The sequence below is a fragment of the Heloderma suspectum genome, chromosome 2, assembly GCF_057233095.1.
Source record: "Heloderma suspectum isolate Gila_16-S chromosome 2, 16-S_ref, whole genome shotgun sequence".
Lineage (NCBI taxonomy): Eukaryota > Metazoa > Chordata > Lepidosauria > Squamata > Helodermatidae > Heloderma > Heloderma suspectum.
The window spans coordinates 164,330,825-164,907,540 of NC_139459.1; the positions used below are offsets into that span (position 1 = coordinate 164,330,825).

General features: G+C 45.6%; 6 protein-coding genes, 2 long non-coding RNA genes and 1 pseudogene across 29 annotated transcripts; 4 read left to right on the top strand and 5 right to left on the bottom strand.

The window, feature by feature from the left end:
* The first annotated feature begins 682 nt into the window (after positions 1-682).
* On the top strand, positions 683-32,599 carry LOC146353093 (TLC domain-containing protein 4-like). Its single transcript, XM_084835686.1, has 7 exons — positions 683-768; positions 14,961-15,131; positions 15,328-15,417; positions 18,940-18,998; positions 23,262-23,356; positions 25,829-25,902; positions 26,658-32,599. The coding sequence occupies exons 2-7, from the start codon at positions 14,977-14,979 to the stop codon at positions 26,947-26,949; spliced, it is 765 nt and encodes a 254-aa protein (XP_084691812.1). The 5' UTR covers positions 683-768; positions 14,961-14,976; the 3' UTR covers positions 26,950-32,599.
* Positions 30,994-33,067, bottom strand: LOC146353094 (uncharacterized). The gene is made up of 2 exons (XR_014787975.1): positions 32,580-33,067; positions 30,994-32,526 (listed from the first exon to the last, which is right to left on the bottom strand). It is a non-coding gene; the product is annotated as an uncharacterized LOC146353094 (long non-coding RNA).
* Positions 33,068-55,449: 22,382 nt separating this feature from the next.
* Positions 55,450-101,790, top strand: CNN1 (calponin 1). The gene is made up of 7 exons (XM_084835723.1): positions 55,450-55,581; positions 80,271-80,392; positions 84,832-84,898; positions 96,306-96,443; positions 97,347-97,457; positions 100,046-100,192; positions 101,489-101,790. The coding sequence occupies exons 1-7, from the start codon at positions 55,519-55,521 to the stop codon at positions 101,738-101,740; spliced, it is 900 nt and encodes a 299-aa protein (XP_084691849.1). The 5' UTR covers positions 55,450-55,518; the 3' UTR covers positions 101,741-101,790.
* An 8,365-nt stretch (positions 101,791-110,155) lies between these two features.
* Positions 110,156-115,903, bottom strand: ELOF1 (elongation factor 1). 2 transcript variants are annotated; one of them, XM_084835725.1, is made up of 4 exons: positions 115,861-115,903; positions 114,066-114,187; positions 112,941-113,011; positions 110,156-111,899 (listed from the first exon to the last, which is right to left on the bottom strand). In XM_084835725.1, the coding sequence occupies exons 2-4, from the start codon at positions 114,179-114,181 to the stop codon at positions 111,835-111,837; spliced, it is 252 nt and encodes an 83-aa protein (XP_084691851.1). In that variant the 5' UTR covers positions 114,182-114,187; positions 115,861-115,903; the 3' UTR covers positions 110,156-111,834. The 2 variants fall into 2 exon arrangements, with proteins under 2 accessions (XP_084691851.1, XP_084691852.1); XM_084835726.1 differs by lacking the exon at positions 115,861-115,903 and adding an exon at positions 115,689-115,851.
* A 14,752-nt stretch (positions 115,904-130,655) lies between these two features.
* On the bottom strand, positions 130,656-182,924 carry ACP5 (acid phosphatase 5, tartrate resistant). 8 transcript variants are annotated; one of them, XM_084835743.1, is made up of 7 exons: positions 182,864-182,924; positions 165,435-165,548; positions 152,705-152,847; positions 137,072-137,326; positions 135,665-135,792; positions 134,802-135,147; positions 130,656-133,623 (listed from the first exon to the last, which is right to left on the bottom strand). In XM_084835743.1, exons 3-7 carry the CDS (start codon positions 152,783-152,785, stop codon positions 133,381-133,383), a joined length of 1,053 nt encoding a protein of 350 aa, XP_084691869.1. In that variant the 5' UTR covers positions 152,786-152,847; positions 165,435-165,548; positions 182,864-182,924; the 3' UTR covers positions 130,656-133,380. The 8 variants fall into 8 exon arrangements, with proteins under 8 accessions (XP_084691869.1, XP_084691867.1, XP_084691868.1 ...); XM_084835741.1 differs by lacking the exon at positions 182,864-182,924 and adding an exon at positions 169,449-169,519; XM_084835742.1 differs by lacking the exons at positions 165,435-165,548; positions 182,864-182,924 and adding an exon at positions 169,449-169,519.
* A 9,143-nt stretch (positions 182,925-192,067) lies between these two features.
* LYL1 (LYL1 basic helix-loop-helix family member) lies at positions 192,068-221,648 on the top strand. 2 transcript variants are annotated; one of them, XM_084835751.1, is made up of 5 exons: positions 192,072-192,157; positions 207,612-207,672; positions 209,965-210,392; positions 216,350-216,441; positions 216,640-221,648. In XM_084835751.1, the coding sequence occupies exons 3-5, from the start codon at positions 209,965-209,967 to the stop codon at positions 216,981-216,983; spliced, it is 864 nt and encodes a 287-aa protein (XP_084691877.1). In that variant the 5' UTR covers positions 192,072-192,157; positions 207,612-207,672; the 3' UTR covers positions 216,984-221,648. The 2 variants fall into 2 exon arrangements, with proteins under 2 accessions (XP_084691876.1, XP_084691877.1); XM_084835750.1 differs by lacking the exon at positions 207,612-207,672 and having other exon boundaries at positions 192,068-192,157.
* Positions 219,773-467,175, bottom strand: NFIX (nuclear factor I X). Of its 13 annotated transcripts, none has more exons than XM_084835734.1 (12): positions 467,015-467,175; positions 396,747-397,278; positions 395,449-395,578; positions 270,515-270,577; positions 269,953-270,027; positions 266,757-266,877; positions 266,257-266,393; positions 256,972-257,094; positions 251,453-251,628; positions 246,313-246,460; positions 243,153-243,247; positions 219,773-234,351 (listed from the first exon to the last, which is right to left on the bottom strand). In XM_084835734.1, exons 2-12 carry the CDS (start codon positions 396,867-396,869, stop codon positions 234,337-234,339), a joined length of 1,206 nt encoding a protein of 401 aa, XP_084691860.1. In that variant the 5' UTR covers positions 396,870-397,278; positions 467,015-467,175; the 3' UTR covers positions 219,773-234,336. The 13 variants fall into 13 exon arrangements, with proteins under 13 accessions (XP_084691860.1, XP_084691861.1, XP_084691853.1 ...); XM_084835735.1 differs by lacking the exon at positions 467,015-467,175 and adding an exon at positions 397,807-456,851; XM_084835727.1 differs by lacking the exon at positions 395,449-395,578.
* On the top strand, positions 285,464-294,834 carry LOC146353100 (uncharacterized). The gene is made up of 2 exons (XR_014787981.1): positions 285,464-285,649; positions 285,936-294,834. It is a non-coding gene; the product is annotated as an uncharacterized LOC146353100 (long non-coding RNA).
* A 21,710-nt stretch (positions 467,176-488,885) lies between the features above and the next one.
* LOC146353101 (uncharacterized) lies at positions 488,886-489,750 on the bottom strand (annotated as a pseudogene).
* Positions 489,751-576,716: the final 86,966 nt, after the last annotated feature.

Sequence of the window (576,716 nt, forward strand, 5' to 3'; positions counted from 1 at the left end):
GACAATGCGCTGCCCGTTCATGACGCGCCGAATCTGCTGCCGAGGGCCATCACCTCGCTCCTGTTCTGGGGCATTTCCCTGCTAGGTGAGGAGCCGAGTATAATGCCGTTCGGCGTGCGGTGGTGGGTGGCCCAAGCCCTCTGAAGGGGCCAAGCCTCTGCCAGGCCTCGGTCGTGGACAGCGAAGGGGGCGCCGCCCCGGCACAGCACGCGCTCCGTGGGAAGGCCGGCGGCGCTCCGGCACGAATTCCCTACGCTTCTTCGGGCCGCTCTGCTCCTGCTCACCTTCGCCGCCGCCGCCGCCGCCGGAGAATGCGGCCCGGCTCCACGAGGCACGAAGGGCAGGATGCAGCCATCTTGCGCGGCCGCGGCGATGACGGCGATGGCTTGCGCCGCTCGGGTGATTATCGCAAGCTGCTCTGGGAGACTCTTTGCTGCTTTAGAAGCGGGGGAGGGGGAAGCCGTCACGCCGCCTCGAGAGAAGAGCCCGAGGGGCGGGCGGGGCCGTCCTTCCGAGTTCGTGGCCCACGCAGCGCTCGGGCGGCCCGCTTCCCCCGCCCCGTCGGCGGGGCGGGACCCAGGGCGGCATGGCGGCGGCCGATTGGCGGAGGCGGGGCGCTGGTCCTCTCGGGTCTGGCTGGAGCAGGAGGGGTTGGGCGGACCGCCATCGGACGGGGGCCCCCGCCTGGGCAGGCTCCGCGCCGCGGCGGGTCTACTCGCGCGCGCTCCGCCTCCCGGGCCAAAGCAGCGGCGGGCAGGCAGGAGGGCGGTGAGTACCTGGCGCGGCAGGATGCGGCGCGCGCAAGCGAGCGAGCGAACCCCCGGGCTCCTTCCCACGGAGCTCCTGTCCTGCGACGGAGACGGCTCCCGCGCGGAAGTCCGCGGGCTCTTTACACGACGGAGTGATCATTCAAGGGTCCCCCGCGCTAAATGCCCGCCTTGTTCCGTTTTTAGATGGATCGCAGCTAATGAGCTATCAAATCACCCCCTTGTGTCCCGCTTCAGTTTCCTCCCTGAAAAGAGGAAAAGCGGCAAGAAGAGGAGCGGGATCAATGACAGATAACGGAAGACTCCGATACGGGGAGAAGGGGGCGGGGAGGAAGCACGTGAAAAAGGGACCCGTCGCGATCCTGCATTTAAAACGGAAGCAGAAAGCCCCGTTTTAAATGCAGGATTTTCGGCTGGTGTAGAGATGCCTCCTGTCAAATCGAAGCCCCCCCTCCACAAAAGATAGGGAAATGGTTGTTGGGGGGCCGCGAACAGGAGTTTCGGGGCTTGACGTTGTGTTGGCTTTGGGAAGCGACCTGCAACACGTGCAGGGTCTCGATCCTGACGCACTTGGGCACCCCCGTCGCCACCCCCCTTGTCTCTGAGGCCAAACTCAAAGCCCCCACTCCATCCTGCCAGAATTTTTGCAGGAACTTAATGCTGCTCCCCCAAAGCAGAGGTGGACATTTTTGCCTGTCCATAAATACAGTCTGACCCGGTAGGGCAAGTGCACAAGGAACCCAAGCCATCGCAGCAAGATATTTAGGGGCACAATTAATAATGACATTACACGGGGTCCTGAGGCACACTTCTCCGTTTCCCCCCCACCCTGGGTGGGGAAGAGAGGTGAATAGGAAAAAGCCATGGAATTTGACCCACACCCTGTGATCTTCAGGGTGAATTATCATGGCAAAGACGTGGTAAGAGATGAGGGCCAACCTTCCCCAACTTGGAGCCCTCCAGATGTTTTGGATTCCATCTCCCATCAGCCCCAGCCAGCATGACCAGTGGCCAGGGATAGTGGGAGTTGTAGTCCAAAACATATGGAGGGCCCCAGATTGATGCTGGGCCAACATAGTTGGGGAAGGGAACCACCACCTCAAAGAGGCCGGATGGAGAAGACTTGGGTGTCTCTTGCACATGTGTGTTCAAGGGCATCATTGCCTCAAAGTAGGTAGCCAGCCCCACAATTGGAAATTAGAGGAAGATTTGACCCCTGGCCACCTCATATTTTAGAAATGAAACACGGTATGGGGTCAGACTAAAATGAATGGCTCAGAATTGCCATTGGAGCGTATGTCTGCCCTATGCATGTTTGGCCCAGAGCTGGCCAAAGACTCTGCGCAATGTGAGAGGCATGTGTCTGCTGGGCCCCTTTGCAATGTCACCAGGGATGTTGGAGTACAGTTTCTGGATTGTGTGCAGCTGCTGCCTTTATTTATTTAAAGTAGTAATATCCGGCCTTTGTGATTCCAAACTGAACCACCCAAGGTGGCTTACATAACAAATTAAAAATACAATCAAATAAAAATACAAACAAATCAGAGATACATTACAGTTAGGAACAACAGAGTTAGGCCTATGAAACTACAAAATGAAGACAACACAAAGAGAGAGTCAGATAAGGTCAGTCATCTAGTCAAAGGCTTTCTGAAACAAAACAACACAAAGTCTCAGTTAGCAATGGCATGCTGTCAGAGAGAAGGCAAATCTGTCAGAACAAGGAGTCCCAAAGGCTGGGTGCCACAATCAAGAAGGCCGTCTCTTGTGTTCCCTCCAACTGCATCTGGGGGTGGGGTGGGGACATGCAAGAGGGCCTCCCCAGCTGGCCGTAGTGGACTGGCAGGACTGTATGAGAGGAGACAGTCCCATATGAGGCTGCCTATTGCTCCAGAATCAAAGCTCTTCAAACTGTTCACCTGGGTGGGTCGGTCCCAGTTTTCTTTACATTTACCTTAATGTGAACTGGACCTTCACAACAGACCTTACTTTGTAAGACAGTGGGTGCAGCTAACTCAGGTGGGGGGGTCCCCCTCCACCCTCTTCCCAGGCCATTCCTCCTCACCCCAAGCAGGGGAATCTCTTATCTCTGATCAGCAGCTGATCGGGGATAATTTTCCCATTTTCCCATTTTCCCCACTGCTCCAACCCTGCTGTGCATTTAGACTTTAAAAACCCTCCATAGGTGCCAATGAAGGCTTTGAAGACTGTGTTGGCAGGGATTGGTGTGTGTGTGTGCGTGCTGTGACCCAAACCCCGCTATGCCCCCTCAAAAAAGGCTTGCTGCAGTCAGACTTTTTAAAAGCTTCCATTGGTGTCAGTGGAGGCTTTTTAAAAGCCTCATTGCCCTGTGGAGAGGGGCATTTTTGGGAGGGGGGGGTCACTGCTGGGGAGAGAATGGCTAACCCTCCCTGAATGCTGTGACACCCCCCTCAGTTGTAGCCTAAACTCTCTTACAGCCCAATCTTGTGCGTGTTTACATGGAACTAAATGCTATTGAGGTCTGTGAGACCAGCTGCCAGGAAAGTGTGCATGGGATTGCTTACTGGAGTAATCTGAAAGCATCTCTTATGGCTGATGGTCACGTCTTGGCTCCTATGAAGGAGGCTGCTAGAAATGGTTCTCCATGTGGTGGCTTCATGTAGGGGCCATAACTTTTCAACTCTGCTCATCATTTGGATCACCACAGCTGCACAGAGAGCCTCTCTGCTGTGTTGTGCATTCCACACAGTTGGAGCAATCCACTGCGTGAATGGCTACCAAATGTTATCGCCTCCACCTGGAGCCATTGGCTATTGAAAGCTTTTCCAGCAACCTCTCATGTGGCATCTGTAATGTGAGAACTGACCTCTAGTGGGTACTATCATATTGTGGTTTAATAATGCCCAATCGTTTTGAATGTTGTTAGCTAGGTAACATAAATCAGATAGATTTAGAAATCTATTTTTTCTAGATCTCAGTCATCCTCTTTGGGCCTCTCTACACAGAGAGTAATAGCTCAAAGTTAAAAGTGTTCATGCCACCGGGTGCAAGCTATGCTTCTGTTTCAGTACACTCAAGACATTGATTCTATTTGAATCCGAATGGGCTAAAGGCAAGCAGAAATAATCCATCTGGAAATAAAAACAAGCATGCCCACATTTACATTTGTAATATGGGAACTGTTGGTTTAAAAGTGATTTTGTACAAGAATCGAGCAAGACACAACTGGGGGCAGGGTTGGGGGAGGCATGATTTCAGGTCAAAGAACTGAAATTCCTGCAACTGTGTGGAGGAGCACATTTTTCCTTAAATTTGTGCAGTCCTTTAGACAAGGATATCAATTTAAGATCACTTGCTTTGTAACACCAGCCAAATCTAAAAGTATGGGATTAAACCTCCATATTTAGCCTACGGTGCAACACTATGCACGCTTACCTGGGAGTAAGACTCACTGAATTCAGTGGGACTTACTTCTGAGTAGATATGCATAGGATTGCACTGTAAATCAATAACTGAGCAAGTTTATGTAGGCTAATTGCACAGATTTAAACTCTGTTTCACAACTGGAAGGCATTCCAAAGGTTATTGGGTAATAGAAGGAAGGTGCTGATATGTACCATGCTGAGTCATTGATATGTACCATGCTGAATCAGACCATACACCATGGAGCTAAGTAGTCTATCCTGACTGGCAGCAAGTCTCCAAGACCTTGGACATAACTCTTTCCTGGCTGTGCCTCCTTTGATCCTTTAAGGTAGGACTGGGCAAATCGTGGCTCTACAGTCAGTGTTGGACTGCAGTTCCCATCATCCCCCACCTTTGGCTATGCTGGCTAGGGCTGATGGGAGTCGCAGTACAACAACATCTGGAGGGCCACAAGTTCCCACCGCTGCTTTAAGGGCTTGGTCTGGGACTGGGAGGACCCAGGTTCAAATCCTCACTCGGCCATGGAGCTCGCTGGGTGGCTTTGGGCCAGTCACTGACTCTCAGCCCGGCCTACGTCACAGGGTTGTTGTTGTGAGGATAAACTGGAGAGGAGGAGGAGGATCATGTGTGCTGCCTTGGGCTCCCTGGAGGAAACGGTGGGATAGAAATGTAATAAATAAATAAATTTAAAGCCGTAAAATGCAACTAAAACAGTTTCATTACAATTACAAAAAAACCTTGAAATGTATTCTGAAAATGCTATACAGCAATTCAGGGGGAGAAAACAACCAGATTAAAATAAAACCAGAAACAATGTGTGTAATTTCATACCCTGCCCAGCACCTTAATGAAGCGCAGCTTTTGTAAACCTTAGCGCATGGGTGGTGGAGGCAGCAGGAGTATGTGGCACACCTGAACAGGAGCTAGAAGGCTGATGGGCTTGGCGCTGGCACACAGCGAGGTGTGACGTTCTTCTTGCCTCTTTGCGTGCCTTTATGTTGTTCCAGTTGGGGACATTTTCAACAGGAAAGTGCACAGGGTTATACCACCCCTCCTCTGCAGTCCCCAGTCTGGAACAGGCCCTACAGCTGCTTTTTGTAAAAGGAAAAGAAGTTGGGCATCCCAGTTATGGGACTCCAGTATCACATCTAGTTGGACCCATGACTTGGCAAAGATCCACGGCCAAGAGAACCACAGAGGGAAGATGGGGGGCACACACCTGCAGCCACCATGCGACAGAGGATTTTAGGAACAACTGGGATGAGCAGCAGTGGTGTAGTGGAGCCAGGGCTTACAGGGACGCAGCCCCGGCACTTTTTAATTAGCAGGGGTGCTGCCATCTGCTACCCTGCTCAGGTTTCTCTGCTTCCTCTGAGTTTAGCTGCAATTCTCACAGTGGTGGTGGTGGGTGAATATTCCCAACAACGATATATTGTTCCTTGCTGTAATGCAAAGTATTTTGCCCTGGCTTGGTATAGAATGGGCAGTTAAGATCCATCAGCTTTACCAAAAACCTGTTCCTGGTGGAGATAAAACTGCTAGAACTGGTTTGCTGATATGGATCAATGCAGCTGCCTAATTTTTGGACTCTCCTTGGGGGTGGGGCTATGGGGACTGTCATGATGAGAACCTGTACTTTAACATTTACCAGTACACCACTGGTTAGAAGACAGATCCTATGGAGCAATGGCAGCTCCAGATTTCGGGGAGGGTCGTCCTTGGGCGAGAGGCCCTCAGTCGGTCCTCCTTTCCCGAGTGGACCCTCCTCCTCCCCTTTGGCGCTGTTGCCCATTCCGCACAGCAAGCCAGAAGGAGAGGGTGAGCCCCATGCAGGTTGCTGCTCCTCCTTGCTCCTGTCACTGCTCACTCACTCACTCAAAGAGGGCAGGGGGACAGGCAGTAAGAGCAAGGAGCAGCAGGGCCAGTGGTCTCCATGACGCTGGCCCTGCTGTGGAGGAAGGGGCAAAGGCTCTCTGCACAGGGCTGGGCCAAGATATTTCACTGCCTGAGTCAAAGAATAACAAGATGGCACCCTCTCTCATAGAATCATAGAATAGTAGGGTTGGAAGGGGCCTACAAGGCCATCGAGTCCAACCCCCTGCTCAATGCAGGAATCCAAGTCAGAGCATCCCTGACAGGTGGCTGTCCAGCCTCCTCTTGATTGCCTCCAGTGTGGGAGAGCCCACCATCTCCCTACGTCATTGGTTCCATTGTCGTATTGCTCTTACAGTCAGGAAGTTTTTCCTGATGTTCAGCCGGAATCTGGCTTCCTGTAACTTGAGCCCATTATTCTGTGTCCTGTACTCTGGGATGATCGAGAAGAGATCCTGGCCTTCTTCTCTGTGACAGCCTTTCAAGTACTTGAAGAGCGCTATCCTATCTCCCCTCAGTCTTCTCTTCTCAAGGCTAAACATGCCCACTTCTTTCAGTCTCTGTTCATAGGGCTTTGTTTCCAGTCCCCTGATCATCTTTGTTGCCCTCCTCTGAACCTTCTCCAGTTTGTCTGCATCCTTCTTAAAGTGCAGTGCCCAGAACTGGACACAGTACTCCAGATGAGGCCTAACCAGTGCTGAGTAGAGGGGAACTAGTATTTCCCGGGATTTGGAAGCTATGCTTCTATTAATGCAGCCCAAAATGGCATTTGCCTTTTTTGCAGCCACATCACTTTGTTGGCTCATATTCAGGTTGTGATCGACAACAATTCCAAGATCCTTCTCGCTTGTAGTGTTGTTGAGCCACGTATCCCCCGTCTTGTAACTGTGCATTTGGTTTCTTTTTCCTAGGTGCAGAACTTAGCATTTATCCCTATTAAATGTCATTCTGTTGTTTTCTGCCCAGTGCTCCAGTCTATCCAGATCACTTTGAATTTTGTTTCTGTCTTCCAAAGTATTAGCTATCCCACCCAATTTTGTGTCATCTGCAAATTTTATCAACGTTCCCTGCACCTCCTCCTCCAAGTCATTAATAAAAATGGTGAAGAGCACTGGGCCTAGGACTGAGCCCTGCGGTACCCCACTCGTTACCTCTCCCCAGTTTGAGAAGGTGCCATTGATAAGCACTCTTTGAGTCCTATTCTGTAGCCAACTGTGGATCCACCGATGGTTGTTTCATCTAGCCCACTTTGAGCTAGTTTGCTCATCAGGATATCATGGGGCACTTTGTCGAAAGCTTTGCTGAAGTCGAGGTATATTATATGTACAGCATTCCCACAGTCCACAAGGGAGGTGACCTGATCAAAAAATGAGATCAGATTCGTCTGGCAGGATTTGTTCTTGACAAATCCATGTTGGTTTCAAGTAATCACTGCATTGTTTTCAAGGTGCTTACAGACTGATTGCTTTATCATCTGCTCCAGGATTTTCCCAGGGACTGATGTCAGACTGATTGGTCTGTAGTTCCCAGGTTTCTCCTTTTTACCCTTTTTGAAGATAGGGACAACATTAGCCCTCCTCCAGTCATCTGGCACTTCACCCATCCTCCATGATTTCTCAAAGAGAATAGACAGCGGTTCTGAGAGTTCTTCTGCCAGTTCCTTTATGCAGTTCCTAGGATGCAGTTCATCTGGCCCTGGAGATTTGAACTCATTCAAAGTAATTAGGTGTTCCTTGACCATATGTGTATCGATCTCAAGCTGCAGTCCTGCCCCTTCAGCCTGTACTTCGCCTTTGCCAGGGGGGTCATAGACCCTCTTTTGGGAGAAGGCTGAGCCAAAGTCGGAATTGAGCACCTCTGCCTTTACTTTGTCATCTGTTATCATTTGGCCATCCTTATTTAATAGCTGAACAACCACTTCTTTCCTCTGCCTTTTACTATGCACGTAGCTGAAGAAAGCCTTTTTGTTGTTTTTAGCATCCCTCGCTAACCTCAGCTCGTTCTCAGCTTTAGCCTTCCTGACACCATCCCTGCAATTCTGTGCTACCTGTCTGTACTCTTCCTTTGTTGCTTGGCTTTCTTTCCACTTCCTATATGTGTCCTTTTTTGTTTTCAGGTCATCTCTAAACTTTTTGTGAAGCCACATGGACTTCTTCTGTTGTCTTCCACCTTTTCTTCTTGTTGGAATGGTTTGTGATTGTGCCTTGAGAATTTCCTTTTTTAAAAGCTCCCACCCATCTTGGACTCCTTTTCTCGTTAGAGTTGCCTACCATGGGACCTCACTGATCATTGTTCTGAGTTTATTAAAATCAGCTTTCCTAAAATCCAGGGTACGCATTTGACTACACTCGGCTTTTGCTTCCCTTAGAACCAATAATTCAAGTACAACATGGTCGCTTTCCCCCAGAGTTCCTGTAACTGCTACTTTATCCACTAAGTCATCTCTGTTGGTTAGGATCTGGTCAAAGGGTAGCCGATCCTCTAGTTCCTTCCTCTACTTTCTGTAGGAAGAAGTTATCCGCCACACAAGTCAGGAATTTCCTGGAGGGGCCATGTTTTGCAGAATTTGTCTCCCAACAAATATCGGGGAAATTAAAGTCCCCATTACTACTACATCATGCTTCCTTAAAACATTGGCTATTTGCTTTTCAAAAGTTTCATCCTCATCTTCTCCTTGATTGGGTGGCCGGTAGTAGACTCCGACCATCAGGTTCCTTTTATTCTTTGCTTCATTTATTTTGATCCAGATGCTCTCGATGGGGCTACCAAGCTCATCCTCCTGTATTTCTGTGCAGAGATATGTATTTTTCACATACAGGGCAACCCCACCTCCCTTTCTGTTCCTCCTGTTCTTTTTAAACAAGGTATATCCTTCAATTGCTGTATTCCAGTCATGAGAGTCATCCCACCGAGTCTCAGTTATACCTATCAAGTCATACTTTCCCTCTTGTATTAAGAGTTCAAGTTCGTTCTGTTTGTTTCCCATACCCTGGGCATTAGTATATAGACATCAAAGACCGTGTGCTTCATGGTCTGGCTTTCTTCCTATATGTGTCTGAAGACTATTATTGGGCGCTATTAGAGCTGTTCTGTCTGTTGCGGTGCATGAGCCTTCATCCACTGTTACCCCCACTTTACATCTCCCTTCCCCATAGGGTTCAGTTTAAAGCCCTCCTGATGAAGTTCTTCATGCTGTGGCCAAACACATTCTTCCCTTCCTTTGGAAATCATTCCATGTACGAAAGCCAACTGGACTGGCAGTTGAATCTTTCTTCAATACTGGCAATAGGACAGTGTCCTGCATGGCACCTGAAGGCAGCAGGATAGTTTAGGGGGTGCAGGGCAAGCTGCTGGGCACACAGCTCTCTCCTCCAACCCCTTGCTGCCACCTCCCAGCATCTGCCGCTGAGGTGACTGCTTCAGTCTGCCTAATGGTAGGGCTGGCCTTTCATCTCCATATTTATCCTAGAGGAAAGAAGATTAAGGGGGCAGGAGTAAGCCAACGATTTTGAAATATTTAAAAAGATTTCTGGAAGAAGAGGGGAAGCAGCCATTCCCTGCATGAATGCACAAGCAGGTCAATATTGGTTCAAGATTAAGAAAAACTTCAGAACCAACTTGCTAGAGAACCTGTGACTCTGCCTCAGGGGTTTTACAGTAAAGGTTGGCAGACATGTGTCAGGTATCTAACAGCAGACCCTGTTGTAGTGATTGAAAGCAGCTGAAGATTTATTTTTAACCATGCACACAAATATGCAGCAAAGAGTACCTGTACATTTGAATCCTTTCACATTTGCATATCTGAATCCGTGCATATTTACTCAGAAGTAAGTCTCACTGAATTCAATGAGGATTACTGACAGGTAAGTGTATAACATCCTTCCCCAACCTGGTGCCTCCCAGATGTTTTCAGACTTCAGCTCCCAGCATTCTTGACCACTGCCCATGCTGGCTGGGACTGATGGGAGTTGAAGACCAAAACTCTTGGAGTTACCAGGGTGAGGAAGGCTGGGGTCTAGGTGTGCAGGCTTAATCTCCAGCTGTCCTGTCCTGCAGCAAACCTTTTCGACTCCTCCTTGGAATCTGGGCTTTGAACAGGGTGCACCTTGAACAAACAATTCAGTCCAGACCAGCAAATATGGAGAGCATATATCTTGTCTGCAGACAGATCTCTGTTCAAGATGCCATTGAGAGCATGTTGCAAAGATCAGCTGTCGACGTTTGACCTTGCCTTGCGTGTATGCAGAGGTGTGAGTGTGTTTAGAGATCTTTTACCCATTGACGTCTGTTACCTTACATTCCAACACATACGTTAGTTTCAAGGCTGCTACACCTGTTATATTTTCCAACATGGAGAGATATATGACCGCCTGGCAAGCACATTGTTTTTCTGGTATACGCTTATCACGTGAACCTCGCCTACCCTACTGTGATGCTCATGATTAATTCCCATGAAACATTCTTCCACCGGGAATGCAGCTTCCATAGGTCTTGAGATTCCACACTGCATCTTCTGTGATAAAGAGCAGCCAGCCCAGCAGGCTCCCACCCCACCTCACCTCCACTTAGGAACCAACTGGGCCAGAACTTCAGATTTTCCTCGGGGGTATGCAAGAGCCAGAGTCAGGATTTGGCACTTTCACTGCCACAGCCCAGGTTTGATTCCTGGACAGAGACAGCTTTGTTTCAGGGAAGGTCCATAGCTAAATTACAGCTTGCACGCAGAGGGCCCCAGGATCATCCTTCAGCATACCGCATCAAGGCTGCAGAAAACCTCTCCCGGAGACTGTGGAGAGCTTCTGGACTTTCAGCCCTTGGCCTCTTATCCTCTCTTCTGCTCCTCCCACTCCTCGCTCTATTCATCCCACTGATCCTAAGCCTGGGCTTACTCTCTCTGCTCATTCATCCACTCCTGATCTCATGCAGCTGAGAACATCTCATGAACTGACCACCCACTGCTGCAGGTCTGTTTTCTCTGCATTTTAACTCAGCTGTCTCTTGCTAAACAAAATTACTGTTCTTCCCTTCCCAAATCTTAGTTGTCTTCCGCGTCCCCGTCCCCCGCTTCTAAAGCCTCCGCCGCCTCTTTCTGCCCAGAATCACAAGAGTGACTCAGTCCGGTTGGGCGTCTGTCTTCAACCTTGCCTCATATGATCCAGGCCTTCTACCTGGCCCTCTGACCCTGGCCCCCCTCGTCTGTAAAGGGTTATTTCTGCCACCGTTTTCACGCCTCTTTGCAACTTCTGCATCATTTTTGTCATGCTCCTTCTGTATGACTTTCAAGCATGCAGATATTTTCTGCCCTGCTTCAAAAGAAATAAGTCCTCCCTTGATCCTTTCATCCCATATAACAGTACTCCAATATCACTCCTTCCCATTATCTCTAAGGGCCAATTCTCAATTCACATGTTATACTAGGGTGCTCAAACCTGAATATTATATACTGAATTTATCTGTCAAGTGTGAAGGAAGCACAGCCATATACAAGTTGTTAAGTGTCCCACTGGAAATTAAAGCCACAGTTCAATCCTTTCCTGCATCCCAGAGTTCAAACTATAAAGTAATCATCCCTTAGTTCAGCCTTCCCCAACCTGTTGCCCTCCAGATGTGTTGGACTGCAACCCAACCAACCAACCAACCAACCAACCAAAGTTTATTATACAGTCACAGACCTCCACAGGCTGCAGCTCCAATAATTTCATTGGCCATGCTGGCTGGGAATAGTGGGAATTGTAGTCCAACACATCTGAAGAGTGCCACGTTGAGGAAGATTGCCTTAGTTACTTGAATGTATATTCTTCACCCACTGTTTGAATTTCTTTCCTCTGATTGCTCCCTCGAGCCCTGTCCCCTTTCACTCTGGTTTCCATCCTTTGCCCTCTGCTGAGAGTTCACTCTTGCAAAAATCCTCAATGATTGGGGCCAAACCAAATTCTATTCTTATTCTGCCTGATATATTGGCAGTTTTAGAAAGAGCTGATCTTCCTCTTCTTTTTACAATATCTCCACTCTCTGTGCTTTAGAGACTCTCTTTTTGGCTGCCTCTTTTCCTGACCAGTCTTAATGGGTCTCTCTTCCTGGTTCCCCTTTTACGTCCCTTCTGTCTTTCTGTCGATGTACCTCTGGGCTCAGTTCACGGGGCAGAACGATGAGTCCTGGGACTGTCGCTGTCACTCACATGCTGATGTTCCTTGAGTCTCTGCCACTCCTGCCTTTTTATCCAGTTGTGCTTCTCCAGGTATCTTGCATCTATTCTCTGTACTAAGTATGGTGTCCATGAGGGCACCTTCCCCTTAAAACCTTTGAAGGTTTGCCCGGTGCTTTCTGTTTGGATTGCCCTGTAATCGTGGGGGAATGCTGTAGAAGCTTATCCCCTGGGCACCCGTACTGCTCCTTTAGATAGCCCAGCTGACTTGATGCCTCCTAAGCTGCCACAGTATGCCACCTGTGTGCTACTTTCGCTTCCTGTGTTTTTGTATTGGCCTTCTTCAACCTCATGCCCTCCAGATCTTTTGGACTTTAACCCCCATCAGCCCCAGCAAGCATACCCAGAGGTCAGCAATACTGGAGTTGTAGTCCAAAACATCTGGAATGCACAGGCTGGGGAAGGCTGTTTTAGAGGATGCCTCTCACATGATGTGCATTCTCTTGATCCAGATCCTTTGGAGAGGTCTTGTGTTCTGGTGGACTGGCCAAGCCTAACGTTGCCCCAGATATCAGAGAGACTCCATGTTGGAGCTGTGAACGATGCTGCCCCACTCCTCTCGGTCTGTACAGATTCTTTAGCAAATAGGCAGCCCAATAATGGAAGCTCCTGCCGTCATTTAAAACAAGATCACAATATATCCTTTGTGGCGTAATGAACTGGAAGATGGGTTTTCCTGCCACCAAATGCTCTGCAGGGCTTGCTAGGACCATGTCTAGGCTCCCTCACATTCTCTGTGGTCAGCCATGGGTCTCCTCTTGGTGATGCCCCTGCCAGCACCAAGCACGGCATGGATGGCAAGCCGCTCCCCATCTTTGGAACTTGCTTCACATGACCGCCGCAGACCTGGGCTTTGGTTTGCCCGTGCTTTGCTTTTGTTTGTATCGCTGACAAGGTTGCTCTTGGTATAATGGAAGCCATTTGCTTCAGTGCGTGAATCTAAAGGGGCTGCAAACTGAGACGCAGCTGAGGTGCGTGTGCTCAGCCTGAATGTTGTGCCCTCTCACCTGCCCACTGTCACTGACATCAGAGTTGCCAGCGCCTGCTCCCATCTCATTGCAGCCTCTATTTGTCCATTCCCCTCATCCACAGAAGCAAAAAGCTCCCATTGGGTTTTGTGGGGAAAAGAAAAGGGTCAGGGAGAGAGCTGAGGTAAAGGCCAGACCAGCGCTCCCTCCGAGACAGCGGTGGCTCCACCGTTGGTGGAAGAGGGCAGGTTTTGCTGCTATCTCAGGAGACTTCTTCATTTGTGCGTTTATAGTCGTTTATTTGTATGTTTATAGACATTTATAGTCTTCCACACAACGTGGTGAAAGCCACTGATTTCTGTGGGAGGGGAGACAGCCCCAGGTGGTGTGAAGTAACAGCATTCCCCCAAGCTATCCCAGCTAAGGATGTAATGCAGCCAGCAGCATACTGGTCCAATTGGTAGACCCACGTTCTTTCAGGTAACTAGTATTAGGGTCTGAAACACCAGAAAACACCTGATTCTGCCAGGCTCCACCCATACTCTGCCTGGTTGTGTTGGCTCTGCCTCAACCCACCAGGTTCTGTTCCATTCTTGCTCTGACTCCCAAACTGCAACATTCCTCCTTAGAAATGCAAAGACCTGGGGAAAAATGGGTTGGGTTGGGTTGGGGGAGAGCCATTTCTTCAGCAGGGATTTTTCTTGTCCTTGTGGAGGGAAAGGGAAAACTGTGTGCACGTGTGCGCTTTTTAAAAAATTCTATTTTTCCAGATTTTTCTCCTGGCCTTCGCATCCCTGTGCCTCCTTCAGGGCTTACCTCCTCCAACCTGCCAGATTCTGTTCTTGTACCACTTGTTTTGGCTATCCCCAAAAGGGCCGGGGGGGGGGGGGGTTAAATGAAAAGTTGGCCCTCACTACCCTTGCTGCCCACAACCATCCATGCCGTGGCTGCTCCGCCAATTTCCTCACCTACTGAATTGCTCCTGGAGGGCTGAAGAGGCCAAGGGAGCAAGCGGGGATGGCTGGGACAGCCCATGGCCTCCCCTTCCTTCCTTCCTTCCTCCCTTCCTTTCTGGCTGCCTGCAGGGTTCTCCTGAACATAAGACATGGCCTGCTGAATCACACTGAAGGATCTATCTAGTCCACCATCCTCTTTCCCACAGTGGCCAACCAGATTCCCCCGGAAGCCCACTGGCAGGATAGGAAGGCAGAAGCTCTGCCCTGCTGCCTGCCCCGAAGTACCTGCTTCTCATTGGGTTGCTGCGTCAGAACCTGGGCGTACCATTGAGGTCTCATGGCCAGCAGCCATAGTTATGTGTGCGGTCTCTTTCAGGAGAGGAGGCTGAATAGAGCCAGAAGCCCATCTGTTCAACACCAGCAATTGAGTAATACTTCGGTATATTTGATTGATACTGTAAATAGTGTCACCTGCTCTGAGCTCTAGAGGTGGAATTTAAAAAAAAAAAAAGCAGCGGCAAGCCAGTCAGTGGATGGGAGAGCAACTGCAGACCCCCACGGTTTGGGCCTGTGTATTGTTTGTGATGTTGCCTATGGCAGACTAAACTGGAGCGACAGTGCTGTGTGTAATGGACCCTGAGCTGCTGCCAGCTAGCCCCTTAGGTCTGCTGCTCTGAGACCAATGGAGGAGCCACGTTCCCCTGCTGGCCCATGTGGACCTGAGCATCGCAGCATCCCAGTCTCTGTTCCCACGTCACCCCCTTCCATGTCTGTCCACTTGCAGGTGTTGCTGAGACTCAATGGAGGACTCCACCCGTGTGGGATACTGTCTTGTGGCTGGCAGCTTTGTGGCTTTCCAGTTTCTCTTCTCAGCGGTCAGCCCCCAGCTGTCCTTGTCGCTGAGCCCCAGCTACTCCGCCCTTCCCTCCATCAAGCAGAGCGAATGGAATTCCAGGTATAGGAGGGCAGTGGGGGCACGGATCCTTGTCTAGTGTCAGATCCTCCACAGAATGCGAGAGGGTGCAGCAGCACCACAGGCCACTGCTTTGCTTGCTTTGTGAGGAAACATCGTGTGCATATGTGCATACAAGGCGGGGGGAGCGTAGCCGCAGGACACAAGTGCGTTAACCTCTGCATGTCCTCCTCCCTAGATGTGTGTCCACTCTCCATGCAGTGATCGTTGGCCTCTTCTGCCTCTACATCCTTTGGTTTGATGATGCTGTAAATGCCAACCCCATCTGGTAAGAAGGACCAGCCCGCCGGCTTGCTCATGCGCCTCTTGTGGCAACTGTGCTGTCCAGGCTGCGTTCACAGATCCCGCAGCCTTCTCTTCCCAGCAAGAGGAAGAGGAGGCCCGGGATCTTGATTGGTCCCATTGTTCTGGGAAGCCATGAAGGACTGTTTTGTGCTGGGAGAGAATGGAGCCTTGTTTCCCTTGGGGTTTAGGACTGGAGGGGGTGGGGCTGTCAGCTCCAGGCAGGAACATCTGAGCCAAGCTGGCAGAGGGCCTAAAGAGGTGCTTAAATTCCTGCCCAGGCCATGCTCCCTCCCTCCCTCCCTCCCAGTGTGCTTGCTCTCCATTAGCCTCTCAGTGCTTCTGAGTGGGGCTGCCTCCCTAAAGCTCAGCAGGCACCAGTCCTGTTCCTTTCCCCTTCTGTCTACATACATTGTGGCATTTTTACTCTTCCCCACCAGCTCATACTTGACCCCAACCAGCTGACTCCATGGCTGCACAGCCTCCTTGTACCACTCTCCCCACTGACAGCTTATGTCTAATCCATCTCTGCTCCACCTGCCAGTTGTGGGATTTTAACCAGGGGCCTTTGGGTGGTGATGACATTAGGCCTGCGTCCAGACTAAGCCCTCTTACCATGTTTCATTTCATTCGGTTTTGTTCCTTGCTCTCCTCTGACCCTGCTTGTGTACTTCCTCCTTCCAGAAATACAGTTTGGGGATAACTTTTTTTTCCCATATAAAACATAACTTGTGCAGTTGCCCCCATATAAGCTTTCCCCAAACCTAAAGAAATGAGACTGTTGTCCAGAAGACAAAATGATGCAACAGGATCGTGACGACATAGCCAGCTTTAGCTTCTGCTAAAACGAACTTCGTAGGCAGAGCTAACAAGGTGCCTCAGGGCCGGCACCAGGGGCCGGCAATTATTGGGCGCCTGCCAAGGCCTGTGCTCCAGCAGGAGGCCCAATGCCAGTCCTGGTGGCCTCCTGCTCTTCCCAACCCTGGCTGTTGCTGCCTGTTTACCTCCCCTCTGAGAGCGAGCGAGCGAGCAAGGAGTATATGGGCCCAGGAGGAAAGACAGGCAGATTGGTAGTGGCAACAGTGACGGGGAGGAGGAGGAGAGGCCCACTCAAGGGTGGAGGCGTAACTGGAGTTGGCGCTTCAGTGGCTGGATGCCATTTAAAACAAGACAAGGAGGAAAACTCCAAAGGAACAGGAAAGGAGTATAACAATGGCAAGGAAGAGGGATAGCATGAGCCCTGTCTAACTTATTTTTAGCCAGTAGATTAATCAGCTATAGTTGTTTGATCAGTGGACAGGAAGGAAGAGAATCAGTGATCTTATTTACAATTACAAAATGGATTTTTATATTTATATTGGATTCACTTACTTATTTTTAAATCCAGTTTTTGTCAGTGCCTGCCAGAATCCAGCAGGGTCTGTCCTGCAAGCAGTCAGTTGGAGACACAAGAGGTTCAGGTCAAGTGGAAGTCGAGGGCCAGAAGAGCGGGCAAAGATCAGAGAGGCCGGGGTGCAGTCGAGGGCAGGCAGATGATTTTGCTCGAGGGGAGGATGGGGCAAAGCAAGGCACCTGCTCCATTTGAAAAGTTGCTCAGACGAAGGAACCAAGCCTGAGGCAACAGTTCTGTCAGGCCGCTAATATTCTCTAGTTCAGCCTTCCCCAATATGGTGCCCCCCCCCGATATTTTGGATTTCAACTCCCATAATCCCTGACTATGTTGGCTGGCACTGATGGGAGGTGTAGCCCAAAATATCTGAAGGACACCGCATTATAGAAGGATGCCCTGGTTCAAACCCTTAGTATTTTTTTTTAAGTACCCTGGTTTAAATTTTGAATTTAATACGAACGTATTAGTCCCTACACCTACAATCTACAAAACTAGTTCATGAGTGTTTTTCAAACACATGGAGTTAAAGGCTGATTTTGCTGTTTTAAACAAATAAAAAAAATCTGACTTCTGAAAACATTCTAAGGGAGCAATCCCATGTGGAGAGGTGACCACCTCTGAACTCGGAGACAACTGCCTCTCCAGTGCAGGGCAGGAGGAGCGTGGAGGGGACTGTCCGATTTTGGCTGCCTAGCTAGGGGACATTGGAGTGCAGGGTGAATAGGCTGGATGACGCATCGTACCAGCACTTACACACTCCCCTCCCTGTCCCTGGGACCACCCCCTTATGCCCCACTCAGCGCTGCTCTTATGAGCGTGGAGCCCGGGGACAATCTGCGCTGCCGTCACGGTGGCAGGGGTGGGGGCGGGGAGGCAGTTCTCCAGGAACTGACCTCAGACTGTGGGCTCCAAGGTCGGTTCCTGGAAACCAACCAATCCTATGTCTGTCTAGCCACTGACTAGCAGCCATAGGATTGCACCCTAAATTGCACAATTACTCGGGTATTGTGCTATTGTGGGTTTCTTACTGGGCCTAGGGACTAGCATGTTATCAGAGGTGGAAGGATCATGGAGATGATGACAACAACAACAACAACAATAATCAGCATTTGCATAGTGCTTTTAGATCAGGGATGGGGAGCCTGTGTCCCACAGGCCCAGTACAACCTACAAGCTCTCCCCCCCCCCCCGACCTGCTATCTTCTCTCCCAGGCTCCGCCCCCCTCCCCATAGGGAAAAGCTCTTCTGTCTGATCAGCAGGTAATCAATCAGAGATAAGAGCTTTTTCCTGAAGGAGGTGGAGGGCAGAGCCTGAGGCAGAAGCTGCTGAGTGATTCAGGCCTACTTCTGAGGCTTGTCCTGCTTATCTGTGAGTAGACATGAGAGTCTTGCCCTACTTACTTGTGGGCAGGCATGCTAATCATGCTTACTTCTGAGTAGACATACAAAGGCTGGCCTTCTTACTTATCAGTAGACAAGCAGAGGCTTATGCTTACTTGTGAGTAGACATGCAGAGATTTGGTATTTGAGATGCTATTTGAAAATGCTGCATACTTCTGAGTAGACATCCAGAATCCTTGTCATGCTTACATCTGAATAGGCTTACATCAGTAGTGGTCACATTTTGGCCCCGCCCACTCTGCCTTTGGCACTAACCACAGGTGGAATGCAGCCTCCAAGACCTTTTTCAGGTTGAGATTGAGCCCTTCGGCTGAAAGAGGTTCCCCATCCCTGTTTTAGATGGTTGAAAGTGCTTCATCTAAATTACATTATAGTAATCCTTGCAACAACTCCAGAAGGTAGGGTGCTATCTATCTGTATCTCACTAGGATTAGCCACAGAGCCCATATAGGTGATCTAATACTCCTATTTTGTACCCTCCAACTGCCTGAGATCCACAACGTATTCAGTTCTCAAATCATTAATATTTACGACTACCGCACAAAAAGCGTGGGCATTTACTGTCCCTCTCATGGAGAAACAGTAGTGTGTGTGATTCCATGTGGTGCCTCCCATGTTGGAGAGAGAAATGGACATCTAATGGGGAGGAGTGGGGGAGTTCATCTCCCAGAAGCAGGCCCTTGCCTTTTATCATTCCCCACTGTTTCATCCTTGCAGGGGAGACCCTTGGCTGGTCAAGCTGAATATAGCTGTCACCTGTGGCTACCTGCTCTATGGTAAGTGGCACACCTCCTTGTTTCACCTGGCAGGCTCTTAGCAAGCACAGGGCATCCTCTTGGGGCTGCTGCCAGTAAAGCAGTTTGCTGGGGAAAGCTCACTTTGGTCTTGCCACGGCGACTCAGCCAAAACGGTGGTTTCTCTGGGACCTTTTGATCATCATTGTGGCTCCCCTTCCTCCTGCATGCTCCACCCCCAGCCAGTGTCACTGGGATCGTCTCCTGCATGAGGTCCATTAGAGTGGACAGGAAATGTTATTTTTTTGGTGCTAGGTCAAGTCTTTTCTGTTTTCCCATTCATTTGGCAGCGTATGATGAGTTTTAATTGATCCTGGAGTTGTTTTACGGTTTGGTAGATTGCTCAAAGTTGTTTTTAGATGTATGTTGTCTTTGTGTATACAGTTTGTTTGTGTGTGTTTTATATTTTAAATTTTGCTTATTCTACTTTTAATGTTTTAACCTTTGTAAACCACCCAGAGAGCATCAACTATGGGGCAGTATAGAAATGTAATTAATAATTATAATAATTGAACAGAGAGAGCTAGATTTAGTTCTGGGAGATCTAGAATTGAAGTCCCAGCTTTTCTTTAATGTATTTACTATTGTTTTAAAATATTTTTACCCTACCTTTCCATCCACTAATGGGTTGCCCAAAGTGGCTAACAACCACACAATATAGGAGCAATACCTTTTTAAAAATACAATTGCAGTTTACAGACACAGTTTACAGACAGCCAGGAAAGCAGTAAATATTAAAAGATTGGACATGCACTAGGCACACCAAAATAAACCACCTTTTACTTGGTATTTGAATGCCATCAGCAAGGGGGATAGTGACTGGTTTCCCAGTTCTGGACAGTCTTGCAGGTATAAACCAGACAACCAGCCAGCTGCCTACAGGCACTTGGCAGAGCGTTCCAAGGGAGCTGTTGCTTCTTCTGCCAGGGTGTCTCTATTGCAGCCTTCAGCAAGTCACTTTCACACACCTTGGTTACCCATCTGTAAGGCTGGAATCCCAGTGACCTACATATCAGGGATGTTGTGTGACCCTAGAGCACAAAAACTAGCGTGTAGCTCATTGCAAATTGGGAGGAGGGGGCAGCGATTATAAATAACAAGTGGAATCCTGTGAACATTCATGGATGGGCTTCCTGTAATACCTAGTCCAGGCCAGCAGGCCAAATCCAGCCTGCTTGTGGTCCCAGTCTGGCACTCTGGGCTTCCCTTGGCCTTTCCCCTGATTGCCGATCGTTCAGTGGTTCCCCAGCTTTTGTGCCGTTTCCCCCCATTCCCAAAAGCTGAAATGCCCCTCCTAAGGCTTTGTTCCAGGCAGCCAGAGCTCTACGCTAAAATGTGCGGGCATCTGGGGGGTGTTTTGGCCCTGCCCCTTTTGCCTTCAGCCCCACCCCCCCACCAGTGGAACATGGTCCCCAAGAGCTTCTCCGGAATTGGATTTGGCCCTTGGGCTGAAAGAGGGTCAACAGCCATGATCACTTCGTATCAGGCAGTCCTTGAATCAGCCCCTCAAGTCTTCCCACCCATGCCCCATACACTCTGTACACTGCATTCACATCCTTCAGCCACTCACACTGTTCCTGCCACTCGCTCCACCCATTCACGTATGGACCCCACTCACTCCGCTGGGGCCACTTCTTCCTCCAGTCCCGGGAAGGAAAGGGTGGCTGAAGTATTTGGCCCAAGGCAACAGCACCCGTGGAGGCTGGTGGCTCCAGTGTCAGTGGGGCCGTGAATCCATTCCAGGTTTCAGTCAGAACGGTAAAGGAGCTGGATGGCTCCTTTACATTCCTGAGTGGTTCTGACTGAAACCTGGAGCGGATTCCCCACCCCACTGACATCGGAGGCACCAGCCTCTACTGGACAGCCCTCTGACAGCTCCCTTTAGCCTTTACAGGTGGGAGGCGGCCAGAAAGGGCAAGGGCAAGGGCAGTGCAGGCTTCTCTCTCACCCCTTGCCTACCAGACCTAAAGGCTAGGGAGAGGGGAGACATGTGTTCCATCTGACTGTCTGTGCAAATTTACAACATTCACAAAATTTGCACCTGCCGAACCAAAGAGCAAAAATTGGCGCTGTCTCGAATGTAGTGTTACAGTTCTCCATGCAAGGCAATGAAATTGAAATGCACATATCAGGGGAAAGCGTGCACAAAAATCAATCTGCTATGGAAAAGCGTACACACAAATGCGCACAATAGCAAAAATAGTGCACAGGAATGTATTGTTATAGGGAAAAAATAGCTTGCAAAAAAATACATTAGCGAAAAGTGTGCACAAGCATGTGTATACTGTGGGACTTGTTTGCACAAATGCATATGAATTTTCAGGCGGACTTTTAAAATGAACATTGGCACGCTGCTGGAATCAGGCCGGACCAAACCTAAGGTTGGACATAGAAAGGCACTGCCAGGATGTTGCCCCTTAGCTTCCTGGCCCTGAGGGAGGAGCACACCAGTGTTGTGGACATACATGGGAAGTGTTGGGAGGTGCATGGGAGGTGCGGGGGGGGGGTGTACATGCCCTGGAGATCAGAGCAGCAGCTCTGCTTCTGACTTCTGCTGGAGGCCCTGCATTTGGTAGTGGGTTTTGTGGGGTGCTTTCCTCCAGGCACCTGCTTGACGGACCCTTCTCCCTCCAGCGGTTTCCCTCAGCCTTTTCTTCTCATTCGGTCTTGGCTGGGAACGAATGGTCACCCAAATGATACTCCCAACTGTGCTATGAACGCTCTCCTTCACCACGGAATTCTGATCGTGGCAATTCTGGGCATGAGCAACCAGGCATGCACAGAATCCACGTATGCCCATTTCAATAAGCTGATGACCAGTACTTGCTCCTGAAGGGGAACTGTTTGCCTTTTGTTGGGGCAGGTTTGGCCACAGTACTTTTCCTTTTTTTCCCTGTTTCATGCACTCCTGTAGTCTACAGTTTCATTTACACTGTGAACTGATGCTGTACAATGCAGTCCCTTAACACCCTGAGCGCACATAAAACCTGGGAAGATTGCTATTATGATCTCTCTGTAGTTAATAAGACTCATTCAAAGCCTTTTACCTCTTGGTCACACAATGAGGTGTTACATTCGGAGTGTGCCAAGGAGAATTCTGGGAAGCAGTTGAGGGAAGAGGGGGGACAATATATTTCCTCCTCTCTTCAGGACTGTAGCAGAGGGAAGCAGGCAGTGTAACTCCCTCAGTACCTCTTGGGGTGAAGGAAAGGGGAAACTATTGGAAACACACTGTCCCACCCACACCCTCTTCCAAAGGTAAGGGCCCTGCCTCCTCACCACCACAAGACTGCATCCTTCATTAATGTGGTTGCTGTGGGCACAGCCAAGGGTGGCCTAGACCTGCTCCTCCAGTCCTGGTCTTCCACCACGTTCGTTATAATGGAGATTCTGAGGGTAGGGTGCTGTCTAAACCATCTAAAAAGCCAAGAGTCTTGTTTTAACCAAGTTTGCATACAGAGATTTGGTGGATGCAGTGAGGGTGGTTTGTTAGCCCTGACTTTTGACAAGATGTTGTTTTTTGCTTATGGGGTTCTGACAAGCTTTCCTCGAGCTGAAATTATTTCCTCCCAGAATGTGTGGGATTTTGTGTTCCGATTTCAGCGAGGTTTGCTAAACAAAGGACTGGAGCCTCTGGGAAATTGTGGGTCAGGGTGACATAAGTTAGAAAGGGGAGAGGGGGGATACAGGAGGACCATGGAAAGGGCTTGGAGTTGTGTTGAACGAAAGAATTGTACCCCCAGCGCTGAAATCCATATCCAGCCTCTCTGATGTCTGGAATTTCTCAGTATAATTCAGATGCTGTGATATGATAGTGACAGTGTAGTTTTCTGTATCTCCTCAGCAGACAGATGGTGTGTGTGCGTGCATGTGTGAAACATTCGAATCTATGTGTTGAGGGTATTTTTGTGTACCGAAAATTGGTTACATTGCTGAATGCTGCTGAGCAGGTGATGTTGGCTCCCAAACGACCAATATTCCCCATACTCCTGTGTTGCTAACAGCATCCTAACATAAAGAAACTAGGCAGTGGGCACTTTATCTACTACTTTATCTCTGTGCCAGGAAAAGCTTTGCCTGCTAAATTTCTGCATGTAAGGCAGCTGTGTTGTCCGAGCAGGGCCAGGAGAAAACTGTGAAAACCCTAGTTAGTGTTTCCCCCCTTCTGCTTGAACCTGTTTCCTGCCTGTTCATCTCCCAGTAAACCTCCTTGTGTGTGTGTGTGTGCTGTGTTCTGAATTCTAGATCTGTTGCTGCTAGTGCGCTACTGGAGGACATTGGGAGATTCCCTTTTCGTTTGCCACCACTTGGCGGCGCTATACGCTTATGGATACGTGTTGGTTAGTAGTTCCGGAGTCCTTGAGCTGTTGTGGGGGGACTTTCCTTTATTATCCTTTCATTTAAAAAACCAAAAAAAAATATCCAAGCTTCACCCAAATCTATGCTTCACTCTGCTCTTTCTCTGCAGCTGTCAATGCAACGTGGCCTCTGCCCCATCCTAAGCCACCAAAATTGGCTCCCATCAAAACAAGAAAGAACAAGGTCTGGAATGTAGGCCAGGGAAAATAATAAGAACCAGGACAGCCACTAAGACTGAGAATTTCCCAGCTCTTCCTTCCCCCATCCCAATAATCTGGAGGGGGAGAAATGTAATTTCCATAGACATGAGAATTCCTGATTTCACTTTTCATGTCCTTACGTCAGGAGCTTTTAAATGGTTTAAAACAACAACAAGAAGAAAGAGCTGTGCAAAAGCAATCTGAAGCACGTTTACTCAGAAGCAATTCCCACTGAGTTCAATGGGATTTACTCCCCAGTATGTGTTCTCGGATTGCAGCCTAAAGAGACCGAGGTGCTGTTAGAGAAATGGAATATAAAGACAGTTACTATCTTTAGATTCATAGTCCAGACCAACTTTCCATAACCCAGTGCCTTCCAGATGTAATGGACTACAATACCCCATAATCCCCAGTCACCAGATAGGACTTGCTGTCTGTGCTGGCTGGGGATGTTGGGAGCTGTAGTCCAAGACATCTGGAGGGCACTAGGCTGGGGAAAGCTGCCCTAGAAAAACAAGATGTGCTTTAAGCACGGAGTGGGAGAGGGACCTTGTGTCGCCTTTCTAGGACGGGGGATTGAGCATTCCGAATCTGGGTTTAACTCCTTGTTCCATCAAAGAACCCTTTGCAAAATGGTTGAGTTCTTCTTGTTTTCCCTAACAGAAATGTGGAAGTGACAGATTCATCTCAGAGATTCATCTCATTCATGGTTCTGGGTTGTGATGGGCAGAGAATGTTGTGCCTGGAATGGTGGAGGGGCGGGGGGGGGGAGTTTTCTCAGGCCACAATTCCTCAGCTGTAAAATAGGCACACGGTAGCCACCTGCCTTTTAGATAGGACCTGGGCGAAGTGCATTATGGGAATATTGACACCACTCTGGGCCTTGAGACTGATAGACTGCAACCCTGTCTACACCTCCTTGGAACCAAGGCCTGTGAATTCCTGCCGAGTAAACATGCTGCAATTATGTGCTGTCCTACTCGGAATTGGGTCCCTCTGAACAAAGTGGGGCTTGCTCCTAAGTAAGCACAGCTCCTGACGTTAGTTTGGTGGGCAACCCCCAACACCGTTTTCTCTTGACCTTTCCACCAATTTAATATCTCTTAAACCCACCGCTGAGGGTTCTCCCACCCTGCCCGTTGTTGATTTCCTTAGCCCAAAGGTGGGGAACCTCAGGCCTGGGGGCAAATCCAGGCCCCCTGGGCTCACAGTCTAAAATCCCTCTTCTAAGGCTCAGTTACTGGATTTAAGCTACAATATGCTGGTATTTTTTTGCGTTTTGGCCCTGCCCTATTTGCCTTTGGCCCCGCGCACCACTGGAATGTAGCCCCCCAGAGTTTCTCCGAAATGGAATTCAGCCCTTGAGCTGAAAAAGGTTCCCTCAGCCCTGCCTTAGCCTTTCTGGCCTTCTTTCTTTTCTGCCAGTACTAACTCTTGATTCCCTCATGTGGTCGCTCTCCTACAGACAGACACAGCCCAGCCAGGCCAGCTCCCTCATAGCATTTGGGGTCAGTCAGAGCCAGAACCCTCTTGATCCGGAGGTTCCTAAAATAGGCGACTCTATTCATTCCAAGGGGGCTTGTGCAGGAGAGAGGCCCACTAGATTGAACTTGTCCACTTGACACGTTAGCCTATCCTCCACCAACCTGGCGCCCTCTAGAGGTATTGGATGACAATTCCCATCATCCCCAGCCAGCATGCCTGGAGAGGGAATAGTGGGAGTTGTAGCCCAACACCTTTGGAGGGCACTGGTTTGGGGAAGGCTGCATTAGGCCTATATAAGGGACTTGCCAGGATGGGCTTTTTCAGTCCAACCCGGTCAAGCTGCACATGCCTTGCATCCTCACAGGGCTGGTGGATAGGTACAGATAATGGGTGGAATCAAGGTTCAGTTGGAGTAGACCCATTGAATTCAACCTTAGTCATGAGCCAACAGGCATATCTGTAAAGGAAATGGTATTAAGGAAGCCTTTTGGTTCAGCACAGTCTAGGCAGGGTCCTGTGGGTGGCACTGATGCAGTTTTCAACGATTCAGGGTGCCAAAGGTGCATGGGGTGGCAGCCGTGGCTCTGGCTGTGTTGGTCCTCTGCTCTGCTGCTCTCTAACACTCCCTGCTTGGCTTCCTTGTTGGTGGGAGGAGGGGCCCCTCTGCTTGCTACCTAAGCCTTCTGCCACTGGAAAGAGCAAGACCTATGGAACTGACTTGGGGGCAATGACGCCAGCAACTCAGGGCTTTTCTTTCTGTCCCCATAGAGCCGTGGGGTGCTGCCCTACTTTGCCAACTTCCGCCTCCTCTCTGAGCTCTCCACGCCATTCGTGAACCTGCGGTGAGTTGATCGATGGACCAAGGCAGGGGTTGTGTGTTCAGGAGACTGCCCAGGAACCTGTGTCAGCCAGTGGATATGTGGGCCCACGTCTCCGTATTTCAGGGAGAGACATGCTGGATGGGGCGTCAGGGAGAATCTGCGGGCCTCCACAAGAGCCACAGGGCAGCCACCCTCTTCACGAGCCCCCATCTCAAGCTCCTTGTGCACTCAGACCAATGGTGGTAACAGCTAAGGAAGGCTCATCCCTGACCCCTTCCAGCCTCTGTGTGGCCAGGCATGTATTCAGTAGCCATGAGGACTGAAAATTCGATATAGTCTAAAAATGAAAAGAGAGATTCTCTGGCTTCTAAATGAATTGTCTTATTCTTTGACTTGTTGGACCACAGCCAAGCAGCCTCCGAGTTGCCTTGCTTTCGGCAACCTTGTATCCCACAACTACCACCAAATAGTGCGTAATGAGGAGTGCGGAGGGCAAACTCTCAAATCCATGATATTGATTCCAGTTCAAACTTAACTTGTCAGGATGCTGCTGAGAAAAGGGCTCTGCCATTTCCTGCCTGGGGGAACCATGACCAATTTAATGCCTCCACGCACCACTGAATGTTTGGGTCCCCACATCCCCTTTGGGATCCGTAATAATCCTGCGGGCGACCTTTCTGCCACGGCCGTGCTCAAGGAGGTGGTTGGGGTCTTACTAGCCCACCTCCTGGGGGCAGTTATATGCATCTGGCTCTCCTCCCTCTGTGTTGCCTCAGGTGGTTCCTGGATGCAGCTGGCCAGCCGCGCTCCTCACGGCTCGTCTTGGCCAACGGCCTGGCTATGGTGGCGGTGTTCTTCGCGGTGCGCATTGCTGCTATCCCCAGCTACTACGCACAGGTCTACTCCTGGTATGGGACCACTGAGTATGAGCGCCTGGGCCTGGGCGTCCAGCTGGCCTGGATCGGGCCCAGCCTTGCCTTGGAAGTACTCAACGTGGTCTGGATGTATCGCATCATTCGTGGCTTCTACCGAGCCTTCTGTCGGTCCGAGCCACGCAAGGCAGCTTGAGGATGGAGAGGTGGCCGTACTTGGCCAGGAACACAGAGTCCTACATCCTGCTGGACAAAAGCTGGGCGTCCCCTTCTCATTCCCGTAGAGGCCAGTGGCCATAGGAACTGCCCCTGACCACCCCTTGGGCCAGGGAAGCCTGGATTCACACAGCTGGAGCATTTGCTTTTCTGTTCCATCAGAGGGAAGTCTTTGTCATCCTGACCAGAATCAGCCATTGGGTGCTGGAGAGTGACATCCACTCATGTTCTGGAGATGGACTTCTAGTGGCGTCGAGCATGGCTGGAGCTGCATAGTTTTGAAGTTGGTGCATGTCCAGCATAGAGTATCCTTTGGCACGCACTGCGAGGGGAGGGAAATACAGCTGGATCGACAATTGCCTGGTTTTACGGCACAGCTGGGGCTTCTCAGGGCTTGTTTTAAGGCAGCTAGGATGGGACTCCATGTGGCTAAATAAGTGGCACTCCTGGAGCCGCCTGTGACCGGAATTCAACCTGTTTCAGCTGTAAGTCCATCAGCAGGATCAATGGGCATCCTTGCCTCCTGGGTTGCAGGGGGGGCTAGCTTCATGGGAGGGATACTCTGAAGGACGAGAAGGGGGAAATAAATGGGAGCCATATTGCCATGGCTGCTATTTTGTCCAAGGACTCCTAGGTGCAGTTTAGGAGTATGTTGGAAGGACAAAGCTGAAAAAGGGTGAATGGATGGAGTAGGCAACTGTTTCCAGTGATGCACTGCAAAAGGAGGGTCATCGGGACCCATTGGTGGGATGTGGCAGGATAGTGGGACAAGGGCTAGGATGGAGCGGCAAAAGGTGTTTTCATGCTGCCGTGTCAGGTTGGAAGTCAATGTTCCATTGGTGAGTTTCCTTCACACAGCCCCCCCCCGCCACACACACACACACACACACACTGTCCCAGGGAACCTACTAAAGTAAAAAAACACAAGAGTTCATAACTCCCCTAACTTAACTGGAACAGAATTTATGGAGCATCCTGATGACATAATCTTCTATTTGTAGCTCCCCCCCCCCAGTGATTTCTTATTTTTTTTTCTTACAAGAAAAAATCTGTTAAGGAAAAAAAAAGATAGAATAGGTGTGCAATGCCTTCTGACAGTTGGTGCTAGGAGCTCTCTGGAAGCATGCTCATTTTTCTTGTGAAAGCTCAAAAGTAAAGCAGTAGAACAAGGGGTGAGCAAAGCTACATGTTCAAAGTGAGCTGCAAGGTTGCCAGGTGATGGATCCAAGGTATGCAGTCGCCTTCCACAATGAACTGCCCAGGTGTTATCTGTCACTCCGAATCTAGACATCTCTCCTCACAATAGCACTGCTTGTAAAGAAACGTCACATCTTCCCGAAACTAAACTTCAATATTTTGTGGCACAGAGAATGGAGTTCCCCTCACCCCTAGCTTATGCATCAGTTGCAATATCGATTGTAGCGCTGTGGATGACGGCTTCCTGAACGTCATGGGCATCCCACTCCTTTTGCCACGTTCCGAACTTGGGGCAGTATCATCTGTCATTCTGCTAGCACAAATGACATTGTGCTAGCAGAAATTAAGCTCCAAACTGTGCACAAGAGGAAACTCCAACTAAAGTTATGTTTGCACAAGCGTGTTGTGCAATAGGCTGCACGGTATGCTTGCACTACCGCCAGTGTAATGCACCATCATTTGTGCAATGGGAAGATTCGGCAGAGCTCTGCTAGCGGTGTTTGGGTTTGCGGAATGACACTGTTTGATACTTCCCATCGTTAATGTCTGTCTTTATTTTTAAACAGGCTTAAGAAGAGCCTGAGCACTCACCCAGCCCAAAACTGAGAGGGCTCGTGCCTGCCTTTAAAAACAGCGGCAGAAACATGCAGTATGACCTTCTTTCTGCTGCCATTTAAATGGGACAAACTATTTCTGGCAGAATGGCTACCCTTTCTCCAGTATGCAAGAAAGCACTGGTTCTGGATCAGGGCTGGCAGAAATGTCATGCGAAGAGATGGCAAATTTTGGCAGTATTTGGTATTCAGTGGCAAATTTGGAAACTGGCCACCGCATTCCAGCAATGGCAGAACTGCAGTGAACTGGGCAGGGAACTCGCTGGAACTCAGAGAGTGCTCAGTCAGCCCAGAAAAGGCCCCTGCTTTGTGGAAAGTTCCATGCGTGTAGTGATGCCTCCTGTGCTGATGTGACACAATGAGGTCATTGCACCACACTGGTGCATGAGGCATCTGTCCACGTGTGGCACAGCCAGCAATTATTAGCCTGCCACAGATAACACGTCTAATCCAGCTAAAGTTATCTTTAGTGCCAACAACATATACTCAACAAGTTATAAAGAGATAGTATACTATTCCTACACTCATGACTTAGGGTGCAACTAGACATGATTGGATCTCCCACTGTTTTATAACAGTTTAATAGTAGCCATGGAGTGGGGTACATATATGTTTTCCCTTGTGGAGCAGCTTTGGGCAGGTGCGGGGAGTTAACTGGGAAAGCAGTGTTTGGAGTGGTCAAAAGCCCCTTCCCCCTGCACCACCATCACGATTGGATTCACCACCTACCCATACCTGTTAGAAATCTGATCGTAGATCTCCCAGGGTCCAGTCACAGATCTCCCCAGGACCCACCTAGTTTGGTCCTAAGCCACGGGGCTTAAGTGACATGTCTACTAACTTGTTCCATTGATTTTCGTGGGACTTGGTCGCAACTTACTTTAGCTGGATCAGGGCTAGGGGTTGCTCTTTGGATTCCCATGAAGGATGGGGTACTTCAGTGCTGGCTCTAGGTTTTGAGGAGCCTGTGGGCAAGACTCCCTCTGTGAGCTCCGCGTCTCCTGGCTGCAAAGAAGGGGACTGCTGCTCCTCTCTGTCACAGGCGCCACATGTTTGCCTGCTCCCTCCTGAGACAGCTGGTGGGTGAGCAAGTGGCGACAGTGGTGAGGGGAGGGAGCAGTAGCCAACACTCCCCCCCCCCGTGGGGATCAGGCCAAGCAGGTGGTGGCAGCTGTGGTCCCTCCTCTCCGCCGTGGGCACTTGCTCGCTCACTGTCTCCCTCTGGGCTAGGTGGGTGAGTGAGCAGGAGGCGATGGCAAAGAAGAACAGGAGGGTCTGGGATGCCGGGGTGTGGGCCTCAGCAGGTATCTGAGGATGTTGATCCCTGGCACCAGCCCTGGGTGCTTGGGGAAAAGCTATCAGGTATCTGAGGATGTATCTGAGGGTGATCAGGTATCTGAGGATGTTGATCTCTGGCACCAGCCCTGGGTGCTCAGGGGAAAAGCTTGGGAAGCACTAACATCAACCACATGTTTGCACAAAGAGGTATGCTTCTTAGATTTCCCTCTCCTCCATCTCTGCTTGTGTTTTCATCTGTAAAGGAAGAGGACTTGATTCCTTTCATTAGAAACAGAGCTGAAACTAATAATTCACCATTTTTCCAAATGCGCCATTTGCTGCTGAAATGTGAATGTGAAATGTTGATGGATTCAAAAGTTCAAATTCACATTTTGAGTGTGAATTCTGACTTCAGAATACAAAATGGGAGCGCTTTAGGCAGCATCCTAGAACCACTCACTAGGGCAGCCTTCCCAAACCTGGTGCCCTCCAGATCCGTTGGACTACAGCTTTCATCATCTCCCAGCCAGCATGGCCAATGGTCAGGGATGATAGGAATTGTCATCCAAAATGTCTGGAGGGCACCACGTTGGGGAAGTGAACTAGGGACTCTGGCAGCCGGGCCCAGGCACTTTTGCTTCTGCACTGCTGGGGCAGCAGCTCTCATGCAGAGGGAGCCACGGGCCTGACCAGCTCTTTGCTTCTCTGTGGCGGCACCCAGATGATGGCTCAAGAGGTGCACTGCAAGGTCATGCTGGCTGGAGATGATGAGAGCTGCATTTCCAATGCATCTGGAGGGCACCAGTTTGAAGAAAGCTCTACTAGGTAGGGAGCAAGCCCCACTGAACAGATGCATATTTATTTATTTATTACTTTTATATCCCACCATTTTTCCTTTGGTAAGACACCCAAGGCAGCGTACATTTTCCTCCTCCTCCTCCATTTTATCCTCACAACAACAACCCTGTGAGGTGGGTTGGGCTGAGAGTCTGTGACTGGCCCAAAGTCACCCAGTGAGCTTCCATGGCCGAGAGGGGACTAGAACCCGGACCTCCCGGCTCCCAGTCCAATACTCTAGCCACTACACCACGCTGCAATAGGATTGCAGAGTTAGTCTTGCTAACATCTCTTGCTTGTTTTGACTTCCATCAAATATGAAATCTCATAAGGTCTCTTGGCAATCAAACACCACTGTGTTACACAGTCAAATATAAAAGATTGTAATCAAATATGGGATATACACTTCTGCTGTGCTCCGAAAGCAAGCTCCATGAGGCAGGGTTGATTTAATTTATAATATTTGCCTTTGCTCCCACCATGCATACACGGAAGAGGAGTAGCCATTCCAATCCATTTTACTGCCAGGTCACACATTGTGTATTTGCAGGGCCACCACCAAACATGCTGCTTTCAGGCAGAAATCTCCAGGGTGAGTTGCGTGGGAAATGTCATGAGGAGGTGGAAAATGTGTACCATTCCTTTGTAAACACATTCCTGTATGGTGAAATAAAGATGCAACTGTGGACTGCCAATGGCAGGTAGATCTCATGTGAGGCTACATTAGTGAGGACTAACCACAGAACAGCAGCAGATTTCTCCCCAACGCAGACATGTTCTGATACTTAGCGTGCGGCTTGCCAGGTTCTCAGCGCACACACTCCCTTCCTTGATCACTGCAAGCGTTGCACTAATCCTGATGCTGATCCTTCCCCTGACTCCCATTGTACCAGGCCAGTGGATATAAACTTCACCAGGCATAGGGACTGTGCAGTGATGGGCCAAAGTCTGAGAAGAAATTTCAGGTAGAGATTTAATTTAATCCTAAGTCATTGGAGCACAGCACCAAAATGTGGCCAGAGATCCATGCTGCACTATGTACACTTCCCACTATGCACCCTTTCCACCTCTTACTCTACAGAACTTTTCCCTCATGCAAATCTCACAAAGATAGCTTTGCTGTGAAGGCCAGGTCAGACCCAGGAGGTGGGCTGGTGGGGTGGAGGGGTTCATCTTGTTTTGTTGTACTGGATGAATGTTATTTTAGCTGTGCAATGTGTAAAGTGTTTTGCATCATTTTATCTTGGTTGCCCTTACTGCAACCAAGCTAGGGAGGTCACTATTCCTATTTACAGATGACAAACCAAGGCAGAGAGAGAAGGAGACTTGCCCAAGGCCACTGGTGAGTAACTGGGTGACTATGGAGCTGTGGGCCCATTTGGCTCCCAGCCCCAGGTCAATATTTAGCTTTCATTAAAAATGTGGTTTTCTTTTCGGATGTCGGATTGCCAAACATTTGGAATGACATATCTCTCCCTGCACTGTGCTGATCCTTTTCAGTGACTGAGGCCCTTAACCATTCAACCTTTAATGGATCCTAGCCTGGACAGCAGATCATCACAGTATGATGGTGATCTGCTGTAGAGAGAAATCATTCCATTATTAAGGCTAAAAACCACTACAGGGTTTACCTGCGCAAGCCCCATTGAAATGCTGCTTTCGTTAATTTCAGTGGGGTTTGTACAGAAGAATTTCCTGATGGATTGTGCCCTACAACTGCTCTGAACCAAACCAACTGACACCAGGTGCTAAACATCTTGGGCACATTTGAATAAGAATTTATACACTCGGGCTATTTCTTACATTCTTATAAAACTACCTGGGTGCTGGGAAAGTTGAGCAGTCATTTTTAGAAGAAGCTGGTGAGAGGTTTGTTCCCAAAACTGTGCCTTAAAAGGCTTTGCCAAGTGCTCAGCATCACCCCAGAAGTCTGAAAAGCACCCTCAATTTCTTAGGATGGGTACAGCTGATGGCATATATCATTCTGCTCCGAACAAACCTATTCCCCATATTCCTGCAGTGGAAATTCTGTTGCTGATTTTCTCCTGCAATTTATAGAATGGTTGAATCCTCACCTATGCAGTGTTTGTAATTTTCTAACCTCCATTAATTAACTGGAATCAGTGAGTGTTAATATAATAAATAAGATTAATTTATTAAATTTTAGTCTCCTCTCTCCATTCTTGTCTCTGTATGTGCGTGCATCTGAGTATTGTGGATGTTTACATTTCAGTCTGCTGTGTGGCTGGATACACAGAGAAGTATGCATGTACCATATATGGATAGCTGGACCTTGAAGGTGTATTTCATTGCATTTCTCCCCTGGGTTTCTCAACTTACACCTGGTGTGCTCAGCCATGGATACTCGCCCTGCGCAACATGAAAATGAGGGGGAATCTGACATCACCCCAGGCCAATACATCCAGAACCCAAGAGGGTAGATGTACTGCTGCTAATAAAACAACTGGCAGACAGTATATAACCCAACCTTCCCCAACCTCATGGCCTCCAGGTGTTTTGGACTTCAACCCCAGCTAGCATGGCCCATCATTAGGAATGTTGGTAATTATCCCAAACATCTGGAGGGCACCAGGTTGGGGAAGGCTGAATTAGCCCAACCCTATTCCCTCCCCCCACCCTCACAACCTCAAGCATTACTTCTGTGCGGCATCAGAGGCGGTGGCAAAGTGAGTGTTTATATCCAGAGGATATAGAATTAATTGGCTGTTGTAGTAACGTGCAGAATTTCGAAACCATCTCTAAACAGCAGGACCAGCCTGGCTTGTTGCCCAGTCTGAATCCTCTAAACCTTGGACATTTCTGCAGCTTCTTCACCAATTGGGAGCAGGGAGGAAAGAGTATAAATGAATTAGCTTTAGAAACTAAGTGGCTGCAGTGCATTATGGAATGAAGCAGAGAGGAGCAAAAGGGACAGCTTTCCAGCCAAAACGGACTGTACAGGCAAGGCGCTTTATCCCACCAAGTCGGTTCCTGAAGAGGAGAATAATATACACAGCAGGTAAAGTGATAGCTTTTGCTGGCTACTCTTTATGTGAGTGTAGCCAGTAAAGCTTCTGAGTGACAGAGAGCGCCTTTCAACTAAAAGTGCTAACAGCAGCAGAAACATTTATATCACACTTTTTATGTGTTCAAAGTACTTTGCATACATAAATATGTGTTCTTAAGGTGTCACGTGGCTCTTCTGTTGTCCTTGCAGCAACAGACTAGCATGGCTCTGCCTCTGGAAATAGGGAACGTTGCAAAGGAAGTGCTGCAGATGGTGCTGGGCCCATTCAGAGAAATAACTTCCCTTACTGGTTTATCTGGGGCTGTAAAGAGACAATCGGGGCTGCCCTACTGACGATGCCTAGTGCTACCCAGTTATTGCTCTTCCCCTGTAAGCTACAAGCGTAACTGATTTCCCACACTTTGGGGTGCTGGTATTAAAGTGCTTGTATGTGTACATCCTGCTAAATTGCATCCACACTAGTGAGCATGACATAGCCCTATGGACGGAAAAGGGAACATTCACCTGAGCCTGCCGTTTTTTAAACCATTCCCTCCCCCTGCCCCCAGGCATTTTTTTAAATACTTGTTAACAGTTGTGCTAAACTGCTTACTTAGCAGTTTACTTAGGTGCCACTGCACCATTATTTCAGTGATGTTAACAAAGAGAAGAAAAAATAACCAAACCAAAAATTAAGGGTTGGATCCAGCATTGTGAGTGGAGATTATTGCTTGTGAAAACACATCTGCATCCTCTCCTCCCCCTCACGCACCCTGCACATTTTTCTGGAATGTTGGGGGACCCTCCGGAACAGATTTGTAGGGTGCATGGGGGGCTGCAGGGGAGGAGGAGAGGGGGCAAAAGTCTCCGCTTACTGTATCACAATGCTGGATCTAACCCAAAGATGGCACTGCCTGGAATGACAGAAGAGAGCATGTTTCAAAACATTTTTTTCAATTAATGCTTGTTCATTTCAGTGCTATTGTGCAAGTTCGTAATTTTTAAACTATAGACAACCCCCCCACAAATTAGAAGATCAGTTCAAAAAAGATGCGGCTAAAATGGCACCTACCAAAATGGCAACGGTGAGGGCATGCCAAGGTATAAATGTGTGGGGTTAGGCTCACCTGAAATGTCAATGCCCGTGTCAAAACCATACCTCTTATAAAAGATGGGAGGTGAACTACATCTGGGAAGAAGGCATTACTGTCCTACCATTTCTCTTCTTTTTTAAGGTCAGGTTTTCTGTAGTCTGAAATAAGAGCAAAGAAGCACAGGGGAAACAAAAGAAGACGCTTTGAGGATGGCTTGTAACAAAGCATGGCTGTGCAACCCTACCCTAAATGGCAAGGGTAGAAACTCACTGATTTCCTCCAGCATCTGTCAGTGGAAGAGGAATGGCTGGTGATGCCCCACCCCAGCCACTTTTGAAGTGACCTGAAACTTTGCATTGGAAGGATATTTCCTATGATTTTGCCACCTCTCTCCATCTCCCCCCGGCTCCCAGCACAAACAACTTCAACCTTGTAATTAGAGCACACATAATGTTTACACTTGCATACATTTAAGAGCATGAGTGAACATATGCACAACACTGTGAACGCTTATGTGTATTTGGCTCTTCTGATATTTTCTGGTTAACGAGAGTGCTCCAGAGTCTCAAATAAAGGGAAAGAGAAAAATACTTCCTCAAATTATCTGAGACTGCACAGTTTCCTGACTTAAACGCTGCCAGGTTCTCAGCTACCATTGTGTAACAATTCTGACTTTCCCTCCTTAACAGTTTTTCTGCAGTAAGGAAAAGAATGGAAGAAGGAGTGGGACAACACAGGAGAGTTATGAGTGGAAGATGGTGTTGTCTAGACCCCTGTGAAAGTCAGTGAATGCAGTAGGCCGATGGCGCAATAAATGCCTTGTCTGGAAGCACCGTAGGGCTGGAGAAGCCAGGATTCAAATCCCAACTCATTCATGACATCCACTGCCTAACCTGCCTTACAGGACTGTTGTGAGGATAAAATGTGGAGGAGACCATGTATGCCACCTTGAAGGAAAGGTGGAATAAATACGTAATTTTTTTTAAGGCTCCCTGTCTTGGACTTGGTTGCAAACTTGGCAACATCCTCCCCAGCCTAACCCATTCTTCACTACTCAGCAGATGTCTTTGGAGAAGGATTTGTCTTTCTTATGTACTTTGTTAAACCTATTAAGCATCTTTGAAAGGAATTGCGTCTCTTCCTGTTCATACCATTCCTGGGCCATCAACGTGCCCTTCAAATATGGCCAGGCAATCCATACCTGTAGAAGTGCCCGGAACTGTAACTCACCTAACAAATTTGGCAAAGCAGAAAGAACGGAGACCAGGCAAGCTGGCTCCCAACATTACTAATCAAAATATTTTGTTCAGCTATTCTGGCTTTCCTTCCTTAATGGAAAGAAGAAAGATGGAAGAAGAGGTGGGAAAAGATGGGAGAGTTGAAATAATCACCTGGGCCCCCTGCAAAGTTCCGTGGATGAGGCAGCGTAATTGCAGAATAAAAGGCTTATCTGGAAGCACCCTGAGAGACAGTGGCAAGAAGAGGGCATCAAACCTTTAGACTGGAATTTGCCCCTGAATCAACCACTGGAATGCCTTGCAAGAGGAGTGTGTGGTGCCCACAAGAAGACCAGCTGTTTGGCAAGTGGGGTAGCCCCCGAAGAGCTGGGAAGACTGAGAACATTTTTTACGCATGGGCAGGAGCCTGTAGGGGCAGCTGGAAAATGTTCTCTAGAGCCAGTAGTAAGTAGAATATATTCTCCTGTAGCAGCAGGGGCGTTCTTGACATTTTGACCAGTTTAGCCAATCCCTGCTACCCAGAATCCTTTGGTAGTGCATTTGGCATACCTTACCATGGGGATGGTAGATTTTACCCCTCTCATCTGCCTCTCTGTATAACTCAGTTCACCCCAGCCTCCTCAGCCTTGCCACCTGTCTGTGTGCCATCCATGGCAAGCATTGGCACACTGGCCAGTTTGCCTGCTGCCACCCACAGCAGTGCAAAGGAACGGCACAGTCACCCTGTGGGTTCCCTTTCCTTGCACGGGAGATCCCGAATGATGACCTCACTCCTCCAGCAGCTCTTTCCAGGAGCCGTGGATGCCACATCATTTGAAGCACTAGACATCAACCATGTGGCCCTGCCAAGTGGGATGCTGCAGTAGCGAGCCGGTAGCAGTCTTGTTCTCTGCCCTGGAAAGCAACACACCACACACGCACACACAGAGGCTGTGTTTACCAGGCGGGGGGTGGGGGGTGACGTCAACCCAACCGCCAGGGTTCTATAAATGGAAATGCTCATTCTTAGTAAAGATGCAGCATTCAGCGGGGGGAAGAGGGGGAAGCTCTGATTCAGCCGCCATGCATCCCAGCTTCACATCATCAGCAAAAATTAAACTCCCAGCAGCTCCCTCAGGAATTGATGAGTTTGTATGTGCCAAGTGACACAGTGAGCTTTGAGGGCGACTGGAGTTAACTATGTGGGTGCTACATGGTGGACCGATGCAACACACAGAAGGACCTGCCTGAAACACAGACCCATGATCCACCTATGGTCTACCCTAAACAGCCGTGCCTCTCCCATATCTCTGGCAGAGATTTTTGCTGGCCCTGCTCAGGAAAATGCTTAACTGGAGACCAAACCTGAGATATTTTAAATGCAAAGTACATGCTGTATTAGATACTGTGATATTAAAATATGTTTAACCTTCTGTACCACATGTGTAGCAAGCCACGTAGGCCACCTGAAACTAATGTAATTGAAGGGCTCATTTGAAGAACCATTAGGCATGATCCAGACCAGCCTCCCCCAATCTGATGCCCTCCAGATGTGTTAGACTGCAACACCCATCATTCCCAGCTGTATGGCCAATCTCCCATCATTCCCAGCCACCATAGTCACTGGGAATGCTGGCTGGGAATGATGGGAGTTGCAGCCCAGCACATCTGGAGGGAACCAGGTTGGGGAAAGGTGATCCAACCAAAGTTGTCACGTGAACGTGGCTGATGCTTAATGGCACCACTGGTTCCTCTCGCTCAGGCAGACTAACATGTCCTCTCATGGGCAGTGGCGCTCCCAGCCATGCTGCTCCCTCAGCTCCTTTAACTGGAGGGGATGGGACCAGGGTTAGGGGCCATAATCAGGCATGGCCTGTGCTCTATTGATCTGACTGAGAGAGAGTTGTGGAAATTTCACCCTCTTGTGACTTTTCTTTCTCCTCAGTTTCAATTTTCACATGGCCTTACAAAAGCTTTCCTCTGTGGTATGTTACCACACCCTGAAAATATTATGGTTGTATTGTTATATTGTGGTTTTAATCTTCTATATTTTTTAAATTGTTTTATTGTGTGTTGTTTGGTTTTAATTTTTGTGAACCGCCCAGAGAGCTTCGGCTATTGGGCGGTATAGAAATGAAATGAATAAATAAATAAATATAATACATGTTCACGTTCCACCTTAAAAATGTCCATGCTCATTGGCCCTGGTATCATCTCTGATTCTTTTCTAAAACTCTGTTGTTAGGGTTTAACTCGCAAGCTCTCTATTTCATATCATTTAGTTTCATTTGGCCCTTTTATATTAGCTTCTTTTTCTAGCAAAGACTCTATAGCAAGATTACCAGAGAATCCGTTTTCCTGTAAGTGGAATTAAGCTCAAACTTGTTTCCATTACCATTCTTTTTTTCTTTCATTTTTATTTTACATTAAATAATAAAATATGTTAATATGGGCATAGTAACAGCCCCAGAGAGTTTGAAGTATGGTGGAGCTGTTTAATTGGGGAGGGACCTTTACGTCTATCTCTATGTATATATACCTCTGGGATTTGACTTTTGAAGAGTGAAGACACATGTAACATTCTTAACAGAAGTCTCACCATTTCTTCGCTAACAGTGTAAACCTGACTTCACAGCTTCCCTGACACACATACATATGTATGCTGGACCAGCTCTCAGTCTTACTCCTTTCTTCTTAGTTCAGGTGGGCTGCCTGTGCTTTGGGCTTTTTAAATGTTAGGACTGGCACCGTATCATACTTACATAAAATAACCCTCTTTCAAACTTACACTGTCCTCCCCTCGCCCTCCTTTTCAGGCACCTAGGTCTATGCAAACCTCACAGCATGATGGAGAAACTGGTCATCTGAATCCACCCTCTCATGCTATGCTGATGACTCTCAAGACTCACATGAGGCTTGATCAGACCATCTGAGATTAGCCAAATAGCATCTGTGAGGACCAGTGAATTGAGAGCATGTTGGTAGACCGGAGATCAGTTTCCCACTTTGATACAGAATTGGTTGACCCTCCGCCTGTCTTTCCTGGCTAGGCAAATTCTGTGTGCAGAGGCAGTAGAACTCTGAGCACCTAGAGCTGGGCCAAGGTTTTAGGGAAGGACCATCATCTCCATGCCCTACTCATGAGCTCAGAGTCATCTGGCTAACCACTGCTGGAATCAGAAAGTCAGACTTTGGTCAGATCCAGCAAGGCACTTCTGTTGGTGTGGTCTAACCATGACTGTGAAATGGGAACAAAAACAATGACCAAATCACAAGGTTGTTGTGAAGCTGAATTGTTTGCATCCAAAGGAGGGTCCTGTTCCGGCCAGGCATAATAACCTCACCCTGTCATTCCTCTTGGTTCCTTCCATCTGTTATCTTTACAGGATCAGGCAAGCTCCCAAATCAAATGACCCAAGAAGGGGAAGCTACACGAGATCCTCAGTAGGCTAACTGGAAGCTAAACCAGGAAGGGGGCTGCCCCTACCCCCATGCTGCCAAACCTCCTGACATAACAGTGCATGCTTTGTTTGTTTATGGAATGTATATCCCACCTTTCAAACATTTTCTTTCCCCAGGGTAGTTAGAAATAGGTACATGTGTGCTGGGCTGGCTACAGATTTGAGGGCCCCCCTCTGCAGAGGGCCCTTTGGTGGACCCCTCCAACACCAGTGGGCCCCAGCAGGCTTACCTAGTGGCACACCCAGAGAAGCATTGCAATCAGTGGTGGGCAGCAGGGTCTGAGCTCTGGCTGGGTGACCAGCCAGATGGGCAATTAATAAATTTAATTAATTAATTAATATTTTAATTTCCTGCAATGCTCCCAATGTAGTGACACTCTGGGGCATTGTGGGAAATTAAAATGGCACCCCAGAACCAGTTTCCCAGCTCGGGGAGCAGGACAGATGTCAGCACAGTGGTTGGCCCTGCGGGAACACCGGGGCTCTGGGGGCTGCCCATGGGTGCTGCGTGCTGACACAGGGCCTATGTGTGGATGTGTGTGGGATGGGACAAGGGATGCTCACAAGGGATCTTCACAAGGTAATTTAGTTATTCCCAAAGTCTGAGTTGTTAACCATAATATTTTTTATAAAAGAAGGATGTATTCCTCTCATCCAAAGACTGCCTAAAAGGTGGCACTGGGGTTTACAGTCCTAATTAATAATCACGCAAACAAAGTTGATTAAACAGACATCAAAACCAAAGATAATGAAAATGAAAAATTACCTGAAAGAGGGAATCTACTCAGAAATATGACCTGAAGGAATGAATCTACACCTCTGCCACCCTTTGACCTCACTGTGTGAATGTGAAAGTGACTTTGAAGCCATGTTCAAGATCAGCAACAAAACGCTAATCAAGGGATATACGGAGTGTGTAAAGTCAGTCCCGTCTGTGTTTTGCGGATTGTCAGGCGCCTGTCATCCTGGCATCCACCCATGGAAGGAATCGGATTTTTTTTTAGTTTCCAAATTTGCTCAGATGCAAAGTTGCACAAATGCAAAGGACAATATGGCACCTCTGCCCTACATTTCACATGCAAATGTTGTCCACACTTATGCTGTCTCTCACACACATGCACACACACCACACAGCAGCATGGTATGGCACCTCAGTTAAAAGATGCCTATGTTATAGTGCATATTAGAAGGGGAATATAGCGTTAGGCATGTGCAACGCACCTCTGGGCAGTAAGAAGTCTGAGGGGCTCCAGCACTCACCAAGGATTCAGTTTCCTTCAAAGGAGGTCACTAGAGACTTAGCATTTCTGTGATATGAAGTTTATTTACATAGATATACAGGCTGAGCATAAGAGGGGGGGTTCACAGCATTAACACTTCAACAGTTCCCTGCTGTTTACATCAGATGCACAGGGCACCATAGGATTTCTTGCAGAGAGAAAAGTCAGTTGTCTGCCTCCTTTTCAGATGCAGGTCTAGGACCGACTGCCTCCAGCACACACACAGCTTGCTTCTATTGTTCTCACCCCAGACTCAGTTAGCACATTCCTTAGGGAGGGGAAGAGAAAGACAAGCCCCCTGCAGAACAGTCTATCTCTGGCCATCTCTGAGGACAGCCACCACTCAGCTAATCTCAGTAACATAGGAAATCTGCCAAGCTAAACTTGGTTTGACCCATTTTAGCCATCTCTTTTCACCAGGGCTGACCCCACCATTAGGCAAAGTGAGGCAGATGAGTCAGGCAGCAGATGCTGGGAGGTGGCAGGAAGGTGTCAGCGGAGATTGCTGTGTGCCACACAGCCTGCCCTGCACTTCTTAAGCTAGTCTCTTGCCTTCAGGTGCAGTGGAGGACATAGTCCCTTCGCCAGCGTTGAAGGAGGATTCACGTGACAGCCCAGTCGGCTTTTGTACATGGAATGGGAGGGGGCGGCAGCTCACCCTTTGCCTCAGGCAGCCAAATGTATTGGGCCAGCCCTGTGACACTCACAGGTTCACCAGGTGAAAGGGGGCAGGAATCCTTGAAAGCTCATTTAGACCGATCCCCAATCCAGAACACTAGGATGTTCTGCAAGTGACACTAAGAAAACTTTTAGCCTCTTGTTTTTGAACTTGTGAATGGTGCTAATGCGGGAAGCATCAAATGTCTGTGTCTCTTTCCTCTTTTTTTTCTAATTTAACAATATTTCCATACCACCTGTCATGTAAAACATATTCAGGCAGTGTACAATGATAAAACCGTAATACAAGTATCTAAATATGAATATACAATAGAACTAAAACATCCTAAGACATAACCAATGGCTATCCCCCGAAAAGGGGGAGGGCGGGGAGATTCAAAATGACAGGCATCAAAAATCATCACACGCCAAGGTGAATAAAGAAGTCTTCAGCATGCACCTGAACTGACATCAGAGTTGGTGCATTTTTTTATTTCTGGGGGGAGGGTATTCCGGAGAGTGGGTGCTGTCGCAGAAAAGGCCCTCTTCCTGGTTGTTGCCTGATGGACATCTGCAGCATGTGGCACAACCAAGAGGGCCTCTGATGATGCTTGCGGTGGCATTCCCTCGGGTATCCTGGTCCCAACTTCTTCAGGGCCTTGTAGGTTAATACCGAAATCTTAAACCTGGCCCCGCAGCGAATTGGCACCCAGTGCAGTTCTTTCAACAACAGTGTTATATGGCAGTTGCTAGATGTATCATACAGTAATCTTTCTGCTGACTCCTGCAGCTTCCAGAAGACACAGGAGGGCAGTCCCACATACAGCACATTACAGTAGTCAAGACGTGGGGTCGATTTACAGACACCATTTATAGACATCCTTAGCATCATGTATGAAAACCATGTTGCAATGTTAGAAGCTCCAAGCCAGCGAGTTGCTGGCTCTGTCCCTTGGGCTGGCAAGAACATGTCCTAATCTCATCCATTCTGTTAAGAACCCTGTGAGGTAGGTCACTCTTATTTCCATTTTAGAGCTGGGGGACCAATAGTGGGAAATTAGGCATTTCCCATGTTTCTGCATCACACCCGAAACGTTGCCCGGACTTCGTGAGATTAAATCAAAGAGGCCTCATGGGGAAGAAAGAACTGAAAAAGGGGACAGACAGACTCTGATTTCCCCGTTTCATGGTCAGCTAAACAGTCAGCCTGAAATGTATTAGTGGGGGGGTGGGGTGGGGGAGGAATGTCACCCTTGCCATGCACAGCATCAGCTAGCACCAACCTGAGGACTTGTTAACGAGTGGGGGGTCTGAATAGCGTGCCCCTGCCCTCCAAGGATTCTCCAAGGCCCCATTTCTTTGCTACTTTCCCATATAAAGGCTGAAAATGTGCACCACTTGGCTTAAGGCAAACATGTTTATAAAAGTGCCGTGGAACCTGGCACCCGTGCAGGCTCCCGCCCTCCCCCGTGCGCTCATTCTGGCCTGCATGGTCTCAATGGCCCGCTGCTGCTTGCTTCTGATTGTTACCAGATTTATGGACAGCCAAGGAAAAGGGGGAGGAAAAAAACAGAAAAGCAAAGCAAGTGAGGAAGGATGCTGGACTTATAAGGTAAGTAAAGAGCAGGACTCAATCTGCTACAGCCAGAAGTTTGGCTCATTACTTAAAGCAGTCCTGAGATAAATGAAAGCCGCCAGCCCTCCCCCTCCCTCAACTCTGTGCCAGAAACGTTCAGATGTGCAGAGTTGAAAACCTTACTTCAATAGGATGGCGAAGGGCGTATAAACCAGCAGTTCGAGCAAGGGGAAGAGAGCCAAGCCTCTGTTCCATTTGCTGGCATGGAGTTGGGGCAGCCCTCCTGCATTCTCTTCTTTGCTTTAGAACAGGGCCTCCAGATGTCTTGGTCTACAACTCCCAGGATCCTTCACCATTAGCTGTGCTGGCTAGGGCTGATGGGAGTTGTAGGCCAAAACAGCTGGAGAGCCAGAAGTTGCCCATCCCCTCTCTAGAAAACTTACGAGGCAGAGGGAGAAGCCTTTAAACCAGAACTCCTGGGTTCTACCACCAGCCCAGCTCTGCTAGGGTAATGGTAACTAGCATCCACAGTAGAGCAAGCACATGGATGAGGATGTGGCTCCTGGGAGCCACATGTGACGAGAGCCTTTAAAGCAGACAGCCCAGCTTTGCAGGGAAACAACACCCACAATGGCTGCTCCAATCTCGTAACATTCTGAAAGGCTGTAAACCAGAGGCCTTGAACCTCTTTCAGCCTGAGGGCCGAATTCAGTTTCAGAGAAGGTCTTGGGGGCCATATTCCGCTAGTGGGCAGGGCCAAAGGCAAAAAGGGACCAGGCCAAAGGCAAAAGAGGCAGGCCCCAAATGCCAGCACAGTGTAGCTTAGAGCTCTTACTGCCAGCAGCTGAGCCTCAGGAGAAGCATTTCAACCTTTTAGAATGGGGAAAGAACTGCACAAAAGTCGGGAAGCCACCGAATGATTGATGGTCAGGGCAAAGGGGTAGGGCCATCTGGGGAAAGGCCTGATTGAGGCCTCAGGTGGGTCCCAATGGCTGCTTAGGGCAAGAACATTTTTAGGGTTACCATCGAAGAAGCATCAGGCAGTTTAGCAAATGTGCCTCAGGAGTAGTATCCAATGTTAGTCCTACTTAGTGTAGAGCCCTTGAAATGAATGGGACTTAAGTTAGTCATGACTAACTTAATTCCTGTTCATTACAGTGGGTCTAGTCTAAGTAGGACTAACATTGGATACTGTGCAGGATCTCCCGCAACGCTGAAGGAGGTCCTTTGTGACATTGCTCTGGGATGCCCCAGCATCCTCTGCAAAACTGCAAGAGATCCTGGAGTGCCCAGCCTGGATTCTTCAGGGTGGCCAAATGTCCTCGGCTGGTCCTGCCTGTGATGCACAGTTGGAAGCGACGGGTGCTGTTTTAGGATCACCTCCCACCTAGAGCCCCCTTTGCTCCAGAATGCTGAGCCTGGCTATGAGTGTCCATTCATGCATCTCTGCTCTGGGCACTTTTAGTAGAAGAATGAGATATAAATAAACCATTGAGTGTCATTTATTATAATATTCTTCCAGTCAGATGGACACAGTTTTTCCTTGATGGTATAGCGGATATGCTCCATCCAAAGCTTCTTTTCATATCAGACCAGGATACTGTGGACCCAGCAGTGCGTTCTTGACACACCTGCAAACCAGCTTCTTCAGAACTGTGCTGGCACAACTTGAGAACTGAGAGAGAGAGAGAGAGAGAGAGATTCATTCCCTTGTGGGGTTTGTAAATCCATCACATAATTTGGCTCTTTCCTCTTGCTTTGGCTCTTCAATACAGTAGGACAGTGAAGCCACCTATTCATACAAATTGTGTAAGCTCACCAACCCCACTGGTTGCTAAGGAACGTGACCTGTGTTCTTGTGGAAAGATAGCTGACTGGACCTCCTGCCCAGTTCCCAGGGAAGTACTGGGGCCAGGCCCCATCAAAGTTCACTTTTACATCATAGGTTTCTAGAAGCAACTGCAAATAAGGAGCAGAAGGATCAGGCATAGGGAACCTATGTAGTTTGGGTTGGCATGTGTAGGGCCCTGAATGTGTGGAGGGGATCAGCGGCCAGGCCAGACGGAGCAGTCTTGGTGCCACGCTCTGTGTGGTCATTTGTACTGCTGTACACTTGAAGACAGTCTGCACCGCGAAGTCATCACCAAGTTGCTGTTCATAAGGAAAAGTGCGTGCCTGCACGCCGTTTATAGGAGAAATGCTCCTAGTGTCTGGTATAGCTTGGTGACCCCATTAGTCGGGTACTTTTTTGAGGCAACATTTGTTGAATCTGAACAGTTATTCATTATTGTTTTTAATATGTTATTTTGATTTTAACTATTATTTCTTCTTGCATAAAGTACTTTGCACTTTGGCAAAGTGGGATACAAATTTCATAGGTAAATAAATAAAAGATCTACTTCCTTTGTGATGAGAGTACACTGGAGACATGGTGTTTCTGGTTATCTCTTTATTTACAAATATTTATTTATTTAGGTATTTATACCTAGCTCCTTCACAAAGCAGCCTACAATGCAACTAAAATGGTATAAATGCAGTTTAAAAACAAACAAAACCAATACTACAACAATACAATCAATATGGAAGCAGTTGAAAACCAGAGACCAGTAAAAACACAGCAAGAAATAATAAAAAGCTTTCCATTCTTAAAACAGAAAGTCAGGGGGTTTGATGAATCTCCCTGGAGACAGAGGCAGAAGCCCAGGGCTCCACTCAACCGAATGAGCATGGGAAGAGTGGGGTACGCCCAAACACAGTAGGGGTGGCTTAGCAGATTTTGAAGTAAGAGAAATAATACACATTACCATCTAAACAGAGATTCCCTCATAAGACCATTAAGTCCAGAGTCTAAATTTACCTGACTGAACCACTGGTTCCACAACCATGGGGACACCACTGTGAAGGCCCTGTCTTCAGTTCCCACCGTGGGTGCTTCCAGATGTGGCTTTTATCATGCCAGTGCTCTGCCTCATTCACAGAATGTTGCAGGGGGTCCAGATGATTACTTGGTTCACATGACATGCCAGCCCACAGTGGCTTAATTACCTGGCAGGGGGCTGTTCTTTGTGCCAGGCCTCCACGTGTGTCCCACTTGCCATGGCTTGTTGAGCCATGTGAACCCAGGTGGCAGGGGTTGTTTGAGGGTTAGACAACTTTCAAATAACCCTAAAATAAGCCATGAGTATTTTGAGGGTTGTCTAACCCTGAAACACCCCCTCCTGCCTGGGTTTGCACAACGCGACAAGCCACAGCAAGCCAGATGGTAGTGCTAGGAGCCCTCCATCTGGAAGCACCCCCTGTCTGTTGAGCTTGTCTGGGAATCAGTCAAGTACTCAGACATACACCACTAGTCTATTCCTTCAAAAACACTAGGACCCCCGATCCTTCTTTTCAGACATCTTCAAAGCTCAAGACTTCTCCGCCTTGAGTGCCATTTTTCTTGGTAGAAAAATGGGGTACAAATCAGATAAATAAACTGTTTCTGCAGCCCTGCCCAACTGTGTGTGTGTCAGGCTGTCCTAATTAGTAGTCCCCCAGCCATCTATGCTCATTCAAGAAACATCTTCTAGCTATCAAATGCCATTGACCTAGTATCTTCAGTTAGCTCCAGAAAAATTGACTGGCCATTGTTGCTCATGAGTAAGCAGTCAAGTAAAACTGATGGCCAATTCTCTGCTTAACACACCATGGTGACATTTCAGAACCTGGGGTGCGAGGAAACAGTGCAGCACTGGTAAGTTTATCCCTTTCAATGTCTCTTGCAGCCAATCCCCAAACTACTTTTTGAATTCAAGCAACAGCAGTGTGAGGGTCCTGTCTGGACAATAAATAGGCAGTATCCAATGGTTCTTGTACGCCTGCAGGAGCGACCTCTAGCACAACAGGGATTTTGCAGCTCTACAAGCAACCCAAAGCTAGCGGAAACATTGGTTTCCAGAGCAGGGCAGGTCAGCAGAGTTTGTAGTAGGGAGCTCCACTGGCCTGTTCCGATCATTTCCAGGTTTACTTTTAGAACCACAAAATCCCTATTGAACAAGTGGTCACTCCTGCTGGTGCAAAAGAAACAGTGGGAGCACAACAGCAATATAGGATACTGCCCAATGTATCTAAATACCACTAACTTATTCAAGAAATCTCAGGCTGTGTGTACATTTCTAAACCAGTTTACACTGAAGGTAATATTTGGAGAATTAAAAACTACTCTCAAACTACCTTTTGATAGTAGGTACAGCCCACGTGGGGTCTTGGTGGTGGTAGTAGGTGAAGAAGAAATTCTCGGTAAATTTTCTGAGGCTGCATCCAAATGATTTGGATATGAATGAGAGTGAAACTGGCTTTAAAGCCCATACAAGGGTAAAAGTATGGAAGTACTTTTGGGATGGGTTGAATCTCTCCCTGAAGTACACATAATCCATGATTGGATCTCCCAATTTTTTAAAAAATTAAACTTAAAAGAAGCTGCTGGGACACACGCGCATGCGAACGCACACACACACACAATTGGACTGAAGTATTGGTGCTGGGGAAAGGGATGTTTAACCCTTTCCTTTGCACTGTTTTCCCAATCAATCCCCTTCCCCTGAAGCAACTATTCAGTTGTTAATAGCTACTTAACAGAGGGGGTTGACTTTGATGGGGAAAGTAGTACAGAGGGAAAGGTTAAGCACCCCTTCCCCAAACACTGCTGCCCAAATCTAGCTGGGAGATCCAATTACAGATCTACTACATCACATCCATTTTGGCACTAAGCTGTCACATTTTGGGATTTCAGATATGTGTATATGGGGGAAGAATCTCCCCACCCACCCCAGTACTTTTATCTTTGTTCAGGCTTCAAGGCCAGTTGTTACTGTCATTCATCTTTCCAAATCATTTGGATGCAGCCCATTGGGAACCACAGCTGTGTAAGCAGCACTGAAGTGTATGAGACTTCTGGAAGAGCACAGTTCCAATGAGATCAAGAAATATTCCTGGTGGGACCACATATTTAACGTATTGGCCTGCACCAGCTGTATCATTGGCTGGTACTAAAAGACGAATGAGTGAAGTACAGAGTAAAACTTTCAAGCATTTAAAAAAAAAATTTCCATTGATTATTCACTGTTATTTCTTTAAGGAATTTATACCCCACCTTTCCCCTCCCAAAAATGAGTTGCTCAAAGTGGCTTACAAAATATAAGTATAAAAACATGTCCCATGTCCCTGGGATGGTGAATGGAACATGAATTTTAAACCAGTGGTTGTTGTTGTTCAGTCGTTCAGTCGTGTCCGACTCTTTGTGACCCCATGGACCATAGCACGCCAGGCCTTCCTATCCTGCGCTCTCTCCCGGAGCGTGCTCAAGTCCATATTCATTGCATCAGTGATGCTATCTAGCCATCTCATCCTCTGCTGTCCCCTTCTCCTTTTGCCTTCAGTCTTTCCCAGCATCAGGGTCTTTTCCAGAGAGTTTTCTCTTCGCATTAGGTGGCCAAAATATTTGAGCTTCAGCTTCAGTATCTGTCCTTCCAATGAGCACTCAGGGTTTATTTCCTTTAGAATTGACTGATTTGACCTCTTTGCAGTCCAGGGGACTCGTAAGAGTCTTCTCCAGCACCACAGTTCGAAAGCATCAATTCTTCGGCGCTCAGCCTTCCTTATAGTCCAGCTCTCACAGCCATATGTTACTACTGGGAAAACCATAGCTTTGATTAGACGGACGTTTGTCGGCAAGGTGATGTCTCTGCTTCTGACTATGCTGTCTAGGTTGGCCATAGTTTTCCTCCCAAGGAGCAAGCGTCTTTTAATTTCATGGCTACAGTCACAGTCTGCGGTGATCTTGGAGCCCAAGAAAATAAAATCTGTCACTGCTTCCATTTCTTCCCCTTCCATATGCCAGGAAGTGATGGGGCCAGATGCCATGATCTTCGTTTTTTTAATGTTGAGTTTCAAACCAGCTTTTGCACTCTCCTCTTTCACCCTCAACAAGAGGCTCTTGAGATCCTCTTCGCTTTCTGCCATTAGAGTGGTATCATCTGCGTATCTGGGGTTGTTGATAATTCTCCCGGAAATCTTAATTCCGACCTGTGATTCATCCAACCCGGCGTTTCTCATGATGTACTCTGCATATAAGTTAAATAAGCAGGGCGACAATATGCAGCCTTGTCGTACTCCTTTCCCAATTTTGAACCACTCGGTTGTTCCATGTCTGGTTCTTACTGTTGCTTCTTGACCCTCGTACAGGTTTCTCAGGAGACAGGTAAGGTGGTCTGGTACCCCCATCTCTTTCAGAATTTGCCACAGTTTGTTGTGATCCACACAATCAAAGGCTTTAGCATAGTCAATGAAGCAGAAATAGACTTTTTCTGGAATTCTCTTGCTTTCTCCACGATCCAGCGAATGTTGGCGATTTGATCTCTAGTTCCTCTGCCTCTTCGAAACCCAGCTTGTACTTCCAGTAGTTCTCGGTTTGCATACTGCTGAAGCCTAGCTTGTAGGATTTTGAGCATCACCTTGCTGGCATGTGAAATGAGCGCAATTGTACGGTAGTTTGAACACTCTTTGGCGTTGCCCTTCTTTGGAATTGGAATGTAAACTGACCATTCCCAGTCTTGTGGCCACTGTTGAGTGTTCCACATTTGTTGGCATATTGAGTGCAGCACTTTAACAGCATCATCTTTTAGGATTTTAAATAGCTCAGCTGGAATACTGTCATCTCCGCTAGCTTTGTTGTTACTAATGCTTCCTAAGACCCACATGACAACACTCTCTAGGATGTCCGGCTCAAGTTCAGTGACCACACTATCATGGCTATCAGGGACATTCAGATCTTTCCTGTATAGTTCTTCTGTGTATTCTTTCCACCTCTTCTTAATCTCATCTGCTTCTGTTAGGTCCCTGCCTTCTTTGTCCTTTATCATGCCCGTTTTTCCACAAAACGTTCCCTTGAGATCTTCGATTTTCTTGAAGAGATCTCTAGTCTTTCCCATTCTGTTGTTTTCCTCGATATCTTTGCATTGTTCATTTAAGAAGGCCTTCTTGTCTCTCCTTGCTATTCTCTGGAACTCTGCATTCAGTTGGATATATCTTCCCCTTTCTCCCTTGCTTTTCGCTTCCCTTCTTTCCTCAGCTACTTGTAAAGCCTCATCAGACAGCCACTTTGCTTTCTTGCATTTCTTTTTCTTTGGGATGGATTGAGTTGCTGCCTCCTGAACAATGTTACAGACCTCCGTCCATAGTTCCTCAGGCACTCTGTCTATCAGGTCTAATCCCTGAAATCTATTCCTCACCTCCACTGTATATTCATAAGGGTCATACCTGAATGGTTTAGTGGTTTTCCCTACGTTCTTCAATTTAAGCCAAAATTTTGCAAGAAGACGCTCATGATCTGAGCCACAGTCAGCACCAGGTCTTGTTTTTACTGACGTTATAGAGCTTCTCCATCTTTGGCTGCAAAGGACATAATCAATCTGATTTCGATATTGACCATCTGGTGATGTCCATGTGTAGAGTTGCCTCTTGTGCTGTTGGAAAAGAGTGTTTGCTATGATCAGCGTGTTCTCTTGGCAAAACTCTATTAGCCTTTGTCCTGCTTCATTTTGTACACCAAGGCCATGCTTGCCTGTTATCCCGCTGATCTCTTGACTTCCTACTTTGGCATTCCAATCCCCTATGATGAAAAGGACATCTTTTTTTGGTGTTAGTTCTAGGTGTTGCAGGTCTTCATAGAACCGATCAACCTCAGCTTCTTCGGCATCAGTGGTTGGGGCATAGACTTGAATTACTGTGATGTTGAATGGTTTGCCTTGCATTCGTACTGAGACCATTCTATCATTTTTAAGATTGTACCCCACTACTGCTTTTCCCACCCTTTTATTGACTATGAGTGCTACTCCATTTCTTTTAAGGGATTCTTGCCCACAGTAGTAGATATAATGGTCACCTGAATTAAATTCACCCATGCTTGTCCATTTGAGTTCGCTGATTCCCAAGATGTCAATGTTCAATCTCGCCATCTCATGTTTGACCACCTCCAGCTTACCTTGATTCATTGATCTTACATTCCAGGTTCCTAAACAATATCGTTCTTTACAGCATCAGATTTTCTTTTCACCACCACACATCCACAGCTGAGTGTCCTTTCGGCTTTGGCCCAGCCGCTTCACTCTTTCTGGCGCTACTTGGAAATACCCTCTGCTCTTCCCCAGTAGTATATTGGACACCTTCCGACCTGAGGGGCTCATCTTCCGGCGTCATCTGTTTTAGCCTTGTGATCCGTTCCATGGGGTTTTCTTGGCCAGAATACTGGAGCGGGTTGCCATTTCCTTCTCCAGTGGACCACATTTTGTCAGAACTCTCCGCCATGACCTGTCCATCTTGGGTGGCCCTGCACGGCATAGCTTATGGCTTCACTGAGTTACACAAGCCTGATCACCACAACAAGGCAGTGATCCATGAAGGGGTTAAACCAGTGGAGTAAGATGTTATCCAGTGTAAGTTGGAGGAAGCATGGGCAGACTGCTCATAGAAGATCAGCTTTTCCTCCCTCTTTCTTTTCATCAGCCAAGGACTAGAAAGTTGATGCAAGAAGGCTAATCTATCAGCCCCCTTTCCTCTGAGGCTGCAAGTGAAGAACTTGGGAATGGGAGAAGACCACAGCAGGATTGCAAGACACTCCTGATTTTAAGGAACAGATTTCGTCCTTCACAGCATTATCTTTCCACATTAAACATCACCAGTTTTATGCAACCTGTTTGTTTGTTTTTTTTAACTTGGCTGCATCTGTGCTTTAACCAAATAAATAAATGCACTGATACAGCGACATGCACACCCAACACTTCCACAACCATTGGTATGCATGGCATAAAAACATACAATGATAAAATGCAACGTGACATAAACATCCATTTTTAAACTGCTTTAAAGGGGGGCAAATAAAGGAAACTTACATCAGTGGGAAGCAACAGTGGATCATGTCAGACTCAGCTTTGACAATAGACAGTGGTGATGTTTGCCTGGCAGCTGTGATTCAAGGTGACTTTGGATGGTGACAAAGCCCTGTGAGAAAAAGGGCCAAATCTCTCCACGCTGTGTCACAAGGATACAAAGCATTGGAAAATACTTAATAAGTGGCTTTTTCCAATCTGTGATTCAGTGTCATCAGCATCAGCTGCCGGAAAAGGGGATCTGTGAGTCAGGATAGGAGACTTCAGCTAAGGTTAAGGTGCATTCAGATATTTAGGCTTTGCCACATTTCTTAGATGTTTGGGAATAGCATGGTTCTTTAGATGAGGTGCTTCTATGCAGACAGCTCCTAGTGCTAACAATTAAAAGGCATTGGCCAGCTATCCTGCCTTTTCCTCATTAACGGATCTTTTTTTGCTAAGAAACATATGGAAGATGTGGTGGAAAAATGTGAGAGGGGTACAAATTGAAGATAGTGATGTCTGCAGCCCCAGTAAAGTTCCAAATTCTGTGAATTTGCCTCCTCTCTTTTTAAAGCCAGTGGTCAATCATCACACACTGTGACGCCGAATTCCGTCAGTTAATTATACATGGAATGAAAAACTTGCTTTTGACTATCCCCAATCTACTGCCACAAAACGTCATTAGATGACCCAAGTTCTACTATGTTAAGAGAATGCTAGGTGGACCATTTACTTGCTGAAGTTGCTCTTCTTCCCCACCCCCAACGAGGAGAGCCCCACGAATGATTCCCTTAGGGTCAACGTGCCTTTTCACGCTGGACAGCAATACTACCAGTGGCCTCAGAAATGGCCTAAAAAGACATTTTGCAAAGCAGTTGTGCCCCTTCACCATCCCGTCCTGATGTGCACGTAACCAGACACCCCCTCATTCCCCCCACCTAGTCCATATGGGAAAGGGTCTACTTCTGTTCATGCTGGTCCCTGGCCTGCCTAGTGCAGGGCCCACATGGACCATGGATCTTCCAGAACTTCACAATGATGTCAGTTTAAGGACAAAGAAGATGACATTCTGAAATCATGAAAAGCTGCTGTTGGCAGCCTTACCTGCCATGCTTTGGTAAAGGATCTCTTGCCATCATAAGTCACAAGTTACAGGCGAATCCAGAAGAATCAAAGGAAGTGAGTGAGGGTGGGATGGAACAAACAGTTAGCTTATGTTCAGGGGGACTTGAAATGGATTTGCTGGCAGGCAGGCCCCATCCCTGTGAACAGTACAGATCATGTGTGGAGGTCAGAAACTGGCAGTGGGATACCTAATTAAAAGACCCCACTCTGTTGCGTGGATGCCCTTTCAAAACAGCTTGGGTAACACGATTGCCTAGGTGTAATCCAGCCTGCTGTGTGACAGATGTTTAGCCTTGGATCTAAAGTGGCCTCTGTAAACGCCTGTGGGGTGGGGTGGGGCTGTGGGGGGGCCCTGCATGACTTCTCCCAACTCTGGCCAGTGTGTTTAAAAAGGCAAAGCACAGCTGGAAACAGCTGCCCCATCTGCTGTTTACACCAAGCTTCCCAGCCCTGGTGCCCAACAGAAATGCTTTGGCCAAAACACAGACCCAGGCATGCTGCCCTGCCATAGATCAGGAGGAAGGCCGTAGAGCTCAGCCGAGCTGAGCCAGCGTATGGAAGGAGAACTGGCTCTATCCCATCCATTCCAAGGGACTAGGAGCTGGTAGCAAGAGTTGTGAAGTTCAATTTGTTGTTCAGTCGTTAAGTCATGTCCGACTCTTCGTGACCCCATGGACCATAGCACGCCAGGCCTTCCTGTCGTGAAGTTCAATACGGGGCAGCTGAAATGTTCTGAAAAACCTGTTCATCCTTTAAACATTACAAATGTTGACTGAATGGGTGGGTGGGTGGTATTAGGCTTGGAGAGAATACTGTTCTGTTATTCTGCTCCCCAGCAAAACCCTGCTTAATCCTCTTTCCTATCTCATGTTAACTTCCTCAAACCTGTTCATCCTTGAAGTACAGCAGATTAGCTGAGGCACTATTGTCTGCAAGGGTTTTGTGGCAGTGATAAAATCATGACAAATTGTTCACTCAAGTACAGTGGTGACTGCTCCCTTCCCATGTCTGAATTTCTCAACAGCAGAGATTCGTTCTGTAGGGGTTTCTTGTCTATAAATGTTAGGGCATCTCTACATCAGCCTAAAATCCCGCATTTAAAACGGGGCTTTCTGCTTCCGTTTTAAATGCAGGATCACGACTCCCTTTTTCACTCGCTCCCGTTTCCCCCTTCTTCTCCCCCATATCTGAGTCTTCCATTATCTTTCATTGATCTGGCTCCTCTTCTTACCACTTTTCACGGAGGAAACTGAAGCAGAACACAGTGGGGTAATTTGATAGCTCATGATTTGTGATCTATTTAAAAACAGAACAAAGGGCATTTAGTGCAGGAGATGCCTTGAAGGATCACAGCGTCATGTAAAGAGCCCGCAAACTTCCGTGAAGGAGCAATCTCAATCACAGGATAAAAGTTCCATGTGAAGGAGCCCTTTGACTCTGTGGAGTGAAATTTGTTTAGCTGCTGCGGCTGCTGCTGCTGCTGCTGCTAGAAGGGAGGGCTGAGTTAAACTTTTCTGTTTTGTGCTGACAGTTTGCGAAAGTTCTTTGCAAGAAAAGAAAAGGAGCAATGCCGGCTGCCAAAGCAACGTATGAGACCAAAAAGCCAAAGAAGATGACAAGGCAAAGAGAACTGGGGCAGAAAGGGTCAGGGAGGACTGGCCAGACAGCCAAGTGTTGCCCTCTGAATGACTGCACTCTGTTTTTCTAGCTTGTTCTTTTGGGGGTTTGAGGCATGAAAAGGAAAGTGAGTGGCGCAGAGGCTTGTCTTGGGAAAGATGCTAGGAGGGAGAGAGGGAGGGGACAGGATAGAGGGAGGCAAAGGAAAAGAGCCACACGGAAGCATAACGCTGAAAGAGAGGGACACAGTAGTAGTGGAGCAAGAGCAGCCGGATGAGGTAGCACCACTAGTGAGGAGAGAGAACTGTGGGCCGGAGATGCTCTGCCAATCAGATACAGCAACACTTCGCCACTTCTCACATGCTCAGGCTTCTGTAAATATTTAGAATATCCATTAGGGAATCGAGTCAGCAGCAGAACTGGATGCCCCTCAAGCCCCCCAAGGTGGAAAAAATGACACCATAATTTCTTAATACCAACAGGCTGACATCAGCATCCCTGGCAGGTGGCGATTGGCCACGCAGTCTGGCCAATGGAAGGACTCCCCCTCAGATAGGAGGAGGGGGAGAGCCTGAGAGCAAGGAGTTTTTAAAAGTTGCAGGGAAAGCTGTGGAGAGACAGACCTGACGTGCAGCAAGGAAAGCACCGCGCCACACGGAGCAGCCACACCGCACGTGTGCAACATGTCTGCGACACACTTCAACAGGGGCCCAGCCTATGGCATGTCAGCTGAAGTCAAGAGTAAGGTAAGGGCAGCTGTGGTGCCTGGGCAGCGGGAGGGGGTCTTAGCACTGGGAGCCAGACCCCATGGAATGGTGCTTCTTGATCGGGGGGGGGGGGTTACCAGTTGTATTACAGACCTGCTGGCCTCAGGACCTCCACAGGCAACAGATCCTTAAGCTACAGAGCATCTGCTGATTAGCAGAAGGGGTCAGGAGGAAAGAGGCTCCATGCAGGTAGGAAGGCAAGGCAGGGCAAAGGACCATTCAGAAAATAGACCATGGGGGAATTCTGGAGTGGACACACAAAAACTGACACCTAGCCACTTTCACTATGGCAGCTCCTGTTTTGTATCCATTCTAGGGCTTTTTGTTTGACGTGATTCAGTTCTCCCCAACACACACACATGCTCTTTTAAAAATCTTTCCTACGATGGCAGGCAATATAAGTGATTAATTACGGCCACCAGGCAATTGCAAATTATCATCTCTGGAACAATCCCATTTGCCTGAAGAAGATGGGATTGATACCACAGACAACAGCAATGGGGATTAATTCCCTTTACAGAGAATACAAGCATCAAAGAAAAGCAACACATTGCTTTCAAATAGCACATGTCAAGTGTTCAAAGTGCTCCACATGCGCTCTCCCAGACTTGGTAATCTTTACAACAGCCAAGTTTAGTAGGCTAAGCCTACATCCCTATACTGGAGATAGGGGTGCTGAGGCTGAGGGAATTGTTTGGTTGCCTATGGCTACCTACTGTGTTTGTGGCAGAAGTTAAGTTTGAACTAGGCACTCCTCTGCTCATTTCCAGCTGACACACTACACCACCTTCTCAAAGAATAGATGGGCTAGAACTAAAAAAGAGATTCTGACAACCAAGACTGGCATGTTTAACAACCTTGCGTCGTGAAGCTTTCAACACGAGGCATTTATTGTGCGTTCGTGATTCCTCACTTACAATAGTTTGCAGGTGCTTTACATGACGTCATCTTCCTCCAGGGCCTCCCCCATTCTTTGCAACCATTTTAGCATTTCTTTTTCTAATGAGGAAAATCTGGAATTTCTGTGAATGGTGGCATGAAATTCTGGTGTATTTGTGCAATTCCGCTATACCACAGTACCACCTAGTGCTTGTGTAATGAAACATATAGAAAGGCAGAGAAAGAAAACCCCTGGGGAAAAAAACACATATAAAAGAGCTGATCTTAATCCCACAAAGAATGAGGAAGCAGAAGTGACATGTTAAAAGCCTGATGTAGAAAAGCCCCATGTTTTATCCTTGTGTGGAAGATCACTGTTATACCCATGTTAAAGATATGGAACTGCTGCTGAGACAGGCACTTCCAACAATTGACAGGGAATTTCACACCTGAGAATTTTTGAGTCTCTCTCATGCTATTTATGTTAAGGCCCAATTGTTGTTCATACAAAAGAAGGGCCTTTGTTATGTGAATGAACCTTTGTTATGTGAATGAACCTATGTGAGCATAGGTTGTTAAGAGTCACAATAAGGGAGCTTCCAGACAGAGGACTCCCAGCAGTACCAATCAACAGCCATTTTGCAGCTAACTTTTCTTCCTTAACTGATTTTTTTTTTCTGGTAAAAAAAAAGACAACAGAAGAAGTGGTGGGAAAACACAGGAGGGTTACAAATTGAACACAGCAACATCTGGGCCCCTGTAAAATTCCATTAATAAGGCAGGGCAATGACACAATAAAAGCCTCATCTGGAAGCACCCTAACAGCATAATTATTTACCTGCCTATTCAGAAGTAAGTCCCATTGAATTCAGTGGAGCTTACCCCCAGGTAAGTGGGTATAAGATTGCAGCCTAAGTTTCATGTCTGAAAACGCCCACCAGGTCAGCAGGCGCCCAGGTCAGAAGGCACCCTCCCAATCCCCTGGCCTAGTACCCCCCCCCCCAAGCTATGGGAGTTGCAGTCCAATGCACCTCAACGGCATCAGGTTGGGGGAGGCTGACCAAAAGCAATCCTGACAGGGGCGCTCTCAGGAGTTTATAAGACCAACTTATGATGCCCAGTCCCCACTCTTAATGCATCCTGAGGCCCCTGCCCTCACAACACCTTTGCCTACAGGCCTGAATCAGACCATTCTCACAGTTAATGCTGGGGGAGGGGATTGCTTTCCAGGGAGGTACCCTGGGCGTTAGGCCTCCCTTGCCTCAGAGGGCAGGCGCAGCACGTTCTGCCTGAGGAAATGGGGTAGCCCATGCTATACCGTCAGACCTTGCGTTGACCAACAAGCAGACAAAGAGCGCTTGAGACGGGTCAGCAATATGGAGGAAGGCTTAGGGAGGCCATTTTGCGATAGGACTCCTGTGTAGCATCACTGACTCTTCTCCAGAGGCATAGTGAGGCAGCCACTTCAGATGAAGGGTTTGGGGGTGCCACTAAGGGGGAGGGGCAGAATGGGAGACAGACCGCATAGGGCCAGTGCTTGAATTGGGGGGCAGGGCAGAGAAGCCCCAAGCACCTTACCTTTTGCTGTGGCCCCTTGGCTACTCCTTTTAGAGGGCTATTGGTGGGGTATACAACTTTTGTGGGGGTGGGGTGGGGTAGGGCATATGGATTTTGTTTAGCCTCCCACCCCAACCTTTCTCCCATAATTCAAGCACAATTCATCAGGATGCTCTCCTGCACAAACACCACAGAAGTGAGTGTAGTTGCGCTCTTCTGCAGCTCTTGTTCATTTCAAGAAGGCTGAATTGGGCCCCATGCTGATGTGTGGGAAGGATTTTCCATTTGGATTTTCCACCAGAGGCACCAACATGTCATGGGCTAGTAGCCCCGCATTTCTGTCCCTAGCCCAGGCAGCTGCTGGATAGCCTAGCAGGCCATCTAGTTTAGGATTTTATCACCTTCTGCCTCTGAATTGAATGAGTACCTAATGCTCTTCACTTGCCTTGGGATATCCTATACAGCAGGGGTGGGCAGCTTGTGGCTCTCCAGATGTTTTGGCTTATGACTCCCATGATCCCTGACCATTGGCTATGCTGGCTAAGGCTGATGGGAGTTATAGGCCAAAACATCTAGAGGGACACAAGTTGCCCACCCTGCTATACAGCTTTGGGGGAGGGGATGGGGGGTGCTTTCTGACTGCAATCTTGTTACTACAATCTTAGTCTACTCTTTGCAGCGTTAGGAGCAATTCTGACTAGGGTCAGCAGGAGTATTTTGAGGGGCATCAGTCTGGAGCTAACCTGTTAGCTCACTTGGGGTGGGAAAGGCTGTAACTCAGTGGTAGCACGCATGCTTTGCATATAAAAGGTCTCAGGTTCGTCACCTGCCATCTCCAGGTAGGGCCGGGAAAGACTCCTGTCTGAAATTTTGGAGAGCTGCTGACATCACTGAGCTAGATCGACCAATAATCTTATATTACTAAAATGTCTTGGGTTGACCCTGATTGATTAGGGAGTGCAGACCCTCCTGCCCATTGATCAGGTTGCCTGGCTGTCTCTCCTTGCACCCTGTGTCTTCCAGGGCTCACCATGAGCGCTGGCTCCAGCAAAAGGCCAGCCTCTTCCGCCCGCCCCCCTCACAACTGCATTCTTCAGCTAGCGTCCTGGCTAGCACTCCCCACTCTGCTGCTGAAGTCTGGGCAGCAACAGACTCACCATATATGGTCAGCTTTGGGGTTTCTGTGTAGGCTGGTTCTATATAAGGCATGATTTGGCAGGATGTGTTTCTTGCAGGCAAAGCAGAATATCTGCACTGAGACCCCAGGTGAGAGAGACCACCAACATTTAATGTCACAAACATCAACAGCTCCCTACACTAGATGTGGTCACTTTTTCTAATATGGGGGCAGTGGATGTGATTAGTATCCTTTGCTGGACAGCCATGGATCCTAAATCCAGCGAAGGAAAACAAAGCGATTCCAGGCTTGACTATCATGGACTAGCATTTTCAACTCCACAGAACTTCCCTCCCCTGAGATGGTGGTCTGAGATCCTAGACATGTGTTGTGTTGCCACCTTATTCCTGAAGAACTACAAGGACAGTAGCACTTTGCATATTGCCACTGATACAGGAGTTTGCAAACGTTGGGGTTGTACAAAACCCTTCAAGCAGACTGAAGAGGTTACCATTAATAAGCTGCAGAAAGAACCAATTTAGTTTCAAATCCAAATATGTTTTAGTTCCTTCAAACTAAAAAAAATAACTTTCCCTGTCTCCATGCTAGTTGCCTCCTACTGACCAATGCATTCTAAATGGGAACTAGATGCGGGAAGACAAAATCTGATTTTGTGATTAGACCACTCTCTATCTGAAGCAATGAAACATATGACCTTGTAACTCACTTGTTGTCTTAGCTCCTATAACTAAGAATGATCCAAATTTTTGGATAAAGATTTCCCAGTTGCCTCCTTCATGCTGGGCAACCTAGCCCCCAACTGTAATATAAAAACACAAAACTTTGCATGCTCTTATATCATCAGATTACGGTACAATGCAGAGGGAGATAAACCCTGTCAATTCGGGCTTCAGTGACGTGCACATTGGAGCACCCACAAACAGCATCTCAGTGGTGAGTTTGTCACCCACCTGAAGTAAATTTGGAGTGCCTCGCTTACAGCAGTGGAGTGGCTACAGCTTCTTCAGGCCAGGAACACAGAGCAAGGCTGCAGTGCCTCTTCATGTGGTGGTGGCCGTTCACATAGCTGGCCAATCTAATTGTTAAAAAAAACTAGAAGAAAATATCCACAGGTGCTACAAAGCGTTATGATCAGCCTAGGAAATGACCTGACACGTTTCACACTTCTTCAGCTCTTTCTCACAGGTGTCCTCCTTTTGCAACTCCACCTCTAAAGGAGAAGTGGTCTTCTTTTCTAGCTCTCTTTCAGAAGCCAGGGTAGGGTGGCCACCGAGGAATTGAGTAGTCTTCATTGGATTTGTTTAGTGGGATATCTGCCAAAGCTACTACCTTGATGCTGTAGGGTTGGCTAGTTAGTCATGGTGGGTCCATATGACTCTTATTCTGGGGTCCATCTGTTTGTAGCTGTGGTGTATCGAGGGCCTTGAAGGCACCTTGCTTGGGATATTGCTGTAGGATAGCAGCTGGGGAATGCATGCAAATTGGGTGTTGGAGGCAGCACCAATGTTGAGGTGGAAAGCTGTATGTCAGGGAGTTAAGAGTTGCACCCAAGGGGATTAGGAAGAATGTTTCATTTTGCTTGTGGAGACACCACAGGAGGGCCATTCTGCAGCTGGCAGCCAGGACAGAAAGAGTGTGTTTGTACGTTCTGTCAATCAAGTTGAGGAAACCCTGTATCATCGCAAGGGACAAAAGTAAAAAAACTAACATGCTGATTAAGCTAGAGTAGGGGTCAACCCCAGCCAAACTGGGGCCCATAATGTGCCATTATTATTGGTAAACTACCAATATGCATGGAAGTCCCAGATGTAGGCTGGAGTGTGTGTTAGTGGGCAGGGAAACTAGCATGAATTGCATGGAGAGATGTTCTCTCAGAAATAATTCCTAGAACAAAACCTCTGTCCCACCATACCCACTTCAGAAGGATGTATCACATCTTTCTTTGTCGGTGTTGCAAACTCTAGCCTACTCATATTTGAGACCTCTCAACACTGTTGACAAGATTTTACTAAACCTGGAGTTCCCCTGGCAACACACAAGACTTGGAAACTATAGCCCACACCCTGTGTGAGGCTTGGAGATGCTTTAACTAAGGCAAAATTGACTTATGCCATGAAGTGTACTGTTTGTGGCATAACAATCTACACTTGTCTGTAACATGCAGTTGCTTGCTGCTGTAAAGCTGCTCTTGAAGATTGTTTTTTTGTGCCCCATCCTGATCCCATCCTGCTCCCCCTTCATAGGTTGAAAGCAGAGAACAATTTGTGACAGTGGATCTCTGTGAGAACAGTGTCCCATGATCATGATGTGATAGCTTCAGATTATCAGTCACAAAAACCGAAACTTCCAAAATGCACAAGCTTTTGTCTGCATTTCTTAAAGTGTAGCTCCACAACCATGAAAGCAATGAACAAACCAGTCCATTCTTTTCTCTCTCCCCCTCTTTCTTTCTCTATCAAAAAGAATTGCGGATATATGTTTTGTGACATTTAAACAAAACAATGTTTACAAATATTTGGGAAGGTGCCAATGTGATTTTTTGGGGGAGGTACTGGATTTGGTACATGGTGACCTGGGTTCAAAATCCCTGTTCAGCCATGACGCTTACTAAATAACCTTAAGCCAATTGCTTTCTCTCAGTGTAACCCACCTCATAGAGTTGTTGTGAAGATAAAGAGGAGAAATCCCATGCACTGATTTCCTTAGAGGAAAGAATGGGATATGATACATTTAACGTTTAAAATATTGCTGCTAATGTCTCAGTCATAAGGAAATGGGAAAATAGAATATAATTTACATACGTCTTAACTGCCACATAGAATTAAACATACAAATTATTAATCCATGCTGTGTTTAAGTTTATACACTGAAGATGTAGCTGTACCAGCTCACTTTTTAGGCAACCCTTCTGATAGGCTCTCTGTAGATAAGTCTGGAGCACTGTCCCAAACTTTAATAAATCCACTGTGTTCCCTCTGCAATCCACAGCTGTGAGTAATAATCAACAATATGGCAATGAGGGAATGTGGGAATAAAAGGGATCGAAGGAAAAGGATGAAAGAAGAATGGAGGAATTAGGGGATGATGCCCAACTCTTCCTACTTGGGTGGTTATAAAGGGAAGTAAATGGGAATTCAGATTTAATTAATATGGGTACCAGCCTTTATTTGTGTATATTTCCCCTTTTGAAGTGTTGTCAGTACCAGATCTGAATGGTTACATCATAATTATACAGTCCAAGCATTTGCCTTACTCGCTGATCTATTTGCTTCAGATATTTCCTTAATAGCTTAATGGATAGGGGAGTCCCATGTACGTAATTAATCGGCTGTATTGATATAGTACAGAGCCCAGTAACCAAAATACCTCCCAAGAGATCATGTTAGGATCATAACCTTGTTTAAAATGTCCAATTTCCACCGAACAACTTGTGGGGGGACTCCTGAACTTGGCTTGGCTAGAAATAATGTCATCTGGGCCCCCATGCATGCTTCTGGTGTCCTTAAAACCAGAGATCCCTATCATTGTTCTTAAGACTTTGTTCTTAAGACACAGCTTTGTCTGTGATGAGCTTTTGACACAAGAGAGATTCTAGCCCTGTGCTAGAGTGCTTTCTTTCTCTACGTAGGGGTAGGATCATGATTGTAGTGGCAGGCCCCACTCCCTCCAATGCGCACAGCAGATGCCCAGTGCATACAGTAGAATGTTTACACATGCAGCCTACTCACATAGACCTTTATGTGCATAGATGCAATTCACTTTTGCAGTGTACAGATAATGTATAATGCACTTTCCTGCACAGGCTGCTGTGCAGATGTCTGCTTCTAACTCCATGCATGTGTGTATGGGACGGGGAGCAGGATTTGCTACCAGGAACACAATCCCCACCTACCCACCCACACATAGAGGGAAAAAAAAACCCTGAATGTCTGCATAGAGCTTCTGACAATTTGTATCCATGATGTGCCTTGGAATTCTGGACTCTGAAAATGTTAATTCTTGTACCATTGCAATGTATATTCTATGCCTTGGTGAACACGCTGCAGCTTGCCAATGGCTACTACTCAGTTTGCATATACCCCTTTTTATTCCTCCTCCAATCCTGTGCCTATATTTATGTTGCCCTGGTTAAACTGGATCATTTACATGACCAAGTACATTTGCTAATTTTGAATTCTTGGTATGTCCTACATCTCTGCATTATATAGACTGGTTTTCCTGTCTACATTTATAAGAACAGGAAATATACAGACCTGCCTGCAGTATAAGCACAATCACTTTACATACAGCATTAAATGCTGACTGGAATCTTCATGTGAACACACCCAGCCTCCCTTTACCAATTAGCCACCTTAAAATGGAGGAGGGTTGTTGTGAGGATAAAATGGAGAGGAGGATTATGTATGCCACCTTGGGGGAGAGGCAGGACCAAAATGTTAGATAGATAGATAGATAGATAGATAGATAGATAGTTGTTGTTGTTCAGTCGTTCAGTCGTGTCCGACTCTTCGTGACCCCATGGACCATAGCACGCCAGGCCTTCCTGTCCTGCGCTCTCTCCCGGAGCGTGCTCAAGTTCATATTCATTGCATCCGTGATGCTATCTAGCCATCTCATCCTCTGCCGTCCCCTTCTCCTTTTGCCTTCAGTCTTTCCCAGCATCAGGGTCTTTTCCAGGGAGTTTTCTCTTCGCATTAGGTGGCCAAAATATTGGATAGATATAAAAAAATAAAATAAATCGCAGTGGGAACTTCCAGTCAACAAATTTAATTCTTCCTGAATCTGCCACTCCCCTCATCACAACTGATAAGCATCCCACAAACCAGCCCAAATAATGCAGAATGTAGGGAACCAGACGTTGAGATCTGGAGCAAAAGGAAACGTTCCCTCTGCACAGAAATGTATACATATTTTTCTGCGCATTTTTCAATTGTACACATTTTTGGATGCACACACTCACTGAGTAAAACATGCTTGTGTGCATTTTGGAAATGTGCACATTTCTCTTCACACATATTTTCAAATGTATGTCAAACACGTGTGCGTGCGCACGTGTGCGTGATACATCACGAGGTGGGAAACGTATGGATTTCCAACTGCAAATTGTGTTTGTGTCTGTGTTCAGTTCCAGGACATGCAAATTGGGTAAATCTATAAAAAAACAAACAACAACCCCATGACGGAGCAAATTTAAGGATTTCCTTGCCATAAGATACCATGGTGGCCAGTGGCCAATAGCTTAGGTGGCTTTAAAAGTCAATTTTATGGAGGACAGATCTACTAACCAGTATTCACCATGATAGCTAAAGAAACCCCCAGGTTCAGTAGTAGTGTATTTGTGAACACCATTTCCTGGGGAAGCAACAACAGAGGAAGGCTGTTCCCTTCATGCCCTGATTGTGGGCTTCCAGAAGGATCTGGCTGGTCCCAGTGGGAAAAAGGCTGCTGCAGTAATTGGACCTTTGATCTGATCCAGCAGGGCTTTCTTAAGGCCCTGCCCTAGTGATGGGTCTGGGGTGGGGGTAGGTTTTGCCCTCTCTCAACTGTATTGCAAGTGGAAGCCTATTCATTTTGTCCCATAGAACTCAATGATAGTCCTTGAGAACTAACTCGTTTGCATATCCTCATCCATTCATCTGTATAGCCTCAACCTAGATTCCTTCCTTGGGGTGCTTCCAGATGGAGGGCTCCTAGTGCTACCAATCAGAAGGCATTGTGCAGCTATTCTGTCTTTTCATCCTTAATGGGGTTTTTGTTGAAAGGGAAAAAAAATAGTAGCAGGAAAAAGACAAAAAGGTGGAAGATAAATCTCATCTGGTCCTCTTTATGTCATCTGATCCTCACCTGCTCCTAAATCCAACCCTGCCCATGTAATACAGCCCACAGAACACTACAATCAGAACCGTGCCTGTAAAGGAAAGAGCTCCAGCAGACTCACACAAGTAAGCCATGCCACACCACATGGGGGAAGTCAGGATATCTGGCATTACTTTTTTACCCTTCTGTCATCTGTCATGCATACAGCTGACTGAAGGGTTTTAAAAGTTGTGCACAGCAATGAAAGGCATTCTTAAAAAAATAATGGTCAAACACGGTGCCTACGAGTTCCAAATCAAATATGAAACAGCATTCGAAGAGCTTCACAAAGAGGCACAGTGACAGGAAAGCTCCCCACCCCTGCTATTTTAGGCATTAGTTGCAAATGCAGCAATCAGTAAAGTGCTTGAATTATGTTTCATTAAGGCCTAGCCCTTCCTTTCAGGGATACCAAAAAAGAGAGATAAAAAAAGTAAAGGGCAATCTTAACAAAAGGCCTAGCACTTCGGCCTACTCCAGCCAATCTTTCACACTCAAGTTTTCTCTCAGCCCAGCACATCATGGTCTTTGAAACATCCCAGCAGAGGGATAAATCCTTGTGGATCTGGGACAGACACATCCCCCATTTTTCTCCCAAGTTTGGTGAATTCCTCCTAGAGGGGACACGGCCTGTTTGGATTGGCAGAGGTCCCTGGCATCAGCCAAAGGTATGAAGCTGCTTCATATCCAGAGAGAGGAAGGGCCCCAGGAATGCGCACACGCACACACAAACACACACGCACACACTCAGCTACAGCCAGGGCTGCCAAGCACCAAGAATGGAGAGGAGCGGAATGGGAGAGGGATGCTATCAGAGCACCACTGAGATCCAATACAGGCATCCTACCCTTTACATGAGATGAAACCAAGCAGCTTGCAAAGTTTGCAAAGGCTCGTCCTTCTCTAGGTGCTCAGGCTCCTAATAACAATGACATGGTTCTGGGACAAGAGTGAAGGTATGGCTAGCACAGAGCAATGCTTCTAGTTTATACATTCCTTTCTGAATGTGGTGCCAGAGGATTTAAGCTGACATTCCAGCTCTGATCTCTCCTTCTAGCTCTTCCTCTGACTCACCACTACATGACCTCAAAAGCCTTTCCCTTCTCTGGCTCTCAGAGCACATTCATGCTTACCTTTTAACTCATCACTTTGGATTCTATGACGAGAGTAACTACCCATTCTGCCTGTGCAATGTAATCTTTGTATCTGCTCTCTAACAACTTATCTCTGTTCATGGAAAAGGAAAGAATTACTCCCAAACTCAGATCCACCTGCACTGTTCCTCTCCCTCAAAGACAGGAGTTGTACCCTGTTATCCCCTTCAACAAACTTTCTACCTTCAGGGAACCCTTTCCACATCATCTTGTCTGCTGATAAACCCTTGTGCATCACAGAGAATTCCTAGGCAAGGTTAGTTAGTTATTACAATTATTTATATACTGCCTTTCAGGATACAAATCCTACCAAGGCAGTTTACAAGTGACATATACACAATAAAATCACAATAAACAATATTAGCATCTTTTAAAAAGCAACTGTATTATGGCATCTTAAAGATGAACTTGGCTGCCCCTCTGGTAAAACACAACCAGAATCCTTCCCTCAGGGCAGTTGGTGGCAGATGGCCCCAAGGGAAGGGAGAGTCCAGCTGGAATAGATGTCTGGTGTTCTTCTACTTCCTTCTCTCTCTTGTGGGGTGGGAGTCCAGCTGCTTTTCTCCCTACAGGAGAAAGGAAAGATATGAGAACCGCATAGGTGGGAAAGCAGTTGGAGGGGGGATTTTGAGCAGAAAAGAGAGGACGGGAAGAGGTTAAACAGCCCTTCCCTTCCCTTCCAACACAGCTTTCAATGCTCCTTTTCAGTTTTGTTTTGGTTTAATCTGCCTGGGAGGTGGTTGGTGCCTCTCCCACACAATTGTGTAGTTTGGCCTCCAGGAGCTTTGCTCTGTAGGGAAGATTGGTGGCAGCAAACAAACCATCTTTGAGGGAATGTCTTTGTTCCCTATTAAAATCTTCTCATCGAGGAACACATTTTATGCTTCTGAGGAACCCCAGACATCCCTGTAACACAGTCTGCAAACCAGTGCTCTGTAACGTTTCATGGGATCCTTGCACGGGATCCAGCGTTTCAGATCCAAGCTTGCACGCTGCTTCATTGGTGCCTCTAAAACAGGCTTCCCCAGCTTGGCACCCTCCGGAAATTTGGGACCAACTCCCATCAGCCCCAGACAGCTTGGCCAATGGTCAGGAATTCCGGGAATTGTCTTCCAAAACATCCAAAGGGCCCCAGATTGGGGAAGGCTGCTCCAAAACACTGAAGTTCCAAGCAATGGCTTGGGTTGCTTGTGCAGGCTGGCAGGCCCTTGCTGGATGGGAGTCGAGGGAAAGGGCAGATAGGGAAGGCTTTGGTGCTGGAGCCACAGGCTGAAATCCTTGCTTGGGCATGAATCTTGTTCCCTCAAGCTGCAATCCACCCCGCATCACAGTAAGGATAAATGCAACAAAAGCTGTAAAACGCTTTGTATGGGGAAAGTTACTATCAAAAACAAGTAACATAAAAATATGCAGCCCATAATGATTTAACCCAAGAGAGCTGTGGTGTGCACCCCTTTCTCAGTAGTGAGTTGAATATGATGCAAGCCAACTGGAAAAGATAAACAGAAGGGCAAAAGAATTCTCACCAGGATTAACCTGAGAGAGATGTACCTCCAATAGGACCATCCCCCACCTCCTATGACGGAAGATAGTCAATGACAGACAGGAAAGAAAGCAATCCTATGCCTGTTTAGACAGAAAAAAGTCCTATGCATCCCAGCATTCCCCAGCCAGCTTGCTGGCTGGGGAATACTGGGAGCTGTAGGACTTTTTTCTATCTAAACAGGCATAGGATTGTGCCCTAAGGCACCTAAGTGTCCATATGAGGGGAAGGCACGTTTTTCCTACGGTATTTTCACAACCATGAGGGCTAGAGATAACAATTCTCAGGGTGCATTCACATAAAGGTCTATGTAGTGCTGAATCTAAGGTCATGTTAACCTCTGCATCTGCTTTCAGGATGTGTTTGTTCAGCTTTCAGCTTCACGTTGCAAAACAGTTTGTCCTCTCAGTGGAGCCCAGGTGTATATGTGTGTGTAATACACACACACACAGTGCCATGCTCTTAGCTACAATTGTGTGTCATGGCAGACTGACCTCATTGGTCCTTATTGCAAGAGCACGAGCACTCTCTTCCTAGCACCGAAACATCTGAAGAGTATCCCGGTTCTGGTCAGGAGATTTCAGCACTCATTTAAAATTGGGCAAAGGGCATTTTCATTTATGAGGCTCATATCAGTATAATGCAGATGTAAAACCTACATTTGCCACAGTTCGGTCGTTCATGCTAGGCCAAATCAATACGTAGCAGCACATTTACAAGTGGAAGCACTTTCAACTCAGCACAGCTCCTTTTAAAACTATAAATCTTAGTTGTCACCCCCCCATCTCCTTCAATCCATTCAAAGGAAAAACAGCCTCCTCAGAATACAGGGGCTTTACAACCCCTGCCCCCTGCCCCACAAGGAATGTTTCTTTTGATTAAAAAGTGGAATGGCTTCCATGATGACTAGTAGGATAAGTGTGGAGGGAGAACATCTATGAGCATTCTTCTGCTCCCCATGTGGAGTTTCTGCTGGAAAATTCTGGTCTCTCATAATATCAGAGCTCAAGGTAATCCGATGAAATTGAATGGCAATAGATGCAGAATGAGTAGCAGAAAGCATTTCTTCAGACATTAGAGATGGGCAAATCTGTCAAGCTTGATCTCAGTGAGGTTCTTGGTTTTCTGCTGCTAAGCTCATTCCACACTGATTCCATGCGAGCTTTTTCCTGTCCTTTTTCCCCTGATTGTAGTAAAGCCACAAGCAAGGCCATCTTCTACATGATCCCATCTGCTGTTGCACCACAAAAATAATCTGTGTGGTCCCCTTGTGAATGGGAGGTTTCATAGCTGTCTGGTGGCATTTACTGAACGCTCACAGGCTACACCAGGATTTTACCAGTCTCTGCTGGTCAAAATGGGAGACTGGGAGGGTAGCAAAGGCAGCAGTGATGGCATAGCCAGAGGGCCAGAGAAGAACTGCATTGTTGTGTAAATTCCCATACATCCCTTGTACCTCTTAATACAAGGTACTGCTTCCTGCACTTTGGGTCCAGCGCTACATCATACAGCCAGCTTGTGAGGGGAATTGGCTTGGCTCTAAGACAGCTGAACAGCAGCAGGTCGGGAGAGCCCTTTTAGCAAGGAGAGAAGCCTGCAGCAATCCTCCTCCCAACCCCCACCAAGTCAAAGCAAATCTCCCTAGCCTTTTGCAACAGTTGGCCAGAGCACAGGATGAGAGCCATCAGAACAGAATGTTGCCAAAGGGTCAAAGACCTACCAGCTCTAGAAGAAGTACTCTATTAGGCGTTTTTCATCTGATTGCTGAATTAGAAATTAGCAGTACACATGCCAAATTGCTTTTGCATTGGCTGACTCCAGAATCTGTGGCCTAGGACTTTTGGTCAAATGACACTTGATAGGAATAGTTTGCCCTGAGCTTATGCTGTTGTTTTTTTTTAACCCACAGCAGCTGCAGGAAGCTGCAATCTGGATCAACATTTCACAAGAACATGTCTTTCCCCATGGACTGTTTCTTTAATCAAAATCCGCCCCCAGCTTAATTTAACCCCAAGTATGGGTGACATATAGGCACTTGAATCAGGCCCAGTCCTAGTGTTAGGCAGAGCAAGGCAGTTGCCTCAGGCGACAGATGCTGGAAGATGGCAGCAAGGCGTTGAAGGAGAGAGCTATGGGCCATGCAGCCTGCCCCGCGCACTCCTAAGCTAGACTGCTGTCTTCAGGTGCAGTAGAGGATGCTGTCCCATTGCCAGTACTAAAGTAAGGTTCAGCTGCCAGCCCAGTTGGCTTTTGTACATGGAACAGAAGGGGGCGTTGCCTTGCTCTTTGCCACAGGTAGCAAAATGTTTTGGGCCGGCCCTATATTGTTCCCCTACAGGCTGAAAGACAGCTGAGAGGGGGAGCGTTTTGTGCAGAAAAACAGCCCATGGGAAAGAGAGAAATGCCCCCCGCCCCGTGTTAACCTCCAATCCAGATTGCAGCTTCCTACAGTTGGTTGGGTTTAAAAGGAATGGGGGGAAACCCCATGGAAATATTCACACAAGCGTCTCTTGTGGTTTAATCCTTACAGGCGTTTCTACACAAACACTCCTTCCAGGGCCTGGGGGAGGAGCAGCAACAATGAACACAGGCCTGGGGTGCTTCCGAACAGAGGGCTCCTACCACTGACACTCATCAGGGTGCTTCCAGACGAGGCTTTTATCACACCATCGCCCTGACTCATTCACAGAACGTTACATGGGGGGGGGGGCAGTTTTCCAGACTACAACGGCTTCCCCTTGTAGCCCTCCTGTGCCTTCCTGTTGCTTTTCCCCTCTTTATTCTTGCTGCAGAAAATCTGTAAGAAAGAAAAGATGCTATAGCTGCACAGTGCCTCCTAATCGTTAGCGCTAGGAGCCCTCCATCTGAAAGCACCCACACAAGCCGTTCTGCAGCTATGCCATCTTTTCTTCCTTAACTCTTTTTTTTCTGGTAAGAAAAAAGATGGAAGAAGCAGTTAGAAAGCATGGGAGGACCACACACTGAAGGCACTGTTGTCCCCCCCCCGCCCCCATTAAATTCTGCGAATGAGGCAGGGCCATTGCACATTAAAAGCCTTGTCTAGGAAGCACCCATGCAGCAGAATGAGGTTGCAGAGTGGATGGTACCGCTTCAAGCTGTGGACAGTGAGGATGCCATGTTAAAATGCTTCTATTTAGGATTTTAAAAAATATTCCTTACAATTTTTAAAAAACAGCACATCAGGGAGAAACATTCTTGCCCAATTGTCTTGTTTTGGCATAGGGGAGAAATGTGCCCTGGCGCAGCCCCCTCATTCTGCTGAGTGGGTCCAGCCTCTCACAGTGTGGCGTGCAGTCCCTCTCCTTGCATAATAGAAGGGGCAGGCTAGGGCTGTTTGAGCTGGGTTTTCATATCATGACAGACTTGCACTGGTGCCCACTTCAACAGGGGAGCAGGCAACCTCCAAAGGAAACAAAGGGCTGAGGAGGCCAAACTAAAGGAAAACGCAGGGGAAAGCATTGTTTGAAACCACAAAACATTCAGTGCAGGGAAGGGCTTGTATAATACCTCAGAATTATATTATGGGGATTAGCCAATAAGGGCGTGTGAAACTACCACAACTGCCACATGTAGCAGCTGCCCCTGCCAGAACAAAAATCACAGCACACCCAGGAATGGGATTTAGTGCTGGAAAATTGCCATTCACCCACAATGGAAGTACTTGCTGGGGTTTGAATTCGTGTACCAATTTGAGGTAACCAGCCCAATCTGGGGATGCAGTTATGTAGTGCTCATAGAGTCGTAGCGATGGAAGGTCCCCAAAGGCCCTCCAGTCCAGTTTGCAACAGAAGTGTGGGCAGTACATAGATTGGGATCTACTGGTACATACCTATGGGTGGTTTGCAGTAGATTGGTAAGGGTTTCTGACTCCCAGCAGTCTAACAGTAGCAACAATTTAAAAGCATTTTAGAAGAACACTTGGGGAGAAATCAGGAGTGGATTTTGTATGTGAAAGGACTTGTGAGCTTGGCTCTGGTATTGATCACATATTCCTGGGTTGAGCATGTGTTCAGAAGCACTCTGTTCCTTAATTCTTAGCATATGTCTCCCTGCTTGAGCCTGTATTTTGCACCTGGCTTCAGTTGATGGACCTCAGTGTTCTAGCAAAACAACCACAAAGTAGATTCCGCAAGCCTGAAATCTGCTCAGCTCTGCTGTACAGCAAAGAAGGGTCACACCTCACTGATCAATCTGTAATTCTCACTACTGTGTGTAACTGTCCAACTCAACTGTTGATAAATAAAGGAGGGGAATGGTCTAGATTGTATTGAGCTTGTGGTGGTGAAGCCTCTGCCACTGATTGTTGTATTGGTGTGATGGAACATTCATGAAACGGAACTTTCAAATAACAGAACGTAGTGCAGGCTTAATAAGAAAAGGGAAAGTTGTCCATTTGCATGGAATTAACATGCTCACCCAGGTTGTCGGGTCAGAAGCAGCAGGCGGAGGACTGGAAAGCTGTCTGGGAAGATGTCCCGAAAGACAGGGGCAATGAGGAGCAGGTGGATCACAGGCAGGGTGGCACAAAGAAGGGTGCACATTTGGTGCAATAGAATCCTGAGGAATAGGAAGGAAAGGGTAATAGAGGGAGGCTATGTGTGAACAAAGATCACACAGGGCACAAGGACTTGAGAAAGTTACTGGGTTTGCACGACATGAGGAGGTTAATAACCCACGGTAGCTTATAACCACCCCTGCACATTTACTGGGCATGACTTGTCGTTAACAAACTACCAACAACCAATGGTCTGTTGTAGGGTTGCTGGGTGGTTTGTTATTTGTCCCAGGTTTGGACATCACAACATTGTTATTTGTCCCAGGTTTGGACATCACAACAAGCCATGCCCAGCAAGGGTAATTAGTAAATTGGGTGGCACATGCAGGGGTGGTTAACAAGCCACTGTGGGGTTTTACAACTGGTCTTAGATGGGGTTGCACTCCCCCTGAAAGACCAAGTGCACAGTCTGGGAGTCCTCCTGGACTCTCAGCTAACTGGGGAAGCCTATGTGGCTGCGGTGTCCAGGAGTGCTTTTTACCAGCTTAGGCTGGTACACCTATCTGGAGAGGACAGACCTTGCCTCAGTTATCCATGCACTAGTCACGTTCAGGCTGGACTACTGTAATGCGCTATATGTGGGGCTGCCTTTGAAGACGGTTCAGAAACTCCAGTTTGTGCAGAATGCAACCACCCAAGTATTGGTGGGGGCGAGCCGATTCGATCATATAACGCCTATACTGCGCCAGCTGTACTGGTTACCAGTGCGTTTCCAAGCCCAATTCAAAGTGCTGTTTTTGACTTTTAAAGCCTTTTAAACAGGTTGGGACCAAGTTAGTTGAAGGCCCGTCTACATCCATATCAGCCTGCCCGCACTTTAAGGTCAGAAAGAGAGGCCCTTCTCATTTGCCAACCTGAGAGAGCAGTCAGGTGGATGAACACACGTGAGAGGGCCTTCTCTGCAGTGGCCCCACATCTTTGGGACAAGCTGCCATCAGAGGTCCGCCATGCTCCCTCATTGCAGTCTTTTAAGAAGGCCTTGAAAACATATTATTTTACCTTGGCCTTCTATTGATATGACTGCTACTGTTGCTGCTGTTAACATCATTGTTGGTTTTATTGTTGGTGTTAATTGTGTATTGTTGGCTTTTATTGTTTTTACTGTTTTTACATTTTTATCACTTTTAATATTTTAATTGTTTTTATGTATTTTATTGTTGTAAGCCGCCTTGGGAGGGCTTCTGCTCTGAAAGGCGACCAATAAATGTTTCAAATAAATAAATACCCTCATGTGGTGTGAACCAGCCCACTGTATGCTGTTGTTGAGAAGGAAACAAAAGTGCTACTAAGGTTGGCTAAAGAAAGAGGGACACAGTGGGCAATTGAAAAGCAGGGACTTGTGGAAACAATGGGTGGTCGAGGCATGCAGTTGAAAGGCGGGCCAAGGGGAGCTAGGGCAGAACTTTGCCTGGGGACAGACAAAGAAGAGGACAGGTCAGGAAACAAGGCTCAGAAAATCAAGGGAAGATGGACTGCTAGGAAGGCTCCCCAACTTTATTTTAACAAGGTGCAAAAAAAGGGAGAACATTGCCTGATGCATCATTAGGCATGGGAGCAGGCTCGGCAAAAAGAAGAATCTAGCAACTCTCAACCCACAAGATTGGGGGTGGGGGACTGCATATCACATACTGATTTGAACAAACCAGTAGTTATTTGACTACAGGCTTCTAGTGATTTTCTAATTTCCTAAGATGCCTGCAGGCTACCTTTTCGTTCCTTAGAGTGCCATTATATATTACATTAGCTGTACATCTGTGCTTCCCCACCCGGGTTATTTTAGAGTGACTCAGACAATGTTTTACTTTAGCACAGGGGGGGCTTCCCTTCTCCAGGACCATTCTTGAGAACACCTTCTTTAGATGTGCTAGTGAAATGGGGCTGAAAGAAGCAGCCTGCATGAGATTTGTCCATGTATGTGATGGGTACCAGAGTGAAGCAGGAATAGATTTATACCTACCTGCCTGGTCTAGGAAGTTTCTTTTTACAAAAACAATACAGAAAAGAATATAAATGACCATCTGTGCAGCAATCTGATCTTAATGACTTAATCATCTGGCTTTTTTGGATGGCAGAGAGTGTGGACCTTTCAAAAGGCCAAAATACCGTCATGGATTTTTTAAACAAGCCAGCAGATCATAAACTCCTCAAAGCTATCTTCCATCACTTAGGCTGCATATTCCCAGGAGGCCTGTAGAATCCAGGACCCTAGTTGCTGGGGGGAGGGGGGGGGCTGAAAAAGCCCTTAGAAGGACTGCCAGGACCTGGTTTGCAACTACATTTCCAAATAAAGAGGCAAACTAGCGCCAAAGTTGCTTTTCCCAGAGGTACATAAAAACCCAAATGCTGGTGACACGTCACTTTCTATGGTTGGTTTAAGCTTCCACAGCATTGGTATACACTCCAATGTTTTGCAGATGAAACTCGTGGACTTGTAATATATTCACATCTGCAGTGATCTTGGAGCCCAGGAAAATAAAATCTGACACTGCTTCCATTTCTTCCCTTCTATATGCCAGGAAGTGATGGGGCCAGATGCCATGATCTTAGTATTTTTAATGTTGAGTTTCAAATCAGCTTTTGTACTCTCCATTTTCACCCTCAGCAAGAGGCTCTTTAGATGCTCTTCGCTTTCTGCCATTAGGGTGGTATCGTCTGCGTATCTGGGGTTGTTGATAATTCTCCTGGCAATCTTAATTCCGACCTGTGATTCATCCAACCTGGCGTTTCTCATTATGTACTCTGCATATAAGTTAAATAAGCAGGGCGACAATATACAGCCTTGTCTTACTCCTTTCCCAATTTTGAACCATAGAATCACAGAATAGTAGGGTTGGAAGGGGCCTACAAGGCCATCGAATCCAACCCCCTGTTCAATGCAGGAATCCAAGTCAGAGCATCCCTGACAGATGGCTGTCCAGCCTCGTCTTGAACGCCTCCAGTGCGGGAGAGCCCACCACCTCCCTACGTCATTGGTTCCATTGTCCTATTGCTCTAACAGTCAGGAAGTTTTTCCTCATGTTCAGCTGGAATCTGGCTTCCTGTAACTTGAGCCCATTATTCTGTGTCCTGCACTCTGGGATGATCAAGAAGAGATCCTGGCCTTCTTCTCTGTGACAACCTTTCAAGTACTTGAAGAGTGCTATCATATCTCCCCTCAGTCTTCTCTTCTCAAGGCTAAACATGCCCAGTTCTTTCAGTCTCTCTTCATAGGGCTTTGTTTCCAGTCCTCTGATCATCTTTGTTGCCCTCCTCTGAACCCTCTCCAGTTTGTCTGCATCCTTCTTAAAGTGTGGTGCCCAGAACTGGACACAGTACTCCAGATGAGGCCTAACCAGTGCTGAGTAGAGGGGAACTAGGACTTCCCGGGATTTGGAAGCTATGCTTCTATTAATGCAGCCCAAAAGAGCATTGGCCTTTTTTGCAGCCACATCACATTGTTGGCTCATATTCAGCTTGTGATTGACAACAATTCCAAGATCCTTCTCGCTTGTAGTGTTGTTGAGCCACATATCCCCCATCTTGTAACTGTGCATTCGGTTTCTTTTTCCCAGGTGCAGAACTTGGTGTTTCTCCCTATTAAATGTCATTCTGTTGTTTTCTGCCCAGCGCTCCAGTCTATCCAGATCACTTTGAATTTTGTTTCTGTCTTCCAAAGTATTAGCTATCCCGCCCAATTTGGTGTTATCTGCAAATTTGATCAGCATTCCCTGCACCTCCTCCTCCAAGTCATTCATAAAAATGTTGAAGAGCACTGGGCCCAGGACTGAGCCCTGCGGTACCCCACTCGTTACCTCTCTCCAGTTTGAGAAGGTCCCATTGATAAGCACTCTTTGAGTCCGATTCTGTAGCCAACTGTGGATCCACCGGATCATTGTTTCATCTAGCCCACTTTGAGCTAGTTTGCTCATCAGGATACCATGGGGCACTTTGTCGAAAGCTTTGCTGAAGTCGAGGTATATGATGTCTACAGCATTCCCACGGTCTACAAGGGAGGTTACTTGATCAAAAAATGAGATCAGATTTGTCTGGTAGGACTTGTTTTTGACAAATCCATCAGTTTTGACAAATCCAATCAGTTGTTCCATGTCCGGTTCTTACTGTTGCTTCTTGACCCTCATACAAGTTTCTCAGGAGACAGGTAAGGTGGTCTGGTACTCCCATCTCTTTCAGAATTTGCCACAGTTTGTTGTGATCCACACAATCAAAGGCTTTAGCATAGTCAATGAAGCAGAAATAGACGTTATTCTGGAATTCTCTTGCTTTCTCCATGATCCAGCGAATGTTGGTGATTTGATCTCTAGTTCCTCTGCCTCTTCAGAACCCAGCTTGTACTTCCGGTAGTTCTCGGTTCATATACTGATGAAGCCTAGCTTGTAGGATTTTGAGCATAACCTTGCTAGCATGTGAAATGAGCGCAATTGTACGGTAGCTTGAACATTTTTTGGCATGCCCTTCTTTGGAACTGGAACATAAACTGACCTTTTTCAGTCTTGTGGCCACTGTTGAGTGCTTCTACATAATACTTAAAAATAAAAGATACTATACTATACCATACTATTTAATTACTATCAGAACATACATTTAATCTTAATTTAACCATATGTCTAACCCTTAAATCTCACCATTTCATAATTTGCCTTATATTTACCAATATCTATATTGTATGTCCAACTCATAAACTCTAAAAAATATATGTTTCTAATTATTGGGGTGGGGGAACTGTCCTTCTCCCCATCTCTTATTTGTACATATTCTGTTAATTTTACCATTCATGCAATGTCCTATACTTTCAGTAACCAGCTTTTAACAGTAGGTTCTTTATTTTCCTATTTGGTGGCCATTGATATTTTGGTTACCATAAATAAATAACAAACTAACTCCTGATATTTACTTAACACTCCCTCTTTCATATATCCTAATAATATAATAATGGATCTAATCGGATCTCATAACCTTACTTTAATCGTGCGTACTATTTATTTCCAGAATTGTACCACCTCAGGACAACTCAACCATATATGGTAAAAAATTGCATTTCCAACTTGATAGTGCCAACACCGGTCTGTTCCTTGCCTATAAAACTTAAACAGGCATGCAAGAATAAGATACCATATGTGTATGATCTTATACTAGTTCTCTCTAAAGTTTGAGTATTGTGATAGAACTGATCCTTTAATAAATATATCCTGCCATTTTTGTTGTGATCTCATTTCCCACCACCTCAAGTATTCACAAATTAGTTACCCTTTAAATCTTATCATGCATGATAAGTCATCATGCATGATATATTCCAGATGATGACAATTCTTTGTTATTGGAATTTTCACAATGAATTCTTCATAACAACTTAAAGTTTCTTTCATAAGTCCTTGATGCTTTTTCCATTTCCTGATGCATGTTTTTCCAGAGACTTTTATTGTACAATTGCACTGCCTCATTAATGGAATTTTATGGGAAATCCAGACAACATCTTAGATATGTAGCCTTCCCGTATTTTCTCACCACTTCTTCCATCTTTTTTCTTACCAGAAAAAAACAAATCTGTTAAGGAGGAAAAGATGGAATAGCTGTGCAATGCCCTCTGAATGGTAGCACTAGGAGCCTTCTGTCTGGAAGCACTGCCTGTTTAATTCTGTAGTACAGATATGCCCTTAACCCCATTGTTAGAGAGGAATGGATATGCAGGCAACTACCTGCTTCAGTGTCTACCACCTCTGCTTTAGAAATATGCATTTGTAATATCTGAAAAAAATATAGTAAGGTGGATTGACCTACTTGCACTCCTTCATACCATAATAAGGGCAGAATATTCTTATTGCTGCAGGGGACTTGGCCACCGTTCTTCCAACACAACATTATTGATTAGGAATTGGCCTACTGCTGAAATGCGTGGCCAGAATTGTTTTTCTTTGCAGAATTTTGAGGAAGACATTAAAGGGGAGGGAAGTGAAAAAGACAGTAATGAGTCCTGTCTCTTTGTATCCCCATCATAAACAGTTGTGACCTATGGCCCACTTTGGGACCCATCGTTTGTCCCCATCTCTTTTAATTTAAAAAAATGCATTAAAAATAATAATCAGGGGAATTCCTATTCATTTGGTTATTCCAGGGAGGCCTTGCTCAGGAGGATCCTGTCCTCATGAGAAATTTGACCCATCTGCATTTGACCAGAACAGGTCCTTTTCAGTAGCAGTAATGCTGCTTTGGGAGAGCCGATTTTTTGGCATTTTGCTTCTAAGGTTCAGCATAACCAGTGGGGGGCTTGGACCTGTATAGTTGCTGATTCAACAGCAACTATAATTTAAAGCTAATTAGGGTCATAGCTCTTTACTGGGGGTGGGGTTGTTCGATGGTTATTCAATTTTATGTAAACTGCCTTAAGCATACTTTTACAGATTAGATATTTAAAAATAACTAAGACATTCAGAGAAGCATGTAGATTGCACATTTTAGGCAAAAATCATTGGATCCATATACTTTGCTTGGATCTGGAATTAGTTACACTTATTATTAGTTATGATCCACTGAAATCAGTGAAATATAACTTACTCATTACTAACTTGCCTCATTGAAACATGACTGAGTCTGAATCAAACTGAATATTGCTTTGTTATTTTAGTGCAAATATTTTGCATTTCCTTGATGACTATGAGCACATCTTGACCACAATGCTTCCTTATGATCTAAAGTGCTATACACCTTCAGGTGTTTACACCTGAACCTAGGGATGTACGAAAGTCACTTACCTGTGACAAAATTTGATTCGCGGTGGGGGGGAGGCGCTCCGTCCCTCCCCCCGAAATTCTGGCTGGGGAGGGAGGCGCCCTGTCCCTCCCCCCCGAAATTCTGGCTGGGGGGGAGGCGCCCCATCCCTCCCCCCCAAAATTCTGGCCAGGGGGGAGGCTCCCCATCCCTCCCGCCGCGAATCCTGGCCCGCCAGGACTGCAAATGGCGGCGGCCGTACCCGCCGCTGTTTGCGTCCCTGCAGTCAGCCGTGATAGGCTACGTAAATGTTTACGTAGCCTATCATGGCTGAGTTAAAAAAAAAAAAATGCGCGTATGCAAATGGCGGTGCCCATGGGCGCCGCCATTTGCGTTCCTTATTTTGGCACGTCTAGTCTACATAAACATTTATGTAGACTACGGCGAAAATAAGGGGAACGCAAATAGTGTAGCGTCTATGCTATTTGCGTTCCCCTTATTTTCGCTGTAGTCTATGTAAATGTTTACGTAGACTAGACGTGCCAAAATAAGGAACGCAAATGGCGGCGCCCATGGGCGCCGCCATTTGCGTACGCACGGTGTGTTTTTTTTTTTACTCAGCCGTGATAGGCTACGTAAACATTTATGTAGCCTATCACGGTATTTTTTTAAAATCTAGCCGTGATAGGCTACATAAATCTTTACGTAGCCTATCACTTTTTTTTTTTTAAACTTGGAAATGGCGGCGGCGGCAGCCGGTCAGAAGACTGGCCGCCGCTGCCGCCGCACCGCCACTGGAGCTGCCGCCACCAGGGAGATTCACCCAGGGTAAGTCCCGTCCTGGGGGGGGTGGGGGGGCAGACTGTTTCGCCACCAATTTCGGGGGACTGAATGCGCTGGCATTCTGCCTCCCTGAGATTCGTGGCGAAATTCTCTGACATCCCTATCTGAACCTTAATTCTCAGAACTGACAGAGAATGTAAAGAATCAGCTTCAGAGACCTCTTTTGCAAATGTTAAGAAGTGCATGAGTGGAGATACCAGGTCACATTTGGATATCAGCAGGCTGAAAGAGGCCCCTCCTCTGAATCGGAGATTTCAGCCTTCCGCTAAAAACACTTTTGGGATCTGCTGAACTCTATTACATACACAAACCCCACCAAAAGGGCTGGGTGACTGGTGACTATATGGTCACCATACACTAGTGACTGGACCTTTGTTGACTATATGGTGTAATTCCAAAATACTCTGTTCCTCACTACAGCTAGCACAGAAATATGATCCCCACCGGGAACATGAACTGAGACAATGGATTGAGGAAGTGACGGGGAGACGCATCGGAGACAACTTCATGGAAAATCTGAAGGATGGAGTCATCCTGTGCGAGTAAGGAGCCGTGTGTGTGTGTGAGGGGGGAGGCTTGTTCCCCAAAAGTGGGTGGGCAAAGGAAGCCCAATATCAGCATTAGGCACTGGTATTTAGTAACCGGCATGGGATGTGGGTGGTTTTTGAAGGCTGAAGACTGAAAAATCGCAATCCACACTCTGGTATCCACAACCTTCTTCCCACTTCTCTCACTTCATATGCCAACTCCTAGAAGAGGGTGCCCCAGGGAATATGGCAGGAAGAAAAGGGGACAGCTGGGGGGGATGACTTTGCATCACACATGCCAATGTAAAAAAGGTACAAGTTTAACAGTGCACTTGTGTTACTGGTGTAACTTGTGTTACAAGGCAAGTTGTATGGCAGAACTGAGTGTGCTTAACCTACAAGGAAAAGGAAACACAAGCACACACGTGTACTCCTTGTTTCGCTGCCATCTCTGGTCCAAGAGGTTTGTGAAACAATAGGCTATTCCAAAACTAGCAGGAAGATACTTAAGCATCCCAGGACACTGACTGGATTTATACGATCATGGAGGGAAAATAAGCCATGGTAGCATATTTTCCTGCCACATGTGTGCTGGTCGTGAGCTGCCTAGTTAGCATAATTACCCTCCTGACCATAATTACTCCAAACCTGGTGAGGGTGGGTGGCTGGGTAGTTTACAAACCATCCTGAAAAACTAGATGCCATGGGTTTCAGGGTGATTTGTAAACCACCCCAGCCACCCACCCTTCCCAGGTTTGGACGTCAGGAGGGTAATTATGCTAATTAGGCAGCTTGCAACCAGCATGTGCAGGAAGGGAAAATAAGCCACCGTGGTTTATTTTCCCTCTGTGATCGTGCGAACCCACCCACTCTGTCACTAGCCTTAAAGTGGCCATTGTACAACAAAGAAACTTCAAAGGGTGATTAGAGTGAGAGACTGATGAGTTGGGATTCATCAATAGGTTTAATTCTATTGGCAGAGGCTTGAATTGGGATAAAGGATTTTTATCATACTACATATGTTAATTGGCTTATCTAGTGCCAGGATGTTTGTGTTATCAGCAACAGCTATTTTGGGAATGGCCACTGTTAATACTGCAATTTTCACTGTCAGTACTTTTGGGCATTTACCTTCCTTCTGACCTCACTGTTTACAATTTTCTCCCCCCTCCACCTCCCTTCACCATTATATGTATTGTATATATTCCTGAATTTTTTTATAATACTTCATGCATCTGATGAAGTAGACTATAGTCCACAAAAGCTTATGCCAGAATAATTCAATCCTTGAGGTGCCACAGGACTCTTTGTTATTTTTGATACAAAAACCTGTTTACCAAAGGCAAAAGTGGAAAGCACATTTACCAGTAGCAGCAATACCTTTTTAAACACTTAAAAAGATAAACCTGTTATCTCTCCTGTCTAAGGGGTAGTTTTCAAATATTTGAGAAGGATAGATAATTTTATTTCCTCAAAGAGAAACGGCAGTGGGAGGTTAATTGAGGGGAAGCATTTTAATTTAGATTTACAGCCCACCCTATCCCAGGGGCTCAGTGCAGGTTACAGGAGTTTTGCCAAACACAAGAAGGGATCACAATCTAGATAATATGAAGTAATTAAAGAAAACACTTGGAGAATAAAATGAGGCTAAGAAACTAAATACATTTTAAGCATAACTTTATACAATAGAAATAGGATGAGGAAGAATAGTTCTTCCTTGTTTACTCATATTCTGGATCCATAAGTATCTCCCCAGGCCCAGAGCAATGGAATCAACTGCATGGGTGGGGAGAAAAGATGTCAGGCATCCTCAGGGATGTTTTAAGTTTAAGGCAGGGGACTGAAGCACACAACCTTAAACTATAGGCAGCCCTGTCATAAGGAGAGGCATCAGGTGGTAGGCTTTGGAGCCCCAGTAAAAGGACAGGAGAGGGACAGACAGGTCTGACCCATAGAGCATAACCTACTGGGAAGTCCCCATTGCACAGTCCATGTTTATTTTAATGGGGTGTATGCAGGAGACCTTCCCAATGGATTGTGCCCCATGTTAGTTAGATACCATTTTTATTTTCCACCTCAAGCAGGTTCTACCCTAAACTGCATTACAGAGCATGCTGCCACAGAAGTCCCAACTCTTGGGTCACCAACATTCAATTAGAAAAAAAAAATCAGATACCTGGATGGGACCAGGAGAAACAGCCTGGTGGCCTCTGGCAGAGCAAACTTAATAGCAGAGCCTCACCTATCTGCTAGCACCAGCCACAACGTCTAACATCAGTGGATGAACCTGTGCTTGGGTTCTAGAGCAGGGTGAAGCAGCTGTCCTGGGAAGGTGGATTGCAAAAGCAATCCCCAGAGCTGCTCCTGCCATGTCCTCACGTTACTCTGACACCAGCCTCCCACCCTGCCTACCTTTGCTCAATAGAAACTGTAGAGTAGGGGTGCACAACCTTTTTGGCTCCGAGAGCTGCATGTGTCGCTGCCTTGGGGGCTGTCTGCACGTGTGCACACATGCACCAGCTATTCTGATTCAGATCACTCTTTCCTGGCTGCTAGTGGCAGTGGCAAAAAAGCAATCTGCATGAGGATCTCTGGGGGAAGACAGGTGGTGAGGAAATTGGTGGGGGGAAATTCAGTGATGGCAGGGGTGGGGGCACTTGGGGTGGGGGCATATGGCTCCCGAGGCACAAGCTGTGCATCCCTGCAGCTACAGAGGATAGTTGAGAGTGTGCACATACATGTAGCATGTGGACTGGTACACTGGGCTAAGCTCAACAGCCTGGCTCCCAAGTGCACATATGTGAGTTACACATCACGCATGCACACTAAGTGGAAATGTTATCAATGGCTTGTACACAGAAACTACCGTTTTCCTCAAAAATGCCAGGCAGGCAGCCCAAATTTCTGACTTTTACTCAAAACATTCTGGCAACTGACCCAGAGGTCAAACAGCCCAGCTGGTGGTTGGTGTCTGTTTCTTGGTCGTTTGGCAACCCTACTCACCATCCCAGCCAATTGGCAGAGAGGCACTCATGGCTGCCTTCTTTTATACCACTTTATACATTTGTTCTTTTATTATATTGAATATTTGAAAATTCAGACCTACCAAACCTAGGGAATATACCCAATATTTGCATATACAGGACTATGTGCATAATGTAAACCTACAGTTAACAAGCTAGCTGTTTACACTAAAATGAAACTCAAAATGTTTGTGATCCCCAAATGTCCATCCAATAAACTCTCCTGTTAACACTAAACCCAAATACCACTCAAAATTAGGAAGTCAAAGAAACATTTGCCATGCTCCTCTTTTTCTCCAGCATCAAGCTGACGTAAAACAGCTTGTCATTCTACTAAAGAATAACATTGTCTGATTCAAAGGGAAAATTAAGTCCAATCAAAAAAGGAAAACCCCAGCAATAATCCATTGATTTTGTTATAAGATGGAAGTAATATCTTTCTATCAGAAGAAACATCCTATATCAATTAACACGCTTGTTACTCATCCTTTTATTATTTTTTTCTAGGGTATTTCTTATATCAGTTAAAAAAAAAGAGAAGATCATCATGCAGCTTAAACAATATATCATGCAGACCATTATCTGAACCAGAGGATCTGGGTGTAAACTAAAAAACAGCCTCATTTCCTAATATTTGCTCTGCTCATTCCTAAAAAGATGCCCATGTTCCTATATAAAAGAACAAATGCTTACCTTCAGCACTTTCATGTACTCCCCACAGAAGTCAGATTGTTCTTCCTGGCTTTATTGTCTGACTCGCCTCCACACTTGTGAGCAAGTACTCCACATTCTCATCTATATTCACTTTCTCATTCTGCATTTCTTTTTGTACTTAGTAATTAGTGTGTGTGTGTGTGTGTCTTCAATACATTTCATTTCATTTATTACATTTCTATACCACCAAATAGCCAAAACTCTCTAGGCGGTTTACAATGATTAAATGCATACTTGATTCACAATTTTATTCATCCTTTACATTGCTTGATCAGTCTGAAAACAGTGCCACCAGGTCACCTACCCCTGCTGTAGAATAATGAACTATTTGATCCCTAGCTGTTTGACAACTCTTAATGTACTTTTATTTATTGTAAAAACAACGACGACAAAGACCCAAGATTTGTGAGCTGCCCTCGGAGCCTTTTTTTAAAGACAGAAAAGCAGGATGCAGCCCAATTCTTTGCTGCTGGTCCTCTTCTCAGTTGACTACATTTCAGGACTGTTCCATACAGAAGCTTTTTTTCCCTATGGGCCACCTCTGTGTAAGAAAAAACCTGCACCTCATCACTTAAAAGGGCATTCTTGCACTAAAATAGTTGCAGATTTGGAAGCCTATACTTTATGCAGGAGAAATATAACACATGAAGCCTTGATCAGCACACAAGACACTTAGAGATAAACTTACTTCCTTCCCCCCCAATTTCTGTCTTTCAGCCTCATCAACAAACTCCAACCTGGATCTGTGAGGAAGGTGAATGAGTCCACACAGAACTGGCACCAGGTGAGCATTCTCTTTCCTTTGTCACCAGTCCAGGAAAATATTGAATTTGCCCAGTACAAGATACTATGCTTGGAAACTGTGATTCCCCTCTAACAAAACCCCATCCTCAAAGGTAGGCATATTGACTATGCATAATAAAGTATTAAAAACTGCAGTGGTGTAGTGAAGCCAGGCCTCATGGGGTCAAAGCACCACAATGTTTTGATTAACAGGACCAATGACATCATCTACCATCCCACCTTAGACTTCCCTGTTCCCTCTGAGTTTAGCTACATGACAGGCCATTGTGGGTTAATTTACCCACGGGAAGCTGTGGTGCATGCCTGAAACAGACTGTGGGTTATGTGAGTATTGTTTAACCCTCAAATAACCCCTGCCGCCTGGGGTCACACAATACAACAAGCCACGGCAACCTCTGGCTGTGGATTGCATATCCATACTGGCAGAAGGCATGTGTCACAGTGCCACGAAGGTTAATTAATCCATGATGGGCTGTCCTGTTGCCCAAACCAGGTCAGTAGCTGGGGGAAATGGATTTTCCCAGCAACAATATATTGTTGTGAACAGGGGCGTTGCTAGGTTCTTAAAAGATCCAGGGTACAGGCCCATAACACAAATTTGCGCGCATGCACACACACACACACGAGTCTAAGCGCACATCTAATATATGCGTGTGTGTGTGTGTGGTGTGTGTATAGATGACATATATACATAAGAAGTGTGCACTGACCCCCCACCACACTTCAACTCAGACCCCAGTTTAGCATTTTGTAAAACATCCTGCTTCTGCTCTGGCCAATTTGTAGTTGGACCACTTCAGCTCAGCACCAGACCTGAGTCAAAGTTTGGAAAAATGAGTCTTTATGCTTCCTGTTGACTACCATGGGAAATTAGAAAAAAAAAAAACCCTCTTAACTTTTCTCTCTTGGTCAGAACTGGATGATAATTTCAGGCATAGTAGCCCCCTAGGAGGGGATACACCTGCCCAATGTCAGAAAATAGGTGCAGGGTTTATATTTTGGTTTTATTTTAAAGGGAACTGCCAATAGCATTTTTAGTCCTTGGAAGAATTGGATAGGAATTTCAGGATTCATTGCCCCATCAGAGGAGATCATGTCTGCCAAATTTCAGAATTCTAGCCGCAAGGATTTTTGTGCAAGGGTGGCCTTGACATTTTGAGGTCTCCAAAAGAGGACATACTTATCTCCCTATGTTCCTTGTGGACCATTGTTCTGAAAATCACAGACAGCCTACAATTGTCCCTAAGTAAGAAACCAGCAAAGTTTCAGAAGGATAGGTCCAGCAGTTCATGTGGAAGGGGAGTTCTCCAATTTGGAGGAGGGAGTGATTTGCTTTCCCTTCTGTTCACCCCTTCCCCAATAGTTTTTGGATAAATTTGTATGAAAATGCACAGGTCATTAGAGGTGTCCCCCAGGCAAGAAACCTGCAAAGTTTCCAAAGGATATACATGCATGCAAATTTAGAATTACTAGAATTTATTTACATTTCACCAATGTTAGCAGCAGGGGAACATGGGTGGGAAGGTGCTATTGCACTCATGTCCTGCTTGTGGGTTTCCTATGGGCATCTGGTTGGCCACTGTGTGAACAGAATGCTGGACTAGATGGACCTTGGTCTGATGCAGCATGGCTCTTATGTTCTTAAATACAGAGTGCCTCTGAGCATGTGCAGAATATTTTTCTTTCACCACTGAGCTCTTACATTCTCCCCCTACCAATTCTATTCCCCTCTATGCAACCATCCCTCCTCATCCTCCCATCCTCCAGCAACTCTTCATAAAAACAGCTGTCTTGTTTTGTGCAACTCTCCTCTACCTCTTCCTTGTTATGCACAAGTTCGCATTGCATCTTCCTCCCCATAACTTCATTTGTGCCAAGACTTCACCAGGATTCAGCCAATGAGTCTGTTTTCAAAACTAGGGCTAAGTTATGGAGAAACTCTGAGCATGTACTAATTGCCTTTCCCTCACCACTGAAGCTAGAGTTCATGCACCCCCCCCTCCCCCAAATGACAAAACATGCATAGGACTGAGCTAAAAGGGTAGTTACTTCATTATATGGAATTGGGTAGGCACTGTATTAAGCCCGCAGTACCATGCTCGCAAGTCAGGACTTATTTCTGAGTAAACATGCAGAACATCAAGGTGCAAACCTCCCTGCAAAAGTAACTTGTGCTGGAATCCTATGCATACTTTCCTGAGGGTAAGCCTCATTAAACAAAATGGGGCTTCTGAGCAGGCATACATAGGCTTGCATAAATTAGCAATATTGATCTCCCCTCCACTTAACCCCCCCCCAACTCCTATTTTTATTAAAGCTTTCTGTTTATAGGAACATAGGAAGCTGCCTTATACTGAGTCAGGCCCTGGGTCCATCTAGCCCAGAATTGTTGACACTGACTGGCGGCAGCAGCAGCGCTCCAAAGTTTCAGGCAGGATTCTTTTGTAGCCCCACCTGGAGATGCTGGGGACTGGACCTAAGACCTTCTGCATGCCAAGCACGTGCTCTACCGCTGAGCTACAGCCCTTCCTGTTGCTGGATAATGGCAACTGACAAACAAGACAGCCCCAGATTTGTTTCTCTGCAACCATGTGAACCCACTCTTCTCAAAGACTTCAGTGAGGAGGAGGAGAAAAACCAACCCCCTTGTCTGTTGTTATAAAGTCAAATACAGTTCAGAACTTCTCTCGCCCACCGAAGAGAATTCTCTTTAAGAATTCCCCAAGATATGCTCTGGGTGGAATAAAGAAGAGAAAGGAAAAAAAAAACAGGATAGGGGAGGGAAAGAAGAAAAGAAGAATGGTGATTGGAAATGTGCATGGGGGTGGGGGGCAGAGAGAATTCCTAAGCTAAATGGCTCCTTTCAGAGAGGTACTTCAGAGGAATTTGGGAGGTTGTGCAGGGTTTGCAAGGATTGCACATACTTAAGTAAACTTTATGAGGTGAGGTGGCTGAGAGCTTTTTCTAGCTTTTTTAAAACTGTAGAATCTATTTAAAAGCCCCAGCAGCTTCTCAATCATGATGTCACATAGTCCTAACCCTCCCTTTGGGATAATGTGAGTCCTACAACTATTTAGGAGAAATTAAAGTGGAGGGGGAGAAAGAGTTTGTGGAGGCTAGACTGGATCCTTTGCTGTACTGAAGCTACTAAACTTCTGCAGAAGCCAAAGGTTCCAGTTCGGGGCAGTAAAATCAGCTGTGTGAAATACCAGTATTTCACATGGAGATCTTTCTTCACTTCCAGGCAAGCTCCCAACAGCGGCCATTTAAGAGCAGAAAAGAAAAGTAGGGGGAGAGAGGTTTTTTGCACCTCAAAAGAATCCTACACCAGAGATTAGGGATAGTGACCTCCTTCATTATTGTTCAGTCTTTAAGTCGTGTCCGACTCTTCATGACCCCATGGACCATAGCACGCCAGGCCTTCCTGTCCTCCGCTCTCTCCCGGAGTGTGCTCAAGTTCATATTCATTGCATCGGTGATGCTATCTAGCCATCTCATCCTCTGCCGTCCTCTTCTCCTTTTGCCTTCAATCTTTCCCCGCATCAGGGTCTTTTCCAGTGAGTTTTCTCTTCACTAGTGACCTCCTAATGGTCACCTTAAACACCTTCTGATTAGGATCCCTGGGTGACCTGACAGTTTTTACTTTTTGTTTTAGACTTTGAGAAAAGGAAACTTTACGCATGACTAGCGCAAAAGCCACTGGACCTAACTGTCTGAAATTTGGTAGGTTCAGTCAGCTCTATAGGGCCTGCTAGGTCCCCAAATTCCATGAATTTATGTGGAAGCACAAAAAAATTACAGCTCTTTACTGTGATAGATTTTCTTGGAAAAAGCAAATTTTACTTGTGGCTAGCACAAAACCCACTAGACCTAACTAACTGTCCGAACTTTGGCAGGCTCAGTCATCTCTACAGGGGCTCCCAGGTCCCCAAATTCCATGCACGCATGTGGAAGCACAGAAAATATATATAGCTCTTTGCTTTGATGCATCTTCTTGAAAAAAGCAAACTTTACCTGTGACTAGCACAAAAGTCACTGGACAGAACTGCCTGAAATTTGGCAGGTTCTGTTAGTTCCATGAGGGCTGCCAGATTTCCAATTCCATACACTTATGTGGAAGAACAAAGAAATGATAGCTCTTTGCTTTGACACATTTTCTTGAAAAAACCAAATTTTACCCGTGGCTAGCACAAAAGTCACTAGGCTGAAATTTGGCAGACTCAGTGAGCTCTGTGGGGGCTGCCAAGTCCCCAAATTCCATGCACGTATGTGGAAGCACAAAAAAATTATAGCTCTTTGCTTTGACAGATTTTTTTGAAAATAGCAAATTTTACCTGCGACTAGCACAAAATCAACTGGACCTAACTGCCTTAAAATTGGCATATTCAATCAGCTCCGTGGGAGCTATCAGGCCTCCAAATTTCATTTAGTTATCATACAGACTAAAAAAGGTATGGCTGTTTTTGTTTTCCAATGCAAGTCAATGGGAAAATGTAAAAAAGAAAAAAAAAAAAGGCAATTAGGACAGCTCAAAAGATCCGGGGAACAGCTCAAAAGATCTGTCCTGTGCCAAGAGGGTCCTGTGCCAAGGTGGGCCCTCTTCAAATGACACCCCTGGTTGTGAGCTATTCTTGGCCCAATCTACATGAAATAGAATGAGAAGTGCTGTTTGGTTTTATCTGGATTTTCATAAAAATCGGCTTTGGTCTGTCAGCGGCACATGAAGCAAGAAAACCCTGTATATACCACCTAAAAGCACATTTTCACAAGTCACTCAAGAGCACTTTAAACCACCTTCTTTGGGGGTTGGATGGAGCCCTGCCAGTTGAAATGAACGTCATCAACCGCAGAGATGCTGCTCAGCGAATGAGAGAGGCTTGCTTCCCGCCCTGTCCATTCTCCCGCTGCTGGCCACCCCTTCTCCTTCCCCTCTGTGAATGAAGCTGCTCAGTCAAATGCAATGGATGTGCATGACTTACTTCCCAGTAGGCATGTTTAGCGAACACCTCCCCTCACATGCTCCCTCTTTCAGGAGAAGTTGGGGTGAAGCATAGTACTTGAATAAAATTTCTGTGGGCAGGCAGGCAGGCAGCCCCCCCCCCCCCAGCTCTCCGCACTCCCACGCTTTGTTAAGTCAGTAAGAGACACCAAGTTACTTCTGCCCCTGTTCTCCTTTCCATGCTCAGTCAAGTGAAATGGACGAGAACGAGGGTTTGGGGATGGTTGCTTTTTGAGCTCGTATATGTGCACATCTGAACCATCAGCTCTTAAAATCAATAAAGTTCTTTGTACCTGTGCATCTCCATTTTTTAGCCCTCTGCTCCCCCACCCAACTTTGAATCAACAGACTTTCCCCTCTCACTTGCGTGCAATGGAAGAGTTACTTCCGAGTAGACATGCAAACAATCTCCCTTCCACCCCTCATGTGGGGGTGGCGCCCCTAAGCCGGGGTGAAGTAATGCAAAGGTGCACAACAACACTCTTCCAGAAGAGCGATATTGTGACTATCTGAGCAGCAGCAGTGTTAATAATAATAATGGTCCTGGCAGGATTAGGGGTCATTCGGGGGCTATCATATCTTAAAATCAATAAAGCTCTGCATACCTGAGAATCGGGAGAGGGGGAGGGCATTGCAGGAATGAGTATCGCGTGGAGATCTTTTTTTTTTTAATCAAGGGAACCCAAAAGCAACCTGCTGACTTTCTCAGGAGTAAGCCTCATTGAAAAAAATGTGATTTATTTCTGAGTAGACATGGTTATCCATGCCAGCTCATTGTTCCTTGAGGCAAAGAAATGAAAAGGGAGAAAGGAGAGAACCAGCGCCGTTTCAAGGTGTGTGGATACAGAGATATGCATTTCCAAACTCCCAGCAGGAAGAAGCTGAAGGTTAACGACTTCCATTCCTTCCCTCTCCTGCTGCTTGAGGCTTGCTCTCTGCCACTTGCTCTCCCCCACCTTCCCTGCAGGTGATGAACTGCAAAAGAGGACAAGTTATTTCCAAGTAGGGATGCATAGTTTTAAAAGAGCAGGCTTGAGGCTTGCTCTCCACCGCTCCCTCTCCCCACTCCCATGCTCAATTAATATTATAACAGGCAGAGGAATTCTCCCAACCCCTCTGCTCCTGTACTTGGCAAAGTGCAATTTGAAGTTACTTCCAGGTAGACATGACTCTGTTCTCCCTGTGCCCACCCCTGCCACTTTCCCTTCCACCAATCAGCGCTGTTCCAGCAGCCCGCAGCGAAGGCTGTTCAGCTCACACAGACCCTGAAGCACCACGATGAGATAATGTATCAGAAAAGCAGTTTCAGAAGCACTGGATTTTAAAGGTAAAAAACAGCATGCTGGCTAAAGAGAAGGGCATGCATCATCTGACACTATCAACCTCAGGGTGCAGTAAAACTGGCGTAAAAGCCCCATGTAGCTCTGGGCCCTGTTGTAATATGAAGTACTTTTGTGTGGCTTGGGCCAGATCTACATGGGGCTTTTGGGTTCCCTTTGCAGAAAAAAAAAAAATCTCCACGCAGCACTCTTTCCTGCAATGCCTTTCCCCCCACTCCCAATTCTCAGGTATGCAGAGCTTTATTGATTTTAAGAGCTGATGGTTCAGATGTGTGCATATATGAGCTCAAAAAGCAATTGTCCTCAACCCTCCCTCATTCTCATCCATTTCATTTGACTGAGCATGGAAAGGAGAACAGGGGCAGAAGTAACTCAGTGCCTCCTACTGACTTAACAAAACATGGGAGTACCGAGAGTGGGGGGCGGGGGAGCCTGTCAGTCTAACAGCAATTTAATCCAAGTACTTTAATTCACCCCAACTTCCCCTGAGAGAGGGAGCATGCAAGGAGAGGTGTTCACGAAAGGTGCCTACTCAGACGTCATGCACATCCATTGCATTTGACAGAGCAGTTTCATTCACAGAGAGGAAGGTGAGGGGGCGGCCAATAGTGGGAGCATGGACAGGGCGGGGAACAAGCCTCTCTCATTCGCTTAGCATCATCTCTGTGGTTGATGATGATAATTTCAACTGTCAGGATACCTCCCAACCCCAAAGGAAGACAGTTTAAAGTGCTCTTGTGTGACTTGTGAAAGTGGATTTTTAGGTGGTGCATACTCTGCTTTTCTTGCTATATGTGCTGCTGATGGACCAAAGTCGATTTCATAAAAATCCGGATAAAACCAGAAAGTGCTTCTCATTCTGTTTCCATGTAGATTGGTCTTGAATGGGCATTTAAGATCCACTAGCTTTACAAAAAGCCTCTCCTGCTAGAGATGAAAACCACTGGAACTGGTCTGATTTATTGGTTGGGTTTGCACAATCATTTTGACCCATGGTGGATTAAATAAAGCCACAGTGGTTTTTGGCATGTGCTGGGTTTCATAACCCAACCCCCGTTTGAAGGCTGTCATGTCATCTGAAAGTGGCGAGGATGGGTTGTTGGTATGGTTAACAAACCACACAAAACCGTAAGACCCAGTTCTTACAATGGCAGAGTGGTTAATAAGTCACGATGGCTTATTAACCACGCTGTGCGTGCCAGTTGCGTGCTGGGAGATCAGCATAATTATCGCTGTCAAGGTGACATCCCATGCCATACAAAGCTGGCAAGAGTGGCTTGTTGCCATAGTTAACAAGCTAGCTAGAACCCATGGCCTGTTGGAGGCAACTAGTCATCCTCACCAGGCTCATATGACAGAGGAAGCCACACTGCCAAGGGTAATTATGCTGATCTCCCAGGCACACACAATAAGAAATATAAGCCACCATTGCTTATTTCCCCCTCTGCAATCATGAGAACAAGGCCTAAAGCAGTCTATAGGTTTTGGGTGGTTTGTTAACCATAGCAACAGGCCACCCATGCCGGGATCAGCTGACACAACTTACAAGTGGAGATTGGGTTATGGAATGTGGGCCCACAGCCTCCTGGCACATGCCACAAGCCACGGTGGCTTATTTAAGCCACCGTGGGTCACAATGATCATACAAACCAGATCTTAGATAAGCTGGTTTTCCTACCATATGTGCAGATCGCATGCTGGCCAGGTGTCCCTCATTACCCTGACTGGCATGGGTGGCTGTATCGTCCAAACATGGGTGGCATGGCTTGTTTGAGGGGGGCAGCAAACCTCAATGGATTTGGAGGCACCCATGGGCTGTTGCTGGGTTATTTGAGGATTGCTCCCCCCCACACACACACACAAACAAGCCATGACACCCAGCAAGCCGTGGCAGTGAGGCTAATTAGGGAAACCCAGCTGGCGTGCAGCAGGGGAAATAATCCACCATGGCTTCTCTCCCTGCAATCATGCAAACTGGCTCATTGTGTCCCTCTCTTTCCCATTTATCATGCAATCTCAGGTCTCTCCAACCAAAGTCCAGCATGTTAACCTCTACACTGCTTGTTGTGATCAATCTGCAGTACACTTTGAGGATAAAGCCACTGAGATCTGCCATGACTTGGATCCCATAAGTGATGCAAAGTGGGTGGTGGAAGTGTTCAGTGTACCCTCTTGTCCAGTTGTAAGGGAGGAATTTTACTTGTTGATGGCCGATGATGTGTTCAGAGTGCTTGGATCTCTCTCTCCTCATGCACCCCCCCCCCCCGGCCTTCTTGGTTGATTACAGCTAGTAGATTTAGCCTGATGACCAGGATCCAGGAAGTGATCAACACTTCCTTGAGAGATGGCTGACTAGTGATCTCTTTTAAAGAGACAGTGGCTCATCCTCTCTTGAAAAAGCTGGAGTTCGATCCAAAGGGTCTTAATACTTTTAAACCAGTGGCCAATCGTCCATTTTGCAGCAAGGTGATTGAGCACGTGGTTGCTGAGCAGGCACTTCTAGATGATACTGATTATCTGGACCCATTCCCATCAGGTTGTAGGCCCTATTTCAGGGTGGAGACTGCCTTGGTTGCACTGTGGGACAACCTTGACCAGGAGACAGACAGGGGAAGAGCATCCCTGTTCGCTCTCCTGGACCTCTCAATGGCTTTCGATACACGGTATCCTTCTGGGGAAGTTGACTGAACTGGGAATTGAATGGATTTGGAGGCACTGTTTCGCAGTGGTCCTGCTCCTATTTGAACAGCCGGTTGCAGAAGGTAGTGCTGCGGGACTCTAGTTCTGCCTTACAGAAACTCTGTTATGGCATCCCTCAGGGGTTTTGTGCCCTATGCTTTTAAACATCTACATGAAACCACTGGGAGAGGTTGTCTAGATGGAAGGAGAGAGGTGTCATCAATATGTGGATGACACCCAGCTCTACCTCTCCCTTTCATTAAATGCAGGTGAGGCAGTGACTGTCCTGAACCAGTGCTTGATTCTATAATGGGCTGGATGAGGGCCAATAAATAGACGCAATCCAGACAAGACAAAAGTTCTGTTTGTAGGTGGTGCATCTGTCCTGTTAAGTGGCATTCAATGTGCTCTAAATGAGGTTACACTCCCCCAGAAGTTCATAATCTGGGGATACGCATAGTTCCAGCTATATCATTTGAGGTCCAAGTGGCCTCAGTGGCATGAAGTGCCTTTTGCCAGCTTCAGTTGATATAACCGTTAAGACCCTACCTGGACAGAGATAGTCTGCCTACAATTACCCATGAACCGATAACCTCCCATCTGAATTATTGCAATGCGTTATACATGGGGCTACCTCTGAAGACGGCCCAGAAACTTGTTAGTGCAGAACAGAGCAGTAAGGCTGTTTACTGGGACTGGTTGTTTGGAACATATTACTCCAGTACTGCATCGGTTGCCAGTTGGTTTCTGACCCTGATTCAGTGAGTTAGTGCTGACCTTTAAAGCCCTAAATGGCTCAGAACCAGTCTACCTGAAGAAGTGTCTTCTCCTGTATGTTCCTGCCCGATTGTTAATACCACCTTCGGAGGCTCTTCTTCGGGTACTGCCACCCCAAATAACGTGATGGGTTGCTACCAGGGAAAGCGCCTTCTCTGTAGCAGCCTCCTGCGTGTGGAATGCCCTTCCCAGGGATATCTGCCTGTAATCTTCATTAGACACCTTCTTCAGCAGGCATTTAATCTTTAATCTGTTGCTCTGATTAATTAGTTTTTATTAATTTTACTACTGGCTCCTCAATGTTTAATATTTTTTAAGGTTTTAAATACTGTATGATTTTATGTTTTCATAGTTATTGTTTTCTTTTTTGTTATGATTGTAAACTGTCCCAAGGGCATTTGCCAGTTGGACAGTATATAAATGTAACAAAAAAATAAACACACTGCCCTTTGCCAGCTCAGTATTCTATGGCTGTTAGCTGATCCTAATGCACTGGGTATTATACTATATACTGTTACACCCCCTCCCCACTGATCAACATAACTTAAGAGCACAATCCTATAGCTGCTAGACAGTGGCTAGACAGCCGTAGGATTGTTCAGTTTTCAGGAACCAACCTCAGAGCCCGCGCTTGAAGGTCGGTTCCCAGAAAACCGCCTCCCCTCCCACTCCACCTTGTAGGTGGCACAGATCATCCTGGGCTCCAGGCTCGGAACAGCAGCGTGGAGTGGGGGGAAAGGGGGCGTTCCTGGGGGCGAGGAGTGTGGAAGTGCCAGTACAATGCTTCCTGTGTGTCATCTGGCCTCCCTCCTGCTCCAAAGTCCTGTGGCTAGACAGCCGAAATTGGCTGTCTAGCCACAAATGCAGGGTGGGTGGAGTGCAGAGGAGAAGATCCCTTCCACCCGCCCTGCATTGGATAGGTGGTCACTTCCGAGTTTGGTGGCGGCGAACTATCCCCATAAGATTGCTCCCTTACTTATGCTGGACATGGCATTGAATCCAATAGTTTGGCTATTCATTTTGTGAAGATTTCCTTCTGCTACCTTCTTACCACCACTGGTGATGACCTCACCCTTTTCAGTTGGTTTTTCCCCCCTCTTGAGCTACAAAAAAACCCTGAAGAGAGTGTTCTCTAAGCCAGGCGTGGGCAGAAAGTAGATCTGGATCTAATGGTAGATCTATGGGTGATTTGCAGTAGATCAGGATGGATTTCCATCTCTCTCTTTCTCTCTTTTAAATAGAAGCAACAAAATAACTCCCCTCCCACCCTAAATTATACTGCTGAAATGAAGAAAGCTTGGGGTAACCAGGAATGTTTTTGTGTGTGGAAGGACTGTGAGCTCCATTCAGTTCTGAAATGGGCTCAGCATTCTTGAATTCTACGTTTGTGTCTTTGGTGGATCTCAGGGTTCTAGTAAAAAAAGGGGGAAATATCACAAGCCTGGAGATTTGCCCACCCCTGCTCTAAATTCCACTGTCCACTTGCCAATGGGATAGCTGTGGAAGGAGGCTATTACCTGGACAACTGAGCTGGGCAACTTGGGGGAGGAAAAGGCTCAGCAGATGGTTCAACTGGCCCTCCTGTTTTGCAGCTGGAAAACATCGGCAACTTCATTAAAGCTATCACAAGATATGGAGTGAAGCCCCACGACATCTTTGAAGCCAATGACCTCTTTGAAAACACAAACCACACCCAGGTTCAGTCTACGCTGATTGCTCTGGCTAGCATGGTAAGCAGCCCAGCTGCCCACTTTTTCAGTAAGGATTCAAGTAACAGTGCTAAACAGAAATATTATTATTTAGCATGTATGTAGTGCAATGAAGTTGCTTCACCAACATGACCTCAGTAGTCTTTACAAACAACTCATAAGGTTGGTTGGCATTTCCCCCATATTGCAAATGGGGGAGAGGTCAACAGAATAGTTGCTTGCCCAAGCCCATCTGAAGATTCCATGGCTTACGAACTCAGACAAAAGCCTCCCAGCTCACGCTGTCCGGTGCTATAATATACCAGGTCTACCTCAATATGGGATGGCAGCACACACCAGGCCGCAGCTTTACATCCCATGTAAACAAATCTATGAGTTCCAATTGTGCTTAGACTACACCTTTTTCTCCTAAAGTATGAACCCAGTTTTCTCCCCATATAGTTGGTGGGCAGAAGGAGCCCCACTCCAATACCTAGGGCTTAACTGCCACCAAGGCTCATCCCTGGAATTTGCTTTAAATACCAGATCTAAGCACTCGAATATGTGAAGTACTAAGATGTCTCTGAGCAGAGTGCATTTCCTTTGCCACTCTGTGCCCACAGCCTATTCTCACACACTGAGAACTAAGAAGCAGAGAGTCACACCTCTCACTTTAAGAAAAGCATTTTCAAAGCACTGAGCTCTGGCCTATCTGATCCCAGTCTGGAGCGCAGTAGGCCCAGCAGGTCTGAGCAGGGAAGCCTCCTGTTGCTCTGGGCTTGAATGCAAGGCAGACCCCTACCCACTCATGGTAACACAGCAGTTTCTGCTACACAGGAAGAAAAAAAGCCAGGGTCCCGTGTATGCATGAGATCCATGGGGTAAGAGGATCAACTTTACAAAGGCAAAACCTGAGAGGACGTCCGTTTCTTGTCCCCGGTACAGGCCAAGACAAAAGGCAACAAGGTGAATATAGGTGTGAAATATGCTGAGAAACAGCAGCGCAAATTCCTGCCTGAAAAGCTGAAAGAAGGACGGAACATCATTGGGCTGCAGGTGCGTGGCTCCAGAACTCCACCCTGAACTATTTTAACTGGGAATTCTCCCTAACTGACATGGCCACTAATGGTCTGCAAGGAGCACACAGAATCCCTTGTAACATTGAAGGAGGAGTCTGGGTCCCAATTCTTGAGGTCTTGAATTACTATTTGGAGGTGGTTGTCCAGTCACGCAAACCCCGGCTGAAAGTTGGTTGCAGCCACAAGCAACTAGAAGTAGCAGGAGGTTAGGATGTTAATGCAGCCAGCCAGCCTGAGCAATCAGCAAAGCAAAGTGAGGCAACTTTGGGCATTACATTGCCACCTAGAGGCACCCGATGACACTGCACCTATCTAAAAAACATGTGCTGTGGTAGGCCATGGCAGATTAAAGATGAAATGATTTAGTCTAAAACTCTGTAAGAATTTGCCTCTTTCTTGATGTTATAGCAATTCAGCATTCATATGTTGTCTTAAGGACCATCCCCAAAGTACATCTCCCTTAAAAGCTTTTTGCAACTTTCATCTTTTGTGAAAGGTGATGTGAAGGCCTAGGGAAAAAAGCCAGGGAAAATTGGAAAAACCTGGGGAAGTTTGGGAAAAACACATCCCCGCCCCCCCTGGATTTATTGGGCTTGAAAAAAATGGGGAAAATGGAAGGACTTCTGTCGATCCAGCTCCCAGGATTTTATTGAACTGGCTCCCCGCTTCCGACCCTCTTATTATTTATATTATTAAATTTGTATCCTGGTTTTTATCCTCTTGTAAGTGGTCCTCCACCTCTCCATTTTATCCTCACAACCACCTTGCGAGGTAGGTTAAGTTGAGAGTCAGTGACTGGCCCAAAGTCACCCAGTGAGCTTCATGGCTGAGAGAGGACTACAACCTGGGTCTCCAAGTCCCAGTCCAGCACTCTTAACCTCTACACCACACTGGCTCTCCCACACACACGCTCCTCAGCATATGCATATACACATGCCAGGTACAATCTCAGTCCTCCTCATTCTGTGATAAAGCAGGCTGTTGTCCTGTGAATCTCTTGTCACTCTAAGGGTGCAATCCTATGGTCTCTAGTCAGTGGCTAGAGGGCCAGAGGATTGGTCGGTTTCCAGGAACCGCCTCCCCTCCCCCTTGTCCGCCGCCTCATAGGAGGCACAGATTGTCCCTGGACTCAGCACTCAGAAGAGTGGAGCGGGGCAAAAAAGGGCGGTCCTGGGGGCTAGGAGGGAGGAGTGTGTAAGTGCAGGTACAACGCTTCCTTGGCATCGTCTGGCCTCCCCACCCTGACCTCCCGCAGCTAGACAGCTGAAATCAGCTGTCTAGCCACGAATACAGGGAAGTTGGAGCATGCAGGAAACGATCCCCTCCGCTCTCCTCCTGCCCTGCATTGGATAGATGGTCACCTCCGAATTTGGAGGTGGCCGCCTCTCCACGTAGGATTGTGCCCTAAACTGGTTAGGCTCCAGAGTACTGCAACAGCATACACAGATATGTACCATGTTGGCATGCGTTAAGGCAGAGTCACAACTGCTGATGGGAGCTTGTTCGAATGCCACTTCCTGCCGACTCATTTTATTAAATTAGGAACTGGAAGTTCCTCTATGGAATAGCTGGGAACTAGGGATGTTTACAGAATCCATCTTTGCCAGATTTCACCTTGGATTCTGAAGTTCTACTTTACCCAGTATGTTTACTGGAATGGAACGCAATGTTAGAATAGTCAGCTCTTCTGCAATATATTTCTGGAATTTTGCAAGGCACTTTAAACAATTACAAACGTTGTTTTTTGTTTTTTTATTGTGCAATTATTTTAACTTCCTTTATACTTTAAAAAAACAGCATTCCCCATTTTTAAATTCCCCTTAAAAAAAAACTTCTCACATGATCACAAGTGGAGGGAATTTTTTTCCATTTTAAAATTGTGAGGCTGCAGGTGTATATTTATGATCTGTTAATATTCTGAAATCCACAATTCGTGCTGGAATTCAGACAGAGCAAAACCATAGGATATCAAACAGTCAGAACAATAAAAGAGTGGAACTGAGGGAATCTGTTCATTCCTCTCTCTGAGCAGAATAGGGGTTACAATAAGGGCAACTAGCCACAGCAGAATGTAGAGCAAAGCACCAGGCTAAAAACAGTAGAGGTCCAGGAAGACCACAGCATAAAACAGTATTTCCGGGGGGGGGGGGGGGGGGGCAGGGTTCAAATCCTACCAGTGTTGGCTTTGTCTAGAAACCAGCTACATTCACTCCCATTCTACCCGCTCCCAACAGGCCACTCCCATGTATGGTTCATTACAACAGGTAGCTTGGTACCCTCCGAGAGGTTTACACCACCTATAGATAGCAATCAAACTTCAGCCATGGTGTTCCAAAACCTAATTTCCAATAATGCGGTGAGTGGGAACAAAGGTCTTCTAGAAGCATCAGATACATGGCTGAGATGTGTAGCAGAAACAGAAATGGGATGAAGAATATGAAATTGATGGCAGAGTATGGTGGGGGCTTTCCATCAGCGGATAGCTGGATGGATACCTACTTGCCAAAGGGAAACTTGGCAGTGCTGGAACAACCAGTCTAATTATCAACACTGTGTTCTTCTCAGATGGGCACCAACAAGTTTGCTAGCCAGCAGGGCATGACTGCATATGGCACACGTCGGCACCTCTATGACCCCAAGTTGGGCACAGATCAACCTCTAGATCAAGCCACAATCAGTCTACAGATGGGAACTAACAAGGGGGCTAGCCAGGTAAGAAATGTGAATGGAAAAAAAAATGTGTTACCAAGATGGAGGATGTAATGCTCCAACTAGGAAAGGAAATAGACTTAATCGGAGTAAGATCCTGCGAAGTCCAACAGAGACAGGTCCAATACCCCAATTACATATAGTGTGTGTCTGAGTTCTCCTGTCTTGGTCAAAAACCCATGGGTTGACTCTAGAAAGATACTATCTATCGCCCCCTGTTTTGTCCCCTATCCTTCCAACTGGAGCATCAGAAGTCTGTCCACCAGCTGAACCTCCACTACTGCAGGAGGATAGCAGACATGCTGCTTCCATTGCAATGCAGCCTCCACAGAGAGAAAATAAAAGCAGGTAGCTTAAGAAATATCAAATGAAATGAAGCACAGCAGCAGTGTTAAAAACAAGTCAGTTTCTGGAGGAAACAGCTGTGCATGTGTTACTACATGGGGACTTATTTATATAGCACTACCTGCCTACATGAGCAAGGCATTCCTGTGGGTTTCAGGCACACTGTCTCATGGACCAGTCGTAGGTAACTATGAGTTAAGTACTTTTGTACAGTTAGTTTTTAGGCAACATGCAAAAATACTAGCATTCCACCAAAGATAAAGCCCCTGCTGCTGTTTGTACATGACCACTTAATGCAGAATGAACAGCAAAACTGATTAAAAACAAGCCCATGATTCTTTCCAAGCCAACTGCCTTGCTTTCAGCCTCTAACAAACATGGGAACTGAGGCTAAATCAAGTTCAGGCCAGGCAGGGCCCATTAACTCAAGATAAGATTGCCAGTAAACACGTCCTGGCTTGTTCTTTCTTCCCAAGTGTAGTTCCAAAACCTGGTACGTCTAATCTCAAAGTGTTCAACAAATATTTTTAGCTCCTCAAAGATCAAGGCTAGCTCAGAAGAGAGATCTGAGGTGTGTGTTATGCTAGAAAGCAAGTATCTCAACCTTAGAATGTGGAGAGATACTTAAACATGCAAGCCAGAATTTTCCTTTCCTATAAAACCAGTAAAGGCCTGTTAGCTACACTAAATACTGGTGGGGGCGCCTGTATGCCTGGGGCAGGTAACCTGGCACCCTCCAGATGTTTTGGACTACAGCTCCCAGAATCCTTGACCATTGGCCGTGCTGACTGGGAGTTATGTGAACTGAAGTCAAAAACATCTGGAGGGCACCAGGTTGCCTACCCCTGCTGCATGTTTTCCATTCTTCTCCTTAAGACATATTGCAAAGCTTTTATGCTCTATTTCCTACTTATCTGCTCTTCTCCCTCTACCCCCACCTACATCCATCCTCAGGCGGGCATGACAGCTCCTGGAACCAAGCGGCAGATCTTTGAGCCCGCCCTGGGCATGGAGCACTGTGACACCCAGAACATCTCTCTGCAGATGGGCAGCAACAAAGGGGCCTCACAGCAGGGCATGACTGTGTATGGGCTGCCCCGGCAGGTCTATGACTCCAAGTATTGCCTCACGCCCAACTATCCCAGCATTGGAGATGAAGAGGACCATTACAACCACAGCCATCATAACTTCTACAACTCAGAATAAACAGCAGGAATCATGGGACAGACATAGAACAAAGACACAGGCACTGCAAAGGCGCTTCCCAAAAAGATCCACCATCAAGCAGTTATTTTATCCTGGGAATATAAGAAGATCCAGAAAGTTCCCCAAACTGCTAACCAGCTCGCTAGAGACTCCTTAAGCCATGCCAAAACCAGGTCTCCGCTCCAAGCCTCCACCACTGAGCCTTAAAGCTTCACCTTGATACCTTTCACGCTTTTATTTAAGTTATCAAATACTGCCACTACTTTTAAGCATGCACTAATGTGGCTCAAATCCCTCAGGATAGAATGTCATAGTAGAAAGACCCAAGGGGGTGAGAGATGTAGAAACAAGTGAATGAGTACTCTTGATTTCTTTCCCTCCCTCCAGAATAAGAGCCAAGCCTCCATCAGAGTCATCACATCTTCGGGGGCTGGACTTGATGGTCTTATAGGCCCCTTCCAACCCTACTACTATTCTATGATCTCTGTGGCTTGGGCCAGGTGCTGCTGCTGCTGTTTTGGGTCAAAGCAGAAGCAAGCAATGGAAGTACAGTTTCTCTTGCTGAACGTACTGGCCCCTGTACTCCATTTTGCACACTCATTAATAGAAGCTGCTCCACTACAAGCTACATCATCTGGCTCGCTCTTTCTTCAACCAGACTAGAGGTAAATGCAAGCAGTTTGTACAGGAGCATTGGTGAACTGAACATTGGCTTCCTGGTAACGTAACATGTTTAAGTAGAACACATGGATTGTGGAGAGAGACTGTGGAAAGGTGGTTGGACATACCTGCCAAGCACATCTAACCAGTTAGGGTATGTTCTCAGAGCATATATAAAAGTCTGGATGTATCCCAAGACTGATGTGACAGATCATTTGGACAGGACAACAGACAGGGAGATACAAATGTAAACAAGGCTGTTCATCTTCTAAATTCTCAAGAATCTAGTCTTCACTTAAAAAAAAGTTTCTAGCCCTCTCAGTCCTCAGTCTAGCTGTACAACATGCAGGCAGCTTCTACAGATAACGCTGGTGCTTAGGGGTAGGAACATCTTGGCTGTACAACTTGTCCCTTCCCATGTATGATTGTTTCTCCTGCCTCTCATATGTCAATAGTTCTCCTGTCAGTAAGGCTGTTCCTTGCCACCATCCTCATTCACTCCACTGCTCACACTATTTCATAGGAAATAATGGAAATCAAGCAATTTCATGCAAAGTAGCCAAATTTGTATACATTCTGAAGAAGGATTTAAAATTCTTGAGGTAGAGAACATGAACAGCTTTGGATAAGATTAGCAGATGTGTCAGTTGCCATGGAACTAATTCATGTTTAAAACCAAGATGCTTCTCCTGCTTTCTAACAACATTCATGTGCCTTGAATGAAGGCAGAATCACCTGCTGTAAGGCCAACACTGTGCAATTCATTATTAGGATCACAAGCCTAAACACCCACCCACACAGTGAAGTAACCTCCACTGAAATCACTAGTACTTACCCCCACATCTAAGTTGGGTTTAGGATAGGGCTATCATTCAGTCGAAGAAACCTTAGTTGATTAATCAATTAAGTCTGCATAAATTTGCAAACACCACCACAATCATTCTGAAGAGAAAAGCACTGCTCTGTTTTTAGATGATGGCTGCATTTGTCACAGCTGCTACGATCTCAGAAGAGGCATTTTCTCCTGTGTGGGGGTGAAAGACAAATGCTTCTTATAAGAAGGCACCTGTAATTACTTTGCAATTGCTCACACTAAAAATAACACAGTCTGAAAAAAAAATCTGTTAACTGATCAAAATATTTGGTCAGTCAATTCGATTAATCATCTAAACATTGCAACGCTACTTTAAGATAGGTGCACTTGCCTATGCATTTGCATATGTATTTAGAACAGGAACAGCTGATTTCACTCACTTTTTGTACTGCCATATTTTCTGGTGGCAAATCAGAGGTGGGCTATTGCCCATCAATTCTCACCTAAGATGTGATGTCAGATATTGTTACAAACCAACATTTGGGACAATACCAGAATCTAGACTACTGAGAAGTCAGCTGTACTGCCAACGAATTCATCCTCCTTCTCTCCCCAGAGTTAGAGACATCCTGCATGCCGAGCAGCTAACACTTTCCCCCCTCAAAACAAACAAACAAAAAATTATAAACAGATATATTTGTTTGTAATGTTCTGCTAATGAACACTTTTAAAATTCACTGTGGCACAATAAAAAAGAGAAAGTTTCTTTAGCACGACTGAAGATCTTCCTTAACATTTGCTTTTGGCAAGCCTATTTAAGCAGAAAGAGATATATTGTTATAAGCCTTACACGGAGTCAGATCGTTGGTCCATCTAAACCAACACTGACTGGCAATGTCATTCCAAGATCTCCTGGTAAAGCTCTGGTACTTAAGACATTTTAACAGAAGATGCCACACTTGATCCTGGGACCTTCTGCAAGCAAAGCCCTACCATTCTTCAAGTGCATGTGAAATCTTGGCAGTTTTTAACAGCCAAACAAGATTTGGAATGTCTGCTTGCTCTCTCAATTCATTGTTGAGCCTTTTTGTTTGTGTAAAGCTTCTATTGTTCAGTGGAAAACAGTCAACTATGCAGGATGTGCTAAGGGTAACACCAGTTAGATCATTTATTTTCAGCCTTCATTGTGAGAGAATAAGCCTGCATGGTCATAATTGTGCTACAAATCACAGAACACGCTAAACATGAAAAACTCTTGTAGAAAATGAGCTGTCATTTTAAAATGAGCAAATTTGTAGCCCTTGTAATTATGATAAACTCCCAAAATAATGGCAGTCTGGGCTCAATTAGAAAATGCCTATTTCTACAGAAAGGGATATGCTTCTTCATATGCAAATTTGGCATAGTCGAGAACTATGGAAGTTTTGGCCTAGAACTCCCATCAGCCCTAGCCAGCACAGCCAAGGGTAAGGGCTGATGGGAGTTGTAGACCAGAACCTCCGCGAGGGCCAAACATTGTCAACGCCAGGTTTAGAATGTTCTTACGGAAACTGACTCAAAGCAGTCTCTATTTCTCTCTCAGAAACAAGTACAAAACATTTTGACAACCATCAGTTCAAGTAAAGTTGCTGTGTGAGCGTAAAAGCAATGCAGAACTTTATGGGCCAATTCTGACTGTCAAAAAGCAGCCTCTTTCTCCATAGAACCCTGCATGTACAGGATCATGCAGAGGTACTTATTTTGTGCACATTGGCATTACACATGTTGAGTCCATAGCAATTTCCCCGAAATGCTACTGTGAGCACATGCTGTGCCCATTTACACATTTTTCCATACACAGGTCGGGCTCATGTGGAACAAGCAGATAGTGCTGGACGCAAAGAGTAACTTGGTCTGGCACTGTTAAGTTCAGTGCTGCTGGAAATTGCATTAAAGAAGCCTATAGCAGCCTTCCCCAACCTGGTGCCCTCCAGAAGTGTTGAACTACATCTCCTATTGGCCCTGCTGGCTGGGACTGATGGAAGTTGAAGTCCAAAACATCTGGAGGGAGGTTGGAGAAGGTTGGCCTATTGTTGTTCAGTCGTTCAGTCGTGTCCGACTCTTCGTGACCCCATGGACCATAGCACGCCAGGCCTTCCTGTCCTGCGCTCTCTCCTGGAGCGTGCTCAAGTCCATATTCATTGCATCAGTGATGCTATCTAGCCATCTCATCCTCTGCCGTCCCCTTCTCCTTTTGCCTTCAGTCTTCCCCAGCATCAGGGTCTTCTCCAGGGAGTTTTCTCTTTGCATTAGGTGGCCAAAATATTTGAGCTTCAGTATCTGTCCTTCCAATGAGCAGTCAGGGTTGATTTCCTTTAAGATTGACTGTTTTGACCTCCTTGCAGTCCAGGGGACTCTTCCTGGAGTCTTCTCCAGCCTATAGGAATGGTCTAACATGGTCACTCTTCACATGCAAGGAGAGTAAGATTAGATACTCGGCAAGTTAAGAGAACATTAGCAGCTTTGTTGCATGAAGACATAGTACCATAGGGACTCTACCATGGACCAAGTATCTCTTATCCACATTGGCCACACAATACAGGAACAAAAGGACTTACAAACTGCAAGCAGAGGATGCACCTCCCTCCAATGTATGAACAGAAGAAAGCCTTCACCTCCAGCCTTCAGGGTACATGGTTATGTTTCCAGCAATTTCTTTTATATAAACTACTTAGCTGATGTAGTAGTATCATTACTACAAAAGGGCAGCTAGCCATTGGGGCCCAAATGGCTTGGGTTCCCTAACCATACCTCTATAGAGGTGGATGCTCTTACAAGGTGGCTTACAATAAAAATATTAAGAACAAAACAGCTGACAATAACATAAGAAGGTGCCTGACACCTGTAGCCACACTAGTCCATGCGATGCATCCTACAGCTGCAATAATATTGAAGCAGCAAGATGACCCCCAAAGGACATAGGCTACAAAGAAAGCAGGGTTAGCTGCCAAGGGCCCCCCTGTCTGTCCTAGAATGCTCTGACCAAAGTGCCAATAATCACTTTGATGATTGGCGAGTGCAGCTTCTAAGTTCCATTTACTTAACCTAACCTCTCAGAGCAAACAAGCCCAGTCAGCTGATATGCCACAAACACTCCATTCTGCATTTTCAGGTTCTTACCCTGCTCATATTTTTCTGAGGTCAATAGGAAAACAGGTGGACTACCTCAAGAAGCTACCTTTGTTTAACAACCAAAGGGAAGAGAGCAAATAAGCACAACAACAAACACACCAGCAGATATGACTGGTCAGATGATTGGGTAATTGAGTAAGGGCTCAATTGTTGAAAACGTCATAGCCAGGATGACCTGTCATTCTAATTTCTTGGGGACATTTGGGCACTGAGCAACAACGAAACAGCCAGAGTGAGAGAGGCAGGAGGAATGGTGATTTCTAAGGTGAGGCTGAACTGGAAGTGGGAGAAAAGGCTCTTTTCTCAGCTTCATTCTCTAGAGAGCATGTAGTCTAATGTGGTCTTTAGCCCTTTGACAAAATCTTGATTAGATGATAGTCCCCTCTAAGGCTGGGGCGGGGGGAATGAGTCAACATGGTTTTGAGGTCTCATTGAACTTCAGTTATCACCTTGCCTTAGTAGCTGTCCTCTCCAGAGGTAAGGTTGGAAGGTAGAAACCCCAGCTGTGCCTGCTGTTGGCAGGCTCCTCTGAGTCATAGCCAAAATAGACTGACTCCCATGGCCCTTGTCCAACATAGGGGGTGAGGTAGGGCTGTCTTATGGAGCTCTTGAAGAGCTCCTCAAAATACATCTCTGCCTCCCTAAGACAGGAATACAACTGGAGGTTGATGGCAGAGGCCCCACCTGCCCAGAAATGGACTTAGCCTTGCCTTCTAGTCCCAGGAGGTGAGGCCTTACCCAAAGTTGAGTAACATCCTTCTCTACAAAGGCAGATTTTGCAGTGCAACACCTAGGTTGCATTACACCATATAAGAACATAACAAGAGCCCTGCTGGATCAGACTAAGGGTCCATCTAGTCCAGCATTCTGTTCACACAGTGGCCAACCAGCTGTTGACCAGGAAACCACAAGCAGGACATGAGTGCAACAGCGCCCTCCCACCCATGTTCCCCAGCAACTACTGTACATAAGCATACCTCCTCTGGTACTGGAGGTAGCACATAGCCATCACGCCTAGTAGCCATTGATAAGACTTCTCCAGGAATTTGTATAACCCCCCTTTTAAAACCATCCAAGTTGGTGGCCATCACTACATCTTGTGATAGTGAATTCCATAGTCTAAATATGCACTGTGCGAAGTACTTCCTTTTATCTGTCCTGAATCTCCCACCAATCAGCTTCATGTGATGACCTCGAGTTTTAGCAGTATGAGAGGGAGAAAGAAGTCTCCCTATCCATTCTCCACACCATGCATAATTTTGTACACCCTTACCATGTCTCCCCTTACCCTCCTTTTCCCAGGCTAAACAATTCCAGCTATTGTAACATCCTCTCATAGGGGAGATGCTCCAGCCCCTTCATCATTTTAGTTGTCCTTTTCTGCACTTTTTCCAGCTCTACAATATCCTTTTTTAGGTAGAGTGACCAGAACTGCACACAGTATCCCAAGTGTGGTTGGAACACTTATACAAATCTATTTGTATAATATATATGCACCATAGATTTGTATAAGGGCAGTATATTGGCAGTTTTATTCACAATTCCTTTTCTAATCATGCCTAATATGGAGTTTGCTTTTTTTACTGTGACTGCACACTGGGTTGACATTTTCATTGAGCTGTGCACCACAACCCCAAGATTTCTTACCTGGTTGGTCACCGCTACCTCAGATCCCATCAGGTTATACTTGAAGTTGGGATTGTTTGCTCCAACATGCATCACTTTACACTTGCTTACATTGAACCGCATTTGCCATTTGGATGCCCATTCTCCCAGTTTGGAGAGATCCTTTTTGAGCTCTTCACAATCCCTTTTTGTTTTAATCACCCTAAATAATTTGGTGTCATCCTCAAACTTGGCCACTTCGTTGCTCACTCCTAATTCCAGATCATTTATAAACAAGTTGAAAAGCATTGGTCCCAATGCAGAACCTGTGGGACCCCACTATTCACTTCCCTTCATTGGGAGGATTTACCATTTATTCCTGCTCAATGCTTTCTGTTCCTTAACCAGTTACTGATCGATAAGAGGGCCTCTCCTCTTATTTCATGACTGTTAAGTTTGCTCAGGAATCTTTGGTGAGGGACCAAAAGCTTTTTGGAAGTCCAAGTAAACAATGTCTACCAGATCACCTCTACATGTCTATTGACAGTCTCAAAGAACGGTAAAAGGTTAGTGAGTCAGGACTTACCTTTGTAGAAGCTGTGTTGGTCCTTTTTCAGCAGGGCTTGTCCTTCTATATGCTTACTAATTTTATCTTTAATAATGCTTTCTACCAATTTACCCAGAACAGACGTTAAGCTAACTGGCCTGTAATTTCCCAGATCCTCCTGGATCCCTTTTAAAAAATTGGTGTTACATTGGCCATCTCCCACTCCTCTGGTACAGAAGCTGATCTTAGGGACATGTTGCGTATTTTGGTTAGAAGATCAGCAATTTCATATTTGAGTTCTTTGAGAACTCTAGGATGGATACCATCTGGGCCCGGTGATTTATTTGCTTCCAATTTATCTATAAGGTTGAGAACTTCATCTTTTGTCATCACTATTTGCCTCAGTTCCTCAGACTCCCTTCCTGAAAACATCAGTTCAGGCGCAGGTATCTGCCCTATATCTTCTGCAGCGAAGAGAGATACAAAGAATTCATTCAGCTTCTCTGCGATCTCCTTTAGTACTCCTTTAATTCCACTGTCATCCAATGGTCCAACTGCCTCCCTAGCTGTTTTCCTGCTTCTGATATATTTAAAGAATTCTTTATTCTTGGCCTTGATGTTGTTAGCTATATGCTCTTCAAAATGCTTTTTTGCATCTCTTGGAGGCAGCTGACTGAAACAACTACAAGTTTCTGTTCAGTTGATACATATTTTATTCCTCCAGCAACCAGGAGAAAGAGCAAGAAGCTAACCACCTTATCACCACCTTGCATTACAATAGACCCAGTATGAGTTTGCACTAGCAAGTTATTTCTGGAACTATCATTCCAGCAGAAATATCGTACTTCCCCCATTAGTAGTTCAGTTGTTACTTAGATATTCTGTCCTTCTTTTCCAAGGAGCTCAGAGCAGTGTTTTAGCCCTGCAGCATCCCTGTAAGATCAGGTCAGGTTGAGAGAGGACAATTTACTCAAGGCCATCCAGAAGCTTCTGGGGAGGTGAAGGTGGGACAGCCAAGCATAACACTTAAGCCACACTATCTTCCCCATTCCAGTTACAACTGGAGCAATCAGTAAATTTCAAACTTCTAAGTATCCCAGGAGAATGCATGTGAATACCAGAAATGTCAGAATTTCATAGTAAGCCACTTTGTCCTCCAGAACAGAAACTGGCCAGTGTTCTCGAAAGTTTTCAGCCTTCCCCAGCAGCTTGCTCATTTACTTAAGGTATCAGGAGCCATTTAATCCTGTAAGTACTACCTGATCACCATACAAGCTGCTCTCCGCTTCTGGTATACAATAATTTAAACTGGATTCACCAATAAGGGGAATGGGGGAAAAGAAAGCAAAGAGATGTTAGTGGTCCAACTCTCATGGCAGAGTTCAATTAGATACTCTTTTGATCTCTTCCAGTTCTCCAAAAACTGGGTCAGAGCATCCTTAGGAAACGTAATACTCTCAGCATTAAGCATGGGATAGCAGAAACTAGCACAAAATGGACAGCAATTATATAAGAAAGATACAAACACAAAAGCAAAGTTGTCACCATAGTCGTAATTAAGGAACACAAAGCAACCTAGAAAGAGCGGCTTGGGAGACACAAGACACTAAAAAGCTCCTTTTCTAATATGGCATTTATTTAAAAGGGATGTTAATCACTGCAAACTACTGGCAGAGACTCCTCAAATACATTAGCAACAAGAAGTGGGCTTTTGCTTCCTCAGACATTAATTACAGGGCATTTGTGGTCCAACAGAGCATGGAATTCATTTTGGCTTAGATCTTAAAGACATGGGACTTGATAGGCAGCAACTACAATCTGGGAATGTATATCAGGATGTTTTTCAAAGGCTTCCTGAATCAATACCATGTAGCACTGAGGAAGGCAGGCTGAGAACAGGCCAAAATATTCCCCTTCCTCAATAGCAAGATTCAGAATCAAAATCCTGCCCCCACCCCCAGGCTCTAAGTAAAGATACATACAGCTTACCACTCCCTCTAAAGCCACTTGCAGCAGTTGCTGGGATCCTTTATTTGTGGGCACTAAGGGGGAACTAAGACTAATAAGAAAAGGAAACCCAGACTGCCAATTCAGTAAACTGTTCCTGGCAAGGAGAGCGCATACTCACTGCACACCTGGAAATACGCTGAGGAAAGCAAAATGAGCAAAATAAAACACACACAAGAGGAGGGATATTTCACAATATACCATTCAATTCCACCTATGTACATTACACCAGCACCTATCTATCAGATGATGGCACAATTTCTCAGCGACACAGGCAGCCTTGCTCCTTTGAACTAAAGTTATTACACCATAATAAAATCCCCAAAATCCCATGCCCAGCGCTATTTAGAGGGCCTAGCCTCAGAAACATAGTTAACTTCACTAGCAACTAAACTGGTTTTTAAATAAGGAATTTAAAATAAAGCAACATTTTCTTCATGGGATACAGTCTCCATTTAAAACAGTAAAATCAAGAGGAACTTTGGAGATTTTTTTTTCATCCTGTTAACACAAGGCCAAGGTTAGGCTTCTGCATATTGAACTACAAGGCAGGAATTATACTTGCCTATTTCATTCAAAGTACCTAGAAAGGATAGAAGAGTCCTGTGCAGTCCTGTGCACAAATGGATGCAGAAAAAGGCTGGCAGGGAAAGGACTGTAAGATATTCTTCTGGCAGTTATCAGGTATACAAAGACAACATGCTGCCACCCAACCTAATTGGGGACAGCCTACTGAGAGGAAGGTTGCCTCAGTGGCCAAGTCTACTACTCCAGCCAATGCTACTAAAAAGCATACCGTGTGGGATCAGGAGAGGATTACTTCTTACAGTCTGTGTATTCCTGCTTCCTAAGCATTGCTGTTTAACCGTGGCAACAAGGGGCACATCACCTCAAGGCCTATCACTGAACACTGAACTGCAAAGGAGCTCGCACGGAAACCCCTTCCACAGAAGCCCAACAGAGGTTGAGCAGCAGCACCGCACGGGCTGCATGCTAGGCAACCTTATATAGGAAAATTCCCAATGGCCAGGCTGGTCACAAAAATGCTGGCTTTTCCCACTCTTGCAGATCCAGCTGAATCTTTAGTCCCTCAACTGCAGGAGAACAATTCCATAATATTCATGTAAAAGGACAGGATTACTGGATAGAAACAAACAGCACAAGAGCCACCATTTCCCAGCCACTCCAGTTGTATCTTCAATGCATTATATAACAATGCATTATGTTATGAACATCCCCCAACCCACCCCAGTCTTGTTTAACTCTTAGCAAGTTCCTCTCCAGTTGCTGCTACTGATTGGCTGCCTCACACGCATCTATCCAATCACTGTAAACATCCACCGGTTCCGAAAGATCTTTAGGGTCAAAAGTCAAGGAATCCTACATAAAATGATCTTTTATGAATGTATGCCAACACTCTTTTCCTGTTACCTCCCTATAGCCTTTCATGACTGCTGTATTTTTTCCTTTTAACAGCACTTTTTAGTCATGCTGCTCAATGTGTTTTTATAGACGTGAGACTGCCACAATAGCCCAAATGTTTTATGGTAAATAAAACGGAATGGAAAACCAGAGAACAGACAGGAGCAGTTGCCACAACCTGGCTCACAACTGGTTTTGCCTAGTAAAAGCTAAACTTTCTAGCTCCCCACCATTTCTTTGTTATCTTCTCTTTGGATCTACTGCTACCTTTTCAATTTTTAAAAGAACTCTCATAATTCCCTTTCTGTGGGAAACATTTAACCCTCTTCCTATATTATGTGAAGATGTTACAGCCCTGAGCACATGGAACAAGCTGAGCTACAAAAATACAGAGTGAGAGCATCATGGGATATCTTTCAGTGCATCCAGCAGCACTTCAGAGAATGCTACCTCTTCTCCAGGCTTGGAAGTGGTTGGAAACCCTTCCCTTGCAGATCCACCCAAATACTCAGTCTTTCAGAGGCATTGCAAAACTTGACTGTTGATACCTTTAGTGACCATGATTAAGCTGGTCAAGAGTGGGACTTTAGCTTATTTAAATTGTGCAGTGGGGGACAGGGGGACGGGGAGCATCAACTGATTACCACCAAGGAATGAGGCATATGTGACTATGTTCTATCAGACTGATTATCAGTTTTGATGCTAACTCTACTTCCAAGCTCTTACCACATGACAGGCAGAACTAGGTAGAGCCAGAATAAAGCATCTCACCCTATCTTACAAGTTACTGACATGAAAGCAAGACCTTACATGGGGAAAGAATCAGAAATTATAAAATACTTAAAATCCAAGCACTATTTCTCATCTCCCCGCCCCCAACCCACTACAAACACACTTTTCCTTTTACCCAGTTGGGTGGGACAGAGGAAGTACTGCTTGTGGACCCTTTTACTGAGTAACAGACCAAAGGATACATGTTATAGGGGTCTGAAATTCTTCCAGACACACGGTACAAGATATCACACCAGTATTCCGAGCTCTATCCCTGGAAGATAGAAACCATGTTAAAGTAGCAAATATTTCCAGTCCTACAAAATACATGCATCTGAAAAATTGGAGGCCAGAATAAACATCAGCAGGGGTTGCTCACACATACTTGCTTGGGTACTGAACATCCCTTAACATGCAATGAACAGCGGGTACAAACATCCATGCCTTCATCTCAGCCTGAACTTGGATAGAGGCATTGCAAAGGAGGAAGTACCCTCCACAAAGCTTTGCTTGGAATACAGTCATTACCTGACAAGTTGCAGCTGGAGGTAACCCTCCCATTCTTGGGAATGGGGAGAAGATAAGGCCAGATTAATGGTGCAGCGCAAAGGACTGCCCATTTCCACTCCCCTTTATTTGTAGCAGAAGTGGTTAGAGGCCATGCAATGGACAACAATCATGGACATCCTTGGGATTTCTTCTTGGATAAATGCTGTCCTTTTCACTTTAGACCTGTTGTGCTATGTTCTTATTCTAGTTTCTATATATTTCAATCTCTTTATTTAATACTTATGTGTACTCAAGAATTCTGACTCTTAGAAAATTTTCTTTCACTTGTCCTTCTAAATGCCTTAGTCTTTTTGTCCTCTACCTTTTGATTTCTTCTAAAATTCTCTCTAGTTTTTGTGCCATTCCTTCTTCAAAACTGTTGAAAGGCTGTACAAATACTTTCTTTATACTGTTTTAGAATGTAAAGGGTGGGGGAGAGAAGGGGGTTGAGCTTTCCCTTAGTGTTTTGTCCCTGGAGGAATTTGCTCTACCACTACATTGCTCTAGTACACAATTTCTGCTTGTGGCATTCTATACAATGTAACACATAGCTGGATCAGTGAGAGAGAAGATGAGCGGATCAATCCTTTGTAAAGGCTTGAACTACCATTTTGCTCCATCCCTTTCACAATTCAAATATTGCCTCAAATAGAATCCTCCTGCATTCTTATTTTCTGAACCTTCCCTTTTAAGTGTCTGGAACCCCAGTGGCTGCACTCTACCAGATAGATTCAGTTTGCCATCCAAATATCTACTCTTTTTCCTCACACACAGCTTACATTTTAACATCACATGACTTCTCATGGTTACAGAAGGGGCAGGTAAACTGGGTCTCAAGTGTCCCTGTCATCTTCTTTTTGGGTGGAGGCTTCCGCTTTGACTTCCTACGGCCCATCCTTGCCTGCAGCATGCAAAGGAGAAACAAAAGTTAAGGATAAGAAGGGGGGGGGGGAAGCTTCATCAAGAGCCCTTCTTTCCATTCCTAATGACTGTTAAGGGCTAAGAACAGATGTAAATTTTTGCATTTGCAAGACCAACACCACTGAGAACTAGAGTTACCACATCCACAGAAGCTCAGATCCTGCAACTACAGGGATGGAGGCTAGGAGGTTGGTGTCTCATTGACTAAGAGATAGAGCATACTGCATAATAGTATTTTGTAGGCTATTGAGCAGGTGTCTGGCAGCCCATGGGTGGAATATGACCAACAGGTTGTGAATCAGTAATAATTCCCATCAAACTATGCAAAAAAAGAGTTTCTTTTGGTTTGGATCCATCATCTTGAGATTTTACCCCTTTTCCTACCAACCCTACTGGGTGACACAGAACCACTAAGTAATACTACATATTTTGGCTTCAATAGCCTTTTAAAAACTTAGTTCATAACCCATAATTAAACTCCAGCTGCACCAATATAAAGACAGCCATATTTGCCTTTACTTCTGCTCTCTGCCTAACCAAGAACCGGTATGTTTTGCTTAAGGTTAGAGTCAGATCTGGGTAAGAACTGGACTTTTAAGATTTAAGAGATCGTTTTAAGCCATTAGCTTGTCATCTAAAAATCCTAGGTATAATCAGATATGTACAACAGCTAGCAGAGACTAATTCATTCAATCTGCAATTTCCATCTTGAGACAGACTAAATGCAGACCTCATGGTTACATCTGGCCCAACTGTTGCTTTGCCTCTTTCCCCCACTCTTTGTTATACCATCCAGCGTGATGAAGAGTTCTGGAGAACTCAAAATCTCACACCTTATTTTCTGACATGTTGGCTGGTCCTAATGAAGGTATTGTCCAGCTGTGGATTTTGCAGGGTTGTTGTTGTTGTTGTTTTTTAAACAGACTTACATGGCTACCTTAGCTTTTATGCACCGCATATGGTTTTTCCCCAGCCTGTGTCTCCCCACTCAAACAGCCCTCATTCCATAGTCAATGAAAGGGAGCAAAACCAACTGCACTCCTGATTATGGAGATATGTGCAGCAATTCTCTCAGTGGGGCTACCCCTGCCTCTATACAAATCATATGGAGTCCGGCTCCATTCTTAACGCCCGCAGAAGCGTTGTAGCTCTTGCCAGGTGGGCAACCGAGAGAGGGCTGCCGAGTTGTCAGCCACTTCTGAACAGGCCACGTTCTCCTTTTAACAGGAGAAATTCAGAGGTGACAGTAACGCAGTGAAAAGTTGTGCCAGCACAGTTAAAGGGGCGCGAGCAGGCCAGGGCGGCCTTTTTTTCTAGTCTGTTTTCTAGAGGGAAAGGCAGGTAGCAAAAATAGAGAGCGGGGGAGGAAAGGAAGAGACAGAAGTCGGAATAAGCAGCATTAACACCCAATCAATCCCACAGCCTCCGCCTGGGCCTGTAGGAACAAAATGACCCAGCGTGACTTGGAAAGGGGGACGCACGAGGAAGGGGAGAGCTGCCCGCTTCACTTGTCTTCCGAAGGCCCAGCAACAGTCCCGGCCTTCTCGGGAAGTCGGTGCTAAAAATAATGTCGATCCAAGCTCAAGGTGATGCCGCCCCACGGAGAACGGCTTGAGCCCCTCCAAACATTCACCACCAACCCCTTTCCCCTACCTGGGATCAACAACCTCCCCAGGCCTCGTTTCCCACGGAGACCAGCACTTCCGGCGTGCTACCCGGAACGAAATAGTGATCGCTCCGCCCCTTTCGCTAGAGGTTAGTTGGAGGCGTAAAGATTGGAGAAGTAGAGGCAAGATGGCTATCATCTGGAAACAAGAACTTCCGGGTTCCGATGGTCCCATTTTCCCCCCCCGTGGCGGAAGTGAGAGCTGCCCATAAAAACCAATGGCGAAATCCAAGATTGAACGCTGCTTTCGTTACGCGGAGGCGACTAACAAAGGCGTTAGTGCTTTTTCTAGTGCCTGCCTTTTATCGTGTGAAAAATATCACTGTTTTAAAAGGTTTCAAACATTTCAACCATCACCCTGCCAATGCCAGTGCAGTTCATTATCTCCATGTGGGGGCGGGGCGCTTTCACTGGGAAATACGTCCTTAGAGCAGCCTTGCAGCGGAGGCCGGATGCTCCGATTTCGATGGGGCTGTAAATCCATTCTGGGCTTCAGTCAGAGCCAGCCAGAAGCCTAAGGGGGTTATCCAAGGTGTTGAAGCCTTTCCCCCCTAAATAGATTCAGCTCCTTGGACAGCCCCTTTAGAGCTCTGGCCGGTTCTGACTGAAACCCAGAATGGATGCACAGCCCCACCGACATCAGAGCCACCCGCCTCCACTGCAGCCTTGCAACGTAGTCCACTGTCGATACCGCCAGTTAAGAGGTGGAGCTGACGCTGGTTTGGGTTTGCCGTGGAAATCTCTGGTTACAGCCAAGGCCAGTCTCTATTTAATCGCCTCACCAATGCTCAGTTGCAGGTAGAAGCCTTCTGTTCCATTGACTTGTGTGCAGACTGCACTTTTAAACATTTAAAAACTGCTGCCACCCCCCCCACACACACACACACACGCACACACCCGTGAAATCCTGGATTCCTCCATTAATTTCTATGGGCACCTCTGAGTTCGCTCCGGGAGAGAAGATTTTAAAAAGTTTATTAAAACTGCAAATTCACATTCTGAAAACTAGTCGTTTCTATCTCTGTGGTTCTTCCTGCGCAGGCTCATGAGCTCTTCTCCTTTACAAAGCTGACTAGAAAAGAAGACCTGGCTGTACACGAGTGAAGCACGAGAGTTGCTCCTGTTAATTCAAACGAAGAAAGTCCGTCTAGTCCCGCATTTTATTTTTCAGCAGTCGCCAGCCAAGTCCTGAGGGCGGCAACCGCTTAATTGTCTGGCATACTTAACTGCCCTTAAGTATCTGGCATTCTGGAGGTTTAGTTTAACTGTCATGCTGTAATCCTATTTTTAAAGCCATCTAAGGAGTGACCATCACCACATTCTCCTTCATCTATTATTTATTGTTGTCACTGCTGCTATGTTGTTTTTTTAAACAACTTATCAGTGCGTGTGATGGCTTACAGAATAGCAAATAAGCTGCCAGGTCTCTGCCCGGAGGAGCTTCCAAACAAAAATTGCCGCAAGGACAACAAATAGAGATGGAGGAGAGAAAGGCAATAGAGATGGAGATGTTGATGGAGAAAAATATGTGTTTCGTTCAGCTATGCATACTTGGACATGGAGCACAATCCGATGCATGTTTACTCAGAAATAAGTCCCATTGTGTCCAGTGGTGCTTAGTCCCTAGTAAGTATGTTTAGAATTGCAGTCTTGTTTCAGGAAGGGATGAGAATAGCTAGTTGAGCAATCCTAACTCGGGGGGGGGGGGCAGTGTCAGCAAAGCACCAACTAGGATGGGCAGGAGTGACCTCCCTTCCCCACACACCTTTTTTCCGTCAAGGAGCAGGGTTTTTAAATTTTACCATCTGTTGCTTACAACAGAAGGGAATTATCCTACAACAGCACCAGGCTGGCATTGGGAATGAGATCAGCCCCTCTCAGAGAATGGAGTCACCTTGGTTCCAGCAGAATGCCCCCAGAATTTACCTTATGCTAGTGAATTCCTTGTGATACGTTCCATGGGGTTTTTTGCTATTTCTATTTCTGCTTCATTGACTATGTTAAAGCCTTTGATTGTGTGGATCACAACAAACTCTGGCAAATTCTTAAAGAGATGGGAGTACCAGACCACCTTACCTGTCTCCTGAGAAACCTGTACGAGGGACAAGAAGCAACGGTAAGAACCGGACATTGAACAACCGATTGGTTCAAAATTGGGAAAGGAGTACGACAAGGCTGTATATTGTCGCCCTGCTTATTTAACTTATATGCAGAGTACATCATGAGAAACGCCGGGTTGGATGAATCACAGGTTGGAATTAAGATTGCCGGGAGAATTATCAACAACCTCAGATACGCAGACGATACCACCCTAATGGCAGAAAGCGAAGAGGATCTAAACAGCCTCTTGTTGAGGGTGAAAGAGGAGAGTGCAAAAGCTGGTTTGAAACTCAACATTAAAAAAACGAAGATCATGGCATCTGGCCCCATCACTTCCTGGCATATAGAAGGGGAAGAAATGGAAGCAGTGGCAGATTGTATTTTCTTGGGCTCCAAGATCACCACAGACGGTGACTGTAGCCATGAAATTAAAAGACGCTTGCTCCCTGGGAGGAAAGCTATGGCAAACCTAGACAGCATAGTCAGAAGCAGAGACATCACCTTGCCGACAAAGGTCCGTCTAATCAAAGCTATGGTTTTCCCAGTAGTAACGTATGGCTGTGAGAGCTGGACTATAAGGAAGGCTGAGCACCAAAGAATTGATTCGTTCGAACTGTGGTGCTGGAAAAGACTCTTACGAGTCCCCTGGACTGCAAGGAGGTCAAATCAGTCCATCCTAAAGGAAATCAACCCTGAGTGCTCATTGGAAGGACAGATACTGAAGCTGAAGCTCAAATATTTTGGCCACCTAATGCAAAGAGAAAACTCCCTGGAAAAGACCCTGATGCTGGAAAGATCGAAGGCAAAAGGAGAAGGGGACGGCAGAGGATGAGATGGCTAGATAGCATCACCGATGCAATGAATATGAACTTGAGCACACTCTAGGAGAGAGCGGAGGACAGGAAGGCCTGGCGTGCTATGGTCCATGGGGTCACGAAGAGTCAAACACGACTTAATGACTGAACAACAAGTCAATTCCTTAAGTTAACTATGTGAAGATGTACTATCTTTCATGAATCAGTTTATTACTTCCCTGAGTGGCCCTCCCAAAATTCAAGAGTGAAGGAAAGACATTATCTTTATTCACTCTTCCCACCATACATAATTTTTTAATCTTTATAATGCCCTCTCCCTTTGGTCTTGTAAGAATGGGACAACTAAACAAAAACAAACCAAAACCTCACCCTAGCTGATACCAGAAGAAAGAACCAGCCTGCTCTTTTGCTTTTGGTTAGGTTTTTGTTTTGAAGCTAACTGCCAGAAGAGCAAGGAGAAAGGCTGGTGTCCTTTCCACCCTGAACACTATTTTTCTTTTTTTGTTTATCTTGTAAACCATAGCTGACTGGACAATCAACTAAACTTATACAAGGCATGTCACCTTTGCTTCTATTGACAATGCCAAGTCCAGGACAACCCCCAAGCTAGAACTTGGACTTCAGAGGGAGCACAATCCCATCCAGAAATGGTTGAATATCTCTGTTTGGAGTAACCAGTTTTCCCATCTTTTCACAGTACCTCCATCTTTTCTGGATTGTTTTAGTTTTTTCATTTATCCCAAAAATGCTTCCAAAGAGTTCCACAGTATCCCTGGGGTTAACAGATGGAAACAAGAGGTAGAGTTGTGTGTAGGGATGTACGAATCCCTTACCTGGTTCCGGTCCGGGGCTTTGGCGGTGGCGGGGAGGCAATCTGTCCCTCCCCCCGGAATCCTCCCCAGCCAGCTCTGCTCCGCAGCAAGGCCATGGAGCCGCCAGCTGGGGCCGGCCGCAGCTGGACTTCCGGCCTCTGCCAGGCTGCTGCGGCCGCAAATGGTGGCCGTCATAGCGGCCGCCATTTGTGTCCTTGCATTAAGCTGTGATAGGCTACGTATGTATTTACGTAGCCTATCACAGCAAAAGGCAGGGACGCAAATGGCGGCTGCTATTACGGCCACCATTTGCGGCCACAGCAGCCCGGCAGTGGCCAGAAGACGAGCCAGAGCCGCCGTCGCATCCGCTGCCGCCGCCGCCAGGTAGGTCCGTTCTGGGGGGGGATTGCGGGGGGTGGCCGTTCCGCCACAGATTCTGGGGGGCCTCACTGGAGTCCGTGGCGGAATTCTCCAACATCCCTAGTTGTGTGTCATCTGCATGTTGATGACACTGTAACCCAAACCTCCAGATGACTGCCCCTAGTGGCTTCATGTAGATGCTAAAAACCATGGAAAACAAGATAGAACATTGTAATACTCCATAGGCTAAAGGCCATGAGATGCAACAGAAATCCCTTTGCATCATCGGCTGAGTATGTCCGACCAGAAAAAAGCCAGCTCAAAATTGTAACTTGTCCTAAGTGCCTCCCCCCATGCCCCAGCAAGATAACTCAGCAAACAAGATACTATGATCAATGGCATCAGAGGTGACTGAGAGGTCCAGGAGAACTAAAAGAACACACACACACACATCCATTCCCTAACGTTAATCAACCACCAGGGTGACCAAAGCTGTTTCCATTCCCATAACTAGGGTAGAAACAATTGGAACAGATTTAAATAATCCATTTTATGCAAGACTGCCTAGAGCTGAGACACTACCACCTTCTCCCTCGCTCTGCATGAAAATGGAGCATTTGAATCTGGGTGATAGTTATCCAGGACCATAAGGTCCATAGTTGTTGTTTTGCAATAGAGGTCTCACTGCCGCCTTTTTAAGGCAGTAGGAACTTCCTCTTCCCTCAGCGAAGCATTCACCACTTCCAAAGTCTGTGTAAAAAGCCTAGACTTGGCAGCTTTCAAAATCCAGAATGAGCATAGATCCAGCAAACACATGGCGGGCCTGAATCCTCCAAGTAGCTTGTCCACATACTCAGTGCAAGCAACTTTATCTGCAAAATGCAACGCAAACTGATCACAGCAGTGCTTTGAGGGTTCCATCACTTGGCTATTGGAGCCACTATACAACAGGTTCTTTACCACTCAAAAGTTCTCTGCTAGCTGGTATTCTGCAAAGGCAATGGTAGCGGTGAAGTAGAGTCTCATCGCCGCCACAGAGCAGGCCCTATAGTGATTTCTTCCCTGTGTTTGATCATGCTCATCATAAGCCTTCTGCCACTTGCACTCTTCTTGTCAGCCCAGTTGCTTCCAGGGAGCTGACATGGCTGTGATTGGGACAAGGACATTAGGGCGCTATTGTATCAATAGCTGGGTTATCCCTCTATCTTAGGCAGAGACCAGGGCCTCAGCAGAACCTAAAGCTGCAGGAAAATCTCCCAGAGACCTCAGGAAATATTCAGGATCCATCTTTGAGGGTGGACCATAGCAATTGTTCCTTCACACCTGCAGGGGTTACAAGTGGTCACAAGATCAATCTGAATCAGGTAATGATCTATACTTGACAAGAGAGTCATCACTGGCTCCCCTGCCCACAGAGTATTTTTTCCTCATCCAGTACAAAAGATGAGGTCCAGAGTATGTCCTGCTACATGTTTGGGGCCAGATATAATTGAGATAGGGTCATGGTTGTCATGGAAGCCCTGAAGTTCCATGCAACCTCAGCACGAAGGTTGAACCAAAACCAAAAGCTTTGGGGTCCTCAGCACCACCTTCAAGACGAGCTCCATCAGCTTGGGGAAGCAGTGGACTGGATGGTACACCAACAGAATCCCTATCCTGTCTCGGGCTTCCAACACCAAGTCCAGACACTCAAACCCTGTCAACTGCTATAAGGGATATCTGACCAGGGAGAGGTTATCCATATTGAATATGTGACACCCTCCCTGAAAGAAACCATCATATATACCACATATCACCTTTGTATGTCTAGCAGATTAATACATTTCTTACCATGGCCAGTATGCAGCCCACTCTCCATGTACAAATGTTCCTCTTCATGTGCATTGGGGGCAAGGAGGGAAGGGCAACTGGTGACTTTCAGTTCTGACTCCAGCCCTTACTTGGGATTGAATCCCATTCCAGAGGGCCACCTGACCTGCTGTGATAGCTTTAGGTCACTGTGAGGGGCTTCAGTGGGAAGGGGAGTACAGAAAAGCCCTAGTGGGCACACCATATTCCAGGCATGGCCCTTTGGGTCCAGGCTCATCGTTTACGTGATTTGACATGACATGGATAATGAAAGGTTATGTGAGCAATCATTTATTATTTCAAATACAATATTTATTTCAAATGTGCATATTCATAATGAAATGGATGTCTTTTAAGTAACTGGTGTCCCACTACTATTTACTTCTAAAATTAATACTTCTGGTTAAAAACACAAATTTTTAAAAAGTACACAAATAAAAAATAAGGAAACAACAAACATATAGAAAATGGCCCTGATATTCCTCCTGCACAGTTCTTTCATCTTTTGAAGAACAGGGCCCTTTACAGTCACAGAAAAGCATACAGCAAAGTGGTCTCTTTATGTGACATTTGGGGCATCTTTTCTTATACACACTGGCCACTCATTCTTGTCAACATATGCTGATATCAGGAAGTGTTGTCCAAAAAGGCTGATAGGTTAATCCACCCCTTGTTTTCCATCCCCAGTCACATGGATTCTGGACTTGAGAACTGCTGGCCAGGCAATTCCTCCAGGTGTTGGATTGCAAAACAGCTCTTTTTTACGGCTGAAGCGTCACATCTGAAGTTGGAGGAGTATTTTATGTGGTTTTCTTCTTTTGTGTAAATAAGGGCCGAATTATATGTTACACAGGTGATCAGATCTCCTGATGTATCTGTCTTTCTGTAGAAACATACAGGTACAATTTGAGTGCCGGCTAATAGCAGCTCCAGAGGTCCAGTGTGAATTCAGGAATTGGTGTGTGAGGAAAGAGTTAGCTCCCTGTTTCCTTGTGGACTTGATCCAAGTCAGGCTTTCCCATCACAGATGTTTTTAGGGAAAGAAAAAGACGTTGGGTGATCCAGTCATTAGATGTTGTTGTAATCTGTAGTTTGGCACTTTGATCCATCTGCATTCGTTCATAGGGGCTTGGGTAACTGCCTTATATGGAATCGGACCCTTGGTCCATCTAGCCCAGTACTGTCAACAGTGACTAACGGTGCCAGTGACTCTCCAGGGTTTCAGGTAGAAGTTTCTCCAGCCCTACCTGGAGTGCCAGGGATTGAACCTGGGATCTTCTGCATGCAGATCATGTGTGCTGTATTGAAAGTGGTTCCCATCGTCATACTCAGCCCACAATTCTAGGTTCGTAATATGCTAGAAACCCAAACAGTGCTACAGCAACATCAGAGTCCCTTCTTTCAATAATGTTCTTATTGCCATTCACTGCATGCCATGATATTTGTTTGTTAAATTTATTAAGCATCTCATAAAATAAATTTCTCCAGGCATTTTACAATAATGATGTTTATAACAAGCTGTACATCTGATTCCTCATGCAAAGAGGATGTTATGGAGATAACAAGGTAAACTTTGCTTGAACTGTACTTTTATGGGTGCTGGAGATGTTCTTTCCTCTTGTTGGCTGCAGAATTAAATTCTTCACTAAGAAAGCTCAAAAGTTCTTCATGTCTATTGACAGTAAGTTCTTCACTCATTTATCCACAGTGTTATTTCAAATAAGCATGCCAAAGCATGTGAACTATGGGAAGGAACATGAGCCTAACTCACATTCAAGACAGATGACAGGAAGTATTTCTTCATGAGATGAGATACATATTCATCTTACGGAATTAGCTGCCACAAGATGTTGCGATGACTCCAAATGTGACTTGCTAGAAGACAAATGGTGGAGCAGTGCTATTGCCTTCATATTCTGCCTGTGGGCTCCCTGGAGGCATTGGGCTGCCCACTATTGGAAACAGAATGCTGGGCTACATGGACCCACCTGAATCTGATTCAGCAGGGATTCATCTTATGTTCAGATACAAAGCTGATATTTGGGTTCTTGGATGGTTGTATTTTTGGATGAGGTGCTAAAGATAGGAATATTTTGCTCTAAAGGCTATGTTTTAGATGGTATGGATGGTACTTTTGTCATGTAAATGGCATTGAGAATCCTATGTAGTAAGCCACATTTGAAAAATCCGTATTGGGAGTTATTGAGAGTAATTTGGGAGGCTTAAAAAAAGAGGGACCATCTCTCCTTCAGAGCGGTATTTTGGTTCTAGGGCCTCCTGTGGGATATCATATCCTACAGCCATTTTGGAAAGTGCCTTACCTGCTCCATCTGGGCTTTGAGAAAAAATGTCTCTCAGGTGATTTGCAAACTTTCACACGTGTACAACTCACACCTGCAATCTACAGCTGGTAGCTTGAAGAGAAATATTCTTGGCTCACCTGGCACTAAGTTCCTACACTTAAATGCTGAGGTGGGATTTTACCTACGAAATGTCTGGTTTACACCCCACAGTCTGCCTCTGTAGTCTACCAGCTTCTCTCCCATTCGTTTGCAATTCACTCCAAATCCATACAGTAGAATCACAGAAAGCATAGAATAGTAGGGTTGGAAGGGGCCTACAAGGCCATCGAGTCCAACCCCCTGCTCAGTGCAGGAATCCAAGTCAGAGCATCCCTGACAGATGGCTGTCCAGCCTCGTCTTGAATGCCTCCAGTGTGGGAGAGCCCACCACCTCCCTAGGGAATTGGTTCCGTTGTCGTATTGCTCTAACAGTCAGCAAGTTTTTCCTGGTGTTCAGCTGGAATCTGGCGCCCTGTAACTTGAGCCCATTATTCCGTGTCCTGCACTCTGGGATGATCAAGAAGAGATCCTGGCCTTCCTCTCTGTGACAATCTTTCAAGTACTTAAGGAGCGCTATCTTATCTCCTCTCAGTCTTCTCTTCTCAAGGCTAAACATGCCCAGTTCTTTCAGTCTCTCTTCATAGGGCTTTGTGTCCAGTCCCCTGATCATCTTTGTTGCCCTCCTCTGATTCCTCTCCAGCTTGTCTGCATCCTTCTTAAAGTGCAGTGCCCAAAACTGGACACAGTACTCCAGATGAGGCCTAACCAGTGCTGAGTAGAGGGCAACTAGTACTTCCCAGGATTTGGAAGCTATGCTTCTATTAATGTAGCCCGAAACAACATTTGCCTTTTTTGCAGCCACATCACGTTGTTGGCTCATATTCACCTTGTGATATACAACAATTCCAAGATCCTTCTCGCTTGTAGTGTGGTTGAGCCATGTATCCCCCATCTTGTAACTGTGCATTTGATTTCTTTTCCCTAGGTGCAGAGCTTGGCATGTATCCCTATTAAATGTCATTCTGTTGTTTTCTGCCCAGCGCTCCAGTCTATCAAGATCACTTTGAATTTTGTTTCTGTCTTCCAAGGTATTAGCTATCCCGCCCAATTTTGTATCATCTGCAAATTTGATCAGCATTCCCTGTACTTCCTCCTCCAAGTCATTCATAAAAATGTTGAAGAGCACTGGGCCCAGGTCTGAGCCCTGCGGTACCCCGCTCGATACCTCTCCCCAGTTTGAGAAGGTCCCATTGATAAGCACTCTTTGTGTCCGATTCTGTGGCCAACTGTAGATCTACCTGATGGTTGTTTCATCTAGCCCACTTTGAGCTAGTTTGCTCATCAGGATATCATGGGGCACTTTGTTCAAAGCTTTGCTGAAGTCAAGGTATATTATGTCTACAGCATTCCCACAGTCCACAAGGGAGGTTACTTGATAAAAAAATGAGATCAGATTCGTCTGACAGGATTTGTTCTTGACAAATCCATGTTGGCTTCGAGTAATCATTGCATTGTTTTCAAGGTGCTTACAGATGGATTGCTTTATCATCTGCTCCAGAATTTTCCCAGGGTTTGATGTCAGACTGACTGGTCTGTAGTTCCCAGGTTCCTCCTTTTTACCCTTTTTGAAGATGGAGACAACATTAGCCCTCCTCCAGTCATCTGGCACTTCACCCATCCTCCATGATTTCTCAAAGAGAATAGACAGTGGTTCTGAGAGTTCTTCCGCCAGTTCCTTTATTACTCTAGGACGCAGTTCATCTGGCCCTGGAGATTTGAACTCATTCAAAGTAACTAGGTATTCCTTGACCATATGCCTATTGATCTCAAGATGCAATCCTGCCCCTTCAGCCTGTACTTTGCCTTTGCCAGTGGGGTCATAGACCCTCTTTTGGGAGAAGACTGAGCCAAAGTCGGAATTGAGCACTTCCACCTTTTCTTTGTCATCTGTTATCATTTTGCCATCCTTATTTAATAGCTGAACCACCAGTCCTTTCCTCTGTCTTTTACTATGCACGTAGCTGAAGAAAGCCTTTTTGTTGTTTTTAGCATCCCTCGCTAACCTCAGCTCGTTCTCAGCTTTACCCTCCTGATGCCATCCCTGCAATTCTGTGCTACCTGCCTGTACTCTTCCGTTGTTGCTTGGCCTTCCTTCCACTTCCTATATGTGTCCTGTTTTGTTTTCAGGTCATCTCTGAGCTTTTTGTGAAGCCACATGGGCTTCTTCTGTTGTCTTCCACCTTTTTTTCTTGTTGGAATTGTTTGTAATTGTGCCTTGAGTACTTACTAGGTAGGGAGATGGGCCCCCTACCATTGTGGTGTAGACTGGGTGGAGGTTGTCATCTTGCTTCCTTTAAAATGATCTGCGCTGGCTTCCAGTTAGTTTCTGGGAAGAATTTGATAGTGCTGAATTTGACCTTTAAAGCTGTAAAAGGTCTGACCTATGAACTGCTGCAGACTCTGAGATTGTCAGGGGAGGACCTCCCCTGAGTGCCCCCATCTGCTGCTGAGATTAAGTAGGTGACTACAAGGACAAGACCTTCAGAGTAGTGGCACCCTTCTTGCAGAACTAAGGAGGCCTGCTCACTTGCCAACTTGTGTAGGGAGTCTGAGACTGAACCAAAAGCCTTAGACAGGCAGCAGCTGCAGCTCTTGTTTCGGAGTCCATCTGGTTTTTTGATGTGTTTCTAAAATCTGTGTTGATTTGGTTACATTAAGTTAAATAGTGCCCTAGTAAGACTAAGAGGCTCTGTATAAACTGAAAATGGGAAGGATGCCATAGCTCAGTGTTGGAGTACATGGTTTGCACGCAGATAACCCCAAGTTCAGTCCTTGGCATCTCCAGTGAAAGCAGGGGTGGGTGACCATGGGCCAGTCACTCTCCCTCAGCCTATCCTACCTCACAGGGTAGTTGTGAGGGTAAAATAGGATGGGGAGAAATCAGATGTGTATGCCAGCCTGAGCTCCTTGGAAGAAGGGTGGGATCAAAATATAATTAATACATCTTAAGTTGGGCAAAAAGATAAACAATGTTATGTCCTTCCCTAAAAGCCTGCAGCTCCTACCCAGGCTTTACGCATCCTCAGCCTCTCAAATATCATGATCAATAGCTATGAACAAGGGAATGTGGATTTCTCAAGGGGAAATGACTATTGCTTCTCAGGGCACGACTGTGTCAGGGGAAACACAACCACCTCGCAACAGAGGAGCAATTGACCGTGTGGAATATCAGCATGCATAATAATTCTTTGCTGTGTACCTACCACCCTTGGATGGCCATGGCTAGGGAAACTCTCATGCAAATTTATAATGTTCCATTTTTTTTATTTACCAGATCCAACTTTTACCTTCTTGCCATTTTGCGACTGTCCATGCTTCCCATGGCAACCATTTTGTGGCAGCACTTACACCACTTACTCAAAATTCTTAATGTCCTACACACCCAAAAAGGGCCCCTGACATAACCATTGGCTTACAGTGGTAAAGAATTAATTAGGCATCAGTACTGGATAGATGTTTGGTTGCTCTCAAAATATAAGATGTTGAAGCCCCTCTTCACACTCCACAAAATGATCCCCTGTTCTATATTGGTAGGTATGCGCCTAACGTCAGTGTATTTTGTCTATGAAAAACAAACGAGTCATGAGGCATGTAAAAAATTAACAATGTATTGTGTTGGTTTTTTGCTGCAGCAGACTAACATGGCCACGCCTTGGAATATTTGTATATGTTAAACTGTGAACTAGGTCATGTGTTTAACGAGGCTGATTCTAAGCATGGGATGCCTTACTAAAAATTAAAGATGGATGTTGAAGATTCTAAAAAATGTCTATGTCTCATTAGGAGGGAGAAGAAAAAAACCCGAGTATGTAAAAAACTGAGTATGTGCCAAAAATACAACCATCTGGTAAAAGGGGTGGGGGTAAGATATTGTTAATCTCAATATTTAAAGGGGCCAGATCACGGCCCTTTCCCCATTGCCTCTTGGCATCAGTATCCAGTGGCTGCCAAAATATTGTTTCTTCAGTTTCCCTGAACAATGGCCTGAGTAATTGAAAGAGTAGACATAAAGTTGAAGGAGTGAGGCAAGGGGCCTAACTCAGTGTTACAAGGGGAAATGTTGTTGCTTCCCACTGGCGTTTCCCTGGCTATGGGCATCTCTACACCAGCCTAAAATCCTGCATTTAAAACGGGGCTTTCTGCTTCTGTTTTAAATGCAGGATCACGACAACTCCCTTTTTCATGTGCTCCCCTTTCCCCCTCCTTCTTCCCCGTATCTGAGTATTCCATTATCTTTCATTGATCTCGCTCCTCTTTTTGCCGCTTTTCCTCTTTTGGTTGTTGGGGCTGCCCCAACAACCATGGGGCTGTCCCAACATGTCATCGGCCCAACGCATGTAAAAGGACACACGCTTGATGTGGTCTTCTCGACTGGGCAGGAGGATGGTGATCTGAAAGTGGAGGAATTAACATCAGTCCCTTTGTCATGGTCAGATCACTTCCTGCTGAGGTTTAGACTCTTGGCAGCCTTTCCCCTCTGCAAGGGCTGGGGACTTATTAAAATGGTCCGCATCCAGAGGCTAATGGATTCTGATGGATTCCAGAGGGCTCTGGGGAATTTTCCTGCTGGTGTGGCTGGTGCTCCTGTCGAGGCTCAGGTTGCTGTGTGGAATGCAGAGATGACTCGGGCAGTTGACATGATTGCACCCAAGCGCCCTCTCCCTCTGAGCAGAGCTCGGCCAGCTCCTTGGTATACACCCAAGCTGAGGGCAATGAAGCAAGAGGGGAGACGGCTAGAGCGCAGGTGGAGGAAAACTTGTGCTGAGTCTGACCGAACACAGGTAAGAGCTCACTATCTAGCCTACTCTGTGGCGGTGAGGGTGGCAAAGAGACAGTTCTTTTCCACCAGCATTGCATCTTCTCAGTGTCATCCAGCAGAGCTTTTCCGAGTGGTTCACGGCTTGTTACATTCTGGGCCAGGGAAAGAGACAGTAGAACCCTTGATTGCACGCTGTGACGAGTTTGCGCGGCACTTTGAAGATAGTCGCTCAGATTCGCCATGAATTGGACACCGTGATTAATGCAGTTCCATTGGTAGAGGCGTTCAGAGCACCGTCTGGTCCAGTTTTATTGGATGAGTTTCAGTTATTGAGGGCTGCGGATGTGGACAAGGTGCTTGCCCAAGTCCGATCGACCACTTGTGTGCTTGACCCTTGCCCTTCATGGCTTATTAAATCAAATGAGGAGGGGATGTCCGGCTGGGTCCAGGAAGCTGTAAATTCCTCCTTGAGAGAGGGAGTGGTGCCAGCCGCTTTAAAAGAGGCAGTAATCGGACCGCTCCTGAAAAAGCCTAACCTGGACCCGGAAGATGTTAACAATTATAGGCCAGTGTCCAACATCCTCTACTTGGGCAAGGTGCTTGAGTGGGTGGTTGTAGGACAACTCCAGGGACTCTTGAATGAAACGGATTATCTAGATCCATTTCAGTCGGGCTTCAGGCCTGGTTTTGGAACTGAAACTGCCTTGGTCACCCTGTGGGATGGCCTCTGCTGGGAGAGGGACAGGGGGAGTGCGACCCTGTTGATTGTCCTGGACCTCTCAGCGGCTTTCAATACCATCGACCATGGTATCCTTCTGGATAGGTTGTCTGGGTTGGGAGTTGGAGGCTCTGCACTGCACTGGTTCCATTCCTACTTGGATGGCCGACTCCAGAAGGTGGTGCTGGGGGATTATTGCTCTGCACCATGGCAATTATGCCATGGGGTTCCACAGGGCTCTGTTTTATCCCCCATGCTGTTCAACATCTACATGAAACCACTGGGGGAAGTTATCCGGAGGTGTGGGCTGAGGTGCCATCAATATGCAGACGATACCCAGATCTGCCTCTCTTTTTCATCAAACCCAGGTGAGGCAGTGGCTGCCCTGAATCAGAGCCTGGCACGATAATGGACTGGATGAGGGCCAATAAATTGAAACTCAATCCAGACAAGACAGAGGTACTGTTAGTGGGTGGTTCGTCTGCCCGGCTAGGTGATATTCAACCTGTTCTGGAGGGGGTTGCACTCCCCCTAAAGGATCAGGGTCGTAGTTTGGGGGTGCTCTTGGATCCAGAACTGTCACTTGAGGCACAGGTGAACTCAGTGGCACAGAGCACTTTTTATCAGCTTAGGCTGGTATACCAACTATGCCCTCATCTGGACAGAGATAGCCTAGCTACAGTTATCCATGCTCTGATAACTCCTCATCTGGATTACTGCAATGCATTATACGTGGGGCTGCCTTTGAAAACGGTCTGGAAACTTCAGTTGGTCCAAAATAAAGCAGCAAGACTGTTAACAGGGACTGTCCAACGAGCTCATATTACGCCAGTACTTTTCCAGCTGCACTGGCTGCCAGTCCATTTCTGGGCCCAATTCAGAGTGCTGGTATTAACATTCAAAGCCCTTAACGGCTTGGAGCCAGGTTATCTGAAGGATCGCCTCCTCCCATATGTGCCTGCCCGGACCTTAAGATCATCCTCAGCAGCCCTTCTCTGTGAGCCCCTGCCAAAGGAAGTGAGGTAGGTGGCTACAGGAAGGAGGGCCTTTTCTGCTGCGGCACCCTGGCTGTGGAATGAGCTCCCTAGTGAGGTTCGCCTGGCACCTATATTGTATTCTTTCTGGCGCCAGGTGAAGACCTTTTTATTTTCCCAGACATTTTAGCATTTTAGCTTTCTAGATTTTCAGCTTTGCTATTTTAAATCTGTATTTTAAATTACTGCACTGCTGCTAGGTTTTATTCTGGTTTTAGTCTGGTTGTATTGTTATACTGTGGTCTTAATGTTTTATATATTTTATATTGTTTTATTGTGTACTTCTTGGTTTTAATTTTTGTGAACTGCCCAGAGAGCTTTGGCTATTGGGTGCTATAGAAATGAAATAAATAAATATAATAAATACATAAATGTTCAGGGAGGGAACTCAAACGGAACACAATGGTTAATTTGATAGTTCATTATCTGCAATTTATTTAAAAAGGGCATTTAGTGCAGGAGATGCCCTGGAGGGTCACGTAAAGAGCCCACAAACTTCTGTGAGGGAGCAATCTCAATCCCAGGATAAAAGCTCTGTGTGAAGAAAGCCTATGTCTAGTACAGAAATCTGTGATGTAGCACCACATTTCTTTTACTCTAGATATTAGCCAGGAAATATTAAGTGATCCCCTGCATTGTCTTGTTTGGCCCTGGGGAACTGCAAATCAATTAGGCCTTACAAAACAATTAAAAACTTGTAGCTGTTTATATTGCCATGTTTTAAAGCTGAAGTAACCTTCTCTTACCCCTGCCTTTCCTCATAGCAGCAAAATAGCCCTGGTTTTTCTGTGAAGGAATATGATGAAACATCCATTTTCCAGTAGGTTCTGAAATTTGCAATTCTGAGGGATCTTTTTGAACTTAGATAAGTAACCTGCCCTTCACAAAGTCCTACTGAAATTCACGTTAGTGAAATAAAGCAGAAACTATTCTAAAAGTAATTTATTGAAAAGAGAGTCACAAGAAAGCATGAAAAGATTCTATTCTCTCTTAAAACAAATCTAAGGAGCCCATGTACAAAATAAAACTGGATTCTGGTTGCATAGAGTCATTATTCTTGCAGGACACTGAACCCTGTTTCAAAAGATAACAATCTTGGCAAATGACTTTAAAATGCGTAAGGACAGCTAATGTTTAGAGCAGAATCAACTATAAAACAGAAGAGTCAAAGAAAAATCCAGAAAGGAAGAGCTCTATCATCAGATAGTTAATCGATTTGGAAGACAGATAACTCTTCTGTCCCTTTGGCGCACACACAGGGAGTGGCATTCTCTAAATCTGCAGTGTTGTGACACCAGCACTTTTGAATAGGATGAGTGACTGAGCTATTAAGCCCAATGCCTTGCAGTAGATGGGGAGGAAATAGCCTCTGGGACCTTACACATTGTTCTCATGCTTTTGCAAAGACTCCTGCTTGGTCCCCTGGATGTTCTGCATATCCACTGTTCCTCAACTGTGTCCCAATCTGTAGGAGCAGTTTGCTAACAAGAGGGAACCTGCAGGGCCTTAATGTAGTGGAAGCACAGGTATCCAAACAGAACACCTGCAACACCCCATTGGAAGGGCGAAGTGCATGGTGCAGAATTCCTACATGTGGCACAGAGCGGAGGATCATGTACATGAGAAGTAAGGGGGAAAGAGAGAAGGGATGGGGGCGGGGCGAGCAGCAAAGTGGCTTACTCCACAAAGACTTTGTAATTCTTGGTCCAAATTTCAGCTGCATCCAAAGACTCCAACTTCAGTGGTTGCTATGCAGACAACGCAAAGTTAATTTTTCGTCCCAGTCCTAATCAACTAGCTGAGCCCTGCCATCTTGACCTGAAAGTGATGACTCTGCAGATAGTTTCAGGTTGGTGAGCTTAACTAGGCAAAAGTTCACTGTTCTTTAAGATGATTCTGGAAGTTTATGGTTTCTAGGTTGCTCACTACAAGGCTAAGTTTCTATCATGTTGTTGCATCAGGCTATGTAGTAAGCCAAGGAACTATCCTCACTTTTTTTTCGTACTATGAGAGCAAAGAATGAGTACCTCAGTGCTGCCTGATTTTTCTACGGTTGCCTCTACTGCATGACAGGCAACTGTTAACGACTCTCTCCGGGCAGTGAAAGTGACAACTATAAATTCTTCCTTTTTCATTTCACTGTGCAGTGGCAGCAACTCACATAGCATGACTACATGGAGGCCCTACTTTAGGGTTGGGGCAAAGGCCAAGGTCAAGGGAGTGTATTTCATTGAAACTGGGTAGGCCTAGATGACTGTCTGGTACCGTTAGGCTCTCAGTTCATGTTGTGAGGCTAGACTGAAGTGTTGTTAACCTCCTATTCATGACTGTACCATACAGAGGCTCATCGGAGCCAGCAGCCATGCGGCAAGTTGAGCTGGGCCAGTGGCAACTCTTGATCTGGTATGCCGCAGGAAGCAAATGAGGTTTCAGAGGCAACGTTCATAGAGAAATACTTTTTGAGTATTAAGGAGATGGGGAAGTTATAAGGTTCTATGAGTGCAGTGGGAGTGCCTCCCAAAATATGAGACGCTAGCATGCTCCCTGGATGGTTATGCTCCCCAGAAAAGCCTGCGTGCATGCTAGGGATGCCACCAGTGGCCCTGCCTACTCGCCAGGACATCTAAGACAGGAGTCAGTGCTGATGGCTGTGTTGTCTTTAGAAACGTCTCCGCCTGGGCAGCGAGGTCTTGTAGAGTGACTTGCCTTGGCCCTCAATGTAGGTGATACTCATCTCTTTGCCATCAACCTCAATGTAAACAAAGCCCCCCTGAGAAGAGGTATGACCGTAGAAGAAGCGGAGGTAACCAGCAGGGACTTGGTGGAGGTGTTGCTTGTTGTCATCCATGAAGTTGCCTGCTCCGCTGAGCACATAGCCCAAGCCAGTTTTGTCCTGCAGATACTATTGGGGAGAGAGGGAGGAACAGAGTTACACCAGGATCACTGCCAGACCCCTTTCGGAGCATCCCAGCCCATGATGTTGTTGCCTAGCATAATTCCTGTGGGGAAACATTATCTGGCAGACCTCGATTTGGGAATGCTGGGCTCCGCTCCCAGCTCAGTCAGGGACTTCCAGAATGACTGGAAAGCTCAGCCTTGCTCAACAGGCACAACAGCAGTTGTTGCAAGAAAGTGGAGGGAAATATTACAAATTATGTTCAAGACAGGCTAAGCAGAAAGAATGTTGGTTGTATTTAGTGCTCGGCATATGCTATTGATGGACACAGACCATCAAATGACATGGTTCCTCTCAGAGGGCTTACTACCTGGGTTAGAAGGACACGGTGGTGGGGTGAAGCAAGAGGTCAGGACAGCTTTTCAGATTAGCCTTTTAAAATGTATAGTTTTAAATGTTTTAATGTGTTTACTGTTTTTAATGTCCTTGCTTTTACTGTTAGGTTTTCTAGTTTTAAATTATTATATACCATCTTGATGGCTTTTAGCAGGAAAGGCAGTATACAAATGTAAATAAATAAATAGAGATGGATAAGGGCTGGGAGGTTGGGAAAGGGCAGGTTATATGGCAGCAGGAGATGCACACATGGTGAAGCTATGCTGGTTCAATGAAGGCTTTGGTGAAGGGATATGAGGAGGGATTTGAAGGAGCCAAGATGACAAGGAAGATTACATAGGTGATGGGCCAGAAAGTTTGTAAAGGAGTCCATCTCTCCCCCGCTTCCAGCCACCAATCTGCAATGAGAAGCAAAAGGCATATGCTGGGCTATCATTATGAGGCAGAAATTGGAGGGAAGGAGGGCAAAGAGGCTGTAGACCAGGAGCAACACCACAAGAGCCACAAAGGCACAAGCAGATCATGAAATAAGAGCTTCCCGTGTATGCTATTGCCCTCTTGCCCACTTATAGCCTTGTAGATGTGCACTCTCTTGCTCATTGCCACAGGTAGCTCATTATTCTTTCAATTTTACAGACTGGAAATAGAGATAGGAATAAAGTAGCTTCCCTAAGGGAGCATGTGGTCCATGCTCACAGGCTGCACTCCCTTTATAGGGAGCATGCAACACCAAGCTCTAAGCATGACAGCAGAACCTGGATGATGGGATCCTCTCTTCCTTGACTCACCTGCAGGTTGTGATCATGGCCACATAAGTAGGCCGTGGCCTTATATTTCAGCAGCAGTGGCTGTAGTTGCTTGACCAAGCATGCAGTGGGGCCATGTTTTCCCACAGACCACACAGGGTAATGTCCAGCCACCAGCAAGTAGTCATCCTGGGAGTTGGCCATCTGTTTGCGGAGCCAGGACAGCTGGCTACGGGCCATGCCTAAATCCCGTGGACACTGGGGCTCCTCAGTCTGGAAGTCATCCGAATTACCACAGATAGTCACTGTGTCGATCATGAGGATGGCAACAGTGGCATTGCTGCCAGGCACCTTGAACCTCAGCTTGTAGTAGTACTTGGGGAAATGCCTGGAAGAAAAAGGTAGTAGGGGGAACCATCAGAGGAGAGCAAGAGAAGGTGCTTCCACTTTGCAAGACCTCTGAAGATGCCCTTGCAGCCACAGAAATTTTGTGGACATGATAAAATGAACGGGGAACCCACATCAGGGCTGGTCTAACCAGACATTGAAGGAGAGGAAGCTTAATTGGAGCCAGAACTCGTGCCAGGGTCCCTTCACAGGGACGATGGGCGTGTGTGTGTGTGTGTGTGTGTGTGTGTGTATATATATATATATATATATATATATATATATAAAAATAAATAAAAAAAATGCAGCTGGGGGGAGGGGTTCCAAATTTAATGGGAGCAGAGGTGTCCAAATGCACTGAGAAGGATGTTGCAAGGTATCCCCTCCTCCCACATACTCCCCACAAATGCACCCCAAATTTTTTCACATCTGGCAACTTTTGCTATATCTTCCTGCAACTTAACAAGCAACAAACTAAAGAAATAAATATCACAGGCCCTGTGACAATACAGTCTTACCAACGTTTGGAGATCTTGCTGTAGGCAATCTGGGCTGAAACATTTCCTGAATGGTCGTGGTTTCCAGCCAAAACATACCAGGGCACCTTCCGCAATGAGGGTGCTTGGAAAACTGACTCAAAGGTCTCCTGCAAAGGGCAAGGGAGAGTCTTTATCTATACTCCCGTGCATGTAAAAGGAGGAACAATTTCTGCAAAATATCAAAAGCAAGAATAGCAATTGTTCCTCACCTACCACAAAGGAAGGCAACAGCTTTCTACAGCAACATGATGCAGCTTGGCAATCTAAATATAGGTGTTGAGCAGCTGCAGTGTGGCCTGGCTGGTCATAATAAGAACTGACTTTGTAACCAAGTACTGGTGCCTGAGTTTACTTGTTTTCCTCTTCCTCCCCATCCCCTTTTTCCTTTTCTTTCATGTTTTTAAAACTGTAACCCTGTAGGCAAGAACTGTCCTGTTCGATACTGATCTTAGATAAATCACTCTTACAGCCTCTTTGGCTGAAGAGGAAAGTAAAAATGCTTGGAATAAATAAATAAAATGGCTGTAGCCCATATCCAACAACTGTACTCTCTCAAATGTACAGTATCTGTTTTCTCTAGCCCCATTGCTGGATGGATTCACTTCCATTATTTATCACTCTCTCCGCAGCTTCTTTATTGGATGCTTACTCATGAGTAGACCCTTACTGGGGATAGCTCCATCCTTCTGCTTGAAACAGATCCCTTCCCAGCCAACTGATGAAGAGCTGCAACAGAAGTGCCAGATGGACAAGGATGGCTCTTTTTGAAGTAGGAGGCTGGAGACCTCCCCACACGGAATAGTTCTGCTGCCCTTTGAGGGTGTGAACTGTACTTCCCCAAAGAGCAGCAGAAGAATGTGCTAGGAACAAGGAGGGGTTACATGTCCCTCTTCTTCCTTCTTCTGGGAAAAAAAAATTCCCTGGTGTGCATGTACCTTTAGCAGAAAAGGGTACCTCTTCGGTTGGCACCTGTCTCTGCCTTGGTAAAAGGCCCTTACAACTTTGCTAAGGGGTAGTATCCAATGTTACTCCTATGTAGAGTAGACCCACTGAAATGAATGGGCCTTTAGTCAGTCATGACAAACTTAAATCTCATTCATTTCAGTGGGTCTACTCTACATAGGACTAACGTTGGATACTACTCAAAAAATATTCTGTCATGGAAATGTGCTGGTGCAGGCACACAGCCTTAGGTACACGTTTTCAAATAAATTAGCCTCAGTAATTCTGGATTTCAGGTTTTTTGGCACTGGACCTCAGAGACCCAACTTACAGCTAGTTAGGTAGTACACTGTGTCCCAGTCAACTCAGCAGCAATGTGAGCTTTAGCTGCATCGTATTCTATCTCCCATCCGGGGAGTCATGATAGCCTCCATCCCTCCCTACCTGAAAACGCTTGTCATAGACATCGTTCACCCCACTATAGTAGAAGTTGTCTCCAAGGGACAAGATGAAATCAGTTCCTAGTGAAGCCACCGTACGGCTCATCTCCTTGGCCACGGCTGCCTCTCGGGCGGTGTAGAAAGGAGCATTGGGGAGTCCACCCCAATCGCCCACAGCAATGAAGCGCAGGGAGGAGCCAGCATGAAGGGTTGGTGGGGCAGCCAGGAAAAGCCCCAAGAGGTGTAAGAAGCTCATCCTCTGAAAAAGAGGGGAAAGATGATGAAACTCGAGGTGTATGTACTACAGAAAATAAATCAAGGAAAGGCCATCCTTTCTTGTTCAATCTAGTAGGCTCTCCCTTTCCACCTCCCCCCCCCGATGAAGAGTTCTGTGTCACCCAATAAAGAGTTCCATTTTACTTTTGCTCTAAGTACCCATTTCTGAAGGAGAATCCTATAACGTGTGTGTTTTTTTAAAGCAAAGCTTTTAAAACAACTTGATGGTCCAATAAGATATTTCATTTTAGCTTTCCTATGTTTCTTTCGTTAATTCTGGGAAACGTAACAAATGATGCTAAGAACGTTAGACTACAATACATCATTTCTGGTAGCTTGATTCCCCCACCCCGCAACCCCTAAGATTATTATCTTGCTGCCAGTCAGCTTAAAAGGCTCTCAGGCTGCAATCCTATATACCAGTGGTAGACACTCTAGTGCCCTCCAGATATTTTAGACTACAACTCTCAATACCCTTGACCATTGGCCATGCTGGCTGGGGCTGATGGGAGTCATAGTCCAAAACATGTGGAGGGCACCAGGTTGCTTACACCTGCTATACTAACGTACCTGGGAGTAAGTACTATTGAAGCCAATTACTTCTGTGTAGACATATATAGAAATAGAATATACCTAGCAGCCAAATAAGCTCTTTTAACACAATTAAATGGATGTAGTGTTTCTATTCATATTTACAAACACAGAAACACAGAAAATTCTAGTATCATTTTTAATGTCACTTGTGAAAACGCATTTACATCCATATACACGTCTAATCACATTTTGTATTGAAAAAACTGCCATTCCTCACTCCAAGATTACATTAACCAGCTATTGGCATTTACACTGAAAACCTATGCACAATTACTTAGAATAAACCACACTATGTTCAATGGGGCTTACTCTCAGTAGAGTGCGCATACAGCTGGTTAGACATGTAGCACAAAACCAAATGGTAGTGCGGCCACAAATACAAAATAGGAGATATCTTTTGCAAGACTCCCACATCTATAGATAATATAGAATGTTTTGTACTGTGTATGGCAGCATCCAACCCAGGTTTGGTGATTAAAGAGAGACAAGAGAAGAGACATAACTTTTTCACAATAAAATAATTTCTGCCTTCTGCCAGGAACACATTCCCCAGATGATATGCCTTCAAAAGTGAATCCACCTCCAATATCAAAGGGATTCGCTCTTCATTTGTAGGGATGGGGAGGCATAGCCAGTGAATCACAGTTATCACAATAAATCTACAGAGCACTTAGCTTCTATTGCTCTAATTCCATTGATTACAGGGCTTGCCAATTGTCCTTTCTAGTTTAGATATAGGCAAGAATGAGCCCCAAACTTTCCATGCATACTGTTACACTTTATCTCAAAAAACAGGATACTCGGATGATCTTACTGCCTTATTATTTTGCATGCTAACATCATCAGTAAGCCTTTGTTTTCTTGTTTAAAACGGATGAGCTGGAATTGTGTTGTAATCAGTCATATTTCTTAGCCCACTTTATCTACAAATACTTCTTGATATCTTTTTCAATTAAACAGTGTTTTGCTCCAAAATGCACTTTAAGAAGGCTGTTTGACCAATAATGTATTGCTCAAAAGGTGAGACTCTCTGCGTGCCATATCCATTACTGTAGCAGCTTATGCAGAATGCTGTGTTCTTGAAAAGAAATGACCATATTTCTATTTTGGGCTCAATTCTGCAGAAATGTTCTCCTGCACAAGCCCCATTAAATGAATGGGAGCTGTGCAAGAGCACATACTGTACAATGTATGTTCTTGTGTTAACTCACATTCATTTCAATGGGACCTTTACAGGAGAAAATCCCACTAGACTAGATTGTGCCCTAGACTGTACACCAATCCATGCCCCAAATCGAGGCATGCAAATACCTTTCGAACTGGTAGAATAGGCCTTCCTATGCAAAAGGCTAAAATCCTTCCTGACGCTTCCTTTGCTTTGATACTCAAGTTCTCCTATGGTCAATACATTTATTACTCCTTTTAAATGGGACCTGCAAAGTATAGGTATGGCAAAACTATCTTCATGATTTGGAATTCTTCTTACTTCTCCCCAAAGTAGAAATATTGTTTCCCAGATTGTTTTGCATACAGTATTTCTCAAAAGCATTAGGCTTTGTAAACCCACCTGAGACTGCAATCTTAATAAATTACCCCATTGAACAAATATGTACAGACATGCATAGGATTGTGCTTCACACCTGTGATAGTAATATATCGGCAGCTAGTGTGGTGTAGTGGTTAGGGTGTTGGACTGGGACTCAAGAAATCTCGGTTCTAGTCCCCATTTGGCCACGAAGCTCACTGGGTGACTTTGGGCCAGTCACTGACTCTCAGTCTAACCTACCTGACAGGGTTGTTGTGAGGATAAAACGGAGAGGAGGAGGAGGAGGGCCATGTGAGCTACTTTGGATTCCTTGCAAGAGGAAAAAGGCAGGATATAAATGTAACAATATTTTTAATTAATAAAAAGTATTTTAATAAATAATAAAAAGCACTGCAGTACTTAGAATCTGCAGAACAGGACACTTGTCTTCTTTCAGAACCCACATCACTAGGAATTAATTTAAAAGCAGGTGGTGGCAGAGAACAGCTTCCTGTAGCTACTGTGATCTATACTAGAGTATTCTTGCTTTTACAATTGAGTTAATAACTCATGGGTATAGGACAATTTGTTACTTTTTAGACTACCAGTTGGCTCATCCTTAGTCATCTCTAATTTTAAGATGTGCTACAAGAAAAACAATAACATTGGTTCAAATTGAAGGGTTCACCACACATCATCTACACACAGAACTTGTTGCAAAGAATTCAGTTAGTTCTCAGAAATTTCTCCAACTTACTTACTCACTTGCTTGAGAGTAAACCCAGATAGGATTGAGTTGTAACAATCCCAGTGTCCCTCTGGCTGGTATCCCTTCTGGTGTACTTTCAACATTCCTTATTATTTGCTTTCATTTTGCTATTTGCTCTTGAAAACGCTTTAGTATAAGTTCACTTCTTAAAGGAAACCTTGCTTCTTTTTAATAACCTCCTTCCCTCTATAACTCAACCACACTGGTATCTCTCTGTCTGCACCCGCCTGTGCCTTTTCTAATTAAGCAGGTAGCACCTGTTTTCAGCTTTTTATTATATTGGGCACCATCCAGCCAAAAGGCCATATCCAGGTATGGGACTTGCTCCTAGGAGTCATCTCAAGCCTGGGAAATGTGAAGAGGTCCATCTGTTGTGTTTCTCTCCAGGAACCAGGGAAGTAGATCATGGGGGAGAGACTAGTAAACAGGTGAGGGAACCAGGAAAGCAAGCAAGGGCTCACAAACAGAAAAACAGTTTGGTGATAAAGTAAAGTGGCTGTTGTTAACAAGGCTGCTATCTTTAATTAAAGAATAAGAAGAGGGACTTACTGAATCTGTCTTTTTCAATAACCTTGGTCAAACTTGATGCGCCGATCAGATCGTCCTGGGTGTGTTAACTCAGTACCACTCACTGCAGCGAGTATTTGCCATTCCAGTGCAACTGAAGCACCTCTGCTGCAACAGGCAACATTTTATCAGCACTGAAATGGGAAACTGAAGTGGGGGAGAGGGAGGGAGTTCCCTCTTGCACCAGTCAGGGGAGTGTAGAAGCAGAAAAGCTGAGTGTAACGGAGAAACAAATGCGGAGATGACCCACAGTTACTTCCACCAGCACCACCCATGTGACACTTCCTCCTAACACCCTGAGTTTAAAGTCATTCTTTAACCTGCCTTCACTCCAGGGCTGATAAGAGAAGAAAACACACCAACCTCTTAACCCTTTTTCAGCTGCCCAGATTGAACAATGCCTGGGAATTAAAAGTGAATGATAGAAACAATCTAGCCCTGGGTGGAATTCTAACTGCAAAAGAAGGTCCCCCCTGCCCCCGCTTCCAGCCATCACTGAGTATTATGCACCCAGGCCAAGAAGCCAGTCAAACAGGTGGCCAAAAATCTGAGGTGTTCTGGAGAGGCTGCTGAAGTCTTTTTTAACCGTATGTGTCTGTGCAACTTTTGACTGAGAAAACAAAAACTGAAAGTTACTTTTCTAACGATTTCTATTGTTTTCTGTGAACACAATTAAAAGGTTAAATGCTGAGACCCCAGGATAGATAACAATAACTAGGCAAGTTGGGGCCATACTTTAAAATAACTAGGTGAGCTAAGCCCACCCTGAATTCCACCTCAGGATCAAAACATGAGCAGGCTACTTCATTCCAGTCAGGTGTACAAAACAAGGCACAAGATTTGTTGTTGTTATGTTCTGAACAGTTATGTTCTGAGGAGTCAAGGAGATATGAGAGAAGAGGGACTATTCTGCTCCAGTGTCCTAAATTTAGGGGGCGGGGATATGAGAAGGGGTCTTCTTGAAATGTACCAATGGCCTCATACAGTTTACTATAGAGGGTTAAATAACCCTTGCATAACCCTGAAACAGACCATATGAGGATTATGTGAGGCTTGTTTAACCCTCGCATAATCCACACTTGCCAAGTTTGCATGAGATGACAACCCATTTGACCGTGGGAATGCTGTAGACATCATATACCTCGACTTCAGCAAAGCTTTCGACAAAGTGCCCCATGATATCCTGATGAGCAAACTAGCTCAAAGTGGGCTAGATGAAACAACGATCCGGTGGATCCACAGTTGGCTACAGAATCGGACTCAAAGAGTGCTTATCAATGGGACCTTCTCAAACTGGGGAGAGGTAACGAGTGGGGTACCGCAGGGCTCAGTCCTGGGCCCAGTGCTCTTCAGCATTTTTATGAATGACTTGGAGGAGGAGGTGCAGGGAATGCTGATCAGATTTGCAGATGACACAAAATTGGGCAGGATAGCTAATACCTTGGAAGACAGAAACAAAATTCAAAGTGATCTGGATAGACTGGAGCGCTGGGCAGAAAACAACAGAATGACATTTAATAGGGATAAATGCCAAGTTCTGCACCTAGGAAAAAGAAACCAAATGCACAGTTACAAGATGGGGGATAGGCTCAACCACACTACAAGCGAGAAGGATCTTGGAATTGTTGTCAATCACAAGCTGAATATGAGCCAACAATGTGATGTGGCTGCAAAAAAGGCAAATGCTCTTTTGGGCTGCATTCATAGAAGCATAGCTTCCAAATCCTGGGAAGTACTAGTTGCCCTCTACTCAGCACTGGTTAGGCCTCATCTGGAGTACTGTGTCCAGTTCTGGGCACCACACTTTAAGAAGGATGCAGGCAAACTGGAGAGGGTTCAGAGGAGGACAACAAAGATGATCAGGGGACTGGAAACAAAACCCTATGAGGAGAGACTGAAAGAACTGGGCATGTTTAGCCTTGAGAAGAGAAGACTGAGAGGAGATATGATAGCACTCTTCAAGTACTTGGAAGGTTGTCACAGACAAGAAGGCCAGGATCTCTTCTTGATCATCCCAGAGTGCAGGACACGGAATAATGGGCTCAAGTTACAGGAAGCCAGATTCCGGCTGAACATCAGGAAAAACTTCCTGACTGTAACAGCACTACGACAATGGAACCAATTACCTGGGGAGGTGGTGGGCTCTCCCACACTGGAGGCCTTCAAGATGAGGCTGGACAGGCATTTGTCAGGGATGCTCTGACTTGGATTCCTGCAATGAGCAGGGGGTTGGACTCGATGGCCTTGTAGGCCCCTTCCAACCCTACTATTCTATGATCTATGATCTATGTCCCCCTGATCAGAAGTTGCATATTCAAAATGGTGTCCATATGCACCCCACACGGGCTGCAGCCTCACCATTGGTTAAATAAGCCACAGTGGGGTGGGGTGTCATGCAAACAGCCCCATTGCTATTTTTATCGAGCCTCTTTTAGTGGCTCTAATAATTCCTCAGACCTTTCCCAAATTTGCCTCAAAATTTCACTTTAGTCAAAATTCAGGGGTGACTCCATTCAGCATCAGAAGTGGCAGAGATGGGCAAGCAAAAGGGCCTGTGGGTCTTCCACAGTTTCACATTGAGTGCAAAATTCTGCATATTTGCAAAACTGGGAGGGCCCAGCTTTCATTCCTTTTTAAAAAGCAAGGTTCAGCCCCTGTTCGAGACCCCTCCCCTCCCTTAGCAACGTAATAAATGAGCCTGCAAAGGGGCTACTTCTACATTTTAAAATTTCTTCTAATGTCCTTGCTCAACGTGCTCCCACTGAACATTCATCAGGCAAACCCATTTGATAATGAGGCTGAACTGGAGGTGACCTACCAGGCAACACACATCACATATTGGGGCATCGTGTCCAGGCGCAAGCATGCTCAAGATTCCACGTCTCACGTCACCATGAGAAAATAGCTTGAGATTATCAAATGGATAAAGAACTGAATAGCTCCCCCATCCTCCAGAAATCCTTGCTCATCTGAATTAAACGTCACAACTCTGAATAATCCAGGATTCACCAGGCAGATTTAGAGAGTGAAGCCTGGATGCCCACAGCCATGGCTGAGGGGAAATGCTGGTGTGGACCAGGAGGGAGATGGCACATTGCCACAAAGGCACATGAAGGGGAATAGAAAGCTTTATGCTGTAGTGGTAAATGCTGAAGTGCAGGAGCTCATCATGACTCTCTCTGTGTGTGTCTACATACACACACCAAACAGCAGCAGCACTACATTTATCAGGATTAGCGTGACTGTAATCCTGCACATAGGTACCTGGAAGCAAGCTCCATTGAACTCAGTGGTGCTTACTTCTGACTGTATAGGTTCAATTTCTAAAACACATTAAGCTTTGACAAAAGACTTTCAGCCCACTAAAATGCAACCTTTAGCTTTTAATTAGAAATGCAAACAATCTCTCTAAGAAGTGTTACCATTTAAACTGCTAGTGTGAAGTAGGAACTCCGGCAAAGAAAAGGAAAGATGTATCCAGCCTCTGCTTGATTATTTTCCTCATTCTGACACTCTCTGTGCTAATGATAGTAAAACTTGAAAGCTTTGTTATCACTTCACTCACTTGCCAGAGCAATTACCCTGGTGCTCTCTCTGGCAGATGACATCATCGTTCCTGCTCTGAACAAATCTTGGAACTGTGCATCCCCGTATCCCTCCTCCACTACATCACTGTATGTGGGTGGGATGCAATAGCTGATAAAAAGAAAAGTACTAGGCAAAATGAAAGGTGAGGGCTTTTGGCAAGGTGCTGTATGCAGTCTGTCCTCAGGCTCACCTTTTCTCTGTTTTCTCCTTTCTTCAGTTCCATGCCTTCCAGCTCTCCCCCAAATGGAAAGTTTCTAGCATTACCAATCAAAAGATATTTTACAGCTATTCCGTCTTTCCCACCTTAACGCATTTTTTTTTTTTATGGAAAGAAAAGGATGGATGCAACAGGAGGTTAACATTGGAGGATTACAAGTGGATGACAATGACATCTGGACCCCTGCATAAAACTCTGTGAAGGAGGCAGGGAACTGCAATTAAAAGGACCCCTAAGTCAATCTTCCTTTCTTTACTTGCTACCAACTAGTTAGTATCCTTTGCTGGCACTAGCTGTTCTTTCTCCCCATGCTAGCCAATAATCTAAACTTCTGCTTTTTATGATGTCCGGTGTGAAATTTTCCTGCACAAAACTTTTCATTGACTCTTTTCCCCAGGTCCCCTTGTGTCCTCCAGCTACTCTTCCCTTTAGTGCCTATACGTTATTCTATAGCGTCCTACATAGAGGTATGTTCTAGAAAAGGTGTGTCACTTTAAGAGAAGGAAGCTCTCACCCTTTCAGGAAATGAGCACTAGAAGAAAAACATCACCTTATATGGGAAACCCACTAGGCTACATATATTAAACATGCATCCAGCTGCTACCTATGTGACACCACCTAATCCATTATTTAGAGCCAAGGGCTGTGATACAGCCACACGTGTTGCAGTTCCTTGGGCAGGACTCGCCCCTGAAGAATTTGTATCAGTCATTCTTAAAACTATGATAACTGTCCAGTGAAGTCAGGACAAATATTGACAATGCCAGACCGATAGCCAGGAGCTGCCTACTGTAGGACAGTCCTGTGCCTCCTTGATTTTTGTAGAATAAAGCCCATTTGTTCAAATGCATGAAGTGGCCTGTTTTTGCTATAAAAGGCTAAGATGGTAAGGGAAAAAAAGGGTGTTGCAAACTAGGACAGACATTTCTTCAATAAAGTTATGTTAGGGCGCAACACTATGTTCAGAAAACAATGGCCTACAACATAGCTGGCTGGGGAATGCTGAGAGTTGTAGGGCTTTTTTTCTATCTAACATGCATAGGATTGCACCCTTAGTGGCAACCATATTCCTGTTTCACCACTTGGGGGCTCATTTTTAAGTACAACCTTTATGGTAGAACAACAGGCAATTCTGACCTTGTGCTGACAATTCCCTGTGATAAAAATGAACACATATTAACACAGACAATCCCCGAGGCCTTTCTGTTTGGTACAAGGGGTAACTAAGCCAGCAGGAAGTCATTTTACAATGGCAATTAATCCCAGGTAAGTGTGACCTTTTTCACTCCCAAGCTCAGCCCGGCCCAACAATGGTCAGCTCTGCTCCTCATGCTGGCCAGAGAGACAGAACAGAGAATTTCCCTCTGCCTGAGTTATAGAAGTAGCTGCTTGGTTCTAAGCTGCATGTACAAGAAGCAGGATGTGTGCAGAAGCATGATCCTCAGCATAGGTGGCATGGGGTGGGGGAGAAAATGTCCATCCTAAAAATGGCCCGCCCACCCTTTCTCAATTAGAAATACTGAATGTGAACTATCTAACATTATTTCTAGGCTGCCTTTAAGGGTAGAACCCTCCTCACAAAGCGGTGTAGCTGGCTGGGGAATGCTGGGAGTTGTAGGGCTTTTTTCTGTCTAAACATGCATAGGATTGTGCCCTTCATGTTTCAAATGACAAACGGTGGTTGAGCAATAAGTAATGGTATACAGTCCATGCCACCCCAGGCTACTTGCTCCATTCCCTCTCTTCTGCCTCTTCTCACTTCCTTTATATCCACACACAGCTCCTCCTCTCCGCAGAGACAGTGTTCTAGCCCAGCTATTATTATTTATTAAATTTAAGTGTTGCTTCCCATTGCAAAAGGCAGTCCCAAAGCGACTTACACACACAAATATATAAATCCATAATTAATATAACAGAAAAAAATGAAAATCAATATACCCTATAATCAGTACAATAATTCAAGTAAAAATAAACACAAAAACATAATCTAAAAACAATGCAGTACGAAAAGTGTTCACCCACAATACAGAAAATCTCCCCCCCACCCCCCACCCCATACAGCCTAAAATGATCACCACAAAAGCATCCCAGAACAATTGGGCCATAACTAATGTCCAAAAGCCCAAGAAAATGCATACATCTTTGTCTGGGAGCGTTCCATAAGCACAGGGCTATCACAGAAAAGGCCTGTTCCTAGACTGATACCCCCTGAGCTTCTCTTGGAGGGGCACACAGAGGAGAGCCTTGGAAGCTACCCTCAGGGACCTGGTAGGTTCACCAGGTAGGCTTACAGGGAGAGGTGGTCCTTGAGATATGGGGATCCTGAGCCCTCTAGGGCTTTGTAGGTTAAAACCAGCACTTTGAATTTGGCCCAGAAACAAGTGTTGGTGAGCCAGGACCGGACTTATATATTCACACTGCGTAGTCCCAAGGTGTCTCTACATTAAGCAAAATGACCTGCAGGCTGCATCCTTTCCGGGGCTTTCTGCTTTTACTTTCCTTGTGGGAATAGTATGGGCTTCCTTACACAGCAGACACTTTGAGCATCTCTGCACCAGCCTAAAATCCCACATTTAAAGCGGGGCTTTCTGCTTCCATTTTAAATGCAGGATCACGATAAACTCCCTTTACACGTGCTTCCTTCCACCTCCTTTCCCCCCTTATCTGAGTCTTCCATATGTTTCATTATATAGCCACTAGATGGCGCTGTGGTCTAGCTCCTCTTATTGCAGCATTTGGCATTTCCTTTTTCAAGAGGGAACTCAAGCGTGGTAATTTGATAGCTCACTATCTCCTATCTTTTAAAAAATGGAATAAAGGTAATTTAGTGCAGGAGACACCCTGGAGGTTAAGGACGTCATCTAAAGGACCCACACAAACTTCCATGAGTAACCTATCTCAATAGCAGAATAAAAGCTCCGTGTGACGAAACTTGTGGTTTGCATAGATGAAGTGCCTCCCTCTCTCCCTGGCGTGTGTGCAAAGGAGGGGGGGGGGGAGTCTTGCTTTTGTTGCTTAACTTCAGCTGTACTGTTTCATCGCAGCCCTAGGCACACTTACTTGGGAGTAAGCCCCACTGAAGTCAATGGGACTTACTTCTGAGTAGTCATAAGATCATGCTGTAAGTCTGTAACCTTCGGCACACTTACTTGGGAGTAAGCCCCATTTAACTTAATGGGGTGCTCTGAATCAACAGAGGATGCTGATTCTTAACTTGGTGGGGTGCGGGATCAGACCTGTCTCCCTTCATTGCAGGGAGGCATTTTACTCTCTTCTTTCTCTGATTGGCGATCAAGAGACATGTGGTATGAACTGAGGAAAGCCCTTCCTTGGCAAGTAAATGGTGCTAAGCCGGCATTACACCCTGCTGATATGGCACAATTAACTTTTGTTACTAGCTTTTCTCCAATCTTTTTGAAAGCACAATAAAGAGGAAAATGTGCATGAAGTGTCCTGGAGGTTGACAACATCATGTAAAGGACCCACAAAGTTCTGTGAGTGACCAATCACAGGTGTTCATTAAAGCGCTTGTGTAGAGAAACCCCCTGTCAACAACCTAGCCACCAAATTCTGCACTAGCTGCAGTTTCTGAACTGTCTCCAAAGGCAGTCCAACATACAATGCCTTGCTGTAACCTAACCTAGAGGTTAACAGAGCATAGAACACTGATGCTGGGCTATCCCCATCCAGATAGGGTTGCAGCTGGGCTACCAGATGAAGCTAGTAGAAAGCAGTCAATTCCACAGAGACAACCTGAGCCTCCAATGACAATGATGCATCCAGGAGCACCCCCAAGCTGCATACCTGCTCTTTCAGGGGGATTGTGACCCCATCCAGAGCTGGTTGTACTTTCCCCATCCAGAAGGAAGAACCACCCACCAGCAGAGCCTTGTCTGGATTGAGCCTCAGTTTACTGGCTCTCATCCAGTCTATTACCAAGGCGACTTCCCTCACAAGCTATCAACAAGCCTTTTATGGTGCCTCTTTCATTATCCCAGTACTCTGCATGTTCGTGAGCAAAAGCACCACATCAGATCAGCTGGTTGGTGATAGACACTTCATTGCTACTGCTGCTATCACCACAAAATCTCTCAGCACACCACAATCAAGATAACACCAAGCCATCAGATGAAATTAACCCTGAGTGCTCACTGGAAGGACAGATACTGAAGCTGAAGCTCAAATATTTTGGCCACCTAATGCGAAGAGAAAACTCTCTGGAAAAGACCCTGATGCTGGGAAAGACTGAAGGCAAAAGGAGAAGGGGACGGCAGAGGATGAGATGGCTAGATAGCATCACCGATGCAATGAATATGAACTTGAGCATGCTTCGGGAGAGAGCGCAGGACAGGAAGGCCTGGCGTGCTATGGTCCATGGGGTCACGAAGAGTCGGACATGAATGAATGACTGAACAACAACAACAACAACAACAAGTATCCTCATTTGGCTTACCAACATCCCAGGGTTTGTTAACTATTGGGTGCCCATTCTATGTGTATAGATGACATCTCTCCAACAACCAAAAAAAAAAAAAGTTATAGTTTTCTCCTTTTCCCCTATCCCCTCAAAGGAAAATCAATATCTTGCCTCTCTCACTGTGCCTTCCCCTCTTTGTGAAAAGATCCACAAAAGCTTATGCCATAATAACTAGACTCTTTGCTGTTTTTACCATTTATATTGCCACCTTTTCTGGGGTAGATAATAGGGTGGCAATGTTCACTTTGCATGTTCTAGGTTGATAAAAGATCCATTGGCTACTTAAACAGCAGCTAGGCCGTATCCATGCCCATTCACACAGCCTAGTTCACTGCACAACTTGCTCATCTTTCTGGAAAAGTAGGAAACCCATTCTGTAGCTCCCATCTTCTTTAGTAAATTTGCACTTGGTTATATGTGTTGGAATCCAAAACACACGTGCTACAGAGCAGGGTTGAGGAACCTTCCAGGGACCATAGGATTGCTCTCTCCATCAGGGGTAGGGAACTTCTTTCAGCCCAAGGGCCAAATTCATTTTTGGGGAAGCATTCGGGGAGCACATTCCAGTGGTGGGTGAGTCTGAAGGCAAAGGGAATGTGGCCAAAAAACCCAAAAAATACCAGCATACTGTAGTTTAAAGCTCTTACTGCCAGCAGCTGAGCCTCAGGAGAGGCATTTCAACATTTTAGAATGGGAAAAGAACTGCACAAAAGCCGGGAAGCCACCAAACGATTGGTAGCTGGGGGAAAGGGGCGGGGGTAGGGGCGGGGCCTTCTGGGGAATCATGGAGGGACGGATTGGGCCCCCAGGCCTGAGGTTTCCCACCCTTACCGTACATACTCTTTTTGAATGAATCTAACTACTGGTTTCAACTGGTTAAACATTTGTTCCTTCTCCAAGGGAACTCTGGGAGCTGCAATTTGGGGGAAGGGCTAGGGATCTCAAACAGAAAATGCAGCCCCCTCACAGGATACACAGGAATCTTGGGGAAGCTAAGTTTGTAGGACAGATATACCCACTGTGTTGCAGTTTCTCTAAACAGGGCTTTCCTCTTTCGCGGAATCACAAACCGTTCATCACAAGACAGGCCCAAGCACCCATGAACCTGGGCCAGGCAAACAACAATATATTTTAAACCAGGCCATAACAGTCACCGTGTGACCCAAGCAGAGAGCAACTGCCGCCCATGCAAAAGGTATCTGCACTGCAAGAATAGGTCCAAAGCTCAGATGACAAAAACCCTGTGCAGATTACGAATCGGTGGGATGGGGGGGTGAAATTATGTCTGCTGCCCCCCCAAAACCCTCCTGAGATTGTGAGTAGGCTCTGTGCAGAGGAGCCTGTAGAGGTAGGTGTGTGTATGTGTGATGGTAAGTGGTGTGTGAGTGTGTGGTGGGATAGGGCCAGTAGGTGCAGTCTCACTTCCCCCTCCATGTATTGATTATCCCCAGATCAGTCATCTTCACAGGTCAAAAGAAGAGAGCTAAAGTGTTCCTCCCCAGAGCCCCAAGTCTGCTTGACATGGTGGGGGAGAATTCCTTCCCAAATCAAACTATGGTAATCACCCAGGCTCAGAGCAAACTTCACTCCTTCTCTCTCCCCCTGTCTCTAACTCTTCTCATGTCCTAGAGCAGCCTTCCCCAACCTGATGCCCTCCAGATGTTTTTTGACTACAACTCCTATCATCCCCAGCCATCAAGTCCACACAGCAGTGGTGGGGAACCTGTGGCCATTCAAATGTTGCACTCAAAAATTCCATCTGATGCAGCCCCAGCCAGCATTGCCAATGATCAGGGAAGATGGGAGTTATAGTTCAACAATATCAGGAGGGCCACAAGTTCCCCAGCCCTGCTACATTGGCTGGGGTTGGCTGGGGATGATGTGGTTTGTAGTCTAACACATCTGGATAACATCAGATTGTGGGAGGCTGCCCTAGAACAGGGGTGGCCAATCAAAGAAATATTTTCCATTTGTTAGAAGTGGAGATCTTCTACATTTTAATATTCTATCTCTCTTGTTTTATAAGTATGCCATATGTACATGTTTTTCATGTAATGCTATGCCTGAACGTATATGCTAATCATGACCACTTATGCAGGGCTCAGTCAGTTTGTATGGCAAAATATATTTCTGGTTGCTAGACCACTGCCATCTTATTTGGAGAGTAACCCCTAAGGATGGTGTGGAGACTGTGGATAGGGAAACATTTTTCTCACTCTCTCAAAACACTAAAACCTGGGGTCATCCTATGAAGCTGATTGGTGGGAAATTCAGGACAGATAAAAGGAAGTACTTCTTCACATAGCGCATAGTTAAACTATGGAATTTGCTACCACAGGATGTAGTGATGGCCACCAGTTTGGATGGCTTTAAAAGGGGGTTGGACAAATTCATGGAAGAGAAGGCTATCAATGGCTACTAGGCTTGACGGCTATGTGCTACCTCCAGTACCAGAGGCAGTGAGCCTATGTACACCAGTTGCTGGGGAACATGGGTGGGAGGGTGCTGTTGAACTCATGTCCTGCATGAGATGGCTTTCCCATCGACAGCTGGTTGGCCACTATGTGAACAGAATGCTGGACTAGATGGGCCCTTGGTCTGATCCAGCAAGGCTCTTCTTATGTTGTTATGTTCTTATGATACCCTACTTAGATGATCGTCCCTGCCCCAGAGGATGTGGTCATCGTGTTGGTAAATCTTCCTGTCCACACAAGACATTGAAACAGAAAACTGCAAGGGAGATAGCTTTTAGAAATATATCCAACTCTTATCTCAAAAATCAGTGAGATTCTTTTCTCCTTTATTAAGGAAACTTAATTCTACATAAACCAGTATCACAACCAGTGGTGTAGTGATAAAAATTTTAAGTGCAGGTGTTCATCATGGAGGTGTCCCCATAGCCAGGCCCCCACAGAGAGTCACAAAATGCAGACAGGTGTGAATCAACAAACCATTTCTAGCAGTTCTCATCTCCGCCAGAAGCTACCGGGAGGATTGCCATTAAGCTCAAAGGTACAGAGAAGCCTGAGATGGGCTGCAGATGATGTAATTGTCCCTGCTAGTCAAAAAAATCCTGGTGCTTTGCCCCTGCAAACTTTGGCTTCACTACAACACTGATCCCATCTCTGTATATGTGTGGTAGCCCCTTAAGCCCCAGAAGAAAATATGTGTGGCCAAGAGGGGGGATGTCACATCAAGAACCTTTTCAAAAATACTTTTCCTTATCTCAGTGGCCCATAATCAATCATTATTTTAGTTTTTCTGCACATCCCTCCCCAGTGAGGGGATATGCTATATAGCCTGGGGCTTGGAAACTGCAACCCTGGGCTGCTGGGTTCTATTGTATCTGTCTGTTGTATCTATTGTATCTATCTGCAGCTGCCTAAATAAAGTTCAGACTATATTTGGAAGGACCAATATTCCAAGAGCTGGCCTATCAGATAAAAATAAAAGAAAAACATGGGGCAGCAAAGGAGGAAGCTACAAAATTTTACAGAGGACAAGTCATCCTGTCCTGACATCTCAAAGTTGGACATAATAGAACAGGAAGGTGGTAAATCCTGGTTCTTCTCACCATTATGAATTCCGAGTTTGAGAGAGTAGAGAATCAATGACCAAACATACCTCTCTCTTGCTGAACACACTCCTAATCCAGCCACATCCATGTCTGCCACTACAGTTTCGGATTGTAGGAGACAATTCCATGCATAAAAATAATCCAACATTTAGTGTAGAACTGGGATTTTAAGGAATCTTGGCGTTTCATTCTGAGAAAAAAAAAGTTAGTTACTAGTCCTCATAATTCATGAATCTATGGTGGTTTTGCCTAATTCATAAGGTGCGAAATTTCCAACCACAGCAATAGATACACAAAATGTCACTGGTTTCACCATGTTTGTTATGATGTGTAAACTGAGGATGTGGATGGGGGCAGCAGCTTTGTGGGCATCTGATTTGGATGTTGCTCTCTCAGTTCATGTCATAGATTGACAGACAAGACAGACAGACAGACAGACAAGGGGTAATGTGAGCTGAATGACTAAGGGCGCAATCGTATGCATGTTTAGACAGAGAAAAGGCCTACAACTCCCAGCATTCCCCAGCTAGCATGGCTGGCTGGGGAATGCTGGGAGGTGTAGGCCTTTGTCTAAACATGCATAGGATTGCGCCCTAATATGCATAAAAACTGGCTATTGTGCACATTCACCATGCCTCATGAAAAATGTGCACATAATCTATCCATGAAGAGGGAACTATGCATATTTTCTGGTCAAAATACATATTCTCCAACAGGCTTTGGGGAATGTGCTTATCTCTCTGAACACTGTTTCATACATTCTCTGGGCCTTGTGCATACTTTCCAACAGGACTTGGGGAATGTGCATATCTCTCAGTAAGAGTTTGTTGATCCCCTGGGCATTATACATAATCTCCAACAGACCTTGGGGAATGTGCATATCTTAATTATATTTTCTACATTTGGGGGGGTACTTAAATGCCCTCTCCCTGTTGCTATGCAATGTTTCTTGTCTGCATGCACAAAAACATGTCTGTCACAATGGTTGGACATTTCATGACAACCCAATAGTTTTCAGGCTTTCCATGTTCAGGGAATCCTTTCCACATGGATTTGTTTGTTGAGTAGCCCCTGTATGTTGCATAGGGAATTCCTCCCTAGGGAACTCCGTCATGCCCCCTCTTTAATGAGCTTCCATCGTGCATTAAAAACGTGGTTGTTCAGGCAGGCATTTGGGGTGGGTTAGGGTATTTAAAAAAAAAAATTTATGGTAAAATTTTATTGTTTTAAATTGTTTTATGGTGGGTTGTACATCGCCCAGAGTGGCTGGGTCAGATGGGCGATTAATAAATTTAATAAATAAAATAAATAAAATAGAATTCTGGGGAGCATTCCAGGTCACACACTCAGTTCACACAGAGTGCTGGCCAGGGCTGTTTGGCCTCACCTTTGCCCTGCATCAGCTCTCCCCAACCGGGTGCCCTCTAGATGTGTCAGATGACAACTCCCATCATCCCCAGCCAGCATGGTCATGCTGGCTAGGGATGATAGAAGATGTGGAAGACGCATTGAGCAGGGGGTTGGACTCAATGGCCTTGTAGGCCCCTTCCAACCCTACTATTCTATCATTCCATGATTCTAGTCTGATATATCTGGAGGGTACCAGGTTGGGGAAAGCTACCCTGCACAAACAGAACACATGCCCAGGAATGAAGACAACCAATGCTGCCCTGTGGCTGCACAATGCAGGGGAAGACCTGTAGTAGTGTGCAAACTGCCTTCCAGAGAAGCTTGTCTGCTGTTAATGATCTTCTCACTCAGAAATGCCTGCTAAGCGGCCAAAGAAGCTCAGGAATTCCTGATGAGACCATCTGAAAGCCATTTACTCAGGCAAAACCATCACAGCCTCTTGCTGTAAAGAGGAAACAACACTGAAAGCATGTGCACAGCCCTCCCCCTCCCCACACCAACATGCAGTTATCCCTGCAGAGTTCCTGGGACAGAGGTTCTATACCCTGCATAACTTATTTCTTCCCCATAGCCTCCATGTCCCTTACTAAATGCACTGCATCTGCTCTTCCATTTATATGCATCTCTTCTATGTATACAACATGGCTCATGACATAAGCCAAAAATACTTTTTAAAATGACTAATTCTGCAAACACTGGAAAGTCAGGTTTCGGATACAGGATGCACCCCGTGTATACTTAAACAGGAAACTCACGAACCTACATGCACAGATTAGTCTGACTATAGAGCCAGAGTCTGCAGGATGTAGAATTGGCTACACTCCTACAGACACTCAGTGGGACTTACTTCTGAGTGGAGATGTATGGGATTTGCTGCATAAATTAGAATGGCTCAGATTATGGTTCATCTGCTTTACCACATACACACTAGCCCTATGCAGGTGTTCAGCCTGCACACATGAGGAATAAAAATGTGGTGGGGACAAAGGTGCACATGCAAGCCTCACCCCAATGTCCTGGGGCATGTGGGTGCCCCTGACTGTTTGCATAGGGCTACTGACTTTGTTAATTCTTGTTCATATCTAAAATCTGTATAGAACAGGGGTGCAGAACTTATTTCAGCCTCAGGGCTGAATTCCATTTTGGAGAAGCTTTGGGGGGTTGCGTTCCAGCAGTGGGCAGGGCCGAAGGTAAAAGGGGCAGAGCCAAAAATACAAAAATGCCAGCACGTTTTAGCTTAAAGCTAAAACTGCCATAACTAAGCCTTAGGAGAGGCATTTCAACCTTTTAGCATGGGGGGAAACCTGCACACACACACACACACACACACACCCTGCACAAAAGCAGGGGGAAGGAAGGTGGGGCCAGGGGAAGGGGCATGGCCATTTGGGGAACCCTGGAGGACTGGATTGGGACCCAGGAGGGCTGGATTTAGCTTCTGGACCTGATGTTCTGTACCCCTTGTATAGAGGAAGGGCAATGCATCAGATTCCATGTTTCTAAGGACAACTCTGTCGTGATGTTAACCGTTTCTTTTTACATCGTGGTTCACAAAATCTCCATGTCAGACTTCAAGTCAGGCAACATGCACCAACATTTATTTTCAGGGCTGGCCCTCCCATGAGGCATAGTGAATCACCCGCCTCAGGTGGCAAAGTGGAAAGAGTGGCAAATTGCACACTCTCCATCTGCACCAGGATGCCCCATGGGTGCTGCTGGATGGATGGGTGCCTGGGTGGGAAAGTGCTGTGGAGCAGGGGCGTGCTTCAGACAGCCCAGCTGACTGTGGCATTTGCCACAGTGGGGGAGCGGAGCTGATGGCACTCTCCAGAGCTGCCGTCCAGTGACATCACTCCTAGTGGCAAATGCCACCGTGGGAGAACAGCTGGTGGAGCTCTCTGGAACAGCCACCACCCACCCTCTGGCTTGCTATGAGGATTTGGTCAATGGGTGGCCAGGGACTGGAAGGTTGTGGGGAGATACAGAGACATACAGTGGGGAGATGGGGGCCATGGTGGGGGCAGCGGCTTGCTCAGAGATGTGGCGGGGGTACGGGGGAGATGCAGTGAGGGGAGATGCAGTGGGAAGCTGGGAGACGTGGGAGGGAGATGCAGGCGGGGTTGGGGAACATGCAGTGGGGGTGGAGAAGATGTGGTGGGGGCTGGGAGACAGGGTGGGGGAGACAAGGCAAGGGTGGTAATGGGGGTGGACAGACGCAGCGGAGAGCTTGCGCCACCCTATTTATTTTCCTCCCATCCCTAGTTGTATCTTAAGCTGTGTATACAGAAAAATCACATCCTAAGTGGTCTATCATGGAAGGCTTAGAGGACACACCAGTCAGGGATTTAGACAAGAACTTCATTGTCTCTCTCAAGCAATAGCAGGAAACCCCTGACTCCACCCAGATACAACTAAGTCCAGTGCCACCTAGGGATGGGAGAACCAGCGACTTTCAAGCTTGCCCAAATTCTCCGAAAATCACTTCAAAGTTCGCTTCAGCCTGCTCCTGTTTTCATTTGTGACCTGCTTTTTGGTTGTTTGAATGGGAAAAGTGCATATTTCAAATGGGACAAGTACAGAATTCTGTGCGTATTTTTCAAAAGTGCGCACTCCCCTCCCCACTGACTAAAATGTGCAAATGCGTATTTTTTAAAGAAAGAGTGCACATTTTTTAAAGTATGCATTTTCCAAACATGATCGCAAATTGGGGAATTTGCAAACATGTCTCCCCAGAAAGCAATCCTGCTTGTATTTATGTTCAGGATTGCAAATGGGACATGATCTGTGAACAGAAACAGTACTTCCTGGCAGAGGACTCCTATCAGTCAAAAGACACTGTGTGGCTATCCCCACTTTTCCGCCTTCGTGGCTTTTTTGTGGAAAGAAAAGCGGTGGGCGAAATAGAAGATGATGACAGTCCCCCCCACACACACACACACACATTCTGTCAAAGAGGCAGGGCAATTGCATGATAAAAGCCTTATCTGGAAGTACCCCCAGTGACTAAACTATATAATGACACTGCCCTTAGCCAGGCGGTAGCTTATCCTAAGACTCTGGCGAGCAGCCATTTTTACTAGTGGCCCAATTGGGGCAGGTGGTGGTGGATGGGGGCAGGGTAAGCTTTCCTCCAAAAGGCCTGTTGCCAAGTCCAGCTGCTGCTCTGCCTCCCATTTCCATGGACACAAGCTAAAATGTGAACCGCCCAGAGAGCTTCAGCTATGGGGCGGTATAGAAATATAAGAAATGAAATGAAATGAAATGAAATGCAGAGGAAGGAGCGGAGGGCACCAGCCAAAGAAATATCCTCCTTCAACCTGGCACACTCCACTCTCCATCTCCATCCCCAGCATCTCTTCTGGAGGGAAGGGACGGACCAGAATAAGTCAGAGAGAAGAGGGTTTTGTGGACACACACCAATCTGCTCTGTACTTGGCTCCCTCTGGAAGAGGAAGCAAAGATATTCTGGTCTTCCTGTTGGCGGATGTGACCTTCTGAGGTGGGGTGGAGGAGAAGAAGGAGAGAGGGATTGGCAGCTGGGTGCCAAGTGGCATTACTCGGAGATCAGGGGCAATCCATGAGCTGGCTCTTAGCCTGAGGCTGGCAGGCTGGCCTGGTTCCAGAAACCAGGCCAGGCCAGGCCAGATCCCACTCCCTTCTTCCTTCCCAGACTCAGCATGCTGTCCAGGTTTCAATGGGTTTTAAGGGCCGAACTAGACAGGACACCATTCATGCAATTTGAAATAGCAGATGTGGGCTTACAATCCACTTCAGGACCCTGGTATCGGGGGCTGGGGGAGTAGCCTGTTCCCCTGCACTGTGGTCTTGATCCAGATCAGATCACTCCACCATGCCTGTCTGTTTGCATTGGGAGGGAAGCTCCCACATTTGCAGGGTATGTGAAACCTGTCTAGAACAGTGGGTTCAGGACAGGGTAGAAATCATAGTACCCAAAGGGCATTTAACTTATTACCGTCCATTGTATGGTATATGCTGAATGCTCTTTAGGGCAGGGGTGGGCAACTTGTGGCCCCACAGATGTTACTGGCCTGCAGCTCCCATCATCCCTCACCATTGGCTATGCTGGCTCGGGCTGATGGGAGTTGCAGTCCAACAACAACTGGAGGGCCACGAGTTGCCCACCCCTGCCTTACACTGTACGCACAAAAGGGTGGTTAACTCAGAGGACTGTGAGGGTGACTCCCTTCATTTCTCACTGTACATTTGTCAATTCTGAACAGTTAGCATTTGTGTCGCTGGAATGAGGGATGAGCTTTATTCCAGTCTCACAGCTGGCCACAATACTTGCAAATTTTCCAGTTGCACTTACACACAACTTACTGTGTATGACCTGTTTACCCAAGGCAAAAGTGCGGTGCATGAGCAGCCATTCCCATTTCAAACTACCTTCAACTCTCAGGGGTGGGGATATTACTGGCTCTGCTCCTGAGCCTTTAACAGCAGCCTGGCATACAGTTAATAAACAGGTCAAGCTTTTCCTATCACTTCATCTCCATGGCAGTAAAAATGTCATCTGCTAAATTTCTGCACACCAGGCTAAATATGAAAGGCAAAATAAAAGGAGCAGGAAAAAAAGGCAGCCCTAATTCTGTGTGGTGTCATTGTTCTCTCAATTTCATTCTTCCCCCCTCTTTTTTCTTGCAAGCAATACTCTTCCCTTTTTAAGGGATGTGCCCAATTCTTCCTCTCCTCCCTTCAGTGACTTGCCCTTTCCGTTCCTAACAGAATCTCATGGATCTGACTCTGTGACTTGGCAGTACTGAATCATGGAGCAGTAATCTTTCCAGCCAGGGTAGATCTGCTGAAGAGGTGGCGTGCCTCTGGGACAAGGTCACTCTTTTATTCCTGATGGGTTAATCCAAAATAAATATGACTTTCTATTGCCAAATACGCAATCACTAGCTTAGATGGAAATCACAACTGTGAACATACAGATACACATTTAAAGGGTGTGTGTGTGTGGGGGGGGGGAATCCATGCTTTCCACATTCATTAAAACATCAAGTAAGGTTGCCATGGGGAAAAAGGCACCCCCCCAAAATGGCTAGATCTGCTCCTGTGATTTTAGCAGGAATTGCTCAAGCAGTTCACAGCATGGAAATAAGCATCACCACTTGACAAATGTCTGTACATCAAGCTGCTATTAAAGATGCAGGAGCAGGGACTAGTAAAAAATAAAAATAAAAAGTTGGCAACCTTATAAGCAGTCATGCTGATAACCCATGGAGCAAGCACATGCAGTTGGGCAGAGACTAGGGTCAACTGTACCATAAGGCAAATTGAGGCAGTTGCTTCAAGTGGCAGATGCTGGGAGGTGGCAGCAAGGTGTTGTGCACCGTGCGGCCTGCCTTGCCCTGCCTAAGCTAGCCTGCTGCCTTTCAGTGCAGTGGAGGACACAGTCCCATCATCAGTGTTGAAGAAAGATTAAACTGCCAGCCTAGTTGGCATTTGTATATGGAACGCGGCGGGGGGGGGGGGGACTATCTTGCGCTTTGCCTCAGGCAGCAAAATGCATTGGGCTGATCTTGGCAGGTACCCACCAAGGGGAGGGGAGGAGGAGACATTGTCTGCCCTTCAAGGAGAACTGGACCTGAGAGTTGTGTGGGGATGGGCTGGGGATAGCTATTCACAAAAGCAACCCATTGGCAAGGTACTCAGTTGCTCATTATTGCTTCACATGTTCCAGGGCTGATCCCTGGCACTCAAAGCGTGGTTCTAGTGCATAGTTCTGGTCAAGCCAAAACATCAGAATACAAAACAGACTTGAAATGTGTGGGATTTCCATCCCCATCTCTGCCCCAATATTCACATGCAAACAGGAAATATTGTGACTCTAAGCAAGAACATTGAAGTCAAAAGTCTGAATCCCCCAATCCCCTGCACATAGGGAGTTCCGTTATGCTGAGCCAGACCAGTGGCCCCTCTAGCTCAGCATGCATAGGCTGACAGCTACCTTCCAGGGTCTCAGGATCTTTCCCAACCCTATCTGGATTGAACCTGGGGCCTCTTACATACAAAGCAGGTGCTTGTCACTTACGCTATGCCCCCCACTCCACCCACCCATGTATTAGTTTCAGTTCTCACTATAATGACCTCTGTTGGCAAGCTCTATTGTCTGGGATAGTCCGATGCTACATCCCACTTATTCCACAACAGCCAAATGGCCTGTCCCAGGAAAGTGGGGTGGAACTCTTGGGTGACTCCTTTATGGAGCAGGAACAGGCCTGTAACTGCAGGGTGGCTATGAGGGCCTGGACCCACAGAGAGATTTCAACTTCCTTCCCTGAATTTTCAGTTTGCCCTTAAACTTTCTACCTCTTACTTCTCAGATATAGAAGGAAAGATGTGAAGGAAAGATTCTATCCAGCTCCTCAGTAACTGGTAAACCTATTCTCACCTTCCATTGTTTTGGACAATGAGTGCAAAGGCACTGGGATGATTGACAAGCAATAGGAACATGTTAAAAAAATCATACCATTGTTATTTAATACAGTTAATATGTCTAAGCATATCATGCCACCTGTGTTTTGATTCTGTCTTTTCTGCACTAGTTCTCCACATTATTATTATTTATTACATTTCTATACCACCCCATAGCTGAAGCTCTCTGGGTGGTTTACAACAGTTAAAACATTAAAATACAATATAGAGCCTCGTGTGGTGCAGAGTGGTAGGCATATATAAATACAATATACGCCTACCACTCTTTGTATATTGTATATAAATACAATATACAAAGTTTAAAAGCCATTTACAGAAAAGCATATGGACAATATATACAAACAACATATAACTACAAACAACTTTGAACTAAAAACAATTTAACAACAACAAACACCCAACAATAAAACAACACAGCTCAAAAACAGTACGCAAGGGTCTGCACAAGGAACAAGACTTCTAAAAAGGGAAGCTTCCTGGTATACCCTTGGGTCCTGTCTTCCCACTACTGAATTTCTGACTATGGGGCTAAGCAGGAAGAAGAGGGGGTCAGACTGTTCAATGGGGCTGCTTGAATGTGATCTCCAGACATAAAGGAGGACCCAGTAGGGGGTGCTCTACCTTGTTTCAGAGTATCCCCATTTTTTTCTATTTTCAGGACAATGGCCTATGACCGTAAGGGGAGTTTCCATTCCAGCCTGGAAAGGCAGAGGAAGAAGACTTCTGCAGGGCCGGATCAATAAATTTTGCTGCCTGAGACAGAACAGCAAATGGCACCACCTCCCTGGCCAAGGTGTATTGTACCCCAAACCAGCCAAATTATTTTGGCACATGAGGCAGAAAACCTCACAAGCACTTCTCTCCATCCCTGCTGTAAAACTGTAACAACAACAAATTGAAATAATAATTTGCTGCCTTTTCATGACAACCAAAATCCGCTGCCTAAGGCAGCCGTCTCACTATACCTAATTGTAAGGCCAGTCATCACTGACATCAAGGCCAGGCACATCCCAGGCACACTGTCTAACCATGACCTCTGCAAACAAAGCTGTTGTCTCCAAGTTAATCCCCTGAAATCCCACACCCCTCCCTAAAAACACTTGCAAAATTGCACATCTTGCCTTAGCCATAGAAGTGCCCACCAAGTAATGTTTTGTGTTGCTTTTAGCCTTCCTGCTTAAGTCAGATGGAAGGGGAATTATAGGCCAGTTTTACTCTGTTTAACTTCTTTAATCTTTTTACACCTTTTCAAGCTCCTAACCCCCAATATTGTGCCAGAACTGAACTGGAAGTGAAAAGGGTAAATTTTGCCTCGGAAAGAGAAAGCGGGGCAGGCGGTGGGGAGGCTACCATTCCAAAAGTTAAGCTTATCACATCCTTTGTGTCACCTTGAGTGAGGTCCTTTGCCTCCCTCACTTAATCACTGAAAGATCCTTTCTCTCCCATCCACGTTATCTGTTAATGTCCCAGGTTATGGGCAGAGACAGCGGGCTCCTTCACACGGAGCTTTTATCCTTGAGACTGTTCCTTCATGGAGGTTTGCAGGCTCTTTACATGACGTCATGACTCTGCTGTGACCCTCCAGGGGTCTCCTGCACTAAATGCCCCCTTGTTCCATTTTTAAATAGATCACAGATAATGAACTATCAAATTACCCCTGTTGTGTTTCACTTCAGTTTCCTCCATGAAAAGAGTTAAAGACGCAAGAAGAGGAGCGAGATCAATGAAAGATAATGGAAGACTCAGATACAGTAAAGAATGCAGCGGCCTGCCTGATTAAAGGCAGCCGTCAGTGAGACCACATCACTCCAGTGCTGAAGGAGTTGCACTGGTTACCAGTTGTTTTTTGGGCCCAATTCAAGGTGTTGGCATTGACCTTTAAAACCCTATATGGTTCCGGCCCAGTCTATCTTAAGAAGCGCCTCCAACAACACCAGGGACGCCGCTCAACGAGAACCGCCTCGGTAGGCCTTCTGTCTGTCCCATCAGCCAGGACAGCTAGGCTGGTGAGGACTAGGGAGATGGCCTTTTCTGTGGTGGCCCCCACTCTGTGGAATTCCCTCCCTAGTGACCTCTGCCATGCCCCCTCTTTGATGAGCTTCTGCCGGGCTTTAAAAACCTGGCTGTTCAGGTGGGCATTTGGGGTGGGTTAGGTTTTTTTTTAGAGCAGTGTTGTTTTGTTAAGTTTTTTGTTGTTGTTGTTCAGTTGATTATGTAAATTTGTTATTAGTATTGTACGCCACCTAGAGTGCCTGGGTAACTGGCCAGATGGGTGGCTAATCACTCAATCACTCAATCAAATAAATAAATAAAATAAGACTCGGGAGAAGGAGGGGGAAAGGGAGGGGGGAAAGGAAGCGAGTGAAAAAGGGAGTCGTCGTGATCCTGCACTTAAAATGGAAGCAGAAAGCCCCGTTTTAAATTTTAGGATTTTAGGCTGGTGTAGAGATGCCCAATAATGGGTATACAAGGCTTTCTTCCTTTCCCCCTACCTCTTATACCTGGAGTGCTTCCAGAGAGGGCTTTTATTGTGCTACCACCCTGCCTCATTCTTGGAATTTTATGAGGGGTTCAGAGGACGAAGTCTCCCATTCAAAACCCTCCCATGTTTTCCTACTGCTTCTTCTATGTTTTCTTATTGCAGAAAATTCATTAGACAGAATAGCTGTACAAAATAATTTGGTAACGCTAGGAACCCCCCATCTAGAAGCATCCCAAGGAGCCAGATCCCTTTGCAGGGATCTAGTTCTGCTATTACCATTCATGAAGTACGATGCCTTCTACGTGGTAGTGCTGGGAGCCCTCCGTCTGGAAGCACTAGATGGATGCTTCCAGACAAAGCCTGAATTGTGCAATCATCTTGCCTCAGTCATGGAATTTTATGGGGTCAGATGTCTGAGTCTTCTACTTGTAACTCTCCCATGTTTTCCCACAACTTCTTCCATCTTTTTTGTTAATTGAAAAAAAAAACTCATTAAGGAAGGAAAGGCAGAATAGCTGCACAATGCCTTATGAGTAGTAGTGATAGGAAGCACCCCAGGAAGGAGTCAGAAAAACCATTTTTTCCCTCACCTCTATCTAGCACACTCACAACCTGTTTCCCAGATCTGAGGAACTACTGAACTGAGAACTTAGTTTTAGTTTTAATTATTAAATCCAGGGAGTAGGGATAAAAGGAGCACCAGAAGTCTCTGAATCTCTAGAACTCTTACTCCAGGAAGGCTCCTCAAGGGAACAACCCCCCCCCCCCGGTTCTCTGTCTCCCCTTCTCGTTCCTGAAGAAGCTCAGCAGAGTTTCTAACACATTACATTCAATATCAGCAGCCCAGGGGGCTTCCAGGTGAGACTTTTATCATGCTATCACCCTGCCTCATTCACAGAACATTACGGAGGGTCCAGGTGACGACATCTTTGACCTGTAGCCTTCCTGTGCTTTCCCACCACTTCTTTCATGTCTTTCTTACAGCAGAAAATCTGTTAAGCAGAAAAATACAGAATAGCTGCACAAGGTCTTCTGACTGGTTGCACTAGGAACCCTCCATCTGGAAGCACCCTACAACAGGTAGTTATTTGCACTATCTCCTACATTTCCTTCTAAATCCAGGATGGGTAACACGCAGCTCACGGGCTACATGCAGCCCCCTGGCTTGTGGTGTGGACCCTGCCACTGAGCCACCAAAATTTGGTGGCATGGCAGCATCAAAAATATCAGTGGTTTCTCACCACATTTCAGTAGCAAACCACTACAGTAGCTTAAAATGGACAAATTTAGTTTGAAAACAATGGGCTTTGTCCTGGACCTGCTTCTGCACCTTTAATAGCAGCCTGACACACACAAAAAGCAAGTAAGCAAGCATGAAGTTTTCCCACCACTTTATCTCCATGCCAGGAAAAACTTCACTTGCTTCATTTATGTGGGTCATGCTGCAGTGAGAAACACAGAAGTTGGGTCAGGAATTGCCCATCATTCTGCTGTGACTGTAACTATAGTCCAGCTATGATACATTAACTTGCAAAAATAAACAGAAAAATATGAAAACGATAGTATTAAGCCCGTTGTGACAATTGCTCTATAGCCTTGGGACTATCATTCTCTCTCTGGCCTATCTCAGAGGGTTGTTATGAAGATAATGCAACATAAGAGTTGGAAAGCACTTTGTGTGAAACAGCTAAAGAGGGGATAGCTGCTTCTATAGGAAAAGTTAGGTATGGGAGAACCAGTGATTTTTGAGATAACCTAAAGTCTCAGAAAATCATTTCGAAGTTCTTGATTCACGCCTGTTTTAATTTTTGACTTGTTTTTCAGCTTGTTCGAATAGGAAAAGTGTACATTTTGAACAGGAACATGCAAATTACTGTGCATATTTTTCAAAAGTTCACACTTCTCCCCCATTGTCTAAAGCGTGAAAATGCATAGGTTCTGAAAAATGCACATTTCAAAGTGCACATTAAAAAAAAATTCTAAACACAATTGCAAATTGGGTAATTTGCTAATATTTCTTTACACTCCTGCTTGTGTTTGCATTTGGGCTTGTGAACAGGACATGTTCGCATGATTTGCGAACAGATACGAAATGGTTGTATATTCCTAAAGTTAGCTCTCTGAAGCTGCTGATAAAGAAGCACCACTGCCCTCTCGTGGATTGTGTAAGATATTTAATTTGCATTGGAACATCAAGGCAGAAAGCAGGAAAAATCCCACATGACTAGTGTAGGGTGGCCACTTGTGAATCGCCAAAACAGAGGGTATGCATCACCAAATAAGAGGGCAAAAGGTGACACCGATTTGCATCAAATTTGCATATGTTAATTTGTATGCATGGATGCACATTTGGAAATTATTATTACAATTTAAATAGAAATACAGGACATAGCAACATAGTGTACAACAGGTGACCTGTGTACCTGGCTCAGTCTGCTGTCCAAGTGCTATGGATGGGCAACTTCAACATCTCCCTTCTGATGTTTCTGTATCTTTAAAATGGACTTGGGCTGGACAGCGCTTCAAAGGGAGGACGCCTGCAAAATAGAGGACTGTTCTTTGTAAAAGAGGACACATGGCCACCCTAGGTAAAGCTAAAGTGCTGAGGAAGGATTTGAAAGAAGACATTTCCCCCTCATTAGCAGGACCTATCTAGTTTTTCTTTATCTGAACGAACTTTCTCTTTCTTTCTTTCTTTCTCTCTCTCTCTCTCATAAGAAATTGTGTGGTCTGGAATCATCACCTTTGCAATGCAAGAAATAAGCTGAAAACCCTAATTTTACTTTGGTTTTATCCTGCTATTTTAAACTTCCTTAGGTTTTTATATTATGTTTTAGTATTTTATGAGTTTAAATTTTGTTTTGTGAATTGCCCAGAGAACTTTGACTATTGGACACTATAGAAATGTAATAAATAACATAAAATAAAAATGAAATAACTGACACTCTCTTTTCTGACTCCCTACGTTAAGGCTGCTGTGCCTGATGCCCATTTTAAGTTAAGGGACAAATTCCAGAGGGATGGCCATGTTTTGTAGCCAAAACAACTGGGAACCTTGTGGCACCTTAAAGGCCAGCCAGTGTAGTGTGGCATGAACTTTTGCAGGCAAGAGTCTATTTTGCCAGAAGAATGACATCCAGTGAACTCATTATGCATTTGACAAAGTGGCCTCTAGTCCAAGCACTATGCTTGGGGCTGGAGCAAATGACAGCCCAGGCAAGGAGCCTCCTTGGCAATCCCGTTCCATTTGTTCAACTTGGGGTCAAATCCAGATTTAGTCATACTTAGAGAAGACACATTGAAATTAATGGGATTTAAGTCAGACATCGTACTTGTTCCATTAATTCAGTAGGTCTGCTCTTAGCATGACTAAGGGCGCAATCCTACCGGGGTAGGTGGCCACCTCTGAACTCAGAGGCGACCGCCTATCCAATGCAGGGCAGGAGAAGCGCAGAGGGGATCGTCCCCTCCATGCTTCAGCCACGCTGCATTTACAGCTAGACAGCCTATTTCGGCTGTCTAGCCATGGGACCTTGGAGCGCGGGAAGCGGCAGCTGGACAACATGTAGGATGTGTTGTGCTGGCATTTCCAACTTCCCCGCCCAAACACACCCCCAGGAATGCCCCATTTTTGCCACTCTGCGCTCCTCTTCCGAGTACGGAGTGTGGGGCCGTTCTGCGCTGCCTATGAGGCAGTGCAGGAGGGGGTGGAGGTCAGTTCTCAGGGAACCGACCTATTCTATGGCCATCTAGCTGCTGACTAACAGCCATAGGATTGCTCCCTAAGTCTAGTTCCAACCCCTTGTGTGTGGATTGCATTTGTAATACATTTCACAACTTTGATACATAATTTGGATGCATGATTTAGCCCTGACATATAAGTGGTGAGTGTTCATGTAAGGATCTGATCACAGTCACTCAACACAAGTCACTGAAGCATTTCTTGGAAAGAAAAAGCAGCTGTTATATACAGCTAGCCATTCGGGTCAGCGTCACCAGCTTTAGAAGAGAAAATTAACTATTTGTTTCAACTGCGAAATGGCTAGTTGAGTAGATAGCTCAAGAGAAGTACTGGCCCCTAAACCCAGCATTTCAGGCAGTTGCCTGCCCCTCAGTGGCTCACATTGCAATATACTTGCTAGTCTTTCTTTTTTTAGTGTTTGAGTTTATGCAAATTCACACTTGCACAAAATTGTGGTTGTGAAAATGTGCAAATCCTTCCAAAATGTGCATTTTCACACTTTAGCCTATAGGGAAAAAGTGCATTTTTGGCTGTTGGAGGGAGGGCAGCTTATTGTCTACATTTGCGCAAAATTCCAGAAAGTTTGCAAGTCCACGGAATCCATTCAATTGGGGAAAAGCGGGCCTGCTGCAGAATCCTCCGGTCAGATTCATAAAAATCCAAACTAATTTGATTACGTTGCAGACTTCTCCGACACCCCTAGCTGTTATTCAAATATTTAAAAATATAGATGCTCTCCAGCAATAGAATAGGGATTCCTCCTTGAAAGAAGTGTTTTAAAGAAACATCGGCATTGTTTAAGCTTTGTGAGGGCAAAGGATTCTTGGGTGCAACCTAGCGAGGCTTTTATATCCTCATCTGTGTGAAGAAATGCCTGTGTGAAGAAATGCTTGTATATAACTTGTTGTTCTATAAGGTTTACTTTGTGTAGCCTTTGTGAATCTATGGTGTATATGAGTAGGCCTCAGGCCTTGTTTTGTTATTGCCAAAAGCCTATGTAGTAATTGCTTAGTGACATTCTGAAGTGGGAGAGACAATTGCTTTGAATATTGTTAGATGGGGCTTGGATGAGGTAAATTCAATTCTGATTGACTGGGGATTCTACCTAGGTGGAAAAGAGCGATTGGGAAATGACAGTTAAGGTATGACAGTTGGCAGTTAGGAACATAGTAAGAAAAAGCTGGGGAGAAAGGGAAAAGCTTTTCATTCTCTGTGGGATAACCCTAGGTGGCTGGTGAAGATCGGGAGCAGGGGGCTGTGTTGTTATGCCAAAAGGCTGCCCTAAGATCTTGCCAGAAAAAGGTTATACAAATAGGCAGCTAAAACCCATATAAACCATCCAAGCAGCCAGTAATACAACGGGAGGAGTTTGAGTGCCAGAAGAAGACTGTATCCAGAAGCTGGACCTGGTTGTAAGGGTATTTGGTTGGGGTGAAGGTTTAGGGAATTTGGCCTGAGATAAAAGAAGTCCTTAGAGGCTTATAACAGCAACAGTGTTTCTTGAGTCCTAAAGAATTGTCACTAAACAGTCTTTTGAAAACCCCAGTGTTAATATTAGTAATTCCTTACGTACAAAATATCCCTTTAATAAATTAATTGTTTAATTGTTCAACTTGTCTCTAGCATTGGTGCCCATCTCACACCTAAGCCTCTTATACCAGTATGTTGATCTGGAGGCGTGGTCCTGCAAGGTCCCAGTCAGAGTAGATTCTTTGGATTACCCAGCTGAAACTAGACCACTTGTACAAAAATATGAAAGTTTATTGAAAGAAAATGGATGCAGGATAAAAACACAAAGAAAGCTTATACATCTCTTCTGCCCATGAAGCTGGCAACTCCCACACAGCTGGCGTATGCTGGGGTCCCAAGCAACAGCATATTAGAGATCATTCCTCGAACCCACAGTTCACCAGGTTCGGGTGCACGTTCCCCCTGGAGTGAAGCCAAATTGGTTAGGCCACAGCTCCATCATTTATACTAGGGCTGTGCATGGACTCCCCAATCCACCTCAGAGGTTGCTTTGGGGCTTCTGAGGCAGGCCCAATTTGCTTTGGGCCGATTCGCCCCTCCCCCACTTCAGCCTATGGAGCCGAAGCGGGATTCGGACATCCGAATCTTGCTTTAGACGCCCCCCCCCCCATTCTCCTTGCTGGGGCCCTTACACTGCTAGCCATCTTTTTCCAGGGGGGGGCGTAGCTGTTGTTGCCACTGGGGGCTGCCCCCGCCAGGAGAGCTACTGCCACTGCCAGCTCCTGGGCCCTCTGGATGTGTGCCACCAGCTGTCTTGTTCTGGGGCAGGGGGAGCCATTTTAAAATGGTGACTCCTGTACTTTTGGAAATAGATCCTGCAGGATCTATTTCTGGAAATACAGGGAGTCGCCAATTCAAAAATGGCTCCCCCCCTCTGCAGTAACAAGACTGCTGCTGGCGCATGTCCAGAGGATCCAGCTAAGCAACTGGGGGCTGTGTGGCTGGGCTTCCAGATCACGCCAAAGTGCACCAAAGCACTTCAGAGCGACCCGATCCGCTTCGTGCTGCTTCGTGCCCCTTCCACCTCGCCTCGGAGGCAGCCCGAAGCACCCTGCTTCAACTTGGAGCTCGGGCTTCAGTCCGAAGCAGTGCACAGCCCTAATTCATACACTTTTCTGATATTTTAGGACGTGCCCCAAAGCGTCGCAGGCAGGTAATCAGTTACCTTTCCTGGTGACTCAGAAGTTCCAGCATTCTAACATGGGGAGGGGGGACAAGAAATACTCTTCATTTCCTCGGTGCAATAGAAAAGTAAAGCAAACAGAGGAAATTAGGCAGCTGCATAAGTGGTGACCTGAGGATTACACCCTTATCAGCATCAGACAGCTAGCAGTTGTTAGCATGTTGATTGGTGCCTGCTCAATCTCTCTCTATGGGCCGATCTACATTGCGCCCACCATCGCAATGAATTCGGTGTCCCGTCGGGTTAAACGCTCTCACATTAAAACATGATTATTCACACTCATCCATTTTCCCCGTTGCAGTACTTCATCGAATGCGCAAGCTCGGTCCACACTCGAGCGCTGTGCTGTTTTCCTGCTGTTTTCTTGCGCGCGCTTGTCTGATCTCGGAAGCTATGCGGGGTCGGTCCTGGTCAGTAGTTGGATGGACGACCGCCTGGGAATCAGGCTTCCTGCATTGAGCAGGGAGTTGTTGTATCCCATCAAAGGAGACTAAGTTTTACCCCCTCCTATCCCCCGCTCCTCATGTTTTTTTTGTAAAATTCAGGCGGTATCCTTGCAGAACTTCGAAGCTTCGAAGATCATGCCTCAATTAGAAAAAAAAACATCGCGGAGAAGCCCTGATTCTGCGTGGATAACACCTGTTTTAAAAAAAAAAAACAGTTTTTGAAAAACAGTTTTTAAAAAGACATCCAGAGCAGGGGATAGGAGGGGGTAGAACTTAATCTCATTTGAAGGGATACGACAACCCCCTGCTCAGTGCAGGAAGCCCGATTCCCAGGCGGTCTTCCATCCAAGCACTGACTGGGACCGACCCTGCTTAGCTTCCAAGATCAGACAAGCGCGTGCACATCCAGCCCTTTGCTTGCTGCTGAGGAAACAGGGGCTGCTGAGGAAGCTATGCAATCGGTAGCTGGAAAAGACATGGGGCCGTCGAGAGCTGTGATTGGACAGGAGGGAAATACAAACACCGCCGCATATGGACAGGCAGGGGAGGGGACTACAACCGGATACAGTAGCGAAGGCGGAAAATCAGAGCACATTAAGGGGAAATACCGGGATATTAGGGTATTGAAAGCGGGAGCACAGACATGGGAAATTCCGGTTCCAATTCGAGGCAGCTACTGCGTAGGGTGAAAGGCGGGCGGTGAAACCTCATTGGAAGCGAAAAAAGGCGGTAAGTATAGATCCAGCCCAAAAGAGGCCTACAGAAGCTGGCCTACTCTAAGAAACTGGAACACTACCCTTTACAGCCTGTATACATTTAACGAACAGCATATAGGGCTCCTGTGCAAGCTGAACACCTGCCCATTTCTTCCAGCTCATTACAACCAGCTACTAGGAGGTTTTTAAGTATGCTAACAGAATTGGTGGCAGCAGAAAAAGGTCAGCTTGTGGAACTCTGTTTGTGTCAGAGAGTTCCTAAGGCCCAGAAATATAAGCATTCGCTGTAAATTTGAAACGCCATAGGTGGGACTGCCCAGTGAAGGAGCAGTTTCCCCATAGGTTGTGGCAGTAGCGGGGAGAGGAAATCCTCCATAACCTGCCTCATTCATGGGATTTTATTGCAGTCGTCTTCCACTTGTAACATTCTCATGTTTTTACTCTGCTTCTTCTGTCTTACTGTGGAAAATCCATTAAGGAAAAACAAAAGATGGAACAGCCGCAAAAGGTCTTCTAACTGGTAATGCTAGGAGCCCTCTGTCTGGAAGTGTGCTTATAGTTTAAATCAATAAGACTAATTTTTAGCATTTATATAGCATTTCAAAGCACTGTACATCGTGGTCATCCCTACAGTAACTCCGAGATACATCATTATCTTCATATTGCACATTGGGGAGGCTGAGAGAGTGTGGGTGGGGGAGTGCGTTTGCCTAAGTTCATAGCAGAACTGAGAACTGAACTAGTGGCATTCTGGTTTACAGCATGGGCTCTTTGTTATTAGACTACAGAGGATCCAAATGTCCCCACCCCTTCCAAGAAAGCACATCTAATATGTGGCAAGTACATTTTCGTAGTGCTCACACCATAGTATTTTGTCACAGAGAAAACTCAATTCTCCCCCCCCCCCCGGTTAGGACATCTGTTTCAGTTTGGTGTTCATGTATGCTGTGGTTATACAAATATAGCAAGCACCTATTGGCCCGTGCGTTTACATTAGTGGTGGTGTGAAATACACCCTACCCCCAAACCTCCACCATTTTGAGAATAGTTTCAAAACATATTGGCTGAGCTCTCCCTGCTCTACTCGTTGAGCAACCTTTCAAAACGTGCAAACAACAACCCAACAGGACTACTGAACTGTTTCCTCTCTACCAAATCTGCTACCATTTCATTTCATGAATATTTTCCACAATCACCCCGCCACGCCACTTTGGTGCAAGGGTTAGTACTCTAACCCTTCAGAGTTGGAATGCACACCTGCCCTCTTGAAGAAGGCAAAGGAGAATGTGGTGAACAGGAAACACCTCCCCCTGCCCCCAACAAGGCTATTCTCCCCATTACAGCAAGGCATCCATTGTGAGGGGACAGGATATTGTGCTGGATCTGGTCTGATACTAAAAATAAAATCTGCAAATGAAATCTGCAAAAGCCCAGACAATGTAAAACAGCCTTTCCCAACTTGGTACCCCCTCCCCCAATACATTGGACTACAATTACCATCATCCCCAGCCAGCACAGTAGCTGGGAATAATGGGAGTTATAGTCCAATAAATTGGTGGGAGGGGTGGAGGGAACTTTTTGGAAAATCTGGTAGCTAAAACTTTTATTTAAGGCTGAATGTATTTTGCCTTTTCTTGGAGAGGAGAAATGGCAATGAAACATTGCTCAAACTCCAGTATCTAAAACCTGTCATGATGACCCTGTCAGCTCCTGTGAGGCACGGCTGTAAGGGGCAGGGGCTTCTCTGGCAGGGTTTGTCCTTTAAAAAATAAAAATAAAGCAAGGGGCAGTGGAGGCCGGGACGTCCAGACACCTGCAGAGTGGTCCCCTTTGCATATATCCTGTTTGGACACAGTGCCTAAACTGTCTTTCTCCCCCACTCCCTCCCCCCATGCGCTGGCCACGTCCCCCAGCAGAGCAGGAAGAGCAGGAAGCAGATGGAGTTGGTTGCTTCCGTCAAACTGGCCAGGTGCTTCCTGCCTTTTGACCCAGCAAGAAAGAACAACGCAGCCCACGCAGGCCCCAGGATTCTGCTTGGCTGTATGTGTGTATGTGGCATGTGCATGCATGCATAGAATGCATACACATGAATGTGCACATGTGACACATCTAAGCATGGACAACTGTTTCTGTTTGCACTTCCTGTAACAGATACACTAAGAAGAACACATTCTGCATGGTATGAGAAAATACTGCTGGGGCCGAGATGAGGGTTTTGTGCTGCAATGGATGATTGTGTGTACATGGCAACATATGGGATTCCAGGAAGTGTGGGAATATGAGCATTACTTATGCTGTGTGTCCGTAACTATGCACAATTAGAAATCATCAACACACATGGCATATTACAGAGTTACCTATGCAAAACGACAAGTCTCTGCCTCAGGGAGCTTACAGTCTAAAGCTTGAAACAAGGGAAACAACAAAAGAAGGGGAGGAGATGTGTATTTTTTGAGTCATACTTGCTATTATTGCAAAAATGACCCAGAAGTGAATCTCCCTGTGCTTGGCGCCCCACCTGTGTTGCTTAATTGGTAACAACATGCATGAGCCTGTAGCCCAAAAGCGCTTCACTCTGATCACATGATAACAGTACAAGAGGGCAAGGGCACTCTGCACATACTCAAAGGTGCTGGAGATACCATGCTAATTCACGGCAGAGTCAGTGGCCAGAATCCACTATCCCTGTATTTTCTTCTTATGTATAATGCTGCTTTTCATGACTCTGTGTCACTAATACTTGTGGGGGGACTGTGGAGGAGCAATGTGTACACACAATGGAATAGGAAGTGTGTTTGCAGGGTGACAGATGCAATGAATGTGTGCAACTGAGAATGTTACTAATAATAAATGAATTAATGAATAAGTCTGCTGCATTGTTGCATGGACATATTTATTCAGTATAATATGACTGTGTGAAAGCAGAGGTGGCCCTAATCACAAGCCATCACTAAGTGGCCACTTGAGGAAGTGAATTTTAGATGCCACAAATCCCAAAAGGAAGAGGAACACATACTTTCAGGAGGTGGGGCCCAATCCACTGGGAAATTCTCATGCACAACAGCTCCATTTCAGTGAAGCTTACACACAGGAGAAGATCCTGGTGGATAGTGCTCCATATTAATTTTGGGGAAGGGATGCAATTTGGATTTCACCAAAACGTCTTGAGCCAGGCCTGTTTGCATGGTTGGGTGGGAAATGGTATGTGCCACCTGGGACAGCAGAGCTGGGTTTGTGGCTACATGGCATCTCAATATCTGTTGGAGCCACACACAGGATTTTGGGCAAGCTTGATGTGAGCCCACAGGTGAAACTGAGGTTTGAAGGTGGGGTGGGGGGTGGGCAAGAGAGATGTGTTCTTGTATCCATGGGCATTTCTCCAGGGGATTGTTACCCCACAGTTACCACCTTGACATTTCTGAACACTGCTCATCTTTCTAACATTTGGAAATTAAACCTTGGGTTTACCCACACCCTATCTTCCCTGGGGCTTCCTTTACTCTAGAAACCTTGGAACTAGGTGGCCACTCACAAATCACCCTCCAAAAAGGAAATGCATCAGCATAAAGAGGAGAAAAGAGGGCAGTGATGTGCGTGTACTAATTGGTATGTATAGATGCAACTTTGGAAACAATAGTTATGATTTCAGTAGAAATGCAGTACATCTCACCATAGTGCAGAAGACTGTGACCAGGTAACCTGTGCACCTGCCTGTCTTCTGCCCAGGTGCTCACTGGTGATGGACAATAGTTCTTAAGGTTCTTTATCCTTAAGCCAGAACGGGACAGGACAGCCCTTCAAAGGGTGGACACCTTCAGATAGGGGACTGTCTTCAGGAAATGAGGACACATGGCCACCCTCTGCCAAATGAAATTTGCTGCCAGCTCCCAATGCAGCTGTTTGCCATTCTTTCCTAGATCAGCCATGGCTATGTCCTCCCCATCCCCGCTCCGCTCCACTCCACTAAGGGGCAGATTACTCAAGGCTGGGCCTCCATGATTGCCAAAGACTCTGGCAGCGTTCTTGCTCCAGGAGAGTCAATTCCAGGACAGTGCAGGAAGCAATGAGCGCGAAACAACTCTATTGCTCTGTGTGAAGTGGCCCAATGGCTCTGAGTAATATTTTCCTGAGCAGTGGCTCCAGGAGAAGCAGGAAGTGAACACATTTCCTGCCATTCAAGGCTGCCTCTCCCCTCTGCAGGCCAAGGCATCATCAGCATTCCGCACTAAAACGAATACTCTTGACAGGTACCCAACACACTCAACTTCATCTGAATCCAGGTGTTTTCACTGACAGCCTTAGGTGCTTGGGTTCCTGTTCAGTATAACAAACACTCCAAATTCTGCAGCTAGAGTAAAAGCACGTGAAATTAGCAAGTTTCAATGTATCTGCTTGTTTGGTATCATTTATTTTGTTTCCAAGAGTCAGGTTTTCAAAGAATGAGGAAATGTGCAAGGAGTTGAGAGAGGATGTTCTAACCAACTGTTTCTGTCCATAAGGACTGAAGTAGTTACTCCAGATCTTAGGATCATCATTGTAATGCTCATCCTATGCCACTCCCAGGGTATCACAAATACGGGGGCTCACTCACCAGATGTACCCGTTTGTGTCTGTCTTACTTAGAACTTTGCTACTATGCATGGCATTTTGAAATTGTGATAATATGTACACAAAACATTTCCGACTTGATTCTCAGTTCAGGAAGTAGGGATGTATGAGAATTTCAATTCAGTTGCAAATCACTCAAAAATGCCCTGTCCCCACAACCCTGAACACGAATGTGAACACAAGTGCATGTTCTCTGAAAATGTTTGCGAATTCCTGAACCCGCATTTGAAAAATGTACACATTAAAAATATGCACCTTAAAAATGCACACTTTACAAAATTCACAACTATAAATTGCACAATTTAAAAAAATATAGAACTCAAAATGCATAACTTTAAAATTCACTATTTAAAGCATGCATTTAAAAAACAGCATTTTTAAAAAATGCACTTTAAAATGCACACTTTTAAATATCTGCATTTTTGTGCTATAATGGGGGAAAGTGCACCCTTTAAAAATGCACCCTTTACATTGTGTATTTTTAAAGTTGTGCATTTTTTTAAAAAAAGCATTTTCATGTTTTAGTCAATGGGGGGAAAGTGTGCACTTTCCCCGCTTGAACAAACAAAACAAACAAAACAGGTCGCAAATGAGGACAGGAGAGAGCCAAAGCGAACTTTCAAGTCAAGTGGAGGATTTCAGTGAGCTGGAGCATCCCTGGTTCCCCCACCCCTAGTATGAAGAAACTTAAGGGCAACTGTACCCATCATAGTTTCTGCTCAACAACCAATTTTCAGCACAAAATTCATGTACAAACACTGTTTGTGATGTGAAATCGCTTTTATATGGCCCCATTGTAGCTTTTGCCTGAAAAGCTTTGGTGCCTTTGCGATATAGTTTGCACTTTGGAATTGGCACTCTGAAATCAAAATGTAGTATATGAAGCAGGCTGGAGGCTGTAGAGCAGGTGTGGGTAACCTGTGACCCTGTCAGTCTAATTTCAGGCAGGTGGGGGAGAGAAGGAGGATGGGAGGGGAAAATGGGGCAGGAGAGTTATCCGAAATGACCAGACGGAAGCGATGGAAGAAGGGGTGTGGGGAAGCCTAACATAAGTGATCACTTCACTCTGGCAAGGAGGTGGAAAAACTGAAACGGACAGAGCAGTGGAAAGCGGGGTGGGGAGCAAAAGCCCTCTGCAAATGATCAGAGGGCAAGACTGGTGTGTCTCTCCCCTGGCAACCTGCTGGGTGGGAAGGTGATGGCGGGGGTGGGAGAGAGAAGGAGAGAGAAGGGAATGGCAGAAAGTGGTGTGTGTTGCCTCACTTTGGGCTCCAGCCCAGCCCACTGCTGGCATGTGGCCACCAACAGATTACTGGCCCTTGACTGAAGAAGGGCTGTAGAAGACCCCTGCTGCAGAGAGACATCTGCCCTTAGAGTTGCACTGTGCTGCTGACATGCTAGATGGTATTAGTGTAGGATAAGTGGGTGCGCACACACCCACCATGCACAGTTTACATGTGCAGGTCTATCCCCTCTCATGCACAGTAGTCCCCTTTCTCTTTCTCACTCTTTCACACATAAAGATACTGCTTGCTTCATTATTTGTAGGGATCTCTGTTGCATCCTCCCAGCTTTCTTTTCTTTTTTCCCAAGCAGGACAATCCTTTTGCTTTGTTGCAATTCTTAATCGTTTAATCGTGTGAGGATCCTGCTCCAGTAGCATCTCAGTATGAGTAATAATTGCATGATCAGGTCACCATAAAAACAAATAGAATTGTTAAACAGAAGATGGAAGACCATTGGCTCAGTCTCCAAGAGAGGTTAGCAGAAGAGACTCAATCTATTGTGCAGCCAGCACAAGCAGTCACTTGGAATGACAATACATTGGGGGGGGGGGCTAGGGGGGTGTCCCAGGAACCTTTGTGGACGCACCTGTCAAATTGCATGGTGCACCTCCTGAGGCAGCAAGATGGCTGGAACTGGACACACAAATGCCCCTCCCCCCGCATCCTGATGGAAATCCCCTACTTGTGGGGGAGAGGGGGCATTAGGCATGCTCCTCATTGTAAGTGCAATGACAGCCGTACAGATGTGTGCTTGAACCCTGCAATCCTTTCACCATAAAGAAGTGGGGTGCAAGGATCAAAAGAATCTGTCAGGGGCCCTGGGGCTTGAACAGGGAATATCTGAGGCTGAGATCAGCCATGGGAAGTGAGCCACCATGGGCAGTGTGCAGGCCGGCCTGAGAGCCCTCTTTAGATGAAGAGGGGTGGACATCAGCTATGTAGTGCTGGCAGGTTGCACCAGGTCTTTGCTCCTGTACTTTTATTGGAGCCCACCCACAGCTGGGTCTCAGTCCGCTGCTGCTGTTGCAGAGGCAGACGTGGTGGGAGGAGGGAGCAGAGGAAGGGAGTGCGGGCGACTGGTGGCTGCCTCTTGCCTACCACGCAGAGCTGGCCAGACAAAGAGGGCGAGAGAGGGAGCCTGAGGGAGCTCTGCAGCCCCAAGGTCACCCCCCCCCCTCCTCAGTATGGGAGGAGGGAGAAAAGGGGCACGCAGGACCAAAGCCACCTTCCCTCTCCTCAGAGCCCCCTATTCTCCTCTTCAGCCCTCAGCTTCTCTGCCTTCCATCCCCTGAGCATCTGCCACACCCCGCAACTTGACCATCCCCAGCCAGCCCCTCAGCTTCCTGCCCATCTCCGCTCTGTGCGTGCATGCCCAGTGGGCTGTGTGAGGTTTGCCATGGCAGCAGGAGCAGGCATGGGGCCGCTGCCACCATTGTCTGTCACTCATGCTTATATGTGGGGTTAGCTGTGTGGGGGAGAGGGATTCTAGTGGGCTGGATGTGCAGACGTTAGCAGGGGATCATGTTTTAGCACCATGCAATGAAACGTTTTCACCTGCTGTTTGTTTGCACATCAAGTTTGTCCTTCAAGGCACAGGGGGGGCCTGGCTGACAGTAGGATCCTAGGCTTGTTTACTCAGAAGTAAGTCACAATGTGTTCAATGGAATTTACTCTCCTAGTGAGTGTAGTTACGCTTGTAGCCTTGTAGGGCAAACCTACTTGCCTATTCAGAAGTACCATTATGTTCAATGGATTTACTCCCAAATAAGTGTGTATAGGCTTGCAGCCGTAAAGGAGTTGTGGGTCACTGCGGACTAAGTTCCATTTCTTTTTAATGAGGCATTGCTTCACACCTGGTTGCAATGGCTCTTCCTAATAATAAATATTGTTGTTGTTGTTGTTCAGTCGTTCAGTCGTGTCTGACTCTTCGTGACCCCATGGACCATAGCGCGCCAGGCCTTCCTGTCCTGCGCTCTCTCCCGGGGTGTGCTCAAGTTCATATTCATTGCATCGGTGATGCTATCTAGCCATCTCACCCTCTGCTGTCCCCTTCTCCTTTTGCCTTCAGTCTTTCCCAGCATCAGGGTCTTTTCCAGGGAGTTTTCTCTTTGCATTAGGTGGCCAAAATATTTGAGCTTCAGCTCCAGGATCTGTCCTTCCAATGAGCAGTCAGGGTTGATTTCCTTTAGGATGGACTGATTTGACCTCCTTGCAGTCCAGGGGACTCGTAAGAGTCTTCTCCAGCACCACAGTTCGAAAGCACCAATTCTTCGGCGCTCAGCCTTCCTTATAGTCCAGCTCTCACAGCCATACGTTACTACTGGGAAAACCATAGCTTTGATTAGACGGACCTTTGTCGGCAAGGCGATGTCTCTGCTTCTGACTATGCTGTCTAGGTTGGCCATAGCTTTCCTCCCAAGGAGCAAGCGTCTTTTCATTTCATGGCTACAGTCACCGTCTGCGGTGATCTTGGAGCCCAAGAAAGTAAAATCTGTCACTGCTTCCATCATCACCATCATCATCATTATTATTATTACTGCATGTTTCTTGAATTAAAAAGGACTAACCAAATAATATTTTCTAGCAAGTTACTGGACATGACTTTTGTGTGTGTGTGTTTTCTTTTCAAATGGACCTTTTAATAATTCTGAATTAGAGTGACCAGATACTCCAAAAAAAGTAAGTGCCTGAAAGCTAATTTGTATTGTGTAATCTTACAAGGGGGTGTGGCTGTGAGGGGGTGAGGCTGTGACAATCATGGAGGGACCCTGCACTTCTGAATTTGCCACTACACTACTGGTGGACATCCATCAGCTGACTCTTCCCAAGAGACAATGACTAGCTGGTGGTGGCAGTAGAATGAGCATAGACTAGAGCAAAGAGACTATCAAGAAAGTCATCCTTGTCCCATCGTTTGCTATGTTCTTGGCCTGTGGTGCCATATTCTATACTCCCCGAACCTCTTCAAGAATGTCTACAAGCTATTAGACCAGCCTTCCCCAACCTGGTGCTCCTCCAGGTATTTTGGACTTCATCAGCTCCAGCCACCATGGCCAATGGTCAGGAATCCCAAACAACTGCAGGTTGGGGAAGACTGCATCAGGGTGTGCAGGCCAGCCAGAATTCGATACAACCAACCTGCCTTGGTCCTGTGGAACATCTGTAGTTGTGCTGTAAATTAATTCTGGTCATTGGTGCATGGCCAGCGCCACAAGCTGGAGGGACCTGCATTTTTTAAAGGACTGGTGTGCCAAGAGCCAGCCTCACCATCTTGGTTCTTCATTGACCACGGCCTCCAGCAGGATTCAAAGGCACAGTGACCACTTAATGTAACCACACCCATGGCCAATGATGACAGATTTCAGAGTTCCTTGCAGAAGATCAGTTAGGCTGAACATATTCACATCTTCCTAATCATGTGTTAGAGGGCAACTGATCAGATAGCAGACAGTAGTTCCTTCTAATTTGGTTCCCTCCTTTAAATTACCTTAAATGGGGCAGCACCAATTAAACCATGTACTTACAAGGAGCCACTATGTCGCACATCCCCCATTGCAGAAGCGAGGAGGCAGTCCATGGTGGCCAAACATTCTGAAATGAAGTGCCTTAATTTCTAACTGGGATAGTGAATATAATTGAATAAGGATAGTGCTCTCCCTTCACCCACTCTAATTGTTAATTTTTCAGGGGGCTACTCCATGAGGGGTGGGGGTGGGGGTCAGAGGCCCAAAGGTAGTGGCCAGTACTGGCATGGTGAAATTGTCCCAGGCAGAGGAATGCAGAAGAAAAGCTAAGCTCATCAAGCCCAGCAGTGGAGCTGAATGCAAGCTTTTGTCAGGAAGTTTGGCCAATGAGTCATCATTTGCTGGAACCTCAGGGTACATACATTGGCACGGGTTTGGAAACACACTGACTGCACTGAATGCTGACAGTAGGAATGTATGAGCATTCCCCTTTCTGTTTGCAAAATATTCAAACAAGCCCCGTTTACAACATGCATGAATTTCCAGAAAAAACTTTGCACATTTCCAAAATTGCAAGTCTGTTAGAAAAATGTGCAGTTTTTTTCAAAAAGAGTACACATTCACACTAATAAATGGGGACAGTGCATATTTTGACTGCATTCTTAAAAATGCACATTTTCCCCACTCAGAAAAAAAAGATGCTCATGTTCAGGAATACAAATGAGGAGAACTGAGCTTCGAGGAGGAACTCAGAGAATTTCAATAAGCTCGAACATTGCATGTTCCCTCAGCCCTACCTGATGCACAGTTCCCTGTCCAGGACTGAATGCAAGGAAACAATTTCTGCCAATTTGCAGCAGATGACTGATGTGCGTAGCACTGATTGGCCAGCACCTGCACTGTCACAAACCCACACCCCACACAGGCCTAGAGTGCTTTTGCTATTGCTTGGAGGGAGCAATCCTATGGCCGCTAGTCAGTGGCTAGATGGCCATAGGATATCTTGTTTTCCGGGAACCGACCTCAGAGCCCGCGCTCTGAGGTTGGTTCCCGGAGAACCGACCTTCCCCCCCTTCCGCACTAAGCCCTGTGCTCCATGCTCACAAGAGGAATGTAGAGTGGCCGAAACAAGACGTTCCGGGGCGGGGAGAGCGGAAATGCCAGTACGACACATCCAATGAGTCATCCGGCAGCCTCCTCCCCTGCTCCACCATCCCGTGGCTAGACAGTCGAAATTGGCTGTCAAGCCAAAAATGCAAGGCAGGGGAAGCGCGGAGGGAATGAACCCCTCCGTGCTTCTCCTGCATTGCATTGGATAGGCAGTCGCCTCCAAGTTTGGAGGTGGCCGCCTATCTGCATAGGATTGCACCCTAAAGAGGATTGTCCTTTCTGGTACAAATTAAGTGATGAACATAAACACTCATGCTGCACTTTAAAAATACAGGTTGGCAGCCCAAGACTGGAGGGGAAGAGCATGACAGATGACTGAGAGCAGTGTTCAAATGGCTGATGAATGCACCTTCTGAATACACAGGGACAACAGAGGGTAGCCATATTCCTTCCATAGGGGAAGAAAATGTGGAAAGTTCTGTTTAAAGGTACATCTGTATGGATCCCCACTTGCACGCACATACATTCACATATGAATCACTGATATCATACGGTTAGGTTTGCTTGTATAATCAACCAGAAATCAGTAGAGTTGTTTAGGTGGATTTTAGGCTAGGTGAGAGCAGAAACAGCAAAGTATCTAGTTTGCAAGGAAGAAAATGTTCTTTGGAAACCTCTAGGCGTCTCTCTGGCATCCTCAGGCTGCCATCTGCTGGAATCCTAATGGTGAATCTTCATAAAGAGAAATGCAGTGTAGTTCAAGCTGACCTTCTGGTCTGAACTTTAAAGACAAGCTTATTGTGGCATAAGCTTTGTGGAATAGAGTCCACTTCATCACCATGCTCTGGCTTGCAATCTTTATCTTCCAGGCACAGAGGAATGGTAGCTGGCTGTGGTTAGTCAGTGTTGAAAGAAAGACGCACTGCACATGCACTCCCCTCTTTGTTCTGAATGATACCTGGCTTGAAAACTCAAGTGTGCTGGTGAGTTCTGGCTCAAATTAATCTGTGGGTGACCCTGGTGGGAATGGGAAGCAAGAACGAATCCTAGGCAGGGCTGGTTCAGGACATTTTGCCACCCAAGATGGCTGCAATAAACAATATGATAGGTGTGTGCCAGGATTTCTAGAAAGAAATCATAGAGTGGGCAAAGAAGGGGAAAGGAAGATTCTACGTCTTTTTTGAGGGGGAGCTTGTTCTTGCATGTTAAAACCTTAGAAACAAGTCGGTAATTCTTGTTTACAAGGCTTCCGTTAGTCTGGGCTGTTTATTGTTAAGTTTTATTTTTACTGGCAGTCTCTGTTTTTGTGGATTTTTATTGCATTTAATTTTATTGCATCCACTTTGTGTGGTTTCTATCTTGTACTCTACCTCAAGAGGGTTCTACCCTTAAAGGCAGCCTAGAAATAATGCTAGAGAGATAGATAGTTCACATTCAGTATTTCTAATTGAGAAAAGGTGGGTGGGCCATTTTATTTGTTTGTTTGTTTGTTTATTTATTTATTTACTATACCGCCCAATAGCTGAAGCTCTCTTTTAGAATGGACATTTTCTCTCCCGCCCCCCATCATGCCACCTATGCTGAGGATCATGCTATAGAGCTTCTGCACACATCCTGCTTCTTGTACATGCAGCTTAGAACCAAGCAGCTACTTCTATAACTCAGGCAGAGGGAAATTCTCTGTTCTGTCTCTCTGGCCAGCATGAGGAACAGAGCTGACCATTGTTGGGACAGGCTGAGCTTGGGAGTGAAAAAGGTCACACTTACCTGGGATTAATTGCCATTGTAAAATGACTTCCTGCTGGCTTAGTTACCCCTTGTACCAAACAGAAAGGCCTCGGGGATTGTCTGTGTTAATACGTGTTCATTTTTATCACAGGGAATTGTCAGCACAAGGTCGGAATTGCCTGTTGTTCTACCATAAAGGTTGTACTTAAAAATGAGCCCCCAAGTGGTGAAACAGGATTATGGTTGCCACTAAGGGTGCAATCCTATGCATGTTAGATAGAAAAAAAGCCCTACAACTCTCAGCATTCCCCAGCCAGCTATGTTGTAGGAGTTGTAGGACATTTTTTCTGTCTAAATATGCATAGGATTGCACCCTAAAGGGCTGTTAGGGTTTATGCATCCACAACCCTCACATGAACTGTAATTTTTCCGTGCTGTAATTCGGCTCTCCCCACCACTCATGATGAGAGAGCAGCACACCCCCAAGTTTCAGGGACAGAAACACATTTCAGCATTTGAAATTTACAGTTTAAGCATTTGAAATTTACAGTTATAGCACATGTGAATGCATTTATCCAGTCCAGTCCTTAGCTCTGTGGAAAATAAGGACTTTTAGCTCACTCTTAATTTTGCAATAGGAAGAAAGTTAATAGTTGTGTCTCCATGTGGCCATGTAGGATTGTACATTTAAGAACATAAGCCATAAAATAATTACAGGGATTAAAGTGCCTAAATTAAAGTACCTTGTGGGTGGAAAAAGTAAATGTGAACTTGCACACTGTCCTCAGGAAAAGCGCAGTCATGTTTGTTTTTAAAATTTAAATTAGAAATAAAATACCCTTCCCCCCCCCGCAAAAAAACCAAAACCCATCATCAAATAATAGCACATCAAATACTATACACTGCACACACAGCCAATTAGGCTGCAATCCCATACCCACTTACCTGGGAGAAGGTCCCATTGAACTCAGTGAGACACATTTAGGATTGCACTGTTAAAGTTGCAACCCTCAACACACTCACCTGGAATGGGAGTGCCATTGAATGTGGGAGAGCTTATAAATGGGCAGACATGCAGAATGAGGACTGCATTGTAAATCATTGTGTCCACATTTTTTCCACTGATCCTGGCACCTCTCGCTCATATGAATGACTGTTTTACAGGTTTTCACATGATCTTAGTTGCATATTTATTATTTATTAATAAATAAATTAATATTTATTTAATTAAAACTAAGCATATTATTTTGCTTAGGTTCAAGTGAATTTTTGGTAGGAGTTTTGTAGCAGTAAGAGCAGCTACCAAGATGCTTCTCTGCTTGGCCTTTGGAGCAACATGCATAGAAATTACAGTCAGGGCCAGAAATATTGGAACAAGGATAACTGTTTTGGCAGTTGGCCTCTGTACACCACCACATTCAATTTGAAAGGAAACAGACCCATGGAAGCGAAGTCAGGACTTTCAGCTGTAATTCAAGGGGTGTGGGCACTAACATTTCAGGAAGGACAGCCAGTGGCATACACCCCCCCCCCCCCATCGTTGGTGGCTCATAAGTAATGGAACAAACCAACATCATTTCAAACTTAAGGATCGCCTTTAATACCTGAATGAAAATCCTTTGCAGCCTGAAGTCTGGAACCCATGGACATGACCAAATGCTGAGTTTCCTCACTCGAGATGCTTTGCCAGGCCTTTACTGCAGGCAGCTGCCTTCAGCTGCTGCTTGTTTGTGGGTCTTTCTGCCTTCAGTCTTGTCTTCAGTAAGTGAAAAGCATGCTCTATTGGGTTGAGATCAGGTGACTGACTTGGCCATTGAAGAACAGCCCACTTCTTTGCCCGGAGAAATTCTTGGGTAGCTTTTGCTGTATGCTTTGGGTCATTATCCATCTGCAATATGAAGCGGCGTCCTATCAGTGTGGCAGCATTCGGCTGAATCTGAGCAGAATGTACAGCCCTATACACTTCAGAATTCATCCTGCTGCTTTTATCAGCAGTCAGGTCATCAATAAACACCAGTGACCCTGTTCCATTGGCAGCCATACATGCCCATGCCATAACACTGCCTCCACCATGTTTGACAGATGATGTGGTATGCTTTGGAACATGAGCTGTTCCTTTCCTTCTCCATATTTTTCTCTTCTCATCATTAGGGTACAAGTTAATCTTGGCTTCATCAGTCCAAAGAATCTTATTCCAGAACTGGGCAGGCTTTTTTAGGTGTTTGCTGGCAAAGGCTAATCTGGCCTGTCTGTTCTTGAGCATTACCAGTGGTTTGCACCTTGTTGTGAGGCCTCTGTATTTACATTCATAAAGCCGTCTCTTGACTGTAGATGTTGACAATGACATGCCTACCTCCTCAAGAGCGTTCTTGACCTGGCTAGATGTTGTGAAAGGGTTCCTCTTCACCATGAGCAGCATTTTGTGGTCATCCACTTGAGTTATCTTCCGTGGTCTTCCCGTCCTTTTGCTGTTGCTGAGCTTGCCAGTTAATTCCTTCTTTTTCAGGATGTTCCAGACTGTTGTGTTGGCCACTCCCAATGTTTTTGCTCTCTCTCTGATGCGTTTATGTTTTTTCCTCAGCCTAATGATGGCCTCCTTCACTCGCATTGGACGCCTCTTTGGACCTCCTGTTGGGAGTTCCAGTGAACAGCTACCAAATGCAAATGTAACACTCAGAACCACCTCCAGGCCTTTTATCTGCTTGATTGGTCATGGGGTACCCAGGAAACAGGCTACACCTGGCCATGCAGCTGCTTGTCAGCCATTCGTTCCATTACTTCTGAGCCACCAACGATGGGTGTGTGTGTATGCCACTGGCTGTCCTTCCTTAATGGTTAGTGCCCCACTTTTGTCACACCCCTTGAATTACAGCTGAAAGTCCTGACTTCGCTCCCATCTGGGTGTGTTTCCTTTCAGCTTCAATGTGGTGGTGTACAGAGGCCAACTGCCAAAACAGTTATCCTTGTTCCAATATTTCTGGCCCTGACTGTATATGATGAAATGGGGTCTAGAGGTCATTGTGTATACTGAAGAGGTATGATCTAGAAGCCCAACACCTCAGAGGAATAAAAAAATTAAAAAGCGAAGGCAGTCATATCCAACATCCAATACTGGTAGATAGTTTCATCATGTAGTCATTGCTTTATGGCAGCCTTCCCCAACCCAGTGCCTTCCATATGTGTTGGACTACAACTACATCTCCAGCCAGTATTACCATTAGCCCTGGGAGTTGTAGCCCAACACATCTGGAGGGCCCCTGGTTGGGAGAAGCTACCTGGAATTTCTGGGAAACTTTCCTAGACATTTGTGCAGGAATTTGTCTTTCAAAGGTGGGTGGCTCTGCTTGCGACTAGAGGTTATGCTTTGCATGCACATTGTGCAATGCAGGTTGTGTGCATTCCTTGGCTGTTCCAAAAAGCCAATCCTGGCTGTTGCTAAGGCACTAGGTGTGTGTGTGTGTGTGTGTGTGTGTGTGTAAGGGTGTTGATAGATGTACTGCTGCTTGGTGTTGCTTGGTGGTGCTGTTTTGTGGCTTTTCTCTGCCTCCCCGTCTGCTCCCATGAAAGTACATAGAAGTGTGTGGAAGCAAAAGAGCATATGTTTCTGGGAGACTCTTGTGAGCCTGGTCTGCTCTTGATCACAGACAATTACAGTGTGTGTAAGTGTGTGACTGGCTTGCCACCTGACAATTCTTTTTCTTGGCCAAACTTCATGTTACCTTAAGCACATAATTAGCAATTGCATGGTTGTTTTTTCCTTGCTAGATAGCACCACTGAATGTGTGAGATCAGGACTAGGAGTGTGGCGTGGAAGGACAGGGAATGCAACTCTTTGCCCTACTGTGGTCCCAACCCTGCCCCCTGCCCCCCCCCCCCAGCTGCTGTTTGTCAGGAGGAACATCACTGATTTATCAGAGCAGACGGGGTCACTCCTAGATGCAGAGTTAATAATGTGGTGGGGAGGAGTAGGCAGACCCATCGACTAGTAGGCGGGGGGCCAGGCCTCTTTTCCCTATAAAAAGGTGTCAATCCTCATACTCACTGTGGGATTGTGGGAGCAGGTTTCCTGATCCACAAAAATCTAAAGCAAAGACTCTGATGAGTTTGCAGAGAGTTGCTAGAGCTCTTAATTGAGAGAGGTGTTGTTCAAGTTAAAAGCTGGTCATGATCATTTACCTGCTGCCATTGCCACTAGTTAAGTTTCTGTCTCTGTCAGAACAGCAATAGGCCCTGTGTCCCTGGGCCACCGGCAGCCAAGTACATGGATGGCAGAAGGCGCACTACTGGGACCAAGGTCAGGATGAAGCGTTGCAAGGGCTGCCCTAGGCGCCCAGGAAGTCAAAGCAAAGACAGCACAGACTGCAAGCAAAGCTGACGAGTCAGGCCAAGGGCGGGGCTCGGACCAAGGGGTGTGGGTGTGCGCCAGAACAAAGATGCTGGGAACCAGTGGCAGATAAGGAAGCTTTGACCTGAGCTTTCAGGAGTTCTGCTTCCTTCTCAGTGTCTCCAGAAGGACCCAAATCTCTGTGTGAGAAAAGAGAACCACAGAGGTGAGACTATTTGCTATTCATCAGACAGAGATGTGGGCAGTTTGCCTCCTCACTGCCCTGGGGTATCTGGCTCCACCCTGAGGCCCCAGGTACAGCCATGCTCTTCCCCTGACTGGCCATTCTCCCTGTTCTACCTGATCTGCCACAGGAATGGCCCCTAAGCTCCCAGGCCCCATCCCCTTTGTCTCAGAGCCTGAGAATCAGCAGTCAGGGATACTGAGGGCTAAATTACATGTTATGCAGATTTGTGACTGGGTTCCCCGAGGAGGGGAGGGGGCAAATTGGACTGGGCTGCAGTGTTGGGCAGGGGTTAACCTTCCCCTCCAGCACCATTTTCCCAATTGACCCCCCCACACACACACACACACACACACGCACACACCAGTTGCTATTGGCTTTACTGTGGGGGAAAAAAGCTAGGTACAATATGGGCACCTTTGTTGATGTTGTCCCACTCACCTGGCAGGTCTAGCAGAAGCTTTGGGGGGGGATTTAGATTTGGGATATGGCAAAGAAGGAAAGAGTTAAATGCCCTGCCCCTTAGTGCCCCAGTCCAGTTTAGAGGGCCCACCTAGCAGTAGGGCTGTCTCAAGGTATTTTGGCACCCTAGGCAAGGTACAATGTTAGCACCCCACCAACACTACCACTATTAGTTCCTGAAGAGCATGGAATGGGTTCATGGGGCCTCTAACTGCTCCAGTGCCCTCACTGGCTGCACACACACACACCGAAGTTAGTGAAGTGGTTGGTTCCGCTCACTGCCTTACACACTAGGGAAAGTATTGTGATATAAAATGTATTATTATTTATTTACAAGATTTATAAAATATCTGAGTGATGAACAATAAAAAGGGCGTATTAATAATAATAATAATAATACAGAATTAAAACCTTTAAAATCAGATCAGATTTTATTGTACACAGCTGCAGCCTGCACTGGCCAATGCAGTGCTTTCCTTTACTGAATGCCAGGCTTTGCCTAGCCACTATTGCAGCTGCCTGCCTGGGGGCTGTTTGGCACCCTGGATCTCTTGGTGCCTTAGGTGACTGCCCACTTTACCTCCCCCTAGAAATGGCCCTGCCCATCAGCTGCTTTAAAAACAACAACAGCACACAATCAGGAGATTCAATCACAAACAAGACCAGAATCTGGCTATTGCCCTGGCAATGACCCTGACCTAACCTGGAAGTATTTCTACCCTGGTTGGGTTAGAAGGAACCAATGGGCTGCTTGAGGGTGGAGTTTTGCAAGACAATACAGCTCAGCTTCCTCCAGCCTGGTGCCCTCCAGTTGTGTTGGACTAGAACTAGTCCCCAGGTTGGGGAAGGCTGACACAGTCCCTTCTATTCTTCCTCTACTTTGCAGCCTAGAAACCCCAGGATCAAGTTCTAATTGACCTTGCCAGCCCTATGTTGATCTGGTACTGTCTCTGAGAGGTTTTAACAACAACAACAACAACAACAATCTGCTAAAAAAGCAATCAAAGTGGTGTAGAACAATTTCAAACAATAAAACCTGCAGACAATAAAACCAACAAAATTAAATGTCTCCCTTCTGCGATCTGCCGAAATCATTCTCTCTGGGCCATAACTCCTTCCTGCTTAAGAGCTAAACTCGCTACAGCTTCTCACAGTGGGATTAAGTAGATGCCTAGCTCAGCTTAGTGTGTGAAACTCACACTGGCTCTCCATCTCAAAGGGTTGTGTCATTTGTCACCAATGTCTCCGGTACGTGGCTGCAACACTCATACAACACAACCATATTCTGTACAGCACACACAATCACAGTTGACATCCTGAGGGGGAGCAGGGAGAATCACATTGTCCCAATGACAAAACAGTATTTTGAGTGTTGGGCAAATGTGATGGCCTCGCGCACATAGTACATTACCTTCAGGGAAGGCTTCTGAATGAGTCACAATTGGCCCATTTGTTGTGTGTGCTGTGGAAAGGCTTGTGGATGCATCCCCAGGAGATGGCAGCCCAGGTCTACACTGAAGTGATCCAGCAGAGATAGTTCCTCTTTAAATAGGACTATAGGAGCAATGTGGTGCTACCCAAACATGGCTTCCTGCATTGACATGGCAACGAAGGCAGGTGTGTGGCACACCTCAGACCCTGTAGGCAGTGCCCCATCCAGCGCTACACTTTTCTGCATGCATTTGGGAAAAGGGTTTCGGGGTAGAAGCCCGCAAAAAGAAGGAGGTGGGCATTTTTATAACACCATGCATGAACAAAGCTTTTTGGACTTGCTTTGGATCCCTCATGTGTTTGTGTTCACACGTGGCCTTTTTGAAATGGCTTTCACAAGGGGCACAAATATTTTCGTGTGTTTCCCACTGCTGTAATTTGAATGGAAATCATAGGCCTAGTTCAGAGGTGAGGCAGCCACCATGTAGCACCGCAAGTATGCCAGGGCCGGCCTGGCTTGCTGCTGGGCCTGGTTTCTTTATTTATTGACAAGATTTTTACGCTGTCCTTCATCAAATGATCTCAGGGCCATTATGCTCAGGTAGGATGGGCCCAATGCATTTTGCTGCCTGAGGCAAAGTGCAAGATGGCACCCCCTCCCATTCCACATACAAAAGCTGACTGGACCGGTGATTGAGTGATGGGACAGGGTTCTCCACCGCACCTGAAAGCAGCAGGCTAGCTTAGGGGGTGCAGGGCAGGCCATGTGGCCCATAGCTCTCTCCTCCAGCACCTTGCTGCTGCCTCCCAGCATCTCCTACCTGAGGTGACTGCCTCACTCTCCTAATGGCAGGGCTGGCCCTGTCTCAGGCTGCTGCCATCATGGGGCCTGGGTGGGTGTGGAGAGGCATATTCACCACCCACGTGGTGCTTCCATATGATTTTGGCTCAGCAGCAAGGAGGTGCTCCACATTCCCAAGACACTCACATGCTGGCCCCCTCCTGTGTATATCAGACTCTGGATACTGGAATATACATTCTCTACTGCATCAGCACGATTCACAAGGGCCGTTGCTTAGGCGCTAACTGTTGATGGTTAATTTCATATCTCTTCCTCTCTTGGGTTCTTATGATTCTTTATCTTTATACTGGACTTGGACTGGACTTTCTTTCGAGATGAGGATGCCTTGAAATAGAGGACTATCCTCTAACAGCCCTTCAAATAGAGAAGTGTCCTCTTTAAGGAGGACACGTGGCCACTGTCAGGCAGGCACACGGGTCACCTGATCACAGTCTTGACCATTTTGATGAGATATATTGCATTTCTATTTAAGTTATGGTAATTGTTTCTAAATGTGCATCTATATGTATCAATTAGCATATGCAAATTATATGCAAATCTGTGTCCTCTTTTTGCCCTCGTTTTTAGTGATGCACATCCTCTTTTTTGGAGATACATAGGTGGCCACTCTGGACACATTCCAAACTAAAAGGCTTTCTCCAGAAGCCCTAATATGTGCCCAGAGAACATTAGTTATTGGTCAGATTTAAAGTATAATAAATAAATATAAATAAATATCCCAAAGATGTGCATTCCTGACAATTTTCTTGGACCTTGCTTAGGCATGTTTTAAATCAAGTGGCAGGAACAGTGATGTAAAAATGGCCTCTGACTCAAATTGGATACTAGGTACATATAATGGGCTGGCGAGTTCGCATTACTAAACATACTTTCTTTGCAGGAATTGCCGAGGTCTTTAGCTGACTGTTGATCTTGATGATGCCAGTGGCTCAAAGGCTGGTTCGCCTGATTTCCACCGTACTCAAGGGCTGTAGGAGGTGTTGGGAGCCTGCCAATTCCATGTGATGCCCCACAGGAGGCCGATGGGCACTGTGCCTGTAAGGAACCCCAAAGGTGGGCTGGCTGGAGGAAAGGGACCTGCTCCCCCGCCCCGTTTTGCATGGCTCTCCTACTCTTGCATCCAAGCCCTGTTTCCAGCCGCTAATGACAGTGCTCTGAGCTTTGCTAAGCGACCTCCTATTATGCGTGTGCCATTGAGTCTTCAGTGTTCGCTGGCCTATGTTATTCCAGTGTGTAGACGCTGGGCTTCCTCTTGTTTGCTTTCCAAGTCCCCTTGCTTAGGCTGGGTCTGACTCGGGAGTTTCCTTATCAGTCCTGTGCAGGCAGCTCCTGGGCTGCTTATCTCCAAGCTGCAGAACATCCCCTGTCCAAAGAGGGCAGGAAATCTCTCTCGTGCAGGGGAGGGGAGGGGAGTGGGAGTGGGGAGGGGGTTTGGCCCAGACGCCTTCTTCAAAGCAGCTCCTTCCAGTGGCCAAATACTGCCTGTCGAAAAAGAGAGGTGGCCACAGGGGGATTCGCAGGGAGCGGGGGGTGGTGGCAGGAAAAGCTGGAGCCTAATTGATTTGACGTCCCCAACACTACGGCTAATAACAATAATAATTATACGCGAGCTCTGGCAAAGGGAAGCAGTGGAGAAGAGAGGAAGCAGCCACGAATCATGGCCCCTGAGCATAGTAGCCGGCAGCAGCCATGTGGCCGACTTTTGGGGTAAACTCCTTGGGGATGCCAGCCGGCCACCTCCTTTCCAGGCTCTAGGATCGGACCCCAGCAGCATCTCCTGTTTCGTCTTCAGGTAGACTGCCGCAGCACTGTTTCTACATGCCCCCCCACCTCGCCATCCAGGCCTCCTTGCAGCCAGCAATCAGGTGACACTTCATTTCACTTCGAAATTCCCCAGCCCTCAAACGGAATTTTACCGCCTTGCCTGCCCTTCAGCAACAGGGAATCAAACATGACTGTCTTTGACCTTTGGAGAAGGAGAGAGGGCTTTGGCCGGGTGAAGTCTGACAGGTGAGAAAGGGGGCATTTGGGGGTGGCGGAGAAAGGGTGGTTGGCACGTTCCTTGGAAAGGAAGTGAGCTGAGTTTCAGCCATCGTTTTATTTCAGCAAAGATGATTGTTTGTAATGTTAAGAGTCTTTCAACTCATGAGTTACATTGAGAGGTTGGCGATTGGTGTTGTTTCCCTATCTTGCAATTTGTCGTTGATCTGAGTCTAAAATCATTTCTCATGGTATCTAATGCCCTGTATTTTTTTTCCCAGTACACAATGCCCGGTATTTTTTATCCAGTGCTAAATGGCTTGTACATTTTTATAATAATTTCCATACTGTATCAAGCAGCCCAGAATAAGGGTGTCTAGGAGAGCAATTAATCTAAGAATACTCTTCCCCAAATTGCCTTTTTCATGTGGAAACTTTTCATTCATTATGAATTATTAGCTTTTTCTTACTGCCTTACTCTCCCCTCTGCAAGAACACCCAGTGTAAGAAAAAGAACAACATCTGTAAGGCTCAGAAAATATAGCTGGAAAATGGAATTTTCACTGCATCCTAACAATACAGTTACAAACCAAGTAGATTTTGAGGTAAAATCCAGATTCTCCACTTTATAGAAATCAAAATGAGATCCATCAAGCGATGCTAATTTGCTACAGGCATTCTCTGTCATTTGGGTGGGTATATGTTAATTAAAATTAAATAATCACCACTAATCATTAGGTTTAAAACTTTCACCTGCACTTCCATTTGAATTTCAAACTTTCTTGTGTTCCCTTAGCTTATCTTGGAAATTATCACGGTTACCATTTAAACCACACTGATATATATCACTTGCTTGACAATTGCATCCCTTATCATGCTGTATTACCCACATGGTTTCCTACCAGAGTTCAATTTGTAGTAAAAATCAGCTATTATTACTTCTTTCATTATGTTTTTTAAATGCAACAGCTCATTGATGTTTCCTTTCAGAAACATCAGCAGACAGCATGGTTTCATCCATAATTCTGTGTTTTCTACATTCGGATTTGTACGTGTAATCATATTATGTAAGATGAGGACACACATTATATAGTCACCTATGTAGGGAGTGTGTGTGATATATATAGAATGAGGTAAATTGATGATAGATTATACTCTATTTTTCTGGATATGATATCATGAAAACAGTTGTGGCCATGCTGATCTCAACATTTTGAAAGGAGTTGCAAAATAGGGAAAGTGACTTCCCCCCTCCCACCCAGACCAACAGTTGTTTTAGTAAGGGCCTCTTCAAACATTACACACTTCCTCCAGGGCAAGCACTTCCGTGTAGGAAAAAGAGTGAAAACCGCGTGTGGATTGTCACATGTGACAATTGCACACATGAGCATACATGCTGGGAGGCTATTGCTCCCAGTGCATATACCTACAATGTGCAAGTAGTAAAAGAAATGTGTGTGAAATTGACACAAATGAGAATGAGACAAAGATTTCATGTTCTCCTCCACTGGAAATAATACATAACACTTGAAGCAGTTCCAAGAGTCAACAGGCTTTAGCATTACATAGACCCTTTCTTCAAAAAAGGATGAAATGTTTTTCATATACATTATACATGTATAATGTATAATATAAAATTTACACTATAAACGTTATAGTGTAAGCTAGTATACTGTTATGCTATCATAAACTATTGTCTAACATCATATACAATGATGTTAGACAATCATACATACATGTCTATATAACATATACGAAAACAACAGATATTCACTGTATAGTTATATAATACACATAATTTTGTGACTCACATGTATAGTGCATGGTGATAAATATCAGGGCCATAATCAGTCACAGAGTTATATGCCCCTCATTTCAATAATTACTGATTTCAATTATGCTTAAGCACTCTGAACTCCATGTTGGATTGTGGCCACAGAGTTTTTAATTAGATCATGTACAGTTTAACAAATGCTCTTTTAAAAATTGTAGGCAGGGAGTCGAATTATTACTATAGCATTATCAGGATAGATCCACAATCCAGTTAACCTGAAGTATTTGGATTTAGCTCAGTTCCACTGAAAGTTAGCAGAAGCAGTTTGGTACAAACAAAGGCAGCCTTCCTCAACCTGCTGCCTTCCAGGTGTTTTGGATTACAATTTCCAGAATTCCTGACCATTGGCCATGCTGTTTGGCGGTGATGGGAGCTGAAATCCAAAATATCTGGAGGGCACCAGGTTGAGAAATGCTGAGCTAAGGCATAATTATTTAAAATGAGTCATGGATTGGCTGTAGTGGATTCTATAGATATTATTACTCATGTAAGGAAGATTCTTCCTTTAACGAGTGTTTGAATGAAAAATGGGATGTTCTAAACGTGTGGGCTCATAAGGCAGCTGTTCAACTCTGGTCTAAATACAGTTTGAATGATTTTTTTGGTCTTTTTTTTCTCCGCAGTCCTCCAGTTTAAGGGGAAATTCTTGGGAGTCAAAACGAAAACACATCACAGACATCCCATTGCCTTGCAATCACAGAACTGGCTTTTAAAAAAGCAACCTGTGTTTTAAAATTATATATATATATCCATCCACCCACATTTCAATGTAGCTCTCTCTGCACACTCTCTCTCTTTTGGTAAGAATGGCTTTGAAATGGCCTCAGATGTTGTTGATTGAGAAGCCAAGCCCTCCTGATGACATTTGCAAAACCATTTCCTCTATTTCTCAAACATTTTTATTGCCTGACACTCGAACAAAGAACTGAGACAGCCACTCCAGATGAGCATTGTTGCTATTTTATCTCCCTCGGCTCAGTTACCTGGTTTGCAAAATATCATCCCTTCCTATCTCAGCCACAATTCTAGATTCAAAATTTGTGGGTGCTCGGGGGGGGGGGGGCAGAGCTGGACTTGCAAAGAGAATCCAGCTTCTGGGAAAGGCACAGGCCGCTGAAGATCATACATTTTGCCCCAAATAGGATGGGGATTTTCCCAAGCCAGAATTTAACTTGTAACCAGAGCTGTTTTGTACTCTATTTGAAAAGGATTCTAGACAACAAAATTAAATTCCCAAGTCAATTGCAAATCTTGCAGTTAGCACCATCTTGGTCAAATTGGCATGTTTTAATCTACATTTGACCTTTGGCAGAATTTTGACCAAAGATCAAGGAGGCAGCTGAAAGGGCAGCATAAAGGAGGCCCTATGGGTGGGAAAACATGATGGAGCGATAAGTAGCCATTTAGGCAGCTAGAAGCTCCTCCTCCAAAAAGAATGTGCAGTAGACACATTCCGGTGGCATGGTTGCAGTTGGTCTTCGCAATCAGGGGGTCAAACCATGAAAAAAATCAGGCTTAGTTCTGAGGATGCTTCCAGACCACTAGCACTAATAATTGAACAGCATTGTGTAGCTATTCTGTCTTTTCTTCCTGTTTTCCCCCTGGTAAGATGGGAGAAGTGGTGGGAAGACACAGGGTAGTTACAGATGGAAGACAGCATAATCTGGACCCACCTGTAAAATTCCGTGGAGGAGGCAGAGGAATTGCACAATAAAAGCCTTATCTGGAAGCTCCCCCATATCCGGGTTGCCAGTATTTTTTAATTCTCCAGTTTGGTTCTGGTTCAGACGCTAACTTTAAAAAGCAGTTCAGTCATTTTCAACCAGTTCTGATACATTGCATACAGATTATTGTAAGAAATAACAACAACAAAAACAACAAGGGCCTCTCACAATCACAATGTAACTTCTTTAAAATGAAAACTTCAGGAACTTTTTTAAAGCACACTATGTGTGCACACTAATAAAACACCTTCCAGAACGCTATCAGCCATATATGACCACTGGTAGAACAGCCTTCCCCAACCTGGGGCCCTCCAGTTGTGTTGGACTACAACTCCCACTATCCCCTGACAGCATGGGGGATGATGGGAATTGTAGGCCAATACATCTAGAAGGCATCACAGTGGGGAAGACGGGGCTAGAATGAGCATGAGAACAGAGGCCATGTCCATGGCAGGTGAAAACATGATTTCCGCAGCATGTTCTCCCCAACCCCCATAATGTTTAGTTATGCTCAATATGTGACGCAGTTCAGTCCATTGTGCATTTACCCCAGCCCTGCTCTACATCATTGGTAGCCACTGCTGCGGAGAACTGGCCATAGGGATACTGTTTTCAGCTGCATTCTCATAGTGAGTGTAATTTCTTCCCTTGCTCTAAATACCAGTTCCCAAATACTCTTTATACATTGACCTGGTGGAAGAGGCTGAACAAAGGGAAGCTATGGGAGGGTTCATCCCCACTCATGTGCCCCTTCTGCATTTAAAATCAGACCCTACCACATGCTTTATACATTATTAGGTCAGACATGAGTTTTGGCAAATGGGCTTGCCACACCATCATGTGTAGTCTGAGGCTGAGAGAGGCATTTTGTACTTGGGGATCAAGGTAAATGCAGGAAACAGGAGAATTATCAATCCCAAATATTCCCCCCTCCTCTTTCCTAATTATTTCCTGGGAAATGTTGCCTGCTTTGCATCTCTTTAAGGGGTTGGGGGAGAGGAGAGAGGCACTTTCCCAGCACCCTCAAAAAAGCTTCCTGAGCTACTGGTTATTGAACCTCTATTCATTCATTCATTCATTCATTCATTTAATTTCATTTCTATACCGCCCAATAGCTGAAGCTTATTTTGAACCAGCTACTGTGTTTTTGTGTTTAAGGTTTCAGTTCCAGGACAAATTCAAAGCAATTGAGGGACTTTAGGGTTAGGGCTTCCATTTCAGTTCACTGAAGAAGAAAAAGAAAACCCTCTCTGAACCAGTTATGAGTTTAAGTTCATATTCAGTTCTATTCCCTGTTCGCAACCATGAGGACTAGGAACTTATATAGTGGTTTGTTTTGTTTTGTTTTTTGTGAAAAGCTGAGATTTTCAGGAATTCAACTTCTCTCTTGTCATAAACTAGGAGTATTTTCATAGTGGCACTGTCATTCCAAAGCAACCTCTTTCAACCTGTGCATCCATTTCAAAGGTATAGGAGTGGCAAAAATGACTTGATCGTTCTACCAGAAGCATAACAAAGCTCCTGAACAACTGTCATTTTGCAGTTTCCACATCTCCTTCTTTCTGACATATTCCCATGTGCAAATATGTACATGGAAATAAATATATTGCAGTTGGTTGTCTATATATTTTTTGAACAGAACTGTAGATTCTCTGTCACATCCAAGCCACAGATCCAGCTGTGGAAATATTATTTGGATAACTGGTTCCCATAAAACATTCCCATGATTCTGTGCTCAAGAGATCACTTCAAAAAGAGAGCAGGTGAATGCAGAATTTTACATCAGACTCTAGAGCCAGTCATCACTCCCATAAGGAAAAGTATACCTTGTTCTCTGTGAAATACAAGGAAGGGGCAGGGCCGGCTCTCCCATTAGGCACAGTAAGGCAGCCACCTCAGGCAGCCAGATGGGCGATTAATAAATTTAATAATAATAATAATAATAATAATAATAATAATAGGTGTCATGAAACGGCAGCAGATAGTTAGCTATTATGGGGAGGATGGGGAGAGGAGCTTTTGTGAGGTTTTCTGAAATAACTCGGCCAACCTTTGGAAGAGGCAGCTCTGGTTCTAGTTTTTCAGGATTTAGCTCCTCATGTGATCCACCTCTCCTCAGAGGTTTGAGTGGGAGTGGCATCAGCAGTGGGGGGCGGAGGGGTGGGGGTCATTGCCAAAAAAGAGGAAACGCATAACCAAAAAAGAGGATACAGATTTGCATAATATTTACATGTGCTAATTTATGTATAAAATGCATTTAGAAACAACTACTATCATTTCAATAGAAATGCAATCCATTTCATCATCGTGGGGGAGGCTGCGACCAGGTGGCCTGTCTGCTGTTGACGGGCACCTCCACAGCCCCTGTTTTCCCCTCCCCTAGGTCTTAGGCAGCCCGTAACACAGAGGACACCTTCAAAGTGAGGGCTGTCCTCCTTAAAACAGGGAATAGGGATATTCAGCCGGTGGAACTGGGTTTTTTCCTTCTTCAAGGACTCCACAGAATACAGGATGCTTGCAGACAGGAATCTGCCCCCCCCCCCCTTCCCAACCTTTATTTATGCCAGGGCTCAGCCTCAGCGTCTGTTTTCAGTGCTTAGCCCTGGCACATAGGAAATAGGGAGAGACAACAGCGGCCTTGACCAGTGTAGTAAAGTGGATGCAAAAACGGCCTGGCTAAGGGTCCTTGTGGCAGGCAAGCTGCCTCCCTCCTGCTGGTGTCAGCCTGCTGGAACAATCCTGAAGATGCCTGCCTGAGCTGTATTAGAGCCAGAGCCCTCTGGGCCTGCGTTGTCCAGTGTATCACACGAACCCAGATTCTTCCTGTTCTACCATACATTGTTGATCGCTTTCCTGGGAAACTGGAGAGCATCCCTAGCAGCACATTCCGATAATGAAGGGCAGAGTGCAATGCAGTTCCTTTGCCACAGAGTCCCCACACTTCAGGAATGGGGGGTGGGGGTGGGTATGGGGCTTCCAGGTGGTAGGCTATTGTTCCCAGGCAGACTTTCTTTTTTTCTAGAAATAAAGCACAGGGGTCCCCTGCTCATAGATCTCCACAAATCCTATGAGGGAATCTTGATGGATTCCTCAGTAGAGGGAACACAGGGCATTCCACATCCCCATGCAGCAAGAAGTGTGCATATGGACATTATCCAAAATAAATGAGAATAGGGGCTAGGGACATGGAAGGTGAGAGGCCCAAACTTTGGGTCGAATACAGATGTAGACATACTTAGGGTAGAACTACTGAAATCAATGGGAATAAAGTTAGTCATGACTTCCTTGTCCCATTGATTTCAATTGGTGTAATCTAAGCATGACTAAGTCTGGTTCCAACCCATTGGGTTTCAGCTCAAACTACAAGTTATGTTGATTAGGTAGCATGTAGCTGACCCCTCTCTTGTTTTCTTACTCTAGAGTAATTGTGCAGAGCTTTGATTTAGATTGGGGCCACCATGCACCAGGAAGGGAGGATTAAACTCCCCCCCGCCATGTTTTCCTTGAAATTCACCCCTCAAGGGTTAAAAAAGGGGACGGGGAAGCCTTGAATGGTGCCAATCTGAATCAGGGTCATGTGCACTTACTTTAGAGTAAGAAAACAAGCCAGAGGTCAGCTACATGCTAATGTAACATCTAGTTTAACCCTCATTCCAGCTCAGAACAATATGAAGGAAAGAAGTGTGGAGCCCAGATTCCTGGGTTCAAATTCCTAGTTTGATGTGGACTGAAGGGGAGGCAGAGAATATAGAGATGGCGGAGAAATTCATTTGGTTCACATGTTAATGCAAATTTACCCAGTTTTGCACTTTCAAACCGATAAGTGAACTGAAACTCAGTTATCCTTCAAAATTCACCCTGCTCCGAATTTTGCAATGGAGTTCCCCAATCAAAACATACAAACCAAAATGTATTTATTAGGGAAATATGCCCTAATATGTATATTAAGCAAAATTGTGTAGAAAATGCCTGTACTAGGAGAAATGTACACAAAAATGCATTTGAATTTTCATGTAAACTTTAAAAACAAAGTTCAGGATGACACAAATTTAAAACTGGCAAAATTATGAAAGATTAACCAAACTTAAGACTGGAAGAAGGAGAAACTGAGAGAAACCACAATGGATAGATTCGAGCATCCCTCTAGACCATTACCTGGGTGGCCCATTTCCAGAGGCCCCTGCCTCAGGCCTGTCAATGCATCACAGAGAGAGAGATTTTTCCAGCTCTTTTAGAGGAAGTGCACTGAGGCAACTTAGTACCTGTTTGGCTAGGTGATACCCCTGGCACTCCAGGGCACATTCAAATTGCCATCAGCTGTTCAGGTCTGATGGGGAAGAAGTAAAGAAGTGAAAAACATTAAACTGAGAAAAACAGTCAGCGCTTGATAACTGAATCTGCTCCCATTTTGCTATGCTGTTCAGCAATGATAAAACACAAGGGTCCAAACATACTGGCATGGTGAAATTACTCTTTTCTGGAATGGCTTCAAAAGAAAGGATGGTGGGCCTTGGAACTGGGCCCAAAGAACTTCAACCCGGCCTTGCAGAAGAAGGACCTGGGCTGATCTTGGCTGCCTTTAGATAGTAGTAGTAGTAGTAGTAGTAGTAATACTACACAAAAGGATGTCCATTGCATCTTAGTGTCTTCATAGCACTTCACACACATTATTTCAGAAATCCTTACAAAGCTATGTAAGGCAGGTCAGCATATGAGTAAGCTATATGTTACATGCAAATGGGTGTAATGAAGCCCTGACTACAGTCACTACCACCACTGCTATCTATTACTACAACTACTTCTATTACTACTACTACTACAGCACAGGAAGGGTGTAGGTGGAGGGGACAGGGCTGGAATGTACATCACCCTCTGTACTTACAAAAATTGAACATCTGAAGAGGCCTCAAGTGTGGTAAGCATGTGGAGTCAGTGTGGTGTAGTGGACAGAGCATTTGGCCTAGTCTAGAAAGATCCAGGTTCAAATTCCTCCTCAGCCAAGTAGTTCACTGGGCCAGCCACTATGGCCCTTTTCAGTGATAAACTAGGGAGGATGTAGACACGGGGGTGGTGGTGGTGGGTCATGCTTGCTGCTTTGCCCCTGCTCTCTACATGCGCATACTGCAGGTTCCATACCGAAAGTCGGATGAATGTGCAGAGGTCTGAAGCAAGGCCAATGGATGCAATAGGTGTTTCACACAGCCTCTGCCTGCAGGTTTAGAAAATTGTGAGCATGATACAAAAGGAAAAAAGGAATAGGGAAGGAAGAGGAAAACAAGCAAATTCTCCCAAGTGGTAATCCTTGTGCACCATCCATGCCAAAGAGGGGGGTATCAGTGCATTTGGGAGAACCCCTAGATTTGCAGAAGTACAAAACTCCTTTAGGAGAAAGAACACCTCTTACCAGTCCAAAGAGGACTAGACATGTTCCGTAGGTGCACAATGCTGAGTTTCGGGGGGGGGGGGAATGGAATTACAAGGGGGATGGTGAATGGAATGGAGTATCCTGGAAAAGGGGGTGGTTGGCTAGCTGGAACCCTAAATAGGAGAATTACACACAGCAACATTTGGGAACATAGAACATATAATATGTAACATCACACACTCTCTGTCCTCAGGGAACCTCAGAGCTTAAGGATTTCTGGACAGAATTTTCAGCATCCTCACCAAAGTAGTGTTCCCAGGGAAGCTTTGAAAGTTAAACTGGTATAAAACCAAAATAAGTTTCCAGAGGGGCTGCCATGTTATTCCGCTGCAGCAAAAACAATCAAGTCTCTTGGTTGTTTTCCAAATAAGTTTGTAATGCAGATAGGCCTAAATTCTTTGAAAGCACTGCTGTACTGGCTTGGGAACAAGCATGTTCAGCAAACTTGTTGATGGCGGGAAGGGGAAGACAATGGCACCAAGGAACCAGGAAGCACCCCACCCCACCAATACAGAACAGAGCCTTGAAGAAACCCACACACGGCTGTGGCTTATTCCCTCCGCCTATTGGTGAGAGACCACGACCGCGTTCTACATTTATCTGCTGAGAAGGCCTGCCTCAATCTTACCCCACCATCTCTGCTTGACGGCAGGGGATTCCCCACATATCAGACTTTCACAAACACCTGCAGTGAAAGGCCTCCCCCCTCCCCATTCATCAGGGAGAGAAAGGGAGAGAGGAAGGAAGAAAGAAATCACAGCCATACTGCACACCACCACCAACCAGCACTTGCTGGGCCCAGATCAGACCCGGCGCTGCCATTAAGTAGAGTGAAGCGTCCACCTCAGGCAGCAGATTTGGGTGTTATAAAAGGGCAGCAATTTTTCAGTTGTTACTATTTTTTATTGCCAAGGAGAGGCAGAGGTGCTTGTGGGATTTTCTGCCTGAGGTGCCAAAATAATGTGGCTGGCCTTGGGTACTATGCGCCTTGGCTTGAGGAGGTGCCATTTGCTGCTGCACCTCAGGTAGCAAAACGTCTTGGGCCAGCCCTGGCCCAGATCACATCACTGGCACTCCGAGCACTGACAGCAATGTGCTACTCCTCTTTGGGGCTTTTAGGAGAAAAACAGTTAATCCATTTTTGGAAGGATGGAAAGAAGGGTAGAGCTGATTTTTTGCCTGCTAGGATTAATACAATTGGAGATCATAGTGCTCCACTCCGTGGCAACTACAGAGAGGGTTAAAACAACAGCTTACTGCAGGGGTAGGCGACCTGAAGGGCACCAGGTTGCCTACCCCTTGGTTGAAATGGATCCTTAAAAGACTAACAAATTAATTATGGTAAGAGCTTTTGTAGGTTAGAGTCTTCTTCATCTGATGAAGAAAAATGGAATAGAGGATACTCCTTGGAAAAGGGTGACAGTTAGGAGAAGAAGAACTAGACGCCACTCTGCACCAGTGGAAGCAGTGGAGCTGTGGAACCGATTCCAGGTACTTGCAGATGAGACTGGAGGACAGCCTGCAGAGGAAGAATCACAGGGGAACCTGCATGAGAGTGAGCAAGAGGCTAAAGGTCAGTCAAACAGAGGCGATGAAACCCAGGCCTACAAGAAGAAGAAGAGAAGAGTGGTAGTAGTGGGATTCTCCTTGCTGCGTGGGATCGAGACCCAAGTATGTCGCGAAGACCCATAGACTCGCCAGGTATGTTGTCTCCCGGGAGGACAGATTAGAGACGTGACTGAAAGGTTGCCTGCACTCATAAAGCCCACTGACAGGTATCCCTTTCTTCTCATCCATGTGGGAACAAATGATACCGCCAAGCGGAGCTACGAAGAGATCACGTCAGACTTTGAAGCTTTGGGAAGGAAACTCAAGAACTTTGGGGCCCAGATAGTTTTCTCATCCATCCTTCCAGTAGTTAGAAGAGGGATAGAAAGGGAACGAAAAATACTCCGGGTGAATGACTGGCTACGAAGGTGGTGCCGACGAGAGAGATTTGGATTCTGGGACCACGGGCTATACTTCCTGGAAGATGGGCTGTTGGCTAGGGATGGGTTGCACCTCACAAAGGATGGGAAGAATGTGTTTGGCCACAGCATGAAGAACTTCATCAGGAGGGCTTTAAACTGAATCCTACGGGGAAGGGAGATGTAATGTTGGGGGTAACAATGGACATAGGCGCATGCACTGCAATGGAGAGAACAGCTCTGATAGCGCCCAATAATAGTCTTCAGACACATGTACGAAGAAAGCCAGACTATGAAGCACATGGTCTTCGATGTCTATATACTAATGCCCAGAGTATGGGAAACAAACAGAACGAACTTGAACTCTTAATACAAGAGGGAAATTATGACCTGATAGGTATAACTGAGACTTGGTGGGATGACTCTCATGACTGGAATACAGCAATTGAAGGATATAACTTGTTCAAAAAGAACAGGAGGAACAGAAAGGGAGGTGGGGTTGCACTGTATGTGAAAAATACATATCTCTGCGCAGAAATACAGGAGGAGGAGCTTGGTAGCCCCATCGAGAGCATCTGGGTTGAAATAAATGGAGCAAAGAATAAAAGGAACCTGGTGGTTGGAGTCTACTACCGGCCACCCAATCAAGGAGAAGACAAGGATGAAACTTTTGAAAAGCAAATAGCCAATGTTTTAAGGAAGCATGATGTAGTAGTAATGGGGGACTTCAATCTCCCCGATATTTGTTGGGAGACAAATTCTGCAAAACATGGCCCCTCCAGGAAATTCCTGACTTGTGTGGCGGATAACTTCCTCCTACAGAAAGTAGAGGAAGGAACTAGAGGATCGGCTATCCTTGACTTGATCCTAACCAACAGAGATGACTTAGTGGATAAAGTAGCAGTTACAGGAACTCTGGGGGAAAGCGACCATGTTGTACTTGAGTTCTTGGTTCTAAGGGAAGCAAAAGCCGAGTGTAGTCAAACGCGTACCCTGGATTTTAGGAAAGCTGATTTTCATAAACTCAGAACAATGATCAGTAAGGTCCCATGGCAAGTGACGCTAATGAGAAAAGGAGTCCAAGATGGGTGGGAGCTTTTAAAAAAGGAAATTCTCAAGGCACAATCACAAGCAATTCCAACAAGAAGAAAAGGTGGAAGACAACAGAAGAAGCCAATGTGGCTTCACAAAAAGCTTAGGGATGACCTGAAAACAAAAAAGGACACATATAGGAATTGGAAAGAAGGCCAAGTAACAAAGGAAGAGTACAGGCAGATAGCACAGAATTGCAGGGATGGCGTCAGGAAGGCTAAAGCTGAGAACGAGCTGAGGTTAGCAAGGGATGTTAAAAACAACAAAAAGGCTTTCTTCAGCTACGTGCATAGTAAAAGGCAGAGGAAAGAAATGGTGGTTCAGCTATTAAATAAGGATGGCAAAATGATAACAGATGACAAAGAAAAGGCAGAGGTGCTCAATTCCTACTTTGGCTCAGTCTTCTTCCAAAAGAGGGTCTATGACCCCCCTGGCAAAGGCGAAGTACAGGCTGAAGGGGCAGGATTGCAGCTTGAGATCGACAGGCATATGGTCAAGGAACACCTCATTACTTTGAATGAGTTCAAATCTCCTGGGCCAGATGAACTGCATCCTAGAGTCATCAAGGAACTGGCAGAAGAACTCTCAGAACCGCTGTCTATTCTCTTTGAGAAATCATGGAGGACGGGGGAAGTGCCAGATGACTGGAGGAGGGCTAACGTTGTCCCTATCTTCAAAAAGGGTAAAAAGGAGGAACCTGGGAACTACAGACCAGTCAGTCTGACATCAATCCCTGGGAAAATTCTGGAGCAGATCATAAAGCAATCCATCTGGAAGCACCTTGACAACAATGCCGTGATAACTCGAAGCCAACATGGATTTGTCAAAAACAAGTCCTGCCAGACAAACCTGATCTCATTTTTTGATCAAGTAACCTCCCTTGTAGACCGTGGGAATGCTGTAGACATCATATACCTCGACTTCAGCAAAGCTTTCGACGAAGTGCCCCATGATATCCTGATGAGCAAACTAGCTCAAAGTGGGCTAGATGAAACAACGATCCGGTGGATCCACAGTTGGCTACAGAATCGGACTCAAAGAGTGCTTATCAATGGGACCTTCTCAAACTGGGGAGAGGTAACGAGTGGGGTACGGCAGGGCTCAGTCCTGGGCCCAGTGCTCTTCAACATTTTTATGAATGACTTGGAGGAGGAGGTACAGGGAATGCTGATCAGATTTGCAGATGACACAAAATTGGGCAGGATAGCTAATACCTTGGAAGACAGAAACAAAATTCAAAGTGATCTGGATAGACTGGAGCGCTGGGCAGAAAACAACAGAATGACATTTAATAGGGACAAATACCAAGTTCTGCACCTAGGAAAAAGAAACCAAATGCACAGTTACAAAATGGGGGATACGTGGCTCAACCACACTACAAGCGAGAAGGATCTTGGAATTGTTGTCGATCACAAGCTGAATATGAGCCAACAATGTGATGTGGCTGCAAAAAAGGCAAATGCTCTTTTGGGCTGCATTAATAGAAGCATAGCTTCCAAATCCCGGGAAGTACTAGTTCCCCTCTACTCAGCACTGGTTAGGCCTCATCTGGAGTACTATGTCCAGTTCTGGGCACCACACTTTAAGAAGGATGCAGACAAACTGGAGAGGGTTCAGAGGAGGGCAACAAAGATGATCAGGGGACTGGAAACAAAGCCCTATGAAGAGAGACTGAAAGAACTGGGCATGTTTAGCCTTGAGAAGAGAAGACTGAGGGGAGATATGATAGCGCTCTTCAAGTACTTGAAAGGTTGTCACAGAGAAGAAGGCCAGGATCTCTTCTTGATCATCCCAGAGTGCAGGACACGGAATAATGGGCTCAAGTTACAGGAAGCCAGATTCCGGGTGAACATCAGGAAAAACTTCCTGACTGTAAGAGCAATACGACAATGGAACCAATTACCTGGGGAGGTGGTGGGCTCTCCCACACTGGAGGCCTTCAAGACGAGGCTGGACAGCCATTTGTCAGGGATGCTCTGACTTGGATTCCTGCATTGAGCAGGGGGTTGGACTCAATGGCCTTGTAGGCCCCTTCCAACCCTACTATTATATGATTCTATGATTCTATTCTAGGATGCATGAAGCATGCTCTGTTAACAGGGATAGATAGATAGATAGATAGATAGATGGAGAGAGACATGCATATAGAGAAAAAATGCAAACAGTGAGGTCAAAAGGTCATGAAATATTAAGACTACTGCTAGTGACAATTCAATTAAACTTAAATGTATGCAAAATAAGCACACCGACCATTCACAAGAGTGATAATTGGTAATACAACTTTCCTAGATTTGCTACGTTAATTAACACCTGTAGTGGGACAGGAAACCATTGTCTCTGTTCAAGCCCAACTGGATAGAACCAAATATCTTTGATGAGTTCTAATTCAGCTATTTTACGCTGGGGTCTCCCTTTAAAATTATTTCGCTTTAATAGGAGCAGGTGAATGTGCTTGGTATTATTAGATCCTGTAGTTCTGGTGCCTGAGTGGATATGGGGACAGTTGGCAACCACATTTATTGCAGGGGGTGCTGGTCCCTATGTTTGTGTCTCTGTTGTGTGGCCTCTTGTTGCTAATTAGCTGTTTTAGATTCGGGGGTTACGTGTAAGCAAGGACAGGCCAACCACACAAGGCCTGTAAAAGGGAAGTATAATTGTCCAGGATGGGCTGCAGGTCATTGCTAATACATTGGAGTGCCCTTAACTGGGATTGTAGGTTACAAGTGGTGTTCTGTGTCTCTTCTGAGAATGTCCTGTAGTAAATTATTTGGCTGTGTCAATCTATCCCCCACCTCATTTCATTTGGTGGATGTTACAACGTAAGAAAAGGCTGATATGAATCCATGAAGCCCTTTCTGACTAGCTATAGGAAATGCAGTTGTATAGGGATGGTGGAATCTGTCCATTTTGGTTTCTCTCCATTTCTCATTTTTCCACTCTTACATTCCGTTCGCCCCAAAACTTTGAGCATTTTCCCAGTCTTAAGTACAGTTCATCACAAATATTGAGAATCTTTCAATCTTAAATTCAGTTTGTTCTGAATTTTTTTTTCTTTCTAATCTTAAATTTGGTTCTTCCTGAATGTTGAGTTGTTTTTTTAAAGTTTGCATGAAGAATTTACACATTTTTGTGTCCATTTCTCCTAATACATGCATTTTATATGCAAATTTGCCTAATATACACATTTTTGTGAGCAGTTTGCCTAATATGTATACTTAATCTTATTTTCACTAATATATGAATTTTAGTGTGCACTTTTGGCTAATTTACACATTTTTGTATGCATTTTTTTATTGGAAACTCCACTGCAAAATTTAGAAAAAATGTGAATTTCAATGAATAACTGAGTTTTGGTTCCTATATTGGTATGACAGTGCAGAATTTGGTAAGTTCTCATGAAAATGTGAACTAAATTAATTTCTCCCCTATCCCCTGTTCATAGGTGATGGCTATAGGCAATTTATCTTGTGGCATGTTCATTTCCCCTTTCAAAATTTGAGGAGGTGAGTGAGAAAGGTCCATCCCTGTTGTAGTTAAGACCACTGAAGTACCTAGCAAAGCTCCCCCCCTTCCCCCCACAAGTACATTGTTAACAAAGCGTCTTTCATTCTCTTTACAAAAGTGGACCTGTTAGGGACATGTGATGCTTCAGAGTAGCAGAGTGGTCTGAAATTCCAGGTTGCAAAACAACTTTTAGGGGTTGAAACTTGAGAATGTATTACACTCCCTCCATCTGAAACCCATTCCTAAAAGTAAAAGCTAACATTTTATCAGAGTGTAAAATTCAAATATCAAATGTAAACATCCCGAAGACTGAGAATTACAGGGAGAATTTTCTAACGTTTACTTCAATACGTTTATCTTCCCACTAAATAAACTGGTCTTTAGGTGCTTCCAGACAAAGTTTTTATGATGTCATCACCTTGCCTCGTTCACAAATTTTTACGGGGGGTGGGAGTCCAGACATTGTCATCTTCTTCCCTAACCCTCCTGTGGTTTCCCATCACTTCTTCCATCTTTTTCCTTACTGCAGAAAATCCATTAAGGAAAAAATTATGGAAAAGGGGCATAAGGCTTTCTGGTTGCTAGCACTAGGAGCCCTCCCTCTGGAAGCACCCTTTGCTTTAACCAAGAGAGGCAGGGTATGCAGTGGAGCCATGAGGAGAGGGGGAAAAGAAGGAAGGAATTTGTGATCGAGAGGGCTGTGAAAACTGAGCTTAATCGGACCCATACATTGGACTTTAGGAAAGCCAGTTTCAAAAAACTCAAAGAAAAGTTGGGTGGGATACCATGGATAGAAATCCTGAGCAAAAGAAGAGCTCAAGAGGGATAGAAAATACTGAAAACTGAAATACTGATGGCACAATCGCACACTGTTCCCATGAGAAGGACAAATAGGGGAAGTTTAAAGAAACCTGTGTGACTGCACAGGGAGCTCTCTGATGAGCTGAGACTCAAAGGGGTCATATATAGAAAACAGAGGGACATATTACCAAGGGGGAGTACAGTAGAGTTTGCCAAACATGTAAGGATGGTGTCAGGAAGGCGAAGGCTTAGAATGAGCTAAGGCCCGTGAGGGATGCTAAAAACAACAAAAAGTGTTCCTTCGGCTACATTAGGAGCAAGAGAAGGGATAGGTCCTAGCTTAGGGAAAATGGTGTCTTCTACTTAGGGAAGATGATGTCCCTTCCAGCTCTGTGGTTCTGTACTATAGCAGCCAAGACTATACTATTTCATACTCATATAATGGTGGTGCTTTCAGTGTTCATATGAGGTGAGTTGTGGACAAGGGTGGGGCTTTGAGTGGGGCAAAATTCACAGGAGGGTGTTCTTGGATTTACTCAAGATTAAGACTGTGATCCTATGCATGCTTACATGGCAGGAAGCCCCACTGAACCCAGGGGATCAGACCACATATTTTAGTGTATTTAATAGCATTGCTGTGGCTCCTTTTATATCTTATCCTAACCAGAGGTTCAAGTTCTCCTGAGGAATAATTACATGTAGTCTGAAACATGGCACGCGCGCCCACGTGCACACACACACGCCCTCTCCCCACCCCCATAATATTCTGTCTAATTGGCATCCCTCCCTTCAACTACTAAGTTCCTCAAAGCTAGGCCAGATCTATTACATAGTCCAGCTGGGGGTGTGGGGAGGGGGACAACAAGAGAGAAGTGTATAGAATAATGCATAATGTGGAGTAAGTACGTGGATAGGGAGACATTTTTCTCCTTTCCCATAATACTAGAACCTGGGGCCATCCCAGAAAGCTGATTGCTGGGAGACTCAGGAAAGACTTCTTCACACAGCATATAGTTAAACTATGGCATTTGCTACCACAAGATGTAGTGTGCTACCACAAGATGTAGTGATGGCCACCAATTTGGATGGCTTTAAAAGAGGGTTGGACAAATTCATGGCAGGGAAGGCTATCGATGGCTACTAGTCCTGATGGCTATATGCCACCTCCAGTGTCAGAGGCACCCTGCCTATGTACACCAGTTGCTGAGGAACGCAACTGGTGGGTGCTGTTGCACTCATGTCCTGCTTGTGGTCTCCCCATAAGCACATGGCCGGCCACTCTGGGAAACAGGATGCTGGACTAGAGAGGCCTTTGGTGTGATCCAGCAGGGCTCTTCTTATGTTCTTACAATTTTGTATTTTTAGCAGCCTAGTCTAGAGGGTCAGCATCCATCGGCTGCACAGTCTGCCTTTTTTGTCTTGTGGAAAAGCAGGTTGGCCGGAAGCTGGTGTGGTGTGCCAGTCTCACCCTTGTTCCATTCTCCCCACAGATGAGAAGCAAAGCAAAAATGATGGAGAAGCTGAAGAACCCACCATCGCCTGTTGCCCCAGAGCAGCAGACCGCTCTGCCACCAGTTTCCCCCACACCGATTCCCTCCCCAGCCAGTGGGGGGGATGCGGCAGCGGCCACCCCACCCCCCACCAGCCCCACCTCTTCCTCTCCTCCAAACAAGAGCAGTCCTCCCTCTGAGCCTCCCCCAGCACTGCCTCACAATGTCCCTGTCATCAGTCTGGGCTACAGCAAGCCCCCCAATCACGCTGAGGTCCCCACCACCCAGCTCACTGCACTGCACCCCATCCCCAGCTACTTGCAGCTCTCAGCAATGCCCCCCGGCCCCCCTCCGCCTCCTATGCCACTAGCTGGAGTAAGGAGCCCCCTCTTGGCCCCACAGTATCAGCCCCACCCCTTTCTCAACAGGTAAGTCCTGAGGGGAAAGAATGGGATTTGGGGGTGAGAATTGGAGGACATCCTGGCTATGTCGGGGACTGGCCACCACTGCCAGCCGCGGGAGCAACGTCAGCGAGAGAGTGACGATGTGCTGTATTTTAAAATCATTAGCTGGTAGCCCAAATGCCTGTGGCAGATTCTTGTCGGCTATCTCAAGCACAACAAATGGTCCCCTGTCGATTCATGCTCCCATCAGCCTTTGGGTTGCCAGGCCTTCAGGGTCTCAGGACAGACGCCTCAGGGGAAAGCAGGATGTCCATTTAAGCGTTGCCAAAAAAGAGCACAAAAGAGAGACACCAATTTGCATAAAATCTGTATGTATAGATGCACATTTAGAAGTAATTTGAATAGAAATACAGTCCATCTCACCAGAGTGGGGAAGACTGTGGCCAGGGGACCTGTAGGCCCTGCTGTCCAGGTGCTAACTGTGGATGGCCAACTTCAAGGAGAGCTGTGCGCAAATGGCTGCTTGACATTCTCCACCCTATTTGTGGGCAGAGGAGGGAGGAGAAATTCTCCAACAGTTTTTCTCACAGGTGGCACTCGGTCGTGGCAGGGGTTGTAGCAAAGCATCCTTCTTTTTGTTTTTTTGTACTGCGAACTATGTTGCATGCTCCACCGTGCAGGTGTTGTGTCTAGCTCCAGGGAAATGGTGGGGCTAGTGCTCAGCCAAAATCTGCCCTCTAATTTCCTGAAAGTTTTCTTCACCCATGAAAGGTACTTTCCTTGTTCTGCCTCATTCTCAGGGTGTTTTATAATTTATGGTATTTTTTAGCTTACCTTATCACTGTGAGGTAGCTGAAGGTGATGTGTGTGGTTTCCCTTTCTATTACACATCTCCCCATTGCCCTGCAGCCTCCCAGGCTGCCTGCACTTCCTGATCTGAAAAGGCCCACATTATGTCTTCCCCTGGGCTTTAATTGAAGTGCGGGAAGCCGAGGAGGCTACAGGCTGCCAGAGTGATGATTGTACAATGAAAGACAGGACACTCACACACACTCCTCAGCCACCTCCCAAGTCAGATAAGCACAAGAAACCCAAACCCAACTCATGGTAATTTTTCTGAAATTTTCTTCTCCTTTGAATTTCTTTTCGAAAGCAGTTTATTTTCTATCAAATTGAATGAAAATGGTCAAGAAATGTGGGGGGAAAATCAGCACAGCACTAACTTCAAGGTCCTTGCTGCTCTGCCTTCTGCGGGTTCTTTATTTTAAGCTGGATTTGGACTGAACAGAGCTTCCAATAGAGGACTGTATTGGGCATCAAGGCAGATGCCTCATAGGCCAGTGGCAGGGCTGGCCTTGGGGGTGGGCGAGCTGGGCAGTCACTCGGGGTACCAAGCTGAGGGGGGTGCTGAGCTGAGGGGGCATCAAGCTGAGCTCAGTGGCTGTGTTTTTTTCATGTTCTGTCTGCAGTGAGCTAGGGTGGCCAAAAAGCAAGTGTCTGTAACCTTTTCCCCAAGGTTCTACAGGTTGTTTGCTGACTACCTACAATAATGATCTTCCTTCAATTAGCTTTAAAATATGTTCCTTTTTCAGTTTCTGCTTTGATGTCATTTGAGCTAGGTAAAGGCCAAGTAGCCCCAGTTGCAGAGTTTGTTGTAAGGAGAGAAGGAACAGGGAAGGCTTTCAGGAGGGATTCTGTGGCAGAGAAGGTGGCCTGTGCTGGTCAGAGGAAGGACTACAGGCCTGATGGGGAAAGAGTTCAAGGAGTGAGTGAGTGAATGCCTCCCGAGATTTCCAGGCAAGGTGCTACTGGAGAAAAATTTTCTGTGGCCATTACCAGAGGGAAAGGATTAGGAGTGGAGTGGAGGAATCCTTCCTTCCTGAGTAGTGAAGGGCAGCCACAGGCCACAACCAGAAGACCTGTGGGAGACTGAGCCCCAGGAAGCAGAAAGAAGCTCTGCCAGAAGGGGTCTGGGATTTGGAGGGGTACTCAGGGAAGCACAGCCCCTATTCCCTTATCCCCAGGCAAGAGAAAACAAAGCACGTCTATCATTCTGCTTGATCCCAGAGCAAGGAGGAGCTGCAGGCGAGAACTCTCAGGCGCAGTCTGTGCATGCAAGACTTCTCGCACGTGGCCCCCAGCTTTGTACACATATGCAGGGGTCCTTGTAGGGCCCCCAACATCATACCTGCACCAGGCCCCATAAACCCTCTGGGTGGCCCTGCAAAGCTGACCATGGGTGGGGTGGGGGACACCAAAGGCACTCCTCACCCAGGGCGGCATTTATCCTAGGGCTGGCCCTGGCCAGTGGGTGGACTCTTCTGGGATGTGGTAGAGGCTGGTGGAGTCAGGAGACAGCATTTTCCAAATGGCAGGGAAGAACCTGGTGGCGAGAGGCGGAGCCCAGTGGACATGGAGGCAGGGCAGCACTAACAGCAACAGCTGTCATCAAGACAAGCAGTAAATAACCCAGTACCCCTTAATTTTGACCCCTCACTCTGAGATTTTACTCTGCGCATTACTCCAGCATTGCACAAGTGGAAGTCCACTTGCATGATGGGACTTTCTCCCTCTCTCCTCCCCACTGCAGCCCTCTGAAAATCTACTGCAGAGGGTTCCCCAACCCTCCAGAGCAGATTTTGAGGGTGTGTGCACGGGGGCTACAAGGTGGACAGGGAATTGCCCCCTCCAGGTTCCGCTGATGGAAGTGGAACTACTTGATTGGATCTCACTCCTTGAGAGGAAGGAAGCTGAAACTCCCATGAGACACTGAGGCTGGCCTGGCAACCCTCTGGCCCTTGCCCCTTAATTATTTGTTTGCTTCTTTATTATTTTGTTCCAGGCTTACTTAACTGTAGATTTGCAAAGACGATGCTCCCCTGCCCTGCTGGGGATTTATCAATAATGAATAAGTTAATACAGCAAATTAGGCCTCAACAGGGAAGGCAGGAATCCGATTGCTTTATGGAAGTCTGGGGCCAAGGACTGACACATCTGGAGCCGGAGCCTGTGAAGCAGGACAAGCCAAAGAAGTGCAAAGCGAAACGTTTGCGCTAACTGCTTGGGAGGATCTGGCTTTCCAATTTTATGCTAAGTGAACCAAAATTAAAGTGAGCAACCAGGGAGCGGGGAGGTTAATTGTAACTGTAATTATAATTATTTTTGTTATTTCTGTGGAGGGAAGGATTTTTTGGTGTGTTTTGTTTTCTATATTATTTGTTATGAAAATGCAATAAAACAATAGGTTAAGCAAACACACACACAGTGCTACAGCAGGATGAAAAACAATGTGACTTTTAAAAAAATAATAATGGACAGGTTAAAGGGGATGTGGAACAAATACACTGCACCAGAAATACTAAAAAAAAATCAAGAAGGCTACAACTAGACTGGAAGTGCAACAATCACCTGGCATGCTAGGTTCTGGAAAGCTGTTTCAGCCACAGCCTATGCCACCCTGGTACCCTCCAGTTAGCGTTTCCCATAATTCCCAGCATGCTGGCTGGGAATGATGAGAGTTGCAGTCCAGCACATCTGGAGGCCGCCAGGTTGGAGAAACCTGACGTACGCCCTTGCTGAGCCAACATGGAAAGGCCACGACTCAGCCCCAGGCCGCTGGCTTATACCAGTTCAAACTCCATTGTTTCTTCCCAGCCTGTTGTGGGAAGTTTGTTTCAATCGCCCTCCTTACAAATTTCTATTGTCAAGCTGGTTGCATCAGTGTGCTCTCCCCACCCTCCCTCTCCCTCTCCCACTTTGTCCAACACACATCTCAGTCCTGGGCAGAATTAATCCAGATGGGTTTGGGCATCCATAGTCAAGCAGGCTGGGGGCAAGGACTGGATGAGGAAGGAACTAATTTAACCTAGCCACTGGGAAGTGGGGTTGCCTCCTTGCCACCTGCGTTTTTGGGGGTGACAGGCACAGTTTAGGCAGCTGAAATATCTCCAGGGATGTGACTGGGGAGGCTTCTAGGAACATTTCCACGTGGCAGGGGCTCTCCCCACACAGGGGCCATCATGCTGGAAAGCTGTTCAGGGCATGGGTAGTTCTGGCACCGTGGGATCTCCTTGCTAGTGGCTGGCCACCAGGCATATGCATTGTGCCTGGTGGGCATGAGGAGGGAAATAGGAAGATACGCACGTGCTGCTTGGGTCCAGCTTGCCCTAGTGGCCTCCAAAGCGTCACAAGCAAGTTCCTATTTGCTTCTAGGGTGGCCAGGTGTCCTACTTTACAGAGGACAATCCCTTGTTTGAAGGTGTCCTCTATCTGAAGAGCTTCCTAGTCCAGGTCTAGCTTAAAGATAAAGAGCTGCAAGAGAGAAGAGCAAGGACCACAACACTACCCAGCCAGCAGACTAAGCAGCCACACAGATCTATTCAGTTACAGTAATTATTTCTAAGTGTGCATCTATACATATAAATGAGCAAATGCCAAATGTTTGCAAACCAGTGCCCCCTTTTTGGGGTGTTGTGTACCTGGCCGCCCTATTTGACCTTTTTGCCAGGCATCAGCAGCCTGACCGGCCACTCTGCGTGGCAAGCAGCCTCCCACCCTCCTCTTCGTACTTCACCAGCCCAGCTTTTTCCTTCCTTGCAGATCCCAGCAGTGCCTTGCCCCGGCCTCTCGGGGTGGGTGGGGGTGGAATAATCTGGTGGGCTGGACTCAGCCTATGGACAGCTGGTTCTACCTGACGGTGGACTGCTAGCCGAGGCACACCATTTTTCTGAATCAGAACTGGAGGCCCGCTTCGCCTCACATCCCAGAACATTCCCTTTGCCTGGTCTTCTGCCCGAGCCAATGGTCCACCGTAAACTGATGGAGGCGTGGCAGCATGGCCTGCCCTCAGCGGAGGTCATCCCCCAGGCTTCTGTGTGAACTGCAGCTCTGGATGTGCCTGCTTGATTGGGAGCGGTGGCTCTCACCGAGACAGAGCGGGGGACCCCCTCTGAGGGTGTGGGGGTCGCTCTGGCATGTCTGCCTCATTTAGTGTGATTGGATTGTTAAAAAGGCTTCTGCTGCAGAGAGAGGAGAATGAGCTGCTAATTGGAAGGAGGAACACCCAGAATCTCATAGGAGCTTTCAATGGATGGATGGATGGATGGATGTTCTTGCTGAACTCTAAAAGTTATCTCAAGTCACACGAATGTGTCCTGGCACACAATTTGGGGGATTATCCCAAAAGGCCCTACTATCTTCTCTGGCGAGCTTCCGACCTTCACCCTCCCTGAACTGGCTTGTTGTTCTAATCTCTTCTGCTTGGCCAGAGCAAAGCTAAGGGGAGTTGAATGCTGCTGGCTGCCAGAGATATGTAGGTGAGAGTGGCTTGTGTTAAGGCAGCCATTGGTCAGCTGAGGCTGGGTTCATGCCCAGTGACCATTGTAAGGGGAACAGAGACGCGTAAGGAGCCTGATAAAGCTTATGGGATGTGACCATTGCCAGTCACAACATATAAAGCAGAGGGTAGGCAACTTGGTACCCTCTGGATGTTTTGGACTATAGCTCCTATAATCCCTCACCATTAGCCATGTTGGTTGGGGTCAATGGAGGTTGTAGTCCAAAACAACTGGAAGGCACTGGGTTGCCCAACCTAGAATCAGACATGAAATCCTTTCCGTGAACTGGAGAGCTTAATTCTGTCCATGAGCTGTAGCTTTTACTATAGCACAAATGCGCCAGGCCTGGATCTGCAACCCAGTGCTGGCAGAAGGAGGCGAGTACGCCCTTCGCAGAACAACACTCAACCTGGAGTTGCTGCAAAGAGACATAAAGAATGAGGGGCAGCAACCCTCTCCCCTCCTCATAGAGAGGAACAAGAACCTCTTTACTCCTCTGCAATGTGTGGCAATAATTATTTTGGCCTGGCCTGCTTGGAAAAAATGTCCACATCTCATCAACCAACAGATTTACTTTGCATCTATTTAAATGGTCTCTCTCTGCCTCTGGGAGGAACCCGCCTGACTCTGCTCTTCTCTCCCTAGCATCTACATTGGCGGCTCTGGGACTTACAGCCTTTTCCCCAACAACCGCCTCAAGCGCAGGCCAAGCCATTATGAACAAGAGATCACCGAGGGTGAGTGGCTGTGGGGCAATCCTTCCATGCTCTTCTCCCAGGAGCACAGGCAGAGCTGCCCAGTTGACAGCAGTGGGGACTGAGTCTGCGGAAAGTGGCTTCCATGAGACCACACAAGGTGGAACATGTCCCCAAGTCTATGCTCAGTGTTATCTCTTTGCAAATGTATGTTACATTCTTCTCCACTTATCTATCCAGGTCATCAGCCCCAGAAGGTGGCGCGCCGGGTCTTCACCAACAGCCGGGAGCGGTGGCGGCAACAGAATGTGAATGGTGCCTTTGCCGAGCTCCGGAAGCTCATCCCCACCCACCCGCCCGACAAGAAGCTGAGCAAGAATGAGATTCTTCGCCTCGCCATGAAATACATCAACTTCCTAGTCAAGTTGCTGAGTGACCAGGCCAGGTCGGCCGGTGGGGAGCCTCTGGATGCAGAGCCCCCCTGCAATGGGACCCCAAGGACTCCCTCACCACTGGCCCCCATCAAAGTGGAACAGGTGACAGTTGATCCAGTGACTGTGCTGGGGGCAGGAGAGCCACGGTGATGAACAGCCGCCTGCCCAGCAGCGTGACCGTTGCCTCCCGCACTCAACACATGTAGACCGGCCTGGCATCAACAGGAACTCCCTGGGCTGAACTGAAATAACTTCCGAGGATACTTTGTTCTGGGAAACCAACTGGGACCCACAGCCGTTGGATGTGCTGTGATATTTGGGTCACTGTGACTTTCAGAGGCTGAGTGGGGCTGAGGGCAAAGCCATCTCTTTGACTGAGACATCATGTTCACTTCATGCCACAAAACAGGGGGACGTAGGGGAGGAATTTGGAAGGGGCTTTTACATACATGTCCCCCGCTTGGCTTGCTTCCAGAATAACCAGAAAGAGGGGGCAGCAAGGAGCTGTTCAACAGGGGCAGCTCTACTGATTAGGATGAGACACCCCTCCTGCCCATCTCCAGTGGGATGGAGGCCTGTCATCAGGGCAGTGCCTTGGTTGGGGAAGAGATACTCTGGGTGTCCTCTGGGATCAGGAGTGGGCAACCTGGTTTCCTCTGGATGTTTTGAACTAGCACTCCCATCAGCCCAAGCAGCATGGCCAATGGTCAGGGCTTATGGGAGTTGCAGCCCCAAACATCTGGAGGGTGCCAGGTTGCTTGCTCCTGGTCTGTGTTTTCCCTCTGTTCAGTGAGTTTGTCCTGGTCTCAATGCCCCCAAGTCCAAGCATCCATTTTGTGCAGACCCAAAATGGATATTTGAGCCTGCACAGGAGGACAAAATGAACAGAAGGGTTGCAGAGCTGCTTTTGGCCCTGGATTTGGTGTGAGGAGGCCCTCAGCTCATAGGCTTCACTTTCCCTCAGCAAGGATCCTTCATCACAGGGTTCTGGCCATGCGGTCTCTGTAAAGCCCCTGCTACCAGTGTTTTGGTGGACCCCCATAACTTCCCCCCAACAATTGGAGAAACAGCTGGGGAGGGACACTGGGTTTTTAAAAATGGCTGGGAGGGACAGGGGCAAGCAGCCCCTCCCACTGCCCATCCTCTGCTCAAGATTGCAGACTATTATATGCACCTGCTGCTGTGTGGCATCTAGTTGGACTCTCAGTAGCTCACTTCAGACTGCAGGTGAGGATTCATGATGGGGGGTGGGGGAGGCGGGCAACCCTACACAATGAAAACTAGCATGTTAAGGAAAAGCCTAGGCTAGGACTCTTCTCTCAGACAAGCTATTTTTCTATGTGTAAGGATCTTTTTCTTCATAGTCTCTCACGTGAACCTCCCCGCTCCCCCAGCTGGCTGAAATGGTACAATTCATATTCAGGTTTACCACCTCAGTGGGGAGAACGAGGCCTTCATGCTGCTCCTTTCTTCAGCATGCAATGATATTTCAGCACCCCAGCTGGGCTGTAAAGGGGGCATCATCTCTGGGGTTTGAGGGGCTTTGGAGGACGTGTGGGGGTTGATGGGCCATGCTGGAGCTGTTGCTGCGTCACTCCTGGTGGGCTAGCGCCTAGCCGTGATGGCTGGGCTGTAGCGAGGAGGAGCCCACGGCCCCAGGAACCCTTCCCCTTCCTGGAAGCTGGAGGGCGGTTTGTGCTGAGTCAGTACCCCAACCTGCACAGCAAACTCTGGGCCTCGTGCCAAAGCCAGATGTACCAGCAGGCAGTCCAGGAGGGTGGGAGGTCCCAGCTTGCCTGTTATCGTGTAAGGAAGGTTAGTGCCAAAAGCCTTTTGGGAGGGACGGAGGGAGGAAAGGAAGGAGAAGTATGGCAGCACTGCTCTTCACCTGCACACAAACACACTGACACCCATTGGATCTCCAGATGATTGTGCAACCTGGATTATTGCTCTCCATTGGCATCCCTGTTGAAGAAGCCTTTGCCCACCTCAGGCTTTTCAAAGCATCGTTGCCGTGGGGGGCTGTGGGCCAGGATTCTCAGACCCACCCATGTTCAGGCCAGGAGGTGTTTACGGCCTGAAGTGTTCATGTTCCGTTCCAACAAAAGTGAAATTCTAAAACTAAAATCAATCCCACAGTCAAATGAAAATAGAAACCAAGACTTTTAATGCGAAATCTGCTGACGTTGCAAAACCTTACTGGGTGTGCATGCTCTGTTTTGAACCCATTTTTGTTTGTTTTTTGTTTACAGAACTAGAGTTTGTTTCTGTAGGCTTAAAATTATTATTTTCATTGCAAGGAATTGATGATAGGAGGAACGATATGGGTAAATGAGGAGAACCTGATTGGCAGCCATGAGGAAGGTGTGTGTGTGCGCGTGCGCGCGCATGTCTGAGGGGCTAAAAGGAAACCAGGGTACTGGAGTACCTTCTGAGCACTGGGGATTGTGGCTTACAATGCCTACAAATAATACTGAAATATATCTGGAATGATGAGGGCGAAAGACCTGCTCTGTACGGCCAGAAGAGCAGTTCTGTTAGCATGCAGCAGTGACTTGCATGGCACCATAGATACCACCTGCTTTTGTTGTGGTGTAAGCTTCCATGGGCAACAGCCTTTAGATCAGGGTGGGCACCTTGTGGCCCTCCAGATGTTCTGGTCTACAACGCCCATCAGCCCTAGCCAGCATAGCCAAGGTCCCCACCCCTGCTTTAGATGCACGAAGAGCACCTCGACAATCCCAGTTATGTGCTAGAAATGATTCCAAATGTACTCAGACAACCCTAGCTGTATCCACCATTGCAGCCTTCCCCAATTTGGTGCCCTCCAGATGTGTTGGATTACAACTCCCGGAATCATCCAGCCATTTCTGGAGGGCACCATGTTGGGAGAAGCTGCACTACAGTCTTGTTGGCCAACTAGCTTTTTTTCCACCCCACTACTGGTGTGGTTAAGCAATTTCTTCTTCTGTGAAATTCCATCTTCTGTGTTGGAAACTGTGAGGAATGATGATTCCATTTCTCCTCTCATCCACCAGTCTCAGTGGTCATTCAGCCACATGATGCTGATTTTTTTTCTACCCCATTTGTCTTGTTTTTTGTTGCGCATCCCTATTCTGGTCAGTTAAAGAATCCAAGGTGTCTCTTCTTAAACTGCAATTACCTCCAAATGCTTTTGAGAAGCTGATCAGATGGGGCTCATTCAGCACCTTGATGTGAATGTTGTTTCTTAAGGCTGATCTGAAAGGTGCCATTATGATGTTTGTATGCCAAGAAAAGCTTCTCTTGCTGAATTTCTGTTTGCCATACAAAAGGCACAGGAAGAAGCTTTGCTAGAAAAAGGTTAGGAACCTGAAGACTGATCAAATTAAACAAGCCACAATGGGCCCAGTACATGGGATATTCTTCTGCTGAAGACCTGTTGAAATGCACAGGAGGGCTTAGGGAGGGGTTCCAAAGGGGTATGCACAGGAGAATTTGCTTCTGGATTGTGTCCTGATATGACCAAAATTCCAAGGTATTGAGTGGGTTGAAAAATGTTGCTACTTTAAAGCTTACTGATGCAAGCTCTGTGTGCATGTGTGCGTGAGAGAGAGAGAGAGAGAGAGAGCTCATGTGCTAACTTTTAATAGATGTTGAAGACTCTTCCACTATCAGCAGTATGGTAGTAATATCTTTTAGAACAAGAAGTGCATTAATCGCCTAATTCAGAGAGTTCACAGTGAGAAAAAGATCAGCTTCTGTCATATATGCTGGCAAATGGGAGAGGCTGATTTTAAATCTCACTGACCTCACACCAAATCTCAAGATAAATCAATTTTAATTTGCTGGCTTTTTCAAACGTGCAACTGAAAAATGGCTCATCTATGGTACTCAAGGTTTCATCAATGGAGGAGTCATGCTATGGAGGTTGGGGGTGGGACGGGGGGCCAGCACATTCCACAGATTTCATACGCAAGGACTGCATTTGCCTTCATTCCTGGCTGGCATTCATTCATAAAGTTTTGACTTGTGCAAGCGCTAAAGGGCCAGCAGTATTGGCATCTCCTGTCTCACTCCCACAAAAGGTTCTCTGACTCCCCCAGTGCGCATCGATGGAGGCTTTGGCTTAGTCCTCTCCTTATTGTGCATTTCAGCTGCTCCCGCTCAGGGCCAAACTAGCAGTTTAATGGGGATGTATGCAATATTACCAATTTGTTGTTGATCAGTCGTTCAGTTGTGTCCGACTCTTCGTGACCCCACGGACCATAGCATGCCAGGCCTTCCTGTCCTCCGCTCTCAAGTTCATATTATTACCGATAGCTTCTTTTTAAAGAGAAAAGGCCATGGGGGCAAGAGGAAAAGTATCTGGAGATGGGGGATGCTTAACCCTTTCCTTGCCCGCCATTTTCTCGTTCCAAATCCACCCACATGTCTCTCTCCCCAGCCCCCCAGTTCCAAATACAGACAAACACATATCTGGAATTCCATGGGGAACAGTCCCCACTCTTTAGGTGAGGCTGAAGCCTGTCATCTTACTTTGTGCCCAAGGTATATACTCAACATGGGGACTGGCCTCATGCCCCATGGTTGTTTACAAGCCATGATTTCCAGTGGCCTGCCAGGTCATTGACCAAAGCAGCAAAGAAACACGACTCTCACTGGCCTGGTGGATGAGGCACACTTTCTGTATATGAATGTATCACTGAGACATGGAGGAGACAACACCCCTTCCCTTTACATCATCTGTATCTTGGGTAGGAGCAGCCTTATCATTATATGAAGTTGTCTTATATGAAATACCAAATTCGACCATTAAATGTGTGGTTGCACTTACATGTGATGGTGTGCATCTTTACATTAGTTAATTAATAATAGCAGCGTTGGCAAGGGGAAGGAGGGAATATGGGTTGGGATTGTTGCATGGGAGGACCAACTCTTTTTCCTTTGCCATTTTCCAGATGAATCACCCAGAGCTGTTATTTGCCTTGGAAGGGAAGTTGTATCCGTAGCAGCTTCTCTTCTGGAGCAAATAGCAGCTTTGGGTGAAGGTGTGCTGATTTTTATTGGGGAAAATGGCTCAAGGGGAAGGGGTTGAAGCCTCTAACTGCATAGTCCTAATCTGGCTTGAGTAGAGGTGGTGTGGTGTGCTGCAGTTGCTTTTTTGAAAAAAATTAAAGATATGCAAATAAGATCACACATTTAACGCATCATCTAGTTTGGTCATGTGGGACAAAGAGCCAAAATCCGCAACTTCACTGCAATCAGAATTAATGATGCAAATGAAACAAATTATTATATTCGATCTCCTGGTTTGCAGGATACTTCCAGCAGTTGGCAATATCTGGGGCAGTAGTACCCGTATGCCACGGCCCTCCGCCAGCTGGATCACAGGGCCCACCAGCCAGGTGCTCAGTGGAAAACTAGCTATGTTTTCATATGGGAGATGGGGATGAGAATTGGAGCCTTTTTCTTGCTTTGTGTACCACTAAGATGGGAGTAGAGATGTGAAGGCCCAGGGGGGGACGGGGGATGGAAACATTCAGGAAAAAAAGAGAATTTTCTGGTTTTTATCACGGACTGTTTTTGTCCCCCCCCCCCCAATTGGAAAATTTGAACAGCTTTGGATTTTGAAATATTTTCTTTTAGAATTTAAGACAAGGTGTTTATATATTGTTGCCCATGCTTTACTCCCCACCAGAATGATTTCTAAAAACGATGTAAAAAGAACCCTTTTATAGAAAGGATATGTAAAATGTCTGGAAATAATGAAGCCATGAGGGGAAATGTTTTTTTTTATCCCTGCTGTAAGATTCTCAGCCTAGTTATTTCTTTAATTCCTTATTAAAATTATTGATCTAAAGTATCATTTACTGATAGATATTTATGCTCAGTTTCCAAACATGTCAGGAGAGTCACCATATCATAATAATGAAAATAACTATGTACTCTTGACAGTTTGGGTTTTGTTCTATAGAGTCCTGTCTTTCTGGGCTTGGTGTGGTTAGCTGCTGTAGCAGACAGTTAATATAGTTCTAATCTAAAACCCACACGTGAAAAGAACACTCTAGGTTATCCAGCTGTCACCAGAGGTGACCAAACAGAATGTGGGTGTTTGCTCATTTTTTAAAATGAAAAAATTACCAAACACTTGTCATTTTTAAAAATTAAGCTTGAGGCTTGTGTCTACTAAACTCACTGCCATTTTTTTTTAAATAAAGTTCTCAATTAGACCTCACCACTAGGGAATGCTGTCTCAGCTATAGAACCTTTTAACTGCTAGAATAAACCATCTCCACCTAAAACAAACTCAGTAGCCTGGTTCCTATGGCGTAGGCATGGGATTGACATTACCACTAGAGATAACTTTTCAAATGGACATAAGTTGTTCATTAATGGACATTATTTACAAAAGCGAATAAAAGGTAACTCTTCAACTAATAGGTTGAGATTGCTTAAAGCTGAGTTTTTCCCAGCTACATAAAATCTAAATAGCTTTTCCTTCAGATCAGATTTCCCAAAGCTCCACCCCCAAACAGGAACAGGTTTAGAAATTTCCCTAAACTTCCTTACAAACAGGAACAGATGCTGTACACCAGTCTTCCTCTGCCTCCAGTTCTTCCGGCTTCTAAGATGTTTCAGTTGTTTCAGGGACTACTTGCTGATGTTCCCTCTGGCCAGACATTAAATAGGAACTTGAAATATATTATGTATATCTTGTTTTGCTCATAAAATTATGTTTGGTACATTAAATCTAAAAGTATAGTTTATTCAGATAATAATTACAAGTTTACTTCTAAAAGTTTTTAAATATATTAATTCTATGAGCAAACCATGTTATACATAACTTTAGGAACAGAAAGACTGCCTCCCCAACCTGGTGCCCTCCAGATGTTTTGGACTACAATGCTGACCATGGGACTACAATGCTACATTCCTGACTATTGGCCATGCTGCCTGAGGCTGATGGGAGCTGAAGTTCAAATTATCTGGAGGACACCGGGTTAGGAAGACTGTCTTCAAAGCAACAAAGTGACTTTAGATCTGTAAAGGGCGCTAAAAAAACTAAGTATTGGTTGTTTTCCTCAAAATTTCTGTTCCCCCCACCCCCCCAAAAAACCATTTTTCCCCATGGCCTCAAAATTTCCAGGAATTTTACATGTTTAGGTGGGAGAGAATCTGGAAAAATTAAATGTATGTTTCAGCTAAAGTAATGTTTACATTTGCATCAGGAGCTGATTTAGACCTCATGACCTTAGTGTTGGGAGCACTGAAGCCTAACTGCACGTTACATAGGACCGCACAGAATAAAACCCAACTGGCCCTCATCACCAATGCTTGGTTGGGAGGAGACTTTCTGGAGCAGTCAGGGGTGTGTGTGTTTAACTCTTCCTTCACCTGCCACTTTCTCCTTCCACTCTGCTCCCCTGCTCTTCCCCTGCAAGGTTCTAGATCAGCCTACCCCAACTTGCTGCTCTCCAGTTGTAATGGACTAGAACTCCCATGAACCATGCTGGCTGGGGATGATGGTAGTTCTAATCCAACAGATCTGGAGGCCCCAGGCTGGGGGAGGCTGAATCTCACAGATGGGAGGTGGAATGGCTGGAGAAGGGGAAGTGGACTGGGGAAGATTTAAGCACCTCACAGACCACATCTCTGCTCCAAAAAGCAGGTCATCAGGGTTTCACTACAAACAACGTATAGCAGACCTTTACTGGCACCCCATATAAAACAGGTTTGTTAGATTGAGAGGAGCTACCTCTGTAGTACAGGCCCCGACGACGTATGTCAAAGGGGCTAGAAAAACTCCCAATGGTGGGACGGCAAGGTCCTTGCCAAAATATGGAGAGCACGTGCAGCATCAGTTCTATGCATACAGCCAGTCAGGGTGAGCAGGCTGCAAGGCTCCCCTTCCCCCAGAGAGCTTGTTAGCAGCATCTGGCATTTTCTGGGAAGACCTGGTGCATACCGGGGATCAGCAGCCACTGCAGCTCACACACTTTGCTACCGTACACACAAGCACGCCCTGCACATCTGCTTTTGAGGCGGAATGGAACTTGGGCAGGGTTGCTGTGCTAAGCCCCGCAGAAGACAATGACCTCCGTGTGCACATGACCGCACCACTGGAGATGTGTGAGAGCGCATGTGGGCATGATCCGTCACATCGCTGCTTCACACGCATACATCAAATGCATTCGGGACAGGAGGAGGACTCAGTCACTACCCACCTCTCAAGGAAGCCAAACAGAGACAGCTACAGTCAATAACATTCTTTAATTCAATCAGTTAAAGAAGGTGCTGCATCTATAAACTTTTATTATGGAAAAAATTGTAATTAACACATGCGTATTACACCCCGCTCGGAGAGTGGCACTTGGGGAGGGAGGGGTAGTGCCGAGGGCTGACTGGGACAGGGAGGGGGCTGGAGGAGCTGGCCCGTCACATCATGGCGGCTGGTTCCCTTCTTGGGGGCATGGGTGAGCAGTGGGGCAAGCAACATGAAATGAAGGCTGGTTCGCAGAGGGTGTCATGTCACAGGCCGTAGCTACCCTCGATGTGTGAAACCTGCAGGCAGGGCAGGGGGCGGAAAGCAGGGGGGATAATTAGCAACAGCAGGAGGGGCTCCCCTGAGCCCCACCTGGAGGCGGTTTGATTGCAATCTCTGTAAACATCTTTTGTTCACATTTCTGAAGCTGGATGCATAAAGTTTGATCGATTTCTCTTCCTGTCTCGGTTTGTTCGCTGGTGGCAGCAAAGGCATCATTTTAAGGCACTTCCCTTAATTCGGCTGCAGGGTTATGAGTTCTTTTTGCTTTCAAAACCAAACCAGTAGCAATGAACAGCTTCATAAGGGGCTGCAGGGCATGGAAGGGGTCGGGGAAGGAGCTGAAAGGTGGCTGCGCTGGAGCATCAGGCTGGCATTGGTGGAAATGGACTAGTTTTTGTGGCACACCTAAGACTGGCATCCTTCTGGCAAAACCTTGCACTAGCCCAAGACAGCCTCTCCCCCTGCACTGGAATGGGCGGGTGCCACCCCAACATCCACAATGGCCCCCGGCCAAAATGGCGGTGCCTCGGTGCATGGGGAAGAGTCCTTCCTGAAAACATTCAGAGTGTCCCAGGGAAGGAAATCAGCTCCTGACAGCTGGGCCACAACCCATGAAAGGATTTTTCAAGGTCATGGCCAGAGACAACAGAATGGAATCAGTAAGGTGGATTTGCCTCTGCGAGAGAAAGCAACAGTAATGGAAGACGTTACCAAACACTCCCCATGACATTGGGCAAAAAGGTCTTGGGGGAGAAGCAGAACCCCCACAAACCTGTTGGGCTATTTGTCATCTCAGTCAGGTGGCTTGGCTCCATGACATTTGGAAGCAGTGCCTTTTCAAAGCATCCAATGGAAACAGGAGCCGTTTGGGGTTTTTGCAAATGTTTGGCCTGTCTCTTGTCTAGGGGTGTCTATGTTGACACCCCTTAGGCTCTCCCACCGGTGTCCACTGGAACTGTGCTAGCTCAGCTATGATATGCAGTTTGTATCTTGCGTTCTTCACCAGATCACAGCTGCCTATGGTAAAAAAAAAAAATAAAGCTTTGGAAATCCACAGGACCTAAATCTCTTCTGACAATAGGGCCCCTGTAACTAAACAATTCCAGGGCTGGGCTTCCAAGGCAAAACTGAAACTCGACTGTGATGCGCTGGCTCAAACTAGATGCAACAGTGGCAGACCCATCTTTACAGCCTAGGTCTGCCCCAATCATGTATAAAGCAGGTGGGGTGGGCTCCTCAGTCTTAAGAGCAAAGGGGTGCTTGACTGAAGGGTGCTAGGCCTTCCCCCTGCCCACGGCATCCCTTCCTGCTGCCTTCCTGCAAGCACTCTTCGCTTCTGCTGGAAGTGAGCTGGGTGGGGAGAAGAGTGCCTGGGAGAAGGTGTTGTGGGGAGGCACGCTGTGGTTGCGCCACCTGCTGGATCAGGATCAGCAGCTCTCTGCACGTCAGCAGGCATCACAGGAAGATGCCCAGCATCAAATGAACAGGAAGGAGGAACTCAAGTACCATCTTTGCCACTGAAAAAAATTACCTCTTAGGCACTTTGCAATTTGACCAAAGGGATGATGGTTTGTGTGTATGGAGGGAATAGGTCAATTCTTGATGCTTTTGAGCAGCTCCTCCAGAAAGCATGGGGATGGGGAAGAAGGGACACAGACCCCCCGTTCACCCACCAAGACAGACACACATGCATTATCTCGGAGCCCTTGGCACTCCCCTCCACTGGGCTTCCCATCTCTGCTCTGAGGAAGGAATTGGTGGGGACAGGGAAGAGGGAAGCCGATGATTTTTATTTTTTTTTTGCTTTTTTGGAATATATGTAGTTTTTTTGTTTCATTTTTAAACCTTTTAAAACATTTTTTTCTCTTTTTTTTGTTTTAAATTCACATAACACAATAAGCCATTCCAATGGAGAAAGCCGAAGAAAGCTCAGGCAAAAATGATAAAACAGTTTGGATTTTTCTTTTTTTTTCTTTTTTTTCCTATATTTTTTGTCGTGAAGCAATATTGACAGTTATAACATATGGCTACCTGCATTCTGCTAGACACGGAAGAAACCTCAGAAAGAACAAAAACAGACAAAGAGCTACCCTTTATTTTCAAGTGCAGGGGGTGGGGGTGGGTGGGAGGGGGAACTGGAAGAACAGACTCAAAGACACAAAGGGAGCATTGGTGCAGGGAGGGGGGAGAGGCAAGGGGTATGGGGGATGAGGAGAAAAAGCACACCAAATTCCATTAGTACTATATATATATACTGTACTGTACTCATATATATACTGCGTTTCTTAACCAAGGAAGAAACTTGTTCAAAGGGGCAGGGGTGGGATGCAGTCAGGGAAGCTGCAGTTTCATGGATCTCAAGGTTTTGCTGCCGAGCGAGAGAAGTGGGTTTGGGGTAAATGGGGGAGTGTGTGTTGAAACTGTGGGCGGGGGGGCGGAGCAAGAAAGGGAGACAAAGAGGGCTATTTAAGGTATCTAGTAAGGGAGGACAAGAAAGATCAACTGCTACTCCAAAGCGAGGGAGGAAAGGGGGTGCGAGAGAGCTCCATGCAAGGTGTGTGTGTGTTGGGGGGGCTGAGGATAATTTGCCACCCACAGGTGGTTGTTGGTCGACAAACAGCCCAAGACATGCCCCCTCCCCATATACAAGTTGCTGGGGGGAGGGCAAGGAGGGTCTCAATAGGTTTGTTGGATGGAGCCCTGCTAGGGGGCAAGCCACCACAAAATGAAACCATCTTGGGACTCTCAAGTAACTCTAACACCCTCCTGGGCTCCCAAGGGGGCCACCAGCCATTTGCCTGCTTTGTCTCAGACCCCAGCCAAACATCACCTGGGAGAGAAGAACTGTGGAGGGCCCTCTTCCACGCCAACAAGTGGCTCAGGGCTCCGTGCCAGGTAGTGGTGATGCCCAAGCGCAAAAGGCAGGGGGTGGGGGTGGGGAGTCCCTGCAGCCTTCAGTATTGCTGTTTTGGTGGCGTGCTTCCTTCACTCTCTCCTTGGTGCTGCTAGCCCTCTCTTTTTCATGGGGTAGCAGAAGCCAGGCCAAAGAGGAAGAGGCACCATGGCTTTTAGCCAAAGTGGCTCCCTCTTGCTGGTCAAGCCTAGGCTTTTTATTGCTTTCCCCTGTATTGAGCACATGGATTACAGGGGGAGGGGGTGGAACTCCCTGTACCCGCCCCCCTGGCAGAGCACGTGGTCCATCTGTTGCAGCGAAAGATGGGTTTACAAAGGCACTATGTCAGCTGGCCAGTTAAGCATGGTAAGTGTAAGGCAAAGTCATCCATCTTGGTCCGTCCCTGAAATGAGAGATGTCTCCAGTCAACCTTCCATGCTCTGTGAGGTTGTGGGGTAGGGTCTGGGCTTCTGCTTTGCACCCCTCCACCCAGCAAGAAAGAAAGGGAGTTGAGAGGAAGGGCTCCTCTGGCTGTGAGAAAGGGCAAGCAGGGGTTGCAACTAACTCGGGGGAAGATAACGGGAGACGTTCAATGGAGGGGGTGCTGGTGACATCACAAGTTGGCTCCTCATTCTAAGGAGAAGCTCTTGAGACAGAGGGAGGAGGCAAGGAGAGAGAGTGAGAGAGAGCACACACTGCAGATTAGGCTGGTTTGCAAGGAAGGGGAGCAGAAATGAAGGCCAAAGTCAAGTCTTTTGCTTAGCTCTCTTTGGGAAAAGACAGGGCAGAAGAACAAGACACAGGAGGGTATGAGGTGGCAGTGATGGAGGATGGGGAAGGGGTGAAAGGAGACAGAGAAACACGGCCTGTTCAGGGTGGCCTCTGCTCCAGCAGGAACCTTTTCCCTTTGCCATGGCAACCTCACCATCACCCATCTCGCTCGGCAACCTGGGAAGATCCATGAGAAGCTGCTGGATGCTGCTGGTGCGTTTGACCGCAAAGCCCGCTGCCCCTTTCAGCTAAACATAAAGAAGGGATAATGCGTGTTTCCTAAAATGTGCTTTATGATAACAATTAATTGGTTCATAAACTATGTATAATAGAGATTTTAATGTACTTTATACTGTAAGAAGCACCAGGTTTTGTATTTTTAATTTTTTTCTTCTTTTATGCTTTTTTAGTTTTTTTCTTGTTGTCCTTCTCTTTAGTTTTAATTGTGTGGTTTTCTTCAATGTTTTTAACCTGATACAGTGTTTCTTTACAAATTTATTTTTGCGTGTGAAAAACTTTTGCCTTCAGCCCTCCCATAAAACGACAAAACTAATGAGGAAAAGGGGGAAAAAAACCAAACCCCGATCATTATCAATCTTTTAAAAAAGGATTTAAAAAACAAAAAAGAAAAAGGAAAAATAAACAAATGGAAAAATAAACAGAAAACGTTTTTTCCCCATACTTACAAAGGTTGGGTTTTTCTTTTGTCCCTATTTATTTAGAGTCCCTGGGAACAGAGGACTTTGCAACAAAAATAGATTTTTTCTCTTCTTCTTAACAATCTTTAACATACAAAGATATTAAAACTATGCACTCCATTGCACTTGGCTCAATGCAAACAAAATTGGTTCTTTTAAAACCCCTAATATATATTTTGTGTTTTTTAAAAATCCCCTCCCCTTTTAAACACACATTCCTGTGTGTCTTTCTTTCTTTCTGCTGCCCATACCTTCCAGCCACCAAAATTTAAAGTCCTCCATGGCACCCCTTCCAGGTTCCTTCTCAGTGTTTACATTCACCCTTCTTTAAGACCCAAACAAGGTAGCATGTAGGTGGACGGCACTGCTATGCCATCCACCCACATGCTGCTGTCACCCAACTGTCATGCTCCGGCAGATGCCAAGAGTTAAGTATGTGCTTAAGCACTGTTAGGATTCAGAGCTTCTTTTTCAGAATTAAATAACAGTAATAGTAAACCTCTACTCCCCCACCCCCCTGCAGTTTTTAAGTGCTGTTTATTTGTGCTCACTTGCCTCCGGACTCCTGCAAATCTCTGCCCCTACAGCTTTTTCAGATTGGAGATAACTCCCCTCCCACAGTCTCTCAAGTAGGGATCCCATTCTAAGCAATGCTGGGCATTTAAAGTTAGAAGCTTAAAGCAATTAGATTGGATTATTTGACTGATTTTCCCCCTTTTAAATAATGTAATTACAGAATAAATTTATTAACTGAAAAGATGCTATAGCATGCAAAGATGCTGTAGTGGTGACCTTCAGTGTTTAATATTTTGCAAGACTTTTACCCCATTTGGACTGTTTTTCAGTTTTGCACTCAGAAATTGTCAAGCCTAAACAGAAACAGAAGCCTGGATGCACTTTTTAAGAATTGGGGGGGAAAGGGGAACAGTCTCAATTTGGGAATACTCCAAATTCTCATGACAAAATAAAACAAAAATCGTACAGCACTTCAGTTGCTGCAGTGGGTGCCTTCTTGCCCTGGACTGGAATGCATGAGCGAAGTTCAGCTTCAGCACAGGTCCAAGTCTCAAGTTTCAGACCACAGTGGAACCCGGGCCCATGCAACCAGGCAAAGGAAGGGTGCTTGGTACTTTGCAAGAAAGGGGGAGATGAGGAGTAGGCTGAACTGGAGGACAGGAGATGTCTGTTTTCTTAAGACCATGAGGGTAGGAACAGTTTCCGTTGCTACAACTGCAGAACTTTTCCATGGCTTGGTGCTCTTAAAGAAACAGAAAGTAACCTTGGGCTTAAAACTAGGCACCCTTTATCCTTTCACAGCAGGGAAGGGGGTTGTGTTCCAATCCCAGCTGCTGCCCATGTCACACATTTGGACCCGACCCTGTCTTTATGAATGCTCAGCTAAAGACAAGACAGTAGTTTTTCCTTAGAAATCTGAAGCAAGCTGGAAGAAGCATCACTGATCATGGTGTGCACACTGATCCCATTTATGCCTCTGGTAAACAGCTTTTTGTAATGTTTTAAAAACCTGCTTGATCAGAGGCTACCAGAAATGTATGTGTATACCATGGGAAGTGATGCCTCTCTCAAACGACTCTTTTGAAAAGAATTGTCTTTCTACAGCATCAGCTGCTTTGTCTCTGGCAGATTATGTTTCACTTCTGAGTTGCAGTTTACAGAAGATGTTGGGTGAGGGCCTCTGGTGTGATGGAAGCAGCAGAACACCAATCTTAAAATCCATGAAATCCAGGTCTCCAGTCTTACTGGGCAGGAGCAGACCTGGCTCATGCCATTGATGGAAGCACCAGGGGAGTGGTACATCTTTGTAGCAGCCAATTATGTCAGCTAAACAAAATATCTGCATGTATTTTCTGCAGGCTACTCACTCCCTTACCATATCGTCAGGAAGAAGACCCCCTTCATGCAGCAGCTGTCCTGCAGCTGTGCAGGGTCAGGCTTTGTGACTCCTCCATGAGAGTAGGCCTTTGATAAGGGTGTCCGCTGTTGAGCTGTGTATTTGTGGGATCCAGGGTGTTCCTCTGACATCCGGGAACTGGCAAGTGGGTTGAGGATAAGCAGGGGAGTCTACTGCTGCTGGAGGGGAGAGGCAGATCTGCAGCCCTCAGAATTCCCTTCTTTGACCCTGTTTCTCCATGCAGAACTGGAAAATCATTGCACTTGGACAGGGGTGCAGATTCCTGGTCTCACCAACAGCTCCTGGACTATGTCTGCCCCAGAACTCCTTGCAGATGCCTCATGCATCAGCTGTGAATCACTGTGGCAGACAGCAGGGGACTTCAGGAGGTTCTCTATATCAACTGGTTTTCCCGCACGGTCATTTGGGAGGCAACTCCAGACCTTACAAGCCAGGAGCCCAAATGCCATTGCCCTGGGCAGATTGCACGGTAACCCGTTCCCTGCAGCATCCTCCTGGACCATTCCAAATCAGAAAATCCCTAACCCCTACCTCCACCTCCACCCTGGTATAGAACCTTGACCTATCCTATCCTAAGTGTCCCACGTGCTGTTGCCCTGTAACAACCAGTGACCCCTCAGGCAGAGGTGGACACATTTAACAGGAAAGATGGGATGGAGGGTGGGAGGTGAATCTCAAAGAATTTGGCAAAGCTCCTGTCCCCAAAGCTCAGTGTGGGGTAAGGAGAAAGAGAGGGGTCTCTTTCACAAACCTTTGGAAAAAATAAATAATGATGATCTTTTCATGGGTGCAAGACAGAGAGGGATACTTGTTCTCCTCACTTTTTTGTTGTAGTCTGAGAAAGGGAAAGAGGAAAGTGCGTGGAGCTGTGTGATCAACTCTGGTGCATGCTTGCGTGCGTGAGCATGCGCAGTGTGAAGACAGTAATGTCAAACCCTCACATCTACCTGTCAGGCAGCCTCCACTACCTCTAACTCTATATCACTCATTTTGTTGCGCTGAAGTTTGCTGAGAATGTTCATGTGTATTACGCTTTAGGGGCTTCATTTTCTGTTAGTTTTAACAACAACAAAACCCTTTGTATTTAATTTTGTGGCTGTTGTCACCTGTACGTAGAGGAAGCCAAAAAAAATGCTACAACTAAAAGGAGGAAAAGAACAAAGCAGAGAAAAGGGATCCGGAAGAGCATTAAACCATAGTACCAACAGACACCCAAAACCTCAAAAGGAAAAGGCTGGACCTAACGGGAAAGGAATGCAGCCCACCTGTCCAGACCAGGCTGGAAGCTCTGCAGAAACGTGCCTGACTGAGCCAGCTACCCTAAGTCCGTCTAGATTAATAACTGCAGTGTAGCCTCCTTGCTTTATTTATTTAAAATATTTTAAACAGCTCTCCAATGGGTCTCCTAAACATCTGTCCATTTGCAATGATGGCAAGAGCTCTCTTTTCTAAGAGAATACTTAACACTTTCCAGTCCAATCTGGCTTGGCCTCATGAACCCAAGAGTGCCTGCCTCTCTTGTTTACTGAAGGAATCCCAATTGATGGAGTTATAAGACTGGAAGTGATTTCCACATAACCCTGACATTTTAATATTTTTTCATTTCTGAGAGGCAGGAAAAGTTCATCCAGAGCAAGGGATATCGGGAAACAGAAGACCCCAAGATGAGAAGGGATTAGGTACCAGGTAAGTGTGTGTTTGTGTATATGTTGTATATGTAGTATATGTAAAAATAAAAAAAGAGAGAGAGAGAGACTACCCCTTGCTCTGGAACAGAATTTTGTCTGGGCATCTGGTAGTCAGGAGCATTTCTGCTTTTGCTTTTTTAACTAATGAGAATGCAAGGTTAATTCAGTTAACAAGGAAACTGCAGAAGGGAATTTATGTTCAGTGGAAGATGTTTGTGCTGTGAAGGCCAAGTAGTATGGTCCTTGTCCTTCTCTAATCAAAAACATTCCCAGTTCTGAACCAATGCAATGCACTAGATTGGCTTTCTAAAATATATTTAGGACACTCGAATGAAATTTAGGACAAATGTGATCTGCCTGTAGCCGCTATCCCATTTTGCAGGAGTTTTAAAAAGCAACTGAGGGACCTAGAAGTGCAACTCTCTTCAAACCCCAACTGGGCAAGTGCTCCTAGTTCCTTTTAGCATGCTCAAAAACCTCATTGGAATCAGGCTGGTAAGCATGTGAGACTGTAGGGAACAGTCTTCATTTTCTTTCCCCAACAAACATAATCCCTAGCAAACCTTGATGCAGTTTTGGATTCTGAGGCTGGTTGATGTGAATGCTATTCCTTCCCCACGAAGAATAAAGAGAAATCACTTTTGTTTGTTTTAACCATTGCTTGAATGGCCTGTTCAGAGCTATCCTATATATCGTTACAACAGAGGGGTACATGACTTCTGTAGGTGTTGATGGGATTCCTTGCAGAAGACAAGACTCTTCTACGCAAATGCAAAATCTGCTTTGGATTGGGGAGGTCCAGCATGATTTTTTTTAAGCTTCTCATCTGTAGTGTTACCCAATGTCTCTTACTTTTCCTTGAAGAGGAGCAGCTCAGTGAAGATATGGGCTAAGGACTGAAGATTCTGATTCGCAGGGCTTGAGTGAAAAATTATTATTATTATTATCATCATCATCATCATTATTATTATTTTTCTTCGCTTGAAGACCCCGTCAGAGGAACCAAGACTGGAGCAGAAGAAGACACAAAAAAGGGAGGCAGAATTAAAATAGAGCATTATAATCTTCCTTTTTCCTTTCTTTCATATTGATACCCATCAAGCCACACCCAGTGTTCCATCTTTTCTTCCAACCACATTTTGCTTTGTTGCCTTTGCTCAGTTCCAGCAACCTGGGGGCTCCCACCTTCTATTCCCTTTTTTGGTCCTGACTTGTCACTCTCTAGTGTTCCAACCCATGATTTCCACTCACTTTGCTCCTCAAAACTGAAGCTCCTTCATCCCCTTTGGCTTCAAACCCTTTGCTGAAGCCTCCTGCGGCTGTTCCATCCAGAGTTGCCATCAAGTGTACAATGAACAGGGAGCTGCAGCCAACACCTGCTCTCTGAGAGGTGTACCTGTGCACATGTGTTTCCAAAAACCTAGTTTTGTCATATTCATACTGTATGTGTGCAGGCGCATGCTTAGAAGTTAGGGTGGAACTAGACTCCATGATAAACATGAAAACAGCCATCCTCCATTGGGTTTGCTCCCTCCCCTTCCTGTCCAGTAAAACGTGCCCATGTCCGGATGCTCCTCGGTAGTATGTTTTCTTGCCTCCGCTCCACATCATTAACTGCTGCAGATGGGGGTGGACAATCGCACAGCATGATGATGTCAAGAAGGTGAGGGTAAGCCAAGCAAGGTGTGACAGAAGGGGAAGGATCAAACCTGACAGGAGGCTGCCATTATTGGTGGCAGGCTTGCATTTATTACAACACCTAACTAATTCTGCCCTTTGGTAGACACTTTTGCATACGCACCTTCCTCCAATGAGTTCAGGGCCTCACACATGGTTGCTCCCTCCCATTTTATACTCACAAGAATCCTGTGAGGTTGGTCAGGCTGAGAGAGAGTGACTGGCCTAAGTCATCAAGAGTCACAAGGAATCTGAACCCAGACCACAGCTGACACCCTATCTGCTATACCACACAGGAATTGAGCTTCCTGCCACTGCTGGCACTTGTGCTAAGATTAGATAAGAATGCCTTCCCTTTAGTATCTGTATATGACACCTGATGGAACTTCTCTCTCTCTTTCTGTTTATCTCGCCTTTTTTGCAACTCCTCTCAAGGCACTGCCAACTTTCATGGAAAACACAGAGTTCAATGCCATTTTAGAGCCCTGTCTGGAGCCGCTTGCTTATCAACAAGGAACGGTCAGCAAGAATTTGGGGAATTCAATGGAAAATTGAGCTACCTCTGTTGCCTGGAAAGACAAAGAACTTTGTTTGAACCATCAACGTTATAGGATGTTTTCCTCCTGAAAGAAAACACCACCTGATGATATCCCAAGCACTGTACTTGCAGCTGAACACTAAGCCTTTGCTAGCTGTAGTGTCTTATATACTTCTAATTTCAGCCTTCCCTTGGGTGAAGGGGAGTTCTGGTCACTATTCACTACTGCTATGCAACAATTTCTTCCCCCTACTTAACCCCACCTACCCACTTTTTGGAGAAGCAGGCTTGAGCCATATCCCTTACCAGAACTGTTATAACAACAACCGCCTCTGTTATGAATAGAGGGATGAGAAGCTTCAGGTGGAGAGTTCTTCTTCCCCTCCCCCCAACACCTCCCCCCACCTGTAAATCACAGAGGCTCCATGGGTGGAGCAAGGGTTGGGGCCAGACCTGCTTTTGCAAACCTAGCACTACGTCCCATTTCCCAGAACTGACTGTCCTCCAGCTAGGGTTGTGTCAAGCTGACATGGTCCAGCAGGGGGCCCACCATTTGTGGACCCCAGTTCCTACTGCTCCATTTGCTCAATATCACAGTCCCAGCCACCTGCCTTCTCCCTCTGGGCCCTAAAAGTTTGAACTGGCTCAACCTCTGCCCCCTGAGGAGGAGGAGGAGGAGAGGAATTCTTTCCCTTCCAACCCAGGAAGAGGCAGAGGGAAGTTGCCCCCAACTCTTGTTATGTGCAGTTCAAGCAGTGAGAGGAACCTCCATGATGGGCTTCTAATCTATATGCCACAACCTGAGCAGTGTCTGAAAGTTCAAAACTTCCTTTTACTCAGAACTAAGTAATTCCTTTTACTCAGAGATGCAGGCCCTGCACAGAGACAGCATCTGCTCCCTGCCAGTGCCAACTAGGGTGGGGGAATAAGCCACACTGTGGACAGAATCACCATCTGCAGTACTGAGAGGACACTGAAGCCATGGCAGAGGAAGGGAACGGGGAGAGGAGGACAGCTACAAATAATTCAGATTCTCTGGAGAAAAAGCAGGCACTGAAAATGGCCACTAGGAGGGGCTCTGCTACCACAATTGTGGAGGCTGGAAGGAAAGTTCTTCCCTTCGCCAGCTTTCAGTCTCTCTGCCTCCCTTGTACCACTGCCAAATGCTTTCCTTGCTTACTCTGACACTATGGAGCATGCCTGCTTTACTGGGTGAAGCTCTCCTTTCTATATCTCTTCTGGATGCAGCTTCCTTGAAAGGCTGTACCTGCTTGGGAACTCCAGGGGCCTAAACACATTCATACAAATAGGTGGAACAGGAAGCGCTAGCATCATTTGCTGCACTTTTCAGAGCATCAGGAAATGCTGATGCTCACCCCCACCTTCAAATCAGCAGACCTCATTCTCTTCCCATAGCCAAGCAGGAGTCACAAGCCTGCAGCTGCACTGCTCTGTTTCTTCTCCTCAGACCTCACCCTACTCAGATCGCTTTGGGACAGAGAGGGGAATATGGAAATATTCCCCTTTTTACAGGAGGAGATTTGAAGCTTAGCGCAGATCACGGAAGGCCAATAACTGTGACATGCAGTGAAACAAATTTTCCAGGCTCCAAAGACAGCACTGAGTCAACCCACCCTGCCCAGATCAAAGACACAAATCCCCCTTCCCCAGGTTGGGTACAGAACCCAGGTTTTCTGACTTCCAGAGTTTCTTTATATAAACAAGTAGTCCCTGCTCTTTTCTGAGATGCTTTTAATCTCTCCTGCTGTTTTTGCTCCACAAATCCTCTCCTGTTTGGTCAATCCACGTTCCTTTCATAAAATAAGATGCCAGCTCTTACACCCAAGTGAATCCATGCCAGCCAACCAGATTGCTGACCATTACTCATTGTCACAGATTCCGGCCAATCAAGTGCAGATGTATCCCCAATCTAAATCCTCCAACTGGGTGAGGTGTGCAGTGATGCTTAGCTTTCTAAGCCAATCACAAAGTACTGGCTAAATTGCAGCACCAGAGGCAAAAACTGACATCTTTTGGTGGTGGTGGGGGGGATCCATACAAATTAGGGATTTGGAAACAATCAATCAAAACAACAGCAGCAGCACAGCACTTACTGGCTGTCCTTGCTCTGTAATTGGCTGGAACATGAGACTATATGCTTAGGAAGCCAATCAGAATGCTGTGCCTCAGTAACAAGCCAGTCAGGAGTTGTCACTCCACTATGACAACGTCCACTTGGCAGTGAGGGATGAATCCATCTCCAGATGTCCCTTCATGTCATCGCATCTCTCAGATGCCTTGAGCAAACCCCTCCATAGTCACATGACTGCTTTCTGGAAGCTCCATTCTGACAGCATCGCTGAGCTGCTGCTGACCTTGCCTCAACTGTCCTAGAGTGGCATCAGGCTTCAGCAGCAGCAGTGCAAATCTGGGGACGTCAAATGATGCAAGAAGCCATGTGTATTTATTCCAAGGTCTGCCTGATTCACAGATAAAGTGGGAAGTAATGGGGGGTGAGGAAGCCTATTGTTTCAGAAGAAAAGGGAACACAGGGGTGATGGGAACTAAACCCTCCCCTGCCATACGTCACTGCATTGCTACATTGCTTCAAGCACTTTTCTCCCCAGCCTGGCTCACATCCATTATAGGAACTGGGCTGGGACAAAAGTGCTTCAAGCACAGAGAACAGTGAGGTAAGGTGTGGGAAGTATGGTTTAGTTTTTCTCACCTTCATGCTTCTTTTCATATTGCAAACAGATCCCCTCCCCTCTTTGTATGTGAATGGGGCAGACCACATGCAGACATACACATGGCTGACCCATCAGGTCTAGTTTGGTTCTAAGGCTTGTTGGTGGTGGCTCTTTTATCCTCTTTCTTGATGACGTTTTACATAGCCAATTGCCACTGTGATGAAAAATACTGTTACATGACAAAGAAGCAGGTGTGATTTTGCAGCTCCTGTCAGCCCCTCTGTGGCTGCCACTGGCCTGCAGCTGTTGAGAGCAGGGGGCACTATGATGCTATCATCTTTTACTACACATGACCTAGGAGATGTAGGTCAGCATCAGTCACGTTCCCGTGATGCCTGGCTTGGGGGAGACCAGAGCACTGGAAGGAGAAGACAACAGCTAGAAATGCATCGGACACACCAGCCACAACAGAAGGTAGTTTGCTTGTGGTGCTGGTGCAGCCTTAGACTTTAAGCCAAGTGGGCAGAGACCAGGGCAGTCCTGGGCTCTGCACATGCTGCTGGCACTAAATGAATGTTTAAGAACAACAACAACAATAAAAGCAGTGTGGCCAGAAGCAAAGGTCTGTCACACCTCACAGGACCTGCAGCTGTTCCTATGAGCAACAGCCAGAAGCCACAGCTGAGAGAGGTAGAACTGGCAGGCATCCTCCTTCTCTCCTTCATCTCTCTCTCTCTGTCTCTCTCTCCCCCAATTCTTCCTGTCATTTTCTTTCCCTCTTTTGTCCTCCTCCATCTGCCTGAATCCAGAGTTCAGAAAAGTCACTGGTTACTGTGGTAACATCTGCCCTCCCCCCAATATACTGTAGCCTAGCCAATGGAGCAGGGAATATCCCCCACCACCACCAAACACACATGCAGACATTAAAGGGCCCTTGGTAATGCTTGGAGCCCACCTGGCAGTGCCTTGGTTGAGAAATACCTCAATATCCTCCAACCATCTTATGCATGATGGGCCAGAGTAACCCCTCCCCATCCCCTCCCATCCCAACAGGGATGAGAATTTTTTAGAAATCAAAAGGAATCAAGAGGGAAAGGAGTATCAGAGCTAGAAAGAAAGTGATAGGAGTACATTAAAAGAAAGCGGGGGCGGGGGAGAGAAAAGGAAGGGGAGAAGAAGAAAGAAATGGAAAATGAAATAAAACCAGAAAGGCGAAACAGAAAAGAAGGAGAAAGCAAGAAGTAGGGAAGTTGCTGGCGGAAGTGCCCCTGCTATTCCTGTGGCTGTGCTGGGCCCTAGTCCAGCCTCGCTCCGGACCATTGTTTCCCTGCCCGGCCCCCCAAGTCCAAGTTCATCTGGGTGTGACATCATGTCTGGTTGCTCGGGGAAACCAGACGGGCCAGACGTGACATTGGTTATGGGATGGGAAGGGGAGCAGATCTCATTCCTGCTCTGTTCCGGCTCCTTCACTCACCGCCAGGGAGCAACGGAGGCTGGGAAGGAAAAGCAGATCAAGCTGAGAGCAATCTTGTGTGGGACAGGAGAGGGGGAGAGAGCAGGCTGGAGAGGGGTGGACAGGACTGTGTTCATTCCCACTCCGCTTTTACCCAGCCTTTCTCTGTTACTCTAACCTTCATGTCTCTGCCACCAGTCAGAGTACTGGCAAGATTAAAATATCCCTACAGAATATGGCATGCCAGTCTATCATTTCACTGCATAATAAATGCACAGTTGTTAGTTGTTATGGGGCATCCCCCCAGGTAAGCATGGATGTTACAAGGAATAAACAGCAATGTTCTGCTGCTAGAAAAAAATGCAGTCCTCTCTCTCCCTGAACTGTCTTCTCCAGTGAGGCTTGTGTACTGCAGCTGCAAATCACTTGTGCTGAGCAACATACCCCTGCCCCTCCATGCCCATGGCATTTTGATAACTTTTTAAAAGGCTTTGGATTTTTCCCCCTGATGCTCAGCATTGCCTGAACTACTTAATCTTGCAGGAGAGCTTGTTAGCCTCTTAGAATTTGGAAGAAAAACTGGCGAGGCTCCTGCCCACCCCTGCTAGTAATCCTGTATTTTGTGAACCACCTTGTTGTGGGAACATGATACTGTGTCACTAGTGCTAAATCCAGGTTAGGGCTACTTTAATACTGAGGGGACAGAATCTATGGCTTTGGGTTTGTTAGGAAACAACCTTGAGTGCGTTTTCAAATACGTGGGTCTTTAATTGGCTTTGGCTTAAATCATTCTGCGATGTGAATGTAAAGGCAACATTAGCAAGAATGTCTACTAGTCTGCCTATTCTGTTTTACTTCTGTAACGACATTCACATGTGATACAGACAGTGCAAACTAGGCTCGAAGATGCATTTAAGCCTCATGTGAAAATATACTGTCATCTGTCTACCTCTACTCCAAAGAACCTTTTTGGCGACTGCAGAGTGAAGCTCCCTGGCAAACCAGACATTAGCATCAGGAATGGATTCCCTGCAGAATTCCAGCCCAGGAAGTATGGAAAGGAGTAGTGGAACTTCCAAAGCTCAGCACAGGCTTTGTACATAGCAGTGCAGTGTACGGAGAGAAGCATGCCCATGAGTGCTACACAATTGCTCCAGACCTGGAATTGCCACCATGTCCATTGGTCCATCCCAGAGCAATGCCTAAAGTTCACGTCTGCACACACCTCTAGAGAGACTTTGAAAATACACTTCCAGTCCTACATACACAGAGGTGCTGGCACTGATCTCATCCTCTGGCTGCTGATATTGACAGAAGGGGCTTGGCCCAATGTCACCTCTGCAACCTGCTTTCTACTTAGCTTCCTTTTAAGTGATTTCACTGCTTTGCCTGGAATGTTGGCTATATCTTGTCACTGCAACTTACTGTTGTCTCACCTCCATAAGGTCTCTGTCCTCCCCACACAAATACTTTGCACAATAACTGGCTGGCCAATCGCACAAATAATGAAGTGGCTCAGCTGGCAAAACTACCTCCCAACTGGCTCCAACCTCTTATCCTATGCCTTTATAACTCCCATGGGAGGCACCAAGGAACCAATCAGATTCTCCTTCCACCACTTTGCTTGGCAGTGAGTTTCCCCCCTGCCTTGGAACACTGAAAGGCAGCAGAGCAACCCTGAGACTGGTGGAGCAGCGGCAACCACAAGGGAAGATTACAATGGCAAAGGCGGGGGTGGGGAGAGGCCTGTCTGAAGTGGGGAAATGATAATAGGGCAAAGAGAGCCAGTGTGGTACAGTGTCCTGATAAGTGGATTTCTTCATACCTTGTTTCTTTCACCATGCAAAGTTGTTGTTTTTTAATGTCTGCTATAATTTGTTCTCATCATCAAATGCAGGGCCACTTCACATGTTACACTTCTACTTCCGTGCAGGAAAAAAGGTGAAACCTGCATGTAGATCATCACATGTATTCCACTGTGTACTTAGGTTGGGAAATGGCATCTTCCTGGCATGCATACACTATATACTTAGGTCATGCTGACTGGGGATGATGAGAGTTATAGTCCAACACATCTGGAAGGTGCCAGGTTGGGGAAGCCTGCACTAAACCATAATGAGAACAAGCAGCAGTAAGCTTCAGGCTTGCTTGATCCCCTTCCCCTCCTCTGGTGCAACTGTGCAAGAGAGAGTTTGGAAGTTTTTACTTCCAGTTGAGGTTAACTGCAGCTTTCTGTGTTGCCCAAACCTGACAAGCTGTTGTTAATCTTAACTATGGTTTGTTTGAAACAAACCAACTTCAAACTAGGTTATGGAGCTGGCTTGTTTAAGCAGTTAAGTTTAACATTAACTGTAGTTAAACTGCGGTTAACTGAAATCAGAAGCAAAAGCTTCTCCTTGTGGAACACCAGAGGAGGAGAGGGGAAGTGGGGAGAATGCAAAGTCAAGGTTCACTGCAGCTTGTTCTCATCATGCTAAACTATGGTTTAGTGTGATGTCCCAATGTGGCATTAGTGTGGGTTTACCACAAGTGATTATCTACACTTTTCCCAAAACACTTCCATGCAAGAAAAAGTGCAGATAATAATAGTAAGCACACATGTGTATATTTCACTAACTATACAAGCAGTGTGCACATGCCAGGAAGTTGCAGTCTCCTAAACTATGTACACAGTGAAATACATGTGACATTTACACATGAGTTTCATGTTTTTCCCTGTGTGGTAGAGCTTTCTGTGTTGAAGTATAACATGTGAAGTGGCCCTTGAGCTTGGCCTCACTTCACTGGGTGATAAGAACAAATGTGTAGGAAAGGCATCAAATGTGAACAGCCTTGAGAGACAGTGACCTGCCCAAGCCCACCCAGTGAGCTCTGTGGTTGAGCAGATTGATAGGACCTTCCCCATCCAAATCCAACACCTTTGTCATTGCGCTACACTTCAAACATGGGAGTTCTGCATTCAAATTCCATCTCAGCCACAGACCCACAAGCCAAAGACACTCTCTCTGAGCCTCAGTTTGCCATCTCAAAAATGGAGACTGTAATTTATGTTACAGATTTGGGTTAGATAATGTCAAACGCAGCTGTGGTATTCCAAGGGGGCTTGATTGCACACCCTGTAACAGAACCCTGGAGTCCTGATATTCAGTCTGTTTTTATTCTACCCACTAAACTCCCTCTCATCCCCACAAATGAAACAAAACCTGAAGAGATCCACATTCTAGCTGCGTTTTCTTTCCATTTGAGCTCTGCCCCATTCTATGGGGGAGCCTTTGGTGCTGAATACAATGGAGCTGAAGGGTGTCATCAGACGTGTGGGTGTTCGGATCTGGCCTCACCCCATCCATCCCTTCAGCAAAACCATGCCCATCATCCCACCCCACCCCACATAATGCAAGCTACGTTTGGGCTACTGCCACACATACACCCCCTGTGAAGCTGGTCCCCCTACCTGAGATTGCTGGGGGATGTTTAGAAAGTTGCCGTCCCGGGGTCCGATGCCGACAAACCGGTTGGCAGAGGAGGAGGAGCCTGGCGCTGAGAATGCTGGAGGGGAAAGAGACGTGAGGCCGTTAGGGCCACTGGGTGAGGCTGGAGGCATCGATGGTGGTCATGGAAAAGGATGGGCACATGGGCTTGCCAGAGGAGGCTCAAGACAGCAAAATCTGGGGAGAAACTGGGCAAACCCCCTCCCTCCCTCCCTCCCTGGAACACCCTCTCCCTCCAAGGGCTAAGGAGAGTGGGATAGCCAGCTGTAGGTTGTGAATGGGGCATGCTGAGAAGGTTGGCAAATGCTTGTTTCCTGAGAGATGTGGGTTTAGGGGCACTGATAAGACAGGCACAGCCTGACTTCATGAGCAACTCCAGCAGTTGCTTAGGGCAACAACTTTTTAGAGGCCTCAATGAAGCCACATGCCAGCATCCTCTGTGGCATTCCTGGGGTGCTCCTCTTGGATCATGCAGTGCAGCCTTGTACAAGCCTTGCTGACTGAGGTGGATGATGGGGAGACTCTGGCCTTCATTCCGCAGGCTTCGTTTCTCTTGTACATGCTCTCTCACTCTCTCTCTCTAGTGGCTCAAAGCCTTCATCTCCTGGCCTAGTTCACCCCTGGAGGTGGCTGGGGGGCTTCTTTGTGGAGAGTGCCATCAGCAGCCTGAGACAAACCTACTGCCCACTGGCGGAGTGGATGGCATTCCAAAACATGCCCATGTATGGGCCTGCCAGGAGATGGAGTCTTGTGGTCTGCGTGCCTCCCCTGGGCATAGCACTGTGTGCCAGAAATAACTGAGCTCAGCTCTCTGGTATTTTGTATGGTGGCAGAGGAGGGCAGGGCTCTCAGCGAGGGGCAGGGAGCAGGCATGGGAGATTCCCCCACCCCAAAGCTGATCTCCAATGTGGAAACCCGTCTAGACCAAGATACACTCAGAGATACTGTTAAAGCTCCCTAGGAGATTCTGAAATCACATGCTAACACACATACACGCGCATGCACACACACAAAACAGCCAACTGTGGCATTTCACCTTCAATTCGGCCTCTGAGCACAAACATCCCTGGTTGCCTGAAGCTGTTTCCTCTGCTAGCCATCCCTGTAGGACCTTGATGGGAAGGCAGCAGCTCTTGCTCCGTGAGTTCAAGGCTTGGTTTCAGGGATTGACAGGAAGAAGGAAAAGCCTCCCTTTTACTGCCAACCCCCCAGAGGCAAGTTGCTCCATGTGCTCCCCAACTTCCAATGCAACACTGGAAGCCTCATGAGCTCCGTTCCTCTTTGTTGAGCTCCAGCTACCAAAAAGGACAAAGAGCTGAGCTACACAACCAGCACACTCATGTGAGATATCTGGTGTTGGACTGCACCACTTCAGACTGTGGGAAGGGGGCCGAATATTTGAATGACGCCCCCCTCGTAAAAAAATTCTGCACATACAAAATGAGCAAATGAACAAATGAAAGAGAACGGTTCTAGGCTAGTCTTCTTGCTGCCATGCTAGCTTTTAATGTAAATGGAGGCTTTCATTTTTCACCATGGGGGAGCATTCAAGCATCCAGTCAATTTGAGAATAATAATAATAATAATAATAATAATAATAATAATAATAATAATAATAATGTAGTAATTATTTCAGTCCCTCATCTGCAGTCTGTTTTGGTTCAGGCCAGCATCAGTACTTTATGTTGAGCTTCTTGATCATGAAGATCAACTCTTAGTGCCTGATGGCATCTGATCTCAACCGTAAAAGCAGCTGCAGCGCCCCACACGCCTTCTGAATCCTCTGTTAGCCCCGTTAGGAGAGTGGGAAAGACAGCAACCAGTACATACACAACTCCAGAATTTCCTTTCATGCCTACAGACTGTCCCCAGTTCCCCCTCCCCCACATCACCGCACCACCAATTTAATGAAGAATATGAACAGCGTGAGAGTGAGCGATGCCATGAGCACAGATGTAGGAAAAAAAAAGGGAAAAAAAGAACGGAGGGTGGGAGAGAAAGCAAAAGGAAAATGGAAGTGGTAGCCGATCCTTTTCTCCAAAGGGACTCCCCTAAGCTAAGAAGGATGGTGAGAACTACTTCAGAATTGGAAAACCCAGGAGACTTGACTCCCATCCCTCCTGCAATAGCTCTGATGGACACCCCCCTCCCCGCCACACACACCGCTGGGAATAGAGTCAGGCATCCTAGCTCATAGCCACCATCACCCCAGCCAGATGACAAATCTACCCTCCTAAAGATGGGGACAGAAATCCTGGGTTGCTGATCCACCCACCCCCAGTCCAGAGTTTGGGTCCTATTTCTCACCAAACACTGGGGACAGTATCTGGAAGTTCTGATTCCCAACTTTCCCTCCTTTCCCCTTCCACAGGCACACCCTTTCCAGAGGAAGCACAAATCACAATTCAGGGGGATGACAGGAAACTTGCTATGGATCTCAATAGAAATTGATTTTTGAAGCACCAGATGAGCACCCATAAACACAACCCTCCCTCATATCACAAAAAAAACAAAACATCTAACAGTAATTCTTATTCTTGGAATTTTATAAGTATGGTTTATTTTTGTTCCTTAAAAAAAAATTCAATCTTTACCCAGGAGCCACCATGGCAACCAACGTAATGAATAAAATAAAATTTAAAAAAAATTAAAGGTGTCGGAGCTGGGCAGCTACTGCATCTTTAAACGCTGGGGGATGGGATGGAAAGTGTGAGGGGGTGATGGCAGCTTTGGGAAGGGATCAGATGGGGTGTTTCAACCTTTAAAACAAGCATAAGGCACAAGACTTGATGATGACGACATGATGCCCCAAACCCACCATTTTGATCTACCAGCTGCTTATAGCTTGCTTTCCTCCCTCTCATTTCCCCATTCATTTTTCTACACTGTGTTCCTTTTTTCCTTTCTTCTCTATAGTAGTTTCTCTTACGCGCCTCATTCTTCTGCATCTGTCACTGTGTGCATTCTTCTCTGTTTCTCTTTTCCTTGCCCTTCCTCCTGCTCTCCCTGATATTTCTGCCCTGCTCAACCCCTAGTCTTTGAAGGGCTTTGGGGTGGGGGGTGGGAGAAGGTGACTTAGTTGTGTTTTGTTTGGTGGTTTGGGTTACGCTTGGGTCCACTTACAGGGTGATGTTGGTGTCGGCGCTCCGCCCTCTGGGTTAGTGCTGGTGGATTTTGTATCAGGCATTGGAAGGGGCACTGGTCTGGCCACAGGTGGTGGCGGCGGCAGCAAAAATGACCCCGTGACTTTGCCCTGGCCGCTACCGTTAGGCTGCGAACAACATAAATACAGTGATGCGTGAACGAGACAAGGCAACGTTAAAGATGCAGTATCCGCTGGTGGCTCCCAGGGCTGAGAGCAAGGGAAGGGAGTCCAATTTGGGTTTGAGGGATCCTTTTTCTCCGCCTTCTTTTTTCTTAAAATCATATTTTGATTTTAAATCTCCCCTGTACCTCCCTCAAACTTCCCCATGTCCTCACTGTCCTTTTCTCTCAAACTCATACATATTCCTTTCTTGTCACAAGTGACTCAAGCTGAATCCCCACCCAGGGGTCGCCTGTGACCAGGCAAGATTGACAGGTCGGAATGATGTCTCCTCCATTTGGATGAAAAGACGTGAAAACCAGAGTCGTGGCTGAAATTATTCCCTATCACACATCACTGCAAAACGTGTTGTCAATGCCATAGACCACGGCTCTGCAGCTAGAAGTAGGTTGTGCTCTTCAGTGGGTGCCCTGTGGCCTAGCTGGGGAATGGCTGAGTAGCTCCAGGGCAGCACTGCAACCAGGTCTGTCTGTGACTTCATATCGGTGCCCAGGGAAAAAGACTGAAGCAAGAGGCGTCTTAGTAGTGACAGGATACCCTGCCTCACTTGAGCTTTTTGTCTCTGTAGACTTTGGTTCCTAACTGGCCAGACCTATAGGACCATATATACATTTTGCCCACAAATAGCCCTGAGCTAAGAAAAAATGCCTTTGTGTTCATTAAAGATTTCTCTTCCCATCTCAGAAAATGCCAACCATAGATCTCCTAAAGCATATATCTGGTGCTTGGAAAATGTCACAAGATTTTGTAGCAGTTACCTTCTGAACTTGGAACCTGTAGTATCTCATTAAAAAGGTAAAGGTGTCCCCAACCAGTCGAGTCCGACTCTAGGGTGCAGTGCTCATCCCCGTTTCTAAGCCGAAGAGCCAGCGCTGTCCAAAGACGCTTCCGTGGTCATGTGGCCGGCATGACTGAACACCCAGGTGCACGGAACGCTGTTACCTTTCCCGCCGAGGCGGTACCTATTTATCTACTTGCAATTTCTTGCTTTCGAACTGCTAGGTTGGCAGGAGCTGGGACTGAAGACGGGAGCTCACTCCGTCAGGCAGCACTCGGGTCTTGAACTGCTGACCTTCCAGTCTGCAGTTCAGCGTCTTAACCACTAAGCCACCGCGGCCCATTACTTAGTACTTAATAATTACTTAATAAGTACTTAGTACTTATTACTTAGTACTTAAACACAGAAAGAAAAATCTTTTTCCACCTCTTTTAAATAAAAATCTGAAATCCAATTACGTCACAGAGCTGGTGAACTGGGGCTAGAAGAAAATACCTAATGTATCACAAGTCTAATGTCAGTAATTTTGGGGAAAGTGTTTCCTCAGTTCAGTTCTTCCTGGCCACATGTAGTCTACAAGAACCAAAGGAACTGTGACTATAGGACTCCATATTTGGGGCTAGGGTAATCCCAGTCCACAGAAAGGGCATCCAGTTCATGGCTAAGACTGAACCAGATGTAGAGAAATGGGCATCTTGTTCTGAAGATGTGGCTTCCCAAGTGATTTTACCGGATCCTGTTTTTCTCAGCCCTGGAAAGGAATAGAGATGGCTCCCTTCCTAAGAGCCACAGTGAATGGATCCTCCTGCATTTCTTCTGTAGTCCAGCAACTTACTCCCCCTGTATTTCTTGCTGTTTCTACACCACAGCCTTCCCTGATTTGGCTGATGTCCTAGGAGGATTCTGAGGGACAAGTGTCTTCATTTTGCATGAGCGATATAAATCTTCATTTTGTATCAGTGAGTCAGGAGCCAACATGGGATCCAAGGATTACTTGGACCCAGCAATGATGACAAGTCATCACAAGTCTTGACATGGTGGTCCCTTGACTACCAGTTCCGGTAATGTCTCTACTGTTTGATCTTTGTGCTGCTTCACTGCTGCTCTGGATGCCCTGGAGAGCTGGCAGAGACTTATTAAAACAAGATAATTAATCCGGAGCTGGGAAGTCTGCTGGAGTTGACAAAAGAAGGAGGGTGCTGTGGAACCTTAAAAGTCTTATTAGCTTGTCTTTGCCTTTTTGTTGACTCAGACTGACATGGCTACTCTTCTGGAATATATCCTGGTACGGCTGAAGGCTTTCCAGATGAGTTGCTTCCACACTAGCCCTTTTCTCTGGAACTGCCATCCTTTGTTTACTTATTTTTGATGAGGAATCCACAAAATGTTGCCAAATCATTGCATTCCAGTGTTTTCTGTGCTGTCCTCCAGAAATTACCTTTTTGCTATAAATTTTGCTATAAAATGCAACATTAACTTGTCCAATATGGACAGGCAAAGTACTATTGAGGCTTTGAAGGGCTACTGTGCCTTTACTGAAAAGCTTCTTGTTTGCATTTCATTGCTTCATGTTCAGTACAGCTGTGGGATTACTAATGAATTTCCCTTTAATTCCGGGATGGGGAACTTCTTTCAGCCTAAGGGCCAAATCCAATTTCAGAAAAGCTCCCAGGGGATGCATTCCAGTACCGAGTGGGGCGGAAGGCAAAAGGGGCAGAGCAAAAGGCAAAATGGGTAGGGCCAAAAATATTGTATGAGGATATGCATTTATTTATTTAAACATTTGTATCCCGCCCTATAGCATTAAGATCTCAGGGTGGTGTACAGATAAAATCAATTTAAATAGTATAAAACAATAAATAATTTAAATAGCTAAAAGCATATTAAACCATTAAACAAGCTAATAGCAATTAAAAATCTAAAACAATAAAACAGTTTAAACAGTGTGCAACTTTAGGGAATGCATTTAGACCTCAAAGGCTTTGGTAAAAATCCATGTTTTAACTTGGTACCAAAATGAAACCAATGTCTGTGCCAATCAGGCCTCCAAGGGGAGGGCATTCCACAACTAGGGTGCCACAGCAGAGGAAGCCCTCTCCTACATCCCACCATAGTGTATGTCTCACACTGGTGTGATGCAGTGGAGGTTATTCTAGCTTAAAGATCTTACTGCCAGTAACTAAGCCTTAGGATAGGCAGATCAAGCTTTTAGAATGAGGGAAGAAGCTGCACAAAAGCTTGGAAACCACCAAACCATTGGTTGGGAGAAAGGGAGTGGGGCAAGAGGAAGGGAGCGTGGCTATCTGGGAAATCCCAGAGGGCTGGATTGCGATCCTGGGGTGTGGGGGGTGGATATGGCCCCTGAGCCTGAGGCTCCCCACCCCAGCCTTAATTAATCAGCTTCTGTTCCCTTTGGTGTGTGTGTGTGTGTGTTTGTGTGTGTGGTAAACTACTGGTTTCCTTTTCTTATTGTTTTCTTCCTCTGATAGTGACATATAGCTATTTTGCTATAAAAGAAAGGAAAAAAATACAAGGAAACCAGTAATTTAACATGCCTATATACCTCTGCAGGGAACAGAAGCTGACTAATTAAAAGGCAATTCTTCACTAATCCCCCAGCCATACTGAACAGGAGGCAATAAAATGGGAAAAACCAATAAAAAGGAAACTTTTAATTAACATTACTGGGAACCTTTGCTAAATGGGGCTTACTTGTATATAAACATTATAGAAGAATCTTGGCCATGGGGAAGGGCATTGTTGGTTAACACTGTGTTAAGTTGCTTTTGGACACAAGGAGAGATGTGTTCGGGCTTTAGGTTTTTTAGTTTTAAATAGTCATTTTGATAACGTTGCTTTAAACTTGTATTTTATTGTATTGTTTGAATGTTGTATTTATATACTTTGGGGAGTTGTTTTGGGGGTCTTTTTGGCTGAAAGACAGTGTAGAAATAAACTGTAACATAACACAACAAATTAAGCACTGTGAGGAACTTCCGTTTTAATTCCACTTCCAGCAAATTGCAGCAAAGCAATGCCTTGGTACACTAAAGGGCTCTAGCGTAGAAGCAACTCTGTTCTAATACCTTCATTCCAAAGAGGTTTAAAGACAAAACTACTTCTCTTCCAAGGTTTTTAACATCTCACAGAGCCTGGAGTGAGTTGCCATGCTATGGGATGGGGAGGGCACTAACGCATCTCATCAAAACCATGCATCCTCATATGCCAAGTCACAAGGACTCCCTTTGACAGTGGCACTCAAACTGGGTCAATCATATTGCCTAAAGCATATTTTTAAAAGCATTTCTAGTACAAACCAAGTCACTTAGGAAAGTAGATTTTAAAAACTACCCATGCTACAACCCTTGGTGTCTCAGACAATCCCACATTCAAAAGTGCACATTGCTCTGAAAACTTCCAACTTGCAGACCCATGGATTCCTCTGCCATCTACCAATATTGCAAAGCCTTACATCTCTGGATCCTGCAACCATGTCACCATCACAAATTTCACAGGGTTACATATTCTAGACCATGCTCAGCTCAGCCCTCTGGGATTCTTCTGTGCCATGGAACCCAAAATACTCCACGTTCCAGAACACTCAAAGTCCTCCAGAAACTTCTCCTGTGATGAAAAGGGTGGCAGACAGGGATGGTGGAGGGAAATGGGGTGACAGGAAAAAAACCTGTCTGGGAAACATAGACCTCCCTTTGGAGGTCATGTCCTACACAAGGTGAAACGACAAGCAGAAAAGAAGCCCATCTTTTGAATACACTGCATTCCTCTCACCTACCCTGATAAGCAAATCTATTCCAATATCCTGACTAACCGCAGTGTAGTTCTTCCCAGGCTACATATTGGAACTTGGAACCAATATTTTCAGAGGCCAAGGTAAAGTGCTGAGAGCAAGCCAGTGTCAGTCTGACTGCTCCTTCAAGGAAAGAGGGGCCCATTCTGCCCGACCCACAGGGCTACATAATAGTGCCTACAATGCTACTGACTTCTCTATGCCCTAGGCAGGCAGGCAGGCAGGTAGGCAGGCAGACAGACAGACGGAGGGAGGGAGGGAGACAGAGAGGGAGAGGAGCCAGAGAAGGGCTATAGGGCAGGGTTCTGATTGGACTGGCCGGCATCCCTGGGCTAAGTTGCGAGGCTCTTACCTGCCCGGAGCCCTGGCCTGAGCCATCCGAGCATACAAACTGCACAAATTCCTTCAGCGAGTCCTGGCCGTGGTGGTGGTGGTAGCGGATGGTCGGGTGTGTGAAGTAGGGGCTGGACTGTTGGATGATGGAAGTTGACGGGAAGTGCAGGGCCGACGCTGTGGCACGGGGGCTTCCTGGAGAGTGTAAGGACAGATGGACAGAAACACAGAGAGGAGTAGAGAGAAAGAGACAGACAGAGAGAGAGGGGGACAGAGAGAGATGTCAGTAACAACCCCCATGCCATGCTGCTTCCATTCCACACAGCCCAATAGCCACCTATATCAATCATATTTGCTCAGGCCTCAAATGAACACCCTGCCCCACATCATTGTGGCAGAGGGCAAGGGGTGCCACTATGTCTTTTGCTGTTGTCTCAACCTCAGCAGGGGGGTTGAAATTGCTCTTTTTCACAACGGATACATGGGTGAGCATTTGCAAAGACATGCAAGCAGATGCAGAGGGATCTGAGCTGTGTGCTACACATCCTGAACCTACAAACATGCAGCAAGTATGTATATATTTATGTATCTATAAAGACATACACACACACACACACACACACAGTGGGGATGGGGGATACTTTTGCTTCTGTTAATGTTTTTATATCCCTGTCATTTTTAAAAATCGCACCTTGTTGATCTCCTCTGCCTTACAAGCTATAAAGAGGATTTAACCAATGCCTCCAACCCCCTGTCCTCATCTCTCATCAAAATGAAGTACAAATACAGGTAGATGCATGTTCTTTCATTCATCCTTTATTACCATGACTTCATCCATCCCTCTATGGTTTCCCCTCCTCGTTCTCTCATCAAATTTAAGATTATTAGCTTGTTAGGGCAAGGACCTGTCTTTTCTTCTTGCATTGCTCTGTAAAATGCCATGTACATTAATGGCACTATATAAATAACTATAATGATAACTTGTACCTATCCACCGAGCACACAAAGGCAAAAGTGTGTAACATATTTCTCTCCTTGGGAATTACTGGTACATTACTAACTAACATGGAGGGAATGGAGCACAGCCAGCCAAGGGACCAGCTGTTGTGAACTGGGGATTGACTCCCCTGTGTGGCTGAAGTTCCTCCTACACACACTGATACACAAGGCAGATGGTGGAAACTGGAATAGGGAATAAGGATGGTGGCAAAGCAGGTACACAGAACAATTGAACAGTGGCTAAGCTGGGCAGGTAGAAGGAGGGTAAAAAACATTTGTGCTCTGTGGCAGCGGAGCATAAAATGGAAGGAGGCCAGATTGATATTAAATTTATGAAACACATTTGTAATCATATTAATAGTTGGCCAATAGAGGCAGTTACTAAGGAATGTTAGGGAATAAAATCACTGAAAAATCAGCAGCACTAAAAGACTCTAGTGTGGAAGCAATCTAAGCATTACATAAAACTAAGATTCTGTGCATAAAGAATCTCAGCCATACCTACAGAATGAGGAAGCGTATCCTGGAGTTCCTGACTAGGAGCCTCCCACAAGATTCTATGACAAGATAGCTCAAAGGAGTTGAATGAGTAGGATTAAAGAAAAGATCTGGCCTTTTGTCATAGCACTGATGGTATCAGGACAGCTGGAACTGCCCAGCCTTTTAAATAAACTTTTTTAAATCACATAGATTTAGTCAACTACAAGCCAGTTTCAAATCTACCATTCCCGGGCTAGGTGGCTGAGCAAACAATGGTGGGACAACTCCAGGGATTTCAAACAAAAATCCTGTTCCATCATTTTCAGAGGGGGTAACTGCAGGGCCCATGGACAGGTCTGTTTTGTGCGCAACTCTCTGCACAGGGAAATTCACCAGACTATACCTGGGCTTAGGGCTGAACTACACATTATGCAGAAGATCTGTAATTTGATCACCCAATTATTTGTTTTTAAATGAAATGCAGCACTGGGGGAAGGGAACGTTTAAGTCCTTCTCCAATGCTGCTTTCACAATCAAAATGACATACCTCAGGCTGCTGTTTGCTCCAGAAGGGAAAAAATAAATAACTGGGAGTGGAAGGTGGGATTTTGATTGGGAAAAGGGCATGAGGAAGGATTAAATACCTGCTCCCACAAGACTGCTGCTCAAATCAAATTGGTAGCACCCAGAAATGCATTTCATTCAAAGATAAAAGCTTGGAATATCCTATCAGGGATCTTCTGGATAATAATAATTATGAGTTAGTAAATGAGTCGCCCTATGGCTGAAGTTGTCAATGTGTAGTTTGGCTCTTAGTTTCTGCTAATAAGTTAAAACTCCCTCCCCACAAGGCATTTCTCAAACTTATACCGGTTAATTTTTAACTCTGTCTATGTTTTTATATATCCTTTTTTTAACTGTTTCATAAAGTATTTTTATGGATTTCAAATATTTTAAAAAATATTCTGTATTTCTATAAATAGAAAAGTGACAAATACATTTAGAAATAAAAAAAATAAACAAAATGCATCCCCATTTTGCTATCCACATTTTTTTTTGTTTTACAAAAAAGCCAGGTTGACAACTTCAGAGACTGCTTAACACACTGCGGCATTCCTGTGTGTTCAGAGCAAGGTGCAAGTGTGCTGTCTCAATGACAGCATATGCAGCCAGCTCCAATACCTGTGAAGACTTGAGAAATGTGGTTTCTGCTCACACCAGAACTAGGGCTGGCTGGAATTTATATCCCCCAATTCTTCACCCTGGCTTTCGGTGCCTTTTCCCAATAAGTTGATTAATTGAATCTAGGCTTCCGGGGAGCAACTGATCAACTGTATCCATGGTGTGCTCCTCAAACTGCAGGTCAGAAGCAAGTTGCTCTTGGACAAAGTTTAGCTTACCTCATTTGCATCTGTTTCTTTTTGTCTGTTTCTTTTCTGTGCTTTAAAACTGAGCATTTTTGCATAAGAGTTCTAACTGCCCTACATCTAAGCATTGAAATGCTGCTAGTTACATATTTTCAGTGGCTGTATAGAGCCTGAGGAGTGTTAAGGTTATGAAGCTGAAAGTTACTTTGCTGGTACCTTCAAGTGGGGCTTCTCCCTACAGACTACTTTAAAGTAGGGAGTTGGTGGCAGTGCAGCTACCGCTATTTCAGGACTGAGTTCATCTCAGTTTACCTACTCCTGTCGTTTTAACTAAAATGTAAGTCTGCGGGCTGAATCTGAGAGGAGGAAGAAAGAGAGAAATCAGTCTGCTCCTATCGCATTGCTGCAGTTAGATCGCTGCAGTAACCTTCTTCCACCATATTATTTTATGAGCTCATACACAGAGATTATATGGAAAACTCAAGCAAGCACTGGCCAGCACATTCCTAACCCCAAACATGCCAGTGGCTTTGGTTCTCAAAAGGAGGCCTGCATCTTCGTTAGCTCTGCCCATCTCTGACAGTGTGCCTCAGCTGGTATTATATTTACAGTAAGACTGATCCTTGAACAAAATATAATTGGCATCCAAGGCAAGATTCAAAGTGTGTAGTGAGACAGGCAAGAAGTTAATGAACCTATTGGTGCTTGACATTTTTGCCCTTTGCAAAACCTGCCTAAGGGTTGGATTTTAAGCTTCAGAGCAGTCCACTTAATAGTGCAATCGTATAAACGTATATTCAGAAGTAACTCCCATTAAGTTCAATGTGGCCTACTCTCCAGGTAAGCAGGTACAGGATTGCAGCCTAAGCCTCCTTATTCTGTTCCTAACCTGACCACATCATCAGAGATGCTGTCATAGAGGCCCTGATCGGAAATGCCTCTCTCCACACCCCCACAAATGCACACTTACATGTCTATAGTAAACACAACTAGATATCCCCAGCACGTAGTGTTACATCACGCACATACACATACAAATACTAGCCTTAGGCATTTGTACACAACACCAAATTAGGTTTCATTCATGCTACCTAAACACACACACACTCGAATACGTCCTGAATTAAACAAGAAAAAGGCTGAGTAATTGGAAGCCTGGTCTCCTAAAAACAAATGAATTTAATAACATTTTTGGATTGCTTGGGTTGGATCCAGGATCTGCCTTCCACAAGAGGAAGCTACTCTTGTGGAAGGTCCCCCCACCCAATTTTTTGGGAAGCCACCCCCCTCCCCACAAGATAGCTCATCCCATTCAGCAGGATGTCCTGACTCTCTGTGTAGCATTTTCAGGGGACTGGAGGGGTTGCTGTGGAAAGGAGGGGGGTAGCAAGTCACTCCCACAAGTGCAGTTGATCCAGTTTAAATCTGGATCCAGTTTAAATCTGGATACAGTCCTCTATCTCCATATGAGCCTACCTGTGCACTGAGGATAACTTCAGAGGCTCTCCTTTGGGGGCCCTGCTGTCACAGATATGGTGGGCAGCAACCAGGGAAAGAGCCTTCTCTGTGCTGGTGCCCTGGCTGTGGGTATATTCTCCTCTGGCCTGTTGCCTACTCTGATGTCATTCCAGTGTGAGGTGAACAACTTTTTATTCTCCCAAGCATTTTATATTGAGAGTTTTCTTTCTAGAGATTAGCTTTTATGCTGCTTTCTTATCTATTGACTTCCATTTTTGCTGTTATTTTACTGTATGCATTTTATCGTTGTTGTATTACTGTGTTTCTATTTTTAATGTAAAGCTACCCTGAGAAAGACTCTTTGAAGGGCAATGTATAAATAACTAAAATAAGTAAATACATTTTGGATGTAAAATTAATGCAGCCAATCAGTCTCCAGACAGGCACTTAGAACAGGCTGAAAATAATATTTCCTTTTGAAACACAGATATCTAGTGAAGTTAATGAAAACTTGCCAAAATCACCTTCGCACCAGCGGAGCTTACAACCCAATTGCAATTGCGCTATAATGGATAATCTCAGAGAAGCAAGCCCATGTTTTTTTTTTTACCTAGAAGTAGCAAGCCAAAGGAAACATGACATACAAACCTGGGTATATATCTTGATTTGCTACAGTGGTTATACTTGCCTCTATCAGAATTTCACATTTAGGAATGTTCTATGTGTATTTTACTAGACATTTAGCTCTACTCCATTCATTCTGGACCCTCTTTTACCACAGGATTCTCATAGGAACACGTTAAGCTGCCTTATACCAAATCAGAGCGCTGATCCATCTACCTCCTATCGTCAGCTCTGACTTGAAGATGTCCAAGTTGATCTGGATTTATGGAACAAGACAACTTGGTGTAAACCTTGCTCTTTATATGCCATCATGATGAGCAATCTTCCAGGATGCATTTTACAATCCACGTGTTAAGCTGGCTCAGCAGAGGAAAGAGAAAGCAAGAGAATGAAAGAACAAGAAAGGGAGGGAGAGGAAGGAAGGGGGGGGGGAGAGAGAGAGAGAGAGAGAGAGAGAGAAAGAGAGACAGGCAGAAAGAGACCATTGCCAGAACCGACACTGTTGAGAGCTCTGACATGCTCTTTCAGGGAGAGAGCTATGTCCCTCGCCTCCCCACCCTTGCCCACAATCCACCCATTCCCCCCCCTAAGAAAATGGCTTTGTTCTCACCTGGTCTGACTCCTGCTAGGACAGGCAGCGGGTGGTGGGTGAAAGCCATTCTCGGGGAGGTGGTGTGGGAGGACAGGGCACTGCAGAAATCCAGCTTCCCTGACTTCTTTAAAGAAGCCGGTCCTGGCAAGGAATCAGGGAGAAAGTGCATGGTTTAACAGATGGAAAGATGGATTAGTATTTAGCTGTGCTCTTTCATTCACTCTTGTGGCCCGTCTCACAGCCTGAATATGCCCCCTTAGCCAGGATGCAGATATCACAGGTCTATGGGATAATGTGTGTTTGGCAATGACTGTTTTGAATTTCTTGTGACTCTACCTGTCACTGAGCAGGTCTAGAAAGCAGCTGACACATGACTATTTTGCATAAAAGCTGCCAGCTTACTGTCCAAGAACTCAGCTGAAACAATTAGTCAGATTCCAACACATGAAGCGGAAGTGGTAGATGCAAAGACATCATTATCATTTATTATTTCTACAGCACTTAGCTTGTACTAAGCACTAATCTTTGTGAGCCTGCAACAATAGCTCAGGGAGCAAATATTAGCTTTCTGACCCCATTAGATCACAACACTTCCCTTCTTCTCAAAAAGGCCTCATTTTTTGCCTTTCCTTGTAGAATATACCTTTGGGTATATGCTAGTAAACCTGTTGCTACAGGCACATCTGAAAGAGTAGTATACTTCTCTTGTGGCACTCTACAATTTGAATGATAGGAACTAATCTATCAGGAGGGTTTTTTTTTAGGGTTTTGAAAGTCCTTGGGTGCTTCCAGACAGGCTCCTAGTATTACCAATTAAAAGACATTTTGCAGCTATTCCATCTTTTCCTCCTTATTGGATTTTTGTGGAAAGAAAAAATAAAGACAGAATAAGCAGTGGGGAAACATGGGAGAGTTACAAGTGGAAGATAACATTGTCTGGATCCCCTGTAAAATTCCAGGAATGAGGCCTAGAAGCACCCCCTGTAAAGCACTCTTGTTTTAGTTAGATCTGTAAGGGGGATGAAAAACCCACATTAGCCAGAATGCTCATTTGCATGACAATTGCCTCTTCTCCTTTGAATTAACCATAATCAGACATTAATATCAATCTACTCAAAGGTAATTTAAGCCTCACTCTCTGGCCCTGCAGTTCGATGAAAGAAGAGTAAGGATCACAGACCTGCCACCTCTCACTTTGAACAAGGTCTTAATGAGATGCCATTAGAGCTAACATAGTTTGAAAATTACCTGCAACCCCAGAAATCACAAGGATGCTAAAGGCTGAGGGACAGCAGCTACCTATGAATGAGGTTACATTTTAGTAACTCACATGGGATCCATCAAGTCCTTTTTGAAATAGAACAATTTACAGAAATTACCCCTGCCCTTTCTTTGCTGATCAGCACAGCTGCAATTGCATAGTTCAGATCTTATTCTGATGTACCTTTACAGAACTTTCCAACAGTATAAACTCGCAAAGTGTGATTGACTGACTTGCTGCTTCGAAATTAGTTTATCAAATAATGTGCAGACACAAGCTACCCTCCTTTGCACCACTCTGAAGTGGGACTGGTATCATAGAGGAGGGAAGCCAGAATCAACCCCCATCTTTTATATCCTCAGCCTGAAGACTCACAGCTCTGTACCCTCCTCAAAAGCAATATATGTGGTTGTGCAAGAAATCCAAGAAACAAAACCAAAAGGTTACAGAAACCCCAAGACTCCCCACTCAGCCAGCCCACATACCAGGCTGTGATGGGACCTCCAGTCCCTGGGCAGAAGCTAAGACATCAAGATGGTACTGCCTGGATTTTTCTAGCTCAAAGTGATTTTTGCCTATCTGCTTATCACAGAAATATCATTACAGGCATGTGTAATGGCCCCAGGAGTGTAACCAAGTCACCTGTAGCTTTAGAGGGACCTAGAGATCCATAATGCTTGCTTAGGTTCATTATTGCTGCAATTTCCTTGCTAGGGGCCTCTGAGCTTGTGAGATAGTGCGGCCTCAGCACATCCCATGCTAATGAAGGCTAGTATCTTATCAGGGCCTAGGATGTGCCTGAGAAGTGAAGCTATGTTTATGCCGGGCTACTGGTGGCTGTGCTGGGAAAGTTCCGATTATTTTCCTTCTGAACAAGCACTGTTAGACTATGCTGGGAATGAACGCTAATTAACGTTTGCTGCTGTCATGCTGCCTTACTGCTGACATGTATGGTATAAAACCCATTTTACCCCATGGCTGTGGGTTCAGAGAAGCTGTCTGATCCAACCATTGGGAAAGCCTGTGTGCTGTAAGGTACTCAATAAAGTAATAAAGTACTCCTGGATCTGATGGATCACTGTCGTGGCACCTCTAAATTAAGAAGCCTACTGCAGGGGCAATACAGTACGGGAAGCCTCCACTAAACCAGTAATTAAATCAGTACAAGGAGAAGATATTATAGAATGTGGGTTATATCTGGAGGGCCAAGCTGCTCCTGGGACTCAAGTGTATGTGGATTGCAGGTTATAGGCAGAGAACCATAGAATGTGTTGGTTAGCCCTGAATCAAGCGTAGTAACTACTACTCTTCCTCTGCTTTCTAAATAGGTATGTAACCCTTGCTGCTAATAAGAACTAAGGGCCAAACTACACAAGATGTGGAAGCTCCATGATTGGACCTCCCAACGTATTTATTTTTACCTTAAGGCAGCTGATGGGGTCTCCAATTTTGATTGGAGCACTAGTGATGGGGGTGGTAGAATTTAAATACCCCTCCCCCAGTACCACTGGTTCAATCAAAACCTGAGTCAGAAACAGCTGCTCTAAGGCAAAAATGAAAACGACGAAGAGATCTGATCGTGAAGCTCCTGTGCTTCATACAGTTTAGTTCTACCATACATCACAGAGAATAACTTTTTCGGGGTAATGGGAGTGTCCTCCCACACTTAACATACAATGGTGCTAGCCCTGCAACAGTGGTGATGCTTGCAGAAATGTAATTGGGGACGGAGAGTTCACTGCAGTGGAGAAAGCTTTGCAGTAGGGGGGAAATCCTGATTGCCTCTGTAAAAAAAAAAAAAAGGGAGATGTGTGCTCCAGTGCTGGAGGTGGGGACTTCATGCCTCTTAGCAGCAGCAACAACAACAACAACAACAACACAGGAAGAGGTTGTTGAAATGGCAGGATATTGCTGAAGGAGAATGGATAGCCTTGCACCATCTTTTTCAGGGCTACATGAGTGCTCATGCGGTAAATTCAACAGGAGCTTGTGGTAGTCACACACAAGCATACAAATCTCCATTAGTGCTCTTTGTTGCAAATTCAGTTTGCAACAGAAACAAACAAGCAAGCAAGCAAACAAACATGGAACATACACAAGAAGTGGAGGGCAAGAAAACCTCTGTGATTCACACTATGCATTGTCTCCACAAACCCTCAACAGTGAGAAAGTGAACAGACAAATCCAAACGTTAATATTTAATGTTATTCAAATCTCTTATTCTTAAGACAGCCCCTTGAGTAGAAGACATTTAAAAAACATGCTTGGGGTTCCCAAGTATCCAGATGTTGAGAGTCAAATGGACCATTCCAATAACAATGGACTGAGCTGTTGGAGAGATGGCCAGATAATTTCATTCGACTATTCCTGCATCATACCTAGATGTACTGTGCTCCTGCTCTTAAGGTTCCACAGAGGAACCTGTCCTCTCAAGGGCAGCCATTCAGTGAATAACTCCTCTCGCACTCTTATTACTAGCTTGAATATGTCTAGCTTCAATATATAATGCTGTCCTCAGCATGTGTCCCCCACATTTTTACTGTTAATGAATATTATGCCTGTAAGCCCTGTAAGGGGTTACCCTTGGAGACGGTTCGGAAGCTGCAGCTGGTACAGAGCGCGGCGGCTTGCCTGATTAAAGGCAGCCGCCGGCGAGATCACATCACTCCAGTGCTGAAGGAGCTGCACTGGTTACCAGTTGTTTCCCGGGCCAAATTCAAGGTGTTGGTTTTGACCTTTAAAACCCTATACAGTTCCAGCCCAACATATCTCAAGGAGCGCCTCCAGCAACACCAGATAGGTCGCTCATCAAGATCAGCCTCGGATGGCCTTCTCTCTGTCCCATCAGCCAGGCCAGCTAGGCTGGTGAGAACGAGGGCCTTCTCTGTGGTGGCCCCCACTCTGTGAAACTCCCTCCCTAGGGAACTCCGCCATGCCCCCTCTTTAGTGAGCTTCCGCCGCGCATTAAAAACGTGGTTGTTCAGGCAGGCATTTGGGGTGGGTTAGGGTGGTGCTGGAGAAGACTCTTCCGAGTCCCCTGGACTGCAAGGAGGTCAAATCAGTCAATCCTAAAGGAAATCAACCCTGACTGCTCATTGGAAGGACAGATACTGAAGCTGAAGCTCAAATATTTTGGCCACCTAATGCGAAGAGAAAACTCTGGAAAAGACCCTGATGCTGGGAAAGATTGAAGGCAAAAGGACAAGGGGACGGCAGAGGATGAGGTGGCTAGATAGCATCACCGATACAATGAATATGGACTTGAGCACACTCCGGGAGAGAGCGCAGGACAGGAAGGCATGGCGTGCTATGGTCCATGGAGTCACGAAGAGTCGGACATGACTGAATGACTGAACAAAGGGTAATTTTAGAAATGTGATGTTTTTAATGTTGAATTTTATAATTTTGAACTGTTTTTATTGTTGTACATCACCCAGAGTGGCTGGGTGGCCAGCCAGCTGGGCGATTAATAAAATAAATAAAGAAATAAATAAATTTATTTATTTACATTTCTGTGCTTTGTTGATTTCTACAGCTTCAGCAATTACTGACTTTCAGACAGTGGTCTGGTTCATGCGATCACAGTGGCTAAAGCAAGCCACCATACTTGTTGCAGCTGCTGTGCGTGCCGGTCGAATTTCCCTTATTACCCACACCAGCATGGCTTGCTGTGTCGTCTGAACCTTGGCGGCATGGCTTGTTTGGGGTGGGTGGCAACCGTCAAATAACCCAAGAGCGCATGGATTTTTTGGGGGTTGCTGCCCCCTCAAACAAGCCATGGCACATACAGTAGGTTGGAATGACACAGCAAGCTGTGCTGGTGTGGGTTATTAGGGAAATCTGGCCAGCACGCATGGCAGCTGTATTAAGCCATGGTGGCTTGTTTCACCTGCTTTGGTCATGCAAAACGGGTCAATGGGACAAACAATACTGCCCCACTATGGTTTTTTTTTTTTAAGAAATAACTGCTTAGCAGAGTGGTTCCCCATGTTGCATCCTATATATGAACAGCAAACTCAATTCTCCAAGTGTGGATCCTCACGTAGCCAAAACAGCACCATCCTTGTGCAAGAGTGATGTATCACCAGGCTCAGGGAAACCTCAAGGTTTGCAGAAGTACAAAATACCATTAGAAACAAAATCCTAAGGGCCCAAGGAGGACTGACTATGCTCAACAGCCACAGCGTGCTGACTATTGGGGCGGGGTGGGGGGGCTGGAGTATCCTGGAAAAGGGCATGGCTGCTTGGCTGGAGCCTTGAACAGGACCACTCCATGCTGGAACATGTCATTGTAGGTCCCATATTCTGTAAAATAACAAAAAAGAATCGCCCAGCCAGAAAATGGCTGCTGCTTGGGGCTCTGATGCTCCTGCCCTGGGGCCATCATTGATTCCATGGCTCTTTCACTAGCCACCCCGCCCCCGCCTCACACCAATGGCCACACAAGCAGCTATGTCTCCATTTGTGTGTGAAATATACCTAAAATCTCCTGCATAGCAATTCATTTCCATGTGTGTGTATTCTCACAGCACTGTGGGCTGACCCTAACTCCACTCCCCAGAAGCATACAGCCACTCAGGAAACAGGGTGGTGAATTATGAAATGTCATCCCAATGAGTGTACAACAAGCAAACTAGTGGCACACCCCTTGACGGAAGGGAGCTGCTATACTGTCTTTTAGGGAAATGGGCCATGGTTTTCGTGTTTGCCGCTGTCTCTGTAATCCAGCACAATCTGGCACTTCAGCAGCAGGCAAGGGGGCCTGGGAGAGAAAAGCCCCCAGCCTGCTATCTCATGCCAGCTGCCTAACACCTGATACCTGTGCACAGGGATGGGGAGGGGGAGGGGGGCTGCCAGCCAGCTGTGAACACCTGTCCCTGTCAGACGGCTGGATGGTCTCTCCAGCTGTTCACACAAGCCCTGCAGCTGCGCTGCTTAATTGGCGATTTGTTGAGATGGCTGGGAACAAAACTCAACAAGACAAAGAGGGGGGGGAGAGAGAAAGAAAGAGAGAGAGAGAGAGAGAGAATGCATTTGAATGCAACCTGTTCCGCAGCCTTGAGGCTTCTAAAGGGGATAAGACACCTTCGGGATCAAATCGTATAAGCACAACACAGGATGATGTGACAGGATTGTAAATGCATAACTAAAAGCAGCCCCCAGGGGCAAAGCAGGCCATTCACACATTCATTCCTCACAGCGAAGCTGCACCTATTGAATATGCTGCAAGCAGAGAGCAGGTGTAGGGTGGAGAGTGCTGGGAGAGCAGCAGGCTCAAGAAGACTTGTGCCACATGCTGTACTTACCCTGACCTAAGGGTAAATTGTTCCTTCCCTCCAAATGTGGAAACCAAGCCCTGGGAATGAGCAATACCTTCCACTAAGCCTTCCCAATTTTCTGTGTCTGTGCAACGGCTATCTTTCTCAAGGCAAAGGGCATCTCTAAAAAGATCCATCCCTCTCCTGCCATTCCCTGCCTGCTCCTGGCAGGAGAGAACCTTCTCAAGATGAAATTACAGCCCCTGCCTGTGCTGGCTAATGGTTACTGTAGGACCTCCCTTCCATGGATTTGTTCAACCATTTTGGATCCATGCTATGTGCTTTACAATGTCTTATGGTAGGAGTTCTACAAGTTTGTGTGTGGATAGATTTTACTGTCAAGCCTTCTTTCTTAGTCAAAATGTCCTTTTTGGAAGCCTCTCTGGTAAAAGCTCAAGATCCAGATACATTCAGTCACCCATTGCTTAGTACCTACACCATGTGTGCAAAAATCACAAACCACTTCATATCTATAAGCTTACTATACTGTATATCTTCAGGCAAAGCACTTCCACAAAACAACCACATAGGGAAGGCTCCCTTTTCCTGAGACATCTGACTTGCTACCAAGGTGTGAGTGACTTTGTGATCAGCTGAGAATGCTGATATGCTAACACCTAAGACGTTCAGAAGAATAACCAGATTTTTCATGCCAACATATACAAAGGATGGAAGGAAGCACAATAAAACAGGACACAATTAAGAGGTGACTTCTTTGGAAACCAGCTTCTTCCCTCATGACATCACAGACTTACAGTTATTCCAGCAATTGGTCAACTAATGGAGTAGCCCACCCAATGCCCAGGAGAGAACACAGGATTTTGGAAAGACAATTGAATGGGGAATGATTTTAGCTGATGAAAGCTGATAACCTGCATACTAGTCACTCTCACCACAGACAGTTATGAAGGTTGATTATACTTCCAAAGCAAATTTTGACTATGTAAAGAAGTTTGAATTCTTCAAAACATTTTTCTTATATGTTCCAGAATGGGTAAAGAATGCAGGGTGATGATCTCGTTGGGAATGAAGGGAAAGACCCCACTAAGCAAGCATACAAATGCCTAACCAGAGAATGACACGTGTCATGTCAGGAAATTGCTATTTCAAAATGATCAAAGGGTTTGTACATCAATCAAGGTACGAAGTATTGCAACCTCAGGACTAGGATTAATTGAATTCAGCTCTCTCAAGTCTCAGAGGCAAACAAAGTCATGTCCTGATATCTGAAGTCCCTTATTTAGAAAGGCTAGGAATCAACAAAACAGTCTCAAATGAGCCACATATACACTCTCCTACTGGGTTATGGATGGTTAGCTCATCCTAACAGCCAGTACCACATTCCCTGTCTATTTCCACCCATTACTATTCCATCCATTCTAATGCAGGTAGAATGCATCCACCTAAATACTTTGGGTTTTAATTCTATTCTATTTCCTGATTTTTGGTCTCAAAACAATGAGCTCTTTCTCTACAGTTAATCAGCAGCAGCATCTCATCCCAGAAGCAGCTGAGTCCCAGGCCTGCCTGGGACAAGGAATGCCAGGGTAACTAGTTGCTACGCTCCAGCCAAAGGGCAGCTGAATCTCAACACTAGGTAAGAAATCCCAGTATAAACAGCTGCCATGCCTCACCCCAGAGGCTGCTGCATCTCAGCACAGCCCCTTCCCATCCCATCCCTTCACTCTCACCCCCCCCCCCACACACTGCCTTCCTCTGCTCCCTCCCTGGCCATTAATCCCCTTCCTCTTTATTCATGGTGACCTGGTCAAGCACACATCCAACAAATACATGCTGTCACTCACAACCCCAACATGGCACCCACAAGGTGGTATCTCCTGTAGTTGTAGTGTAGATTCCCTGCCTAGACATGTCACTCCTCAAAACACAAGGGACACTGGATTTGTATTACCTTTTCAGGAAGTCTAAACACACAGCACATAAATGTGTAAAACTCTGCAATTCAATATGTGCAATCTACCTCTGTTCCATTATGCTGACACACTAGAGTAGCGTGTGTACAGTAGCCCCACTGGCCCCTTCATCCTTCCATGCTCTGGAGTTCTAGGCCTTGCTGCAGCCCTTAAGTTGGCCTGCGCCTCAACTGCAGTGTTAGGATTTGCACTCCTTGGTCGCACACCACAGCCTCTTTGATCATCCCCCTTCCTCCCCCACTGCTTCATCTTCACCCTCCCTTCCCATATTTTAGCCCTGGGCTCCCCTCTAAACCTGCATTTGAGGATTTGTCCATTAAAGAGCTCTGCCTAAGCAACCATAATCTCAGTTTTCCTTGAAGTGTTCCTTCCCAGGCTCTGGAATCTATAGGCAGGCAACTCTCCAACCAGACCACCTTCGAAACCTTAGGGCAGCTACCACTTGCCCTGCACCTTCTTTAAGGTATGGCAAGGCAATGCAGAGGAAAGCTCTGGGAATCAGAGCAAGAATGACAGCAGCCTAGGATACCTCAAGGGGAACGTGTCAGGAGAGACCAGAATTTGCCTATGGTACTCTTTTCTTTTCTTGTTAAACCAAGCATTTATCTAGAAAGGTGACTATCGTATTAGAGGAATGAAATTCACAACAGGTAAACTGCTTCTGTGCAGGAAATTTATGCAGCTCCCCATGGGGATGGTACATGAAGGGCAGAAGTCAGCCTAGTCTCTCCTGGTTTTGTTTCCCATCTCAATCTATGCCAGTCAGTGTGGCAAAGTCGGTGCCCCCTACCTGCATCCACATCATTGGGCCACCCACTGGACTGGCTGCTGCCAGCTGCTGGGGACCGTCCTGTCCCAGGGTAGAACACATCATCTACAGGGCTCTCCATCTCGCTATCATCTATCGACTTGGGCCGCTTGGTGGAACTGCAAGGGAATAGACCAGAGAGGAGCAGACCATAAGCAACAGTGAGTGATGAGATATGGTACCAGCTGAGGAAGTCCTTCCTCCTCCCAAGCCTAGGGCTCTCTTGTCCAAGGAACATGAGCCCAAACCATGTCCCAGAAGGGCTGGCAGCAGTTTCCTTCTGTTCTATGGTGGTGTGTGTGGGATGGGTTTGGAAAGTCCTGGTTTGCAGCAGCACAGATTCTTCCCCCCACCTGCCCCCACCATCACAACTGGGGCTGAGGGATGACACTGCCATGAGAGGTACCAGTTGATTCCAAGGCTAAGGTCCTTCAGCAGGACAAGAGACTTCTGCCTTGCACAACAGATGTGGGGAGACATACCTGCTGGAAGGCGGAGATGTTATCGACCGTCTGCCAAGAGCCACTTGATTGATGTTGTAGTAACTGGGACTCTCCAGGTCAGCCAGAGAGAAATTTGGACCAGATGCTGTGGCAACAGGGGCTGAGGAATGAGAGACAACAGCTCAGAGACTGGAGGACAAGCATCAAGAGGGAAACAAAAGGTCAAACTGACTTCCTAACTGAGCAGCAGTCAGCATCTTGAATGCAAATAACAGGGCGAAAGGGGGGTTGGTTTGATATAGGCATGGCCAGTTGGAGATAATACTGGTTTTGAGCACATTCCTACCACATGCTCTGCAGACTCAGGAAGATGTCACCACGTTGAATATCCTTGGAGAAACTCCACCCCTCAGTGCTATTATCTCAGGCCTTCATTTCTGACGCCCAGAGGCAAGTGTGACTGCCTTGAACATACTTGCCCACTCTCCTCCCTACTATCAAGGATTACAAATGTGTTTGTTTTTCAAAAAGACCTGCTTCTTGGGAGCCAGGGCACTCTGCAGGGGTGTAGCCCAGGCAATTAGCTAATTTGTGGAGCAGCAAAAGCAGTAACTCCAGCAAAAGAAGTTGCTGGAGGCATATGCAAAACAATCCCACTGAAAGACAGAAAGACATCTCCAGTACTGCACTGTCTCTGCCTCACCACTCTGACCTCTTTTTTTCTCAGAATTTGGAGCGTCTCTTGCTTGTTCGCAATACAGTATCTACTTCATTCTGTTGAAGGGAAGCAAGGGGAAGGCCGATGAATCTAACTAGGCAGCAGCTTCCTATGTTCTCGGTTGAACCTACAAGCCAGTGCGCTTCTCCCTGGATGCACATGCTGTACCTTGCCCATCATGTGGACTGATAGGGTCCAGGATGAGCTAAAACACCCCACCTCATTTTGATGGAGAGAATGGAAGCTCAGGGTCTTTGTTGCCTGGAATTAGGGAAGAATATAATATGTTACAATGGCTGGGTTTTTTTCTTTTCTTTTGTTTTCTTTTGTCAATCCGTTTCTCTCCTTGGCACTAGCACACAACTGGATGAGTGGAAAATGGAAAGTCAGCAGAGTATTCTTAGAAGTGGAGAGCTTCAGCATATGCTTGTGTGATAAAGATGTCAGGGAGGCTAAATTATATATCAGTTTACGTAAAGATAGAAGGAAATGTGCAAATGGGGGTTCCTCTGCTTTGTATGTATCCTTTCCCCCTGCCCTCAATTCCAAATGATTCCATCTAAATATATAATAGACGTTATGTATATCTTAATTAAAATACAGTGGCAACAACTGAACACCAAGCTAGTGTCAAATTGGGGCTAGCTGGGGGCAACTCTACATCATAGGGCTTATGCTCTCTTCCCAGGTCTCACTAATACAGCTGCTCCAAACCCATGTAGCAACAGTTTATAGGTTTACTTGGCACAGGTACACTATCAGGCTCGGCAGTTGACCACCCCGGAGTAGTACCTTACTTTACTTTCTCTGCCTTCACAGTTCTGAATTCCAGCCCCCTTGGGACTGCCTGTCACTCTGGCACAAACCTGCATTGCCTGGAATCTCCATTGTTCTTCCTCCCACCACCTCTGACTCCTAGCTTCAAGCCCAGTTGGCGGTAGGCCCTGTGCTCCTCCATGAATCCCACTTCCCAGTTTGCGGTCACCTGTCATGCCCCCACTGGAGGAAGTCTCTTCAGAGGAGGAGCTGGAGCTCCCAGAGACAAACCACATTGAGAAGCAGCCCATGCCAGGAGCTTGGGCCCTGGGGGGAGCTGGCCTCAGATCCATCTTCATGAGAGGCTTTAAGCTTTCATAGTTTATATTGTTTTATGCTGCACTCTGTGATTTTAATTTTTGTGAACCACCCAGAGAGCTTTGGCTATTGGGCAGTACAGAAATGAAATAAATAAATAAAGAGGAGGGGAATTCTACCTCTGAGACAGAGGCTGAGCAGCCATCTAGCCCCCTGAGAGTGGTGGCGTCTCAAGAGGCAGGCCAGAACAACCCATGTGAGGAGTGCCTGTTTGCAAAGGACGGCTCCTCATGAGTAAATGACTCCCTGTGAGTAAAGCCTTCCTCATGAAGAGGACATCTTCCAGAAGCCCCTGATGTGCTCCAGCTGAGTCCTGGGTGGGTGTCTGGAAACTTCAGCTTATAAGCCTCAGTCCTAGGCAAGGAGGGCTGCTGGGTCTTCAGTAGACACTGTGCTTTACATAGCAATCTGTTTGTTTTGAGGAGATCTGATTCTGCTCTCTGTGAGGTTTGTGGAATGGATGAAACAATAGAACATCTTCTCTCGGATTGTGTGATATATAGTGCAGAATGGGGCTTTCTTTTTAATGAGCTCCATACCTTCAGGGTTGAAGGCTGCTCTTTGAAGTCTATTCTCCAAACTGAAAATCTTAAAAGTATGGTCCCCAAAGTTCTATGAAGATTTGTTAGAGTTACAGGCATCTACGCCCACTTGTAAGAATTAGTTGTGAGTCTTCCCCCCTCTCCCATTTTTTCCCCAGTAGGTGGTGATCATGAGGCTTTTTTGGCCTTGATCTGCCATTAATTCCTAATAGAAGAAAAGGACTGCAGGAACAACATCTTTATGTCAGTTCCCAGTACCTTGCACCCTAGCTTTCCTGACCTTGCTTCTGGAGTCCTGATAAGACTCTGTCTCTTGGATGGTGCTTGTATTGGATTGTTTGACTGTGCTTCTGACCTCTGCCTGCCTTTGACCTTCAGGCGCCTCACATGCCGATTCAGTGTGGCAGAAATTCATAAACCTTTCTGTCGGAAAGTACTTTTAGCATCCATATTGGACCCATAGAACAAATGCACTTAGTAAATGTACTAAGCGGGTGGGAGAGCCAGTGATGCTGCTGGCGCAACTTAGATGCTAGGAGAAATGGTTTGCAGAGGGAGTTCCTTACAGGGGATATGGATGCTAAGGACATCCATCTTAGTAATTTCTCAAATCTGACTCCACAAACTCCCATTTCATTAGATTTGGCTTCCATTTGGCTTAGCTTGTTAACAGTAAGCCCACAGAGCCACTCTGAACAGCACAGCCAGTCAACAGAGGTCACTACATTATGCTTAACAAGATTAAAACTGGAGAATGTCTGCAGAGGCCATGTGTCCCCCCAAGTCCTGATCATTTTAGGAACACCACAGCAACCCAGGAATTTCAATTGCTTTAACTTACTCTGTGACACTCTCACCAGCTCTGTAACGTTCCAGACGCCTGATGTCACAAAACAATCCTGGAAAGTCAAGTGCCCTGCAAAGAGAAGAAGAGAGACAAAGGCTGGGTCGTGAAGATGGAGTGGAATAAGAATAGGTGGCGGCAAATAGGAGGTGAATAGTGTGCCATGGTGTGGTTGGACAGAAAGGGATTCTAGTTTACAATCTCCCTTCTAGCCATGCTGTGGGTTCCGGCCTACCCTGCAGCTCTTAATTCCACTCCTCTAGACCTTCTTATCTTAGTCCAAGGCTTCTGCTCTTAGATCTGGCTGTATCTCAGGGCCCCTCTTAGATCTCTAAATCCTACCTTACTACTGCCACATTTCTTTCTCAAAAATGGTGGGAGTATCCAAACCAGGCTGTCAAAATCCCTGATTCCTTAACCACCCACAATTAACCCCAACCTAGCCCCAGAAATGGCATCAAAGAGGAAAGGTGAAAGTAAAGGACTTCATTGGGGAGACAAAGTGGGGGTATCAGGGGAATTGACTAGGGAATCTGATCCCGGGCAGAAATTCACTCACCATTGGGCAGTGGTTTGATGTCCGCATCTCCTTGCTGGTTTGAATTGTCTGATTGTCCGGATTCTGAAACACAGAAGCAAAAGCTGACATCAATGGATTGTTAAAGCTGAGAACCAACGATGGTTGGTAATAACTGGGGCCCACTGTGTGAGCATCTTCCTCCACTTCACTACTTTTCATGGCCAATGGAAAGGCTGCTCCAAAAATGCTGAGCAACATCATTCTACTTCCTTACCCAAGGCCTGAGGAAATGGCCTGGGAAACATGGCTGATTTAAACATGCGATTGTCATAATCAGATGCAAGCTCTTTGACAAGCTGCTATAGGATGGTGTGATTCAGTAGTTGGTTCTTGCTTTCAAAATCCAGCCCCACAAGATTACCAATTTAGGAAGCAAGAAAGAATCCCACCCCCCTCAATACACATAGCAGATTACCTGGGATTATTTCCATTTACTGCTGAAGAGTATGACATAGGTCACTTAGATAAGCCAATTGAATCTGTTTGGTACCAGAGTTCAGAGATGGTCCAATACATTTTGGAGCTTCAGGCAGTTTATTCTAATGGCATTCCCCCCACCTCTGCCAAGATAGTAAAAATATAATAAACTAAATCCAGTAACCAAATCTGGTGTTTGGCTCACCTTCTTTGCTGCTAAACCACATTAGTATGGTTCATAGGAAGTTTGTGATTAAACAATATCTGGGGATCTTTTCTAATCCCTTGGTTGTTTTTAGCTGATGAAGCCATATGTGTGGTCTGCCTGCTCTATTAGTGTGGCCTGGATTGTTCAAGATAATCTTTGGGTAACTGTTGGGTAGATGACCTTTCCCTTGGGCAGAGGTTTAATGCTTAATAGTGAATACCCTTCAGACTTTCTGATTCATAGCAACATTCTTTGGACAAATGCAGAGCCATGGAGTTGTAGGGCTGAAAGGGTCAATTCCACAATTGTTTATTTCTCATTTCAAAGAAGTCCATAGTTGTAAAGTAGGAATACTATTGTCTGACAAATAGATGTGGCCCAATATAAAAACAAATGAGGATGATCTTATCAATAGTTAGGAAGTCAAATTGTATGTGGAAAAGTTGAAGGAATTAGATATGTTTAGCCTAGACTCCTAGGAAATGAAGTCAGAAGGCCATTCCACACATTATACAGCACTAAGATCTGCTACCGTGTACACAACATGAAGCTACAGCCAACTGTGCTTCTCATGAGTGTACCTGTACAGGTACATTCATACTTCCAAACATGGGTTTGTCTCAGGGCCAAACTAGATGTAACACAGTTTAAAAAATAATAGCAACCATGAGTGTGGGTGTGCTTAATCCTCTCCCCACACTCAACCCTTCCCCCACAAACACCCCCAGTGCTGTTTTCCAATTAAATTCTCCCTCTCCCTTCCCAAAGCTGCTATTACGCTGTGGGGAAAAACATACAAGCACCATACCAGTGTTGTAGTCCTAATCCAATTTGGTGGCCCCTGCAGCTGCTATTAAATGTTTTAAGCAACACAGGAAAACCTGGTTGGCCCTGCCTTTATTTTTCACAGAGGTGTACACTTAAAACAGGTAACATATGCAATATACCCTAAAGAACAGAGGGAATATGCTGACATTTTCCAAATATATAAGATGTCAGAAAGATGAGGGGGAAGTTTTGTTGCCCTTCGCCTAGAGATGTGGAGCATTTCTACATGAGGTTTTTATTGCACACTCATGATTGGTCACTCACGGAAGTTTGCGAGTCCTTTACTCCAGGGCATCTCCCGTGCTTTCTGACCTTTATTTCACTTTTTAAAAGATTGGAGATAACCCAATAAGGAATGTTAATCTTATATATCGGCTGTGTATAATTGTGCAGTTCCACTATAACTACAGCACCATCCAGTGGCTGTAGAATGAAACAGAACTTGCTGAGAAAGGAATTCCCTGATTCAAAGCATGTGTCCCCCCATGTTAAAGGAGTGGATCTTAATCCTGCAAAGAATCTGGAAGCAGAAGCCCCGGTAAGGATGCGGGATTCTAGCCTCATGTAGTGAAGCTCATGAAGGCTTGGAAAAAAAAACAGAAAAATTATTTTTTAATGTTTTTTTCCAAGAACCGTTTTTGTTTTTTCCGGAAAAATTGAACAGCTTTGGATTATGAAATATTTTCTTTTAGAATTGAAGATGTGTTTATATATTGTTACCCAGCCTTTACTCCCCAAAAATGATTTCTAAAAACTATGTAGTAAGAACGCTTTTACAGAAAGACTAGAGATGTAAAATGTCTGGAAATACCAAAGCCACGGGGAATTTTTTGTTTTTAAATCCTCCCTGTGAGATTCCCAGCATATTTCTTTCTTTCATTCCTTATTAAAATTATTGATCTAAAGTATCTTTTACTGATAGACATTCAGGAATGCTCCAAATTGTGCTCATTGTCCCAACATTTGAATAGAGTCACCATACCATAATAATGGGGGGGAAATGTGCATTCTTTACAGCTTAGGTTTTGTTCTATAGAATCCTGTCTTTCTGGGCTTGTTCTGGTTAGAAGCTGTAGTAGGCAATAACTGTAAGTTATCCTACCACTGCCACCGGATGCAACGGAACAGCATGTAGACTATCCCACCGGTGTTTCCTTTTTTCTTTTTTTGAAATTAACTTTGAGACTTGGGTCTATAGAACTCACTGCCACAGTTTTTAATAAAGTTCTCAATTCGACCTCACCACTAGGGAACGTTGCCTCAGCTATAAAACCTTTTAACTATTGCCACTAGAATAAACCCTCTCTACCTAAAAGAAACTCAGTAGCCTGGTTCCTTTGGCATAGGCATGGGATTGACACTACCACTAGAGGCAACCTTTCAGAATGAACAAAAAATAAGATGTTTATTAATGTAAATTATTTACCAAAGTGACTAAGAAAGCAATCCAGCGTCCCCTAGACAGTGTCTGGGGGAGCATAGGATACTTCTGATTCCTGGATTCGAGGTTGGAGACAATGCTTTGACCTCAGAGCTGGGAATCTGCACTCCTTTCCCCCTCGCAGCTGGCTTGGAGAGAACCTTGCTGACTGCCCCTCTAACGTTACAAACACAACCACAGAGAGGGGGTAAGGGGTGTGTGTGTGTTCTGGTGGGCCTCTCCCCAGGCCTCTACAGCCTCCTTCCCTCCCCCTCCAACACACCCCAGCTAGATGGGCAAAAAAGCCCACCTAGTTAAAACACGGAGTGGGAGGAGTGGCAGAGGCAATAATCGCCTCCACCACTTCTCCCGCTCTGCACTGGATGCTTGTAAGCCTCTGAGTTCGGGACTGTAATAGGACTGCACCCTAAAATGTCATTCTTCAAATAATAGTTGAGATTGTTTAAAGGTTCTTAAATTAAATATATTTGCCTACCATTCAATGAGTTTTTTCTAGCTAAATAAAATCTCAGTAGCTTTTCTTTCAGATCAGATTTCCCTAAGCTCCACCCCACAAACAGGAACAGGTTTAGGAATTTCCCTGAATGTCCTTACAAACAGGAACAGATGCTGTACACCAGTCTTCCTCTGCCTCCAGTTCTTCCTGCTTCTTCTGGCTTCTAGGATGATTCAGATGTTTCAGGGACTATTTGCTAAGAACCTAAATATGTTATGTATATCTTGGTTTCCTTATAAAATTATCATGTTTGGTATATTAAATGCAAAAGTATAGTTTATTCAAACAATAATTATAAATGTAATAACTGAGTAAAAGTTTTAAAATATAACAATAATTTTATGAGCAAACGAAGTTATACATAATATATATGCTGCTTTCTGTTCCATGCTTGCAGGGGCTGATGGAGTGGAAGTCCAAAATATCTGAAGGATGCCAGTTGGGGAAGGCTGTCCTAAAGCAACAAAGTGAATTTAGAGCAGTAAAAGAGCAAAATAAGTATTGCTTATTTTTCAGTTTTTCCCAATATTTCAATTTTTTCCAAAACCTGCTGGGAAAAAACCCTCCCCCCACCCCCATAACCGCAAAATTTCCAGAAATTTTACATCTCTACCCCCTTCTGCCATGTGTAGGATAAGAAACAGTTGGTTTAAACTATCAAAAGAAAAGCTGAGAGACCAAGGCTGAAATCCTATACCTACATACCTAGGAGTAAGCCTGATTGAACTCTGTGGGGCTTACTTCTGAGTAGACATGTGTAGGACTGTGCTGTGAATGTCAGAAATATCTTCCTCCATTTAGGACAGTGGTAGCAACTTGTGGCCCTCCAAATTTTTGGCCTACAGTTCCCATCATCCCTCACCATTGGCTATGCTGACTAGGATTGAGGGGAGTTGTAGGCCAAAACATCTGGAAGGCCACAAGGTGCCCACCTCTGCTCTAGGAGCAGCTCAGTAATGGAATATGTTGCAAAAGGGACAAACTATGAGTGATGGTGGCAGAGCTGCGTCCTTAAATGTGGGTCTTCCCCAATCATGTAGAAAACAGGGAGATGAAATCCAATTTAAAGAGCAAAAGGGCAATGCTAAATTTTCTTCCATTCCTGTTACCTCCTTGCACTTTGTCCCCTGAAGTGATTTCTCCCCAGCTGGGCTCCTAGATGAAATCTTGACTGGGAGAAAATTAATTTGAGGGACAAATTATAGGGGTGACAAGCAGTGAGGTGGGGAAGAGTTCAGCACCTCTACCTGTGTATTCCTTCTGCACTTTTAATTGCACCCCTACTCACCCTCAGTGCACATGAGATGGAAATACATTTAAAGACACAGATCTGCTGCCATCACGTGTAATTTGATCCTAAAAATTGGTCTGTTTCAGGGCTGGGATGTTTTAGATTCAGGAAATCTTGGGGGAAGAGGTGACATGGTGGTCTGTTGTGCTTCTTCAGACTCAACAAAGGTATGAAAAAAAGACAGCCAAACACTACAAATCTCTTTAACTGCAGAGGAGGAAAGAGTGGCTGTGTGCTCCTAAAGGAACCCCCATTCTGTATGATTAGTGGGGGCCCCCATCATGTGCATGCAAACATGGACACTTCACTATTATTACATCAGAGGCACAGAAAGTAGTCCTTTGTGTGAGGGGCTTCCTCTAGAGCATGCAGACCTTTGCAGCATTTCAAGGACTCCCACTGTTCTGTCCTCATCAGTTATTATACTATTTGTTGGCTTGTCCTTTTAGCCACATGCACAATACCTCAGGCCTTACTACTGCTTAAGAATGGCTCTCTCTGAAGGTTTCATTTACCAGCTAATGCCTCTCAAACCTCAAAGGATCAGAAGAACACAACAGAAAGAGTTTGTCCATCCCTGGCCATTTCCTGCCAAGGGTATCACACAAGCACACTGAAGTGGCAAGCGCTGGAGAGAGCACTCAACAAAAAAGAGAAAAATAGAAGTCCTATAGTCTGATGGCTATTAGCCAGCCAGGTGAGCTGGTGGCTAAGGGACTGTGCTGCAAATTAGGAAGTACCTGGTTTGAATTTCCTTCTGTCATGAACTCATTAGGTAACCTTAGGCAAACCACTCTCTCTGACTCAGCACGTTATCTGTAATTTGAGTATAATAATACTGTTGACCTACCTTACACGGTCGTTGTAAAGTTTATAGCAAGATAATGTATGTAAAGTGCTTTGAGCATGCAAACTATTTATATAAATTGCTACATTTTATTAGGTACACAGGAATAGGGAGATTCTAGAATCCACTTACAAGGATATTGTATTATCCCCAGGAGCGTAGCCAAGTCATTTATAGTGTTAGAGGGGCCTAGAGATCCATAATGCTTGCTTAAGTTCATTACTGGTGCAATTCCCATGCTAGTAAGCCTCTGAGCATGTGCAGATGAGTCAAACGGCCGATAACAGCCTTCTTGGTGCATTCCTTGCTAATGAGGAGAGTCTTTATCTCTGATGTGCCTGGGAAGCAAAGTCTGTTTACAGGTGGCTGTGCCCGAGAACCAAACACTTCTAGCCTATGCTGAGAATGAACGCTAGGGATGCGTGTTGCTGTTATGCTGATTATTGCTAACCTGTAGAGTATAAGACCCATTGTACCCAGCAGCTCGGGGTTCAGAGAAGCTGTCTGATCCAACCGTTGGGTACGTCTGTGTGTTGTAAGCTGCCCAATAAAGTACTCCTTGTAAGCAAACCTTTGAGTCTGATTTATCACTGTCTTGGCACTTCTAACCTAAGAGTTCAACGCCTACAGCCGGGGCGACACAGATATGAACCTAGGAAAGAAGAGGCAGCTTGGAAGATGCCCAGATACCCAAGTACAGGAAGTTGAAATTTTCAAATGGACACTTTATTCAAGATCCCTTTAACATATCTTTCGTAACAACAAATCTAATTGTTAAAATGTTCTTTCTCCTCCTTCACTGCATCCCTAGTGTTCAAGTGGGGATTCTAATCAATGTGAGTTAGGGCTGTTGCTTATTCTAGATTTACGAATTCAAGGTGAAAAGGGTATGGACTTGTTCCATTAATTCTTCCTATCTTAGCTAGAGTTTCCAGATCCCACCTAATTCAGGGTTCCTGGAAAGCACATATAACAGGTTCGTGGGCCTGTTATATGTGCTTTCAGAACTTCTCCCATCTTCAGCTATGGTGGCAGAAGTAGAACATACTGAAATTCTCTATGCTAAAGGATATCTAGAAAGCCCACGCCTACTTGGCTATAGACTCCTTTCCTCTCAAACCTCAGTATAGAAACTTGGTTCCCAATCCATTCCTCTGTCCTCTGCTGACTGGAACAATACTCTTCTTCATTAGCAGAAAATGCCTTTTCTCTGTGTAACCATGAGGGTTAGAAACATGCCATATTTACACCCAAATGGAAGCTCAGATTTGCATAGCCCCTTGTCAGAGTCCACACACCGTGGTGTGGACATGGCCAAGCAGATGTTTAGACCTCCTAAATGAAAAGTTGACCTCAGTTTATTGACAATTAACCCAGTGACAGAAAGAGGGAAGTATCTGGGGAGTATCTGGGGAGGTAAACTACTAGAAGAAATAAGGTTTGTGAGTCTTCAAATAACTTTGCTGTCATGACTTTTTCAGCCACTCAAACTTATGCCATAAGACCACCTGCCCTCATTGTGCAAACAGAGGTCTAAGACCTCCAAAGAGTTAAGTAGCCCATCCCTTTCCTGTCCAGACTTGGCACAGTGAGGCCAGCTGCAGAACTCAGGTTACCTATGTCAACAACACTGCAAGTTTACCTCTATCTGCGCCAAAGCAAAGCAAAAAGAAGCCAGGAAATGTGCCTCTTACTCTGCAACAGCTGGGGAAGCACTAAGGAAATATTTCAGAGTTGGTTCTTCTCCCCCCTCCCTCCTTTCTCCCTTCCCTTTCAGAGTTGGCTGAGGCACACTGTTCCCTTTCGGCCTTGCGACTGCTGGCAGCCATTTTAAAACTTGGCAGCCATTTTAGTGCTGGCGGCTAGGAGTGCTCCCACAATGCCGGCAGCAGGCAAATGACGAACGGACAGAGGAGTGTGGCTTTGCTTAGCCCAGGGATAGATAGAAGATAAATTCTTAAACACTATGAGGGAGAGAGGCACTGGGGGCTTGCTTCAGAATTAATAAATCATGATTTTGTTTTTCTTTCTATTTTAAAGAAATGTTGCAGCAGCTGAGCAGACGACCGGAGGAGGGAAATGGACAAAACGCACTTCAGATATCAATGCTGTGTCAGGCCAGCTTCATGCATCATAATTCCTTATACGGAGTTTAATCTCCATGTAAGATATATACTGTATATATTGCAATGCGATTTCCTGCCTCAACAATACAGACTGGTCAGCTTTGCCTTGTGATCACATAAAGCATGTCACAAGTACTATTTTGGCCATTGCTCAACACTCCTGCAAGTGACTTTTCAGCACCAATGGCAAGGTGTCAAGATTTGGGGTGGAGTGGTAGAGATAGTCTTTACAGTAGAGGCAGAAGAGGACAGCACTGTTGTTGTCTTTCCCACCTCCTTGCCTCTTGAAAACATGGCTGGGTGTGCACTTCTACACTGCCATGCCTTCTAGACTCAAAAAATGTGAAGTTCCCACAACAAAGGCTCTACTCTGAGCAAAGAGGATATGTAGGCTGTGAGCAATAAATGACAGATAACAGTGCACTAATTGTGTAAACAACTGATTGTACAAAAAGATCTAAAGTGCCTGTGAAAAAATTAGTGAATAAAGTTGGGGGCAGGGTGGGGCTAGAAATGAGAACTTCTATTGCTAGCAAGAGAGAGAAAAAGAGAGAATTTATTATTGATTTATTTGTGGGACTTTTTTTTACACTGCTTCCCAGTATAGCTTACAAAAATAAAATCATACCGACATACATAGGAAAAATAATCTAAGAACAACATCAATGAATAGCAGCAAAAAAAAATCTAAAAAAACTCTAAGCAAAGTACCAGTCAATTATCCATCTGCAAGGCATCCTGAATCAGGATGGGAAAGCCCTCCTGAAAAGAGTCATTGTTATCAGCTTTCTGACAGCTGGCAATGAGCTGGCAAGGTGACCTAATCCAGGCAGGGACCTCCATGCCACCATGGAGAAGGCTCTTGCTCTGGTCAACTACCTGTTACATATTCAGCAGTGGTGTCACCCTCCGCTTCAACTTCTCAGACTACCTTAATTTGGGGGTGGAGCATACATAAAACGTATTCTTTCAGACACCAAGTCATTTAGGGCTTTATAGGTCAACACCAACGCTCTGAATTGAACCCAGAGACAATGTTTAGCCATGCACCTTCTTAAGCACCAGCGTAACATGGTCTCAATAGCTTGTCCTTGTGTAATTGTTACATTCTGAAGTGGCTGAAGTTTCCAGACAAGCTTCAAAGGCAGTCTTCAGACCCATAAAGTGCATTACGCTAATCTAATCTAGGGCATATCTGATGGTGGCTTGGTCTGTACCTTCCAGGGGAGGGCATAGCTTCTGCACCAAGGAAAACTGGGGTAGGAACACTCCTGGCCACAGTTACTACTTAAGTATCAAGCAGGGTCCAAGCTATGACCCTGCCCTTTCAAGGAGAGTACAAACCACCCATCTCCTCTTGTCAACTGGCCCCCTTCCAATCAACATCTCCTTCTTATCTGGATTAAACTTCAGTGTTTTGCCCCTCATCCAGCCCATTACTGACTATTTAGGGACTCCACTGTTTCTGAGGAAAATATGTTAGGTGCAATTGAGTGTTGTCTGCATACTGATGACACCTAAACCCAAATCCTCATACAACATGATAAAAAATGTGGGAGACAAGATGAAATGTTGTGATAATTCCATTGGGCTGAGAGGCAGTCTCCCAGTCTCATCTTCTGATACCTGTCCGGCAGGTAGAAGGAGAACCATCACCAAGCAGTGCCATCGAACCTTGACAACAGACTCAAGACGAAACCATGGTCACTGCTATCAAGGACTGCTGAGAGGTCCAGGAGAATTAACAGGGACACACTCCTCAATCTGTCTCCCAGTGAAAGTTATTAACTAGTGCAAGCAAGGGCATTTTTGTCCCATGTACAGACCTAAAGCCAGAGTGAAATGGATCTTGAAAATCAGTTTCATCCAAAAATCCTGATGGTGGTCAGCCACAACACCTTGCCCAGATAAAGAAGACAGGAAAGGAATTGATAATTACCCAGAGCAGAAGGTAAATGGAAGCTACAGGTTCTAGGAACCAGGGATGTTTTTCACATGCGTTACAGCAGGGGCTGAAAAGTCTTTCAGTCTATTCTTAGCTGGGGGGAGGGGGTTTGTGCATTAGAGCCAGGGAACTTGGGGACTGGATGTCCTGGCGGCAAGTTGTCTCTCGGTTTGACCCTAGCTAGACTGCAGCCTAACTTCCTGCCTGTGTTTCTTCCTAATGTTGACTGGCCATCTTGGTGAAGCTGCAAAGCTTCATTACAATACACCTGAATTGCTTCTAAGCTCATGCATAAGAGGTGTACAAGGAAGAGATATCACTGGTATTATCTCCTTCAAACCCACACAAGTTCTAGGCTATGCCGATGTTTCCTTCTCAAATGCCTGCATTTTACCTTCTCCAGTTCCATTTGTTACATTTCCCCCACAGTATCCAGGCATAGAAAGTACTCATGTGGCAAACATTTTCCTAAATGCACCTTCACTTCACTTCGAGTCTACTGAAGAGCTGATCACAAAACGAATGCCCATATGCACACTTTCAGATTGTGAAGGACAAAGATGCTACTATCAATTTGATATTCCCCACTGGCCTCTCAAAATTTAAATTTACTATCAAGAAAAGTCCTATCATAGCTTGCCGATCTCTCTGGGACTACTTGGGTAGATGTGTAAGAATACAGCCCTGAGCAATTCAGTGAATGTGTGAATATCTCCTAGCCCCTTCTATCTCTACCAAAGACCTTAAAACATTCATTTCTGAAAGTCAAAATATCACATTTGCACATTTGTCTAGACTGTAGCTCCTTTTGAATTTGTGCTTCACAGAGATAAGAATTTGGAGGCAGGCAAATGGCACTTCACTCCACATGGAATCTATGGACTATTTCATGTTGCTTTATAGTAGGGGTGGGCAACATGTGGCCCTCCAGATTTTGGCCCTATAGCTCCCTTTATCTTCCCCATTGGCTATACTGGCTAGGGCTGATTGGAGTTGCAGTCCAACAACATCTAGAGGACCACATGTTCCCCACCTCTGCTTTCTGTTGGGAAAATAAAATTACTGCTAGAGTTGGCCACTTATTTCTGAGCTCTACTTCCAACATTACTTTTCACTACTTGTGTTTCTTGTGAAACATGTAAGTAAGCAGATGGAAAATGGCTAAAGTTGTTCACCTTTGAATTGTGAGAACAGTCAAACATGAGTCTAAGACACCTATTGACCAAACCAGTCTGCAACATTTTACCAGGATCTTGAACTTTTAATGGTATATTACAAACATACCCATCTACCATCTTTACTACATACAACTTAGGAACATATAAGGAAAAGTAACCTAAGAAAGCATTTTCATATGAGGATAGCTTTTCACATCAGTCTCAGGAGTCACTCACTGTTAAACATGAAAGAAGGCTACCTGAAAGACTGCCTTCTCCTATATGGGCCTGCCCAGTTCTCAAGACCTTGAGGAGAGGCCCTTCTTTCAAGACCATAGCCTTCAGAGGCACATTTGGTGGCAACATGAAAGAGGGCCTTCTTGGTGGCCACTCCCCAGCTGTGGAACTTCCTGTCAAGGGAGGATAGGTTCGCTCCCTCTCTGCTGCCCTTCCACTGGCAGGCAAAGACTGCTTTATTCAAGCAGGCCTTTGGTGTGTAAGCAGGTGTGTTGAGCTGGATGTTGATTTTACTCGGCTGATGTTGTGTTTTTAATTGTGTTTTAATGTATTTGCTTACTGTTTTTTATCAAGTTTTATTAGTGATTGTAAGCTGCCTTGAGTACCATTTTTGGTAGAAAGGTGGGGTAAAAGTCAAATCAAATCAAATAAAAAAACATCTATGGCGTGCATCTACCTTGGAAGGAAGATTTCTGCCAAGGGATTGTCTAGCAGCAGCTCTGCAAGTTATGTTCCATCTTTCTGATTGAGAGATGAATACTACGTTACCAGAATTAAATTTTGACAGTCAGCTGCTAAAGGTAAAGCCGTATTTTCAAACATGGTATGGGAAGCAGTTCTCAGAAGAATTAAACCAGGTTTTGGTATCTATCCTATCATCTTCTTCTCTGGATAAGGTAAAGCAAACTCAGGGAAGAAATACAGACCCTGAGATAGGTTCAGGGAGCTCAAAAATGTGAAACTAGGAGGTAGGGCAGTCAGGACCCTAGTCAGAAATGCTGTAGTGGGAGAAGGCTTAAGGGGACACTTGGGGAGCATTGTAAGTCATCAAACAGCTAATACCCAAATACAATATATTCTAATTAAAGTTAAATGAATGTATTAAGTAATTTTAATAAGACAAATTGCTTAGAAAATTAAATGTGCCCAAAGCCAAACAGATTGTCAATCACCCTTAGGTCCCAGTGCTTTTGCACTCTTTTGGCAGACCACTGGAACCCAGCAATAGGTTTGCCAACTTAATAAGCAACTGAGTAGAACTGTGCATGCACATTTTCCCTTATAGTTCAGTAAGAAAAAGTGCTAGGGACTTTTTAAAATAAAATATTAAATTCAGGCAATATCCCTTCTGGGACAGAACAGACCGCTCAAGCACAGCCCTAAATATAACTTTGGAGAGTAAAACTACCCACCTTGAGTGCCATTTTTTGGCAGAAAGGTGGGAGTGTACTGGACTGGGATTCGGGAGATCCGTGTTCTAGTCCCCACTCAGCCATGGAAGCTCACTGGGTGACTTTGGGCCAGTCACAGACTCTCAGCCCAACCTACCTCACAGGGTTGTTGTTGTGAGGATAAAATGGAGGAGACGGAGGACTATGTATGCCGCCTTGGGTTCCTTAAGGAGGAAAAAAGGCGGGATATAAATGCAAGCAAGCAAGCAAGCAAGCACACAAACAAAAAAATAACCCTGTTGCATTTACAGTCCAATGAGGCAGCATTTCTAGGTAAGAGGATCATTACAGTTTCAAAAACTTCATGATACCTATTGCTGAATAGTATAATGAAATGGTGGGTCAGTTTGAAATGAAGATACAGTTTGAAGTAGAGCAGTAGTTTCTTGTATGGAGCTACACTTCTAATGTATCGGCCAACTTTCTGAGTGAGAATGGTGTGAGCTACATTGCCTGCCATGGGGAAGAGCCCATTTTTTTCTCTTTCTGGTATACTGTGTGGGCCTGAGTACATCATGCAAGGCAAATCAGAAGAGGGATGCTGTATGGGAGAACACTTAATAGTATTGTGTTCTGATTTTGGAGCCTCTCAATGAGACAGAAAAAGATTAGTCACACAAAGTCTAAACACAACTTGGTACCTCAATTGTGAAATCATAGAATCATAGAATAAAAGGGTTGGAAGGGGCCTACAAGGCCATCAAGTCCAACCCCCTGCTCAATGCAGGAATCCAAGTCAGAGCATCCCTGACAGATGGCTGTCCAGCCTTGTCTTGAATGCCTCCAGTGTGCGAGAGCCCACTACCTCCCTAGGTAAATCCCTCTGGGCTTTACATTGGAATGCTTTGCACTGTAGACCAGGGGTGTGTTTCCACCCTATCAGCTTCACTTTGTTTGCAACTTTGTTGCGATGTTTCCCCAATCGCATCTTCTCCTTTTCCAGTTTCCACAGTGCTTAAAGTCCTGGCTTATCATCGCTGTAGCCTGGGGCTCTGTGCTCTTTCCACTGAGCTCTAATCGAATTATTTTCTTGATGGCTGGGTGGAGCCTGGGCTGTGTCTGGTTACCTCATCAGTGTTCCTGCCCCTTTGGCCGTGTTTCCAGGACAACGGAAGGAGAAGCTAATGGAGGAGTATGGGATTTTTAAAAGGGAATCAGCTTTGCTGTGAAGAGAGGCTTTCCCCCTCTCCCCACCCTTTCTCCTTTCCTCTGAAATCCAGATGCACCTACATTTCAGGAGCAAGCCTCACTGAGCACGATGGGAGTTACTTCTGAGTAGACACATATGCTGGGAAAAGAGGTGGGAGAACACAAAGTGGGAAACTAGCCCGCATTTTAACCTAGAGAACCTCATTGACCACAATGTGAGTTACTTCTGAAGAGACAGAAATGGGTTTGTTGTGGGAAAGACAGTAGTACACACAAAGACGGAATCCAGCCCCCATTGTAACCCACAGGATAGCTACCACGAAGGTGTGAAGTACTTTCTTCCTAAGGCAATTCATTGGAGCCTCGCTTGGTCGCTTAAACACATTTAAGGAATTGGGCTTTAATGTGTGCCATTTCAATTGAGGGGGAATCTCAGCCTCATCCACTGCAATGGGAGTTACTTCTGAGGAGACACTAATGGGTCTGTTGTGGGAAAGAGACCGAAATCAGCCCCCATTTTGATGTACAGGATCTCTATATGGAAGCTGTAAATGAGTTACCTCCTAAGGCAATGGACCGAAGCCTCCAGATCGCACTTAATCACATTTAAGGAATTGAGGGCTTTGATACGTGCGGTGCCAATTCTCTGTTATTTCTGTGGTCACCAAGAGGGCAAGCCTCATTCAGCACAATGGGAGAAAACACCCCTTGACTGGGGTCATGGGCTGTGTTCTGGTGCTTATTTTCAATGATGCTTTAAAAGTTGGTCCCTCAGCATCATGCTCTACAACGGTGATGAAACTTCCGGAAAACAGGGAGGGAAAGGGTTGGGTCACTGATATCAGAGCGACACACCCACAAAGGCTGGGCTACATGCCCCATGGGCAGACTATGATACTGCACCCAGTGCGATTGTGGAAACAAGTCAGTAATGGAACCGCAGTATGCTGGAAAAGTCAGACTATAAGTCTCAGAAGAAGCGGTTTTTCAGCGATAAAATGCAGGGCTAGTGCTGAATGGCCACAACATCATGGAAACACAGAGACCGCACTGCACAGCCAGGTTAGGGTAAACCACTGGTGGAAACACAGCCCAGAAGTACCAAATAGGACTGTATTGGGACTGTACTCCCTTGGAATTGTTGAGCAGGCCCTTCCTTCTCAAGAATGAAGTAACATCATGACCAATATATGCCCAGCTTTCTCTTGTACCTCTATGTGTTGCTGCAGTTCAAAGTCTTCTACTTGCACTAGTCCTGAACTTCACTTTTCTCCCAGAAGCACATGAAAGAAGACAATTCTCTTTGCATTTGTTGGCTTGTCTGTCTGCCAATTTGGTGTGTGTGTGTGTGTGTATATACATGTGTGTGTCATGACTCCCCTAAACTAGCTCACTAGTCTTTTCCCCAAGGGCTGTGATCTCCAAGCCTCAAAGGTGCTTTTATCTAGCAAAATAAACCCTTATCAGGAGACAGCAGCTGAACAAATAAACAGATCCATTGACCGAGCAGACGAAACAGTTTGCTGAACTCTTTATCTGTCCCTCACAGGCCTGGCAAACCTCCTCTCTGCCCAAACTAAAGGCGGGAAGGGGGAGAGGGGGCAATCTTGCCCAGTCCACAGGCAATGGCCCCTTCTTTAGTATCTTTACAAAATGTGATATGGGAAAGAGGTGGTGGCTGCCACTTAAGGAAAAGATTGCCAGGTTGCAACCTGGAGATTCTCCTTTTACAATGAAAAGGTAAAGTATGCAGATAGCATAGTACTAGATGTTCTCCTGTTTCCAACGAAGTGCTTTCTCAAAAGAAGACAGCTGAGGTAGCTGAAGAGACTGGGGTCAATGCTTAAGGTCAGGGAAGATACTCTGTAGTTATAACCTGGTGTATGTGGACTTCAGGGTTAATTGACCTTTGGCTAATCATCTGATATCCCATTTCAGTGTAATAGCGGGGGGGGGGGGGACGGACGACAACTCTCGCTAAAATTGGAGAATTTGGAGACCAAATCTCTCGCCCATTTTTCCTCAGGTCCTCTCCCCACACCTGGAAGCCAGCTCATTACTGTGGTAGAAGGAGGGAAGGAGCAGCTGACAGGACTGGCAGGAAAATGGGCAGAAGAAGCCATATCTGCTGAATATTCCCAATTCAAGAGCAGATTTAATAAAGGAGGGAGGGATCTCTGGGTTGCAACCTGGCAACCCTCTTTTCAGGGAGCTGGAAGAGCAAGCAAAAGCAGTGGTGCTGGGGGCAGGATGCTTAACTCTTCCACATTGTGCAATTTTTCTGATCTAAATTGGCCCTGTGATGCTTACCAAACTATATGGAATGCCTGTACTGAACTCTATGCTAAAGGGTGTGTGTGTGTGTGTGTGTGTATGCCCCTGCAGACTGAAAACTCAGGTATTAGGAAGAACTATGGATGCTGACCCCTACCACTTCCCTGCCTCCCAGCCGTTTTGTCCTAGAGTTTGCTTTGTTCTTGCTATGGCTGTGTTTTTAAACTGCCTGTCTATTAGCTACTATTAAGCCCACTGCAGAAAAAAATACAGGTGCCTTCCCTTGCTCCCCTTGTTTCCTTTTTGTGTGGGGCTAATAGCAGCCCTTGAAGGCAGCTTACAAGAGGTTAAAAACAAACTAGCAAGCAGCTGTTGTTCCTCTGGCCAGTGATAGGGGCCAGAGTATCCTTCCCCTCATTTCTACAGTCCCAGTGCAACTGGCATTTAGAGAGCGCTTTCTGGCAGGAAAGGAGGAAGGAACTGCTCCCTGCACTGCTCACTCTCTGGTTAATGGATTGGGCCTGGTCTTCCTTTTCCCATGGTGTTCTTCCTGGGAGGGTGGAAGTGCAACCTCCCTGTGGCCCTCGCTCTCCTCACTTCTGCAATCCCAGAGGGTGTGTGTGTGTGTGGGGGGGCACAATTCAGATTGGGAGACTAGTACAAGGGAAAAAGACTAAACTCCCCTCGGTGCCACTGCTCCCCTGAATACAGAGCCGGTACCAGTGTAATGTTCAAAATTAAAGTTAAACTTTTTAAAAAATGCACCCTACACATGAGAGATGCTATGAACCACTACGACTCCACCAAAATGCCCTTTTGAAAATACTAGCAACGATGGGTGCTATATATACATACACACTCACACACACACACACACACACACTGTATGCATCTTCAAAATACATAGGTATGTATGGATAGCATCCTCACGGGCATGCAATATTTACATTCAATACATATTCACATAGATAAATTCACATAGGAACCTGCACAGTACACAACATAGGTTCCTGTGCTGCCATGAGGGGCTGGTTTGCCCATAAAGCCAAGATTGATGGTGTGTTTGGGATGGGTGTATTTTCTCTCACAGATACTTGTAGCACTGGATTTATGGCTCCCAGTGGGATACGTAGGAATGTCCCGTTCTGCTTGCTGAATGTCCTGTTGCAGCTTCCTAACTCCCTGTGCATAACAAACTTCACTCTGTGACTGGACAGTCAGTAAATCAGAATGGGGGAGTGGCATACACCCAGTTCCAGTGCCCAGACAAGGGGCAAAAGGGGGGCGGTGCAGTAGGCTCAGCCAACAAGCAAGATACTTGTACAATGCAGAAACTGAAGCTGAATACTGACAAAACAAAAATGATAGTGGCGGATGGTCATTGGGATATGGGGGTGGGGGGATGTTGCCTACTTGCTTTGAAGGAGGAGGTTTGTAGTCTCAACATGTTCTGGACACTTGACCAGGAGTGCCTTGTATCTAATAAAGCTGATTTGCTGCCGTTCTTCTTCAGTATCATGGGTCTGGCCTCTGTCATGCATGCTCCAGTTCCTTTTCAGACTGATTTCTGTGGTGCTGCTGAAGATCATTTGGATGCTTCAGCCAGGGCAGAATTCTGCTGCTTGCCTCCTACCATTGGCCCTTGTTCACAAGGAGTGAATCAAATGACAGCAATGGCTTCCTGTACACTTCTGGCCAAAGTCAAGGTGCTGAATATTACCTATAAAGATTACATAGTCTGCATGCATCATGCCTGCAGGAGCCTGGACCCTTGAGGTCATTGGTGTATTTTGGCTCTGAGCCCATCTTTTTGCGAAATGAGATCTTGCAGTGCTCAGGGTAGGGTATGGCCTGTACATGAGCAGTTCCCACATGTGAGACTGCACAAAGGCCACGAAGAAGGATGGAAAACTTTTGTCAGTGTTGCTTTTGTATTTGTTTTGAACAATTTTTAATGTTCTTTTCTTTTAAAAACTCCATATACCATTGTATTTCATTAGAAAATTCATCATCATCACCACCATCATCGACATATCATATCTTGAGGTACTCAGGTGACACACCTTCATTGTGTTTATAAATATTGAAAATCAAGCATGAGTTGCAACGAAGTCTGTGTTGCAAGGGTACATGCGTACATAAATACACACACACATACAGAAATGGGGAAAATTACCAGAAACACTAGAGACCCAGGCCCAAAGGTCTGGTGGGTTATTTCAAATCAAGATGTGACTTTTAGCCTTAGCAAGTTCTGATCATGTGTACCTCTCCTCTTTGCCTATTCTTTTTCCCAGTTTGTCTTACCATTTTAGGATCCTCCTTATAGCCATCTCCTCTTTCCCTCATTCTTCTGGATGGTTCCCTATTCCAACCCTTCTTTCCTTAGGCCTGCCTGCTTCCCTGGGCCTAAATAACTTTTAGGTAGGGATGTGTGAATCAGCAAAACATGAGCTCACTGAAGTTCTCCAAATTCCATCTGGAAGCTCATTCTGACTTGAGTTTGTATCAGATTGTGAGCTTTTGGGGGGGGGGGGTATGAAAATCTGTGCATATTTTCATGAGTATTTTTCCAAATGTAGACATCAACTGTATGCATCTTTGAAATGTACGCATTCTTCTCCCGTTGATTAAAGCATGTTTGATCACATTTCTCCAAACTAAGCATTTTTCATGTGCCTTTTTCAAATGTACACATGCTTTCAAATGTGTACACTGCAAGCTTGTATCGTACGGACTTCGACCGCAGATTGTGTTCGAGTTTGTGTTCGGTCCGGAAGGTGTGAACTGTGTAAATCCTGATAAAAAATGAACTGAAACTAATTTTTCATACATCCCTACCTTTAGCCACCTGTCAATTCCATTCTTTGTACCTTCAACCTGCCCTCACCTCCTGAAGGATCTGAGCAGTTTGGACAGTAGCAGACAGAAGCTCTGTGACAAGAAGGCAGCTCAGCAAATCACTTCCAAAGGCTTCATCACCACCACAAAATACTTTGCGCAATACAATGCAGATATGTCATGCTGCTGATTTTATATACACCCTATCCAAGGTATGCATTTACACTATGCTCTGCAAGTATATTGTGTACATTTGTGCTCCCTGGCATATTTGATCAGCACATCTGATGCAACTATACTCTGATTTCCAAAGACCATTGTCCATCCAGGATCCTGAAACCAGTACATTTTGTGGTTGGAGTGATGGCTGGACCAGAGCAATGGATCAGTGATTGGACCAGGGCAATGGCATGAACAAGAAGTGGATAGGTCTTCCCTTTATGTAGCCAGTGGCCTCAGGTTCATTTGCAGAAATAAACCAAGCCTCCTCCCCAACTCCCTTCCCTCGAATTGCCTGACATAGTTTGTGGGTGAATTTGTGCCTCCAACACAAATAATGGAGAACTTGAACAGTCCCAGCAAAGGGGAAAAACTAATCTCACACTACAGTACCTGTCCTAACAGCAAGTTAGCTTTCATCTCCACTCCACAGAAATGTGTCTCTTTCTTGGTATGAAAGAGAACTGCATGGGACAGAGGAAGCTGACCTCCCCTGCCCTGAACATATACAGAGACTGAAGATGATGTGAATTGAACCTGGGACCTTCTGCATGCAAAGCATGTGCTCCACCACTGAGCTATGGGACCTCCTAAGAGAAAAGGAAGCCAATCTCAGCCCTGCCCTAAACTCAAATTCCTGCTGCTCATTGTTATTTAATCTTGTGGGCTTCCCACATCCAGCCTCCAAGTACAGCCAAACAGAGAGATCTGTTTGGACCAGATGAAAAAGAGAAGAATCTGGACCAGATGAAAAAAAAAGAAGAGGATGTCATCAGGCCCTACACATCTCTAACATGCCCCACCTAGCAGTTTTATACATATATATGTTGAACGCAGAGCAACAGGGTGGAATAGATGAGAATGAAATATAGCAGGGCCTTCTACAAAAATCAGTGTTGGGGGGAGATGATGAGGTGTTGCCCACTCTGAGTCTCAGACATCTTTCCTGGCCCAGCTCCTGCCACCTGATTATTCCTCCTTTGCTCTCGAAACTTTCATTTCAAATCCATGGTTTATTCATGACCTAACTATTTTTCTAGTATAGTAATGACTGGCTGAAAGTAGTGGATTGGCAAGGAAGACCCCTGCACTAGTACACCTACCAGGTGCAAGCTGGGCTAAGTGGCTTTGGGCACCTAGGAATGCTGTATATGGTCAGGTGACTTTGATTCTGTGTGATTCCTGCAAATGCTGTCTGCCTCTCTAGCCTTCAGTGTATTTCAGCTCCTGGTGTTTGTCTGACACAGTGTATCTTACCCTTCTTCCAACGAGCTCAGGACAGAACATGTGGAGTCACTCCATTTTATGGTGAATTGCATAAGACCGCCCCTCCCCCGTGAGCTACAGGGCTGAGAAGGGATCTGAACCCAGGCCTCACCAAACCAGATCCAATACTCCATCCACTAACACAAGTAGCTTTTTTAGACTTTAGTTAAACTCCCAGCTTGCTACATTGGACCCACTTTTCAGTTTTAACTAGATCTGCCCATCTTTCCACTGTTCTCCCCACCCCCACCCCAATTTCTCCTTATTTCTCTTCCTGCCCACCATCTTTCAGCTTTATCCCTCCACTTTAAAAAGATGTAGCAAAAGGACAAGAGAAAATGGTGGTTGTGCTCCTGGTGTGTCCCTCCACCATGACCCAATTTTGGGATTGGCCCACATTTGGAAACCAATGCCACCAACTGTCCAGTGTTGCACTAGCTCAAGTAAAATATTGGCGAAGGGTGGAGCATTGTTACTATGGGCAGGTTCCCATGTTATATGGAAGTCAAATTGAAAGGATTCCCATAAATGTAAGCTCAGGAAAAACATTATATCAGATGTGGCGATCAATGTGGGCTTTTAGAGAAGGCCCATGTCCAGGCAACCTGATTCTTGCTTGCTTCTCTCTCTCTCTGTCTCTCTGTCTGTCTGTCTCTCTCACACACACACGCATGCACGCACACAGAGCTTTGCAAATCCAAAATAATTCCCATAATTGTAAATGCTATTGTGAAAGAGACCATATATGGATGATAGATTTCTAGGACGGGGAAAAAACAAACAAACAAGAAAATGTAGGAGACAAGTTGCCTGATCCCTTTACACTTACGAGGACTGACCACTTCTCAAGGTGGGCAATGCCAGTGCCTTCTCTTTCACATCTACTCCTAATCATTGGTTTATGTGGGGCTCTGAATTTGCTGCTGCAAACAGTACCTCCAACATAACATCTGAGTGAGGTGTCTCTATGTAGCCTTTTGCACTACAGACACCCGACCCTTGTAGGTGAACCTTACAACATGAGGGAACATTTCAAAATGAATTCAACTTCTAAAAAATCATTTCAAAAGAGTAGTTGTGCCAGCTGGTAGCATCAAGACAACAAAAACTTACTTTATCTCATGTGTGAAGCAAATACAATTGCCTCAACAAACTCAAGGTTTTCTTCTGGGCTCCTTCTTTAAACACAATAAGAAGCTCAGTTCTGCTCAAAGGGAAGCTGCTTACTGGCCCAAGGGTTCTTTCTCCCAGCATTGCCCTGCCATGAATCCCAAGACTTCACAGTAAAGCCTCACGGATCCCATTTTGTCACCCTCCTTTGTGTATTTTGGTTTTAAAATATAAATACACATAGTGGGAAACAAACAGGATTGAAAACAGAGTTGCCAACTGTCCAAAAAAACAAAACAAAAAAATAGACCTAGCCTGTTCTTGTACCTTTCACAGCAGCTTGAGCTGCAGAAATCAGCAAGTGACATTCTTCACCTGCTACCATGGACGTTGTTATAGAAGGCCTACCTGGGCATGGGCCCTGAATCTTCTGAGGTGTGCTCCCGAGCTTTACAGCAGCCCCAGTTGCCATCATCTGCCTTAATACAAGTCTGCTGCTTCCCTCTGAGCTCACTAGCCTTGCAGTTACTAAGGAGGCCTTAGGACTCACTCCCTTAGAAGACCAATATGGAGTGTAGTCTGCATGCCTTTTAAACTAGAGGGGGGACTGCCACCTTTCCTTCCATTCATTGTTTTTTTCTCTCTCCCTCTACTTTGCTGCTCTTACATGCCCACTGCTGGGAGTTTGCTTGCAATTACTTTTTGAGGAGGGAGAGGGAAGGGCAGGAAGAGCTCCATGTGAAATACTGGTATTTCACATAACATCTGAATTTACTACCCCAAACTGGAACCTTTGGCTTCTGCAGAAATTTAGTAGCTTCAGCACAGAAAAAAGATTCAATCAGCTTTCTGATTGAATCTCCACAAACGGCTTTCTCTCCCCCTTCACTTTAAGTTCTTCTAAATAGCTGCAGGCCTCAAGATTATTCCAAAAGGATGGTTAGAACTATGTGACATCATGATCGAGGAAGTGTTGGGGCTTTTAAATAGGTTTTATAGTTTTAAAAAAGCAAGAAAAAGCCCTCAGGCACCTCACCTCATATAGCTAATTTGTGCAATCCTTACAAACCCTCCACAGCCTCCTAAATTCCTCCAAAGTGCTACCTCTCTGAAAGGAGACACTTGGCTTGGGGAATTCTCTCTCTCTCTGCTCCATTTCCAATCACCATTCTTCTTTTCTTCTTCTCTCCCTTATCCTAGTCTTTCTATCTCTTCTTTATTCCACCCAGAGCATACCTTGGGGAATTCTCAAAGTGAATTTTCTCTGGTAGGCAACAGAAGTTCTGAACTATATTTGACTTTATACAAACAGACAAGAGGGTTGGTTTTTCTCCTTATCCTCCTCATCCAAGTCTTCAAGATAAGTGGCTTCACACAGTTGCAGAGGAACAAATCTGGGGTTCTTTTGTTTGTCAGTTGTCATTAACCAGGAATAGGAAGGGCTGTAGCTCAGTGGTAGAGCACATACTTGGCATGCAGAAGGTCCCAGGTTCAATCCCTGTTATCTCTAGGTAGGGCTAGGAAAGAATCCCACCTGAAACCCTTGAGAGATGCTGCCAGTCAATGTCTACAATACTGAGCTAGATGGATCAACATTCTGATTCAGTATAAGGCAGCTACCTATGTTCCTATGAAAATAAAACTTTAATAAAAATAGGAGGGGGGATTGGAAGTGGAGGGGAGATAAATACTGCTCACTCAGACAATCCTATGTATGCCTACTTAGAAGTAAGCCCCATTATGTTAAATTAGGCTTACCCCCAGGGAAGTGTGCATATGATTCAAGCACTTTTGCAGGGAGGTTTGCAGCCTGATCTTCTGCATATTTACTCAGAAATAAGTCCCAAGTTGTGAGCATGGTACTGCGATTCCAGTCTAATGAACTGACTACCTGAGCCCAGTCCTATGCATGTTTTATCATTTGTGTTTTTTTCCATTTTGCATACACTTCAGTGGTGAGGGAAAGGCACTTAGTACATGCTCAGAGTTTTGCCATAACTTAGCCCTAGTTTTGAAAACAGACTCATTGGCTGAATCCTGGGGAGTTGGGGGGGTGCGTTGTAGGGAGGAAGATACAATGAGAGCTTGTGCATAACAAGGAGGAGGTAGAGGAGACATCTTTTTTTATGAAGACATCTGTTTTTATGAAGAGTTGCTGGAGGATGGTAGGATGAGGAGGGATGGTTGCATGGAGGGGAATAGAATTGGTAGGGGAAGAATGTAAGTGCTTAGTGGTGAAAGAAAAGCATTCTGCATATGCTCAGAGGCACCCTATATTTAAGAACATCAGAACTGTGCTGCATAAGACCAAGGTCCATCTAGTCCAGCATTCTGTTCACACCGTGGCCAACCAGCTGCCCATGGGAAATCTACAAGCAGGACATGAGCGCAAAAGCACCTTCCTGCCCATGTTCCCCTGCTGCTAACATTGGTGAAATGTAAATAAATTCTAGTAATTCTAAATTTAGGCATGGAAATAATTATATATATATAATTATAGATAAGTGAAGTGCATTGAGTTTGAACCAAGTCTGAAGCCCAAGCAGAATTGGGCAGTCTTTATTTTAACATATTTTGCTTTAGTTTCGCAAACAGCTGCAGGAGGAGAGAGGGAGTGTGGTTCAATGACTTACAGGTCCATCTTCTAATCCTAGGACACATTTTTACCATGGTGTCCCATCACTGTGCTTTGGGGGAAGGCAAGGATGGGACCACGAGATGGCCATTCTTCCAGTGCCAGCACACTTAACTATGAAACAGCCTTAAACTGGATTTCAAGCATCATAATTCCCTAGTGCCTGCTCCTATCCTTCTGAAACTTTGCAGATTTCTTGCCTGGGGGACACCTCTAATGACCTGTGCATTTTCATACAAATTTACCCAAAAACTATGGGGAGTGAAACCAAATCACTCCCTCCCCCAAACTGGAAAACTCTCCTTCCGCGTGAACTGATGCACATATCCTTCTGAAACTTTGCTGGTTTCTTACTTAGGGACACCGCTAGGCTGTCTGTAATTTTCAGAACACTGGTCCTCAAGGAACAAAGGGAGATAAGTATGTCCTCTTTTGGAGACCCTCAAAATGTCAAGGCTACCCTTGCACAAAACCCCCTAGGGCTATCATTCTCCAACTTAGTAGACATGATCTCCTCTGATGGGACAATGAATCCTGAAATTTTCATCCATTCTTCCAAGGAATAAAAAAGTTACTGGCAGCTCCCTTTAAAAGAAAATCAAAATATAAAGGCACATAGCACAAAAAAACCCTACACCTATTTTTCTGACATTGGGCAGGTGTAATCCCCTCCTAAGGAGCAAATATGCCTACAACTATCAACCAGTTCAGGCCAAGAGAAAAAAGTTACAGTGGTTTGTTCTTTTTAAATTTCCCATGATAGTCAACAGGGAGCATAAAAAGTCAGTTTTCTGAACCTTGACTCGGGTTTGGTTCTGAGGTGAAGTGGACTAACTCCAAATTGGCCTGAGCAGAAGCGAGAAGTTTTCCAAACCGCTGAATCAGGGTCTGAGTTGAAGGGTGTGTGTCAGTGCACACTTCTTATTTATGTTAGGCCTCATCTGGAGTACTGTGTCCAGTTCTGGGCACCACACTTTAAGAAGGATGCAGACAAACTGGAGAGGGTTCAGAGGGCAACAAAGCTGATCAGGGGACTGGAAACAAAGCCCTACGAAGAGAGATTGAAAGAACTGGGCATGTTTAGCCTTGAGAAGAGAAGACTGAGGGGAGATATGATAGCGTTCTTCAAGTACTTGAAAGGTTGTCACAGAGAGGAAGGCCAGGATCTCTTCTCGATCATCCCAGAGTGCAGGACACGGAATAATGGGCTCCAGTTACAGGAAGCCAGATTCCGGCTGAACATCAGGAAAAACTTCCTGTTAGAGCAATATGACAATGGAACCAATGACCTAGGGAGGTGGTGGGCTCTCCCACACTGGAGGCGTTCAAGATGACGCTGGACAGCCATCTGTCAGGGATGCTCTGACTTGGATTCCTGCATTGAGCAGGGGGTTGGACCCGATGGCATTGTAGGCCCCTTCCAACCCTACTATTCTATGATTCTATGTATGTATGTGCGTATATATGTATCTATTTATGTACACACACACACACACACGTATTAGATATGTGTACTGATACACCCCCCTCCCTTGCTTTGACTCCGATAAATAGATAGACAGACAGACACACACGCACACACACGCAAATTTGTGTTATAGGCCTGTGCCCTGGATCTTTTAAGAACCTAGCAATGCCCCTGCCTGCTAGTGTCTGCATATCAACCTACTGTTAACGGTACAGCAACCAACAGTGGTTGAAAAATGTGCAGCCATATTTGAAAAAACATATTCAAATAGCCAAAAGCACTAACCAGTTTCTGGACTGAATACAGCAGGGCAAGGAGCAGCTAAATGGCCTGGCAGTATGGAACAGGCTCATGATGCTCTTGGATGAGAGCATCATGAGCATCTTGAACTTCCTAGAAGTTCCCCCTCTCCCCACTGCTCTGTTGGCCAAGGAACCCACAAGCAGGAGCTGAAGAAGGTGCAGGCTGGGATGGCACTGCCTAAGAGAGAGCCTCGCCCCAACTTCACCCCACTCTACTCCTTAAAAGTCACTGATGGAAGGCAGCCCAGCCCCTGCCTGGCTGCTGACCACCTGCCTTCCCCTTCTCCTACCAAAACACACACAAAGGGTATGAATGACAATGCAACAGATGGGCTGCGCCAGGCCAGGCCTCACAACCCACCCAGTCATGGACTAGCCTGGCCTCCAACCCTTCCTGTCACTGTCTAGTAAGCGCAGCTGCTATTGCTCTTCCATGCCATAGGCTCTAGCATGTTTTGAGCGCGAGTGGGTGGGGGGGAATCCCTCACTACCAAACATCTTTATCATTCACCTACTTGCCCACCCTGCTCCTGCAAAGGGTCAGCATATTAACCTTGTCCTGTCCTTTAAGCTTTAATGCATGACAGATTGAGGATGAAGGGTGACTGAGACTCATGCACACCTTTTCCCATCAAGAGGCTCTTTGTCCTATATCCTCCAAGTAACCAGGTGGCCTCATTCATATGGCATAGAATTCTCTTCCCCCAGTGTAGGGTTCTGCTGTGGAATGACTAAATTTGGTATTCTCTAAGTCACAAAAGCAACAACCAAGGTAGCTGTGTTGACCAAAATATTTTTTGTTTGGCGTAATAAAGTATAAAGGTATTACACTGATACGGATTTTGGAATTTTCTTTATGATCAACACAGCTACTATTGTGTGTATTTTTACGAATTGGAGAAAAGGGAGCACCCTGATGTTGGTTCACTCTCATGGGCAGGATTCCTCTTGCTTGAGGAAACCCTGATTTTTGCTGAGTCCAGCAGGATTTCTGGGATTGGTTCTGGACTGGGCCTGTCTCATACTGGAATTCCTTCTCCCTGTTTTCTGCTGTGGCTTGCAGCCTCCTAGAGAGGGCTGAGCTCTCAGTCCCTCCCTCTGGGCATCAGCTGGATGTTCTCCCTGCTCAATAAGAGAAAGGATAGATTTGCCTTTTTGAGGTGGAAGTCCTGCCTTTCCTTCCTCTGAGATCCACTCCCTGCATGCATCCCAGGCCTCCTCTGCTTTCACTGGTTTATGTGCACGAGAGCGGAAATCAGCTTGATCACTGGTGTTGTTTCTTCCCTGATGAGCGGCATGCAGTTTGGCCACTTCTTGATGGCACACAGGAGAACTAAGGTTGAGGTAAGGTGGTGCCCTGCTACATGCACACGAACAGTGAATCACTGTTTGTGCCTACACACTGTAGGACTAAAGAGAGCTTCATCCAGCCACTGAGATCTCTGAGCTGGCAGACGTAAGCTTCCTAGAAGCTGTTCTAGCTCAGCTCACCCTTAGGCCAGACACAGGGCATCTCTACACCAGCGTAAAATCCTGCATTTAAAATGGGGCTTTCTGCTTCCGTTTTAAATGCAGGATCGCGACTCCATTTTTCATGTGCTTCCTTTCCCCCCTCCCCTTCCCCCTCCTTCTCCCTGCATCTGAGTCTTCCATTATCTTTCATTGATCTCGCTCCTCTTCTTGCAGCTTTGACTCTTTTCAGGGAGGAAACTGAAGTGGAACACAATGGGGTAATTTGATAGCTCATTATCTGCGATCTATTTAAAAACGGAACAAAGGGCATTTAGTATAGGAGATGCCTTGAATGATCACAAGGTCATGTAAAGAGCCTGCAAACTTCCGTGAAGGAGCAATCTCAATTGCAGGATAAAAGCTCAGTGTGAAGAGCCCACAGACAATGATCCCTTAGCTCAGGAAGCTCCACAACAAAGATCTGCTCCATCTATAGGGGGACCTATTACTGCAGCCTTTCAAGAATTCCTGTGCCATAGCCTAAGGAAGCAGGGATGAGAGGAAGCAGGAGGAGCAAAGGTGGGAATCCCAGAGGAAGCTCAAAGGTCAGCCAACCTCCTGGTGGGCATACTTTTGGACTTCCTAAAATCTCCAGCTTTGCTAATATAAAGATTGCCATGATTCCCTTTACTTCTGTTGTCTGCTTCACAAGAGACCTGTGTGTTTCAATTAGGATCGAAGACAAAACTAAGAAAGCACTAGCTTTTAATTTTCACAAATGAGAGAAAAGCTATTATTGCTGTTGTTGTTGTCCCCCCAGTAACCCTGGGTGCACCTAGCAATCTGTCCTACACCTAGTGAGGCTAATCCAATGATATTTGCATAAATCCTACAGCATTCCACCTTTTTGATTGCAGATTGTGGAGTGACAAACATCCAAAATCCCCCCTCCCTTCATTTAACATCCAGCCTGATAAAGAGTTCTGGAGAACTCAAACGCTTGCTCACGACTTCAGTGATATTCTGATTAGTCCTTATAAAGCTATAACCATGCTGTGGTTTCTGAATCCTCTGAACTCTCTGAAGTCAAGCCAAGTTCCTCCCCTCCACTCAAAGGATTCACCCAATCACCTGCCCCACTTCCACTCATCCCACTATCTTGCAAAACCATCTATACATAAAAGCAAATGCTCCCACAAGAAGACTCTAGACTGGTCGCATCCCACTTTCAGAATAGGATAATTTTAAACAGCCCATCACCCCTACAATAACAAATGGTTATATTGAAAAAAAAATCAAACATAGTTTAATGTTCTTGTTTTTTGTTTGTTTGTAACAGGAGGGTATTTCATGATTGACAGTGCACTACTAACACACTGCTGATTCTCCATCACTAGCAGTATCTAGGTTTTAAATCAGAAAAGTATTATTTAAAGCACTATCTAAATCAGGACCTTAACAAAATATTCATGGTTTAACTAAACAGAAGTAGTGGGATTGAATAAGTGGCAACTCAGTATCCTGTGTTATTCCGAAAGCCAGACTAGTCTGTCTTGCCTACCCTGTGCAGCCAACTCGCCTGTCATACCTCATGTAAAGATGAGGTATGTCTTCAGCGCTATTCTCCCCGCTTGGCTGTATCAGCCTTACTTTCATTGCGAGTCTTCTAGAAGGACTTGGGCTTCTGTCTTCTATATCTATTACCTAGGAGCATACAGTGTGGGTGCACAATAAAGGTTAATTTAGAATAAACAAGCACCACCTTCAACTCCCCAATTAACTCAAAGCACACAGGCCAGCAATTATGAAACTCCACAATAATAACCTTCATGCCCAGGCCAGAGCACTCTGGAGACCCTACAATGACAAACCAAGGCCTAAACAGACTGAACAATAATGAGCATGAACACAAAGGCCAATGTCCCACCAAAGCAAGCTAAGACAAAACAAAAGTGTTACAGGGCACAATCCTACAATATCCAACAAGCGTAATGCAGCATTTGGCATCAGGGGACACTCTGGCACTTTTGCTATCTTTTTCCTAAACCCTTTTCTTCCATTCTCTTGCTATAGTCTCAAATTGTGCCTAATGTTGCATTTGAAGGGATTTTAATAAGTTATTCTTCTTATCTGTTTGTGAAGAGGTGTGACACCCTAGAACAGTGGTCTCCAAACTTTTTTGATTGCACACCCCTAGCAGTAAAAAATGTTTGAGCATGTACCCCAATATATGTTTGTTTATTTCTTTATTTCTTTATGATTTATATATATTACTATTGTACTAATATATTATGTACATTATAAAACATACACTATATATATATATATATATATATATACACACACACACATAATTATTAACAGTACAAAAACCCTTTTTGATCTCACTAAAAAGTATTATTAATAATACTTTTTAGTGAGAGCAATATGATTGAATATGCTTCATTATTTTTGAAAATCTTGGTTTAACACTTTGTAATACAGCAATTCTGGTTCTAAATTCAGTTTATTTCGATACTTGGTATTAATGGCTGTCATAGCACGCGCTTTCTTCTCAGCTTCATTCTGCCAAAGCAGAGTGGGAAGGGTTAATCTCCTTCCTGCTCTCCTTCAGCAGGATGGCAGTTGCTCGGGTGCTGCGGCTTCCTCTGCCATGCCTGGCAGAGACTGGCACAGTTGCTCTCGGTGGCTGCAGCAGAGGCAGGATAGGACCAGAGCCAAGAGAGAAACGCCAGGGAGCTTCCCTCTCAGCTCAGCTCCCATCCTGCTGCCACTGCTGCCACTGCCATCATTGCACACAATGGCAGCTCATCAGGGCAGTGGGAGGCTGCTCAATTATCAGGCAGTTCATGCACCCCAATGGTTAGTCTTGCATGTCCCCTGGGGTGCGTGCACCCCACTTTGGAGACCACTGCTCTAGAAGGCCTACAGAGATTGCTATATAGTGTACCCCCAAACCTAGGGTTGCCAAAGAGATTATCTGAATTCCCAATGGCTGAGTTAAATTGGGTCCTTCCTCACACAAAAGACCGTCCTGCCTGATAATGTCAACTTCGAGGCCAGTTTAACGACCCATCTGGTCTGAAATGGATGTGTACTGAAGCTAAAGCAGGAAAAGTCTGCATTACTGTGGCTGACTCCATGTTTTCAGAGACCTGGGCAAGATCTAGTGGCTACCTTCCCCCCCACATACACTCCTGCCAGAACGCACACTCACACACATACTTGTGTGTGAGTGCGTGCATATGTACCCATATACACAGGGCCTGAACTATCCATTATTCTGTTAATCTGATGGGTGGGTAGACAGGCGTAAGAACTCCTCAGCCAGCAGTAGCACTGATGGTGGTACGGAGCTGGCAAGTGGGCTGCTTTGATTAGTGGTTTGACTGGAACTTAGGAAATTGCCTTATTTCTAGACAGATCATTGGTCCATCTAGCTCAGTACTCTCTACACTGACTGTCAGCCATTCTCCATGGGTTCGTACAGGAATATTTTTCCATCCCTATCTGGAGATGCAGAGACTGAACCTGGAATATTCTGATCATAAAGCACATGCTCTACCACTGAGATATGGCTCTTCCCCAAAGGACTGAGCTGGCAGCAGCACCAACTGCTCATCTGAGAGAAACGCAGTGGCTTGCTGGGCTTCAGAGGAGTGAGCAGTGGCTGGTTTTCATTTAAAAAGGCCACTACCATTGCACTACATTCCCTGCTGCCTATATTGGCTACCTGGTTACTGGGAAAGCAATGGGGGTTGACTCTGCTGAAAGGCCTTGTAATCTTATGTGCATGCCTGACAATGTGTACAAGGTTGTACAAAGATGGCAGTACTTGGTGGTGTACTAGTGTCTTTGGTCAGTGGTGGACCCTTTGTCAGTCTGTATGGCTCAGCAGCAGCCTCACAAAGTGCTGACACCAGGCCCAGTAATGCAACTAGGTAGGCACTGGCAGTGGAATTTTACTCAAAAAGCGAGAGGGTCCTTCATAGTGCACTGATGGATGAGTACAGTTACAAAACTAGGCTGATAAAACCACTGATGGGGGTGGGAGGTGGTCTTTTGTCTGGATGCATCAGAGCTAGGAGGCACTGATGATTGCAAAGAGATCCTAGCTGCTTAAGGGTTAGGGTGCTACTTTGTACCACTAGCAGGAGCCTAGGAAAGTGAATTTATCCAATAGTTCCTAAACCCACTTAATCTCAATAAAACTGTCTTTGGGTGCTTCCAGATGAAGGGCTGCTACTGCTAATAATAAAAAGGCATTGTACAACTATTCTGTCTTTTCTTTCTCAATGGATTTTTTCTGGTAAGAAAAAAAGGAAGAAATGGTGGGAAAGCATGGGAGGGTTAGAAATGGAAGACAATGACATCTGGACAACCCCCCACCCCCGGTAAAATTCTGTGAACGATGTAGCGTGACTGCAAAATAAAAACCTTATCTGGAAGCACCCTTCAAGTATTATGTAGTTAAGTGTAACACTGGAGGGTCCATTCTCTATAGAATGGGTGTCCCTATTCTAATCCTCATGCAAACCTGAAGGTACCTGGATTTCGGATGGTCACCACTATAGCTCCCCAAGGAGTAAAGGCAAGGCTGGTAAAGATCCGAGAGAACCTTTCTTGTCCCTTGGAGCAGCTGAGGTCGGAGTCCTGATGCCCCAAGGAGCGCAAGTGGAAAATCACTGGTGCTGGCTTGGGAAGAGGGCAGCAGAGCTCACTTGGAGTTTTGGGTACAGAAGGGTCATTTGGCAGGAGGCCACCAAGTTGGGATTCTCAGTCCCTGTCTTCCAAGCCTACTCTGATACATTGCTCAGCCACAGGGGTATCAGCTTCATTACTGTCTGTGCCTTGAACATTCCACCCCCACCCCCCTGAGATTTGCATGTGACATGGGGAAAATGGGGAAGAATTGGAGGGAAATTCAGGACAGATAAAAGGAAGTACTTCTTCACACACCATATAGTTAAACAGTGGAATTCACTACCACAAGGTGTAGTGACAGCCACCAACTTGGCTGGCTTTAAAAGGGGCCTAGTCAAATTCATGGACGATAAGGCTATACATGGCTACTGGTCATGATAGCTATATATTGCTTCCCATATCACAGGCAGTATGCCTCTGTATGCCAGTTGCTGGGGAAGACTGATGGTAGGGTGCTTTTACCTTCATGTCCTGCTTGTGGGCTTCCCAGAGGCATCTGCCTGGCCACAGTATGAAAAGAATGCTGGCCTTTGGTGTCTCAGTCCTTTCAGCACTGGGTACCCTCCAGACTCCCATCTACTGGGATAGGGCAGCAATTTTGTTTGCTGTTACCAGTTTGTTTCTTTATTTGGATTCCCACCCTGCAGGATCAGAAAAGGCCTTTACAGGGACTCCTCCCTGTCCCTGTTCCATGCCGACCTCTTCAGCCCTGCCCTTTCGTCCACCAAACTATTAGGTTCTGGCAGGATGCATGTGATCCTCTACTAAAGAAAAATGCTACTCTTCCTTTGCTGCTGAAATCCCTGTCCCCATCATTCTCAGGGCACATAAAGAACAAGAAAAGACAGCAACGCCTGTTTTGGCCCAGGGCCTGCTCTTCTATAGCCCGTAGCCAAGGGAAGCTGCTGGCACTTTGCATCTGCCTAACCCTTCTGGTTGGGGCAGGGATGATTTGGAGGCCTCTGATTGGCAAGGGGACAGAGAAAGAGGCGGAGGGATATGTATGCTCTCCAGACAATGCTGGCACCATTTCCTGCTCAGCAACCTCTCCAAAGCGAGAGGGACAGCTCCTGGTCCCCAATAGAGAGCCCCATCAAGCTTTCTGGTTTGAGTGCGTGTCTGGGCCAGAGGATGGCAGCCTCTGGTAAGGCCGGAATGGCAACTGCAAGAGATGGCAAAGAGGCAGTGGTAAGAAGCAGAGATTCCAAGGGTGGCAGGCAAAGGCATATAAAAAGAAAAAGGCAGCACTTGAATGTACTTCTCCATTAAGGAAACCAGAACTAGTGATCAGAATAAATGCTTTACCAAATCATTTCAAATATTTTGGCAATTCATAAGGGGGTAGGTGAGGCAGGGAGTGAGGAAAGGGCACAGGAGCATCAAATAACAGCTGCTGTAAAAGTAGCAGATGTGCAGCAGTGAATGTCCACCCTTGGAAGTCCTACTCAGACCCTTAAAATGATACAGATGTTCAGAATGCATAAAACCCTTAACAGGCAGGAGACACAGAGGCACACTGAGTGCTAAGAACTAGGGTTGCAAATACAGCATAAAACTAGAGTAAAATCAAAGACACAGAAGTGTGTGTGTGTGTGTGTGTGTGTGTGTATGTGTGTGTATGAGAGAGAGAGAGAGAGAGAGAGAGAGAGGTTAAAACATTAAGGGAATTAAGATTTTGGGAAAGCAGGAAGTGCCATAGCTCTGAGGCCATTGTTGCAAATAACCATTAAGTTAGGAAAAAGGTCAGTCTGGGTTACAGTACACACTGCTGTCACTAGATGACACCACTCCATGCCAGGAGAGTTTGCTAATGGAACCATGGCCCAAGAGCCAACCAGTCTTAAAGGATTGAATGGCACCCTTGACTTGGTTGTTATGTTGGCCCTACTAGGGATGGAATACCGGGCGGGCGGGGGAGAGACCCTAAGACATGGAACAAGTGAGGAGATCACTTGTACTGAGCCAAACATCATTCAAAATTCTGCTGCAGAAATCCTCTCTTTGCTGGCTAACCGCCTGATTGATCCAAATAAAATATTATATGAACTGTTATTCAGTCCAAAGATACGATACCTTTGTTCTGTATTTGTAAGAGTGCTTCCAGACAAGGCTTTTATGGTGCCATTTCCCTGCCTCATTCATGGAACTTTATGTGCCCCGGGGGGAGGTGTGTGTGTGTGTATCCAGATGTAGTCATCTTCAGCTTGTGACTCTCCCATGTTTTCCTACAGCTTCTTCCATCTTTTCCCTTAATGTAGAAAACCAATTATGGAGAAAAAGAAAAAACAGTTGTACAACGCATTCCAATTGCTACCACTACGAGCCCTCCTTCTGCGAGCGCGATCTATCAAACATTCAAGTTCTCTGAGATGAGGCCCTGCCAGAACCTAAGCTCAGGCTCAGAGATAACAGATCTAGCTGAAGACAAGCACATATTGGCAATATTACTGGATTGGAGATGGGGGAGGTGGACTCCAGGAATTAGGGCAAGGAGCAGAAGGGGAAAATCTAGGAAGCAGCGACTCCTGGGTTCTGCCCCCAGTTCTAGGAATACTATATCACTATTGATACAATAACCACCACCACCACCACCATTGTGAATGCAGTAAGAATAATAATTATGAGAATACGATCTAGTGATGAAAGCAGAAGACATAACAGTAACCAGAAAACAGAACCTCCCTTACATGCTCCTGAAAAAATGCCATGAAGAAGAAGGCGAGGGGCGGGGGGGAGGATGAAGACAGTTTGGGATTGGTTGTGTGGGTGGTGTAAAAGGTACCTTCAAGCTATAACCCAGCCTTCACTGCCATCTAATTGCCGCTGGACAGTTAATCCCACAAGAAGAAAAAGGTGTTTGTCCCTTTAAGAGGAGACTTGGCACTGCCCCGGTGCCCGTTGGCAGCCAGGTTTTACGAGCAGCCTGTGCTTGCTGCAGCCATTTGATGAAGGCAAAGGAGACAGAAACAGGAGCGAGATGGGAACACATCGCCAACCCTGTGCTCCCCTAAAATGGCGGTGTAGTAACAGGGTGGCAAGGCCTCAGCAGCCTAAATACCATTTTCTTTTATTTGATAGCAGAAATCAGTGCCCTTCTGCAGACTGACAGACATATCAAGGGATATAAAAGGCAAAATCCATTCAACTGATGAGCAATAAAAAGAACAGATAGTTCAAATTTGCAGGTAGATGGACAAATCTCTCCTCAAAAGAGTGTGAGAGTAGACAGACCAGGAATATATAACATCTCAATCCCACTTTCTGCTTTTGGGCAGTGAAGAGCCTCTAGAGACACTATGCCTTTCTCACACATACGCCTACGCACTGGCATCCTCCTTGCAGAAACATCAACCTGGAGAACACCAGTACTGAAGAGGATGGTAGCCCTCAGCATGCTCAGAGATGCTTTCACACATGATTCTAAAACTGGAATTTTCTGTGTCTATAAACCAGATCAAATAACTACATTGAGCAGAACATGCATTTGATTTTGAAAGTCCCACTATCTTTCTGATTTTCAGTTGTTTTCAAACTTCTGGAAGCAACCAAGTTGGGAAATGCTGCTCTAGAACATAGAGCTGCACATCATCAGGGAAGATCAGTAGTGGTGGGTGAGCTGTCATTCAGGCAAGCTTGTCTGCTATTTCTGATCTTGTTTTCACTAAAGAACCCCTGATCAGCTTCCAAGTAATCCCAATGTTCCCAGAACACAAAACCACTGTTCTACTCCAATAACAACATTCCAAGAATAAAGCTTCACCACTATGTACACTAACTTGGGAGTAAACCCCATTGAATTTGAAGGCAGAAATGATGCATTTGCCTGCTGAGGATTTGGGGTCTCATAGTCCTAGTCCCATTTTTGGCAGACAAAGGCACTCCAATGGGGCTGTGGGAGTGCCTGCTGCTGTCCTGGGGGATGGGGAATGCAGGGGATGGAGGAGACAGGCACCCCACAAGCACCTTTGAGCCTTCTGTGATCATTCAAATCAGGCACTTGCAAAAGCTCAGCCTTTGGGGGTCAAATCTTGGGATGTTCATGCATAGGTATCCAGAACACTTCCACACAGACACTTGTCTGTTGGAGCAGGAGGCTGCCACAGTCAGGTGTTCAGAAGAGTATGTGTGTGGGAGGGGGGACCTACAGGATTTGACCACATTGGGAGTACACTACAGTCCAATTCTGTTGCAAGGACCAGCTAAGGTTCACATTTGCCATAGGACTTGCAAAAAGCCAGACTACACCACCAATAAACAAGCAACTGGTTTCCAAGCAGGAGAGCTCAAGCAACAACAAGAAGAGTATGTACATATCAGCTAGAGGTTTTGTAGCAAAATAGATACCTGGGACCTTCACCATGGAACATTTAAGTGCCTCTCAAAACAAAGCCATTCCCAAGTATTTCCTCCCAATACAGAATAGATCCTAGGAATGTTCTTCCCAAATGCAGCCCAATCCTCATAAACCTAATGTTGATCTATTGTAGGATCATCTCAAAAACACAAGAGCTCTGCAAATGTCTATTTCGCAAAAGAAGAAATATCCTATAAATTACCCCCCTCCTGTCTATCCCAAGCCACACAAACTTAGAGGGGGATGACCAAACACATCCTCCTCTTACCAGCTTAAATGCTAGTACATCCTGAGTGTTCCCTTTCTGCTCCGCTTGACAAGTTTACTTGTCTGATGTGCACACAAGATTTTGCAGGAAATCAGCAAGGTCTGTGTTGACAGTCCTCAGTCCTTGGGCCTGGATTTTAATGGACCCCTATCATAAAATGCACAAAGTATGGTGGCCATGTGTCCTCTTTTACAGAGGACAGTCCTCTATTTGAAGGGCTGCCAGAGGACTCTATTTGAAGGGGTCCTCTGTTTGAAAATCTGTCCTGTTAGATGCCGGTTTAAAGAACTGTTGTCCATCAATACCTAACACCAGGGCAGCAGGCTGAACAGGCAGGCACAGAGGTCACCTGGTCACACTCTTCCACACTATAGTGAAATGTACTGTATTCTATTTAAATTATAATAATTATTTCTAAATTAGCATCTCTCTCTATAAATTAGCATGTGCAAATTTTATGTCAATCTGTACCCTAATTTCTGGTGAAGCATTTCCCTTTTTGGGCAATTCATAAGTGAGCACCCTATTACTAGCAAAGCACCAAGCCAAAGAGGGCTTTACTTGGCGTGCCCTCACATTCCAACCACTGGATTTTTATTGGCCTCTTATCAAAAATGAAGCAAAGACTAGGCAATATGTGAATATCAGAAGAGCTGTCAAACAATGGGTCACACCAAGCCAGTGACCCACCTGACACACTACTCTGCCCCAAACAGTGCACTTTACAATAGAACAGTTTTATATAAGTACAGTTTATGTAAGAACTTTATATAAGAATTTTATTACTTTATATAAGAACAGTTCCAGAGTCAGCTGTTTATTCCACTCAACTCAATTACTCATGGACATTTTGCGATACCTCAGACTGTGAGTGTACACTGTGAATGTCTTGGCTAATAGCCAATGGTGGGCTAATCTTTCACAAATTGATTCACACACACACACACCCTCCCTCCCCCAAATACCTCTATCCTCCTGCCTCTCACAACATCCCTTATTAATGCGTCACATAGGTTTAAGCATTCATTGTGTGAAACATTACTCCCTTCTGGGTAACACTTGCTGTCTGCTACTCTGGTCAAGTGTCCCCAAGTTTTCACCATAAGAGTGAGTAACTGGTTTCCATTGACACTCTCCAAAAACTCCCAGCTCAGCCCCACTTTACTGCCAGCTATAATTTGAAATGTCCTGAACCTTTTGGCTTTTCCTCTGTGGTAGCTAAATAAAATGGAGCGCCCATATCTTATACTTCTTCAGCTTGGTTCCATACTCTTCAAGATGGGAGGACCTAACCCACAATTTCTGTCTGTGGGTGCACTGTGGGTTACAAGGCGTGCCTTGTAAATTCTCTTCAATCCTGCCCCAGAGCTGTTGCGCCACCACAGACACGGTATCTGCAAGCAGTTCTTCAAAATCATGCCACATATTACAACCAGGCCTCACACATCATGCATGTTGCAGAGACTTGCTATGCTGCATGGACAAAGCTGTAGACCCTCCACTACCCCAGCTGGGCCCCTTAAAGCACTGAGGCTGCCAATTGTGCTGGGCTTTGGACAGCATCTCCTTCTTTGTCTCTCAGCTTTAATAAAAGTTATTTTAAAATGTGGTTTCTCTCAGAAAATGAATCAATCAATAAACAGAAATATGAGCTCTGGGCTTTGGACCGGAGGGGGGCAGGTGAGGGCGGGAGGAAAGAGAGGGACAAATCAAGGAAGGGTGATAGGGAAAGGTTTTGAACATCCAGGAAATTCGTTTCACTAATGCCTACTGTGTACTCCCCTAGTGACTTGAGAGTGTTGTCAGGACGTGTGAAGAAAGAAAGAAAGAAAGAAAGAAAGAAAGAAAGGGAGGTAGCTTAAAGGCCTGAGAAAAAGGGAAAAGGAATGAAGGAAACCACAAAGAAAGAGAAAGCATTAACATAAAGAAAAGAGAGAAGTGTCCCTTTAACACTACACTCACACACACAGAGAGAGATTGAGCGAGCTGAGCTTTCCTAAAATACTCACAAACGCTGAGCTCCGCTTGGGCCCGTTCCAGTCCCCTGCATCTGTTTGGCAGGAGCCCAGAGGGGCTAAGGTTACTCTGAGCACAGGAGGGGCCTATTCCTGCAGAGAGCTCTGAAAACCGGCTCTTGGAAGGGAGGGGAGGGAACACTACCCTTACACTGAATGCTGCTGGGGTATACAATTTACTTTGTGCTGAGACAAGGAGGGGAGAGGCAAGAACCAGGAATAAGAGGTGGCTTTGTCATTTCCCCCCCCCCCCCCAACACACACACACACACACACACACACTTTTTGGACTCCATGCTTCTTTCTGGCTCTCTTGTTTGAAAATGCCAGCCAGATTTCCTCCTCTGCTTCTTCCACTACCTGGAATCAAGAAGTGGGTACGTGCTGTGTGTGTGTGTTTGAGAGAGGGGGAGGGAGGGAGAGGGGGAGGGAGAAGCAATCCTTTCTCAGGGCTGGTTCAGACATTACATTTCACAGCTTGCGTTTTGGAAATAGCCCAACACTGCAGACTTTTGTAATACCTGAATGCTCAGGCATCAGGATATGTGACACATACTCTGAAGGATGTCTGAGAAACTTTACAAGAGACATGTGTCATACTTACATGTGACTTATGTTCTTGACACTGCAGAGATGTGACTCTTTGGCCACTTCCTGACTGTTCCCTCAACACAGTTTCAAAACAAGGGAGATGGGATGTAGTGTCAGGAACAGCCCTCAGGAAAGACAGAGCTCCTGTACCTTTAGTAGTACAGAATAGGGAGTTTCAAGAGGACCATCTTCTTTTCTTTTCATCCCTTTCCAACAAACTCCTCCTGCTCAAATTCCATCTTCTACACAGCTCTTAAGAAGAATCCTATCCTCCTTTGCATTTGCTTATCCCAGAAGGAGCTCAGACATAGGTATGTTAGACAACCTGACACACACACATGCACACACCGTACAACAGTCCAGTTCCACAACTGTCCCAGCTTCCAACTGGCAGAGGAAGGGGAGACGTGAATGGGAGGGGGAAATGAGAGAGCAAGGGAGGCTCAGTGTGAAGGCCCAGGAGGTCTGTGCAGACTGAAAGGCCCTTTGTCTGCCTTGGAGAGGTTATCCAAGGTAACCTCAAAATCACGCCTGACCTTCTGTTCCATATTAGAGTCATTATTAAGAGTTAGCCCAGCCTGGGGGGGTGGGGGAGAGAGAGTGACTGAGAGAGAGCAGCCTAGCCTAGCCTGCTGCCCCGTGCCACCCTCACAGCTTTTTCCCATTTACTTTCCCAGCAGTGACCTACTTTCTGCCTTCGTAACAGAGCGGGAAGCCACAAACAGGGCCCTGACTGCTCTTGCCACAACAGGGGCCATAATCAGCAACACACTCCATGCTGGCCAGGCAGTGGCAGCCTGGGATTCCAGTGAACTCACCTCACATGCAGGGCCCATGCAGTGTAAGAGGAAGCAGCCATGCCTGCCCAAATGTAGGCTCCTTAATCTAAAATATTTCTACCCACTTTACAGCTAGGAAAGTCAATACCCAGAAGCGAATTTCTTGCAAAGAATAGGTGACAGTGTTGACGAAAGCTTTTGCCTAAATGGCAACAGGTCAAGCCACTGATCACCCACACCTAGTCTTACCTAGCCTCTCCTCCCCATTACAGCCTTCCCAAATCTGGAAACAAAATCCTTGGATTCTGATCACTCCCCCATGCCCCTCCAATGCTAATTCACCAGACCCAGCTTTCATTCCTCCTCAAGAACTTGTAACAGAACCATGAGGGTTCAGACTCTGAAAGCTTTTCACTTCAGCAAGGATTCCATTCTCCCAGAACTGGAAAGAACCCGTGTATGTTCTGGTCCTTTAGCTATGAAATCTTGGGCTTGCCTACTGAGTAGAAGGCACCCAAATCTTCCCTTGTCAGCCTTCTCCCCACCCTTTGTTGGACTGAGAACATAGATCAAAAGATTTTAGGATTGATAGCTTCCTCAATAGGAAATTAAGCAGGACAGCAGGGGAAGAACCCAATGGCTATGTTCACACAACACACTAACAGTGGTTGAGTATGCTGAACCATAGGTTGTTGAACCATGGGTTGTTGCTGAATCATGAGTTATAGTGTTATCTGAACTCAACGCATTTTCTGCAGGGTGGCATGTTAACCATGCAGTGTGGATTGTTAACCACCCTGAACAATCCAATAACAAACCACACGTTCTCAAGGTGGCTTGTTTGAGAAAAATAAGCCACACTGCATAGTTAACAAGCCACCCTACAGAAAACATGCTGTTCAACAACAACCCACACTCAATCACTGAGTGTGGGTTAGTGTGTTGTGTGAACCCAGCCAATGTGTAGGTAATACTTCTTCCATTCCCCATCCTTGTAAAATGCTGTAGTGCTGAGAGCCCCTGCCGGGCACTTCTTACTTGTATGGACCTATCTGTGATTTTTCTCACTACCCACCCTTCCTCCATTCTGTGCTGCCAAGAGCCATTTTACTCCCTGGAGTAGAGCAGAATCTTTGCATACTGTCCTCTGTCACTAGAGAATGGTCTCTTTCGGACCTTCGTTTCAAGGAGTGGCTGATGCTGGGCTTGGAAAATGGAATTCAGACCATTTTCAATCAGATATCAGCATCCAAGAGGCTATATGCAGCTGGTTATAGAAACTGAAGCAGAATTTGAAATCAAGACCCAACATCAAGCCAAGAAGTAAATGGAAAGCCTTTTTAATGGTTTCTTGGTACCTTCATGTTTGCCTTTGACAGCTCCGCTGTCCACAGATTTAAAAAGTACAATACGCCCTGATTTATTGCCAGTGGCTACAACAGTGGCACACTAGCTTGGGAGTAAGCAACCCACTAAACACAGAGTGCACTTGCTTTTGCATAAATGTGCATCAGATCAGGTAAACTGGGCAAAACTACACGTTACACACAAATATATGTAATGGAACCCAGATGGCCTGGTTGTTGTTGTTTTTTTTACAAGAGACACTACTTTGAGAGGGGCCAATTTATACCCAAAAGTGGGGGGAGAAAGGGGATATTTAACTCTTTCCCTGCTTTCTGTTTCTTTGCTCCAGATTTTGTCCCCATCCACTCCCCTTCCACATTAGGTTTCTATATATGTGTTTGCCCTGATCTGGAACCCCACAAAGAGAATAGTGCTTGGAGTGGAGAAATGGTGGTAGAGAAAGTGTTAAGCACCCCCTGCCTCATCTCTGCTCCCCCCCCCCCCAAGGTGGCTTTTCCTGTTAAAAGGGTTATGTTTCATACATTTGTTTTGGTATAATGTGTAATTTGTTCCTAAACAGGGTAAGGAGGGCACACTCACACAAAAATACACTGAGAATCCCCGTATTAAGTATTTTCACAAGAAACTGGGGGGAAAGACTCCGAGTTTCAGTAAAAATACACCCTGCTTCAACTTCTCAGCCGGAATGGTTAGGGTTCCATCTCTAAACTGGGGCATGCTTGCAACAGAGTTTGGGGCTTGGCCTCTCTACCTTCAAGAGTTATACTGAATCTTCATTAGCTCAGGATCAGAAAGTGTGGTTTGTGCTCTCCTACAGCTAACGAGAGTTCCAGGTTCTTGGAAGAGACACACAGTGAATGGGGGCCCACAGAGTCAGGGTGGGAGACAACTTAAGATGGCTGCCAAAAGAGCAAATCGGGGGTTTTATGAATAGTAAAATAAACATCTGTGAGCAGCCCCAATGCGAAATTCACGTAACAAGGAGGCCATCTCACAGGGTGGTGGGGACACGAGTTTTGAGGAGATGTGGTTGGGAACCCCTACTCAGGATCCAGACAGAAAGCCGTAGAATCCCTGTCCAAATCTCTGGAGACAGTGAGTGGCTGGATGGGGAGGAATAAGCTGAAGCTGAACCCTGACAAGACCGAGGTACTTTTGGTGGGAGACAAGAGGAGGCTGGGGGATGTTGACCTGGTGTTGAATGGTGTATGGTTACCCTTGAAAGACCAGGTCCGCAGCCTGGGGGCCATTTTGGACTCCCAGCTGTCCATGGAGGCTCAGGTGTCAGCTGTGAGCCAGACAGCGCTGTATCAACTCCATCTGATACGGCGGTTGCGCCCCTTCCTTCCTGACCATCTGCTCCCATCAGTAGTACATGCCCTGGTCTCCTCTCGTTTAGACTACTGTAATGCGCTCTACGTGGGGTTACCCTTGAAGATGGTTCGGAAGCTGCAGCTGGTACAGAACGTGGCGGCTCGCCTGATTAAAGGCAGCCGCTGGCAAGATCACATCACTCCAGTGCTGAAGGAGTTGCACTGGTTACCAGTTGTTTTCCGGGGCAAATTCAAGGTGTTGGTTTTGACCTTTAAAACCCTATATGGTTCTGGCCCAGCCTATCTTAAGGAGCGCCTCCAGCAACGCCAGACAGGCCGCTTAACAAGATCAGCCTCAGATGGCCTTCTCTCTGTCCCATCAGCCAGGACAGCTAGACTGGTGGGGACGAGGGAGAGGGCCTTTTCTGTGGTGGCCCCACTCTGTGGAATTCCCTCCCTAAGGAACTCTGTCATGCCCCCTCTTTAATGAGCTTCCGCCGTGCATTAAAAACGTGGTTGTTCAGGCAGGCATTTGGGGTGAGTTAGGGTATTTTAGAAAATGTTTTTCTTGTAGAATTTTATTGTTTTAAACTGTTTTATTATATGTTGTACATTGCCCAGAGTGTCTGGGTGACCAGCCAGATGGGCGATTAATAAATAAATAAACAAACAAACAAACAAACACCCACAAAGCAACACCATCCCACAGGAGAATCAAAGACTACAGGAGAATACCTGTCTTGAGCGAATACAGGCATGAAAGCGGAGCGCACTGGCCTCATTGATTCTGCAGCAATTTCCTGAAGTCACCACTGATACCCACAAATCACCAGAAAATTATTTCCACACACATGCACGCTCCATTCCCAGTGTGCAGCCACTGCTACTGGCTTTAGCCAAGCCGCCAGAACAGTCTCAGATACAAGTGACAGGCATTTCCTGAGACACAGTCATGCAGACCATTATGATGGTCTTCCTGGTGGCGACACCACCAAGGCATGTAGACTCCACTGGGAAGGGGTATAGATAATATCACTGACAGCTAACCAGAGGGAAAGGATTCAAAGACTTTTGTTTATAGAAGACAAGAGAGTCAGGACTCCTTGGTTCAAATCCAGTTTTGTTCCTAACACAGAGTGCAGTCTCAGGTCCTCACGTTCTGTAAACTAGAAGTTGCACATCTGCAACCTCAGTGCCCTCACTGTTCTCTATCGTGTATTTGAACCATACTTGTCTTTTTCATAATAACTTGTATATTGCATATAGTATCTAGTACCCTGCTGTACCTCTCTGTGATGTACGGGGGGGGGGGGGGAGGACATTGCTTTCACATGTAATGGGGAACCTTGTGGGTCCATACAACTTACAGCTATGAGTCCTTGGGCAATTCATCACATTTTGCTCTTATCTGGAAGGGAGTAGGCAAGACAATACAAATAGGCACTGGATTACTGTATCATGTATTGTTGTTGTTGTTCAGTCGTGTCCAACTCTTCGTGACCCCATGGACCATAGCATGCCAGGCCTTCCTGTTCTGCGCTCTCTCCCGGAGTGTGCTGAAGTCCATATTCATTGCATCGGTGATGCTATCTAGCCATCTCATCCTCTGCTGTCCCCTTGTCCTTTTGCCTTCAGTCTTTCCCAGCATCAGGGTCTTTTCCAGAGAGTTTTCTCTTCGCATTAGGTGGCCAAAATATTTCAGCTTCAGCTTCAGTATCTGTCCTTCCAAAGAGCACTCAGGGTTGATTTCCTTTAGGATTGACTGATTTGACCTCCTTGCAGTCCGGGGGACTCGTAAGAGTCTTCTCCAGCACCACAGTTCGAACGCATCAATTCTTCGGTGCTCAGCCTTCCTTATAGTCCAGCTCTCACAGCCATACATTACTACTGGGAAAACCATAGCTTTGATTAGACGGACCTTTGTTGGCAAGGCGATGTCTCTGCTTCTTACTATGCTGTCTAGGTTTGCCACAGCTTCTTCCCAAGGAGCAAGCGTCTTTTAATTTCATGGCTATAGTCACCGTCTGCGGTGATCTTGGAGCCCAAGAAAATAAAATCTGAGTCCATTGAACTCATTACTATGGGATTTGTCAAAAATCAATTATGTTTTTTCTTTAAGTCAGTTAAATTCATAGTCAGTAGCTATTTGCCATGATGAACAGTGGATGAACCCTGATATAAGGCATCCATACATCTCCGACATAGCTGGATTGTTCAGTTACTTCCCCATGACTTTTGCTACACTAACAGACCCCCTTACTGGGTTAGAAGGATAAGTTGTCCGATTAGTTACCACAGCTAAACTTCTTGAGCAGCACTGGTATGCAAGGGAATCATAGAATAGTAGGGTGGAAGGGGCCTATAAGACCATCGAGTCCAACCCCCTGCTCAATGCAGAAGCTAAGTCAGAGCATCCCTGACAGATGGCTGTCCAGCCTCATCTTGAAGGCCTCCAGAGTGGGAGAGCCCACCACCTCCCTACGTCATTGGTTCCACTGTCCTACTGCTCTAACAGGAAGTTTTTCCTGATGTTCAGCCGGAATCTGGCTTCCTCTAGCTTCAGCCCATTATTCCGTGTCCTGCACTCTGGGATGATCGAGAAGCGATCCTGGCCTTCCTCTCTGTGACAACCTTTCAAGTACCTGAAGAGCGTCATATCTCCCCTCAGTCTTCTCTACTCAAGGCAGAAGGGTCAAATCCTCCCTCCCTGCCACACACACAAACACACACCCTTCTCTTTCTTTTTTTGTTGAATGACTCATCTGAGCAAAGGGCTGGATGTGCCTGATCTTGTCTGATCTCGGAAGCTAAGCAGGGTCAGCTCTGGTTAGTACTTGGATGGGAGACTGCCTGGGAATCAGGCTTCCTGCATTAAGCAGGGGGTCAGACTCAATGGTCCCACAGGCCCCTTCCAACCCCACGACTCTATGATTGTGTATGGCTATGTTTGTGTATGGGATTTTACAAAACAGTGAGGGAGCATGGATTTTGTCCAGCAGCCTACATGGGCAGAAGCTGGCTTTGAGAAGTAGTGAAGATGAAGCTGAGGAGGCTTGATACAAAAACTGCAGAAAAGGATATGGAGGTCCAGGGAAGACTTTGCAGGGAGGAATTTGATTGAAGAGGACACATTCCAGCCATATGGTGTAGCATGGTGGAAAGTATGAAATGAGGAGAGAGTACAGGAGAGGGGGATCAGCAGCAAAAGGGAAAAATAAGAGATGGACATAGAGAAAGAGAGATGGCTGGGTGCACAGGGATAGAGAGCTTTCTATGTATGAACTAGCAGCATTAAATTGATTCAGAAAGCAATAGGGAGCCAATGCAGACTTAAGGACAGAAGAGACATGATAACAGAAATCAAAGTGGAAGATGATTTTAACAGGAGCCTCTGGAACTTGCAAAGGATGACAGGAGTTAAGATCAGTACAATGGAACTTGTAGTAGTCTAGACCAGATGACTAGAGCATTGGTCAGGCATTTTAGTAGCAAGTGTAAAGAGGAAAGGATGATCCTGGAGTTGTTGAATAGGATCTCACCAGAAATCACTCATGGCTTCTTTGGAACTTGTGTATCTTAGGAGAGCACCTCAAAGTGACTCCCATGATGAAATCGATAGTGCCTGAAGACACTAAACCCCATGTGTTATTTTGGAATCTGACCCTGCCACTCTCCTTAAGCTTGATTATGGAGACTATAAGCATCCTACCTAGTACTGTTGATATTTCTGTCTCCCACAAATTTGCCCAGTCCTTTTTTGAACTGAGTTAGAGGCCTTATGGTGAAAGAGAGTTCCATGGATCATCTCTGCGCTGCTTTAATTTGCCTTAAGCCTGTCATGTGTTCATTTTGTTTCAGGTGCCTTCTAGGCATGGTACAATGCAGACAGAATTGTTTCTTTAGCTCCATGAGAAGGAGTTAAAGTGTGAGATGGGCTCCCATTCCCACACCCAGCATAGGCAGCTGCCTGAAATTCCCCACCAAGATGTTGTCCGGGTGACAAAGCGCTGTGGATACACAATGTTCTGCCAAAACATTTCCCTACTAATTCAATTATGTGGGAAGAAACTTCCCAGATTCCTTTTCCTCCCCTCATATCCTAAGTGACATCACCAGGACTTGTACTACTTAAGGAACTTGCATTGTTTTCAACATTACTTCTTCTCCTTCTACTTGGAATAGGTGGACGAGGGACAGTGACAGAACAGTCCTGGGACTGAAAAACTTGGGTTAGGGTAAGGCTACAGGGTAGGAAATGAAATAAATAAATAAATAAATAAATAAAATAGGAAAGCAAGCAATCTGTAGAAGTGCACTGCAGGAGAGAGAGCTCAGAACTGGAAATGCACATGGACAGTTATGTATGTGCAGGGAGTCTAGAAACTCTTACAGCTACAGTCATGCTGTGATGCATGACTGTAATATATAGCTGCTGAAGAGCTCTAATATAATAGCTCTAATATATAGCTGCTGAAGAAAATGGAGAATCTGAGGATTTAAAACAAAACAAAACAAAATGTAAAAAAACCAAAACAAAAGCAAGTTCATAGTCCTCACTTTCCAAATCTTCCCTTCCAAGCCTATGTTTTCAAAATTGAGCAAAGATTTATCTCGTTCTGTAACATAAAAAATATGCAACCAAAATAAAATGTAATATATTAAAGCCTGCATACTTTTCATCATGTATTCCTATCACAATATCTGAATTTTCTGCTTAAAGAATGTTGGGAATGTTTAGTACAGGATTCCAGACTGATTATGATTATCAAGAGTAGCCATGTCAGTCGACTGGAGCAACAAGAGGGGAGAGGCAGAGAGCTGTGGTACCTTAAAGACTAACTAATCTATTGTGGAACAAGCATTAAGAGACAAAAGTTTGTTTCATATTGTGGGGAATATTAGCCAAATGGCAAAAGGGGGAAAGGAAGAAATGTGATCACTAATTTTAACATCCAAGAGTCGTTAGAGTCCAAAATGGTATCACCATTCTCAAAGGGCCCCTTTAGGATGCACCATGTACCCCTCCTTTGGTGCAGTAGTCCCAAAGATTGTTCTGGGGACATGCCAAAAGGGAATGCTATAGATGCACTAACAAAACATTATGGCAGACTGGAAGAGTTTGCAGTCTGAACACAGCATTGGTGGGCTTTATGCTTGAATGGTTGTCATAATTATGACACACCCAGTCCAGAGGATAGGCTAACTGTAACAGTGGGGATGAAGTACACTGAAGCTGCTGTTCTGGAGGCCAAGATGTTGGAGGCCTTGAGAATGGTCAACAGACTCCTGCTGCTACCAGCTGATCACATTTGTAGCATAGAAGGAGATGCACATCCTACCTTTTCACTGGCAGACATTCTATAATGGAGCAAAAGCAGGACAACAGCCAGGAATCAGTCACACAAAAGCTTGTACTTCTTTAATGAAGTACAAGATTCTGTGTGAAAAGGCCAGGAAGCGAAGGGCAAACACTAATAGATCCTGGTATGTGCCTTGAGATGCTCCCTACCATCCCATGAATAGCAGCAGCAGATAATGCAAAACCCCGCACAAATAAACAAATCCAACCCTGCTAGTCTGTACACATCCTAACTGGATGCTTCTAAATAAACATTCAAACTGTTGACAAAATGTCAGTAACATATCATACCTAATAATATTTGTCTGAATTTCTGAAAGGAACAACTAGGGCTGTGTATATTCTGTGTTATTGCAGAAGCACAGAAAAGCTACAGAATAAAGTACACCTATCCACAAACACTTTCTTTCTTTCTTTCTTTCTTTCTTTCTTTCTTTCTTTCTTTCTTTATGTTTCTAGCCCTTAAGGCTGCATCAATATGCCTGAAAGAGTGCCAGCAATTCAGCAAATAAGCTGAAGGACATGCTGCATAAGATTTCCAATGTTAAGGAAAAGGGCTTCAGTGCCGTGTACAGTGTTAGTTCCACGACTAGCAAAAGCAGGCTTATGCAAATTAGTAACAATTGCAGAACAATATTATGCAAATAAGACAAATCTGCTTGATTTGCATAACTTATATAGGACACGGAATTCAGCTTTTCTTGTCACAAAATTTGAGTTACCTTGGCACAACTTTTTTTTTAAGTAAATAGTAAATTCCACAGCCCTATGAATAACTGTATCAATCCCCAGACTATTTGCAATCTGTTTGACCGTACTACAGGTCAGAGAGCCTGATACAAACCTTAAAATGCTCCAGGAGAGCTGTCGAAAACCCTTATCAATGCAGCCAATTACATCTTGGCTGTCTGTGGGCCATTCACTGAGTTGTGCAAGAATCAAAGTAGGACACAAGACAGACAGCAGTAGCTCCAGCATTATGGAACTTCCATTCTAAAGGGGGCCTCCTGAGTCCAACACTTTTAGGAAAACCTGCAAGATTTTCCTTTTCCTGAGACCTTTTTAACAAATATATTTACTTTTAATTGGCTCCAAATATATTATTGTACTTTCATTTTTTCCTGTAGCTGTTTCAATTCAGATTTGGGGGGGGGGGGAGATGACATATCTTTGATTTTACATAAACATGGCTGCATGCCTATACCCACTTACCTGTAAGCCCCATTTAAGTCAATGAGTCTGACTTATGAGTAAACATGTATAGGACTGTTCTATAAATAAAATATAGAGTTTCTACTAGTCAGGTCACAGTAAAATGCACAACTATCCAACAGCTGTTGTGGCTGAATGACTATGGCATCGGAACTGAAATCCAGTGGAGACAGATGTAAATCCTGCTTCCAGAACATCCAGCAACGCAGCAGACTGAAATGGGATTTTATGCGTGGTCTACAAATTTCAATCTAATTCATGTTAGCTATTGTGTGCATGCAGAGGTGACAAAATGGTTGTTATCCTGGATTAAAAATTATCCCACTTATTCAGTTATAACTTATTCAGCACCTTGTGAATTTTTTTTTAATTTTTTATGAAGAATCTGTTATTCTTCATCTAGTGCAGGAGGGAAAAACAAACACCAAATTCTAAATGGCAAGTCTAAGCAAGTCTCTGGTCTAACTGCACATGACATTTCCTGAAATTCCAATCAAGTTCCCTCCCAACACCCAGATAGTAGAAAAAAATGAAATAACTAAGCAATGTTGCTCCCTCCAATCTTTGCCTTCACAAGGTCCCTGAGATGTAGCTCATGGTATTATTCCCATACACCAATAGGCTGAAAAGGGCTTGCCCAAGGCTGGGGAGCCCACTGGCAGTGGATATGCCAGTGTAGGGACCAGGGCAACAGACAGAGAGAAAGGCATCTTGTTGATGGTGATACAACTGGTGCTGCTCATGGGCAGATGCTACGCAGGCACACAGCAATCTGCTCAGTCTGTGTTTAACAGACGTTCTCCGGGTATGAAATACCCTTGTGCCCTTGCGGTCATTAGACCTAAACATATATATGCTGTTTTGCACATGTGCAGGTATTCTAACAGGGAGGGGACAGCTTGAAAACCTTGTGCATGCAGATTAAGGGAGTGTTTTTTGGACATGAACATGCTCCTGCCTCTTTCTTCCTTTCTCATCATTCAAAAGGATGCAGCAGAAATGGATGGTGCTTAATCTCACCACAACCATCTATGTATAAACATGCTGGATGCGACAAAGGATCCATCCAGTCCAGCATTCTGTTTCCAACAGCAGCTAACCAGATGCTTCCAGGACATCAACAACCCTCATCTGCCATTTGTCCCCAGCATCTGCTTTTCAGAGGTATACTGTCTCTGAACACTGAGGCTTCCTTTAGCTGTCACATCTCAAAACTGTTGACCTATCCTCCACGTGCATAATCCAGTTTCCATCCAGCTTCATTTTAAACTGAATATAAGCAAAAGCAGATTTCTACAAAACCTGCAAAAAGCAGATCACATCACAAACAGAAAAAGCTTCCACAGTGATTAGGCCACAGCTGTGCCCCTTCATTTTACTAGGATCTGTCATTGCAAATAGGCTTGAGTCTGGTGGAATATGCACTTTGTCCCATGTCCTGACCCTGGTGGTCCTCAATGAGGACTCACTCACTTTCTCATTCAAGAAGTACTAATCCTGCAGTTAGACTGGACAATGTCTCACCATGTCCCACATTCTGATCATTGGCCTGCCCCTCCTTCATTACTGGACCCTTCTCCTTCTGAAATTCAGTGGGACACTTAGGCAATTTTAAGACTTTGGAATGAATGGACTTATGCTTCTCCCTCCTAATGGCAATGCGTATTACTTCAAAATGTGGTAGGCCAGCCCTGCTCCATTTAGGAAGCCTCCTGCTCATTATGCTGAACATCTGTCCCAGAGTCCTGCCCAGGTGGCACCAGTGTTTAAATCTAATGGGTTTGGGAAAAATCCATCCATCCACTGAATCTTGCTGATTTCTTCTGTTGGTTGAAGGTGGGGCCTACTTCTGGTCTTGTGCAGCAGTCCTAGCTACTTCAAAATTCCATGGAGACATCATACTGTTTCTATGTGTATATGGGTGCAAAACCTGAAGGCAAGCTTTCTCTGCTATTGTGTTCTTTAAAAAAAAATACTGAAATGAGATAAATAAGTAAATGGGACAAAAGTTGCTAGTTGCACAGGCATACCTTGAACCCTACAGACTTTCCAGACATAATTTGTGGGCTGGAGGATGGTCTCTTTATAAAAGCTGCACAGCAACACCACTTTCCAGTTTGGAGAAAGGAATGGGAGAAGGGGGGAAACAACACCCATAAGCACTTCAAACTGACTGGTGTATCTGACATCTCTGGGGGGGTTGTCTCCCCAGCTACATCTTGGAGGAATTGCTAGCTCTGATGTTCTGGGAAGCCAGCCAAGGAGATAGGATTATTTTTATAAGCCCATAAAAGCACTTGGGATTCAGGTGAATGGGGCCCCGTGTATAAGCAGCAGATGCATGGAATACATTCGGGGAAAGGTGGGTGGAAGGCTTGGGAAAAGAGGAAGGGCTAGTTGCTGCTAACCAAGTTTCCCAAAAGGTCTTGAAGAAGTCCCCTGGTTTCTTTTTCTATTACACTCAAAAAGTCACTACTTCCTAACTTCCTTCACCCCACCATCTTTTTTGGAAGGACTTTTTTGGAGTCATTTTTCTGCAACTATAATAAAGTGAGCAGATTTCTGGCTTCCCTTTCCCTTCAAATTAAACAAGTTTCCCCTCCCTCCCCACAAAATTAATTGTTAGCAATTCCTGCCCACTCTTTCATTTTTTCCTCATATCCAAATGTAGGCTAGGCTGTTCCTGAATTCCACAAGAATTTAAAACAAGTTGAGTGGCGGTGGAACAGGGAAGCAGGATCATGTTAGGCCCCATACCTTGCACTCTTGCAAGCCATGCACTTACAAAGAACGAGGCTGCCTCCGCCGTAACTCCCTCTGAATGCACCAATGAATGAAAGCAAAAAGAAAGGAGGCAAAGAACCCCCAGCCCTTGAAAGCCCGTGGCAGGCGTGTGAGCTGGGAGCTCCCAGATAACAGCCCTTGGCATAGCTAATAGGAGGGTGGCAGACTCAAATTGTTGTTTGCTCTTAATTAAGTAAGCAAGAATGGCTCTGCCACCTCCCCTGACATCCTAGGCACTAATTTCAGGGGCACAATCTTCTCCCTCCTTTTCCTCTTGACTTCTGCAGAGTTGTGCTTAGTACCTTAGCTGGGCTGTGCCCTTGAACCCAGAGCTGGCACAGAATACTGAAACCCTATTCCAAATTATTCTCCCCACATCAAGTCCCATCACGGATTAATCCCAGCACAGAAAATGAGGAGCTATCCAGATTCATACTTTGCAACCTTCCTATCAACAGATCTGAATCTGACAGCAAAGCCAGGATTCTTAAAAAGACAGGTAGCAATATAGAATGAAAGGGTAGCAGAATGCAGCAGAAAATGGAGCTGCCATAGAGATTAATGGAAAATACAGCCCAGTACAGAAACATGAACCTGAAGAAATGAGTGCACAGATGGGCACAGAAATACCCAGAGATAGGTACACCAGCACGGAACCTGTATTCCAGGCTGCTACCAGGGTCTCTGTTCTGTCTGCAGGCCGGTTTCCATGAATGGCAGAAGCTAGTGTCCCTCATGTCTCATTACAAGCTGTAGGATCCACTGAGTTTGTCCTCTTAATGCAGGGGTGGGCTACTTGTGACTTTCCAGATATTTTGATCTAGAACTCCCATCATCCCTCACCATTGGCTATCTCGGCTAGGGCTGATGGGAGTTGTAGGCCAAAACATCAGGAAGGCCACAAGTTTCTCATCCCTGTCTTAATGACAGTGCCTATATGTCAGGATCAGACTGCAATGAACACAAAGACTTACTGGGGGATTGCCCCTCAGTTATGTAAAATGCTTCCAAACCAGACTCACCAAAGTCCAAACCTGAGCAACATTCGCCAGTGTAATAAGAACTACCTGTCTGGGCTGGCCCTTGGGGCTCAGAGTTTAAGGCAAGAAAGGGTGGGGATTTGAATTTATTTTGAAGAAACCTTCATCTTGTTTTGCTGGGGGCCATTATTGTTGTTCTTTGCTATTCTTACTCATCCTGAACCTTTAGGAAAGAGCAGGCTAAACATCTAAATTAATACAATAAAGGGGTAATGCTTTTCTTGGCCTGTTTAATCCAGGTTGCAAATGGAAGATGACATGCTTGAATGGTTCTTCACATTCAAAACTACCTGCACAGAAATGTCGAGCATATTGGAAGTCAGCTGCACCCTGACTTCTCCTGGATATGCTAGCTTTCAGTGCATAGGGAGATTCTCTCTGAGGAGCATTCAAACATATACTCCTTCGTCTACAGCCTGGAGTGGTGCTGTCCAAGAAAAGCTTTACCACTTCCTTCTGACTGTGCAACTCTGAGAGGCTAACTAAACAGGCCACTGGCATGACCTATGTGAGAATGTGGGTTGTGCTGAATTTGTATGAAGTAAAGATTTATACTGGGGGCACTTAAAAGAGAAGATGGAGATAGCAGAGGGATGCTGAATTCTTCCCCCACCTGCGCTTCCCTCCTCCTCCTCCCAAAACTGTCTCTCCAGCTTCTTTTCTCCTGGCACAGCTTACTAGCACAGCTTGGATTAAGAGCTCCACTAGGAGAAAAACAGTTCAAGGGAGCAAGTTGCAAGCAAAAAGGCAGGTAGGGAAAGGGTTGAGCACCCATAAACCATGACTTCCCTGTTTTAATACATCCCCCCTACCTTCTTACAGACACACACACACACACACTTCATACAAATTTGGAAGTGACCACTGTTCTAATATATGGGTCTGCTACCATCACATGTAGACAGGAATCATCATATATTATGGGCAGATCTTCCAATAGTGGGGAAGCTTTTTCAGCCTAAGGGCCACATTGGTTTCAGGCAAACACATCAGGATCTGCGTGCCATTCCCACTGCTGGCATGAGGACCCTGGTGTGCTTACCCAAGCTCCGTCTACATGGAAATGGAATGAGAAGTGCTTTCTGGTTATATCCAGATTTTCATGAAATCATTTTGCTCTGTCAGGGCAAGAAAAGCAGAGTATACACTACCTAAAAACCCAGTTTCACGGGTCACACAGCATTTGAAACCCCCATACTTTGGGGTTGGGTGGGTGGAGTAGAACTGAACGTCATCAACTGCGTATGTGCTGCTCAGCAAATGAGAGAGGCTTGTTCATGACCCCTATCCATGTTCCCCTGCTCAGGGAAGCTTACTGGAAGCATTGAATTAAACCCCTGTAGTTTACCCCACACCTCTCCCCTCTCATCCACCATAGGGATATTGTGCAAGATTAAAGGATACTGCGCTACTGTGAATGCTTGAAACAGTGCTACTGTGCTATTGTGAATGGGAAAAACAGGCTACAAACTGTGAATGCGTAAAGGCAGCTATTGTAAATGCTTGAAACAATACTGTTTTAATACTTCAGTACTGTGAATGGGAAAGTAGCTCTACTGTGAATGGGTGGGGAAAAAAGAGGGAATGAGGGGGAAAGTGGGGGCAGCCCTACTCCTTGACCAGGTCACTGCCAGGTCACAGCCAGGACACAGAAACAGACATGCCCAGGATTTAATGCGGGGGGCAGGGCACACTGCAGCAGAACTATGTGGGAACTATGTTTAAGGAAAAAAGATGCACAAAAAGGACTTTCCGAAAATATGCCTTTTCCAGAGGGAAGTTGAGGGGTTGCTGCAGATTGGCAACAACAGCATCCATCACGAACGATCCTGATGTGCTGTTGCTCCACACTAAATCAGCCATGTAGACTGGGCCCCAGATATATACACACACACATCACTTGGAAAGGCAGCAAACTGTACATGGAGAAATAAATCACTCTCTTCCCCCATTGGCAGTTTGCTGCCTTTCTGTGCTGCGTGGTGAGTAAGGGGTTTCCTTTGTCACCACACAGCACAGAGAGGTAGCAACCTGCCTATGGTGGGAGAAAGTGGTCTCTCCTTCCACAGGACATTTAGAATCATAGAATATTAGGGTTGGAAGGGGCCTATAAGACCATCGAGTCCAACTCCCTGCTCAGTGCAGAAATCCAGGTCAAAGCATCCCTGACTGTCCAGCTTCATCTTGAATGCCTCCAGTGTGGGAGAGCCCACTACCTCCCTAGGTAATTGGTTCCATTGTCGTATTGCTCTACCAAGGGAGCCCCTTTCTCACCACACATCAGAGGGAAATAATGATCAGAGATAAGAGCTTTTTCCTGCCTAGGGAGAAGTGGTGGGCTGGATGGGGAACCCCTGCAGGCCATATCTAGCCCATGGGCTGGAGGTACTCCACATGCCTGATTTAGCAGTTGTAGTGGATCAGGGCAAGTGCTAGCTGGGCTTATGTGCACAGATGTGGGACAGCCACTAGTTGCGACCAATCCACCGAACAGCAGCTGCACTAGCCCTCCTGTTTGCAGGAGGCTCATCAATAGGCTTCTTTAAATGAACAGAGGTTTTGGAACAGAAGTACCGGATGGCCTGTGCCACACACCAACCCTCAAACACACACTCACACTTTAAAAATGGAGAAATTAAAATACACCTTTGCCTAGGGAGTTGTGATGAGTAGCTTGTGTTTGTGCAAAGTGGTACAAAAGGTTATTAAAGATTCATTTCTCAGTTTATGCTTGTGTGTATGCTATTTACCCCGCACTTTGCGAACTTCTCTTTTTGTGGCCATTCTAATCGTGAGAGAGAATTAGGGAGGAAGGCAACCAGCTCTGGAGAGTGGAACAAATCCAGAAGGCTGTGCCGAGTTTCTACCTCTTGCTAACAGATTAATTGTCTTTCTGGCCTGATGATCCAATTCCTGATAGTTCTCCAAACTCCCCCCCCCGAACAACCCCCTCCCTATATTTCTACTCACATAAATAAATAACATCTCCCCAGACAGTGGCTTTGCTTTTCCTGTTGTCGGGGTGAATGGGACGAGAGGTGGAGATTTACGAGGAGATGTAGTTTGGGGAATGGTTGTAATTTTAACCCACAATTGCAGACTTTGGGACTGGAAGCAATTTTCTCATTAGAATCCCTGGGCTCACCCATCATTTTTCATCTCCCACTTCCCTTCTCCCCATTTCCCTGCTGTGTTTCACTCCTCTCCCCTCCCTTGCAATTGAACTCAGCAGAAGGGTATTGAGAAACACTTTCCTTGTCATCTCCCTCCCCTCCCTTGTCACTACAGACAAGCTCATCCTATTGCTCCTTTCAGGATCCTCATGCAGGAGAGTTGGCACTTGAATCCTGCCCCCAAAAGCTAGTGCCTGATTCCTTCCTATTTGTTTAAAGTCAATTTCAGAGCGTCTCAGCCCTGCAACCACCAGATCTGCCCCTGCTGGCAACCTCTGCAGGAACACTGACAGAGAGGCAGGCAAAGTGGCTGTTGGAGTTGCTGCTGCCACCATCCTGGCTGCAGCCATCCTTAGGATAATTAAAGAGATAATTCAAGACAATTTTTCACCCAATGGTGAATTTCACACACCGATGTCCTATGGCAGGGATGAAAGTTTACAAGCGAAGCACAATTTTGGTCACAACAGAAATGGTCACAATTTTCCTTTAAACAGAGGGAACCCCTTGAACCACATTATGAGCAACTAAATAACATTGTCACAAGCTTTGGAAATCTTGTAAACCACTGGCAGAATACTCCTTATTTTATGGTTCGTTTTTAATTGTTTTCTAAAATAATAATAAAGCCATTCCCTCCTTCACTTTCCATCGATCCATTCCAATGCCACCTTTACAGGCCATGCTCCCAGTTTTCCCAGCAAGGCTGGAACCCAAAATCTGCCAGCTGCATTCCCTACAGCAGCCTTCCCCAATCTGGCTGGGGGCCTCTGGGAACTGCAGTCCAACACATCTGGAGGGTGCCAGGTTGGGGAAGGCTGCCCTACTGGATCCCATGCCTTAGCTCTGCCTCTTTGTAATCAGTATGAAAACCACCTTCCCTAGGGTATGAGGCAGAGTTTCCAGGCTCTTTTACTCTCAAGGGCATAAAGGGGCACTAAGAGTCACTGGCTACTGGGTTGGCTGAACACACCTCTTGAGAAATATTTCTGCCTGCAAGTTTCATAAGGGACACTGTTGCGGTGGCTAAGAACAGTGTGAAAGGAACTACTCTTACTTGCACAGTTCCCATATAGCAGTCAGGTTTGGGGTCCCTTCATCTAAATGCATCTAACATCCCTCAGTGCTTTAATAAATGCATGGGTGCTTACAGTTATTCAGTGGTGAGGGAAAGACACTCGGCACATATTCAAAGGCACTCTTCTAGGACTCTACATGTTCTAGAAGTAAATGCTAGCACTGAAAACAAATGCCAAGGATAAGTTACCATGAAGGGGAGAGTTCTGGAACCAATTAAGGCTCATCTACCTGTCCTCATCCTGCACCTGCAATTGTACTGCAATGCTCACAAGCTCGGCTTTGCCAATGCCCGCCCCTCCCCTTTCACAGTCTTAACCCTGAGCCATCTGTTGCCACTCCAGCTCCCCACTCAAACACTGCTGAACACCCTCACCACCGCCCCTGTCACACACACACACACACACACAAACACTTCAAGACCTGTCTTTCTGCTAAGGCTTCCTGCCTCCCTTCCTCACCTAAAGGTTGGAATAGGCCTGTTTTGGAAGAGAGAGTTGGTGGGCAGCCAAGGCACTGGGGAGGCACCGGGGAGGTGTGGAGGGGTGGCTTGGGGATGAATCTCTGGCTGCAGAAGCACATTGCCTTTCCTTATGTGCTCAGAAGCAGATTTGGAAGAGGCTGGGGGGGGGGGGAGGGAACTGAGCAGAGGAAATACGCAAAGAATTTGCTTGGCTCTTTGCCAGCAGGTCAAAGTAACAAAGACTTTATTGTTTATATTGGATCCCAGGAGGTACCATGAGGCGCGTACAGCACAGGGCAGCTTCCCAAGCCCAACAGCACAAGCTTCTTGGGGGAGGAGGGCCAAATTATTCCCTACTCACATCCCCATAACAAGATACTTTCCTGCACCCCCTCCACACACACTCAGGGCTAATCTTCTCTAGTAGTGAGCATAGCTGGATCAAGCGGCTGGATCTGCCCATGCTGCACTTCTGCGCAATGTTTTCCTCCCCTGCAGTCATAACGCAAACCCCAGACACCTCCACACTGTACCCCACTCTTCTCTCTCCCAACCACAAACCCATTCCATGAGCTGGCTCTCCCACCCTCCTCCCCACAATTGTTTTCTCTCTCTCCCTCTCCTAGCAGACAGATTCCCGCCCCAAACCCATAGCCACAGCCGCTTTCTCCACCACAGAAAATAAGCTGTCAAACAGATGTGTGCAATGCAAGACATCTGGGGGCCCCGGGCTGGAACAGGGGAGGCCCAGCCAAGGAGCTGGAGAAGTTTTAAAGGCACCATGGCTGCATTTGCTACACTGATGATAAAGGGATGTTCCTCCACACACATACGAACAGCAATTCATGCCCTTACCCGCCATTTGAAGTTAGAAAGCTGTGCACAAGGAGGGGAGAGGACTATAAAACACATTTCTAGTGTATGCTTACATCAGCACTCTTCACGAAGACCCATCCCACAAGCATATACTTCTTCAAGCCCACCTACCCAAATCGGCATCCAGTGCACATCCCCTGCTCCACCTTGTTGGGATGCATCACTAACAGGCCATCCTTGGTAGCCTAATTTGGACATGAAAAGGAGGAGCATGGGATTTCTGCCCTTTTCCTTCTGCTGTAAAGGCATGCTGCAGCTGACAATGAACAATGGAGACAAGGAAACACCTCAGCAAAATCTGGAGATGCTGTGCCTTGATAGATGGGCCAGAGACAGAAGCTGACATTCGGAAGCTCACTCTGAGCCTGATATTTTCAAGGTGGGATCAGCTTAAATTAAATTGAGGTTTGGTACATCTATATACTGACAAGACAGAGGATCAAGGAAGCCAGACTCCTGCATCCTTTTCTTTCTCAGGAGAAAAGTGATGAATGGGTTTCTGATCTGTTGTGAGATCCACCTGTAAAATGGGGATAGTGATACCTCTTCCAGAAATGGTCACCATTACAATATCATGGGGAATCCAAAAAGGGTTTCTTCCCTCACTGATTCATCGTTGCCGGTGCCACCACTACTCAGGCTCCACCTGCCTCTCCTTACTCTAATGCCCCTCTGCTTCAACAGGAATTCACTCCCAAAGGATTTCCTCTCAGAAATTCCTGCTTCCCCCACTCTGTTCTGCCTCTGTTGGTGGTGGCACACACTTGGGCCCTGGGCTGCATGTGTGATGTGGAATGCTGTCCCAAAGCATAGTTTTCTTGGGTGGATGAAGAGAGGTTTCATCTTTATTTTCCAAGCTCAGTATTTTACCTTCTCAAAGGAACACTGGTAAAGGCAAGTGCCATTGTTAAAATTAACCAGCAAGTTGTTTCGATATGGAAAATCGAAGTGGAGGCAGAGCTGCAACGAATGTATTCTAGCAGTATTCCACCCTGGTGGAAACTACTAGAGACTGAGCACCTTATTTCTGGTTTGATGTCCTTCTGCCATTTCAGATTTCTGTAGGTGACATAAGGAGATGTCAAATGTGATTCCTGGCAATATTCAAAAGCCTGCTCATGGACATATTCAAGATTAAAGTGCAAAAGAGAATTTCTGACATGTTCCAGAAGGAAGGAAGGCAAGAAGTTCATGACTGGGATAATTAAGGCCACAATTTTATTGAATACAAACAGCGTGCAGTGTGCCTAGTTCAATGACTTCTAGGGTGTGGCAGCTAAGACGTGATCTGTGCATACAGTGAAAGGAGATGACAATAAGGTGGTGGAAACCTGAGATGGCAAAATTAACTGCCTCGTTTCAGATTAAAGGTGGAAGATCATATTTTTAATGCTCCCCTATCACACACACACCATGACCTCCCTATAAACAGAAAATCTCTCTCTCTCCCTCTCTCCCTCTCTCACACACACACACACACACACACACACACACCCTGCCGAAGTTTCTACTAGCCACAGAGGGGAAAACATGTGTAGGACTTCCATCAAGGAAACAGTGTGGGTTAGGCAGAATTAACCCCATTACCCTAGTGTTGCAGCACCAATCCAAACCACACACCCCTGAGGGTAGCTCCTTTTAGCAGATGAAAAAGATGTGATATGTGGCATTATGATGATGGACCTTCCACATCATGTCTAGCTTGGCTCTGAGCTAACTGAAGCCCCTTTGACAGGCAGCGTCCCCAGCCTGTGATCCAAGTCTGAGCCTGTTACATGACTCCCCTCTTCCAACTGATGTGGAATCAATCACACTCAATTGTAGGGAGAATTATTTTAGAGGACTGGTTGTGGCTATTTTTATTGTTGTTATTGATACAACTCTTCTGCCCTTATTTTTGACATGAAGGGATTTAGTTAGTGTTCTAAAACCAGCACGTTGTCCTAGCACAATTGTGCTTACTGATACCATTGAGCCCCAGTTACAAAGCTCTGAATCTTGCAGAAAGCAGGCTAGCTTTCCCGTGACCCTGGAAAGCTCTCTTTGCTTGCCTCAAGTGACTGTTAGGATGTCAGTCCCAGAGGGATGAAATCATAGCTCACACAGAACAACAGTGCGCAATTCTTGCAGGGCTTTCCACTGGCCATCCAGAGAATCAGCGTTTTGGGAAGTACAATTAGCACCTTCGTCACATCCAGTGCTAATTATCATGTAACCTGCCCTCTGGTTTAAAGGACATAATCATGTATATTTACCCTGTAATTATATGGTAATGAGTGTATAATTAAATGGTTGGCGGGGGGGGGGGGGGAGTGAATTGCTCTAAGGATTGAGAAACAAGATACAAATAATCTCTTACACCTAGGCTAGTAGTTCTGAGGGGGATCAGGATTTTCAATGACCCACTTGTCCCTTGTTTGCAATTGCAGGGAGACAGCTCTGATTCTAATGAGCAAAGAAGCCAAGGTTTAAAAAACTCATGATGTTCAGACTGACTTTCTGTTACCTGGTGGCATCCTCTAGGCAAGAGCTTTGACCCACACCAAGATTGTCAGAAAGCAGTAAAGGATCCCAAACCACCATGGTAGTGACAGACCAGAAAGCCTTATGACAGGGTCCTGAGATTTTGCAGTTTGGAGGGGAAAAAAGGAGTTCTGGCCCATCCCCGGATGTAGAGGGAACTCTGGGTGCTCTTCCTTAGTCTGCCACAAAGTTGCCACGTGACCTTAAACAAGTCCCTTCCTTCCCCACCTCCCTGCTGCAATGCAAAGCCAGAGACCATGAGGAGAAGCCAGATTTCCTTTAATTCTGCCAAAGGATGTGAAGAAAATGCAGGGGGGTTACAGTGCTGAGAGACTACTAATGCAGCAGGAGGAGAAGAGAGCCTGCTGAGACAGCCAGCTATGCTCCATTCTTCCACGGTGCTAATGACAGGGTTAGTAACTGACAGGCGTGTAACTGCAGGGCAGGAGCAATGGAGCGCTGAAGGAAGCCATCCCTGACTTCTGACCCAGGGCAACCCACTCTGCCATTACTAATTAGCCAATAAAACAGGAGCCTCAACTTCCTGATCCCCCAAGAAAGACAGAACCTACCTCCTGGGCCTCCTGCAGAAGAAATCCCAGCAGGGAGTGGCAAGCAGGCAGGCACCAGATAAACCTTGCCTTTATTTGGTGGGGATGACAGTACAAATAGTGAAAAGTCTCCAACTGGCCTAAGAAACACAAGCACGTGTCAGAGGTGAAGCTTTTTTTTGCCATTCATACAATACAAGCTTCCTCTAATAATGCCATCTCAGTAATTCCCACTCTATCCCATATATGTGGTTAAAGCTCTTTGCCAAAACCTCTTAGAGACATGCCCAGCTCCCACAGGAACTGATCGTTCTGACTTGTGAAAAAATTCGCCATGTGGTGCAAAAGAAAAAAAAAAGTCTGATTCAGTAGTGTAAATCCACCCTTGGATGGAAAATAATTTGGCTGTACATTTGTACATCCGAGGCACAAATGGAGACTGTCTCTCAGCTGGTCCCAACTTCTCCCGCCAACAAAAATGACAACTAACTATAACGAGGGAGAATCAAGGTTCAAAACCCAGCATGAACGGAAGTATAGATAAGGCTTCTACTGCCCGCTAACTTATTGCTTATTTGAACCACCCAACATGTAACTTGAGAAAGGCCTAACTTATACAATGACTTTGTGGAATAGTAGTTGTCCTTCTGTGGTTGGCTCTTGTGTCACACTGGTAATGTCTGAAGTTTACATCATGTGGGCTGATTGAAGCAGCGAGCCTGACCATGGTATGGCAAATACCCGCATGGTTCAAGCGAACCACATGATGTGGAACATTCATGTGTTACCAACATGGCATGGAAGCAAACCATACCACAAAGATAATGTATAAAAAATAAGCCAAAGATTTATCCAGGAACCTGTTGTCTGCCATCTAAACTTGGTATAAGTATACAGAATTGTGGGATCCTTCATTTTCCAGTGGAGGGGGTGTCTTTTTAGGGACACAGGGACTACATGTGAAACTGAACCAGTTAGTTTAGCTATGCAGATGACCCTACCATCATCTGCATAGGTAAAACAGACCATAGCCAGGGTCAACCTAAGCTACACTGACTGAATAAGCCAACATGTGATGTCAGTGCAATCTTCTCCAAAACAATATACCTAGATTTCAAGGAACGTTAGGCAAAATTCTGGTTTGGTGTTAAAATGCTGGACCAAGAACAGGAGAATTGCCTGGTGAGGGTGGGCCCAGAGGCAGGACCTGTTCTGACTGATTATCTATGATAGAAGTGAGGGGGAGTTCCTGGCTAGGTTACTGGCAGAGATTGTGGAAACATTAATGGTATGTTGTGGTTTGGCTTGAAAGGCTGTGGTTTATGCAGCGACCTTAACTCAAGTCCAGTACAGTTTTTGTGAATGAATTTCCTTGGATTCCCCCCACCCCCACCACACTTTTTGCTCCACTGAAACAGTATTCATCATTCCTTGATAATTATTGACAGTATTTCAGATACTCATCCCCAAGGGAAAAATATTTTGGAGGATACAATTGCACACAGAAGTGAAAGATGCATTGGATAAACCAGGGCCAACTCCTCTCCTTAAAGATGAATGGAAGAACAAAACTTTGGCATGTCTAACCTGCCCCAAATGAAATGAATTAAGCCCTAACTTTGTTATACCTGAATGACCCAAATCTGTGCCCACTCTGAACACCCTGCTCTTTCCTCCACCCCCATCTTTAGTTTGACTAGCACTTTGAAATGTATCAGTGGCTTTGCCCATTCTCATTGCCTACCCATATCACCATGAATGATATCTTTCACCACTTTTCCACAACAGGGGAAAAGGTGAGTGGAAGCCCACCATCCACTCATGCCTGGAGGACCTACTGCTCTTTCACTGGAAAATGGCTAGGGGGAAAAAACATTTGTGGAACAACTCTTTCTGAAACAAATGGAATCAGGTGAGTCTCCATTGTCTCTCCTTACTGTGAAATACCCCACTTACTCTTCTCCACCTTTCTTCTCCTTCACACTCCCATGTTTCACACAGTCAGCCCCAACAGTCGGGCTGTCTCTGGGTCACGTGCTTGCTACTGTCCACTCTCAAGGCCCAGGTTAGTCAGTGAGGATGACAGACAGAAGAATCTGCAAAACTGAGCAAAGTGTGCCCTGTTCATTCTATTAAAGGGCTGCTTGAAAAGTGGATTGCACTTCCAGGGGCTTACTTTTACATATACACACACACACACACACACAGAACACACGCATATAAAAGAGAGTGGAATGCTCAGATTACAGAGGGAAAGGTCGGGGGAGCTCTTAATTAAATCCAAAAGCACCACTCCAGACTTCCCCCAATTTTAGCATAGTATGGCTCCCACCACCTTCTAAAAACAGTAGCTAAACAAACGGTAAGGGTGCTAGCACCGCTGCTCTTTCCCCCAATAATCCAAGTACTGAGAGAGAGAAACGGCAGAGGGGCAAACCATCCTGAGACTCAAGGGGCTTCAAGTAATCCATTTCCTCTAGCCACTTATTTAAAGGGCTCCTCAGTTCACAACATCCTATCCCATTCCCCACCCCCACCCCCACGCCAGTCTACTGCATTGGCTGTTGCCCTGGGGCAGCCAGATTCAGAATGCCATTCCATATTTTGATTTTTGTTGTTGTTCAGTCGTGTCCGACTCTTCGTGACCCCATGGACCATAGCATGCCAGGCCTTCCTGTCTTGCACTCTCTCCCGGAGTGTGCTCAAGTCCATATTCATTGCATCGGTGATGCTATCTAGCCATCTCATCCTCTGCCGTCCCCTTCTCCTTTTGCCTTCAATCTTTCCCAGCATCAGGGTCTTTTCCAGGGAGTTTTCTCTTCGCATTAGGTGGCCAAACTCCCAGACACAACTCAGCAAATGACCCTCGTCTAGGGCATTTCAGTGCCTAAGGAACTTTGTTCTATTCTGGATCAGGCTAGTAACAAGAATCTTACTCCTGGTTCACACCAGTGCAGATTGAGACCCAGCACGTTGGTATCTGTTTGTATTCAGTGTTGTCCTATTCAGAGCAATGGGAATTTTGCCAGTGACTTCAGCAGGGGCAAAATATTTTTGGACCAACTTGAATTGTTCCAATGGACCACTCTGGAATTCTTCTACACAAAATTGTAAGCGACTTGCAAGTTGGTTCAAAGGAATGTAACATCTTTTTAATATCAATACCATCAACAAACCCCAGTCTACTTATTGCTGCTGCTAGCAGAAACTCCACCATCACCACCACCACCCACACCTGCGCGCATGCACGCGCACACACTTTATTTTTGTGGTATAGGATATTAACTGATGACACAGCATGGGATTTCCCTGCCATGAGCTGACCTGGGAAACTACTGCAAGATCTCAACAAGAAGCCAGCAAAATTATCCTGCCACAAGGGGGCACTCTCTGCCCTCTCACTGGGGAGAGGTGGGGCAAAGGCATTGACAGAAGAGCAGCGAGGAGGGAAGTAACAGGAGTTGGGGAAAGGATACAGCAGAAACCCCAGTGCAGAAAGAGGAAAGGACTTGGGCAAAAGGCTGTGAAGAGACAGGTTGGGAGAAGGAGGGAGACAAAAGCAAAGAGCAGGGACTGGCAGATTGCTGGGAGAAGAGATTAAATCATCCTGATTTCAATGCATCCACTTGTCTTGGATTGCCCTTTATCATCCTGTCTCTTTGCCTCCTCCACCAAATTCCTGGAGCTGGAAGGGGTGAGTTTCCCAGCCCTCCTCCCTCTCCTTTCCTCTCCACCTGCAGAGCGGCTGTTTCTCCATCCCTGGGGGCCTGTTGACACAGATTAGTCTTGGGAGGTCAGGGGTCAAAAGAGAACGAGCCAGGGGTCATGACCTCAACAACTCCAGCAATAATGAGGCACGTGGCAAGGCAGCAAGGGGGGGAGATAGAGGGGGACTGGTGAGACCAGAGAGCAGGAGGAAGGAGCAGCCAGAGCAGTTATTCAGAGATATTGTTTTCCAGGGGATTGCTGCCTGGCCAGACCAGATCCCTGGCTCTGGAGAAGCAATGCTGGCTGCCAAGAAAGCAAAGCATCTCTCGCCACCATCATCACCAATTTTGCACAGTTCAGAGAGGGGAGAATATCCCCCTATCATTTATATAAGAAGTTTTTTATTTCCAACCTAGGTGGCACGGCTTGGGGGGCGGGGGGGCGGAAGCAACTCTCAAATGACTCAACAACAGCCCGTGGGATATTGGAGGGCTGCTGTCCTCTCAAATAAGCCACCCCGGTTCAGACAACATAGCAAGCCAGGCCAGTAAGGGTGATTAGGGAAATGTGACTGGCATGTGTGACAGAGCCACGATCATGCAAAATGGGTCACTGTTTTGTGGAGCTGCTTAGTGTCTTTTCTGCTGATCTTTCCTCAAACAATAGAAGAGCTGTTGTTACATAGGATCTAGACTAAAAGAAGCACTTGTACACTGGATTTCCTACTCCTAGCACTCAAATGGGAAATGCTATTAATCCTCCAGCTCATGCAGCCATCACTATTGCAAGTGTAGTATGGAATATGTGCAAGTATGCGATTGCATAGAGCATGAGAAATTACCAGGTGTGGCATAGTGAATAGAATGCTGGACTGGAGAAACCTGGGTTAAATTCTCACTCAGCCATGAATCTACTGGGTGATCCTGGGCCAGTTACTCTCCCTCAGCCTAACCTACTTCACTGGGTTGTGGTGGGGATAAAAGTGGGATAGATATATATCACTCTGAGCTTCTTAGAGGAAGCGCAGGATAAAAATATAATTTATAATAATGACAGGTGGCATGGCCACCTACCCCCACCCCACCTGATCATTTTGTGAGTCACTTATTAATATCACTCCATATATTTTTAAGGCCTCAACTGGGAGGGGGAGAGGGTGTAGAAGAGTGGCCCTATTTATGAATAGAGACCCCTTGTACTTCCAGAAAAATAGCAAGGGGTCAACCTCCTCTATTTTTCTCAAATCCCTGAACTGTTGAGGGCCTGGGTGACCCTCAGGTCTGGGGGCCTAATCTGGATCTCCTGGGGTCCCAGTTTGGCCCTCCAAGGTTGCACAGATGGCCATGCCCCCTTCAGCTGGCCCCACCCCCTGTCCCTGGCCTCACCCCCTTTCGCCCAGTCACCAATCTTTTGGTGCTTTCCCAGTTTTTGTGCAGTTTTTGCCTTTTCTAAAAGGTTGGAATAGCTCTCCTAAGGGTAAGTTACTGGCAGCAAGAACTTTAAGCAACAATATGATGGTCTTTTTTGTATTTTGGGCCTATCCCCTTTTCCCTTGGCCCCAGCCATCACTGGAACGTGGTCAAGAGCTTCTCTGAAATCGAAACTGGCTCTCGGGTTGGAAGAGGTTCCCCACGCCTTGTTTAGGGGCCTGGAGTTTGTACATGCGTGCTGCCCTCATGCTGTCGAGGAATATCTGTGGCAAAAGGCACTGCACAAGCACTAGCCTCGGGAGCCTTTTGTGGCTGAGGAGTGGGATAAAAATACAATAAATAAATAAATAAACGAATGTGTGAAGGCTGAAGGGACGTCTGTATGCTCCTTTAAATCTATCACAATGATGACACAGTGACATCGCATGATTAATAGATTATTAGAATCATTCATGGTGATTAACATAGCCCCTCCCACTGATCTGTCAATCACTGAGCAATGAAAAGGGTGTACAAAGCCTGGTCTTCACATGATACCTCACAGTGCTCAGCAAGAGAGCTTCGGGTACATTTCCAGGTGTAATGAAAACGCAAAATGAAAACGCAAAATGTTGCATGTTGCTTGAAATAGGCAGTGTGTTTACTTAATCCAGAGTGGGGAACTTTTCTGCCCCCAAAGCTGCTTGCAGCAATGGCCGATGGGTAGGAGGCTGCACAGCATACACACACAGCCTTCTCCCTCAACCCCCTATTCTCAAACACACACATACCCTTTCCCCTACATCCAGATAGACAAACACACACCCTCTTTCTCTCACTCTTCCCTCTCCACCATCTCAGTGTGCAAGCATGGGGAGGTTTACATTTTCCCTCATTGCCCAATCCTGGCCTTCAAAGACTTTCCCTGCTGGGAATGAACACACCCTTCTTCACCGTAGCAGGCAGAGATTGCAGTCCTCCCAGCTCATCAGACAGCTGTTTGCTAAGCTGGGAGAAGTGCAATATACAAGGGAAAGGAAGGCACATGGGAATGACTATTTTCCTGTAGGATTTTCTCCCTACTGGTGGCCAGCAAGAAAATTCAGTGTGTGTGTGTGGGGTGGGGCACCTACATGGGCTGCATGGCAGGTCTGTGAGGGCAGCATGCAGCCCATGGATTGCCACCTGTGATCTAATCCACAAAACGGGCAACACCATCCCCAATTTTTGAAATAAAACAAGACACTGCCAAATTAATGAAACTGGCAACATCTTTGTCAAATCTATCATGGGTAAAATCCTGACGCTCCTCATTTTGCTACCTAAATAAGTAATGCACCCATCAAATTCCTACATAAGTAACGCCTTTGACAAACTAATTAAGTAAATAGGTTGTACAAAGTTTACAAACTGGTGCTTCTTTCAAGGAATACCCAGAGACCTCAACATAAAGACAAGAGAAATGAGCTACATTGCTCTTTAAAAAACAGACATATGGAGAGGGGAGGAACCACTTTCATTTTAAAGTTATACAAAGAAAGGAGAAAAATATCTAAAATCAGTTTATGTTAATAAGGCAAAATGTATTTTATATTTCCACAACTGAAACCTCTGTTGCATGTCAGATAACTTTTGAGGACCCACTCAACTCTGAGTCTATTTAGAAAAGAAGAAGAAACCATTATAAGCTTTGCAATATATCCAGTGAATTCAGGATGAATCATACTAGTTATGCAAAAAGCTGCATTTATTAGTATGGATTAGACCTCAATGATTTGCATTGTTCCAGCAGAGAATTTCTGGGGGCTTGTACTTCACTTTGGACAAGAAATTATCCACATTACTCTTGTATCTTTAAAAGGTACAGGACCCCTGACCTCTGTTGCATCTGGTCATCCTACTAACAGCAGGGTGCAAGATGAGCAAATATGAAAGTGAGGTGCCAGGTTATCATTTGTCAACTAGTAAATAAATAGGTACCCCTTCTTGGGTCACTGCCTTGTTGTGGTGAAGGGGCTTGCGTAACTCAGTGAAGCCCATAAGCTATGCCGTGCAGGGCCACCCAAGACGGACAGATCATGGTGGAGAGTTCTGACAAAATGTGGTCCACTGGAGAAGGAAATGGCAACCCACTCCAGTATTCTTGCCAAGAAAACCCCATGGAACGTATCACAAGGCTAAAAGAGATGATGCCAGAAGATGAGCCCCTCAGGTCGGAAGGTGTCCATTATATTACTGGGGAAGAGCAGAGGGAATTTCCAAGTAGCGCCAGAAAGAGTGAAGCGGCTGGGCCAAAGCCGAAAGGACACTCAGCTGTGGATGTGTCTGATGGTGAAAAGAAAGTCTGATGCTGTAAAGAACAATATTGTTTAGGAACCTGGAATGTCAGATCAATGAATCAAGGTAAGCTGGAGGTGGTCAAACATGAGATGGCAAGATTGAACATCGCCATCTTGGGAATCAGCGAACTAAAATGGACAAGCATGGGCGAATTTAATTCAGGTGACCATCATATCTACTACTGTGGGCAAGAATCCCTTAGAAGAAATGGAGTAGCACTCATAGTAAACAAAAGGGTGGGAAAAGCAGTACTGGGGTACAATCTCAAAAACGATGGAATGATCTCAATACAAATCCAAGGCAAACCATTCAACATCACAGTAATTCAAGTCTATGCCCCAACCACTGAGGCTGAAGAAGCTGAGGTTGATCGGTTCTATGAAGACCTACAACACCTTCTAGAACTAACCCCCCAAAAAGATGTCCTCTTCATCATAGGGGATTGGAATGCTAAAGTAGGAAGTCAAGAAATCACCGGGATAACAGGCAAGCATGGCCTTGGTGTACAGAATGAAGAAGGACAAAGGCTAATAGAGTTTTGCCAAGAGAACACGCTGATCATAGCAAACACTCTTTTCCAACAGCACAAGAGGCAACTCTACGAATGGACATCACCAGATGGTCAATATCAAAATCAGATTGATTATGTCCTTTGCAGCCAAAGATGGAGAAACTCTATACAGTCAGTAAAAACAAGACCTGGAGCTGACTATGGCTCAGATCATGAGCTTCTTATCGCAAAATTTCGGCTTAAATTGAAGAACGTAGGGAAAACCACTAAACCATTCAGGTATGACCTAAATCATATCCCTTATGAATATACAGTGGAGGTGAGGAATAGATTTCAGGGATTAGACCTGACAGAGTGCCTGAGGAACTATGGACGGAAGTCCGTAACATTGTTCAGGAGGCAGCAACTAAATCCATCCCAAAGAAAAAGAAATGCAAGAAAGCAAAGTGGCTGTCTGATGAGGCTTTACAAGTAGCTGAGGGAAGAAGGGAAGCGAAAAGCAAGGGGAAAGGGGAAGATATACCCAACTGAATGCAGAGTTTCAGAGAATAGCAAGGAGAGACAAGAAGGCCTTCTTAAATGAACAATACAAAGAAATCGAAGAAAACAATAGAATGGGAAAGACTAGAGATCTCTTCAAGAAAATCAGAGATCTCAAGGGAACATTTTGTGCAAAGACGGGCATGATAAAGGACAAAGAAGGCAGGGACCTCACAGAAGCAGATGAGATTAAGAAGAGGTGGCAAGAATACACAGAAGAACTATACAGGAAAGATCTTAATGTCCCTGATAGCCATGAGAGTGTGGTCACTGACCTTGAGCTGGACATCCTAGAGAGTGAAGTCAAGTGGGCCTTGGGAAGCATTACTAACAACAAAGCTAGCGGAGATGACAATATTCCAGCTGAGCTATTTAAGGTCCTAAAAGATGATGCTGTTAAAGTGCTGCACTCAATATGCCAACAAATTTGGAACACTCAACAATTGCCACAAGACTGGAAAAGGTAAGTTTACATTCCAATTCCAAAGAAGGGCAATGCCAAAGAGTGTTCAAACTACCGCACAATTGCGCTCATTTCACATGCCAGCAAGCTGATGCTCAAAATCCTACAAGCTAGGCTTCAGCAGTATGTGAACCGAGAACTACCGGAAGTACAAGCTGGGTTTCGAAGAGGCAGATGAACTAGAGATCAAATCGCCAACATTCGCTGGATCATGGAGAAAGCAAGAGAATTCCAGAAAAATGTCTATTTCTGCTTCATTGACTATGCTAAGCCTTTGATTGTGTGGATCACAACAAACTGTGACAAATTCTGAAAGAGATGGGAGTACCAGACCACCTTACCTGTCTCCTGAGAAACCTATACGAGGTTACAAGAATCAATAGTAAGAACCGGACATGGAACAACCGATTGGTTCAAAATTGGGAAAGGAGTACGACAAGGCTGTATATTGTCACCCTGCTTATTTAACTTATATGCAGAGTACATCATGAGAAACGCCGGGTTGGATGAATCACAGGTCGGAATTAAGATTGCTGGGAGAATTATCAACAACCTGAGATACGCAGACGATACCACCCTAATGGCACAAAGTGAAGCAGATCTAAGGAGCCTCTTGTTGAGGGTGAAAGTGGAGAGTGCAAAAGCTGGTTTGAAACTCAACATTAAAAAAACGAAGATCATGACATCTGGCCCCATCACTTCCTGGCATATGGAAGGGGAAGAAATGGAAGCAGTGATAGATTTTACTTTCTTGGGCTCCAAGATCATCGCAGACGGTGACTGTAGCCATGAAATTAAAAGACACTTGCTCCTTGGGAGGAAAGCTATGGCAAACCTAGACAGCATAGTAAGAAGCAGAGACATCACCTTGCTGACAAAGATTCGTATAATCAAAGCTATGGTTTTCCCAGTAGCAACGTATGGCTGTGAAAGCTGGACTATAAGGAAGGCTGAGCGCCGAAGAATCGATGCGTTCAAACTGTGGTGCTGGAGAAGACTCTTACGAGTACCCTGGACTGCAAGGAGGTCAAATCAGTCAGTCCTAAAGGAAATCAACCCTGAGTGCTCATTGGAAGGACAGATATTGAAGTTGAAGCTCAAATATTTTGGCCATCTAATGCGAAGAGGAAAGTCACTGGAAAAGACCCTGATGCTGGGAAAGATTGAAGGCAAAAGGAGAAGGGGACGGCAGAGGATGAGATGGCTAGATAGCATCACCGATGCAATGAATATGGACTTGAGCACATTCCGGGAGACAGCACAGGACAGGAAGGCCTGGCATGCTATGGTCCATTGGGTCACGAAGAGTCAGACACGACTGAACAACAACAACAAATAAATAGGTGCAGGAGGCCTCTTAATTTGGTTGAAGTATGGCTGGGTTTACTATCTAATTCTGTGGCCAAGAAACAGTGCTAAATTAATAGGCTTTTCTAAAGCACAGCACTTAAAGGTAGTCAATGTAAGAGTCATCGTCAACTGCTAATTTATTGACAGAGATGGGGAAACCATGCTACAGAATTTCCTTCAGATAACAACTAATTTAATTGAAGAATATCAATTCTGTATCAGGAATGGTCAATTCCTGCTCTGGGAAAGTCTCCTTGAAAGGCAGGATATAAATCTCAAACAGCTTAAGCTTGGAAGGGACATGCTTTTGCACCCAGGAGCTCCGGAGACAGTTAATTTGTACACACCACAACAGAGAATTGCCATAGTCTTCAGGAAAAAGATGTTCCCTTTTAAGAACTAGCTCAGGGGAGGTACAGGAGAATGTATCTCAGGGAAGTCCTTGTTGCTGCATAAGGGGAAAGGGGCTTCGGGGCGGGGGAGAGAACACCAGCAGGACTGCAGGGATAGGATCAAATTAGCAAGCAGAGATGATGAATCAGGGATTTCCCCATGCTGGTCAGTAGAGGTGTGGCAGGTGCTGGATGCCAATGGACCTTTGGCCCTATCCAGGTCATGAAAACATTTCCCATGTATGGGCAAAGAGAACTCCCAAAATGTGAGGCTTCCTCTGCAGCATCCCAGGAAAACAAACACTGCCCTTTTACAGGGGCCCTTGTCTCACAGGCCAGCAGTAGTCAGCTATTTTTGGACCAATGGATAATTATCACTATTACTGAGCTAGAAAAATAAGAAAAGAATTTATAAACCAAAGTCAGGGGTAAAATAATAAGCAACCCATTCAAGAGTATTTTACTGTTACAAAGTGGTGACAAAATGTATTAAAAAGTCAGAAGACAAGCCTACTAAGATAATCCAAAATCATTATTTCAGGAAAGCATTTGAAATTAAGCTTGACCGCATGTAAAACTGAAAGGGAGAAATATCAGAAATCAGAAATATCACAGGTTGAAAAGAAAGTACTTGGGCATGACAAAGCTTTAGTTTTAACCTGAAAAAGATATCAAAGCTCATTCTGATAGGATAGACCAGACATTGAGGCTTGGGTTGAGGGATATCAACATTCCTTAGCCTCATTACAAAAAAGGGTAATTAAATAGGATAATTAGTAAATAATTAGTAAAAGACTGCAAGTGGATACACCTGATTACTAATGATAACTAAATAGACATTCGTATACAGGAAGCTCAAGATGTGCTTGGCACATGAAATGAGGAACTAATTCAGGCAGAATGACAAATTATATATTTTTTAAGTTAGTCAGGCCCACAGATGAAGGAAGTACATGGAATAATTTATTGTCCCATTATATGAGTCAGTCCCATGGAATGACACAGCAGAAAAGAAATAATAGTTGGAGATGTGAATGTTTTCAAAAACTTTCTAGGCCCAATTCAGCAAAAATTAAGTATCCTTCATTAATTTCAACGGGAAAGCACTTAAATCTCTTGTATTAAGCTAATGAGTCTTAAAAGTCTCCCATTCATTTCAGTGGGGCTTACACAAGACAATTTTCTGCAGGATTATGCCTATTATTGTTATATTGTCCTATGTATGTACTGTATGTGTGTTGCTGGTCCCCCCCAACAAGAAACCCACATTAATTTAAAAAGACACAAAATTCTTGTAATATTTGTAGAAATACACAGTCATACTGAAGTGAACATAAAAACAATAGGGATGATGATAAGAATACATGCTAGTGTGAAAAAATGAGGGAGATCCTTGCTCATGAGAATGGCAGGTATCTCTCTCTTAAATGAGCTTTTTTTAACAAAAAGCCTATAATGTTAATTATAATGTTACTAATTTATTTATGGAGGGCATACACATGAGAATTCTAAAAGGAATAAGCACTCGTGAAATGCTTGAGTCACAACAATTTTGTGTCACAAAAAATGTGTCATTTTTGTTCTTATAACAAAAATATGCAATTAGTAATAAATCAGCAACTTTATCAGAGGATTACAAGGTAGCAAACATAACTATTTTAAACAAAGAATCAGGGGGAATCAGATGTGCGGATAGCCACCATCTTAGGAGGTTTTAAATGGGGATGAGACAAATTAATTGAGGAGGATAGATCTATTTGGCATGATACTAAATGGAATCCCTGGATTCAGAGGCACTGGACCTCTGAATACCAGTTCCTGAGGATCAAACTGTGAATGTGGGGAGGGGGTCAAGACCTGCTTGCAGGCTTCATGGAGGCAACTGGAGGCCAGATTAGATGATGGACCCCTTAGTCTGATCCAGCAGGATGCTTATATTTTTTAAAACAAAATTCCACAAATATGCATTTTTAAATTAAATACTATTGCAAAGGACAGGGGAACTGTGTAGACCTATACAGTTTAAGGGCACATTGTGAAAACTGTGTCATATTTTGACAGTGATAAGCCGTAAAGACTTATAGATCTCACCTGAGAATGAGGGCTTGATATTTTTGGTGGCCAAGGGCAGGGTAGCAAGAAGGTAGAATTTTAATATTTGTAAGGGTTTTTTATAGTTTTAACACATTGTTACTCACTTCAAGTCTTTGCAATGAAGCTAGTTAAAATTCAAATCAGGTAATAAATATTAAAACATCTAATGTTCAGTGAAATATTCAATCAGCATTAGCCTAAAAGATGATTTTTATAAAATGATGTCACTGTCTTATCTAACTTTGAGAAAACTGAGGGGGGGGGGATTAAATCCTGGTGCTCTAATTTGATGTGCAGATTTTATATATATCTTGCATAAATACCAGAAAATTAGATCCTTCTACAAAACCATGAATACAATAATCAGTTATAAAAATCACTCCTACCTTATTAGTCTATTATTAGGATATCTTAAAGATGCAGTTCATCCCAAACACTGTGATCTTGTGGGGAATTTGTGATTGGCAGTCAGGACTGTTTTGGCAGGCACTGGAAGAATGCAACCACACCCATAGCTAATGCTTGGCTCACTAAATCCTGTTTCATCATGAAGATGAATAAATTAACTTTCTAAAGATGATTGGAGAAAGGAAAAAGCTATAGTTATATTTGAGGATCTAGAGCCCTTTAATTGTATTCTGAAGTCATCAAAACTATAAAGCTGAACCCTGCAATCTGTCTATTCTTTGAACAAATATGCTATTTTATTTGAAATCTACAATATTTATATCAGTTTAGATGTATATTAAATTCTGTTTGTATTTAAATAGTCTCATTATAGACTGGTTACAAAATTGCTAAAAGAAACAAAAAAACTGGTTTGGAGTATCCCTAACTGCTTCATAAAAAAAAATTTTTAAAAAGGAAATCAGCCACAGTATGCTGCAGAAGAGAAAATAACATTGTCTTTGATGGTTCTGTGGTTAGCAACCACACAAAGCATAACAGCTAGTTTACTGAACAGGAGAATGGGCAAGGTGGCAAATCTGGACTAAGTACAGCCTTGCTTGAACCTAACTGAACCCACCCCTGCCCCTGTCTTCCAGCCCCACACATCATGGGTAACACATAGTTTTCAGACTCCTGCTGAAATGCTATATCTCAGTGGCAGAGGGCACCCTTTGCAAATAGGGATTTTCTGGCGTCTCCAATTAAAAGGATCTTAAATAGCAGAGGTGGGAGAAATTTCTGCTTGAGATCAGCACTACTGCAAGCAGAGCAGAGAGCACTGGGATAGAGGGACGAATGATTTGACTCTGAGTCGTAATACTGCAGCTCCTTATGCATCACTGCCATTGAGAAAAGGGCTGCCACCATACTTTTTTGACTAGCTTCAGGTGACAGCCACAACATTGCATCTGATTGTTTGGTGCTCGTATCTAAGCACCTTGCATGCTTTCTTTGAGATTTATGGTAATAATGATACCTAAATGTTGCTGAATGTACATGATGTATCTTAATGAACTTCATCCAAATAAGTTCCCTTGGCTGCACTGGAGTAGTGAATGGTACGTGCCTCTTCGTACTCTGCTCTCCCTTTCCCTCCTCAATATATTAACAAGAAAGCCTTCTTTCAGGTTCCATGAATCTTGGTAGCCAGTGAGGGGAATTTCTTAAACAATTCTGGGGATATTATAATGGCTACATATTAAACATATTCTCACTGCTGAAGAAAATATGGAATGGGGCATCTGTTCCCAAAATTGTAAAGATACAAGCCCTATGGAGGCATTCACCTACAACACAAGTAGGGCTAAACTGTATATGGGACAGGGGTGAGCATGCATGCCCCACACCCAAATGTCCCTACACCCCTGGTTACAGCATAGACCTTCGTGCATTCCGCATGAAGATCTGAACAAGGCTCTGTAACTGAGTCTACAGCCACATTCCATCCCAGGGCTGTGTAGCAGCAGACATGCCTGAGAGACCCTCATCACTCACTAGTGGTGGATAACTGATTTAGCGGACTCCATCTCCTCCTATTTTTTCTTTCTCTTTTTGAGACTTACCTTACAGTGAATAGTTATTTGAATTGTTCCTTTTCCTTCCTTCCTTCCTTCCCCTTCCTTATTAAATACGTTCCTGTCACCAAATATTTTTGATTTTCATTCACATTTTTATTCAATTGTCAAAGTTTCATAGTAGTGTTTTTGCTGGGTAGATAAATTCTTTACAAAACTGTACACAATTAGATAGTTGTTACATTTATAATGGTTTAGATAGAAGTAGACTTTCCAGACAGCACAGTCCTATGGAAGTCCCACTGAACACACTAGGACTTATTTCTATGTAGAGTAACAGCAGTACTTTTATGGGCAGTTTGCTTGAATTTAAAAAAAATCCATTTACTCAATATCCAAAAATTCCTTATTTCTACTGTTTGTTAATCAAGAAGCTTGAATACTGCAGCAGCAATGTAAGCGTTACAATATTTATTGCATGTTCTTCCAGGTTTAGGAATGCCCTTTGATCGGCAATACTAGGCTATCATCCAGAAACCCCTGTGTGAACACATGTACACTCCATTATATGTGAATAATGCACAGAAAATGAACAATATGCACAGATAGTGTGGAAAATCAGTTGCAGTTCAGCTTGTAGCTTATAGTGGAAGTAGCTCTGAGGCCCTATGCCTGGACATGCCTTAAGTATTTATTGCAGTACAAATGATTGTCCTCTCCCCACACCGGGTCATGATTCCCTTTCATATCCTGTCATAAAAACATCGTGAATTTTCCAACCCAAATTTCTATCGTTTGGAAAAATCATATTACTATTTTGCTGGTTCCTTTGGCTGTGTCCCCCCTTCATCTTCCTCATTTGAGCACCTTCTGCATAACCTGAGTACTATTTCATTCTGTAAATTTCATAGCAAGCATTCAACTGTTTGTTTGCTATGCAGTTAGTAACAATGATGCATGAAATCAGCAATTAAGAGAGAACAAGTGCACATACCAGAGTATGGTTATTGAGGGCATACCATGGCATGGAGGGGTAGAGGGGACAGCAAGGAAAATGTGTAACAGCTGAGAAACGTTTACTGAAATAAGCAACTGAGCACATGATCTTGCCTTTCATTGTCAGTTTGATAGGGAATGAACACTAAGCAAGTAAACTGAGGAAAAGGAAACCCTAGCATTATAAGTTACTTCTGTGCCCATCTTTTGCTCCATCTAGGATGTGTTTCCAGAACAACCCTCATGTGGCTCATTGATCTAGGCTGGACCGTGACACCCCTGTGCATATCATGCCAGCATTTGGGGCCGGGCTGAACAAACTGCTTAATACCCACAGGGCCCTTTCCCCCATGTGACCAACTTTCTTTCCTGCATAACATTGCTGCTCATCCTTCCTGCGCACTGAACAATGAGAGGTCTATGTACTGCACTGGCAAATATGACAGCAGTTAAACTCCCTTCAAGTCAATCTAACAAAAAGCACTGACAATGGCTGCATGATGCCAGCAACCCAGTTCATTCAGTAGCCCCCAGAATAACGGGGGGCATATGTGGGTGAGTCCCCAAGTGCCCTCAGTGAGGCTGAGGCACAGCTTAGCTTTGCTTAAAAGTCCTGGGTGGGATGCAGATTTGGAGAAACAGAAAGATGAGATCCTCCTCACCTCTGCCCCCTTTGCTAGGAATTCCTCTTATTTTTTAGCCAGCACCAGAGTCCCCCCCCCAAAAAAAAATTCAGGTGCCTCCACTGCATTTCTCTTACTACCTTTTGCAATCGGTTCTTGTTTGATTCTCTTTTTTAAAGAAATGAGAAAATCCCACAGATCATTTCCAAACATGGGCATCCATGGGGGAAGGGGTAGTTGCCCTCCCTGGATAAGCCATGATCCCCAGATTATTATTTTTAAAAGGAAGTCTCTAGCCCTTGTAGAACCCGAAAAGTGAAGGAAAATGCACAGCCATTTGTTTTGTAAGAAACTATTCTCTTTTTACCTTTCAATGCTTTTAGCCCACGAATGAAGTAATAACAATGATTGACATACCCACTGACTGAAGAAGGAACTTTCTGCTTCATTTCTAAGCAGTGGGGATGAAGGTGGGTCTTCCTGGTGGGAAGTGATTGCTACCCCATAAAAACAATTATGGGACCAACCCACTGGAGGCTCCGTGTATATTAGCAGACCTGGGCCCCACCATCCATTCCCACCCCCCAATCTACTTCAACCTCAACAGTATGTCTGCATTGCTCTGTCAACACCTTTCGCTCCTTACCTTTAAAATACATCTTACTTATTGCAGAGAATACAGGCCCCAGCATTCCACCATCACAATTCCTTCCTCTCATCAGTTCCTAACCTCGGGCACAGTAGTGGGTATTATTCTGAGCTGCAAGGAAATGGCGGAGGGGATGGGGGGGACTGAGCCTGCACCATTCATTTTTCTATGAAAATATGAAGTTGGTAGCTTCCTTATATACTAGGAAGAAAAAAAACAAATTCCCTCTCTTCTCCTCCCCCACCACCTAAACACCCTCAGCCTCCTCAGAGCTCCCTTCTTAAATGCTTCCACATGTTCCATTTCCATACTTAGCTCTGGTGAGGCTTCCTCTTATGCACAACTCCTGGATAAAGGCAAGGAAAAATACATTTCCCCCACATTCACAGGACAGAGCCTCTGCTGCTGAAACAGGCACCAAAAGTATTATGAGAGAGGGGCGCATATATTCCTTTCCCCTGGAAGCAGGACAGTCCCCTGACCTCCCTAAAACATGGCCCCTCCAGACTCAGAATATATACTGGCAACTCCAAAAGCAGAGATTTTAGTTCAAAGGGTCTAAAGCCCCGGTGCTCAGCAGGATCTCTTTCTTTCTGACTGAAGATATTGGAACTGTGAAAGTCAAGTGGTTCTGTCACCATTATTTTCTCACTGTATACTAGCATTATTTAAAGCAGGAGTGAAAAACCTACATTCCTCCAGATGTTGTTGGACTACAACTCCAAACATCCCTGACCATTGGCCCTGCTGGCTGGGGCCGATGGAAGTTCAATTCCAACAACATCTGGAGGGCTACAGGTTCCCCACCTCTAATTTAGAGTCAGTCACAATTGGGGGGGGGGTGATTTAGGCATTCCCAGGAGCATGTCTCTGTTGGCTCTGGACAGAGTTTCTTTTTTCGCATCTCAGGACAGATCTCTACTTCTCTCTATTACCACAGGTCCTTGCCTGGCACTTCAAGATACTGCATTTCTGATCCTGAGTCTTAGGCTGGCATTCCTTTTGCTCCATATAAATCCTCTCAGCACACATAGCCACATTATTGGCATGGAAAGGTAAGGTGTTGTCACAAGAATACAGCTAGACAAGGGCAAAACCATCCCTAGGGAACTTTCAAATTAGGCCTTGCCCCACATAAGGGGTATTCATTACTATCTAAAGGCCAAGCCAGATGTGGCACAGTCATCACTGATGTTATCTACCCCATTCACATAAAGAGGATGCATGGTGGGGGTCTTACTTGAACAGTAAAAGGAGCATGTGGAAGAGGGGTGCTGAAACTTCTCTCCTCCCACACGTTACCTATTCTCTGTTGCTCCAAGTACTTTGTTTCTTCCCAGTGAGAAACATGCTTTGAGTGAGAAAAATGCTTGGAACAACAAGTTGAGGGGCTATAAGACGTTAACTGTGTGGAATGTTAAGTGCCCCTAAGGCCAGCTCTTATGTTTGTAGGGGCTCTTGGCACGCCTCCCATGCTGGTGGGGTCTCCGATTGTGGCAGGTGTTGGGTAGCCCTCAACTCCTCTCTCCCACCTTTCTGTCCTATTATAAGTCCACTTTTGGTAGGCAGATATGTGGGCAAGACCTCCCTTGCAAATGAAACTAGGAAGGAAGAGGAGAAGCAGCAGTGCAAGTGGGGAGGAAGAAGAGGTGACTGCTGAGCCCTTGGCACCTGTTGAACCGTGCTGCCTGGTGTCACTAGGCTCTTCCCCACCTTGTTTTTACTGTTAAAGGAAGACTCCTGCTTCATGTGTGAAAAGGGCAAACATGTGAAAAAGAACATGTATCAGCCACCATAATGCCTACTTACTCCTAAGTCCTATTCTATTAGTAGGTAGCCATATGGCATGATGTCAACTCTGCCCTTCCTAGCATAAGGCATGGATTCCGCTCATCAAATTGTGGTAGGAAATAACATGCAGCCTCTGATCATTTCAAGATGAACCTTGTACATATCTCCACATTTAGGATACTAGAGTTTATACACAGTCTCTTCCGTGACACACGGAAGAGACCCTCTGCAGTTGCTTCCACGCTAGAGGGTTTCTTTGGATTTGCCATCCTTTCTTCATTCACTTTTTAGAGAATCCAGAAAAAAATCATTGTCAATTTTATTTTTTATTTTTTTTCAATCGGTGTTTTCTGGAGTGCATTGTCCTCCTGTGCTTTTCAGACCTGATTCTGGCAATATAACACAAATGCAGCAATACTCTATCCAGGGTAGACAGCAAAAACATTATTGAAGCTTATGCCTTTAATTAAAACTTTCCTGTTTGCAGATCCTGCCTGTTTTATTGCTTTCTCTTGATCAGTGTTGGGTTGATGGGTGGGAAGGCTGAAATTAATAGTTTCCTTATATTTTTTTCTTTTAATTTGTACTATCAAAGTAGCTCTTACTTGACTATTTTAAAAATGAAAAGCAAAAAATATGAGAGGAAATCAGTAATTAAAGCCTCTTCACCCTCCATGGGAACAAAAACAGGCATTGGGAAAATTAAGAGAGGCTACTCATCCCCTTCATGGATCACTGCCTTGTTGTGGCGAAGGGGCTTGCGTAACTCAGTGAAGCCATAAGCTATGCCGTGCAGGGCCACCCAAGACGGACAGGTCATGGCAGAGGGTTCTGACAAAATGTGGTCCACTGGAGAAGGAAATGGCAACCCACTCCAGTATTCTTCCCAAGAAAACCCCATGGAACGTATCACAAGGCTAAAAGATATGACGCCGGAAGATGAGCCCCGCAGGTCGGAAGGTGTCCAATATGCTACTGGGGAAGAGCAGAGGGTATTTCCAAGTAGCGCCAGAAAGAGTGAAGCGGCTGGGCCAAACCCGAAAGGACACTCAGCTGTGGATGTGTCTGGCGGTGAAAAGAAAATCCGATGCTGTAAAGAACAATATTGTTTAGGAACCTGGAATGTCAGATCAATGAATCAAGGTAAGCTGGAGGTGGTCAAACATGAGATGGCAAGATTGAACATCGACATCTTGGGAATCAGCGAACTGAAATGGACAGGCATGGGCGAATTTAATTCAGGTGACCATCATATCTACTATTGTGGGCAAGAATCCATTAGAAGAAATGGAGTAGCACTCATAGTCAACAAAAGGGTGGGAAAAGCAGTACTGGGGTACAATCTTAAAAATGATAGAATGATCTCAGTACGAATCCAAGGCAAACCATTCAACATCACAGTAATTCAAGTCTATGCCCCAACCACTGAGGCCGAAGAAGCTGAGGTTGATCGGTTCTATGAAGACCTACAACACCTTCTAGAACTAACACCAAAAAAAGATGTCCTCTTCATCATAGGGGATTGGAATGCTAAAGTAGGAAGTCAAGAAATCACCGGGATAACAGGCAGGCATGGCCTTGGTGTACAAAATGAAGCAGGACAAAAGCTAATAGAGTTTTGCCAAGAGAACATGCTGATCATAGCAAACACTCTTTTCCAACAGCACAAGAGGCGACTCTACACATGGACGTCACCAGATGGTCAATATCGAAATCAGATTGATTATGTCCTTTGCAGCCAAAGATGGAGAAGCTCCATACAGTCAGTAAAAACAAGACCTGGAGCTGACTGTGGCTCAGATCATGAGCTGCTTCTTGCAAAATTTCGGCTTAAATTGAAGAACATCGGGAAAACCACTAAACCGTTCAGGTATGACCTCAGTCATATCCCTTCTGAATATACAGTGGAGGTGAGGAATAGATTTCAGGGATTAGACCTGATAGACAGAGTGCCTGAGGAACTATGGACGGAGGTCCGTAACATTGTTCAGGAGGCAGCAACGAAATCCGTCCCAAAGAAAAAGAAATGCAAGAAAGCCAAGTGGCTGTCTGATGAGGCTTTACAAGTAGCTCACGAAAGAAGGGAAGCGAAAAGCAAGGGAGAAAGGGGAAGATATACCCAACTGAATGCAGAGTTCCAGAGAATAGCAAGGAGAGACAAGAAGGCCTTCTTAAATGAACAATGCAAAGAAATCGAGGAAAACAACAGAATGGGAAAGACTAGAGATCTCTTCAAGAAAATTGGAGATCTCAAGGGAACGTTTTGTGCAAAGACGGGCATGATAAAGGACAAAGAAGGCAGGGACCTAACAGAAGCAGATGAGATTAAGAAGAGGTGGCAAGAATACACAGAAGAACTATACAGGAAAGATCTGAATGTCCCTGATAGCCATGATAGTGCGGTCACTGAACTTGAGCCGGACATCCTCGAGAGTGAAGTCAAGTGGGCCTTAGGAAGCATTAGTAACAACAAAGCTAGCGGAGATGACAGTATTCCAGCCGAGCTATTTAAAATCCTAAAAGATGATGGTGTTAAAGTGCTGCATTCAATATGCCAACAAATCTGGAACACTCAACAGTGGCCACAAGACTGGAAAAGGTCAGTTTACATTCCAATTCCAAAGAAGGGCAACGCCAAAGAGTGTTCAAACTACCGCACCATTGCGCTCATTTCACATGCCAGCAAGGTGATGCTCAAAATCCTACAAGCTAGGCTTCAGCAGTATGTGAACCGAGAACTACCGGAAGTACAAGCTGGGTTTCGAAGAGGCAGAGGAACTAGAGATCAAATCGCCAACATTCGCTGCATCATGGAGAAAGCAAGAGAATTCCAGAAAAACGTCTATTTCTGCTTCATTGACTACGCTAAAGCCTTTGATTGTGTGGATCACAACAAACTGTGGCAAATTCTGAAAGTGATGGGAGTACCAGACCACCTTACCCGTCTCCTGAGAAACCTGTACGAGGGTCAAGAAGCAACAGTAAGAACCAGACATGGAACAACCGATTGGTTCAAAATTGGGAAAGGAGTACGACAAGGCTGCATATTGTCACCCTGCTTATTTAACTTATATGCAGAGTACATCATGAGAAATGCCGGGTTGGATGAATCAGAGGTCGGAATTAAGATTGCCGGGAGAATTATCAACAACCTCCGATATGCAGACGATACCACCCTAATGGCAGAAAGCGAAGAGCATCTAAAGAGCCTCTTGTTGAGGGTGAAAGAGGAGAGTGCAAAAGCTGGTTTGAAACTCAACATTAAAAAAACTAAGATCATGTCATCTGGCCCTATCACTTCCTGGCATATAGAAGGGGAAGAAATGGAAGCAGTGACAGATTTTACTTTCTTGGGCTCCAAGATCACCGCAGACGGTGACTGTAGCCATGAAATTAAAAGACGCTTGCTCCTTGGGAGGAAAGCTATGGCAAACCTAGACAGCATAGTAAGAAGCAGAGACATCACCTTGCCGACAAAGGTCCGTCTAATCAAAGCTATGGTTTTCCCAGTAGTAATGTATGGCTGTGAGAGCTGGACTATAAGGAAGGCTGAGCGCCGAAGAATTGATGCTTTCGAACTGTGGTGCTGGAGAAGACTCTTACGAGTCCCCTGGACTGCAAGGAGGTCCAATCAGTCCATCCTAAAGGAAATCAACCCTGACTGCTCATTGGAAGGACAGATAATGAAGCTGAAGCTCCAATATTTTGGCCACCTAATGCGAAGAGAAAACTCCCTGGAAAAGACCCTGATGCTGGGAAAGACTGAAGGCAAAAGGAGAAGGGGACGGCAGAGGATGAGATGGCTAGATAGCATCACGGATGCAATGAATATGAACTTGAGCACGCTCCGGGAGAGAGCGCAGGACAGGAAGGCCTGGCGTGCTATGGTCCATGGGGTCACGAAGAGTCGGACACGACTGAACGACTGAACAACAACAACAACTCATCACTAGCCACCACAATTAACAGAAACAACAATGCTAGCCCAAATATGTTGTTGCCTGAAGTGGAGCACAGCTCCCCTCCCCTGCTAGGGCCAACACTTTAAAAATTCTCACTGTACCATTCAGGTATCAGTTCTGTCTCCCTAAATTCTGTCACCTGAAGCAGTCTTCTTCACCTTGCTGGGAAGCAATACAATGTGCTGGAACTGCAACAGGGAACCGTTAATTAACACTGGAAATTACTTTTGCTGAGTAGGAGTTACTTGTGAGTAAACACTATAGAAGGATCTTGGCTATGGGGAATGGCATTGCTAGAAAATATAGTGCAATATTAAGTGCTGTGTGGAACTTCCATTTTAATTCCAATTCCAGTTAACTACAGAAAGGCAATGCCTCAGAAGTGCTAAAAGCACTCTGTTGTGGAAGCAACCTAACTTTAGTTTGTATTATGTATTTAGCAAGAGTAAATTGTATTTAGCAAGAGTCTGCCTTAATATTGCACATTTACAAGTGCCGAATACTCCTGTGTAAGACATCCTTCCTCAACCTAGTGCCCTCCAGAAGTTTTAGACTACACATCTGAAACTTACCAGGTTGGGGAAGGCTGTTGCAAGAGATCGGCGGCTGTCCAGCTTGTTGTTAACTTCAGTCATCCCCCCCCCCCTTTGCAGGTGTTCAGTAATTTAAAGAGGCATTCAGTCCACTTCATAATTACATGTTGGCATGGGCTGAGCAGCTATGCCATGCTCCTGTCACTCCCGCCCTACCCCGGTGTCAAGAGTTATTTCTCAAGGTAATGGAGTAGGAGAAATAAATCCTGTACTAGCAGTCTGAGACTCTTCTACATGCAGTGAGTTCAGGACCCCGGAACACCACCTTCTTTCTAGGCGCACCAGGCCTTGCCCTCTCATCTGCCTTCACTTCATTAAAGCCCAGGGAATGCTGTCAACCAGGCACACGTCACCACCCCCTCAGGGGCTCCACAGGTGTTGACTTGACATCTCCCAGGGAATTTCCTGAATAAATATATCCCTAACAACACTACCATGCATTTTGCTCAAGCAGCAGAGAGGCATTCTCACTTCCACCCCTTATATTAAAAGCTCAAGTAGAAGCGGAGACTATTTGGAAGATGGACATCTTTTGACAATTAAGGGAGCTATCTAACAAATGTCCCCATTACTAGCACAGGGTGCACTTCCCCTCACTCTTCCCTTCTGACTTTGCTCTCCTTTCTTATTTACCCACACAGAAATCTTCTAATCGCCACCACCACCCTTGGCAGCTTGTCTCTGTGTCAGAAAAAAGATGCCCCCTCCTTCCACCAAGATCTGCCACTTCTAGTTAAGCCTCTCTCACTCCTACAGGCTCTTCTCCACTTTCAGCCATGGATGCTCCCTTCCCAACACTTCTGTTAATTCATTCACACAAACACACCAACCCCACCCGTGTTAATAATCCTGTCATCTCCTGGGCCAGATGATTCTCCCCTATTTTCAAACATATGAAAACCTTTAGCATATGATGAGTAGTGACCATTTCACTAGAATTGGAAGTGGAGGCATACCTGATGCTGAGGGTGCAATGCAAAAGGTACCCCCTTCAGCTCTCATTTCCCTTCCTCACCCCCATTTGATCGCCACTATGCCCCAGTGCCTTGGCCTAAGGTGGCACCAAAGCCCGTATAACATCACAAGCACAGTGATATGGGGCAGAAATGATTCTCTGGAAAATTTTCCATTTTGGAAAATTCAGTTCAAAATTTCTAGAAACCCCATATCACTGAACAAACATCCATTTAACTTTCACTCAGATGGAAAAAGGAATACCTTTCAATGAGGAAGAAAGTACATTTCCAAGCCACTTCCTCTTCTGGACATAGCCCATCTCACAGCAAGCTCCACCCCCTGAGGCAGTATCCCACACCAGCTCTTGCCTGCTGTGGCTACAGCTTTCGGATGGGCTTGCCAGACTATGTAAGGACCTGCAGAAAGGCTACTTTTTCACTTGAATAATTTTTCTTTTGATGAAACACATGTTTTAGAAAAGATATATCCCCAAGAGTTTGGCCTGGAGCTGAGATTGCAGTAGAGTTTTGAGGTTGAGGTTATATAGCTATGTCTGAGATGTTTGATAAAAATGGGGAGAAAAAGCACACAGGGAAGGGACAAATGCTTTCCTTTCAAGTCAACACTGTTACACACTCCCCACTTCCCTAAGCAGTGAGACGTTCCAGGGGCAACAGCCACATGCAAAAGTTTTGTTTCCTTAAGATAAGAGAACACTGGAGACTTATGGTGACTTCGTAATTTTTATTTCCCATCAGAGCACTTTGGGACCAAACAGACCCCTAAGGCAGGTAGCACAACTCTCAAACCTGCATCATAGATTTAAAAAAGAGCAACTACACTCCACGTTGGGTGCTTCACCTTCAGCCTACTCACAGTTCTCTCCCATGCTCTCTGGGCCAAACTAGGCTCATGCATGTTTATTAAAAATGTGATCGCCTATATAGTGGGGGAGGGGGCCTACTTTTAATTCCAAAATTAAGGGGAAATCTCTCCCTCTCCCCCACCTTACCTTAAGCCATTTTCCCCACTCAGACTCTAATAATGGAAGGGCACCGGATTGGGGGAAGCAGCTTAAAGCAGCTGAGTACAGTGAAGTAAGGTGGGGGAGCAATAGCAGATGGATTTTGCTATCCTCCCTTACATTTGATATAAAAAGTAGCACCCACCCACCCCATTTTAGAGATATGTGTTTAATAAACACACTCTCTCACACAATCTACTTTGGCTCCCTGCCTCTGCCCAAATTCAAAGTGCAAAAAACTCCTTCTAGCTGCCTCTGTCCCTTCCCCAAACTCTGATGAGCATGACATTCCAAGGCTAGAGAGCCATCAAGGAACACTCAGCCCTTTTTGTTAAGTCCCTGATCACCCATCAAGCTTGTCAGGCAAAACCACAGCATAGGTTTTCATGCTAACAAAGGCAGCCAAACACATAACAATACATAAGCTGGTGGCTCAGCTGGCAGTCTCACTTTTTGCCAAACCTGGAGGCAGAAATGGACCCTTTGCAATGCTAACATGCTTTGAAGCAAACACTTTTTTTCCAAGGGCAGCAGCACTGCCAGGCATTATCAATTAGATGTTTACACCTTGCTCCAAATGGTGGGGATGTATATGGAAATGGCACCATAAAGATGGGCTATAGCTGAACTAGCAGGTGACTGCCAGTTGCTGTTTCCCTCCCCTGCTCCCAGCTGGCTTCACACCAACCAATTTTCCCTCAGCCCCTTCTTGTTCAATCCCTTCTTTGGCTCCCTTTCCTCAGCCCATTGCCTCATTTGTCCCATACCTCATGTCCCTAATGGGTGAGACCTTATACAATGAGCAAATTTCTTGTTTGTTGGGCTTGTTTTTCCCCCATTGTTTGGTGAACCCTCTGGAGAATATCTCTCTCCTAAGTTCACCCTTGTCACTCAGTTGCATGTTGGAAGAGCAGCTGCACTAATTTTTGCTCTTCTCTGTCTACCCAGTTATTCCTAACCCCTGCTTTCCATGGCACGTATGCCTGGCAAGTATTTTCCTCACCCTCTCACCCTATCAAGGGCCCTTGCAGCACATTTGTTTGTTTCTCTGGTTCATTCTTCTCACTGATCAGCACACACTGGTCACGCCATTCCATACATGCTGCAGAAAAACCTAAACACTAGGCAGGCAGCTGAGATGGCAGTGGGAAACGCAAGTCTACAGATAATTTAAGAGCCTGACTTAGTTCATCCTGTGACTTTCCCCCAAAGAGAATGAAATGTCCTCAAATATATCTTCCCTCAGAATAGGTGAGAGTGTGCCCTGTTGGATGCTATGCAAGCTTTTGATTTGTCCAATGTGTATCATTCCTTTTTAACAGTGTTGGGATGGAATACTTTACAATTTGCAAACAGCTGTAAGAAGGGTGTAATTGGTGTATTGGCTGGTGATGTTCCAAAGGCACCAAGCCTGAAAAAACAGCCATTTTGCTTGTGGGCTTCTCTTTGTACAACTTCCCTTCGGACCTTTTGACAATACGGGCCTCCTTTCTCAATCTCTCCCTGACACCCCCCACCCCGGCCTTTAATGCAGTTCAGGAAGAAATTGATAGATACATGCACTCGCTCAGAAGAGCTTACAAAAGCATCTACACTGAAGGAGTTAGAAGGCTTACCAACACAACCTCCTAATTCTAGCAAGGTGAGCATCAGAACTGTCCTGGGGAACTGGGCAGAAAAGAACGCACACCCTGTTCTGACCCTGCCTATGCCTCTCTACTTTGCTTTGAAAACCACTGAACTCAAGCTTGATACTAGGGGTCAACACAGGCTTCAAGGGGAAGCAAAATTCCCTATGTCTTGTCTGTCTTTTTTGCAAGACAATTATACTCCTCACTAGATAACATTCCTCCTTAAAAGTCACCTTGTTCCCCCCTTAAAACTGTTTAGCACCCACCCCCTCTTCCATTAAGTGCCCTGCAATGTTTTCAGTTCATGGTGATGACGGAGTACAGTGCTTTAGTCGGAGGCAGTGGCACCTGCCGGTGAGCTCAAAGCTGCTCCATCTCCACAGGGTGATGCATCTGGGATCCTTTGCCACCTCCATCTGTACAGAGACCAGTGCCAAGGATGCAGTACTGCCCCTCCCTGCTTATACAGCCTTTGCTGCTGTCATCCTCTTTGGAGTCACCAGGCTCACAGATGGCCCTTGGCTGAGCCCAACAGCTGCTGCTTGGAGGTTTGGCAAAGCAGAGGAGCATGTGGAGATCAGGGAAGCAGGAGTGGGAATATGGGGATGAGTGAGGAGAGAACGTCTGTGCAATAAAATTTGTAAGGCCTGAGGTAACCCCCATGCTGCCAAGCAGAGGAGGCAAAGGAGGGGAATATGTCACAGAGCTAGGCTGCAAGGAGCCCAACATTGGATAGAATGCAACTAGAATGAGGGTCACCCCAGAATCAAAGCAGATAGTATTCTCCCACTCTTTTCACAAGAATATACTCCTCTGCTGTCAGAATGAAAACACACCAGTCCTGAAAAATAATATATTTAAAGGTGGGGGAACAGGAACACCTGCTCCAAAACATCATACAGGCAGTTAACACAACCAATTGATTTACTGGATCTGTTGTTAACAAAAGGATTCATGATCAGATCTCCTGATGTTTTCATTTTTACTGGAAAACAGCAACTGGCGGGGGTGGAGTGGAGTGTATGTGCTCCAAATTGGATTAAAGCAATGGTAGTGGGGGAGAATAACCGGATGCTGTTCTCTCAGTCTAAATCACCCCTGGCTACTGTTTGCCCCACTGGAGAAAAAATACTCATAGCAGCTTCAGGGAGAAGCAAGCATGATTTCAATCAGAAAAACAGCACAGGGGTGGGGTTAATCTCATCCCATCAATCCCCTCTCCAACACTACAATCTGGAGCCCCCACACTACAAATCAAAATGATGGGAGATGTAATTTCTGATCTTCCATGTCACATGTAGTTTGACCCTGAATATATCCAATGAAATGTTCTGAGCTCTTTAAACCAACTCATTGCAAATCTGGTGCATGCAACAAGCCTCCGTTTCTATAACCATCTGAGCATAACCCCATCCTTCTCGTTAACAAACACAACAGATGAAACAGACTGTCTAGCTACATCAGGTTTATCATTCTCTGCATCCTTTTCACAATTGGTAACTCATAAGAACATAAGAAGAGCCATGCTGGATCAGACCAAGAGTCCATCTAGTCCAGCATTCTGTTCACAAAGTGGCCAAACAGCTGCAATGGGAATCCACAAGCAGGACATGAGTGCAACAGCACCCTCCCGCCCATGTTCCCTAGCAACTCACCTGATATGTCTGTACACTGACATAAGCAAGTACATATAGTTAAAAAGCACATTTACACACCTTTGTGGTTATGTACTCGCTTACACACAACTCTTTGTGAGCAAGGCTGGTTGTACATGCTGAGCAGTACCTTTGAACTTGGCCTATTCCCAAGCAGGATAACACGGCATGAGACCCCACTGGCATTTTGGCAGGAGACAACTTGCTAACAAGAGGAAATTTTCTTCTGCAAGCTACAGAGGCAAGGGCTGGGCAGCCAACTGCAACTTCCTTTCAAACCCACCCAGGCCCAGCCTGCAGAACCAACCCTGCCCCCACTCCCTTCACTTGTTGCAAGGGTCCACAATAGTTAGCTCAAAGTGACAGGTGCCTATGGAGCTTTAACAATAAAGCTGCAGTTTGGTGCTGTTTTCTGAGGAAAGCTACAATATAGGGTATGTCGAATTTTGGAGCAATATGGTGAATCCTTTCCTTCCAACTAAAGCCGCCTGAACAGCTTTGATATATTCTAGGGATGAGCTGAAGGGGGGGTGGGTGTCTGTGAATTTTTTTTTTATGATAGGTGAAATATAGTGTGTGTTTTCTTTTTTAGGGACAGCAGTGAAAGGGATGAAAGAGTTCACCTATTGAGGACACTTTGCCAAATGAACTGGTTTCATTTGCCTCCTGATTGGTGGACATCCAGAAGTAGAAAGAAGCCCTAAGCAGATAAAATAAAATGCAGCAATAGACTGGAGGAGCAATGCTAGCAAACATGCATGAAAAAGATGAATATTATTATTAGATGGATTTTTGGGGGCCCAAGAGCACTACCTTTCCCTCCACACAGAAACACACACAAGTGAAATGGATGAATTCCTAGCACAGCAGAAATAATATAGTTTTGTCCTGTACATTCTGAAGAAGGGTGATTGTGAATCCAACATACTTTGCTCTATTTTTCATCCCTCCTCTCCCCAGATTGGTCAAATTTGCTTGCTTCCCTATTCTGCACATGGGTAGAGTAGGAAGGATGGCCAGCTCACATCCCCTCCCATCCTTGAATTCTCACTCTTCTCTGTGCTTTGGTGCCCCAGAGATACTTCTAGCTGAAAGGCTCAGAAAAGAAAACCAGAAGTTAAACATGGAAGCTGAAAAAGGAGGAAATTCAGCACATTTAGCATCAGTCAGCACATTGACCCTGGTGATCTGCGGCCTGCTGATGTCCATCTTGAAATGACAACTCAACATTAATTAAAAAATTGCCCTTCTCCATGTATTGTAATTTAAAAAAAAAAAAAACCATCATCTTGGAAAGGAAATTTGGAGAGACAGCACGAAGAGGAATTTGGTTTTGGCTGAGCACTGCCTGGCTGTGCATTTTAAGTGCCTAATCGCCACGTTGCTTATGGAGCGGAGCATCGTCCCTCAGCCACATCGAAACACAAGACTCATAATAAGCACTTTCAGTTTGACTGGTGGTTCCTTTCTGCACCTCACTCCCTTTCAGGCAGCCAGCCGCACGGGCCTTCACAATAGCATTGCCTTGTAATTACTTCGCCACAGCATTCTACTCCTAACAGGTAGATTACAGTCCCAGATATTCATTAAAAAATAATAATAAAAGAGGAGGAATGACAAAAGACACACCTAATGTACAATATATTCCTATTACAAATAGGGAGAAATCAGTGCTGGCCCAACTCAAGGGTCTAACTCAAACATGCATTTAGAAGCTTTGTGGGGTGGAGGTGGGGGAGAGAAAGCAGCTTGGGGGATGCTTTAATGCGAAGAAGCAGTGGGTGGGAAGATCAGATTCCCCGCTCCTGATCTTCTTCCCAAAGCCCTTTTTTCTGAAACAAGCAAAAAATAAGGAACATTGGTAATGGGGGGATCGGTTACATGCATATGCGTTTTATGTATAGTCTCTAGCCCATTCATTGATAGCCTGACACAAGAAGCCTTAAAGCAAGTTGCTATACAAAGTTAGTTTCCCTTTCATATGTACAGGAATAGATGTAGAGAACAAGGCAATCTAGGGATGTCAGAGAATTTCGCCACGAATCTCAGGGAGGCCGAATGCCAGCGCATTCGGCCCCCCGAAATTGGTGGTGAAACGGTCTGCCCCCCCCCGCCCCCCCCAGGATGGGACTTACCTTGGGCGAATCTCCCTGGCGGCTGCGGCGCGGTGGCCAGTCTTCCGACCAGCTGCCGCCACCGCCATTTCCAAGTTTAAAAAAAACAAAACAAAAACGTGATAGGCTACGTAAAGATTTACGTAGCCTATCACAGCTAGATTTTTAAAAAATACCGTGATAGGCTATGTAAATGTTTTCGTAGCCTATCACGGCTGAGTTAAAAAAAAAACAACAACCCGCACGTACAACTGCAGGCACGTAAACGGCGGCGGCTACGGCCACCGCCATTTGCAGACCCGGCCGGCCAGGATTCGCGGCGGGAGGGACAGGGTGCCTCCCCCCCGGCCAGAATTTTGGGGGGGAGGGACGGGATGCCTCCCCCCCGGCCAGAATTTCAGGGGGAGGGACAGAGCGCCTCCCCCCCCCACGAATCAAATTTCGTAAAAGGTAAGTGACTTTCGTACATCCCTAGGCGATACTGGCCTGCGAGCTCATATTATGCCAGTACTTTTCCAGCTGCACTGGCTGCCAGTCCATTTCCGGGCCCGATTCAAAGTGCTGGTGTTAACATTCAAAGCCCTTAACGGCTTGGGGCCAGGTTACCTGAACGATCGCCTCCTCCCATATGTGCCTGCCCGGACCTTAAGATCATCATCAGCGGCCCTTCTCCATGAGCCCCTGCCAAAGGAAGTAAGGCGGGTGGCTACTAGGAGGAGGGCTTTTTCTGCTGTGGCACCCCGGCTCTGGAATGAGCTCCCTAGTGAGGTTCGCCTGGCGCCTACATTTTATTCCTTTCGGCGCCAGGTGAAGACCTTTTTATTTTCTCAGGCATTTTAGCATTTTAGCTTTCTAAATTTTTATCTTTGCTGTTTTAAATCTGTATTTTAAACTCTTGCACTGCTGCTAGGTTTTATTGTGGTTGTATTGTTATATTGTGGTTTTAATGTTCTATATATTTTAAATTGTTTTATTGTGTGTTGTTTGGTTTTAATTTTTGTGAACCGCCCAGAGAGCTTCGGCTATTGGGCGGTATAGAAATGAAATAAATAAATAAATACTGAGGACAGGACAGTGGCTCTCCCATTGCACTACAGGGCCAGCAGACTTTCTGCAAACTAATCCTGAGATTCTATTGCTTTTTTCTGAATAGATAAGCCTGTGTCCTAGAACTGCTTCTGAACAGATGAGTATAACCAAAGTTAGAAACCAAGGTTAGAAACAGGATTCTGGGCCAAAAAGGTCAATTACCATTACTAAAGAAAGCATTGCAGGGTGGTGGTTAACATGAGGTACAGAATGTGGTATTAGATAAATTTACTAGTGAATATACTCAAATGTTTTTATAGAGTTACCATGTAATAGCCCGGCAAATGTATGCATTTCAACAAACACAAGTTGTCACATTATTTACATATCTATTTGCTATGTAGCTGAGGCTCTGTACTGTACTAACACTGAAATTCATATAATTAACATAGTACCCATGTTAAAATCCAGCATACCACACGTTTTCTTTCCTATTTGTTTTAAATCAGGAAGAGGGGATTTCTGAGCAGCCACTTCAGTTTTCTAAGGAACAAATACTTGTGTCCATGCAGGCAGAAAAAGTGGCTAGAGGGCCATTTATTGCTGCCCTTCCCTCTTCAGTGGCAACAATAAGTTGTTATTCCTAGCATTTAATATCTACAGTTCCTTGCAAATATCAGATTCCCAGAGAGGTTAATTGCTGTAAATTAACTGTGTCTCAAATTTCATCAGGCACAATGATGCAAAGGTGTATTTCATAGTATGAAGTCTTCATGGGGGGCAGGGAAGAATGGGAATAACTACATTGCCAAAAGGACAACTGTACCAACAATACAAACGTGAAATGGTTAACACAATAAGGGCTAGTGTATTTGAAATACCCATCACTTGGAGACCGCTTTAAAGGACACCCCATTCCATTTGGTAAGCTGTCCAAGCAGCTTGCTAAGGGCATTACAATATTTTCTCCAAAGCATTAAATTCTTTTTGAAAAAACATTGTGCTTAGTCTGAACCTTGTGACAAGCCACTACACTGAAATTATGTTCTGTCCAGAGGCAGCCACCACAGGAAGAAGGAACATTTTCTAGTAGCATTCCCATGAGTGCCATTTCATGTACACCAGGCCATGCATGACTATGGAAGAGGCGTCCAATGTAGCTACTGAGATTTTAAAAGGCAGGTATAAATAGAGCCAAAGATTTACAGGCTTTTTACCAAGGAGTCTGGCTCACATCAAGGCTACTTATATTGGGTCAACACCAGGGGCAGTTTCTTATTAAGGGTGGGGGGCTACCACAGCCCACATTCTCTTTCCTGTTCCCAGACCCCTCGCCCATGAGCATTACAATCACTCCTGCAGTGTTCAACTTCAAGTCAAGTCTCCCCTCTGTGACTTCCTACTACAGCAAGTACACACAGATCTATCCTCTGGCTGTGGCTCACCTTGTCACTCATCCCCTGTGCATATGCTCCAGGAATAAACAGCAGCAAAAAAACCCATATAGAATCCACGAGGAACTAGGGAAACCAATCAGGACACAGCTGTTTGTTTCTTAATAGAGTGTTCCTGATCAACGCCCCAGCCAATCCTGGTGCTTATTTTAAAACTTCCGCTGGGGCCTCCTCAGTGCACTCTAATTGCCTTCTCTTAGTCCATCTTCCTCCGCTTTCTGCCTTCCAGCCTCTTTTTACTTCCTCCTGTCTCCTACTTTTCCTTCCCTCTTGCCTTGCTTCTGGTCCTTCGCCATCCTTCCTTACAGCCCCAGAGGTTCTCCCTACCACCCAGCAGCTATTGCAAGGTTAGAGCGAGTGACGGGGGCGTGTGCGTGTGTATGTGTGCGCACGCATGTGTGTGTATTTAAAAGAGGTGTGGTTGTTATATGCAGAGCAAGCCTATGTAGGTCAACTCAGAAGTAATTCTTACTGAGCTCAATGGGGCTTACTCCCATGTAAGCATGCAAGATTGCAGCCTTAGGAAGAAGGGACAGATGGGTGGGAGGGCCTGAAGCCTTTTGCTAATGTTTTAATTTCAATATTTATTTGTTTGTTTTAACCTAGCCTCACTTTGCCTTTTTGTGAAATGGGGTTCTGCTGGAACAGCTATCGGTGGTGAGAAGGCTATCAATGGCTATTAGGCTTGATGGCTATGTGCTACCTCCAGTACCAGAGGCGCTATGCCTATGTACACCAGTTGCTGGGGAACACGGGTGGGAGGGTGCTGTTGCATTCGTGTCCTGCTTAAGTTTTCCTAGTCAACAGGAAATCACATCACTCCGGTGCTGAAGGAGTTGCACTGGTTACCAGTTGTTTTCCAGGCCCAATTCAAGGTGTTGGTTTTGACCTTTAAAACCCTATATGGTTCCGGCCAGCCTATCAAACGGAGTGCCTCCAGCGACACCAGACAGGCCGCTCAACAAGATCAGCCTCGGATGGCCTTCTCTCTGTCCCATCAGCCAGGACAGCTAAGCTGGTGAGGATGAGGGAGAGGGCCTTCTCTGTGGTGGCCCCCACTCTGTGGAACTCCCCCTCTAGGGAACTCTGCCATGCCCCGCCACGCCTTAAAAATGTGGTTGTTCAGGCAGACATTTGGGGTGGGTTAGGGTATTTTTAGAAATACGATGTTTTAATGTGGAATTTTATTGTCTGAAATTGTTGTATTATTGTACATCGCCCAGAGTGGCTGGGTGACTGGCCAGATGGGCGATTAAGAAATTTAATACACAAGCAAACAAACAAACAAACCAGCTGACTGGCCACTGTGTGAACAGAATTCTCAATTAGATGGACCCTTGGTCTGATCCAGCATGGCTCTTCTTATGTTCTTATGTTCTAAAAGAAAAATGTTGGTCCAAAAGGAGTGGCGTGTGTGTGTTGTGAAGATCAGATACCCCCCTCCCCACATCTTGTACTTGGAAACTTAGTCATGTTACTGGCCTCTTTGCCTCAGTTTGCCTTTTTGTGAAATGAGTTTCCCTTGGAGCAGAAACCTGGGAGTTCAAAGAAGTGGTTCTGCATTGTGGTGCTCAGCTCCCACCTGCTTACCTCTAGCTGCAGTTTCCACCACCCCACCAGCCATAATAGGGCACCAGCTGCCACTGGACAACACTAATCTATAAATGCAATTCATTCTACCCACCAAAAATACTTTTTAACATCCTGTTAGCTGATTCCCTCCCCCACACACACATTTGTTCTAGGACTGAAGTTGCTATTGGCACCAATAGTGGACACCTCCACATATTTGTGCCAAGATGGCCAATGCCATTTTCTATTTACAAAAGGAAAATAAAATCCTGTGAAACAATCCCTTTTGACAGTACAACTTTTGACAGTAGAAATATCGCCGACAACATTTTCAAACGCTACTGATGAAAGCAAAAATTGCCAACAGAAATCAATGTCAACATAAAAAATATTTTTTTGATTGACTTTTGTTTTTTCTAAAACTTAGACCCTTCCTTCATGTCAGCACATCCTAAGCCAAGCAAAGTTAAAAACTGTTCCCTGCCATTTTTCTTTTGCAACAGTTTAATTTTTCAGGCCAATTCAGGGCCCCAAACTGCCATTTGCCATGTAATACATTTTCCAAAAACGTATTTTTTACTTGAAAAACAATATTTTTGTTTTGAAATTCCTGATACAAAAACAGAGAGTTAATACAAGAACTAGAAATTTATGAACCAAATTTCCTGAAACTTTGTGCTGGTTCATTCAGCCAAATTCTTCCATGTGATCTCAGATACATACACAACCATGTGAACCAGGCTCTGCCTGTGGGAAATCAGCAGCCATTTTTGCTGGAAAATTGCAGCTGCAATCACAAAAATGGCTGCCAGCTCACTATGTGTACAGCCCCGTCTATGATCACCACTCTCCATGCCGTCATGTATCTTACATATGCATGACTGCATAGTGGAATCTGACAATATGAATTGGGCCTTTGTTTGTATATAGTGCTACACTGAACAGGAATTCTTAATCCAGAGTAACGTCAACTCAAAGAACAAACGACTGTCATCTCAATCCCATTTAATGACCACACTGGCAGGCACTACAGTTTCAACAGGTCCAATTATAAATCCAGGCAATGATATCATTCAGGGGCATTAAAAATCCTGTTTTCATGACATCTCTGGAGATGTTCATGGCATCTCTGGAGATTGGGGATATAAATATGATGTGGTGGAGCATGATCACAAAACACATTGTCTCTGTTTACAGCTTTGGATGATTACATAGTGGTTGGAGTGGCCTATGGCTCCCATCCACTTTAACTAGCATAGCCAATAAAGAGGGATGAAGGGAGTTGTAGGCCAAAGTATCTGGAGAGCCACACATTGCCTACCCCTGCTCTAGGGCATCAGAACATTTTCCAATGTAAACTGAAACTTTTCCGATGGAAATTAACCTAATTTGCATAGGAAATTTTTCCAGAAAATTTTCCAATTCAAAATTTTTCCAGAAAACCCACGACTGAGCAAAACCGAAAGAAAAACAGTGAAAGAATATGCCAACACACTTCAATTACATACAGAGATGTCAGAAAAAAGGGAGGGGAAAGAGTTCATCTCTTCACTTAGAAGGGGATACCAAACTATGTGTTTACAGGAAAGCAGATTTAGATTAGGGAAAACTTCCAAATTATAAGAGCTGCTCATCAAGAAAATTATTTGTCTTGGGAAGTTGCAATGTCCTTCCTTAGAGCCATTTCACACACTACAGAGAGGCAAACCCTGATTTACCACTGCGGGCACCCTCAACAGGACTGCAGCCAATCACAGCTCTCTAACATGTGTCTATCATACACGTTTGTTACAATCATATTTACATATACATATATACATCTTTATTTTATTTATTTATTACATGTCTACATCACCCAATAACCAAAGCTCCCTGGGCAGTTCACAAAAATTAAAACCACAAAGTACAACATAAAACAATATAAAATATAAAACAATTAAAACTACAATATAAAATTACAACCAGAATAAAATCTAGTAGCAATGCAAAGATTTAAAATACAGATTTAAAACAGCAGAACTAAAAGACTAGGATGCCAAAATACTAAAACGTTGGGAAAATGAAAAGGTCTTCACCTGGCACAGAAAGGAGTACAACACAGACACCAGGCAAACCTCTCTAGAAAGCTCATTCCAGAAAACGCCCTCTTCCCAGTAGCTGGGTAGTTTTACATTTTTAAATGTGTGACACAGTTCTTAGTAGTGTGGAAGCATCTGTTGGGGATGCCATAGGCATAAGACACCATACAACAGGGCAAGGACTCAGGCTAGATATTTTGTGGGATCGCTTGTTACCTAATATCCAGGAAATGGCTCTTGATTAGTCACTCCACACATTTCTAAAGCAGCTGCTCAGTGCATGAACAGCAAGAGCAAGTGAAAATGGCTCAGGGTGTAATGATGCTGCTTATATGAGTAACAGTATAGAAAACTGGACATGAGTAGCCATGCTTCTCTGAATGTGTGCCTGGCTACACCTCTAAATCCAGAGATTTTGCTAATCCTATACAAGAAAAACAGACAGTATAGCCACTCCTTGTAGAAGGTAATTCCAAATGGAAATGTGAATAACCGCGCTGTCCAATCTACTGTGGTCTGGAGGAAGTTTACTGGGATAAATAACAAGATACCAAAGTTTTGGGTGATCACTATGAAAAATCACAACCCCTTAATGTTCTACGCAGCAGAAAGTAACACAGAGTTCCAGTCCTCCCTCTCAAACTTCTCCCTCAGAGTTGTCCCCTACCAGAGTTTTGTTATTTATTTATAGCCTTCCCCATCCCAAAGGCTTGGAGTAGGTAACAAAAAAGGCAATCAGATCAAATAGCATAGTATTAAAATATAACTGAAACTGCCACACTCTTGGTTATGTGTACTGTTACCATGTGTACAAAGAAGCTCATGTAAATAAACAGACCTCTTCTGCTCACCTCCCTGCCTGCCCCTTCAAATGCCTGTTGATTTTTGCGAGAGTGAAGGCAGCAGAAAGCCTGAGACTCCCCTCCTCACCCCCTGCTCCCCTCATCCCACAGCAGCCAGTCTGTTGTATGGTGCAGTGATTGGGGCCTCCAGGCTTCCCAGAGGAATTCAGGTGGAGCAGTGCCCATCGCATTACAGAGTCACAGACGGCAGACAGTGCATCAGGTGTGTGTGGAGAAGGGGTGGGGGCAGCTGCTCGCCTAAGAACTCTCCCGAGGCGCTCTTCTCGCCTCACACCTCAATTGACAGCCAACAAACCCTGAGAAAGGGAACTGCCATTAAAGAGCTGCAATGAACACCTGCTAACAGCCAGAAAGATCCTTGGGAGGGAAGCTGTCACAGAATGGCCCTTTGGTCACAGGGAAGGAGAGCCTAATGCCCAAGGCAGGCTGGAAACCTATGGGCCGATCACAGAAATATTTACAAGATTATCCTGCCAGCACTTTTAAAACAGGAAAAGCCCCTTCCAGAGGGACAGATCAGGACTGGAGAAATAGTGGGCGTGGGGAGTCCATGATTCTTTCACTGCCCTTCTCAATTCTAAACTGCATCCCCAATGGCTCCATTTCCCCACTGAGTTCCAAATTTCTGTTTGCAAGGGTAAACATACATTTGAAACCCCAGAGAGGGGAAAGCTGCCTGAAGGGGATGATTTCAAGTATTCTTGAGGTGCTTTTCTACTCAAAAGTCTCCAAAAGTGATGTCCAGAGATACAGAACTCAAAATAATAATGGGAACATTAAGAAAGTACATTCTCTTAAAATGAACTAACATGAATAAAACAGGTACAAACAGAAGAAGTCCAAAAAACCAGTAAAACCAGTAGAACAGCAGGAACATAAATCAATTAAAAGCCTTGTTGATAATTTATATATATATATAAAATATGACATAAATAAAAGTAAGACAAAGGGCTTCATCATACAGAACCTTTATCCTGCAACTGGGATTGCTCCTTCACGGAGGTTTGTGGGCTCTTTACATGATGCCATGACCCTGCCTGCCGTGACCCTCCTGCACTAAATGCCCTTTGTTCCGTTTTTAAATACGTAGATCGAAGATAATGAGCTATCAAACTACCCCGCTGTGTTCCGCTTCAGTTTCCTCTGTGAAAAGAGTTAAAGCGGCAAGAATTGGAGCAAGATCAATGAAAGATAATGGAAGACTCAGATACAGGGAGAAGCGGGGGGAGGAAGCACATATAAAGGGAGTCAGTGGTGATCCTGCATTTAAAACGGAAGCAGAAAGCCCCATTTTAAATGCAGGATTTTAGCTGGTGTAGAAATGCCCCTAGTCTCTATTGATATATGCCATCTCTATAGGGCCAAGTGAGTTCAATGGTGCTAGCTCCCAAGTAAGTGGGGAAAGGACTGCAGTCTGAGGGTGAAATCCAACTAATGCCACTCTGTCACGGGAAGGCTTCCATCAGCAGAATGAGGAGGGGGTGACACCCCTCCCCCCTGCAGCCGCCTGCTTGCTTCTGGAGCAGATGGGGGGGGGGCTTCAGGTGGGCACAGAGGAGAGGAAGGGAACATTATGCTCACACAACATTGGATCTAACCCTTAGGCTACAATCCTATACACATTTATCTGGTTATAAGCCCCATTGAACTCAGTGGGGCTTAGTTATGAGTAGATGCATAGGATTGTGCTGTAAGACTGCAATCCTATGCACATTTACATGAAGGTACGTCCCATTGCAATTAGAGGGCCATACTTCTGAGTAAATGTGTTTAGGACTGTATTGCCTGAGACTGAGCCACAAATCAGGAAGTCACCAGTTCAAATTTTGCCTCTACCATAAACTTACCACATGGCCTGAGGCTTCAGCACCTCGCCTGCCATATGGGTTGATGTAGATACTGACCAACTTTAAAGGACTGTTGTAGGTTACAAGATAATGTGCATGAAGCACTTTAAACGCTAAAGTGTTACACAAATGTGAAGCCCTATTATTACACACTGCTGTGAAAATCACAAATGGCTATAGAAGTAACACCTACTTTGTACAGTTTTGGCCCCACTTTTTGTGTTACAGAACACTTTAGAGTCTATGTCACATATAAAAATTTGGTTTATTTAAATTTGTTCATGCCACCTGATCTCTTATAAAACCCCAGGTGTTTTACTAGCTAAACAAAAACTTACAACTGAATTAATTTAAAAACATATCTGGTCTAGAAGCAGTACAGCATCAGTAAATTGGTGAAATAACTATGAACTAAAAGCACATTTAAATGAAAAGAATATGCATAGTTGACAAATGTATTTTACAGGCACACAATTCATAGTTCCTGGCCCTGATCCAGCTCTAAGCATAGGCTACTAGTCACATCAAGTAACTAGCAGCCTCCAGTGGGGATCAATATCCTCATTCACATTAAAAGCCATATCCAGAGCCAGTTCAGAGGTCCCCAGATGACAATCACAACACAGATGGGATATGCATCCTGCCTCAGCTACATTCACATAAGATTGCTTCTGCTGGATTAGGTCAACTTCATATTGCTGGTAAGACAGAGAATTTGGCCCCTATTTTTCCTTCCCTCTTCCCATTGTAGGTAGGGCATTTACAATGCTAGCTCTCACCTGCAGGCAGCCCTCTGAGCAAGAAATGAGAAGCATTTCCCAATTATGGGGATGACTGCTGGATGAGAAGTGGCATTACACTGCTTTGGGCCTGGTCAGTGCTGCTCCTCAGTGATTTAGCTCAGGGTTGGTAGGTATATTGAAGTTTATGGCACATGGTGGCAGGTAGGGAGCTGTGCTGGCTGGGCCAAAAGGAGTGTTTGTTTGCCCCAGCTGAAAGACACCACTCCCACCTGGAAAGTAGAGATCTTCTCAGAGGACCCTGCATCATCATCACATTGGTCACTGGGACAATCTCTCCCATTCCCCAATAGAAGGTGCACACGCACGTGCGCGCGCGCGCGCGCACACACACACATCATCTTTGAGAAACAAAGATTTTGGAGAAGCATTCGAAAGTTTTACACTGGATGAAGCAAGTGAGAAGCAAGAGGCATCAGAGACAGTGTTTTCAAAGGCATTGCCACCACATTGCAATATGCCTGATAGACTCCAAGGCTGGACCAAATACCTAAAGATGCTCTGTATTCTGCAACTTTTGAAAGGACTTTCCTCTAATCCTCTAACCATGAACACAATCTAACAGTCCAAAAATATTCATCAATAGAAATGAATGTACCCTCCATCTGTAGAAAACTTTTCACTGGGCCAAAGTATTGCCAGGAGCCACTGAGGGTGTGATTCTTGAGCACACTTACTAGGGAGTAAGTTCCATTGAACAGAGTGGGACTTAATTTCTCAGTAAACATGCTTAGGGTTAGGATGCATCAGAGACATGCCATAATTCAGCTAGCACTGCAGTTGCACTGCACATCCACCATCGCTATGATAGTTTATGCAGCAACTCTACACAAGCCCCATAGGAATGAATGGAACTTGGTGGAAAATCCCCTAGTCAGGCCTGAGTTCCTAACTTATATTTTAAATGTATGTCCTTCCCTTTTGCCTGAAGGACATAGAATCATAGGGTTGGAAGGGGCCCACAAGACCATGGAGTCCAATCCCCGGCTCATCTCAGGGCGACTCACACAAAATTCTTCAGTAACAATTTTAAACCTTAAAACATACAAGCAATTAAAGACATCACAGTATGCACAAGCTATGTATTGTAGTAACACCTGGCACAGGCGGATTCCAACTCTTCTATGCTTCTCATTATTAGCATCATCTCAGTTGCTTTTTTTAACATCCCAAACTGCCTGCTCAGAGAGCAAGAGCTAATCTGAAAAAAAAAAAACACATAGCAATCTCTACCAGCTGTGGTGACAAGTGCCTCAGGTGAGTGGGAGCAGAAGCTATATAGCTCTTGTGTTCCAGTGCCCTACTCAGTTTGCCTCCAATTCCCTTTTCAAAAGCCAAAAATTCCTCTTTCTGGACAAAATATGGTACACTGTTACAAAAGACCAGATAAATTGGACCAGTACACTGTGGAGAAAACAAAATGGCAGCTGTGAGGAAGCTCTGTCTCAGGAGCTTTTCCACTCACTTCTTATAATTAAAAAGCTTTTTTTGTGAACTGCTCAGAGAGCTTCGGCTATGGGGCAGTACACAAATGTAATAAATAAATAAAATAAAGTAGCTAAAATAAAGTAGCAACTCTGCCTTGCTACAAGTTAGCTGCACTCTGCAAACTTTTAGGGGCCCACCCACATAGGAAGGAGCCCAACAAAGGGCACTTTGCCAAAGGCCCACTCAAATGTGGAGCGACCCTGACTGGTACGAAACTTAGCAGCAGGTTTTTGTTGTGGGACCTGACTCTCAAGTGGCTGCTATGAATTCCTCTAAAAATCCATTCACCTGCTGTAATTCTCAAAAGGAGACAAATGGTAGAATTTTTCCTCCCAATGGAAACAGAGCGAGGGAAAAAAGAGTTAATGTGCAGCTTTGTCATACAGAGACTATTATTTTTACTTCCAAGAAAAGAAAAACATAACCCCGCCCAAATAAAAAAAATGCCTCAATGCCAGCAGCAAATGCAGCATCACAACACAGTAGAAAGCTGGCACACCATTCAATGCCACCCCCTGACACGTCATCATCCCCATGGCTGAACTGAGCCTTCAGATTGATGAAGGAAATATTAGGCTGCATGCTTCTTTAGAGTGAAGAAATGGGAGCTACGCTGTTTGGTATTTTGAATCCTAATAACAGGAAAAGACAAGAAAAAAACCACAGGCACAACCCAGTCTTTAAATGTAACACTTCAAAGAGAAGTCGCATGACCTCCCTGCTTCCCAGCACCCCAAAGAAACAGAGAGGATGGTTTTTCCTTTCATTTTTCACAGTTATTTCATGTTTTTAAACGTTGTTTTCTTCATTTTACAAATACGTCCACCTTTTTTTTTTTTTTACTAGCTTGCTTGCCAGCACAAATCCTTGTTAGTCATTTGTGGCACATCAACACCATCTTCCAGTTTTCAAAAACCTTCCCAGCCTGGAAACAAAGAAGCAATTCTCAGTGGCCACAGGCAACCAGCACGTGAGCCTATGTCTCCTGGTCCCAACTACAAGGTGGAAAGCAAAATTTGGCTCTATTTGAGGGCAACTTGCTCCCCAGAAAGCTCTCTAGAGCAGAAGCACAGGGCAGCTCTCAGTCATTCTCATAAGATATGACACTTCCTTATACTAGGTCAGACCAATTGGCCCGTTTAGCCCAGTATTGTCTATAATGACTGGCAGCGGCTCCAGGGTCTAAGGCCATCTTTCCCATCACCTGATCCTTTTTACTGGTGATGCTATGGATTAAACCTGTGACTTTCTGTATGGAAAGCATACATTCGACCACTGAGATGGCGACAGTCCTACTTCTTAAGGATCTTATGAATAAGCTGCTCTGGACTAGAGCCACGGGGCAGTGGATGTTCTCTTCTCAGAAGCTCCGACTGTATGTTCTGTCTCTCTATTGGTTCATTCCAAGCCCCACCCACTTGGAATGTATGAACAAGCAATCAAAAAGGACAAATTGGGCAAATTGCAGCTCCTTTAGAATATGCGCCGTATTCGTTTAACCTCCATGTCAAAGGGACTATTTCTTCTCTTCAAAATTCAAGAGGTAATAATATTAGGGTTGCCATGCACAACTATTCAAATATCTTGCATCCAGTCTACAAAGCGCGAAAACCCCTGCAAGACTATATTTTAATCCATCATCAACAGGCCTTTCCATTTGTATCCTCTTTCTCTCATCTCTAAGGGCCATGGTTTGAAATTTCTCTCTGCTCCATGGAAGACAAAAAGTTCACAACACATTACTTCAAAAAGTATGCTATAAATTAAAAGGTTAAAACAAAATCTGCATTAGAGAATGCTGTCCCCTCCCAGACTTAGCTGTGCTTCCTTCTTGTGCATTCACAAAATTATACTCTGTGTATTATTTACTAGAATTCATTAGAAACAGGGGTAACAAACATCCCCCTCTTTCTTTCTCTCCATTTTTAGCTGTTCTTGTCATTCGCTACATGAACTTATCCACTCTCTCAATCCCAAATTCTGGATGTACTTAAAACTTTCATCAGTTCAGTACAGCTGTAGTTTTCTAAAGGAAACAAGGATACATTAAGGAATGGCTAAATAAATATTCATGGATGGAAAGAAAATCGGAACTTTATCAAAACAGCTTTAATACAGCAACATTAAAAAGTCAGTTTTCACAAGAGATGCTTAAAGTGTTTCATGGGTTTTTCTGCATTTCCTGCATATGAAATCTGAATGTAAACCTACATTCATAGGATGCACATTTCATTTAAAACAAATTCTACAATTTGAACATGATTCACAAGTGGCGCATTCCAAATAATCTTAAGATCATTTATGATTATAAGTAGCATAATCTACTGTGACTATGCTTTAGACTATTATATATTAATGTTTTTTTATTTGAAGAAGGAGTAGCAGCAAGCTGGTGAAGACCTTTTTATATTTGGCGGGATGCTGTGCAGAGCAGACAAACCCTACCAGCAGCTACAGTGACTGTTATTTCAAGTAAATAGGATCAATGGAGCCCCGCGCCCCCAATTGGGACTGTAGCTTGGGGGAAGGGGATGTTTAATATTTCCCCCCCTGCTGTGATCCCAGTCCAGATTAGGCCCTCTCATGGTTGTTGTTTGCATGGGAGGGGCAGGAGCTTTTTTTGTAGTCAATGGTCAGATTATTACCTCAGTTTCACCTTTAAAAATCTGGAACAACTTTATTCACTCAGTGTAACACTGACAAGCATATATTATGAGAATATTCAGAATTACAAATAAGAAGTCTGATACGATCCTATGCATCTCTTGAGCAAAAACAAATGTCATGTTTACAACACTGATAACAGTTTTAAAACATAATCTTATCACTGAGCCCACTCGTGTGAAGGTATAGTAGTAACATAACAATGATTTTGCAAGGATGTAGCTCCTATTTTATGAAAGGCAAAATGAATGAAAGTCACAAAATGCATAAGAAATCTCAAAATGAGAGCCAGTGTGTGCAGTAGATGGAATGCTGGGATAGGTCTAGGAGGACCCAGCCTCAAATCCCCAACTCAGCCATAAAGCTCAATGGGCAATGTTGAGCCAGTCATCATCTCTCAGCCTAACTTGCCTCGCAGGCTTGTTGCAATGACATAAAAAGTGGGTGGGGAAACTATGTGTGCAGTCCTGTACTCCTTGGAGGAAGTGCAGGATAAAAATGCAAATAGGCCTCCTTACTATCCAAAACCATATCGTAAATGCTGCACAATGTCCATTCATTTCAGTGGGGATTATACAAGGTTTGGAGTATACTTCTGCTTTCCAAGCTACATTAAAAGCCTTTCCAGAAATCAGTTTTTAGCACAATGAATACACAGTTGTCGGTTACCAATCTGTTGTGCACAATCCAGAATTTACCCTTCAAAGGTGTACTTCTGTTGTGAGGATAATGTATTTTCCCAGCATTTGGACACATTGTTTTTTGTACCTGGCAAAATGTGAATTTTCTAGATAATACATCCTTTGCCATTCTTATTTATATAGTTTATGTCTGATACATGAATGGTGATGGACAACACAGCCCTCCCACTGTCATCACTTGCAACCATTTTGTGAACTTTGGGGTGGGGGGTGTTTTTTAAACGCTTCGTAAGTTTGGAGGCTGGGTAATCTTTTGTATCTCTCCAGTGTAAAAAATGTACATCGAACCTTTCAAAAGAAAAAAAACACACACCCTAATCTCTGGCAGGCATGATCCACCATTCTGTGAACCTTTTGCTTTCATTTAACTCTGAAAGACTGTGGGCTCCTTCTCTTCAACACAGAAACATACATTTATGTTTCTCACTATTTCCTTGGTTAACAGAGGTATACAGTGATCAATTAACAGAGGTATACAGAAGTATACAGTTAACGGAGGTATAAAGTTTCCTCACATGCACATCTCTTTTCCATACCAACTGGACTGGATATGGTGCTAACCTTCTGGAGTTATTGGGAAAAAAGCTAAAATTAGGCATGAACTCACTGACTGGATAGGCCCTAAAATAAGGTGACTTTAAGATAAGTATTCCTGCTAACCTAGCAGTTTGAAAGCAAGAAATTGCTGGAGATGAGCACCACACCCTAGAGTCGGACACGACTAGTTGGGGACACCTTTACCTTTTTAAGATAAGTATTAAGATCTGGAAGGATTTAAAACTGGGACTAACATTTCCAACACAGATAATTTCTTGTTTATTTCTAGCATGACATCCAAAGCTTCAGGCTGAGCTAAAAGAACATAAATTCATTAGTAACACTGGCTAACCTTGGTTTTAAAAGGCTATACTATTCTCAAAGCTACCAATATCTCTCTCTTGCAGATCCAAAGCAGTAAAATGGCTTTAAGATACTTCAGAATTTCAGTATTACTTGGCAGGGGACAATTGTTCCAAAGATTTAGAGGTGTTTATATCAATTGTACTTTTACCTAAAATAAAGCCTTTCATCATTCTGATCTGCAGTCTGAAGCTATGACAACCCTAAAATAAAATTTAAAAAGTATCTCACCCTAGATGGGTGGGTGAGAGAGACAAAGAGCCTTCTTATAGTACTTTCAGCTGTTCTGTGGAAGAGAAGGATCCAGTGCCCTTTCTAATGAGCAACAAAAAGGTATGTATATGCTTGACTGAACTAAACCAGAGTTGCAAAAAGTGTGGCCATGGGCTGTATGTGGCCCACCAAGCGCTAGCAAAAGAAACCCTTGACTTATCTCTGATCTCTCAGCACAGATTAGAGAGATAAGAAAGGGTTCCCCTTGCTAGCACTAGCAAGTTCACTCCTTCCTTATCTCCCAGGTGTGTGCATGTGTGCGCACACACGCGTGTACACATGTGCGTGCGCCCATGCAAGTATAAGTGAACATGCATATGTGCCCCCCTCGCTTTGCCTAATGCAGCCCTGGGGGCCAAAAAAGTTGTGCACCCCTGAACTAAATCATCACAGCACCACAGAACTGGAAGAATCATGAAGTCATCAGATCCAAACTCCAAGCTGGATCATCCATTCTTCATTTTCCCACCCTTAATCTAGACCACATTGTCCTACAGATGAACAGCAGGTGAGAACACACTTCATCCCATCAACGTGCCTGTACAGCAGATAACTCCATATTATGCAACCATAATATGAGAGCCAGTATGGTGTAGTGGCAAGAGTGTTGGACTGGGAGCTGGGAGATCGGGGTTCTAGTCCCCACTCGGCCATGGAAGCTCACTGGGTGACTTTGGGCCAGTCACACACTCTCAGCCCAACCTACCTCACAGGGTTGTTGTTGTGAGGATAAAATGGAGAGGAGGAGGATAATGTAAGCCGCCTTGGGTTCCTTGCAAGAGAAATAAAGGCAGGATATAAATGCAATAATAAATAAATAAATAATAAATAAAATGCAACCCCACTCGCCATCTCACTAGCCTGTTTAAAGCAGAGAGACATTCCTTCATGAGCTGAGAAATATAGCCATCAGACAGATTCTTCTGTGAAGCAAAACTCATCAAGCTTCAGCTATTGGGAGGTATAGAAATGTAACAAATACTTAAAAAAATAAAAATAACAATTGCTCACTTTGCACGGCATCCCGGATACAAAGTATTTGCTGCAGTAAATGTGTAAAGTGTGAAAGAGAGAGTGAGAGATGCATCCCCAGAACTCTAGGACTTACAACAAACACGTATCTGGGAGCTCCTGATTCATTCCCACTGCATGCTTATAGTCTCCTAGGCTCACACTAGACATAACAGATGACATCCACAGTATCAGCCCAAGGGCCTTTTGTAAACAGGAAAAGCCTCTTTCAGAGGGGCAATCAGGATGGAGAGGTAGTGTGTTTGGGGGTGCCTAACACCATCTCCACCCACTGTTTCCCCACTCCAAAGCTCTCCCCATGTGTTCCAAATGTTTAGAAGGACTAACGAAACACACCCCGCAGTTTCTCCAATCCTGATTACTACTCCAGAAGCAGCGTTTCCTGTTTAGAAAGGAACACCAGGGAAATATTATGCAGGTCTGCATGTAACATCTAATTTGCCCTTCATCCTTCCTTCACCCTTTATATGTTCAGTACATCAAACAGCAGGAGACAATCTAGACTAGGGTTTTTTGTGTTACTGCAATGTCTATCTCACTCATGAGGCACACGACACCCTGGCCCCTATACCCTTGTATTTTTCAGATGACTTTTATGCCTTTTAAAAATGTACTTCGGTTTTCAAGAAGTACTGATCTAGGTGTTATTAACTATGTGATATTGTAACTCGAACCAGTGGGAGTGACTTCAAAGCTGTAGAAACTGTTTTGCAACACTTTCGCCCTCCTTCATCTTTGACAAGTATGGAGAAGTGATATGCAGGCATAAAATCTGTGGTGGTCCTCCATGTCCTATCCTTCAACAACAGGGCTGGTGGGTCAGTCATTTTTTTTGGATGCTGGTTTTCAATGTGCATCTACACAACTGTGCAATTATGAGTAACCACACAAACTTTTTGTTAAAACTCGGGGTGCTTCCAGAGAGAGGCTCTTAGCGCTACTCATTAGAAGCCATTGTACAGGTATTCCATCTTTTTCTTCTTAACAGATTTTCTGTGGTAAGAGAAGAGACAGAAGAAGTGGTGGGAAAAGTCAGGAGGGTTACAAGTTGAAGATGATAACATCTGAGCCCCCAGCAAACCTCCGTGAATGAGGCAGGGTGATGGCGCCATAAAAGCCTTGGCTGGAAGTACCCCTGCACTTCTGCACATGCATTTTCTGGATTCCCCCGCCCCAAGGAACTGAAACAGCCGCATGACCTCTCACTTCTCGCGCAATTTCAGCACTATACTGAGGCTTCTGGCATGTGCTCATGCTATAAACACAAACTGTAAAGCACATCTGATCTTTCAAACTCCTCCTACTTCTCTTGCAATTTCACCACTATGCACTAGTGTGCAGCACTTGATTCTATACGGATGCTGTGCTATATTAACATGCGACCACAGAGGCAACTCTGTGTGAAAAAAACACTGGCACAGCTTTGGAAAGGAAAGGGGCTCTAATGTAGACTCTACCTAGGGCCAGATTTACACGGGGCTTCTACAGCAGTCCTACTGTGCCCCGAAATTGATAGAGTCAGATGACACATGCCCTTCTCTGTAGTCAGTGTGCCGTTTCTAACTCTAAAATCCAGTGTTTCTGAAACTACTTATCTAAGGGATTATCCCATCGCAGTGCTTTCATGGCGCTTTCGGGGTCTGTGTGAGCTGAACTGCTCTTGCTGCAGGCTGCTGGAACAGTGCTGACTGGCAGAAGGGAAAGTAGCGGGGATGAGCACGGGGAGAGCAGAGTCGTGTCTACCCAGAAGTAACTTCAAATTCCACTTTGCTGGGTACAGGAGCAGAGGGGTCAGGAGAATTCCTCTGTCTGTTGCTATAATATTCACTGAGAATGGGAGTGGGGAGGGAGGAGGAGTGCTAGAGACCAAGCCTCAAGCCTGCCATTTTAAAAGTACACATCCCTACTTGGAAATAACTGGTCCTTTTTTGCAGTTCACCACCTGCAGGGGGCAGAGGGAGAGTGGGGAGAGCAAGCCTTAAACAGCAGGAGAGGGAAGGAATAGAAGGAGTTAGGCTTCAGCTTCTTCCTTATAGGGGGTGGGGTGGAAATGCGTATCTCTGTATCTGTACACCTTCCAATATAAATGGGGCTGTTCTCTCCTTTCTCCATTTTAATTTCTTTGCCTCAAGGAACAATGAGCTGCCAGATATCCATGTCTACTCAGAAGTAAATCACATTTTTTTCCAATGAGGCTTACTCCTGAGAAAGTCAGCAGGTTGTTTTTGGGTTCCCTTCGCTTAAAAAAAAAAATCTCCATGCAGCACTCATTCCTGCAATGCCCTTCCTCTCCCCCCTTCCCAATTCTCAGGTACGCAGAGTTTTACTGATTTTAAGAAATGACCCCTAATCCCACCAGAAATATTAACACTGCTGCTGCTCAGTCATTCACAGTATCACTTTTCTGGAGGAGCGTTCTTGTGCACTATGGGGTACCCAGTGCCACTGAAGGGAGAGAGAGAGGCGGGAGGGAGGATGCTTGCATGTCTACTTGGAAATAACTCCTCCATTGCACAGGAAAGCCTGTTGAATTAAAACCTGGGGGCGGAGGGAGAGCAGAGGGCTAAAAAATGGAGATGTGCAGGTACGCAGAGCTTTATTGATTCCGAACTGATGGTTCAAATCTGCGCATATACGGCATCATCCCCAACCCCCCCATTCTCGTCCATTTCATTTGACTGAACACAGAAAAAAGAAAAGGGGCAGAAGTAACTCGGTGCTTCCTATCAACTTAACAAAGCACGGGAGTGCGGCAATGGGATGGAGGGGAGACAAGCATGTCTGTCTGCACATCCACAGCAATTTAATTCAAGTACTTTAATTCACCTCAACTTCCTATGAGAGGGAGCACCCGCGAAGGGAGGTGTTCACTAAATGTGCCTACTCAGAAGTAAGTCATGCATGTCCATTGCATTTGACTGAGTAGGGAAAGGAAAACGGGAGGAGAGTAAGCCTTTGCTCATTCACTGCCCTGCACCTACGTAATTCATGATGTTTTTCTACTCACCCACTCAACCCCAAAGTAATGCGGCTTCAGGTGCCATTTGCCCAGTGCAAGCGAGGGTTTTTGAAGTATACATCACTTTACTGGCTACCGTGTGCCGCTGGAGAAGCAAACCCGAATTGATGAAACTCCAGATTAAACCGGAAATGGATCATGACGTGTCTCCATGTGGATGGGGCCTAGGATACACTTCTGGTACATCTTTGGGGGAGCTTGTAAAGTATTAGCAAGCCCTTAGTGTCTTCAATACAATGTTTTCTTAGAGCACAATAGCCTCCTAAAGCCTATTTCTACAAAGTCTCAAACCATTTTTGTAATCCTCAGGCTCTGACTCCTCCAGAGGGGGTGAAAAGCATCCTCGATAGCAAAGAAATATGTAGGAAGGAAAAACAGAAGAACATTAGTGATGAAACAGGAATAATGGAATATTCCTTTATTCAAATGTAATGGAATAAAGGAACCTCTGGGTGCTTTCAGAAGGGGGGCTTGTAGCACTAGCAACCAGTAGACATTGTGCAACAATTCCATCTTTTTTCCCCTTAATGGATTTTCTGCAGTAAGAAAAACGATGGAAGAAATGGTGGGAAAACATGCGAGAGTTAGAAATAGAAGATGGCAACATTGTCTGGACCCCCCCCCCCCAAACCTCCGTGAATGTGGCAGGGCAATGGCACCATAAGAGCCTCATCTGGAAGCAAGCCCTCCCGCCCCCACGTTCCTGCTCTACACCACACTCCTGTCCAAAGTTAAAAGTCCCAAACTCCCAGATTTACTTGGCCTAATCAGCTGATCCAATTGCTTTCCCTCTTACTCAAAGCTACTACAACAAATTTCCTTCTCACACTACAGAGGGTTCTTCATTAATATGAAGAAGACCAGATTCTCACTGCACATTATGTTATGAACTGGAGATACAGCTCTGCTGTATCTATGAAGCTTCTTCACAAAAAGCACCACATCAAATAATAATTAGTGATGCTATTGTCATTATCATCATAATAGGGAGCAGCAGTGGTTTCAATCCTAGGAAATCCCCCCTTTCCTGCAGATGGAGCCGGGTGTAGAACAGGGCTTTTTAATGGCATTATTTTAACACAAGACTAAGAGGATTTCAGTGTGTTGTTTTTCCAGGCTCTATGCAAAACAGCTGTCTAAAAGTGAGAAGCCAAGTCAAAACTTATTTTTCCCCTGTAATGGTGCCAAGATTTAAGAGGGGTGGCAAGGGGAGAAGAACTCGTGTATTTTGGAAGTCTTTTTGGGATTTGGATTCCAAAGACGAGTTTGTTGAAGCGATAATTCCACGGCAGTTTCTTTTCCGCAGGAATCACAAAATGGTGGCATTGGCTTTTCAAACTGCTGCTGGTTTTTCACTCAAGATGTCTGATGCCATAGAGAAAGAGATGTTCAAAATGGCAGTGGTTAAATTTGAGAGCCTCCTACTCATTCTATCCACCCAAATATCAAATACTAAGATTCTGTTCCAGTTCAATCAACCTCAATATGTAGGGGGGAGTGGAAATTTCATATCATTCTTATACTAAACCAGTCTATTTTAAGTTTAATGTAAAGAGTGCAAGCCGCCAAGCTTTGCTGCTCTACAGCATCTTTTCACTCCAATAGCACTGAAACCGAAGACTAGTACAAACCCCACTCAGGTTTTGACAAGTAACTCGGGTCTTCAGTGGCATATTTTCAAAGATATATGACACACTACAGCAGAAAATTTCCACACTTTCATCAACTACATGCTAGTTTTAAGTTGGGGTCAAAAGTATTTAAAGAGATTTTGTACATGAGGCTGTTAAGTGGCTGTTAATCCGCTGTGTCTACTTTCGGTTTTGTCGCAAAATTGAGATCAGAGCACTATGTGAGGAGAGTTTCTTTTCCTGCTTTTCTTATGTGGCACTGTGGTATAGAGGCATACTGCAAATATGCAAGAGGAAATTGTGCTTTATTTTGCTTTCAGAATTAAATGCCGCATTTTCCCTGCTCTAAAAAAAACTTGCTGAAAGTGCTGGTTAAGACAGAAGCAAAACTGGAGGGTCACAACATCATCTAAAGAACCTGTAAACAACCTTGAGTAGGGAACGATGAGCATATGATAAATGCCTCATGTAATAAAAGCCCCAAACAATTATTTTCCCTGTGAAAGACTCAAAACCAATTTCTGATCTCCTCTCCTACAAAATAACATTTGACTTTCAGTAATGTTTCACATTCTAGATCTTAAACACACCTTCTAGTTACTGAAAGACAAAATTCTGGGGTCCAGACTTGTTTCTTCAAGTCCAAGTAAATTTTGTATAGCCATTGTGTAAGCAGCATTTCATTTTGGACATGAAAGGTTTTGTGGGCAATTATCAAGGCACATAAATATTTTACGAAAACCAAACATGTACACCTGTTTTCAGTTCAGTTGCGCTCCTAATGCAGCAAAGGCCTGACAGGGTTCCCTGCATCCTGAATCTTCACAGCACAAAACGTGCTAACATTTCCTCAATAATTAAGAGGAATATCTCCATCCTCCATCCTTTTTTTGTAGTTAACCTACGGGACAGACCTTGCAATTGTCTACATACAAATGTCTATCCACAGGACTAAACAACTTTCCTTCAAAATGGGTGTAGCCAGTGGTCTGAGCAGGCATTAAGACCAATAAATAAATCATAAAGACCAATAAATCCAATGTATGCTCATTTCAACTGGAATGGCTACACTGCATTACCAGGATCCAATATTGAGGTCTCATTCATTTGTTCTTCAAGCAAACTATGTACAATATACATGTACCACTAGCCCAGAGTCACCAGTTCACACATCACTACTGCTTATAATTCCTAATGTAAGAGAAGAGCACAGGATTTCAGAAGAGTACTCCAGTCCAGTCCAACCACTGTCAATAATTTCCCAAGCCAACAACTTTGTTTAGCTGGTTTGTTGTTTGCTTGTTTCATATGCGGCTCTTTCATATTGCAGGAGTAAGCAGAAGGTTTTGAACTTCAACTTCTAGTATTCCTGACCATTAGCAAGGCTGGCAGGGGTTTATGGGAGTTGAAGTCCAAACCATCTAGAGATCTAATTTCTGCCCACCACTGTCATATTAAGTGAACCCATCTAGCCCAACAATTTCCTACTCTGACTAGCAGTGGCTCCCTAAGACAGCCTTCCACAACCTGGTTCTGTCCAGATTTGTTGGACTACAAATCACATTGTCTCTAGCCTACATAGACATGGGGAAGGCTGCTCCACTGTCTCAGGCTGAGGCTTTCCCCAACACTGCTATCGGAATGCCTTTTTTAACTGGATGCACGAGGAACTGATCCTGAGACCGTGGGTGTACAAAACAGGTGCTCTACCACTGACCTATCACCCCGTCCCTCATTTGCAAGGCACTGGAAACTCACAACCCCCTCTGAAGTCTCGTGGAAGGACAGATGGTTCATAAGGGCCAACCAGACATGACAGTACCATCATTCATGAGTATGCCCCATTCACATACAAAGCAAGGGGGTAGAGGTGAATTTCACTTTAACAGTAAAAACACTGCATGTGGGAGGTAAGGGTCATTGAGCCCTCCCCCTTCCTGCATCTTGTTGTTGTTGTTCAGTCGTTCAGTCGTGTCCAACTTGTGACCCCATGGACCATAGCATGCCAGGCCTTCCTGTCTTCCGCTCTTTCCCAGAGTGTGCTCAAATTCACATTCATTGCATTGGTGATGCTATCTAGCCATCTCGTCCTCTGCAGTCCCCTTCTCCTTTTGCCTTCAATCTTTCCCAGCATCAGGGTCTTTTCCAAGGAGTTTTCTCTTCGCATTAGGTGGCCAAAATATTTGAGTTTCAGCTTCAGTATCTGTCCTTCCAATGAGCACTCAGGGTTGATTTCCTTTAGGATTGACTGATCTGACCTCCTTGCAGTCCAGGGGACTCGTAAGAGTCTTCTCCAGCACCACAGTTCGAAAGCATCAATTCTTCGGTGCTGAGCCTTCCTTATAGTCCAGCTCTCACAGCCATACGTTGCTACTGGGAAAACCATAGCTTTGATTATACGAATCTTTGTCAGCAAGGTGATGTCTCTGCTTCTTACTATGCTGTCTAGGTTACCTCCTTGCTTGATTTGCTCCAGGCATTCTTCTCCACTCCCATCTCCAATATCAGAAGTGAGCCAGGAAAGGAAAAAGTGGCTGGAGCAATGTGGTGAAGGGATGTAAGTCACAGGAGTGGGGAAGGTTCAGTGCTCTGTTTCGACATGCTCTTTTTATTGTTAAAGTGAGACTCTACCACCAATTTATATGCGAATGGGGTGGACACATTAAAAGTAACTGCCAGTGCCATATCTGCACTGTCTCAGGCTTAAATCTTGGCTAGTCTGAAATCATGGGACTGACAGACACTTGTGTCACTGTAACCAATGTCCTCCATAGCACAAACCTCTGCTGTTTCCAAGAGGTTGCTCCAACTGAAAAGCCATGTCCTCAACCCTGAACAGGTGACAAACCCCAGTCAGTAGCAATTAAGGGCTATTATTGCAAATGATAATAAACCAGGATGGTTTTCACTTTAGCAAAGTTAGTATCAATTACATAGTGGCATCTCCAACCACCTGAGTGTCAAGCCCCATAGCCCATCCCCCATTTCCCTGGTGAAAATGTTGTCATGCCACAGTTACCCAACATGCCTCAGCAGTTTGAACATCCAGGATTACTACAAAAATTACTTTCTTGACATTATGAGATATAAGGTAACCACTGGAGCCAGTGGATAATCTTGATAAGAATCCAATATGTTATTATTTAAATCTCAGGAGTCCATCCCAAAGTTGGAATCCAATACGACGGCATGTCTTCAATTCCCATGGATTCCAAAAGGACTTAAGCAAGCCGGACTGCATACGATTTCAGATTCTCCAGGAGGATTATACTGTTGACTACTCTGGTCCTTTAGGGTAAGGCAAGCTAGATAGCTAAGTAAATGAGAAAAATAAATGATAACAATTGTGGCTTTAAGACAAACAAAACAGAACAACAGACGGACTAATTCATTAGCTCCTTTGCAGGATCATATTGTTAGCTTAGCTGTCAGTTGTTTGAGACCCCAGCCTTCCTCGCTAGCCCCAAATTCCAGATTTCAGACAGATGTATTCTAGGAGGATATTGGAGGGGTGGAGCAACAAAACAGCTGCTGTCATGTTCATACCTCCAAACCATACAACCCACAAAGGCAGCAAGAGCTGCTGCCTTTCCTGAAGCTATTCTCCTCTTCCTCTTGACCTGCCTGCCAGACCACTGAACGGGAGAGGCTATGAGACACAGCCTGCATGGATGTTTTTAAGTCATTCTGGTGCTGACCCTGGATGGGGCTGGTGAATCTGGGAGGAAGCAGGCAAGGAAGAGTCAGTAACTCCCTGACCCCACATCCCATCCCCATCCCTCTCCCCCCTCACCCCAAAAGGGCAAGCTTTTATCCTATGAGGAGAGAGAAAGCTATGTCCCTAACTGGGAGGCCCCATCATCTCCTCTCGCTACACTGGCTCTGCCTGTGTGTAAGCAGCCTCCCCCTGCCTTGGAAAATGAAAGCAAACAAGGACTAAAATAAGGCTTTTGTGGCGTTGTGTTGACACTGCTGGGTCCAGTGAAAGGACCTTTCAAACTGGACACCTAAGTGGAGAAACAAGTGAATACTCACTGGGCAGCAGGCTCTGAGAGTTTTCACAGATGTCATGGAGGTTCCCCACCCCCACCCCCACCCCTTCTCAGATTTGACCCTGCCTGGTGCAGCAAATTCCAAATGGCTTCTAACATCCGAGCACAATTCGGTGGAAACGTGGAAGAGATTCAGTTCATCGCAGAATGCACTGCATATCCCATAATGTATCAGAAATATAAATTACTTCCAGGACATGGTATAACCCGTTTTTATCAATGGTGGTACTCCATAATGGTTGCTGGGGAAACTCTAGGTTTATGCAGGAACACAATCCAAATGTGGGCCAAGTTAAGACACTCAGCACAAATTAATTGAGTTTATTAATGAGAGACAGAGACTAAGTCCCTGCCCCAAAATGTCCCAGCTTCCTGAAAATCTCTTGGGGTTTAGAATACATAAAGGAGATGCAGGATAAGCAGGTAATTAAGTCAAGTACACTGTGTGGCAGAATAAAATATTATTTGTGAGAAGGGGAGCTACAGTTCATTTGATATAGAGCAGGGGTGGGGAACTTGTAATCTAATAACACCTGGAAGGCTACAACTCCCACCATCCATACCCATTGGCCATGCTGGCTGGGGCTGATGGGAGCTGGAGTTCAACAACATCTGGAAAACCACAGGTTCCCCACCCCTGATAAGAGTGTCTGGAGAAGCAGCTTGGTGTGCTTCCTCCAGGGGAAGATTCACTTAACATGTGACACTTTTGAGCCTCTCTTCTGCTGTTGGTATGCATCCATGAAAAGACAAAAATGCCATTTTAAAGGCACTTGAATTTGATGGTCATGCAGGAAAATGGATTTACATATTTCAACTTTCCTGTGTTTTTTGTTTCCCTGTGAACAGAAGTGTTCTACCTAAAGTGCATTTTGGGTCTTCCATCCAACATTGTTAGTGCATTGGCTTCAGTCAGTCAGATATGAAAGACCCAAGAGAGAGTTCAGAAGAGCTATTAATTCTTTTCCAGGATCAACCACTCTGCAAACAGTTTACACACAAACTGCAGGAAAGAGAAGCAACCTTCAGTGTGGGGGGGGGGGGCAGGGACGGACGGACGGACGGACATGCACAACCAGGAGAGTTCCTGAACTCCTTAGCACCCCTGAAGGGTAATACAGATCATCACTGGCGACATCTTGCGTCTGATGCCAGTCACACCTAACAGGATGGAAGTTGGCAAGTCTCAACGTGGTGCAGAGCAAGATCCCTGGGAGGAGGCATGCCAGCTGCAGCATTTCCAGGAACAGGCACCTGAGAGAGTAGGTGAGGCAGAGAAAAATGTGCCCAGAGCATGAGAGAAGGAAAATTTGCCTAGAAAATCTGGCTAGTCTTTCTTCCTCTGCCTGCTGTAGGAATGGAAAGCAACTTGTTGCACCCAGGGGACTGACAATTAATTTATCATGGGCAGAAACATTTAGAAGAGGTAAGTACAGTAAGAGTGTAAATTCTCTTGGATTCTAATGCTATCTAACACATTGTCCAATGGTTTTAGAAGGGACCAGGGAGACCCATGATCAGCAGGCCACTTTATGGGCTTGGGAAAAGAGCTAACATCATGACGGGAGATTATGAATCCCAGCACTCTAATTTGGCTTTTCTCAACTGATGCTGGTAAAAAAAATGTTTGTCTTTTAGGCAACATCCCCCTTCAGGAGACCATATTCTACACTCATATTCCTCCTCTGGCTCAGTAACCCCATTTCCCTCCCAGAACCTAATTCAAGAGTCCTTCATCCCTTCTCTGTCTGTGTAGAGTCAGGATCTTTTCAGACAGGTGGTGGTGATACTGTGAAACTATCACTGTCCCTGGCACACATTTATTTTTTCCATCTCATAATGCTCTCCAGGCAAATTGGTTTTACAAGCTTGTGAGCAAAACCTGGTTAAAGCCAAAATAAATCCCATGCAGAGCAAGCTGCACCACTGCAGCTAATGTGTGCATTTTGGCCAGACTCCTACAGGTGCCTATTGGACAGTGCCCACGATGAATTACACACCACATGACCAGAGCACCTTTGGAAGTTTTACATGTTAGAACATGAAAGAACAAATGCCTGTTCACATATCTGCACATGTGGCCCTTAAAAAAGAGAGAAAAAGAACAGCATATGACTACATCTACCTCTCAGCAATGCACTACCATTCAAGAACATTTCCTTCCTTCCTGAGTGAAATTGGCTAGACCAGAATTTGCTTGCAATCCAATCAGGAGGCTCCCCTGATCCTCAGTTATATTTTACAGCTTTTAAGCTATTGATGCTAACTCATGGCCAGAAGGTAGGAGAGAAGTCATTCCCATTGCTGTTCAGAAATTTATATTTGTACACTTCAGTGTAAAACACATAATGCAGGCTTCTTGTATTGAGGTAGAAAGTTTTCCCACTCATCAAAGGTGAGTAGTGATAAGTTCTCTCAAGTGGTAGGATAGTAAATTGGGTCCTCTATTACATCTTCAGGAGATCAAATCCCCCAGTCTGACATGAAAGTAGATAGTACTTATACGGTACTGTGCAGAGCAGCACCTGGGCCAAATGTGGGGCCTGGCATGATTTAATTTTATTTGATAGTTTCACTGCACACCTTGTTCCATGCTCTGGGCTCTTTTAAAATGCACTGCAATTCTTATTAGGGTGGCTGTTTTCTTTTTTTACAAGGGACAGGAACATTGGCCAGTATCTTAGATAGAAGAAGAAAATACAAGGCCTTTCCAGATGAACAATTTATAGCAAAACAAACATGGAGCCTTTGCTAATTTCTGAAAAAGATCTGTATGTCTTCCTAAAGGAAGTGTCTATTTCAGGGGTATTTCACTTTCTAGCACTCAAGCTGCAATGTATTGTTACTGGACAATATTATTCTTCCCTCAGCTAGAGGGGGTGTTATGACTGGGACTGCTAATTGAATGTGTGCACACAGGCACCCATTGAAATAACACACATGGTTTATACCATTTTATGAATCTTAACAAGTGCTCAGTGCCCAGCTTTGAGAGTAGTCAAGCTTCAACTGGTCCCCTCTCTCCAGGGCGAGTGCTTCCCTTCTTATGCAGCACTCAATCTTTAAAAGCAGAACACAGCATTCAGTCTTTTTGAAAAGGACAGAAGGACAGCAACCTGGCTATACCTTGCATAGCAAGTCTTCACTATCTGCACCCCAAGTCCATTACAGATGAAGTGAATAGTACACTATTGACTTGGTTCAAAGTTTGCAGGACTATGTTGCGAAGGCTAAAATGCAGTAGTAGCCCTTTTTAAATTGATAAGATCTTAGGTAGTCTGCCTATCCTAAGAAGCAGACTACTTACTGAAGAGCAGACACCAGACAACTGGTGCAGTGTAATCTGTAGTATACCTCATATGATACATTAGTTAGAAAGGTGGAGGCTCATATTGTGACAATTATGAACAGTAAGCGTAACAAGTCATTTATAGAATCTCAGCACTACAAGATGCATGGAAATCCTTCCTAAACTATGACACGTTAACTAGACGTATTGTCCTATTGAATCCATAACCCAACTTGGCATAACCCAACAATGACATGGGAGAAAGGCATGACAGAAATGAAGTAAGTGAATAATAAATTAATAAATAACACAGCCAGAGGGAGAAAAGCCAAGCAGCAAAGGACAGGAGCCCTTTATGGTGTTCACTCTTCATACTAGATACTGGAAGGGGGTTAACTTTGTCTTTTGTACCCATGAATCGCTACCTAATCTGAATCCGTGTGACATGAAAGAGATGGAGGCTTCTACAGTCCAGAAAAAAACCTGTCATTGTCGCAGGCAGCCATTTATCATAAGACAAGAAAAGAACAGAGAATAAGTGAAGGCACCAATATGGCAGGAACAATGGATTACATGGCTGATGTTAACCGAGAGGGTCGCCAGGCTCTGGATCCAAACAGGGCCCCTGCCTGTTTGCAAACTGCCTCTGCTAATGGAGGATCCCTTAGCTATTTTACAATCACAGACATTCAGTAACTAGACAATAAGGAATGCTCCTAAGGTGGTAATGCAACATAGACCCTTAGCAATTAAGAAATCATGAGCCATATCCCTTTGCCTCCATTCCCCAAAGAAAATAATGATATGCACACACACACACACACACACACACAAAATACACATACACAACATACACCACCAAGACCCATTACATTATTGTTTTTAAGTACCATGAATCCAGAGTTTATGTCATTTGCCTTATGGTTACCCAGACTTTAAGGATGTGTATAGATGGTAACTTTTCAGAGAGTTATAGATCTGTCATTCACTGTAGTACACATTTGTAGGGCTCTGGTCAAACTGATTTTCCAGGTTTTCACAGCACTTCAAGAAAAACCTAAACAAGGCACCCAGAAGTCTGACTGGCAGTGTTGCAACAGATGAGTGAACCTACTGGTGCAATTATCATGGGCAACTATAGAATCACATCTATGCTGAGTAATACATTTGGAACAGTTTTAAAGGGTTTTTTATAGGCTTGTTTTAATATGTGGAGGGGGATCATATGTACTTCCATGTAGCTCTTTTTTTAAGAAGTGCAAAGTTTCCCCCAGAAGTGAAATTAATTAGAATCAGGAAATTCAGTGAACAGGCGTCCCCCCCCCAAGAACACTCTCCCCTTCCTCTCCTCTCCTCTCCCTCTGTCTCTCTCTGTCTCTGTCTCTCTCTCTCTGTCTCTCTCTCTCTCTCTCTCTCACACACACACACACACACACACCCATTATGCCATTCTGTTTCCACAATTATCAAGCCACCAATGCAGGCTCAAGGCTAGTGCCCAAGTAACAATAAGGGGGCACTCACTTCCATTGCTCCACAGGAATAATCATCTGCACACTGCCTAGTGGCCAAGCTAGATGTGATATGGGAGACCCATGATCAGGGTGTCCCATGGATTCTTTAAAGTGAATAACAGCTGTGAGAGGGCCACGAACTGAATTGAGACCACAGCGGTGGGGATGGGGGACGAGTCTAACACTGTAGTTTTCCCAATAAAGATCATCCTTCACTGCCATTTGATCTATGGGAGGAAACATGCAGGTACTAAGAGATTTGCATAAAGGCTTTTTCCCAACCCCCACAAGAGCTAGAAACTTGCATCTTTTTTTACAGCTGAGATGAGAGACGCCCAAGACTTCTGATGAAGTTATGACAGTTGGCATTTCTGTCAGGCTGTTATCTACATATTATTCTTCTAAAAAAATCTCACTACAATTCTCAGTACCACTGAAGTTGCTGCTTAGATTGGGGGCCTATTAACGCAGAAACTGTCATTTTTTAATGTTTATAACCATAGCTAGATAGATACTGCCACCTTTTAGAGTTGAACCTCATGCCACCTTGGCAAGCACATGCTCCCAAATCCACATTTGCTGAGATGAGTGTGGCTCATTCAGAGAAGAACATCAGAAGGAAGGAAAGGTGCTTAACCCATCCTGTACCCACTGATTTTCCCCTGACTATGCCCAAGTTTCCCCCCCTCCCCCACAGCTGGAATTACTTCTGGTTTTGCAGTCTGGTTGCTAAAAAGTAATGATTAAAAGAGGTAGAGAAGGGGGCTGGGGTGAATCAGCATACAGGGGAAAGGTTAGGCAACCCCCGCACTGGTCTTTCTCTACAACTGCCCCCTCACTGCTCCCATATTTGTCTTATGAACATCCTGGGTATCTTTTTTAAAAACAGAAAGGCAAGATTTAATATTTAAATAAATGGATGAATGAATGTAAACTCAGGGTTAGAAATACTGTTTTCATCTTCACATATAGGTCTGCTCTTAAAATCAGCAACAATCTAATTTTTTATGGCATATAGTAACCATTGCTGTCATCTCCTAAGGACTATAGAGGATTTTGTACAGAACGAAAGCCAGGATCAACAGAGCAAATGCTATTCAAGATTTATTTAACCTGGGCTTTATTTTCTAGGCCCAAGTGCAGGATGGACTTTCAAACTTGGGTAGATTGCAAAACATAGTAGACACTTCATCCCCTAGCAGTGCAGTTGGTTTTGGCATAGGCTTCCTTTCGTATCCTCCCCCAAAGAGAAGGTTTGGACGAATACAATGTCCCATCCCACCACGCCTTCATTAGTTTTACTCCTAGGTATGGAATTGATTAGGGAATCCAAGATGTTTCTGTTAAACTCAATGGGAAGAGAATTGCAACTATGTGACCAATTATGCAAAATCTTGGCCTGCAAAAATAATTGTGTTTTTTTATGTCTGAGCACAGAAATTAAAAAGAGACCTTACAAATAAAGTGATATTTCCTGAATAGGATGCTCCTGTTAAAGGAAATAAAATGGGACTGGCCTGTTGTTCCACAATGATAATAAGCTGCTATCCATTATACCCCCAACCCCAATCCTCTATGAAGCGCTCTTTTATTATCTTTCTCCACCTTATAAGTGTGAATTTGGTTCTTTTCTCTTATGTGTCTGCCCTGTCTTTCTTCCTTGCTATTTCTTTACAGTGACAACAAATCTATTGTTAATCCTTTAATGTTCAAAAGAAGTTCATCAACTTCTGACCCTGCAGTGTTCTGGAGGAGAATGAATCCTACACAAATAACCCCATCCCTAAAAGTAGCTTTAAGTCTAGACAGCCCCCCTAAAGTTTACACTCGGAGGAGTAAGGGAGATACAGTCTGTACAGTCACACTGTGTGCATGTGAGTACACATACATGAGAACATAAGCATAAAAATGAATACGATGGACAATTCAGAGATCAAATTACACATTTTAAATGCTTAGTTTGCTTGCCAGCACCAGGAAAAACCTGCCTTTGCCACTACAATATAAATGCCAGAGGTGATCCAGCTTGCCCACCTCACAAGTTTATCTAGTATCTGCATGCTCAGTTTGGGGTTTGGTTGATATGTCTTTAAGATAAAATGTTTCAGATCCATCTTAACATTGTAAAACATTTCGATATTTTTTTTTAAAATTCAGCCATTTTTTCATGCTTTTGTAAGCTGCCTTGTGGGCTCCATTATGAATTGAAAGACAGAGTAAAAATCTAGAAAGTAGATAATAAACAAATAGGCATAGTTTGTTTTACACACACATGCCTGTACGTATGAAAATGTCATATGTGTGGTATGTGTTGGTGTGAACTGGAATTTTTATGCACCCGTGCTCAGATTTTGCATGTTTGTACATGTGATGAGATTCTGTGCCAGGCAGAAGGAAGGGAGGGGCTGCCTCTGTGATAAGAATGGGTATACGTGAAATTGGTTGGGAAGGTGATGGGGGCCTTCTAGTTTTGTATTTACTTTAATAAGAGGGGGGAGAAAGGAAAAGAACTTGCAGAAAAAGAACAGAGGAACACTGTTTGTTACTTGCCAAGCCTGGAAGTGCCCTGAGCTGTGCAGAATAGATGACATGAGTGTGCCAGTAATGCCATCCGCAGGCGCTGAGATGAACCTCCTGACATTGTCCAGAGGCTGCTGTACACACACTGGGTGGGCATATTCTAAAAAAGGAGAAAAGACTCCTGACAATATTATTAGACTGAAACTAAAGACACAAACTGTGCTGGGATACATGAGATGACAAGAAGATAAGTCTACCGGATTTAACACAGCAGAGATTTGCAGTTATTAAACAAAAAGTGCAACGAGGAAGGAAGTGGCAACTAGGAAAACAAGCCAGATTATTGGGACTTTGACTACTTAAACAAAAAGAAAAAGAAGGGAGAAATGGGAGAGTAACAACAGAGGAGGAGGAAGGAGGGAAATTTGGGTAGATCCCTTTCATTACAACTTGGTGCAGCAAAAGGTAAACACACAATCACCCTGCTGCCAGCCCATTTGAATTTCAAAGTCTGCAGCAAATTAGGTGTATCTGGGCAAAGGCTAAAAATTAACCAGGCATTTTTTGTTTCAACTGGGAAGAAAACTAAACAAAAAGAGAACCAAAATAAATATAAAACAAAACAAAATTAAATAAGGGCAGGCGTGCACAAACACACACGCACACTCACTCAGACTGTAGGATTGGGTGTGAAAAAAGAGGCCATGGAAACAAAAGAAAGGGGTTCAAAACCATCTCTGCCATGCTCCCTCGCCCTTGAGAAACTTGTTCCTATGTGGGACAGCAGACACTATTTTATTGCTCTAATGCTGCACACACTAAATAAAAATATCCAGCGTTGCCTGTATGTATGTTTGTGGTTTGCAAGCCCTGGGCAGAGCAATATCTTAAAATCAAGCCCACAAAAAGAATTAGAAAAGAGAGAAGAATTTGAGCAACACCCCTGCCCAAACCTCACCTCAAGATAAATGTTTCTTAATTCCAAATTCTAATAAAAACAAAGTCCTTTTCTGTTTAGTAAGCTGATATTTACATATTCTTATTTTGTACCACCCAGCTTGCAGAAAAGGGGATTTTCTTCACCATGGGAAGTCACAAGCATCACAGGTAGGAGAGAAACAGGAAGTCAAGAAAGGCCACTTGCCATAGTGGCTTTTTTCAAACAGAGTATGATTGGGTCATCCTAGTGCATTTCTGAAGTTAGCAATTTGTTAATTATGGGTGAAAAGAAACACAGAGAGAAAACAATTACTTTGGAGAAAAGCAACTGCCTTTAAAATTAAACACAAAGAACAAAAGCAGTGAGCGGTGCTGTTTGTATGACCTACCAGGAGTGTGAACAAAATACGCCAAGTAAAGATCCAGTTCTTTAATTGTGACTCCAATGTGGTGTGGCTGGACGCAAAGGCCCGGGTTTGAGCACTGCGGCGACTTGTATAGCCGCTCCCCATCAGTACTTTCAAGAGGGATCCCTTTGAACAAGATGACCATAACTAGGTCCAGCCTCCAAACCTTGTCAGCCTGCCTCAGGCAGTCAATCCTGCGGATTTTGCCCTTCTGATCTGGGTTGGAGAGGACACAACACGGTGCTTTCTTGCCCGTGATGGTCAAGACGAAGTCCTCACGAAACTCCGGGCGGATGTCCTTGCGCAGCTTGGCCAGTAGCCGGGATGCCCATTTCTGCTTGATCTCAGGCTTTTCACCAAGTAATTCGTCCTTCACAGCGCGCTCCTCATCCTTTGACATCCGCTTCTCATGCTTCTTAAAGTACTTTCGTTTCCGAGCTTGCAGGTTGAACCATGTGTAGGAAAAGGCACGGACATGAGGAAGGAGAGCTTCAATGAAGGGGTGGAATTCATCCTGGGGAGAACAGGGCGAGAAGAAAGGGTGCAAAACAAAAGAAGGGGGAAAACATTAGAATAAGAAAATGGGGAGGGGGAAAGAATCACCCTTAACACCGAAATTTATATGATGCCCAAAAAATCGCAAACTGGAAAAAAAATTAAGCAAGCTCAGAATGTGATTAACCCGGCAACAAGATAAAACAACACTAGAAGAGGGATGCCAAGCAGGAATGTTGGGGGGGGGGGGGCAGCAAAGGGAAATTAACATTGTTTCCATAATGTCACTACAACATTAAAAAAAAAAAAAACCAACGTAAGATAAAGGAAGTAAAATCTGGCTACCTTTAAAAAAAATAATAAAGTAATAAAGTTTGTTGGCAACATTGGGATTAAGGACAAAATTGGATATGATCCCCCTTGCTGAACACAATGCTCTCGATAATTTCTATATAATCAAGTAATTTTAGGGGGCCTTTTAAAAAATAAAGGTTTCCCTAAAGCTAAAAGCATCCAGGAAAAAAAAGTCAAAAATGGAAATAATTACCATTGCTCTGGCTCATCCCGGCGAAGCTAAGCCCCCGATTCAGAAATTCTGGGCTCAGAATTGCAGAGTGTGGAGGGGGGAGGATATTGGGGCTGTGAGGTGGAAGAGGGAGGAGGGGAGAACAAGGAGGAAAGTAAAAAATGTAAGAAGGAAGTGCACAGAAGAGTGCAGGATGTTTCCTAAATTAGGTGGAAAGCGATTGTTGGTTGCATTCTTCACTGCAAACCATTAACCAAATTGTTCAAGTCTTATTTAATAAAATGAGTGGGAGAGCAAACAAGAAAGATTAAAAATTGAAAGAAGAGAAAGCCGGTTAGGAAAGAACGTCAGGAAAGAACAGAAATAAATCAACATCACCCCGCTTGCACCGCACACATAAAATAGGTGTAAAAATGCCAAATGTTTCTTAAAGAAAAAACAATAAAAATGACAACAACAACAACAATAATATATAGAAGAATGAGGAAAAAATAGGAAGAACAGCAGCAACTAATCAGGAGAGGGAGTTGGGGGGGGAGAAGCTCTTTCAGCGTTGGCAAAAACGCAAAGATGCAACTTAGATGTGGCTCCCTCCGCCTGAGAATAGGGGTGATCGCAGGTCTAGGGGAAAAGGGACAGACTCCGCTCTGGAATCAGCTGTGATCGGCTGCTGGCAAAACCAAACTGCTGGGGTATGGGGGATTTTGTTGTTGTTGTTTTCCCCCCTTTTTTTCCTTTCCCTTTTTCCTCTTAAACTCTCTTGCTCGCTTGCTTTCTCCTTTCATGCTCAGTCCCCAACCATTTGCCTGTGCCAATGCCAGCAGAAAAAAAGAGAGAGAGAGAGAGAGAAGAAGGATCCACCTATTTGGCAAGGAGACACATCGTGGAGCAGCCAATGGCTGCATCAAAGGGAAAGGGAGGTGGAGGGGGGAGGTTGGCGGAGAAGGAATCAGGGAGGGGGTGGCAGAGAGAGAGAGAGAGACTGTGCAGTTAAGAGATTGAAAACAATTTGCCAAATCGACAAGTTCATATCTAATGAATAAGCAAAGTCCAGCAGCAATGAAATTTTTATTGGCCAGCAGATTTTGGCAAGGAGGCGACTGGCAAAATATTTTAAATAAATAAATATCCTAGCATCCACCCACCTCCCCCCCCACAAAAGACAGTCCCACAAGGCCTCAGAAAAAGCAGCTGTTATGTCTTTCCCTCTCCATCTCATTTTCTTTCTGTAGTCTATTCCCCCCGCAACTATTTGTATAAAAAGAAAAGACAAGAAAAATATTTCCTTCTAATTATAACTCCCTCCCTTCAACATTCATGCAGTTAAGATTTAGTCATTCTACTGTTTTCTCAGTTCAGGTAGCATTAATTTAAAGTCTTAAATGCATACATACATACATTATTTCTTTGAAAGTTCCTGGTTTTGTCTATTATAGACCTCAAGAAGAGTATCTTTCTCTTCCCTAAGCAGTGCTTTTGGTCAGCCCTGTGCCTCCTATCTTCTGCCATTTTCATCTTGATATTCACCAATTGCTTCAACTGTTAACAATACAACTTGCTGATTAGAGTAAGTGGACCAGCATTATTCACTTATACCCAAATTCTTAACCCCCTCCCAAACCACTATAAATAAAAAATATCCAAACTCAGATATATTGCGAAAATATTGTGAAAGTTTCTCAGTGCAGAGCAGCTATTTTAATATCTCTCAGCCCAATGCTCTCTCTTTTTGTTACATGATTATTATTGCTTATGCCACATGCTTAACCAAAAGAGAATCAGAAAACTTGACTCTTGGAGAAAAATAGAGTCATGAATTTTGAGATAAAGGTATAAAGAAAGAAAGTGGGGGTGTGGGGGAAGTATGAGGACAGTAGGAAAAAAAGCAAAGCAACATGGATAGCAAAAACAAGGTAGAGAAAGGAAATGGAAAAGCAAAATGGTAAAATGGAGAGTAAAAAAAAGAAAAGGAATGAAAACATGGGAGAATAAAAGCCTAGAATTAGGGGGAAAGAAAAGGGTGTGGTCCTGGGGTGCATTTTGCTGCACTTTTTTTACTGCCGTCCTCAAGTATTCTGGCATTTGAAGAAAAGGCTGTGAAGGCAACAATAGCTGAACTCGCAGTTGCTTTATTAGAAAAGAGCTCCGCTTGCTTGCTCTCTCTAATTCTGCTCATCCAACCACACTATGGCTTACCACTCCCAACCTCCAAATATCACAGGGCAGAGAAATAAGACAGGTATGCGTCAAAGAGGATGAATTTTACAAACAACTCAGGGCTCTAGTCCCTCCAAAGAGAAAGAGGCTATATCTCCCTCCTTGCTTCATGGTAGCCTCTGAGTACCTAACCCTGACTACGCTTGCATGGCTGCAGCCCATAACAAGCCAAATGCTCCAGTGAGGGGTAGTATGTGGAGATAGCATAAAAGACAGACCTATGCTGAGCCATTTCCTATTGCCCACTGCCAGCTCCAGGCCTTGCTGCCAGCTTTCTAGCAACTAAGCAGGCAGCTAAATCAGAGCTCTTGGATTTACACTCGCAAATCGCAGGGTGGAGGCTTCCTCCACTATCGCTCACTTGGCTAGAAATGGGCGGCCGGGGGGTGGTAGCTGTTTTCCTCTTCCCCCCACCCCCTTCCACAAATCTGGCATTAGCCAGCTCGAGCTACATTAGACACAGGATACAAGGCCCTCAGACTTCTTGCTGCTCACAAATATGTAGCCTGCTTGGGAAAAACACAGGCCTCCCCACACCTCTCTGTGACCTTAGCGACAAACCCTCAGAGGAACTGTAGACAAAGGTGATCTGTCCACAGCAGTGTTAGGTAATACCTGAGCCTGCCCCCTCCCTTCCATCAGGCAGATTAAAGGTGGGTGTGCAGGCAAGCAGTTGAGATGGAAGAGTTCCATCCAGGCACAAAAGCTTGGAGATTATTTTTCTATATCTGTGTGTGTGGGGGGGGGGGTATGTAAATTGAAGCACAAGAAAGTAGAATAAAAGAGATAAAAGAAAAAATGAACTCCTGCCCTTCTCCCTCCCCATCCCACCCCTCAAAAAACATTTTCAAAGTCTGGCATTGAAATTTAAACCTCGTTTGAAACTCTCACTTCCTTGTTACTTGGGAATGCACAGATTCCCCTTTTTTTGGTATAGGATCCTTCCTTTAAAAGACTGTACTTCATTTAAAGCAACTAATATAATGTATCCTCGGGGGGGGGGGGGGAACCACACAGCCCAAGTTTTTATGTGGAACTAAAATACTGTATGATCAGTGTCTTCTAACTCGTGAAAACCTTCCAATGAAAAAGAGATTGTAACAAATTAAAATTAATTTAATTAATACTAACTTTAGACATGCATATGAGGAAGTGCACTGACTAGATGATGAAGAATATTATGCAGAATTAAGAAAACAGAATGAAGAACAAAGAAAAATTATCAACTTCTCCTTTCATGAGCCTCACCATCCCTTCTAATCATATTTCTTATTATTAGAACTGCCCAGATTAGAAGCTCAGCAGAGCACAAAACAGATGTACAAAACTACAGTCTCTTGGTGCTTGGTACCTAGATGGCACTCAATGAATGCCATAGCCGGGAAATAACAACAACAACAAGAACAAGAACAGCAGCAGCAGCAGAATAATTTATTATTATTTTAATCTTCATCATCATCGCCTATCGTGGTAGTTATAATATTCAATCATACCGAGCCTTGGTAGTTGTTTTTTTTTGGGGGGGGGCAGTTAGAGCATAGTAGCAGAAGTAGTAATACCAACATTTTACACATGTTCAGGGCTGGCCCAGCATCCTCTGAGACAATGCAGGAGTTCCTAGAGCACAACTCTTGGACTGCACACTACTGCCCCTGAAAATATTGTCACCCTAAGCAACCGCATGGACTGCTTTTGAACTTAGGCTGGCCCTGACAGCATCAGTCTATAATACGATGATACTCGATCACAACAGAAAAGACCGGCTAGTTCTTTTTACATTCTTGACACAGGCATTATAATGTAGCTTGTATATTATGCTGGCGTCTCACATCTATGGAATTATTACCGATAAGATGGCACACGGAATTTCACTGTAGACACGGAAGCCACAGGACAGCTTTTACTTCTTTTTTTTAAGAACAAGCTCATATAAGTGACAACAGTGTTAGTTCGTGAGAATACTGCTGGAGGTACTTGCCGTTTAATAAGAAACGTAACACACACAGGTACTGAAGTAGAAACAATGGAAAGATCATCAAGCATCAGCACCACTGTTGGTGACTGCAATGGGAGTTGCTGAATTTCGAATAATGGAAAACACTGACTCTTATTCAGGAGCTTTTATTACATTTTTGAGAATGTGTACTTTGGGGCAGCCATACTAGGGAAATTCATGCTGTCACAAAAGCATAGTAGATAATCAGAAGAATAAGTGGAGTGAAGGCAAGTCAAAAAGAAATGGAGACCTTTGGAGATTTAAACAATAAAGGGAAAAGAAGGGCAGGGGAAAAAAAGAAGCAAAGGAAATGTGGAAGTAAATAGATACCATATAGGAAGTCGGTGAAGGGTAAAGGAAAACTCAAGAAGGAAGGAGCGAACCAGAGGAGACTGAAAGGAACAAGAAAATTCCAGAGCCAGAAATTGTTCCCTCCGTCTTACTTCAGTGTGAGTTGCAAATACCAGAAAACAACATCCTCCTCCTTTCTTTCTTTTCACCATTAAGATACCATTTCTCTCTTAATCAATTTGAGACGCAATAACTACAAATGGGTAAGTTCTTAAGAACATCATCTGAGAAAGAGCTTCTCTCACTCTCTTTCACAGCAGAATTCCAAGGGCTTGTGGGAGGGGGGCTATCAGGGACTTTATGAGTTTTATAGTGCAATCCTATAGATGTCTACTCAGAAGTAAGCTCAACGGGTCTAAATATCAGGTAAGTGGGTATAGGACTGCGGTCCTATTTACTTCAAGTCTAAACTTTCCAATTCTTTGGTTTATTTTTATTTATTTATTTTAAAATATTTTCATTTTGGGAGTCTCTCCTTCTTACTTTCACTCTTTTCCAGCAACAGGAGCACTGTGTAAAGCTTTCTTGGGGTTGTCATAGAAACAGTCAGTAGCACCCTGGCAAACTACTTCCCTAGTGAATGAATAGCACATAAATTTCCACTCTCCACAGGGCTAGCAAGACCTACAACATATTAGCCTGTGGCTTGCCCCTGCCATTTTTTCCCCCTAGATTGCTGAAATGAGAAAGCTTTGGCTAACAATGAGTTAGTACGATTTTATGCCCAAGCTTGGCTTGGCTCCAGAGACTGTAATATGGGGTACAGAATTTGAGGGGGATTCGTCTTGCTGTTCCATTATTATGAGTTATGAAATACAGGATTTCACAACACACACCATGATTTAAAAACAGAAAGTAGAGGTCTATAAAAACACACTCAACCATCACACAACAGAGAGTTCAAGAAAACAAATTCACTAGAAGCAAACAGCCTCAACCATGGGTTAGGAGGACAACTAGAATCCTCATCGTTGTTGCCACAAATAGAACTCTTTTTAAAACTTTGATTTTCATGTTGCACTCTTGCTTCCAACATAGCTTATCCTAATCAGAATGCCAGCCCAACCCAGTCCACAGCAAGCATCAAATATCCCCAATTTAAGTCACTCCAAAATTAGGCATAATTCATTTTCACAACGGTAGGAAATGTTGTCCACTCATGTCTCACATCCTCCCTTTGCATATTACACAATGAAGCCCGCAGATCAATATAAGCCCACGTAATAGTTATATCACTTTGATTCCCCTCTTCATTCTTCTCAGCTAACACACAGCGTCTGCCTGAAAAGTTTTTCCCTCTCTGACCTGATTTAGCACAAACAAGAGAAAACTGTACAGCAGACTCAACGTCCTAACGAACTTGAGTTAATTAATGCTAGGAAAGAAAGAAGCTCCCTCTCAGCCTCTTGAATCATGGTTCACTAGCCTTTTCAATTTTCTATTTCCAAAAAAAAAGGTGTGGGGGGGAGGCTGCATTCAAATATTTTTCCCCCTGTCTGAGCAGAGAAAATAAACAATGCATAGAATGGGTAGAATGGGGCGGGGGGGACAGCACTGGGTAAATCTGTGCAGGGACATGCTATAAAACACTAAACACAGTTTATTTTAATATCTTCGTCTTCTATAGCAATGAGTGTGGAAAAAGTAGGGATAAATGAGTCAAAACATTTTAACAGAATTACAGAACTACTCCATATTTAACATTAAACCAAGCACTTTGAGTTAAATGAAGAAATATTCAGAAGCCACGAAAAGTATTTGAGGTTCCCTTCTGATTTCTACAATTCTAAATAACAAGGACAAAGAATAGCTGGAATTGTGACTCCCAGGTAATTAATCCAATCCTGTCTTCTGTATGTAACCAGACCTCTATTCAACACCTGGATTTAGACTGCAAAATTGAGAGCCTCTTTGATTACAAACTTACTGAATAAAACTGCTCAACCTTCTAGCTAGATGCCCTTTAGCTCGGTGGACTGGCCTCTCTGTTCAGCAAAAGTACATCTCATAAAGATCTACTTATGGTACAGCTCGATTACACCTATATAAATCCACAATGACTCCAGTAGAATTAAAAGCCTGATCTTGAGACTGACTGCTCCAGCAAATGAGTTTTAAACCAATTTCAAAGTTATACACCATTATGTGATGTCAGCTCTCAAAGGAGTCTTCTCCAAATTCTCCACACTGGTGTAAAATACCAATGTTTAGATAAAAAATGGCCAAAGCCCACTGTGTTACCCTGGCTGTCAATAACTAATCAAGGCCAACATAAAACTCTACCAAGATAAGTTAGGATCTAGGCTCAGCTGTGAAGCACAGGAAGCATAATGAACATGCAGCAAAGGAGAAGGGTAGAAGTTGTAGCACACCCTGGTGAAAGCAGAATGCTTTCTGCATTATTACATCTACTCACCTTTATATTTTGCTATTTGCTCTACAGTAGGAAGTATCCTTGTTAAAGATGGTCCCCAATCCCACCCCTCATTTATTGGTTATTCAAGTACAGCTGATTCAGATTCACTTCGCAAAGTATGAGGGTGGCTTCCTACAATGCCCCAATCAGGTCAGTGTGTAAATATGTGGTATGTGAAATTATAGAGTTTGTTTGTTTTGTTTTTGTGGCATACTTTGGCTTGGACACAACCACTTTTTCAGAGTCCACAGCCTAGAGTTCCAAATAAAATAGAATTAGGGAAGATCTCATTATAGGACTTTGGTTGTACAACTCCAAAGCCTCTAAGGCATCTTATAGATATTATCCTTGATACCAATTTTATTAGAAGCTCCCTCTGTGAAAGGGCTGAAACATTTAGAGCAGCTGCTAATGGAAACAGCGATGCCACCTACCGAACAAAGAGAAAGAGGAACCCAAGATCTGGGTGAGACTGGCAGACAGGTCAGAAGGGTATTATTGTCATACTAGAGGACTCTGGCTTAGGTTGGATGGGAGGCTACGTGGCACTGGTGATGGTGGTCCCAGAACTGAATGCATGTGGAAGGCAGGTCACCATGATGTTTGATGGATGGAAAGAACATAAAGGAGAATGCCATCTCCTAATGACATGCCAGGAACATCTATAGGCCCCATTGTATCTTATTTACTTCACCACAGGAATTAAGATTTGTATTTAAAGAAAACCCCAAACACATAAAACAATGGAATGGCTTCACTAGTGTCTTTGATGCTCTAAATACATGAATCAGAAAAACAATGTATGTGGCCATTTACACAAAACATTTTAAAAACACTTGTAATACAAGACATAACCTCTGGCTGTGGGCAGACAGTTATTCCTCTTGAGCAACAGAAGCAATTTCTCTCTTACTGCTATTGTAACATGAGCCCTGGTTGAGATTTATTTATTTCATATTTTATTAATTTTCATATATGAAAATTACATAGTTGACAGTCTGATATTATCCTCAGATAAAATTAATTGACTGATTTGAACTTTTAGCCTACCCAATCCCACATTTACAATTTATTTAAACATACAAAGCAAAAACATTAAAATTAAAGCAAGCAGCACCACACAGTCTTCCTTCTTTTTCTCTTCCCACGTTTCTCTCTTTATACGACGGACACAACATCCTCTCAATCAACCACTTTCCCAATACTGTTGCTCCAGTGGAATACCTGTCTGCCTTTGGCAGCAGCCCTCAAGGCAAACAGGTCGTTAAGTAGTCCCTGGTACTGGGAAAGTGGAAAGAGAGCTGTTCTAGCCGGACCCACTGAATCTGCTGATGGAGGACAGGGGGAGCAACCGTGCAAGGAAAAGGACTGTTCACTCAGATTTCCTCATTTCTAATTGCAACTACTTTCCTAGTCCTGCAGATTTCACTGGCTGTTCAGATGTTAATGCTAAACTATAGTTTATTATTACATGAATGAACCTCAGGCTCATCAGGTCTTCACTCCCTCCTCCTCTGCTGGCATTGCTGCAAGGAGAACAGAAGTTTTCACTTCCATTTGTAATGCAGATTATTGTTAAATCTTAATCTGGACAAAGTGTGGTTTAGTCAGCTATGGTTTACTGAAACAAGCCAACTTCAAGACATGGAAGTTATGAAGTTAGCTTGTTTCAACGAACCATTGGGCAGTGTCCAATGCAACATGAGCACTAACATAAATTATATTGTGCTAGCCTAAGGGATCTCTAGCACAATGCCAATAGTGTTAGCCACTGTGACAGGATTCCCTGGAAAACTGCTAATGCTATTGGTGTTGCATTAGAGGTCCCTTATGCTAGTGCAATGTAATTAACATTCGCGCTTGTGTTGCAGTGTATACTGCCCACTGTAAAGATTAATTTCAATTTAGGATTTGGACATAATGCTAAATTGTGGTTAATTGAAATTGGAAGCCTCCAATCTGTTTCTCATGGCCACACTGGAGGAGGAGGGGATGGGAGCACATGAGCCCAAAGCTCATTCACATCACAATAAATTATAGTTTATCGTTACGTCCCAATGCCAATTGACTAGACCAAATAAACATTTTGGTCTAATCAATTTCACTCCTGAAGAATACATACTTTTGTAAAGGGCTACCTAACCATGTTTGTGGATATTATCTATCCTTTCACATATAAAAAGAATAAAAGAATAAGTATCAAAAAGCCTTTTGAAATGAGTTGGAAAAGAGAGGGAAACTGTGTTATTCATCATAGGCATTGTCCAACTGGCATCTGGGCCAGTTGCACCAAATGTACACACACCACCAATTGCAGTAGTGGTCATTTCAACTTTTTCCATGGTACAGCTATGGAAACCAGCCAAATCAATTTGACCAGAGACTGTAAAGAAGAAGGAGGAGGAGAAGAAGATTTCAATGATAGGCAATGACAGACCTACAGTACCATATCCAAATCTCTAGAAAGCTCCTGTGTCCTGTCTGTATGAAGATCCTGTGTACCACTGTTAACTGGTAAAGGGACCACATCTGTCTTTTATTCCAAATTATTAATTACATTAAAAGAGAACAAAAAGGAGGGACATGATGCCCCCATTATTACAACACTCTTTGCAACAGCTCTCTAGGTGTAAAAAAATAAATAAATGCCTGAATGGTAGAAAACCCTACAAAAGGCGTCTTGGCAAGTGAAACATCACAACAAGCCCCCAAAGACAGAAATATAACAAAATACAAAATGTCTCAAAATTAAAATAATGTCAGCAATGGTGTAACATACACAAGGAAAGGAACTGAAACATTGAGACAGCATGAGCAGCATGTATAATTAATACTTTCTCATTATGCACCTGAGGAACAGGGCTGTAGCCTACAAAAGCCAAGAGTACTAAAATCTGTTAGTCTTTACGGTAACGTAAGACTCTGTTAGTTCTGCTGCAATAGATATGGCTACTCCTCTGAAATTTCTACATCATTTTGTAAGTGAAACTGAACCAACAGGCTCCTAACTGAAACACTTAAAATACATTTTGCTTAATCAGCGTAACCCCAGTTGTCCAACTACTTTATGGCCTTTACATAGGATTATTGCTCCGATAATCCAAGTTATTCAATGTTTCCACAAACAAAAAACCTTACTCCTGTTATACAACTCACTACCTGATACAACTCAGTGAGAAAACTTCTGTCAATATCAAAAACAGAATGAATGAAATAATGTTGTTTAATGATGTTCCTGGGGTTTCTTCAACAGCTGTTTGTGAGATGGTTTTAAAATAACTTTAAATAGATTTAATAAAATATATTTTAATAGATTTAAAATAAAGAATTTTTTTTAAAAAAGATAAAATTAAAACATTCATCCATCACTTAAAGGCAAATTTAACTAATTACAGCAACACTAGGATGAAAACAGCTTCATTTCAAGAACATTCCCTTCCCCAACCATACATTTTAACTCTCAGCTCTACTTCCCTCTTGTTCTCCAAGACTTGGAATACAACAGGAAAGCCAATGTTAAGGAAATTATTTGCCCGTGCATTATAAAGATATATAATAATTCAGACTGATGAATGACCAAACTGATTTAGGTAAGTGGGAAATTTCTGGTTTACACTAATCATAGTGGAGATGGCAGATCAGAATCTTGGACAAGGCAAAGGTTGGCATCGCAATATGGTTTGCGAGCGAAAGAACGTCTTTGTTGCAGTTTTAAATTCCCCCTAAAAAGGCATTTAAAAGGCACCGCATGGAGCAAGGAATATATCTCAGGCTCTGCCCAGACACCTTGGTGAACTTCAGAGTATTTTTGTTTAATATTCCAGTTGCATTGGACCTTTTAACAAAAAACTTGAGACGTTTATAAAATTTTCAAACTGCTCTTTGAATCTGAACAAAACTCAAAATCATGCTATTTGGGCTGCAATTACGTTAATGCCACCTTAAAAGACTGAGACCCAAAGGACACATGGAGGTGCAAAGTTTTGTCAGTTGTGTGGGATTTTTATGTCAGACTTGCATATAAATAGTCTGTAAAAAATATTTCTACCTAAATTCCCAGGACTGGCTAAAACAATGCACAGCCCAATGAATTATTCTTCTCTAAGGTTTATATAAAATCTAGTCTGACATAAGGGGCCTAGTTCTTACCGAGGAAATAAATGTGTGTCTCGCTTGACCACTTCAAGTCCAAAGTGAGAGAGGTTCACATGATTGAATACCCATTACAAAATAAATAAAAAATCTTCCATGTAGAAGACCAGCATGTCAGGAAAAGGCTGGACTAGAACATGTCTTCCTGGCATCTGTTTTTCTATATGCAGCAAAATTTGTATGGAGAAGTATTCAAACATGTCAGCACCGAACAGTAGTCTGACGTGGCACACCTAGCTACATATTAATCACCATGATGAAAACTAGGACAAAGGCTGCAACCATGAACACAAGCAGTCAGCAGTAACTTCTATGGAAATCAGTGGGGGACCCTTCCAAGTAAATGTGGGGTGCTTCCAGACAGAGGGCCCCTAGTATTAATACTCAAAAGGCATTATGCAGAATTCTGTCTTTTTCTCCTTAATGGTATGAAAAAAGACAGAAACAACAGTGGGAGGGTTATGAGTGGGAGATGATGTCATCTGGACTCCCTGAAAAGTTCTGGTGATAGCACAATAAAAAGCCTCTTCTGGAAGCACTCGTGGTTACAACTAAGGCATAAAATGGTTTCTTTTATTTCACAACCCAAGTCAGAAGTTACAAAGATCAGGGCAAGCAGAGAAAAAACTGGAGATATTCTGCTTGAAGAAAAGTTTCAAAAGGCCACATTATCAATTTATTTATTAATATGCTGACTTTGACACAATGGCCCAATTCGCATGTAACAACAACCCATGTGTTGTTTAAACCATGAGTTGTTGGAGCAAGCAGCAACACGCACACTGCGTCCCATGTGCTTGTCACTTCCGCATTCAATTAACAACCTAGGAATGCCCCTGGTTCAGACGTAATGCTAACCCGTGGTGTATCTAACCCACAGGTTGTTGAATTCTGGGTTGTTGTGATGTGTGAACCCAGCCATGTTAGCACACTATTTGTTAACTTGTTAACCATGAACAACCCAGGAAGAGAACCCAATAGTTTGTTGTTGGGTTGTAAACTCTGTGTTCTTTAAACCATGGGTTGTTGTTACCGTGGGTTGTTCAAGGGTTGTTTTGCCAGGCTACAGAGACAGCAGGCAAGGGGGGGGGGAACAAGCTGCTCTACATGCCAGTACTACAGCATCACAAAGGCCTTTGGGATACAGGAACGGAATGGGCAAAGGAGGAAGGAAACAAACAACCCACGGTTTGTTTGAATGTCTTCCAGAGAAACTCTGGGTAGGGCAACAAACCATGGGTTAACATTATGTACGAACCAAGTCACAGGATAAATCTGCATGAAATAACAATAGTTTCTTCATTTGTGACAGTGAAATTACTGGCAACAGTTACTGGAAATAGAAGAATGAGCCCACAAATCAGGCTCTACAACACACATTGTCATATATATTGTTCTACTTGTATAATCAAATAATAGAGATGGCCACATAACACACCCAGTCTCTTCTTCTCCTAGCCTACCTAACAGAGAGGGGAAATATTTGATGGCAGTAGTTATCTGAGGGCTGCTTCACACATGCATATCATCACCTATTGTCTTTGACAATAAGTAATGGCTTGTATATTTGAATGAATGAGCCATCACAGATTACTCAATACACTCAAATACAGTATTTTCAGATGGAGACAATTCACATATTTAGCTGAGAGATGTCTATGTGTGATTCAGCCTTTAAACAGACAACTACTGTTCCTCCAGGAGTGCTTCAGTACCAGGTGTTTACTTTGCAATTGCCAGACTTTCATAGATTCATAGAATAGTAGGGTTGGAAGGGGCCTATAAGACCATCGAGTCCAACCTCCTGCTCAATGCAGGAATCTAAATCAAAGCATCCCTGACAGATGGCTGTCCAGCTTCATCTTAAATGCCTTCAGTGTGGGAGAGCCCACTACCTCCCTAGGTAATTGGTTCCATAATTCCACTTTGATCACTCACTCTTTACAGTGCGCTATATGACATTATCATCAAATTCTTGTTCTGCTGTGTTTTCCTGTGCTTCTTCCATTGTTTCAGTAGGCAGAAAATTTGATGTTTTTCTTATAGAAAGAATGGAACAGTAGCATAATCTACCCAGATGGAGATTACCTTCTATCTTCTTGTTGTTGCTGTTGCTGCAGTGATGTAATCAGGGGCCAATCCACATGGCTGATTTAAGGCGGTGGTGGAGCGCATTGGGGTCATTTGCAACAGATGACACTGTCACCAATCTGCTGCCATCCCACAGCATCCGTCCCCAAAATTTGCATTTTCAGGAAGTCCTTTTACTCCATTGCTTTTCTTAAATGCGGATCTGTGGTAGTATGCTCCATCCCCCGCATGAAATCCTGGGCATGCCTCAGTGACTTGGCTGTGACCTACAAGTGACATGGTCAAAGAGTTGGGCCACCCCTCTCCCCGATTCCCTCTTTTTCCCATTTGCAGTAGGGCTTCTTTCACAATAAGTAGCCTCCTTTTCCCATTCATAATAACAGTAGCACTGTTTCATTCACAATAGTGGAGTAGCCCGCTCATATGTAGTACACAATATAGAATACAGAGCTGAACGAGAAAGGGCAGCCAGTAGCACGACCCCACAGCCGCAGTATTTTGCAGTCATGTTACTGCGCTACTCCTACAACTTCACAGTCACACAATACACCTACAACTAAGGAATACCCAGAAGGGAAGGAGAAAGGGCATTACTGTTCCCAGGGAAAGTAACTGGAGTAACTAGCCTGCCTTTCCAACTCACCAAAGTGCTAGAGCACTCTTGTGAGCCTTCAGAATTGCGCTGTACTTCCTTTTTGCCAGTGGGAGCAACTAGCTTCCATTTCTCAGCCCGTCCCCATTAAGCGCTGTGATTATGCACTTCTCTGATGCTTGCGCTTCTGATGCTTGTTTAATTTCACTGTGTCGGGGCCGCGTGATCAGCGAATTGTGATCTTCCTCTGAAGCGTGTATTACTTTCGAGCTTCTCTGATGCATGTGAACTTCCCACTTCTCTGATGCTTATGTTACTTCACAGCTTGAAAAGTGCACATAAAGGGGAAAGGGGGATGGGATCTATAACTCCCTGACTGTTTTCTGGGATGGGTCAAAATTGCACAGGTGGAGTGCCCTCAGGGTGCCCCTCCAAATGCTCTAGTGGATAATAGCAGGATTCTAGTTTCTGCAATGCAAAGTGCACATAAAGGGGGAAAGGGGGTGGGAGCTGTAACTCCCTGACTGCTTGCTGGAATGGGGCAAAATTGTGCTGGTGGGGTGCTCTCAGGGGGAGCCTTCAGATGCTGTATGGGATAATTGGGGTTTTTAGTTTCTTCAGTGTAAAGTGCACATAACACTTCAGAACTGTGAAGTAGTTACTTTTCCATTCATAACGTAGTAGCAGGGGGGAACCTGGACAGGGGAGGGATACAAGCCTCTCTTATTGGTTGAGCAGCACCTGGCAGGTTGATGAGGTTCAGTTCTACTCTCCCCACCCAACCTGGAAGTATGTTGATTTCAAGCGCTGGTTGACCTGTGTAAAGCAGGGTTTTAGGTACGGTATACTCCACTTTTCTTGCTTCGTGTGTCCCTGACAGACCAAAGCCGATTCCGTAAAAACGCGGCTAATACCCTGATGTGCTCCTCCTTCCGTTGTCATGTAGATGGCATCCAGGTGGTGAGCCTAGCCCCACACATCTATACTTAGGCAGACTATCATTATTATAAACTTTCTAGTCAGCACAGTTCTATCAAAGTCTTTTTAAACAAATATTTTAATTTGCACTAAAATATATCTTGGGCCCATTAAAAACAATTATTAAAATATTGATGCAATCTTAGCACTACATTCCCCGCTCCCCTGATCTTTTAATTACTGCTAAAATACCTTTTAGAATACCATTTTTAAAAGTTAAAGTAATCACATGATGGCATCATCCAAATTCAAAAGCACTTTAATGCAAATTTTTAAAAAGTAATAGATCAAGAAAAGGTTTTTTAAATGGCATGCTTAGGTGAACTGTCACTTCCCCATGCACATGGCTATGCCATGCCCACTAGTGTGGACGGACAGAACACAGCAGGATATAGATAGATACACACAGACTGCTATACTCCCTAAACTGTGGAATATCAATTCCAATTCCACATGTAGCTTACAGCAGAACAACAATGACTGGGTAACACAAGGAACAATCAGTCTGAAGGAACCTATCAGAGGACACTTCTGCCAGTGAGAGTTTTGCCCACATAAGAGCGTGTGCTACAGAACAGCTAATCATTTGGGGTGCTTCCAGATGAGGTTTTCATGGGGCCATCGCCCTGCCTCGTTCACAGAATGTTAAGCGGTGTGTGTGTCAGGGTGGATACTTGAGCCCATAGAGCCCCAGAGTAGTTCTGATTCTGAGGAGGACCAACCACCCGTAGGAAAGAAGCTCGCTCATCTCTCATAGGGAGAGATTCCTCCTGCCTGCATTCCTGAGATAGTGACCCTGGCAGTGAGAAAGCAGGGGATGGGATCTTGCTGGACACTTGGCAGAGACGGAGGGAGCGGCGCCTGATGGAGGGCGCCGAGAGGTGGCACTCTGCCCGCTTGGCACTAAAACAACGGTCGCATCCCAAGGATCCCCAGGTAAGAGGGAGGACCTCTCCATAGCCCATAAATTCAGAGTTTTCCTGCTCTTCCCCTTCAAACGGGGACCAACTGTCTTACCCGGAGTTTAGGCTACTCTGCTAACTACCCCAATGCGTTTCCTTGCTTAGTCGCTGGTGATTAGCATCTGAAAGAGTCATTAAGTTGTAAAGGAATAAAGCCTTGGAAAGAATCCCTTTCGTCTGTGTCATGAGTTGGCTATTGGAGGGGACTTAAAGAGGCAGCTAGGGCGCTCCTGACAGCATGTGTCCAAATGACAATGCCTTCCACTCTTCACCTTCTCATGTTTTTCTACTGTTTCTTCCATCTTTTTTCTTACCTCAAAAGATTCATTAAGAAAGATGGAATAGCTGCACAGTAACTTCGGGATGGCAGAGAATTCCGCCATGGATCTCGGTGAGGCCGAATGCCAGTGCATTCGGCCCCCCAAACTCCATGACGGAACGGCCTGCCACCCCCCCACGCCCCCCCCCGGGACGAGACTTACCTGGGGCGGATCTTCCGGGCGGCGGCAGCTGCAGCGGCAGCTGCGGCTGGTCTTCCGACCGGCTGCCAACGCCGCCATTTCCAGTCTTGTTAAAAAAAAAAAAAAATGTGATAGGCTATGTAAAGATTTACGTAGCCTATCATGGCTAGGTTTAAAAAAAAAAACGACGTGATAGGCTACGTAAATCTTTACGTAGCCTATCATGGCTGGGTGGGTTGAAAAAAAAAATGCGTACGCAAATGGCAGCGGCTACAGCCGCCGCCATTTGCGTTCCTTATTTTTGGCCGTCTTAGTCTACGTAAATATTTACGTAGACTATGACAGCGAAAATAAAGGGGAACGCAAATAGCGTTGCGGGCGCTATTTGCATCCCTTTTTGATTTCTCCGTTTTAGCCTACGTAAATATTTACGTAGGCTAAAATGGTGAATCAAAAAGGGGCTCATATAGCGCCCACTATGCTATTTGCGTTCCCCTTTATTTTTGTCATCATAGTCTACGTAAATATTTATGTAGATTCAGACGGCCAAAAATAAGGAACGCAAATGGCAGCGGCCGTAGCCGTCGCCATTTGCGTACGCGGTTTGTTTTTTTCCAGAGCCCTCCGCGGCCGGAAATCCGGCTGCAGACGGCTCTGGGCTGGGCTGGGCCTGGCCGGCTGCTCCGCGGAGCTGCTGCGGAGCACAGCCAGCCATCGAGGATTCCGGGGGGAGGGACGGAACACCTCCCCCCCACCATCAACATAATTTGCAAAAGGTAACTCACTTTCGTACATCGCTAGATTGGTAGCACTAGGAGCCATCTGTCTGGAATTACCTTTGGACTTTTCATTATTTGGTTCTGCTGTTCTTTTCAGCAAAGGCCCAAGGATAATATTCAATGTTAGTCCTATTCAGAGGAGACCCACGGAAATGAATTGGACTTGTTAGTCATGACTAACTTAAGTATCATTTATTTCAATGGGTCTACCGTATGTAGGACTAACACTGGATACTACCCAAAATGGCTAATACAATGTTTGAAACTAAACATATTTAACTGGGCACAGAGACATGCATATTGGTTCTTCTACTAAAAATGTTATGGTGCAATATATACGACTGATCCAAGAAGCACTCCAAAGGATCTGAAGTTCCACCAACAAGTATTCCTCTCCTCTCCTTCAGCATTCCTGATTTGAAGTCATTTTTAAAATTATCATTCCACATGCATATCCCTTAATATCAGCTGTTCATAAACCCTTGACAACTCACTCAAGCAATAGGATAAGGATGCAAGGACACCTTACCTTTGCTGCAAGGAGACAGCCATACTGTATTGGTCATTAAAAAAACAAAAAACAGGGAAGACACCTGACCACTGCCAGAGGCAGCATGTGCACAGCCTAAAAGGTTCTTGAAATAGCAGGGCACTGTTGCATTGTGGGTAGAGAGCAGAGAGACATGGCCTTGCTGATGTTCACCACTTTCTGAAAAAGGGCTACATGAGTGTTCCTGTACTTACATGGCATATAAGGAGAACAGTTATCTTCTAGAGAAGAAAAATTAAGTACAGCTGTCATTGGCTCCAGAGGGAGGAGCATCTTGAACCCAGGACCTCCATGGTGTTGCCTTAACAGAGACACCTACTTTTAATTTAAAATGATGACTTATTTCTCCCCAATTAACTTCACTGCTGAGTGCTGCTTTAACAGAAAACACAGGACTTCTCTCCCTTAAGACTTTAGGAAAGGGATCTTGTTCTCAGCACTGTGGCAGAGGATGGTTATAGAGGCATTCTTGATTGACCAAGAGGGATAGACTATGAAAGTAAATAATCAGGCCAATGTTTGTATGTTCTAGACACAGGAGGCAAAACCCCAAATCTTGTAGGCAGCCTCTCCCCCTGCTGTGGTAAGGATCTCCATGAGCTGAGGATCATGGCCTTTGGTGCCGCCAAGCAAGTATCAGCCCAAGGGAAGGTGTGACCAGCTTCAACTGCCTTCCTCTTCTCAAACCGCTTCAAGTTCTTCCTTGCATGTTCCCCAATCCAGTGCCTTTTGCCTGGGCTTGTCAGGGCCTGTCTCTACTCCCAGCCTGCCTTTACTCTCTCCATTTTTCCTCTGCTCCTGCTTGGGTCCCTTTCATACATTTGCACTGTTATAATGTCTGCTGCAGCCTGCTGCCTCCTTCTGTCTGTCATATTGCTCTCCTTCAAACCTCTCCTCTCTGCTCCATGTGTCCTATGTCAGCCAGGGTTTCAATGTCCCTCACAGGATTGCTGCCGCTGTCTCCCTCTCATCCTTACAGCTCCATAGTTTTCAGCTGACTTCCAGGTTGATTAGCATATCCGCAACACTTATCAGTGTTTATTTCAGCTGCCAGCAATAGCAGCATCAGGAGGAGCCACTTGACCTCAGGAAGTGCCAACAACAACTTTTTTAAAAGTTCACAAAATAATGCAGGCATGGGTGGGGAGAATTGTGTCACATCAACAAAGTTATGAGACTGGGCCATGTCAAAGGGTCTTAAGCATCATTTTAATACTGGGACTGAGCAATACACTTCACATTTGTTGGTTTATTAAATTTATATCCCAGCTTTCTACCAAATGGTGCCTTTGCTCTGTGCTTCATGAGCCCACAAGGACAGAGCAATACTATATATTCAAAAGGAACAGATCGTTCATTCCCCACTTCAAGCATCCCAGCCTTTTATGTGCAAAGGAGCACACACATTTTAGAGATGCTACACTCACAAAGGAAAAGCAAACATTTAGGAAAAATACCAAAACACCATTTGGTACAAAAACCTAATAATAAACGGAGGAAGGCTAATGTCGTCCCTATCTTCAAAAAGGGTAAAAAGGAGGAGCCTGGGAACTACAGACCAGTCAGTCTGACATCAATTCCAGGGAAAATTCTGGAGCAGATGATAAAGCAATCTACTGTAAGCACCTTGACAACAATGCCGTGATTACTCGAAGCCAACATGCATCTGCCAAGAACAAATCCTGCCAGACTAAACTGATCTCATTTTTTGATCAAGTAACCTCCCTTGTGGACCGTGGGAATGCTGCAGGCATAATATACCTCAACTTCAGCAAAGCTTTCAACGAAGTGCCCCATGATATCCTGATGAGCAAACTAGCTCAAAGTGGGCTAGATGAAACAACGATCCGGTGGATCCACAGTTGGCTACAGAATCGGACTCAAAGAGTGCTTATCAATGGGACCTTCTCAAACTGGGGAGAGGTAATGAGTGGGGTACCACAGGGCTCAGTCCTGGGCCCAGTGCTCTTCAACGTTTTTATTAATGACTTGGAGGAGGAGGTGCAGGGAATGCTGATCAGATTTGCAGATGACACAAAATTGGGCAGGATAGCTAATACTTTGGAAGACAGAAACAAAATTCAAAGTGATCAGGATAGACTGGAGCACTGGGCAGAAAACAACAGAATGACATTTAATAGGGATAAATGCCAAGTTCTGCACCTAGGAAAAAGAAACCAAATGCACAGTTACAAGATGGGGGATATGCGGCTCAACAACACTACAAGTGAGAAGGATCTTGGAATTGTTGTCGATCACAAGCTGAATAAGAGCCAACAATGTGATGTGGCTGCAAAAAAGGCAAATGCTCTTTTGGGCTGCATTAATAGAAGCATAGCTTCCAAATCCTGGGAAGTACTAGTTCCCCTCTACTCAGCACTGGTTAGGCCTCGTCTGGAGTACTGTGTCCAGTTCTGGGCACCACAGTTTAAGAAGGATGCAGACAAACTGGAGAGGGTTCAGAGGAGGGCAACAAAGATGATCAGGGGACTGGAAACAAAGCCCTGTGAAGAGAGACTGAAGGAACTGGGCATGTTTAGCCTTGAGAAGAGAAGACTGAGGGGAGATATGATAGTGCTCTTCAAGTAGTTGAAAGATTTTCACAGAGAGGAAGGCCAGAATCTCTTCTCGATCATCCCAGAGTGCAGGACAGGGAATAATGGGCTCCAGTTACAGGAAGCCAGATTCCGGCTGAACATCAGGAAAAACTTCCTGACTGCCACAGCAATACGACAATGGAACCCATTACCTAGGGAGGTGGTGGGCTCTCCCACACTGGAGGCATTCAAGACGAGGCTGGACAGCCATCTGTCAGGGATGCTCTGACTTGGATTCTTGCATTGAGCAGGGGGTTGGACTCGATGGCCTTGTAGGCCCTTTCCAACCCTACTATTCTATGATTCTATGAAATGTTAACAAATTTGTGAAGTAGAATTATTTTCACAGGAGCTATGGATGTTCTAGGGAAGCTTTGCATTAGGGCAAGGGTTATTACAATATACTGGGTGTAAAGTTCCATTCTCTTCTGTTATGGTAGTCCATCAATGATCCAGTTGTAAAATGAGTTGGGAAAGGTAGACTCATAGGATATATTTAAATTAATAGCTGTCTAAAGACAAGAGTGAAGGTTATAACTTTTTCATTTCGTATGCAATTTGCATAGGGGGATTTTTATAGAATCCTAAGAATCTCTTCTTTTTATAAAAAAAAGGTTATTTCCAGCCTCATCATATATATATATGCAGATATAAACTTTTAAATGTACCATGTGGCCAGCCTCTTTCCCTTTATTACACATCTGTAATAAAAAAAATCCCTAAAATCCCACACCCTTAAAAGCTTCTCCTGCCCACTGAAAGCCAATACAAATAAGAAGACATTGCAACATTTCCAGAAAGTGCTTGAGTGAACCTCAAGGGGAAGGGAGTCCCATAACTATGGGGCAATCCTTAAAGAATTTTATGTTCGAACATTTAATGCCACTTTTCACAGATCTATACAATTAACACAATAACAGGAGATGTTATCCTTGGTGCTCAAGCCCAGCTAGTCCAGCCTAGAATCAGTACTATGATATCCCATTCCCAAATAAAAGCTGGACAGAAGGATGCTGCAGGGTGGATAAACTTGCTGTGGTGAAATAGCCATGCTGCTGTTCACATTTTGGGGATGGGGAATGAATACTCCATTTCTGAACAGTGGAAGAATGCCACACCAGAAATTTAAAAAATGATAATTTTGAAAACCTGCAACTAAAGTTTCTCAAACTGGCAGCATCAACATAACTACATGTTATAAGGAATTAAGCCAAAACAAGTTCTTCCTCTAGAAGAAATGCAGCAGGCCTGCACAACATGTGCTACCCACCATGCCAGATGCAGTCCAGCAGCCATGTATCGTAGCCCAGTGGATGCTTGACAGCTCTCCTATTTTTGCAATCCCAGGCATGCTGGAAAGCCAAGCAGCTTCTCAGGCTAATAGTCCAAGGGCTAGTGCTCTGCATTAGTTGGTAAGAGGTTGTACAGGCCCACTTATACCTTCTTGGCATAACTACTAGTCCACTGGAGTGACACAGAGAAAGCTGGCCTTACTCTGTAAGACATGTAGTGTAAGATCACTACATCTAATGGAAATTGAGTAAAAACTACTTGGAGATGGTTAAGAACTGTAAACTATTCCACAGCTTTTAACATCTAAGCTTGATAAGTATTTCACTTCGTTTATTCTCTTATATGCCTGAGGTTGTTCTTCTTCAGTCTTCCCTGAAGAACAGCCTTCCCAACCTGGTGCTCTCCAGATGTGTTAGACTGCAACTCCCATCATTCCCCGCTAGCATGAGGAAACCAAGAGGGGAAGGGTACCAGGTTGGGAAAGGCTGCTATATAAACTTCTCCTTAAGAATATTCTGTTTTACCTCAGGGATTCAGGAACTCTGGCCCACATAAGCCTCCTTTTGCTAGGCTCTACATTACTTGATATAATAATGTTTAGGAGTAAAAGAAGTTGGAAAGTTCCTGCATTAAGTAGGAAAGAGAGTGCATAGAGTTATCACAGGTTGTCACTCCTGCAAGCGTGCTAACCAAGAACCTTTACTTACCATGAAGTAAACGTATGGTCAACTTTTGGCAGCTACGCTGAGTTTAGATGCCAATGTGAAAGCTTCTCAACCAGCTCTGCTTTTGTGCATTAAATGTCACCCCCAGGACTGAGACCGAGTTTGAAAAGTGTCTTGGCTCAGTTAGTACAGTCATGTCCAGGAAGGGAAAGGGGGATGGAATAGCATGCAGAGGCATCGCTAGATCATCAAAAGATTCAGGGCTTCACCCCTGCCCATTACCTAGCCTTAGCCAGGTGCTAGCTATGGAGTGCCTGGTTGGGCAGCAGCTACCAGACTCTCACTTTTGAGTGAACTACACAGTAGGTGTGGGGAGCAGTGGCACACTTGGGACACTGAGGAATAGATTTGTGGCTTGAGACCCATGTGACAAGGCCTAGCGATACTCCTGAGAGCATGGCCTATTTCTGTGCTTTTAACAGTGTTCCAATATGCAAAAAAACAGGTGAAGATTTTCACAGTATATTGCTAAACATTGTGCACATTGAGACATTCATCCTGGCTCCATAAACCACAGTTGAAGAAGCTGTGAACAAGTGTTGTGGCTTATTACCCTGGATTGTCAACTGACATTACATCAGAGTTCCCTGCTTCAGACAGAATGGGGAATTCTGTCTTAATGCAAAGCAGGATCTCCACAACAAACCCAAGGAGGGAACAGGAGGGGCAAGGGAGGAGTGCATGGCCACAGCTACATAAACCACAGTTTATGAAGCTGCAGACAAACATGTGAGTGCAGCAACCACTATCATCAGCTGCTAACTGCTACAGATCAAAAGTTAGTAACTCCACCAGCTAGACTAGCTTCTCGTTTGTGACAGCCCTTCCCAAACTGAGAATCAGGACTACAGTAAAAAGAGGGCACAATAAGGAGGTGGTAGAGTTTGTTTCTGTCTGTCAAACCCACTAAGGGCCAAACTAGACATGACATATGAACAGGATCTCTCACTTCTTTTTAAACATCAAAGTAACCAATTTGAATTGCAGCCATGCCATTGGGGAGGGGTTTAACCCTTTCATTCCCCACTGTTTCCCTAATTTAAATCCCCTCCTCACAGGAGAACACATACATGCACCATACTGAAGCTGGAGCTACTGCAGGATGCAGCAGCTCAGCTGTTGTAGGGAGCTGCCCCTTTTCAGCATGCATCTCCTTCGCTACTGGTTCAGGTTTAGAGTTTTAGTACTAGTGTACAAAGCCCTGAACAACTTGGGACCAGGGTAACTAAGAGAGCGCCTTCTCCCTTACCAACTCCCCAGTCACTGAGGTCATCAGAGGGCATGCTCCTGGTGGTTCCACATCGACCTATGGCCGGATTGTAGTCTACGCGGAGAAGAGCCTTCAGTGTGGTAGCCCCCTACCTATGGATCTTCCTGCCTTTGTAGGGCAGGCAGGCGCCAACATTGTATTGTTTCTGGTGCCTCCTTTATTTCAACAACCCTTCCTTGACTGACAAGCCATGGTCTATCAGAATTCTGTTTCTTTTTAAAAAATATTAATTATTTTAACATGGGCAATGGCAAACCACCCCGCTACAGTGTGCCATGAAAACGCCAGCGAAAGCAGTGTCCCTCTAGGAGTCAGCAATGACTTGGTGCTTGCACAGGAGGAACCTTTCCTTTCCCCCCCTTTATTATTTTATCCTATTTTGTATTTGTATTGTTCACTGCTCTGGGATCTGTCTTGATGTGGAACAGTATACAAATGTTGTAAATAAATAAATAATAAAATACTGGAATTGGAAGGGTTTTACCCGCAGGGCAAATAGCAGCTTCAGGATGTGTGTGATGTCAGTGGGTACATAGGGAAAAGGCTTAAACATCTCATTCCCCAGCACCACAGGCCCAATCCAATACCGTTTCCCCACCTCACCCCCTGGTTTGCTTTGGAACCCCCCCCCCAAGTGGGAGATCCTGTACACTAATCTCCTGTGGACATCTAATTTGGCCCTGAGCTTCATTGCTATGGGGTGATTTCCACACTGGACTTCACAGCCAAACCTGGTACTGTTTCTATTGCAGTACAGTACCACCATTCTTCACTGGAAGTAGTCTGTCAGGTGCATTGCAACATTTAAAAAAAAAACAGTTACTACCTCTAAACATCTTTAAATGGTTATCTGAAACAAAAGAAGAAGCAAGACTTGTCTTCTCAATTAACCTCTCAATTCTTGGATCTGATGTTAATGCTATACAGAAAAAAGACCTCTTGAAGTAAATGGTGTACTGTTGAGCTACTGAGAGTAAACTCACAGAGAAGAAGGGGGGGGGGAATTAAGGTGACAATATTTAGACAGGGTTTAACCCACACTAAAAAAGCAAAACAGGAAAGCAAAAGAAAGCTAAAAGAATTAGGGAGAAGTTTGAAGAGATGAAGCTGCCTAACTAGTTAGCATTAGTATCCTAGAAACTGGTATGCAAGCAGGGTGTTCACTAATCAAAGCATATCTGAAGGCTTTTGCAGGAAGGCTGGGAGTCAAGACAGGGGAGGGGAAAAAGTTCAGGTTGGGTTTCTCCCTGGTACTCAGATATTTACAGCAAGTACCTCTCTCCTAGGTGATTTGTCAGTGCTGACACCACCTGAACATGGGCAAGTTTAATTCTCCTACATGCCTCCCCATTTAATGGAGATAAATTCAACTTCAGAAGAATATAACTTCTTCCACAGAATGCAAGGGATAAGGCTCCCAAAAAATGTCAAGATTTTCCCCAGTTCATACTGAAGCCAAAGAACGTTCTGAGCTCTCGGCCCCAAGTATCCTGCTGTTCTGCTTTGAATGCCTATTTTCCTGCTTGCCAACCTTCCCTTTTAAAGCCACCTTTCACCTACCAAAACTAAAATAAAATAAACTCACTACTGTGCCTCATGTTAAAAAGATCCACACATTTGCCTGTGGCAAGGCTTCTTGGATAGATTCAAACCCTGCCTAAGTGGCGGCAACAGCAACAACAAAATTAATTATTCTCATTTAATTTAATCCTCATATCCTTTTGCTTTAGGGCACAGTTCAGCTTCTGGAACCAAGACCTGCAGGTTTCTGCCTGAAAAGCCTTTCCCATTGTTGTTTTCCTATTCCCCTTTAAATGCAGCCAGATATCTAAGTATTCATAGGCAAATGAAAGCCATAAACTAAAATGTAAAAATAAGATGCTACAAGGTACTTATCTTTGTCGCCTATTAAAAATAAAGTTCTTTTAGTTTTCTCACATGAAGAGAAAAGGGAAAAATCAGACAGAGATGGGGGGAGGGATGGGGGGAGGGGGAGAGAGAAGAAAATGGATTCCCTCAAACAGATGCCAGATTCCTAGGTGGTGAGAGAAAGGAAACAAATTTGCAGCTCCAAATTCTTGCAAGAAGAAAGATTTCACGGGAAAAAGTAAATACTGATCTCTTTAATCATATTTCATGTCTCCACGTCTGCACTTGATTGCCCTGTAACTGTAACACTGCAAAAAATAAAGAGGAAATATGCTTCCTGGAATGAAAGTACATAACATTAATTGGACCAAGATACTCTCTCTCTCTCTCTCTCTCCATATATATATATATATATATATATATACACACACACACACACACACACATACACACACACACACATACACACACTTTGATTAATTTTTTCCATTCTGCATTCCCAGTCTTCTCCTTTACAGTACTATGGCCAAAATGATCAGAAATGCAGAGCAAAAGGTACAAGTGACTTGGTTAGTACATAATGCCAATTCATGGGTTATCTAACCCATGAATTGGGGGGGCCAAGTTGGAGCACACTGCCTCCCATCCGTTTACAACTTCTGCTTTGCATGTGCTTTCATCAACAACCTAGGAACTATTGGTTCTGAGTTGTTTGTTCCTCAACAGCCCAGAGTTCCGGGTTCGCACATCTCATCAAACAACCCATGGGTTGTCGTTATGTGTGAACAGGGCCATTAACAGTTTGATCCTCAAATTTGTTGTACCATCCGTCACAATGGGAATAACTCAAAACCTTCACTGGTGGTAGAAAAGCCACATGAAGGACCCACTTAAGATCAGAGTGACAGGATTATAAACTGTGAAAAATACATTTAATGTAAAACTATGCCATCACACACACAATGTTATACCAATGTCACATCAAGATATTGGCTTGGATCCTAACTACCTTTCCATGAACAGAACAGATTTCATTTGTGGAATGGGGCTTTCCCACCTCCCAGTCTCCTCTGCAAGCCGCTGTACCCCCTAAAAACCTTCTGGAGGTTGGGGATCCCATGTGAATGGTGTAGATGGGAAGGAGAGTTAGCAAAAATCACCCCTTAGATCAACCTTCCACAACTTGATGCTCTCCAAATGTGTTGGACTTCAACTCCCATCAGCCCTAGCCAGCATGCCTGTCAAGGACTCCTTGGAGGCCTCTCTCAGTCTAATGCAGTAGCCAAGTCCAGACACAGACAAAAGGATTATTTTCAAAGCTTTATTCCTCTTTTACAACTTAACAACTCTACCATTAGCAACTAGATATGAGCAGCAGAATACCTATGCCCTAAGTTGGAACAGTTGGTCGCCGTTTGAAAGGGAACTACTGGCAGACCCCTGAACTTAAGGACTAGGGAGAGTCCCCCCCCTTTTCCCTTGGATCCTCTGGGCGCAGCCATTGTTTGCGCGCCAACCGAGCACTACACCTCCTTTCTGCGCCCTCCATTTGGCGCCGCTCTCTGCGTCGGCGTTGCGCATCCATCAAGTCTGTTTCCCGCGCTCTGTCACTCCCAGGACTGCTATCTAAGCGGGAGGAATCTCCATCAGCTGTTGGCCCTGGGAAAAAAGAGCGCGCTCCTCTCCCAGGAGCGACTGCTCTTCCTCAGAATCAGAACTACTCTGGGATTCTATGGGCTCAGTGTCCACCCTGACAATGCCAATAGTCAGGAATGTTGAGAGTTGTAATCTTTGTAATGAGTTTTAATTGGTCCTGGATGTGTCTTAGTTATGACTGACTGTTCAAAGTTGTTTTTATTTATATGTTGTTTGTATATCTTGTCTGTGTGCTTTTATGTAAATGGCTTTTAAACTTTTTATATTGTATTTAATGTTTTAACTTCTGTAAACCGCCCAGAGAGCTTCTGCTATGGGGCAATATAGAAATGTAATAAACAATAAATGTAGTTTAATAATAATAATAATAATAATAATAATAATCCAAAGCATGTGGAGAGCACCAGGTTGGGGAAGGCTGCCTTAAACGAACAGAGGAGCAAGTTAAATGAACAGAGGAGCAAGCCATTATGTCACATAAATGTCTAGAATCAGGGCATAGACATGTATGCCTGCAATTCTCTGCACAGTTACTAGAGTAAATCCCATTGAACTCAGGATCAAATGACACAATATGTTAAATACGCAGCATGCAGTTGACCCTCTCTGTTTTTTTACTCACAAGTACTCTTACTTGTGACTCTTACTCTTACTCACAAGTACTCTTATACAGGGCCCTGATCCATGTGCACCATTCACAGCTAGTGGAGGTTTAAACTTCCCCCCACCTCCCGCACTGCTTGTTTTCCAAAATCACAGCTCGTGATAACAACTGAAGTCCCCCCCCCCCGCATTTTTTTAGTCCCTGCATGGTGCGGGGGAGATGAATTTTGGAAAACAAGTATTTGCAGGGGGTGAGTTTTAAACCTCAGCATCCCATGTGCTTACTTGTGAGTAAAAACAGAGAGAGGGTCAGCTACGTATTTAATTTATTGTGTAGACTGACACTCAGACAGCCTCAAATCCTGCATAGCATTACACTGTCTATATGTTAGTAATTCGTCTCTTAAGTTTAAAGAAGTTACATTTCAGCCCCAAATCTCAGCTCAGTACCTTTGCCCAAACAATAAAATATGTAAAAATGAACTTCAGTTATTAACTTTTTGAATATCTCAGCCTATTTGTCTATATCATTCAACCACACTGTATAATTTAATACATATTTCAAAGAGTTTCACCATACCAGGCTTTTTATCTCACAACTTACTGGGGCTTCTGCTTCTAGATTCTTTGCGGGATTTAAATAGGTTCTTTGCACAGCTGGTTTTTCTTTTACTACATAACATTACCTGCCATTTACACTGGTGGATGGAGCCTGGTGGGATGTTATCAGATGCTGTTGAAGGTCCACTGTCCACTCCCTCTGGGGTAGCCGCTCCCCCCTCTCAGCATGAACTTCTTCCATTTCAACTTTCTTGCCTCCCCTTTTCGCTTCTGCTGCCTCCAATCCGTACCTAGGCAACTTCTATATACAATCCACAGTATGTTTGCAACTTCAGGTGTCTGCTCTCCCCCGCCATCCCCCATGCGCACAAGTCAGTATTGTCCTTGTCAAAGCAAGCAGTAACACTTTTCTCATTTGAACATTCACCGAGGGAGGGGATTGAGTGGAAAGGGGTTGCAACATTGCAGGTGTTCTGAGCAGCAGCGGTCTCTGCCATGCTGTACTAGTGAAATGCTGGTTGTAATGGTGAGAGTGTTGGACTGGGTGCCGGGAGATCTGGGTTCTAGTCTCCATTCAGCCATGGAAGCTCACTGGGTGACTTTGGGCCAGTCACAGACTCTCAGCCCAACCTACCTCACAGGGTGGTTGTTGTGAGGATAAAATGGAGAGGAGGATAATGTGAGACGCCTTGGGTTCCTTGCAAGAGGAAAAAGGGTGGGATATAAATGCAATAAATAAATAAATAAATAAATAAAATTGCACTTCCGAAATTCCCAGTGTTGTTCCCAGGAGCAGAATGGCGAAGGGACTGGAGGTCAAGGGAGGTGCGGGAGAGTGACACTCCCACCCAGTCATCATAACTACATGACGTTAACACCACACTGCCCAATGCCTGCCTACACAAAGCATGTCATAGTGTAATGTCAGCAATACACGGGCAAGTGATGGCAGATCCATTGCACAGCTGCAAATAATACCGCATTTTCCACATAAAGAAATATTATGGGGAAAACAGGGAGAAGGTGCAGGACAGCTGCTGCAGGACAACATTGTGTATTGCACACAGGAAATACCGTGAATGAAGAATGACAACTGCAGACACAAAAAGCCCTGTGAAAGAGCCCAGAGTCTTAATCCCAGTGTATAGGTAATATATATGCTCCCAAATAAATAGCAGCTATACACTCTGGGGTCTTGTTTCCTCTTTTAAAAATTAACTTGTTCAGGTTGTGTGTCAGGAAATGAACTGGGTAACTCTCAATTCAGACATGATGGTGGTGTATGTCAGGTGTGCAGAACCAATTATAGGTCAGGGGCCAGATGACCCCTCTGCCCAGCCCTCCAGGGACCATATAATGGGGGAAGGAGGCAGGTGAAGCCAAATCAGCTGAGTCAGCATAATTCCTTCATCGGATGAGCAACGGGGACTCGGCCAGCTCTGTCCCAGCTGTCCCAATGGTGGAAAGAGGCGAGGCAGGTGAAGCCAAGTTGGCTGAGACCTCCTTACTCCTGAAACAGAGAAGGGGCCTCAGCTTCACTGCATGTGAAGCTTCCCTAACTGGGAAAGTCCATGTGCAGTAAAGCAGCAGTGCAGGGGAATCCCTGCTGTTCTCTCCAACCTGTGATCAGAGATAACCGGAGATTCCACTCTCCACCTCGTCCTCCCATCTGATATAGTAGATGTATAGTATAAGGAGGTGGGGCCCGAGGAAGCAGCAGAAGCCTTCACAGGCTGAAGGGAGAGCCTCCACAGGCCAGATTAGGTCCACAGGCCGGAGGTTCTGCACCCATGGTATATGTAGATGTGGCATCTGAAATACTAGCAATCTCTTTCAGCCTTCCCCAACTTGGCACCCCCAATGTTTGGGACTACAACTTCCAACATCCCCGATCGCTGCCCATGCTGGCTGGTGCTTATGGGCACTGTAGTTGGAGGGCACCTGGTTAGGGAAGGCCACACTGTATTGAACATAGGGACGTGAAGAAGAGAATCTCTTTACTATTCCTTCAGGTTCCACAAATGATCAAAGCTGCTGACATTTTAAAAAATCTATTTGCTACATTTATTTACCACTTTTCTGTCAATGCACACAAAGCAGTTTATAATATAACTGGAAAAATATTCAATATAATTGGAAAACTGGAAAGACAATAAGTAAATTCAGATTCTAGCTCACACATAACACTACATCCTTGCCAGGCTGCAGGAGGAAGCAGTTGTGGGAGGGAGAGGGGAGCCTAACAGAAGTTGGTTCCACCCAGACTAACAGAGTTGGCCTTGCTGTCTCCGCTCTCCCTCTGAGGCAGCCAGGTGGAATAGCTGCTGATGGGAGACAGCCTACCCTGCGAATGCCCCACTTTCTTTCCACAAAGAGGATTTGTAATTTTTGGAGTTCACTCCTTGTTATTAATATTAACTAGGTCACAAAAAGATCCAGTGACACTTCCCCATGTCAACTAGTCAACAGCTTTATTTGTGCACTTTTAAGAGCAGGACCTTGGAAGTCCAAACTCTATGAATGACAAGTTCTGCTATTCTCATATCTCTAATTAAAAATCTTGCCCTGAACTAGGATTTCCAACTGAGCCCAACAGTAAAAATGCTTCCTGGCAGGTAAACAACAGAGGTCTGACAATCCAGTATACATCAATAATGGTTTCACAAATGATGGAGGTGGGGTGGGGGTTGCTACTGACCCTACTCACAGATCCATCAGGCTCTGCCTACAACCTGATGGATCCTTCTAGGTTCTGTCCGTGACAAACCAAGCGCCACCCTGGCTATGCTCATCATCAGCCAGATTCTGTTCTGGCTCCCCTGTCACCCCTCAATGCCCCATTCCCCACTTATCTCTACCAGACAGAAGGGAAAACAATATTTGTACGCATCTCACACTCCACCAATTGAAGCCCCATTAACATTGCCATTGAAGTTTTGCATCAAGATGATGACAAAACCACTGCTGCCTCATGGACTTCAAAAGTTGAAGGGTTGTGGAAGAATTATGGAACTCAACCATGTCTCTGGAACTTCATGAAAGTGGTTTGGGTTTTAAATAAAGGCATTCTGAAGCATGGGCAGCTACCAAGCTAAAGCTACACATAACAGGCTAAGGTGAGAAATTTTAGGGGCAGCAAATTATTATTTCACTTATTATTATATAACCAGGGTGGATGGGGGTGGAAAAGAACAGCATTTGTTTTCTCTGACTTAGACATTCAAAAGTCACCTGTGGACCAGCTTGGCTTGCTCTCTTTTAAAGAAGGAGAGCTTGAAAAGAACACTGTTTCAGGTGTCCCTACAAACATTGCTAACCTGTAAAGGTTAAGAAAAATAGCACCTTTTCAGATCTGTAATTTTCCATCCAGGTGTACTCAAATGGCCAGATGTATTAAAAACCTGTAGCCAGATGTCTAAATGTCCAACACACGCAGTAGACAAGATAACACATTTTCAGAACAGCTCTACAGGTCACATTGAGGCTCAGTTTGTCAGATCCAGGTTGGATCCAGTCTCTTGACTCTTAGGGTGATTCGAAAGGTATTACTCCGAGCACAGATTTAAAAAAAAAAAAGATATGCACTGCAATCCTATACATGTCTACTCAGAAGTAAGCCCTACTTAGTTCTGTGGGACCTACTCCCACATATGTGAGCATAGGACTGAAGCCTTAGAAACACCAGAGGTGAGGCCATTGATTTTGGCATCCAAAATGCCAGTAACCTTCACTGATTTATCTAACTCTGTTAAACCGATATAACTCTCTGCATAGACCAGGTCAAGATCTATTTCTACCAAAACATAAATATTTGTCTTTTATTTTTAAAGTGAACCCTTCAGTAAGCCATTATCCAATAAACAGGTACAGTAGAGTAAGTTGCCTTGATTTTTTCCATTCTAGGAGCAAACAAAAAACTAATAGGAATGTCTGGCAAGAAGGGAAGGACATATCCTGTTTATCAGGCTCTGTGAGTAGGATGCTTCTGCTTCCTTCTACAGGGAGACAATGTCAAATAACAGGGCTCAGGTAGGAAACTCAACATGTTAGTACGGGGTCAGGGGCCAGTCTGCAACTTCCTCCTCCAAGTCAAAGGGAACGTGGAATGAGTTGTAGGACTCTTGCTTGCATGAGAGGAAGAAAAATAAGGTGCTCACTTCCCTGACTCTAGAAAGATTCTAAGATAGTAGGGGATCTTCAAGGAAGAAGCAAGGCAGGAAACACCTTGTCACCACAAAAGGGACTATTGTAATAGTTAACCTGTTTTGTTTTGTTTTTGCTATCTATCTTTGAAGCACCATTGCTGCCATGCACACAACTCATTTGTGCCTTGACTTACCTACAGATATGTGGAACTACAAAGGCTTCCAAGTGGGCTTGTAGAATGTTGCATATGTTTGGCAAGTGGGGCCAATTGACTGTCAGTCCAGTGCAACCCCATAATAAAAGGTACTATCAGATATGTAGGTCCTTCGGTTTGCTTTCAGAGGGCATTAAAAGGGGATTAGGCAAGTGAGTAGAAGATGGGTCTATAGGGGCTACTAGGATTGACTGCTAAACAGAACCTCCAGGGTCAGAACAGTATGCCTCTGCATAGCAGTTTTTAGAGTACAAACAGTGGTTGGGGAGGCTGTTGCCTTCATGCCCTCCTTGCAGGCCTCTTGGGAGCATCTAGCTGGCCACAGTTAGAAACAGGATACTGGACTAGACAGACCAGGCATAGGCAACCTGACGCCCTCTAGATATTTTGGACTACAACTCCCATAACTCTTGGCCACTGACCATGTTGGCTGGGGCTTATGGAAGTTGTAGTCCAAAACATCTGAAGCGCACCAGATTGCCTACCCCTGAGATACACCTTTGACCTAATCTAGCAGGATTCGTCTTCTCTCCTATACACAGGTTTGTTCCAGGCTCCAAAGAGTCTTCAGAATGCCATGTGAGTGAGTCATCCCCAGCTCCACCCAGTGTCTGTCACACCCCTCTCCACCAATTTCTATAACAACTCTGTACAAGAACCCTGTGGTGCCAGTAGTTTCTTCCAGTGTAGCACTGCAAAACCATGCTCCAGCATTTGCATGAAATAGTTCTGGGTTGGAATGTAACACCAGCACCAAGCCAGACATCATGACGTGGTAGTAGTTGCTAAACGCTTCTTTGCCTTTGCCTCAGAACTTGGCACTCCAATCCTATGGAAGTGGGGGCGGATCTGTGGCAGAAGAACCATCACTTCCTAAGCCCTGTCAGGTTAATTTGGCTAGCACAGGAGGGGTGGGGGCATTTTTTCCATTCCCCCCTACAACACACAGGATAGTTCTCCTGAAGACCAGACTAGTGAAGTAACCTAGGAAACATTTTAAAATACAGACCTTTATAACTTGCAAATATGTGTGTAATTTTCACACATCATAACTACTCAGAGTTTAAAAAAAACACAACCCTGATCACTCCTGCTGCAAATGGGAGGAACCTAACTCTGGAAACTCTGGTTCCGACTAACTCTGGTTCCTAACTCTGGTTCCGACTCTAGGTTGTCTCTCTCTCAACAACCCAGAGTTCTCCATTTGGCCATCATGATAAACAGCTCAGAGATGGAGCATCCCTGAGTTGTTTAGCTCAGTGGGAGCAATTGGGTCCTGTTCATTCACAACTCAGTCATTAAGTAAAAATCTAAGAAGCAGATCAAACACTTGTGAGTAGTCAGGCTTGCAACTCAGACAAGTTACAAAGACATATGTACATCTTCAGGCATTTCTGGCTACTTTCTTACATATTATGTTAGAGAGAGAGAGAATATGGAAACATAATATGAAAAGTGACTCCTAATGAATGCATCTTGAGCTATGTATGCACCAGTACACGTCACATTTCATTCACTGCTGTCCCAGAGATGACCTTCACACATTTCCCAAACACTCAAACTTCCTATTCATGCTGGACAGGGCTTATTTATTTCCTTAATAAACACTGACCTTGAGTAATCACATCCAGTCAACTAAGTACCCATGTCCACCCCAGTAAATATAATGCATAATGCAGAAAACAGAGAGGCTACACTGTGTGAGATCATGAAGCAGTCAGTTTTGGGAAACTGCGAAAAACCTCTGGTGGGGGATCATGAAACAAGTAGGCTTTTAGCTTCTGGTTACAGACAAAATCAGCAAAGTGACAAGATGAATGGGTGCACATTTCAATTATGGTAATTCAACAAAACACATGTAAATGGTGACGAGGGGAATGCATTAATAATGAGGAAAGAGGGACAGGACAGGTCAGGACAATGGCCAGGAAGGGAGAACACAAGACTCTGGACTTCATCAATCACAGCCTTCTACTGTTTTAAAGAGGTAGATGGCGTTGTGGAAGAAAACCCAGAAGTGGAATGCAAATCAAACAGTGAAACCACACAGGTTGTGAAGACTGTGCCCATCTATGCATTAATACCATCAGCAGATTATATGAAGATAGTTGATGCAGACACTAGCCTTATTTTTGTCACCTCTCACATCACTGCTACATTATAATCTCTGTGTATCACCCATTAAGGTCACTTTGGCAGCCATTCATAGAGACAATAAGATTTCAATAGCAAGCACATCACTGAACAATCAGCTTCATTCAGAGTGCATAAGAATTCACTGAACATAGTGAACTTTCATAGTAAAACATAGTGACCTGGTTTGCACAAACAAAATAAGCCACCGTGGTGGTTTATTTAAATTGTCGTGCATGCCAGGTGCAATTTCCATAACAACTTCCAGAATTGTGGCTTAAATAAGCCATGGTGGCTTATTTTGATCGTGAGAACTGGCCCTATGTCTTCAACTGACCACAGCTGGAACTAAGACTTTATTTTTAACGAAACCATTTTCATAACGGAACATCAACCTTGCTCGATGCTCACATCAAATAAGAGGCAGGTGGCTGAGCACACATATGTTCTGATTAATCCAGCCCTGAATACAGAAGTCAGTGCAGCAGCAGTAAACTGGCATGGCTAGTGTGGTTTAAAATGGAGATGAGGTCACAGCCTAAGCTGGTTGTCCATTCAGTCTTGTGCCATCAATTTCTATTTACCATTGACTTACTATGGCTAGATTTAGAAGTGAGCATTTTTGTGCAAATGCTCACTTCTGCAAAGAAGAATGAGAGATTGTGTATCTTTTAACCACAAAGACACGTTTCCCTGGGGCTGGGTTTGGGTGGATGCTAGACAAGCCAGAACTAACATTTTAAGTCATTTCATAGAATCATACAATAGAATCATAGAATAGTAGGGTTGGAAGGGGCTATATAAGACCATTGAGTCCAACCCCCATATTTATTTTGTTTTAAAGTAACATACAAGAAAAGTATATGCTGGACAAATGAATTAATGAGTGAAGTACAGCTCAGTTTTCTGTATGTCCACCCCACATATACATTCTCTCTCTCTCTCTCTCTCTCTCTCTCACACACACACACACACACACTTAGATATCAATCCCACTGCTAACAAAATTAATTGGTCTATATACAGTTGAAAGTATGAAAAGAAATAAAAGGGGTAATAAGACATGAGTACAAAAAGATCATGAACAGTGATCATGAGTCACAGGGCAGTAATATTGACCCTCCCAAAAGACAAGAAATAGATGGAACTTAAAATCCTTTTCTTCTCACACTACACAGTTAGCCAGCAGAACTTGATGTCACAAGAAGTTGTTAATTATAACTGGGCTTAAAAAAAACAGATTTAACCAATTCATGGGAAACAGGTCCTTCAGTGGCTACCTCAAGCTCACAGCCTGAAGATGGGAGTAGACTTCTATAAATGGAAACTGGCTGTCGAAGCAGAAGCTCTGTGTGGCCAGTGATTTTGATTTGAAAGTCTCTCATTCATTCTATGGCAGAAATGCAACAGTTTCATTTTGGACTTGCGCAGAGTACGTGGCACAGTGGAGTTGCAAAATGTGCTCAAACTCAACTCCAAAATAATTCTACTAGTACAGAAAAACTAGACATCTGGCCTAGGGACAGTTTAGCAGTTGCAACACAGTAGAAAATGCCCATATGGTCTCCAACCCAAAAGTCTCTAGTGCAACAGCTGTGCGGGAACCAAATCTCTGCCACCCCCACTCACACTAAAGAAATCAATCAATCAATCAGAAAGAGAAGGAAGAGAGTAATTGTGGTATAATATTTGAACATGAGAGACTGAGATTCAAAGTGCTACTCAACCATCACATTTCAGGCTCTTTTGGTTCTTGCTGCTTATATTTGCATTTGCTTTACTTTGCCTGGTCTTTCCCAGCTCTGATACCTAGTACAAATTTTCTTCTTCATGCAGTACTTGAACACATGCTGGTTATGCCAGGATACCTGGGCTGCTCTTCATCTTCATGTAGGTGGATTTTGCCCTTCTGTTTGCTCTTCTGCATAGTAAGATTTTATTTCTTACGAATATTTTATAATTGTCACCTAATGCAAGACTATACAATATCAGGAATGTTTGCAATGCACAAAAAAGAAGGCAAAGAAACACTAATCAGAAAAGAAAGAACAGGAGAACACAACTGGCTCCAATTTGCAGGATTTTCATCCACATATAATCTTGCTGCGCAGCCAGCTGAATCAGGGGCATTATCTGTCTTCAGTTTTCATTGTGGCAATGCTATACCAGCACCAATTCTCAGCTGTCTGTCAGAGCAGACAAAACAGAATCAGAACTGATACGTAGCAAAAGCAGTGTAGACAAGGCCTGAAAAAGAACAGCTACAAAACATGGTTTGCAGAAATATGCTTTTTTCTATAGTTGCTTTCCCTGTCCCTCTCCTTTAAGGTGAACACATGGACATGCACACCAAACACAAAACATTTAGACATTAATAATTTGCCGCCTCCACTAAAAGATGAACAGCTTTGGGGAGAGAGCAATACCTTAGGACCAATACGTCATTTGAGTAATAAGCACAAAGCCTAACCACCCAGGTGATTATTGATAAAATTTAGAAGCAACAATCAAGTAGCAATGTTGTGGGACCAGACAGGCACGAACGATGGTTAAAGGATTATACATTACCCAGGATGTATGCATACACTTTAATACAAAAATACAGATTTGAAATATTAAGAAAAAAATTAACTTTCTAATTGTATTTTTAAAACCTCAGATCTGTAAAGAATAATGATGCCAACCTGAAAACCAAATATCACATAATATTTGCTGAATAAAACCATAATAATCTGGTCAGAAAGGACAACAAAGAGTCTTGTGGCACCTTAAATACTAACAAATTTACTGTAGCTTTTGAGAAATAGAGTCCATCCGTAAAAAGAAGTAGCGGGGGGGGGGGAGCGTTGAAACCACTTCAGAAATAAGAAGGCACATTCCTCATACATCTCTCTGTAGAGGCACTTTACATACACACACAAACCTAAGAAATACTTTGTTTAAAACTCTTGGAGGGAAAATTTCAGATGAAGACCCAAAATTTGAGATAACATGAGACACTTCACCTTGCTGAATACAAAACTGAAAAAAATACACAGACTTCCTTATTTAGGAGTAGCAAGCGGGACCTACAACAAAATGTTGCAGGGTGGAATGTTCTTAGTTAGGTTTCAGCCTGCCAGCCATGCCCTCTTCGAGGATGCGCCATTCCATTCTCTCTCTCATCCCCCCCACCCCAACAGTCCATCAGCATACTGTGCCCACTCAGCATGCTCAATCCACATAGGGCTGATGAAGATTTTAAGTTCCCAACTTTTTTTGTATTCCTCCTAACCTTACAGTTCCCCAAGCCTGATGATACCTTCCTCTTGTGTGTGGATGGTGCTATTTTGACTATATAGGAATCCACACTTAGAGAGTGAGTTCACTATTAGAGTGGTATCTGATTAACTCCTCTTGCTGGAACAGCTTCCATCAGCAGAAAGAGGAAGGAAAGGTTGATGTCCTCTCCCCTCCTGCAAACTCCCCTCCCCATGTGCCCTAAACATCTTCTGCACAGAGTTAGGTGGGCCTGGGGGAGCTGTACATAGTAGGAGGGGAAGGGAAACTCCAGTTGCTCAAGCAGGTATTGGATTTCGCCTACAGTGTATAGAGCAACCCTGTAAATAGGCTAGGAAAAATTTACCACTGTGCTGGGGACTGGCAGAGAAGAGATGGAGAGCTGCATTTCTATGCTGACCATAGAGGAGGTATAGAGAGCTCCATCACTCCTCCACCAACCTGCACGGAATTCCATGCATTCACTTGCATGCAATTCCTGGTCGCCTATAGCCACCAGCATGTGCTTATATTCAAGACTGAAATAGGAAACCGCTGCCTACCCGATGCCAAGGATAAACATAGGATTGCTATTTCCATCACATGCTGCTTAAGGGATTCCCAGGGCATCTGGAACCAAGGGAGTGCTACTCTAGTTGGGTCTTTATTTTGATCCAGCTACAAGGCAGTTCTCAGGAAACACCACTTCCCATATGACCCTTCCCCTCCACATGCAATCCCATTAGGTAGCCCAGTTATTGTCTTCCTATTGCAAAGGCGGGGGGGGGCAGCTGAGGCTGAGAGACTGGTGCTTGCTTGAGATGAGATTTGAACTCTTGGCTCCCAACTCGCAAAAAAAAAAAAAGTCAAGCAGAACAATCCTATGGCCCCTAGACAGAGTCTGGGGGGGCCATAGGATAGTTTGGATTCCTGGATCTGAGGTCAGAGAAAGCACTCCGACCTCGGAGCCAGGAATCCCACCTCCCACTCCCTCCCCCTCACAGCTGGCACAGAGAGAACTATATCCCCAGGCCTCCCCAGCCTCTTTCCCTCCTGCTCCGTAGAGCCCCAATATCTGAAATGCAGAGCAGGAGGAGCATGGAAGCAAAGATCGCCTCCACTGCTCCTACACTGGATGGCTGTAAGCCTCCAAGTACGGAGGCTTACGGCCATCCCAATAGGAATGCACTCTTAATAATACAAACAGGTGTGAACATGCATTGTTTATGTTGCTGAGCATGAGAGGGGCCTGGAATCCTTTAAGAGAGACATAAAACTAAATTAACCTGGGGAAGAAGTGTCTTAAGGACTACAGCCATGTGAAGGAGAGAGGTGGCTTCACAGGTAAGCAGGAAGCATGCCAACCTCCCATTCCAAGTAATGGACAATGCACTGAGGAGCGCGCACACTTCTATATGCACACTGAAGAGGGGGAAGAAGAAAGGAGGGTTCCACTGGCCTCTAGGCTAGAGTGGCTGCTCACATGTGGTCATGACCTTAGCTTTATCCATTTTCCCAAAGAAACACCAAAAAAAAAACCCAGACAAAAAGAACATTATTACCTTGTGTTTTTCTTCTTAAATCATTGACAAGCCTGATTTTGAATCAACTTACATCATTTTCAAGGCAACAGTTCAATAAGTCAGTTAGCGTTCAATCCACAGAAGCCCTGCACCAAGCTGCCATGAACCTCCTCTATCTCCCTGAACACCAGCATAATACAGAATTGTTGTACAAAAGTCAGTACCACCAGGCCATCAAAAATACAGTTTCCCAATCTGTAGTGTACACTATTATTTTCGTACAGCAGCATTCAAATAGTTACAGATGAACTGGAAATATCATTGCATTTGATTTAAAATACTCAAGGCTACTTTCTCACACAATGCTATTTTGCATTTCCCACATCAAAAATCTGAATGTAATACCAATGTTGGCTAGAACATACATTTCACTTTGAAATTACTCTATGTCACTGGGAGCGGGGAGTGAGAGAGGAGGAGAACTCAGGCAAGTGAAGGAGCAGGGGGTGAGCAACCACCACTGGAATGATTATGTGTACATCTGTATTAAAGGTCACACACTTTCATCAGTCATGACCTAATTCAAATTCTGTGATTTTAACTACGAACTTCTACCAAAAGATGAAGGTTTAATTTTTTAAAACTCTCTCTCTCTCTCTCAAACACACACACACACACACTTAAAAATAATTGGAAGAACTTCATTTTGTTACATGTTAATGTTGCTGCACAGATTCTTTTTCAGAACTCCAGGCGCAGCAAGATAAGCTAAGTGATAAGCACTGGGAATGAACAGACATCAGTGATTTATGATGCTTACTTATGGCACAGTTTTCACTTTACTTGATGTGGTTGCTAATGTCATCACAAACACCATAATTTGGTAACTGCCGCACTTATGTTCAGCATTACCTGACACAGTTTTAAAACACATGCAAATTTTGAAGATACAAATAACTAGTCAGAAGAAAAACAGTTGATTAAATGATAAGTAAGAATTGTAGTGATACCATACAGACTGTCAACACAGCAACACCATATAACATTCTGGTTGTGCACCTACGGTGTACCAAAAACATAAATTTTAATGCACCAGTTATCAGGACTCGGGGAGAAACAATCCAAGACACTCAGTTATTGGGGCATGTAGAAATTTGATGCTGGCATGTTGCAATTTGAAATATTTATTTAGCTAACACAGAGCTAGTATCTATAAATTTAATGCTGGGTCCTAAAAAAAAAATTGAATCAGCCCCTAGAAATGTAAAAAATATATTTCCAGAACTGCCAATAATATTTGCTTGCATTTTTGTGTTTTTGTGGGTTGAGTTTTGATAGATAATTTGGAAGATTTTTGTCAATTTAGAATATAAATAGACCAGAGCATCTGTCAGCTTCTAAGTAGGTAGTGCTATCTGAACCTCTCCCTGAACCATTCCAGCCAACAGATTCCAAGCACACAAATAACCTGGGAAAGGAAAATGAATGGCTGTTCAGATGCTCCTGCTATCACTATGTAAATAATAATAATAATAACAACAACAACAACAAAACAACAACAACTTCTAAATTATTGTTGTTGTTATTAATAGTCATCATCACAAGCAACAAATCAACAGCTACACTAGATTAATAGGAGTCAAAGTGTGCCTAGGGCCAGTGTGGAAAGGGACAACTGGGGCCTAACATGGATTGCTGTAGTTAGTGTGGTGGGCCCAAATGTGAGCTATAATGCAAATGGAGAGGGACTGATGTCTTAGATTGTTCTCAACGTCTTTGTCCCTGATTACTGTTGCCTTCCTTGTCTAGATTCTATGAATATCCAAAAATGCTCAGTTCTGGAGTGGCACTCTAGTGCAATACTGCACATTCCTATGTAAATCTGGTTCCAGGGCAAACAGAAACACACAAAAAACCTTCTGTGCCAGTTTGAAGTTTAACATTTCTTCTTGATTTAAACCAATGCAACTTGGGACAGAGCCACCCAAAGAGCATTGCCTTTTTTGTTGTTGTTGTCTACGGTGCTGGAGCTGAATAAACGTTTAGTAGTAGCTGTTGAATTACAATTGTATAACTGCATTTTCCCCCACAAGGGTAACTGAGGTAAATCAACAGTGACAGAATACTTTCTCTACGTACGTGCCAGTACAATGAGCCTGCGTGTGAACGATGTCCTTAACCAAATATCTACAGTATCTCCGCAATGTTAGCATTCTGCCTTTGGCTGTATTCCGGCTCACATCCCCTCACTGGAAGTAGCCTCTTACCCTCCCCCGCCCATGTCTTGTCTCTCCGGCAGCCATTTTACACCTCATCCACATCCACCTCTCTAGAGTTTCCCGCCCTTTTTTCTCTCAATGTCCTATGTCAGCAGCACAATGCCACCATCAGCTGGGAGGACTAATTTCAGCGGTATGCTCCTTCCAGAAGAGCTGCAACTAGGATGCCAGGTAGATTGAGAGGGGAGAAAAACTGTGGAGACGAAGGGCATTTCTACACCAGCCTAAAATCCTGCATTTAAGGGGATTTCTACACCAGCCTAAAATCCTGCATTTAAAACAGGGCTTTCCACTTCCGTTTTAAATGCAGGATCACAACTGATTCCCTTTGCACGCACTTCCTTCTCTGTAGATGTCCATTCCCATAGTGTTATGTTTCCGTGAAGAGGCATTACACACACTCCAGTTTCAGCGATGCTTGCTCCTGGGCTCCTGCCCCTTTCCCTCCCCTTGCACATTACTGGTGGATGGGGACTGACACGCTGACAGTCCCCCCACCGATCTCCCCGGGCCCCACCTCCCCCTTCCACACTTTTGGCCAGTCCCTGCTGCTCTGCCACCCCCCTCGCTGCTGCTCTGCCGCTCTGCCACTCTGTTTCGAACAGGCAGGCTGAAAATGGCGAGGAGCCAAAATGGCGCAGGTGCGGGAAGGCTGAATGCCCATCAGACCTTCGTCACCACCTTTGACATCATGAACACACCCCCAACAAGCACACTCAGCGCTTCATTCACACTAGGGGAGAAATACATGGGGAGGACATGGCGCTCCATTTGCGCATATCTGGAAAAATACCCCATTTTTTCCATTTGAGGAAAACATGGGATAGGTGGGAGGAAATAGTGGAATAACGACTGGACAACAACGACGTCATGTAATGGACCCGCACAATTCAATGAGTGAGCAACCATGAATGTGCAATAAACTTGAGGTGTAGAGATCCCCTCAAACAGGGCTTTCTGCTTCTGTTTTAAATGCAGGATCACAAACGATTCCCTTTGCACATGCTCCCTTCCCCCCATCCTTCTCCCCGTATCTGAGGGCTCCTTCACATCGGGCTTTTATCCTGTGATTGAGATTGCTCCTTCATGGAAGTTTGCGGGCTCCTTACAGGATGCAGTGACCCTCCTGCACTAAATGCCCTTTGTTCCGTTTTTAAATAGATCACAGATAACGAGCTATCAAATTACCCCATTGTGTTCCGCTTCAGTTTCCTCATGAAAAGCAAGAAGAGGAGCGAGATCAATGAAAGACTCAGATATGGGGAGAAGGAGGGGGGAAGGGGAGCGCGTGGAAAGGGAGTCTGTTGTGATCCTGCATTTAAAACGGAAGCAGAAAGCCCCATTTGAAATGCAGGATTTTAGGCTGGTGTAGAAATGCCCTGAGTCTTCCATTATCTTACATTGATCTCGCTCCTCCTCTTGCCACTTTTACTCTTTTGACGGAGGACACTGAAGTGGAACACAACGGGGTAATTTCAGCCCTAGGTCAGGAGTCCGGAGTGGTTGAGTTCCACAGAGTCCTGGCATCTTTGAGACAAAGGAACAGGTAGGTAGTTGCCCTGCCGGAAAATATTTTTGCTGTAGGCAGGGCTGGCCTAACTGATGCAATAGAGGCATCAGTGACACAGCATGCAATCAAAGAGTTTCACCACAGCATCTTCTGCAACCTGGCAAGTGATCCAGTGGCACACCTATCTGGCATTGTTAATGGGTGCCTCTAAAAAATACCAACAACTATTAGCCATGATAGCTAAATAGAACCTCCATATTCAGAAGTAATGTATCTCTGAATATTGGGGGGGGGGAGAGATGCTGAAACAGATTCACCCTTGATCTGATCACGCAGGGCTGTTCTTACATTCTTATGCCCAGCTACATGGGGCAACAAAATGTCTTGTGCTGGATGTAACAGGAGAAACCCAGAAAGAACTTCTGTGGTCCCTTTGTGGTCACACACACACACAAGTAGGTGTCTGAGAACTAAATGAGTAGATGGTGGTGAGATCATGCTCCTAATGTTCATGTGTTTGGTGTTAGTGTGAAAGGGGTTCTATATGTGTACAGTGGAGCAGTGGCCACACCAATGTCTGGGGCAGGGCCAGTGGGCATGGTCCTGCTCCTCATTCTACAAATTCAGTCTATATGTGGAAAAACATCTACATACCCCTTGTGTCTGCATTGCTCCTCTTCTCCCTGTATTCAAAGGCACGTGAAGTTGGCACCAGGTTTTTTGGCCTGCAACAGCCAGCCATGCCTTGTGGCCCATATCTGAAATTCCCTCAACTGTGTAAACTGCTGGAGGAGTGAAAGCCTTGTGTAAAGCTGCTGAACCCAGCCTGAAGGAGCAAAGATAAGGAAAGATAAAAACAGTACCAAAAAAGGTTTAATGGTAACAGGTAACGGGTTTAATGGCGTGGAGAGATCTGTAGTGGTGTAGAAGAAAAGAGAAATCACTATGGGATAGAGTGACAAAAGTAAGAGGGGTGTAGCAAAAATAAAAACAAACGTATAGACAACAGAGATGCTTCTGACCTGTTATAGAGGTTCTGTCCCTTTTGTTTATGAATGAACTGAAGTGATTGTCTATGGTCTGTTGATTCAGTGTGTGTATCAGCATTTATATTAAGTTTAAAGGAGAGAAGAATTTTGATAAATCTCAGCTATGTTATCCAGCAGTCTCTCTCAGGACTCTTTTCCTATTGACACCTAGTCTCACCACAGGAAATTCTGCCTAAACTATTCCTCAGAGCTGTAACAAATCACTGCACACTGAAGTCCTCCCAGCTAGACATATGTTAACCAGGTGAAAACTGCCCATGATTCTTAAAATGCTGGGTTCCTTTTCAAACCTCAGGCAATTAAAAAATGTCAGCACCCTTAAAAATGGGAAGGGAGGGGCATTCTTTTTTTCAGTATGTGGGAGGGAGGTAACCACACAATTCCATTTTTCCAGAGGGTGGGGAAAAAGTACAAACCGCACTTTGTGAGGTATGAGGCAAATAAACCACAGGCAGATGTGGAAACATGGAGGAAAGGATTGTGCTGCTATGAAGTTCATGAAGTTTACTTCTGAGTAAGTGTGCAGACTCAGTATGTTATTTATAAGTGAGGATAAAATTGTTCACACTTATTTATGTTTAAAGTATGAACATTGCTAAGAGAAGAGAGGCATTTCTTAGGAGAATTAGAATACCAGACTGGCAAATGCAGGATTTACATTCGCATTACAATGGAAAGTAGTAAATACTGCAGTCCCCTTAAGGATCTGTTTTGGGACCAGTGCTATTTAACTTACTCATCTGGGGGTAAGGGGTAAACAGTGAGGTAGCCAAGTTTGTGAATGATACAAAATACAAAAATATTCAGGATGGTGAAATTCCACACAAAATTAGTAACATCGTTATTAATTTCTCTGGGAATGAAGGTGTGAAATAACTTTACTGTACTTATTGCATTCATCTGCATTGTAATGTTGGTCTCTCCTATGCCTATTTTACAGATGAGGGAACTCTATGTATTAATGTACTAAAAACATTTTTATACTGCCCTTCATCACATAAGATTTCAGGACAGCAGGATTGTTCTGTAAAACAAATATCCAAGAGCCATAATAGAAAACAGTAACAAACAAAATCAATTGCAGTCCATTAAAAGGCAGGGTGCCACCACTGAGAAAGCCCTCTCCTTTGTAATGACATAGTTCACTTCTAATGCAGAAGGCTCTTGAAGCAGGCCCCCAGCAGATGTTAAGACATAGGCAGGCTGTCTTTTTCAAGTATTTGGGTCCCAAGCCATTTAGAGTTTAAAGAGAAGTATTAGCACCTAGAATTGGGCCTGGAATCAAATAGGCAATCAATGCAGTTCTTTTAAGATTGGAGTGATGTGAACCAACCTAGCAGTACTAGTTTAAACTCTGGCTGCTGAACTCCGTACAAATCAGAGCTTCTGAGTCATTTTCAAGGGCAGCCTCATGTGTAGCACATTCTAGTAATCCAACCAGGAGGTTACCAGAGCATGGATTGCCATGGCCAGACTATCCTTGTCCAGAAATGGCCACAGCTGACTGACCAGTCAAAGCTGGTAAAATGTATTCTGTGCCACCAAGGCCACCTGGACCTTTAGCGACAAAGCTGGATCAAGGAACATCCCCAAGCTGCAACCCTGTTCTTTCCTAGGGAGTGCAACCCCATCCAAAAGAGGTTGAACACCATTTCCCTAGACCTGAGAACTATCTGTACCCACATTACCTCCATCTTGTCAGGATGTAACATTGGTTTATTGGTCTTCATCCAGCCCTATTACCGAAGTCAGACACTCGTTCAGCACTTCAACAACCACCTCTGTCTCCAATGATTTCATGGAGGCGACTTAAGTGAGCCCTCTGCTGAACTGAAACATGGATTTATTTAGTTCTAAATGTATTCATTGCTTTTCTTTTTATCAAAGTACACATAGTAGCCTACAGACAATATTAAAAATAAAACTTTTAAAAAACAATATGAAAACATATTATAAAAACAATATCACCAAGATGGGTAAACAAGAACACTATTGCCTGATATCAGGGCCAGCATCATCAGCTTCTGAGACCCTTGGGCAGCTGCTAGGTCCTTAAAACTGTAGTAGGGCTGAAGCCTGCTCTTGTTTAATTTTTGTTTTCTTCTGGCCTGGCACTTTGAGTAGCATCAGGCAGGTAGATCTAGCTACCCTTTTAATTTCCCAGAATGCCCCTCACCTAGTGCCACTCTGTGGCATTGTGGGAAATTTAAAGGGTGGTGAAATCCAACCACCCAGCACTGCTAAGCATGCTGCCACCATGGCTACGTAAACCCACCAAGGCCCACTGAGAGAGGAGTGGGCCCACCAAAGGACACTTTGTCTAGGGCTCCTTCAAATCTGGAGCCAGCCCTGGCTAAAGTACAGGACATCGTGGACATCTCCAAGATGACCAGTCTCTGCAACTCGGACAGAAATGTTTGGGTATTCCTCAACAAGTGAATCACCAGGTAAAAAAACTGAAAGCTAATTAAACATCTGTCATATGATTCTGTGTGCTACCTCTTAGATCCTTAAGGCTGCCCCTCATAAAAGGACATTTCCATGAACCATTCCCATGTCTGAAAAATCAGGCGTATATTTTATAAGAATGGGTAATAATCTCAACTAGCTTCCAGCCTGGCCCAGATACAGCAAAATTCCTTCTGCAGCAGTCCTCTTCCTAGATCTGGACTTGGACCTGTGAGTCCTAGGCTGGCATTCCTCAGCTATGAACCCAACTTCATGTCATTCAGACTCTGCCAGCTCACCCACCCCCTATCAGTAAATTCACCTTGTAGAATTGTTTGGGTGGCTGGGAGGAAGGACAGCTGAGCTTTGAATGATGTAAATATTATAATACACATTTATAAGTGCAATAGGAATAATAAATAACAAGCACTCTCATTATCATTCCCCACCACCCCATACATTCAGCAATGTCCTACCATATCTTTACACTGTCACATCGGAAGCACATCATGATACACATTCATCGCCCTAACGTACATCACTCAGGTAAGCAAACATCCAGGATGAAGGGGTAAAGAAAGCGAGGCAGAAGAAAACAGCCAGATTAAACCTCCTGCGTGGCAGCTGTTGACAGTGAATGTGCAGAAGTGAAAACCACTGGGTTGTCTTCATGACTGCAAGGGCCTTATCAGGCATCAGAAGACAAGGCAGTAGAAAAGAATGAGATGTGTCTGCAGTCTGCAATCACATTTTGTCACAGCAACCACAGGTACCGCATCCCCAAATAGACTGGTTACTTGGAGGTCTTAGGAGCTATTATGTAGCTTTCCCCCCACCCCCACCCAAGGCTTTCAGTTCTGAAGCTTAGCATCACCTCGCTCTTTTAACACAGTGTCCCTGTGACTGTGGCCTATAATGAGTTCTTAACTCCTCATTGTGCTAAGCAAACTGGACATGAATCTGGGGCATTAATCCTATTAGGTATAGTCCAAACTGTCACTTGACAGCACTCTTCCTCCATATTTACAAAGACAGAAAGATGTGAGGGCCTGAGCAGTCAAGTTGAGAGTGAATTCAAACACCCACAAAGAATGTGTTGTCAGATGAAAAGCAGAGCCCATAAGCACCAGGGCTTCCTCAGCAGAACATACTCTACACTAGACTCAAGTTTATGTTAGCAATATATTTTACCTTGTGGGGATGGATGGGCCTGGCAATGAAGAGATGCAAAACACCCTTGAAAGAATGGGGTAGGGGGCTGGGATTCCAAATACAGGAACTCTTGCAATCTGCTTCAAGCTCTGAGAAAGGAGTGTAAATTAGTCAAAAGGGCACTGATTCAGCTTCCAGAGTGGGGGTCTGTTCGTTAATATTAATGTTGGTTTGGAGCCAAATGCTCAGAACCATTACCACCTCCTTGTTTTGTTTACCCATGCCACAGTCACTATTCTTCTCATTTTACGGGTGCTGCATTGAGGAGGAGAGATTAATTTTCTAGTCCATGGTCATCACGTGAGTTCATGCTTCATCAGAATTTTCAGCCTAGTCCAACACTCCTGACATTGACACTTATATAAGATTCAGTGGCAGCAGGAGCTACTGAATAGTTCAGGGCCGGACAGGCCGCTCATACAGAATTCTGAAATCTCTCACAGCCATTCAGCCTGCGGTGGCTGCAGATAACAGCTGCCCATCTTGGTTCCCAGCCTAAGGCAAGGTGCTGGTCATGCGCACCCACCAAGATCCAACTTTTGGGGCACCTGGCAGGGGCAATCCAAGGGCTGGATCATACGCGTACCTGTTGAATCACATGCCTATCTTGCCATGGGTTTGAAGTGACCAGCTGTTCCATATAGTCACAGTGTGCTGAAGAGGTAAAGGGACTAGTCGTTTCTATTCCTGGTTTCCCCCTGTAATCCACCCGCAGCTTCTCCCCCATCCCGGAACAGGGACAAGGCAACTTGTCTGGATGTTACAAAGAAAGCAGGAGTGAACTCTGACCCTAAATGTAGTATCATCAATTAAATGCATGGAAAGAACAAGAAAGAGAGAGGGAAGGAAGGAAGGAAGGAAGGAAGGAAGGAAGGTGCAATCTCTTGTACAAGACTGTGTTTTTTAAGTAAATATGCATGCGGCTCTACAAGGAGGCCTTTATACAATGGGGCTGGTTTTAAGTTGCTATGACTTTAAGGGACACAATGAAAAGGGAAAGGGAAGAAAAGGCAGCTCAGGGGCTGCCACAGGATGAAGTAATGGACAAGAGTAATTAGATTAAAGGAAAGCTGCCCGCAGCTTGTTAAAGAATGGTCAGCCCTGACTTGTGGTCAGCTGCGAGAGTGCTCCAACAGAGATAACACTACTGCTCTGGCTTGTTGCCTTTTCCACCCAGGACTCCAAGTGCCCCACAGCTGTCCCTCAGGTACAGGCAGTCTGCATATTTTGGGCCACCCTGCCTAAGCCAGCCAGAGAAAGGGCCGGCTTCCATGTGAAAGGGCAGTAGCCAAAGACCATGAGTTGGAGTAAGAGGTTCCCGTGCTCAGCTCATTGGGCTGCATTTCCTGCTCTGGCAGTTGCTCACATTGGGAGATGGGCCAAGGCACTCCATTTTCTCTCTGCCCAGCTTTCTCCCCCCCTAAAATGGAGCTCACCTTTACAGTGTACTTGGCAATTCTCAGAGGAAACACAAAGCAGAGACCAACAAACAGATGCTGGTGGAGCCAAGCAGAGGTTTCTTTTGCAGACAGCTATCAAACACTGAATCCTGCGTGCACGAGGCAACTGCAAGGAAACTTTTCTGGACATCTGGGGCACCAAACAGTAAGGACAACAGGACAACCCATATTTTAGCTGCCAGGGTCCACAGCCAGCCAACATGCTTGAGTGCAAGAACCCTAGACAGCTCAACCGATGAACAAAACCAGCAACCAGCTGCATGGAGAGACCTTAAAAGTTTCAGCTTCAGAATTGTCAAAAGACAGAAAGACAGAAAGAAATGCTTTTAAAATCATCTTCAACTCACATAAGCATTTCAACAGAAATTGTTTGTTTTAAGCCAAATGGCATTTGATAATCAAAACCAAACCAAAACACAAGGTCATTTTGCTGTGAAATGTGGATTCAAAACAGAAGGTTTTATTTGGACACGACTTGCCAGAAAAAAAATTGAAATGTGTTCCTCAGAATAAATTATTTCCCATGGACGCACTGGTTTTTGTGCAACTTGCAGAAAATAATTCAGCAAGAAAACGTTGAGCTCTCTCAAAACCAACACAGCAAAAGCCCAAGCCGGTCACTAGCAATGCTGGGAATGAAACCGAACCAAAGCTGGATACGTAGGAGACCCTCCTCAGTGGAGAGACAACCAAAGCACTTTTAACATGGCTTATTTTGACTTGGAGGATCTGTGAATTTTATCATTTGTCATTTTAACATTTATTTAGAATAAGTACCATGCTTAGAATGGTATTGGGGGCCAGGGGGAGGGACACAAAACATGGCTGTTCCCGTCCAATATGAGAGGGAAAACAAGATCACAAAAAGCTGTCCACCAGGGAAAGAAAGGAGGGAGGGAGGTCTCAGCTTTCATGAGTGACATTTTATATCAAACTCCAAGCCTGCTGAGCTCTATCTTCTCCTTTCCTGTTGCCAGAAATGCAGAGCAAGAGCAAGGAGGCCAAGTATGAATTCTCTGCTCAATGGCTCCTAAGATATTTGGCGGCAGAAAATGTCCCCTGCCCATCTTTGGTGCCCTACACAGCCCTCTTTCTTCACAAAACAAAGCGTTCCTCACATAATCTATTCAGCTACTACCATCCCCACACCTCCATCCTCAATCATGCCCTGCTTGAAGCATTTTTTTTTTTGGTGTCGGGGCGTGGGGAGTTTGTGTGCACACCAAAAGTCAGAAATATTGGGTCCTGTGCCCAGAATTTGATTGGGGTTGAGTGGACTCTAGCTGTGGGGGCTTAGAGAAGCAATTCTCCACCTGCTGGGCCCATTCCAAGGGTAGCTGTACTGCAGAGTTACCCTGTATACAGTGACATGTTCAAGGCCTGGACCCCCATCTCCCTACACACACACTCCAACACGCAGGGCAATAATTAACAACGTGCTGTATGAATTCAACAGAAATGGGTCTACCACAATGGGTGTGAGGTGGACGTGGGCTGTAAGTAGCCGAAATAGAGCACTCCATATGCAAACCCAGCTTGGCAGCCATGGAACGAGGAGCCCACCACCTTCATGCCATCCTTGCATAGGAGGCAGGGCTGCCTGTGTCCCTACTACCCCTCGCAAAGCAAAAGCATGGTTGGAACAAGGAGGCCTACATCCCCAACCATCTCCATATGGGCGAGGTTCCCGGCTAAACCCTGCTTCCCGATTGGCTCCAGCAGCCCGCATTGCTGCCTCACACTGCAGCATTCGCTGGAGCCACATTGCAGAATCCACAGCTGTAGCCATCCGGCAGAAAGCCAGAACCCCGACTGCAAATGAGAGAAGGACGTTCTGCCACTCCCAGATGCCGAAGCCGCCCCCCCATCACAGCCTCCTGCACCTACTGAGATGATGCCCATCTCATCTTGCACACACACATACTTACAACTCCCCTGTTTCTCCCCGTATTCCCAGCCACCCACTCTTGTTGAGCCAGCTAGAACAGTTTTGACTGCAGATTGGAGACTCAAAACAGCCCCTCTCCAAACCCAGACTTCTGCCAACACCCTCCCCAAGATCGCCTCATTTTCCACAAAGAATAGGCGCTTAATTTCTCACCCCCCCACTCCTCCCCTGCCCACCACCCCAAAAAGGAGAATGACAAAGTTTGCTGCAAAGTGGTTGCCCCTTGAGGTCAGGAGATTGGCTCTAAACGAACACAGTGAAAGCTGGAGCCAAAATACAAGGGTGGGAGTGGAGAGGGAGATATTCATCGGGAGCCAAAAAGTGGTCGGCAGCAGAACAGAGGAGAGAGAGAGAAAGAGGAGAAAAGGCGGCAGCTTTCTCTATGCGGGTGCAACTGCCACATAGGCCTGTCATGGATGAACATAAGCAGCTGTGCCCATCATCATCTTCCTCTTTGAACCACTACAGGAGGCAAATCAGCAGGGCACATGCAGGTGATCTGGGCCATCCTGCTATATTCAGACCCTATTTTGTGTGATCTCACTACTGAGTTTCTTGGCTGCCTACGCTTAAAAACCTTTAAAATTCAGCTTTTATGTTTTCTGTCTGTAGCCAGGCATGAAGAAGTGCCCATCAATTGCATAAATCCCATCATACTTTTTTCAGAATTGCAATTTTCCTGCTTTGAACTGGTCTGTCTGTTTGTGGTGTGTATGTGTGTGTGTTTTTGTTCATCACAGACTCGTGAATTTTTCTATGCAGTGCCTGAGCAAAAGAGATTACTGGCCTTGAGCAACTTCCTTAGATTTAACCTTGTGTAGGCTGTGATATCCATTTTTAAAACATGGTTCCATTCAGACATTGTAGAACACCTGGCACTACTAAAGGAAGAGGGGGGATCCTACAAAGAGACCAGCATTGAACCCCAAGGCAAAGGAGAAGGACTGTGCCTCTTCTCCTCCTCCTCCTCCGCCTCAGATGAGAAGCCTGATCAAGGCTGTTTATATTAACATAATCTGGCTATTGCAGTTAGTGATATGTGCTGTTACTGTATTCCAATTGTTGTCACTTTTCTGTGAACAACTTTGAGCACATTGTCTTTGTGGAAAATGAGGTATATAAATAAACTGGCTATGACTGCGTCTCTGCCCCCAAAGGCCCCAATCCCAGACGCAAGTAAAATGATACCTCCTGGGCATCACAGCAGGAGACCTGCAGGGCTGGGCAGGGTCAAGAAATCCAGACCGTTTCCTCTGAGGCTAAACATGGCCTCTGCACACTGCTGCAGAAGGCAGCACCTCAAGGCAGCACATTAACAAGTAGGATGACTCTCCAAAATCCTGTCATACACATGGTGACATACGGGGGTAGGGGGGTGGAGGTGGCATTAGAGAGAGAGAGAGAGAGAGAGAGAGAGAGAGAGAGATGCCTCCTGTCTAAGAGGGGAGTATATAAACATAGCGTTTATAGGGGAAGGGGTGGCCAGAAAGAGAAAGAATATCAGATTTTTTTAAAAAAATAAAAGGCTTCATTTTCAAAGAAATGTTCTTGTTGGGTGGTGTTTTTTTTAAGCAGCCATACCGAAATATTATAAAAATGTTCAGTTAAAAATTGGTAGTGCTCAATTTTTGTTTGTTTCATTTTTTAAATTCGATATTAAAAACCCTGATATAACAACAAAACAAAATAAAAAGGAAACTCCTTGAAAACTTTAAAACTGAGATGTTATTTCTATTCAGGACCATTTTCTTTGGGAAAAAAACCCACAAATGCACAGCCCCCAAATCTGGACAATTCCAACCTTTGAGTGAAAACTTTGGTGTATAGGATTATTTTAATGTATTTGGTGTTGATTTTTTAGCATGTAGTATAATACCTGGAGTAGAATTTTCCCTAGAAAAGTGGCTGTTCAACATTAAATAAAGATGAACAATCATATAAATGGCTTTCTTTTTGGTAAGTGTGCATAGGACCGCAGCCTATCCCTTTCCCTGAGTGGTGTAAAACAGTCGCATGACTTGCTCAAAGACCACTCACTCAGACAGAACCGGAATTAAAAAAAAACCCAGGAATTCAGACCCTTTTGTCTGATCCACAAGAACCTATGATTCTGAAACAATAATTTATTTTTGGGTTTTGTTTTGGTTTATTTGATATTTTTCTATACCGCCTTTCCACTGTCACTAGTGCCAACCCATTAAAAAATCACAAGGTTCACTGTTGTGAATAACACTAACCCCTAGCATCACAACGCTATTCAAAGAGCAATGGCAGCCAAAAAGCCTGTAAAGATATTAATCAGTCGACTGCATGTGGGAGAGAGTTTTGGAGAAACAGTGTAACTGCTGAGAAGGTACTCTGGACTGCCATCATTCAGCTCACCCAAGGATGAGGCACCCATCCGCCCGCCCCCGGAAAGAGAGAGAAGTGACAGAAGTGTCGATTCGTAAATCTAGTAGGTTACTAGGTCCTACCCCAGCCTCCCCCAGCCTGGTGTTGGGCTGCAGCTCCCACCTTTCCCAGCCAGCGTGGCCATTCTCATGCTGGCTGGGAATAATGGGGGTTGCAGTCCAACACCCTTGGGGGGCACCAGGTTGGGGAAGGCTGCTCTACCCTTAGGTTTGGGATGTGTATGGTTTGGGGGTCAGGGAAATGCTGTAGCAGGGCTTGTCATTCTCTGGAGCCAGACCAGTCTTCAGACCCAAAGGACTCCACTAGCACTCGGTTAAGTCCCAGGAGGCCAGTCATGCCTGCCAGGGTGCCGAACAGCAGAAGAAGAACTTCCCCTTTCTAGAGAAGAAAAGTGCCACCGCAATGCCACTAGTGCGCTTTCATATGCCCCCCTCCCTCTCCTCTATTGTGTCATTTCCCTGCCACATTTTTTTCATTTCAATGTCAAGCCAGCAACCACTTCTGAATGCGGGGGGAGGGACTCAACCGCAACCCCCCCCCCCCATCCACAACATGTATAGATAACATTCCTTAGAACAACAAGCCACATCTTTTCCAAACAGCTAGACCTGGTCAGCCACTGCAGTAGAACCCTATTGCAGTATGAACTAGTGATGGGAGAACTTGCCCCCAAGTGAGTTCGTTATTTACTCAGAAAATAGCAAACTCATCTATGTAGGCTCAAACGAGAGTGCACTGTCAAAGCGAACTCTCGTTCCATGTAAACAAGGTTTTGCACGTGCACAATACCAAATGTATCTTGGGAGCTGTAGTTTGGAATCACATAGCGCTGCCTTGGATCCAGAGCTCCGGCAGCAGAAAGGGAATCTGCTAAGGAGACTGTAGGATGGCTAAAAATGGGCTGGGGGGGGGGGGCTGCTGCCAAGTCCTCCTCGTTGCGGAGCCAGAGCAGCAGCAGCAGCGAGAGGGAAGACGCACTGGACTAGGCAAGGAAAGCGTTAATCCAACCCACACAGCACATGAACAGAAATGACATTATTTAGAATAGATGCAAACTGTGCATGCTCAGAACCTTGCAATCAATTCCGAACTTAATAGCTAATTCATAAACTGACAGTCCAGGCTTGTTAAAATGTGAGCATTACAAATGGGCAAGGTTTGACCAGCGAGTGAACTAATTACAAGATTCGACAGCATCACTAGTATGAACAAATCTGTTGGACTCGCTGTGTTAATTGACGTGGTACTCAGGGAGTGGCGAGTACAGGCTCTCCCCTCTCTACAGGGACTTCCTGATGCCCCCTGGATAATCTTAATGCCAGCAAAGCTGCAGCCATCTAGCTGGAGATCCCATGTACGCCTCTGGGCCTGGTGCCACTGGACTAGGCAAAACTGGGGGGCAAGCCATACTGTCCACCCAGTCCATTTTGGCGCACCTCTCCCATCAAAGGGCCTTGCAAACACATATGCACACAAACCACACACACACACCACTACTTCAAAATGGCCTCTGGTGTATCTTTGGAATAAAGAGCATCAGACAGGAATAATCATATGCCCCCAAAAGAGAAACATCTGCCTCCCTGCTAAAATGTTGCATCGGGAGAGAAGAAATAATCACAAAGTAGTATGACCTGACTGCAGAAATAGGCCCAGGGGTCAAGATAGTCCAAACTAACATCTGCCTTGTTCTAGCTCACTAGCCCATAGCCTTCCCTGCCACACACCCACAAACAATCTTTCCCTCCATGCAAACAACGGCTGTTGTACTCTCAAGTCCAGTACCAAGCCCTGCTCTGCAGTCATAATGAATCTTTCCTTTGCATTCAGCCGCTTTTGGACCTGAAGTCAAGAGGCTCCAATCCCAGCTCAAGAGCCAGGGGCTATAATACACTTACCTGCCCACTCAGTAAATTATTTGTTATTATTATTACTATTAACAACAACATCATTTCTATACCGCCCCATAGCTGAAGCTCTCTGGGCAGTTTACAGAAGTTAAAACATTAAATACAATATAAAAAGTTTAAAGTCCATTTACATAAAAGCACACAGACAATATACACAAACAACATATGACTAAAATCAACTTTGAACTGTCAGTCATAAGTAAAGACACATCCAGGACTGATTGAAACTCAACATGTGCTGCCAAATACCTGGGAAATGAGATAGGTCTTAACCTGGTGCCGAAAAGATAAAAATGTTGGAGCCAGGCGGACCTCATCGGGGAGCTCGTTCCACAGATGGGGGGCCACCACTGAGAAGGCCCTCTCCATCATTGCTGCTGTCAGGGTGGCCACTGAGCCCATAGAATCCCAGAGTAGTTCTGATTCTGAGGAAGAGGAGGCGCTCCTCTTTCCCAGGGCCAACAGCTGACGGAGATTCCTCCCACTGGCATTCCTAGCTTAGATAGCAGTCCAGGGAGTGACAGAGCGCAGGAAGCAGACTTGATGGACGCGCGTCGCCGACGCAGAGAGCAGCGCCAAATGGAGGGCACAGAAAGGAGGTGTAGTGCCCGGTTGGCGCGCAAACAACAGTTGCGCCCAGAGGATCCAAGGGAAAAGGGGAGGGACTCTCCCTAGCCCTTAAGTTCAGGGTCTGCCAGTGATTCCCTTTCAAACGGGGACCAACTGTTCCAACTTAGGGCATAGGTACTCTGCTGCTCATATCTAGTTGCTAACAGTAGAGTTGTTAAGTTGTAAAAGAGGAATAAAGCTTTGAAAAGAATCCCTTTGTCTGTGTCTGGACTTGGCTACTGGATTAGACTGAGAGAGGCCTCCAAGAAGCCCTTGACAGCTGCCTTCTGAGCTTCCCTCAGTAGGTCTGGGGGCAGAATAAAAAACTAGGAACAGTGGCTCTCCATCAAAAAGCCCACCACACACAACCCAGTAGAAGGAGGAGGCCTGTTGGGTTTAGGAAATATGTGGCCTTGAGCAGAGCCTTTTATTTTGGCCTCAGTTTTCAACCTGTAAAATGGAAATAACCTACTTCAGAAGGACATCATTAGAACAAATGAAGGACAGGAGTGATTTTATCCAACTTAAGCCTTAGGATCAGGATAGCTGTTAACAAATACATCCAGCTATCCCCTTTCTTTGCCATCTTCCTTGGGTACCACTAAATTAGAGAAAAGAGATTGTTTTCTCAAGCCAGCCCATGTGCCACACTGCCTTAATGATCATCCCACAGTCTTAGCCACTGCTGTAAATTAGTTCCACACAATTCTTCCCCACCCACACAGAGATATAGTAGGATATTTCATTATGTAGAGCCAGAATATGGCACGAGCCGATATTAGAGAGAAAATATCACCATACAAAAACACACGAAACAACGTCACCCCATCTCAGCTCTCCTCCAAAATATCCTTAGCCTCTTACATTTAGCAACAACATTTTTAGTACCATGCTGGCGGCACTCTTTGGCAAAACCGTCTGTAAGCTAAAAGAATTTTAAAAACTCAGTTCTTCCTCAAATATTTTACTCCTCAAAATATTCCTGTTTATTAGATAATGTTTCATAAATCTGCAGAAGTATTTGAGCATACATGTATATGTAAATGCATGCCCTTTCTTAATGCTGTTTATCTAGGAAGGTAGGTAGGTAGGTAGGTAGGTAGGTAGAAAGAAAGAAAGAAAGAACACACCAACCAATATGTAAATATGTATATAAAAATACAACTGTTAGCTTAATTAAGAATTAATATTACAAAGATAAGATTTGGAGCACAATCCACCAAGTACCATTTACAATTTTGTCTTATATAAATTATCCTTCCATTTTAAAGGGCCTGCTTTAAATAGATGGTCCTGATGGATTGTGTTCTTACTGAATCTTAAAAATTGCTTTCTTATCTGATGAAATCAAGTAGATTAGATTCTGTCAGAGTGCAGACATACATGGTCCTTTGCTCGAAGGAAAATATCTATATTCTCCTCTGTTCACGTTGGAGGGGATACTTTCCTATTACTGTGTACCATAATATGCAGGCTGTCTCCTGTATATTTACATTTAACGAATGTACAATGTTGTGGGATACCACTGAGGGCCAGAATTTAAGTAAGGGCTCACTTTGATTTCACCAAATGAGTTAAACCTGAGTGCTCTGACGAACTTAAGACATTTCACTGTAAATTCATCTGCTATGAACGGACTTGCTAAAATCAACCTGGGAAACAACTGGCAGGAAATTCATCCTTCTTGCTGGGTGCAGGCTCCACTGGCCTCTTTTGTTCTCAAATTCATTCTCTCTTGTTGGGGTTCATTTGCCACACCCCTCCAAAGAGGCAGGCAAGGCTACTGAGCCTGACACTGAGATTGCTGCTATAGATCAATCTAGCCAAGTTGCTTTAGTCTATACAGTAAATCAGCTGCACTGGATACAAATTCCAATAGGTGCAGATTATAAAGTCATAGCAATCTACTGTGTTACACTTTCAGAATTTCTTCCATTTAGTGCACAATGCATTTTAAAAACAAGGGTATGGGACCTGGAGGGGTAGGTGGAGGGAGGAAAACTAGGCAAATCCCTCTCTCTCCAGGAGGAATTTTGCTGGACTGGTTCTTTTTCTAAGAAAGCTTTTTTGCTCCCCATCAATTATTAAAGAACTCCCCCATTGCCACCCATACTCCTTGTCTCCTTTTGTCTCCTCTTTGTAATGCCAGTCCTTTTCAATAATTTAACTAGCCTTTAAAAAAATTAAAAAAAAAACTCAGAAAAGACAAACGCAGCTATTATAAATACATATGTGAATAGATAGGACTTGGCACGAAGATGCCTACTCTCCCAGGTGGGACTGTGATGTCTTTGTGGCAAGGGGGTGCTAAGAAGTTTTCTTAGAGTGGAAAGCCAATGTTACAAATGTGACCTCATCCACTTCCACTCCAGCGGCCATGCGTGGGTTTGCAGAAAGCCATTGTTCCACCAGTGAGCTGTAACAGTATGGACCCCACTCTTCTGATGTACGCTCATTTTCACCACTTTGTACAAGTGGTAATTGTGTCACTGGAACAAAAGAGACAGAACTGTGCATACGCCAACACCCAAGCAAATGGATCCCACGGCAGCCAGAAGCCATCTTCTAGGCCATGGGCCCTCATGAAAGGAATGCTATCGTTGCACGGCAGAGCACACATCTGGCATACGGAAGATTCCAGGTTCAACCCCTGGCATCTCCAAGTAGAATGGGTTTAAAAAAGAAGCCTGTCTGAAACGTTGGAGACCCGCTGCCATTGGGAGAAGGGTGGTCGCACACTGGTAGAGCTCATGTATTGCATGAGGGAGATTCAGTCTCTCGGCAGGGCTATAAAAAAAAAAAATCAACAGTGGAGGCTGGTGGCTCCAATGTCAGTGGGGCAGTGGATCTGCTCTGGGTCTCAGCCAGAACCAGTCAAAACCCTAAAGGAGCTATCTTAGCTCCTTTAGAGTTCGACTGGTTCTGACTGAGACCCAGAGTGGATTCACTGCCCCACTGACATCGGAGCCACCAGCCTCCACTGAAAAAAACCCTGCAGTCTGAAACGCTGGAGAGCTGCTGTCAGTCAGGGCAGACAATACTGATCTAGACGGACCAGTGGTCTCACTCAATATAAGGCAGGTTCTGAGAGTCAAGAGAAATCCATCTGAATGTTTCCAAGAGCTCTCAGACATAACAGGGACACCAGAGCTCTCATTCTTTATAACAATAATACTGGGAAAGGGGGAAAGCAGTAGAAGATTTTAAAGAGTCAAAATAAGCAAACTTTCTCTAAAGATACAAACTTTCAGGAATCATACGTATATGGCTTTTCAGGTTCAGGGGTGCTAGTTTAATTTTAAATTTTAAATAGCTGTTTGCCCTCTGAAAGAGATTGTGCTTTTATTATGCCTGCCTGTCTACTCCTTCTCTGCCTTTCCCCACTCTCTTTTTCCGCCAGCAACGCCAAAGTTTCCCAGGAAAGATACATGCCCGCCCCTGCCCTCCCCCCCCCACACACTCAGTCACAGTTTGAGAATCCACCGTGACCGCTACAGGAGTCATAACCACTTTCTAATACCACAAAGGATTCTGTGGTTGGGGTGGGGCAACAAAATAGACCTGCCCATTATCCCCAGGCCTCAAGTTATCCAGAACTCCCAGCGAGCTGAAATCGAATTGTAATCCTACATAAGTAGCTCTTCCATTTCCCCAGACTGCAGCGTCGGACATCCCCCAGGCCATTTGGATGAATGAGGTCATGCCATATCGCTAATTCTGTGTCCCTAACTCACTCGCTGGGGGGCCAGGAAGGCAGCTTTGTATGTGTGGCTTTCTCAAAAGGCACCTAATGAGGGGTAACAATCAGAATAATCTGAAACAGTGATTAAGAATTTCTGATCTGCAAGTTGCTTTCAAGGGTTGTATTTATACCTTGCCCTGGCATTTAGATGCAGGCCCCTGAAACAGGCAGGTTCGTCGTCCCAGCAATGACGACGGCCTGCCTTGGCATACAGAAAAGCCATGCATAATGGATGGAGGCCACAGACTTCAGGATGGCTGTCTCTGTCCCCAACGTATCCAGGAACATTTTCACTTGGCAAACATCAGCACAATATAGACAGAGGGATGAAAATGGAACTCCCTATCTGTCTCCCCCACTGCCATCCTAAGCCCCCAAAACTCAGAGGCAATCAAGGAAATATCCTTTGCTTGGGGCTGGATATCACGGAACTCTTGTGTTTCAGTAATAAAAGTTTGGGAAAGGGGGGGAAATATGCACGAGAAAAGTTTGAAATAGAATATGGCGTGCCAAGGAGACAACTCCACGTCCCACAGACTGTCACTGTCAGGCAAGGCAACGGTTAGCTAAACAAAATTAGGGGACGTGGATTTAATGAAGATTAGCAGGGGCCGGGATAAGCTGAGTGCTTCTTGCCATATTTGCTGTACGCTTGGGAACATGACCTCATTCTGGATAAATGAGTTATTTGGAGAATCAGAGCTCGAATAAACAAGTCTCCATGCATAGATTTTTAGGCATATGGGCTGGCATTCTGTCTGCCAGATCCAACAGAAGTCTCTGGAAGTTGCCCTAAAAATTAGGATCCATACATACAAATGTGCATGAAATGCCACATGCACCAAGGCCTGCAACCAGCTGTGGCAGAAAACAAGGCAACAAAATCCTCCGTGTAAAGAGGAATGTACATGCAAACGCAGTGCACATATTCCAGGGAGAGTGTTGTTCAATGGAGCTGTATATTTCAGTCTACGCAATTGCATGTGGTCTATAGGTTAGAAAGATTGTACATATATATGCACACTTACGTATAGTTTGCTTCATGTCTGTTTACTCTATGCATATGCCATGCAGGTCTATATCTAACCACATACGAAAACTGGGGTGGGGGGGATGCGAAAAGGTATGCCAGTGTGTGTCTACACTTTATAGTCATATTATCAAGTGCCCATACATGCCTGTGTATACATGCATCTTATCTATGGTTGCAATCTAAAAATTATTTCTCTAGAGCTGTCCTATTAAAAACCATGGGCCATTTCCAAATCTTGTGGGTGGTGAATTGTGACAATTCCTATTTCTATTATCCTAAATGGCAGAAACACATGGAAAAAATACACCATGAGTAGGGTTTGTTATACTGTACACATACAGCTACATAGCCAGCAAACCCAGGTTCTTTGGGCTTCTGCTGCTTTTCTTCCACATTCAGCCCAGAAGCAGGCTTGCGCCATAGACAAAGCTCATATGTAAATATGTATGTGCCACTGAGTGTCTGTATGTAACTCATACTCTCTACAAATTACACAGTTAAGTACATTGTTCTTGAACCATGCACATTGCAATATTAACTGTACTGTGTCTGTAGGTTACGCAAACAAATACAGCAACTCTCCAGAGCTGCTCACTTTTTTTTCCTATAGGATTTAGAAACTGAATCCTACTACTGAAAGTAACTTTAAAAAAATCCCATCAACTTAAAAAGAGAAAATCCTAAACCTAATACTGGTCAGAAATAGTCATCCAAAGCTTACAGTATTCATTGCCCCCACCCCCAAAATAAGAAAGTCTACAAAACAACCCATTTACGAAGCCTCATTCAGATGAAAAGAAAAGTTGTTTACAGTTTGCAATTAAGTTTCTATTGATAGCCCCAAACTGTGAAAGTTTATAAATATCTTAATGAATTGTTTGTAAACTCACCTGAATGCTCGTCTCAACACTGCATAAATGTTTATTTATAGGCGCACTAATTCCAGACTCCTTTATTGCTCAGTGCATTGTTCTGTTTTTGCTGTGTGTTTGCCTATATCTTGATACTTTCAATTTCCCTCCCAATAAGGAATTCCCCCTTAAAGCCCACAACACAAACACACATACTTTGGTTTTGATATTTCGTATTTTATGGAGATTTTTCAGCCACAATTTTATTTTCATGCGAATCTCTGGCAAAATTCCCATTTGAAAAGTGAAGGGATAAGTAAAAACACACACACCATGGTTGACTAAGACAGTATAAAATTCCCCTTAGAAGCGTACGGAATTAAAGGAACCGAGGAGAGAGAACGTTCATATTTCTGAGGCTTTGGGGAAACATTTGACAGATTTGGTCGAGCTGCTCCAGGACACTACACACATGTGAAGCATTTTAAAAGTGACCGTTCACATGGAGAGGCTCTTCCAGTACAGTTCACAGAAACCAGCAATGCAAAGGGAATAAAACCACCTACAGGATCAGCCCTACAGCTACAAGGGGAAAGCAACGAACTATACATTTCAGAACAATTCTTCCAAATTTGCTACAGGAGCCTGGTTCAAGGCATTCTGATATTCCACCGAGGAGGAGTTGATAAACAGATAGACAGAGCTACTGCTGGACAATCTTACATTTATGTATTGCAAACAATCTCTTGAAACAGAGCCAGGGCAAGTGATAGGCCGGACAGCGTTAGCTCATTTGTTTTTGCTGTTCAGGTCCCTTCTTGGGCAACAATGTAGTTTTCCAAAGTTTTGTCTTGTAATTTTAAAACTTTTTAAAAAGTCTGTCTCATAAGGGTTGAGCCAGTTTTTAGAAGCCAAGTGTCGGGTGGGGTGGGGTGGGGTGGGGTGGGGTGGGGCGGGACGGGGGTTGCATCCAATACTAATTTTCTATATTAGACCATGAATGGGACTGAAGTTACACTAACATTGGATACAACCCATCAGCTTTACCTATTTCATGTGTGTATTTAACTGTATTTTTATATGGCCCAGATCTTTGGGGTTGGACAGGTTAGAAAGGTGAGTAACAGTGCTATCTTATGCATGTCTACTCAGAAGTGAGGCCCATTGCATTCAACAGGCTTTACTCTCAGGATTGCAGCCTAGATAAATAAAATATTGCCTTCAAAAGAAAGAAACCATCCACCCTGGTTTTAAAAATCCAGTAAATTGATGTATATTACTCTGCAGTCTGTATTTCACACCAATTTCTTACAAGTTCCTTTATAATACCTATTGCTAAATATTGCTATGATTACATCCAATTGCTACTTGCAATAAAATATACCTTATTATTAATGTGTTGATATCTGCACATAAATATGAGAAAAGCACATACACACATAAAACATTGTCTAAGACTATATCATAAATATATGATAGTTGTTAATTTACATGCAGAGGCCTACATTTTCTGACTGACAACTAAAATTGATGAGCAATTTCTTAATGCTGTTTCTAAACCCTTCTCTCTGTGTGTACGTGCGCACACACGTCCATTCAGGTAGCTCTATAGTGCTGCTCATGTGTACATCCAAATAAGATATGTTTGAACATTTAAGCCCAGAAGCAGAATATCGGAGCCAGACCAACAGCCCAAGAAGTTACAGGGCTGCCAATGAATCAACATGCCATCTGAAAGGTGTGCTCTAATATCCTCTTGCAAGTTTGCACAGCTTGCCAGGGCTGCTCTGTGCACGTGGAGAGATTCATACCAGCACTGTCTGTAACGTTGCAAGAGGCTATAGGGTGCCCTCTTGGCTGGGGCAGTGCAGCCGCTTAGAATAGCAAGAGTTTGGGGCTACCCCTGAAGACTCTAAACCAACGCTTTGTGCTGTACATAGTCTGCCATGGCAATGCTTGCCATCTATTGCACACGTAAGTATGCTTTGTAATATATCAACTCATATGATATAGCTACAGGCCTGCCAATATGTACAAAGTATCATGGCTACCATGCAACACAATACTACTAGTAATAATAACATTACATAAGTAATAATAAAAATATAAAACAGCCTCTATCAGTCGTTCTGATTCAGATTTATTTAAGAAGTTTGCTTGCTTCTTTTTATGTTATACATGCACAGAGATACATAATGTCTGATATGGCACACGCAAGGGCCCATTCAGTTATTCTGAGTCATAAACAAAAGAATCATGTACTATAATTTTTAAAGTATCTTAGAATCATAGAAATATGCAATCCTGATTCCTGTGCATTCTCATCGTCTGCTCCACTGCCCTCTCCCTCCCCCGCCGAAAACCAGCATTCTACATGCTGTGTGTTGATTCCATATTAGCAACCTACTTTGATGTTGCTAGTGATTTGTTGTCCCCGCAAAACTAAAATCTCAGCTATTTTTATTTTTCCTCAGAGACAACAATCCTCTAGAAATCTAGAAAGAGCAGAAAGGGGACCAGGCTTAATGAAGGAGCACAGCAGAGGTGTGAAAGGTCTAGTGTTCCACCACAGAATAAATGAAACACTTCTGCAATGACGGCCACCTCAGGAAGAAGCGACTCCTAGTAAGCAAGGATCAGTTCAGCACTACGTGCAGCACCCCATCAACTTGGGCTACCAGACACACCGGCGTAAGTCGGAGGCTGTGCAAGCAAAGCTCCCATTTAACAGAACGGCAAGAGCAGGAGCAGGCCCAGTCAGTACAAGAGGCAGCTGTGGCCAACCCGGGTGGACAGGATCAGGATCCAGCTGAACCCCATCCTGGTTTGAGATGCACCATGTGAACCAGTGGAATGCGACTGGGAAAAGTGGGTGCCACACAGGGTTGAGAATGGGATGGGTGATTTGGATGGTAATCATGAATATCCACAAGGGAAACAGAATACCAGGCCTAAGAATCTTAACAAAAGAAATCCAGTTCAAAGAGGGAAAAGCAAAAAGCCTCTCTTATCTACTGAGGGCATTTGCCATGGATCAAGCCAGGTTTGTTTAATTCATCGGGCACAAATAAAGGGCAACTCTTTAAAGGAGCACACGGTTTTCCTTCCCAGAAGCAGAAATGAAACTGGACTCTCTGGCTTGGCATCCACCCAAGGGCAAGACAAAAAGCAAAGAACTGAACACCCAAGCAACGCAAGGATTCCTCTTTTCAAAAACGCCTCCTTAAATTCGCTTGGAACACAGGCCTTGGAAGATAGATAGATAGATAATTTGCCTACACCAAAACAGATAGCAAGCTAAATAATAATGAAGGGCCTTGTACTATACTAATATGCTAGCACAGTCTGAATGCCACATGTACTACAGAAATACGTATACATCCCTTAAACTAACAATTTATGTTGGGGGGTAGAGAGTTAATCTATGATCGATCTTCAGATTCTCCCTGCAAATGATTATGTTGGGCTACTTTATTATTTATATGTTTTAATGTTTTGTCATCTACCTGTGGTCTTTATAATTGGGTGGGCTAAGGTGGAAGAATCTGCATTAAAATTACTCAACAAATCAATATGGCCCTGAATTATTATTATTTTTTAAATGAGGTGGATAAAAAGCAGGTAATCAGTGGTGGGGGCAGGCAGAGAGAGAGGGAGACAGAATAAATCAGTCTTCCTATGCGGTCCATAAACCTCAGGCAACATATGTGGAATTGTACCCTTAGAAAGACGTTTAGCCTACAGAACGGGGTAGGGGATTACATGCCAATAAAATTGATTATTATCAACTTTTTAAATGAATTATCTGCTAGTAGACTTTTTATGTATGTACTCTGATTTTATGCAAGTTTCCTAATATTTGATTATTGCTTTGTTCCATTAGCAAATCTTTTTAAATTATTCACACACTACTTCTGACGGGAGTTTGCAAGTGGGAGTGGGCATCACACCTTTAGAACTACCATTAGAAATAATATTTGGATAAAGTAAAACAAAATAAGCATTATTTGTAATAGGCAATAATAGATAATAAAATAAACATTTATAAAATGGAGTTCTCTATTTAATATATCAGCATGCATTTGTGCATGTGCATATTTGAGTGTGTGTGGATGCACACAGCTAAATAATATGGTAAGTAAATAAATATATTTCACACTTTCAGTTATGTGCATTGTGAAAATATTATATGCACAACATTTACAAGCCATGAATGCTGACTAACAAGTAGGAGTACTGGTACAGGCTTCCTACGCATAGTTCAATTCTACAAACTATACTTCGTATAAAAATATATTTGCTGCATACTGGAGGGATCTTTTTTTATAGCAAATCTGGAGCAACTACTGCTACAATTGCAGGTCACTTTGTCAGGGTAAGAAAAACAAATCTTTCAAAACTGATATCCTGCTTGCCACCTTTCTGCAAGAGTTAATAATAATAATAATTCCCTTCACACATCAAAATCACTTTTCTTTCTCTATGCAAAAAAGGTAAGCAACAACCAAAATCTATTCTAAAATTCACAGTATGCAAAAGTGAATTTGCAAGACCCTCCCATAATCAATAATATATTGATTCGAGAAGAACAGAGTGATGAGTTTTGTAATAACTCCCTCTCTGCCCCCAACTCCAGCTTGCACCCCTTAGAAGTCTCTGGCGGTGTCGGAAGACCACAAACATTGCAGCCAGTTCGCAACAGACCTCCGTACTGCACCGACTCTAGGAACTGTGTGGCTGGTCTTATTCGACGGCACCCAGAATTAAAAAGAGACAGGCACTGCTCAACTCAGGGGCCCGCTCGAATTAGTTAAGTTTCACACGCAGCTGTTTGCTTCGTTAAAAGAGTAAAAGTGGAGGACTAGTTAGTTCTACACACAGAGAGAGAATTTATATAACACAACACACATATGCATAGATATAACATTTATAGCCTATATTGAATGTGACCTTTCCAATAAATATGCAGGTTTTTCCAGTATAATTTCGGGAACTGCAAACATAAGTTGCGTGTGTGTGTGTGTGTGTGTGTGTTTAAAAATTCCAACGTTAAGGGGAGTAGAAGGTAATCCATGGATAGCTGGACTTTAATTGGGGAGGGGAGGAATTCTAATGAGATGCAAAAGTAAGCTCGTCTAAAGTTTAGACTTTCCTCCTACTCTTTAACCGAAGTAAGGGTTTGCTCCCGTTTCCTTTCGTCTGTCGAGGAAGCGGGGAAATCGCGCGAAAAGAGCCGCTGGACCGGGAGCCCCCCCCCCCCCCAGCCACAGGGGAGGACCGGCGAAAAGTCCCTGCTGCTAGAGCTGAAGCCGCTCCGGATTGCAAGCCCGAGGGAGGTTACTCGCGAGTAAGGCCCCCTCCTTTGCAACCCGGATGAGACTCCCAGGTTCGGAGTGTAGGCCTGTGGAAACGAATGACGCCCCGTGATTTGCACGCGGGGCTTTCGGAGTGACAGGAGACTCAACAGGCTTCACTCCGATTCCGGGGTCTTCGGCTGGGGCTGGGAGATGGCGAAAGGCGGCGGCTCCGGCGGCGCTGCTCCTCTTTCGCCCTTCGCGTGATTTAGGAGGCGCGCACTCTGCCCTCCATCCAGGCGGAATTTCTGCCCAACCTGATCTTTGCCCTCTTCTCCTCCATATCCCCAAGCAACGTTTCGTGGCGTCCAGCACTCGGTCCTGTTCCGTCCCCCGCAATAAGAAAATCTATTAGAAACCTGGAATACGGGGGGGCGGGGGGGAGGTAGAGGAAGCGGCCTCCAACTCTAAATCCTAATTATCTACATTTGGAAAGAGATTCCCCCCCCCCCCGCGCTTCAAAATGTCACTCTCCCTTTCCCCCGCGTCCCAGGTGTCCGCTCCACAGTCCCTGCAGGAACCCCGACCTAGGGGAGAGAAATTGGCGCCCAACCCGCCGTTTTCTGCGCTACACGGAAGGAGGGGGGACCTTCTACTTCACCCTCCCCAGACACACACACACGCACTGAGATCACGCCGGACAGAAATGCCAAGAGGGGGTCTCCGGAGAGGAGCCCCCTCAAAGGCAAAAGGGGAGTTTGGCTGCTCCCCCTTCGGAGATGCTTTTTCCAAAGGCGCCAATTTTCTCCCGGGGGGGGTTTGGGGAGCAGGGCACAAAAACTATCTTCTCTTTCCCCCGCCCCGTGATATTTTCCCCTCTGTTGCGCTCGAACTGCGTTCCTTAAACAGCCGTTTGATCTTTAAAAATAAAATAAAACGAGAGGGCAAAAATGTATTGGAGTTGTGCTAAAGGGAGCCCGCGTCCTTTACCTGCCCCTGTTCAGGAGGGAAGGGGGGCGATGGTGGGTGGGGGGGAAAGGGTACTTAAAAAAAACAAAAATATATCCCACCTTTAAGTTTTACTACAATATACGGAGTGTCTGATTTTCGTGTGCAGCATTTGCTGAGTGGGGGTGGAGAGACCCAAGTCACGATTGGGACTCAACCCAACCACCGACAAAATAATAAAGATTCTCCCCCTCCGGCTCCCCCTGGCCAGCACGCCGCCTTTGCCTGGAATCGCCTCCCAGCGCGGAGCGAGCCCCCCCCCCCTTTCCCCCAGCAGCTCCGATGCCCACCCAGGCCAACCTCTGATGTGCAGCTGCAGCTCTGCACGGGCGGAAAGGAGCAAATATTAAAATCACTCCTGAACTTTAGAAACTTCTCCCCTCCCCCATCTCCGCAGAAGGGACCCCGTCCCCCTCCCCCTCCCCCTCCCCCTCCCCCTCAAACAACAACCTCGCATTTATCTCCCTCCCCCGCCGCCGCCGCCGCGGCTCAATCCATTCAGAGTCTCATCCACCAGCAGCCACCCAGCCCGGTTTTCTATTTTCTCTCCCCCCCCCCTTTTTTTCCCCCTCTCTCTCTTTAAATTTTTGAAATAAATTTGGGAGAAGCGCCATTTTCTGAACTCCTAAACCCATGTGCAGTGAATATAACAAAGAGCTTGGAAAGATGCCATCTCTCTCCCTCTCCCTCTCCCTCTCCCTTCTCTCTGCAGAGGGAAAGACGCGAGGAATTCTTTCTTCCCGAGCAAAACCACGCAAGGAGACAGAAATAACCCTCAAACCAGCGGCGGCGGCGGCGGCAGGAGCGGCGGCGGCGGCAGCAGCAACAACACAGAGCAACAAGGAGAAAAAAGGCTGAGACACACACGCAGAACGAGGGAGAGGGAGGCAGAGCCGCGCGCCGACACGGGGGGGGGGACACACAAAACAAGACACAAATCGCGAGCAGAAATGGGGGAAGCGTTTCTGTCTGTCCCCACAGGGAGCGACACCGCGGGAACGACGCGCCCCCCCGCTGCCCCGCCGCCGCCGCCCTCCCCCCCGCCGCCGCCGAGCTGGGCTGATTTGTTACCTGGGTCAGGCAGTATGGGGAGTACATGGTTACTTTTGGACTTTGCTTTTGCGGGACTGTGTTCACAAGGCGAGCAGCTGCATAGCTCGGGCTGCTGCGGCTCCTTCTCGCTCCTTCTACTCCATGCTGGTCTGTAACCCCGCCTTGGAGCTCTGAAAGTGAAAGTTTAGACAAAGTTTGGAACGGAGAACACTTTTGCCTTGAAAAAAAGTTCAGCCTTTGAGCTCCCTCCCACTCGCCCCCCTCCCGCCCATACACACACACACACACACACACACACACGGCAATACGCGCGCGCGCGCGCGCGCACACACGGCAACACACACACAACTTTGCATTCAGAGACGCTCCCTGCTTGCTAGGAAGTTTTGGATTCCTTTGAAGCTGATATGAATAATATCCAAGGAAGAAGAATGCAGTCTTAGCCAGGCTCCCCCGCACCCCCCCCCCCAGCACACCTTCTCCGTTTGGGAGATCTTCCTTTAGCTAGAGAAGAGGCGGGAGTGCGGGGGGGGGGGAGGCTAACGGACGTATGAAGAGATGCATTTTTTGAAAAAGGAAGGGAGGAAGGAGGAACGTGGCACCGCAGATAGAGACCTGAGACCTTGGCTAAGGTGTTGGTCTTCTTCAGTGGGCATCAAAAAGAACCCCCTCCCCACATTTCAGTAGGGCGAGGTCAACATGCCGACGGTGGTGGCCTGTGTCACCCTCTCGCTACATGACGTCCCAAGAAATGGGCAGCCGGAGACCCCCCCGCCCCCCAAATCTGATGCAGGAAAACCAGTTCGCGTTTGCTACCCAGTTTAAAGGAGATGTGGCTGGTGGGCCTAGAGGGGAGGCTTTGGAGGGGTGCCCCCAGCCGCCCGCATCTTTCCCCACTAGGCACCGGGCGCTGCCCCGGCCGGAGACACTTGAACAGAAGCAGAGGCGAGTCCGGAGTGTGCACCTCTGGCCCGGGGGAGAGGACAGGGTCCCTCCGACGGCTGCAGCGTTGCGTAAAGGGGGGCGTTAAGCTGAGTGGCGACCCTGGAAGTGGGGGCAGTTCGGGGTCCTGAGACAACTTGGACGCCCCGAACGGCAGCAGAGCGGGAGACGGTGAAGGCGCGCAGGGGAGCCGAACCTTTGGCCTGGCAGCTGGCACTGAGCTGTCGCCCGGACGGAGAGACCTTTCGGCGTTGGGATCTCCCCCCGCCCAGGAAACACCCCGCTTTGCAACCTGGGCACATCCCGCTGAGGAAAGAGGAGCGGGGCGGGGGACGCCTCAGATTAATCTAGGCGGCGGCGGCGGCAGAAGCAGGAGGCCTTTCCTTGGGTTGATGCGTGCGCGGAAGGCCTGGCCTGCGCTCGACCGAGCTCCTGGCAAGGAGGGCCGCCTCTCCCTGAGCAGAATCGGGTCCCCGCGCGCCCCTGTCCAGCTGCGGGCGGCCCTTCTCCTCAGCCCCCGATCGCGAGGAGGAGGCAGCGGAGAGGGCCGTCTAACATTACCAGGGCGCTGCGCGGAGCTTCACCTGGGAAAACCTTTCTCGAAGTTGAAGGACCTCTTTTGTCCTCCTGCAGAGCTGCCGAGGCGGCGGCGGTGTGTGTGTGGGGGGCTGTTCTGCCACCTCAGGTTCAAAAGTGCAGGTTGGCGTTTGGGAGGGGTGTCCCTCCTCCCTTTAAAAGGTTGGAGGGGAAGCGGGGCAGCAGGCGCGCTCCGCCGGCGAGCGCGCTCCGGCCGGGATCCCGTTATTCCGAGGCCATCTGCGGATTCAGCCCCATTTGGCCAATTTCAGCCTATTCCTTAACCCATTCCCAAGGCCAATTTCTAGTCTATTCTTTCTTTCAATTTCTATTCTATTCTTTCTACTCTCAAGGCCAATTCTCAACCTATTTCTCAACATATTCTCAAGGCCAATTTCTCTAGGTGATAAAGACGACTTTGTTTTTGGTTTTACAGTAGGCTTCTCCACATGAGTTTGCTGCCGCCGTCGGAGGAGTGACGACCGCTCTCCTTGCTGGTCTGGGTGGGGGTAGGAGTCGAGTGTTTTCCGAGTGAAATCCAGGGCGCATTGGCAGCCAGACCCACAACAACACTACACTTCAGCTGAAATCCCCCTTAGCTTGCAATCCCAGGCCTGGCATTCAAATCTCAAGCTTGTCTTGCTTTTACATTAGATCTCGGAGGGAAGAGGAACGGGAAACTCCCCCCCCCCCGCCCCGTGTGTGTGTATGTGTGTGTGTGTGTGTGTGTGTGTGTATGTATATATATATATATAAGCCCCTACCTTTCAACGTTTCACTTTACAAATGGGAAACTGAGGCGGAACGGTTTGCTCAGTGGCAAGTGAGGACCCTTGCAGTGAAGGCACTACAATTACCAGGGGGACTCTGCGAACCTTTTATACCTTTTTTATAGTGCGATCTTATGCGTGTCCACTCATTGAGTTCAATAGGACTTATTCCCAGGTAAACGGGAATAGGATTGCAGTTTAAATGTCTCTGCTACCCCGCACCCCGCAAAGAATCCTGGGAATTGTGTTTGGGTGCTGAGAAATCTGTTCGAGTTCCCTGACTGCCCTCCCTGTTTATGGTTTCCTGCGCCGCGGAGATAACTTTTAAACCGGGTTAGGTCTGTGGTGTAGACATGCCTCCTGTATCCATAGCAGAGGTCGCATTTGATTCTTCCAGCTTGTAGCCCAACGTAGCGCGCAAAATGAAGTCTTATACAGCAAAAGAGCCCAGTGCCTAAAACAATGTGACCTCCCAAACTGAAGCTGTCACAACAGTCCGCAGGGGCGCAGAGAACCTTAACAAAAGGCTGCTTGGCACATCGCGGGGGCGCCTCTTGGTGACTCCCAAGAGCAGCCGTGGGCCAAAGGCGTTTCCTTGCAAGCGCCGATGATCAGACTTCTCAGGCTGCAATCTGGTACCCTCCAGAGGTGGTGGACTACAACTTCCAGCATCCCCAACCAGCGCATGCTAGTCCAACGGCTCAGGAGGATACCAGGCTGGAGAAGACGCTATACACAGTAACCTGGGAGTAACTTTCCCTCCGAATAAACATGCATAGGATTGCCGCCTTGCTCTCCTTTTTTTCTTTCCTTTTTGGCAAGGGACTTCCCCTCTCCATTCAACAGAAACTCCTGTAGCACCTTCAAGCCGTACACATTTATTATGGTATACGATTCCGTGGACTTGAGTCCACTCCATCAGAGCCTTAATGGAATTCTTCCCCGGCCTCTCTCTGGGAGCTATGGGTGGTGGTGGTGGTGGTGGTGGGGCTAATCATGATAAAAACAGATCGAGAATCAGCCCCCCCCCCCGAAATAAAAGGTCTAGTGCAGCCTTCCCCAACCTGATGCCGTAGAGATGTTTTGGACTTCAGCTCCAGCTAGTATAGCCAACGGACAGGAATGCTGGGAGCTGTAGTGTAAAACATCTGGAGGGCACCACGTTGGGGAAGACCCGTCTGGCGACTAGAAGAGACTCGGTTTCCCTTTCCCCGCAACCATCACAACACGCGCGCGCAGCCCTCTGTGCGCTCGCCAACGCCTACTCCTGATGGCGCAGCACCAGCTTAGAAAGCCTCAGTCTTGCCTAGCATTATTGTGCCCCTTCCGGTCCTTCCATCTGCAACCTCGCTGGGGCAGGGACGGCGATGACGGCCAGGGAGTGGCTGGGATTGCTGTATCTGCCGGTGGGGTGTGGGATGCCCCAGGATCCCTGGTTGGCTTGGCTAAAGAACTGGCCATGGGCTACATACTGTCAGAGCCCCTGCTGAAGAGGACGAATTCCAGCGCATCCCTAGGGCCGACCGGTGCTGGGAACACAGGAATGGGATACAGGGCTTCTAACTCTAGGGGGCACTGTTTCCAATCCAGCTCTATTCCGGATTGAGAGAAAACCCAATAAGAAAGGCAACTGACATTCCCAACAGCCAGGACAGCCCGTCAAGAAACCCGTTTGATTATTCCTCCTAAGCCCCTCTGATTCTGGTATAAAAATAAACTGCAACAAAAATAATTAAAATGAACCAATATTGTTGTTTTTCTTACATGCACCAGAATCTATACACATAAATCCTCCTGAGCAAATATGTGTAGGGTTGCAGCCTTAATCTTGACTACATTATAATCTTGAACCTTCCTGTGAACCTCGCCCCACCTGCTGAAATAACTTCCCCTCATCCCGCTGGACCCTAAAATGGCATCCCTGTGTACAGGAACTTGTAAATCAACCTGTATTTAAAAAGCAGACTAGACTGAATAACCAGTTTATGGGTGCACAGATGATCTGACAAATCTTACTTAGAGAGCATCTGTTAAGGTTTTCTATCAAACTGGGAAGAAGTAACAGGTGAGGACACTCACTATTCTGATACTCATGCTAATAAACATTTCCATCAGTGAGCTATCTATATAGCTAGACATCATATGTGGATGCAAAACAAAATTAGGAAGAATTGCAAACTCCTTTGATGAGGGGATTAGAATTCAAAGTGGCCATGACAGATTTGGATAACTTGGCTGGAAAAAATGAAAATACAAAATAGTGCATAACAGGCAAAGTGATCTCACTGCTAAGAAGGACCTGAGCGTGGAAAAGATCCACTATACAAGCTAAATGTGAACCAGGTCTGATGCTCTTCCTCAAAAAAATTATATATATATATATATATATATATATATTAAAGGCAAGTAAATTTTTGGGATGCTGTAGCAAAAGCATTCTATCCAAGAAACAGGAAATCACTGTTCCATTTGAGTCAGCACTGGTCAGGCTTCCACAACACAAACAAACCCCTGAACCCACAAAACACACACACACCTCCTCAGAATCCAGTGCAGAGATCTACCCTTTAAAGGAAGCATTAATCACATGAGGCCCCTATGCTAAAACATATTCTGCTGCTGTTTGCCAAATGTCACAATATGAAGCAGCCCTAAGGATAGTTGAAAGCTAAGTAAGTTTCTAGGGCCAAACTATACATGATGCGTAGGTTTTGCGGGGGGGGGGGGGATGCTAACTTTTCACTGACATTTTTTTAATGAAAAGCACAGCAGGGAGGCTGCAGTCTTGAGTGGAGGACTGGCCAACAAAGAGATGTTTAACTTGTTTCTCTCAGTCCCCTTAAGGTTTCCTCTAATGGAGCGAAAAGCAGCTTGGGGTCTTTGCAACATAAAAAGCATTCCAAGGAGAAAGGGTTAAGCATCTCCTCCCCACTGGCTGGTCTTCCACTCAAGACTGCAAACTCCCAGAGGCACTTTTCATTTTAAGAATGGGGGGGGGGATGTTACACACAACTGTGTATCAAATATAGTTAGCGCATCAATTTCCAGAATAAGCTAAGCTTGAAATGGGTCAGCTTTCTGATCTATCTCTTATCTGAGCTGCCCAAGTGACCTTTAGATCCCCATGAAGTGTAGATGCCAGTGGTTGTGTAAGTCATCTGGCTTGACTGAATCACCTTGGGGGGCTGCCACACATGCTTTTTAGAAGCTGGGCCCAATTACCCTACAACAGGAGGTAGGGTGGGGCAGAGCAGGAGATAGCCACGCATCCTTATTAGGTAGAGCCTGTCTGTGAGAAGATCTCACTCTCCAAGCACAGAGAGAGACAGCAATGGAACACAGCGGCCCTACAGACACACAGGATGTACACAGAATGTACACGATATGCAGAATATATCAGTGAGAGAACTCAGCTGTTGGGAGAGAAGGCCTGGGGAATAAAGCCACTTTTGCACATGCATTAAAAATTAACATTAAAAACTGACTTAAACCTTCCAAAACACAAGAAAGAAAGAAAGAAAGAAAGAAAGAAAGAAAGGAAGGAAGGAAGGAAGGAAGGAAGGAAGGAAAGGAAAGGAAGGAACATAAGTATGCAGAGTTTTATACATTGCCACCTGTACAATTATCTGCCTGGCAGGTAGACGTTGTGGGTGTATATTTGGTGCAATAAGCTCCTGTCACTCCAGAAACAGGTCTGTTTCCTTGAGACCAAACTGGCTGACATGCAAATGCTGAGAGAGGCATGCAGATGTTTCCTTGGGCACAATGTAGTTGGCCATGGTGGTGGTGGAGTAGGGATGAGAAAATTAGTGAGGCGCAAGCTCACCACTTCAAATCCTTGTCTGCCTCACTCCTGTTCCCAAAGACAAGCTTCCCCACTTTTTGTTCGAATAGGGACAGTGTGCATTTCAGCACGCAATTTTTTAATGTGTGCACCCAAATGGATATTTTCCCCCTGTTGACCAAAGTGGGAAAATGTGGGTTTTTTAATGCACATTTTTGAAGTGTACATTTTTCTAAGAAATGCATTTTGTGAATGCAGTTGCAAGCTTGGGAACGTGTGAACTTTGCCTGAAAAGTGCACTCGTGTCCAGGGGGTAGGAACGGGGCAAGTTCTGCTTTGGGATGGGGGCTGTATTTTAGCTGAGCAAGGGGACTGATGAGCAGGTGAGTAGCATGGGCTTTGCCCACTGATCTACGCCTACAAAAGGTGAGAGATGGGCAAAGGGGTCTTTAACCCCTCCTCTCCCCTGGACAGAACAGCAACAGGGGCTTTGGCAGCACCTTCCCGATTGTTACCTCAGCGGCTCACTACCACTTCCATGTGCCTCGGCAGCTTTGGCATGGAAAGGAGCAGTTAGGGTCCATCCAAAGGGGAGGGATCTGCCAAAGACGCTTGCACTCTCCAGACCACAGGCAAGAGGGTGCAGGGACCCTTTTCCTGGTCCTCAGCTGGGGTGGAAGTGGCTGAAGAGAAATAGCTGTGAGAGGATGAGGAATGCCGTAGGATCAGAGGCTATGCTGAGGGTCCACCTGATGCTGAAAGGGGTGGGATTTGGCCCCCAGGCTTCCAGTTGTCTACCCCAACTTTAGGATTGCCATGGAGGTGTCGGTGGGTAGAGTCTTCCCTTTTCTCTGGGCTCAGCGAAACCACCTGGCAGACAAGGGTGGAAGTAGCAGAATAACAAACAAACATTATCAGTAGTCATCCATAGGGTGTCCAAGAAGGCCTTGACCCAGGGCCTGTGCAGGATGGGTGTGTCTCCCGCCACTGCCATAGGAGTACCTTCTCCGGTGGGCTCCCATCCTGGCAGCCCCGGCCCTTTGCACTTGCCACTGACTCAGCTTCCTGGCCACTCCAGTGAGAGGCTCAGCTCACCCATGTGGCAGGTGGTCCAGCTGTTCACACAGCAGCAGATGCAGCATCTGTGCCAAGTCCCACATCCCACTGCTGTTTGTACAGTCGCTGCCGCCTTGTCAGCTTTGCATCCCTTTATTTATTTAGCTCGTTTAGCTGCTGTTACAGACCTTCTGGGGAGGATGCTTTATCTTTAATTCAGGCCTCCCAGTACCCTTACCAAAGACAAGGTAGAGCCACGATGAGCTGATCGTAAGTTGTCCCCCAGCCCCATCTGTCACTGCTGAGTAGAAGGAGGCGGCATGGAAAAGAGAGGTGCAACAGGACAGGTCTGGCCATATTGCTTCTTTCTAGGCCAGCCTTCCCCAACCTGGATGCCTTTCAGATGTGCTGGACAACAACTCCCACCATGCCCAGACTGGTTATGATAGGGGCTATCATCCAACACATCTGGAGGGCACCAGGTTGGGGAAGGCTGGCCTAGGCAATGCAACTCACAAAGCCCTTTGCTCCTAGGCGAATAACCCCAGAGGGATGATGGATCATCGGAACCTAACCCTCCTTCCCAGCATCCTTGGGTCACTCAGCTGTGCACCTGGACATTTCTTCTTAGACACCAAAAAATCCCATGGATGTTCTCTATTCAAATGCTGGGGCTGCCCTCCAAGGGGAAGGAAGTCATGTGTAAACCTGTGTGAGGCTTGTCCCAAATTGTAGAGAGAAAGGGAGATGGGATGACAGATGGTGGGATTCACTGTGGGAGGAGAGAATCCAGCGGTAGCAGAACATACATACACACAGTGGCTCCATGGTCATCTCAGCTCCCACACGCAGGCCATCAATTAGATCACATGACACTTCTAGGGTACTTTGCCAATATTGAATATTAGGCATAGGAAGGAGACATTGGGGGACATTGCCAATTAAGGGGGGAAATGGAAGAAAGCCCAAAAAAGACAACTGGCTGCGATTTGAACCCCAAAGTGCTCAAAACAGCAAAGAATATGTACTGCTTAAAATGGCTGTTTCTGAGGTAAACATTGTCCTCTCACACAGAAATGTCAATTTTCAGCCTCCAGTCTCTACAGCAGGGGTGGGCAACAATGCCCCGCAATCCATGTGCTGCCCCCACCACTCCCCCGGCCTTCCACAGCTAAAAGTACAGTGGTTTTAAAAGTGTTCATTCTGAGAGGGTGAGAAGGAGGCATCCATAGCAGCCATGTAGCTGCTATGGATGCCATTTTTATTTTTCTACATTAAAAAAAAATGGTGGTGTGTGTGTGTGTGTGTGGCCCATGGCGGGGGTATTGGGGGGGGGCAAAAATGGCCCTGAATGTCCTGAAGTTGCCCACCACTGGTCTACTGGGCACATTTTTTCTGAGGAAGCTGCTCAACTCCACTGCCCAACCTCCCAGGAAAGGCCCATATATCATCAGGACATTGTAGAATCGCACCTTGTCAACCATGCCAGCCAATGAAAGGGAGCTGGAGAGTAGGCTAACATCATCCCTCAACCAGAACATGTGTATGCTTTCCCACTCGGGGCTAATTTGCATACTACGCAGCAGCAAACCCAGGTTTGCCACGAAGGGTACAGTCAACAGGGAGCTCAAGACAATCCTCTGATGAGGGCACCAGTATGATCCACATGCATGCAAACACAAGTTTGTCACACTCACACTTTTACAGTCTAGCCCAGCCTTCCATAACCTGGTCCCTCCAGAGTTTCTGGACTACAACTCCCAGCACTCCTCACCATTGGTCATGCTGGCTGGGGCTGATGGGCACTGAAGTACAAAACATCCAGAAGGCACCAGGTTGGGGAAAGCTGGTCTAGTTTAAAAAACAAACAAATGTAGGTGTACACTTAAGAAGCATAGGCCTAATTCTTACTGAAGTGGTAAATCTGTGCCTGGGCTATACCACTTGGAACTGCAGGTGGGGTTCACACAATGGAATGTTTGTTTATGATATGGTTATCCTGCTTTTCAGCTAAAGAGCCAAAGCATCTCACAGCAAATAAAACACAATGCAAAACATGGTGTGTGTCTGTGGGGGAGCAGGGAGGGGTTCTCAGCTGGATCGGGGTCTTGGAATGATGGGTGCCTAGTTGTTGCCTCCCGTCCCTCTGGTGGCCTCAGCGATGGCAGTGGGCACCTGCGAGGAGGGCGGTGGTGATTCTCAGCTGGTGCTAGATCTAGATCTAGACATGATGACAGAGGAGTATTTGTTTGTTCCTCCAAACGAAAAAGCTCACTCAACGGCATCTAGAAATGCAGTGTGTTGAGGTGAAGGGTTCTAGCCTAGCCCTGAGATGCTTGCTTTCTATACACAGAGAATTTTCATATGTGCGTGGGAAAACATTCACTGAGCTGAACCCTCATCCACAGAATGAAGTGGAATTAGCCCCAAGTGGGCAACATTGTGTTGGCAAGGGATGAATTCGTTGGTGCCTCATTCCTTGGCAGCAATAAAGTAATAGTGGTAAGTGGTTCAGGTGAGCCTTCAAGGTGGGATGGTGAGACCACTGCTTCTCGCAAAAGGCAGTTTCATGCAGTCACTTCATAGCGCGGATGATCCAATGGATTCCAGGCTTCTCGTGGATGGTTTGACACCCATTCCTGCTGTTAGCCAACAGAAGGTTGGCAGGGCTTCTCCTTCAAAAAAACTTGCCAAACTTGTGTCAGCCCAAGATTTATATTTGCATTAAAGTGTTCACAGGGCAAGGATCCATGTGGCTCCACATCACAATGGTGAGGAAAGGTTGGCGGTGAGGATGCCTTGTCATATGGAAGGCAGACCCAATGGGCCTAGAAGAGCCTGATGCCCTCTGGATGTTTTGGACTTCAACTCCCATCATACCCAGCCAGCATGGCCAATGGTCAGGAATGCTGGGAGCTGCAGTCCAAAACATGTACAGGGCACCAGGTTGAGGAAGGTTTCATAAAAATGGAATCAAATGACAAAATGGCATGTCCTCTGCTCCTCCCCAGTCAGCCCTGAAATGCCTCAGAATTCAAGCTAGAAGAATAAAAGCTTCAGGCCTCTGGGGGCAAGAGGTGCAGCTGGGGGGCCTCTCCAGAAGCCTTAACGCAGGCAAGAACTGGGTGGGGAGGCCTCCGCCACACTGAGATACAAGCTCAGTTACTTCTAAAGAACACAGACACCACAGGCCACAGGCACCTATGCATTTTCCTCTCGCCAGGCTGACGGCAGCCTCAGCTTCAGCCCCACACCACCTCCAAGTGTGTCTACCACCACTCCATTATTGGGAACTATCAATCACCTCACCAAATGCGATGCAGACCCAGGCCAGGGCTCAGCTCCAAGCTGGTTTATGAAATGCACAGCCTCCTATTCAAGGCACCACCGATATCTCTTCTCCACTCACCACAGAATGGGCTGCAAACAGTCCTCCCCCCCGCACCCTTACCTCACAATGAGATGATCCAGTGAATAATAACTACTCAAGGACCCGCTGCCAGGGAGAACGGGCGGAGTGGCCAATTTTACCACTCTGAGCAATAGACTACCACAATGAGGGCCGGTCTCCCTCCCTCCCACACATGTGAGGCCTTATCTCCCACCCTGCAATTTGCTTTTACTCTGAACGTCTATAGAGCCTCACATACAGGAATGGCAATTTGTGACAAGCGGATAGCATTGGGGGGTCTGCTTTGTCTGCTGTGTGAGCGGATACAGAATTGGATCCAGGCGACCTGGGTCCAAATCCCACTTCTGTCATGGATGCACTCTCTGACTTGGGGCAACATCCATTTCTCTCAGACTCTGCCTGCCCTTCCCACAGCTCCAACAGCGACTGAATTCTCAGGGAGGTTGTGAAGACAAATGTAACAAAGGCTGTAAACTGAAGCAGTTATATACATGTAATAGTTAACAGTAGATGTGACAACAGTAGTGGAGTTCAGGGTGCAATCCTATGCATATTTAGAAAGAAAAAAAGTCCTATAACTTCTAGCATTCCCCAGCCAGCATGCAGAATGGCTGGCTGAGGCTGGGGAATGCTGGAAGTTGTATGACTTTTTTCTGTCTAAACAAGCACAGGATTGCGCCCTCAGTGATAGGGGGCTCACCGCCTGTATCAGATCACCAGTGATCATTTTCTGTCATCCAGATTTATTTTACACACACACACACACACACATACACACACACTTATAGAGAGAGGGGGCGGGGAGGGAGGGAGAGAGAGAGAGAGATTGAGCCTGGGACCTTCTGAAGGCAAAGATTGGCCTCTCTTCCTCAATTATAGATCCTCCACCTTCCACATACGAAGCTCCCTGGAGGAAGTTACAGGAAACCAGATTCCGGCTGAACATCAGGAAAAACTTCCTGACTGTCAGAGCAATACGACAATGGAACCAATTACCCGGGGAGGTGGTGGGCTCTCCCACACTGGAGGCCTTCAAGATGAGGCTGGACAGCCATCTGTCAGGGATGCTCTGGCTTGGATTCCTGCATTGAGCAGGGGGTGGACTCGAGGGCCTTGTAGGCCCCTTCCAGCCCTACTATTCTGTGATTCTATGATTCCCTTCCTAGATCAGGCCATTGATATATCCAATCTAGTAGGCAGTAGCTGTCAGCAGGGATGGGGAACCTCCAGCCCGCAGGCCTAATCTGGCCCACAGAATCTCTTTGGATTCCTCCAGGGGACAGTGCTTGGCCAGCATCCCCGGACTAGGTGGCAGCTACAGCACTCCAGCAGGTGCCTCAGTTGGAGTGGCTTCACTGCACATGCACTTTCTCCAGTGAGCTCTTTGTCCAGGGACTGGATGTCAGGAACACCTCTGACAGCAGGGGTGGGGGTGGGGTCATGCCTCCTGACATCATCTGGCCTGAGAAAGATTGGAGGGGGGCATTCAGCCCCCCATCCCAAAGGTATTCTCCATCCCTGGTTTAGTGTCAGAGAAAGAGGCCTTTTCCAGTCCTGAAATGTCAAAGAAAGAGGCCTTTTCCAGTCCTGAAATAGGCCTTTTTCCAGTCCTCTTCCAGTTCTGTCTGAGAGTATTATTTATTAATTAAATATATATCCCACCTTTCTTCCAAGGAGTTCAAGACAATACACCTGGTTCTTCTCCCTGTTTTACTCTCACAGCAGCCCTATGAGGTAGGGCTGAGAGTAAGAGTGATTGTCCCACGGTCACTCAGGGAGGTTCATGGCTGAGCGCAGATTTTAACCTCCATCTCTTCAATCCTGGTCTGACAGTCTAACACAGCCTCCCCCAACCTGATGCCCTCCAGATACATTTGACTACAATTTCCATAATCCCCAGCCATCATGACTACTGGTGTTTTAGTCCAACACATTTGGAGGGCACCAGCTTGGGGAAGGTTGCTCAAATCACTATGCCACACTGGCTGTTTTTCGCTGGAAATGCCGTGATTGGTCTAGGGATTATCCAGGCAAAGCATGCGCTCTACCACTGAGCTAGGACCTCTCATCATATGAATGAAATGTGTTTGTGAACAACTCAATACGGCTAAGCTAAATATTACAATTGCTCATGTGTAATACACCTGCTTTTCTCTCACTCAGGTGCTTTCAGCACTGAAATTCAAGAGACAGTTCCCTGAGTCAGGGAAGGAAGAATCCACCAGCGTGGGCAAATGGGGGACAGCATGTCTCTCCCTCCTGCCCCCAACTGCAGCTGCTTCCGCCACGTGCAACAGGCAGAGTGCATGAGCCAAATAATGTTGACTTGAGGCAGATCAGATGTTTAAAAGGAAGGTGATCTTATGCACCATAAGGCTTATAGACCTTCAAAACAAGAGTGACAAAGGAAGAAGACCCCCGCCCAGGAGTATGCTGTCTTTATTCCCCTTCTCCCAAACAGGAATCTAATGTCTACTTCTTACTGAAGTGGTAAACCCATGGTTGGACTGTACCACTTCAGATTGCAGGTGTGGGCTCATGTGACTGAGGGCACCTCCATACAAAAAAGATAGAGTTCCCTCTACATAGAAAACTAGATATAAGAGAAAAGGGTTCCAGCCATGCTAAATACCATGCCTGACATCTGTCTGTCTGTCTGTCTGTCTGTCTGTCTATCTATCTATCTATCTATCTATCTATCTGTCTGTTTGGAGAAGCATTCAAACATGCAAATCCATCCCTGCAGTCTGAAGTGGTACAGCCTAGACATGGGTTTACCTTCTCACTGAGACCTAGGCCTTAGCTATGGATAAAAGATTAAATGAATGGAGGGAGGGAGGAATCCTATGGCCGCTAGTCAGGGGCTAGATATGGCCATAGGATATCTGGTTTTCTGGGAAATGACCTCAGAGCCTGCACTCCAAGGTCGGTTCTGGAGAACCAACCTTCCCCCCTTCCACACTGCCTCAGAGGCAGCATGGACCAGCCCCATCCTCCGTGCTCGCAAAAGGACCGCAGAGAGGCCACAACGGGGTGTTCTGGGGGGTGTTCTGGGGTGGGGGGGGCAGAAATACCTGTATGACACATCCAGTGTGTCATACAGCAGCCTCCTCCCCCGCTCTGCCCTCCCGCAGCTAGACAGCCGAAAGCAGCTGTCTAGCCGAAAATGCAAGGTAGGAGGAGCGCGGAGGGAACCATCCTCTCCGTGCTTCTCCTGCCCTGCATTGGATAGGCAGTCGCCTCCAAGTTCGGAGGTGGCTGCCTATCTGTATAGGATTGCGCCCTTGTTCTCCAAATTTTTCCTCTGTGAATCTTGATGATAAAAATTCACTTGGTCAAATATTTGGCAACATTTGATATTAATATTTGACATCCAATGTTAACTTTATTTCAGTATTTGGTTTTGATATCTGATATTTGACAATCAGTGTTTTGCAATCTTTCACAGCTGGAATGCAACAGTATTTAGCATTTGGCTGTATTTAATAGCAGACATGCAATAGCATTGGTTTCTGGGGGTAAAGTGGCAGTTACCGCTTATGAGGTTTCCTATTTGATGCTTGCCAAACTAAAAATAGTTAAGGAATGCCAACAAATCTAAAGCATTCAAATGCTGAGATACAATTTTGTTTTCAAAATTTGAGTTTCACATTTGAACATTCATATTCATAATGCAAAGTTTTGGGAAGTGTTTAACATTGGTGATTATGAATTTCAGTTCTGCTCTGTGTGTGTTTTTGCCTAATGACTGAGGACAAATGTTTGAGAATAAGTTGCGCAGCCCCAGCCCAATACGTTCTGGTGTTTGGCTTCAATTCATTAATTCTCTCTCCATCTTTGACAGGGAGCCAGACCTCCAGATCATGGGGTGCAGAATCTCTTCCCGTTTGGAGAAGCTCTCGGGGGCCTCATTCCAGTGGTGGGCGGGGCCAAAGGCAAAAGGGGCAGGGCCAAAAAGTCAGCCTATTTTAGCACAGAGCTCTTGCTGCCAGTAACTAAGCTTTAGGGAGTACTCAGAAAAGATCCGCCGGGTGGCTTTGCGAGGATGCAGTGGTGACAGGGAAGTATTGCTTCTCCATCACCAGCTCAGCCAGCTCAGCAATAAACTCTTATCTGGGCCTGGTCGGAATCCCTGCAGGTTGCCTGCCACCAGTGTCCCAGCCTTCTCCCTAACTGCTTCATTGCCTCCAGCTCCTCAGTAAACCAAGGAGCCAAGCGGATTCTATTCAGCAGAAGAGGGCACTTAGGAACACGTGTGCAACTGCCACCAAGCGACCAGGGCTTCAAGAGGACAACCAGCCGTGTCAACAGGAAATCCCCCAAGGGCTCTCAAGAATCCACCGGCTCCAACAGCCTCTGGGAGGAGCAGTCTCATAAGTCCATCACTCCTGTGCAGGGAGATGGCCGCTCTGCGTGGCCAGGAAGTGACCTGGCCGTGACAAGGGAGAGAGTGTGAAATCCCCCGCTCCCAGGTCACCATCCTCCTGCCCAGCTGAGAATGCCAGTTCCACACAGTGACCTGCCACATGTTTTGGACCAATGACATGTTGGCACAGCCCCCTGCTTGTCCTGGCAGCTATGAAGTCCTGACAAGGCAGCCTCCACGTGGATGCTGAGGTCCTCCGGAACCACAGGCCTGGGGGTCCTCAGTGCCAAGTGTGAGATCAGCCCTGACAGCTCAGAAAAGGAGACTGTTAAGCAGGGTGGTGGTGGTCGTACATCAGCAGAAACCCAGTTGCTCCACACCACCTACAAACATCCAAGACCTGGAATCAGCTGGACAGACCTCCTGCAAGGAACGCTTTAACTGGTAAGAAGTGCTTTACCCAGGGCACGCGTTACATATCAACTGGGCCTGTGACTCCCTGACGAGGTGAATGAGATACTTTAAACACACACAGGCATTTAAAACTAATTTCGTGATTGGGCGGGAGTTAATGGGGGCCATAGTTTCTGGAAGTTCAGTTTTGCTGTCAGCCTGCCATACTGTAGCCTGGGCAAAAGTCCTGTGAGACAGGGCCCATTGCTTAAAGGAAACCAAAGAAATCACTGGAGGTGCTGGAGGGGTGTGTGTGTGTGGGGGGGGGGCTCCGTTCCCTACCATCTTCACACACACACAGACACACACTGCAGTTTTGAGGAACTCCTTCCTTCATTGGCAAATGGAAAGAAACTGCAGATGGGTAGCTTACATTTCCCCCTTCTGGTACCCCATAATATCCAGTTGCCTGCTACAGAGGAAGTGGGACTTAATTGCCTCTGCCTGGCTGCGGAGAGGCAGCTACATGTCACCTGCACAGGACAGACAAGCAAATCAGATGGGAAAAGTTTGGGAGGCTGGTTTTGAAAACAGGATCTGGTCACTGCTGCAAGAAACCTTTCAGTTCACTGAAAATTCAGTGATGGGCTCAGCAGCTGGAATCCTATTCAAAAGGGCCCTCACCTTCCATCCTTGGCCGACTGGGGGTCCTGCCCAGACGATCTGTAGGTTGATATCTAAGGGTATTTCCAGAACTCCACCACCACCATCACCACCCGCTATCTTGATTGCTGGCTACATTCAGTGTGCAAGCCCCCCGCCCTCCACAACTAAGACTATTTTCTGTAATGCCAAATCAGCCAACCAAAAAAGAAAAGAAAAGAAGAGAAGAGAATGGTGGCGGGGGCGGGGGGGGCATAAGGGGTAAAAAGGATTGCTTCTGATGCTTTCCCTTGCGGAAACAGATTCAGCAACCCAGAGTCCCTGGTTGTCACAGCTGCCTAGCTCCCCTAAACAGGGCAGCTGTTCCCAGAACCCCTGGGACCTTTGCACCCAATTATGCCAGGCAGTGCTCGGAAGCCAGGACTCTGCTGCCAAGGTGGGCGCCCGTCTTCTTCCCCCTTCACCAATCCTGTGCTATGGATCCAGCCTTTCTCTCCACAAACCCCCTGGTTTCCAAAGAGAAGGGTCAATAGGCAGCACCTTCCCCTAAATAGCGTAGGGTGCATCTGGAGCCCGGGAACCCCTTTCCAAGTCTCTGCCCCCCCTCATCCTCCTTCCCTTTGGGGTGAAATAAAGGCAAGACCATCTGTGCCACCCCCCTTCCCCCCACCCGATCTCACTTCTCTGCCAAACCTCTGATGCCAAGGTCTGCTTCATTGTCCCTGGACCTGCCAGTTCCAAGCTGCACTCCCAGACACTGCCGGAGCCATATCTCCGCCCCACTCCCCAAGCACGGCTTTGCTGCAGCAGGAGGGGCCTGGGGCCTTTTATTTATTTAATCTTTTTTCGGTTTGGTGGATGAATCGAAAGCTCACGTGAAAGCAAATTTGGCAAGGGCTGGAGTCGGTGTAGTCAGATGCACAGACGGCTTTGCCAGCAATCCTCCGTCCTGAGCCACAGCTTCCCCCCAGCCCACTTTCCACACTCTTCCAGCCCTTGACCCCTTTCCCCCATCTCCACCACTCGCAGCACAAATGGGAGTCTCACTTAAAAGGGAAGCCATTTTAGCTGAGGCTGGCAGTGGCCACATATGAGACAGCCGGAGGCCGGAGCCAAATTGGGGGCCCTGCCGCAGCCGCAGAATAGCTGGCAAGCACTGGAGGGTGTGGAGAGAAAGAGTGAGAGAGACAGCTTATTCTGCTTTGGTGCTGGGCTCCAATCAGAATTCCCCACAGCACAGAACATGGCCGCGGTTTCCTCGCCACATGGCGCAGGAAGAAGCCAGCAGCCCTGCTCCCGGTTACGGGGAAATTTAAAACCATGCTGTGGCAGCCAGCCCAGCCGGAGGAACAGAGCGGTTGTGCACTGGCAGATTTCATGTGTGGAATTAGCAGGGTGGGATGGGGCAGGGATGGGAAGGGGGTCCCCCTTTCCATATGCCTTTTGGGGTGCAGGCAGTGGAGGGAGCTAGGTTGGTTCGGTGTCCTGCTTTACAGAGAACAGTCCTCTCCAAGTCCAGTTTAAAGAGAAAGAACCATAAGGCAGAAGAGCAGGGGCCTCAGAGTTACCCACCAACACTACCTGCACAGCAGACTGAGCAGGCACACAGCACCTATTGAAATGGCAGTAATTCTTTCTAAATTTGCATCTGTACCTATAAATACGTACATATAAATTAGCATATGCAAAGTTTATGCAGACCAGCATCTCTTTTGTCCTCTTTCTTGGTGATATGTAACTGGCCACCCTATCAGAATACCATTCAACCAGTTCCAGCCATTCGTGACTCGCTACGCTGGGCATCCACCAAGGCTGTGGTGACATTTTTAGGCCCAGCAACTCTGAAGCATCCTGTGCACATAGGATCATTTCTGTACAGTCTAAGAATCTCACCCCTGAACCCTCTGGGGCACTGCAAGTGGGTCCTTGAGGACACCTCTCTCAGGTTATACAAGGCAGCCAACGGGGGTGATGCAAAGTCTTGGCTGGGCAGCCCTCTTTACCAAGGAGCAAACTCAAGTATGCCCCCCCGATAGGGCTGTGGCTTGGCTAAGGCCCCGGGTGAGCCACCATTCAGAGAGACGAGCTCAAGCTTGAAAGGGTGACATGGTGACTGCTTCCGCTCGCCATAACTCAGCCTGCAGGCCTCAGTGCACCCATTGTTTGACCCCCACACTGAGCCCTAGAAAAGGCTCAAGGCTGCCCAAGGTCTTGTGCTAAGGCTTTGCTTTGGCACTAGAGGGGAAATGTGGATGGAGGTTTATCTGACAGGTGGAGGAAGCTGGGAAAAGAGAGGGCTGAAACTCCTCGGTGAAGGGTGGGAAGCTTCTCCTGCAGGAGAAGCAGGCAGGAGAGGGGAGGGGAGGGCAATGGTTCACTTGGCCAACCACCGTCAAGCCCACACTGGCTTGGGGGAGAGCAGAATGGGACTATCCTAGCCTTCCCAGAGCTGGTGCCCTCCAGGCGACTTGGACTACAACTCCCAGCTGGGGAGTGCTGGGAGTTGTAATCCAATACATCTGGGAGGCACCAGCTTGGGGAAGGCTCAGCTATATCCCTCCCAGCCGTCCATTTTGGCAGGGCTTTGCTCATGGCGACCAGATGGAACAGCAGGCAGGATGCCCACACCTGCAGCACTTTTGCAGTCCTGGGTATCCCAGGCCCAGCAAATTTGACATGGAATAGACATTTCCAGGACTGGAGACTTATGGGATACTGGAGATTCTGTTGCTGGCAAAGTCAGGATCTGCTCTGCAGACTCTCTGGCTGAGCTAGTGTTGTGACTGCCTAGAGTTTTCATCCTTGGGGGCTCCAGCGTACACGTTAAGGCTGGGACCTTCTGGCTTAGCTCAGGAATTGGTGGCTTCCGTGACATTCATGGGGTTTCCCATATAATAACTGATCTCACAGATGTGAGATCTGATGTTTTGCTCTGGCCATGAAAGAGGTTGGACTGATGATTAGGGCTGTTGAAATGGCTGTACTGTTATGGGCAGAGCATTTCCTTCTATAGACACAAATTACCCATTATTCCATGTCCATGTCATGGTGGTGGGCCGGTCAGGATGGTCCATTCCTGGAGACCGCAGGAGGCACTTGAGTGGCACCACAGCCAACCAGTTGTGATCTATGTAACTTAGAAAAGACCACACTGCAGCTCACAGGGATGTAGCACCAGCAGTTTTTTATTAGCAGGGACATTGGCATCATCTGCCAACCCCCTCAGAATCCCTAGCTGCAGTCCCACAGTAGCTGGGGTGGAGGGTGGGGAATGAATGTTGCCAACAACAATATTTATTTTATTTTGTTTATTCATTTCATTTCTATACCACCCAATAGCCTAAATTATATTGTTCCTCATTGTAAGGCAATATATTTTGTGCTGGCTTCATCCTGAATGGGCAAAAAGTTCTTGTAGCTTTACAAATGACTCGTTCCTGGTGGAAGTGAAAACTGCTAGAACTGGTTTGTAGATGTGCATCAGCACAGCTATCTGAATTTTTGGACTCTCCTTGCGGGATGTGGCTGTGTGGACTGTCACGATGAGCGCCTGCACTTCAAAATTTACGGCTACACCACTGTGCTACAGTGGTGACAACTACAAATAAATCTTTGTTCTTGACTATCCTTGGACTATTGTTGGATGTTCTGATGGCTCTTCTAAAGTTTTTGTTAATTGTTTTCCTCATTTCTGCATCCATTCTTTCTGCCCCCTTGGGCCTTCAGGGCTTTGATATTCTCCCTCTTGGCTCTGTTACTCATTCTTTTGGTCTCCAGTCATATTTATATGCTGAAGTTCTTCAGCTCTGTGGTTCTTTTTCTGACCTTGCATCTTAGCTAAGATTTCTGATGCTTTCTCTTCTATTTCCTCCTTAACTATTTCTCATTTCTTAAAACCAAATTCTAGCAAGGCTGAGCTTCTGCTCCTCCCTCTCTCCCTCCCATCCACCTTATTCTTATCATTCTTTCTCTGCTTCTAGGTCACTCTCATTTCTTCCCCTTGTTTAATGCTCCCCGAGCATATAGACTCTGACCTATTTTTCATTCTTTTTTTTTCTTTTCCCCACTCTGTTGTTAAATCAAGTCACTGTCATCTTTCTAAGAACATTTGTCCTTCTCTCTTTTTGGATACAATTCCAAACAAATTTGCCTCTCATGATCTCTCAACTTGGCTACTGCAGTCCTCTGTCACTTGGTCTTTCTGCCTCTTCTCTCAAATCTCTTTCTTTTGCCTTGAATCCTTCAGTTCGCCTCATCTGTTCCACTCATTACTATGAACATGTTATTCATCTTTTCTGCTCTCTACATTGGCCCTCTCCTTCTCATATTCTACTTAAATGTCCTCTGTTAATTGTTAAATATCTTTCATCTATGCTGTCACTTTTCTGTGAACTCTTCTCTGTATCCATGCCCCTTCCCATTCTCTTTGCTTGTTTGATACTCTTGTCATCCATAAACCCAAGATCTCATCCTCCATTCCCTGACTCCACCCATTCTCCTTTGCTGCTGTTGGATCTTGACTTCCTGATATCTGCCTGGATCCTTCTTCTGGTGTACTTAAGTGAAGGATAAAAACACATCAAGTAAAACTGGCGTTTGCTAATTTATCTCACACATCTTTTTTCCTCCACTCCCGTTCCCCTGCCCTTGTATGTCTTCTTGTCATAATTAGACTGCAAGGACTATGTCTTATTTTTGTTTAATGTAAAGTTCCATCTCTTTGTAGGGGCTTTAGAAATGAGCAAATAATAAAAGCAGCAACACCCATGGAATTACAGAATCGGAAGGTGCCCCAAAGGCCCTCTAGTCCAACCCCCTGCCAATGCAGGAAATGTACTATGTGTGGATTTTCCTTGATGATGCTTCAGCTGTGCAGAATGAATTACTACAGTGCTCCTGTACTAGCTTGCTGTTGATTCTGGGCTAAAAGCAGGGTGCAGGTTATGATGACCTACACAACAATAAACAATTCCGGGCCAAAGGGGCTATTTTTTATGTTTTAGGTTTCAGGGGGTGGTGTGCGCCCAGTGTTTGGAAAATCCAGAGCCTTCTCCCATATTTGTACTCATTGATGCCCAAAGTGTGATGAATATTCATTTCAAAATTTCTTTGGGGAGGGGAGAAAGGAAGGAAAAGTTGGAACATTGCACTCTACCCCCACCCACTCTTACATTAAAAAATCTGGGTGGTCTTATATTTCCCTTTGCTAATGATGAATAATAAATGTGCCTGGTTCCAGCTTTCTAGCTTGTTCGGATATAATGATAATGATGTTTTATTATTGCTATTAGTTCTAATGCTTGTTCAAGCAGGGATCAGACATCCCTGACTAGCCAGGAGAAGATAGTAAGGGTGCTTACCTGTAACTGTAGTTCTTTGAGTGGTCATCTGTGCATTCACACATATGGTCTCTGCGCCTGCGCGGAGCATCATTCGGGAAACTTCCAAGCTGAGCAGGTTTTGGCAGGAACCCCTCCCCCACCGTCCCTGGTATACATAGCGTGGGTTCCCACCTTCTCCTCAGTTCCTTGAGACTGCAAGCAGTCCAGGACCGAGGAGAAAGAACACCTCAGTACCAACAAATCATATTGACACCAAAGTGGGGATGGTGGGAGGGTTGTATGAATGCACAGATGACCACTCGAAGAACTACAGTTACAGGTAAGCAACCTGCCTTTCTTCTTCATGGTCTCTGTGCATCACACATACAGGCGTTTAACAAGCTGACTTACCGGAGGTGGGTCAGTGTCTCACTGTAGTACCGAAGAAAGCACAGCCCTGCCAAAGGCACAGTCTGCTCGGGCCCGAACATCTATTCTGTAGTGCTTTATAAAAGTAGAAGGCTTAGACCAGGCCTTATACAAGTCCACTAGAGGCACACCTCTTGTAAAAGCTGTGGAAGTCGACACTCCCCTTGTCGAGTGTGCTCAGATTCGAGGTGGTAAGTCTATCCCCGAAAGGTGGTATGCCAAGCGAATAGCCTGTACTATCCAGGAGGCTAGTCTCTGAGAGGAGACTGGACAGCCTTTATTATGTCCCCTGTAGCACTGGAACAATCGTTGCGACTTATGGAAAGACTTGGTCCGTGATTTATAAAAGGCCGGGGCTCTCTGGACATCTAAAGTGTGCAGTCTCTTCTCCAAATCAGAAGTCAGAGAGGGAAAGAAAGAAGGGAGGACAACTGGCTGATTCACATGGAAGTCCATCACCACTTTAGGGAGGAAACCTAGGTCCAGCCTGAGTACCACATTTCCTTGTGAAAGATGGTGTAAGGCGAGTCTATTCGTACAGCGGAGAGCTCGCTGTCTCTTCTCGTGGTTGTAATCACTACTAAGAAGGCGACCTTCCAAGAAAGCAGCCTCAGGTCCACTGTAGCAAGAGGTTCAAATGGCAGAGATGTCAGGCTGTTGAGCACTAGTGATAAGTCCCATTGAGGGACAAGGTCTCTCATGGGGGGAGCCAAATTCCTAAGTCCTTGCAAAAACTGTTTGCATAAGGGGTAGCTGAAGATGGAGCACCCGTCTATGTTACCCCTCATCGCAGAAATCGCCGAGGCATATACTCTGATGGAGGAATATTTCACTCCTTTACTGTATAGGTGTTGGAGAAAGCATAAAACACCCAGGAGAGGACAGTATTAGGGTTACAGTTGCTGTCAGTCGCAAACTTCACAAATGAAGCCCATTTAGCTGAGTATGAGCGGCATGTAGATGGCTTTCTCGCCGCATCAAGTATAGCCTGTACTGTTGCCAGGATTGGTGGGGAGTGATATCCAGAGGCTGGATCCTCCATGCTGTGAGGTTCAGGGTGTGGAGATCAGGGTGGAGAATTCGACTTCGGTCCTGAGAAATCAAATTGTCTATTCGTGGGAGCGGTAGGCAATGTCCCTGCGACAGGTCTCTCAGCGTTTTGAACCAAGGTTACCTGGGCCACCGAGGGGCGATTAGGATGCAGTTCATGGCTTCCTGTCTGATTTTTGAGATCACCCTTGTGAGGAGTGGGAATGGAGGAAAGAAGTAGAATAGGTGATCCTTCCATTCCAGGAAAAAAGCATCGCCTAGCGATCCTCGACCAACTCTGGCCCTGGAGCAAAATTGTCTGCGGGTCATGTTCGCTGAAGTCATGGAGAGATCGATGTCAGGTCGACCCCATTGCCTGCAAATCAGCCAAAGAGTTGTCTTGGCCAGCTGCCATTCGTGAGAGCACTGGAGCACGCGACTGAGAGAGTCTGCCAAGATATTGTCTTCTCCCACGATATGGAGAGCGGTCAGATGAATACCCCTTGTAACTACCCATTGGTAAATATCCAGAGTGAGAGAAAGGAGGCAGGGGGAGTGCGTTCCCCCTTGCTTGTTTAGGTACCAGAGATGCCTGTGGTGTTTTCTGTGAGGATCTGAATGTGTCGATGTCGGAGGCATGGTTCGAAGGCACGGAGGGCTTTCCAAACTGCCATCAACTCCAGGAAATTTATGTGGTAGAGTGTTTCTGTAGATGACCAAAGACCCTGTGCTCGTAGAGGTCCGCAATGTGCTCCCCAACCCTGTAAGGAAGCGTCTGTGGTCAGGACCTGGATGGAGGAGCGAGGAGAAATGGCACCCTTTGGGTCAGGTGTTTGGGGTTCATCCACCACTTCAGGCTGAGAGCAACCTCCTCTGGTACGGGAAGTGTGACGAGGAGGGGGTTGCCAGTCAAGCCGAAGGTTCGGATGAACCAGTTTTGCAGGGGTCTCATCTGCAGCCAGGCCCATTCCACAACTGATACCGTCGCTGCCATATGACTGAGTAGGCATTGAATGTCATGTGCCTTGGCATGGTAATCGAGGAATATCAAAGTGGCATGTGCAACGAGGTTTTTGACGTGATTTGGAAGAAGGTATGTCCAGCCAGTTCTGGAGTCGAGGATGGCCCCTATGAATTGAACTGTTTCTGTGGGGGTCAGATGGGATTTCTCCCTGTTGATCCTTAGTCCCAGCACCTGAAGGAGGTTCAGAACGATCATAATAGTGCACGATAGGGCTTCCCAAAAGGAGTCCACTAGCAGCCAATCGTCAAGATACAGGTAGTTCTCTACTTCCTTGAGGCGGAGGTAAGCGCAAACCACAGCCATACACTTTGTGAATACGCGTGGAGCTGTTGAGAGACCGAATGGCAGAACGCTGAACTGGAAGCGTTCTGCTCTGATCACAAAGCGGAGAAATTTTCTGCGTGAGTGTTCTATCAGTATGTGGAAATACGCATCCTCGAGATTGACCATGGTGAACCATGAACCCTTTCGAAGGATTGGGAGAATTGTGGCTAGGGTTGTCATTCTGAATCTCTTGGGAGTGACAAATTTGTTCAGGTCCCGAAGGTCTAGAAAGGGTCAGAGGACTCCATCCCATTTTGGTACGGTGAAGTACCTGGAGAAAAAAAACATCTGTACCAAGGTTTGGATGAATGTGTTGGATGGCACCCTTCCTTAGGAGAAATTGTGTTTCTTCCTGAAGGACCTTCGAGGGTGGGGTGATCTGGATTGAACCCACTGGTGGGGGGGGGGTGTTGAATTCTATTTGTATCCTCAATGGACAATAGTTAGCACCCAGTTGTCTGACGTCATTCTCATCCAGGTTGAGTAAAAGTTGCTCAGGAGGTCTCCGAAGGGTGGTTTGTAATGGTTGGTATGGAGGGGAGAGAGGCAGGAGTCAAAGACGATGCTTAGAAAATCCCTTGCCCTTCGCCTTTAGCTGGAACTTGGGAAATGAATAACTCTTCCTTTGTTGCTGTTGTTGTTGCTGTGGGTATCTGGGTGCCCGATCCCCAGGTTGCTGAGGGGGGTAGGTCTGGTGTTGTCGGTACCAGAAATGTTGATGATAAGGGATGTGGTGTTGCTGGTGCTGGACTTGGCCGATGCCTATCTTACAAGCAGTCATTCTGGCTTTCTGTACAGAGTCCATTTGCTTGTCTGTTTTTGCATTGAATAAACCCTCGCCATCGAAGGGTAGATCCTCTATCCTAGAGCGCGCTTCGGGAGTTAGGTGCACAGAATGGAGCCAGGCATGTCACCTTAGGGCAACAGAGCCCATCATCCCTTTGACATTGCAGTCCACCTGATGATGGGCAGTATTGATCTGCTGATGGGATAGTCTGGATGCCTCCGTGTGGAACATCCTGGCTAAGTCGCATTGATCTGCAGGAAGGTACACGAAGAGAGAATCCATTTTTTCCCAAAGGAACAATTGGTACCTGGCCATCATTGCCTGGTAGTTTGAAATCCTAAGCCCCAATGCCGCTGAAGAATAGAGGCAGTATCCAATGAGATCAAGTTTACGGCCCTCCTTATCCACAGGTGAGGCATGCGTTTTTTGAGAGCAGCCTTGAGCAGATTCCACTATTATTGAGTTCAGTTTGGGATGTGCAAAGAGGAAAGATGCGTCCGTCTCTTGAACCCCGTACATTGATTCTAGCCTCTTGGACATCAGGGTCAAGGATGAAGGCGTTTTCCATGTCTGTTGCACTGCACTTAGCAGAGCTGGAAGAAAGGGAATGGCCACCGGATCGTGGAGTTGTTGTGGGGGTTGTTGCACCTCGATGCCCAGCGATTGTGCCATTCTAAGCACTTGCTCAGAAAAGTGCCCCATATCCTCGGAAGGCGGGGCTCTATCTCGTGTCCCAGTGGCATCATCTGGGGATGAGATTGATGGGGGGACCGAGGAAGAGGAGGAGGAGGAGGATTGATAGTCCTCACCGAATTCCTGTGAGGGGGCAGGTCGCTGTGCCACATCAGTTGCACTGTGAGGTGGAATTGGAGGCGGCAGGGCTTGACGGTCCTAGCTGGATTGGTGTAGCATTAGAGACGTAGAGCATCTCGGTACTGGAGGAGGAGGACAGAAAGTGTCACGCATTGCAAACCGTGGCTGTTGTCCAGGTAGAAATGGAGTATGTAACGGAGAAGCAGCTCCTAAGTAATGAGAGCGATCCAGGAAAAGGTCGCAGTCTCCAATCTGCATCACGTTGCTGTCCATGGGAAGGAGACGATGAGGCCGAAAAATTATCCCAATCATGGGATGGAGAGCGGGAGAGATCACAACCATACTGTCCGTGCCAATGATCCATGAGGTATCGATCCGGAGATCGGTATCGAGGAGGCTGCCAAGGAGAGAGTGTTGGCCGATACCGAGGTGATTGTGATCAGAGTGATGTTGGAGGCCTGGATTTCCATTCCGGAGCTGTCGGAGCTGGACAGGGTGGTGGGGCTGGTGTGTCCCTCAACTCACCCTCCGAGACCGTGGAGGCCGGATCCAAAGTCACAACCTGTGTGGGGGGAACCACAAGATCGATGGGAGAATCAAGTAGAGGAGGGGGAGGGGGGGTGTCTCGCTCCTTCTCCCGCTGTTAAGGGGTTTTCTTTCTCCTCTTTTCCTCCAGTGCGTCCACTGCTGGTTTAGGGCGTTTTACCCTTTTTGAAAGTTTTTTCGCTACCGAAATAGTTAGGTTTCTTCCTGGAGTAGGTGGGTCTGCTCGAACCAGCTCTGTGGTTAACAGAGTGGAAGATTGAGCCGCAGGAGCCACTCCCCTTGCGCTCATGGAAGGAGCAAAGGCGGGCTGTTCTGGAGGTGTTTGAGCTTTAGGCATATTAACCGTTTGAAGGGCCCGTTGCCAAAGGATTGCCTTTAGTCGAACTGCTCTATTCTTGCGAGCCTGCTTCGATAGCGATTGGCAGTGGTGGCAAGACTCAAGTTTATGGGATTCTCCCAAGCAGAGTAGGCATAAAGAGTGACCGTCCGAAGAAGGCACCTTACTGCCACAAGCCGTGCACTTTTTGAACGGAGGCTTTGGGGCCATAAGCCGGAGGAGAAAAAGCTCGTCGCTGCTGAGGCAAATGATGCTTTCCAAATGCTCTCCTTCTTTCTCCCTCTCTGTCTCTCTGTCTCTCTCTCTTTGTTTTTCAGTTTTTTAGGTAAAGAAGAAAAAGATAAAGGAAGAAAAGAGGCAAAGAAGATAAGATAAAGATAGAAAACACAGCTTGACAGAATGTCAAAAAAGTTCCCCACGAAGTAACACTAAGGCGGTTGAAAAGGAACTGAGGAGAAGGCAGGAAACCACGCTATATATACCAGAGATGGTGGGGAAGGGGTTCCCGCTAAAAACTGCTCAGTTTCCCAAACGAGTCTCCATGCAGGCGCAAAGCCCATATGTGTGATGCACAGAGACCACGAAGAAGAAGTTGCAGTCGATACTACTACTGATTATGATGATATTAAATATTTTTATCCTTCCCAGAGATGTTTTAATATAAAGCCAATCCCCTGCTCAAATCATACGAGCAAAACATCCTGTCGTATCCTAGAGCTCAACAGAAGTACAGTACAAGCAAAATTCTCTGTAACAGAAGCACACAAATCCATCAAATGCATCCAATTATAAACCTCCAGTTTTCACCCAGAAGAGTATCCACCAGCACAGCAGCAGTCCTGTCCCAGGAATGAGCAATCTACTCAGTCCACCTTGTCTTTTAACCAGATTTAACCAACGGCCAAGGTAAACACTCATGCAGTCAAGTGGCAGAAGAAGAGGTTGAAGGTTGGTTGATTGCCTTTACTTTTTATTCCTTTCTTCTTCTGCTTCTTCTTTTATTTTTTGGCAGTGAAATGCCCAATGCTAACCTCCAGCATGCGCTAAGATTTATATCTTATAATTATTACAATGAAAGAGGAATCTCAAAAGCCCCTGGCTAAGCTCTCAGCTGCCCCATCTTTGCACACAGTTTCCTGCCAACTCCAACATAATATTATCCTGCCCCTCCTCTCCCTTGCTTGTTGGGGCTTGGCCTTGTTATGTTTAATCAGGCCATGCTGGAAAACATTTCTTCACTTCAGGAGTAACTACTTCTGGTTCTTCTCCCTTTGCTTCTGTAGCATCTACCCACCCAACATCCCACCATGGTTTATTGAGTGGCTTTCATGAGCATTTGGGGTCTAATACAACCCTTGTTCTGCTTTTACCCAGTGCACGGGAAACCTAGACCAACCCCCCCCCCCACACACACACACAAACACAGCACCTATACACTAGGAGTATAAAGGTCCCCAAGCTAAGTCCACATGTGAATCTGCATATTTTGTACCACAGAGACAGCTTCGTCAGTTTTCACCCAGGAGCAAGTGAAGTGCAACATATGACAAAACCATCAGATGCACAATCCTGGCTGGAGATTCCCTCCAGATGTTTTGGATTTCAACTCCCACTGCCCCCAGCCAGTACGGCCAATAGTCAAAAATGCTGGGAGTTGTTGTGCAAAACATCTGGAAGGCACCAGGCTGGGGAAGCCTGCTTTACAATATCACAGAACGCACCAGGGCATCCTTGCCCTGTCCCACTTAGGGCATTACAAAGCCTGGAGCCAGTCCGGAATAAGGTGAGGTTGAAGTACTTCACAGGGAGCCCAAAAGCCCAGTCATGAAACCAGCACTGCCATCAAAAGCAAAACATTGCTTAGGATATGTTACACAAACGGCTGAGTCAGTACATGAAAGACCCTGATGCACCAGGACATCTATATATATAAAAGTCAAAAATTGTGTGTGGGTTTGTGTGTTTGTTGCTGGCTGCAAGGCCGTCTATAACGCAGGGAACAAGGGGGAGCTGCCCCGAGTGTAATCACACTGTGGGGGCCCACTGACCCTGCCATTCGGGCCCTACAGTTGCTGCCCCTTTTACTTCACATTCTCACTTGCCAGAGTGTATGACAGGAGTCACTGGGTTACATTATTACTTTGTTTATACTTTCCCTTACTAACAAGTACACCCTCTCAATCATGGCACAGGCCAGGTTTCTGATTTCAGCTATGAGTCTTCCTATTGGCCATCTTTCATTCTATTGGTCTCTCTCCCATTCACTCTGACTTCCTTCACCTTGGATTGGCTGGCCGCTGTTTGTTCCCTCCCCTTTACTCATGGTTTCTTTTCTGACTGTGCAGAGCATTTAGTTTCTCTCCCCTGTTCCTGCAATATCCAGCGAGGAAGCCACCGTTGAACATTTTAATAGTGGTATGAGATTCAGTGTGGATTATATTGTGGTAGTGCTTATAGATTCAGCCCCTTGCATTTTTAGTAGTGTTTTTTATTCAATCTGCTCATTATAATTGTGCTTTTTTAATCAAGTCTGGTGGATTCAACTTTTCACCTTTCTTATGGGGCCTTTCCGAGAAGCGTAAACCTACCTTAATGTGTTTCTAACAAATAGTGCCTATGACAAAATTACGTCCCGGGCAATGCCGGGTATATCAGGTAGTTGTATATAGATTGCTTGTCGGTAAACAACCAGTTCACGTATTTGGAACGTTATGTCACTTGTATAATATATTATTCCATAGTCATAAGAACATAAGAAGGGGTGTGCTGGATCAGACCAAGGGTCCATCCAGTCCAGCATTCTGTTCACATAGTGGCCAACCAGATGTTTACCAGGAACCCACAAGCAGGACATGAGCGCAACACCACCCTCCCACCCATGTTCCCCAGCAACTGGCACACACAGGCTCACTGCCTCTGGTACTGGAGGTAACACATAGCTATCAAGCCTAGTAGCCATTGTAGTCTCTTGCTATCATTAAACCAGCATCCATCAGATAACAGCTACCAATCAGTCAGCTTTCCCCCAGACCAGCAAAGCCCTCCCCCTCAATAAAAAGGTTTTTACCATTCTTTTTAAGTCCAAACATGAACTACCCTGGTGAACTTCTCTGAGGAGAGTGTTCCACAGCAAGGGTGCCACCACTAAGAAGTTCCTTGACTTATCCACTGCACTTCTATAAGTGGATGCCCTCAGACCAAGCCTTCCCCAGGATATCTTGAATGCATGTGTATGCGGGGGGGGGGGGGGGGGGACATACAGGAAGAAGACTTAATGAGGAATCTATGGCCCTCCAGGGGTTATTGGACTCCCATCAGCTCCAGCCAGCATGGCCAATGGCCAGGGATGATGGGGCCTGTAGTCCAAGAACAAGTTTCCCCCAGTTTGTCAGGCAAGATGGTAAAAAGCCAAAAAAGGCATGAGGGGAAGGGAAAAAGTGGCTGATATTCAAACCATGGAATCTGCATTTGGCTACAATCTATAAGTCGAAACCATTTAAATACCTGGCAGAGCCTCATTTGAATGTCTGCAGCCCCCTCCCGCTTTCTGTCTTAAGACTGTAACTACATGCAGCCTCCATAGCTTCAACATCAGCCACTTCTTCCCTCCCCTTTCCAAAAAACAAAGCTTTTTTGGCTTTGTTTATTACCATCTTGCCTGATAAAGAGTTCAGAAGAACTGAAAAGCCTGCACAGTATTTGGCAACCTTTGAGCTGGCCTAATAAAGGTATTATGCCCATCTTGTTTTCAGCATGTTCCTTTTGCTTCTACCAGCGGATGACCTTCACTGGGGAGCTCAACACAGTGAGTGTGGTCCTCTTTGTTCTCCCAGCCACTCCGTGGCTTTTGATACCTTCAACTAGCTGGAGTGGGCAGACTTCAGGCTTGTGGGATCTGCTTTGCTTCTAGTAGAACCACAAGGCCCACCAGTCAGAGCCCAGGGGCAAAGTACTGACACAGGTGGACAGACCCACACTAAGCTTTAAGGAGCAGGGTGCCTCCGAGCACCTATCTTGCCTGATGAAGAGTTCTGTAGAACTCGAAAGCTTGCATGGTATTTTGTGACCACTGAGTTAGCCTAATAAAGGAATTATGCTAATATGGATTTTAGTATTTTTCTTTTGGCCAATACAGCTACCTTTGCTTTTGGTATTATCAAGACAGCTTCTGTTATAAAAGCACTTCAGAAGCTGGACTGAAATGGCTCTGCATAATTCTTTTCAACCAGGAGAGCCTTGAACTACCCAGCCAGCATCGCTGCCTATTACTTCATCCAAAATAGGACAAATCTGAGACTGGCCACTGACTGTTTATTTATTTATTGGATTTATTAGCTGCCCATCTGGCCAGCTACCCAGCCACTATAGGTGGTGTACAATACAAATAACAACACAAAATACAACACATTTACATAATCAACTGAATAAAACAACATTGCTCTAAAAAACCCTAACCCACCCCAAATGCCCTCCTGAACAGCCAGGTTTTCAAAGCCCAGCAGAAGCTCATCAAAGAGGGGGCATGGCAGAGGTCACTAGGGAGGGAATTCCACGGAGTGGGGGCCACCACAGGGAAGGCCCTCTCCCTAGTCCTCACCAGCCTAGCTGTCCTGGCTGATGGGACAGAGAGAAGGCCATCCGAGGCTGATCTTGTTGAGCGGCCTGTCTGGTGTTGCTGGAGGCACTCTGTGAGATAGGCTGGCCGGAACCATATAGGGTTTTAAAGGTCAATGCCAACACCTTGAATTGGGCCTGGAAAACAACTGGTAACCAGTGCAACTCCTTCAGCACTGGAGTGATGTGATCTTGCCGACAGCTGCCTTTAATTGGGTGGGCCGCCGTGTTCTGCACTAACTGCAACTTCCAAACCATCTTCAAGGGTAACCCCACATAGAGCACATTACAGTAGTCTAGGCGAGAGGAGACAAGGGCATGAACTACTGATGGGAGCAGATGGTTAGGGAGGGAGGGGCACAGCCACCGTATCAGAGAAGTTGGTACAGCGCCACCTGGCTCACAGCTGACACCTGAGCCTCCATGCACAGCTGGGAGGCTAAAATGACCCCCAGACTGTGGACCTGGTCCTTCGGGGCAGCCGCACCCCAGTGAACACCAGGTTAACATCCCCCAACCTCCCTTATCTCCCACCAAAAGTACTTCACTTTTGTCAGGGTTCAGTTTCAGCTTAGTCCTTTCCATCCAGCCACTCACTGACTCCAGACACTTGGACAGGGTTTCTACAGCCAACCTTGGCAAGGATTTAAATGAGAGGTAGAGTTGCGTGTCATCTGCATATTGTTGGCACTGCACCCAAACCTCCTGGTGACAGCCCCCAGAGGCTTTACATAGATGTTAAATAACATCGGGGAGAGAATAGAACCCTGTGGCACCCCACAAGGGAGCAGCCAAGAGTCTGAAGTCTCATCCCCCAGAGCTACCTTCTGGTACCTGCCAGAGAGGAAGGAACAGAACCATCGTAATGTGGTGTCCCCTATGCCCAATCCCTCCAGGCAGTCCAGGAGGATACCATGGTCAGCGGTACCAAAAGCCGCTGAGAGATCAAGCAGAACAAGGAAGGAGCATTCGCCCCTATCCAGAGCCCTCCTCATATCATCCACCAAGGCGACTAAGGCTGTTTCTGACCTATTCCCAGGCCTGAAGCCTGACTGAAATGGATCCAGATAATCGGCTTCTTCCAAGTGTGCCTGCAATTGGAACGCTATCATCTGCTCACCTTGCCCAAAAATGGCAGATTCGAGATGGGGCGAAAGTTGTTCAAGTCTTGGGGATGCAAGGAGGGCTTCTTTAACAGTGGGCTTATCACTGCCTCCTTGAGGGCTGATGGCATCACTCCCTCCTCGAGGGAAGCATTCACCACCATTTTGATCCCTTCCCTAAGTCTCTCCCTGCAGCTCATAATGAGCCAAGATGGGCAAGGATGGAGTAAGCAGGTGGTCGGCCTTAAAGATGAAAGCACCTTGTACACTTCCTCAGAAGGAAGAAGCTGGAACCGATCCCACACAACCAGTCTGCCACTGGCCAGCCCTCATTCACTAACTGTATCCACAGTGCACAGAATAGCACTCCTGATCTGGTCAATTTTATCTGCAAAGTGCTTTTAAAACTCATCACAGGAGGCCTTAGAATGCTCCATTCGTTCCGGAACAACTGGACCGACCAGGTTCCGGACCACTTGGAACAGCCTCCTGGGACAACACTCTGAGGATGCGATAAAGGCAGCATAAAAAATGAAGCTACAGCTCTAACCCATGTCCGATCTTCTTTGGAGTGAGATTTCCACCACTGGCGCTCTAGCCATCTCACCTCCTGCTTCAGAGCTCGCAACCATGGGGTGAACCATGGTGCAGTCTGAGCTCTGTTCAGGGGGAGAGGGCATCTCTGAGCTACCCAATCTAATGCCCCGGTGATTGCAACATTCCAGCCATCCACCAGGGTCTTGATCAAGAGGCTGTTTGCATGCACCAAAGAATCCCCAAGCGCAGTCAAGAATACATTTGGATCCATAGGACACCTGAGGCAGACCATCTTAATGGGTCCTCCACCCCTGCGGAGGAGTTGTGGAACCAAGAAGTCCAATCCCACCAGGTAGTGATCTGACCATGACAAGGGGGTGGTGGATATACCCCCGATTTCCAGATCACTCCCCACCTCTCCGGAAACAAATACAAAGTCTAAAGCATGACTGGCTACATGGGTGGGCCCAGTTGGAACCAGGTGAAACTCCCAGGAAGTCATGGTCTCCATGACGTCCCAAGGCGCTCCCACGAGGATCGCCTCTGAATGTACATTGAAGTCCCCCAGCACCAACAACTTAGGGCACACACACACATCAGAGACCACCTCAAGCACCTCGGCCAGGGAGTCTGTTGTGCTGCAGTGTGGGCAGTACATGAGCAGAATTCCCAGACTGCCCTTTGGGCCCAACCTCCAGTACATGCAATCAGCAACCCTGGTCTCCTGGAGAGGATATCTGATGAAGACCAAGGATCTACTGAATCTGAGGGGTCCAGAAGGGGGTGGCTTCACCACAGTCTGTTTTACCTCTCACACAGCCTCTAACTTCACATGTACGAAAGGTCTGACTGACCACGAAAGGGATCTTGGGTTCATGGTGGAGAGTTCAGTAAAAATGTCAACTGGGGAAGGGGGCAGCTGGGAAAAAGGCAAATTCCACGCTAGGCATAATTATGAGAGAGACTGAAAATAAAATGGCCAGTATCACATGCAGATCTACACTGCATCCGTTTTGAAATAATGTCCACAGTTCATCTCCTAATCTCAAGAAAGGATACTGGAAATGTTGCAGAGAAGGGCATCCAAAATAATCAGGGAGCTGGAGCACCGGCTCTCCATACTAATGCATTTGGGTCTTTTTAGATTCAGAAAAAAGGTGACTGGGAGTGGGGGAGACAATAGCAATTTATAAAATTACACATGTTCTGGAAAGGGTGGAAAGAGAGCAGAACCAGCCTCGTGTGCAGCAGGGTGAAGCAACCTGCTCCAGACCCCACCATGAAGTGTTGAGCAGGGAAGGGCTCCAAGCACGAGGAGCCACAGTGACGAAGCGTTAGCAAACAAGTGAGTTAAGCAACTGTGAGAATTTAGCCACAGGGCGAGGAAGCCAGGGCAGTGAACTCTCCCCTCCTTACTCCATACTCACTGTAAGTAACTGTAAATAAATATAAATAATTTCCCCACCTTCTCATAGTAAACAACTAAGTTTTCCAGGGACCCCCCCCCAAAAAAAAAACCCCAGTTATGAAGGTAGAAAGCCAGCAGTGGGGAGGGGGCTATCCAGTGTACTGAACTGAGTGACACATGTGAGACTATCTACCTGCTGGATGGAAGTCGTGGGTGTGTGGTTGGTGTAACAAGCTCCTGCCTCTCAGGGAACAAGTGCGTTCCCTTGAGGCCAAGGTTGCTGACCGGGAGAAGCTAAGAGAGGCAGAGAGGTTGGTGGATGAAACCTTCAGGGACTCATTAGCTGTGTCCCACTCCCAGGGTGACAGCTCCTCTGGTGTCATGGACAATGTGGGTCTCAGGGAAGGAGGGCGTCATTCTGAGGAAGAGGGAAATGATCCCTAGAAGGGACCCATTCCTCAGAAGACGAACAAATATCCTCTCATGCCGAGAATGGGCCTCCAAGGGGAGGGGGGCTTGTGGTAGTGGGAGATTCGATCATTAGACACATAGACAGCTGGGTTTGTGATGGGCGTGTAGACCGCATGGTGAATTGCCTGCCTGGTGCGAAGGTTGTGGATATCACGCGCCGTCTAGATAGCCTAGTAGACAGAGCTGGGGTGGAGTCAGTGGTCGTGGTCCATGTTGGTACCAACAATGGGGGGAAACATAATTGTGAGGTCCTGGAAGCCAAATTTAGGTTGCTAGGTAGGAGGTTGAAATCCAGGGCCACCAAGGTGGCTTTCTCGGAAATGTTACCTGTTCCAAATGCAGGGCCAGCTAGACAGGCGAAGCTGAAGAGTCTCAATGCGTGGATGAGACGGTGGTGCCAGGAGGGGTTCAGATTTGTTAGCACTGGGGAACATTTTGGGACAAGCCGGGCCTGTACAAGAGGGATGGGCTCCACTTGAACCAAAATGGAACCAGACTGCGGGCACTAAACATAAAAAGGGTGGCAGACTAGCTTTTAAATTGAACCCTGGGGGAAAGCCGACAGGAGCTGGTAAGCATCCGGTTCGGGTTAAATCATCCCAAAGGGATGAAGATGAAAATGTTCTTGATTGGCCAGATGTAGAAGGGGAGGAAATAGGCCAGGAGCACATGGTAGAACATAATAGCCAATCAAAGGGGCCAATGTCCCATAGCAAAAAATTCACACGCCAGAGACATCTGGGGAAGGATACTATCATAGAATCATAGAATAGTAGGATTGGAAGGGGCCTACAAGGCCATCGAGTCCAACCCCCTGCTCAATGCAGGAATCCAAGTCAGAGTATCCCCGACAAATGGCTGTCCAGCCTCGTCTTGAAGGCCTCCAGTGTGGGAGAGCCCACCACCTCCCCAGGTAATTGGTTCCATTGTCGTATTGCTCTGACACTCAGGAAGTTTTTCCTGATGTTCAGCCGGAAATAGGTGTTTCCTATTATACTGGGTATAGGTGTTTCTGTGCAAATGCTAGAAGCCTCTGTGCCAAAATGGGAGAGTTGGAGTGCTTGATTTTAAAGGAAAACCTGGATATAGTGGACATTACAGAAACCTGGTAGAGCAAACCAGTGGGATACAGTCATCTCTGGATATAAACTCTATAGGAAGGACAGGGAAGGTCATACTGGGGGAGGTGTTGCCCTGTATGTCAAAGAGGGCATAGTGTCGAGTGGACTGGAACAACTAAAAGGGATAGGTTCTTCCACAGAAGCTCTGTGGGTGACAATACCAGGCTCCAAAACTACTTTAGTGCTAGGAACATGCTATCATCCCCCAGACCAGAATGCTCGGAGTGACCTTGAGATGCAAAATGAAATCGGGGAGGCCTCCAAACAAGGAAGTGTTGTAATAATGGGCAACTTCAATTATCGCCAGATTGATTGGATAAGTGCATGTTCCAACCATGAGAAGGAGGTTAAATTTCTAGATGCCCTAAACGATTGTGCCCTAGAACAGTTGGTCATGGAACTGACCAGAATGGAGGCGACCTTGAATTTAATCCTAAATGGTGTCACCCAGGAACTAGTACGAGATGTAAGCGTTGTTGAACCAATTGGAAACAGTGATCACAGTGCTATCAGATTTAATATATATTTAAGTGGAAAATTGCCCAGGAAGTCCAACACAGTCACATTTGACTTCAGAAGAGGAAACTTCTCTAAAATGAGGGAACTGGTGAAACAGAAGCTAAAAGGGGGAGTCAAAAGGATTAAATCCCTTCAAAATGCTTGAGGATTACTCAAAACTACAATAATAGAGGCCCCACTAAAATGTATACCACAGGTTAGGAAAGGTAACAAAAAGTCCAAGAGGTCACCAGCATGGTTAATGAGCAGTGTTATGGCAGCTACTAGAGAAAAGAGAGCTTCTTTCAGAAAATGGAAGTCTTGCCCAAGTAAGGAAAACAAAAGGGAGCACAAGCTTGCACAAAGATGATGCAAGCAGACAATAAGAGATGCAAAAAAACATTTTGAAGAGCATATCGCTAACAACATCAAGGCCAACAATAGAGAATTCTTTAAATACATCAGAAGCAGAAAACCAGCTAGGGAGGCAGTTGGACCATTGGATGACAATGGAGTTAAAGGAGTACTGAAGGAGGACAAGGAGATTGCAGAGAAGCTGAATGAATTATTTTCATCCATCTTCACTGCAGAAGATATAGGACAGATACCTATGCCTGAACTGATGTTTTCAGAAAGGGAGTCTGAGGAACTGAGGCAAATAGTGGTGACAAAAGACGAAGTTCTCAACCTTATTGATAAATTGAAGGCAAATAAATCACTGGGCCCAGATGGTATCCATCCTAGAGTTCTCAAAGAACTCAAATATGAAACTGCTGATCTGCTAACCAAAATATATAACATGTCCCTAAGATCAGCCTCTATACCACAACTCTGGAAGATAGCGAATGTAACACCATTTTTCAAAAAGGGGATCCAGGGGGATCCGTGAAATTACAGGCTAGTTAGCTTAACATCTGTTCCGGGTAAATTGGTAGAAGGGATTATTAAAGATAAAATTAGTAAGCATATAGAAGGACAAGCCCTGCTGAAAAAGAACCAACACAGCTTTTGCACAGGTAAGTCCTGTCTCACTAACCTTTTAGAGTTCTTTGAGAGTGTCAATAAACATGTAGACAGGGGTGATCCAGTAGATATTGTTTACTTGGATTTCCAAAAGGCTTTTGACAAAGTCCTTCACCAAAAACTCCTGAGCAAACTTAGCAGTCATGGAATAAGAGGACAGGTCCTCTTATAGATCAGTGACGGGTTAAAGAACAGAAAGCAGCGAGTGGGAATAAATGGTAAATTCTCCCAACTGATGGAAGTAAATAGTGGGGTCTCACAGGGATCTGTATTGGGACCAATGCTTGTCAACCTGTTCATAAATTATCTGGAATTAGGAGTGAGCAGTGAAGTGGCCAAGTCTGAGGATGACACCAAATTATTTAGGGTTGTTAAAACAAAAACTGGATTGTGAAGAGCTCCAAAAAGATCTCTCCAAACTGGGAGAATGGGCATCTAAATGGCAAATGCGGTTCAATGTAAGCAAGTGTAAATTGATGCACGTTGGGGAAAAAAATCCCAACTTCAAGTATAGCCTAATGGGATCTGAGCTAGCAGTGACTGATCAGGAGAGAGATCTTGGGGTTGTGGTGGACAGCTTAATGAAGATGTCAACCCAGTGTGCAGCCACTGTAAAAAAAAAAAAAAAAAAGGCAAACTCCATGTTAGGCATAATTAGAAGAGGGATTGAGAATAAAACTGCCAACATCATACTGCCCCTATTCAAATCTAAGGTGCAGCCACACCTGGAATACTGTGTCCAGTTCTGGTCACCACACCTAAAAAAAGATATTGTAGAGCTGGAAAAGATGCAGAAAAGGGCAACTAAAATGATCAAGGGGCTGGGGCATCTCCCCTATGAGAGAAGGTTACAACAGCTGGGATTGTTTAGCTTGGAAAAAAGGAGGGTAAGGGGAGACACCCCTTCATGGATCACTGCCTTGTTGTGGCGAAGGGGCTTGCGTAACTCAGTGAAGCCATAAGCTATGCCGTGCAGGGCCACCCAAGACGGACAGGTCATGGCAGAGAGTTCTGACAAAATGTGGTCCACTGGAGAAGGAAATGGCAACCCACTCCAGTATTCTTGCCAAGAAAACCCCATGGAACGTATGACAAGGCTAAAAGAGATGACGCCGGAAGATGAGCCCCTCAGGTCGGAAGGTGTCCAATATGCTACTGGGGAAGAGCAGAGGGTATTTCCAAGTAGCGCCAGAAAGAGTGAAGCGGCTGGGCCAAAGCCGAAAGGACACTCAGCTGTGGATGTGTCTGGTGGTGAAAAGAAAATCCGATGCTGTAAAGAACAATATTGTTTAGGAACCTGGAATGTCAGATCAATGAATCAAGGTAAGCTGGAGGTGGTCAAAAATTCGGCAGAGGATGAGATGGCTAGATAGCATCACGGATGCAATGAATATGAACTTGAGCACGCTCCGGGAGAGAGCGCAGGACAGGAAGGCCTGGCGTGCTATGGTCCATGGGGTCACGAAGAGTCGGACACGACTGAACGACTGAACAACAACAACAACAAAGGGGAGACATGACTGGAGGAGGGCTAATGTTGTCCTTATCTTCAAAAAGGGTAAAAAGGAGGAACCTCAGAACTACACACCAGTCAGTCTGCCATCAATCCCTGGGAAAATTCTGGAGCAGATGATAAAGCAATCCAACTGTAAGCACCTTGAAAATAATGCAGTGATTACTCAAAGACAACATGGATTTGTCAAGAACAAATCCTGCCAGACGAATCTGATCTCATTTTTTGATCAAGTAACCTCCCTTGTGGACTGTGGGAATGCTGTAGACATAATATACCTCGACCTCAGCAAAGCTTTTGACGAAGTGACCCATGATATCCTGATGAGCAAACTAGCTCAAAATGGGCTAGATGAAACAACGATCCGGTGGATCCACAGTTGGCTACAGAATCAGACTCAGAGTGCTTAGCAATGGGATCTTCCCAAACTGGGGAGAGGTATCGAGCGGGGTACCGCAGGGCTCAGTCATGGGCCCAGTACTCTTCAACATTTTTATTAATGACTTAGAGTAGGAGGTGCAGGGAATGCTGATCAAATTTGCAGATGACACCAAATTGGGCAGGATTGCTAATACCTTGGAAGACAGAAACAAAATTCAAAGTGATCTTGATAGACTGGAGCGTTGGGCAGAAAACAACAGAATGAAATTTAATAGGGATAAATGCCAAGTTCTGCACCTAGGAAAAAGAAACCAAATGCACAGTTACAAGATGGGGGATGCGTGGCTCAACCACACTACAAGCGAGAAGGATCTTGGAATTGTTGTCGATTGCAAGCTGAATATGAGCCAACAATGTGATGTGGCTGCAAAAAAGGCAAATGCTCTTTTGGGCTGCATTAATAGAAGCATAGCTTCCAAATCCCGGGAAGTACTAGTTCCCCTCTACTCAGCACTGGTTAGGCCTCATCTGGAATACTGTGTCCAGTTCTGGGCGCCACATTTTAAGAAGGATGCAGACAAACTGGAGAGGGTTCAGAGGAGGGCAACAAAGATGATCAGGGGACTGGAAACAAAGCCCTATGAAGAGAGACTGAAAGAACTGGGCATGTTTAGCCTTGAGAAGAGAAGACTGAGGGGAGATATGATAGCACTCTTCAAGTACTTGAAAGTTTGTCACAGAGAGGAAGGCCAAGATCTCTTCTTGGTCATCCCAGAATGCAGGACACGGAATAATGGGCTCAAGCTACAGGAAGCCAGATTCCGGCTGAACATCAGGAAAAACTTCCTGACTGTTAGAGCAATACGACAATGGAACCAATTCCCTAGGGAGGTGGTGGGCTCTCCCACACTGGAGGCGTTCAAGACGAGGCTGGACAGCCATCTGTCAGGGATGCTCTGACTTGGATTCCTGCATTGAGCAGGGGGTTGGACTCGAGGGCCTTGTAGGCCTCTATGTATTCCAACATAGAATAGAATTCTATGATTCTATGATAGAGGTCTACAAAATTATGCATGGTGTGGAGAATGTGGATAGGGAGACATTTTTCTCCCTCTCTCAAAATACTAGAACCCGGGGTCCTCCTATGAAGCTGATTGGTGGGAGATTCAGGACAGATAAAGGAAGTGCTTCTTCACACAGCACATAGTTAAACTATGGAATTTGCTACCACAGGAAGTACTGATGGCCACCAGTTTGGATGGCTTTAAAAGGGGGTTAGACAAACTCCTGGAGGAAAAGACTACCAATGGCTACTAGGCTTGATAGCTATGTATTACCTCCAGTACCAGAGGCAGTGAGCCTGTGTGTGCCAGTTGCTGGGGAACATGGGTGGGAGGGTGCTGTTGTGCTGATGCCCTGCTTGTGGGTCCCTGGTCAACAGCTGGTTGGCCACTGTGTGAACAGAATGCTGGACTAGATGGACCCTTGGTCTCATCCAGCATGGCTCTTCTTATGTTCTTAAGGGGGGAGAGGGATAGGTGAAGGCAAGAATGGACTTTTTTTAAAGTGGGGGCCTCTTGGAGGATGGGCACCGTTTGGGCTTTGCTTCAGGCACTAACATCAGCAAGACAGCAAGATGTTTCTACTCTCTCAGAATACTAGAACTCAGGGCCATCCACTGAATGACAAAAGAAAATACTTCTTCAGTCAGCACATAATGAATGGGGCACTTCATAAAAAAAGAGATTTCCCAGTTATTAACAAAATCTGCTACCAAAGATTCCCTGTTTGGTTCAACTTGATACATGAAATTCAGTTCTGACATCCTTACCTATTTGCCCCGCACCAAGAAGACCTCCAAATTTGCCTTGCCTTTCTACTCCACTCCCATCAACAGCCCACAGCTCCATCCATCCCGATAGACAGTGTAAGCTTCCTTTCTCTTTGGCATCTTCTTTCTACAGTTCCCTGCCTCATCCTTTCCTTGATCCCTCTTTACATACCAATTCTGACCTCCATCCTTCAGATCTCATATCTCTGGGCTCCCTGTCTCTTAGGCGCCATTATCTCCTGGGCCTCGCTCCCTTTACTCTCCGTTTCTGAGCCTTCAGACTCTCTGGGTTGGATCCAGGATCCATGTTCCATATGAGGAAGGATCTGCAATTGGAATGTCCCTCCACCCAATTTTGGGGGACCCCCTCCCCCACACACCCAGCTCACCCCATTTAGCAGGGTCTTCTGACCCTCTGTGTAGCATTTTCAGGGGGCTGTAGGGGCCAATATGGAAAGAGGGAGTGGGGAAGTCCACTTCTGCCAGTGCAGTTGATCCAACATAAATCTGGATCCAACACAAAGTCTTCTCCAGAAAAAAAAGCTTCTTTCTCATTCCTCAAAATGTTGACTGAATAGGCCCAACTGCACTTTTTAGTGGAAGCTGAGGTTCTGGGGGACATTGCAGAAAAATTGTGGGGCTTCCTGGATAATATATTGCTCTTAACTTTTGGCAAATATTATCCAGGAAGCCCCACAATTCTTCTTCAATGTCCCCCAGAACCTCAGCTTCAACTAAAATGTGAGGTTGGCACTGAGCCTATTCAGTCAACACTTTGAGGTCTTTTTTTCTTCTTCAAACCAGCCTGACATTTTCTTTGACAACCCAGTTCAAACCATCATGGCATGGTGTGTAGGCACAGGTTGTCACACACCCAGGTGCAGACGTGGCTGTGTAAAAAAAGAAAAGTTCCACACTGCTTGGATAACATTCTGCACTCCTGGGCATACTGGGAAGCTATGCAGTGCACACAAGTCAATTCAGTCTTGATAAAGAAGTCCCCAACTTGGTTTTGTGTAACCTAGGAACCCCCTTAGATAGCTTCCTTTGTAGGCAAAATCTTCAAAGCACAAGGCAAGCATAAGCTGGAGCAGGACAGAATATTTGCAGTGGAATCCAAGTAACCATCAAAATTTGCTATATTTGAACAGCGAGAATCTGGAGACAATGTTCTCGCTGATTCTGTGGGCTTTCCAAGCAAAGCCTTAATGGGCATTTGCTGAATGTGACAAATGAATAAACCAAACTGAACAGCTGAAGATGAAGCACAACAAAGCCAACAAATAAATGGAAAGAAACAATGAAATGCAAATTCTGATGTAGGGATAGTGTCACAGATCAGGTCCTATGGCTCTCATTTCATGACAAGTGAAACAAAAGGAAATCCAGCACATAAGCACTCACACACTTGCTCAGACCAGGAGTCGTTTTGCTTGATATGCTGTCTTCTAGACAGCATTGCAGCAGTCAGATGCCCCAAAGAGGACTACAAGCAGAGTGATGAGGGCTATACCATTCCCTCTGGTAGTCAGAGGCATATTGCCTTAGACAGAGCTGAAACAAATATTTGCAAATAACTGAAATTTGTTGAACCCTTGAACCTGAAATTATGATTTTAAATGTAAACAGTTGCCTCCAAATTTAAATGCATTAGACTACTTTGTATCTTTTGATAGTTTGATTTTGGTACACATCAATTGACTAAAATGGCCCATTTCATCTGCTACAATCAAATCCCCCCAACTAGGGACAAGGCCCTCGTCTTCCATTTCGCTGTTGTTTATCTTCATAGCTTCCCTGATGACATCATTTCTGATAGAGGATAGCAGTCTCTGTTACTGGAAATGCCCCCGTCCCCAACAGGCAAACCAAAGCCTGGAAAACTCCTTTTGTTGTTTCACTTTATATCAAGAAAATTGGCTAGACTTACTTCCTTATGCCAGGTTTACTTATAACAAACTGAAAGTGCCTGAACAGTGCAAGACCTTCTTTATGCCAACTACAGATTTCATCCCAAGAACCATCTTGCTATGGTCCTCTATACAGCTATTCCTGCAAGTGGTGGGGACCTTGTATAGCTGGGGTCTTGGAAGGTTTTCAGCCCAAGGATTGAATTCCTTTTTGGAGAAGCTCTTGGGGACAACATTCCAGGGTGGGCAGGGCCGAATGCAAAAGTGGTGAGGGCACAAATACCAGTATACTGTAGCTTGAAGCTCTTACTGCCAGTAGTGAAGGGAATCTCTGTCATTGGCTTTGATCTAGCATTTCTAACTTTGACTCTGGATCAGAGCTGTCAGACATCTGAAAGGGCTGAAACTCACCTCTGACAGCCACCCCACCATGCCTGTGCGGTTCTGCCACCTCATATTGTTTGCCAGTGCAGCACAACACAGTGGGAAGCTGTAAGAGCAGCAGAGCGGCATGTCGCCATTCCATGATCAAAAAACAGCCACACTCAGCACAACACCGAAGGGCTAGCATGGCGGCATTCTGGCGGTCTGCCGGGCAACCAAAAGCCATGTCTTTTGAGGGAGAGGTTCAGTGGGGTTGCTGTCTGTCTGTATTGCATGGTTGTGTTAACCACAACCCATCTACCAGTAATCTACGAGGGGAGGGAAAGAGGCAGGTACCACGGAGGAAATTGTGCGATTTTCCCGTCGCGCAAGGGTAGCGATGTTTATGAGAGGCTCCACCCACCTGTGAAAAGATAATAAACAGAATGTAGCAAGATAAAAACAACCAGTGTACAGATCCCATAGTTGAATAGGAATTAGAAGCAGCGGTACAGTGGTGAGATAAAGCAATTGTGTGGAGAAGCCCTAAGCCTTAGGAGAGGCATTTCAAACTTTTGGAATGGGGAAAAAAAACTGCACAAAAGCCAGGAAACCACCAAACAACCCATGGTTGGAGGAAAGGGGAAGGGGCATGGACATTTGGGGAACCCCGAACGGTCAGACTGGGACCCCAAGCAGGTTAGATTTGGCACTTGGGCCTGAGGTTTTAAACTTCTGTTCTACAGCACACCCATAAAATCCAGGAGAACTCACAGAGCATCCCAGTGCAACAAAAGAGGCAGAGAAACATGATGTGGACCAACAACAACAACCTGGCCTGATGCTCTGTGAGACAATGCGCTGGCCAGCAATCAAGGAAGTACCCACAGGATAACCTAGCTGTAAGCTAGATCACCAGTACTTAGGCCCATATATCATTAGGACTCTGTATACATCCTGTATTTTATGTCTCCCTCCTGAAACTCATTCATGAATCTCATACCAGAATGTAATCCCCCCATCTGTCTCTACCTCCTATTAAAGTCCATGGTCATAATTAGTACTACAGTCAGTTCCCATATTTGCAGAGACCAGCTGTAGTACATCATGGATTGGGAAGAAAATAGGCCTAAGGAATGTCCTTGGGAACCTGTAAGCAACATCTCTGTTCCAGGTTGCTGGAAAACCTTTCCTTGCTCACCACCTGAAAAAGTGAACTTGGCACACTGTTGAGAGGGGGCTGGTGTGCGGATTTGAGCTCACCGTGGGTCCTGAATCTGAGGAACATCAGAAAGGGATGAAATCAGTGCATCCCCCCCACCCCCAGCTCTGGCCAAATGGGGGAACTGCAGGAAAGCCAGTCAAACAAGCAAGGCAGCCTCTTAACAACAATATGCCAGAGCAAGTCATGTGATCCTCCCTAGATCCTATAAATGGTTCCAAGTCAAGCTTTCTCATGACTTTGAACCACAAGCAGATTCTGCTACTGGGATAGATCACCCTTGCATTTCTCTTTCCTTGTCTCCCCTTCCCATTTGGATGGATGTCAAATACAGCCCAAATATTCAGTGGCACTGTGAGGGCAAAATTTGGGGAGCAGACACTCAGGGTCCTACTCAGCAGAATGAGCAAGGAGGCCCCAAATGCACCAGAGCCGGTTCACCATAATTTGAAGTAGATAAAGTAATACACATGCCCATCTAAAGAGCACCACCACCACCACCATAAAACCATTCAGTCCAGAATCTAAAATTTCCTCACTGCTCCAATGCAAATATTTCATTAATATTCAACAAATATTACAATAATATTTGGAGAATAGCCAGTGAATTTTTGACACCAACATTTGCAAAGGAGAATCTTGGGAGTAAATTTGTTTCCATTCTAGTTTCAGAACACGGAGTTTGCACTCTTGGCTATTGTGGCTAACAGCCACTGATGGGCCTCTACACCACTGTTTTAATCTTCTAATTCTTGTACAAATCCAGAAATTGATCAAAATGCCAGTTGGAACACTTTCTGTCTGTCTGTCTTTCCCACCCCCTTTGCTTGACTGATCCCGAAGGTTCTGGACACATGGCAATACACAAAAAGCCAATTAAAATGAAGAAATCAGATTGAAACATAATAGTGGCACACGCAGCATCCCTACACCAGCTTAGCTTAGCTGCTGCCTCCGAAATGTCAACTCAAACACAAACGTTTTATTCTGGAAAATGATCAGGATTGGACCTTACGATCCAGAGCAAGCTTCCCCAAGCTACATTTTTGGCCCTGCCAATGGGAGTCCCTCTAAGAAAAGAGATAAAACCCCATGCTGCTCCTCTTGAAGAGGAGCTGATAACCAAAGGGCTGGGTGTAAGTTTCAGCTTTGGTGTGTGGGCGGACTGGAGCAACGTCCTCCTCCACAGTCTGAGGCTCAGTCATGCCACCTCCCTAGTAACACACACCCCTTTGCATCACCCATCAGGAAGAAGTGGACATGTGACGCTCTGGATCCCTTCGTGTGTGAGGAATGATGCAAAAGGCAAACTGTGGACACAGCGACATTCCACCAAAGAACACCCCTCTTCTGCATACACATACATGGACGCCTCCTGCATTATGGAACACATCACTGCTATTTCAAATGTTAAAAGACAGCATCAATTCACAAGTTTATAGTATATCACTTGGCACCAAGGAAGGGCTGTGTGCCTGCCAGATTCTACACTGAAGTCGAAAGTGAACCCGGAATCAGACTCATCCCACGGCCAACATATGGAAAATATTCCAGCCCTCCCGTCTCCCCCTGCTATTCTTCCAAATAATGTTTTAAAAATAAACCTTTTCCTAGTAAGACAGAGGGAGTGGGGGAATAATCCAGAATATGGCAAGGAATGGTCAGAGGAAACAAAATGGACCTCCCTCTCCCCTCCTCCTCTCATGCCCCAGTGGAAGGGTGAGGTACAGGTTACCGCTATCAGGCCAGAGTAATCGGCAAATGAGCCGGTTGAACAGCAGGAAACTACTCAAAATGTGAGGGTGGGAGCAGAACCAGCCAGATGACACAAGCCACACATACCACAGAAGCTGAGAGATCATACCAGGATCCCTTATGACAGGAGTGCTAAACTTGAGGTCTGCCCTGCCTGGGATCCAGCCCCCTGGGGCCCTCCAGGTGGTCCTGCCCTTTCCCCTGACCACCCATCATTTAGTGGCTTCCCAGCTCTTGCACATTTTTCTCCTCAGGCTAAAAGGGAGAAAGGCCCCTCCAGAGGCTCCGTTACTGGCAGGAAGAGCTTTAGCCTCAAACGGGCTGGCATCCCGGCCCTGCCTCTCTTGCCTGTGCCCCCCCCAATGGAATCCGGCCTTCAGGCTGAAGAAGCCCCCCCCCCCCCCCGCTGCCTTATCATCTGTGGAATTTATGAAAATTGTGAAGGAAAGTTGCACCTCAGCATCCTCCACCATGTTGCAAGGGATCTCAGAATCCAAATTGCAGACAATGGATGCAGCAACATCTCTGGTGACATCTCTGGCCAGAAAGGTGCAGAGATGATCCGTTATTCATTACTGTTCCTGAGTGTGAGCAGAGGGCAAGCTGGGTGGGGGATCACCTCACTCCTGTGGTGTGCCTTTCCATGGGGCCAGCCCTACTGTCAGGCAGAGTGAGGCAGACATTACTCCTGAGCCCTCAGCCTTTCCCTGTCCTTTGGAGGAAAGGGCTGTGAGTGTCATAAGGCCTGCCCTGTGCCCCCTAAGCCAACCAGCTGCCCTCTTGTTCAGTGGAGGATGCTGTCCCGTTGTCAGTGTCAAAGCAACGGGTGTCCAGACAAAGCTTTTATCACGCCATCACCCTGCCTCAATCATAGAATTTTACAGGGATCCAAAGGTTACCACCTTGCACTTGTAGCCCTCCTGTGTTCTCCCACCGCTTCTTTTGTCTTTTTTTCTCTCCACAAAAAAACCATTAGGAAGAAAAAACAGAATTGCTGCACAATGAGCGCATTCACATGACACGCCAACCCATCATGGGTTACAAGCCATGCACTGTGGATAGTTTAGCGAACAACCCACAGTGCGTGGTTTGCACACCGACAGATGACCGGGGTTAGCGTGGGTTGTTTCCCCCCCGCCCTTGGTCCTCCTGCTGGCTCCGCCTGGAGACTTGGTAGCAGAACCCATCTTGTCTGTTGCCAAGTCCCCCATCATGGCTCCAGTCCAATCTTTTAAAAAATGTCCTGGCCCAGTTTTTGCATTTTTGATTGGTAATACTAGGAGCCCTCCACCTGGAAGCACCCTTAGCAAGGGCAGTTGGCTTCTGTATACAGAACCAGGGGTAGGGGGGACAAGCCTTTTTGTTCTTTGCCTCAGGCTGCTAAATGTCTTGGGCTTGTACTGACTTTCCATAAGCACTGCACATTCATGCAGGGGATGAGGATTAGAGGCAATGCTTGGCGGGGAGGGGGCGGGATATATGATTTTTGTTTTATGAGAATGTGCTCCCAGCTTATGATCCCATTAGCTCAGCATCCCCAAACCCAGTGCCCTCCAGATGTTTTGAACTATAGTGCCCATCAACCCCAGTCAACATGATGAAGGATGATGGGAGTTGTTCAAAACATCAAGTTGGGGAGGCTGGGTTAGCTGTAAGTATTCCTAGGGTGGCCTTCAACAAGCTGCTATTTCTAAGGCCCTTTCACATGATGATGATGGTGATGGTGAGTTTTTTTCTGTTTTAAAAAAAAGCAGAAGATCTTCTTAGCATTGGATTCATGCTACTCCCAATCCAGTGCCAGCAGTACAATGTCCCCATCCTACCTCCAGGTCCCAGGGATGTTGCTGTGTTGCAAGGTCGCAATTTCAAAACTTTATATGCAAACCCACATTCATGTCTTTTCTTTCATTTTCTTTCTGTCTCTTTATCACTGTCACAGTCTTCTCTGTGTGTGTGTCAATATGGAACTGCAACAGCAATGGCAGGCTGAAGGTGCCACTGAAGTGAAATAGGCTGGTCTGAGAGTGGGGCAGTCAGACAAGGAGCAGAGGGTCATTAGCTATACAGCAGCTTAGCCCCCATAGTGGAGATACATTGCTCAGACTAAAGAGCTAGGCTGGACTCTTGAGCATTTATAGGGCAAGATGACACATCATTGGTGCTTTGTGTCACATGGCAAACTGCTGAGGCCTATTATAGAATCATAGAATAGTAGGGTTGGAAGGGGCCTATAAGACCATCAACTCCAACCCCCTGCTCAGTGCAGGAATCCAAGTCAGAGCATCTCTGACAGATGGCTGTCCAGCCCCGTCTTGAACGCCTCCAGTGTGGGAGAGCCCACCACCTCCCTGGGTAATTGGTTCCATTGTCGTGTTGCTCTAACAGTCAGGAAGTTTCTCCTGATGTTCAGCCGGAATCTGGCTTCCTGTCACTTGAGCCCATTATTCCGTGTCCTGCACTCTGGGATGATCAAGAAGAGATCCTGGCCTTCCTCTCTGTGACAACCTTTCACGTACTTGAAGAGCGCTATCATATCTCCCCTCGGTCTTCTCTTCTCAAAGCTAAACATGCCCAGTTCTTTCAGTCTCTCCTCCTTCCAATCAAGAGTATCAGCAGTTAACAACAGCAATGGATGAAGAGCTTAAGGCACAGTGACCAGGTTCAGACCACACGCTGCAGCTTGCCGTAGGTTATTTAACCCACCATGAGCTGCAGAGCCCATGGGCACCATGTTGAATAGGCAACCCCTGCTCTGGGGTTGTCATGTTGTGCGAACCTGACAAGCATTGGTTATACAAGGGTTGTTTAACCTTCGCAAAACCTATGCTCACTGTGTTCGTACAACACAACAACCCCTGAGTATCGTATCATGCGAACAGTCACAGTATATCTTTTGGCAAACTATAACAGTCACACTTAGACTATGGGGCTGCAGTCTGGCTGCCAGGGCCCCTGATAAGAGACCTGCAGGATGTAACAGACTGCCTTTGAAGCCTATTCTGAGGTTTCAGGGGGTGTCAAATACAGTGAATTGCCTCCTGATGGTAGTGGGTCAACAGGAATAGACTGCTTGGGCCTCTCTACTGGCTTCCTATATCCTGCCAGGGACATTCTCTCTCTCTCTCTCTCTCTCTGTAGGGGATGGTTGGTTATTGTTTTTAACAATAACCAACCACTATTTTAAAAAATGATAATACCTCCAGAACCTAGAGACATGCTTCAGAGACAATCTACCTCCCTATATCTGATTCCCTTCCCACCTTGAGTCACCTGAGAGTCGCCTTTTGAAAGTGTCTTCTATGCGTCTAGCAAAATTAAGACAACCACAAATAAAAGCCTTCTCTGTAGCCACGCTCCAACCGAAAACATGTAGGTCAAGAGTAGGCAATCTGGTGCTCCCCAGCTGTTTTGGACTACAGCTATCAGCCTGACCCAGCATGGCCAACGGTAAAGGATTATGGGGCCAGTTAAGAAATGCTCTGTGGGTGGGATGGGCAGGGATTCTTTCAGCAGTAGATTTTAATACTTTTTGATACTTCTGAGCTTAAAGGTGTATACAAATATACCTACGTACAGGAACCAGTGCAGGAGAAAGCTTTCCCTCACCTTTGAGCTTCTGACACAATACCTGGCTCTGAATCCAGTGCCAATTTTCATGCACCCCCTGCCCACACCAAAACAAAGTTCCATAAAAATGTTTATTCAGTTAAACATTTATTTGGTGTCATTAAAAGACAAAAGAAATCCTTTTTTTAAAAAAAGAAAAGAAACATTGCAGGTGGGGGGGGGGAGGGAAGATAGCCTTATGGCTTGTCACAAGGGCCAGCCAATCAGCACTCTACACAACCAGCTTCTGATGAAAGGGGAAGACGTGGTTGCTCCTGAGCATGGTTCTCTGAGGAAGGTATTAGGGTTGGTCAGAAGGGGATGAGTGTGGATCCACAGGGGCCTGTAAACTTCGTACTTCTGTAAATGGCCTTGGAAGATGTCTTTTTAAAGGTTTGTGTTTTTTTTGAATTTTTTTTCCAAATTTATTACCTGCCCAGGACTTTGGGGATGTATTGAGACTACAGGAAGAAAATGATGACAAACATTTGGACGTACCAACTTCTGGGCATTGTTTATAAGCCAGGTTCCCTAAAAGGGATATTGGAACTACTCTGTGGCTCACATGAGAAAGACTGGGCGGTGGATGCATAGATGTGGACTGCACAAGCAACCAAAACAATTGTCTGGGGTGGCTGTTTTTGGTGTGCTGCTGAAGCAACACAGTCTGCACCTCTCCGATTGTGCATGGCTGTGTGCCTGACCCAAGAATTGCACTTGTTGTGATTCTGAAATGCATCCCTTGGAGTGCATGCTGCAACTGGTTGGATTACATGACTTGTGCCTGCTCCAGAAGGTAATACAAAAGCATGCCCTTCTGCCGAACACCTTCTTTCCCATCTCCCTCCCTCTAGATTTGGGTCTATTACCAAACTGCTCTTACAGAAAACACACTTTCCATAAGGAATGTCCCCTGACCCACTCCCTGTTCCTGCCTCCAGTACAGTTAGCATCAGATATCAGATTCTTTTTATACCATATCCCTCATTTAAGTGATAAAAGGCATACTCAAGCACACTCTTGGTTGTTCAGACAGCAGTGCCTTGTCATGCACATAGGCAAGGACTTCAGTCTGCTGTGATTCCATGCATGCAGAGTTTTGCACTGGTCTGGCATAGGATTTTGTTGCCTAGGTTTTAGTATGCTTCCTTCTGAAAGGACAGATTTCTAGCCTTTGTGGCTGTGGATATATGGGGTTGAATCTGTATCTCTCCATGCCTGTTGAAGACAAAAGTGCCCAGTGGGTGGATCTTATTTATTTATCACTCTGGGTGATGTACAGCAATACAACTGTTTTAAAACAATAAAATTCTACTTTAAAACATTATATTTCTAAAAATACCCTAACCCACCCCAAATGCCTGCCCAAACAACCACATTTTTAATGCGTGGATCTTCCATGTCCTTTATGGAACTTTGTCCCTTCTTCCTAATCTGCCTGGCTGCCACCATCTCATCATTAATTTGCCTCTCCTAGTCCTAACATTACACTACTTCTTTTGTGGGGGGTGGGGTGGGGGATGCGAAGAGCGCAAATTTCAGGTTAAAAGTCAATCATGAAAATTAATCATGTTTATGCAAAATTGGCCAACACAGATTTGATTTGATAAGTTTGAGGGGCAGGATCTGAATACCCCAGGTTTTAGAGCAGAGGACTCCAAATTCATTCCTGCCCACCCCCCCATCCTGGGCAAGATGGGAAGTAGCATATGGATTGACTTTTCCCCATGGAGGGTAACTTTTGGATTCCTCTGATTTGGCTATTTTTGAAACTGATCAGGGTTGCATTGCTATGGGGCTCTGTGTAGTACAGAGCATATAACTGGGTTTCCCTAAAAGGGGCCCTGTAACTTCTCGTTTCAGTTAACTAGAAAGGGTTGGATGAGTAAGGTTTTACTTGTCTGTGAATATATGCACACAGTTTGCAATGCTGTCCACTTGCTGTGAAATCTACTGCAAACTTACTCAAAAAGTGCTCAAGTTGCGGTTTATAAAATTTGCTTTCCACAACAGTGAAGGCAGGTATTTGGATTCTGACTTTAGTCGTGTGACTTAAGATATAGGCATGATTCACCCAGTTAAGCACTTTCATGTCTCTCTGGTTTTGGTGGGAAAGAGATCAGCTCTTTCTTAAACCTATCCTACAGAAGTCAATAAGATTTAAAAGCACTCAGTTTGGGCTGGATTGTGCCCAAAATATTTTTCTTTTTATCACTGACTTTCAGTCTAAGCACTGATATATTGCTTGATGTTTTTAAAGCACTCTGCATATTTACCTTTTCAAACAGGGACCATTTATTGAAATTCCATTTTTGTTAATAAGGCCTCAGATGGTTTTGGAAGTGGTGTTCTTTCAGTTGTATAATTAAACTATAGATTTATAATCACATGATAATTAGCTAGCATGCTGGCTTTTGAAACACCTTTGTTCCAGTGTCTGGTAGCTGCCTGTGAATCAGAAAGCCAAATGTAGTAAAGTCGCTGTGATGTGAAAACCCCAGTACTGACCCCACAGCATGTCCTTTAGATCTGGCCTAGGGTTGCAAGTCCAACCTCCAGTTCCAAAGGTCCCCCCGCTTTCCTGAAAACTGTGCAAGTCCCGTTCCTCTCACCTCTGCACAGACTGATGCCTCCTGCCATTCCCCTGCCTGTGACTTGCGGCAGAGAAGAGCAGTGATACTCCAGCCATGAAGTCAAGATGCAGCACTCCAGAGCAAGACATGGGGCTTATCTATTATTATGAGCTTCAATCAATGTGTGACAATTGGCCAAATATGCTATATGGCCTCCTCATCCAAATACTTTGGGAACAAGACTTGCCAATTGTCTGTCTTTAAAAGATTTGATTTGTTCAAACTGTTCTCCTCCCCCACCTCACATCCCTCTGTCCCCAGCTCAGCTCAGCTCAGGACCACCAGTTCCTATTTAGTGAATCCAAACATATTTTAAAAGAACATCAGTGGGTTTATTTTTCAGGTTTACATTTACAGTCTGGGTTTGGAAATAACTTAGTAGCTTGCAGTAGGTGTTTCCATTCTCCAAAAGCAGAAGTAGGGGCGAAAAAATCTGAACAATACCAGTTCAATGACAGAGGTCAGGGGCTCTTCAGACCAATGGGTGTTGCCCATCTCAGATTATGCTGGCCACATACTTTTTGCCCTCACACAAACCTCATGGTCAGTGGCCCTGCAGAGACTGACTAGAACCATCAAAATCTTCCCAGGACCTGACACAAATCAACAGCTCTTTGCTCTGGAGTTCGCACAATAGTTGCCCATCTCAAACAATACTTTGCGACACAAATGCTAACTAGATAATTTCTCTAAAGACTTTGCTGTTCTTGCTCCAGCAGTGTTGCTGTACCCTGTCTGCTCTAAAGAAATTTTTAGTGTTTTGACTCCTTGAATTCTTTATCCAGAAAGCCTCCAACCACTGCTATGGAACTCGACTGAGGTATTTCATTTATTATGGCTTTTCAATATTTCAACCAACTACTTGAGGTTAGTTTTATGTAGACTGTCTGCTGTCCTTCACCCCTAAAATTATGAAATTGCTTTTTTCTAACCGTCACAAAATGTTAAAAATCTTACCACTGGGAAGTTCCCCTGTGCCAAGCTTGAAATGAATACAAACTGTGAAAGAGCACACTAAGCTCTGGACAACCTCCCATTCATTTCTACAAGGCTGGTGCAAGAGCACGACCTGCTGGATTGGGCCCTTAACCTCTTTGTCATCTCTTTCTGATCTCCAAGACTTTTAGATACTCGAGTTAATGCAGGATTTCTTTTCTTTGAACCAACAAAACTTTGTTTTTATTTTTGTTTTTTTGGGACACTATAATTCTAAATAGAAAATACTTGGCAACTAAGAATAATCCACATAAGACAAATATGAAGGGGTGAAAAACTGAGTGTGTTAAAGCTATGTTGTTAGCAGTAAAAACAAAAACAAAAAAATCTATATAAAATCTGAAATTCCACTATGAAGTGAAAAAAAACCAACTACAGAAAAATGAAAGAAATCCATTTGACCATTTTAAATGCTAAAATGAAAAGCTGGAAAATAATTACAGGTAGTCATGTGAGACTTTTTAAGCAGCCTATAGAAATTATATATATATATATATATATATATATATATCAATCAAACATTTAGTTGTTTTATCAATACATATACATACATTTCAGTTGTATATCTATATATACAAATTGATGTTCTCATTCTCATTCTCTCTTCTTTCATTCATATATATATATATATATACACACACACACACACACATATACACACACACACACACACACACACACTGAACTTTATTCATACTCACAAAATAACATTAGCCAAGTAACACTTGTCTAAAGTAATGGCATTTCCTCTGCTATGAAGTGGAGATAATATAATACTTTGCCCTGCCACGAATCAGCCCTACAATTCATAACTTTGATTTATTTAGAAAAGAAACGCAAAATTGACTACCTTCTCTTACCAGAGCCAAAGGAGTCCTCTTTCTCAAGCTGACTTCACCACCACACTGTTTTGGTTCAAAAACAAAGACTGGGTTTGCTGGAAGCTCTTTCTACTCAGAAGCTGCTACACAAAAAGTCGCTGGTATTCTCCAAACTGCTGGTTGCTAAAATATTGCCAAGTGGCAAGGATGGGGGTGGGGGGAGGCAGGTTTTCCACTGTGTTAAATGTCCTAGTCTCTGAAACCTCCTTCGAGGTGTCTTATGTGCAGCAAGCAAAAACACAGTCCTCATGAAATCCAGTTCTGAAAATGGATAGGCAAACACACTCACTGGATAGTTTTATGGGAACTGAACCGACTTCAAACTAATATTTACAACATAATTTTCACTCTAGAACAACTGGTTTCCTTCATATGAAACCCCCTCCTCATCCATCCCCACCCCAACATCCGAATCCAACCCCTTGTTGGATCTAACTAAATATCAACCATACATACTAGCGGTAGAATTGTAGGTACGCTCTCTCTCTCTCTCTCTCTCTCTCCCCCTCTCCACCCCCAAGGAAAAAAAGGTGCATCTCTTTACTGTTTCCACATGTCCATTAATTCAAATGTGCAAATATAACATTGATAGTTTGTTGAAAATTGGGGCTATATCTTTAAAACATAATACAACCAGGTGGCAAAAGCCATAAAAAAAAAAAATTCCACTAATTTGTTTGAAAACCATTCAAAGAGTTTCTCTAAGAGCAGCAAGAATTCTGAACAACCTGGCAGTGCAAATTGACATGTAACTTCATATCAGATGAAATAACATTTTATTGTTATTATTTGTATTACAGTTAACTAATAGACCTCATAAGCATCTGTCTTACCAAGCAATTGAGTATGGGCACTGTCTTTCTCTTGCTCCCCACCCGCCAACCCGCATTACAGGCCTCAGACTAGGAGCAATAATGCCACAGATATGAAGGCAATGACCATGCAGAGGGACAGTGGCAAACACAAGAGCCAGGATAACCCATTTAGCCTGTGACAACAAAGGGACTAAGGACACATGTGCATAATAACTTAGCATGGATTAATTACCTCTCAACCTGCGTGAACTACCCAGCCCTACAGTCAGGATTGCAGGTCAGGGTTTGGGATGTTAGGTACTAAGGAAGGCCTGGAAAGGGGGGTTTATTATGCCATCTGAGAAGGGAAACATAATGTGGCGTGTGTAAGCTTGAGAGCCAAAATGGCAGGAGGGCTTTTGAGGCTGGAACTTGGCAAGTGGTAGGAGGGCTTTTGAGGCTAGAACTGGGGACCCTGCTCTATTATGTCTGTGTTGCAGTCAATGAGAGGAGGACTCAGATTAAAGAGGCACTGGAGCAGGAATTGGTGGGAGTTGATGAGCTAAGAGGTTTAACAATTGTCTGATTTTATTTTAGGGGTGTTGCAGCGGTGGTTGCTATTGTGGTTGTCACTGTTGTATATGTCCTATCTTATTGCAACCCACTCAGAGCCCCTGAGATTGAGAGGAATCCAAATCCAAATGAATGACAGCAAATATAAGTCAATGAACAATACGGAATGGCCCTGCCCACCCTTTCGGTGCAATCATATGGGGAAAGTGGAGATTTAAAATTAATTTGGTGACTGGGAATATAGGAGGTGGTAGTTCTTCCAGATTGCTTCCCCCCTCTTTTATTTTTCATTAAAAATTGATTTTTTATTTATTTCCAATATTTATGTCCCAGTGTTCTGCCGAATTACAGACCTCCAAGAGAGCTTAGAATAAAAAGAAATTAACACAAGGAGGAGGAGGAGGATGGGGAGGAGGAGGAGAACAATAGGTCAATGGTGACCAAAAAAAAGTTACTGTACTCTAACTGCTGCTCTTTAAAGGTTCTGTAGTTACCACATGGGAAAACAGCCCCCCTTCATTCACATACACACACAATTTCATCCGTAGGGCTGGAGCTCCTCTGCTTGGGCAGCTGGATGGATCATGGCTCCAGCTCTTCCCAGCCATAGCGGTGACGGAAGCAGGGGACAGGGGCACAGTGATGTTAACTGTTCACTTCACTCCCAAGACTATAGATGTGTATGCAAGTTATAGTCAATAAACATCCAATTCTGCCACAAAATGTCTGTGTACAAGGCTGTGTTCTTGTGTTTGCAGTGTTACTGAATAATTGCAGCACGGGCGTTTGTGTGCAAAGCTCTCTGTGTCTGGTTGTTGTTGTTGCTGAAGTAGTTTCGATGGCCTACCCACTTCACAGAGTTTTGCCGTACACAACTGTTGTGCAGTTAAAGTGACCAGCTACCAGGATTTTAAATTCTGGTCCGTTCTCGGCCATGTCACATAAGTTAAAGTGACCAGCTACCAGGATTTTAAATTCTGGTCCGTTCTCGGCCATGTCACATAAGATGAGCTGCTAAGCCTTGGCCCACTCCAGGCCAGTAGCATCTTGTGTTTTTCTCTTCCCCGGGGCCTGTGCATCGTAGACCACCAACTACCCAGCTGAGCTTCCTATGGAAGGCTTAAATACCCCCACAGCACCACCGCCTTTTGAAACGACAGCTTTACTTTTTCTTCTTGGGATTTTCTATTTAAGCCTGATTCTATTTCGAAACGTCCTCTTTGCTGCACACTTATTGCAGTTCATTCAGACTATGGAAACACTCTTGAACTTTGCTCCATTCAAACGCACTAATTCCTGCCAAAGGGGAAGGGGGAGAAAGGGGGGAAAGTGTCACATTTTGCTTGTGTGATTTTAGGAGCCTTGCTGAGACAGCTCCTGCCAAAATTAATTGAGGGTCCAGGGAAATGAGCACAGGGAAGCTAGAGAAAGTCTCCATCATGTTTCTGCTAGGAGGCAAAAGCTTTCCTCTCTTTGGAGTCAACTCCCGTACAGACATTCAGGGTTGGTTCAAGGCAGAACTGAATTCAGATGTTCCACTTCAAAAATGAAAATTCTTGGCTTTAGAGAAACATATCCACTGACTCAGGTCTGCCTTTTCCCAACACTCACCATGAAATTTACTCACTTCCAAGCCAATATCTGCACACCCATTATGAGCACACATGTGTCATTCCGGCTGGAATCCTGTGCACACTAACTTAGGCGTCAGCCCCATTCAGACTTCATGGGGCTTAGTTCTGACTCTGAGTAAACATGCATAGGAGTTGGCTGAAGAGCTGCAATGCTTTACACATTTACTAGGGAGTCAGGGCTGCAGTTGCTGACAGGATCTCGTGGGCCCCTCTGGGGAAAATGATGCATGGCCACATCTCTGAGAGCTCCCTCCCCCCCCGGCCATCCTTGTACAATGCCCACCTGTAACACACACGCACACTGCTGCTTGAGCCTCAGTGGGACTTACTTCCCAATAAGCATGCATTGGACCAGGCCGAAACAACTAACCTATTAAAAGAAATAGCCAGATGCAGAATCAAGATCTAAAAAATATCAGCCAGACAGCTCAGCCTCTGCTATTCCTCTACTAACTGTTTCATTACAAGCAGGTCCCACCAGCGGGTGCATGTAGGACTGGTGCACATAAGACTGCTTCTATCAGAGAAGTTAGGGGTAAGTATTAATCCTGATAACCTTGGGAAAATCATGCCCATGGGGGAGCACAGGACATGGCCTTGACTACAACAAACTAAAACAAGTGACAACAGTAGGAGCTGGACACATCCAGGGCCAAACTAGATGTCATGTGGGAAAGGCATCAACAGTCTCCCCACAGCTTTGGGGAGGGGATTATTTTAATAGAAAAGCAGCCAGTGGAGGCCACCAGTTTGAGTGGCGAACTGGTGGCTGAGGAGGGGAGCTGCTTAACTCTTTCCCTTCCAGCCACTTTTTGGTTCAAAATCACCCTGCCCAATCTGCTTTCTATCAGACAGAGAAAAACTGTGGGGACCCCATAGCTTTCCCCTTTGGGGTAAGGAAGCAGCAGGCATAGTGAGCAAATCTGAGTAGGAAATGGCAGGGTGGAAAAGTGTTAAGCAGCCTGTCCCCCCGCTGCTCTTCTGCTTGTGATAGCAGCCTCTGAGGCTACATTTCAGTTAAAAAATAATAAGATTTGTGAAAATACTAATTTAAAAAGTAACAGTCAGGAGAATCTTCAGGTGCCTTCTGCATACTGCCTGTCTGGCCCTTACTTGCGTGCAAGTCTTAGTGATTTCAGTGCAACCGGCTTCCAACCCAAATATGCTCAGGATCACAATGGCAACCATGCAATCTACCCATGGATAGAAGAAATATGCAAACTTAAGATTAGTGTCAATGCAGCATTTCTATAGAATCGTCTTTTCATATATTTCACCTTGAAGAGAACAAGCATGCACATAAAGCCTATCAGGCATGTGTCAGCCCAATCCTTCCCAATGTCACAGAAGGGTGTGCAAATGTATAGTATACAGGCACACACACACCCTTCTCTCCAGCTCTTTCCAAGGGCACATGTCTTTGTAAAACAACAACAATTAAAATTAAAGATGTTACAATCACACCCTCCCCCATCAATTCTGGATGACCCTTAGACCAACAAAAGCCAGCTAGAATTCCTTCTAAAAGTCAAGTTGCTAGTTCTGTCCAAACCTCATTGATGCCCTTCTTGAATTAACTTGGGAGCATAGACGGGAAACTTCAGGAAAAGTTGTTGCTGCTTTTCTTTTCTTTTTTGGCATGATCTTAGAGCTGATGACAGGACACACATTCATAATACAACTGATTAGTCTGAGTGACATCTGATTTTTTTTTTCTGACATTCTGCTAAATTGAAGAACTGTTTGCTCAGGGTTAAAGGGGTGTAGGACACATTGCAGATTTTATTTAAGTAGTTTATTCCAAAAATAGAAATCCAACTAAACTGCAAGTCTGCTGTCTTTTTTGCATTTACCGACACCAGTCAAAATGAGTCAGTGTCTACCATTTTTGCACCAACTGGTGTGGAGCTTCAAACAAGCCCTTCTGCAATTCACACATCGTAGGCCAGTTGTACTGTATTTTGCTGGCTTCCCACCACCAAAGTCAACAGCAGATGTGGCAATGCATTTGCTAGCAGCTAGGCCCGTACTATTTAACTATCAATCCACTACCACCAATGAACAGTGATTAATAAATCAAGATGTTGAAAACAGCAACAATGGTGATGAAGATGTTTCAAACAGATGTGTGCAACAGTTCTGTTCTCCATCAGTGCCCAAGGTTACAGTTGCAGTATTATTATTATTACTACTATTACTACTACTACTATTGATTGCAATTTCAACAATTGCTCTAGATTTATATTTGTACTGAGACTGTGAGCCCACTTTATTTGCAAGTCTCACTCACAAGTCAGCTGGTCACCCAAGTTGCTAAGCTTTCTGGCCGAAAAGTGGCCAATCTGTTCTCTTGCCCAAGTACATACTTGTAGTCTAAACAAAACCATCATGTCACAAATCCACCGGTCTTGTTCCACTGGTAGGCTGTATTTTCCTTGTCATTCAAATGGACACCACTCCATTCCCAGCCCGCTTGGTTCCTGTACAGCCTTTTAATCCACTGCCTAAAATAGCAATTGCTTATTAGGGGGAAGGTTGTGACATGGCCACAGCAGTCCTGCTCCTTCAGGTGTAACTGGCCTTTTGCCATGGCATTTTTGTGTCTCCAGAATGGATGACCCTGTACAGGCAGTGGGCATGGCAGCGACCACTCCTTAAGGGTGGCTTACAATGCAGCACATTCCTGTGGGCCTGCTTCCTCAGGGATAAAAGCCAATGAGTTCAGTAGGGCAATAACATATGGAGGTTGCAATCATGATGTCACTTTCCCTCCATTGGTCTTCTTTTCAATGTAATAATAAAGCACTGAAGAATACAATTGCCCTGGACACTTGCAAAAGTCCCTTGCTGCCTGGCCCTCACAAAGCCTCCCACATCCTGGTGGCCTCCAGATGTACCAGACTCTAACTCTGCTCATCTCCAGCCAGCACTGGCAATGGACAAGCTGACTGGGGATGAGGGGAGTTGTAGTTCAACATATCTGGAGGCTGAGGGAGGCCGTATTCTGGCCTACTCCTTCCTCCTGTATAGTGGGGAAGAGACCTGTCCTTCAGCTGAGTGCTTTCCTCCTGCATGAACTTAGATAGGCTCTTGTGAATGAGATAGATAGATAGATGGATGGATGGATAGATAGATAGACAGACAGATATTCAGAGGGACTGCACTTTATAAAAGTCAAGTAAAACAGAAATATTTGCAGTTTGGCTTTCACGCCACAAAACCTTGTGCTCTTGTAGGTACAGTTTCTCTCTTTCTTTCTCTCTCTCTCTCTCTCACTCACACACACACACACACACACAGCTTTTCTAATGCAAAGCTGGCCCAGTCTACACTATCTCTCCGAGACCTTCCATTATAAGCTTCGGAGGAAGTTTGCTCTTCCAAGCAGAGTGAAAGGAAGATGTAACTCGGCTGCTCCCTTAGTCAAAGGCTCTTCTCCTCCTCCTCCACGAGGCAGGCAGAACTTTGGCGGTTATCTCCTCCACAGCCCTGTCTGCTTGACCAGAATGAAAAAAGGTTCAGGCAGGAGGGAAATGAAAAGAGATGCAGCAAAAAGACGTTTTAAGAAAGAAAAGCAAGCTGCAAGATTGTTTTGAGGAAGCGGAGTCTAAAAAGGGCTCCAAACAGCTGCTTTTCCAGTCATCCCCCCTCGCGCCCCGGCCCCCGATCAACCCGAAGATGGGTTTTAAACACCTTGTGCAATAAAATAAAACCTATCTCTGCAGATCGGAAGACTCTGGCCATCGACCAGGAGAACTAAGGAAAACTTGTTCGTGTAAGAAAAGGCGAAGCGCGGCCCACTCCGCGCACCTTCGGGCGCCATCTGCGGGGAGCCCTCCCGCGCCCGCGATTCATTCCAATGGGCGCAGGAGAAGTTCCCGGCAGACTCTGCTTTCCGCGACGGAGTTAACCCCTTCCTTAGCCGGAGAGAGACGCCGAGTCTCGGCCCTCCCTCCGTCCGCCCCAGAACGGGCGCGCTCACACTCGCTCGCTCGCACGCACGCTCCCCGCTCGCGGGCGGGGCGCGGCCCCCTGCCCCGTCCGAGCCTCTCCTTCGCCCCCTGCGATCCACCCCAGCCCGCGGCTTCCATTTGAAAGTCGCCTTCGCTTTTCGCCCGGGCACAGCGACGCGCAAGCGGTCTGGAATGAGCTCTGGGCCTGGCCCCAAGAGGCGGCTCTGGATTTGATCTCCTCGCCGCTTCACGCGGCCTCCTGTCCTGCTCTCGGGTTTTTGCTTTTGGCAGAGCGGCTGGCCAGAGAGAAGAGGCGCCGGCGCTGTGTGGATCAGCTTCCAAAGGCGCTTCGAAAGAGGTTCCCGAGGGCCGCAGTTGGCCCGCCACTCCGCCAAATTCAAAAGGGTGCCGGGAGGCGCGTTCTAGCAGCCTCGGTGGTGCTCATAATCGCATCTTTGCTTTGTTCCCGTCGACTGCTGTGGGCAGCTGAGGTGGCCAAGGAATTCCACAGTGCTGGATGAACGGTGGGCTGACCGGGAAAGGCGCTGACACGCGCGAAAACTCACACAGGAGACACGCACACGCGCTGCACGAGCCCGAGGAACTGCCTGCGCGGGGTGCTCGCATCCGCCCCCGGGGCCAGGCTCTCCCCTCCCCCTTTTTGTCTCCCCGACTACCGCAGTGTAGGTCTGTAAGCTCTTCCGGGCAGAAGCCTCTGTCTTTCTTTGTGTCACTCGGTAAAGCTCTGTATACTTTGAAACAGTAATGATACCAATACCAATGTGCTGGAGGTGGTGTTGATGACGATCAGAACACGCACCTAGTTACTGGGGGCCTGCTGAACGAGGGAGCTTCCCGGGAAACTTTCTTAGAAGCCGCTTCTGGGCTCTTGCGGGAAAAGGCGGCTCGGTGGCGTGTCAGGCTGCCGCGCTGCGTGGCCCTTCGACACCGCGCCAAACCCGAGAGCCGTTGTCAAACCCGCCCCACCCCCGCTCAAAAATGCCCCTGCGCAAAACCCGCAGCAGCGGCGTTGGTCTTGTAAAAGATACATTTATATGGATTTCTGCAGAAGGAAGAACCCCGCGGGCGGGCGGGGGCGGGCAAAGGCCAAAGAAAGGCACCGGCGGTGGACTTCTTTGACGCGACACGGTGCTTCTGCTGAGCCGAGGTGCGCCTATGCGCGGGGGGGGGGGGTCTGAAGGGTCCTCTCGCTCTCTCCCTCTCGCTCGCTCTCGCCCTCCTGCCTGCTGTCGCCATTGGGGAGCCTGGGTCTGGCGAGGAAGGGGACCCCCTGGGAACCGACACCCCCTCCAAAGCCAGAATTTGCGCTTTGTTTCAAAGCGGTGCCCGATTTGGAAACGGTAGCGGCAGCCCCTTCGAACGCCCGTCGCCTTCTCTTCATTACTTCGTATTATTATTATTCATAATTAAGCCCGCGCCCTCATCGAGAGCCCCCCGCCCCGAATGAGGCTCTAATTCTGGCTGTTACTTTGCAAAGTCGAAGCCGCTGGAGGCGGCGGCGGCCCTGGCAGGGCGAGCACAAAGGCGGGATTGTCCGCCGCTGCTTTGGAGGGAAAGTATTAATCAGAGAGGAAATTATTGATTTCCACGGCACGTATCATGACGGTGGAGAGAATTTGGCCAAACATCAGAATCCCATATATTTTTTTTCCTCAGACAAAAAGAAAAAGGGGGGGGGGGAACCGAAAGCAAAGCGGAAAGCACCGCACCGCCACGAGCAGGAGGACGGCGCGATCCTCTCTCCACAAACCCTTCGACTTCTTGCTGCTGCTGCTGCTGCTGCTGCAGTTGAGCGGGAGGAGGATGCACCAAGTGTAGCTCGGCGAAGGCCCGAAGCCGGGGAGCGGGCGGGCGAGTCCGGCGCGGCGCAGGCCGGGGCCAACTCAGGCAAAGCGCGACCCCCAAAGACCCGAGAATTCGCCCGGCGTTGCCGGGAAGGAAGGAGGGAGCCGCCGCTGGGCTCGCGGATCTTCCCTCCCCGCTTGGATCGCGTTTTACTCGAGCGGCTGCTCGACTTGGAAGGAGATTGGCCTCCAAAGACTGGAGAAATGCCACCTTCTGTGCCGCCCGATTTGCAACACTTCCAAGCTGGAGCGGTGCACTTTAGTGGAGGGGAGGGTGCAACGGGGGGAGAGAGAGAGAGGGCGCTGGGGGGGGGAGTGAAACAGGCGCAGAGAGAGAGAGAGAGACCTGCGAGTGAAGCCGCAGTGAGTTTGGTGGGCCCCCGGGGGCTTTCCACTCCTTCGGGGGGCCCCGAGCCGCTTCCATTCGCTTTTGCTCGTGCACTCTCGCTCTCCCTGCCCCTTCTCCCCCCCCCCCGACCGACTCGCAGCTTCAGGGCGCTGTTTCTGGGTGCTGGAATAAAGGGGGGGGGCACAGGGAGAGAGAAGGTGCCGCGCTCCGGAGTGACTTTGCTAATGACTGCCTCCGCCGCCGCGAAGTTCCGTCGAGGCAGCCCCTGACTCAAAAGCGGGAAGATGGGGGTGACAAAATCTGGGGGACGGGTCCTGGGAGGTGGGTCGAAGTAGAGAGATGGAGGGTCGTGGAAGGAGGAAAGGAATGATGTGGGAAAGAAGTGGGGATGGAAGGAGAAAGAAAGAGGGGGGGATGCGGGAGTGGAGAGCAACGGAAGGGAGAAGAGCCGAGTGCATGGTCGGAAGAGATCAGCTGCTGCGGGACTAGGGGAACGAACAGCGCCGAGATTAGGTCGGGGCGGGGAGACCGGGGGTCTGGGGAGCTCGCCGAGAGCCCCCCCCCGCCTCCCATCCCAGACTTTGCCTTCGGCACTCCCGCTACTAGGAATGGCAGGCACCAGCACTGTCCGTGCTCCCCGCGCACTCTTGCGGTGGGGTGCGGGCGGGATCTCGTACTTCTGTCGCCTGTCAGAAAGTTTGAGCCAAACCAAAACTACGCACGAAAGAGAGAGAGAAGACCAGGCCTCCGCCCCCGCCCCGTCGCCCCCCGCCACGCTCGCTGCCCTGCAAAGCCGGCCCGGCCCGCTCGGACTCCTCCGCTGTCGGCAGAGCCCCGTTTGGTGCCTTCCACTTCCCCGAAAAAGGAAATGGGGCGGGGGGGAGCGGAAGCCTTCTGGGACCCCCAATAATATGGTTTGTTTTTATGTGAGTGTGTTTAATGGGAGACGCCCCCCCCCCCGCTTCTGTGTGAGCCTGCCCATATCTGGGGAGGGGGCTGGACGCCAGTCTCGAACAGCATTCCCTCTCCTGACAAACAATGAGGAGAAATCCCCCGCGCCACAGAAGAGACGACCACACTCTTGCTGAGGGGATACAAAAAGAGTCCTTTCCTCCATCTTTGCTTAGCTCGCCCATCCAGAACCAAATACACACCACCACCACCACCACCACCTCTCCCTCTCGCAGACACACATTTTAAACCTTATTTATATACTTATTGCTCCCTTGACCTGACGGCCCCGGAGCAACAACCACGGGGCCGGGCGGGAGAGAGAAGCCCAGGCGCGAGTTCGGCGGGGTCCAGGTGGCCTTTTCGCCAGCCTGGCTCCCCCCTAGACGGCGGGGTCGGGGCTGCTCGGCCTGGCTGTGGCCCTCAAAACGGGGAGGGAGGCTGTGGGTCGCGGGCGGAGAACGGTGGAGCTGGGCCCTGGCGGGGGCGCCCCCCGTCTGCAACGAAGCCGCCTGAGCAGCGGCTGCTCCGGCCCTCCCGCCGGCGATTACTCAGAAGGCGCGCCTCGGCCGCCGCCGCCGGAAGGGCGCTCCACGCAGCGGCAAAGCCGCCTTCGGGCCGCGGCGGCAAACTCGCGTCACGTGGAGAATATGCTAATCAAGGCAGGTGACTCAGAGGCGGCGGGGAGAAACGTGCCCGGCTGAGCCCCCGCGATCGTCCCTAGCCGGGGGGATGTCCTGTCTCGTGGGAATGGCCTCTGGAACCGATCGCCAGAGAGCTCTGCGCCCTGCGCCGTCGGAGAGGCGGGATTGCACCCCGGAGCGAGCGAACCAGGCTGCGATCGTGTGCGCGCCGCCACCTCCGGGGGAGTAAGCCCCGTTGAACTCGGCGGGGCTTATTTCGAGAGTAAACAACCCCGGGATCGGTCTCACTCTGCACGCTAGTTGTAAAGACTATTGCCTACGGGACGAGGGGAGGGCTGAGAATCGAGTGACTTTCCCTGCCAGGAGCGGTGGAAAGAGGAAACAAATCAATAAAGAGAACTTTCAGGCGTGTGGAAAGTCTCGGCAATTCCTTGTGAAAGATCTCCGAGTTGTTTTTTGAAAGGTTCTCCCACACCCCTTTCATTTTCCTTGCCTTGGTTACACAATAAAATAGTCTATTAAATCAAGGATATAAAAATCACAGGCAGTATTATGGTTAATAACAATAATAATAATTCCATCCTAAAAAGTACCGCGTGAATGGACTTAATTCTGCAGACTGGTAAACGAGATCCATATTTTACTCCTTGTCATACTCCGACCTTGGACGAATCAAGGCGGGTGATCTGCTGCCTAAAAGACAAGGTGTTCGTCGTGACTTACTCCGGGACGGGTGGGGGGGGTGGAATACCGCCGCGTGTTGTGGCCTGGTAGATGCCTAGTTTTACTTTCAACAATACATTTCGAGTGTTTTGTTCATTCTTCCCCTGGCCCGTCTTACTGGTTTTGAATTTCTAATTGAATTGCTCTAAGGAAGTTAAGCCCTTTGGACCTTCCAGCGTCTTACACGCAGCTCCTCGGCACGTGGCACAGTGGTGCTACTGACGACGATGCCGCCTTTCAGGTTTTCCCCAAGGTTCGTTCAACAGCCTCCGGCAAAAGGATGCCGACGAAGGCCCGCTGGAAACAGGGCCAAGGCGAGCCGCTGAAAGGAGCGAGGCGCGAGCGGCCTCCAAGGCGCGTCTGCGGACGAGTCCGGTCTCTCCCCGGACGCTTCTTTACAACCAGAGGCAGCTTTTCCTCTTGGGTCCCGATCTCAGGCATAGTAGACGGGAACAGGCTGCCCACGTCCTAGGGAGAAAATCGCCTTTAAAAAGTGTGGAAACGATGGTCAGCCAACCCGCCTAGGATCGCGCTACGGGCAAGTCCCACCCAGGAAAGCGCGTTTAGGCTCGACCTGCGCCCTTTCTCTCTGTGTGAGGACCGCAGGCGTCCCCTTGCCTTGTCTTTAAAGGTGTTCCGGGACATTTTAAACATTTTATGCTGGAATCCCAGGTTGTTTTACAATGGTTAGTATCAAAATACTTTTACTGAGGGCTTAAAACACACCCACGCAAAACAAGGTTATTGCGGATCAGAGAGATCATTTCCCCGTCGCCTCTTTTGGAGCCCAATCCACAACCCAGTTAAGCCTCAGTAGTTGGAAGGAGGCCGATTTGATTTCGGACCAGCCTCTTCCCCCAATTGCTCGGACTTTCCTGGCTCGGGGAAAGCGACTCCTTTGTGATTCACGCGGCGACGGCGCGAGAAGAGTAGCAAACGTCTCCTCTAGGGTCCGTGGACCATGACGATGCTCTGGGAACGATCCACTGGAGTTGAGCACTTTGCAGCTCAGTCCTCTGCATCCTTACTCGGAAGTAAGTTGCACTAGCCCAACGGGGCTTAATACTCTCTAATAAGCGTGGTTGGGACTGCAGTCGAAATTAAAGTCCTATTGACTTCAGTGGGGAGACTTAAGAAGGTGCTTGTCTCTCCCACTGGAGTCAATGAGACTTGAAAGTGTTTCAGTTTGGCAGGATCCTGCTCTCTATCCCCCCCACCCCCCAGACGACAAAGACCATTAAAAAAAATTCGAAGAGTAACTTTGGAATGTAACGCAACAGGGATCCACTCCTGTAGAATGGGAGAGAGATGAAGGCAGGCAGGCAACTTCTGGGGCGAGGGTCTTGCCCAGTTTCCATTCATTTCCATTAGGTTTGCGCAGGAGACTTTCCCGCTGGATTGTGTCCCAGGATTTGCTTTTTTAAAGCTGCAATCTTAGGCATACTTACCTAGGAGTAAATCCTATTGAATTCAGTCGGTCTTACTTCTGAGTAGACGTGGATAGGATTGTACTGTAAGGCTGCAATTCTTCTCACACCTCCTACGGCTCAAGCCCCATTGGACAAAGTCGAACTTACTTCTGAGTAAACAGCATCAGGAGGTGTTTGTATTGTTAATTTATTTAGTGGAAAGGAACTTATGCTGCAAGTGAATACTAGTAAGTCGATCAAGCAACATTTAAAGCGAGAGCCCAGCAATAGAGAATTTTAGAAATAATAGTAACCCAGAGCCAAGAATAATTACATCTCGCTCTTCCCGATTTTAATGTTTCACAAGAAAAGGCGCTGGGCGAGTCATTCCAGCCTTTCATACAATGAAGAGTTAAACAAACATTTTATACGAATTTTTAAAAGTGTGGCTTTAGATGCTGCATTTGTATCCTCCCTAATTCCTAAACAACAACCCCAAAACCCAAATATAAAACCAACTGCCCCGCAAGTCTATAAAACATTATTATTATTATTATTATTATTATTATGTGTGTGTATGTGTTTCAAATATTATTTCCCCAACTATTCACAACTTCATAAGAAAACTCATATTGTTTTATTGTTTTGTTTGTTTTAATCACAATATTTCCCCCTTTTCACTGACAAACAACAACAAGACAAAAGAAATCAGATTATTAAGGAAACGAATCATCAAAAACCCAATCAAATTTAGGAATCCCCCATACTACCAAAACTAAACCAATTTAAGAGGATTTACCTTTCCCCACTCCTCAAAGCAAAATCAATAACCCTTACGCGGATTTGTTTTTTTTTGACAAAACTGCTACAGTCAAAGTAAATGAAGTTTACATTTAAAGTACTCTTTTCCAACCAATTTTATCATAATAGGGTTTTTTTGTAAATAAATAAAACAATAATAGTGTATCATATTTCTGCATTTGAGCGTTGCCATTTCTTTATAAAACGAAATCGACCTTTTCCACGCCTTTTCCTAGTTTCCAGATGAAACCTAATAATTTAGACATGAGGCTGAGGTGGTGAGACTAGGGATGAAAGCCTATACACACCTATCCGGGGGAAGAAAGCCGTATTTATCTCAAAAGGATCTACTTTTGAGTAAGTATCCGGAGGATTATGCTGCAAACTACCTTGATTTATTTGCAAAGGCGTTTCTGCATCAGTAAATGCAGAGAAATGATATTCTGGATGGGGGGGTCCCGGTTCTGAGACACAAAATCCGAAATCTCATGAGGCAGCAGACGCAGCGGGTTCCCGTTTGCGCAGCAACCTGTTGTGGATTTGCTCTGCCTAGTTGATTTTTGAAACTTCTATTAAAAAGTGGGGAGGGTAAAAACTGAGAATAAACACCAAAAGAATTTGGAATTTGAACAGCAAGAAAGAAGGAAAGAAAGAGGGGGGAAAGGAAAAAGCTATAGTTGGAAAGTAAATGGTGAAACCTGGAATACATCGGTAAAGGAGGGCATGTAATCCATCCAGCCAGCTTCAATATTATCCTGGGTGTTTTGAATTTATGGCAGCCTTCCCCAACCTGGTACCCCCCCACCCCGAGGTGTTGGACTACAAGTCCCATAATCCCCGGCCAGTATAGCATGGCTGGCTGTGGAGTAGGAACTTCTGGTCCAACACATCGGGAGAGCACTAGGTTGGGGAAGGCTGATCTATCGGCGTTAAAATATCTATCTATCTATCTATCTATCCATCCATCCATCCATCCATCCATCTATGATCTATCGAGGCACCATTGCCCAAGGAAATAAGAAAAAAAACAAATCCCGCATGTCCTTTGCTCAGTGTTTGCAAAGCTACCCATTTGCCGCTGTTGGGATGGGAAGACTGAGGCAGGGGCATAAAAGGCCCAGACTCACGTGACCTGGCGAAAGGAGTCCGAGGTCCCCACCCCCACCCCACCCCGAATCCAACCCAACCACCAGCCCTCGGGGGAGTCTGTCTGTTGCTTCCACAGGGCAAGAAAAAAAGATGATTCCCGGGCGGGCTGGAGCCTGGAGGAGGCCACGGGGACGGACCCAGCTGGGTCACTCGGCAGCACCTCAGCCAGCTGGTCTCTCTCTCCCTGGGCTCCCAGGAACCCCCCACCCGCAGATGCCAAATTGCCCGTCGAGTATCCATCCCTTCCCTCGGTTTTTTTTGGTAACCATGTTTGAAAAGGCGAAGTAGCCCAGCGCCCAAAGGGCCTCTCCCTGCGCTGGCACAGCAGAACTCCTCCCGGCCGGCCAGGCTGGGCTTTTCTTTTCCCTTCCCTTCCCTTCCCTTCCCTTCCCTTCCCCACACAGGGAGAAGACTGCGCGCCTTCCTCGGGCATCTCGTGCCGAGCCAGGACAGAGTCTCTAGCTGTCTACGGAAACAGGAGGGAAAGGGGCAGGGGCAGGGGCGGAGGGGCAGGGGCGGGGGGGCAGGATGCCTCGGCTCTTTCCCCTCAAAGCAGGACGTTTGTGGGGCCAGGGGAAACCTGAGAACCGCTTAAAGCCTGGGAAACATTTTGCTTTTTTCCTCTTTGAGAGGAATAAAACATATAGGTGCGCACACAGGACTCGGGCACGAGTAGAAGAAGCTCTCCATCAAAGCTGCCCTTCCTTTCTCCAATGAGCTCAGGGTTCCCCCACTGTATCCTCACAACAACCCTGTGCGGTAGGTTAGATTTGGCTGAATGTGGTTGTCCCAAAGCCACCAAATGCGGGGGTGGGGTGGGGTGGATGGGTGGGGAGGGGAGTGGGGATTGGAACCCAAGACTCTCCAGTCCGAATCCAGCATTCTGTCTGATTACCAAGCAGCCCAGAGAAGCATGCCAGGGGCACAAGGGTCTTTGTTGCTGACTCATGATCACATAAAGGCAGGGAAGGGGATACCTAGTGGGAGTGCCAGGGGGCAAATCTGAAATCAGTCACTCACACTGACAGCAATGGGAGTTGCTGTCTAACATGCCTGCAGGCTGCCAGGTTGGGGAAGGCTGGGGTATGGTGTGCCTAGGCTAGGGCGTTACTTGACCACGACTATGGGACATTTTGGAGAGTTTAGCACTTAAGCAGTGGCGGCTGGTGTGCATTGGGGCTGGTGGGGGAGAGGGCAGATATTCCATATTCTACTGGGATTGTTGGAGGGGGGCAGGAGATCATGCATGGCCATTGGCAGCTGCCTGCCGAGCGTGGGAGCAGATGTACCTGGCTGTGGGGGGAGTTATCTCCCACAAGTGGGTGGGGGAGAGGCAGAGAGTCAACACCCCATTCGCCCCAGATATAGAGCCCCCTCTGCATTTAAGGAGTGGGGGACTTATGAAAAATGGAGAGTGCTTGAAATGAAGAGGCCTTGTTGGTTATCAGGAGGTGTTTATCTCCAGGTAACTAACTGCAGCAGTATTAATTGGCCCAACACTGCACTGGCCCAGTTTATATGGAGAGGATGGAGGGGGTTTCTGGTTGGGAGCCTGATGGCTGAGGAAGAAGCTATATTATTATTATTATTATTATTATTATTATTAATTTACATTCAAAAAGCCCAATGCAGTGAGGATTTTTCCTGCACAGTCCCCTTGATGTGAATAGGAACTGCATAAGACCACTATGTATATTGGTTAAATCATGCTTACACACTGATGTTATTTAGAATGCCCTTTTTACACCAGTGTCTCAGCACTGAATAAAGAGCCAGGAGTGGAACTGCATATAAGGAACTGGGAACCAGCTGCATCTACACATGGGTAAGTCACTACCAGTGCAATATACACAGAATTAAACCCCACTGGCTTCAATGGGACTCACTCCCAGATAAGTGGGTGTACAGAACTGCAGCCTACACCTCTGCGTAGGAAATGATGCACACAAAAGAGCCAAAATAGGGTCACTACCTTCCTCTCCCCCAGCAAGGTCTTTAAAGCTGTATTGCATGCAGAAAATCCACAGGTAAAGCTTTCCTCAGTGTGGAGAGGTGGTGTCTTCAGGAAAACCTCATCTGCAGAATTGCTGCCTGTCACATAGCTGTTAAAGAGAACAGGCCTCTGTCAAGAGGAGGTGTAAAACCTCTTTTTTGCTGCCCAACAGGCAACAGAATCTGAGCTCCTGACACGTATATGAAAATACCCCCACACACACCAGAGGAGATGGGGTGCCTATCCTGGGCACAACCTAGGCAGGGGAATAAAATATTCATCCAAAGATCTGTAATATACTGACAGTTATTAAAATAATGATACATTATGCTTTGTGTTCTTTTCAGTGGGGAATCATTAAGCATGTTTTCAAAATTGTAGATAAAATGCCAGATATCAGCTTGCTCAGAGACTTTGTGAGGCCAAGCAGAGTAGGACTGTTGCTATTTCTCATTGGTCCTGAGTCTTCAGCCTAACACACTCAGCCACTGAATACTACTGGTAGAGATAAGAAGGGGAAAATCAGAGACTGGAGAGAATCAGCTGGTAGGAGTGTGTGCATGTGCGCATGTGGGTTTGTGTGTGTGTGTGTGTTGCACAACAGTTTTGAGCAGGAGTAGTCTATCTGAGCAACAAGAATATTAACAATAGCAATTTAAACCATGATAGCTTAAAAGCACAATCCTATGCAGTTTAGACAGAAAAAAGTCCTACAACTCCCAGCATGCCTCAGCCAGCATGCATAGGATTGCACCCTTAAAGGTCTACAAACATTCCTAACATATGTGGTAATGATTCCCAGGTTGGGAGGGGGGCATGTTATATAACCCGGAGCCTGCCCTAAGTGTAGAAATGACTTGTTATGGCATTAACTATGGGAAAATATTAACTGTGGGAAAATGTATCTTCCCCTGAAGCTGTAAATTCTCAACCTGGAAGGCAGACTCCCTCCCTAAGGAAGTACAGTTACTAGACGAGGCACAAGTGATAGCCTGTCCCTTCCTATTTACAGCTCTGCCTGTTGATTGGGCCAGGAGGTGGAATTCTCCCTCTCTCCTTGCAGCCCTACAGTTAGTGTAGCCCACTCAACAATGCACTGCTTGCATGAGTCACGCAGGTTTGGCAATGTTCCAACTTCTTATGATCTTCTGGGGGTTTCATCTCCAGGGAGTTTCAAGCAAACCGTGGGCCTTGTGCCACCTTCTCTCTTGATCTGCCCGCTCCACCTACAGCAGGAGTGGGAAATGCCAGCAGCCAAACCAGTTGTCATTCCCATGTAGTAATTAGGGCTGCCAACTTCTCAATTGGCTCAGTATTCTGTGCCTTTAACAGTGACTTGAAATGTGCAGGTCAAGCTGCCCTGAAAGTTACAAGAGCAAATCTGGCCACACACCCCGCTGGACAGCAATCTTAAGCATATAGCTGAAGCTATTCTCATGCCATGAATTCATCTCATCCATAGACATCGCCATCACAATAACTTGTGGCAGCAAATTCCATAAATTATGCCTTGTGCAAAGAAGTACTTTCTCCTTTGCTTTTTTGGTCCTGAATCTACTGCCAACCAGTTTCATTGGGTGATCCCAAATTCTTCTGTCAGGATGGAGAGATATTTCCCTTTTCCCGTGCCATTCATACTTGTATAAACTCAATCATGTTTGTCTCCTCCCCCTCCATGGTTATCCTTTATTTCAACTCAAAAGTCCCTAAAAGTCTTTCCTTGTACTGAAGGTGCTCTAGACCCTTGATCATTTTGGTTGTCTTTTTCTGTACAAGATAATTTGTGTTTAATTTGAGTTCATTTACAGCTAAGCATTGAGCGTTATCAGTTACACCATTTTAAATCCACCTCCTAAAGTGTTTTGCAGATATTACACTGTGTTAAATTTTCAGTCAGGACTCTGTATGACATCTGACACCATGCAAAAGACCAAGTATCCCAGTTTCATACTACCATTACTATAATTAAATATTCTGATAGGTCTACCAGATAGAGCACCCGGGGTGTGTGTGTGTGTGTGTGTGTGGGGGGGGTGTTTAATAACATTTGAGCCAGGCAAGCTATTGAGAAATTCAAAACAGTGTTGCAAATCCTGGAATTTGCTAGAGCTACCTGTATAGGCTGTGCTCGTGTACATCCTGTAGTTCATTTTTAACTTCACACTGGCATTTCTGGGCCAGGGACACTTCTATATACATTTCGTAACTAAAAAGTGCAATCAGGTAGCAGGACATTTAGCCAAACTGAACATCAGAAATATAGTTTGTTTCCTTGGAAAGACAATACATAAGTTTGTACACAATTTTGTGAGTACACATCTACTTTTATGCTACTGATCTGAAGTGATACAGAATGGATTATGAAAGTGTGATATGAACCCATCGTGTGTAATATGTTCTGTCTCTTTTTTGCTTCCTTGAGTGGACAGGAAAGCCAGCCAGTCCCTCATTTCCTCCTTTTGGGAAGATTTGGAATTGGAAACCAGTGTCAAAGGTCTTCTTGCTGATGATGGGAGTCACGCAATCTAAATCCTGGTGAACGTATCTGTGCTCCCAGCAGGAATCAGCAGCAGACAGTAGCGCTGGGCATGGGGTGCTTTCCTTTGGCTGGATAAAAGGATATAATTGCTAGCTGTTCGTACTACCTGAATGTCAAGACTGGACTACTGTAACAAGCACTGCTACACGACTGCCCATGGAGACTGTTCAGAGTCAACTCTAGTATTAGCAGCTTGGTTAACAATCAGACAGTATAAAAATCTCCAGGGCTGAGTCTGACCTCATGCAGAAGGAGGGATTACACTGAGTTGCTGTAGTGGTTCTTTAGTTGTCACCCCCATGAGGTTGCAAGATAGCCTTAGGGAAGCCACTGTTTCTCAGCCTCAGCCACCCATCTGCAATATGGGGATGATGATAATGCTGGCCTGACTTATAGCCTCTGTTTCTAGTCTGGGCTTTCAGGCTGTGGGATTCACACAGTATGCACATTTCCCTTTGCATGCACATTTCCTCCTATTCCTCAGGTCGATCAGTTCTTTCCCCTACAGCCTTTCCCTTTAACATGAAACAGCTTGTGATATCCCCTCTCACCAAGCTAAACAGGGTGAGAGCTTTTGATCTCTGTTCAAAAGATAAATTATCCATTCTGGTGATCATTTTATTTAATTATTGATTACCATGAATATTCTCATATTTCTTCTACCCTGCGTCTCTTCCCCCTTCCCATGCATTCCAGCTGGATGGTACTCTCCCTTTTGCTCGTTCTCAATTACCGGGTTTGCACAACTGGCAGCAGCCGCTGTGCGTAGGGCTGTCATTGTGAATATACAAGCTGCAGCAGGCAGTTGCCATGGCTTATTGTGACATATGCACACAGGCAGGGTGGCTTGTTAACATGTTTAATGACCACCCAGAACCCATGGGCTGTTAACCATGGCAACAAGCCACCCTGGCTGGGCTCACACGTCACAATAAGGTGTGGCAATCACTCGGCTTGAATATTCACCATAGCGGCCAGCATGTGCTGCACGTGGCAGCGGCTGATTGTGCAAACCAGCCCAGTGACTCAGGAACAGTGGTAAATTTTGAAGTGCAGGCACTCATCATGACAGTCTCCATAGTCATGCCCCCGAGGAGAGTTCAAAAATGAAAGGCAAATGTGTTGATCTGTGGGTGTGCATGCATGTCTCTTGTACATCTTTAGTACAGCCAATGATCTGAGTTGCCCAGTCAAGACCAAGCCACCCCAAAATACTTTACATTACAACAGGGGTAGCTCACAACAATATATTGTTGCTTGGAAATTCCATTTCCCCACAGTGTGGTGTAGTGACTAGAGTGTTGGACTGGGAGCAGGGAGATCCGGGAGATCCCCGCTGGGCCATGGAAGCTCGCTGGGTGACTTTGGGCCAGTCACAGACTCTCAGCCCAACCTACCTCACAGGGTTGTTGTTGTGAGACTAAAATGGAGAGGAGGAGAATTATGTATGCCACCTTGGGTTCCTTAGAGGAAAAAAGGTGGGATATAAATGTAATACATACATACATACATACATTGAGGACGGCAGCTAAGCTCAGAAGGTTCAGGGAAGCTAGAGTGGGGGTGGCAGATGACATAATCATCCCTGCTAATAAAGAAGTCCCAGGGCTTTGTCCCTGTGATCCCTGGCTCCACTACACTATAGCTCAGGGAGGGGTTCTCCCCTCTGCTCTCATATGGACGTGTGGGTTTTGTCCCACTTCCTCATGTGGGGACAGGGAGTGTCTCAAGATATACCACAGTCAAGATGTTGGGTGGCGTACAGGTGGGCTCAGTTAAATTTCTCCTGGAATTACTCAGTCCATGGCATTCCCTTACACCCAGATTCCAGCTGAACACTATATCTGGGACTGGGAAGGAATTTTCTTATAAGTCACTTTGGTTCATGACCCCAAGTTTCCCCCCACTCTATACTTCCCCTGTAATGCATGTAGCTTGGATCACTTTCAAGAGTAAACCCAAGCTACACAAACTAATTGCTCTCTATTCATGACCCTCACACTGTGGACTGCATTGCCTCTATTGATGGACAATGGAGGCAGGTGCCACCTGAGACAGGTGGACTGGACTTAGATGGTATTTCATTCCTTTCTGATTCTGTAATTCAGTGATGCCCAGGCACATAGCCAGCCTAAAAGTTTGGGGGGGGGGGTTGCCAAAAAAGTGGGGGGGGGCACTTCACCTGGTTTGCAGGCCTTTTAATGCCAAAGTTGTAAACTATGTTTATATTATTTGTTTGTAATGATGATGGGGGGGGGAGAAAATTTAGGGGGGCAGGCCCTGCTTAGCCCACCCTTGGCTACAGGCCTGGTGATGCCACCTCTTCTTGTAGACAGCTGATTCAAACCTCCTGAGGATCTGTTTTGTTCCTTGTATCTGTGAAACAGAAAATAAGGCCAGATGACTTTTAAAAAATAGACTGAACTCTTTGGGTGAAGAGTGTACATGCAGAAGAGAAATGTGGCCCAGTTACTTGCTTCTGCAAATATTGGGCACTTGATCTTAAGCATTTGTCCTGGCTTATGGGCTCGCAATCCGTAAGTGATATCCTGCTTCTAAGCTCTTTTTTGTCAGAGTGGCAAGTCTTAAGATCATAATGTATAAATAATGCAAGTTCTGCTCCTAAATCTACAATATGGTAAGACTTAAAAAATAACCCACTGGAGTCTCTCTCTTTGTGTTTTTCCTTTAGCACATTGGAAGAGGCTTATAACTCAGTAACCACAAAGGCTAGAAGCTATTAGATATTCAAAAAGTTAACTGTATGATTTTATCAGGAATATCATGATTTACAGTTCTGAGGAACTAAAATGATGAAATGCTGTGTCTTAATCACAAAAACATTAGCACATCAAATAGTTGCTTGAAACTATTTTCCTGGGTCAAGAAGAAGATGGTGAGATCTTTATTCCAGCCATAGAGCTTGGCTTTTCTTGTCGTCATCCATTTCAGTTCTGCACTCCAGCTATTTTGTATCTCCCATAATCTAAAATCAGTATGGCCCAAAAATAATTTTAAAAATCCATTAGAGCCAGAACAGAGGGAATTTTGTTCAGCCACAGTTTTGTTGTGCAAGTGTGGAATCTAACATCTGTAAAAGAAAATGGACCAGTTTAAACAAATAAGTGACATTTCTCTCTTTCTGCAATTATGCAGCTGCAGTCATGGAAATAGCTACCCCCACCCCCCTAACACAACAAAAACAATGTTTATGTCACCTGGAATCAGATGCCAGTCGTGATCAAGGACAATCTAGCGATCTATATGCATTTTGTGAACTAAGCCTTTGTATACATGGGTGGATAGCCCAGTTGCACAGATAAAATAAAGACCATTTGCTGAAGCAACTCCCCTATGAGGAAAGGTTACAACATCTGGGACTGTTTAGCTTAGAGACAAGGCGAGTGAGAGGAGACATAATAGAGGTGTGCAAAATTTTGCATGGTGTGGAGAACATGGATAGGGAGACATTTTTCTCCTTCTCTCATAATACTAGAGCCCAGGGTAATCTCAAGAAGCTGACTGGTAGGAGATTCAGGACAGATAAAAGGAAATAGTTCTTAAACAGTGCATAGTTAAGCTATAGAATTTGCTACCACAAGATGTAGTGATGGCCACCAATTTGGATAACTTTGAAAGGGGTTTAGATAAATTCCTGGAGGAGAAGGCAATCAATGGCTACTAGTCCTGATGGCTATATGCTGCCTCCAGTATTAGAGGCAGTGTGCCTATGTACACCAGTTGCTGGGGAACAGGAGCAGGCGGGTGCTGTTGCACTCATACCATACTTGCTGGTTTCCCACAGGCAGGTGGTTGACCACTATATGAATAGAATTCTAGATGAGATGGACCCCTGGCCTCATCCAGCAAGGCTTTTCTTATGTTGTTATGAATCGCCTTTTAGTTACTCCGAGGTTCTAGCTCCCATGATTGCAGTGAGCACATTGGAAACAAAGTAAGCTTATAAACCAGGGCAGGATAGAGGAGTTAGCCATAGTTTGCAGGAGACTTCAGTGGCCTGCATAATTGCTTGTCCCTCTCCAATGCTTAATATTTTTTCACCTATGAAATTTGTTTATAGCTCACTACATCCATATAACTCAGGACAGATTATACAATTTTTATATTATTTCCTGCTACTGCTGGACATCTACCCTTGGTCCTCATGCCTTCCACCTTTCTCTCATGCTGCATGCAGTTCCTGGGCTTGCACAATGTAGTCATGGAATACTTAAGGCTTTGTGCTTTAAAGACCATTCTTAAAGCATTTCATAGCAATTAAACCATGTTGTGCTGGGCTCTGTGGCTTAGCATCCGAAGTACCCTTGCAGGCATGGAAGAGATGCCAGATTGCTTCCAGAGGATGAGGCCAAGCTGGGTCTCCAGAATGGCAGCTACAGGGAGACTTCTGGTGGCTCAGACAAGAAGTCTGAGCATGACCCAGAAAATCATGTTACCTTTGAAAGGAGTAGTTGCCAAATCCTTGTTTTGGGGAATTACACAGGGCTGTGGGGGAAGAGTGCTGGGGGCCAAGAAAGAACACACTGTGGCTTTGCTTTCATCTGCAAATGTACTGATAATGGCTCTCCTCTGCCTCCTTAACATCAGATAAGCTCTTGAAGAAAGAGTCCTGGGCTGGCTTCCAGACTTTCCATGTTACTCTGCTGTGGCAACCAATGTGTTACCACAAGCCACACACCTCAGGGCCAGCGGCAATCCTCCACCACTACCGTGAGAGAGCAAGTGGGTGTTCACCCACTACTCTCCTCCTGAAGGGAAGGCCATGATCCACATTAAAGCAGCCTATTAATTTGACCTGCATTTCCTTGCAGAGCAGAAATGCACCTCTACACCTCATCCCAGCAATGGAAAGTTCATAAATATCTGTTCATACAAGCTGTTGCAGCTGAATCAGGCACCTCAGAGGCAAAGATGTTTGCCATCCTGCCAGGGCCAGGATTACTCTGCCAGGGAAAAGAGGGGAGGCAGGTGAAAGTGGTGCAGAATGCTTACAGTTATGGAAATCACATAGGCACAGGCTGGAGTTAGAACAGGGAGTTATAACCTATGTTAATCCTAGTTAGAGTAGATGTATTGAAATCAATGGGACTTAACTTACACCAATATTGGATACACTGTGTGTCATGTCCCTGGGTCCAAGGGCTCAGCAGCAACCTGAGGAAGACTGAAACTCTGATGAGCCACTGGTTGCCCCTGAAGCCACCCCATCATATACCTTCCAGGCCCGAGGATGTAGCACTCCCCTCAACCTCAGACTCTCCCACAGCTTCTTCTGTCCCTCTGCCATGCAGGAGCATGAGGCTGCAGAAATGACAGTGGGCCCTTCACAGTTAGAATCCACAGGGGTGGAACCTCGGAAACGTCTGGGCCTGCCATTCTTCGTAAGGCCTCAGTTGCCTGCAGCCCCTTCCTGAGACAATGGCTCTCCTGGTGAGAAAACACTGCAGGTCCTGACAGTCCGTGGCCTTGATGTGACCCTGTTACACCAGACATGACCCCTCTCTACCTGACACGGAACTATCTGTCAGTGTGTACGCTATTTGGGTTCTTTTCTTGGGCATCAAGACAAGCCAGGACATCTCTCCACCACCACCTCCTGGCTAGAGAGTCCAAACGAGTCCTCTCTCACCATCAGCTAGCCTCCTCCGGGCCATCTTAGCTCCCACGGAGACACATCACTGAACCACAAGCCAAAGATGGAGGTCAGGGTTTGCCTCAGGACAACCCATCCTGGTAGTCCTACTGACAGAAATCTGATAGAAAGCCCATAATAATAGTATTGGCAGCTGAGGTAAGCCCAACAATTTGAGCTATATCAAAGCACCCATCTCTGAAAGGCTATAAAGTTTTTATCAGTTAATTAAAATGAATGTTGCTAAATCCAAGCTGCTAGGTAACTTGGATGTCACAGTCTTGTAAACAGACCTGGCAAGAGATGCCTAGCTGATTAATAGAAACTAGATTCAATGGTTCAGGCTTCAAGCATGGCAGTAGGGAGCATCTGAATGTTTTTGACTGCAGCACAGCTTTCAGAATATTATCTGAATTAATGTAGATATTAAAATATAGGCCCTCACTTTCTTTCATCATAGGTCATGTAATGGAGACACTTGGTGTGGGTGGGAAAGGTCATGGTCAAGGGTAAACCCTCCTCCTCCTTCTTATTGTTCTTTCTTTTACGTCCAAAGTTAGCAAGACTGTGAATTCAGGCTTCATGCCCATATGGCTTCTTCCACCCCACTCCATCCAGGTAACAAGGGTTTCTGATCCATTTGGACTGGAAGCAAGGATGGCTGGACTGCTGCACATGTGACTCAAGCAGTGGAGGCTGGTGGCTCCGAAGTCAGTGGGGTGGTGCATCCACTCTGGGTTTTAGTCAGAACCAGTGGGAACTCTAAGGTGGGTGCTTCCACACCTTGGATAGCTCCTTTAGAGTTCTGACTGGTAACTGGAGCAGATTCACCACCTCACTGACATCCGAGCCACCAGCCTCCACTGGACCTGAGCAACTATTTACAATAGCTTAGGGATGACAGTGATATGAACTGAGGAGTGTGCCTGCTAAATCATCCACTGCAGCAAGGGTGCAACTCTCAGAGTGCACAATCCAGGATTTGTGCCCCAGCACTGGAAGGGATGGTGGAATGAATCTGGAGGAAGCCAAATATCTTGGACCCAGTTCTCTCTGGGGACCCAGGGATAGCTCTAGATCAGCCTTCCTCACACCTTTCTTGCTGCCATTCCACTACTCCTTTCCAAAAAGAGCTACCTTTTTGCAGTGAACAAGCAAACCAACAAATAAATACATAAAACGGGCTTGCAAACTGAGTAGGATTATGCAAAAATAAGAATATGTTTTGTTGATGGACATAACTTCTTAGTAAGGCAGAATCAAAATTTTTCTTGAATTTGGATTTTTATTTTGTGTTTTTTGGGGAATGGGGGAGAGAATTGTGAGCAATGACTCAATCAAATCCCTGCTTTAGGTATATATTCCTGGTTCTTGGGGAGCTAAATACCTGATCCCTTTATAAACAGTGTCATTTTCTGGAATCCTGAGTGCAACCCCAACACTATAGTTTGCATCTTATACTGGTTTCACAGCTCCAATGCAAAATCACAACACACCTGCTTTGTCTTCTTTTCTACTCCCACAATGGCTCTGGTTATATGGAGGATCAAGAGGTGGTCCAGGAGATTTTGGCCCTGTGAGATCCTATGTGGCAGATCCTTCTTGCTGGTGTATGTCCTGGATTTGCTCAAGTTCTATTGACTTGGACATGTGATGGCTTTTGACAGACAAACTGCCATGCTAAGACATAACCTGGGTTACAGGCAGGCCCCTACTGAAGTGTTTCCTGCCTGTAACAGAATGTAAAGGTAGAAAAATAAGAGATGCTAATAAAGCACACAGAGAAAGTACTTTTTGATGTACCAGAGGACGTCCTCAGTGTGGGTCAAGTGTTTCAGCAGTGGTACATTTTGGGCAGGACTTGGGGCAGAAGTCTAGGGGTTTCTGCCCCAAAGTCAGTAGAATGAGTAAGAGGGTCCCCAAATGCAGCAGGGCTGGCATACCACATTTTGAAGCAAGTGAGGTAATACACATTGGGCTTTTTTACATGACACAATTATCATGAGCTCATCATTCCCTACTCATGGCTGTTTACAGGTTCTCTAGATGATGTCATGATCCTCCAGTTTCACTTCTGTGTCTAAAGAGCACTTTCAGGTAGTTTTTTTAGAGAAAGGAAAATACTGTATTGAATTGTAAAATTTTATTTATTTTATTTATTATTAAATTTATTAATCGCCCATCTGGCTGGTCACCCAGCGAAAGAAACCCATTTTTTCATGTATGTATTTGTGCTTTTCCACTAAGCCACAGTGCCACCTAGAGGTTATGTAGCAGGAAAGCAGGAAAGGTAACATTCTTTGTGTAGCGCTCGGATCTCAATTCTGTGACGAAGCTGAAAATGATACAGTGGATTAACAGCATTGTGTAAAAAAGCTCATTGCTGGCATAGGAGGCTCAGCTGTAAGATCATTAAGTCCAGAGCCTAAAATTACCTAACTGCACCACTGCAATTGAGAGTTGGAAGGAAAGTTGCATGCACCACAAAACTCTGTTTTATGAATGGCTCAGGCTTGTTAGCTGCTAAGCTAGTACTGTAGGAAACATATATAGTTGCTTTTTGAGGAGACGTTTTTCACACGAAAACACACACACCAGAAAATCTGGCTGCTTCTTGGTCTCTCTTACATGGGATGGATGGCCCTTCCCAAATCCCAGTGCTGTGAACATGGCCTTAGAAGAGGCAAGGTGCATCTTTCAATTTGGGGTACAGTCTGGGAATAGAACCTCAAATGCTGATGGAGGGCTAGAAGTTAGCCAGCCTAAGGGTGTGTGTTTCCCAACTTCCCCCCACCGATCTCAAGTGCAGATGCCCCCAAAATGTGAGCTATGTATGGACAGGTCAGTTCACAGAGGGACAAGAAACATGGGATAGCTGTCAGTGCATAGAACTCCACAGCACATCAGCAATGTCTTCCTCAGGGACGGATCCCCAACACAGCCCAGCTTAAGTGGTGCACTAGCAGGAGAAGCCATACTCACTGTAAAAGGGCAGAAGACGTGTGTGTGTGTGTGTGTGCGTGCGCGCGTGCGCGCGTGCATGCATGTGCATGTATGCACGCAGCCTCTGAATGAATTCAGCCTATGGCTCCCCACAACTCCGCCCCAATCCACAGTTCCCACAATTAACATGCAGCAGCCTGCGGAGTCCTGTTCCAACTCAACTCCCCCTCTTCACTGACAGCCCTGTCAGATGATCCACTAGTGTAAGAAACGAGCAGTTTGTTACTCATTTGCTGTGGGGAATCCTTGAGGTAGAGACTGGAAGTGGGGGTGGTGAAAAGCATTTTCCTCGTGAGAAAATATTGCCATTTCCTTGGAAAATGCTGTTTTCCCGCAACAGAAGTTAATTCTTGGGAGAAGGTGGTTGGATCTTCATGACATGGAAGAAATGCCTTTTATAAAGGTTCTGGGGAAATGTGTTCATCCGTAGATCACATAATGGTAATCATGGATACACCGTGAACACTCATAGACCTTTACTGGATAACACCTCTAATATTATCAGTGGTGAGAAGCAGCTCAGCCCATTCCCCGGGTGCATGCACTATGTTGTGACATGTAGAGGGTTCTTTTAAAACTTGTTTAGGGGATGAGTGATCCAGTACTGTAGCACTCTCAACCATGGTTGCATACATGTCATCCCAGGATTCCTTGCAATGCCTCAGCAAGTAGTGGGGCATGACTCTGAAGTCTTCTCTGAAGTCCACAAGCTGCACATTAACTCCAGCAATCCACATCCCAGGATCCTGTGAACAGGATCCTGGGACACACCTCTCTGATTGTGCAGTTTTGCCAGCATAGTTTTGCCATATGGACAATGCAAGCAACCATGCAGTTGCTTGTGCAGTCAAGCTCAGCCAGGTTAGAACTACTGTAACACTTGGTATGATTGCTTTGAATTTTGAGCATGAGAGATACGCAACACACATTTCGCACCAAAGTAATTAAGGTGTGGTTGGCATCTTCACTGCTCACCTTCTTCCCCTTTTCCTTTTCCAGTATCATCACAGCCTCACGTCGTGTGCCCACCTCCCCCTCAGCTCAGACCCCTGTGATGATGTCCCCCATTTACAGCTGGCTGCGGCCCTTTTTTCTAGGTTGCCCCTGAATCTCCCCCTTGGTGCATGTGGGCACAGCTGCCTGAGGTTGCTCCAGCTGCAACTGATCTTAACTCCTGACATGACAGAACAAGAAGGGGAAACTGCCAAGCCTGGCTGTTGTTATTTCTGGATTCATCATACCCAAGTCCACAGGTTGCCTGCACTATCACTAAGGATGTGTGGATTTTGTACGGACCTCTCTGGGCCACTGTGGTAATGTTTCTGATTAGCTCTGCTATGTAAGAGCAATTGGTGGCAACAGCACAGGTCAGGGGAAGGACAGAAAAGTCCCGGTATGTTTAAATTAAAATATATGAATGTGGAGGAGTATCTGGAGGCTCTGAATGATTGTTTGGAGGTTTCCTGTGGATATTTTGGTGGCTAGAATCTTCCCAGGGCTGTGCCCCACCAGCCCAAGGTAACACACACCACTCCTGTGTATAGATCTATGATTATGGACCCATACAATATAAATATTTATCTATAGATCTATCTTGGGAGCCTACCAGTATGACAGTGCCCAGGGCCTACAAAGACTGTAATCCAGCCTTGCACCGGGTGACTGGAAGAGACGTCAGAAGGACTGCAGCTGGGCCAACTGCAGCCCTGTCCTCCCCTCCTCTGGCAATCCCTGGGCCAGCAGCCCCGGTCTGCACCTTCCCCAGCACTGCTCTTTCCCTGCTTCAGGGCCAGGTTCCCAGCAGCTGTGCTAGCTGCATCTCAAGCCAGGCGCACCAGGGACCAGGCCAGTACCACTGTTGTACCTGTGCTGCCCTCTACTGATTCTTCCACAAAAAGACCGAGTGGCCAGTCCCCAGTGCTGCCATTGGTAAAACAGGCTGTCTGTTCAAAAGTCTGAGACTGTCTGACAGTCATGAGACCTTTGAAAGGGCCATCGTGTCCAACTGTTTTTCTTTGCTTTCTGAGCCTATGAAGGATCCACTCTCTAATCGTATTTGCACCCTTCCAAGTATCTGGGGACTCTGGGTAATTATTTTGGGGTTCCCTGAGAAGTTTTCGAGGCTAGAATCAACCGCATTTCTTGTGATTCCATGACACACCTTATGATTTGGGTTACAAATTCACCCTGCCCCTCCCCTTATTATCAGAATAATCTTGACTACACCACAAGCATTGCCAGCCCTGCAAAAGGCAAGAGCACAAGTTTTCTTCTTCAAACAGTGGACATGCTGGCTGTGGACGTACCGGAGTTGTAGCCCAAGGAATTTGCTAGGGCAACAGATTGGGGAAAGCTGGTCCACTCTGATGGGGAGCTACTCTCCAGGAATTCCAGCACAGGTCTTTCCCCATCCCCCGCTACCAGAACCTTTTAACAGGGGCTTTCTGCATGCAAAAAGACTGAGTATATTGCAGAACATATGTTCTGCCGAGGGATATTGTTAGGCACCTATGTGAATTCCATTGCCATGAGTGAAGGATGATCAGTGGGACCACTCAAAACATTCTTGACCCATCCCTACCTCACATGGACAGAGGCCATGCCATTGTACTAATGCCACTCCAGTCCAAATACAACAAAGAATCTTGTAGCACCTTAGTGACTAACAGGTTTATTGTGGCATGACTCCATCCATTTCATCAGAGTGACACCACAAAAGCTCGTGCAGTAATAAACTAGTTTGTCACTAAGGTGCCACAAGGTTCTTGATTGGTTTTGCTGCAGCTGACTAACGTGGCTACCCCTCTGCAAAGTCCAGCCCAAGTGTCTTGATGCTTCTACAAAGCACAGGGCAACAATACGCTCATGAGAAAACAATTGCTGCCTTTGCCCCAAAACTACCATATCCAGACAGGCATCCGCCTGAAAGGGGAGCAGGATCTCCAGTGCCTGCTAGAGGCTGAGATAATCTCAGTAGGGATTCTCCTGGCAAGTCTCCAGGCCCACCATAATTGGGATCCTGGAACACCAGCCCTGCACTTCCCAATGAGATTGTTATTGTCTTGCAGCCCACTAAATCAGGGGTGAGCAGACCCTCAGCTTAATTTCATGTGGCCCTCGGCCCAGGGCCAGCCCTCCCATTAGGCAGGGTGAATCCCCTGCTCAGGCAGTAGACTGGGAGGGGTGGCAGATCGTAGCCACCCACCACCTGCCAGGAGGGACCAGGGAGGCACCACCACTACACCAGCCTTACTCCCCCATTGCGGCAAATGCCACAGTGGGAGAATGGCAAGCAAGCAGGGCTCCTTGGAGAAGCACCCCCCTGCCCCCAATCTCTTGCTCTAAGCCATCTTCAAAAGCAAGAGATCAGATGGGCAAGCTCTCCGGAGAGGCCACCCATTCACCTGCCCACCAGCCTGATCTCTTGCTTTGAGGACTCTCCCAAAGTATGAGATTGGGTGGGCAGCCTCTCTGGATAGCCCACCCACCATTAGCAGAGGACCCCCAAGGTGTCACCCCCTGGACCACAGGAACAAGGTCCCAGTGGGCACATTTGGAAACTTCCACCAGTAGATGAAGCACTCACCTGACAGCACAGGGCCTTCCACATCCTAGTTCTCTCCCCTTGCACAGAGGTGCAACCAGGACCAGGGTCAGGTGAGGCCCCAGGAGGGTGCGGCTGCAAGCCAAGAGGCTATTGCTGACAGGGCAACCTCTTCCTCACCTAACGCTCCTTGCTTTAGCTCCTGGTCCCCAGCTAAACAGCTCCCCTGGTGATTCAGAAGCAATCCTGCCTAAGGACCTTTCCAGGGGAGGGCAGTGTCAACTCTGGTCACATGGATGAAAATTTACATCTGATGGTGGGAGCGACAGAAGAAATTGCTTGAGTTCTGATATGAATCCTGGAGTATTCCGAGTAGCATCAGAAAAGTGGGATATAAATGTTGTGGATATATAGAGATATATAGCCTTGGGTTCCTTGCAAGAGGAAAAAAGGTGGGGTATAAATGCAATCAATCAATCAATCAATCAATAAACACACACACACACACACACAACTGAACTATGAGCTTGGACATTCAGCTTCAAAGCCACACTGCAAGGTTGGAGCTGGGGTAATGCCAGACTTCTGGGTTCTGTTATGTCTACAGGAATCTGGAACATACTATGGGTCTTAGGCAAAGTTACATTAACTAGCTAGAGTCAACACTCTTCCTGCATCGGGAAGATAGATACACAACCCAGGAGTCCTGCTTTGACCTAGTCTTCGGCACACAAGATCCATCTTTCCCAGAGCGTCTGAGCTCAGGAGTCTTGGATCCCAGCTTTCTCCCTGCCAGTGAGCCTTCTTCCCAGTGAACAAAAGGAACTGGCAGGCCTTCGGTTAAGTATGGCTTCAGTTAAGACCTGAACTCTCAAATATATGCATTGCTCTAGCCACTCCTCAGCCCACTACTTCCTTCCTAGGACCCTTTTGGTTCTCTTCTGGGGCTACTGCTCCTTTAAAACACTCCACATAAATGTGCAGAACATTTTCAATGTCTCCTTCATGGAAACAAATTTGGCAGCGCCCTTCTCAAGGATTCACAATACGCAGTTTAATGCCACACAGATTATGAATGGAAATGGTTACAGGCAGCGTGAAAGTTGCTGGCAGCAGTACGGGCTGACAGAGACCCAGAGACATAGCCATGGGCAGGTAGATATGACCATGTTGTCAGTGCTATTCTCCCCATACATTCACACGTCCCCAGTGAGTAATTTGATGCTTAATCCCATTTAGGTAGCGGTGGGTGATCCAGCTGTACTTCCCAGCATCCCAAAGGAACTGCTGTTAATATAACCATGGCTCTGGGATTTGGAGAAGTGTTTTTCTGTCCTATAGAGAGGTCATTGCTAGAGCAGTAGTTTTCAAACTCTCTTCTTCAGGGATCCTTTCCAAATTGACTTGTCTGCTGAGGAGCTCCTGCACATCTGCCATGGAGCCCTTACCCTTGTGGAGGATTCTGGGGTATGCGCAAGGGCACACAATTAACATAAGAACATTAGAAGAGGCGGGATAGATCAGAGCAGAGGCCTCTCTAGTTCAGCATTCTGTTTGCACAGCAGCCGCCCAGATGCCTCTGTGAAACCTATGAGCAGGACATGAGAGCAACATTACCCTCCCACTCATGCTCCCCAGCAGGTAGCATACAGAGACATACTGCCTCTGATACTGGAGGCAACGTATAGCCATCATGACCAGAAGCCACTGATAGCTTTATCCTCCATGAATGTATCTAATCCCCTTTTCAAGCTGTCCAAGTTGGCAGTCACCACTAGTGGTAGTGGATTACATAGCTGAGCTGCATTGTGTAAAGTACTTCCTTTAATCTGTCCTGAATCTCCCGCCATTCAGCTTCATGGGATGATCCTGGGTTTTAGTATGATGAGAAAGGAAGAAAAACTTCTTCTCCACACCATGCATAATTTTATTTACCTCTCGTGTCTCCTCTTACCTGCTTTTTTCTAAGCTAAAAATTCCCAAATATTGCAACCATTCCACATAGTAGAGTTGCTCCAACCCCGTGATCATTTTGGTTGCCCTTTTCTGTTCCTCTTCCAGTTCTACAATACCCTTTTTGAAGTGCAGCAACCAGAACTGTGCCCAGTATTCCAGGCGTGGTTGCACCATGGATTTGTATAAGCGGTTCTTGGTTCATGCCGATCACTGGACAAGTGTGGTTCAGTCTCACCACTGCCACTCATGGAAAGAGAGCATGTTCTATCATGCATCGTGGAGGAAGACCAGTATTAATGGATAAGGTTGTCTTTCAGGGAAGCTTACTGATCTCTGCATTGAGGAGCCTGGATAAGAGCCCCACCTTTTTGTAAGCTGCAAGGTAATGGTATCCCTTCATTTGTCTGAATAACCAGAGAGTGGGCAAGGTAGAAATGTTGTCCTTCAAATTTATGACAGTTGTGGGATGAGATGACATGATGCCAAAATCATCTGACACATCAGCAGATGTCGAAACAGAAACGGCACCACCAGGATGCTCACACATGACTGCGATGCAAAATCTCACAGCCTGACTGCTGATCCTCAGGAATGTGCTGGTGTGGAAGAAGAAGCTTCATTCGGAGCCAAACTATACATGATGCTCAAACGAAAGCAGAACATCAGCCATTGTTTCTGCTAAAATGTTCCCAGCTGTTTGGGGCTCGGGAAGGATGATTTTTAGCAGAAAAAAAGTCCAGCGTGGTTGCTTTCTGCTTCAGTTTTTGCAGCCGCCATAGCTGCATTTTATAGAACAAAAAGGGTCAGGGCCAAACCACATATAACTCAACATCGCACAGATGAGACATGTATGGTGCTATTGCCCTGCCTCATTCACAAACATTTACAGGGGGGTCCAGGTGATGATGTCTCTTATTCATTACCCTCCTGAGTGCTCTTATTGCATTAGGTCTTTTTCTTTACTGCAGAAAATCCATTAAGGAGAGAAAGATGGAAGCATTGCAAAAGGCCTTCTGATTGCTACTGCTAGGAGCTCTATGTCTGGGAAGCACCCTCCTAGTTTAGCCCTCACTCTACCAAGGCATCCAAAGCATTGGTGGGCAGACTACAGGCTTGTGGGGTCTACTTGAGTTTTTACTCATGCCCTCAGACCTACCAACCAGAGCCTAGTGCAAAAGACATACGTTTGGAATTAAAGAATTCTGAGCCCAGGAACTTGTTTTTGAGTACCAGAATGGAATGGAACTCACAGTCTTTCCATGAACAAACCCACTCCTTCATTTCAGCAGTATAGTTTAGGGTGGAAGAGGAGTAATTTTGTTGCTGCTGTTGTTAAATGATGGGGAGTCAGAAATCCTTGCCAATCCTTGCACATTGCTCAGAGATCTACCAGTAGGACCAAATCTACTTTCTGCCCACCCCTGATCTAAAGAGCCATCCTCAGTGTGAGGAAATGCAAGGAACACCCTTGGGTGTAACGCTGGTGTGAAGGTGAAAAAGAAATGGTAACCACAGCAGTAGACTCCAGTGCTCAGTGCAACAACAGAGCTGGCCCAAGACACATTGGTGCTTAAGACAGAAAAGCTGAATGATACTTTACTTATTACCAGGGGGCACAACCAACCATGAAGTTAACTGCCCTAGCTCCTGCTCATTTCATTGCACAGGAGAAGGTCCTTGTGGACTGTGTTCCATATTCCTTTGCCATTTACCCCTGTCTTCAGTTGCCTCCCTTTCCTCTGTTGTTCCCCGTGGTGAATTTTAGATTGTAAGCCTCTTGGGGCAGAGACCTGTCCTCTTGTACTCTTGGTAATCACACACGCACACGTGCGCGCTTCTGTCTCCTTAGGTAAGACAGCTTTTGCCCCCTCAAAAGATGCCTTTCTTTCTCAGGACACCAGCCAACAGTGTGTGTGCACAACTCCCTCCCACATCTGCCTCAATGGATGATGCTGGGAGGAGGGCTGGGTCTTGTAATTTATTAACAAGCTGGCAGTTGGCAGGGACTAAATCTCAAATGGGACCCACTACCCGATAATGAGGCAAAAAGGTGCTGTGATGATCACACAGCACCGACGTTAGAAACCATGTTATTATCAACCGAGTGTAAGGCTAGAGCAGGGGGGATGTATGCGGCGGGGGGGAGAGAGAGAAGGCAGCTCGACAAATATGCTGTGGGGGGGATGAATCACTTTCCCTTTCAAGCACTGAAAGGGCCTATAAATAAACCTCAGAGCGACCAAAATAGCTTCCTTTCCTCAAGAACCTTTTGTTCAACGAGGTTAAGGAAGGGAAATGACTTCACCCTCTGTCGGAAGACATCCGCCTCTAGGCAAGGGGCAAAGAGCGGGGCGGGGGCAGCTATTTCCCATTGGGATCCCTGGCTTGGCTGGGAGATGGAAAAGATGCCTCTCGCCTGGGGATGAGGCGCCCCGCCGAGGACCGACTTGCAGCCTCGTCTGGGCTGAGCTGGGGGGTCGTTGCCTGATCCATCCAGCACATCTGGGGAAGAAGATCGTGAGGAAGACGACTGGGGCCTCGGGGCCAAATTGTACATGACGTCAGAGGTCGCGGATCAGAAAAGCTTCAAAACAGCGGTGGGGGGCGAGGCGGAGTCTGGACGAGAGCTGGGGGAGCTCGGAACCTGCTCCGGCTAGGCCTCGGCTGCCTCCTCCTCGGACTGGCAGCGGTTCTGATCCAAAGGAAGAGAGAGGTCCAGGGGCCCGTAGCCAGCCTAGAAATTTTTTTTTGGGGGGGGGGACCTCATCTGGTTTGCAAGCCTTTTAAAGACAACATTGTAAACGGATTTTAATTAGTTGTTTGTAAAATAAAAATAGGGGAGACAGAGGAAAATAAGGGGGCAGCCCCCCCCCCCCCGCTGCAGGCCTGGAGAGGTCTTCCCCAAACCTGCAACGTGAAATCCCGCTCGAGCTGGGCGTGCGGGGCGCAGACCCTGGGCCTCGGCGTGCTCCACGGCTGAGCAGGGAGCACAACGAACGAGCCATCCGGACGCGAGGCGCGGCGGCAAGAGCGGGGCTGGAGGGGACGGGGCGGCAGCAGCAGGCGCCGCGGTGCTTGTGGCTGGGCGACACGCGAGGGCGCGGTGGCTGGGCCGAGCCGGAGCCCGCGCGGCAGCAGCAGGGGCTGGCGAGCGGCAGTGGCCTCCCTGGGAGGGCGGACGGGGTGGCTTCAGGACAAGCAGCCCCTTAGGAGGAAGGACCAGACTGGGGGCCGGTGGGGCGTGGGGCGGCTGTGGCCCCTGGCGGGCAGCCTCCGAGCAACGCAGCAGCAGTAGCTCCCAGGAAAGAGGGGTACTGGGGGGGAGCAGGGGTGATGGAGCCCCGGCACGTTGGTTTCCCATCCCGCGAAGAAGAAGGGTTTCGGCGTGATGCCCTGCAAGGGAGGAGAGGGGCTGGCATTGGCGGCGGCAGGGTGGGACAAGGGGAGGGCCCTCGCAACTGAGGTTGGCTTGGCAGCCCTCCGGCAGGCAGATTTTGCCGGGCTTCCGGCTGCTGCAGACGTTTGCCGGGGCAGGAGCGGAGCACCTGTGCCAAAGCGGTAGGTAGGTAGGTAGAGGGGAGGGTCAGCGTCAAGGCATGGGGGAGGGATGCCTGCTTGCTTGCTTAAAATAAATAAAAACCAACAAAATGATTTCTTTCTTTCTTTGCTTGTTTAAAATATTGAGGAACTTTCCCATCTTGTTTCTGAGATGGCCAAGCTGGCTAACATCGCAAAATGACGGAAACAATAATGTAATATTAAACAGCAAGTTGGCAGGTGTCAGCACAAAAGCAGGCAGGTGAGCGATATGCCTTGTGCCTGGGGGAGAGAGAAAGTAGGCTGTGGATGGCTGGCCCCAGGGGTCTACTTACCCCAGGGACATACCTCTGAGGCGGAGGGGAGGGGGAACTGCGGATGCTTTGAATGCTGGACCCCTGCAGCATGCAGAGTGAGAGAGAGAGAGCGCGCACATAAGTGGGAAGGCTGCCTGCCGTACTCAGAAAAGTTATGTGTGGGCTTAAGAAAGTCATCCCCCCCATTGCGCTCTCTCTCTTTTTTTACAAATTTCCAATTTTGTGGCAATGACTTGAAGCCCAACAGCCTTTGTCCCTGCTACATCCTGGTTCTGCTGGGCATTTCTGTGGATGACGTGGCAGCTGCCTTGCACACATGACAGAAACGTAGCAAATTTGCCTGTTCCCCACATGTCCCACAACACCAGTGTGTGTACACGTGGTGAAAAAGAGGCACGGATTTTCATCATACGTGATGTTGAGTGTGTGATTTCCTACAAAGAAGTGATAAGGGCAGAAACAACCTGCAAGAAATCTTGGTGCTGGAAGCAGAAAGTCCAACCCCCTCCACCCTCTAATGATAGATGTAATGATAAACGAAATAATTGAAAAGTTGTTGCCTTTTAATGGTGCTCCCAAGTCCCACCTGAGGCAGGGTGCCTAATGGTAAACACACACACACACACACACACACCCTGCCAGTTATTCCCTTGTAGGATGCTGACTAGGTGTGAAATGGCCCTTTTCCACTGTCTGCTCTCTGACCGCTCAGATGAAGAATTCCCAACACCAGCCATATCAAATGCACAGGGCAGTGGGGAGTACAATGATGTGCTCAAGCTGGTGAGGACATTCATTCATTCATTCATTAAAAGAAAAAAGTATCCTGCTTTATTTTCAGTGAACTCAAAATGGCTTACAGCAAATCATTCAGACAACAAACATCAAACTACAAACCAATAAACTGAAAGACAAACAGCAGCAAAACAATCAAATAAACAGAATTTCCCCAGCAAAATGAAAAGAACATTAACCAATAAAAAGGGAAACAACCTCCACTCCAGCAGCACAAAAGCAATAAATATCAAAGCCAGCTTTTTTTTGCAGACCTTTTTGAAAAGCTAAGTTTTTGCCTGACACCCCGTGTTGGGCCCAGGCATGCCTTCCTGGCGAGGGCATTCCAAAAGGTTGGTACCACTACTGAAAAGGCTCTGCTCCTGTTGGAAACCCATCATACTTCGTTTCGTAGGGGCACACAGAGTAGGGCCCTAGACATTGCATAGGATGCATGGGGAGGCACATACAGGAAGAGTTGGTCCTTAACATTACTAACCCTAGCAATGAATATGTGGAATCTGACCAGGTCATTTCAGGTGTTCAAAGTGTTTATAGCATCTCAATAATCATTGCACTGGCCATGTAAAGTGGACCAGTATTATTATCCCCTATTTTGCAGATGTGGGGCTAAAAGTGAATGAATGAGACTGGCTTGCCTCAAGCTACCTAGTGGGTTTGTGGCTGAACTTTGTTTATTTTTCTTTCCCCTCTCCACCCACAAAACTAAACCCACTAAACTGTCTTCTGTAAGGTGCAGGGCTATTCTGTTCATTTGCTCAAATGGTATGACCTGAGCAGTGTGGAAATGGTGGGTATGAGGGATAATGCAGTGGCTGCCTTCAGGGGCCTAATGAAACAAGTGTTCAAATTCTGGTTGATATGATGTACACTGATTGCTGCAAGATGGGTGATGTTTTAAGGCTTAATTTTAGTGCTAAATACCCTGGAAGTGGAGACAGAATGGGGATTAGTGCAGAGTGCACTTGCTACTCATAAATGGTTACCCGGGGGCGGGGGGAGCTGTCCTAGAGGTCAGGGGGCTAGTGGAGATTCTCTCCAGCAACCCTGCTCTATATCCTGCACAGTAAGTTAAGTTTCTGTTTCCCTGCACCAAGAATGGATATTTATGGTGGTATTGGACACTGGAGACAGAGGAACATAGGAAGCTGCCAGCCTTACATATTACTCATCCCTTGTTCCATTTTTATTGGCTTCCTACTTGCTTCTGGGCCTAAAGTGTTGGTGGTAGCCTTTGAAGTTCTACATTGTCCAGCCCCAGGATACCTTAGGCCAGTGGTGGGGAACCTCAGGCCCAGTGGCCAAATCTGGCCCTCCAGGGTTCCCCAGGCCACCCCCCTTTCCTCTGGCCCCACCCCTTTCCCCTAACCACCTATTGTTTGGTGGTTCCCTGGCTTTTGTTCAGCTTTCCCCACAATTCTGAAAGGCCGAAATGCCCCTTCTAAGGCTCAGCTACTGGCAGTAAGAGCTTTAAGATATTTGCTGAGGTGTTCGTGTGTCTTTTGGCCCCACCCCTTTTGCCTTTGACCTGATCTTTTTGCCTACAGTCTGGTCCACCACTGGAATGTGGCCTTGGGGAGCACCGAAATTTGACCCTTGGGCTGATATGTGAAACCATACTGCCAGGTGTAAGACTCAGGGCCTTCTCAGTGGTGGTGCCAAAGTTGTGGTATAATCATCATAATTTTTTAAAACATAAGGCATGTAAGTAATGGCTGGTGGTTGATGTACTTATCATACTAATCTACATCAGCATCCATCCAACAAGTGAGACTCTTCTTTAGCCCTAACTACTACACTCCCATACCATTTGAGTGCACAGATGTACACACAGTCACAGACGCATACAAACACAGAGAGAGAGTTGGACAGTAATTTAACAACTCATATTTTGCCTCTGGCTTGTCCATGAGGTACATCGGAAGTCAAGAAAGAATTTAAGGGTGCAATCCTATGCATGTTTAGACAGAGAAAAGGTCTACATCTCCCAGCATTCCCCAGCCAGCCATGGGGAATGCTGGGAGATGTAGGCCTTTTCTCTGTCTAAACATGCATAGGATTGCGCCCTAGGCCACTGTACTTTAGAATGAGGTACACTGGAAGCCAAGGCAGAGTTTAAGCCACTTTACTTGGTGTAGTGGTGAGAGTGTTGGACTGGGAGCTGGGAGATCCAGGTTCTAGTCCCCGCTTGGCCATGGAAGCTCACTGGGTGACTTTGGGCCAGTCACAGACTCTCAGCCCAACCTACCTCACAGGGTTGTTGTTGTGAGGATAAAATGGAGTGGAGGAGGATTATGTACGCCACCTTGGGTTCCTTGCAAGAGGAAAAAAGGCGGGATATAAATGCAATAAATAAATAAATAAATCCTGACAACTACCCTCTGAGGTAGGTTATTCCCCCCCACTCCACCATATCTGTCAGTGAGGAACCATCTGAGAGACAGTGCCTTCCATAACTCATGGTTATGAGTTATGGCTCATAACTCAAAGCATGTGAAAGGACAACTGCTGCCATATTCTCCACACCCATTGCCACATGGCTATGGCAGCCCATGCAAGATAATCTACTACATGCACCATCTGGGCATTAGTTGGCTCTGGCAACAATTCAAGTTCCCCTAACAGGAGCTAGGCATAGGCAAAGCGAATGGCTAAAAAGCCATGTATTTCTGTTCATGGGTGGACCAGGGGCAGCCGGATGTTGATTCAGCATATCTCTCTCTCATGGCAAAAGTGATATCTGTGTAGGAAAATGGTCGTGCATGAAGTAGCCCTGAACGCCTGAAAAATTATTGGGGATCATCCCATAATAGTTTTAACAATAACATGGGATGATGGAGACAGTTCACATGCTAGATTCAGAGCTGACTGAGACTCTACCATGAGACAAAATGAGGCATCCATTTAGGCATCAGATTTGGGGTACTATTGATGGCAGCACAAGGGAGGCAGGGAGATCTGACCCATGCAGCACAATCCATAGGGGAATTCGTCTGCACAAGCTTGACTGAAATGAATGGGAGCTGTCAGGCCTGCCATCAGCAGCCTCGGGCAGCAGCAGAGGACCCCTGGGTGCTGATGCCTGCGCCAGATTGCACCCACCAGCCCTCTTTCCCTCCAGCTCAGTTTTTACTTTGTGGAGTACCAGACACAGCTACTCACTGAAGAATACGGTGCCATTGCTGCCTGCCACTGCCAGTAACCACATCGAGGATGTGTGCTGCTATTGAGGGAGCTGCAGGCATTGAGGGGCACGAGGTGGCACTTAGGGGATGGGGGCTTGAACTTTGAACCAGTCCTGAGCAATAAGGCCAGAACAGGAGATCTTCTCAGTGGTCTTATGCCATAAGTTAATGAGTGTGTGGATTATGTCATTATATCATTTTGTCCCTAGGTGGCACTGGACTTAATGTTATCAGGTTGGAGTTAGGAGTTTCAGGTGCTTCCAGACAAGGCTTTTACCCTACAATCGCCCTACCTCAAAGATGGAATTTTGTGAGGGGCGTGTGTCCAGATGTCATTGTCTTTGATGTATAACCTTCCTGTGTTTTCCCACTGCTTCTTCCATCTCTTTTCTTAGCAGAAAAAAAACCCATTAAAGAGGAAAAGATGGGATAGCTGCACAATAACTTTTGATTGGTAGTGCTAGGACCCCTCCATCTGCAAGCACCCTCTTGCTGTACTGTTCTTGTTTCAGAGAGACAATAAAGTTCTTTGGTGCATCCAGACAATGCTTTGATGGCATCATCTCCCTGCCTCATTCACAGAATTTTACACGGAGTCCAGATGTATCCCTCTTCCATTTGTATCCCTCCCATGCTGTCCCACTGCTTCTTACACCTTTTTTTTCTTACCACAAAAAAAAAAGCAATCACAGAAGAGCTGCACAATGCCTTTTGATCATTAGTGCTAGGAGCCCCCACACTCTGAAAGCACTCCTTGTCTAGCTTCTCAGCTGGTGTGTCCTCCTTTAAGTTTTCCATGACAATGAGCAGGAATATAATTTCAATCTCCTATCTCAGGCTGGCTAAGTGGAAACATACAACTTTGTGAGGATTGTCTGTGCTACAGATCTCATTTTAAATGTTACGCTTGTTGTCAACCATTGGTCTTCCCTTGGGTCAGTGCCAAGTTGATGTTGAACTTCAACTCCCGTGGCAAATAGCAGCTGTAGAGATGGGGAGGGGGGACTTTAATCAGAAACACTGCACTGAATGAAAGTGTCAACCCAGCCCCACCCCACGTACAACAGTCCTGGTCATTATCAGCAGCAGTTGCTGCTTACAGTGAAAAAAGAGGCATGTGACATTAAACTACATGCTTAATGTGTCATGTAGTTTGGTCCTTAAGGTACAGCTGATCTGCAGCATCCAACCTGAAGACCAAGGGGCTGACCCTGTGTCCTATTTGTGCTTCCTGTGGCACAAAAGAGATCTTGGGGTTGTGGTGGACAGCTCAGTGAAAATATTGAGCCAATTATGCCTAATTATGTTAGGCATAATTAGGAAAGGAGTTGAAAATAAAAGTGCCAATATCATACTGCCTTTATAGAAACCTATGGTGTGACCACACTTGGAATACTGTGTACAGTTCTGGTCACCACACCTAAAAGGGGTATTGTAGGGCTGGAAAAAGTGCAGGGAAGGGCAACTAAAATGATCAAGGGGCTGGAGCAACTCCCCTATGGGGAAAGGTTACAATAGCTGGGACTGTTTAGCTTAGAGAAAAGGTGAGTGTGGGGAGACATGACAGAAGTGTACAGAATTATGTATGGTGTGGAGAAAATGGATAAGGGGGATATTTTCTCCCTCTCCCATAATACTAGAACCCAGTGGGGTCATCCCATGAAGCTGATTGGTGGGAGATTCAGGACAGATAAAAGGAAGTACTTCTTCACACAGTGCATAGCTAAACTATAGAATTCACTTCCACAAGATGCAGTGATGGCCACCAATTTGGATGGCTTTAAAAGGGGGTTGGACAAATTCCTGGAGGGGAAGGCTATCAATGGCTACTGGTCCTGATGGCTATGTGCTGGTTGGCCACTGTGTGAACAGAATGCTGGACTAGATGGACCCTTGGTCTGATCCAGCAGGGCTCTTCTTATGTACCTAGGTGATGCAATTTCTCACCATGTTTTACTTTCCAAGGTTTTTGCTTTCTTGACAATCCCTTGTGCAGCTGGTAAAATACACAGCATAGTTTCAAAGTGTGGTGGGTTTGCACAGCTGGAAATTTCCCCTAAAGGATTTTTTTTTAAAAGAACAACATAGCATACCAGACATCCAAACCTGTGTATTCCTAGGGTAGCACAGTTTCTCCAGCATAACTCTAGAGAGCAGCCTTCCCCAACCTGGTGCATCTGGAGGGCACCAGGTTGGGGAAGGGTTCTTTAGAGTCTAAGGTACGTGGAAGGTACGTGGAACACTGGCTGTAAACCCACATAGGCCCTCTTTGGGAGCAGACAACATACAGATGATGGAGTAAATTGTAAACAATTGAAGCCAGCTGCACCAGAATGAAGAAGTCACCTGTAGGGTAAACATGCTCAAAACACTGAAATAGTTAGCAGCGAGGCCTAGAGATGCCAAATGTGATGTGTTCACAATTTGGTGTACAAATTAGTAGATATTAATTTCAGCATTGCATTCAAGCATTATTTTTCTCCCCTCTGTTATGAACATACTTTTTTCAGTTTTATTATTGAGATGCCAGAGGGGGAAAAACATCAATTTGCTAAGAAGTAAATAAAACAATGCTTTTAAAGTATAATATTTTCATGCTTAAAGTGAGTTAAACATTTGTTAACTTCTTGGTTTCATGTCTTATAGACCATGTCTATAAAATCTGCTGATCTGATAGATCTGCTAGATTCAATTCTAGATTTGCTAGATTTAATTCTAAATTGAGTAGCTTTTTTTACTAGTGAATTTTCTTTATTCCCCTGCTCCCTTGAGATTATAGTATAAGCATCATGCTAATTTAGAATGTCGCAGATACACTTTGAAAGTGCATGTTCAGTGCACTCTTAGGATACTTTGGGGCTGCTTCCAGATGGAGAACTCCTAGAGCTACCAATGAGAAGGCATTGTGAAGCTATAATGTCTTTTCTTTCTTAACGGATTTTCTATGGCAAGAAAAAAATGGAAGAAGTGTGGGAAAACACAGGGGGATTATGAGTTGAAGATGACATCATCTGGACCATCTGCAAAATTAAGTGAATCTCAGGGTGATGGCATTATAAAAGCCTCATCTAGTAGCACCCCCAGATAGCAATGTCTCCAGTAGCCATAGTTTCAACACAAGACGTTTTAACAAGAAATACATTGAAGAAGTGGCACTTTCAAGCACAAGGGTAAGACTGCCAGCTAAGCAGAAAAAATCTGCCCTGGCCTGCTCTTGTGCCTTTAACAGCAGCTTGGTCTGGAAAAATCAGCAGGTGAAGCTTTTTGAGACATGGGGATAAGCATTATCACCTGCTCAAATATGGAGATCAGCCAGTGTTAAAGGAACAGCAGCAGGGGCTGTTTCAAAAGTTGGCAATCCTCTGCAGAGGCAATAGTGGCTGATTTTTTTTGAGTCACCTGTAATGATCCTGCAACTCTCAATGGACTAACAGTAACAAGCGTAAAGACTGGCACTGCTGCCCACATGTGGCTTGAGGGTGTCAGGTATGCGAATTTAGCAACCTGTCACTTGTAAACATTTCTGGAGTAAGCAGCTGTCTGGGAGGGCTGTCAGAATTTGCAGCTGTTCAGGTGTACTTATGCTCCTTACAAATCTAACTCAAATGATGTTGCTTGGAGAAAGATGGGGAGGAGGCAGGCAGGCAACATTTTCTCTTTTTGTAATTCAATTGTGCAGTACGGCAAGTATAGCAAGGAGATGTGTAGGGAAAGTCCTAGTTCTCAGGGCTCATGGGGGCAGCTTCTTTTGTTGTTCATGCTTCTTCTCTGTTAATATATAAAAAATTACGGGGGGCAGTCTAATTTTTGCATTATAATAGACAAATGGTGAGAGGAGCCAAGTCCTACATGTTCACCTTGGGGGTGCTTCCAGAGGAGGCTTTTATCATGCCATTGGCCTGCCTCATTCATGGATGTTTATGGGGGATCCAGACAATGAGGTCTTCAGCTCACAACTGAGTTAAGGGAGCTTGGGTTGGGTTCAGTTCCCCTTACCTGTGATCTATTTTGATGTTTAAATTAGACATTCCCCATGCCCTAAATTATATGTATGTTAATTCAGCAATCTGTCACTTCTAGACATAATTGGAGGCAGACACATGAACAAAGGTGGCTGCCCCCCTCACATCTAAATTAGCTCTCACAAGCAGCAGATGAGGTAGAAAATATGTTTGGAGTGTACCACAGGTGTGTGTGGCGAGGGAGGGGTCATCACATAATTGCATTTATATATCTCCTGTACATCGAGAGCTAGGTGTTGGAAAGAAGGGTTCTAGCATTTTCCCCTGATATGCTAGTAGGGATTTTTTATGAAAGAGAATTCAGTTAGTGACACACACACGCCCTACCTGCAGTCCAAAGTAGTACAGTTCAGACACAGTAACGTTACCTGCTCTGCCGCTTGTGAAAACTAGGCCTAAATTGGCAACTACTAAGGGTGCTTTGAGACAGATGGCTGCTAGTACTACCAATCGAAAGGCATTGTGGAATGCCGAAAGGCATTCCATCCTTCCTCTCCTTAACATTTTAAAAAATGGTGGAAAGATAAAAGACTAAAGAAGCAGCAGGAAAACACAGGAGGGTTACAAATGGAAGATAACAATGTCTGAACCAGTGAATGAGGCAGGGTGATTACACAATTAAAGCCTCGTCTGGAACTGCCATCAATGAGGCAAAATGTTATATGTAGGTTAAAAACTGGCTTGGCCTCTTGTCTCCCTCACATAAGGGAGAAGGCTGGGGAGGCAAAAGGATGAAGTAAAGAGAAGCAGAAGAGGCAAGGAGAAGGCATGAAACAGTGCCCTTGTTCACACATAACACTGCTGTGGTGTTGTTAGTTGAAATCTGGCTTATCATTTACCCAGTTCACACATAATGGCAAATCATGTGTTAATTGAACCACAATTTGCCAGGCACGAGCAGGCGTGAGCAAGCACACTGCATTTCATGCATTCCTCACTTCCACTTTTAATTAACAACCTACGATCGACCAGGCTGTAGGTTGTTGAGCGTGATGTATAAGCCCGGAGCGCTAGTTAACCCATTGTTTGTTGTTGGGTTAACCTCTGGGCTGTTTAAGCCCCTAAACAGCACTTTACACACTGATCAAATTTTTTTATTCATATTTTTTATTCATATTTTTTATTCATATTATTTTTATTCATTTATTCATATTGCAAGCCGACTCCATCCTTGAACCTCAGAGTTGAAAAAACCAAATAGAAGTAATACACACACACACGGTCTATATAATAATTTATATTTTGTGATCTATTAAGGAAACAGTCAGATTAGAAAATATAAAATACACTAGTAACGGAACAGAGAGAAGTTTTATAAAACATTAACCTCATCATTTGGAAGAAAGTTTTTGTTACAAACACAGTTGTGTAACACCTGCCACTGTGCAGCCATACAGTTTGTCACAAAAATAACGGATGGGAGGTAATACTCCCCCACCCCCCACCCCAGGGTTGGCAGTGTGTTTGCTCTCACAGAAAAAGCTGGAAAGACAGGGACAACACACAAGAATCATCACTTTTAGGAAGGGACACAGGGAATGCAGTGGTTTTACTGGCATTTTTTAATGAGTCCTGGCGTAGCCAAGCTAAAAGGCCATGGCTGTGGAACTGTGCCTGATATTTATTACATTTCTATGCTGCCTACTAGCTGTAGGTCTCTGGGCACTTTACAAAGCAAAGACATGTCACCTATAGGGTTTAGGGATTTTCAGTTTCGCCAGGCTACTGCAGGTGATAAATAACTGTGGAAAATTCAATCTTTCTAGCTTGGCTGTGTTAGTACCTGTGCATACCATCTTTAGAGAAGTAACTATAGGATATTAGTAATCTTGTTCCCTTCCAATGAAGCTAACCTTTTTTATGTTTGGGGGTTTTGCAGAGGATGTTGTCCCACCATTTTTTGAAAATCAAACATCTTGTGCATTCATACTCAGTGCAAAATGAAAAGAAGTCAATTTAAAACAATCTATTCAAATCTGGAAGAGGAGCTGTCTCTCTGTTTTTGGAAAACCCAGAATCTTTCTTGATCACTGCAGAGCCAAACCCAAAATCTACAGCCTGCCACACAAAAATTGCCCCCAGCCAACAAAATTGTCCCTTGAGCACTAGACTATTTCTGTCCCGTGTGGCAGGAAGTCATTCCTTTCTAATGAATATATTATGCTGTTCTACAATATAACATAACGTGGCACAGTATGATATATTATTAATAATCCTTAGATTAAATTTGCACTCCATATCTGAGTACTAAACACTTGTTATTTTTATTTATTTAAAGCTTCACAATTGCTGCATGCATAGTTCTACCAATACAGAGAGAAAGCAAGGCACAGAACACTGGTCTGGAGCTTTTCCCACAATGGATCAGGTGCCCCAGTTCCCTGCCCCACTATTTAAGTCCACTTAGACCCCACTTGTTTACCGGAATGTGGGAAAGAACCCAGGAACCCTGATGTCTGGTCCCCCCACTTCACGCCAGCCCACCACCCACCACCACATGCCCTTTCTCTTTCATCAGCTTCAAATCTGAAGATCTGCTTTTCTTGTTCAGTCTGCTTTGCTGCCTGCTAGCACTCGCTCCCTGTGGAAAGTATATCCAGGAGGGGGTGGGGTGGGCATGTTGGCATGGGTAGAAGGGAAGGGGGTGGCACAGGGAGACTGGCAAAGCTGCCAGCCAGGGGCAGACTGGGTCATGGCTGTTGGCATCGAGTCTCTGCCTTCTCTGTGTGAGCTGCATTAGTGATAGAAACGTAATGCCCCCTTCGGACAATAAAGTGCTCCCCCCCCCAACCCAATCACCCCCTAATCTGATGCCAGGGCTTTGGAGATGAAGTTCCCATCGCTGGAAGAAAACAGATGCCACCTCCTATTCAGCAGGCTGGTATAGAGCACAACAATGGCCCAGCACACAGCCTGTGCCAACTGAGGGGGGCACCCTATTGAGCTCCCCTCTCCCCAAATAACAGCTGCACAGAGACAGCTTATGAGAGGAAACCGCTGCCAAGCCGTCCCTACCCAGGGGCATGGGGTGGGGAAGGGGATGTGGCTTCTTTAAGGAGAGTGCCCAGGGCAGACAATTGCCCTCCTCCTCGGCTGCAGGGATTTCACAGGTTTCCACGCGCCTCTCGAGCGTCACCATGGCACCTTCTTGGCACACTCTGCCCATGCAAGACAGAGCCGGCGTTGCCATGGCACCAGCGGGCACCTCGTCAATCGAGGCTTTGTTCAAAGTTCTACCCCTTGAAACTGGAATTTCAGGACATGAGAGGCGGCTGAGGGGAGATCCCACCCTGAGCCCAATATAGCCACCACCGCCCCCCGCCCCCAGCCAGAACTCCAGACATCCCTCTCCCCAGATATCTCCAGTCTGTCACACAGTTCTCTGCTGTAAAGGCCTAGCCCTGCTGAATAGCACCCAATCAAGCACAGGCCCCTCAGCAAAGAGATGGCCAGAGATGCTTTGGTGCCTGAGGTAGGAAAATGAAATGATGCTCTATGCCCCCACCCACCCGCCACCACAATGGTAAAAACCTAATAATAAATTAGGTAATTGACTGTTTGTGTCCTTTAATGGTACACACAAATCTGCTACCTGAAGCAGGCTGCCTCACCCTGACTAACATACCATTGCCTAACCACACAAACATCCTCTCAGCCCTCTGCTGAGAATGTCTGCCTCACATCTCACATTGCCACAGGACGCAGGGATTTCTTAACAGGGAATAGCATCCCCAAATGATGAGATGAAAGAGGAAACTAAGGCCTAACGCTGCTGAAGGAAGAGGCTACTGGTTGGCACACAACAAAAAGGTCCACCACAGGAAGTGATGTCCCCATCCTAGAACGGAGCCATGACATCAAGAGCAGGAGAAAGCTACATATTGGTAACCTATACAGCAGCCTCCTCCAACTTATGGGAATTATGGGAACTGTAGTGTAACACACCTGGAGGGCACCTGGTTGGGGAAGGCTGCTCTACAGAATCAAATTGAAAGGATACAGCCCACTATAGTCCAAAGGTAGGACAATCCACCTACAAGCCCTCATTTATCCCAAAGTGGCTGCCCCATATGGCCTTTCTTGACCAGTCTGTCTGGGAAAGCTCCGTGATATTTGACAAGAGGTGATTCTAGGAATGCTTCACATACGTACTGTTTTTCTTCATGAAGATAACCTCCCTGTAAGAGAATTAGCATACGCTCATGTATTAAAATCATTGAAGTGTCTCTTTGGCCATGATTACCCAGGAAAAGTCACTGTCTCAGCTTTCAGTCTATTTTCAATTGCAACAAAAGAGACATTCACATGACCCTCACATATGATGGTGTACGCATGTGTGTAATTTCTTTCCTTCATTATGTGAAGGTTAGTTCTGTGTAGGGAAAATGTTATGTGTATTTCCTTTTTTCCCCTTTAATGATGCTTTATTAACAACATCATTCCCATAACTGTTTTCTCTGCTTCTCAAATAGGAACTTAACTCATGATTTATGTAGCTTATCATTCTCTAAGTAACAAAAGTTGTCTAGTCATCATCGCTTTATCGATCTTCCCTCAACACAAATGTAGAGATCTAGTGTAGTGTCATGTTTTGAAAGTATGATCTGTGAGTCAAGACAGAGGTCCCATTGAAAATATCATGTTAGTCATTAACTCTCTGGATGGCCCTAGGAAAGTGGGTGAGGGGAGAGACCTTGGGCTTGTGGGATCTACTTTGTTTTTTATTAGAACTCCGAGATCTATGCCTGGTGCAAAAGACACACAATTAAAATTCAAGAATTCTAAGCCCAGGAATTTGTTGCTTAGAGTCCTTCTACACAAAAACTCCTGGTTACCCCAAGCTCTCTTCATTTTAGCAGTATAATGTTGCTGCTATTGTTAAACAATTGGGAGTCAGAAATCCTTGCCAATCTGCTGCAAACCACCCGGAGATCTACCAGTAGATCCTGATCTACCTTCCTCCCACCCTTGGCTTAGGTAAACCATTATCTCTCTGCCACAATCTACCCATCAGTAATATGGGAACAGCTCTGGCTTACCTGGCAGGGTTGTTGTAAGGATTATTGAGATAATCCATGTGGCATGCTGTGAGCACTTAGGAAGTTATTTATAAATATTAATTATTACTATCAACATAACTCTATGATCAACAATAATTATAGGATTTCATTTTGCCTAAATTACTTCTGGGGAAAAGATCAGAGTTGCTTAAAAAATCAAGAATATGAATTATGTGGAGCAGAGAAGGAAAAACTCTTGCATTACAATACCTCCCAAAATCTGTATGTCAGTATTTGTCAAGATTTTGAAAGGATTTTGTATGATGTACCAATAAATGGCTACTTGCAACTTGCCCAACACTTGGTTGTGTCTACTCAGAAGTAAGTAACATTGAGTTCAGTGGGACTTATTCCTAAGGAAGTGTGAATAGGATTGCAGACTTACAGGGCAAGCCTATGCATTTCTACTCAAAAGTAAGTCTCACTGATTTAAATGTAACTTATTCCTAGGTAAGTGTGTACAGGGCTGCAGTCCTAACCTAATGTCCTTTTAAAAGTCCCCCTAAGTAGTTCTCCTTGTGTAAACACACCCATGATTTTAAAGATTCCTATATAGAAGGTATCTTGTCTCTGACAGAGACCATAGACACAACCAAGAGTTGTTTTTGTTTTTAAAAATATGCCTCTCTAAAAATTAACATACTTAACATCATAGATAGTATCTTAAACAGAAATGTAAGAGTAGTTGCTGTTTTACAGTAGAGGCTGCACCCTTTTTAATATCCATCCCTGAAGCTGAAACACCTCTCCCATTTTAGATATTTTTAGATAATGTTCATCCTCTATTTTTATATTAAATTTTGTGAAGGAAAATTTAATTGGGCTTTTCTAGTTTTAGTAGCTTAGTTCCTTCTCTTCTTGAAATTATGACATTTATTAATATCACTGCTATTATCACCATTCTAACTATCCACAATGGAAAAAACACACAAGAGATAAGCCTCCTTGTACTTACATTCTACTATATTTTATTTCCCTACAATAGAGAATGAGGCTTGAAGCTCCTATAAAAATATTTTAAAATGTTTAATTTTGTCATTGGATTTTTTAAAAGAATGTTTGTGTGTGAAATTCATTTAAACAAATATTGAATTATCACTGTAACTGAAAGGCATTCATCCACTCAAATATACTGTCTAAAAAAATTAATCAATTGTTGAACTAAAAAATCAAAATACCAAATTAATGATCTAGCAAATATTGAGTAAAAATTAATGAGAAATAGAAAATTACATGCATTAGACAAATGAGTAGCAAATTAATTAAAATAGCATTTTAAAAAAACAATTTAGAAAAGGAACATTGGAAGTATCTTGACAATTCACTAGCAAACAAAAACAGAAAATACTTGCATCTAAATATACCCCCTTTTTTTGGTAATAGAAAAACCCGCATATACTTTCTTTTGCAGTCATATCATTCCCAGTCTTAGCACTTTCTGAACACCTTTTGTGTGGCCCAGCTTCGGGAGAACAGATTACTATAGCATCATGAAGCTGTTTGTGCTCCCTGAGAAGGTCTGAGTAGCCAAAATATTGCCTCCTGCAAGTTTCCTCTTCCTTGCTTCCTCCATGACTCCTCTCCATCCCTTCACAGTGCTTCAGGGGCAAAGAGCAACTCTGAGGGCAGGTGGGTTTTTCAGCAGGAAAATGGCAGATTGGGAGGTCCCCACAGATGCTGTTACTTTAAAAAGAAGAAGAGAATCCCAATCACAGGATCTAAAGGTGTGGCTAAAGCAGCCTACCTCAGCCTGGTGCCCTCTTCAGATGTTATAGCCTATAACTCCCAGCATTCCTTTCTTTTTTAACTTATTTTTATTTTAAAATTTCAAAAAAAGAAAGAAAAAATATGGCTACATAGATTTAAATATATCAGTTTCAATGCATACATATGAAATGTGCACACACACGCACACACACACGCACACACACACAAAATACAGGTTTCTAAGAACTATACATAAATGTCAACTGAAGCAGACCAAATATCCAAATAAGTATCCATTTGCAGGTGGCGTCTATACACCACCTATTCAAACGTTGAAAGCATTGTAAGGTCTTCAAACCATAGCATTATAGGAGGTGAGCATTTATTCCTCCAATGTTGTAATGTCAGTCTTTTAGCTGTCAAAAGGGCACAGAGAATCCATTTGTGCTGACCATGTGATAACTTTCAGGAAGCAGGTAGATGATTTAAAAGAGCATGTATATCAGTAAATATTAAGGAGTGTTCCAATACAAAATTCATCCATATAATGACCTCCTCCCCAAAAGGGGCAACTACTGGGCACTGCCAAAACATATGCTTAAAAGAAATCCGGAGTTAGCTGACTTTGGCAAAACCCTTTATTAAAGAGACATTATGGCATCCAATAGACATGAAACAAAAGGTTTTGCTGATTAAGATGCAACCTAAGATCCATAGATGGATCAGATACAAACACCAAGGCGGCAATCCATTGATTAGGCAAAATGGGACAAACAAGTTCCCTATTCCATTCATATTTATTCATCAATAATAAGTATTTACAGACATGGATCGTACATTGATTTGCCTGATCAGCCTCAATAAGTGCTTCTAATAGCAAGGGAGATGATGAAGCTGTAAAAGTGGCAGGGCCAAACCTAGATACTAACAAACGTTGCAACTGCAAGTATTGCCATTCAGTGGTAGCTGGCAAATCATATTTATCTGTAAAATAGACAAAACCTCATAATCAGCACACACACACACACACACCCCGGTTGATCCAAGGTAAAAAAAATCACCTTAGCCGTCCATGTCTGCCACAAAATATTGTCTTACCAATGTTTAAATCTTAAGAGTGCTAAGCCTGCGGATGAGTGATTGTTCATTCAGAGCAGCCTTCCCCAAACTGGTGCCCTGCACATGCTTTGGGCCACAAATTCTTGACCACTGGCCATGCTGGCTGGGGCTGATGGGAATTGAAGTTCAAAACATCTGGAGGGCACCCGGTTGGAGAAGGCTTGGGTAAGGTCACATCTAGTTTGTCCCTCAGGGGCTAGTGGCATGTCTCATGCAAATGTGTGCGTAACCAAAACCTCATGGCCTTCCACACCCGCTTTCAGGAAAAGCCACATTAGGAGGGGATGCTCAGTCCTTTACCCATCTGCTGCTTCTCTGCTCCAAACTGCCCCTTTCCAAAGCAGTTTTTTCTAGACGGGAAAAGGGGAGGGGTTCAGTTACATGCACTCGTGTTCAATATTTAGCCTAAGAGGCTTGCAAGAGCCATACTAGACCTGGGATCTGCACATGTAACTGCACTAGCCCATATTTGTCCCACAAGAACCTCTTCCTTCTCTCCTTTTCCCTTCCTTTTCCTTGTCTCTCCTGTGCCAAAATTTAGACTGTAAACTCGTCAGAGCAGGGATCTTTCCTTTTTATTAGGTCAGCCTGTGAAGCATATTTACACTGATGGTGCTACATATAAATTAATGATAGTATAAATATTAGCAGCAGCACCGTGTTGGTGTGCTAACCTTGCCAAACCTGGAAAATTATGCAGCATGCCTAAAATGGTACAGTGCCTGCTTGGGGGGGGGGCACAATTGTGCCCACTGGCCCTGTCCTGACTGCCACACGTTGATTGTTCCTACTCACATACAAGCTGTATGGGCATAGGTTCCATCCATGCAATCTAGTACCCAGCGTTTTGCCTCCATGCATGCATTGTACCCATTTTACGAATGCCTGAATAGGGTGATGGGCATGAGAAATCTTCAGTGTGTTAGGAGAAAATACCTTTAAAAAAAAACATACAGAGCCAATATGAGATTCCCTTAATAATAAAAGATGTTTCCTATATGGCTGGGTAATCAGAAAGCACTGATGAATGCTGAGGTCACGATTCTGTCCTGAAAGAAGAGATTTGCAGGCCTTTTATGTGAATGGAAAATGCCCCAACTGCATTCGATTCTTGCTGTTCACAACTTTTCTTTAAAAAAACAGGAAACACTGTATGTTCACCAGTTGTATGTTCTACTGCCCAGTTTTCTTTCTCCCATTTCTATTTTCATCTCATTCAGTAATAAAGTCTTCAATAAAAATGATTTGGGGTTTTTTTAAAGGAACGCAGACAGCTAACAAAGAAATGTGAAAATACAGATGTAAAGTTTTCTAAGTGACATGGCTAGTAAGAAAGAGGGAGGTAGCTTAGCTGCTTTGGTACAGAAAATGCAGTAAATCATCATTGCTTCACAACAGGGTTGCACATCTAGAGTATTAAAATGTAAATTAAAATAATAATTTTAAAAATATAGTGCATTATGGAAAAGAGAGTTGCATATCAGTAATGATGTCACTTGCCCATGAATGGCAGCCACAGCAGCAGTGGGTCAGGGCGCACATTTCCCTAGTACAGCTAGTGTTGGAAAATGTGATATCCCCAAAGAGTCCATAGTGATTTTGACATAAACATCAGGTTCTCCAACCACTGGGTAGGAAGAACATAGTACAAAAATGAGAAAGAAAAGAGTGGGGAAAGTGGGGAAGGGGTACAACGTCATATGAAATTGAAAAAATGTTCATGTTACATTTAGGGAGCAATCCAATGGCCGCTAGTCAGCAGCTAGATGGCCATAGGATAGGTCGGTTCCTGGGAACTGACCTCAGAGCCCACACTCTGAGGTCAGCTCCTTGCAGGCAGCTCTTCGCAGGCAGCTCGGAACAACCCCGCGCTCGGAAGAGGAGCACAGAGCGGCAAAAACGGGGCATTCTGGAGGACGTTCCAGGGTGGGGAGGGTGGAAACGCCAGTATAACACATCCGACGTGTTGTCTGGCTGTTGCTTCCCCCACTCCGCCTTCCTGCGGCT

Bases quoted from the DNA above. Each gene is read 5' to 3' on its own strand.
- LOC146353093 (XM_084835686.1), top strand. From the start codon at position 14,977: ATGGAGGACTCCACCCGTGTGGGATACTGTCTTGTGGCTGGCAGCTTT. The intron at 23,357-25,828 runs GTTAGTAGTTCC...CTGTCCCCATAG, and splicing joins ACGCTTATGGATACGTGTTG to AGCCGTGGGGTGCTGCCCTA. The intron at 25,903-26,657 runs GTGAGTTGATCG...GTGTTGCCTCAG, and splicing joins ACGCCATTCGTGAACCTGCG to GTGGTTCCTGGATGCAGCTG.
- CNN1 (XM_084835723.1), top strand. From the start codon at position 55,519: ATGTCTGCGACACACTTCAACAGGGGCCCAGCCTATGGCATGTCAGCT. The intron at 80,393-84,831 runs GTAAGGAGCCGT...TCTGTCTTTCAG, and splicing joins GATGGAGTCATCCTGTGCGA to CCTCATCAACAAACTCCAAC. The intron at 96,444-97,346 runs GTAAGCAGCCCA...TCCCCGGTACAG, and splicing joins TGATTGCTCTGGCTAGCATG to GCCAAGACAAAAGGCAACAA.
- ELOF1 (XM_084835725.1), bottom strand. From the start codon at position 114,181: ATGGGCCGTAGGAAGTCAAAGCGGAAGCCTCCACCCAAAAAGAAGATG. The intron at 113,012-114,065 runs GTAAGCTGTGTG...TCTATCTTCCAG, and splicing joins AAGTCATGTGATGTTAAAAT to GGATAGAGCTCGGAATACTG. The intron at 111,900-112,940 runs GTATCCTTTGGT...TTGACCCTAAAG, and splicing joins ATTTCAGACCCCTATAACAT to ATCTTTCGGAACCGGTGGAT.
- ACP5 (XM_084835743.1), bottom strand. From the start codon at position 152,785: ATGGAATTGTCTCCTACAATCCGAAACTGTAGTGGCAGACATGGATGT. The intron at 137,327-152,704 runs GTATGTTTGGTC...CCTCTTTTTCAG, and splicing joins GTGTGTTCAGCAAGAGAGAG to AGGATGAGCTTCTTACACCT. The intron at 135,148-135,664 runs GTAAGACTGTAT...TTTTTCTTCCAG, and splicing joins AGCAAGATCTCCAAACGTTG to GCATTTCCCCAAGTACTACT.
- LYL1 (XM_084835750.1), top strand. From the start codon at position 209,965: ATGAGAAGCAAAGCAAAAATGATGGAGAAGCTGAAGAACCCACCATCG. The intron at 210,393-216,349 runs GTAAGTCCTGAG...TTCTCTCCCTAG, and splicing joins CCCCACCCCTTTCTCAACAG to CATCTACATTGGCGGCTCTG. The intron at 216,442-216,639 runs GTGAGTGGCTGT...TTATCTATCCAG, and splicing joins TGAACAAGAGATCACCGAGG to GTCATCAGCCCCAGAAGGTG.
- NFIX (XM_084835727.1), bottom strand. From the start codon at position 467,041: ATGTACTCCCCATACTGCCTGACCCAG. The intron at 270,578-396,746 runs GTAGGTCATACA...TCTGTGTTTCAG, and splicing joins GTATTTTGTTCACACTCCTG to AATCCGGACAATCAGACAAT. The intron at 266,394-266,756 runs GTATGTCTCCCC...ATTCCCTTGCAG, and splicing joins ACATCTCCGCCTTCCAGCAG to TTCCACCAAGCGGCCCAAGT.